General features: G+C 39.7%; 4 protein-coding genes across 43 annotated transcripts; 2 read left to right on the forward strand and 2 right to left on the reverse strand.

Annotated features, from left to right (window-relative positions):
* Positions 1-9,898: 9,898 nt before the first annotated feature.
* Positions 9,899-268,629, reverse strand: ENOX2 (ecto-NOX disulfide-thiol exchanger 2). Of its 30 annotated transcripts, none has more exons than XM_070606277.1 (16): positions 268,228-268,380; positions 266,826-266,874; positions 191,486-192,130; positions 165,628-165,771; positions 75,773-75,907; positions 62,507-62,662; positions 52,960-53,166; positions 46,540-46,773; positions 44,126-44,338; positions 42,262-42,368; positions 33,714-33,828; positions 22,444-22,625; positions 20,207-20,314; positions 16,704-16,812; positions 13,983-14,068; positions 9,899-11,447 (listed from the first exon to the last, which is right to left on the reverse strand). In XM_070606277.1, the coding sequence occupies exons 5-16, from the start codon at positions 75,867-75,869 to the stop codon at positions 11,316-11,318; spliced, it is 1,746 nt and encodes a 581-aa protein (XP_070462378.1). In that variant the 5' UTR covers positions 75,870-75,907; positions 165,628-165,771; positions 191,486-192,130; positions 266,826-266,874; positions 268,228-268,380; the 3' UTR covers positions 9,899-11,315. The 30 variants fall into 30 exon arrangements, with proteins under 30 accessions (XP_070462378.1, XP_070462376.1, XP_070462372.1 ...); XM_070606275.1 differs by having other exon boundaries at positions 266,815-266,874; XM_070606271.1 differs by lacking the exon at positions 191,486-192,130 and having other exon boundaries at positions 268,228-268,629.
* Positions 268,630-318,545: 49,916 nt separating this feature from the next.
* Positions 318,546-451,253, forward strand: ARHGAP36 (Rho GTPase activating protein 36). 11 transcript variants are annotated; one of them, XM_070606679.1, is made up of 12 exons: positions 318,546-318,670; positions 443,152-443,310; positions 444,510-444,575; positions 445,094-445,329; positions 445,569-445,761; positions 445,978-446,033; positions 446,277-446,427; positions 446,884-447,032; positions 447,199-447,375; positions 447,615-447,712; positions 447,849-449,626; positions 450,004-451,253. In XM_070606679.1, exons 1-12 carry the CDS (start codon positions 318,595-318,597, stop codon positions 450,159-450,161), a joined length of 3,297 nt encoding a protein of 1,098 aa, XP_070462780.1. In that variant the 5' UTR covers positions 318,546-318,594; the 3' UTR covers positions 450,162-451,253. The 11 variants fall into 11 exon arrangements, with proteins under 11 accessions (XP_070462780.1, XP_070462785.1, XP_070462784.1 ...); XM_070606684.1 differs by having other exon boundaries at positions 447,849-447,955; XM_070606683.1 differs by lacking the exon at positions 318,546-318,670 and adding an exon at positions 397,944-398,060.
* A 59,782-nt stretch (positions 451,254-511,035) lies between these two features.
* LOC103559856 (olfactory receptor 11A1-like) lies at positions 511,036-512,001 on the forward strand. Its single transcript, XM_008533664.2, has one exon. It carries the CDS (start codon positions 511,036-511,038, stop codon positions 511,999-512,001), a length of 966 nt encoding a protein of 321 aa, XP_008531886.1.
* Positions 512,002-526,193: 14,192 nt separating this feature from the next.
* LOC103559855 (olfactory receptor 6N1-like) lies at positions 526,194-527,332 on the reverse strand. Its single transcript, XM_008533663.2, is given in 2 exon segments — positions 526,194-526,828; positions 526,831-527,332. Coding segments are annotated over 2 exon segments (1,137 nt in total).
* Between the last annotated feature and the right edge of the window lie 41,178 nt (positions 527,333-568,510).

Below are 568,510 nucleotides of genomic sequence, written 5' to 3' on the forward strand. Positions count from 1 at the left end.
TCCTTCACTTGACTTCTAGGATGCTACACTCACTTGGTTTTCAATGACTGCTCCTTTTCAGTATCGCTTGTTGATTTTTCTTATATCCCTGACCTTTCAATTTTAGAATTCTTTTGGGCTCAGTTCTTGGACCTTGGTCATTCCCTGGGTGATCTCATTTAGTTTTCAGACTTTAAATACCAGCTAAAACCGATGATTCCAATTGTATATCCTCATCTTGGACCTCTTCTGACTTTCAGATTCCTTTATCCAACTACCTGCTTGAAATTTCTACCTGAAAGAGAGATAGGGATCTCAAACTTAACACATCCACATCTGATCTTCCTTCCCAAACCTGCTCCTTCCATAGTCTCCCCCATCTCAGTAAATTCCAATTACTCAGGCCAAGAAGCTTCATTCTTCATTCCACTCTTTCTCTTGTATCTTATATTCAATTATTTTGCATCCTCAAAATGCATCTAGAATCCTACCATTTCTCATTACATCCACTGCTACCACCGTGGTCTAAAGCCACCTTTATTTCTCACCTAGATTGCCGCAATTACCTCCAACTGGTCTCCCTATTTCCCCTCTTACCACTTAGAATCTACTTTCCACTTAGCATCCAGTGATCCTTTGAAAATGCTAGTTATCTTGTGTTTCTCCTATTCTCAAAACCCTATGATGGTTCTACTTTTCACTCAGAATAAATTCCAAAGTCCTTATGGTGGCCGATATTGACCCTTAGGATCTGGGCCCCTGTTACCTTTCTGACCTCATCTGCTGCTCTCCCCTCCTCTCCCTGTACTGCAGGCATATTGTGTTTCTTGCTGTTCCTTGACTATGTCTGTGCACTTGCATTTCCCTCTGCTAGCATACTTCCCTTCCAGATAGATACATAGCTCATTCCCCTACCTTTTAAAAATCTTTGCTCAAATGATGTTTTCTCATTGTATTGGTGTTCAGATATCACTCTATTTAAAATTTAACACCCCCTCACCAACATTCCCTATTCTCCTTCCTTTCTTATCTTTTCCCCTAGCACTTAGTACTTTCTCATATACTATATGATTTACTTACTTCCTGCTATAGATTGAATTGTGTGCATGCACACCCCCTGTCAAATTCATATGTTGAGGTCCTAATCCCCAATGTGATGGTATTTGGAGATGGGGCCTTTGGGAGGTGATTAAGTTTGGATGAGGTCATGAGGGTGGGGCCCTCATGATGGGATTAGTGCCCTTATAACAAGAGACACCTGAAAGAGGTTGCTTCTCTCTCTCTCTCCCTTTCTCTCTCTCTCATGTGAGGACACAATGAGATGGCTGACATCTGCAAGCCAGGAAGAGAGGCCTCACTGGGTAACTGAACCAGCGAGCACCTCAATCTTGCACTTCCCAGCCTCTAGAACTGTGAGAAATAAATTCCCGTTGTTTAAGCCACCCAGACTCTGATGTTTTGTTATGGCAGCCTGATCTAAGACAACCTCCCTCACTAGAACACAAGCTCAATAAGGACAAGGAGTTTGTCTGATTGTTTACTGTTGCATCATCAATGCCTGGGATAATTGTCAGGATGTGGTAGGTGCTTCATAAATATTTGCCAAGTGAATGAATGAATCAGATATGGTCCTTGCAGAGAGGATTACAGGTACATCATCATATTATAAAGTAGACAGTGGTTAAGTCCCACATTGGAGGTACAGATAAGGGGTTCTGGGCGGGCTCAAAGAAGGGAGAGGTCATTCAGATATGGGGAGGAAGTTGGGGTAATCTAGGAGGGCTTAATGGAAGATGCAGCATTTTGAGTTGGGCCTTGAAGGACAGGTAGTATTTGGACTTGTGGATGTATGGAGAAGCACAGAGAGTTCAGTCAGGCTGAAGTAGGGTACATGAAGGATAGACAAAGTGAGAAATAAGATTAGAAATGAAGTCTGGGACCAAATCCTGAAGGCCCCAAATGCCAGGTTAAGGAGTTCTGCCTTTAGGTGTGGTGTGAAATACAGTGGATATGAAAGTTATAGGTTTGGGAATAAAAATTTGAGTTATAAATCAATGGTTTTCTCTGATTTAACTTTCGTTTCCTTTACTCAGTTTCTTTTATTTAGCTCTGAGTTCCTTACAGTATTGATGATATGGTTTCTAACCTACAAAAGATAAGAAGCAAACACGAAAAAGAGGGAGGAGAGATTTAATCTGAAAACAAAGACGCCTCCAGGGAGAGAAGGACTAGACGGCTGCTAGCCTAAAGGATGAAGGCGGAAATTGAAATTGTAGGCTTAGAACCTCTGTTACTGTAAGATCTAATAAACCATTTTTTTGTTTTTGCATTTAAACATTCTTTTAATAACTTTTTTCTGATTACAAAAGTAATGCATATTCTGTATGAGACATTTGGAAAACAGAACAACACAGAAAAAAGCCCCCTGTGTCTATCTACCATTTGGAAGCAGCCATTGCTAACAATTTGGTATCAGCCTTTGCACCCATGAGCTGGGATGTTTCTATTCCAGCCCACCGTCACTATGAGTGAGTTGGGTGAGAGCAGCCTGCCTTGGGAGTCAGACAGGCTCAACAAGTCTCCTTCACTCCCCTGCAGAGGACAGCCTCAAGAATGGGCACCAGCTGAAGCAGCTGCTGGTGAAGGCCCCAACTCTGATGCTGGATGCAGCAGGGAGTCATACTAAGGTAACCATAGAGAGTCTTATTCCAGACTGGCCTTGGGGCTTGGTGTCCACAGTAGGAATGATTTTATTTTGTCCCTGTGCTCTTCCAAGCGAAGAAGGAAGGAGTCATGGGCTAACTCGGGGCAGAAGGTGTGAGTACAGTTGCTGGAGGGTTCACACTGGAGATGGTGGCAACAAAGTCTTTCTCTACCTGTGCCTCCCTCCACCCACAGCCCTCAGGACTCCTGTGTGCCACAGGCCCTGCATTGTCACTGGCTCACCAAGTTGATAACTGTGAAGATTCACTTTCTGAACACTGGCCAGGAGACAATGCTCATCAACCTGGGCTACCACAGGCGGATGGACTGTATCATGGCCCTATCTGGTTCTATTAAGTGAGCAAGAAAGAAAAATCTAGCCAGCACTGCCAGCATCCTCTCTCCTGCTGTCCTACTCATGGGACTCAGAGGCTGAGTGACTTGTGTAAAGTCTCAGGGCCAGTGACAGAACCAGGAAGTCCAATTCCCCTGACTTTGCTGTCTGATAAACCAAACTGCCTTTTCATGGTAGTATTTCTTACTAGCATAGTTAAGCAGAGGTTGGAGAATGGAGAGACAATACGATCTCCTTTTCCCCACGTTGTTAGGCCAGCAGAGAGGCAGACACCTTTGGCCCCTTAGATAGTTGAGATTCAGAATACTATCCCTGTCAGTGGTCCTGCAAGCATCTCTTAGCCTCAGCATTTCTAGAACAGTAACCCAGGGTTAACACGGGGAGTCAAGGCTGCTGGAGGCCGGTTCTAGCCCTTTAATGAGGAACGAGGTTTATCAGGGAATCAGCTCTTTCACTGTTCCATGTACAGTTGAGTTAGTGGGAAGAATATTCTTTCTCAGCAGTTTTATCATAACTAACGTTCTTAGTGGCAATAGGGAGGCATCACGGCAAGGTCAGGACAGGTCTAGAACCCTCTATTTAATAGCACAGGAAAGGATGTAAAACATCTTAGAAATGTTTTCATTTAAAATGATTAAAATAAAAAGATTGGTACCGGAAGGGGCATGTTTCAGTTATCTAGCAAACTCACTTATATTAAATACCCAGATAGCTTTACTTGCTGAATAAACAAGGCATGATTGTAATACTAGCTTTACCAAGTGCTGCACACACTGCTGTGTGTGTGTGAGTGTGTGTGTGTGTGTGTGTGCGAGAGAGGGAGAGTGCTTATTATGTGAAAAATATTGAATTCAACATTCCAGGTTTTTCTCTCCCAGACTATACGGTTCTGGTCTAGAGGATAGAACATGTTTTGCTAATGTATTAAAACCCACCCACACTCTTGATTCCTTAAACTTCTCTTAAACTCTTCAAGGGCAAGTACCATGTCATATTCATCCTTGGATCCCTGATTGGCTGACTGAGTGTCTTGGAGAGAGTAAGCACTTGAATATCATCTGCATTGAAATGTTGAGTTTCACATCTTGAGGCCCAGCCACGTGAAACACACTGTTTCACTGGTGTGGGTACACATTTTCTTTTTTTCAGAGGGAATAAGATAATGTCTTATAGTTTGTTTCTGGTTTTGCTTTGTTTTGTTTTTTCCTTTACTGTGTTTAGAATTGGTTGCCTTTTTATGATTCCAACCACACATTGGACAGTTGTCTTCAGGGACATCTCTCCAACAACTCCCAGATCTCTTTCCTGTGCCAGAACTGATGGTTTGGAGACGAACATCTTGTGAATGGCATTTGGCTCATTTTCTCCTCAATGCAGTACTTGTGTTTGCTCACACTGAAGCTCATTGACTTAGGATTTCACTATTTCAAAACGTCCAAAGAATCAGTATCTCTATCATTTATAAAATTTATTGTTTAAAATATTTTTCTATTTAATAAACACATATAGAGCTTACTATGGGATGGACACTGTTTTAAGTAATTTATAAATATTAATGTTTAATGAAATTAATCCTGGCCCCACTTTGGGGGCTCTCACTTTACGCTTCATTGATCTCCTCTATCAGGCGTGTTTTACCTAGAGACTGTGGATAGAATTTAGGAAGTGGGGGATTTTGGATGGAAAAATTACATTGAGATTTTCACTAACCTCACCGAAATTTAGCATTTTCTTCCATTATAAACGTAGTGGGATCTGTCGCTTTTTCAGCAGTATCATAAATCTCATATCACAAGTTTTTGCAGATTTCTTGAAATATTTGCTCATCACTACTTCAAAATTATAGTACTTATTAGACCTGTCATTACACATTGCTATTCAATGTGTTAAAGGGACACATATATCCCTGTATCAAAAATGTGTTTTGATAACTGTATTATTTCAATAGAGTTGGTTTTCTTTGTATTTTATTTCATACACTTAAAAATGTTATTCTGATAAGGGGTTCACAGTCTTCACCAGACTTCCCAAAGGGTGCATAACTTCCCAAATTGTTAAGGATCCCTATTTTGAATTCTCCTAGCCATACTTGGCAGGGGCTGGAGCTGAAGTGGGGTGAAAACTGGGAGGACTCAGGAGTCCTGCCTTCTCATCCCAGCTCCACCATGCACTTAGCTGTGAGACCTATGGCATGGCTCTTCATCCTTCTGAGACTTGTTATCCTTAGCTGCAAGAATGGTGAAGGAACCTTTTGCCCCTGCTAGCTCACAGGGTGTTGTGAAGATCAGCTGACACAATTCTGTGTACAGAGTTGTTTTGAAAACACTTTAAAGCATGATATAAGATTTTTGTTGAGGAATATTAATGAGTTAAGTTTGCAGAAGTCTGATACCCCAGAGGACTATTAATTTTAGGGTAGTCTAATATTCAGACTTGGAGTGAATGCAGCTAGCTAGAACACTCTTTAATATGCCCTGCATCCTACTTTCCACCCAAGATCTGAGATCATTTCCATGAGGCTCTATAGCCTTGAATGCTCATGTTTGTGTGCAATCAATTCCTTTTCCTTCCTTCTGTTGCCCCAAGTAAATGCTTCAGTATGCCTTTGAGACCTTCCACCCAGAGAGAACATTTAGGCAAATGAGATCTTCAAAGCTTCCTGCCAAATTGAAAGAATGGAATAATGTTATGGATCTTGGGATATGAGAGAGGAGATAAGGCCCCTGTGGCCTCTTTGTTAATGGGATGTGGTCTGTCCTGTGATGGGAGGGGGTGAAGTTGGAAGGATGCTGGAGACTATATCATAACACAGCAGAAGGAAGTTTCTTCCCTACGTCAGGCTTGGGCCAGGCATTACTTACCTCGGAGGGAGTATTGTTCAGTAAAATCTCCTGAATTTCTCTGAGCCAGCAGTTATCATTCTTCTTTTAAGTTACCCTGTGGCCCTATGGGATTCCCAATACTGGAAATGTAGCTATGGTGTCATTAAAGCATTGTTAATGTGATTATTAGTTGGGTAATAATTATAGCCATTTACTGAGCATTTATTTTGCTAGGGATAGTTAGTACCGGGCACTTTACGAACTGAGCAAAGCCTCATAAATGACCCCTTGAAGGAAGTACTTAGATTTCCATTTTATATATGAAAAACCAAAGGCTCAGAGAGGTTCAGTGACAGTGTTAGTAAGTGACCTTGGGCACCATGGTATAATAGAAAAAGCCTAAATTGAAGCCAGGTAGACTTGGGTCAAATCCTAGGCTTTGTCACATATTGGCCTTGTAACTCGGGCAAATAATTTAGACTTTCTGAGCCTGTTTTCTCCTCTTACCCTATTTCAAGCTGCCTAATATTTGTAAGGCCTTCCCTGATGTCGCTCTTGCAGCACCTTGTATGTCACTGTATCATTTAGCAGTGTAGACTCTTGAGGGATGAGGTTATGCTTTCTTCCTCTCAGAATTTCTAGGACCAAGACTTGCACATGTCAGGTGCTCTACAGTGGCACGTGAATGAACAATGTGGGATTTATAATAATACTGACCAATTAGGTTGACATGAAGGTTAAATAAAATATTGGTGCCATAGAAAGTTTTGAGTTTGCAGTTGGACAGACCAAGATTCAATTGTCATCTCTGCCTCTTAGAAACTTAGGAAGGTTAGTTTACATCTCAGAGTCTCAGCTGAAGCACAGAATAATATTATCTACTTTTCACAGTTGTAGTAAAAATGAATGATTCTATACATACATGATTACTGGTAAGTAGGAATCACTAATCAATGTTAGCTTTTATTATTAGTGTATATGAATGTAGTTTGTATAGAGTGCTACAAAAATACTCATTGAACAAATATTTACTGAGCACCTACAATGCACCAGGTTTTGGGGAAATGGCAGTGAACAAAACAAATGAGGACCATACTCCCATGGAATTTACACTCTGGAGCTGGATGGGGGTGGTAGGGGGCACAGAATGTAATAGTTCACATCTCAAGAGCAAGCTCTCATTACCACATTATCCACACCATTCGTGGTTGGTCAACATTGAATATTTTCATGCTGAGCTTTTACGGTCTTGGCTAAAGGGTGAAGGATTTAAGTTCAGCGTGTTAAAGCCTACCGTTCTCTAGAGCTCCTTGAGGGCAGGGCCAAACCCTACTCCTTTTCTATCCCACAGTGCCCGGCAGAGTGTCTGGGACTGAGTCAAAGTTTGGAACACATTTGAACAGCTGAATTTCCCTTCTTGAGGCCTAGCAACACGATGTAGCTCCACAATTCTAGGTGTGAATATAAAAACATTTTTCCTAATATGAGGGTAAGGTCATGACTTATAATTACTTTTGACTGAATCATAATCATAATCATAACTGTATTGTGAACTCACTATGGGCCAGGTACTTGCTGGGCAATTTACAGAAGCTAGCTTGTTGAATCTTTACTACCACTCTCTGAGGTAGGTACTTTTTCTCCTTAATTTTACCTAAAAGGCAATTGAAACTATCATTGTGTCCATGTACCTTGCCTATAGACATATAGGCAAGAAGTGACTTTGGGCATCATGAGAGCATGATGGGTGCTCAGCAGACGGTAGCAATTGTGGTGAAAAGTGAATCTAGGTCTATCCGATGGGCTGTCCAAGACAGCTAAGAGTCCAACGGCTCACCCAGTTCTACCAGCTGAGTCAAAAGGTCTTGCACATCTATCCTGTCTTTTCATGTAATACAGTTTATTCTGTATTACATGAAAAGCATATATTTTGGGGTCAAATTAAAAACAAAGCTCTATATAACCTGAAAACAGATATGTGTCTAATTTGCTCTGAAAACTAACTTTCTCATTTGCACTGAAGACATTTAACAGGCAAGTTGGTAATATTAAAAAATCAGAACTGGAGATGTCACAGGACTAGGAAGGGAGATAAAACAACCATTTGTAAAATAAAAGAATGCTTCTATTCATTATTATCTGGAAAAATCTAACTACTGTATCTCCTAAAAATAACAAAACAGTAATATTCCAAAATTCAGGAGGAACAACAGGACAATAAATAGCACTGAGCATGTGTAAGGAAAAATAGCTTCATTAGTAGATTTCTATGGTGAATGGAAAGGATTATGAGAGATGGTATCTGCTGCAATTTGATTACATAATATAAAGCAAAAATATTCTATTTTTACACATTATAACAACTCTGGATTAGTGTATTCAGATTCTTCAAAGAAACAGAACCAATGGGATCTATATATACATACATACATATAAATGTATATACATATGTATATGTATACACAGTGGGATATATACATACATATATATGTATGTATGTATATGTGTATATAAAGATTTTTTCAATTATTTTATTGAGGTCATATTGGTTTATAACACTGTGTAATTTCAAGTGTATCTTATTATTTATCAGTTTCTGTATAGACTGCATTGTGCTCATCACCAATCGTCTAGTCTTTATCCATCACCATATATATGTACCCCTTTATCCCTTTCGCCCTTCCTCTACCCCCTTCCCCTCTGATAACCACTAATCTGTTCTCTTTATCCATGTGTTTATTAACCTTCCACATATGAGTGAAATCATGCAGTGTTTGTCCTTCTCTGTCTGGCTTATTTCACTTAACATCATACCCTCAAGGCCCATCCATGTTGTTGCAAATGGGACGATTTTGTCTTTTTCATGGCTGAGTAGTAGTCCACTGTTTTTATATGCCACATCTTCTTTATCCATTCATCCATTGATGGACACTTGGGTTGCTTCCACATCTTGGCTATTGTGAATAACGCTGCGATGAACATAGGGGTGCATAGATCTCTTCATATTGTTGATTTCATGTTCTTTGGATAACTACTCAGTAGTGGGATAGCTGGATCGTATGGTAGATCTATTTTTAATTTTTTGAGAAATCTCCATACTGTTTTCCATAGTGGCTGCACCAGTTTGCATTCCCACCAGCGGTGTATGAGGGTTTCCTTTGCAGAGAGAGAAATTTATTTTAAGAAATTGGCTAATGTGATTGTGGAGGCTGGAAAGTCTGAAATTTGTAGGGCTGGCCAGCAGTCTGGAAATTCTGGCAGGTGTTAATGCTTCAGTCGTGAGTCCAAAGGCAATTTGGAGGCACAATTCCTTTCTCCTTAGAGTGCTTCAGTGTTTTCTCTTAAGGCCTTCAACTGATTGGATGAGGCCTACCCACATTATGCAGGGCAATCTCTTTACTCAAATTGTACTGGTTTAAATGTTAATCACATCCCAAAAATACCTTCACAGCAACATCTAGACTGGTGTTTGGCCAAGCAACTGAGCACTATAGCCTAGCCAACTTGACACACAAAAGTAACCATCACAACTGTGTTTTCGAGCAGGCTGGGAGGAGTACACCTGGACTAAATTGACAGGAATAACAGGAAGAGACCATATGTAGTACAAGCAGTGAAGGAGAGCAAGAGGCCCAGGTATGGCAGCTGTTGCTTTAAAATTTCATTTTATTTAACTTGTTTAAATAAGAAATAATTGATAAGTGGCTAATTTCTCTTGATTTTTAGATATTATTAAAATAAGGCATTCCAGGACCCATGAGACTGATGAATCAAAGCCTTCTGTAGCATTGATGACAGAGATGCTTCAGTGAGGAAGCCAGTGTAAAAATAACCCTAGCTTCCTGCTGGTGCCACAGCTGGGTGCTTAAGGGGGAAGCCAGCTTTCAGCATTAATGGGCTGCCATGGAACTCAATTTCTAGTTGTCAAGGCAGAAGGTTTAGCATCTTTTCCAACATCCTGGTAACTCAAAGGAAGAAATTGAGATGACTTACGAAAGGATTACTTCGCGAGCAAATAATTCAAAACAGAACACCAAACTGAGGTATAAAAAAGGAATATTTATCTTTTAAAAATACAACTTTGAACACTACTGACATCTCATTTACAAAGTATTTTCCTGAAATACTCTTCATTGGCTTTGCTTACTCAGTACATTCTCTTATTTTGAATCAAGACTCAAGGGAGGGCATGCTTGTGTTATTATAAGCACCACCAACACCACAAAAGAAAAGACCATCTCTGCCTCGGGATATTAGCCCCAAATCCCCATCCATTCCCTTTCTTTTCCATCACGCAGGACTTCCTGACTGGTCCACGCAAATTCTGCCATTGCAATCTGCTGATGGGCACCACAGAACCGGAGGTGTCCCTGGCAAATTGGCACTCCAGGTGGAGCTGACCTATGTGCAGGAGGCCTCACACACCCTGGTCCATTATTTATTCATAACCGAGAATTTTCCATTAATACGCATATCAAGCCTTTGCAAACATTCAGCATGAAGTAAACATATTATTTACAGCAGTACACGGTTTGCAATTCAACACGCTGACAGCAGAAGAAAAGAGACCAACAGACTTTGTAAGAAGGCCAGGGAGGAAAGCATATTAAAATAAATCCCTTTTGCTAATGTGTGTGTGTTTTATGTGCACATGTGCGTGTGTGCACATGTGTGTTTTAATTCATAGAAAACTAAACATGCCCTTCTTTAAAAGCAGACTATTTACAAGGTGATTCTGAATAGCACGTACACATGCCAGTCATACTGGACACTTGCTTTCTGCAAATACATATAGACATTTTTAAAATTCTGAAATAAACCTTTTATCTGATATATTAGAGAAAATAACTTTGGAACATTTGTCAACTTTTGGTTCACAGTAATTTTGCAAAAAGCCACAAACCATGCTTTGTCTTTTAAAAGGTGAACCTGGTCAAGCACCTTCTAGAAGACACTGACGTATTCTTCATTCACTGGCCTACTGGGGATTGGAAAGACAATGTCAGTTATGGAGTACCTCGTGCTCCTTTCATTCCTCTCACCAGTAGTAACATTAACGTGAAGGGAACTTTCGAAACACAAATCACATACAAATCATCAAAACATTTCAGTTAACAGTGTTTAAAAAAATACCAAAGTCTACAACAGTAGTACAGACACCGAAAACACCTCAAATACTCTTTAGCCTCAGGCCTTTCTCGATACTATTAATAAAAAAGACAACCAATTTGACAGAAAGGAAGTTACAGCACTTGAGGTTTGAGTCAATTTCTTTTAGGGCCTGTAGCTCGAGGTGCTGCTCTAGGATCCTTGTTTTAACTCAAAAGATATTCCAGGAATGAATTGACAAATTTAAAGCAATTTCCACTTGAAAACCATTGAAAATACAAATCACTTTCTAGGCTTGTCCAAGACACATTTAATTTTCAGGATCCAAGGTTGTTAGGGAAAGGGAATCAGGTCAGTTTCAAGCCCTCAAAGCCACAGAATTTCCACCTTTTCTCCAGACTGGCTCCAACTCCAGTCATTTCCTGCTTGAAGGTATGCTGGAGTCTGCTCATGAGACATTCCACATCACTGGTGCAGATCTGTGGGACAGAGGACATCTCCATTCAAAACCAGTGCTACCTTTCTAATCTGGGTCTTTTTCCCCAATGTTGCCTGCTTTAGAACGCTGATGCATACACGCATACATGTGCATGTTGTGGGTGGGGTTGACCCCTTCCTCCTCCTTGTGCATGTGTATGTGTTGGTTGAGTGGCTTCCAGATGGCAGCCTTCCTCTGCTGTGATCACCAGACCACTGAGCTTTATTTTTGTTTATATATTTCATAATTGCTTTATTTAGGTATAACTTACATACAACAAATTCACCTATTTCATATGTACAGTTTGATGAGTTTTAGTAAATATATGCAATTGTGCAAGTGTTACTACAATTCAGTTTTAGAACATTCCATCACCTCAAAAAAGTTCCTTCATGCCCCTTTGCAATCAATCCTCACTTCCAATCCCTGACTCAGATTTTCTCACTGTGGTTTTGCATTTTCTTGAAATTTCATATAAGTGTAATCATACAATATATAGTCCTTTGTGACTAGTTTCCTTCCCTTGGTATGATGTTTTTGAGATTGATTGTGACCGAGCTTTCTATTGGAAAGAGCTAGTGATGTCAGCCGTGTGGAGAGGCTTGGGTTTGTAGCCAGCTGAATGACAGTAATCAGTGCTGGTGATGCAACGTACAGGCCTACTGAAGCTGTGAAGTCTTTTGGGAGGAGAAGAAGGCAGAAATGGCTGCCACCAGAGAAGAATTCTGCACACACACATTAGTTCACAAAGAAAAAGTGACAGGAGAAGGGAGGACTCCATGTTCCTGCTTCTGTGCATTGTCTATACACACTACACTCACACACACACGCACACGCACACACATGCACACACATCAATACAAAACCAAAATCTGTGGAGCCTTTAGGGCTTGCTTCCGGTAGTCATCTTTACATTGGTAGCAACCTTCCTAACTGTGAACCTGGGCGCTAGGGCTTGACTGAATAGTACTAGGTGATCCTTAAAGAAACCCTGAGTCGCCACCACACTGAATGTTTCTGAAGCTGGAGGGAAGGAGCCCCCCAATTCTGCTGGTACCACTGCAGGCTCCCTTTGGGAGGCCCTGGCACTACTCTGGTAGGAAGCTGCTCAGGAGGAACTGGGCCTAGGCCAGGAGTGAAGTCATGTCTTCTTCCCAGTGCTGGTAGTAGACTGTACCCAGTTGAGCGAAAGAAGCACATTACAGAGTATGACATAGAGTCAAATCCCCATTTCAAAAACCGTAAATACATAATGTTATATATATATGCACATACAATGTAGGTGCAGCATATGCATAGAAAAAGATCTGAGATAAGACAGGCCAAACTGTTAACAGTGGTTATCCTTGAGGGGTGGGATGGTGGGTAACTTTCACTTTCCCTTTACTATATTTCTATATTGCTTATATTTTAAAGACAATACGTATGCATTATTTTTGTAATTTAAAAAAAGAACCAGATCATTTTTACTGACATATAGTTCAATTTCTTACCACTTCAACCAACCACTTGGTCCTGGCGCTCATTCCATCCCTCCCTTCACTGCCAAATGGGCTACTTAATTGCAGAATAGCATCACTTCCTAGAGGGAAATGAGGGGGAGTTCTAGCTAGAACTAGAACCCACGCCATGAGGAGGATGTATCACCACAGTTGGATTCCAAAATGGGCCAGTGCTGTTGTTAAGAGGACATATGCTTCAATGGTTTAACATGTAGGACATTCAACTGTCAGGAATCTGCATTTCAACGGCATTGCTCAAAAGGCCCAGATTTTGTGCAAGAGTGAGTACAACCCATGAGCAGGTTTAACTGAACCTGCTTCTGAAAATATGTATCATGAGGTTATTTCTTCTGAGGGGTCAAGAGTCCCCTCCTGCCTCTATGAGACATCCTTGACTTCCTAGGGATCTAGCACTTCCTCTTGCTCCTGATTGCTCTGTGAGTTCCCCCACAGGATAGGATCCAGGGAAGGAACTGGCCCACGAGATCAGCTGTGAGCAAATATTCAGTCTGTGTTATAGACTTATAGTTCCATCTTTTTTCACCCCTGCCTTGATTGTTTCATTACAGATAATGGCAGTGGTGATGAGGATGGCTGGGGAAGGGGCTGGAGGAAGACTTACAATTTTGAAATCTAACATTTGCTAATGGCTAAAGACCCAGGGCAAAAGTTTGACTGGTGAGAAATATGGTTAATCTGCAGCTTATATGTAAATTAAGAGAAAGGAGGAAAATTCTTCTAAGATGGATCTTGGAAGTAGGGTGGCCAACTCATTCAGGTTTGCCTGGGACTTCCTCAGTTTTAGCATTGGAAGTCCCAAGTCCCAGGAAACCCCTCAGTCTCAGGCAAATAGGGACAGACGGTCATCTTACTTGCAAGACAGAAGCTCTACACTGAATCACAGTGAGAGAATAGGCAAGGGAAATTTCCTTAGAGTGATTACTAATGACTTATTTATGCTTGAAGAGAGTAAGGTCACCTGTTCACAAAGAACCCTACATCCCCTTGCACACCAATTTCAGGCCCCCACATACCTTATTATCTAGACGGTGCAAGTAGGAACAAATGTATTCAATGCTTGCTCCAAATGGGTGGACATGAAGGAATGTGGAGATAATCCCTAGAGAGACAATACCATGGAGGTTACACTTGAGCATTGTATTCTTTATGATGCCACGTGACAGTGTATGGCAAGAGCTAACTCGCACGTACAACATACTACACACTGAGCACTACTCTGAGTTGACATATATGTTACTCATTTAATCTTTACAACAATCCTGTGAGGTAGGTATTACCATACCCATTTCACAGGTGAGAACACTGAGGCACAGAAAGTTTAAGCAACTTGCCCAAGGTCACACAGCTGGTAAGTGGCAGAGCTGGTATTTAAACCCAGGCAGTTGCTCTTAACCACTACACATACCGCCTCTTACCACACTAGATCACATGTAGAAAAGGTGGCATCTGAGGAGTCAGTGCCATCATTCATGCTGGCCAAAGACAATTTGAATTCTACGTTTTACCATGAATTTAGAATTTTACAATGAATTTAGATTGTGCTGGGTCTTGCAGCTCTTCTGCACATTCTTTAATTGGACTTTAGCCTCTTATGCGTTAATAACGTCTCGCTGTTGTGGCAAAAGTACAAATCATGCACTTTGCCTGATTAACCTCGAGCCTCTCACAAGAGAATCTGCTGATTATATTTGGGTTTTACTCTCTGAGTAGCTCTGTAAAGAAAAACCAAACATTTCATTCACTCAAGTAGTCACTAGCGTTCTGTTTGTGCTAAGAGCTCTGAATTTCTTGAAGCAACAGAATTCTTACAGCAGTTTACAGCCTCCAGGAATGTGCATGATTTTTACTCAACATAACTCTGGGGTGATTGACAGCTATACCTACTGCCTTGACTGTTCTGGCCATCAGGTTAATTGTTCTAATATTTCTTTCTCTGGCAACGGGTGGAATATAAATTGTTCAGAAGTCTACTATTTATTTCTTTAAATTTTTTGAATTCACCTCCCTTCATAAAATCAAAGGGACATCAAATATACCTAGAATTGAATTTGCTGAAAACTGCTAAGAAATACAAACTAAATTTGATTTGGTTTATAAATCACAACTTGTCTATCCTTTTAAGCAACTAAAAACATATCAAGTTTAGATTGTAGCTTGAAGTTCAAATCAGTTCTTTGTGAAAATTGTCGAAATATTAGATGGCAAGGGGCTGGGTTGGAGGATCCAAAAGGAACTGATGGTAGGGTTCAAAATCTGTTCAAAATGCATGCTGCCACTTATGACAGTGTTCTTAAATGACTAGGTAAATTGAATTTCTAAACACTGACTCAAGCTGAGAAACTTAAATTCTGAAGAAGACAGTCCATGTTCAAAGGAATTCTAGATGCTGTGGCCAAGAAAGGCTGTCAAATGCCAAGAAATAACTCCATAGGTTTCAAAACACTAGGCAGCTTTTGTGGGTTCACACCCAAAGAACCAATTTAAAAAACAGATTTTCCTTTCTTTCTGTCAGCCCAAGAATACTTTCTTTAAAAAACAAGCAACACTTATCTTAAGAATCTTTGTTTCTAGAACTATCCATTTACAGAGGCTTCCTCCTACCCCCGGCTCTTCTCTGACAGGTCTCCCCGTTGCCATGCCAATTTGTTAAAGAACTTTGAGTTGGAAAATGGAAATAAATTGTTACTTTTCTTGAAGACTCAATGGCAGATCTCCCTGTGCATCCTCATTAACATATCAAAGTGTCAAATCTCAGTACAACATCCATTACCAAAGGAGGCAGATATATCTTAAAATATGCAGAACCCAATCACTGTGGAGGACTTTTGAGACTGGGATGGGGCTACTATGTGGCTCAGCTTCCAAGAAGGGAGTTGGGATTATTTGCTGAGGCCCAAGACCAGCCCCTTTTAGATGAGTGAATATTTTAAGACCTCAATCTGCCAGTATTCTCCAAATAGAATAAGAGGTCAACAAATATTTGTGAATAGTGCTGTAAGTGCAAAATGATTTCCATATATGGAGGGCTTACTATGGGCTGGGCACTTTGCTAAGCGATTTTGATGAAATATTGTATTTAAAATTTGCAGTTGCCCTTGAGGTGAGTAATATTATCATGCCCATTTTGCAGATGGAGGAACTGTAGCTCAGGATGGAAATGGTAGGGTCAAGACGGGAAGAGAGGTCTGTCTAATGCCTTAACTATTTATGCTATCTTGCCTCTCTGAATGAATTTTTATATAATGAGAGCAATCGTAGCACTGATCTCATCAAAGCCCACCAGCGTCCAACACCCCACAGACGGCCTCCTGAGTCATCTGCCAGGAACCTGGAAAAACTTAAGAGAGGCACATGCTTCCTCCGGAGGCTCATCTGGAAAAGCTCTCTGCCAGAGAGTGTCCGCAGTATCCCTTGAGTGGGAGTGGGAGGGCTCAGGTATCCTCGCATAGAGATTTAAAAAACCTACGTGTTTCTCCAGCTGATCCTCTCTTAGCATAGTTCTTATACTGACACACTTGATGTGGCAGTGGCCACAAAGGGCTTGAAGAGGGCTGGGAGCTGCTGCTACCATTTTCATTGAACCTGTACTTGTTCTTACCCTGTCATCTTCAGGACTCTGGGTCCTCGCACTGTCATGCTTCATAAATGTTTGGTGTGTGCTTATTCATCTTAGGTAAACCCCTTCCCTCCTCCACGGCCCTCTCTACATTGTGTGTGTGTGTCAGCTTCCTTACCCACTAGCAGTGCTTCACGTTCAGATTTGATAGGACTGCTGTTGAGAGTCTTCTCCAGAGGGTAGTCACTATCCTGGCTTGATGCACACAGTCTAGAAGCACAGCTTTCCTGTGGAAATAACATGATTCTCAGGTCAGTTCACCTTATTTGGTGACAGACTTGGTTTCAATTACACAATAGGAACTTCTTAACACAGCATCCTAAAAGCAATACTGTCCAATTTTGATTACTGAATGGGAGGGAAAACAGCATAAATTACAAAAGCATCACACATAATCCATAGCCTCTTTATATGGCTTCAAAACACAGAAAAATTAAGGCATTCATCTTCACCAGCTTTTTTTTCTGCCTTCACCATTCTTGACTCTATACAAGTAATCTGGGGAACCAGACCAAACATTTACTGTTTACTACGTACCAGGCACTGTTAGGTATGTATTCTCTCCATGCTACAGATGAGGAAAGCAAGGCTCAGATAAATTAGGTAAATTGCGTAAGATCACATTCCTAGGAAGTGTAGAGCCTGGATTTCATCCCAGGCCATCCACTGTTAAAAAACCATTCTCTTTTATTTTAGGTCTAGACTCTGCTAAAGGTTAAGTCCCATCTCTGACTGGAAAATCTACAATGTAGCTCATCCACTGGCAGGTAATCAACTTGGAACTAAAAGTTAGAGCCTCTATTTATTGACTATCAACTCTCTCTCTCTTCTCTGTGATAAGAACATCATCAGTTAGTATTCTCCTGACTTTATAGCAAGAAATGACCACGACCAAAAATGTCATTACTCAGTGACCTTCTTTGTTGTTGAAAATTTTCTCTTTCTGAGCATAGCAGGTATGTTTCATATGAGATATTCAGGTGAAATCCATGACCAGCAAACAAACTGACAAATACCTCCAGACCTTTCATGGATCTTTCTTTCTCTCTTTGGATACTGAGAACATCTTTTCTGTTTTATGAATGTGAAGGAAGAACCTTCAGAAGAAGGAACAAAAGAGATCACTGCTTCAATCTCACTGTTATTATACAAGAAAATGCAGGGGGGGAAATGCTCCTGTGGGGCAGAGCATGGCTGACTCAGATGCTTTGTCACTTCTTCCCTTCCACAAGCCCTCAGCAGGGACAGGTTACCTTCTGTTTTCCTTAAAGGTGTCTTCAAAGCTTCCAGGATGCTGCCCCTGAATGAAACAAATGGTCTATGCTCCAAGACATGTTGTTTTGTGGATTTACAGGCTTCCTGGCTGTAGTCAGAAGGGAAACCTTTCTTGATGATCTACTCAATCTTCGGCCTTTAGAATCCAATCCAGGCAGTAAGCATCATGCCAAGTTTGACTTAAACTACTGGCTCACTTCTAAGCCACAGGGTGCACATGTGCTTCTAACTCTCTTAAAACATTAAATGATCCAGTAAGCCATATCTTAAGTGTGAGAGTTTAACAGATTGGGGTTGATTTAAGATGTGAAGACATGTGAGAGGTTTTAGCCATCTTGAATGGAAATGCAGCCTTACTGAAACCTGACTTCAATTTTATTATAGTTGGCATTTAAAAAATTAGAAGGTATATTGAAGGGATGCTTATCACCTTGGATTTTACTAGCAGATTCAAAGAGCTAGTTCTTCCTGCAGCAAGACAAATATAAGTCACATTGTTATATTGCAAAACACTGACAATAACTCACACTGTGCTTTACTGTCAAGAAACCCAAACAAAAACAAAAAAGATCTCTCCTCACCAAAACTTACTGCTTTCCTTTCATCCTGAAATTATTTTGCAGTCTAATGTGGTGGTACTTTGCTTCCTAACCTAATTGTGTCAGGTTGAAATATTTGGTCACGAATCAGCTTCCCAGAGAAGATCAGTTTATAATGAACTGTCACAACTTTCTCTGAAAAAAGCTTTGTTTAAAATAACAGGAAAAAACATATTCTGACACATTTTCCTGATTATCAGTTGGATCTCTTTCCTTGTGCTCTTTAGCTGCCAGTTCATGGTATATTCAGTTTCAGAACGGGAAACACTTAGTCTTAAGTACAACATGGCAAGTTTCCCCTATGCCATCTGACCTCTTGCTTGTTTAAATGAAATACTTTACAAAGCAGAAAACTGCTTACATTAAATCACTAAAAATGCCCTTAAGTCAATTTGTGACGTCAATCCTGAAGAGTGATTTCTAGGCATAATGTCATTAGCACAAACCCACATCTATCTAGTCTTCTGGCTACACACTCCATTTTATGCAAGAAGCGAAACAGAGCTATGTAGCAGCTCTGGGACATTTTAGAAGCTCTCATAGTATGAGGAAAGTCCTGCTAAATAGAGCAGATTTGGCACTTTTCAATTAAATGCTTGATAAATGAATTTCTCTGGGATTGTGCTTGTTTCTTTAATAGCACCCACAAAAGTGGGAAGACAGTTGGTTTTATGAAGTGGAAGAATTAAAAGCATATTGCAAATGGCCTCCAGCAGAAAACACTTTCAATCATTTGTTTCAACTACACCAAGGTTGCCAGTGCTTAATGGCACTCCGGGGGAAGTCACTATGCTGGCAAAAACACCCAGGGCCTTTACGCATTGCATCTTCCTGAGTTGAGCACTGAAGATAAAGAGCATGAGCTCTTGTGGAATTGTAGCACTGCTGACTTCTGGCACTGTAGCACTGTTGATTTCTGGCTCTTGGTCTAAGCTCCTAATCTTCTCTTCCTTCTGAGACATTAAAATCAGGCAGTTCTGGTCAACGGGCCTTCCTTTTTAGAGGATAACTTCAGATAAATGTTCAGACATAAAGGAGATCAGAGAGGTATGACAGGGAGACACCATGAGTACACTTCACACATTTTAAATAGGCTGGGCACCTGATTCATAGTTGTGATACATTAATCCACCCAGATGTTAGGAGACTCTCTCAGAGGTCCTCGCTGGTAGTTCGTACTGCTGTAGGCTCTCACTAGGCAAAGTTCCATCTTGCCTTCCCTGTTGCTATTATCTAGCTTTAGAATAATGTGTCCCCTTGTTTGCTTTCCAAGGTTTCCCCACCTTTTGGTTTTGGCCATTTCATCTGCAACTACTCATTATTACACTAGATGGAGTGTCTGCGAAGAAATGTCAACGTTCTAGTTGCACTGGTGTTTCTTCCTTTAATGAAATGCTTAATTAAAGGCATTTTGTGTCACACGAATTTTCCAGGCTGCTATCTGCTTGACACATTGAAGAAGGGATGAGGTGTACACTCTGGTCTTCTCCAAGAGAGAAGACTGAGGAATAGGGATGGACTTTTTATTCCTGAAAAGTATACTCTCCAGAACCCTTAGAAATGCCAATGACTTACACGTAAAAGCAGAGCCCTTGATTCAAGAATTATCCTGGAGATGGGGCTTTTAATCCCCAATCGGCCAAACATCCCACATTGATTTCTCTTGCAGTAACTTCTAGGGCATTCTCATTGTCACTGAAAAGGGGGGAAAGGGGCAAGGAAAAAGGTTCACTTAGGACTCATGTACCTTTTCTTTAAGATTTTCCAACATTTTTTCCACCTGTAATTTGTCATCTTTGATTTTTTCCAGTTCAGCTTCTTTCCTTTTGTATTCCTCTTGGACTTTGAGTAGATGCTACAAGAAAGACCAAAGACAATCAAGTCTTAAGGAGTCACACTTCGCTTAAAAACTCTGGCTGAAGTTAGATATTAGGCTGGCCTGCCTCACTCTCCCCCAGCACACACATCATTTCTCCATGCAGAGACACTAAAGGGAAAATCACGATACTTTTCACTTTAAGTTATTTCATCTGGCTCTTATGAACTTCCATTGGACTTGCTCATATTTTAGAAAGAGTCTGAGAAACTAACTGATCTAATCACTTCACTTTCCTATTCCAGCCGGCGGAAAGGGTAAGGTGCAGTTAATACGGTGTAGACAACATCTTGATTGTTACATAGAACTGAACTTAATGTAAAGCATTCTTGCAAATAGCCATTTTCCAAGCCAAGTTCAACTTCAGTGAGGAAAGTAGTAAAGAATCCAAATTTCACAAATGTTAGTTTCCATATCAGTAGGCAAGGAACTGGACTTATCATTATTAATGATTATAATAAATACTATTTTTTTAGCATTTAACATGTGCCAAGCATTGTGCAAAGGGTTTCATATGCATGATCTCATTTAAACCTCACAATAACCTTATGATTCATAATCCTGAGCCTTAAAGAAGTTTAGTGGTTTGCCTAAGGCCATTCAGATAGCAAGTAGCGGAAGTGGGATTTAAACCCAGGTTGGGTGAAACCCACGGCCCATGCTGTTAACCACCATATTACACTATATATCTTTCTGGGATAAGATGAGAGGGATTTTATCACTGTTTACAAGGCTATTTTCCAATAAAAAGTAATCAAAATGAGTGAAATCAATTTTTCAGGAGATAGAAACCTAATTGTCTCACTGAAGTCTTTGAAGTGATGAAATGAAAAAAAAAGTTCATCATCTTTCAATTGCATTTTAATAGCAGAACTGTCCTTCTGTACGGTTTCAAAATCTAGGTAAGAGGGGAAAACAACAAGAAAACGTTTCCAAAGTCTTGCTTTTCAGAGGCTTGCAAAAGACCATTGGAAGGGCTAAAAGACACAGTACAATGTACATTGTCAACATTCTTTGAAGTCTAGCTGAGGAGATGCATTTTTTGGTGGAAAGATCTCTAATGTAATTTACATGTTCCAATTAAACTACATGGTGACAATAAAAGGAAAGTAAGGATTACTTCACACATTTTGCTAACAGGAAAGGTGAAATATTAACGTGACATTGCTTGTCACACATGAAGACAATGGTAGCAGAATTAGGAACATGGGGCTCCTAATGCCAGAAGAGACTCCCTGTTCACAATTTGTGATTTCCAACCAGCAATAAGCTTTGCCCTAGATAATTCCAAGGCACACAATTAAAAACCTATTGCAAAATTTCAGTTGTAAGGAAAATGGGTGGTAGTCTGGCAAGACAGAAGAGGATAGTACCCTTACTCAGAAGTACTACTCCCTTACTATAACGAGAACAGATGTTGACACCTTTTGAACTGTAGGCTCACTGTGGTGGTGGTTATAGAAAACTTCTAGATATTGAGCATCTATTACACAATGTTGTATTGAATGCAATTACAGTTGGATGCACTTATTTACTTTACTTTTTATACTTGGAATAATGTGCAGGTAAACTCATTCACATAAATGACTGTGAAAACAAAACAAAATAAAAGCAAATTGGTATTATGTGTCCAAAGCATTGATACTTAACAAACCCGTAACACCCCTGCTTCCACCCAAATCAAGGGTAGGATTCCTGTCATTCCTTCTAAAAGGCTGTATTACTCTGCATTATATCAACTAGATACTTAATCACTAGCACTTTTCCACATCTAAGTAACTGAGGTTCTTCATAAGGACCCTGAGGTCCAGATCCCAAAGTGCCTTCTGAAGCATAAAGAAAATATTAGATTAAGTTAGAATAGTTTTATTGTTAAGTATTTTTCACTGAATGCTCATTCTTTGAAAATCAGTGATCCATTGCTATCTCTGTATTAACCAGAATATTTCATTAACCACAACACATAATCCCTTCCTCAGCTAGGCCGAAGAACAGAATATCAAGAAGAATAAGAGGTCTGCTATTCTAGTTGCTTGCAGGTTACCCTTTTGCAGGTGAAAAGCTAATGCTATCCTTCCAAAAAGCTCAGAAGACCAAAATGCCTTTACCTGTTGCATTCCTTGAAGGGCTTGTTGCAGGAGTTTTAGCTGCTGCTCCTTGTTTGGGTCATCTTCTCTGTGGGCTTTGCCTTGTTCTTGCTTGAGCAGCTCTACCTCATTCCGATAGGCATCGAGCTGCCAACGGAGGCTGTCATTTTCTTCCTTCAGTGCTTCTGTCTGTGATACTAAAGCTAAGCAGTAAATATAAAGTAGTAAAACCACACATCCAGATTCCTTTGTGGTTTACCCTTAGTGTCACGAAAATTTGGTATTTTAAATTGACATGCATAAAACACATCTCAATGAAAAACTGAATTGGCCATGTCAGCAAGAGATGGACACAAAAGCACACAGACCCATTTTTGTAAAGGAACACAGGATTCCACCCCATGAAAGTCCTCATCAGGTTTCATGTTCTTTACCCCAAATATAATTAAGATATTTTCAGGGAACATTGGTTATTTTTATTTGCAATGCAACAAATAGTAAAAAGCCTTGTAATAATAAAATACAGGACTAATTGTCTAGAACTGACGACTGTCCACACAATAATTTTGCTGACAGTTGTTTTAAAAAATATAGCCTTGTCTGTTCCTAAAGAGGAAAGGCAAATGTAAAAATTAAGACACAAGACTTCTGGTTTCTGGTCTAGCATGTAAGGAGCTTAGAAGTTGCCACTCTGTCCTAACAACAAGCCAAAAGCAGAACAAACTGAAAAATCGACAACTCTTCTTAGATCCAGCAGAGAAGTGAGATCACAGGGCAAACTGCTGTCCCGACAACTGGAGAGAATCACAACTTACCAGACCAGAAACTCATGAGCAGAAACCTCCACAGGAACCAGTGCCAGGGCAGGAAAACCTAAACTGTAATTGGCAAATTGCTGGAGGCTCAGTGTGGACAAGGCTGAGAGGTAAAAAGTCCAGGGGAACCCAGTCATAATAAGGTCCCCATACTTTTGTGAGTTTTATATCCAGGTGCTCAAGTGGGTCTTCACAGAGAACGCTGGAGAAAAATCCCCTTGTGCTTTTAGCAAGGGGAGGAAAGAGGAACCATTTTGAAATATGCCAGAGCATCCTGTTCCTCTTAACAACATCTACCTTCAGAAGGAACTATTTTACCAGGAGCCTAACCTGCTGGGGTTTACCAGAGCCTAACTGATCTCGGGAAAGGAAATACCCAACTCTAGTCCCCTCTAGCCATCTTGGCCCATGTGAAGGGAGAAAAAAACTGAGAAGCACTTGTGAAGTTCACAGTCCAGAGGCACAGGCTCACTAAAAGACTGAGACCTAATCATAGGACTATAGAATTCTTCCCCTCCCCCCACACCTGACCACCACACCATTAAAGTCCTATTTACCGGAGTTACTTTCACCTAGTACATCATTTCCAGATTTCAACAAATAAATTACAAGACATACTAAAAGGTAAAAAGAACAGTTTGAATAGGGATCACAACCAGAGTCAGATATAGCAGAAATGTTGGAATTATCAGACCAGGAATTTAAAACAACTATGATTAGCATGCTAAGGGCTTCAATGAAAAAAGTAGATAACATACAAGAACAGATGGATAATGCAAGGAGAAACATGGAAATTCTAAGAAAGAATCAAATAGAAAGGCTAGAGATAGAAAACACTGTAACAGAAATGAAAAATGTTTTTGATGAGCTTATTAATAGACCGGATATGGATGTGGAAAAAATCTCTGAGCTTGAGGATATGACAATAGAAACTGCCTAAACTGAAAAGCAAAGAGAAAAAAGCCTGAAAAAAACCAAACCAAATATCCAAGAACTGTGGGACAACTACAAAAGATGTAACATACGTGTAATGAGAATATCAGAAGGAGAAGAAAGAGAGACAGGAACAGAAGCAATAAGTGAAGGAATAACGCCTGAAATTTTCCCTTACTTAACGTCAGACACCAAATCACAGATCCAGGAAGCTCAGACAACATCAAACAGGATAAATGTCAAAAAAATTAGACCTGAACAGATACCTCACCAAAGATATACCAATGGCAAGTAAGCATCATCTTATGTCATATGTCATTTGTTGTTGTTAGTGCTGTGGAGTCAATTCCAACTTCTAGAGACCCTGTGTACAGCAGAGCGGAACCCAGCCTGGTCTTTTTGAGCCATCCCCTCACCTTCTGCACTATATCAGACAATGTCCTGCTGCCATTCGTAGGGTTTTCATGGCCAACTTTTTCGGAAATGTGTGGCCAGTTCCTTCTTCCTAGTCTGTCTTACTCTAAGAGCTCCACTGAAACCTGTCCACCATGGGTGACTGTGCTGGTGTTTGAAATACTGGTGGCATAGCTTTCAGCCACACAGTATGACAACTGACAGACGGGTGGTGTGGTTCCCTGACTAGGAAATGAACCTGGGCTGCAGTAGTGAGAGCACCAAATCTTAATCTCTAGACCACTAGGGCTGGCTGCATCATATGTCATTAGGAAATTGCCAATTAAAACAACAATGTACTACACACTTATTAGAATTGCCACAATCCAAAACAACAACACCATCAAGTGCTGACAAGGATGTAGCGCAAACAAGAACTCTCCTTTATTGCTGGTGGGAATGCAAAATGGTACAGCCACTTTGGAAGACAGTTTGGCAGTTTCTTATAAAACTAAACATACTCTTACCATATAATCCAACAATCATGCTGCTTGGTATTTATCCAAGTGAGCTTAAAACTTACATCCCCGCAAAAACATGAACACAGATTTTATATCAGCTTTATTCATAATTGCTAAAATTTGGAAACAACTGCAATGTCCTTCAGTAGGTGAATGGATAACTAAACTGTAGTACATTCAGACAATGGAATATTATTCAGCACTAAAAAGAAATGAGCTATGAAGCCATGAAAAGACCTGGAGGAAATGTAAATGCATATTGATACGTGAAAGAAGCCAATCTGAAAAGGCTACATACAGTATGATTCCAACTATATGACATTCTGGAAAAGGCAAAACTATAGAGTCAGTAAAAAGATCGGTGGTTGTCAGGGGTTGAAAGGAGGGAGGGGTGGATAGGCAGACCACAGAGGATTTTTAGGGCAGTGAAACTCTTCTGTATGATATTACAATGGTGGATACATACATTTTAAACATTTGTCCAAATCCAGAGACTATACAACATCGAGTGAACTCTAACGTAAACTAGGGACTTTGGGTGATAACAATGTATTCATTGATCGTAACAATGTACCACTGTGTTGCAAGATGTCAATAGGGGAGACTGTGTGTGGTGGGGGGACCGGGGTACTTGGAAACTCTCTGTACTTCCTGTTCAATTTTGTTATGAACCTGAAACTGATCTAAAAATTAAAGTTTATTAATTAAAAAAACTAAGACACATGAGGAAATCTATGTTAAATTTAATTATTTATGGCACATTTTTCAAGGTCAGAAATCATAAAAGCTATTTCAAAATATTTAATCAGAGGATTTTCATTCATTCAACAAACATGTATTGAGTACCTTCTACGTTCCAGGCTTATGATTGTGGTAAAAAATGAGATTTCACTAATCTCTATTGTTTACACTCCAAATTAATGGAAACATTTGTAGTTTATTCTTTTTTTGATTCCTAACAGAGCATACAGCCCAGAAACGAGACATTATCAAAATGGATCAAAATTACAAACCTGTCTATTAAATATACAAGCATGTTAAAAAGCAATTTGACAAAGCTGTGCATTCTTTCAGCTACCCATGGGGAGGGACTTGGGGTAGAAGAAAGTAAAAGTAAGTAATGGAAATAAAATCTTCATGATTATTAGCTATAAATAGTGGAAGAAGAGTTTTCTTCAAAGACAAGATTCATCCTTTACCTAATGAATGGAAAGAAGTCGTGTTATACAAAGATGAAATATATAGAAGAAAACCATATTCTGAGGGTGAAAACATTCCCTAGTCCTAAAAGGAAGCTGCCTCTAGGGAGCTGCTGGGTTTAATTCGATGCCTTGAGCCTGAGGGTCTTCCTAAATCAGTCAAGTACTGAGGTAGGCTGATGTAGTCAGATTGTCTATCCAAAGCAGAGAATGACAATGTAATAGGAAGGGTTCTGGTGAGAAATATTTCCTGGTAATGTTGAGATATGTCCTTAGTGTCCACATTTGTTTTCTGTGGATGGCCATCAATTACCCTGATATGGCAGTTGATACTCTGCATTTTAGTTTAAAAAAATTACAAAAGACCTTTGGCATGCCACATTCATTTTATGTTTGGTTTTATTGCTGATTTTAATTCTTGCTGTAACCACACAGATTTGTGTCTTTGAAGAGAAAGCTGTTACACAGACTTGGATTCTCAGCACTCCAAATAATATCTATCCTTGCCATCTCTCCCAGGGGCTGGGATACTTGTCACTGGACAGGCAGTGTTCCTAATAATCACAATAATAAAAGGAGATGCTAAAAGTGAAGATGACTGTATATAGAAAACTGTATGGAAAAAGAGACATTGACTATCTGTCAAACGGGAAGAAATATTTGATTTGCTTGCTGGGTCAGTACCAAGGATAGCATCTCGAGCTGGAGTTCGGCTGAATAGCATAGAGGTTACTCTGTAAATCAAGTGACTGCTACAGATGGACGGTTATTTATTTCTGCTTTGGTTTGCATGTTTGTCCTCTAGCAAGCCACATGGCTCAATACAAAATAGTGATATTTCATCTTCCTCCTTTTGTTTCTTCTTGTACTGCAGGCCAGTAATTATGCTCATGTCCTGCAAGTCATGTGGAGAAACATGGAAGAGAAAAGGGCAGAGATCTAGTAGAATGGTTAGAGGCATATTCTCCAGTTTAAATATGAAAATATTTTCCCTCTGAGAAAATGAGGAGGACAAACTGCTTCCCTCCTGGGGCAAAGGGCATGCTGATGACCAGAGATGGGTGCGTGCAGCCAAGTGGGAGCAGATAATAATCTCTTCAGTTTGGACTTGTCACTAAGAAAAAGAAAATGGGATCTCCTATAGTGTTACTAGGGGACCCTACTTACAAATGTATTTCCCACTCTCTGAAATGAGGGTTTTTGTCATTTTAATGAGGACACCAAGTCTTTAGTTTCACAGACTTAATATTAATTGGTCTATTTCTGAAGTTGGAGTTCTTTGTGCATTGCCAGAACACTGAAAAGTTCAATATTACCTTTTAATAGTATGTTTGAGTAGGTGAATCCATCAGTCCTGATACTAAAGAGTACAGTGCAGTGAATTTATTCATATCCTGCCATCATTAGTTCTTGGTTTCTCCTTTCTGCCTATTTCCTATGTGGAAAAAATGTTTCTCTTTATGGGGATTGCTCCTCAGATCTGAAGGCTGCCAGTTCATCATGGCAATATGTAAGTATGAAGGCATCTGTGAACTCCTTTCAGAGGAGTCACTCAGAGCAAAATCATAGACGTGTTTTTCTATAACAAAAGATCTAAAAGGATTTTGTACCATTAAAAAAGTTAATGCCTAGGTTTCTTCAATGGTACAAAGAAAACAAAAAAATTTTAATGGAAGTAAATTCAGGGAGTTGGCCACCCTTACAAAGCTGCATTACAAGAGAAGCTAAAAAAATTACTAAATTATAGAAGGAAAAATGTGCAACATTCCTCTCAAAGTTCATAAAAAAGTTTGAGCTGGAGTGATTCACAAAGAGATAAAGCCAAAAAGAACAAAGAGCAGGAAGAAAGAGAGGGAGATGATATGAGCACGGCCCACTGGGAGTGGTTGCAGGCCAGTTTAGGCAAAATCTCAAGTGAGTTCCCTGACCTCACAATGCCTTGCTTTCCCTGCCTCTGCAGGTCATTACTCCAGTCAGGCTTCTGCCAGCATGGATGCACCTGGGACTTCATTGTTTCTCCTCCCAGGTCTCTCAATTCCTCTCTCAAATACACTATCTTCATCTGTCAGTTATCTTGCTGTCCCTCATCACCCTGAGACTCTGTTCTTTCCTTGCTGAGACCTTTAATCTCTTGGAGTGGCCAACTTCACCCAGTCCCCTAATTGCTTTCTGGCTAAACAGATTCCACTGCAAACTCCTCAGTACCCTGTATTCCTTCATCCTCCTGAAAACCTTTGGCCAGGCTTACCATGCCAATCTCTAATCAACTCAACTTCCTCTGCTCCTTATCCTGGGTTGCAGAAGGCTCTTATAGGAAGTTCCAGACTCATGTTGGTCCTTGCTGATGGGTCTCTCACCTCTCACTGATTTCTTTCTTCCATATTGCCCAGAACGTTTATTCCAGATCTGCTCCTCTTTCCTCATTGTCTCATTTCCAAATCATTTAGCTAATCAATGGTTGACTAATCACTTGCCAAATGGAGAAGTGTGACCTACATCTATACTTTTAGCTTCATCTCTCTTGTCTCAAAGGAAGAGCAAACTCCAGCCGAATTTGGATCACCTCCTATTCTTCCTCTCTAGATTCCATTCCCATAATTACCCATAAGTACTCTTTCATACTCGAGCACCTTCAACTCCACCCTCTCCATGGCCTCCTTCCCTTCTATTGAACAACAAACAACAACTTAACTTTAACTTTGTTACCAATTCTAGCCATCATTTATATTGCCGTAGTTGCTTTGCTCAGTACCCAACTTCTTGGCCTGTGGTCTTTGCCCACTTTCTCTCCTTAATGTCACATGTTCTGGCCCCTACCTCCATCACTCTACTAAAATAGCTCTTGCTTAGCACTCTCCTCAATCCTTTCTTCTTTATAATATCTGATAATGTTGATTATTTCTACTTCTATAAATTCTTCTTGTGGGTTCTATAATCCAATTCTTTTCTAGTTTTCTTCCAGCCTCTCAGACTGCTCTTTTTCTAACTCCTCTGAAATCTCCTCTTTCTTTCCTTCTCCCTTACTGTGGGTAGCCACCAAAGTTCTGTATTCAGCCTTTTGCTGGTCTTTCTCTCACTTGCCTTTCATACTCATTATTCGTATTCTCTGGGTTTTGGCCAACAACTCTGTACTACCATCTTCTATTCCTTCTACTTTCTTCAACCCTGATTTGAATACGAATCCTTTATATCTATTTCCTAACTACCTACTGTCTGAAACTGATCTTGTCATATTCTGCAAATCAGTCCCATCCATCAGTGTGTTTCTGTCAGTTCTACTGTTATGGGTTGAATTTGCCCCGCCCCCCCACAAAAGAGATATTTTGAAGCCCTCAGAATGTGACCTTATTTGGAAATAGCATCTTTACAGAGGTAATCAAGTTAAAATGAGGTCGTTAGGGTGGGCTTACAGATTTATATGACTGGTGTCCTTATAGAAAGGGGAAATTTGGACATAGAGGCAGGCATGCACACAAGAGAGAATGTCATGTGAGCATGAACGTAGAGATTGGGGTGATGCATATACAAGCCAAAGAATGTCAAAGATTACCAGCAAACCACCAGGAGCTAGGAGAGAGGCCTGGAACAGATTCTCCCTCATAGTCCTCAGAAGGGACCAACTCTGCTGACAGCTTGATCTAAGACTTCTAGTCTCCAGAAATCTGAGACAATAAATTTCTGTTGTTTAAGGCACTTAGTTGGTGGAACTTTGTTATAGCAGCCCTAGTGAACTAATACAACCACCAACCCTGCAATCTCCTAGACTAGAAAACCTAGACTCATTCTGTGTTCTTTCTTTTTCTTCATCATCTACATCCAATCTGGCACCAAAGACTTCAGTTATTCCTTTAAAATGACTCCTAGCATCTTTAATCTCATAGTCTCTGTTGCCTCCTTTTCTTCTACCATTTTTTCTCAGTTCCTGTTGTCTTCACTCTAGTCTCAACTTTCATCATTTCATATCTAAATTCCTACAAAAGTCTCTTTTCATATCCTGCCATTATTAGTTCTCTCTTAATCCAAAATTATTTCCCAAAATATATAATTCATGTTGCTTTTATCATACTAGTGCCATTGTTGAGACATACTTATGGTGCCATATTGCTTACTATGATGAGCCTAAGCTTGGCATCCATGGTTCCCCATAATCTGGACCCATCTTGCCCACTCAATCTTTTATCCCCCTATACACATCATCTTTGAGCCCTGCTTTTTCTCCTTTCCTGTCTCTGCATCAAGATGCTTTCTTACTTTCCCTCTTCTCATCAAACCTGTTTGTTCATCTTTCAAATCCCTGATCAATTTTCACTGACTCTGACTATCTAGCCCAAGCTAATATCTCTTGCCCTTGCTGCATTCTAATCAGTACTTGCCAGGTTAGCCCCAAGTAGTATTTCTTATATTTTATGTGGATTTACATATATTACATCTCTATTTCCACCAGCTTATAGGACACAGTGCTTGTTAATTAATTGATCAAACTCCTAAAGTGGAAATAATGGTAGTTAGAGGGAGAGAAGGAAGGAGATTGTATACCAAAGGAAGAAAACTTTGACTATAACAATGAAGGAGAATTAGTCTAAGTCAATGTTTTCCAAATGTGCTCCCTGGACCTCCAGCATCTAAATCATCTGGGATGCCTGATAAAATGCAGATTCCAGAACCCCATTACAGACCTACTCAATCAGACTCTGCAGCCCAGAAACCTGACTTTTTAAAGGTAACACAATGATTGTTATACATACCAAATATGAGAACCAGCAGTTTAAATGAGGAAGGCAGAAGATATATGCTGAAAGGGAACAACTGTTCTTATGTTTACTGGGTACATGTACTTTCCGTCATGGCTAACAATAGAATAAAATAGTTTCACACTATCATGATTTATTTTGATGTGATTCTCTTTCTTCAACACATTGCTTTGAGCACAGCAGTCCTTTCTTCTATGGCAAGAGTATTTCCAGTACTGTATCACAAATATGGGCTGGCTAGTAAAGAGTTTTGAAGAACAGAAATTTTGTGGCACTCCAAGGAAAGGTAAGTGAGACTGCTAGGCTAGCTTTGACTCCTACTTTTTCTGGGAAGTAAAATTTAACCAGAGACAGAGACAGGCTCCTGGAATTCAAGCTTGGTAGCATGGAGAGAGAAAAAAACAACTCTGAAATCTAGTTGCTTAAGCTTTTAATTGGAACCAAACGATAACTAAAACATGTAGCTGATTTAGATAAAAACTGAGGACCCACTCACTGACTCACACCGAGCAGGATTTCTGCAGTTGAGTACTACAGAAGCAAGATAACAAAATTAGATATGATCCAGGGGAAGAAAAATGCACAAAAGTCCTTGAATTAAAATGAATTGAAACCTTCTGGGAGAAAAGCTATTTGGTAAGCTCCATTAAGTCTATTGTAGATAGCTTTATTTGACAAAGCAGCATCCTGGCATGTGGAACAGGAAAGAAAATAGCTATAAGATGATCTGTCAGGGAGTTTCCAGTCTCTAAACGAATAAGATTCTGTGCAGTAGCCAATACAGCTTTTAACTCAAAAGAGATACAGAAGCAAAATGCAATTATATAACCCTAGTAAGTGCATTCAATCTGAATCTCCCATACACCCCTCTCCTCCCCCAGTAACTCCTCAAACTCAGCAATTTATCAAGTGGATGCTCAAACTTATGGTTGCATTCCTTTTAGGGTAACACTGGATTAACACTATATACAACACTGTAGATACTGAGGTCAAAGATTAATAAGTCAAAGATTAATCAGCTATAAAACATCCTGGCTAACCAGTTAAGTAATCTGAATACTTCAATTATTATTAAACTCTTTTATTTATTTTGGCTATAAGTTTATAGTATGTGTTTGCAGTAATTAGTTCACTGTTCTGAAAATGCTAACTATCCACTGATTACAAAGGGTTTATTCAAAACATATGAAGGTTTATATGTTTAGGAATCTAACATATGGCAAAACTAGAGGAAACTCAGAAGTAACAGTTAACGAATACCTTTAAAAAAGGTCTGGCTTGATGGTTTTCTTTCCTTAAGAGTTTCTGTTCATGGAGTGAAGATTCTAGGACCACATAAATGGCTATAGGAGCTGCTGACTTCAATATGCAAGTACTGGAACTACGAAATTCTGATTTGCATTATAATCACTCTGTTCTCTGTCTCCATCTCTCTCTCTGTCTCTCTCTCACACACACACACAAACATATGCACAGTAGGGATAGTATACTAGCATATGTCCAAGGTCTAGCACAGTGCCTGGCATGTAATAGTTATTAAATGAATGAATGAATTCATTTAACCATCATAAAATCCCTGTTAGATGGTTTTTATAATGTACTTTTTACAAGTGTGGAAGCCGAGGTTCAGTCGGGAAGAATTTCTTCCTATGTCAAGGAGGAGAGAGCTGGGACTAGAACTTAGGTGTTCTAACTTTAGGTCCAATGCTTTTGTCTGCTATACCTTGCTGACTCCTAAGATTGTCTGGAATGGTTTACCTGAAAACACGGGTCTTTTGGCTGATATCTTAATCTCCCCATGGTAACCTCCCTCCAAGATTTTTTTTATGAAATTAAAGGGTAGTGTTGTCATATTGCTAAACCATTTTGCCTTATGAGTTCCACTGGGGATCCACACTGTGGCTTCTGTCTCACAGTGAAGTCCTGTCTATACTAGGTAAGAGCAAAAGCCTTTGCCCAGACAACTGTTTGTAGAGTTCTGTTTAGTTCCCAATAAACTCCCAAATAACCACAATGGAAGGCAGCAGCCAGGTACACTGTCATGTATTGCAGATATTGCCCTTTAGTTTGTAGATTCTCTTTTAAATTTGTGATTTTTAAGAGAAATATTCAATTTTTATGAAGATAAATTTATCAAAAATATATTTTTTGATTTCTATCTATGGTGACCTTCATCCCAAATTATATAGCCAATTCCTATACTTTCCAGAATTTCTTTTGCTATACGTATTTTTTTACATTTGAATTTTAAATCTATCTGTTATTAATTTTGGTGTAAGATATAAGAGCTGTAGGGCTCTAACTATTTTCCCTAACAGTTTGGCTAGTTACCTATTTAAGCATAAGCTCTCTTATGGCTCCTCCTGTAGAACATATTATTAATAAATCCAAAACAAATTGAGAACAATGCTGCCTAAATGTCCAGCACTACTAGGAAAAGAAAGCCCACTTTCAATTAGGCACTGTGATGGAAGATGAAGGTAAATGAAGACCACAGGAAATCCTGTAGCCACATGGTTGATATTCAGCGAGTATGTACTTATATGGCCTCACCACTTGTTTCCAGCCGGTTCCAGTCTGATGGGTTTGTGCCCATGCCTTAGTGGGTACTCACAGTTTGAAAATATCATCCCTGCAAGTGCATGTTAGTTAAATAAAATAGAGCAAAATTATCTTTACCTGATTCCTCAGTTTCTTTTGTTTCTGTTGTTTCTTCTATTTCATCATCAGACATCTCCATTTCTTCTTCTCTCCTGATTCCCATTAATTCATCATTATGTATGTTGCGAATTTCCTAAGGTTTAAAGGTATGCTTTTTAGGTGGGAAAGCCTTGGAAATGTTGAGGAAATGAACAGAGTTAAGGACAAGATAAAGCATGGTTTTTTGACATGTAACAAAACTTCAATTTTCTCTTAAGGTGAAGGCAAAGGAGCATGCTGAGGCCAAAACAGTCTCAACAGACAAGGCAGACTTTGTACACTCTGTCTTGCATAAAGCTTTCTTTCCACACCCAGAGATCTGGCAGTCAATGATTATTGTATCCCTCCCATGTTAGAAAGCACTGTTGGCCAGGAAAGACCTCACCTCTTACTCAGATGAATGTTTGCACTTTCCCTTAAGAGTTCTGCCATTTTCACCTTCCCATGTCAAATCCTTTGATTTTACCGCTTTACATTCTCTTCCCCTTCCCCTTACAGTCTTACTTGACAGAACTCTTAATCAAACTTTTGCAGGTTTAGAAGTTAGAGCAAAAAAGAGCTGTCAGGAGAGAACTTCTACCAAATCAACCCTTCCATGGATAATAACTATACTCTCTGAACAAAATACAAAACCAAACCAAACCAAACCTCTAACTACTTGATGGCATTGGAGAGTGAACAAAAGCAGGCATATTCTGAAGAGGAGCTGACACTCAGAAGAAGGGTGTGAGTCTCCCAGTTTTTTAAGGGCCTTTTAGTCTGAGACAACAGTTAGTACCTCACAGGGCAGCTAAATTTTTAATAGAAAATTCACAGTCCTTACATCCTAAATAAATCAAGGAGAGAGTTTGGGGCAACCACAGCCACTGGAAAGTGAGGAGTGGATCCCAGAAAGGAGACAGCCAAAGGGAGAGAGACCCAAATTCTATGTCTAAGATCTGTTCAAATTTCTGTATGAACTCTGAACCACAAAAGCACAGGGCAGATTCCAAACAATATAGCTAAGGCTAAAAGATCTGAACTGAGATTTGAGCTGCCACCTAAGAGAGTTTCCAGCTTAAATCCAGTGAAGTAAATTGATCATTAAGACAAAAGAAAACAAAAACCAACATTCTTTGGAAGAACATAACAGAATCCAGAATCTTAAAAGCAAAATATTCACAATATGCAGGAAAAGCCCCAAATTACTTGACATACAAAGAACTAGGATGAGATGATTCATTTTCAAAAGAAAAAACAATCAACAGAGATCAAACTTGAAATGAACCAGATATGGCAATTCGCAGACAAGGAGCTAAAGCAACTATCTCAATGATGTAAAGGAAATATGCTCACAATGAATGCAAAGATAGGAAATCGCAGCAGAGAAATAGAAACTTTTAAAAAGAACCAAATGGAAATTCTAAAACTGAAAAATACAATACCTGAAATAAAAGTAATTAGATAAGCCTAACAGTAGAATAGAGATGCCAGAATAGGAGAGAACTTAAAGAGAGAACAATACAAATTTACCCAATCTGAAGAACAAGGAGAAACTAAGTAGAATCATACAAAGAGAGGCGAGATTAAATGATTAAAAATATTTGTAAAAAATAGTTGAAGATTTATCAAATTCGATGAAATATATTAATCTACATATTCAAAGAACTCAGTGAATCCCAAGCAGGACACGTGTGAAAAAAAGTATATCTAGGAACACCATAGTCAAACTGCTGGAAACTAAACATAAAGAGAAACACTTTAACTCTTTAGTTAACTAAACTTATTGTGATAATCATTTCACAATATATGTAAGTCAAATCATTATGCTGTACACCTTAGACTTACACAGTGTTGCATATCAATTATATCTTAATAAAACTGGGAAAAAAAGAGAAACTCTTATAAAAGCAGCCAGAAAAAAACAACACATTATATACAAAGGAACAACAATTTGAATACTTGGATTTCTTTCAAAAACAATAAACGCCAGAAGTCAGAGGAATAACATCTTTAAAGTGCAAGCAAAAAGAAAAAAAATATTTGTTTATTCAGAATTCCATACTCAGAGAAAAATTCTTTCAAGAATGAAAATGAGATAAACATACTTTCAGATGAATATAAATGCAAGAATTTGTCACCCAAAGACTTGCACTATAAGAAATGCTGCAGAAAGTTCTTTGGGCTGAAGGCAAGTGCTACCAAACATAAACACAGATCTTCAGGAAGGCATGAAGAACACTGGAAATGATTAAGATCACACTGAAAAAGTCACTTTAAAAAAACGTAAGCATGAGAACCGTGCGCTCTGGAGTAGCTTGCAACCATTTAGATGCCACTTGATGCCTGTCAGAGGCTCCTCAGCACTGAATTGAGAAGTCCTTGCCTATGTTAGTCCCAATTGGGCTGTAATATAGGAAATATCCAAAGCTATCTGGCAAAAATTGTTTCCATTTAGGGGGATTATAAATATGTCAAATGGGTTTCTTAATAATTAATGCTATAGTTAATCACTATCTCAACTAATATCCTCCTTCTTATTCCTTTTATTAGGAAAAATAATGATTTCTATATCAAGTTAAGTTTTCATTAAAGATAAATAAAAGTAGCTTTTTAAAAAGTGAGCTACAGGGCCGGCCGTGGCCGAGTGGTTAAGTTTGCGCACTCTGCTGCGGCGGCCCAGGGTTTAGCAGGTTCAGATCCTGGGCGTAGACATGGCATTGCTGGTCAGGCCACGCTGAGGTGGCATCCCACATAACACAAGTAGAAGGACGTGAAACTAAGATATACAACTACGTACCGGGGGGATTTGGGGAGGTAAAGCAGAAAAAAAAATTGGCAACAGTTAGCTCAGGTGCCGATCTTTAAAAAAAAAATAGTGAGCTATTCTGTGTTATCACTGATAGCTAAGAAGCAAAAAAAAAATTAGAAATACTAACAGTATCTCTCATGTGCTGCAGGGGCATTACTTAAAATAGAAAAAAATGATGACTTACTTGAGAAAAGTGAACATTAAAGGGCTGTGTCAAGAGAGAGATTTGCGATGTCTTATTCAAACTCATTGCACAGAGAACAATAAAGGAATTGCTCATTTCTAAGAATTTATTCTATCTCAGGAGCCTGGATTTCAGTTATCATCAAAGAACTGTTACTGGAAAGGTGATTATAATGAGGTCTGACACTGGCAAATTTGAATGTTGTACAACTTACTGCATCAGGAAAAGTCATGGCTCTCCTAGTTGCCTAACAAAACTGTACACTGTCAGAGAGTATAAGTAGAGACCAAGTCTCAATTTACAAACATGTCATCTAACTCTGGGAAAGTTACTGTGCTTCTCAGAGGAGGAAATTGTGTTCCTTTGAGGGAAGTGTCCCAGGACAGGAAGATCTAACTGAGAGCTAAGACATGCCCTGTAGCTGCTCAGCATCCACAAGGCATCTTTCTGCTTCCAGCTGGGCAAGAAAGCATAACCTCTTCTTAGAAGTATAAAAAGTTCAATAACTAAGTGATACAGCTTATGGAGAGGTCTTTCACATCTTCAAAAAGTTCCTAGAAATATAACAGATCTACAGGCAAATTTTACCCCAATGCCTCAAAATACTTCGGGAACAAGACTTACCAGTTCCTTTAGCTGATAATGAAATGAGGGTAAGAAAAACTTAGGAGAAGCTTGCTCTATGTTATTCAGTCAGGTAGGCAAAGTGGCAGAACTTAGAGCCCTCTAACTACTAGACAATCCTTCTTAGCTACAAAGGAACTTAGGCCTGTATCATTACTCTTCTACAAATATCCAATACTAAGTCACATGAATGGGATAGAGGGAAAAAAGAACATCAGAGGTTACAGGGTACCATACTACAGTAAAGTTATGGAGAGCATTTAGTAAATGACAGTACCCCTCAGTAAAGCAGGTGAGATTTTAATTCTTTGGAAACCTTACCATTAAAGCACTTGATATCCAAGATATTTAACATATCTGTTTTCTGTATTCTATGGCGAATCAAAAGGTTCCGCTTCGTAAAGCAAACCCCAACAAATACCTTCAGAATGAAGGGCTAAAGAGTACCATTTACCTAAGGATGGCATTCTACCTAGCTTAGACATAGGTACAGGTAGGAGGAGAACTCTGAGTCACCGAAGTGCAGGCAGCAAGGGAAGCAGCTGCCTCCAAGATTTGCCCTTCTTCCCATCCTGACATTTGGATCCAGTGCTGAAACCAAAAGAGTGGCAATGGCATGCAAAGACATTTTACAGAAATTTTCATTTGTAAATCTCTACCTGAAATTGACTGGATCACATCACTGATAGACTACATTAAGAAAGGTAAGAGAGCCCTCCTAAAGTTTCTATACTACTCTCTTGCCCAGAGTAGACCTGTGACATTTTTCATTTAAACAGTGAAGTGTTAGTGATTTCTGAAAATGCATTATAATAACTTTGAGTCTGTTCTAATGGTAACTTTTTCTGAAGCTTAGAAATTCACCTGCTACTTCACAATGGAGAACAAAGCACTTTCAACATAGAATAAAGCTGAAACGCTAGACAGAGGAAAATGCACAAAGAGAATCACCTTTGTACCAGCTGACATTTTTGATTTATCATAAAGTAAGCAGATCATAAATCACTGCACATTAATTATCTAACTATATAGTTTCACAAAAATTTATGTGGACTTAAATTCATCGTAGTCATGTTTTATGATAGGAACATGATTATCAGAAAAGCAAAATTCCTTATTAATTGTGTAATGAAATTGTACTTACCCAGACTTTCAACATTAACAGGATACTTGGTGGGGAAAGGGTCAGATGAAGGAATGGAAAGGAGCAGAAGATAGGGAGATAGCTTCTACACTTATGTAGAAATTTGATTCTGAGATATCACTTAACACAATGAAGCAAAGCACAAACACAGGTTCTTAATCAATGTCTATTGTATGATACATAATGGAAATACAAATTAGGTTGATTCATATTGTGTTAGTATGTGTTTTGATGGCTAAAAGCCAATAGCTAGTGTTAGTACAAATGGGTCCTAAAACAAGGGTATGCAGATGACGTGAACATCTATCTGCAAACAGTTCTTCAGAGTTTGGAATGGTAGGCCTGGAAATCTGGAGAGAAAGTTATTTTAGCAATCACAGTATTTCATTTTATGAGAATGCTAGCAATCACCAAATCCCTTTTACTCTGGCCCATTGGTATGAAACCTCACAATAGGGAGGATGCCGGCGGGTATCTTCTAGTGCCCACTGCTATGGTTATAGTTTCTATATATCATCCAAGGTTTAGCTTCTAATCTAGGCTATCTTCTCAGTAAGAGAAACATGCAGGTTTTAAATGATTCTTTAGAAAAAGAGTTCCCACAACATATAGAACTGTCAGTAAAGTCACTGTGGACACTATCTTTTAGAAAGGGGAGGGACCTCAGCCTTCTCTTATTTCTCTTTCCAATTGTATCACCAGGAGCCTCACACACATATAAATCAGGAAAGCAAACCAATGAAAATGACTCATTGGCAAACTAGTCTGCCTGGCATATGCTACCAAAGGGAGTGCCTGAGCTCCTCGAAGGCGGGGTCTTTTTCTTCTTACTCCATAACTTTTCTCTCACCAGAGTAAGACAGTGTTGGCTGCTGGTAGGAAGATGACAGTGAAGACAAGGAACAAGTACTTTGTGACATGAGGAGGTCAGCAGCTGGCTTATTCCCAGAGGCAACTGGTAAAAAAGGTTCAATGTCAGAAACTTTCACCTTGATGAAACCCCAGACTTAGGAGTTGTAGCTTTGATGCTTAAGTCAAGAAAAAGCCAGTCTGGTTGATTAAGTCATTGAGATGCTCTGATTCTCGGTGGAGTGCTAAGAGGTACCCCAATTTAAAGGATAGTTTTGTCTTTTTCTACACAATACCTCCTTTTAGTCCTCAGAGTTGACTGGTATCAAGTGAAAGTATGCACAGATTAAAAAACAGACATGATTTAAAGAGGCACCACTATAAAGTAGAAGAGGTCTTTTAGGTTTAGGGAATGCAAAGCCAGAGGAGGGTCATGAGCTATGTTCCACTCTCAGTAGTTTTACTTATCAAGATTGAGGTATTCGAGGTGGACTTTAATTTAGTCCAATCCAACAGGCAGGAAGCATTTTTCTGGGTTTCTAAAAAGAATACAAGGCACATAATGAAAAATGTAGCTCTTGGCAAGTCATGCTGGCCAAGTATTTTATCCTCATCACTCTGCCAAGGAAGCTCTGATACAATATTAGGTGATGGGGCGCATAACACTCAGTTCTCTACAGACCCAGTGAAATGTATAGCTCACTGGCATAGCTAGCTTTACTGAGAAGGTAATTAAATTCAAGTATATACCCACCAGATAGGTAGGCTTGATATGACTACAGAGAGCCTTGATGAATAATATTAATGGAGAATATTATATTGCAAACCTATTTATAAAAGGGTTGTGGCCTAGGGAAGTCAGTGATCTCTTCCTCCTACGAAAAGGCAATATTTTACCGGCAGGGCTTTTCATAATGGGCAGGGCAGTTCAGGTAGCTTCTTCCACCCCCTCAAAGGGATTCATGTGTACATGTATTCAAGGGAAGGTAGAGACTGCTTTTCTACAATTGTAAGACATATTGGGCATTTTTCTCTCAATCTTTATTCTTTTGAATCATTCAAACTAAACTGAAGAGTTTGGATATTTTTAATTTAGGGTATTAAGCCCCATTCCTCCCCTTGATTACTTCTGTTACCATTCTAGCTCCCTGAGGGCAAAGACTATCTCATCCTGTGTTGCCTGTCATAATGCCCAAGACACAGAATGTGCTCAGTAAACGTTTGAACCGAAATGTTGAATTTTTTTTGTTGAGGCTCAATAACATGGGGTAGCCCTAGGATTCTAAAATCATTGTGTATTACAGTAAGACAATAGCTCCCTTTTTTGTTCTTAATTCTTTTTTAAAAAAATAATTAAAAACATTATTTGCTTTTTATGACTCTACCCATCCATTGGCTGGTGTGTCTTCACGGATTTCTCCCCAGTGACTCTCAGTTCCCTTTGCTGTATCAGAATTGATGGCTCAGAGACTATTAGTTTTATGAATAGGGTTTGGTTCTAAATGCTCTTTATGGTTTTTAAATTGTGGCCACACAAACTATGTTACGTCTTCTCATGAAGGACAGAAAGAACAGATGATTATCTTTGTTTTATAGGTTAGGAAACTGAGATCTACAAAGGTTAAATGACTCGCTCAAGACCACAAGGCAATTGTACCAGATCTCAGAACGAGAAGAATTTCTAGTCCTGAACTGCCCACTTGCTAGCTGTGTAATTTTGTGTACATTACTTAACATTTCTGTGTCTGTTTCCTTACATGTGAAACATGGATGCTACTCCTACCCATTATCGCTTACGGAATTGTTAATGATAAATTGAAATAATACTATTTACCATTAAATAGCATTTACATTTTTTCAACTGTCTATATATCTCTCATCTCATTTAATCATGTAAGACTGGTTTCATTATTATCTCCAATTTTCAAGTGAAGAAATAGAGACTGAGAAAGACTGAGTAACTTGCTCAAAGTCACACAGCTATAACACGTCAGAGCTGAGATTTGGATTCACATCTGACTCCAAGTCTCATGTTCTTTCCACCAGACCACATCTATTGCGAGGCTCGTGTAGGTGAGATAATGAATGTGAAAGTGCTTTACAAAATGCGTCTTACAAATGCTCTTTAAATATTACGGAATATATCAATCTGCATTGATAGCTATAATAGGATTGCTACCAGACTGGCAAAGAGGACTCAGAAACGAAGTTGAAAAGTTGCTACATATAAAGATCGAAAGTGTCAGGGCTAGGTAAGGAAGCTGCCCATAGAAGAGAAGAACTTGAGGCATATGTAACACCATTCCAAGGGGAGATCAGTGAAAACAAACTTCCCATCTTGGTTTTTAATCTCGGATTCAAAATAGCAACCTAATCACATCAGACATATTCTAGTGTTACGCTAAAAATGTCACTTGATCATAAGCAGTGAGGTGTGTGGCAATCTTAATCTGAAATCAGAGTCCTCTATTACCTTTCAAGCTGCCACCTATAGAGATGGCTGAGCGGGTTTGATAAAAGCAGCTTAGAAATTTCAATGCTCCAATATAACACCAGGCAACTTCCAGCTTCAACTATCAAGACGCTCTAATAAATGTAAGACAGCCCTAAAATTACTAACAGGTCAGTAATTATTGTTGTATTCAAGGCTTGCTAGCTTAGAGAAGTAAACTTATAATTATCACAGCTACATTTTTACTACTAAGGTTTCTACCCAGCAGAATGCAGTCAAGACAATACAGGCACATTTATTACCCTTTTGGCAGCAGGTGGTCTGGACACAGTGACAGGCTATAGAACACATCTTAGTGTTTCATTAGGGCCTTGTGACCATAGGAGCTTGGCACTTTTTAATTCTGACTAAACTCTAAATCAATAACTTGTTAAAGAAAGAAACTGTCCCCTTGAGGGGCTACCACAGTAACAAGTTACCAACCTCAGCTTGTTTGCACCAAACGCTGATGTTTTTACGCTGGGCTTTTGTGAAGTGGTCCCATGCCTTTTGTTTGGAGGCGGAATGGTACACAGCTACTATCTGCTCAACTGCAGCGTCAGATCAGCAGTTGAATCAGGCCAGAGTATCATCCAGGGATGGCAAAAGAGAGGAGAAAACAAATAAGAGAAGCATCAGGCTTGTTGTATCTTCTTGTTATGAAACTATTAGATCGTAGTTGTGTTTGGAAAAGGCTATGTGTGTTGGAGCACTGTGATTTTAAAGGAGGCTCAAAGGCAGAGACATCAATATACAGAAAGGAAAAAGGGAACTCCAGAAGGTTTAGGGTGAAATGGTGACTAAAGTTCTAATACAGGCAGTCTGTATTCATTGAGGCAGGAGAGGCAAGAGTTGCAGTGAATGTGATTTAGTACTATTGCCTCTGCACAGCACAGCAGCAAGTGGCAAACTATACCAGTACCTTTCAACCACTGGCTTCTTTCATAAACTAGCCCTCCAAAATGAGTGCAGATGGTTTACTTCAACAGAATCCATTCTTTTAATATTCTGAGGTGTGTTTGACCAGAAGCATCAAATCAAAATCTAAGATGGATGGAATCTATTTTAAATCTACCTAAACAGGCTCCTTGACTGGAGAAATATGTTTTATGGAAGAATACCGTGTAGGCGCAGTCCTAGAGGTATTTTTCTGCGTCTCTTAAAATGTCAAATGGAGAAATGTGTACAAATATTCTGGAGCTTTATCCTAACCAGCTCAAGAGAAAGGAAGCTTAGACATGACTTTTTTGGGAAAAGAAAAGAAGGGCAAGAGCCTCTGCCTGGCTGGGTGTTCACAGTAAGAAAATCCGGAGGTGTTATTTCTTTCTTTACAGCTCTGTTTGTACCCTGTCTACTAATGATTTAAGGATTTATATTTTCACGATGCTTGCTGCTTTCTTTTTCTCTTTATTCTGAAGTCCTAAAAACATGTGCTTTCTCCCCCTGGATTCTATGCTCATATACACTTTCCAAATAAAAATGAAACAACTCCTCCTTAATCCCAATTGTGTATGAGTCAAGTATGGGAAGTCAAGTGTGAGAAGAGTGGGCCATAATTGTTTAAAAGCAAAATCATGAAACTATACCCTTATTCTTAGAGCGAATACAGTTTCTTACTCAAAAGATATGAGTGCATAGTTTTATAATATGGTGAACAAAAACTTTACTTGAGAATTTTTCTGACCTGTCTCATTTAAGAGACCCCAGATAGGTTTGGAGTGGTACTTCTTTTTGAAAATGGCCATTTCAGTGGTTTCCCATCCTATCCCACTGTCTAGGACATCCAGCAAAGGAAATGTAGAAGAAAGGAAACTAAAAACAAAAGGTAGAAGCAGCACATTTGGCGTTTATTCAATCCACTTGGGAAACATAATTACATTTCTTACTAGAATGGAGTACCTAAAAAGCATATTATATAATAATGATGCAAATCTGAAGCAAAGAAGGTTACACGTGCTAATTCTACATTCTAACTTCAGCAATGAGATCCCCAACTTTCCACTGAGGCCTGGGGTGCTTGTAACTTTAAGAACAAGCAAAAGTAAAGGCACAAGATTGTGGCCTAAGTGTCAGTGTTTCCAAGGAATGAAGTAGACATACCAGGGAAAACAAACATAGGAGGTGCCACATGTATACCATGAGACTAGAGCTTGGGCATTTGGCATATAAGGAGAGCACAAGGCAGTGAAGAATGAAGCCTTGCCCCTTGACACAGGATGGGTCTGTAGGCCTGGCTCCTGTATAGAGAAAGTGGTGACTAAGTGAAATGCCCTCTCACCCTTCCAGCACAACTCTGACTTCCACTCACATTGAATGAGAATTCCAGAAAGGGCTTGCTTGAACTTCTCCTTTGCTTCTTCCATGTCTTTCTCATGGGCAGCTTTCTCATTTACCAGGCGGCGGACGTGGCTGTTAGCCGACTGGATCATGGAGTAGAAGTTGTTGGCGCTGCGACGGTTCACCTCTCCTCGCTCAATCCAGGTGAGTAAGGTCTGTACAGCTTCTGAGAATTTGGAATCATCTGAAAATAGAGAATTTATTTTTAGAAAAATCAAAAGTAACCAAATCTCAATCTATTTTCCCAACATACTAGCAAGGAGGCCACCATGGCTTTTTGGCAGTGGTTGTTAAATAAACTACTGAGGATGAAGAGCCACGCACGTACATGTACCCAGAGGCAGCAGGCAGACAGACAGACAGACTGAAAGAATGGAAGACTCAAAGGTAGTCTGATTGGCTGCAGTCTATGAAGAATTTTCAGAAAGAGAATTACTTCTTCTTTCCTTAAAAAAAGTTTTTTTTACCGATATAGTTTTCACCTCTTATAAATTTCTTAACCTTTCTGATTGTGTGTGCATGTGCATATGTGTAATGTATGAATTAGCAGTGAGAGAACTTCAGAATTCTACAATCCTGTTTTTTAGTAAGGAAAAGAAAACTTGAGTCTTGAGTTTAACTTGAATTTGACAGTAACTTTATCCTAGGTCCATGGAATTATAGTGTTGGAAGGAGGCTTAAGAAAGAGTTAAGTGAGTAATTCTTTAGATATAAACACTTACATCTTTGGCCCCTTATAACAGCATTCCTGCATTCAGTCCACAGCCCCGGGCCTTCCACTCAGTGCCAGTCACAATCTGTTCTGAAGTAATTAATTCTATTTCTACATTTCTCCACATCCTGTTTCTCTTGCCTGAGGAACAATCCAAGTAGATTCCTGCAGCTAGTTAGGAGTTACTCTCTGATGTTAAAATAGTAGCACAACTCTTTCAAAGCTTCTGGTCCAGCTTCCTAAGATAGCCACTTATATATTCTGCTGTTAAAGACCCATGAGAGGGAGAATCCATTAACATCCCATTGAAGGCCCCTTCTAGGGCTCCACATCCCTCTCTGGTCTGAAACGCTCATGTTCAGTAGAAATATCTTTCACTGCAATTTGAACTTCTTGCCTTTTACCTTTGTTTAGTGTAGACATATAGAGAGGTCAGCCTCCCCTTTATAGTAGCTTTTCATTTCATTGCTTGCACACAGTCTTTATGTTGATGCTCACTTTTTGCTTGAGGTCCACATGTAAAATCATTTGAGGTCCACAGCAAAGTCATTTTTTTAAAAAAAATTCAACCTGACCTGTTTGGTGTCATGTGAATACGTAAGTCGTGGACCTGGCATCTTACCAATGCTTTCAGCCTTTCTAGCTTTTCAAAATGTTCCATTATTTCTGTGTCTCTATTATAGATTCTGTTTTCTGCTTTTCTCTTCCAGGAAGACAAAATCAAGCCAAACAAAAGATTTTTTACATGTGTGAATCCCTTCAGCTACATGGTAGAAACAAGTATGGTGAACGAGACCTATCTGGAAAGTGGAATTAGCAGCAGCTTGCTGAGCCTAGAGCCCAAGAAGCAGGGAAAATTCATACCGTTAGAGCTGGGTTGGTGCCATCAATTAGATCAATGGGACATCCGCATTCATCCAATAAAATCAAACATTCTCAGAGAATGAAAAAGACTGGATTTGAGCTACTAACACAGGAGACCAGGCAGGGCAATTAATGTTAAATTAGCAAAATGGCTCTTAGAGTCAAGCAAGGGGTACAGGAATCAAAACCAAAGGGAAAGCAGTCTGATTTAGCAATGTCTAAAAGTCTCCATAGTCACTGTGTGAAATAACTTCGCCATTTTAAGTGATTAAACAAGTCCTCTTTTAGTTGGTGGTAGCTAAGTCTTTGAATAATCTAAGAAGAATGTATACTGTGACTACTCTCTGGGTCTCCGTTTTCTCATACGTAAAATGGGGATTTTTTGCCAGAGTTTTCCAGGGTTACATCAAATTCTATCATTCTTATTTATTCTGATTTCGAATTCAAAACTAGCTTGTTATCCATGATGGAAGGAAGGGTGCTTACAGGTCCCAAGTCATGGGTCACAGCTAAAATTCTCTGATGTGGAGAAGTGGGAAAAACTTGTTTCTTCCTAGTCACCTGATGTGTGGAGAAAAAAATGCCATCCCTTGAGACAGTAAAGGAGCAGAGACACAGGTGGAGGAATAAATTTTATGGTTCTTGAGTTACTAGGCACACCTCTCTATCTGCAAGGCTCCAACACAAGAAATGCTTAGAATTAGTCAGTGGGAAATTCAAAGGATAACTGCCAACAATACAAATGTATTTATTAAATTTCTGCAAAGAAAGGAGTTCTTTTAATCACAAAGCTCAAATGCTTTCTATACCTTTCAGTTTTTCAGCAACAATGCTGCATTCATGATCTGAATAGTGGACCACTGGGGGTGGGGATGGTGGGCGCAATCTTTCTTCTTCCATCCTTCTACGATGGCGCTCCTCCCTTGCAAGCATACGCTGTTTGCATTCCCACTCATACAGGTCGTCCCGAGCCTGTGCAAAATCAACGTGGAGCCGGCCTGTGTCCTTCTTGTCAGTGCTAGAGCCCAGGCGAATGCGGTAACCTAAGTGCACAAGAAGGAGAGAGGAGGACAAGAGCAGCCCAGTAAGTAACTGTAACTACTTTTCCAAGTTCAGTGTTCCAGCTGCGGTTGCAGCAGTTTCAAGTGACCACATAACCCCAAATTCTCTCCCCAATACTCGCAAGGTGAACCATCAAAAGACTCAGATTATAGTCTCAGCTCTGATAACAGTTTACTATTCTGTGGGTTGGGTCAGTCCTGTTCATGGAAGTTCCATTCCTCCATCAGCCACCTTTCCTCTGGTGGAGGGAGGCTCACTGGGTAACGGTATCGAGATTGAGCCTTATATGGCACCATAGGCTGGGAAGAATGGAAAAGGTGGCCTCAAACTGTGGTGTCTTTGGATGACTTCAAGTGTCAGTCATACCAATACACAGAATTTTGAATAAATCTAAGTGTATCAGCTCATCATTTTAATCTCAGAAATTGCTTCTTAGACATGCTTAGTGATTCTGAACTATTATTTTCCGGTGAAAAAAATAGATATGATGGGGAGTGGTATGTGATTCAGGTGACATATAATTTGGGATCCTTAAAAAAAGAGGTTGCATGCTTGTAATATAGTGGTATATGACTAGGATTCAGAGAACCAGGATTCAAGTCCACATCTCCACTTTTTGTGCCAGTTATACTACCCAAGTTGTCTCTTAACAAAAAATGGAAAAAGACATTTATTAAGTTGCTTTTTTTTTGGGGGGGGGGAGGAAGACTGGTCCTGAGCTAACATATGTTGCCAATCTTCCTCTTTTTGCTTGAGGAAGATTGTTGCTGAGCTAACATCTGTGCTAATCTTCCTCTACTTTGTATGTGGGGTGCCGTAAAGGTTGATGAGCAGTGTGTAGGTCTGTACCTTGGATCTGAAGCCGAGAACCCAGGACCGCTGAAGTGGAGTGTGTAAACTTAACCACTATGCCATGGGGCCAGCCCTTAAAAAACATTTATTAAGTTTTTATTAACTTATTTTTAAGTTTCAGAAGCTGAGCTAGCTGCTTTCAAACACATTTATCTCATTTCATTCTCAGCACAAGCTTGCAGAGTAACTCCTGCCTTAAACAACTAAAAGTATGGACAAAATATATGAAACAATGGTTTTTAAGACATTGGACCTTGGGCAATGAAGACAGAGATCACTGAGAGACAAGAACCAAATGACGTGATCCCTATAATTTCCCCAGCTTATTGCCTGGAGAGGGTTTCCAGGCCTCAACACAGGAAGGGGAAGTCAGGCAAAGCGTGGTGATCTCCCTGAGTTGAGGAGTTTAAACTGGGAATCCAGGGAGACTACGGCAGACAGAGTTTGTATGGCAGAGAACTGGAAAGAAGAAAGCCACATAAAGAAAGAAATGCAGAGATCTGCAGAGGGTCCTCCACTATCGTTTAGCTGAGTATTGCCGTCTACGTGTATATATGGAAATTACCTGAGCGTTAGAGCTAACAACCCCTGGAGCTTACACAGGGCTGGGACGAGTTCCTTTTCCTACCAGCTAGAGTAGAAAAACTAATAATTCACAGAGTACTGGGGAGAATAACCAGAAGGGTTTTGCCTCAGTTGGTGGAGAAAAATTAGCCCTAGACTAAACCCTGCTCTGGTTCTGCTGAATAAAGCTTTAAAAACAACACCTGAAAGGATCAAATTTTTCCTAACTGCATCCCAGAACAAAGCTCAAGAATATTTGTAGGAATGAAAAATATCTGGCACTCAATAAGGTAAAATTCACAATGTCTGGTATGCAATAAAAAATTACCCAATATGCAAAAAAGCAGAAAAATCGTAAGAAAAATTTAAAAAATCATTCAGTCCTAACAGACCCAGAAGTGACACAGATAATATAATTAATAGATAGGGACATAAAACAACTATTATAGTTGGATTTGATATGCTTAATAAACTAGAGAAAAGATTGAACATATTAAGTAGAAATACAAAGGACGTAAAAAAGAACCAAAATCAAACTTCTGGAGATTTAAACTATAATGTCTGAGTTAAAAAAAAATTACTGGGTAGGACCAATGGCAAATTAGACATTACAGAAAAAAAGATTAATAAACTTGAAGACACAGCAATAGAAACTATTCAAAATGAAATAGAGAGAAAAAAGATGGAGAACAAAAACAGAGTACCAGTGAGCTGTGGGACAACTTCAAGGGGCCTAAAATATGCCTAATTGGAGCCCTGATTGGAGACAGAGGAGGGAATAGGAAAAATGTTTGAAAAAAATAAGGGCAGAAAAATTCCCAAATTTAATGAAAACTCAGAAACCTAAGAATTTCAATGAACCCCAAGCACAAGAGACATGAAGGAAATTACACCAAGGTACATCATAACCAAACTGCTCAACACCAGCAATAAAGAAAATATCTTAAAAGCTGTCACATACAAAAGATTTATTATGTATAGAGAAACAAAAGATAAGGATAACATATTTCTTATTGGAAACAATGCAAGCAAGGAGATAGTGGAGCAACATCTGAGAGAAAAAAGAAACTGTCCACCTAGAATTCTACGCCCAGACAGATCTTTCAAAAAGAAAAGTGGAATAAATGCTTTTTGATACATACAGATGCTGAAAGAATTCATCAGGAGCAAAGGTGCACTACAAAAAATGTTAAAGGAAATTCAAGCACAGGGAAAATGATACCAAATGGAAATCTGGATCTATACAACGGAAGGAGGAACATACATAATATATGATTCCATTATATGAAACCCTAGAAAATGCACACTAATCTGAGAGAAAACGGATCAGTGGATGCCTGGGGAGGGAAGAGGAGAGGGATAGGAGAAAGAGATTACAAAAAGGACATGAAGGAAGCTTTTAGGGGAGGTGGACATAGTCATTATTTTGACCATAGTGATGGTTTCACAGATGTATGTATACGTCAATAATATCAAATTGTATTTTTAAAATATGTGAAGTTTATTGTATGTCAATTATTATACTTCAATAAAGCTGTTATAAAGAATAATGCCCAGTAACACTAAAACTACCACACTTTTTTCAGAAAGAGGAAGAATAAATACATTTCATAAGCAAATTTTACTAGAGCCCTTTACAGTTTACAATGACCTTCACACCCATTCATTTTATTTGATCATCAGAGCCATCAGAAAAATGGGGCTATTAATGATTACTTTGTCTATTCTTGCAGGATCGTGGAGAGGATCAAATGAGAAGACGTTATGAAAGCTTTGTGTAAACACACAAAAGATACTGATGCTATGAAGTTGGGGTGCTGTGCACAATGCCAGCTCCCAAAGGTGCCCAAACTCCAATAGAAAAAAATGATTATTTCTACATTTCTACCCGCTTTTCTAAGGGACTTTGTTTTAATCTCTTTCTTTTACAATGTGGGAGAATAGCCATCCAATTCAGGAGGTTCCTAGCACTTGTGAGCTTTCAGGGAGCAGGTTCAAATTTAAAGGGCAAAATTTAGTTGTTTTCAGATCACTGATTGCAATCCTCTTTCCTTTCACAGTCCTGAGAACCTTTCCAGGAGGTGGTTGTTACCAGAGAGCTGACTTCAATGATGTTTGGGTGGAAGCCTCCTGAGCAGTATGTTGTCTTTACCGTTCAGGGCTTTTCAAGACCTTTAAGTTCTTATTAAAATAGTCTACTGTGAATGTTCTGTTATCATTGCTAAGTGCTGTGGAATCTTGAGTAGTTAGATTTTACAGCACTTAGCAAATGTAATAAGAGTATTCAACATCTGTCTCCTCCTCTCCTTTCCCATGTTACCTGCCTACTTTTTCAAACCCTCATGATCTTTTCTCTGGCCTATTGCAACAGGTGTCTAACTGACGTGCTCTCCTCTAATCCATTTTTATACAGAGCTGTCAGATTAATCTTTCAGAAACAATCATCTTCCTTGTTAAAAAAAGTTTTCAACAATTCCCTATGGAATTACCTGAGGAGTAAAGACCCAACTGTTAAGCCTTTCAAAGTGTGCTAACAGCTGATATTTCCCCTCCTCCTTTCGTGTCTACTCGGTACACAAAACCACTACTCATTGCTCCCTTGAATGTTCATCAAAACTTACCACCTTTGTACCTTTGCTCATGCTGTATCTAAGCTCCACTGTCCACATTCAAATGCTTTCTCTGTGTCAAAGACTTGGTTCAAATGCTACCTTTCTTGATACCCGAGTCAGGAGTCAGAAAATTTCTCTTCTTTCTCTCTCTCTCTCTCCTCTGAACTTCCATACCACTTTATCCATACTTCTCCTACAGCACTCATAACTTTCAACCTCTTATTATTATTATTAACATTGAGTGTGTCTTATCAGAGTCTTGAGCAATGCCTGGTGCTGAATGTTTCCTTATTAGATGAATGTATGACTGCAGGCTAACCCTGTTTATTAAGGGAAAGAACTGGGTTTTACTCTTTCTCTACTCTGCTCAATATTTAGTACAATAACTTACACGAAGGAGATGTCCAACAAGCACCTGTTACATGAATGAAGATTCTGCCACCGTCAAATATCTAGCAGTTGGATTCAATTCTTCCAAACCATTACTCTTAAGCAAGGAAGTAGTTAATTGTTTTATGCCCTTTTCAATTACCATGTCTTCTGCCTTCAGGCTTATTTGTCCACCCCACTGCCCCATAAAGAACAATACCAATACAAAATAAGCAAAGGATCAGCATGAAATTTTATCTGGAAATCACCCCAAAAGGTAAAGGGCTTCACTTTATAATATTTAACAGAAATCATTCCAATTATAATTCCTTACGTCAGTCTCCCCAAATCTGAACTTTTACCATGAACAAGAGACTATGCAAAGTAGTTCTTACTATCTCCACTCCAACTACCATAGTATATAAGCCACTATCAATTCTGGATTAGACTAATGCTACAGTTGGCTAACTTATCTCCCAGTCAACATCCTTGCCCGTACCCCTTAGTCCATCCTTCACCCAGAAGTGTTATTTCTAAAATGTATATCAGATCGTGTCACTCCACTCCTTAAAATCCTCCAATGGATTCCCATTGCATCCAGAATAATAAGCTCATTACTATAGATTACAAGGCCCAACATGATTTGGCATTGCTTACCTCTCAGACCTCATTTCACTTCATTGCCTCTCTCTTATTTACTATGCTCCAGTCATGCTAACCTTCTCTCTGCTGCTTGAACATGCCAAGTCCATTTTCATCTCAGGGCCTTTGACTTGCTCTTCTTTATTTTGGAATGCCCTTCTCCAGATGTTCACATGGCAATTCCCTTCATATTGTTCAGATCTCAATTCAAATGTCAGAGAAGACTTGCTTTCCTAACAACCCTAGGTATATTAGCATTTTTATCTTCTTCACAGCACTTATTGGTACCTGATATTAATTTATTTGTTTACATATATATCATATTTTGCCATCTTCAGAATATATTCCTGATGGCAGGAAGTTTGTCTGTCTCAGTCTCTGCTATAGCCTCAGCAACATAGCATTCTGCCTAGCAGTCAATGAATATTTGACAACTAACTGACTTCCATAGACAGTTTTGAGCATCTACTTTTGTGCCAGGTTATGCACTAGATGTTGGGGATTCAACGTTAAATAAGACATAGTCCCTTCCCCTAAGGAATTCACACTCTGGTGGGGGAGACAGATGTGTAAAGAGATAGTTCTAGCATGGTGTTATAGGTGTCATGTTAGGATGAAGAACCAGGTACTACGGAAGCACTGAGGAAGGGTTGCCCAAACCAGCCTGGAACAGACTGGAGAGAAAAGTCAGAGAAAGCTTTCCAGAAGAGGTTATGCTTAAGCTGGAACTTTAGGGTGTGAAGATATGTGTATGGTGGATGGGGGTGGAAAAGGTAATTCTAGTCAGAGGAAAAGGCATAAAACACCATGGCACATTCTGGGAACTAGAATTAGTTTAGTGTGGTTAGCACATGGTTTGTGAGGGAAGGATTGAGAGACGTCACTGAAAGATAAAACAGATAATCAGGGCCTTGGTAGATGCTACAAGTAAGGAGTTTTGGAGTTACCCCATAGAGAAGTGGGAACTACTGAAGAACTTTAAAGAAAGAAGTTGGGTTGTAACATGCATTTTCCATCTCTGAAGGCAAGAAGGGGTACCATTAGCTTTAGCTGCCACAGATGCAAATACACTGATCCCCAACTCTGCACTGTGTGTGGTGGGCACAGTCCTCATGACCAAACACCTACCAGAAAGATAAAGGGCTTTGTCCACCATGTACTCCTCTGCAAAGCGAATGTGACAAAAATTCTTTTTGCTCTTCCGAATAGCAATGATCTCTCCACACTGTTCAAACACTTCCACAATGATCTGCTCTGTTCCATTTTCAGGCAGGCCGCCCACAAAGACTGTTTTGCATCCTGGTGGTCGTTCTCGGGTTGCAGGAGGTGGAAGATCTAAGCATAAGTGCAAAAGGATTTGAAATTAAAATCTTTGCGACAGACCTCTTAGAAACCTAACATGAACCAGATATAGCCTACTGTCTGTCCCCATCAGACTTTTGCCTGTGAGTGCCAGAAGCACATTGTCTCCAAGGTGCTCTCTGCTCCACAGCAAATTGGTTGCATGAATCTGAAAATCATTTTATTCAATGATTTTGTGACCATGATGTCTACAGGATAAAGACTCAGACCTGTCTGTCTGTCCCATCTAGAGTTATTTAATTTTGTTCTTTACTTTTGTTGTGACAACCCAGCTATGTCCAATTTTCAGTCATTTTTATTAAGAAGACAGTGAGTGGGGGGAAATCCCACTCAGTTTAAACTCTTACTTTCAGGAATTCTCAGAATCAGGGTCCCTGAGAGAAGGGTTTGTTTAATTTAGTTTGTAGTTTCAATATTCTTTCTGTTCGTGCTTGCTGAAAAAACTGTTTCAGGATTAATTTGATAATGATGGGGTGAACATTTACAAAAATATTTATAGCTATCAGAATGATTTGGTTGACAAAGTCAACCTGAGTACAAACCATCCCTTCTAGGTTTTTTTGTTTTTTCGTACCAGTGAGCCCTTCCTCAAATTCCTTGCTGGAGAGGTGACGTCCAGAGCCAGTCATGCAGCATTTAGAGGGAAGTATGAAAGACAGCAGAGAAAGGAAGCTCATATGGGAAATCATTAACTAAAGTGAGATAAATTTGGCTATAGAGTCATTAAAAACCTACTTAATGAGATGATTCCCTCTCTGCTTAAAAAATATCCTTCTACTCACTCATCTTATACATAAAGCCTGTTCTATCTGCCAGCTCCTTGTTGCTATTTATATGTATGAAAGTATTTTCCAAGCAAAATCCTACAGTTCATAGCCCAACAAAACAAAGCATGATGGTCAAGGGTTTTTCTAGTGTTGGTTTTGTATCAGCAAGAATTTATTTGGTGTAATCCGTTCTTTCCATTCAGCTCTTAACAATAATTCTCCCAGCTCAAGATTTGGAGAGCTCAGCAACCAGTGATTACAGCTCACACGCAAAAATAAATGAGTCTCACTTGTAGATTAGGGCAAGGCCCCCACCTGACTCCTATCCAAGCTGGCAAGCGGATGATTTGGGAGCTTTCATGGGTATCAGCATTTCTAGCTTCCTCACTTTGCTAACATTGTCTGTCTTACCAGTGTGGCTCAGAATAATCAGGTTCTCATAATGCTCTTTCCTTCTGTTTAGTCAACAAAAGGGGTAGAGGGATTCAGGGAACTTACAGAGTTCCTGTTAATTTCTTAAATGTCTCTAATTTCAAGAACTCGCTGTATTGGTTTTTTGTTCCATATGAGAAGTTTAAAAGGAAAAAGAAGAGAACCCAGTGAGCAGGAATCTGAAATGTCTTAGTCAGGGATACTGGAGAAGTTAAACTTTTAGCCAAAAAGGGGGAAATGAGGTCCAGAATCTCTTGAGACTTATGCTTCTGAACTTTTAAGAACTGGAAAGGATTCTAGAAATCACACACAGTGGTTCTCAACTCTGGCAGCATCTTAGAATCAACTTGGGAGTCAAACAAGCAAACAAACAAATGCCTGGGCCCCATTCCAGTGCATCTGATTTAATGAGTCTGGGGTGCCGCCTGTGCATTGTTTTCCTTAAAGCTCCTCAGGCAACTCTAATGTGCAGCTAGAGTTGAAAACGACCGACTTGGTCTAAACTCCTATTACAGAGGAACAACTTTAGCTGAGTGAGGTTGAGTGAATCATTCAAAGTCACTGACTTAAACAGGAAGAGAAGGAGCAGGAGCTCGGAGCAGGCAAACTGGGATTTAAACCTCGGCTCAATTACTCACTGTCTGTATGACTTTGAGAAAATTACACAACCTCTGAGAACCTCGTTTTGTCATCTGTAAAATAGGGATACTGTCCTCTACCTTACAAGGGTTATTGGAGGATAATTCATAATCTACTGTCTATACTGCCTGTGGTGCAAGGCCTAGAACTTGATAGGTTCCCAATAAACAGTAGTTGTTATAGTATTATTATTATTTACTATTATAGAACCCAGGTTTCCTAATTACCAATCTGGGGCTTTCTAAATTCTTATCACAAGTCTGGAGTGGAGTGGTAGCTAAGACCTGCACCTCTAAACTCCCAGCTCCTTGCTTTATCCAGATCTTTAGTCAAGGCTGGGTTTGGGAGGGAATCAGTCTTATCCATATAGGATTCTACAGTTGTGAAGACACACATGGTTTTGACCATGGAATACAACCCGGCCATTGACTATCTAGGTAAAGAATTTTCAAGAGCATTCATATAGTTAGAGCCATGTTTTCAAATCAGAGGCTTTAGAATAAAATCCTGTTTTAGAATCCTTCTGAAATTTACTATTTAAAGGAATTTGATAGTAAAAAATCTTTTTGTGAAGCAAATAATCACCTTTTTACGTTGAGTTTGCTTAGTTAGGCCTACCTTTAGGTTCATTGAGAGACTCTGAGGAGTATCTGGTTACTGCAGCAGTTACATGTAATACTGAAAATATGAAGGCTCTTTCCTTGGACTACATTTGTGGATTTAAATTTTCTGTGATGAAGTCATCGCCCTATTTAGATGCTGTGATTATTCTGTGGTGACTGTCTGCTAAGTAAAGGCACATAAAAGCCACTAAGAGCGGCGTCAAGAATGCTAAGGATTTATTTATTCTCCTTGGGTAAATGTAGAAAGCCTCTTTTATAGCATTTGCTGAGATTTAGGTGTATGCCACCAAGCAAGGCAATGGGCTGTACTATCTTCCTTAATGGATAGTACTTGTTCTTTAATTAACAGCTCAAAGCACTTTATTGTCTGGGCCTGATTTTCTAATCCCACTGAAATACAGTGATCTGGGCACAGCAACATAACTCCATATTCAAATTCAAAGTCCACCTATTAATCAGGTAAGGTGCTAAACTCTTGTAACACTCCAATCCCCACTCTGGATGGAGAAGGAGAAAACTTCCATGTAAAAAGAGTCAAGATAACTGGGAGTATAAAGAACTCTAATCTCTGGTGATGGAACAGGGGGAGCTTCTAGCAATTCTAATCACAACTAAATACCCACACTGGGGAGCTGTGTTGGGGCAATCAGCATTAAGATCAAAGTCACTGCTGATCTCTGAGAAGTGAGGCAGGGAACAGCATAGAGGACCTATAAACCACTTGCATCTTACTTCTTTTCAAAGGAGCATCACAGATCATTCAGCTGGTTTGCCGTATTTACATACTGCAAAGTCTTTGAGTTGGTTTTATTAGATAGCCTAAGGTTGAAGGCCCCCTAGACAACCAGCAGGGGTCAGATATATTTTAATGTAATCCCAACAGATTAAAAATAATCAGAAGGCTGGTGAATCTTTATTAATATTCAATTTACCCACTTTCTAGAACCCAGCCTATACAACCCAGCTCTAGGAGCCAAAACAGGAGGTCGGCCTATTTTGAGATGGTAAAATGAAAATATTGGTCTTTTTCTGGCTCCTGGGTACTTTCCGACGTGCCCTCACAGATAGCAGATGACATTCCACCATTTATTCCATGTTCATTGTTATTTGACAGTAGACTCAAAATGCACCCCCTCCATATAGAAGGTCTATCAGGTGAAGGAAAAAATCTTGGCAAAATTGACTTCTTTGGAGAGATGGTGCTGCTTTCTTCTTATACCACCAATCGAGAATTGCTAATTGGGATTACAGTAAACCCCTGATAGCCACTCTGTGAAAAAAAGTAATTGTGTTCCAGAGAGCTCTCTTTTGCCATATCTCTGACCCCTGGGAATCAGAGGATGTTGCTTTTAAGACAATGGGGTACTCACTCATCATTTATCTTTAGGAGACTGTGCACACTCAGCTCCAGTCTAATTTGATCCATTGAATTTTTAGACCAGAACTGATTCTGCCCAGTCTCGATCAGAGAGGTTGTTACTTACTCAAAATCTTATGGCTATTTAGAGGTATAGATCTTGGATATGAAACTGGGCCTGTGTCACTTCAGGGCTCGAGCGCTTAGCCCATTATACCATACTGCCTGCTCCACTGAAGGTACGGAGCTCGAGGTGCCACCTACCAATTTTCTCTTGCTTTTCCTAATACATTTTGAGAGTCTTTTCTCCAGGTGAATAATTATTGTGGTAGCTACATTTTTAATGTCAAGAATCATATTTTTAGAGCTGGATGAAAGCTTGGAGGTATGTAGGCTAACCTAACCTAATATCTTCGCTTTACAAAGGAAACTGAGACACAGGGAGGTTATGTGACTAGCCCAAGATGCCACAGGTAGTTGGTGACAGTGCTGGGAGTAGAATACAATTCTATTGACTTTTAATCTGGTAGTTTGTCCACTATACTATATCACAATTCTTTGCACGTTTGATGTAGATTCACCCAGAAAAGTCTAGTGGTCAGTTGGCTATGTGTCTGAAGCTCAGAAGAGAGATATGGAGTGAAAACATAGATTTGGAAGTTGTCAGCACGTAGGTTAACCACCTCATGCTCTCTTGGTTTCCTTTCTAGACCTCTGACCTCTCCTTTTGCATCCATCCATCCATCCTTCGATCACTCAAGAAATATTTATTGAACACCTATTATATGTCAGATACTTTTCTAAGGGCTGGTGATACCTCAGTGAACAAAACAGACAAAAATCCCTGCCTTTTCTGGTGTTTACATTCTATAAATAACATAGTTTGTTAAAAGGTAGTAAGTGTTATGTAAAAAATAGAGAAGGTAAGTAGGATTGGGAGTGTGGCAGGGAGGGCTGCACTTTTAAACAGGCTGCCAGGCTCACCAAGAAAGAGACATTTGAGCAAAGACGTGAAGGAGGTAAGTGAGATAGCTATGTAGATATTTAGGGGAAGAGTATTCCAGGCAGAGGGAAGAGCCAGTGCAAAGGCCTTATGATGGAAGAATGCCTGGTGTGTTCACAGGACAGCATGGAGTGATGGGAAGGAGAGTACTAGGAGACAAAGTCAGACACGATGTGGGAGAGGGAAGGCAGATCGTAAAGGACCTTCTATGCCATTAAATGGACTTTGGCCTTTATTGTGAGTAAAACAGGGAGCCATTACAGGGTTTTGAGTAGAGGAGGGACATGATCTGACTTAGGTTTTAAAAAGGATCACTCTGCCTGCTCTCTTGAGAATAGACTGTAGGGGGCAGGGGTGAAAGAGGAAGATCAATTAGAGGGCTATTGCAATAGTTCAGAAAATGTATCATGGTGGATATAAACTGTATCGCAGCAGTGGTTATCACGAGAGTAGTATGATTCTAGATATATATTTTAAGGTAGATCTAATAGAGTTTTCTAACAGATTAAATATGGTGTGTGAGGGAAAGAAAGTAGGTAAAGATGATCCTTAAGTTTTGACCTGAGCAACTGAAAGGATGCAGTTGCCACCATCTGATATGGAGAAGGATACTAATGGATAAGGTTTGGGGCAAAGATTAGGAGTTTTGCTTTGAACATATTAATTTTGAGATGTCTATTTGACGTCTAAGCGGAAATATCAAGTAGGCAGTTGGATATAAGTTTGGGGGTTCTCAAGATCTGAGCCAAAGATATAATTTGGGGTATCATTGGCATACAGATAGTTTTTCCAGCCATGAGACTAGATGAGATCATCAAAGGTATGAATATAGATAGAGAAGAGGTCCAAGGACTGAGCCATGGGGCTTTCCAATGATAAGAAGTCAGGGAGAGCAGATGGTTATCAGCAAAGGAGACGGAGAAAGAGCAACTAGTGTGGTGGCAGGAAAACCAATAGTGCGGTGTCATGGAAGCCAAGTGAAGAAAATAAACCAATGAGTCAGGAGTACTCAAGTGCCATTTATGGCTATAAGGTCAACTATGAAGAAAGTTGAAAACTGACCAGTGGACTTAGTATTGTAAGGTCACAAGTATTCTTAAACAAGGGACACTTTGGCAGAGGAGTGGGGCAAAAGCATAAATGAGAATTTAAGGGAGAAGAGAAGAAGAATTGGAAATGGCTAGTAAAGATTAAGTCTTCTGAGGACTTTTGCTGCTAAGGGGTATATAGAAATGCAAACTCCTCTTTCTCTTTTAAATTTTGATATGCTGGAATTCCCCAGAGCACTCTGCTTGGTTGTCTTCCCTTCTTGATCTATATAATCTCTCTGGTGGTCTCAGTAATTCTTACACCTTCAAATGACCTAATGTTTCAAGAAGGATGAAGGGGTCACTAGTACTAAATATAGCAGAGAGATAAAGTAATTTAAGGACTAAAAAGCATCCATTGGATTTAGCATCCAGTATTTAAGTGGAAATGCATTAGAGTGATGGATGATTAACTACTGTTTTAATTTCAGTACCTTCCACATGGCAGTGTTCCAGGAGAGGGTAGGCCTGGAGTTGGGCTGGAGAGGAATGTGAGATCAGTTGAACTTGACTTAAGGGTGGGTAAGTGGCAAGTAGAAATGATGGATTGAAGACAGTCACGTGAAGCAGACCAGTGAAAGGCTTTTGAAGTTAGAAGTTGAACTCTGAATTTGTGGGCAATGGGAGCCCCAGGACTTTTAGGGTTCTGTATATATGACAATTGTCTGGATGAAGCATCAGGTGGGAGAAAGGGGAATGAACTGCTGGTAAAGATAGTTCCTAATAAAGGAACAAGACAGAAGCAGATTGGATGGTACATAAAAAGTCCATGAGAGTCCCTAAATCACAGGACCTTAATGTTGAGAGGCCAGTGAGCACAAGAGAATATACCAGAGACAGGCAAAAGTAAGTACTGGGGTTTATAATCAAGGCCTTATCAGACAGGGTTGGTGGGCTCTGGAGAGGATAAGGGATCATACCAAATTCCTGCTCTTCCCATCTCATCTTGACAAAGTCTTGGGGCTGTTAACAAACATGGCACTTTTGCAGTGCTTTCAGCAGAGAACTAAGGGGGTCTACTGCATGTTTTCCCCACCCAATTAACCTGAGCCTGAATTTAACAAAATTCAAGTTCTAAAAAGAAAATAGAACACCAGTTGACTTTAAGCTGTGTCAAGAGTGCTATTTTTTGAATTCAATTCCAAAGCCAGGTTCCTTCCCAGAAGCCACCACTTTACTAGCACTAATTCCCCTGTCAGCATTCTTAGCACAAAGATGAAGAACTAAAGGATGGAGCCGTGAAGGTAAAATGCTTCCCTCTCACTCTGTGGCCCTACCAACTCAGAACTGAGAAAGCATGGCTGTAGGTGGGAAAAGATAAATGTGTCTGAGGGATGTCTGTCCGTTTCTTTTACTAGAGACTATAAAAAGTTAGAGCCTCTTTAAGCAATGTATTTCTACATTCATTTAAAGACTGCTCAATAATGTGATCTATGTGTTATACACAAGGATCTATGTGCTATTCTTTGGAAATTCAGAAATGGAACATCCTGTAAAGTCATCTCTTGCACCCAACCTATAAGTTATGAGCCATCCTGTTAGGTTAAACTTGCTTGAAACAATGAAAGCCTAGTACAGGCTGATTATGCGATAAATAAGTGATTAAACCAGCAGGATTCCACCTTTACATAAGCAGCAGATTTTTAACACTGACAATGCCTAAATTCATGGCTTTTGAAGTGAAAAAAGATAGTATCAGGGATGCACAGCTTTCTCTAATCCAAAAGCAATACATTGGAATAAAGAGAAAAAAGTCCATTGTGCTTTTGGGACAGTGGCACTAAGAGAAGGAGACAAGGGTACAACAGTGCCGCTCATTCACCTAGGCACTAAACACAAATCCAGGAATGGCCACTTGAGCTGACAGGTAGGGCCTACTAGGGCCATCTTAATCTCCATTCGCTAACTCTCCTGTGACATGCTAGCTCTTTTCCCAATTAGATGCTGGCCTCCTAGATTTCTTATTGGTCTGGAAGGAAGTACCCTGCTGACAACCAAGTTCGAAGGCATTAAGAACATTTTTCACTAGCAAAAGGGGCCAAGATGATTTGTCCAACCAACCCTGACTGATTCTAAAATCCTCTTGGTTATGAGCAGACCATACTAAGTAGAATCTGGGTCCCTGCCAGGGCCTGATTCCATGATTAACTGATTCCCATGTAAGGTAGGAGATTAAACAGTTGTCTGAAGTCACCTGTCAAAAGTTCATGTTTATTGTGATAAGGCAAGTTCATTTGATCTACGGCCTGAACCCCTGAGTGTGTCTGTTAACAAACAGCTTTAACCTTTCGGCACCATAGTGGCAGCTCCCTTAAGTAGGCCACCCAGCATCACTAGAACTGTGGAAAAAGCTTTAAGGAGGCTTGGGTCATGTGCAGAAGCAGCTTCTGATTATTTAAAGTAAATAAAACCCCAAATAGATCCAGAAAAAAAGTTTAATTATTATTGCTGCTACATTTTACCTGAAATATGGCTACCGTATCTTTGCAGATTTTTTTAATGTTTTTTTCTTTTTTTGGCGAGGAAGATTGGCCCTGAGCTAACATCTATTGCCAATCTTCCTCCTTTTTTTTCCTCCCCAAAGCCCCAGTACATAATTGTATAACCTAGTTGTAAGTCATTCTAGTTCTTCTATGTGGGATGCCACCACAGCATGGCTTGAGGAGTGGTGGATCTGAACCAGTGAACCAGGATCTGAACCAGTGAACCCTGAGATGCTGAAGTGGAGCATGTGAACTTAACCACTTGGCCACGGGGAAGCCCCTGCAGATGGTTTTAAGAGTCTAAAGGGAAACCTATTCATTACTGACAAGATAGATGCCTAGATCATTTACACATGAACTGCATTGACCAGATGGCTGCAAGTAGTTTGACTTAGACTCAATATTCCTCTTTGCTTTCACAGTAAGTTGAACTTCACCTCACTCTCGATCGCAGCCCATCAGTTGAACAGCAGTAGTTGGAGTGATGTGTGAATAGCTGGTAGCAGTGGAGGATTCTTAGCATGAAATGTATATTCTCATGTGCCTCAAGTAGGCTCAGACCACACTCTATTTCTGCTATCATCAGCATGCAGGCCAGTTATGACAAGAAGAGACTGCAAACGACAGTGTTGAGTAATTTGTGTCAGGTGCCTCCTTCTATACTAACACACTTGAATTCCTTACCAGGCAGCATTAGAAACATGTTTTATCATTTGTACTTCAACCAGCACACAGAAACCTACCATTCTGTGCATAAAATTCAGCCTTGCCTAGTAAGAGAAAAATTTCCTGTCTTCTCTTTTCTAGGTGAAGCTTCTGTACATACAGATATGAAGCCCTTGGGTATTCTTTTGAAAAAGAAGAAAGTGTTCCTAGACACCAAAATATTGTGACTTGTGTAGAGAAAAAGCAGAATATTACTTGGATTTGGAGGGAAGAGTGTGCAACTTTTACAGTGTATGATCTCCTTCACGACTGGCATATCTGGTGGAATGGGAGGAGGTACTATTCCCAGGCCAGGCATCATTGGAGTTATTGGTGGAATTCCAGTCATCATTCCAAGAGCAGGATCAAAGTCTAAAAAAGGAGAGGAAAGAGAGAACAATAAATGACACCAGGCAAGGTCAAGTGGAGGCAGAATGTTACCTTGTAAGCTTCAAATAAGAGGTCTTTCTGAGATAGAGGCAAAATATTTAAGGAAACTTGGTATTAGCATTACCAGGTTTTAAATATTACCTTATACACATGCATTTGCGTTTTGGGATGGGGCTGTTTGTTTTTGTTTGACCAGTGGCCTACTTGTCTGTACGTCTCATTTTGACATCCAAGGCCTTTCCTAACATGGCTGCACCTTGTCTATCAATCTTGCCTTCCACTAGCTCCCAACACACACCCTCTGCTCCATTCAGACAAGGCTTCTTGCTATCTCTTGTAACACTTTCTGTCTTTTTGCAGTACAGCATGGTGTTAAGAGCATACAATTTGGGGGATCAGGCAGACCATTTGCTCAGCAGGATGAATCTTTGAACCTCCACTTCCTCACTTGCAAAATAGGGTTAATTCCACCTACCTTATAGGGAGCTGTGAGGAATAAACAAAATGATGAATGCAATGTGCTTAGCATAATGCACAGCACAGAAATGCTCAATAAGTAACTATTCTCTGTGCCTTTGTTCATGAAGTTCTCCCTGCCTGGAATCATTTGAGCCTCCCCAAATTCTCCCCATACTTAAAGGCCATACTTTAAGTCCCATCCTCCCTAAAGAACCCTTTCCAGATAATTCTGGTTCATTCTTAACTCTGTGTCTAAAAACTGTTTGTTCTATACCTGTTGCCACAGAATTTTATTTTGCATCACCCTTTGTTTCATTCAGGAATGCTTCTAGGATGTGTGGGGGCCCCCAAACAAATACCTTTTGTGGGGCTCATCTATATACACAATTTGATTCACCTAAAATCAGCATCAACACTATTTCGGTGGTGCAATCTCACATGATACCATCAAAGAAATACCATACCACCCAGCTACAATGATTTACTGCCAGGCTACCTTTCTGGAATAAAGACTCTGGGGGGACTCCACAGGCATGAGTTCTGAAGCTTCTTGACTCCACATGTAGGGGGGAGGATTAGAGGGTGCTCCAAAGGGGAGAAATGGGGGCTGGGGTCTACATAGGTTCAGTTTGAGATTGAGACTCCTTGCTTAGATGACACTGCAAACCCTGGGCAGTCCCAGACACTGGAGGGGAACTTAGAAAATTTTGAGAAAGGTGCTTCTTATGATCAGAACCCACGTAGGACCTGCTCTGGACTCGGGGCGCCTACCCTGACGGCACTACCTACCTGGACAGTCCTCAGCACTAGAGGGGGACTTAGAAAATATGGAGGCAGGCATTCCAAAGCATGGAGTCCCCTGAGATGCGGGCCCAGGGCAGGGGCCCTGCTTGCCTGGGTCTAAGGGTGATACTGATTTCATTGTTTAAATTTTGTCTCTATATCAAACTGCAAGTTCTTTGAGAGAGGGGAGTGCATTCTACCTCTTTATTTCTCCACCTCTCACTTCCGTCTTCTTCTACAGAATGCACAGTTTGCTGCAAACAGAGAAAGTATTGCATAAGGAGTTCTGATAATATAGGGGCAGTTACTGCAGCAGTAGTGGGTCCCACTTCCAAAAACTTTACCCTGCTCACCACAAAGGACTGAAGGGCAATGCCTGTAAGCATGTCCTCAAGGTGGCTCTGAATCTCTTGGGTGTATCTCTAAGATGTTGAAGGAGGTGGATCTAAACAGTGGGAAGAATCTGTGGTTCCTACAGAAGCAGAACTTCAGGTACAATAGGACCAGTAGGAGAGAGTCTTGTAACTGGGCAGATCGGCAGATGGGTGACACATGGGCATTCCCCAGTGCAAGCCAGCCCAAGAGAACTAGGGCATTCCCCATCCTCCAACATGCTTGTCATGCCGAGATGTCAAGACCCTGGATGTGTTTGAGAAGAAAAAAATTTCTTCAAAGAGGATATTTTATTTTTCTGAAAACAAATTTACTTTTAGCCCTCGCACATCATCTCACTCAACACGCACATACGCTCTCATGTGAGTGAGCGCACGCACACACACACACACACCCCCCTCTCTTCTTCCCTGTAGCTCCACACACTAGTTATATAACCTTGAGGAAGGTTTCTTAATATTTGTGTGCCTCCATTTCCTTTTGGTAAAAGTAGGGATAAATAATGACATTTAGCTCAAAGGATGAAAGGACAGAACAGATATGAAAACATCTGTCATGATAGGTGGTAGTCCTGATAGGTAGGTTTCCTTCTTTCTATTCAAAACATGCATACACACATCAATAAATTCACTTATTCAGGCATTCATCCCACATTCCACCAACATTTGTGACAGCCTCCTATATGTCAGGCTTTATGCAGGTAGGGGCAGGGGGTCCAGGTCTTCCCTTCCATGTTGGAGACCTTAAGGGCCCTGATAGCCTGTGGTCCTATGCTGTAGAATAAGAGCACTGTGGTTGAGAATGCCATTTATGTCTTTGGAAAATTTGATTCCTTGTGCATAAGATTTTGGAAAAATTGGTAACATTATCTCACCCATTTACAAACTGCTAATTTTCAGTAGAAAAAGATCAGATTAGATTGTGTGCCAACTAAACAATCCCATCTATTTTTCTCTCCTACTGAAATGTTTGTCTTTCTTTTATTGTTCTGTCTGCCTCCTCATTGTTATTCATATAGCTCTGTCACTCACAACTCTACCTTACCAGAGATTACAGAAACATCAGTTCATTAAACAAGTTCTGCCACTTCGACTGAGAAAGAAATGCCTGTCTCCATGTACTGTCTACTAATAAATGGAGAAAAACAAAAAACAAATACACAGGATAAATATAAGTCCTGACTGATGTAGTCACTCACCACTCTGCTGTTTGGCATTATTACATTAATATTTTATGAAATTCATTTAAAACCAAATGTATTCACGACATATGGCTAAAGCTAGAGTAGTAGATAAACTCCCTTTCTTCCTTGCATTCAATATGCCAAGAGTTCCATAGGCTCCACTGCCCAGCAGGGCTTGCTAGAGGGCAGGTTGTACATGACATTTCAAAGGCTCCTATCACATTGTTTATTTCTTTTGTTTATTTTTCACCATTAAGCACCAAAGTAGATGTGAATTTCCAAAGCCAACCAAGAAAACAACCATTTGAAATCATGGGCCTTATACAAGTATTAAATAATCTGAAAAACCAAAGAAGTTCAACAATTTAAAACACATTGGGAATAGAACACCAGAGAAATTCTCTCTCTTTTCCAGCCCCTGACCTGGCCTGGGCCTGAGGAGTATACCAACAAGTATGTAGCATTACTCAAACTTCTGAAGAAGATTTGAAATCGTTTTATAAAAGAATTGTGGAAAAGGTCAAGGTATTCCTCCAAAGTCCTTTTCACAATAAATCCCTGTTCTGTTTTGCTTTTACCATCTCTTCTTCTAGCACCCTTTCCCTATGGCCATCTTGACTCTTGGCATAACCATTGGTGGAAATGTTATAAGATGTGGGTTTGTATTGCTTCTTCTGATTCATGTACTTCCCAAAGTCCCAGCTTACTGTAAATCCTGCAATGTTGCATGCTAGTTGGGCCGGCTTGCTCCTCAGAGTTGTAGCTCTACTACATGGTTTCAAGTAATGCTTCAGCGTAGCTTTAAGCCTTCCTACTGCCAGCAACTTGTGCTCACTCAGAGTAGTTACATGGCAATAGTATTATCCTCCATTCTATTCCAACATCTGAGCCAGAGAGTTACATTGGAGGCACATATCGTTTCTATGCTGCCATCCAGTCATCCATATGTCCATCCATTCAATATTTTGATGCCAGCCCCTTTGCCAGGTGTTGGGGTTGAAGAAATGAGTAAGACAAAAATCCTTGACCTCACAGTCTAGTTCAGAAATAGCCACGCAAACAGTTACAATGCTCTACCACCAATTCTCATCGCCAAATTACTTACTGGATGCCTACAATGAGATAGGCACTATGCTAAGCATTTTATATAATCTCATTCCAATAGACCTGTGAGCTAGTTATTGGTATTATCCTTCATTTTATAAAGGAACTGGGGCTCAAGGGTTTAGTTACTTGCCCAAGGTTACACAGCCAGTAACAGGCAGAACTAGGATTCAAATCCAGGTTAGTCTAACTCTAATGCTCTTGACCACTACATTGCCTCTCAATGTAGTATGACAATCGTTTTAACAAATTAATTTAATTGTAGGTATAAGTTGAAGCAAGTATGGTGAAAAACATGGCAGATGAACAACAAAATGCTTCCATACAATTCTTTTTTCCTAGTGTGGCAGATTAAAGGTGGATACAAATTCTTTGACACTCCTCTCACCAAGAAATGAGGTCTACGGGCTGGCCCAGTGGCACAGTGGTTAAGTTTGCATGTTCTGCTTCAGTGGCCCAGGGTGTGCCGGTTCAGATCCTGGGTGCAGACCTATGCACCACTTGGCAAGGCATGCTGTGGCAGGCGTCCCACGTATAAAGTGGAGGAAGATGGGCACGGATGTTAGCTCAGGGCCAGTCTTCCTCAGCAAAAAGAGGAGGATTGGTGGTGGATGTTAGCTCAGGGCTAATCTTCCTCAAAAAAAGAAATGAGTTCTATGTCCTCCTTCCCTTTTGAATCTGGACAGGCTCTACAACTGCTTTGACCAATAGAATATGACAGAAGGGATGTTGTGCCTGTTTTTAGGCTCAGGCCTTAAGAGAAATACAATTCCCACTTCTTGTTTCCAGGAACATGTGCTATGGGAGCTCTGAATAACCATATAACACGTCCAACTACTGTGATGGAGAGACCACGTGGGGATGGTCTTAGAGTAAATGGAATGGGAAGGATCCAGCTGAATCCACCGTTTTTATCTGTCCCTGCCAAAATGCCGTGTGTATGAGTAAAGTTGTCTTGGAACCTCCAGACTAGCCTGCCACAGCTGAGGCATCCCTGTTGATATCATACGGAACAGAAGAATTAGCCATCTGAGTCCTGCCAAAATTCTTGATCCAGAAAATCTTAAAACAGAATAAAAGAATTATTTTTTAAGCCACTAAGTTATAAAGTAGTTTGTCATACAGCAATAGATAAGCAGAACATGCAGCAACATGCCTAGGGAGAGGTTGTGATTGGTTAATAGAGTTAGTTACTTTCAAAGAATGAAAATAGAAAGTACAATAAGCAGTCCGACTAGACTGACTAAGATTTTTCTCAGCTTATTGAAAAGGTGCTTTGGGACCTTGCAGGGCCCCAGAGCCACTGTCTTGAGCAATTGTTGTCACTGTACTGTTGCTGTGTGGAAGGGCCAGCTGGAACAAGGCCAGATGACTGACACTAAGACTACAGATGTCTACAAGATACTAGAAACCTTAGAGCTTGCCCATCTTTGATGTCTGACAAAGACACCACACAAGCCAATTTTATGATTCAACCTTTGGTATTTTCTGGGAGGTCAGTTCACACTGGCTTTCTTCTTGTAAAATGCAACCTCCACTTTTGTAGCAGGGGTGGGTGGGGTGGTGGTATCCATAATACTACTACCCATTAATTGAGTGTGTATGAATGTCCAGGTTTTAAACACATGATCACACTTAATCTTCACAACAATTCTTTTTTTAAAAATTTTTTATTTATTTTTTTTTAATTTTTATTTTTTTCGGATGTACGTCGTATTTACAACAATTGTAAGGAATGGGCAGTATTATTATTCCCTATTTTACAGATGAGGAAATTCAAGTTCCTAGAGATAAAACAGTAACACCACAAAGTAGGTGGCTTTTACTAACCATGCTCTCAATCATCAGTCTATACCACTTCCCACAAAGTCCATGGGTCCACAGGAAAAGAAGATGCTCCTTGTCAGGTTAAGCTCTGTATCTACCTACTGAGCCTGTAGCGCACCTCCAATTAGTCCTGTACAAGAGGCTACCTTGGGGTTGCTTATCTCTACACCTAGAATTTCCTGTTGAGATATTCAATATATGTATTGCCACAGTGTTAGGTAATTTAGAGACCTCTGTTTTAAATCTTTTGTCTCAACTTTGACCCACAGGAGAAGGTGGAATTATGGCACTGCATGAACTGGAGGTAGGCAAAGGTAGGAGGTGACATATTTACTATCTTGCTTGCTTTTTCAGAATTAGACCCTGATTCTGGCTGGCTGGAAGCCCCTTCATACCCTCAGAAAGGCTGTCCCTGCACTTAGTGACTTCTCCCTACTCATTCCCCCCAGGCCTATAAAGGCATTTCCAATCTTTTAGGTGTTCCAGAAACCCTTTGAGTACCAGGAAGTAGTTTGCACTCACAGTAAAACCATTGAAATGCAACCATAGATTAGTCTAAAATAAGTGTTCCCAATAGGATCTAATTATATATGCACAATTCAGTTATTTTATAGAAAATTATTATTTCAATTCAGGTATATATTTCTGAATACATTATCGCTATTTCTTTAGCGTTCCTACAAAATTCACTGTAAAATTAAGAATTATACCTGGGTATGGAGAAATTTTAACCTACTATGGTCCTGACTGCCTCCTCTCTATGTAGATCCTTGAAAAGACTTTTCAGGCAGCCAACCTGAAGAGAGAACACAGATTTCTAAGGACAGCCTGGCTGAGCTGCAAGATGATCCTGGACTTATCACTAGCCCTCTTGGAAACAGAGCAGAAGTTTCCAAGTTGTTGTACAATGACTCTCAAATTCTACCAACATCTGCCCTGCTTCCCCAGAAGATCATCTCAATCCTTGTTTCAGGCCAGCTATAAAACTGTGGCAGGGCCTGGCTCATGTACAACGGCAAACAAGGTAGCAAACTGGGCTTGGGTGGGTTCTGTGTCATAATTTCAGTTCACAAAGACTCTCCAATAAGTCTCCACTTTGAACCCAAATTGCCACCAATGAAGCTTTATTTCTTTAATGTAAGTTTTTGCAAATATCTACCTTTCTAGCCCACCTTCCCCCTACTCCTTCCTGTTTATTTACACTGTGCTCTCGCCTTGTTAGAACATTTGACAGATTCAGGGTCATGCCCTCGCTTCTCATCCAGGGATGCTGTGAACACTTTTGGAGGGGCATTAGTGGGGACATTGCACACTACAATTGTGGTTCCAAAATTTATGGATTTTAGAGATGAATAAAATAAAATTATATAAATACACATATTTAAGGTTGCCAACCTCTTAATTTGCAAAGAAAAGATGTGGGGAAAAAATAACAGAAACTAACCAATGTACTATTCACACAGTTCATAAAAGACAGAACGTTTTAAAACCAAAAATATAGGAAGTCTATAATTTCAGAATAAAGAATAGCTCTTTCAATTGAGCAAATTTACCTTCATGAAAAATTCACTATATTTTTAGTTTTTACATTTTGCAGCAAACTAGGGAAAGTAATATTGACGGGTCCTGGGCTATGCACCAGTGTTTGGGCTTTAGAGATCATTCAACTACCTCACTTAGAGTGCACTCCCATATGTGAAGCTCCCTATGAAAAATTCTCTCTGAACTAAAATGTCAAACACACACACAAAAGTGTTGAGGCCCATGAAACGTCTGACCTCTCCCCTGGATTGGTATATTTTCTCTTCATGGAAAATGCAAATTGTATGACTGATCAGGTTTCCCTTTTTGTTTTGGCTATCTGGTCACAGGTGCAGCTCAACTTTAGAAACTCCATGGGTTCCTATGACCTGCACATCTGAATTCTAATTAACCTCCCCACCTGGTCTTCACCTTCTAGTCTCATTTATATTTTCCTAGATGCTTGTTTATTTTACTTGTAATTTTTCTCTTTTATTGTAATCTTTCTTATAAGTTGCCTCAAAGCGTTTGTGGAATGAGGTAACGTAATTCAAGTCAGTATTTAACCATTGTCCCCATACTGTATACTCTTGTACACCTTCCAGTCACTGATGCACCATTTCCTCTGCCTGGACTGTCCTTGGTTCTTTTTTTTCATCTCACACATACCTACATATCCCCGGACACTGAGCTCAAATGTTACCACTTCTGTGAACCTTCCCTGACCACCATGGCCTATCTGGCACTCCCCCTCATCCTACCCAGGCTAAAACAATACTTTTCTACATATTTCTACTATGACACTTGCTACATTGTGGTATAGTGATATTGACTTTGCTGCCTCTGCCACTGGATTCCGGGTTCAAAGGCAAGGATTGAGCCAAGCCCAGTTTCGATCCCCTTGACCTAACTCAATATATTTTTAACAAATAGATGGGTGAATAAAAGCACAAATGGACAAAACAGATGGGAAGCCTTTGAGCTGCTGTCAGTCAAGAGGCACCTCATAGATGAGAACAGATTTTATTAAGGAGAAAATATGGGGGTTCTAAAAGTACTGGAGTCATAACGAGGACAAGCATCTTCCTCTTTTTTGTTGATTGCTTTATCCCCAGGGCTTCTTGAAGTACCTTGCATACAGCGGGCCTTAGTAATTACTTCTTATATGAATGAACGAATAAATGGTCTCACTTGGCCACTCTTCATAATAGTTTCTGTGAAGAGCCCTCAGATTACTATCACTATGTAGGATTCAAGCTTGTTTTGAAGAGACATCAGTTCTTTTTGGTACAGTGTTTTACATATCACTGCCTTTCGGTGAAGTGTCCACATGATAATGAACAGTGCTCTCCTTTCTCAAGATCTCAACCTTATCTGCCACTGAAGGCACATTCTACTTGTGGAAAATATTAGAAATAATAGAAACCCAAGTCTGAGCCTCCTTGAGAAGCTTGTAGAACAGTGGCCTGTCATGTGTCACACATCCTCATTTTTTTCTGTTTCCATCAGAGTTGGCCTGCTGGGTATAGAGAGAACTGCCTCCTTAAGAATGATAATGGCTATAGATGGGCAAGGTCTTGCTGTGGGAATAACGTCCATGAGTCCATATTTTCCAACATCTCTCATTATGGAGGTGTCATAGTCAATACAGTGGAGACACCATAATGATAGACTCTTCTCTTCCATTGGGACTTCACAGGCACCACATTTGCATGCTAAGTATATTTTAATTGAGGGGAAAATAAAGGAAGCAGCACACAGTATTTAATGAGTACACCTTAATGGGTCCACCCTTGGATTCATCTGGGATGATGAGCAGAACAATACTCCTTAAACAGAAGGCCTGACTCTTTTTGGTACCTCTCTTCATGTGAAAACATTAGTCTCATTTGACCAGCGTGGAAAAGCAAATACTCTTGCAAGAAAGACAGCTGCCAGCCAGAGGGGACCTCCTAATCTGCCATCATTTTGGATTAACTGGATTGAAAAGCAGCTGTACAAAACACTATGTTAGATGAAAGGGAGCTCCACACCAAACCCCAGAGCTAGCCTGTCTCTGCTCCCCACTCAATGAACATAATAAGTCAGACATCGCCATGATGACAAGTATGTGTCCAAAGGACTCAGCTTCCATGACAGGATGGATTTGAGCTCTCTAGGGGAAGTCAAGGATGCTTATGTATCATTTGCTTTTCATCAATGCTAAAAGCATTTTCTATTGTTACAGGCCAGATGAGACAGGACAAAGAAAAGTTTGTTGGCTCAGTAGGAAACCTCCTAAGGGGCAGAAAGTAGCTGAATTACTGAGCCATCAGTGGGTAACCTGAGGGAACAGTTACATGTGGCTCATCTGCTGTCTTTTCCATTTTAAGGAATCTTGGGGGGTGGGGGAAGGATTAGAGGCATCCCATTCAGTTAAAATATTACATAATAAAGATAGAAGGCACTGTGTTCCCCAAACCTTGGCAACACTGGAGTGTGGTGCCAACCTTCCGTTTCTGTGGACACGTCACCAGATTTACAGGGAGCAATCATCAGCACAATCAGACACTCTTCTCTTCACCTGCCATTGTCCAGTGCTTCTCCAGGGAAAAATTTCACCTCTGCATTCATTATCCTTCACTGTTGTTGAGAATACAAATGAGCCATAATTCAACTTTTTGTGAGCCATATATCAGATGTGAACTTGAAAGAATAATAATAATAGCTAAGTTCATGGAGGAATTACTGTGAGCCATGTATCATTCTAAGACTTTACATGTGTTACCTCATTAATCTTCACAATAACCCTATGACTGAGGGTGCTATTATTATCTGCTTTGCAGATGAGGAAACTGAGGCATAGAGACGTTAAGTAACTTGCCAATGGTAACACTAGCTACTTAATGGCGGAGCAGGGATTTATTTGAACCTAGGCACTCTTGATCCAGAACTCACGTTCTAATCTCAACGGTTAAACTGCCTTCCTAAAATAATACAGACAAGAGAAAAGTCAGTTCACACAAAACTCAAGTGATTTTAAACACAGCTTTACAAGTATGTCTTAGCTCAATGCTATTGCCCCTTGAACTTTTAAGACTAGAAGGGCACTACTGAACTAAATACCAGTATTCCGAAGACCTGGTTTCTAAAAAGTCAAGTAAGTTTTCCTAGAGCATAGCTGAGCAATCACTGAATCACAAGGTTGAAGGGGACCCTGGGAAGCCATTTCTTCACAGTCCTTAAGAAAACAAGATGTAGGCAAAGAAGGATAGAGGTAGAAAATAAAATGACTCTTGAAGTTTCAGATGGCCAGTGGGAGGTGGACGTGAAGAACAGTCATTGGAGCTGGCAGTAGTGGAACGGCACCCAAATATTTTCAATTTAAGTGGCAGCTTAGCAGCTATTTGAAGGAAATATGTTAGCATTTCCTTTACCTTAAAGAGCATATAGTACTACTAACAGTAATAATAATGATGACAGTTAACCTTTATGGACTGCTTATTATATGCCAAGCATTGTGCTAAGCATTTTATTTAATCTCCACAGAAATCCTATGAAGTAGATACTATACCTATCTATCCCCATTTTACAGATGAAGAAACTGAGGTACAGAAAAGTCAAGTAACTTGTGCAAGGTCACATAGCTAGCAAGTGGTAGAGCAAAGATTCAAACCCAAGTGCAGTCCATCTTTGAGGCTTGTGTTGTTAAATACTAAGCAAGGTACTGTCTCTGCAGAAATAGCCCTCTGAGCTACTGTTAAGAAAATCTACCCCAATTTTTTAGGCCTATTATTGACCCCAGTGCAAGCTCTGAGCCTGTAATGATGGCTTGGATGATTTTTTACTCTCAGTGTTAGGCCTTTTTTGCTCTACATTATAGACGGGTGGCTAAGCATTGAAGAGTACTTTGTGAACATAGATTTATGTTTAGATGTGATAATTTCCAAACAATATGATATAAGCTAACATTTAGTCTCCTGGCATTAGAGCAGATCTGGCCTCAAGATTTTTCCTGGAACATATACCCATATAGTTCAGATTTCCATAAACTGACACTATTTAAGCCAAACCAGATTGTCTGGTCACTCTAGACTATAAGAGATTGTGACTTGGGACCACTCTATATGGAGCTATAAAATAATATAGAATATTTTGGTTTAAATTTTATTATAATGAAATAACGAAGAAAAGCTGAAAAGCCCATTTAGAAATGTCTATAAGAAATATATTAATAATGATCTTTAAGGTATTTTAATAGCCAACATGTTTGAGCACTAACTATGTGCCAGGCATTGTGCTGAGCACAATTTAATTCTCACAACAAGCTTCAGGTTAGGTACTATTAGTTTGATTTTATGAATGAGGAAATTGAGTCTCATAGAAGATATTTAACTATCCAAGATGAAGTAGTGAAAGAAATAGGCTTGGAAGTCAGCCAGATTGACTCCAGAGTCTGAGCTCTTAACCACTATTAATAAGGGCTCCTGTCATAACACCCGCTGATCCCAGATTGGCCCCACTAGTCATTTAAAACCGAAGGAGATCCATGGTCCAATCATTCTAGCCCTCAAAGGATCCCTGGTTGCTCATTTCAATTATTGTTGGTGTAATGGAGTAGGATGCAGTCTAGTCGACTGCAGTCCATAGTATAAGTTACAGTGTGGTGGGACAGTTTTTTGCCTTTGCCACATATAGAATCCCAGCTCCTTTTTTCTCCACCCATTTCTCATTCATGTATCATTTTTTCTTTATGTTTCGCTGCTTTTATGCTTCTTTCCTAGTTTTCAACGTAATAACATTTCTTAATTTATTATTAAGTATCATTGCTTACCCTACCTCACCCCCATTATAACACAGAAGGATTCAAAATCTGGGCTGGAATTGTGAAATTATTTTTTGGGGGGTGGGGTTAGCTAATTATATAAATGAATGGCACAACAAAGTAGCATCACCCTAGATCTGTTTCTCATCTTTAATGTGCTTGTGAATAACCTGAGGATCACGTTAAAATGTAGCTTCTGATTCAGTACATCTGACTTGTGGCCTGAGATTCTGGGATTCTTAACTCCCAGGTTATGCAGACCACATTTGAGTAGCGAGGTCCTGGATTGGCCTGGTCCTGTCATGCTTTTAAGTAGGATCACAATTAAATGAACATTAATTAAATGGTTTAGGATATTTAAAAAGCAGCCCAGGTTTCCTGAGATGGCAATTCCCTAATGTCTTCACAAACTTATTTTAATGTTTTATAGCTTTGACACTACAGGAAGCTTTTTTTTTGTGTCTAAACTAAACCTTTCAGATGCTGTGACATTTTTCTTCTAATTTTATCTTTAGCGAAAATATATTTGGTACACCGTGCCCATTCTCTTACAGGTTACATTGTTTAAAAAAATATGAACAGTTATTCAATGTTAACAATAGTCTTTGAGATGTTCCCCACCATCTCCGTTCCTCCCCTTTAGGAATCTAAGATTTTGGGGATGTCTAAGTCAGTTCTCATTCCAGCTGCTGTTTATTTGCCTCCTCTAAGAAATCTATAAAACTGGACAAGCTTTGTAATTCCTTGCCAAATTCTGTTGCCTCTTATTTCAATGAGCTATTTAAATGTTCAATGACCATATCCCGCATCAGATATACCCCCAGCTTGCTCATAGTGCAATAGGAAGTATACTAGTAACTACTGGCCACCCAGTCCATAAAGCTCGTATTACAAAAACGCACACTCTAGGCAGAATCTGGTAAATGTCAACTTCAAAATAAATTGTGTCATACTGTTATATTTATTACCACATGGTCAATAAAAAGAAACACTTGTGAGTTGATTAAAAATAGCATACCAGGTAAAATTGGTTGTCCAGCAATTCCCAGCGGTGTCATTCCAAGATTATTCATTGCTGTGGCCCATGCAGTTGGATCAGACATAGGTAGTGTCATTGCAGTGGAATCCACATTCAGAGTTCTACTATTATCAGCTAAAAAGAAATGACAAGCAAAATAATTTTTTCTATTAAGATTTCAGTATCTAGTTTACTTATCAAGGGAAACTCTGGTAAACTCTTTACAGATTTGGACTGATGGACAAGTGGTGGATAGGGCCTTAATTCCAGCTCTTTACAAGGGTTAAAACAATATACTTGAACTGGTAGGAAGTCATAGAATTTGAAAGCAGTTTACCATATGGCATTTTAGTGTGTTTCTTTCTCTCTTTCTCTTTCTCCCTCTCTCTCTCTCTCCCCATGCTCTCCCCTCCCTCCATTCCTTCCCTCTTGTTTTTTTTTTTATGAAGACTTTTTTTTTAAGAGGATTTTTAGGTTCACAGTAAAATGGAGGGGAAGGTACAGAGATTTCACATATACACCCTGCTCCCACACATGCGTAGCCTCCCCCATTAACAACATCCTCCACCAGAGTGGTACATTTGTTACAACTGATGAACCTACATTGACACATTGTAATCACTCAAAAGCCATCCTTTACATTAGGGTTCACTCTTGGTGTTGTATATTCCATGGGTTTGGACAAATGTATAATGACATGTATACATCATTATGCTATCAGAGAGAGTATTTTTGCTACCCTAAAAATCTTCTGTGCTCTGCTTATTCATCCCTCCCAGCGCTCTAACCCCTGATCTTTTTACTCTCTCTATAGTTTTGCCTTTTATAGAATGTCATATAGTTGGATTCGTACAATAGGCAGCCTTTTCAGACTGGCTATTTTCACTTAGTAATATGCATTTAAGGTTCCTCCATGTCTTTTCATGGCTGATAACTCATTTCCTTTTAGTTCTGAAAAATATTCCATTGTTTGGATGTACAACAGTTTATTTATCTGTTCACCTACTGAAGGACATCTTGATCGCTTCCAAATTTTGTCAATTATGAATAAAACTGCTATAAACACCCTTGTGCACATTTTTGTGTGGACATAAGTTTTTTAACTCCTTTGGGTAAATGCCACGCCGCACAATCACTGGATCATATAGTAAGAGCATATTTAGTTTTGTAAGAAACCGTCAATCTGTCTTCCAAAGTGGCTGTACCATTTTGCATTCCTACTAGCAATGAATGAGATTTCCTGTTGCTCCACATCCTCACCAGCATTTGTGTTGTCAGTGTTTTGGATTCTGGCCATTCCAATAGGTGTGTAGTGGTATTTCATTGTTGTTTTAATTGCATTGCCCTGATGACATAGTATGTGGAGAATCTTTTCATATGCTTATTTGCCATCTGTATATTTTCTTTGGTGAGATGTCTATTAAAGTCTTTGGCCCATTTTTTAATCAGGTTTTCTGTTTTCTCATTGTTGAGTTTTAAGAGTTCTTTGTGCATTTTAGCTAACAGTCCTTTATCAGATGTGTATTTTGCAAATACTTTCTCTCAGTCTGTGGCTTGTCTTCTCATTCTCTTGACATTGTCTTTTGTAGAGCAGAAGATTTTAATTGTAATGAAGTCTAACTTATCAATAATTTCTTTCATGGACATGTCTTTGGTGCTGTATTTAAAAAGTCATCATCATATTCAAGGTCATCTAAGTTTCCTCATGTTATCTTCTAGGAGTTTTATAATTTTATATTTCACATTAGGTCTATGATTCACTTTGAGTTAATTTTTGTGATGGGTATGAGATCTGTGTCTAGATTGCTTTTTTTGCATGTGGATGTCCAGTTGTTCTGGCACATCTGTTGAAGAGACTATCTTGCTACATTGTATTGCATTTGCTCCTTTGTCAAAGATCAGTTGACTGTATTTTTGAGGGTCTATTTCTGGGCCCTCTCTTCTATTCCATTGATCTATTTGTCTATTCTTTCACCAATACCACACTGTCTTGATTACTGTAGTTTTGTAGTAAGTCTTGAAGTTGGGTAGCATCATTCTTCCAACTTTGTTCTCATTCAATATTGTGCTGGCTATTCTGGCTCTATTGTCTCTTCATATAAACTTTGGAATCAGTTTGTTGATATCCACAAAATTGCTTGCTTGGATTTTGATTGGAATTGCATTGAATCAACTTGGGAGGAACTGACATCTTGACAATATTGAGTCTTCCTATGAATAAACATGAAATATCTCTCCATTTATTTGGTTCTTTGATTTTGTTCATCAGAGTTTTCTGGATTTTTTTCAAGCATACACACCACAGGAGCTTGGGATGATTAAGAGGTTTCCCATTCTTGTCATCGTCTAGTTGTATATGATTACTTCAGCAGCATCCATCCATACTACTCATGCATGAAAACCAAGACAAAACATCCAAGGGTTTCCAGAGTAGCAATAAAAATTATATTCCTGATGCAATTTCCTATCTTTGAGGCAATAATATTGAATAGAGCTGGACACACAATCAAGAGACATCAAATTAGCCAATTGAGTATTTTGGGGGCTTACAGGGACACCAGAGAATAAGTAGATAGGAGACATAGTCTCTGCCTTCAAAGGTTATATAATCTAATTGAAGAGACCAATGATCATGGTGATGATTATTACTATTATCACTAATTATTGTACACATCATATGCTAGGTAAAGCACCTGGCATACATTAGAACCATTAAACTTTCAAAACAACCCTATAAGATAGGGACTATTTATATCTCCATTTAACAGATGAGAGGCTTTGAAAGGTCATATATATTGCCCAAGATAACATTAAGATGTGTACTTTTAGCCACTATGCTTTACTATCTCCAACTAAACAATTAGGAAACAATGAAAGACTTGAATGGTATAGACAAGAAATTTTACTGAAGTTTAAGGAATGAAGAACTATTGTGGCTTGAGTAGGTGGGGTAGGTGGGAAATGCTTTATCGAAAAGATAGGATTTGAAGGAATGGGCCAGATTTCTATACAACATGTCTTGAGTGATGGGTAGCTATTATATAGGTAAAGAAGAGGGGAAAAAACATTTCAGAAGTAGGGATAACATAAGCAAAGACATTGAAGTGGGTTATATATGCATGTGAATGTATATACTGCACAGTTGGGAGAGAGGTAGTCATAAGTCATCTGAACACAAAGAGACTTTTATTTGGGGAAATTTCCCTCTGACTACTAATTTCCATAGGAAAAACTTTCCATGGCTTTTCCCCTACCTCCCAGTAGGTACTCCTGCCAATTATACCTCCAAAGGCAACTCTGTTCTAATAGTAGCTTGCTAACGTCTATCACATCCTTCCAACCTGGCAACATCAGGGATGATCCTTGGCTGAGTTACTTATACAAGTGCTATTTTGGTCACTGATTGGTCAGAACAAGCAAATGCAAATGTCCAAAAGCATTACTTTTGAAATATTAGTTTTTATTATTTTTCTATGCTGCCTACGCCTCCTCTCCATAAACCACACACACAGACACCCTCCCTCACCACACACACAGAGTGATTGATGGCCCTCAGCATTCGTTACTGCAGTCAGAAGTCACATTTCAGAACTGGTGATTTTTCCATCTGTAGGAACTCTAGTTCTCACATCCAGTTTTCAGTGCACTCCCATGAAGGCATATTAGAAGGCTAGAAATAGACTGCTTGTAAATATTATCAAGAAAACAAATATGGGGCATCAAATATCCTTTGGGTTAAGAGTTTATATAGTGATTATTAGGGTCATCGGAACTCCCAATCTCCAGCCAAGGGAGACAAGATTTAGGAAATGCCTTAGCTGGAAGGGACCTTTAGAGATCACTGAGTCTGCACTCTGATTTTCTCTAGTGGCTGGAGAATGATTCCCAGAGGAAACAGCTAGGTTTAGAAGGACTGGGCCCCAATGCCAAAACTAATTTCTTACAATGGCTTGGCTACTCATTGACTCTGCAGTCCTGGGAAATATAAGAGAATCAGGAATTATTCTCAATAAAGAATTCCGAGATCAAAGAATGAGAATTTACAATGTACCAACCTAGCCAAACCCTGGACTAATTTTGCGGGGAGGGGAGAGAATTATCTAAATTATCAATTTTTTTAAAGGATAGCAGAGTATTACTATTTTCAAAATAGATATTAATTCAAATTGCCTGTAAAAATGTTAGCAGGTAGAGTTCCTGCTAGGCTTGTTTACATGAACAGATAAGGACAATGTGTAATTAACAGCATTATTTTGCTACAATGAATTTGGTTCTTAAATTCTTAAGGAGTTCTGCCTTCTCATGTCCCTTCCCTCCTCCACCACCCATCTCCACCTGTCAAATCCTACTCATTTTTCAAGGGTCATCTCAAATGCCACCTTGTAGGTGAAGCCACCTCATTGGAATTAATTACTCTCTTCTATGTGTTATCATAACACTTTATCCAGAATTCGATTTTTATATGTTTGCTTATTCTCTCACTCCTTTTCCCCAAACCAAACTTTTATTGTCTTACTATACACCAAGTTGTGTGCTAGTGACTAGGAATACAGAGATGAACCAAACTCACTTGCTGCTCCAGAAGAACTCAAAACACAGTGAGCGGCATGACACGTAAACAACCAAATACAAATTATTGTAATAAGTACTGTAATAAAACTATGAGTAAAGTGCTATTGGAACAGAGAAGGAGTAATTAAATCTGTGGGAATGGGTTTGGATGTATGTGCTTGGGGTGGGGGGGTAGGGGGATGAGAAATGCCAGGGAACCCTTCACCAGGAAAGAATCATTTGAAATGGGACTTTAAGGAGAAACAGGATTTTCCTCCACATAGTAAATGGAGGAATAGGGTTGAAAAGCATTCCAGGAGGCAAGAACAAGCGAACATTTACCATTGACTGCCTTGAATTACAGTTATTGGAGACATGTCTCTCTTCTGCTAGCCTGCATGCTCCTTTAGGTCAGGGACTGGGTTTTAGGTATCTTTCTTTCTCCATTTCTTAGTTCAGTGTCTGGTATAAAGTAGGTATTCAAGAAATATTTGAATGAATGAATAAAGAAAATCAACTTATATTGATTTGGGGCACAATAAGCAATCTAGGCAATGACAATCATTGATTATTTGTATACCTTTTCAGAATGATAAATTGTCTTAAAAGGGATGACAATTGCTAAACTGGTTCTCTCTCTCGAGAACAACTGAGTTTAAATGTAGGAATTTACTTAGAGTTACAACCAGGGATAGAAGCACCCAACTAATTATTCAGTTTGATCTCATTAGCTATAATCTTTTTCCCATATAGGCATAGTCATAAATCTAAACAAGCTTGTAAATTTTTACTTTCAATGAAAAATCCCAGATGATCACCTCTCTCTGGCAGCAATATGGATTTAAGGTCTGCACTAACAAAACATGCTGTGTTAAACATCTGTTCCGAATCATCACTTAATGGTGGAAAAGTTAATTCCTGGCCTGATTCACTTTCCAGACTAAAAATGGATATCTAGCAATTTCCTTAAGTGTTTTATAAAAGTAGTCTCACTTCACTAAAGGAAGAGATTGCTCATTTTCTCATGAGTTCTACACTCACTGGCAGTGGCCAAGAATATTCAGAAGGCAAGTCCTTGTGGTTGTCAAATGGTCTTCAGAATACCTCACCCAAGTCTGAAGAACATGTCCTGCTATTCCGGTTCTCTGTTCTGCTTGTGTGCTTGTGTGGCGATTCCTCAAGAGATCACAGGTTGTAGAGTGGTTGTGAATGAGTGCCTTCCAGGTAAGTAGATTGAAGACATGGCATTTTGGAACAAGAGTTCATTAGCATCAAAAGAACAAAAGATTTGGAAGTGATCATCCACTTTAACTTGGTATCACTCCATAACTATCAAATCATTGCCATCTGTTTTTTATTGTTTATGCTTCCCTGATTAGTCAATTACTGTCAAAGTTATTTGATCTTGAAGACAATACACACACACACGCACACACATGCAGGCACACAGGCACACACATTCTGTAATACACCTATCCTGTAGTGGAGTTAATTATTTCAAACGTTTTCTTTATTTTCTGTGAAATAAGTTCAGTATGTTGGTGCCAGCTCGCCAATCGCGGTCTTTTTTTAAGACAAATGGTCTCCTTCTCTGACAAATTACTCTCCTATAATTCTCTTTCTTATGTCCAGTTGGTTGTCATGCTTGCTGTAATTTTGTTACCCAGTATTGTGCAAAGTTGAGGAGAGGATTTTGTCAACAAACGTCTATTGAAAGTGTGTTAAGAGTAGGAAGCAATCCTGCTTAGTGATCGAGAGGATGGGTTTGGGAATCAGACGGCTCTGGGCTAGAGTTTAGTTCTACTACTTAGTAGCTGTAATGTACTCATTATCTTTCTTTTTTTTCTTTTCTTCTCTTCTTGCCAGCCTGCCTTCCAGCCTTCCTTTCATATTTACTGTCTGTTCATTGAACATTTTCTATGTGTCAGGCATCATTCTAGATATTGAAGACATTATGGTGAGTCAAAAAGGCTTCATCCTTGGTCTTATGACACTAACACTCTAGTGCAGGAGGGAGATAGTAAAATACAAATAAATATAAAATAATTACACATTGTGATAAGTGCTCTGAATAGAGAACTGGGTTTGATGAGAAAAACGCAAGCTACAAAATTAGGAAAATGATAGTATCTACCTTACGGGTTTGTTGAAGATTAAATTAGATAATGTGGGTAAAGAATTTAGTATGGCTTCTGGCTCATATTGTGCACCTGGTAAGTGATAATAATAACATGGGAATAGTTAAGAAGACGATGATGAAGTACTCCCAGCCCTTGAAGGGCTCAAAGTCTACTGAGAGACACAGTATATATATGAATTATTACAATACATTATACAAATAATGAAACAGGCACAGAGAGTTTAAGTAATCAGCTCAGTATTACACAGCTAATAAGTGGCAGAACAAGAATACAAACCCAGGCAGCTCTGATGCCGATGCCCACAGTCTTCTCCATCACACTGAACTCTCTCCCAAAGAACCCCTTTACTTTCTGTGCTCCCCTAGCTCACTGAACACATTACAATAGCCCCTACTACATTATATTTTTATCATCTCTTTCCATGTCTGTCTCTCCTCGTAGACTCTGGAATCCCTTATTCCTTCTTGTTATTCCCAGTGCCTATACACCATGTCTGACATAGAGTAGATGTTCGATAAACTATTTTAAATAAATGAATGAGGAAATATATGAGTATATGTAAGAGAGTCCTGCACAGACATTCTTCTTCCCAGAAGCAGGTGCCAAGCTACTTAGAATGGGCTACTACTCTGTTCTTGTATTAAGATAAAATCTCTTTTGGTGGCTTTCTTCTGAGATTGAATATTAAACATTTTTAACGGCGAGAGAGAGGAAGATAAATAAAATGGTGATAATTTGAAGTATTAATTGAAGTATATAATTCTAACATGCTGATAACACAAGAAAATCACAATTACAGAAATACAAACTTTAAGAAAGATAAATCTGGAGATGGGGAGATAATTTACATCACAGATAAATTCTTCATGGTTAAGAAGGAACTGACTGGAATTTCTTTGGGAATTTAAGGTAATTAAATTTACTAAAATAAATGTGTGTGCAGCAGCCATATTTGTTAGTTCCTGAGGGAAGAGGACATAAACCTCATTTACTTTTGTATATTCTACAGTGATTAGCTCAAAGTATGTGCCAATAAGTGTGCTTTTAAATAAGTGAACTCTGCAAGAAGTCAGCAATTGTACAAAGTGGGGCTTGCCGGCGATGTGCATTTCATAGACCCACAGCCAAAAAAATCTCTGCATTGTGTAGTCCTGAATGGTAGACTTAGCTCCCTAGTCATTTCTGCGGAAGGAAGATAGTGGTCCAAAGCTGGGTGAAACATCAGACCTCTGGAACATACCAGGATTTAGATAAATGGTAAATAATAGTGTTAATGATAGTAATCATAACAAAACTAATACTGGTTAACACTTAATACTTATTATGTGCTGCACACTGTTCTAGGCACTTTATGTACATTAATTTAAAACTTATAACAACTCTATAAAGTAGGACCTCTCATTATCCTCATTTTACTGATGAGGTGACAGAAACAGAGAGGTTAAACAACCTGTTGATGTTCATACGGTTAGCTTGTAGTGGAGCTGGGATTCAAATCCAGGCAGTCTGGCTCCACAATTCATGTTCTTAACCACTCTGCTAAACTAGGGAAGTCATAAAGTTATAGAATATTGGAGCTGGGAGGGCTATAGAGCTCATCACTATACAGATGGCTGCTCCCTGGGTCATCTAGTGCAGTTGTGCTTAACTGGGGCTAAGTTTGCCCCCACCAGGGGACGTATTTGGAGACATCTTTGGTTGTCACCACTGAGGGCTGGGAGGTGCTACTGACATCTAGTGGATAGAAGCCAGGGATACTGGTAAATATCCTACACTGTATAGGACAGTCCCCCACAACAAACAATTATCTGACCCAAAATGTCAATAGTGCCACGGTTCAGAAACCATGTTCTATTGAAGCAATTTTAGTGTGTTCTTACCGAAGAGTGCCTTATATCTCTAGTTTCTTGACAATCCCTTTCCATCTATTACATGTGCAGCCAATCCCAACTTCTGCAGTTTATTTATGCCCTACTCCCTTATGCCACTGTGCTAAGACTAATCTGATTGCCCACCCCTCACAGAGTCTATTAACATTTTTAGCATGGTTACTTTTTTTTGGTGAGGAAGATTGGTGACCTAGCATCTGTCACCAATCTTCCCCTTTTGCTTGAGGAAGATCATCCCTGAGCTAACATCTGTGCCAATCTTCCTCTACTTTGTATATGGGACGCCACCATAGCATGGCTTGATGGGTGGTGTGCACGTCCATGCCCGGGATCTGATCCCGTGGACCCTGGGCCACCAAAGCAGAGTGTGCAAACTTAACCACTATGCCACCGGGCCGGCCCCAGTGTGGTTACTTTTATTCTTCACAACAAAGAAATGATCCTCATGATGGGGAGGCCAGGTGCCATGGAAGGCTGATGGAGTACTGTTTAGAGAATGGTTCTGGGAATAGCACTAGGAATACCATGACAAAAGGAAGAGAGAGAAGAAGTTTAGAAAATGCTTGCATGAAACACAGAAGAAAGTCCCATCTCTAGCATATCACACGGGACTTTGCATACAGTAGGCACTCAAGAAGTATTTGTTGTATAAGATTATGGCACAAGGGCAGGGTTGGGTGTCCTAGAACTGAATAACATTGTGCTTTCTGTGCTCTGGCTAAGGGAAAGGAAATAGTAGGATAAATCATGTTTTGGGTCTGCATTAAGCCTAAGGCTCAAGGTTTTATCTTCTGTTTGGTATTTATTGCTCATGAAGCAATATATTGCGTGTTGCAGGTGTTATTTTGAATCCCTCTTCATTTTCTTTGAAAATTAACAATCCATCACTGTGTGTGAACAATGCACTGAAGCCCCAGGCACATCCCACTCTCTCTCAGATCACAGACGTCACCAGCAGTGACGCCACAGCTTGCATCATGGCTATGCAGGGTGAGAGAACTGACAGGGGCTTTTGCAAGACAAGGCTCCCAGGCAGCTTGAGGAAGATGACACTATTAGGACAAGCAGGGACTTTATCTCCTTATGAGAGGTACCAAGGATTGATCAAAGAGCTACTCAAGGGGATCAGGACGTCACAACATATTCTTCCTTGGGGAAGAGGAGAGGACGGCACGGGAGTGAGGGGAAAGGGAAAGGGAAAGGAAAGGGCTTTTATGCTAGTCTATATAGTAGGTAATCATTCTGACATGGGCTGTGATTACGGCAGGGTATAGGTGGGGGACAGTAGCTTGATCCTCAACTATGCAGATGAGAACCTCAGGGTAGAGGGTGCTTTCACAAACTGACCCTCATCCTGGAAGATTCATTTTTTTATTTTTTGAAGATTGGTACCTGAGCTAACATCCATTGCCAATCTTCTTTTTTTTTCCTCCTTCTTCTTCTCCCCGAAGTCCCCCAGTACATAGTTGTACATTCTAGTTGTGAGTGCCTCTGGTTGTGCTATGTGGGACACCCTCTCAGCATGGCTTGATGAGCGGTGCCATGTCTGTGCCCAGGATCCAAACTGGTGAAACCCTGGGCCGTTGAAGCAGAGCGCGCGAACTTAACCACTCGGCCATGGGGCCCTCCACAAGATTCATTGTTTTAGTCTATAGGCTAGAGTGTCCTGGAGACAGCCAACTCCATATTGGAGCAGTTATAAGGATGTTCAAGGTTTTTAACTAGATCTATGAGAAGCTAGAGTGCCAAACCAGCCCTCCAGATGGCAGTTGCAGTGGGCATGAGGGTACAGCGAGGAAGAAGAAAGCCACAGGTTTTGGCATATGCCTCTCCAAGGAACTCACAGCATATATCCTACATTCACGAAGGCAATAGGGTATAGTGGAAGAAATACAGAACTTGGGGCCAGACAGATCTAAAATCAAATTTTGGCTCTATTATTTACTAGCTGTGTGACTTTAGGCAGGTTCCATACACTTTTTAGCCTGTTTATTCACCTATAGTTAGAGATGATGATACCTATCTTTCAAGTACTAAGCTAATGATGTTGATTCCTAACATTAAGTGCTTATTATGCGTCTAACAGTATTTTAAGGCTTTATATGTATTATGTAATCTAATCCTCACAAAAATCCTATAAGATAGGAAATATTTATCATTATACCCATTTTACAGATAAGGAAAATGAAACACAAGGAAGTTAGGAAGTTGCCCAAAGTCACAGATGGAGTTAATGTTGGAGTTGAAATTCAAATTTAGGCAGTAGGGCTCCAGAGCCCACACTTTTAAGCACTGAGCTATATACCATCACTACAGTATAAAGAATGCCGAGCAAGTACTCAGTTGTGATCTTAACCCCACTTCCTTTATCTTTCCCTTCCTTTTTTTCAGGTTAAGAAAGAAACCATTCAGCTGCCCTGTGAAGGACTCCTCCCATTTCTCTGAGCTGGAGCCAGGGGCCTCCTTTGTTATTTTAAGGTGGGCTGGCATGGTTAAAGAATTTCAGGGACAGTCTTTGTCACTTCAAGGTTATTAGCTGAATGTGAGCCAGGAGAATGGGCTGAGGTTGGATGCAGGGGTCCTGGAACCCTAGGCAGGCTCCAGCATGGGAACCTGGGAGGCTTCCTCCAAGAGCAGTGGCTAGCTGCACTAGAGAGGCTCTCTTGAGCTTTTCTGGACTAACGTCCATAATTCTCCACCCCTGGCTTCTTGGGCTTCTGAGTTACCAGTGAAATCACATTACCCTGATCTAGGGTGAATGGCTGACTGTGGCCCTCTAATCTTTAAGATCGCATCATCACATTTGTTCCATATTTCCTCACCTGATATTTAAAGAACACCGGAAGCATAAATGGGCCGCAAAAATGTTACTTACTCCAGTTCCTTTAACATCTGCACTAATTGCCTGTTAAGCCACACATTCCTTTTCATTGTTTTGGAACAGATGCATTAATATTACTGTCAGGATCCCAAATGTTGTAGCTACTGGTTTTCAGCTAGAAATCTTAATATTTAACAAAACTAATTGCATTTCAGGTACTGAGTATGCTCTTTAAGTTAATGGTGTGGCTGATGGTAGAGAGGGAATGGAGAAAGAAAAACAGAAGCATAAACTCTGTAAGTTCCGCAAATTCTGTGGTCTACGCTTTCCTGAGGGAAGTTGTGTAAGAGATGACTTGGCAACCTTGTGCTACGCTGTTGGAAGTCTGGCAAGATCTCCTGGAGGAAAAAATAAACAGCCCTGAAGTTAATCCACAAGCCGTTCTGCTTTAGCCCTTGTTGCTGAAAATTTTTCCAACATGTTTCAGTCTAGTTCCTGGCCATAGGAGATAGAGTACAACAAAGATAAATATAGCATGGACTAGATCTGGAATTAGGAGGGCTGAGTTTGAACTCTGGCTCTACTGTTTACTCGCTGTGTGGCAATCACTTACACCCGTGTTTGTCAAAGTGCGGTCCAACCAAGTACATCAGAATCACCTGGCATGCTTGCTAAATAGCCAAGTTTCAGGGCCCGTGACTGAGGTTTTTACCTGGTGGTGCTGGGGAATCTTGTTGAACAAGCACCCTAGATAATTCTTATGCCCACTGCAAATTTGAGAAACACAGAGCTTCAGTTTCCCTATCCATAAATAAGAATGATAGAACCCCTTTCACAGGGTTGTGGTGAAAACAACACAGGTGGGCGATATGTGCCAGCTGTACCTGAATCTTTGAATGAGATTATGGCAGGGCTTCAGGATACATTCTGAATATTAATTTAACAAATGTGCTAAATCCATGCACTACTTGGTGGTACCAAGGTGAAAAATTCATGTTTCCCTGCCCTTTGAAGGGCTCATAGACTAGTGCGAGAGATAGACACGAAAAGAAAAACTACTGTATAGTTTGATAATGGCTAAACAGACATATGAAGAAGGGGGAGGCAGTTACTCTGCTAGGAGGAGAGGTGGTGGTGGAGGAGGGAGGGGAGCATAGAGGACATGATGTTAAGCTGGTGAAGGTGACTTTAAAGTGAGTTTTGAGAGAAAAGCCAATTATTATGGTACCATCAGTGTCTTAAAAGGTATAGGAGATAAGGCTGTATTTGTGCTAAGTCTAAATCCCAGAATAGATATTGTCCTTGTTTTGGGAGATGGGCATGAGTGAAGAATATTTTCCATATCACTTTACTTATTATTCCTCTCTCCTAAAAGTTGAAGGTTAAAACACTGGAGTCTTTTGTGTTCTTCTGTTGGTTGGACTCTAAGAGGATGGGTATTAGACCATATTGTTGAATTGCTTTGCAGGTCACTAACTACAAGGCCATGGTCTAAGTCAGGGGGGTGGGACACTGGCCATGACCACTATAAACAAGTCAAGTGTTAAATCCTACCGATAATGGGAACTTTGGCTTGAGAACTAGCTGCCTCAGCAGAGTCATCCTCAAATATTAAGGGCAATGCTATATATACACATCCAGCCGCGGGAGGCAGTGAGTAATGGCTCTGCCTTGGACCAGCAGCCCTGGCCCCTTTCTAGCTTCTTTACCTCTGAAGGCAGCCTAACTCAAGTTTTCAAATTCCACTTCAATTTGACAAATAATCAGAAAACAATAGTCTTCACTATACAGAATTTCACACTGCCCCCACCACCCTGTTTCAAAATGACTGATTTTTTTTTTAAACTGCAACGCACTCTCACTAACCCCCATCATGCTTTTGGCCAGACCAAGCATGAGAAACTCTCAATCTTTAATGCTGTGTGACCCTGAATGAAAAAAATAATGGAGTTTGTAATAGTAGTTAAGATCTTGGTCTTTGGATTAGATCTGAGTTCTAATCCTGGCCCACCACTTATTAGCTGTGTGATGCTAGGGAAGTGACTTAATGTCTCTGTTCTTCATTTTCTACATCTGAAAAATGACGAAAATAATAGTACCTATCTCATAGGGCTGTGGTAAGGATTAAGGGAGAAAATATGTAAAAAAAAGAAAGAAAGAAAGAAAGAAAAGCCCATTGCAACATCTAGCTCAGTAAGTGGTTGTAGAATACTAGTAATTATTATTAATATATTAACAATAGTGGGCATTGCCTCTGATATCTTATGGAAAACAGGGGCCACTGGGGGTGGGGAGAGAGGAGAATGTTATAATTCCCTCAGGTGAAAAGGGCAGGAAACTACCAATACGGGAACTAGCCATTAATTATAGTGGGGAATGTACTTAAAGAAAAAAGAACAAGATGGCTTCTCTGTAACTTTACCAAAAGCACTGCCAGAAAGAACAGTGGGACTGATTTATATTCCTATCATCTGACTGATGCATTTTCTAAAAGTGGTACTGCTAATAAAATCCTCAAAAGATTTTCCGGTGTCACCCTCCTCCTCCTCCACTGTATATACCCCAAACCCATCAGACCTGCTGCCAAAACTCCTTTGTTCCAAAAGCATGGATGGCATTCGCATCCCTGCTCTCACTCGTGATCACCTCATCTGTGGTGGAGGAAAGCCAGAATTACTTAGTATTACATCCATTATCCATAAGAATGATGGAAGGGCAATGGGGTAGGCAGGAGAAGAACTTTCTCTTCATGGCCAGCTTTCCAAATAAGACAAAAGGAGGTTATGGCCATAGCTGTGACCTCTGTGACAGCTGGGCAGAGGACACCCACTGTATTAGCCTACTTCGGGAACAATCCATATGCAAGTGATTTGGCTGGCAGTTTGTGATTCTGGGGAAGTATTAATAATCGTGCCTTTCCTGGAATCTATCTTATATATGACGTATTTTTCTCCATTTAATATAATAGTTCTCCTGAATATTTTAATACAGCAATAGTAGTCCAAATAGCAAACACATGTGAGTTATTGACTTTCCTTCCTTTTATCCATTTCTGCTGTAACTTAAATTTTCTTCCTGAGTGAATCTCCAGGCCCCTAGTGACATCACCTTTAATCCATTTGAGTTTTTTTTTTAATTGGCATTAACATGGAGGAGACATAAGCTGCTAAAAAATAAAAAACGTCTAGGTTGGTGATGATCTCCAGAGCAAACCTTACAGGGACTAGTAGAACAAATTTGATTTGAAAATGATTACAAAGGGCAAATTCCCTGTAAATAATGAATTGGAAAAAAAATCAAGCTGGGAGTATTTGCTTATCCACTTATTTCCAAATGGAAGAAAAACCGTAATTCCTGTCAGCCTGTGCTTACAGCATGCCTACATTGGTCAGAGAGAAACCAACCAGTGATGAAAATAAATACACAAGCCCACTTACTCACTGCATTCTCTGTCAGGCCCAACACCAAAAAAAGCCATAAAGATAGTAAGTCTTTGGGTAACAACCTATAAATCCATGGTTACGGTTCAAGCACTTAACTTCAAATTCCCAAATGACCACACCACTGTTATTTCCTCTCCCAGAAGCTAGAAGTTCACTGTCAGAAAGGAGGGGAGAGGCATCTGAAATACTCAAAGACCCTGGGAAAATTCTGGGAAAGCATGCTCTACTCACAAAGCACAACTTCATGAGAAACTAACTGGTATGTCACTGGGAGACGCTGTCAGAGCAAACTGGCTAAGGTTTTGATCAAAGTGCACCTAGCTTTCAATGGCGGCTATCTTTAAAAATGTAAGGCTAATTTCTGTATATCAAATCCTATTTTTCCAATGACTCACAATGTCTTTTTCTAATTTTTTAAATTAAATATTGAGTAGGTGCAAAGGGGAATTTCTAAGAGATAAGTGCAAAGTATAAGAGACAATGGTACAACGAAAATTGTGTACCCAACACGCAGTTTAAGAAAAAGAATATAACTATTATCTTTAAAGGCCACCATGTGCCCCTCACTAATTCCTTCCATCTCTCCTCAGAGGTAACCATTATTCTGAGTTTTGTGTTAATCATTCCTTGTTTATTTTTACAATACTACTACATATGATGATGCTGTCTCTTCAGGAATTTTTTATCTGAATTTCTGAAGGATTCTTTCATTGCCAGGAGCTTGAATTTGTGCTATTCTCCCTCATACTCCTCCCCCTCCCTCCCTGAAGCTTTGTAGTTAGTGATCTATGAACAAAGTGGTTGTCAAAGACATCATTTAGTAGTGAAACCATATGGAAAGACAGGAATTCTTTTGTAACATGGCTACTTTCCTTTTGTTTTTCTTAAGTGAATCCCTGCATGGGCCCTAATTTGTTTACCCAGAGGTTTGGGAACATAGAAGTGGCAGTGAGCTAGAGAGCAGGGTAATAGGGCTGTGTGTATTGTCTAGCCTGGGTACCTCAGAGTTTTGGAGTCAGAAGGCCATACTATTTATTGGCTGTGTGACTTTGGGCAAGTCACTTAATGTCTCTGATCCTTGGTTCCCTTGTCACAAAAATGCAGACAAGCATAATACTGATCTTACAAGGTTGGTGAGATGGTTAAACAAGAGATATTAATTGTTAAAGTGTTTTGAGAGCTGTAAGATACTCTATAAATGTTAGTTGTTAATGATGCTGCCGTTTCGCTGCTGTTGTTGATACTATAATATGAGTTCTGTTAAAGTCAGGGTAAAGGACAAGATGGTTATGAATTTTCTAAGTCTGGAGCTAATCCACAGATTTATCCTTGCCAGCACAGCTGGCAAAGCACAGACAAAATTAAATTTTCTTTTCCAACTCTGTATTATCGGTCTATGTGGTAACTTTCCACCTTCAAACATCTTCCTCACATCCCACTGTACCTGCCCAACCTGCATGTGTGGGTGTTGTGTTTGCTCTGGCCTACATCAGGGCTGGAGCCTAGGGCAGAAAGTAGCCACACATTACAGGCATCTAACATTTTCTCTTCCTAGTCATTTCTCATAGGACGGTTCCAGCTGGTAATTCAAATAGAAATGTATGCAAGATGTGCTCATCACCTGATCAGTTTGCGCCTGAGGAACCTTCTGAAGGTCCTGACTTTTGCCTGTGTGATATTAACATAACCATTTGCATGTCATTTCCATTTTGTTTTTAAAAGGGTCTCTCCTTGAAGATCTAGGAGAATGAGAGTAAGCAGTGGAAAGCCACGTTTCCATTCTGCAAACGATATAATCAAATCTGTAAATGGGCAAAAATACACACAAGAGATGTTCCATAAAACTGCTGGCAATTATTTCAGTGAACACACGCAAGTTGTGTACGATTCCCCACAGCTGCCGCAGGTGTTGGAGGAAGAGATTCAAACAACAGAGGGGAAATATCGATCATCTTTCTGAATATGGAGCTAGGCTACTTGCTTGGGTACCCAGGAGGGGGTAAGGGAGGAAGAGTGCTGGTAATGTTCCCACACATGTTTCCCAGCCTTGAGGCTGGACAGCTACACGCCCATCTGCTGCTAAGGAAAAAAACCAGACAGGGCTTAAGCACATGGGACAGGCTGTTTGACCTCTGAGGTTGCAAGGCTCTTGCCCTCCGCCTAACAGCTGACGCCTGGAATAAGCAGGCCAGCCCCTCATGGCCTCTGCAGGGACTAGCATGATGGCTCCAGCTGAGGGGCGGCTGCAGCTATGGCAACAAATGCCCAGGAATGAGTTAACACCAGCCAGAGGGGTTAATGAGTGAAGCAAGGGCTTTTATACAAATGCATTAAGGAAAGAAATGCTATACAGTGGGAATGAGATCCATTAATAAAGCTGAGTGGTAAAATCCACCGCCATTCTTAAATTGGACTTGACTACTTAAACTCCTTTTCCAAAGCAGTCTCTCATGTTCTAGCTGTTCATTGAGACACTAAGCTTATTTAAAGAACAAAAACAATACTATAATGTGCAGTGTAAAAGGAGAAAATAGGGTAGGCAAAAGTGTATAAAATTAGACTTGCAAACAAAGGAAGGGAGAAAAACAAGAGATGTGTACAACTATGTTCTGAATATGTTCAGACAGCTTATTATTAATAACAATCACCACCTGACAATAAATTACCCCCCATATGTGGACTACGACCTACATTATTATGATGCATTAGAATCAATCTGAGTACTAATGATAATGGGTGGTTGCGTGGCTAAACATGGCCCCCAATTACTGTTGAGTGCCCTCTCCTTTTGTGGCTACAAAACAACTGTCATCAATATTCTCTCATAGAGAATGTTTTCTTATCAGCACTATGTCCTCAAAACATCCCTGGAAGGCAGGTCGATATTGATGGGCTTTTCTGAAGAGAACAGGGAGGCATGGAGAGGTTAAGTGAAAATTAGCAGAGGCGGTGCCACCATTCCATAACAGTATTTGGGTTACAGAGGGAGCCAAGGTACAGAGGAAAAGGGCTTTGGGCTGCTTTCCCGATGATGGCAGTGCCTACTGAATGCAGTGGATCCAAATTTTCAGTCATTCTCTCAGCTACAGCGAAAAGTGTAGATTCCTTAAGCCACCACAGTTGGAATATCTGGCTGTAGCTTGAAGCTACCCCGGAGTGCATTTTTACTTCTGGAAGAGTACAACACAAGCTCAGAGTAAAATTTTACTTCTGAAAAGAAAAAAAAGTACACTTGAATTCAGAAAACACTATAATCCATTTGGATAGTATTTCCTAGTTTCACAAATAAACAAACAGTACTTATTGAGCCCCTATCATGCTTTTTGTTAGTGACTGAGGGACACAAGAGAAGGAAAAGACAGTTATTTCCCTCAGAGAGCTTATAATGTATGTAGGGGTGGAGGTAGGCAAATTCACACACAAAATAAAGACCAAACAAGACTCCATAGAAGGCCTAGGTATAAAGTAACAATCCTGTTTGTCCAACTGGTTAGAGGAAAAGAATGAGAAAACCTGAAAGATGGATGTTGGCAAGTTCCTACATGAATGTTACCAGTAGAACTTAAACTGACAAGTATATCAGACACTGCCTTTAGCGGTGAATGTACTCACAATAGGGGTGGCCAAAGCAGATGAACGGGAGAGAACATGAGGTAAACTAGAAGAACAGATGAAGTTAAAGGGAACCAGGATGGAGGTGTCTGCCACTATTTGAATATGATCATGTCATTTTTGAACCAAACACTGATAGGGCCTGCTTCCCTGGGGACAGCATTTCTTAGACAAGCACATCTGGTTGGTAGGTCCCTATACAGCTAAGAGCTAGAGGGGAGATAATTCAAGATGGAGTGCTCTGGTGATCACGTGGAAGATAGACTGTCTGTGTTGTGGGCCGAAGCGAGGTCCACGTGTTTTAGCTATTAGACATACAAAGTGGCCAAGTTGTCATTCTGTTTCAGAAATTAAGGTGTTTGACTTGTGTGCCTGTCCAGACAGAGTGTTAGCCTACTCATAGGGTATCTGGAAGGAGGGGTTGAATTTTCCTGAAAGAAGCATTTGGGATCTGTTTTAGTGACTTAGCTGGTGTTCATCGGTATTCCAGATGATGCCTTCCTTAGCTACTTCACTTTCCACATTCCTCTGTTCCACAGCCTCAGGCTACACACCTCACCTTGCCTTGTCACAACTGGCTGTAGGAGATTTGGGCAGGGGATGTGGATTACTCTAGAAAACTCAACCACTGAACACACACATTGTCCTGCACACAGTGGGTCAGTGGCGTGACTGTCACAGGTGAAAGCTGAATGTTGTAAGGAGCAACGGGCTACGGAGCTTTCCTAGATCTACTTGTAAATTTCCCATTGAGAAAAATTAAATTCAGAATTGCAACCTGACTAGATCTCCCTCTATAGGACCTACTATCTGGAATAGAAAATTGACCATTGCTATCTCTTTTCAGGAAATTTGAGAGACCACAATTACACCCAAAGAAACTGTCACACTACGAAAAGTTTGTGACCCCAGCCCCTATAGCTGCAAGGTGTATTGTAGCTCTGACAATAGCCCGGGTGCTGCTTTATAGCCTCAGAGTCCATCTTTGGATTTTTCCAGGAATATAAATGGCAAGTTATTACATGAACGTTACTTGTAGAACTTGAACTAATGAGTATATTAGACACATCCATCAGGAGTGCATGAACTCACAACAGGGTTGGCCAAAGGAGGTGAGCCGGAAAGAGAGAGCCTGTGGTAAATTAGGAAGACAGATGAAGGTTAAAGGGAACCAGGATGGAGGTGTCTGCCATTATCTGAATACAATTATGTCTTTTTTGAGCCAAACTCCATTGATGGGTCGGGCTTCCCCAGGGGCAGCACTTCTCAGGCAAGCAAGCTTAGAAGTCATTTGGGAAGAAATATTTCTTTCCTCTGACATGAGCAGCTAGGTGGAAAAGATGAGCAGACATTTGCTTTGGGAGCAAGAGGTGCTGAGCTTTATGCCCATCATCTCCCGGAGATGATGATGTATTGTTTATACACATAAAATCACTGCAGCTGCTTGCTATTTCCAGGGGGTCAGAGTACACAGTCTTTTATCTTCAAATGTCTGGTTTTCAATCTGGCTATATCTTGATATATGTTTTGAATACAGCACAGGCAGGAAGGTTTTGGTTAAGCATGCAGTGACTAACCTTCAAGCACAACAGAACGCCAGGAGAGCAGCCTGACCTTTGCAATAAAATTAATTTGATGCTTACAATCTAACCTAGAGTCTGTAGCCTTTATTCATATGACAGAGCCACAAGACAATTTAGCAGGGATTATTAAATTCCACTTAAGCTCATCAGAGGGGGAGAATTGAGGTTGATGCATTTCAGGATACCAGCGAATTGGCCAAGTCGTGTGGGAAAGAAAAGGCAGACAGACTTCTAGGAATAAAGTGAAAGAGGCTCAATGAAAGGCACTCAACGAAAACTAATTCAGTGGATGAGCCAAAAGAGTAAGACAATTTGATGTTTGACACCTGGAGAGCCTCTTCCCTACCACCCACAGATAGAACTTCAATCCCTATGAGCCTCTCATACAGGGAAACCACTGGCAAGTGCCAGAGCCCCCAGGGGGAGGCTGGAAGGTGAGTGGGTTGGAGATGGTACAAGACATGCACTCCTTCTGCATTCCCTTTCCCATTCCAGCCGGTGGTAGGAAGTCTGCAGTAGGAGATTGCTAATCAGAAATGAAGAAAGTCAAATAGATACCACCAAATTAAGAAGGATGCATTCTCCCCAAGATGACTAAGAGAACCTCAAACAGGATGATTTTGGGTTTCCAGAAATCCTCTACAACAGTAGTACCAACTCCAGCAGTACCCAGCGGGAATCAGTATTCTAGTTGCTGTACTTAACAAGTGTGTTATACATAAAGGCCTAAGACTGTTTGCGGTGGGAAATTCTGGTTGGTTTTATATAGGCAATATAATAACATAACTTTCTGATGCTCTTTATTTGAACATTCATTATAATGATTCATCTCTGCTCTTCTTTCTTTACCAATGATATTTGCGTTCTATTAGCAAATATGATTTCATAGAAGATGATAAGGGAATCAAAATTATCCAATTTGTTTCCATCACAGGAACAGAAGGAATACTTCAGTGGTCTGTTTTGCATCATTCTACTGATTTCAATAAGTTTTCTTTAATAGTCAGGATTTGTAGCATTAAATGTTACTCGTCATTGCAGAGTCGGTACTAATTTAATTTCACAGAGATAATCTGGTTTCGTTTAAGTGAACCCTCCCCTTATTTGTTTCACAGAAACTGAACATTTTCCAGTCTGTGGGTTCTCTTGTACCACAGAAAGTATGCTCACTTTGTACCTCTCTAAGACATACTTAGCACTAATGTGATTCTCTAAATGGCTATCAGCATTTTACCTTGTATGAATAGTTAACTGGATGTTTGTGACATTTCCTCTGCTGGACTGTAAGAATTCTGAGGGCAAGGATGGTACCTTATATACTATTAACTTACCCCCAGGATATGGCATAGTGAATGAACAAATAGCCAGTATAGTGCTATCAATTTGTACCTCCTTCAATCTGCTGACAGCATTGTAATGCCTGACAATAACTGTGGCTCACACTATTTGTTATTTTTTTAAGTAGAAAGCCTTTCTCCAACTTTTACAAAAATTTCCCCAAGTTAATCTTGCTAATATTTTCCATATTAATTTCTTCTTTCACTTACTGAACTTAGCCTACAAAGAACAACAAACTTTACTAGGGGTCCTCTGATAAGCTGGTTGGTTCTGTCCACAAAAATGACCTCAAGTCATGGGAATAAGATCGGAGAAACAAGAGGTGATATTCAAAATATTCAAACACCAGTATGGCATGAGCAACCAAACAGAACTGGACATCGAACCTTAGCAGTGGAGCACGGCCGGAGAGACCCCTTTGCTGTGCCACGGGTCAATCCATTATTGCTAGACTGTAGAGAAACCTGGGGGATACCAGGAGGATCAGGGTGGCCTGGGTGACAGGTGGTCACCTAGGGAGATCTGGACAGTGATCATTGGCTGAGGTGACCAGTAATCACTTAGGGGACTCCTAGCAGTATCTATTTACCAGCTGGTACAGAAATTTTTCAATATTATTAAACCGATATGGCCATTCGGTGCATGCTGGCTGAATATTAGCCTGGAGGTGGGGGACCTATTTTCAAGTGAACATGCAGCATAAATAAGCAGATACTCCCGCTCACAGCTGCAGTCACCTTAAGCATTGTGTTAATGTTCACGGAAACATTTGTGATCAAAGTTATTCCTTATATTAAACCCAAACGCAGAAACTTTTCTACAGAAATGTTAATCTATCTCCTCTTATTCTGTCTTCCCAGGGGATGAACTGCTAATCACTCTTTATCTGTTAAAATGCGTTTCCCCTTTAAAGAAATTATTATTTAAAATTGCCTCCTAGTGGTTTTTTGCACCTAAAAAGAAAAACAAATCCCCAAATCTACAGCTTGTCCACCACATGTAATACAAGGTCAGTCAGGTAGGGGTAGCTGGGAAGCAGAGAAGTCTGAGTAGCTATCCTTGTTGTCTCCTGCTTGAGTGGAGAAAACAAAAATTTTTTAAAAATGGCAGAGGCTGGACAACAGGGAGCTTTCCCTTCAAACCATTAGAAGCAATGGAAATAGAAGTGCAATGTTTTTGTGCCCTTGTAAAATCATTTTTATCCTAGTCCAACATCCAGGTCTCCGAGTAGTAGATCTACTCCACCTCAACACACAGTAGCTGCTTAGGTACCTTGTTGTCACCTAGCCCCACTTGCACATACCCACTCACAGGGGTTGTGCCACAATGAGTAGCAATTGCTTCTCTGTTGGAAGACTGGCTGGGTTCCTAGGCCTTGGCTTGGGTAAGCTTGTCTTTGCCATTTAGTCTTAAGTTCACTTTGTAGGAATGCTAGTGAAATTGCTCAGAAAGTTGGATAGGACAAATGGGAAATTGGCAAGGTGACTAATTCCTGTTTGTCTAGAGATGATGGCTGCAGCTATACTAGTTATTGTGAGTAGATGCCAATTGCAAGGTTCCTTAGGTATAGGCTGGGTAAAAGGATGAGTTGGAATTATAATTTCTGCCTGGACAGAAGGTCTAAGCAACAATATTGGGCATGAGGTGTTCAGCACACGCTAGTGCTGGTGAGTCAAACCTGAGATTCTCACTTAGTAATAACATCAAATGAGAAAGGAGGAATTCTCACAAATGTATGTTTAAAAGAAAAGCTCAGGAGCATCATGTATACCTTACTTTCTGGAATACGTCTCAGGTTGCAAGCTAGACAGACAAAGGCATTTGGCCTACACACTAAAGAACAGTTGCAAATGGGATGTCATATAGTGGCTTGGAGGCAGAGGAGGCGCTACAAGTCTTTATTTGTGAATTCCAAGGGAATATCCCAGAAATGGCCCCTTTACTCCTCATCGAGTTCATTATAAAGAGATCTCCAACAAAGCAAAGCCTTCTCCCTTATGTATGGGATTTCCTTGTGAGGCAGCGCTCCTCAGGCAGGAGTGATGCCTATGAAATATACACTGAAAATAATGGTTGGGGGCTCCACTGCACAGAAGAGCTCTGACATGCATGCCCAGTGGCAGAGACCGATTGGACAGTTACAGACTTCTCCAATTTTTGCACCTACCCCTGCCTCCTGCTAAATTGTGTGAGCTTCAAACACAAGGTTAAGATGTCTTTCCCAGGGATTTCACTTATGCAATAGACCAACCAAGTATTTATACATGAGTATAAATGGCTGCTTGTGAAGCACCTGAAATTTTTTTCAAGAAAGGAGGAGTTACTGTGTGTCGCTTGGTCTGTACTCTGCCAGGGGCATATCACGCTGACATTAGAAAAACGTGCTCATTTCAACAAGATTTAGTCTCATTTCCCTCTTCTTCCCAGTCTCTCTCTAATGACTGGAAGTAGAATGACACTTCGATTTCAGGGTGATTTAGAGGTCTATGACTTGGCTCTTTCTTCCCTTGGTGTGTGACCAACTTCAAAGAAGCAACTGCATAACTACTAAGGAAATTAGTTCTTTGCCAAAGGATGGAGACCTTTTGTCATAAGCCAGAATGAATAACTAAGCCCTTCTGTCTCTACCTCAAGAGGGCCTCTGGGCTGACAGGAGTGTCTGGCTGATGGTCTAGATTTGTTCACTAGAGCAAGCAGGCAGTCAGCTGGTCAAGAATATTGTTTGTGATCATTCTGTAGGCAGAACCACTGGAGTAGGGAGGCTAGGGTGAGTGTGGGGAAGACAAAGTAAATAAGACAAGTAAACCAAAGCAGATGTAAAGTATACAGCACAATGCCTGACGGGTACCTCTCTATGTACAGCTACCACTTATTGAGCACCTTCTTTGTGTAAATTACTGCACTAAGTGTTTTATATGCATTTTATTCTTACAAAAGCCTTATGAGATAGGTATTATTATGATTCTCAGTACATGGAGGAGTAAACTGAGTCTTGGAAGTTTAAGTAACTTGCTCAAAGGCTTCACAACTAGTAAACGACAGGCCAAGATTTGAATCCAGGATTTTTTCTTTTGACCCTAGGTGTCAGGTATTCTATGTGGTACACTACTTAATCAGCTACTGACTAATCCTCACAATACTCTTGAGTAGCAGGTATGATTATCTCCATTTACATCTGAAGAAATGGTTCAAAGAAGTTAAGCAACTTGCCCAAGATCACAAAGGCAGTAAGTGGCAGAGCGAGGGTTCTAATCCAAGCCTGACTTCAAAGCCCATGCTCTTAACCACTGAATTCTGCCACCTCTACCACAATCTGATACATGTTAGACATTCAGTAAATGTTTGTCCCCATCCTGACTGGTACAGCGAAGGTAAGTGGAGAACAAAGAGTTGAAGGTAACCTAAATTTAGTAGTCAGAGCAAGAGAGGTTGAGTAGTAGAGCTAGAGCTATGGCTGTTATTTTCCCCTGGGGCTGGTGCCATACAGGATGTGGGGAGGGGGTAATAAAAGACATCGGGAGGCAAAGAGTAACTGATTTCTATCCCTTCATCCCAAAATTATAAAAGGAAGAGAGACCACTCAGAACATAGGCTGGGGCTAGGGGCTAACACTATTAGAGTTAATAGTAATAAAGTTAAGAGTTAATTAAAGGTAATAGTAACCTGAGCTGGATTGGTGTGCCAGGTATCAATGTATTGCCTCTTAGATCCAAATTCACCCTTGTTGCTCGCTTTGTGAAAAGGGTTCTGGGCCCTTATAACATTTTATCTTTGCCACAGGCACAATGTTAAGCTTTGTTAGTAGGGTGCACAAGAGAGACATTTCAGAAAGAAGAGGCTTTTCTTCCTGGTTCGGGTGTGCTGGTATGCTGCCTGGCAGGCCCCTGCAGTGCAAGCACTCACTTTCCCCAATCCCTAGCTCCAACAGCACACACAGCTTCCCCAGCACCTGGTTCCTACAGTGCCTGCAGCTTTCCCAGCATGCAAAACATGGTGATGAGCAGCATCCAGCAGCTTCTCCCAGTAGCCCTCCCTTAGATGGCTTTGTAGTGGAGTGCCTATGCTGAGATACCTCCTTGTGAACAGCTTTCACTGGCACTGTAGAGGGTGGATTTCTCACAAATCCCACAGGGCAGATTTCTAGAAAGTTCCAGGAGGCAGAATTCCAGCAAGTTCTGCCAGCACAGCACCACAGCAATTATTCTGCTATCCAGTGAGCCACAACTGTGCTCTTTCCTACTAGGTCTGGATCTCATGACTCGGGAACGGTTGTCCTTTGGGCGCTCTAACTCAGCCCTAAGGGTAGTGGATGCTCCTTATATCTGCTATTCCTACATCTTTCATCTTTACAGTTCTCTTCTTACTAGTCAAACCCCTGTTATAGTTAATACTTATATTAAAATTTTCTGTTTTAATTACTGTGTGGTTTCTCTTTCCTGATTTTTCCCAGACCAATACAATTAACTCCTTCTTCCAAGATCTCAAAGTAAGGTGATTCCTAGGGCAAAGGGATGCTTCTATGAGGGGAATACAGGTAAAGAGGATGGCCTTTTTATAGGGATGAGGTCTAAAGAGAAAAGAATATCTTATTTTTTCAGGAGGCAGGAGACATCTTTATGGTCTTGCTCTCCAGTACAAGAAAATAAATCAGAACAACTATGGCCTCTCAGCTGCTGGAATTCTTTCAATGAGGAGGAAAAACCTGTTAGACAAGAAAGGCAGTGGAGTCTGAGGGCTGCTTAGGCCATGAGACTTAAACGGCTTATGATGATTCTTAGTTCAAACTGTACTTGAAATTCTCTAGGTTGGGTGCTCCAAGGGAGAAGTGAGTATTTGTGAAGACAGCCTCAGAATGACCACCCTCTTTAAGAAAATTACAAATATTGAACTCAAAATCTCTATGATTGCCCACAGAACCCTTCTTCAAAGTTCAAGGTTGTGTTCCCTCTACTACCAGAGATAAAATATCTTACCTTTTTTTCCACTTGGCTTTCCTGTGGACACATTTATAAAAAATTTCAGACAACTCACACTGTCACGAATTCTACAAAAACTTCTGAAACCTCAGAATAGAAGATAGGTGTTTGGAGTTGGTGTGTCAGGATGTTTTCCAAGTGCCACAAGGAGAAATGGTTTTCCAGTGATAGAACACCATCACAATTTTTATATTACTCATGGATTTGTGCAGCTGAGTTCTTTTTGAATTTGAATAAAACATTTTCCAAAATATGTGTTGGTAATTAACCACTGCCTTTCTACTTTTGTTCTTTCCATATCTTCATGTTTCCCCGCCCCTCCAATCGCCTCAAACTGCAATACTGCCTCCCCAAAGCTCAATGAATGCAAAATGGAAGGCAAGCAGTTAAGTAGGAGAGAATAAGGAAATGTAAATCTCAAGCACTGATAATCAACTAAAATGTCCCCTGTACGTAATACAAGGTCATCTTTGGAGAATTTAGAAAGCACTGGCCCAAATCAAATTCAGAGACACTAAAAGCATCATAGCTAATCAGTCAGTATGCTCAATCGCTAGGCAGTTTCCAGTATATAAGACGCCTCACAGCAATAACAACTGTGAGCCATAGCATCTTTCAGTAAAGGGTGTTTAGCCAGAGTTGCCTATAATACCTATGGTCTCTGAGAGGCTTCCAGGTGGCCTTCTGGACCATCCAGGGCACCATGTGTTCATGTTTGGGTGAAGATCCCAATGAGCATGGGTGAAAAAGAGAAGTTTGAACCATTTTACATACTATGAATCTTATGCTAGAAAACTAACCAACTGGAATTTCAGAAAATCAGTCCAACTATAGTCTCTGCTTCTCTACTTGTGTTTGCTCCTTCTACCCTTAGCCCTGGTCCAAGTTCCTGAAAACCTTCATAGCCTGCCCTCCTTCCCCAACATATATGCACACATATAAACACAGGGATCACAAGTCAAGAATGGAATGGGAAAAGAAGCACTGCCTCAGAGCAGTTTGATGGTTTATACTATAGCAGATGGTGGGGACAGGTGAAACAGGTGATATGTAGGGGTTTGTTGTCCCAGTTAGAATGTCTTCCTGAAGAGTTAGAATGCCATTGATATAAACCAGGGTTTACTGTAAACCAGTACAGACGTGTCTTCACTTTCAAAACAAGAATCAGTACTCTTTTGCTGCCATTATAATGATTATAGATTAGAGCATTGGTTCTTAGCCAGGGTGGTTGGGTGCTCTGGCATATGAAGAACTGGTGTTGAGAGGTGGGGTAGCCTAGTGTTTAAGATGCACTCTAGGATCAAGACCTGGTTTTGACCAGATTCATCACTAACCATGAGCAAGGTACTTAACCTCTCTGATCCATTTTTCTCGTCTATAAAATGGTGATAATATTATGCACATTATAGGATATTGTAAGGAATAAATAAAATAAGGTGCATAAAGTTTCTGGCATAGAGCAAAAATTCCATATATGTTAGCTACTATTATTTCGATAGTATTATTTACCAAAAAGCACACTGTCATAATATCCTCAGTTGCCTTTCGCTCTTTTGCCAGTTTTGGAGGTGTGGTATGGAGGTGGTGTTGTCAGGGATAAAAACATGTGACCCACACATATATTCACAATTGACTTTTGACAAAGGTACAAAACCAATTCAATGATTTTCAACAAATGCTGCTGGGGCAATTGGACATTCATAAGCAAAAAAGGAAAAGGAAAAGAAACTGGACCTAAGTCACATATACTTTATACAAAAAAAAAAACTCAAAATGAAACATGGACTTAAACATTAAATGTAAAACATTAGGGGAAAATCTTTGAGATCTAGTGGTGGGCAAAGTCCTTAGGCTTGACACCAAAAGCATGACTGTTAAAGGGAAAAACTGATAAATTAGATCTCGTCAAAATTAAAAACTTTTCATCTGTGAAAGACCCTGTTAAGGATGAAAAGACATGCTACAGAGTGGTAGAAAATACTTGCAAGCCATATACTCGATGAAAGAGCAGTATCTAGAATATATAAAGAATACTCAAAATTCAACAGAAAAACAAAATAAAACAAAAGGATTAAATTAGAAATTGGGCAAGAGACATTTTATCAAAGAGGATAGACCAATGGCAAATTTGCACATGAAGAGATGTTCAACACCATTAACTATTAGGGAAATGCAAATTAAAACCACAATAAGACATCACTACACACCTGTCAGAATGGCTAAAATAAAAAAAATTTGTAAACCACATATCCAGTAAGGGGTTAATTTCCAAAATATATAAGAAACTCATACAACTCAATAGTGAAAAACAAATAACCCAATTAAAAATGGGCAAAAGACCTACACAGACATTTTTTCAAAGAAGATAGATATACAAATAGATAGACAAACGGGTACATGGAAAGGTACTCAACATCACTAACCATCAGGGAAATGCAAATGAAAACCAAATGAGACATCGTCTTACATCTGTTAGGATGTCTATTACCCAAAAGATAGAGATAACAAGTACTGGCAAGGATGTGGAGAAAGGGGACCCTTGTGCACTGTTGGTGGGAATGTAAACTGCTACAGCCACTATGGAAAACAGTAAGGAGGAGCTTCAAGAAATTAAAAATAGAACTACCATATGATCCAGGAATCCCACTTCTGAGTGTATATCCAAAGGAACAAAATCACTATCTGAAAGAGGTATCTGTAGTCCCATGCTCATAGCAACATTATTCACAATAGCCAAAGCATGGAAGCAACCTAAGAGTTTGTTAATGGATGAATGGATAAAGAAGATGTGGTATACTTTCATACAAAGGAATATTATTCAACCTTAAAAAAGAAGGAAATCCTGTCATTTGCGACAACATGGATGAACCTTGAGGGCATTATGCTAATTAAAGTTAGTCAGAAAGACAAATACCTCATGGTATCAATTATATGGGGATTCTAAAAAAAAGAAAAAGTCAAACTCAGAGAAACAGTAGAAAAGTGGTTGCCGGGGGCTGGGCATTGGGAGAAATAAGAAGAAGTTGGTAAAAGGGCACAAACTTTCAGATATAAGATGAATAAGGTCTGAGAAGCTAATGTATAACATGATGACTATAGTTGATAGCACTGTGTTGTATAATTGAAATTTGCTAAGAGAGTAGAACTTACCTGTTCTCACCAAAAAAAAGTACCTATGTGAGCTGATGGATGTGTTAATTAACTTGATGGAGCAAATCCTTTCACAACATATATGTATATCAAATCATCATGTTGTACACTTTAAATATCTTACAATTTTATTCGTTAATTATACCTCAATAAAGCTGGAGAAAAGTGACTACACCAAATGCTGGCAAGGATGTTAAGAGACCGGATCACTCACACATTACTGGTGGAAATGTGAAATGAACAGTACAGTCAACTTCAGAAAAGTTTGGTTGTTTCTTTAAAAAAATTAAATGTGCAACTACCAAATGACCCAGCAATTGCACTCTGGGAATTTATCTCAGAGAAATGAAGACTATGTTCACCCAAAAACATGTACATGAATATGTATAGTAGCTTTATTCATAATAGGAAAAAACCGGAAAAAATCAAGATGTTCTCAACATGTGAATGTTAAACCGTAGCATATCCATACAATGGAATATTATACAATCAACTACTGATACACACAATTATCTGAATGAATTTCTTGGGAATTATGCGGAGTAAAAAGAGCCAATCCAGAAAGGTTACATACTATATGATTCCACTTGTATGATATTCTTGAAATGCCAAAGTTATAGAAATGTAGAACCTATTACTGGCTGGTGTTAAGGCAGGAAGGAGGTGGGGCAACAGGAGGGATCCTTGTGGTGATGGAACTGTTCTGCATCTTGACTGCACCAATGTCAATATCTTGGTTGTGCTATTGTACTACAGTTTTATAAAATGTTACTGGGCGAAGGACATATGGGATCTCTCTGTATTATTTCTTAAAACTGCATGTGAGTCTTCAATTATCTAAAAAAAGTTTCATTTTTTAAAAAAGGAAGAGAAAAATGATGTGGATAGACAGAAGAAGCAGAGGAGAGACAGACCGTGCTGTTTCCCATACAGTTCAGCTATGTGCCCCAGATTACAGCAGGGTTTCCAGTTTGGGAGGCTAATCCAAGGTACTGCAGAGATCTCCCGGGTGGAGGAAAGTAAGGCAGGCTTTTCCTGCAGAAATAGTACTTGCTCCTCTTACTGGGGTATTACTTATTGCTCTTACAAATTTGGAAACAGGGAGGTATACGACATAATTAATGAAGGTTAAGAAGCTCTGGGTTAGAGTCAGAACTAGTAAAGTTTCTGAGAGTCCTTCAAGCAGTTCTGTTGCTGGTACTGAAGAAGCCTCCTCTGAGACCATTTAAGCAGAGGGAATCTCACGAAACAGTATTCTTTTGCTTGGTCTCTGAAGAAGAGAGACAAGAGAGAGAAGCCACAGGATGGCTCTGAAGACAGCATGGAGAGGGAAAAGGGAGGCCTGAGAGTGGTAGGGGAGAAAAGACTGAGGATCGCAAGCTTGACATGAAAGAGAGCAGAAATTTCTCTGCCTCCACGTGTCTGGGTAATTGGACATCTCTTTACCTATCATGGATGCCATGCAGTATTTCAGGCAACTTGGAAGAAAAGTGTTGGGTAAAGACCAACTGACTGCTGACATCTCATTTTTAAAGGCTAACTCCTCACAGGCGAATGATTGCACAGAATATTAAAGACCAGTCTGCTCTTCCATCTGGACGATGGATCACTACAGGGAGAATTTATACTACTAGCTGAGCATTTTCAAACAGACACAATAGTCTTGCTGCTCTCTTCTTTTCCGTGATGTTATTAAACTATTTAATTTGATTAATACTGACTCTTAGGCCTCCCCACACCTGACTCCTTGTCTACCAAATCCACTGAGAAATGCCCAGTCCTGGAAGTCTACCTACAATCAGCAGAGTTCCCTGGGGTCAGATGAATATCCACTGTGTCTGAATGAAGGCATTCTGAGATGAACAGAAATCCCCGTTCATGGGAACACCCGCGGCAGCAATGGGGATGCGGCTGCTCACAGGAGCAGTACAGGGATAGCTCCACGTCTGCGCCCATTTCCTGTCTTCCTAATGCTCCAGGGACACACAGGAGCTTCTTGGGCCTCCAAGTCCATTTTGTGCTCATCCCATTTCCACAGGCATAGCACCTTCCTGCCTTTCCCACCTTCTCTTCTGGTTGCTGGCTCTATTACCTCCATCAGAAATTTGATACTGCTAGAAGTGCTGTGAGGTTTTTTTTGTCTATTTTTTAATACAGTCTTCCAGTTTCCTTTAGGCCATTATGTCCTCCTGAAGCAATGCTTTGCTGTCAGTCATTAATATTTAATGTGACTAGAAGCTTTCACAAAAACCTATTGAGATGCACATGCTTTAAGTGGCAAAGCTGTTATTTAATGATCTCGGGTGGGTACACTAATTCAACCTACCCATGAGGGAAGGTGACCTCCTAGTCCCTCTGGCTCTGTGTCTACATTAATATAACTGACACCTCTTGCCACTTATGAAAGCATCTGTTCACCAAAGAAGAGAGGGCTGTAGGATTTTTTTCAGACATCATGAAAGTCACTGATGATTTCTAAAAAATTGAAAAAGAATATTAAAAATACAAGCATGAAAAGATGTACATATGATGAATGTCTATTACGGCATTGCTATAAGAAGAAAATAAACTAGGAACAACCCAACTGTCCAATAATAAAGGATTGGTTAAATAAATTAAATGAAATATAATGGAATACTTTGTAGTCAGTAGGAATGATGATGTAGATCTGTTTATTGATATGGAAAAATGCCAAGATACTTTAATAAGTGAAAAAAATCAGGCTAAAGAACACTATGTACAATATGATTCAATTGTTTTTATTAAAAAACATAGTCACACTAGCCAAAAAGCCAGTAAAGGTATACACCAAAATGTTAATAGATGTTCTCTCTGGGTGTTGTGATTGTGAGCGATTTTCACATCTTTCTTTACATATTTCTTTACTGTCTGAATTTTTAAAAAGCATGCACAGCAAAATTATTTTGTTAAAAAATACTGTGGGATTGTAGCTATAACACAAATTACTTTTACTTGAAAGTGCAATGTAAGAGACCTTTTTATTTCCATTCAAGATCCAGTTTTTAATCTAGAGCAGAGGTTGGCAACTTTCCTGTAAAGAGCCAGATCATAAATATTTCAGGCTTTGTGGGCCATGTAGCCTCTGTTGTAACTACTTCACTCAGCCCCTTTAGTGCTAAAGCAGTCAGACACAATATGTAAACAATCGGCAAGGATATGTTCCAATAAAACTTTATTTATAGAAACAGGCAGTGGGCTGGATTTCACCCACAGGCTGTAGTTTACCCAACCATACTCTAGAGTGCTAAATACAGGAGTCTCATGTGCCTTGAAAATTAATGTGGTTTCCTCTGTTCTCCTCGGTCAATGCAGGTTATATTACTAGTCGCTGCTCTCCAAAGTTGAAGCCAAAATGGCTTGAAGACATCACCGGAACCTCATACTTTTTGCTACTTGGTTTGAGAATTTTCCTACTCCATACTTGGGCTATGCTTTATCTAGGGTGGCCCTGCCGACCAAAGTGAACCCCAGATCTGCCATAGATAAAGCCATGGTTACAGAAGTCCCCTAAGTGACTCAAAAGGGTTGAAGAATTCACAACCACCAACTGGGTGACTTTACCTAGAACCAGAAAGCCCCAAAGAATCAGTGCTTCCTACAGCCTACCAGTATTAATGCACTCCATAAACCAATTTTCTGGGGAGATGGATTATTATAGTCTGCCCACAGGAAAGCTTTTAAGGAGCCTTAAAATGTTCAACAACAGCCTAATTTAGGAATTTAAAAGACTTACATAGCTGAGGCAAAATACACATGGAGAAAAAAGCAGCTTTAGCTGAAGATGGTCAGGCACTTCAAGTCACAGACAGCACCCCTGATTCCCAGAAGAGCAGTGGAATGAGGTTAACTGTGTGGATTTAGTTCACACTTTTGCCTTTGCCTTAAGTTACAATCAGTGTGGCAGTTTCTTAAAGCACTTTACTTGACATGTTAAATCTGTAAAGAGTATTTTCTACTTCTTTTCAAAGTAAAGAGGATTAGATTATTGCTTACACACACACACACACACACACACCCCTGAAATGCTTCCAAATTACATAGCTTCCAGATTACCCCAATCCTGCTATCTAAAATATTATTCAATCATATTTAATGATCTGGTCACTCAAAGTCACTTAAGAATATAATGTATTAAGTACAGGATCCCAGGAACCAAAGCCAGATACTCAGGATTCTGGGTTACAGCAGAGCTAGATGTCCTGAATTCCTAACCGGGGAAAATCTCACATATAGCACCAAAAACTTACTGATAGAATCTCAAGACTTGCAGGCGGCCCAGGGCACTTGTGGAGCAGCCCACTACAACAGGCCATTCTGAAGAGTGGGGAGTTGGTTAAGGTGGGCAGAAGGAAAGGGAAGCAGGAAAAGGTCTTCCAGAAAACCAAGAAAATTCAATGAACAGTATTTCAAAGGGAGTGGGTGATGGTGTCAAGGTGCTGGTTGAGGTAAGTGTGATCTAACGGCAAAAAGGAGGACCAGAGAGGGGACATAGACATGCTGCTAGTACTGTGGTTCTATTTGACAGAGGCAGGTTAAATGACTTGTGCAAGGTCCCTGTCAGTTATCTTGAAACATAAATTCACTTTTTCAGTTTCTACTCTAATGTTATATCCTACCATGCCACCCAACTGCTCACGAAGCTGGTGCCTGTTCATTTTCCTGAAGACTTAAACAACTAGAAATACTGGGTAGTATGTAGGTAAGGAATGGTTGCTTGACTCCTCTGCGGAGATGGCAGACGTTTTAAGGTGTGCAAACTGATTACTCTAAAACTTGTAAGCGCCTGATGTTGAATAAATGGGGATAGGACGTTCCAGCTGTTCTTGGCTAGTGGATTAGAGGCAGCATTTCCAATTTAGAGAATGACACTAAAACTGCTATTACTATCTAAAAAGTTTCAAACATATAACTTAAATGAACTGATGTAGAGGAAAGTACAGTGAACAGGAAGTATGGAGACTTGGGGAAACTTGGCTTGTAGTGTCAGCTCTGTCACTAAGTTTCCTGTGTGATCTGGACTAAGCCACTTCTGCTCTCTGGATGTTAGTTTCCTCACCTGTGAGATGAAGAGGTTGTACTCCATAATCTCTAAAGGTTCTTTACCTTTCACATTTTATGATTCTGTAATTCCTGGTGGGTTTTCTCTCCTGACATTTATTTGCAAGGGCCTTTCTGCCATCCACACAATTTAAGTTTTCAGTAAATCACAGATGGTCTTAAATAAAATCTCCCCCTTGAAGAGGGGAAAGAACAGGATGTTTGTGCTGAAATGGCTCATGTCAGGTATGACCTTTTTAATTCAGAGCAGCTCTCTAGTGGTTCATTAACTCACCCCATGGGCAGCTCAGCAAGCAAGTACTATTACAAAAGGCCCCAACTGTGCAGCCAGAGAGAGCTGCCCTATTACCTAGTGAAAACAAAGTGGTTTCCTCTTTGTGCCCACACTGGTTAATTTTTAGATCAGGAACATATGATTCTATCACTGAGGGAATCCTGGCCAACTCACAGAAACCCTGTGCCAAGTCTAACACTTGCTTTGAGGACTAAGTTGGACTCCTTTCCACAGGAAGTGATGGAGTTACTTCTAAATAATTGATAACTGTGGCTCTCTTTCCTAGATAATAAAAATGCTTAGAAAATATAATAATAATTACAATAGCCCAGTTTTGCATAGTGCTTTACATCTTACAACACATGACAATAAATGCCATTTTCTCATTTACATTTTCTTAACAACCCACTGAGATGAGGAAAATAGGTATTATTATCCCCATACACCAGATAGGGAAACCAGGGCTGAGAGAAGTTAAGGACTTGTCCCAGGTCTCATAGTAAGTGGCAGAGCCAACAGTAGAACCCACATCTTGACTGGTTCACCTAATTCACCAAATCACTTTTTCAACTATCCTGTTACACTAATAGGTGTTGTCAGGAGTGCAAGTTAAAGATCAGAGATTTTAGTACTATGTGTAGATATTACAAAGTAGTTTTACACCCATTTGAAGACTTCTGACATAGGTTTAATTTCTCATAATGAGGTCAGTGGCTAGGAGAATTCTGAGAAAACACATAGTACACAATGAATTCAATTGATCACTATATATCTACTAGAGTCAAAGCAAATGTTTATTGAATATCTATATAACTGACTCTGCACAAGGTGATATGGAGATACACAAAAATATGAAATATGATTCCTGACCTCAAAGAGATTCATAAACACCAAATAGTATATAATAAAGTGCTAAATATTGTAGTTGCAATAATAAGTGCTATAAAGGCATGGGGAAGATAGAAGTCAGTGAGGAAAGTCTTCATGGAAGAAATGGAATTGAATTAAGCATTTAAAGGATGGGTAGAATTTCATTGGCAGAGAGGAGAAAGAGGATGATTCTAGGTTAAAGGGTGAGTGAATGGTAAGGGAAGAGAATAGCATGAGCTAAACCAAAGGGGCAGGCATCCGTGAGATTGGATATCTGTGAGGATACTGATCTGAGTAGAGAGCAGTGGGGGAGTGTCTGGTAAAGCCACAGTTCATCCTAAGTGTTCAGGCAGAAGGTTGTCTGCCTTTCATAGCATTCTATTTACTCATGAATAAAATGGTATTGAAGGTACGCATAATGATGGTTACTTAAAAGCTTGGGCTCTGGAGTCAGACAAACTTGGCTTTGAGTCCCAGGATTACCACTTACTTCCTGTATCAACTTGGGTTAATTAATTAACCTCTTGGAGTTTAGTTTCCTCCTCTGTAAAATGTGTCTGTAATGCGGAGCCTATGATATAACGTCCATCAAGCACTCAGCAAAGTGCTGGCACATGGTAAACACTCATTAAATGGGAACTATAATAGAGGTGATCCATTGAATGAGACTTCATTTTTATACCCTTGTTAAGTCTTTTCATACAGATAAATTAAAATGTAAAAAGTGGTTCTGGTCCAACCACTTGTTTTAATTTTTTATCCAAATTTTGATTAAAAAACATGATGACCATAGTAGTGGGGACAGAGTGGGAGACGGTGTTGAATAGGAGAGTTAAGATCAGATCCTGTAGGACCTTCATGGTTGGTTTGAGGAGATTGCCCTGTGGGAAATACATATGCCTTCTGACTAAGGAGAAGGAGCCAGAGGAATCAGCTCAAGTGAACTTAGCCAACTGCTTGCAGAAGTGTCCCAAACTTGCTAACTGCTCATACTTAGCTCCATCCACTCATTCATTTGACACTCTCGGCTCCTATCATTTTCTCTGTAAGGGACATTTCTTACAGGTACGGTATGCTGGGCACATTTGCCTTCCCTCATATACTTTCTGATGGATGGGAAGTTTGGATCAGCATTTTGTCCTAGAGGCCCTGGGTACAATCACTTTCTAATAAGAGGTCAGGGACATTTAAGCAAAGAGCCAGATTCACTGAGGAGTAGTCTGAGAAACTCTAGGGAAGTAAATTCCTGGCTTGAGTGAAGCAGGAGGAAATAACAGGTGCCAACAACGATAAGCAACAGAATCCCAGGAAAGAGCAACTGTTACCTGAGCCTGGAAGGTCATGAATGTGGAGTACATTTTCGAAATAGGAGCCCAGGGACATCGCTGTAATTACCAACCAATGAGACTCCCTTAGTACAAGGAAAACAGATGGATACACTAATTAAAGGGGGATAGAGAGGGAGAGACAGGGAACAATGTAATATTTAAATGTGAGGACCTCAAGAGAGTCAAACTAGCTCTGTTTCTGATAAATAAAATTATGCTGTTAACTCCAGGTAGCTCTAACCACCTAGAAACCTATGCCAGGTTTGTTTTCAAATAGTCTTCATATACAATTTTGCTTGGTCCAGGGTAGACTGCAGTGCTGCTTCTGAAGTAAAGGAAGCTTGGGAAGCCATCCTCTATGACCACACATACCATCTTTCTTATGTTTTTCTTTCCTTTCTTTCTCAAAGGGAAGGGAAACATAGATTCTAAAAATGACAGCTTGCTAAGCTTGTTGGCTGTCACTGTTAAAGAATGGCCTATTAAACAGATGATGTACAAGCACTTAGGAAAGTAAGTGGTGACTAGAGAAGCCAGTATAAGAACATATCTGGTTAAGCAAGGATAATTTTGTTTATTTTTTTCTTTGAAAAGGACACTAGAATGACAGCTTTACAGTAAATCTTTCACAATTGCCTTATAAAAGAGATGGAGAAATATGGATCAGATGATAACTTAGTTACCTGGATTCCTAGTTGGTTGAAGAATTGTGCTCAAAGAGTGGTGATGAATGGACTGACAACAATTTGGAGGGAGGTCTCTAATAGCTACTATCGAGTTCTCTACATGCCCATGTCTTGTTCAATAATTTAATCAATGATTTTTGGATGAAGATATAACAGGCTTGCTCATCACAACTGTAGATAAGACAAAGCTGGGGAGTATACTTAACTTACTCGATAATAGAATTGAGTTTCAAAAATAATTGTCACCACCATTTATTGAGTATCTTCCAGGCACTACTATCTCGCTGAAACCTTAAAGCCACAGAAAACTAAGAAGTTTTAAGTAGTTCGTCCAAAGCTACACAGCTAGAAAATGGCACTGCCAGGATTTAACCCCAAATCTGTCTGCTATTAAAGCTCATGCTCTTTCTCATGTACTACACTGCCAGCCACTACTCTACATTGGCTTGACAACCTAGACTAGAATATTTCTCCTGAAGATAGGACAGAACTGAGCAGAGGCTGAAAGCTCTGGGAAACAAGATAGAATCAGACCACATAGATTTGCTATGGATTTCATAAAGGATCAGAGTGGTGCTAAGGTGATGGTGAAAACCAGCACTTGGACTAATAATCTGCTGAGAAGATTCTGAGCTAGAAAACAGTGAGTGTCACTACTTCCCGGCTTTGTTCCTATATCTATCTTTATTTGTATGAGGAAAAGTGGCTGGAATGACGAGCTCAAAACTATGAACATGGAATGTAACATAAGAAAAATAAGGGAGGTAGCCATAGAAGAACAGAATGGAGGAAATATGATTTCATTGTAACTCATGTTACAAAGATCTAGGGGGTTTAGTTTGCAACTTTAAGATACTCAATAAATGGTGGTGACAATTATTTTTGAAACTCAATTCTATTATCGAGTAAGTTAAGTATACTCCCCAGCTTTGTCTTATCTACAGTTGTGATGAGCAAGCCTGTTATATCTTCATCCAAAAATCATTGATTAAATTATTGAACAAGACATGGGCATGTAGAGAACTCGATAGCAGCTATTAGAGACCTCCCTCCAAATTGTTGTCAGTCCGTTCATCACCACTCTTTGAGCACAATTCTTCAACCAACTAGGAATCCAGAGATAACAATATGAAAATGCTTCCAGAAAAGCAGCTATAACTCAGGCTGTATTCATAGAAGCAATAAATGGACTCTCTAGAGCCCAAGGAGTAACAGACACACTGTCTTCTGCTCTGGCCACTGTGTTCTCTTGTGATGGGCAGGTAATAAGAGAAATATTGAACATGACCAGAGGGAAGTCACTGGAGTGGAGAGTCTGTAAACCATCTCCTCTGAGGGACATTTTAAAGTAACCAGAATATTTAGCTTAGTGAGGAGAAAAATTGGGGGCATGGAAGCTGTATTTAAATATTTGAAGGACCATGATGTGGAGAAAAGATTACACTTGGTCTGATGTGTTTTATAGTGCAAAGCTAGGACCTAGCAGGCAGCTTAAGGCTCAACCTAAGAAGGAAATTCCTAATTAAAGTGGTCCAACCATGGAGTGATAACAATAATAGGTAACATTTAGGTACCCACCACTATGGTCCACTGTTGATGTATCTCACGGGATCCCCACAAGAACCCATGAGGTCTGTGGAGAGGGAGTGGTTACATTGTAAGGCAGTGATCTTAATGTCACTTGGAGTATTTAAACACAAGCTATATGAATGCCTGTCAGAAATGTGTCACATGTAATTTTGTACTGAGGTAGCAGGGTTGGAGCAGGAATTGAATTAGATGACTGTATGAGACTTTGTCCAATCTAAGACTCAGTAAATCTTCTACTTTACCTGTTTTCAATTTTATAACATTACATACTGTAATATGACAGTCCAAACACAGCATTCTAAATGCTTCATAAGAGAGCTACGTGTCTGTGTGTCTATGTGCATACACACACACACACATTATTTGTTTGCTTGTTTGTTTGCTTTGGTGAGGAAGGTTGGCCCTGAGCTAACATCTGTTGCCAATCTTCCTCTTTTTGCTTGAGAAAGATTGTAGCTGAGCTAACATGTATGCCAATATTCCTCTATTTTGTATGTGGGATGCTGCCACAGCATGGCTTGATGAGTGGTGTATAGGTCTGCACCTGGGATTTGAACCCATGAACACCAGGCTGCCAAAGTGGAGTGCATGAACTTAACCACTATGCCATGGGGCTGGCCCCTACATTTATTTTTTTAATCATACACAAGCGAGGTTTTAACGAGAAAGACAGGGATACCATCTGGATATGTGAAGGCTTTGAGTAATTTGGAATTCTAACAATACTCAATCTATTAATTAAGCCCATGCAATAAAGTGAGAAAATAGCATATGCTGCATTTATGATGGGCAGCAATTGAAATATACGTCATGTCCTCAAAAACAGATGATGAGAAAAAATTAGAAAATGTAAATTTCGGGGGCCGGCCTGGTGGTGCAGTGGTTAAGGTCACCTGTTCTGCTTCGGCAGCCCAGGGTTCTCCGGTTCGGATCCCGGGTGCGGACACAGCACCACTCGGCAAGCCATGCTGTGGTAGGCGTCCCACATATAAAGTAGAGGAAGATGGGCATGGATGTTAGCTCAGGACCAGTCTTCCTCAGGAAAAAGAGGAGGATGGGCGGCAGATGTTAGCTCAGGGCTGATCTTCCTCAAAAAAAGAAAATGTAAATTTCAAAATGATTTCATCTCAGTGGCTGAATCATAGGATGATTCTCTTGCTCCATCTTAGTGGAGCATAGACATAATAATAATTTACTGAGACCCAGCTTTGACTTTGTCACTGCACTAGAGGATTTCAGTGTATTAGTTTCTTTAGCTCTTGAAACAACCTGACAAAGTTGGTATGAAGATATTATTTCGATGTAAAAGTTGAAGAAACATTCTCAAAGAAAAGCAACTAATCCAGGATCATACGGTTAGGACATAGCAGTGCCATGATTTGAACACAGGCACTTCTGACTTCGCATGGTCTACTATGCTAAATCAGTACCCTCTTTCCCTTTTCTTTTCTCTGTTAACACAAAGCACTTTGAAAATGTAAAGTATAGCACAAATGGTAATGGCTGTTATTGATAAACAACAACAACATCCAACATCCAGATTCGCATCATCCCTGCCTTGAAAAAAATTTACACTCTAACAGAAAGTTCGGTTTCTCTAGCACAGATGGGGAGAAATTGGAGACTCTTGGCCTATTCTATAGGCTTGATTTTAAGATCAGAAGAATGTGCTTGAAGAACTACGAGGGGAAGAAAGCACAGTAAAAGGTGCTCCTCTATTTCCCACAGTCTAGATTCTAAATTGCTGAGAGATGAGAAAGATGGGAGTCCAAACAGTCCATATGATATCACTTATTGCTTGTTCACCATCTGCAGAACCCTGCAATGGTTATTGTAAAAAGATCCAGAGGGAGAAGAAGGACTGAGTTCCCTCCATGGGGGAGCTCCTAGTCAAGGAGTGCCATTAATGAAAGTTCTAAAGCAATTCAGTGAGTTTCCTGATCAGTCTAAGATCTACTGCTGCAAAGGTGGTCGTCCTTTTGATGGAGCTTCATGCTCACCCTCCCTCCTCCTTTAATATAAATGAATAAAGTTTAGAGAAAGTCCTGAGTTCAACTGGTTCTCAACTAAGGATTTAAAGAGTAGAGACAAGGATGACAATAAAGTACTAAAGACTGCCAGGAAAGATTTGGTTGGCCAGCTCCAACTTTAAACCCTTTTTCAGAACATGTCATTTGTTCCCCACAGCCTGTGATGAATTATAACCCCTGAATCAAACAGACCACAAGTTCTCACTTCCGAGAAGGCATTAGTAGTGTGAAGAGAAATTGCTACTGTGACAATTCAAGCAATTGGTGAAAGGCCAGTGCATTTCCCAGCTTACACATTCCTTTTAAGCTTCCCGTTAATGAGAGTCAGTGAGCTTGCCAACAGACACTGTTTGTACTCACCATTTTTCCCATCCAGACAGGACACTCCAGGAACAATTATGGAATCATGAACTTGAGCCACATCCATAGCCTGACACAGCATCATTTTCTTGGTGGACTAATGTGTAACTGCTTCACTGCCAACACAAGAGTCCTTATAAACTCACAGCTTCATCTTTCTTTATATTGGGACCTTGCTTTTTGCCTTCTCTTATGTTTCAGTTAAGATGCTTTGCTCCTTTTAGGTACTGAGGATAGTAATGTAACAACGCAATCCAGTTCTTGGTGTTTACCAGAGGCCAGATTTCTTTCTCCCTTAATTAGCACTGCTTTTAAATAGCCCTGCCATCATCTTCAACTTGATATGGACCTGAGATCCCCATTTCCCTCCAGAAAGTATTTCCCATTACCAAAACTGCCTATCACAAGGGAAAGAACAATTAAGCTAGTTTCCAAGCATGAAGCAATCCTATTTCCAGCTAGCTGATAAGGAATGTGAAAGTGAGACTAGGGTCTATTCAAGGGTGAATGGGGAAGACAATTACATTTTTTTGTCCCTTATTCCCAGCTCCAAGCCAAGCTAGGCGGTTATGTCCATGGGGGGAGGGCACTGGCACAGCCAGAACTAGGGCTCCCATGTGAGTGAGTCTTCTCTTTCCATCATAATAGGACAGCTGTGTGCAAGCCAGAGATGACTAAACATGCAGAGGCCAGGAGGCCAGTTACGAGGCTACTAGAGTACAATATAGGCTGGTGACAGTGAAAATGTGAAAGGAGTGCTATCCATGCTTATCTCCCACTCTTAAATATTAACTGGAATATGAAGAAGGAAACTGGCATGATGGAGTCGATCAAAGTTGTTTGATGGTGGCAGCTAGCACCATGAAACTCAAGCTTTAAATTTGGGTAGAAGGGTGATTTGAGGCATTTTCCTTGCCCAGGGAGGCAGGGAAGTCAAGTTATGAAAAATATCTGCAAATTACAACTTAAACAAGCACTCTAAATGAAGCCCTTGTAAGTTACATATGGTCTTAGATTGTACTCTCCTAGCAGACAGGAAACATGTCTACCAAGTTTCTATTTTTTTTCCCAATACACCTAAGACAGCAAATAGCATTTAGCAGAAATTTTGAATTCCCCTAAACCTATTTATACAGGCAATGGCCTTTCAAATGAAAAAGGCTGAACTATAAAAAAAACCTTGGAATCAATTTCCACCTTAAGACCCTTTCAATAGCAGGAGTTTCAACTTATTTTCAGAATTTAATTTCCCTGTTCAACTCTGTAACAGTCCATGCAGATAAAAGGAGCTCAAGTGCGTTCTGGTTTTAACAGAATATCACTATCTCTCTCTGAATTTACTTTGGAGTTTCACCCCTCAGGTGACTCTGTACTGTGTACAGATGACCTGTTTTAAGACACAAAGTAGCTCTAGGCTGTGGGCCTAGTACCCCTCAAGCTGGGCTTTTCAAAGAGCTTCTCTGCTGAGCAAGCTCTTTGCACACCACAATTAGGCTCAACCAGCAGACAAACGGTTCCCTATGCGTCTTCCAATAACAGAGATTTGCAGTAATGAGTACCAGACGTGGAGTATTATTCAGATCTACCAAGTCCCCAGACTGGCGTAGCGGCTCTGATGGAGTTTGGAGTCTTCAGTGTCTTTGGACGGATGTATTTATTTAACATGTGGAGGCCTGTGGACAATTTGGATTCTTGCTCTGGCTCTAGCCACTATTTAAGAAGGTCTGCAGACAATAACCAAAGATTAGAAGCAAAAGTGGAGTGATGTAGTTAGAGGACCATGCTCATGAGACTCTTGTTTCCCCCGAAGTTGTGAAAATTCAGAATAACAACAACAAAGCGTACAGAGGGTCAGTGCTGCAAAGGCGGAGTGTATATTAAGTACACCACTACACACTCCGTGAGAACTCCATACATCCCAGTCTTCAAAGAGAATTGAATGAGGAATCAAGAGGCCATAGTTCTATTGAGTCACTTCTTTCTGAGCTCATAAGAGCTAACATATTAGGTACCTACTAAGTGCCAAATACTGTGGTAAGCATATTACTCCCCACTATGTTAACTCATTTCTTTCTTTACAACCACCTGATGAGTCCTATTATCTCCCCCATTTTACAGGAAGCACAGAGAGGTCAAACATTTGCTGAACAGAGCCCAGGTTAGTCTGATGCCTAACTTCTTTGTATCACTGCCAGTGTTCCACACTAAACTCCCTACTTACTAGGCTACACTGATTATTTACTATATTGCCACTCTTCCTTCATTTCCTCACTTATAAGTGGGACTTATGGACTGGATGATCTTAGAATCTTCCTAATTCTAAAAATCAAGTAATTTCATAAAGAGTGAGAGAAGAAAAGTTATCCTTTTTCCAAAGTAAGTGTGGATACAATTCTGGTAGACAGCATTCCAGCATGGATCTTAAATCGCATCCTGTGTAACTTCTTCTCCTGCGAATATTAGGTGCTCGATGCCCTGAAGGACTGACTTTCCTGTTCGTTTCTCTATAGGGTGAGTGGCCTCCACAGAGAAGGCTGGGGAACTTTCCAGGAGACCAGGCCACTTCTGCTCCTTGTACCTTACATTAGCAAAACACAAACCATGCAGACTCTCTCTCACTCTCTAGTTTCCTCAGGCCAAATGACAAGTGCCCAGTGGTTCTAGGAGGGCGGCTGAGCTGGTCCTCAGCATCTAGCTCACTTTCCACACCTTTCTCCTTCGGGGCAGGATCTGGGCTAAGATCACCTGAGAGTCTGGAGCAACAAAGAGGCCACCTACAGAGCGGAGCCCAGCTTACTTATCTGCACATTGTTTACACAGTTGGGGGCAGCAAATATCAAATGACAGTCATAATTAAGAAAAATTAGTCCATTGAAGACATTTAAGGTGAAGTGCCTGTAGGAAGAAGAGAAGTTTCCCCTAGACTTTTCATTTAAAAAAATAAAAATAATGTTAAACTCCTTGGAGCTACAGCTGAATATTAAATGGAAACATCTTAGAGAAACTTGCCTGAGAGCTATATGAATTCTAAACTATGAAAACAAGACACTCAATAGAAAACTGTAAAAGAGAAAAGCGATAAGTTTGCTTTATCAAAGAAACAAAGCATTTTCCTCCAGGGAGGAAGGAAGCATGATGGGAAATCTGCAAACAATGGATTTTGAGAGATTTCATGTGTTTTCTTAAAAACAAAAACAACAACAACCCAAAGCCCCCCTTACTGATGAGGGACAAATGCTCATTGACAAGAGATAAGTGCTCTCCCACCTAATAGTACATGGGCCCTAGGATATTTCCAAAAGGCAAAGAAGTTCAGACTCCATCTCCTTCCCAGCATGATTTGAACGATTTTTGCCAGATACCACCTTCCCCCAAATCTCTACCATGGTCCAGGCACTGTGCTAAAATTCCTCCCTGTTATCCCCCATCTAAGGCTCAACAATGAAGGGCATTTGTGGTGGTGATGGTGGGGAAACAGGGGGTGAGGCATAAGAGGGTACCTCTGTTTATTTTGCAATTTGTTTCTCTGCCTGCATTTTTGCCTGTCTGTCTCTATATCAGCATGTCTGTTTTTCTGTCTGTTTTTTTGTTCTGTCTGCTTCCCTGACTCTGACTCTGTCTCCCCATCTGTCTGTGTCTCTTTCTGTCTGTCCCTGTTTGTCCTGACACTCTGTCTGCCTACCTTTTTGCTTCTTGTCTCTGTCTCTCTCAGGTTCTGTCCATCGCTCTGTTAATCTGTCTTTCTCTGCTTGTTGCTCTGACTGCGGATCTCCATCGTGCATTCTTCCTCTCTCAATCTCTCTCTCTCTATCCCTCCCTCCCTCTGCCTGTCTGCATCTCACTGTCTATCAGTCTGTGTTTCTCTCTGCCTGCCTGCTTTCTGGTCTGTCTCTGTCTCTCTCTGATCAATGACCACTGACCATCTCTTTCTCTTTCTTTTTCTCTGTTGGATATCTGTGCCTATTTAACTGCCCACGTCTGGTGCTCAGTCTGTCTTTCTTTTCTTCTGTCTGGCACTGTATGTCTGCCTTCCTGTCTCTTTGTCAGTCTCTCTGCAACTCTGTGCCTCTTTCTGTTCATTTGCTTCTCTGTCTCTGTTTCTGTCTGTCAATTTTTTCTGTCATTCTATCCCTGTATACATGTGGCCCTCGGTATCCGTGGGTTCCATATCTGTGGCTTCAACCAACCACAGATAGGCCTACGATGGTTGCATCTGTACTGAATATGTACAGACTTTTTTCTTGTCATTACTCCCTAAACAATACAGTAGAACAACTATTTACATAGCATTTACACTGTAGTAGGTATAAGTAACCTAGAGATGATTTAAAGTATACGCAAGGCTGTTTGTAGGTTATATGCAAAAGCTACATTTTATATAAGGAACTTGAGCATCTTCAGATATTGGTATCCACGGGGGTCCTGGAACCAAACCTCAGTGGATACCGAGGGACAACTGACTGTATATCTGTTTTTGTTTCTCTCTGTCAGCTATTTCTGTACCTGTCTGTCTCTCTGTCTGTCTGCATATGCTCTGGCTATCTGTCCAATCTGTCAACCTGTCTCTCCATCAGCCTGTCTCTGTCTGCTTGTTTCTTTGATTATCTGCCAGTATTTATATCAGTCTGAACTTCCATCTGTCTCTTTGTCTAGCTGACTATCTTTCTCTCTCTATTTTTTTCTCTCTCTTCTTCCGTCTGTATCTATCTGACTGTTTCTCTGCCTTTTTTTGTGGCTCGGTGTCTCTCTGTAGGGCTCTCCGTCTTGCTGTTTTTCTCTGTTTCTTGTCTTTTGGTCTATCACACACTCTCTGTCAGTCTCCCTCTGTCTGTTTCTCTGTCTCTTTGTCTGTCTCTGTCAGACTCTTGTCTGTCTCTGTTTGTCTGTTGCTCTCTCTCTCTTTCCAATAGTCTGTTTGTCTCTCTGTCTCATGGTCTGTCTCTTGGTCTATTTACTTCTTTCTCTCTGTCAGTTTGTCTGTCCCTGTTAGTTTTCTTTTCTCTCTTTCCTTCTCTGTATCTGTTTCTTTCTGCCTGTGTCCTACTCTGTGTATCTTACCACCTTAGTCCCTGTCTCTGCATTCTTCCCTCTCCATGTCTACATGTTCCATCTCTCTATTTCCCTGTCTTTTTACTCTATTTGTCCTTCTCTTTTTTTGTCAATATCTCACTCTGTCTCCCTCCCTCTCTCTGCCTGACTGCCTGTCTGTGTATCCATCTGTCCATCTGTTTTTGTTTACCTTTTCCTTTAATAGTTTGTCTGTCTGCCTGGTTCTTTGTCTCTCAGGCTGTCATCCTGGCTCTGTTTCTGTCACTTTGTCTATCATTGTTGCTGTCTGTCTTTCTTTTTCTGTATCTCTGTCTCTGTCTCTCTCACTCTCTTGGTCTCACTTTTTCTTCTCTCTCTGTCTCTGTCACTTTCTTTTTATTGAGGTGAGTCACATAAGATAAAATTAACCGTTTTAAAGTGAACAATTCAGTAGCATTTAATACATTCATAATGTACAACCACGACCTCTATCTAGTCTCAGAATATTTTCAACCACCCAAAAGGAAAGCTAGTACTCATTAAGCAATTGCTCCCCATTTCCTCCTCCCAGCCCCTGGCAACCACTCCTCTGCTTTCTGTCTCTATAGGTTTGCCTATTCTGGCATTTCATATAAATGAAATCATATAACCAGTCAAATTGTGGGTCTGGCTTCTTCTTTTAACTGAATGTTTTTGAGATTCATCCACATTGTAGCTACAAATATTTCAAGTATTTCATTTCTGTTTTTCCCCTTTTCTATTAAGACTATTTTTTTAGGGAAGTTTTAGGTTCACAGGAAAATTAAGAGGAAGATACAGAGATTTTCCATATACTCCCTAACCCCACACATGCATGGCCTCCTCCATTATGAACATCCCCCACCAGAGTGGTACATTTGTTAGAATAGATGAACCTATATTGACACATACTTATTCAAGATCCATAGTTCACATTAGGGTTTATTTTGGTGTTGTACATTCTATGTGTTTGGGCAAATACATAATGGCATGTATCAATCATTATAGTACTATACAGAGTTATTTTCACTGCCCTTTAAATCCTCAGTGCTCTGCCTATTCGTCTCTCACCCTCTCCCAACCCAGGACAACCACTGATCTTTTTAGTCTCTCCACAGCTGTGCCTTTTACAGAATGTTATATACTTGGAATCATACTGTATGTAGCCTTCTTAAATTGGCTTCTTTCACTTAGTAATATGCATTTAAGTTTTCTCCATGTCTTTTCACAGCTTGATAGCTCATTTCTTTTTAGTTCTGAATAATATTTTATTGTCTGGATGTACCATAGTGTATTTATCAATTCACCTACGGAAGGACATGTTGGTTGCTTCCAAGTTTTGACAATTATAAAACTGCCATAAACATCTAAACTTGTTAGGACAGAGTGGTGAATTCCAAGCTCCTTACATGCAGAACTGGACATTGGAAGTCCTATTTTATTTCCTTTTATGTCTGAATAATATTCCATTGTAGAGCTACATTACAATTTGTTTATCCATTCATCCACTGTTGAACATTTGAGCTGCTTCTACCTGTTGGTTACTTTGAATACTGCTGTTATGAACATCCATGTACGTGTATTTATTTGAGTACCTATTTTCGATTCTCTTGTGTATATATATCTAGGAGTGAAAGTGCTAGGTCATATGGTAATTCTGTTTAACTTTTTGAGGAGCCACCAAACTTATCCACAGTAGCTGAACCATTTTACATCCTTACTAGCAATTTAGGAGGGTGCCAGTTTCCTACATCCTTGAAAACAATTGATATTTCTCATTTTTTATATTGTAGGCACGCAAGTGGATGTGAAGTGGTATCTTGTGGCTTTGATTTGCATTTCCCTAATGACTAATGATGTTGAGCATCTTTTCATGTGCTTAGTGGCCATTAGCATATCTTCTTTGGAGAAATGTCTATTAAAATCCTTAACTCATTTTCTGACAGTTTGAATCTTTCTGTCTGATTGTCTGTTTCTGACTATTTTCCTGTTGTTCTTTTTATATCAGTCTCTCTCTGTCATGTCTCTATTTGTTCTTTCTCCCTCTCCCTCCCGCTCTCTCTTTTTCCTCCCTCTTTCTCCCTACCTCTCTCCTTTTCAGTTTCTCTATCTCTGTCTTTGTGTCAGTCTCTAAGTCTGTCAGACTCTCTCTTTCTCACTATTTTTCTCTCCCCCCTCCCATCTCTCAGTCTGTCTGTCTGTCTATTTGGTTGGCTCTCTTTATATCTCTCTATCCACTTGTTGTCTTGCTCTTTGTCTTTCTGATTGTCTCACTGTTGGTTTGTCTCTTTGTCAGTTGGTTGATCACTCTGTCTCTCTCGGTCTGTCTCTCTCCATCTGCATCTCATCTCACACTTAGTCTGTATATTCTCTCTCTGTCTTCCTGTCTCCCAATCTGTTTCCTTTTCTCTCTGCAACACCTCCTCCCCACTTTTCTATCTGACTATCTGTTCCTCAGGCTGTCTTTATGAGCACGACTCTCTTTCTTTCTCTCTGAGTCAGTTTCATTCTCTCTCTTTTCTTCTTGACTCTCTTCCTCCCTCAGTTTGTCTCTCCTTCCGTCTCCCTCTAGTTCTTTAGCTTTTTCTGTTTCTGGGTCTTTCTCTTTGTACCCCTTTCTCTCTCTCTTTTTGACTCTCTCCCTCATTCTATCTTTTCCATATGTTTCAGTCTATCTCCATCTCTCTCTCCCTGTTCCTCACTGCTGTCTCTGTCCCTCTTTCCTTTCTTTTTCTGTCTCCCTGTCTTCCAGTGTGTCTGCCTCTCCACTTGTCTGCCTTTCTGTGTCTGTTTGTCCATCCCTCTTGATATGCTTCCATCTCTTTATATTTGTCTGTTGATCTCTATCCGTTTATCTATCCGTTTCCCTCTGGTTCTCTTCTTTTTCCATCTGTCTCTCTTTCTTGGTCTACCTTCACTGTCTTCCCATGCCTACCTCTGTCCAATTCTGTCCATTCCTATTTCTGTGCAGGTCTATCTCTCCCTGGCCACCTGTCTGTCCATCTCTGCCTCTCCTTTGAAGCCACTATGGAAATTGACATTAATGGCACTGATTTTTTTATAGAAGCTGAAATGTAAATCTCTTTCCAACTTCTGCTGGTTGAAATATGCATCTCAGAGAAAGGACTTACAGTCCCTGGCTTGTCAAAAATGCATGGATTGTACTGACTTTCTAAAATCTAAGTCTAATGTGTCAATTGGGTACCTTTAAAACACAGGAATATACTAACTGTTATGTCTTTCAAGAACTGTTACTTATTTGTCCATTATTAAAATATATAACAAAATCTATGTGCTCAAAGCACGTCTTGTAAACCTTCCACTGGGCTCATATCTTAAGCAAGCTTCCAGAAGTCAAGAAGGTTGAGAAACTCTATTCTAATGGGAATAGGAGTTAAGGGACTGATCACATAAAATATAAATCCTGAAGACATTGTCCTTGAAAATTATATCTTTATGAAAACATAGAACAATCCAGAATTCTGCATACTGTATTACATCAGAACAATCGCTTGATTTTTGCCTGAGAGTCTAGTTTGGTAATCTTATGATCTAAGCCCCAATAATAAGTAAATCTTTAGAGGTATTATGGAACAATATCATTAAACCTCTCTGTTGTCTCAGTTTCTTTGTCTGCAAAATGGGGCTTATGATCATAAATGAGCTCAGAGGATTGTTACGAGGACTAAATGAAATAATCCATATAAAGCTCTTAGAACAGTGCTTGGCACAGTAAGGACTCAAAAAACGTTAGTTATTATTACTTCTATAGTTGTTATTATTATAATTGTTGTCCTTGCAATTACTATATGAACACCTAAACAGCAAGTCTGCTCTCTGGGCAGTTTTCATATCTAAAAGATGAAGATGTACCTTTAAGATCATTTATGGTTCTATGGTTCTATAATTCCATGTGTCTCTGAGTACTAAGCACATGGGGTCATGTCTTAGATCAGGTTCCATGATATAATTTTTATCCTCAAAAGTTTGTCATATGTGTAAGTTACAAAGGAAAGGAAAAAGCCTCGAGGATAAACTTTTAATTTTCAAACATTTCTAAAGCCAACATGACATCTGCAAACATCTGCTTTCTCATTGACTTACTTACCTCTCACAGGATCACAATAAAAAACATAAATTCAAGAACAACTTTCAATCTAATTCTTTCTCCAATGCTGCTCGTATCAGACAACTGGGGTAGTTGTCATTTCTACAGAGATTTGGATCCCTTATTAGCTAGAGTGTCATACTGTTCAACAGGGTTGTTGTACTTTGCTTCAAACTGCTATCTGTGTATGTTGTACTTGTCCTGGGAGTGGTATTCATGGATGCTGTATCTTTCTTGGGAATGCTGTCTGTGGATGTTCTACCTTCCCCAGGAATGTTGTCCATAGATGTTGCACGTTGCCTTGGAATACTGTCTGTGGACAGTGTACTTTACTTTGGATGCAATTTGTGACTAAATCATCTCCCAAGCTGAGGTACTCTCAAACATTGTTCAACATTGATATCCTCTTCAAAGGTGCTTCTTCTGTGAAGTTTCGGAAGGAGAACTGTGTTAGTGTATACCTGTGATTTAAATGTCTGATATTTTGGGTCTGTAACTTGACTACTGGCAAGCTCAGTAATACTTTCTCCAGACTGAGTGGATCTCAGACTTAAAATTGTGTTCAATAAATATAATCTCTTGGCATACTATTCCCATTTTCTGAATGGATAATAGGGTGGGGGCCTATGGGGAAAAGAAAGAATATTAATCAGAAAATTGACCTTGGGCCTGGGTAAACAGCCTGTGGCATAAAAATTCTACTTATTAGCTAGGCTAAGCAATTGGCAATGGTTGCCTCTGAAAAAGATGAAAACTGTGGAAGCACAAAGCATATTTATTCAGGCAAAAGCCGTTACTTCCAAATGTCTTGGCATAATCTACCCTGCACTGTGGTAAATGAATTTTCACCTTTGGAGGCACAATGCTACATAATTTTTCAGAATACTTCCAATGACTAAAGTATAGAACTTCTATACATTCTACAAGAATTCTCAAATCTTAATTACCCATCTTCTATTTTCTTCATCTTCAATATTTTCCTTGGAATGAGGATATCAAATTCCCTGTGGGTATGTGGCAACATTCATCTATACTCAACATCTGTCTTGTCCCTGCTTTCTTGGTCTTGCTAGCATTAGCATACCTGTGCTCATTCATATACATACTTGCTTCCTTATAAATTCATGCCCCTCACCTCTGCAGTCATGCAGAATGCATTTTGTCCAAGCTGTACAGGTGAAAGAAGAAGGTCATGTACTAAGGAATCTTGGCCTTAGGGAGAAGATCCACACAATTTACACAGTATGCCTCCAGGAAGCATCCTGCTTAGTTTATACACCAGCACATTCTCTGCAATAATAGACAGGTAGCAGAAAAATAACCTGTCGTGGCTGAAGTCTTTGTGCCTCAACATGGCCAGAGAGGAAAAGGTGAAGGGGTTATCAAATTGAAAAACAGCTCTGTCCAATTCCTCTTCTTTCAAATTTTTTACCACTGCTTTTCAGAATGGGGATTCAGGTGTTCTTAAGTGTCCTGACACTCAAGTGGTCATTTATTTGCCTTAATTTTTTTCTTTTTAATTAAACTTTTAGTTAGAGACAATTGTAGATTCACCTGCAGTTATAAGAAATAGTACAGAGAGATAGTAGGTATCCTTTACCCATTTCCCCCAACGGTAACATCTTGCAAAACTATAGTACAATATAACAACCAGGATATTGATATTGATATGGTCAAGAGACAGAACATTTCTGTCACAAGGATCCCTCAAGTTGCCCTTTTATAGTCATATCCACTTCTGTCTCTCACTAACTCCCTTCTTAACCCCTGGGAACCACCAATCTTTTCTTCATTTCTATGATTTTGTAGTTCCAAGAATGTTATATAAATGGAATCATATAGTGTGTAACCTTTCAGGATTGGCTTTTTTTCACTCACCATAATTCTTTGGAGATTCACCCATGTTGTTAAATGTATCAATACTTTAATTCTCTTTATTGCTGATTAGTATTCCATGGTATGGTAGTTTGCGTTTTTCAAGGAAGTGGCCCATTTCATATAAATTGTCAAATTTACAAGAGTACACCAAGATGGTGGTGTGGGAGACCCCAACCTCTATCCGCTCACAAAGATCAACAATTATATAGCTATCCACAATCAAAAACAGCTCTGGGAGAGCTCTGGAGTCCACTTAAGAAACTTCAGCAACACAGTGGAACAAAAAACCTGAGAATAACTGCACAAAAAGGAAAGCAAGAACATCTTCATTTTGCCTGCATCATCCCATCCCCCAAGCCAGCCCTGCTTAGTGCCAAGAGGAAATGTCACAGCTAGAAAGAGTTTCCCTTTCTGTGAAAGGAAAAGCAGGATGAGCAACAAGGTTCCCCAGCCTTTTGGGGTACCACATGAAGGCCCCACTTTGGGTTCACCTCAAAACTGGCAAAGCTGAGATGTACAGCAACGGTTAGGAACAAGAAAGAAAAGCAGGGGCTACCAATATCAGCCATACAGCTGGAGCAACTGTGGTTCCCAGTGACTTGCTCTGCAGATGACCTGAATAGCATTTGCCACAGGAGAAACCAATGGCCAGCACAACTACCACGAATCTGCAAATTTCACCTTTTTTGCTTCTTAGGTATTCACGTTCACTTATGCCAGCTTCCTGAGTCTCTTCCTGCACCTTCCCTCTCCTACTAGAGGCTGGGATCTAGCAAGATGCCAGCTTAGACCCCTGTGGATGACCCCCACTGCCATGAGTACACTCAGGGCTAGCCCCTCCAGTTGTGCACTTTCATGCCACTGGACTGATGCCCATCACCAGTCTCCATGGCTATGTGTACAGCCATGGCAAGATCCTGCAGCCATGAAAGTGCACCCTGACAGTCAAGGCCCCGACAGCTGCTTGTGGGTCAGGATTCAGCCATAAATCTTGTCACTGGCCTGCACTATTGGGCTTACCTGTAACTAGCTCCCTTAGCTGTGCTCCTGCATGCTCCAAGCCTGAACCCCATCATTAGTCTCTACTGCTATGTTCCTGCCTATAAGGAGACTGTGCAGTCACAGGAGTACACACTGATAGCCAGGGCCCCTGCACCTGCTTGTGGGCCCAGCTCTGGCTCTGTCTTCTGTCACTGGCCTGGACCACTGGGCTCACTTACAGCTAGCCCCTCCAGCTGTGCACCTCCACATCCCTGACTTGAATTTCAACACCAGCCTCCATTGCTGTTTGCCTGTGTTGAGACCCAGCAGCCACAGTAGTGCATGCTGACAGTCAGGGCCTACTATGCCTGCATTTGGTTCTAGCCATTGCCCCTTGCCCTGGCCCCATCATGCACATGTATCTGTTATAACTGGTCCCTACCACGACACAGGCACCTGTAGCTGGCTTTTGCAGCTGAGTGTATGCAAATCACTGGCTCTGGCCACCACTGCTGCATGCCATAGTCCCTAGCAGTTGGACCTGGAGGAACGGCTGAGGACCGCAACACCCTTGCTGCCTCTACAGACCCCTGCCAACAGTTGCTAAGGACCATGCAATTGTCAATGCTGTGGACCTCAGCAAACTGAGCTGATGAGTCACCATGATCCCCTGGACCCTGAGCTGCCACAGGCCCCCACACATGGTTTGCTACACCACTAGACTTGGGGTCACAGCATGTTCCAGCATGACCCCATATGCAGGTGAAAGTCTTTCCTTACTGAAGTTAGGCCATAAAGTCTAGAAGAGATGACTGCATCTTCAAATGCAGACACCTATGCAAGGATATTGGGATCATGAAGAATCAGGGAAACAACACCACCAAAGGAACTCAGTAAACTTGCAATAATGGACTCCAAAGAAATGGCAATAAATGAATTGCTTGACAAAAAATTCAAAATAATCATTCTAAAGATGCTCAGATAGCTACAAACAAACAGATAAACAAATGAAATCAGGAAAACGATATAAGAACAAAATGAGAAGTTCAACAAAGAGAAAACATAAAAAGAATCAAACAGAAATTTTGGATCTGAAGAATACAATGACTGAACTGAAGAATCGAATCAAGAGCTGCAACAGGATACTGGACCAAGCAAAAGAAAGAAGCAGCGAGACTGATGACAGATCATTTGAAATTATCCTTTCAGAGAACCAAAGAGAAAAAAGAATGAAAAAAGCCGACAGAACATATAGGACACCATTAAAAGGAACAATCTGTACATTACTGAAGGCCCAGAAGGAGAAAAGAGGAAGAAGGGAGTACAAAGCTTATTTAAATAATGATTGAGAACTTCCAAAACCTGGGGAAAGATTTGCATTCCAAGTTGATGAAGTTAATAGGTCACCCCAAAATTTCCATCCAAAACAATGTTCTCTAAAACACATTATAAAAAAACTGTCTAAAGTCAAAACAAAGACAGAATTTTAAAAGCAGTAAGAAAAATTAGTTCCTAGAAGGGAACCCCCATAAGACTACAGCAGATTTATAAGTAGAAACCTCACAGGCCAAATGGACCTAACAGACACATACAGAATATTCCATCCTGAAGCACCTGAATATATACCCTTCTCAAGCACACATTGAACATTCTCCAGGATAGAACATATATTAGGTCACAAAACAAGTCTCAATAAATTTAAAAAGACTGAAATCATACCAAGTATCTTTTCCAAACAGAATGCTATGAAAATAGAAATCAATAATGGGAGGAAAACTAGAAAATTCACAAATACATGGAAACCAAACAATACACTCCTAAATAACCAACAAGTCAAAGACGAAATCAAAAGGGAAATCAAAAAATACCTTGAAACAAACAAAAAGGGAAACACAACATACCAAAACTTAATGGGATTCAGCAAAAGCAGTGGTAAGAGGGAAGTTTATAATGATAACTGTCTACATTAAGAAAAAAGACCTCAAATAAATGACTTAATTTTGTACTTCAAAGAACTAGAAAAATAAGCACAAACTAAGCCCAAAGTTAGCAGAAGGAAGCAGACAACAAACATCGGAGAAGAAAAAAAATGAAATACAGAATAGAAAAACAGGGCAGATCTCATCAAGATGGCGCTGTAAGCAGACTCTGAACTCATCTCCTCCCACGAACACAACAAGGTTACAACTATTTTTGGAAAAACTACCCTGAAGAGAAAACTGAAAACTGGATAAAAAGAACCCCCACAACAAGGGACAGTCCTGACTAAGGCAGAAGAGGCAGAAATACCTGCCGGAGAGGAAAAAAGCCACCTTTGGGAGCAGCGGAGCTTCTCAGCTGGCCAAACAGGAGCCACCCTAAGGTTCACAGCCCTCCCTGGGGGAGTGAGGGCTGGAGCAGAGGCAATACTGCTATAAGCACACTTCAGACTCAGTCCAACTGAGACGGTCTGGCTTCACTGGCTATTAACTGCAGCAAGGATATGCCCAGAAAAGCTATCTGCTGAAAGCCCAAAAGACCCGGGTCTTAAAGGCCCATGCACAAACTCACTCATTGCAGCAACCAAAAATCACCAGAGAGAAGGCTGACAGTCCTTTGGTGAAACAAGACTCACCTAGTGGGCTCCGGTGGCATCTTGGTGAGAGGAGGGACCTCTCTGGAGACTGAGACATTGGTGGGGGCCATTGTTCTGACCTGGTCCAGGCGGACGACATTGAGGTTCTTCCCTTGGCCTGTTGGCCCAGGGACCTGTCAGACCCACTGGAGCACAGATTTAAACCAGTTCAGCCAGGGCAGGCGGTCGCCCTGGGGACTGGTCCTGCCTAACAGCAATCCCTCAGGCTACTTTTCGGCCTGCTTTGACTAGGTGCCTTGATCCTCTGCGGGTAGGCAAGTGTGTCTGCCTCTGTGGGGCGGGACCTGTGTGGAGACTGGGTGAACTCTGGGGGGTATTGGTGGAGAGGTGGGAGCCTCTGCAGTGCAGTGTCAGGGTGCGCTCCAGGGGGTTGGGAGGTGTGCACGGACTGGGACTCTGTTGACAGTGTGTGTGGTCCTGTGGGGGGTGAGGCTTATCAGCCAGCAGCAGAAGACCTGCTCTTCACAAATAGCCATAAAAAGGATCAGCCCCACCTTCCAAAGCCTGAAACAAGTGAGTGCTTCCGTGCCTAGGGCCAGCCCCACTCAGCTGCACTCCTAAGAGAACTGACAACAGCCTTGTAGGCCTGAGGCCTATCACAACTGTAAGCTCCTGAGCCTAGCAACCAGCTACTGCATACCAACCCAATTAACAGGAAAACTGCAATAGGAGTATGCTGAAAGACTTTGTAGCCAACAGTGCTGAGGCTCCCCAAAACGGATTTACAAACAGCTGGCCAGGGAAGGAAAGACTCGACTCCCTGGGTACCTGCAGTAATAGAAAAACTGCCACAGCGGAAAGACACAAGTAGCCCACAAAGGGGTCACGCCTGGATCATTTGGACTGGAGACAAGAGGGAAGCACACTGCTGGGCCTCATAATCTCATAAACAAGGCCACTTCTCAAAGATCAGGAGACATAGCCGACTCACCTAATACATAGAAATAAGCACAGAGAAAGAGGCATAATGAGGATACAAAGGAATACTTTCCAAGCAAGGGAACAGGACAAAAACCCAGAAAAAGGACTAAATGAAACACAAATAAGTGACCTGCTTGACAAAGAGTTCAAACAAAATATCACAAGGATGCTCACAGATATTGGGAAAAGACTGGATGAACACAGTGAGCTCATCAGCAAAGAACTGGAAAATATAAAAGAGAACCAATCAGAAATGAAGAATACAATAACGGAAATGAAAAATTCACTAGAGGGACTCAACAGCAGACTAGAGGATGCAGAAGAACAGATCAGTGAGCTAGACGAAAGACTAGAGGAAATCACCTAAGCTGAAGAGAAAAAAGAAAAAAGAATTAGACAGAATGAGAACAGTCTAAGGGAACTCTGGGACAATATCAAGCATGCTAACATTTGGATTATAGGTGCCCCAGAAGGAGAAGAGAGAGACAAAGGGGCAGAAAATTTATTTGAAGAAGTAATAGATGAAAATTTTCCTAACCTAAGGAAGGAAACAGACATCCAAGTACAGGAAGCACAGAGAGCTCCAAACAAGATAAGCCGAAAGAGGCCCACACCAAGACGTAATATAATTGAAATGTCCAACATTAAAGCTAAAGAGAGAATCCTAAAAGCAGCAAGAGAAAGGCCATAAGTGACATACACAGGGAAGCCCATAAGGCTATCAGCAGACTTCTCAGCCGAGACCCTACAGGCAAGAAGAGAATCGAATGACGTATTTAAAGTGCTAAAAGGAAAAAACCTACAGCCAAGAATACTCTATCCATCAAGGTGGTCATTCAGAATTGAAGGAGAGATAAAGAGTTTCCCAGATAATCAAAAATTAAAGGAGTTTATCACCAAGAAAACAGTTCTACAAGAAATGCTGAAGGGACTTATTTAAGTGGGAAAGCGATGACCACAAATAGAGATAAAAAAAATTATCAAAGAACCCACACACACAAAAAAAAACCCAGGCAATAAAATCACTTGTAAAGGTAAAAATATGGTAAAGGTAGCAGATCAATTACCTGTGAATATAATATGAAGATTAAAAGAGAAATGTACTAAAATCAACTATTTCAATGATAAGAGGGTAGCGGACAGACACACACTAAACAAGAGACTATATATGATTTCAAAAACAAAAAAATGTGGGAGGAGGGGAGTGAAAAAGTAGAGCTTTTAGAAAGAGGTCAAGCTGAAGAGTCTATCAACTCGATATAGACTGTTATATGCATAGAATATTAAATAGGATCCTCATGGTAATCACAAATCAGAAACCTATAATAAGTAAGCAAAAAAGTAAGACAAAAGAAATCAAACATATTACTAAAGATAGCCATCAAAACACAAGGGAAGAGAGCAAGAGAAAAAGAATGAAACAGAGAAGAACTACTAAAACACCCAGGAGAAAAAGTAACAAAATGGCAATAAATACATATTTATCAATAGCTACTTTAAACGTCAATGGACTAAATGTTCCAATCAAATGCCATAGGGTGGCCAACTGGATAAAAAAACAAGACTCATGTATATGCTGCATACAAGAGACACATTTCAGACCTAAAGAAACTCACAAACTGAAAGTGAAAGAATGGAAAAAGATATTCCATGCAAATGGCAAAGAAAAGAAAGAGGGGTAGGAATACTTATGTCAGACAAAATAGGCTTTAAAACAAAAAACGTAACAAGAGACAAAGATGGGCACAGCATAATGATAAAGGGAACAATCCAACAAGAAAATATAACACTTGTAAATATCTATGCACCCAACCTAGTAGCACCTAAATATATAAAGCAACTATTAACAGACATAAAAGGAGAAATAGACAGTAACACAATAAGAGTAGGGGACTTTAACACTCCACTTACATCAATGGATAGATCACCCAAACAGAAGACAGATAAAGAAACAGTGGCCTTAAAAGACACACTTGACTCGATGGACTTAGTAGATATATACAGAACGTTCCATCCAAAAACCACAGACTACACATTATTTTCAAATGCACATGGAACATTATCCAGGATTGATCACATATTAGGCCACAAAACAAGTCTCAATAAATTTAAGAAGACTGAAATAATACCATGCAACTTTTCTGGCCACAAATGTGTGCAACTAGAAATCAACTACAGGAAGAAAATGAGAAAAGCCAGAAAAAATGTGGAGATTAAATACAATGCTACTGAACAACGATTGGGTCAATGGAAAAATCAAAGAACAAATCAAAAAACTCCTAGAGACAAATGAAAATGAAAATACAACATGCCGAAATCTGTGGGATACAGCAAAAGCATTTCCAAGAGGGAAGTTTAAAGCAATTCAGGCCTATTCAACCAATAAGAAAAATCCCAAATAAACAATCTAAAAGTGCATCTAAAGGTACCAGAAAAAGAAGAACAAACAAAGCTGAAAATCAGCAGAAGGTAGGAAATAATAAAAATCAGAGCAGGAATAAATGAAATAGAGAGTAAAAAAACAGTAGAGAAAACTAATGAAACCAAGAGCTGGTTCTTTGAAAAGATAAACAAAATTGACAAACCCTTTGCTAGACTCACCAAGAAAAAAGAGAGAAGGCTCAAATAAATAAAATCAGAAATGAAAGAGGAGATATTACAATGGACACCTCAAAAATACAAAAGATAATAAGAGAATACTATGAAAAGCTATATGCCAACAAATTGGATAATTTAGAAGAAACGGATAAAGTCTTAGAAACATACAACCTTCCAAAACTGGACCAAGAAGAAGTAGAGAATTTGAATAGACCAATCACCAGTAAGGGGATGGAAACAGCAATCAAAAACCTCCCAAAAAATAAAAGTCCAGGACTAGATGGCTTCCCTGGTGAATTCTACCAAAGATTCAAAGAAGACTTAATACCTATCCTTCTCAAACTCTTCCAAAAAATTGAAGAGGAGGGGAGGCTTCCTAACTCATTCTACAAAGTCAACATTATCCTGATACCAAAACCAGGAAAGGACAACACAAAAAAAAGAAAATTACAGGCCAATATCACTGAGGAACATTGATGCAAAAATACTCAACAAAATTCTAGCAAATCAAATATGACAATACATTAAAAAGATCATACATCATGACCAAGAGAGTTTCATTCCAGGGATACAGGGATGGTTCAACATCTGCAAATCTATCAACGTGATAAAGCACATTAACAAAATGAAGAATAAGAACCACATGATCATCTCAAAAGATGCAGAGAAAGCATTTGACAAGATACAGCATCCATTTATGATAAAAACTCTAAATAAAATGGGTATAGAAGGAAATTACCTCAACATAATAAAGGCCATATATGGCAAACCCACAGAAAATATCATTCTCAATGGAGAAAAACTGAAAGCTATCCCTCTAAGAACGGGAAGCAGACAAGGATGCACTCTGTCACCACTAATTTAACATAGTATTAGAAGTCCTAGCCAGAGCAATGGGGCAAGAAAAAGAAATAAAAGGGATCCACATTGGAAAAGAAGAAGTGAAACTTTTACTCTTTGCACATGACATGATTTTATATACAGAAAACCCTAAAGAATCCACTAAAAATCTTTTAGAAACAATAAAGGAATACAGTCAAGTCGTGGGATGCAAAATCAACATACAAAAATCAGTTGTGTTTCTATACACTAACAACAAAGTAGCATAAAGAGAAATTAAGAATACAATCCCATTTACAATTGCAACAAAAAGAATAAAACACCTAGGAATAAACTTAACCAAAGAGGTGAAAGATGAGTACACTGAAAACTGTAAAACATTGTTGAAAGAAATCAAAGACGACACAAAGAAATGGAAAGATATTCCGTGCTCTTGGATTGGAAGAATTAACATCGTTAAAATGTCCATACTTCCTAAAGCAATCTATAGATTCAACGCAATCCCTATGAATGTTCCAACAACATTTTTCACAGAAATAGAACAAAGAATCCTAAAATTTATATGGAGCAACAAAAGACCCCGAATAGCCAAAGGATTCCTGAGAAAAAAGAATAAAGCTGGAGGTATCACACTCCCTGATTTCAAAATATACTACAAAGCCATAGTAACCAAAACAGCATGGTACTGGCAGAAAAACAGACACACAGATCAATGCAACATAATCAAGAGCCCAGGAATAAACCCACACATTTATGGAGAGCTAATATTTGAAAATGGAGCCAAGAGCATACAATGGAGAAAGGAGAGGCTCTTCAATAAATGGTGTTGGGAAAACTGGATAGCTACATGCAAAAGAATGAAAGTAGACCATTCCCTTACACCATGCACAAAAATCAACTCAAAAGGGATTAAAGACTTGAATGTAAGATCCAAAATCATGAAACTTCTAGAAGAAAACATAGGCAGTAAGCTCTTTGACATCGGTCTTAGCAGCATATTCTCAAGTACCACGTCTGACCAGGCAAGGGAAACAAAAGAAAAAATGAACAAATGGAACTACATCAAACTAAAAATCTTCTGCACAGCAAAGGAAACCATCAACAAAATGAAAAGACAACCTAACAATTGGGAGAAGATATTTGCAAACCATATATCAGATAAGGGGTTAATATCCAAAATATACAAAGAACTCATACAGCTCAATAACAAAAACACCAACCACCCAATTAAAACATGGGCAAAAGATCTGAACAGAGATTTCTCCAAAGAAGATATATGGATGGCCAACAGGCATATGAAAAGATGCTCAACATCAGTAGCTATCAGGGAAATGCAAATCAAAACTACAATGAGGTATCACCTCGCTCCACTCAGAATGGCTATAATTAACAAGACAGGAAACAACAGATATTGGAGAGGATGTGGAGAGAAGGGAACCCTCGTACACTGCTGGTGGGAGTGCAAACCGCTGCTACCACTATGGGAAGCAATACGGAGTATCCTCAGAAAATTAAGAATAGATGTACCATATGATCCAGCTATCCCACTGCTGGGTATTTATCCAAAGAACTTGATAATTCAAAGGCATAAAGATACATGCACCCCTATGCTCATTGCAGCATTATACACAATAGCCAAGACTTGGAAGCAACCTAGGTGCCCATCAAGGGATGAATGGATAAAGAAGATATGGTATTTATACACAATGGAACACTACCCAGACATAAGAAATGATGAAATCCGGACATTTGTGACAACATGGATGCTCCTTGAGGGTATTATGCTGAGTGAAATTAGTCATAGGGAGAAAGTCAAATACCGTATGATCTCACTCATAAGTAGAAGATAAAAACAACGACAAACAAACACATAGCAACGGTGAATGGATTGGTGGTTACCATAGTGGAAGGGGGGTGGAGGGCAAAAGGGGTGATTAGGCTCACGTGTGAGGGGATGGACTATAATTAGTTTTTGGGTGGTGAACATGATGTAATCTATACAGAATTCCAAATATATTATGACATACATCTGAAAGCTATATAATGTTATAATCCAATGTTACTGCCATTAAAAAAATAAAAAGAAAAAAAGAAAAAAGAAGAATAGAGAAGATTAATGAAACTGAGTTGGTTTTTTGAAAAGAGAAACCAAATTGACAAACCTTTAGCTAGACTAAGCAAAAAGAGAGAAGATTCAAATGAATAAAATCTGATATGAAAGAGGAGACATTATAACTGATACCATAGAAAAACTCAAAGCATTGTAAGAGACAATCATGAACAATTATACAGCAACAAATTGGACAACCTAGAAGAAATAGACAGATTTCTAGGAACATACAACCTACCATGACTGAATCATGAAAAAACAGAAAACAAGAACAGAGCAATAACAAATAAGGTGATTGAATCAGTAATCAAAAACCTCTTAACAAAGAAAGTCCAAGACCAGATGGTTTCACAAGTGAATGCTACCAAACATTGAAATCAGATTTAATGCTAATTATTCTCAAAATCTTCCAAAAATAGAAAGGAGGAAACACTCTCAAACTCATTTTACAAGGCCAGCATTACCCTGATACCAAAGCCAGATAAGGATACTACAAGAAAAGAAAACTTCAGACCAATAGCCCTGGTGAATGTAGATACAAGAATTCTCAACAAAATACTAGGAAAGTGAATTCAACAGCACATTAAAGGGATCATACACCATGATCATGGGATATTTATCCCTGGGATACAGGATGGGTCAACATATGCTAATCGATAAATCTGACACATAACAGTACTAGAATGAAAGACAAAAATCATACAATCATCTCAATAGATATAAACAGCATTTGATAAAACCAAACATCATTTCATTATAAAAACTCTGAACAAATTGAGTATAAAAGGAACATATTTCAACATAATAAAGGTCATATATGACAAGCCCAAAGGTAACACCATACTCAATGGTGAAAGGTTGAATGCTATCCCTATAAGACCAGGAACAAGAAAAGGGTGCCCACTCTCAACCCTCCTATTCAAGATAGTACTGGAAGTCCTAGAAAGGGCAATTAGGCAAGAAAAAGAAATAAAAGACATCCAAATCAGAAAGGAAGAAGTAAAATTATCTCTGTTTGCTGATGACATGATCATATATACAGAAAATCCTAAAGACTCCACCAAAACACTGTTAGTACTAATAAATGCAGTAAAGTTGCAGGATACAAAATCAGTTGCATTTCCATACATTAACAATGAACTATCTGAAAAAGAAATGAAGAAAACAATCTCATTTACAATAGCATCAAAAACAATAAATACTCAGGAATAAATTGAACCAAGGAAATAAAATATCAATGCACCAAAACCCGTAATACATTAGTGAAAGACATTGAAGAAAACATAATCAAATGGAAAGATATTCCATGTTCATGGATCAGAGAATTAATAGTTTTAAAATGGCCACACTACCTAAAGCCATCTATAGATTCAATGCAATCCCTACAACATTTGCAAATGCATTTTTCACAGAAATAGAATAAACAATCCTAAAATTCACATGGAATCACAAAAGACCTCAAATAGCCAAAGCAATCCTGAGAAAGGAGAACAAAGTTGGAGGCATCATAGTTCCTGATTTCAAACTAAATTACAAAGCTATAGTAATCAAAACATTATGGTACTGACATATACACAGACACATAGACCCATGGAACAGAATCGAAAGCCCAGAAATATATCCAGGTATATATGGTCAACTAATGTTTGACAAGGGAGCCAAGAATATTCTATGAAGGAAGGAAAATATCTTTAAGAAAAGGTGTTGGGAAAACTGGATATCCACATGCAAAAGAATGAAATTGTATCCCTATCTTACACCATACACAAAATTAACTCAAAATGGATTGAAGACTTAAATGTATGACCCAAAATTATAAAAACACTAGAAGAAAACATAGGGTAAGAGCTCCTTCACATTGGCCCTGGCAACGTCTTTTTGGACATGACACCGAAAGTGCAAATAACAAAAGCAAAAATAAATGTGAGACTACATCAAACTAGAAAACTTCTGCACAGGAAAAGAAACATAAAAATAAAAAGGCAACCTACAGAACGGGAGAAAATATTTGCAAACCATCTATCTGATAAAGGGTTAATATCCAAAATATGTAAGGAAGTCATAACTCAATATCAAAAAACTCAAACAATCCAATTGAAAAATGCACACAGGACTTGAATAGACACTTTTCCAAAGAAGACACGCAAATGGCCAACAAATATATGAAAAGGTTCTCAGCATCACTGATCATCAAGGAAATGCAAATCAAAACCATAATGACATATCAGCTCATATCTATTAGAAAGGCTATTATCAAAAAAGACAAGAGATAACAAACACCAGTGAGGATGTACAGAAAAGGGAACCCTGGTGTACTGTTGGCGGGAATGTAAATTGGTATAGCCACTATGGAAAACAGTGTGGAGGTTCCTCAATAAATTAAAAATATAACTACCATACGATTCAGCAATCCCACTTCTAAGTATCTATCTGAAGATGAAATCTCTATTTCAAAGAGATGTCTGCACTTCCATGGATCACAGCTTTATTCACAATAGCCAAGACATAGAAACAACCTATGTGTCCATCAATGGATGACTGGATAAAGGAGATACTATATATATATATACTATATATATCATATATATATTATAGTATATGATACTATATATACATACACACACACACACATATACATAATGGAATATTATTTATCCACAAAAAGAAGAGAATCCTGCCATTTGCAACAAAATGGATGTATCTTGAGGGCACTATGCTAAGTGAAATAAGTCAGACAGAGAAAGACAAATATTGTATGATTCTACTTACATGTTGAATCTAAAAAAAGCCAAACTTACTGAAACAGAGTATAGAATATTGGTTGCCAGGAGCTGAGGGGTGGGAGAAATAGGGAGCTATTGGTCAAAGGGTACAACTTTCAGTTATAAGATGAATAAGTTCCAGGGATCTAATGTACAGCACAGTGACTATAGTTATCAGTGCTGTATTATATACTTGAAAGTTGCTATGAGAGTAGAGCTTTAATGCTCTCACCACCACCACAACAACAACAAAATGGTAACTGTGTGAGGTGAGAAATGTGTTAACTAACTTTACTGTGGTATACATTTTACAACATATATGTGTATCAAATCATTACATTGTACATTTTAAACGTACACAATATTATATGTCAATTATTTCTCAATAAAGCTGGAAAAAATTTACATGGGTAAAGTTGTTCATAGTATTCCCTTACTATCCTTTTGATACCTGCAGAGTTTGTAGTGACATCCCCTGCTTCATTCTTCATATAGGTAATTTGTATCTTCTCTTTTTTCCCATCAGTCTTGCTAAAGTGTCAATTTTATTTTTTCAAAAATTCAGTTGTTTCAATGATTTTCTCTATTGTTTCTCTGCTTTCAAATTTCATTGATTTCTGCTGTTAACTTTATTATTTCCTCCTTGTCTTTATTTGGGTTTACTTTGCTCTTATTGTTTTTTTTTTTTTTTTACATTCTTAAGGTGGGATCTTAGATTGTTGATGTGAGAGTTTTCCTCTTTTCTAATGTATTTATTTGGGGCTATAAATTTTCCTCTCAGCACTGCTTTAGCTGCCTATCACAAAATTTTGATATGTTGTATTTTCATTTCCTTCAGTTCAATGTGTTTTTTAAAAATTTTACTTGAGACTTCTACTTTGACCCATGGGTTATTTAACAGTGTGTTGTTTAGTTTTCAAGTGTTTGGAGACATTTCTTTTATCTTTCTGTTACTGAATTCTAGTTTGATTCCTTTGTGGTTGGAGAACACACACTGTATGACTGCAACTCTTTTTAATTTTTGAAGTTTGCTCTATGTCCCAGGATATAGTCTATCTTGGTATAAGTTCTGTGAGCACTTGAAAAGAATGTGTATTTTGCTTTTGCTTTGGTGGAGTGTTCTATAAACGTTAGTTAGATCCTATTGTTTGATGGTATTCCTGAATTCTTCTATATCCATATGTATTTTCTGTCTAGTTGTTGTGTCAATTGTTGAGAGAAGGGTGGTGAGCTACCTAACTATAATTATGGATTTGTCTGTTTCTCCTTTCAGTTCTATCAGTATTTGTTTCACACATTTTGCAGCACTTCTGTTTGGTGCATATGCATTTAGGATTACTCTGTCTTCTTGGTGAATTGACACTTCTATTATTATATAGTCTCCCTCTTTATCCCTAGAAATTTTCCTTTCTCTTAAGTCTACTTTATCTTATATTAACATAACAACTGTGGTTTTCATTTGATTAATGTTTACCTATATTTTTACTTTCTGTGTCCTTTCTTCTTGATGTTCCAAGGTTCCTTCTTTTATCATTTCTTTTCGGCTTAGGGAACTTTCTTTAGCCACTCTTTTACAGGAGGTCTACTCATGACAGATTCTCTTAGTTTTCTTCCACCTAGGAAAGTACTGATTTCTCTTTCATTCCTGAAGAATATTTTCACTGGGTATAGGATTCTGGGTTGGCACTTCTTTTCTCTCAGCACCTGAAAAATATTGTGCTACTTCCTTCTGGCATCCTTGGTTTGTGATGCAAAATATGCTGTCATTTTAATTCTTTTTCCCCTGTAGGTAAGGTGTTGTTTTTCTCTGTCTTCTTTCAAGATTTTTCCTTTGTCTTTAGTTTTCAACAGTTTAATTATGATGTGTCTTGGGTGTGGATTTCTTTTGGTTTACCATGTTTTGAGTTTGCACACCTTCTTGAATTTGTAAGTTTCTATCTCTTGCCAAATTTGGGAAGCTTCCAGAGATTATTTCTTTGGGTATTTTTTCAGTCCCACCCTCTTTCTTCTTTCCTTCCTGAATGCTGATCAAATAAATGTTACATCTTTTATTATAGTGCCGCAGGACCCTGGGGCTCTGTTCCTTATATTTTAGTCTATTTTCTCTCTATTGTTCACATTGACTAATTTCTATCATTCTATCTCTCAGTTCAGTAATTCTTTCCTCTGTTGTCCCCATTCTGCTGTTAATCTCATCCATGGAGCTTTTTATTATGGATATTGCTACATCTTCTGGTTTAAAATTTTCCATTTGGCTCTTCTTTATAACTTCTATATCTTTGCTGAGACTTTCTATTCCTTTGCTGATCCTTTCTATTTTCTCATTTGTTTCAAACGTGTTTATAATTGCTCACTGAAAAATTTTTTCATGGCTGCTTTGAAATCTCTACCAGATAATTCTAATGTCTCTGTCATCTCAGTGTTTTCATCTATTGATAGTTGTTTTTCATTCATTTTGAAATCTTCCTGGTTCTCGGTATGATGAGTGATTTTCAACTGAAACCTGTACATTTTGGATATTATGTTATGAGACTCTGGATCTCGTTTAAACTTTCTGTCTTAGTTAGCATTGTTTAGCATTATTCTAACAGGGGGAAGGGGACACTGCCTCATTACTGCAAGGTAGAGGTAGAAGTCCAGGTTCCCCACTTAGCCTCCACTGACATCAGAGGGAGGTGGTCTCCTTATTACTGATTCGCAGTGGTGTGAGTTCCAGCTCTCCATGTAGTCTCTATTGATACCCGGTGGGGGTTTCTTTGTTACTGCTGAGTGATGATAATAGTTATAAGTCTTTACTACCTCCTCTGATACTACAATTTTCAACTGTCAGAGAGAAGTGGTAGTCCAAGATCCCCAGATGGTGTCCCTGACACAGTGGGAAAACGGTGGAGATGGGTTGTTCATTGCTGGCCAGTGGGGATGAAAGTTCCAGCTAGGTACCTTATCTTCTCTGACACTATTCTGGCAGGGGTCCCTGGCAGGGGTATCAGAGTCCCTGATTAAAGCCCTGTGAAGATGGAAATCTAGGTTCCCCTCTTAGCTGGGAGTTGGTGAGAATAGAGCTACAGTTTTTTCTGTGCTGTATGGCTGGAGTAGAGCACTTAGCTAATGTCTACAAATTTGCCATCTTACTAGGCTGCTCATTCCTAGTCCTTCAGCTAGAGAGAGCAGGCTTTTCTTAGGGCTTTTTTGGTCTGCACTCATTGGTGTTTCTTGATTGCCAGTTTCTTCAGCTCCAAGTGCAAGACATATGAGACAAAAAGAAAACCCAGGGAACTCCCCATCATGTCATTCTTCAGGTTCTCAGGTCCCTAGACAGTCTGCCTTCTCCTCTGCACATTTCAGCCTTCTTATGACTTGTTTATACATAATATCAAGAGTTTCCAGTTGTACTTAATGAGAAGAATAGAGAAAAGTATGCCTACTCCATCTTCCTAGAAGTCCCCCTATTTGACTTACAATTTAAGATGCTCATGCTTGAAGGGACATATATAGTCTAATCTCTTCTTTGCTTTTCTTTATGGTGAGAAAGATTAGCCCTGAGCCTACATCTGTGCCAATCTTCCTCTCCTTTGTATGTGAGATGCCTCAACAGCATGGCTGATGAGTGGAGTAGGTCTGTGCCTAGGATCTGAACTTGTGGATCTGGGCTGCTTAAGTGGAGCACATGGAAATTTAACCACTCAGCCATGGGGCCCACTCCGTAGTCTCCTGACTATATCTCAGAAAATGGAGACTTAGAGAAGGTAAGTAACTTGCCTAAAACCAAAAATGATACAAAAGCAGAGCTTAAACTATACTCCAGGTCTTCTGACTTCCCATTTCTATACTTTTCCCCCTATACTACCCTGTCTTTTTTGCCTCTACCCTGTTTTCTTTCATACAATTTCACCTTCTGCTAGTCCTTCAGGTTTTTGTTCCTGTTACGCACTGAACTCTCAACCACAAAAACACATTGAAATCAGACAACAAGCTCCAAGTCATTTTCCCCCCATTGTGACATTAAAAACTTGTTCTCCTAAAAAGCTATAGTTCAGCTCTTTTGATAGTGGGATGAGAGAAATGTTTGTGGTAGGGAATGAAGAGAAGGTACAGTGTAAGGTCTAATAAATAAATAATCATAGCTAACAGACTTACAGATCCAGGCTAGGAGTGCAATTTTTTCTAACTATCTATTCATCACACACTATAATCTTCTAACACAGTGCCCTAATTCAGTACCATCTGCCACTTTTAGACTAAATTACTATTATGATTTTGAGTACCAAAGTCATAATATGCAGAGGTTAAAGCTTTTTCGTGTTAGTAACATCCTAAAAGTACATGTGCAGAGTACTTTGATGATTAAAAAACAGCACAATTCAATGAAAGAAGTCTAATGGATTTATAAAATGTTGAAAACTCAGGAACCATTAAATTTTGAACCTAGTTCTCACAGTCATTTGGGGTAACCTCATGCAAATTAATATTTGTAATCATTAATTCTCAAGCACAACAGGAAAATAATGATTGCTTGATAGGAGGCAAAATGTGGAAGGGTAGGAGGAAGAGATGCTAGCAATGACAACTGCCATTTATCCAGCTTTATTTTACATCAAAAGCACTGAGCTAAGCGCTTTATTATTCATGTATTTATTTTAGGCTCTCAGGTGCATACAATTGGATTAATCATGGTATTTGGTTCATGACACACTCTCAGCACTGGTCCCCTCATCATTTAGCTAGTTATTTTTAATAATGTAATAAGCACCTGCAAACTCAGAAGCCCAAAGAAAAACTAAGACCTTGACAGTAATCTACATCTAACTATAAGCCTTCCTCCATCCCCATCCTACACGTCCTCCCACATCCCAGCCAAGGTAACCATCATCCTGAATCCTGTGTTCATTAACCTTTTGCTTTTTTAAAATTAGTTTTATTACACCTATATGTAATAAAAATATATAAAAATATAACATGCTATATGTTATCTTTTAGGGCTTACTTTTCATCCAAGATTATATTGCTAAGATTAATCCATATTTTTGTGTGTGGTTGTAGTTCATTTGTTCTGAATGCTGTATAATATTCCACTATATGAATATTTCACACTTTAATAATCCATGATTAATGTTGATGGAATTCAGGTTGTTTCTAGACTTTTGTATTGTGAACTATGCTGTTACGAACATACTTGTATGTGTCTCCTGCCATACATGAATAAGAGGTTCTCTTAGGTATTTATCTAGGAGTAGAATTTCTGGGTACAGTGCATATGAATGTTGAGCTTTAGGAGATAATGTCAAAATTCATTCCAAAGTGCTTGCAGCAGTGTATAATCCTACTAGTAACATATAAGAAATTATGTGACTCCTCATCTTCTGCAATACTTGCCTTTCTAAGCCAGAGTTCATCCATCTGAACCACAGAGCATAGACTATCTCCTCAATTCTCATAAGGATGGTATATAACTGGTACCATTGTAGTACATAGGAAAAAACATTAATTCTTTACATATAATGAATGCCTTAGGGCATTAGCACTTTGTTTTCTCCAAGAACCCCAATTGAGAAAGGCTGATTGGTATTGTCACCTTTTACTTTTTTGCCAACCAATTTGATGTAAAATGATATCTTATTATGATTTGATTTGTATTTTCCTGGTTAATAATGATTTTGAATTGCAAATTAATTGGCCATATGTGTTTGCAATTCTGTGATGTATGTGTTCATGCCTTTGTCGATTTTTCTATGAGATTGCCTGTGTTTTCCTAATAATTTTTACAACTTCCTTACGTATTCTTTATATTACTTCTTTGTCAGTTATGTTTTGTGAATATTTTCTCCCAGATTATAACTCGTCTTTTCTCATTCTTTAAGGTGTATTTTGACAAACATTTTAAATTTTAAATAGCTAAATGCATCAATCTTTTATTTTAGTCAATTATTTTTGTGCCTTAAGACATCTTACTCTATTCAAAAGTTAGAAAGATATTCACTGACATTTTCTAATAAGAGTTTTAAAATTTTATTTTTGAAATGTATACTCTTAAGTGATCCTGTGTATGGTGTGAGATAGATTTTCATCTTTTTCCATGTGAATAACCATTTTTCCAGCTTCATTTATTAAATAGTCTCTACATTTCCCACTGATCTGATATGCTACCTCTGTTATATATCAGAGCTCCAAACATGTATGGGTCTATTTCTGGACTCTCTATTACATTTTTAAAAATTTTAAATTCATTATTTCATGCAGTCTTCATAATAAACAATCTAACCTCAATTATTTCATGTGACCCACAAAATAAGCCTATGAGGTAGATACTATTTTCTCCATTTTACAGATTTAGGAAACTATGACTTAGGGATGTTAGTTCAAGTTCATAGACTACTTTAGTTTATGGCAGCTCTAAGCCCAAGACTCCAGAGCCCACAGTTTTAAGCAGTAATCAATACTGGATCTTACCCTACTGCCTCATAAGGATGTTGTGAAAGTCAGTAAATATCACAGGCAGTAAACTGTATGTTTAGCTCTGTACTAGCTACTCAGTCGTTTGAGGTAGGGTTGTGGGTAGTGTTGTAAAGGAAAGACAAGGACTGTTCAAACATCACCTACTCACACAGTCTTTCTTTGACCACCCTATCTAAATTGCAACCCTTGTTCATTCTGTGTACCCCTAACCTTCTTTATTATTATTTTTTTTGGTAACTAAGTACCTAAACTTACATACTTATTTGTTTACTATCTGTCTTGCTCATTAGAATGAATGCTCCATGAGGGCACAGACAGACATTATTTACTGTTGTATGTCTATCACCTAAAACAGTGCCTGGCACATAGCAGGCATGTGATAAGTATTTACAGAATGAATGAGTGTATGTATGAATGAATGAATGAATAAAAAAGATAAGGCTCTGTCATTGGAAAGCTGACAATCAGACAGGGAATATGTTGACTTCAAGAAAAGAACTCTTATGAAAATAAGAAATATTTACTCACTAATTTAGTACATTTACTGGGTACCTATTATATGTATAGCACTGTGATGGGTACTGAGGCAAGAGACATAAAGATGAATAAGACACGATCCTTGCCTTCATAAACTTACAAGCTAGCAAAATCTTAGTGTTTATAAATTTCTATAGTACAAGAAATAGTAAGTCCTACAAGAGGAACAAAATGCTGATTTGAACATAGGAGGAAGAATTTAATTCAGACTGGGAGATCAGGGTAAGCTTAATGGTACAGGTGGCCATATTGAAGCTGAGCCTTGGCAATGTTTTCCTTCAAATAAGATGAAAATTGTGGAAGTTTAATGCATATTTATTTAGCTAAAAGCTGATACTTGCTGATATCTTGGCATGAAGTACCCAGTGTCATGATAAGTAATTTTCATTGTGGGGAGCAAATTGGACTTTCCCTGGGAAAGACAAAGAGGATATTCCAGGTACAGGGAACAGATTGAAAGCACAGGGAATGTTCTGTCAAGGAGTCCAGTGTTGCTGTAACAAGGCTTAGGGAGGGTTGTTGGTAGGAGATGAGGTTGGAAAGGTAATCTGGCTGGGATCTGAAATCAAAAGACCAGGCTATTTGAAACTTTTTAGGGACTAAGTGATAGTAAAGACAGGCATGCTATTGCAGGTAGTTATTTTCCTTTTGCTCCTTTCTCACCTACTGTCTTTTGTCTTCTTTCTTTTTTTCATAGCAGAGCACAGCGAAAAAGAAAAGAGGATAGGGAGTCCAGAGAAATGGGATCAAGTCACAGTCCTGACACTGAACTGTTGCGTGATGTTTGGAAACTTAGTTCAATTAAAGCTGGAGGAGAGGGCATTTTTTAAAAAAACTACACATTAGCCTTTCCTCCTGGAAATATTTCTTAGAAGCCACTCCAATAGGAATGCCTGCTTCTAGCCACCACCACTTCCTCACAAGGCTCACTGCAGTAGTGCCAGAAAGTTACAAACGTGAATACATCCCTCAGGCATGTTAGCTGAGAAACACTGGACTAGATGATCTCTAAATGCCCCCACTCTTCCACACCATCCTACCTCTTCTCCCCACTATCCCTGTGTGCTCTGATTCTTTTCTTATTCCCAACTAAGATTTCAGTACAACAATGGACCCTTCTAAGGGGGCTGCTTGGACCTTCTGGAGATGCTCAGGGCTGCATACTCTTGTCTTGAAAGAAAACTAGCCAAGAACGGCCAAAGAAATCTGAAAGACTTGAGTACCTGCTCCACAGGAAAAGGGACAGAACTATTGGGCTGCTGCTAACTTTCAAAAATAACTCAGGAGCTCTCCTGGAAGCAAAGGCACCTTGATGCTTTCAAAGAACAATGTGAGAAATGGTGTGAGATGTGTGTTCTGGCGAAGGCAGGGTGCAGAGAGCTGGAACTCCAAATCGCAGAGCTATCCTTGAAGTTCTGAGGCTTTAGAACTTCCCCAGTGGGTCTAAACTTCAAATAAAGCTTGGATGGAGGTGAGAGCGTAGGGTAGAAAGGGGAAAAAAATGATCAGTCCAATATTCATGGTCATTTTTTTAAGCTGACCTACTCATACGAGACTTTTAAATTGCACACACAAATGAAAATGTACCCTCAGCATGAAGCTCTACGAGGCCTAATTATCAGAGCAAATGTTTACTGATTAATTTTAAAAATACAATACCAACACAGCCTATTTCATAATCGAGGGGAAGCATTTTCCTCTCAAGCCATGTTCAGTGTGCAACAGGAAGCCAATTATCACCCCAGAACATTTCTCAGTGAAAAATGTGTCATTCCTTAGGACACTTAAGGCTTAAGCAGGCTTAAAACCCCCATTTCACTGTTTTCTCTTATTTTTACTATCTAAATATCCATCAATCCAAACCAAGATCATTTTCACCATTTCATATCCTAAAGGTGCCACTGACACTTGGACAAATGAAATTTTGGCAAAAGACCCGGCATCTTTTTTGCTTTCTTGAATGCTCATACTAGCTTTTCCTGAAAACAGAGTATAATAATGGGGCTCCCGAGAGAAAAATACAGGAAACAGGCACTGGTACTGATTAAATAATGGTGAATTCAGTTTTACTGCTTTCAAGCAAACTCAGTAATTCCAAATAAAAACTAAGCAATGTGGTTCCTTTAGAATTCCTAGGGATGTGTTTTTCCTCAGTGGAAGAGAATAATTTCTATTTACCACATGTAGGCACCTTGCAGATGAGAGCCAGGTCTTATTCATCTCTAAGTTTCTGCTAGAAATTAGCATATCCATCTACCCTTCCATCCAGTATCACCCAACACACAGTAGGCATCCAATAAATGTTTGCTAAATAAACATATTAGCATACTATTTGTTTGCAAATGTCTGCTGCTGAGAATGCTTTTAAACTGGTTGCATAAATAGGCTAAATACTATCCTGACAGCTTTTAAGATTCGATTAGCAAACTTTTTATTTCTTACATACAACTAGTTATTATAGTCTTAAAGAATATGGATGAGAATTTAGGAGATTTTTTCTATGTGCCAAAAGAAGTTGTTCTATTTTCCTTTATAGACACTAGACAGAACTTTTCCAGACCTCCTTCTGTGTAACCAAACACTTTCAAGTTAACAATCAAACATTCCAAAAGGCCTAAGATGTCTGAGTGTCATAGCTGAAGACAGCTGGGAACATGATATCGAGGATGACCAGTGTTTACACCATATTCACATTCCCTTTAGCACACACCAGATTCCACAGCTACAAGACAGGTGTGTCCTGCTACCCTGTTTTTTTTCCCCCTCAAAAAGTACCTGGATCCTGTCTGGAAAACAGATCAAGAACTGCACTGCCAACCACTGTAGGTGGGATGACTAAATTTTCTGACTCTATAATTGGAAAAGAATGATTAGACATAGGCACTTGAACTTTTGGGGACAACAGGATGGAACACGTTACACTGGGGCTGCTCTGAAAAATCCAGAATATGTGGTTTTCCATACTTACAGGAATGGCAGAGAATCTACAGGAGGGAAAGAACTTTATGAAATAGATTTTATATGAAAGAACACAGCATAAACAATGTTAAGATACATGGGAAGACATTGCAACACATTTAACACAAAAAAGATGAATTTCCATGACATAAAAAGAACTCTTACAAGTCCAAAATTAAAAAACAAATAATCATAGAAAAATAGGCAAAGGATATCACAGATGATTTATAAAAGAAACAGAAAGGATTAGTAAACATTTGCAAAAGATGCTCAAACCCACTACTCAGAGAAAAGCAAACTGAAGCAATAATAAACTACAATTTCTTGCCAGTCTAATGGACAAAAAAATCATAGAATTGATGATATTGCATGCTGGCAAGAAGACAGGGAATGGCCCTCTCAACACCAGGATTGGAAGTGTGACTTAGTGAAGCCTTTCTAGAAGTCATGATGGTATTAGCCATCAAATATACAAAGCCCATAACACTGCAATTCTGCAATCCTACTTCTTGGACTCTGTTCTAGAGTAATACTTGCTCACCTGTAACAGAAGTGTGTTCATGGATGTTCCTTGCAGTATAGTTTGTGACAGACAAAAGATAGGAAAAATGTAAATATCCATCAACCAGAGGATCCCAATAGTGAATTTCCCAATCTCTGACATGGCCCACCAGAAAATTATTATTAAAAAGAGAGAGAGAAAGTTAGGGCAGAAGTCATCTTTGACAGGGAAATAAGTGACTAGAAAAGAGTACCAGGGTCTTCTGGGGTACCAGAAATGGTCTGTGCTGTGTCTCAGGTGCTGGTTACATAAGTGTGCTGTTTGTGAAAGTTCATTGGTGTACATGTATGATTTTTCACTCTTATGCATGTCAATAAAATATTTCTTTTAAAAAAAACAAACCAAAAAGCAGATTTGGGAGACCTCATGCTTTAGTAGAAAGAGGACTGTACTAGGAAGAAGGAGTTCTGAGTTCCAGCTCCTTTCTGCCCAAACTACTTTGGAACCTTGGGCAAGTCACTTGGGCTGTATTGTGGTTGACTCACCTGTAAAAGTGGGGATAATTATATTCTGAAAGAAAGAACTGGGCCCAACGATTTTTATATCTTTTTCATTTCTAGGCTTTATGACTCTTTAAGCTATAACAGTTCAGGATGATTTACCTCCATTAAGTTTCTTTTATCTATCCCCTCTTCTCCATCCCTACTCCCATAACACTGATTCAGGACCATATTTCACTTCCCTGGGCTACTTCAGAAGTCTTCAAGCTTGTCTCTCCAGATCTAGCTCTGCTTCTTTACAATCTGTAATAAAAACACTTTGGGTAGAGTATCTTTTGAAAGTACAGCTCAGGTCACATCACCACCTTCTTCAGAAAGCTTAGAAAGCAGTGGGGCATGGTACAAAGTACACAGACCCATTCATCTAAAAACCTGGGTTTGACAGCCATTTATGATAAAAACTCTGAACAAAATGGGCATAGAAGGAAACTACCTCAACATAATAAAGGCCATATACGACACACCCATAGCCAACATCATACTCAATGGGCAAAAACTGAACCCCATCCCCCTGAAAACAGGAACAAGACAAGGATGCCCTCTATCACCACTCTTATTTAACATAGTACTGGAGGTCCTGGCCAGAGCAATCAGGCAAGAAAAAGGAATAAAAGGAGTCCAAATAGGGAAGGAAGAAGTGAAACTCTTGCTGTTTGCAGACGACATGATCTTATATATAGAAAACCCCAAAGAATCAATTGGAAAACTGTTAGAAGTAATCAACAACTACAGCAAAGTTGCAGGGTATAAAATAAATTTGCATAAATCAGTAGCATTTCTATACTCCAGTAATGAACCAACAGAAAAAGAACTCAAGAATACAATACCATTCACAATCGCAACAAAGAGAATAAAATACCTTGGGGTAAATTTAACTAAGGAAGTGAAGGACTTATATAATGAAAATTACAAGGCCTTTCTGAGAGAATTGGATGACGACATAAGGAGATGGAAAGACATTCCATGTACATGGATTGGAAGAACAAACATAGTTAAAATGTCTATTCTACCTAAAGCAATCTACAGATTCAACGCCATCCCAATCAGAATCCCAATGACATTCTTTACAGAATTAGAACAAAGAATCCTAAAATTCATATGGGGCAACAAAAGACCCCGAATTGCTAAAGCAATCCTGAGAAAAAAGAACAAAACGGGAGGCATCACAATCCCTGACTTCAAAACATACTACAAAGCTACAGTAATCAAAACAGCATGGTACTGGTATAAAAACAGGTGCACAGATCAATGGAACAAAATTGAAAGCCCAGAAATAAAACCACACATCTATGGACAGCTTATCTTTGACAAAGGAGCTGAGGGCATACAATGGAGAAAAGAAAGTCTTTTCAACAAATGGTGCTGGGAAAACTGGAAAGCCACATGTAAAAGAATGAAAACTGACCATTCTTTTTCACCATTCACCAAAATAAACTCAAAATGGATTAAAGACCTAAAGGTGAGACCTGAAACCATAAGGCTTCTGGAAGAAAACGTAGGCAGTACACTCTTTGACATCAGTAGTAAAAGGATCTTTTCGGACACCATGCCTTCTCAGAGAAGGGAAACAATAGAAAGAATAAACAAATGGGACTTCATCAGATTAAAGAGCTTCTTCAAGGCAAATGAAAACAGGATTGAAACAAAAAAACAACCCACTAACTGGGAAAAAATATTTGCAAGTCATATATCTGACAAAGGCTTAATATCCTTAATATATAAAGAACTCTCACAACTCAATCACAAAACATCAAACAACCTGGTCAAAAAATGGGCTGGAGACATGAACAGACATTTCTCCAAAGAAGATATACTGATGGCCAATAGGCACATCAAAAGATGCTCATCATCGCTGATCATCAGGGAAATGCAAATCAAAACTACACTAAGATATCACCTTACACCCGTTAGAATGACAAAAATATCTAAAACTAATAGCAACAAATGTTGGAGAGGTTGCGGAGAAAAAGGAACCCTCATACACTGCTGGTGGGAATGCAAACTGGTGCAGCCACTATGGAAAACAGTATGGAGATTCCTCAAAAAACTAAAAATAGAACTACCATACGATCCAGCCATCCCACTGCTGGGTATTTATCCAAAGAGCCTGAAGTCAGCAATCCCAAAAGTCCTGTGCACCCCAATGTTTATTGCAGCACTGTTTACAATAGCCAAGACGTGGAAGCAACCTAACTGCCCATCAACAGACGAATGGATAAAGAAGATGTGGTACATATATACAATGGAATACTACTCAGCTGCAAAACAGAACAAAATCATTCCATTTGCAATAACATGGATGGACCTTGAGAGAATTATGTTAAGTGAAATAAGCCAGCAAGAGAAAGATAATCTGTGTATGACTCCACTCATATGAGGAATTTAAAACTATGGACCAAGAACAGTTTAGTGGATACCAGGGGAAAGGTGGGGTGGGGGGTGGGCACAAAGGGTGAAGTGGTGCACCTACAACATGACTGACAAACATTAATGTACAACTGAAATTTCACAAGATTGTAACCTATCAATAACTCAATAAAAAAATAAAAATAAAAAAAATAAAAACCTGGGTTTGAGTAGCTTACTGACTGTCTAATCTTGGGCAAGCCATTGAGCCACTGAATCTCTATTACTTCATCTGTAAAATGAGAGTAGCAATGGGACCTTTTTCACAGTTACATAGAACAGACTTTTAGCTACTGATACGTCAAGTCCCAAGTCACATTTAACTTCATTGGCTAGGGGCCCAGAGTAAAGGCAGAGAATCAAGTTCCCTAACTACCTTTACCTGACTCACTCCAATCAAAACAGAGAACACTTCCGGGCAGTCTGAGCTTCAACACAAAGCTCTTCAACTGACTGGCTGTATACAGGAGGACAAAAAGTGAAAGGCATCTCCCTCTTTGCAGACTGCCACAGAGAGAGTGGCATCTCACAGCAAAGGACGACAATCTGAACTGATGGCAAGCCCCAGACTGGGAGATCTGTAGTCCTCTCTGCACACACCTAGTTTTGGTAGGAATTGCTTAACAGAGACCTGGCACAAAATCAAGAGAAGATGAAAACTTGTGGTTACCCTGCGGGGGTAACACAGGATGCATCAGTCAATGTTTCTCAGTCTGTTTATCCTAGATCAGGGTAATTACAGAGAGGATTAAAAAAGGTCAGGGTAGAAAATAGCTTGCCAGTAGAATCACTGTATTTGTATGGGATGATATTTAAATCAGCATCTGAAAACAGGACACAGTTATGACTTGCTGCCTGTTCAGACTTTATGCCAAGTTCTGAAGCTAATTCAGCACTTAGAGTTCACCACTGAGGGAAAGCCTGGTCTCTGTGGCTTGTCACACAAGCCTTTTCAAATCTCTATCTTGCCAGATACAAAGGCCATTCATGCTGGGGATGTCCCTCACAGTAAACAACTTGCATGATCCCAAGAACTAATTTTGTGGAAAGAAGACACATTCTCAACTTGATCTCTCCTTTTCCCAGTGAACTCCACTAGGCATCTTCTGAAATTTGAACTCCTTCCCTCCAAAGCTTTCTTGATTGACCAGAGAAAAAAAGATGTCTTCATTAACCTCACCCTGATCTGAAATAAAATTCCATGAAAATGACTCGAGTCTTCATCCAACTGTATATTTGCACTCAATTCTCTACCTGGTATAGTGCCCAGCACATAATTGCCACACAGGAAATATTTGCTCTTATTTACTGAGTATTCACTATAAGCAATTGCTTTTTCCTAGCACTCAGCGTAATTGCAAATAATTATTTGTGTAATTATTTGCTTAATGTCTGTCTTCCTCACTAGACTGTGAGTGTCACAAGGCCAGGGTTAGAGTTTTTCTTATTCACAGCTGTACTCTTAATGCCTACCACAATGTCTCACATCTATTAAGACTAAATAAATATTCATTGAACAAAAGAACATCGCGTACTAAGCACTAAGCACTAAGAGCTGCAATAACTTGCTTAAGGTCAGAGCCAGGATTCTGAGCATGTGCTCTTAACATCTATGTTATCCTGCCTCCCTCCTTTTAAGTCTTGTTCTACTACTTACTAGCCATAGCCTGAGAAAGTTTCCTAAGTTTTCCAAGCCTGTTTTCTTATCTATAAACAAAGGAGAAAATGGTTTCTACTTTATAAACTTGTTGTGAAGTTTGCTTGAGTTTATATATGTAAAGCACTTGTTTATAGTAGTTGGCATACCATCAATATTTAATAAAAGCTGCTACTCCTGTTGTTGTTGTTCAGTCTAATAAAATGAAGAAGAAAGCAACTGTAGCTAGGAAATGCCACTTGCGGAAACCTGTCCTCCCCCTACCAAAAAATAGTACATTCCATTTCAGCAGTTGAACATATCTCTAATGGCTTTCTGCACCACTCTCGTCAACCTTCACTCACCATATTCCATAAAATACCTTGCACATAAAAGTCACTTTGCTTAAAATTCAAACATAGAATAAGCAAAATATTTTAAAATTAATTCTATTACATAAGCAATTGCTCATTGTGAAATGCTACAACCTGCATGGCTGAAATTAAATAGCTCACATTATCAAGGAAATTGAAGATTGGAAAAAAAAATCAAAACTGTCTCCTAGCCCATTACCAGAGGGAATTTCATCATTATGGATTTTTATTTCAATAGATAATAAATGGATATCAGGAAATAGAGCAGAGAAAGAGAAAACGGCAAATTAGGCAGTCTTTTCCTTCTTTGTTGAAATACCTAGAGCAGTCAACCTTTATACAACCACTTTGCTTACCACCTTTTGGTCTACTGTTTCACTGTCACTTCAGTTCTTGACACAAGACTCTAGATATACCTTGTCATAGAATACTACAAATATCCAACATTCTGAACCACGGTGGCCTAGGTATATGTAGTTACTCTGATACAGTGTGGGTAGCTGCACTGGTTCTTAAGTCTGGCTGCATGGTGTTATTTGAGGTGCTTTTAAATAACACTGATTGCCTCCCCCCCCCCCAAATTTCCATTCTGATTCAATTGATTCTGGACACTAATTTTGCAGCTACTCTGCCTGCGTTTGGATCTCATCTCCTCTACTTACAATTTGGACAAATTACTTAACTTCTCTGTATTTAAGTTTCCTTACCACTAAAATCACTAAACGGATAATCATAGAGTTGCTGTGAAAATCAAATAAATTAACACATTTGAAATACTTAAAAGAGTATCTGGCACATAGTAGGTGTTCCATAGTATTAGCTATCATTATTAGTAGTAATAAAGTATTTTCATTATTATACTTTGGTGTCATGGAAGAGAAAGGAAGACTTGTAGAGTTTGTGACCCATGTGAATGATGATGTTGAAATGGCAGCAGAGGTATTCCGTGTTTGAAATTCACAAAAATGAAATCTCTTCACTCTAACGTACTACTTTTAGGCTAAATCAGATGATATGAGGCTGAGTTCCATCTGGAATTTGTCTTGATGTTATACATGGAGAACCAAAATTCTAAATGTAACACACGTGTACTAGAACAACTCTACTTATTTGTACCACACAATGGACTGTCATTGCTAGTTTCCCCTGGTTTAAAAAAAAAAATTTAAGGAAAGGACTTTGAAAAATCAAAAGTCATGCTAATCTTCAAATAAACAGCAATGTTGAGATTCTGGGGATTCTTGTAACACCTGTCACCATTCCATGGAGAGGAAGGAACATCTATTGTATTTGTGAGATAGGACAGGCAGTACCATAGAAACTTCTCTGGGCTTTTACCCTACCCCTGCTTGCTCCTTGGTACAGGAGGAGGATTGACTTATCTGATTAGTAGTATTCGAACAAAAATAAACGCCCATTCACGGCTTAACCTCTGTATTCTGGCTCTCAGGTCAGAATGCCCTTGAGTTGAGGACCCTTTGTCTCTTGTAAAGAGAGCAGAGCTTAGTCAGGCACTGTTTTCCAGTGGCAGGCCTACAGGTCCACCTTGCTCTTAATTTCTAGCTTCCACTGAATTGGGACACAGGCCACTACTCTCAATGACACTGGAAGGGTAAGTCGTCTGTTCTGCAGACTCAATCTTCCCCACAGGTGGGTATCAAGGTACAGATTTGCAGCTGGAGATGGTAGGAAGCCTCATTAGGGCTTAGGGTCAAATCATGTTCTTGGATCCCATTTTACCTATAATAAAGCCGATACTACACTTTGTTTCTTACATGGCTCTTTGTGTTTATTCTCATTTTGATTCAGAACTGGAAGGAGAAAAGCACTCACACTTGCAAACCCTAACAAGCAGCAGCAGTAACTGTAAAAGTAATATCTGACAGTTTTCAAAACACTTTCCCCATTTAACAGATATGAAAACTGAGGCTTAATAAAAGGCTTCTGTGATTTACCCAGGGTCAAATACTAATAATAAGTGGCAAATCCAGCACTAAAATTACAGTCTTCTGTATTCTTTTCACTGCATGTCTGAGTACACTCCTTTCTCTTATGAAGGTCAGAGAGGCACTTAAAGATCCCAAGGTCAAGAATGACAGCTGCTGTGATAACTTCACTAAGCTAGCAGGAGAGAAAAAAGCCTCCCCAAATCTAAGAATCTTACTACCATGAAACTGAATTTTACTGACGTAACACTGATTTTTTTTCCAGACAAATCTTTATCTAAAAATCAAGAAATTGAAAGAAATCCTCCAGACAAAATTATGTAACAAAGTTTAAAACATGATTATAATTTTTTTTGCCTATTAGGATGGAGTGGTCCTAAGGTGGGCTTGGTTGGGGACACAAACTGTCCCCTGCCAAGTAAGCAGGTGTCACAAAGAGTTTCTTCTGTGATTTGCTGAGCTGCTGGAGTTCAGCGCCACACAAGCAATTCCCTCATAGGTGTTTCCCAGTCTCAAATTCCTTTTCTAGGCTTGAGATCAAAGGGCCCTCCCCTGTGTGGTAGGCAGAACAGATATGGGACCTCATGTACCACTGGGTTAGCTTGCCACAAATCATGTAATACTATTAGCATGGGGAAAGGCAGCTCCTCTAGGTTATAGATACACTTTCTGCAGTACAAATAAATCAATCACATGCCACAGTCCTAGCCAACTTGAAATGATTATTTAGGCCTGGTAATAATTAGTTCTGGTTCTGCCACTAATTAACCACGTGAGTTTAGACAAGTCCCTTTTCTGGGTCTAATTTTCTTCATTTGTAAAAATGATGGAGTTAGACAAGGTTGCCTCCAACTCTAAAATACTATGATTCGACATCTACTACTAGCCTCTATATTACCAACACATGAGGGTGACTCACACTTCATGTCTGCCGAGAGAAGAACTCCTAGAGGTTCAGGTACAATGAAGTCACGAAATCATTCCAAACCTATTCCAATGTTTGGGGCAACTTAAGAGAGATATATTTGCATTTTTCTATCCTGCCTCTTTTGTGCCATTCTCAATCTCTCCCGCCCCCATGACAGTCCTTGAAGATGAAAAATTTCACACTGAGTTTCTAACAGACCTGAGAAAGAAGTCAGCTTACTTTTTTGATCCTCTAGTTATCAAGAAATGGTTTTATTTCTTGAAACTGTAATCAGATAAAAACGTCCAAAGGACTAAAGAAGCTATTAGTCTACTCTTTTTCATATTTTAATTCCATCTGAAGGAACAATAGGCTCTTCTTGCCTTTGGCAATATAATAATTCAGCTGACATGCTAGAAATGCCACACACCAAGCTATAGAACGGTGGCATTTTCTCTCTGTAAAAACAATCAATGCTTTCATTTGTGGACTTCAAAGTACACATGAAATAAAAGTCTCAGTCCTGCAAATCTGAGGTAAATCAAAGGACTGTAGTGTCAGAGAAAAGTTTCCTGGTTCATTGTCCTTCTTCTAGGTAAGAAAAGAAACAAAAGTATTCCCAGGCAGACAGGTGCTCATCTCGTTTTATATTTCTCTTCCAAGTGGCCCTAAACAACTTCCCCTGATAACTCATTCCAATATAGTTCTTTCTTATGTCTGACTGAACCTCTCCTTGCTGCTCTGCAGGCCCACTTCCTCTGATCAATCTGGCTTTGGCATGCTGGAACTGTTCACCGTCTTCCATATTGTCAAATCTCATTTTGACTTCCAGAAATTCTAAAGGAAACCTTGAGAACTGAGTTAGGGAGTCTATGACCAAGTTTAGATACCATCTAGAGGTCCTTATCGTATCATAACATCCCTGATGATGTTAGTCCACCTTAGTCAAAGTCATTTCTCCTCTCTGGTTATTAGTATCTCATCTGTAAAATGAAATTAATATGAAAATACATTAAGATAAAGAATCACTGTACCAATACAAATTATTATTAAATCAAAGGGTCTTCCTGGAGATCTTGAACTCTTGGGATTCAATCATTACTGCAAATGGAAAACAGTTGAAGATCCCTCTTCATACTGAGCTATTCATAATTAACATGAACTTTGGCAATATTGCTTAGTATTGGGCAGCACATATTTAAGTGCAAACCTATCTTTCAATACAGGCCCAGGAGAGAAGACAATGGAAACAGGACTATGTCTACATCTGGATGACCACTCTGGTATCATAATTACCCCAGGTGAATTGCCCACTCTTCCAGAGAGCTCACACTTTCTTTGACTACTAGTGTACCATGATGTTGCTTAAAACAATGCATTCAATTTTAGTCATCATCCAATTGGCCTTGTTGACTCATGGATTCTTCCACTTTAGCGGCAGTATTTGAGAAGAGAGATGGTATTTCTCCTGCTACAAAACCAGATGGATTTCAAAGCAGAAGGCAGTCGGCATCTTCTGGTCAGGAACTTATGATGTGACAAGGGTTTAACAGCCTTCTACACTGTAGCCGTATGGTATCATCTGGATAAGTGGACTCACTGCAATCTTAGATAATTTTTGCAGCTGCAGCATCACCGAGGAAACATTTCCATGGGAAAAAGGGTGAAATTCGAGAGCAAACACATTCTGAAGAATTCTGAGCTCACCTTAAGATAAAAGCTGCAAAGCAACCAGGTCCACAAAGAAAGAGCTTGTGGTCAAATGTTGCAGTAATATCTAATCCAGATTACTGATCTACTTAACAGAGGAGTTGTGACAGGACATCCAAACTCCACCTATCAGTTTCCTTTGAGTGCTCATGAAATTTCACCTAGTAAAGAGGTAAAGATTACATTAGGGCCAGGTGTTCTTTTCATAAGCACCCAAATTTGATGTCTAGCTGCTCTAAGGATGTAATCTCACAAATATCTGGAGTTTGACCTTTAGGGACAAGTGAGGCTGTCATGTCAGTTGATCAACATTAGATACCAAGTGCCCAGTTTTGTGCATAGCTCCACCATGGGAGTGACAAGAGAATAACAGGGAATATTAAGGCAAAGGGAAAGCAATTCTTCAGCCAGATATGTGATCAATTGACAAATATTTCTTGAGCATCTATTGTGTGCAAGACACTGTATCTCTTCTAAAAGACATAAGAGTCAGGGGTTCTTCCAACAAGGGGCTGATGACTGAGTTAAAAGGCTGAGACGTATCTGTATGAACAGATAACCAATAGTTCAAGGTGGTCTATAATCAGTGTCAAGTGATTCATATGAACATAATGACCAATGGGTTTCCAAGGTATAAGTGAACAATTCTAACCTGGATTATCCATAAGGCTTCCTGGAGAAGGTAGGACTTGTACTAGGGTGCTGTCAGTTGGACAGGATTTTGACAGGTGAAAGAGGAGGCAGGGCATGCTAGGCAAAGGAAATGGCATGAGCAAGGCACTGAAGTAGGCAGGCGCAGCGCCTGTTTGAAGAAAGGTAGCAGATCACCTTGGCTGAAATAGAAGACATTTTGAGGAGCAGCAGAAAAGAAAGCTGAAAAGAAGGAACCATGGGATCTCAGAGTTTGAAGGGATCCTAGGGATGATCAAATCCAAGCTCTGCCCACCTTATTCTCACATAAACACAGCTTTCCCAGTGTGCCACCAATGTTTACTACACATTTTAGTAATGGGTTCAGATTCCTAATATCTACAGACATAGTAATTTTCGAACAGCAGTTAGAGATAGGCTTTGGAGTTGGAGGCCTAGCTAAACCACTTGCTGGATACTCACCCTTGGGTAAGTGTATTTAACCTTTATATCATCCCTTATAAATGTGGATAATAGTGCACCAACTTTGAGTGGAGGTAGGAAGAAAAGGAGAAAGAATGCTTGAAGGAGACAGAAAAGGAAGAGGAATCTGCAAAGTGTATTGCCAAAGAAGGCAGAAGTAGAGAGGAGGCCAGGAAGGCAGAAGTAGAGAGGAGTCAAGGAAGGGGAGGTTGTTAACAGCAACAAATAAAGCAAACAGCTCAAGGCGGTTGAGACCTGCCAAAAGGCCATGGACTTTGACAATTTGCAGGTCCCTAGTGACCTTTAAGAAATCAATTTTCTTAAGCATAAAAGGTATAGTTTTATACTTAAGTATATACATATAAAAGGAGAGAGGCAGTTTGTAGAAAAGGGAGAGGTAGGAGGGATGGGAAAGGAAGAAAAAAAGAATGTGTAGTGAGGAACTGGAGTTGCAGGCAAAGTCCCCTCCCTCATTTGCAGTGACAGGAGAGGGAGAGAGAGGGCTTTATTTCAAAGGGGTCAGAGGGTTTAAGTGATGTAATGGCTGGATATGTAGCTCAGCTAGGAACTGAAATAGCTGGTAGCTCCTGTAAAGACTTCCAACTCTACAGTTCCTTCTTGCCAAGATGCAGGGAATGGTGACAAAGGAAGAAAGAAGTTCCTACTCATAAAATATCTTCCCTCTTCCTTTTGTCTAGCACTGCATAGGAAGAAAAGACTATTATAATGCAATCTACCCATTTATAATACCATAAGATTGCCAGCTGAACAATTATAAGAGACTCCCTGTATAGTAAAACCTCATTAATTTGGACCACACTAATTTGGAATTTGTGGTAATTTAACCCGGGCTGGAGTTACCTTTATACTACTTACAACGAAAGGGTTCACTACGCAAATAATGTGAAAAAGATTGCAAGGGAGCTAATTTAGCCTGCCAGGGGCCTATTTCACCTATTTTAAAGAACATACTGTTTTTTAAGAACTTCAGCATATTCATTATCTGAATGTAAATTGATTCTGCTAATTATAGATTAGCATAATCTACTGCTAAAATCCTGTATCTGCAACAGTTACTTTGCTCTCACTGAATACACTCATTAGAAATAAAACTGCAATTCTATAAAGTTAGATCACAATTCAGATGAACGCATATGTACTCCTTCCCCACCCTCACACGCTAACAGTTCAGGAGGTATTACTGTGAACTAGCACATCACTTATCATGAACACAATGGAAAAACTAATAAGTGATCAATAAAGGCCTCAGAGCAAAACAGATGTCTTAAAGTTGATGCCCTAAATCCTGTAACACTCTCCAGCGTAGGTTCTCTTACAGCTGATTTGCCTCTTACTTAACATACTAACCTGATCCACCAACTTGGAAAGCAGGCTGTTTTTTGTTGTTTTTTTTTTAAAGTTCATAACTAACTAGAAGGAGAAAAAAGGCTGCTACATGAACGCACACTGAGAGAACTAGAAGTGGCTGCAGACTGCAGAAAGGAGACAGGACATGTATAAAATGTGGCTGTAATAACTAAAAAAACACCACAATCTAGAACAACTCAGTGTAGAGTTAAAAGGCCTATTTCCTTAGAAACCTTGAAAACTATAATAGAGTATTAGAGTGCAGTACAATAACCAATGACTGGAATTACACCTCTAAATGATCAAGAAAAGTTGAAATTATGTTGAATATATGCCTTAAAAAGGCAGACAACTTTATACACACATACATATATGATTTCTATCTATAATGGTTAACCTAAAAATGTGAAATGTATTGACACTCAAAAATATGAAGTTCATAGTATTATATAATAATAATGATAAAATAATAGCAACATTTATTAAGTGATTACTGTGTGCAGATCTCATGCTAAGCACTTTACCTATTAATTTCATTTTATTCTGCTAACAAACCTAAGAGGTAGGTTTTAGTATCATTTCTACTTTACAATTGAAGAAAGTGAAACTCAAGAGTTTAAGGAACCAACCCCAGGCCACTGACAGAGATAGAGCTGGGATTAGGACTCAGGCCAGTTCCTCGGCTACACGCTAGGCCTTTCAATGCTCCAGAAAACACAGCTCTCTAAGAATCACTCTTTTCCTGAGCACTTCAGATAGCTAATGTTTTACTGTATTTTCGTTTTTCCAAACTCATATTTAACAGATATCTTGATTTATAAGCAGGAAGACCTCTGATCTAAGTGTCAGATATGATGTAATATGTTTGTAAACATGCTCCATGTTATAAACTGAATGTAAAAGTAATAGTAAAAAACAGAACAAAACAAAAACGAAAACAATATGACATGTCTTTTAGGCCCATCCCATAATCTCAGATCACTCTCTATATACCACAGATAATATTTTCAAATGAACAGCCACACAACAAAGAGATGAAATTTTAACATATCAAATTACCAATTAAGATCTGATTCTCCTATTGTTTCCTCACTCATTTTGGAGAAATTTAACATGAGAATAGGCCAATGGAGCATGAAAGAGAGGGGGTATTGCAGGGGAGGCTAAAAATTCAGTTGGCTGTTATAGAGGATTTGAAAAATCTGTTTGTCAGCTGTTCTAAGAGAGCTACGAGGGCACAAAACACATGTGGGCTTAGTGCGTAATGGGGGAAAGAGTGGTGGGGTAGGGAGATGCAAACATAAGCAGTTATGTGCATTAGAAACACAAGTAAGGGTAGCCTGCCACATGTACACACAAAGAAAACTGTACAGTGAAACTATTTACTCATGCAATTCTTTCTACCTAAATCAATGTTCTTTATTCATCTCTTCTTATCTCAAGCCTATCCATTCAAAGGACAACTACAAATGTCACTTCTGCCGTGAAGTGTTCCGTGATGCCCAAGGCTGAATTAAACTCCTCCCCGATTTGTGCTCCATATGCTTTTTTTTTTCCTTTTACACATTTACCACATCACTGATGATACTCTATCTTGTTATTAGAGTTATTTATGTATGTGTTTTTCCCTCCTCTATCCCACCATGAGTTCCTTGAGGGCCGGGGACTCTTTCTCATTTCTGTAGTTTCTACAAACCCTAGCACAGTGCCCACCACATACTAGGCTGTAGGAAAGTGTTGACTCAATAGCACTGGCTTAACAGAGTGCATTATCACCTAGCTTACCTGAAGGAGCATTTGTTCTCTTTCTTTTCTTGCTTGACTCCCCTCCATTCTCAATGAGGCCTTCTGTGACCAGAGGGCCACTGGCACTACCAAACTGCAGGGGCTCGTTGTTGTTGGCAGGGTCAAAGGGCAGCTGGTTCAATCCTAAAGAAAAAAAAGAAAGCCAAAATCCAGACTCCATTGAGGACTGGGATGTCTCCAGATTTTATTATATGAGCCTCTAGAGGAAAATTCTCTCACTCTTAAGAGCCTGGGAGTAACAGGTGAACTCCTTAAAGCCAGTTGCCCTCTATAATTTTTACAGTTCTTGTTGACAAGTATAGAATTAAAATATAGGCTTTTATAGGACTGTGGCTCTTGCATTTGTAAATTCCCTACTGTTTCTGGGAAATTAACATTTTTGCCCACAAGCTATTAATTGTCTTCTACTTCCTCCCTTAAAGAGATAGGATACTCTTTAACTGTGGCTATGGTTGGTCCCACTCTTCCTTTGAAAAAACTTGGCCACTTGTTCCTTAGATTATCTGTTGACATCTTTCCAAGGGTTGTTGAATTGATGCAGATATAATCATTAGACTATCCTGGTGTTAAAGTCACTTCCAACCATAATATAGAGGTTTCCAAAGAAGCACACCATAACTTCACAGCAAATAAGAAAAGGAAACAAAGATACAGAACTCGCAAGGGGGTTATTTAGTAGTTGGAGTGATGGGGAGTTACGACCCAGGTTTGGGTAGTGTTAATTCCATCCTCTTCAAATAATGTCAGAAGCATGGTCACTTTACTAGTTGCTGCTGCACCATATAAAATGGCAAAAGGCATTTTCTACTCTCCAAGTCTTACACGGTTCAGCAAGGGACGAGCAGAGAGACTTTCTTACTCCTTTGGCAGCAGCACCTAGAATTTCAAGTGTTTCAATTAAAACTTCATGAAATGTGGAATCAAAAGCTTTGTCAAAACTCAAAGTTAAGCGACCTCTCCTAAGCCTTTTATATACTAGTTCCCTAATCCTATCAAAAGAGGAATCAGGTTGGCTTGCCATGGCTCATTCTTTAACCCTCAATTTTTCTATGGCCTGCAGCCGTACAATTCTTGAGGCAATGTAAAATATCAATAAAGGCTTGGAATTCAGTCAGCTACAGGTCAATCAAGTTTCATTAAAATGAATGCTAAAGTTCTAATAAAATGACTTTATGTTACAGTCATGTGCCACATAATGTTTCAGTCAATAACCAATCGCATATATAATGGTGGTCCCATAAGATTAGTACCATATAGCCTAGGTGTGTAGTAAGCTACACCATCTAGGTTTCTGTAAGTATGCTCTACGATGTTTGCACAACAATGAAATCTCCTAACAATGCATTTCTCAGAACGTATTCCCATTGTTAAGGGATGCATGACTGTACTATTTTTAATAAAAAGTACCCCTATGCTAACGTTTTCAGGCCGCGTAACAAGTAGTAGTTCTTCAGCAATCAGACTCCACTAGGTACACCTCCATTAAATGTCTTCTGGAACCCGTCAAACATTCTTCCTTTACATTATCTAACTAAGTGAAAGAATGAAAACTTGCTTCTGTAAGTCAACCATTCACTGTATCATATCTATGTCCCATTAAATCCCTACTATGACTAGAACTAAAGAAACAAACACTGATTGCTATGTATTAGAAAACATTCAGATCATGACCAAGACTATTTTCAAAGACTAGATTTTTATATAGTTTACACATGAAGTTATTTCTTGTACCTGAGTAGTCCCAGAGTCAAATATGTGTAGCATTCCAAAACTTTTCTTGGTATTTCTTTCTGCAATATCATACTGACCAAAACAAGTTTGACGGAGGGTAGGATGGTATAGTGGAAACTATGTATGTTGGAGCCTGACAGATGAGGGTTCAAATCCTGACTCTGTCTTTTACTAGCTGGGTAGCTTTTGGCAATTCATGTAATCTGCCTTAGTCTTAGTTTCACAAGGTGTAGAAGGGATGTGATAACATTGCACAGGGTTGCTGCAAAGATAAACATACTTTGCATAACATATATTTAAAGCTATGATTATCTTATTATTCTTTTTTTTTAAAAGATTTTATTTTTTTCCTTTTTCTCCCCAAAGCCCCCCGATACATAGTTGTATATTCTTAGTTGTGGGTCCTTCTAGTTGTGGCACGTGGGACGCTGCCTCAGCGTGGTTTGATGAGCAGTGCCATGTCTGAGCCCAGGATTCAAACCGACGAAACACTGGGCCGCCTGCAGCGGAGCGCGTGAACTTAACCACTCAGCCACGGGGGCCAGCCCCTATCTTATTATTCTAAGTGAATTAAAGTAAACTTTCCCTGTAAGTTTGTAAGTTCTTCTAAGGAGGATCTCGATCTCTCTCGATCTCTGTCCCCCCCACACAACTGTATCCTTGGTGCCTAGCACCATGTCTGGCATGTAGTGAGTGTTGAATGAATGCTCAATAGGTGCAAGTAGGTAACTCATTGTATTAACGCACGTAGTAGTTAAACACTTGACAGCTGATAATCAAGAATTAATGCCACAACTTAAAAGTTCTGGTGCTGATTATATTAACATTACTTAAACTAATTAGATTTCAAATGCAGTTCCACTATTTGAGTACTATACTACAGGATGGTGACATCTTGATCAAAAGGAATGCTCAGAGATTAAAAGGTTCTGATTAATGATGGTTAATCAGAAAATTTTATTCTTATTTTGTTTTGCATTTGGTAATTTTACAGAATAATATGTTAGTCCATTTTCCTTCCTTAAGTAGATGACTGAGGATCTTACAGAGCTTCAGAGCCATGATCTGTAAAAGGAGGCTAATAACAGTACCTAACTCATCAGACTGTTAAAAGGATTAAATGAGATAATGTATGTAGGACATTCTGCATCACATCTGGCATATAGTAGATGTTCAATAAATATTAACTGCTTTTTATCATAATTTTGAATTTCCATTTTTAATTTCTAGAACTGTTAATGTACAATGTGAGGAGACTGGTCTGAATTTGCCCTGATCCAAGGATATACCCTTCTTTCCCCACTGAACCTTTTCATTGCTATTTGTACTTTTTTCTAAAAGTTGAAGGAGTCCAGGAAAAAAATCTGACAAATTAAAGGTATTCAGTCATAGGCATTTGACTATAATTGTACTTGCCTTTTATTTAGTCCCAGATGATAACTCTGGGGATTTAGGTATTTGTTTCTTGATACTAACGTACAGATTTTTATTTGGCACTGAATAAGACTGAGATTTCAGGTATTTTCTGTATATCCACCTCATATATGATCCAGATATATGAAAATCCTGAAAATTTGGCACACTATCTCAGGCCTTGTTTTTTATAGAAAAAGATCTGATATCAAGGAGAGAAAGACATCCGACTCAGTAAGCTGATTCATTGAATACAAATCCAAATTTTACGTTATCCAGGACCCAATACAGTCTCCAAAGATTTGTAGTTGAGAACAAGGGATATAGAGATAGCAAAATCCTATGACATCAGTGCTTCCTAGCTACTTTTATTGTATTGTTTCATTCCTTCCCTAAGATAGCACTACATAATCCAATAAATCAGTAAATTAATAGGTACTTACAGGATCTTTTCTGTGTCATGTATGTGTGATACATGCCAAATGCTATTTTAAGTAAAAGAATCCCATTAAAACTATCTAAATTCTAAAAAGAAAGCCATCACTTTAATTTCAAGAATTGTCGTTGCTGAAATTTCAATTATGATTTAAATGTAAAATATTAGCAATTACTATATTGTACTTCTCACCCCAACTACAGACTTTATCCTTAAATCTCTTATGGAAGCTATATCATATTTCTACTAGACATGATGAAACTGGAAAATATTAGATTAGGAAGAAACTTTCGAGGTTATCTAGTTCATTCTTCTATGCAATGCAGGAATCTTATCTATAGAATTCCTGACAGGCCTAAATCCAGGCGGCACTTTTTAGCCTGGGGACCATTCCATGCTATCCTCTTCAAGATTCAGCTTGCTTTCCTTACCTTTTTAAAAACCATCATCTATTCTATTTTGAGGGTTCCTTTCATCTCCCTGCCTATGAAGTAGGATGCATTTTGTTGAATTGTTAACTTGCTTGTTGTCCCTAGAGTGAGCACATGGGATGTCTAACTTTTTAAGGGTTCTTCTGATAATCACTGCAAACAAACTCCAAGAAAACAAAAACCAAATGAAGGAGTCATAGATAATTAACAGAGCAAAGTTAGAAATTTTCTAATGTCTTATACATTTTTCATAGTCCTCGCCTTTTCATTCCTGAGGATATATTTAATAAAACTTTGAAACTTGCCTATTCATTTCTCCTCACATCGTTTCCCCTCATTGCCTAACTCCACAACATGCAGTTTGTCTAAAAGGAATCACGAATTGATAAAATAAAGGAAAATAGATAATAAACATTAGTGTCGTAGATTTCTGCTATTTCTGTATCTTATGCTCACAATTAAACAAGTCCATCTTGTAATGTAATCTCATCTAAAAGCAGGTTGACTGGTTTAGACAGCTGACCAGCTGCTATTTCATGTCATGTCAAAATACAGATTATCTGACTTCATAACACACATGAAGTCACTTTAGAAAGTATGCATATTGGAAAGCGTGGGGGTGGGGTCCTTGGAGAATGACATTTCTCACCCAATGGAACCAGGGGATTAAACATCTCAGAATGAAGTGTGATTCTCAGTGAATCCTCCAATCTGCAGGTCAAGGAGTTCACATGCAATGATGTCTGCCATACAGATGCAAATAATGCCTGGGCTTTGAGGACAGCACTGAAGAATTTTCATGATTCTTGTGAAAGAAGATCAATGATCTCTTTGTGCTCAGCTGCTGTTATCGTTACTGTGACAATTCACTTTACAGAGCTTTCCACTATCAAGTTAAATTAGGACTAACCTTCATGATGCAATCTAACACTTTTAATGGTTGCCCCAGGTTATAGTACTGAAATGTGACCCTTGGGTTCCTGCCACTTATTTGCAGCTGTGGCCCACAGACTTAAGGTGGTACAACCTTAGCAAAAAAGGAACACAATTATTCTCTGGATTAGTTCCCTTCAAAATAAAATGGATAGGTCCTGTGAAATCTGGTAAATTCAATTCAAGGCAGCAATCTCCAGACAGACATTCATGTTGAAAAAATAGAATATCAGTTTTTGGCAAAAGGAACATTGTAGCTAATTTGTGTATAAAACAAATTTCTGTAACCTGGGTCCTATTTTCCAATTGACTTCAGTTTAAAATCAGATATGGGACTCGATGGTAAAGGAAAGGAGAGGGTCTCCAAATTAGTTTTTAATTCAAAACTTTTGCAGAAATAAGGGGTGAGGGTAATGGCCAGGCCCTTAATGTGCTGTCAGATGCTTTTGTAGGATTTATCCATGCCTGGGAGCCCCTCCTCCTTCCTCACTTTAGGCGTGAAAACCTCTGACTTTACATTTTCAGCTCTCACTACCCAGCCGCTCCACCTGCTACTTCTGAGGGAATATTTACAATGTCTACAAGAGTTGAACTGCAATATCACTCTCCAGCCACAGGGGTTAACGGCCAAAAAAAATGAACATTTCTCAGTTCCAGGTCTTAGCTGATGTCAAACAAATGAAACCTACTTTGTCAATTTCATGAGTTCAATATTCTGTATAACTGGTTTAGCTGAAGCAAGGGTAATTGAAAAAGATTAACGGGTGAGTGAGGGTAACGGGGAGGTGACGAAAAAGAAAAGGGCCAAAGTCCTCTTCTGTTAAGGTGCTTGTTTGAATGGTGGTGAAGATAAGAACTTTCAGAACAAAATTTACGCTTAAGTCACCTTTTTCAAGGTGTGATACAGGTCACAGGCAGATTTTCATTTACGGTGACCCTTCAGCAACTTGTAGTGATTCCCCAAACTTCCTGGTCAGGCTACGCGCCCCATCTTGTACTCTACCCCAACACTTCTCAAACTTTAATGTGCACACACGTTCCCTGGAGATCTTGTTAAAATGTAGATTTTGATTCAGTGAGTCTGGGTTGTGGTCTGCTTTTCTAAGTTCCCAGATGACGCTGATCCTGCTGGTGTGGGGAATCACACTGAGTAGAAAAGGCTGACACTTATGGGACTATCTAGCATTCATCGAATCATTCCAGTACTTTCCTACTTCCACACCTTTGGCTCATGCTGCTCCTCCATCTCTTTCTTGATTTCCAACCTTCAAAATACTATCCTTCCTTTAGAGTTTACCTTAGATACTATTTCTTTCATGATGCCTTTCCTTAATCCACTTTCACCGAACCCAATTCACACACAGCAATGGAGCAGGGCCCGCAGGGGAACTACCATTCATTGGCTGTTAAGAATGTGCCCTGCTTTACATATATCATCCCATTATTTTATTTTCTAGTTATTATTCCCATTTTACAACAAGGAACAGAGTTTAAGTAAATTTCCCAAGGTCACACAGCTAATAAGCAGTAGAATAAGGAACTTGGGATTTTTTAAAACACTATTCTTGCCTTCCTCAGATCTTAACCTGTACTTTTTCTATGACTTTTAGAGCATGCCTTGTGTTATAATTCTTTGAGTATTTGTCTTATCTTCCCCCTTCCCGCCTTGCCTTGCCCTACCACCATTAAAGTTGTAAATTCCTTGAGGACAGACTTTACATCCCATTTTTTAAACCTCTCCTACCCCAAGATGCCTGGCATGGTACCTTGTATAATATCATAAGCTCTCAAGAAATGTGCACTGAACTGAACACAGCTACAAATTTCAGTGGAACAGTTGTGTTTCCCATCCCAGATGCCAACCAACCTGCTGCTGGGGCTCATATTAAGGGAAGAAGGAAGGATGACTTTGGGGTTCCTTCAGCATTCTTGGTATCCCCTCCATCCTAGGATCCCTGAAGACTCTTTCGAGAGTAGTGGTAGACTATCATACACTCTACCCTTAACCTTGACTCTGCATAACTTCGTTCTCCCTTTCCAAGAGACAGAACAGTCCTTCCACTAAGACCCTTATATGAGAAAACACTATAAAAGAAACCCCACATATGGATCTTTTCTTAATAGTTCTATAGACACCAGGTTACAGATTCCTGCTTTACAAACTACAGTTAAGAAAAGGCAATCTCTAGAGATGTGCTGTCCGATACAGTAGCCATTAGCCACATGTAGCTATTTAAATCTAAGTTTAAATGAATTAAAATTAAATAAAATGAAAAGCTCAGTTCTTCAGTTACACTAGTCACATTTCAAGTGCTCAATAGCCACACGTGGTTAGTGGCTAGTGTATTGGACAGCATGGTATAGCATATTTCCATCATCACAGGAAGTTTTACTAGACAGCTCTGCCCTAGAGTAAGACCTGGATTCAAACCACATCTGCCACTTACTAGGTGTGCCACTTACAAGGTGTATAAGACAAGTCACTTGATCTCTCTGGGACTGTTTCTGCAGTATAAAATAGGGCTGATAATTTTCCTCACTTCCTCACAGGGAAGTGAGGAAAATTAAATAAGAGAATGTATGTTTAGGATCTAGCATGTATTAGACACTAAATAAGTGTTAGCTCCCTTCTTCTAACCCAGTCTTGGACTTATATGCATTTGCCTCAAAAATGGAATAAGAAAATTTGAGTAGTGTGTCTCCTTAGGCCCTCAGACTACATTCTATTTATTGCTTGGAAGATGTTAGCCTTGCATTCCTTTTATAAGCCTTTTTCTTTCAGATAATACACAGCCATCAAGGTAAATCCTTAATAAATAATGCTGGGAGTAGTCAGTGACTGCTCTTTGCTTCCACTATTTTTAGGAGGAGAGACCATATTTGTCACCACCTTGAACTTTCCAACATGAAAGAACCACATTTTCCCCTTACAACTAAAATGCCTCCTCTCAAAGCTTTAATCAGTGCTCAGTTTCAGCTGGGTGCTGTATTATTAGAATACTGCTAATGGTGACACTAGAGCTGGAATGGAGAAGGACCATTTCTCTCTAAATCCATATTTTCCTATGCTCCGAATGTTCTCTGTTTTTCCTGTAGGGCTGACATCTCCCAGGCCTGATAAAGGTGAATTATTTGAGAAAAGCCTGAACTAAATCTGTTAAGGCGTTTGAGTTCCATGAGCAGGAAAGCAAAATACATATTTCCAACTTCAAGAAGAAGAATGCTTCAGGACTTTTGTCCCCTGTACAATTTAAGGCCTGGAAACACAGTAAAATCACATTCCTCAATGAAAACAAAGTTCAAAAAAATTGTTGATTTGATAGAACAGTTCAAAGTGACAGATGGTAGATGGGCAATCTATCATTTTCCTTAGGATAAAGTCTGGCAGTCTTCAGAGGAACTGAGAAGAGAAAGCTTTATTTTCCTGTACTTTAGCCCTGGGAACAGTAACAGCAATTACCCTTCTCTCCACATCTTTTGGGGTGGGGGATGAGAAGATGGTGATTCATCAGTGGCTGCTTTGAGCTGGCTCTAGGCCATGCTGCAATTCCTGTTGACCAATTTTCCACCTGAGTGACAGGAAAAGGGCAGGTTCCTAACACACTGACCATTAGGTTATCTGTTTAATACTTGCCTGAGAACGTTCCCAGAGGTACTGTATTATGGGTGTCTCTGTCTAAATAAAATAAATAATTGCAGATTTCAGAGCCTGAGGATAGAGAGTTGTTCTGGTATTGAAATTAGTGTCTATCTTGTCAGATACGTAATGAGGTCTTCCCTTCAGGCTGATTGATTTCATAAAGCTGAAGTAATTATCAAAAGTAAGCACAGTTCTTCCTTCAGAAACCACTCTACTGCTTTTGAAAACCAGCTAGTCAGCTGGATCTGGTCAGGAGCCTAGGCTGAGCCAGTTCTTTGAGTAGGAACAGTTACTACACACAGAGTACACAAATTTCCTCTAGTAGATTCTTAAGATGCCAGTAAATAAATTATAAACAAGGTTCAGCAAAATAATTTCACGTGCTGTAAGTGAGTGAAAATTGAAGGAGCAGTCAGATAAATCTGCATTTCAGTGTAGGGTGTTTTGAAAGGGAGAGTGAGAGCTGCAACTCTATTGGTCTTTGGAGAGTTAATTTTATCAATTAATGTTAGAAAGATATTGGCATCCTTTAAGACTGATGGAATGAATAACATTTATATCTTTGCTTTTCCCAAAATTACACAGTGATTTCACCAGATTTCCTTTCTTCATTCATTCAGGCTTCATTAACTATTTATCCAATCACTGTGCTACAATTTTAATTACCTTCTAATTAACCAATGATGAGTTTGTGATTTAGCATTTCCTAAAGATAGAACTACATAAATACAGTAAATCTTCATTTACATGTTCAAAAGTTTTATCCTCCCTCATTCCCCCCATCCCATTAATTTTGCTATAGTGTATCATTAATGTTCTGGAGTTATGCTTTCTGCATTCCTGTCTTTGATCCTCATTTGAACTAGTTTTCCAAGAATGTATGATAAATAGCCCTGCTATTGGCTGTGAAATTAAACATACAGGAGAAAACAGAGGTTCCTGTAACATGCTAATGCATCTTTAGAGATCTATACCTCTCCTATAACAGTTCTACCTCAGGAGTATCAATCCCGGGTGTTAACAAGTGATTAACTCCTTTAGAGAAGTCCCTGGGCTGAAGACAAACCTACTACCTAGGGGAAAGCCAGAATCTACTCCTTCAGAAAACACTGTAACTATAAAGGAAAAAGCCTGCAAAAAAGAACTAATCTGTGTTTGAAATAAGTTTTAGTACTGTTATAGTATAAAAGAAAAAGTAGGATCTTAATTTTGCTCTATTCTGGAGTCTAACTGAGGTATTCAATACATATTGGAATGAATGAATCAATGAAATAATACTGACAGATAGTCTCTCTCCTTATTTATCCAATTCATTCAAACAATTCTGTGTGCCTGGCAGTGTACTAGGCACAAGGATTTCAGTACTTGATAAGACAAAGCTTCTTTCCTCAAAGAGATCACAACCAGAAAGAAAGGCAGATAAATACACAGGAAATCTGGCCCAAATTACTGCATCAGCTTCATTCCTTGCCACTTCCCCCAAGCATCCTTGCTTCAGTCATACTACACTTCTCAAATTCCTCAAACATGCTATGTCTTCTCGTGTCTCTTTGCTTTTTTAAAAAAAATTTATTTTATTGTGGTAATAACACTTAACATGAGACCTACCCTCTTAATTTTTAAGTGTACAATATGGTATCATTAACAGGCATGATGCTGTACAGCAGATCTCTAGAATTTATTCATCTTGCATATTTCAAACTTTATGCTTGTTGATTAGCAATTTTCCATTTCCACTGCCACTCAAGCCACTGGTAATCACCACTCTACTCTCTGATCCTATGCGTTTAAATATTTTGGATACCTCATGTAAGTGGAATCATGCAATAGTTGGCCTTCTTTGACTGACTTATTTCACTTAGCATAATGTCTTCAAGGTTCATCCATGTTCTAGCATATTGCAAGATTTCCTTCTTTTTCAAAGCTGAATAATATTCCATTGTATATATATACCACACTCTCTTTATCCATTCATCTGTCAGACATTTACTTTGTTTCCAAATTTTAGCTATTGTGAATAATGCTGCAATGAACATTGGGGTGCCAATATGTTTCTGAGATCCTGATGCCAATTATTTTGGATAAATACCCAGAAGTGGGATTGCTGGATCATATGTCAGTTCTATTCCTAATCTTTTGAGGAACCTCCATATGTTTTCCATAGCAGCTGCACAATTTTGCATTCCCACCAAAAGAGCACAAGGGTTCCAATTACTCCATATCCTCACCAACACTTATCTTTTTTTTCTTTTTTGATAATAGCCATCTTCACAGGTGTGAGGTGATATCTTATTGTAGTTTTGATTTGCATCTCCCTTATGATTAGTGATGCTGAGTACACATTTTCATGTAGCTTTGGCCATTTGTATATCTTCTTTGGAGAAATGTCTATTCAAGTCTTTAGCCCATTTTTCAATTGGGTTATTAGGGGATTTTTTGCTATTGAGTTGTAGGAGTTCTTTATATATTTTGGAAAATTTTTAATCCCCTATGTTTTCTCCCACTCAGTAGGTTTCCTTTTTATTCTGTAGATTGTTTTCTTTGCTGTGCTAAAACTTTTTTAGTTTGATGTGGTACCACTTGTCTATTTTTGCTTTTGTTGCCTTTGCTTTTGGTGTCATATCATGAAATCACTGCCAAGATCAGTGTCATGAAGGTTTCCCCCTATATCTTCTTCTAGGAATTTTTCAGTTTCAGGTTTTATGTCTAAAGGTTTAATCCATTTTAAGTTGATTTTTGTGTATGGTGTAAGATTTGGGTCCAAATTCATTCTTTTGCTTGTGGATATCAGTTTTCTCAATACCATTTGTTAAAGAGATTATCTCTGTTTCGTGGTTTTTGGGTTTTTTTGGTGAGGAAGATTGGCCCTGAGCTAATATCTGTTGCCAATCTTCCTCTTTTTTTTCTCCCCAAAGCCTCAGTACATAGTTGTATATCCTCGTTGTAGATCATTCTAGTTCCTCTATCAGGGATGCTGCCACAGCATGGCTTGATGAGAGGTGTGTAGGTCCACCCCCAGGATCTCAACCGGGGAACCCCAGGCTGCCAAAGTGCAGTGTGTGAACTTAACCACTCAGCCATGGGGCCGGCCCCCATATCTTTTTCTCGTTATGCATTCTTGGCACCCTTGCTGAAGATCAATTGACAGCATATGTGGATTTATTTCTGGGCTCTCTATTCTGTGCTTCTGTACATACCATTCCCTGTGCTTGAACTATAATTTTCCCTTTTCTTCACCTGGAGAACTTTTACTTATCCTTCAAAACCCTGCTCAAATGTCACCTCTTCACTGAAATGTTTTCTATTCCCCAAAGGCTCTTTCCACAGGAGTACAGAGTCTTTTTATCAGAGCACTTACTGCAGGACCTCAGGGTTCATGCTGCATGTTTGTGGGTTTGTGTGTGATCTGCGTGGGGGGTTGTCAACATCTGATCTGTGCCTTAGAAAACTCAGGCTTATGGCAGAACGAAGGATGCAGTGGAGGTGAGAAGGCACCAGAGGCAGAGAGAGCAGTTAGATACCACAGTGATAGAGCAGAGAGATGACAGCAGTGTCACTTCAGACTGTGGCAATGGATGGAAAGAAATGAATGGATTTCAGAGATATTCATGAAGTAGAATCATGTGGATTTAGTATCTGATTGGACCTGGAAGTTGAGGGAAAGAGAGGAGTCTGTGATGACTCCATTTTAAAACCAAAGTCACAGTTCTGAAAATCCTGCAAGGTTTGTGGGCTTCAATATGAGAAAATGCACAATCTATAGGAAGCACATCCACAAAGCTATGCTGAAAAATAAAACCACTTCTAATCTCCATTTACCATGGCATAAAGGCTGCCAGGAAACACCAGTGAATGGCTTACTTGACCTTTACTATGTATTCTTAACAAAGCCTGTCAAAAGATATCAATCCCTCCAGAAAAAAAAAGCATAACAGTCTAAGAGGCAGGATAACATAGTATTGGGCTAAGGAGGGAGAAAAACGTTTTAATAATAGGTCTCAGACTTGGTTTATTTTGTCTACAGCATTCACTGACAAAAGTGTCTCTGAAGGTCAGGAATACTTAATAGATTCCTTCCCTTTCTCCTTTCATATTTCTCCCTCTTCTTCTCCTTCCAAACGACTCCTCAAAATGGTCTTATTAGAAAATCTTGCATTTTAATAGCAGTTGTCTTTTGGTTACTATAGTTTGTTGGATTAAGCTGACAATTCTCCTTTTAACAACACTCAAAGAAAGCTTGGAAAAATTAATGCTACGTTGTTTTCCTCCCTGCCAAAGAATATAGCAATGTAATTGTCTCCTTGAGAAGAAGCACTATAATCATCTTTAACTTTAAAGTAAATTCATTTTAGGAAGATGCTTTGAGACAAACAACTGACAGAGCAAATCAGAGCTCCTAGGAGATTGTGAAGTGATGGACTAAGTTGAAGAGAATGCCATAGCTGAATACAATTCTATGAACATTTTCAACTTAAGAGTTTCTCTGTAACAAAATAGCACTGTATGGGAGTTAGTCATGTTACATGGTGTGAGATGGGCCTTGAACATTGCACAGATTCTTAACATCTGAGAGTTTTAGGCACCCGAGAGGCAGCAAGCATACAATCCAATTATTCTGATTAAACAATAGAGGAAGCTGTTGTACCAAGCGAAGTCACAGGAGTGTGACAGCATGGTAACTTTCCAAAACTGCTTTAAGAAGAATCCAGGACTGGAAAAGTCCTAAACATCCTCTCAATCCAACTGATGTCACTGGGATCTTGGAATGGGTCTCAAAAGCCAAAGTGTTACTCTGATTTAGAAGATCATTTCTACTTTTACTCCCTCCCTAATTGAATCCATCTCCATCTTCCATTGTGGTTGTTTTGTTATTTTTTTCAGCCCCTCCCCCTTAGATGTGGGGAAATGCATCCCTTGGAGACAGATTTGGATTGGTAACTTTACAGCCTTCGTAAATTTACATGCTTAGAATTTCCTGGAAATTGGGCACCTGTCTAGGATGATGGTGGAAAGAAGAAATGAATTGCAATGAAGTAAGGCCTTAGATACCTGACCAAGCAGCCTAGCCTCCTGAGCAGATGCCCAGCAGGACAATATAGCCACAGTGCAGTAAACCAATTCTATTTAAGGGTCCTCCTCTTGGGATTCTAAAAGGCAAATGTTTACTTTGGTACACATGTGATCTACATCTGGTTTTCTACAAAATGAACAGCACCAAAAGCAGCTCCCATATTCTTTTGTTTTTCACCAGCTACTTCCTGCTCGACTCAGTCCCTGACATCATAGATTTGTTAGGAGCGTCCCCAGAAGAGATTGAGACTTTAAGGCAGTGTGTCTCATCCTTGGCAACAGATTAAAATCACCTGGGGAAAATTTTTTAAAAATACCAATGCCTGAGTTCCACACCACCCCCCCCCCCCCCCACCCCGCAGAAATTCTGATTTTATTGGTCAGGGTGGGGCCTACACATCTGGTTTTTAAAAAGTGATTCTAATGTGTAGCCAGGACTGAAAACCACTGCTCTAAATGGAGCAAATGAGTATGCACTCCCCAAAGTGCTGTATTTTTTATGTTAAAACCAGATAACACTTGGAGGGAAGTTCATTTACTCATTACCTATAATATGCAGGGAACTGTATTGGTTGTGTTGTATAAATAGGTTAGCCTTAAACGTGTCCAGTTTATGATGCTTCTATGGAAAAGATGGAAAGAATGATTAGAAGAGTTTCTGACAAACAAGCAAAGAAACTGAAGTTCTGGGAAAAAATTAGGCAAAGCATAATTATAGGATTATATTCCTTTCCTTGCTCCAGGAGATACCAGCTAAAATACTTCAGAAATATTATGTCTGCTTTCTTACCTCCAGAGAAAGATTCAAACTGCTTCAGGGATTGGCCTCCAATCTCACGATCCTTGGGACTCCAGGCCAGTCACCCCTGCCCTCAAGTAGACCATTCATTTATGCCACTACATGCACAATGTCATGAAGAATGTTGGGAAGCATTGCATCTAAACTACAACTAAAATTTAATAAAATCAGGCTGCCGTGGTTTGCCTATGTCACCTGTCACCTCAACGATTCCTCAGTGATCCCACTGAACTTTAGGAAGAATTTGGTAAAGTAAAAAATGCAAAGGAAGCAGTCAAGTATAGTGGAAGAACAGGCCACAAAGACACAGGCTCTGGTCTCTGGTCTTCCATCAACTCAGTGGGGAACATTGGGCAAGTCATTCTTGGTTGAGGTTTCCTCACTTAAAAAACGAGAATTGAACCATACACTATCTAAGCTCTGAGTTTAAGATAAAACAGCAATAACAAAAGTCTAGACGGTGGACATTAATAGAAACCCAATATAAAACTCAGTAATAGGGGTAGAAAACAAGAGAGGAGGGAGGCCTGGAAGAATACCTTCCTAGTATCAACTACTCGAAACTGACTTCACAGTCAGTAAATGATTTAATAGTAGCACAGTGAAGGAACCCTGAAAAAATCAAAGCATTTCCGACACTGCTCCAAAAACAATCTCTTTAAGAATTTTGCTAATTATGAACCAGAACTTGTGAGGGAGCACAAAGTTTTTTTTTAAATAGGATATTTAAATACCAATAAATCTTCTAAGTAACTTGCTATCAATTATCACTATTTAGAGTACAAGTATTGTGAAACTCAGAATAAGAATCTAATGCAGAAATGCTAAAAGCATGTCCAACGTGTTAGGAATAAATTATCCTAATTGACTGAAGCTTTGCTCACATGTAAGACATTTCAAAACGTAATGATGTAATGACAAAAACTCCTGTCTCCCTCTGCCGAAGTTATAGGGACTGCTATTAAATCTAAGCATGGTATTTGTGTACACATAAGACCAGGCAACAATTACAATCTAGAGATATTTTAAATTTAATCTTTTTTATTTATTAGTATCGTTATACAGCAATGAGCATTCAGAAAAAAAACTAATCAGTGTGCATTATGCAACAATCAGACAAAATACTCCTAATCCTCTGTCATTCTTTTTCCTTGGCCCCTGGGTACTCATTAAAGGTTAATTTATTTAAATCTCTCAAACATTCATTTCAATCTACTTTAATAAACTAATGAATCTTTGGAACTTTGCCTAATCAGCTTATGTTTTCTATTTTAATACATCTATAAAATGTCATTTTTTCTAAGCTCTTTCTTAATAGTTGTCTTCCCTCTTGGAAATAGGATTGTGCTACAGTAACAACCTGATTCGAGCATTTGGTGACACATTTACAACCTCATCCAACACACAGAGAATGGCTATGTCTTGCCTATTGCTCTTAAACACGGTTACATTTTAGAGGATAGTGAATTGATTTATGTTTAGTAGGATAATAATCCTCCAAATTGAAGTGGTCATTTTACAGTTTAGTGGGAGTGACAATTATATTAAAGCAAAACTTCTAACAACTTTGGAGCTTGTCAAATCCTATGAGGGTCCATCAATGAAAACAATTCCCTTCTGGTCATTGCAAAGCAGAGTAGTGCATGGTATAAGCCACGTGGATTGGCAAATATAAGTGAAGTCTAGAGAAGTCTTCAAAAGAGGAGCACCATCTAAATGGAGTCTAAACTTGTACCTTAGAATCTGTTCAACTGTCATGTTAAATGTATTTTGTTTAATATTAACTTTGAGGAATCTTTCACATCACTATCTTTAAGTTGAATGTTCTCAGGGTGGTGGCTAACATTCCAGAACTGCACTCCACCCTCTACACCAGAATGCCAGAAACCAAAGTCTTGGAGCACTAGGACATTATTTCTAACTCCTGCTCTAACAATAACTGATATAAGCATCGAATTTTACAGCTTACCAGGGGCTTCCACAACATCTCTATGACAGGAGAAGGAATTAATGTCCTTGGTTTGTAGTTGAGAAAATCGCAGCTCAGGGGAGCTTCAGTGATTTACCTGAAGTCATAACATGAATATGTGGAGAAGCTGGAACCCAGATTTTCTGGCTACAAATCTTTCTCCTGTACTATGTTGCCTCACCCTGTGGGGTTTGTGTTGGGATTAATGTTTTTACTGATGTATGGCTCACCATCGATTAAAGAAAAAGTATAAATGTTACCTCCAAGATGTTTTGGTAGGAAATAAATCAAATTGATTAAAAATAATTATGATAAATTATTCAACATATCTTCATAATATAGTTCGTAATATACTTCATTGGAGTGTAGCTTTACATATAAGAGCTGGAATCCTTGATTTTTAGTTTTGTTTTCATTTTACATACAAACTAATAAAAAAATGTATTCCCCACCCTTGGTCTGAATTTCAGGTATTGAAATTTTTAGCTGAAGTATATGTTTGACTCTAAGTCACACTGTTAAAAGTTTTCAAGTTGTCACCTCTGCTTTTCCAAATAGTAACTCCAAGGAATTACCTTTCAAAGTTTATTGTTCATTCATTACTCGTCTGTCCACCCATTCATCTATCCAATCATCCAAATGCCATTTTTGGAATGCCTATTTGAGCCAAGCAACAAGACAGATGTGGACTCTGCCTGAAATCCCTGCTTCCCTGAAATCCTTACTTCCTTAGACTAAGAACTCCTTGAAGACAGGAATCTTGTCATTCTGCACAGAACATAGCCAATTCTATTCGCAGAAAATCACTTAAACATTTTCTTCTACATTGAGATTTCTGGCTCCCCCTGCTGCCCACATACCCCCTCAGACATCTGGGAGTCAGGGGAGGAAACAGCCAAGTCTTCTTATCAAGCCTGACCTTTGGATAATGACTACAGTTCTCCCTTCTGAGCTTGCTGCTGTTCTGCCTTGTGGTCAACAAAATGATTCAGCTCAATGTGGCAATATATCTGTTGCTTCTTCCCAGATATCTTCTAGCAAGCTACATTTTTTTAAATGGTTGCTTCTGCCCTTCAGCATAGTGGTGAACTGTATTACCAAAGTACTATCTTGTGTGATTCAGTGAAGAGTTGGAGCTTAAAGATGTAATATTGATAAATTCGAAAAAGCTGCAAACGCAGGAACATTCCCTTATTGCTGTCACTAAACAGATGCTTGACAGCTTATATTAAGAATAATAACTTATATTCAGAGAGTGTTCTTAGCTTTTCAACTTTCCTTCACATCCACTTCACAGCTCCCTTGTGAGGTGACCAGAGAAGGCGTGATTATAGATTATATGAAACTGTAAAGCTGAGAGAGGCTAAGTGACTTGTTTAAAGTTCCACAGCAAGCTAGTGGGAGAGTTGGGTCTCCCATCTATCACTCCAGGGATCAGGCTGTTAGGGCTCCTGGTCATCAGGAAAGCTGTATTTTTTTTTCTTATAGATTGGCACATGAGCTAACATCTGTTGCCAATCTTCTTTTCCTTTTTTCCTTCTTCTTCCTCTTCTCCCCAAAGCCCCCCAGTCCATAGTTATATATTCTAGTTGTAGGTTCTTCTAGTTCTTCCATGTGGGATGCCGCCTCAACACGGCCTGATGAGCAGTGCCATGTCCACGCTCCAGATCCAAACTGGTGAAACCCCAGGCCGCTGAAGCAGAGCACACCAAGTTAACCACTTGGCCACAGGGCTGGTCCCCAGGAAAGCTGTATTTTTTTTTTTTAAAGATTTTATTTTTTCCTTTTTCTCCCCAAAGCCCCCTGGTACATAGTTGTGTATTATTCATTGTGGGTTCTTCTAGTTGTGGCATGTGGGACGCCGCCTCAGCGTGGTCTGATGAGCAGTGCCATGTCCGCGCCCAGGATTCGAACTAATGAAACACTGGGCCACCTGCAGCAGAGCGCGCGAACTCAACCACTCGGCCACGGGGCCAGCCCCAGGAAAGCTGTATTTTTAAGAATTATAAGGAGTCACAAAAAACTAATCAGTTGTCTCAGTGCGTACCATTGTATAGTTTATTATTTAGAAATGATTTTCTAGAAACAAGAAGTGAGGAAACCAGCATGGTAAGTAGGCAATTCTGAACAAGAAACTTCTTTCAAGCAGCAATTGCAATCCTTCCAAAATGAACGCTAATTAAGCCCCAAAGGGTAGGATTTAATAAACAAAAACAATGGTACAAATATTTTCTCTGTATTAGAATCCTTTTCAGTTCTGCAAGGATGGAACTAGTTATGCCATGACAGATCTTTTACTCAAAAATAATGAATACATAGCTGACATCACTTATGAGGCATTTCTGTTGTTTCTAGACTCCCTTTAAAATATAAGAATATTGGCTTCACTTATATTTGACACAAATATTTTTTGTTGGAGCATATACAGTATTTTAAGAAGTCAAGAACTTAAAAAAAAACCAAGGGTCTTCTGATTTTTATCATCACTTGTTATTTAATTCTACAAAATAGATAAGCCCAACATTTTGTTTCTAAAATACTTTATTAAACACAATTACATTTCTTCGTCTTTCTAATCCTTTTCTTCTTAAAAATTACCTAGGATTTTATTAACTGATTTTTCTAAGCCTCTGACTTCCTTCTCCCTCACCATAAGTAAACCATAAGCTATATTACACACATACATTTTATTAAAATAAATGACACTTTTATTGCTTCCTGGACCACCACAAAGGATAGCCCTTTGTGATCCAAGTTAATTTACCCATGACGAAAATTCTTTACCTTTCAAAAACATGTTTTATAACATGATTAGATCTGTACTTCATAAATAAGCTAGAAAATGACGTATGTGGCTTAGTTACAACCCCAAATAATTAGATTGAGAGTAAGGAGATGAATTAAATGGAACACAGCATAGTCATCCTAGCAAAGGAGATTACAGATAGGAGCTAGGATAACTAAGATAGAGGTCAAACATGTACGATAGTGTTAGTGAATAACAAACTTGTTAGAGGTGATTCGGAAAAATGAAAAATGCTGACCACCACCACCACCAAAAATTCCACAACATATTATTGTAAATGTCACATTAAATTGTTTAATCTATCCCTCTTCGGGGAGCAATTAAAGTTTGCCTGGAATAGCATATTTTCTAGCCCAATATAGTGATAAAAGGGTCTGAAAAACAGAACTTTCAGCACTTTCTTTAAGGGGTTGATTTTCCTCCCTTAATAGGAAGTGGGATTTTTCCCCCCCCAAAACATTATACACTTAGTTCACCTTTTCACAAGGGATAGAGGTTGTGAAGAAAAATGAAATTCACAGAGACCTCAAACCTCTCATTTTGGTGCATGGTTTCTGCCTCCTTCCCCATTAGAATCTTCACCAAAGCACTAACAGGGAGAAAAACTGACTGATAAAAGTGTCATTCTCCTATTCCTTCCCTGTCCAGCCCCTGGTAAAAGAACTACTGAGCAAGAAAATTACCAAAAGGCAGGCAGCAGAACGGAGAATAAAGAATACCAAGGGTATGGCGAACCCACAAACCAGATAATAAGCTCCTGAATAATCAAGATTTGACTTAAACCTCAATTGTTTCTTACTTAGACCCATCATTCTATACTTTTCTTTAGTGTCTTAAACAGAATTGCAGTTTATCTCTAAGTCCTTGTTTGGAGGAATGAGGGCAGGGAGTGATATCCAAACTTTGGCACTGGGACCATTGTTAGTAGCCTCTCTTGGCACTCCTCTATAATTTCCCTTATCTTGGCCACACAAAGGTGTTGCTAACCTTTGTAGGAGCTCTGAACACTATAAGAGGTGGTTGATAACTGGAGTAGTACCTCTTGTTCCCTTAGGCAAGGGTGAATTGATTCATTAGGAGTGAAGATTCCAAGAACATCAGTCTACTGTTATATTGGCTAATTGCCTTTTAAGACTGAAGAATCACATTTCTCTCTCAGTGCGTATACCACACGTCAGCTGTGGGGGATCTGCTCCTTTGCATTCACCTAAAATTCTTCTCTTTGACTTTGCTTTAAAGCTTTTCTCCTTCTCATTCTCTAATGTAATGGGGCCTCTGCACAAAAATACTATCTATCCCCTGAGTAGTTGATTTCATCTTTAGAATTCATTTCAATCTACGACAGGTTTCCTGCTATAGCTACTCTACCTAGATCCAGATCCATTTCTCAACTCCATATTCCCAAACCTGGTATCTTCCCTGCTACAATAAACCATTAATATCTCAATTCCCAGAGATCTCACACTTCCTGATAAAATTGCCTCTTTCACCACAATTATGGTTTCAAGGCACCTGTGGACTTCAAAACTGCTTTTCCATGTTTTAAAAATGTTTTTTCTACAAATAATGTCATCAACAAAAGGAAAACAGTTACTACTTCTGGAAGAAATTTAAGCTGAATGTGATGCAAGGGCAAGGAATAATAGTCTAGGATGCCTTAACTTACAGAAAGGTAGCTTCCTAAGGAAGATGTCTGAGCCGACATCAGTAACTAAGTATTCCTTGTGACCATGCCAACACTATTAGCACTTTTTTCCTACCCTGGTTGCTCATCCTGTGCTCTAGCTGCATTCCTTTTTGTTTTACAACTGTTTCCAAGTCACGTTAAGTAAGTACAGTTTCTTTCTCCTAAGTAGATGGCATCTTATCTGCTCACTACACCCCCACGCCTGGCTCAGGTGTACACACACTCACACACTGCAGTTCATCATTCCACACTGTGTCCTCCACAGACAGTCAATATACGCCTCATGACATATTTTAGAATGGTCCTCTGGACACCTTCCCCCGGTAACATCTCATTCTCTTTCTACCACTTCTTATTCTCACTTCTTTAGAGACACGGAACTGAGGTAGACATAGTGAACAAAGTTACTGTCTTCTTCACTTAGGGAGCGATGTCAATGTCAAAACCCAAAGGAGAGTTCTATTTTGTAACGACAATTATTGTTCCTGCTTGCAGGCGAAGGGGAAGAGAGGAAAACCAAATTGGAAATGTTTATCCCTAAGCCTTTACCATAAAGACACAAGGAATTTTATCAGAAACAAGTGATCCACAGTTTGCCATACATCAACTGCAGTGATACGCTTAACTGGTAGAGTTCACACAGACATACTGGCATCTGTTTGTAGGTGATTCTCTTTACCAGACTGGGCAGGGCGTGGCCTTAGAGTGCATTATCACTTAAATAAAGGATGCTATGGATTACAGCAGATAGAACCAGCACAGCTCTTGCTCTAGTATACAAAGTTTGGCTGATATTTAACTTTTGCTAGGGGAAGAGGAAACATTTACAAGCTGTTATGCCAGCAGCCTATAAGCACAGTTTCTTACTTCATTCAAACCTTTCTGTTACAGAACATCACCACTATTAATACTGCCATTGTATGACTGAGTAGGGAATTGCTATCTCTGACTTACTGAAAAAGCACCTTCCATTTAACAGATTCAAATAAATTTAACACCATGTACAAACTAAACAAAAGTAATTAAAAACAAATGAATAAGGAATGCATAATTGCATAAATATTTATATAAATTCCTCTGGAAAAGAAGAGCAATGAGTGGGCTGTAGAATGTTAAAATATTAACAAGGCATCATTAGGATTTTTTAAAGACGTTTTTCCAAATCAGCAAGGGGTACTACAATGTAACTTTTATCTTTAGTAGAGCTTGAGTTCTGCTTCTAAAATTACCAATGACTTACTAAGAGACTTTGGGCAAATCACTAAACTAGAGTTCTTGTTTGTGATTTTTTATTTTAGGATATTTTATGAAATATACAAATGGGGTCCAAGAACTAAAAGACTCTCATTAACTAAAATTCTACACATGGAGTCCAAGATAAAAACTACCAACACTAAATAGTGCATTACAGTTTACAAAGGTATTTCATATCATTTCATATTTAAATTTTATAACTCTGGGGGTTGGAGTAGGTAGACCAGGTACTATTATTATTTTCTCTTAAAAACGAGAGAACGGGGTTTAAAGAGATTAATTTGCCCAATATAGCTTATAAGGAGTTAAACTGGTCTCAAGACTGCAACTTTAGTATTTTACCACCTAACTTAGTGCCTGACACATATGGGTATACTCAATCAATATTTGTTGACTGACTGAATGAATATATCACACCACCTCCCCTAACTACATTTACTCATTTGCAAACAGTCCTATATAGCTACGTTTCAGAGTAGTTGATAAGGTTATTTACTTCCCAATAAGGAAGCAAGAAGCTACTGTGAAGATTAATGTAGCCATGTATTTTGGTAGTATAAGGCCTGTGAGCTGAAAAAGTAAGATATTCAGTGTCCAGACACTGTGAAATTTGGAATAGAGTTGGTGAAAATTTTGTAGGATGTTTAAAAAATGATGGACCAATTATCAGTATTATTTTGTGGGGGAGGGACCTTTCAACAAGACTCAATGGGAAAAGTAAAATTTGGAAAAGCATTTGAGCCCCTGATAGGAAAATAACAATGCCTCTTAATTGTTATGCCTTTCATTCACAGTCAGAGAAAAGAAGTCCTAGAGTTGGCAGGGCCCTTGGCAGTCACCTGGTCTAATCATCCCCACCCCCTACTGCCATTCTGCTGAGAATTTTGGGGTGGTTGGGAGGGGATGTCATGTCTCAATAATGGGAGATTCAAGGCTAGACTCCAGTTTCCTTACTGACAGAACTCCTCATGTGAGCTGCTGGGACTCGTATCTTCTCTACAGGTGCCACCTAAAGAGATTTCCTATCGTCTTAAGTCCTTCCCTAACCACAGTGACCATCCTATAGCCCTACTTGGGAACATATGGCTTCCTGAGAGTACGACTTAAGTGGCAGCAGGTTGTATTATAGATAAATGCTTCCCTGGCCTTCCCAGAAGATCAGAGGTGTGTGGTAGAAGAGCAAAGGCTCTGGAATCAAACTTCTAGCATAACAATCCTGCCCTGCCACTTACTGATTGTGCAACTTTGGGCAAGATAATTAACTCCCTGAACATTAATTTCTTTATCTGCAAATGGAGATATTATCTACTTCACAGAGCTTTTGAGATAATCCAAGTAAAACATAGTCAACAGAGGATCTGATACATAGTAAAATACTCAGTAAAAATGTGTTACCTTTTACTCACTCCTCCTTACCTGTAGTTACCCTAGGTACCTGAGCTAACACTGGCCTCAGTGAGACTCGGATAACTTTCCTTTCACTCAGTTAACAGATACTTATTGAGCAATTATTACATGCTCGCCTCTAGAAATACAACAGTGAACAAAAGAGATAAAAATCCCTGCCCTCATGGCGCTCATATTCTAGTAGCAGATACAAAAAATAAAGAAAATAAATAAGTAAAATATATTGTATGTCAAATATTGATAAAACGCTTTGTCCAAATAGAAGAAGTAGATTAGATCAGGTCTATTGGCAAAAGCTTTGACCTACTCATTTTCTAGGAAATATTTGGTGTCTCTTGTCTTCTCTACTTGTTTTTTTAAGTGCTAGGACAACAAAAGGCTAAGACCTCCTTACATAGTCCCTTCTAATCTTGAGGTGTGAAGATGAATGGAATAGAATATGGGCAGGTAAGTTGGATATGTGAAAGGGTCAGAAAATGTTTCTTGTCCATTGAATTAAAAAGAGAGCAGGTTCCAATATTTAGGCATAAAGCTGGAATAATTAAACAAAAATGTGCATAAAAGCACCACCAATTGGGTATAAATAAGGGCATATGCAACTTTGGAAAGAAAGGTCAAAATCTGTAACATCTGCAAAGCTCTCAGATATCTGCTACCCATAGGAGGAAGGATAGACCCCAAATTTTGGCAAATATGATTTGGGTGGGATAGTAAATAGCTGAGTAAGATGAAAAAAGCCTTCTGGGAATAACCCTATATTATAAGGACCTCTCCTTAATTTGTATTCTCCAAGCACTTGCAGTTTCTATCACCTTATTGAGCAGTAGAATGTACAGATCTTCAAGATTTTGTATATTGTCACCCACTTCACAGAACTGGAGACTAAACTACCAATTTTATATCTCTCTTAGCACACCACAGAGTGCACACTTAACGGTAGGTTCCTAATTGCCCTAGCGTGTGATATAAAGATCAGTAGGTTTTTAGTTGTTCTCAATTAGCTAAGGCTGGTCAATATTTTCTTGAAAATCCTCTGGCCTGGAAGTGAGTTCCTGTTATGTTCCTATTGACCAATAAGACATGGTGATAAAGGTGATAAAAGGAGCAAGTGACAATATTCATGGGAGTTTTGTTAAGTTTATTAACAGAGGCATACTTCTTTAGTTACCTAAAGATATCAGAAAATTACAATTTGTTTCATCTTTGTTGGTAGCTGCACTAGCTATTCTATTACAGAAGAATTGATTTATGTGCAGCTGTTAAAAACACAATGAACCAGTCACCACAATTTTAACAAGTGTTGATGCTGGAATACCCACTTCAGATAGCATCTATAACGCTGTCATGAAGAAAGTTTACAGTACACTACCTAAAGTAATGATGCTGGTTCCACATTTGCCAAGATCAGTGTCACTGCTATAGTACTGGGTTCTACTGAGGTGGCAGTGAAATTTCACTCTTTTCATGGTCCTTTAAACAAGGCCAAGGCATACATCCAAGAATGCTGTTTTTTATTCTCTTCTTATGATATAAGCTTTATACCACTTGGACTGGGATAACATGAAGTTTATTTTGATTGTCGCCAAGTAAGTCATTCTTTATATTTGTCCCCCTCTTCTCATTCTTTATGTGTGAAAGTTGTGGGTAGAACAATTTACAAGGAAGATGACAGCTGCTGTTAGGAAATGGGTACATTTTTATTACAAGTTAAAATTAAGTCTCCACTCACAAAAAGTTTATAGAATGTGCATAGTGTGTGTGTTTGGGGGTCCTACAGAACAGATGTAAACAAGTAGCCATAATACAATGTGATGAGTATAAACAAAGTGCTCAAAAATGGAGCGCCTTATTCTTTGGTGACCTCTTCAGTAAGTCATATTTGTAAAGCAGATGGGGGGAAGGAAAAAGAGAAGAGAGTATTTCGGGAAAAAGAGATCGCTGGAGCAAAGGCACAGAGTGCAGAGAGTGCAAAAGTAAATTCAAGGAAATCTTAGTGGCCCTGTGGCACTTGAGTATAATGTAAGAGGGTGCTGAGGAGCAGAGAAGTCATGCCTATCCTTTTATTTTGCTATGAGACTTGTACGCTAACTGGCTTCTTGCATAGTTTCATTGGCATCACCTAGAAGTCTTACAGAAGAATATCACTCACACTAAGATTCTCTAATGAAACCAGGCTACCAGATAGACAAAGGGGCAGAAAAATGCAAAGTGAAAAAGAAATTGGACAATGGAAAGTAGAGGAAGGATTTAAGGATGCTCACCTCAAACACCCCTGAGACAGTGTTGGGATGTGGCAGCAGACCTTAGGGAGAGGATTGTTGTTTCTGAGCCAGGATTTGGGCCCAGAGTATCAGAAGCACAGGCACATAAAAAAAAATCTTCAAATAGTGGCTTTGACTGCAAATCAAGGGGTAGTTTTCACAGGGAAGCAGCATACAAAAGGTAGTCATTTGCCAAGAGAGATCAGTAGCAATGATAAGGGTCATCTTTAAATGTCAAGGGCAGAGTTTTGTAAGTCCAATACAACTGATGGATGCATTCGACCAAGATCCACGTTTGACCAGTTCACCTCCACATAGTATACCTTCTGTTCTTTATCAAAGTAAAGGCATTTTTTCTGACTTTTGGAACACAGGACAGCAACGAATGGCTTTGGTGTTACAGAATAGTCCTGAGGCTTCCTCTCCAAATACACCTCACTATCTTCACTCTCTCTTCCCTTTCTGATCTTCTACAACTTGTCTTTTTTCTTCATTCTTTTATCTTCTCTTAGCTTAGGTCTTCCAAGAGCGTCTATGGGAACAGTTTTAGCAGTACTGATGACCCCCAAGGTTCAAAAGGGAGTACGGATGTCTATTAGAAGGCTTCCAAGAAATACTAGTGGAATTCTTGAAAATCTGCACGATCTGAAATTGGGAAAATTCTTAATGAATGTTTGAAATCATTAGAATACACTTAAACCATACTTTATTTCCACATACCATAGAACTTTGAGAGTTGGAATAGGCCCTGGAAACCATATAATACAATTTCCTCACTTTATATAGGAAAAAAAATTGAAGACAAGTAAGATGATTTGTCTAAGGAATATAGTTATTGATAAATAAACTAACACTTAGATTTCCTATGAAATTACTATTTTTTAAGGCTAAAAGTACATGTACTGAATTAGTTTCTTTTTCTTCATTATGGCAAAGAAAAGATATAACATGAGATCGACCCTCAACAAATTCTTTTTTTTAATTTAATTTTATTTTTTAATTGCAGTAACATTGGATTATAACATTATATAGCTTTCGGATGTACGTCATAACATATTTGGAATTCTGTGTAGATTACATCATGTTCACCACCCAAAAACTAATTACAGTCCATCCCCTCACATGTCAGCCTAATCACCCCTTTTGCCCTCCCCCTCTTCCCCGATGGTAAGAACCAATACATTCGCCCTTGCTATGTGTTTGTTTGTGGTTGTTTTTATCTTCTACTTATGAGTGAGATCTCCCTCTAATTTCAGTCAGCATAATACCCTCAAGGTCCGTCCATGTTGTCACAAATGGCCGGATTTTATCATTTCTTATGGCTGAGTAGTATTCCATTCTGTATAAATACCATATCTTCTTTATCCATTCATCCCTTGATGGGCACCTAGGTTGCTTCCAAGTCTTGGCTATTGTGTATAATGCTGCAATGAACATAGGAGCGCATGTATCTTTATGCCTTTGCATTATCAAGTTCTTTGGATAAATACCCAGCAGTGGGATAGCTGGATCATATAGTAGATCTATTCTTAATTTTCTGAGGATACTCCATACTGCTTTCCACAGTGGCTGCACCAGTTTGCACTCCCACCAGCAGTGTACAAGGGTTCCCATCCCTCCACATCCTCTCCAATATCTGTTGTTTCCTGTCTTATTAATTATAGCCATTCTGACCAGAGTGAGGTGATACCACATTGTAGTTTTGATTTGCATTTCCCTAATAGCTAATGATGTTGAGCATCTTTTCATATGACTGTTTGGCCATCCACATATCTTCTTTGGAGAAATCTCTGTTCAGATCTTTTGCCCATGTTTTAATTGGGTGGTTGTTTTTGTTGTTGTTGAGCTGTATGTGTTCTTTGTATATTTTGGATATTAACCCCTTATCTGATATATGGTTTGCAAATATCTTCTCCCAATTGTTAGCTTGTCTTTTCATTTTGTTGATGGTTTCCTTTGCTGTGCAGAAGCTTTTTAGTTTGATGTAGTCCCATTTGTTCATTTTTTCTTTTGTTTCCCTTGCCTGGTCAGACATGGTACTTGAGAATATGCTGCTAAGACTGATGCCAAAGAGTGTACTGCCTATGTTTTCTTCTAGAAGTTTCATGTTTTCAGGTCTTACATCCAAGTCTTTAATCCATTTTGAGTTGATTTTTGTGCATGGTGTAAGGGAATGGTCTAATTTCATTCTTTTGCATGTGGCTGTCCAGTTTTCCCAACACCATTTATTGAAGAGACTCTCCTTTCTCCATTGTATGCTCTTGGCTCCCTTGTCGAATATTAGCTGTCCATAAATGTGTGGGTTTATTTCTGGGCTCTCAATTCTGTTCCATTGATCTGTGTGTCTGTTTTTGTGCCAGTACCATGCTGTTTTGGTTACTATGGCTTTGTAGTATATTTTGAAATCAGGGAGTGTGATACCTCCAGCTTTGTTCTTTTTTCTCAGGAATCCTTTGGCTATTCGGGGTCTTTTGTTGTTCCACATAAATTTTAGGATTCTTTGTTCTATTTCTGTGAAAAATGTTGTTGGAACATTCATAGGGATTGCGTTGAATCTATAGATTGCTTTAGGAAGTATGGACATTTTAACAATGTAAATTCTTCCAATCCAAGAGTAGGGAATATCTTTCCATTTCTTTGTGTCTTCTTCGATTTCTTTCAACAATGTTTTATAGTTTTCGGTGTACAGATCTTTCACGTCTTTGGTGAAATTTATTCCTAGGTGTTTTATTCTTTTTGTTGCAATTGTAAATGGGATTGTATTCTTAATTTCTATTTCTGCTACTTCATTGTTAGTGTATGGAAACACAACCGATTTTCGTTTGTTGATTTTCTATCCCACGGCTTGATTGTATTCCTTTATTGTTTCTAAAAGTTTTTTAGTGGATTCTTTAGGGTTTTCTGTATATAAAATCATGCTGTCTGCAAAGAGTGACAGTTTCACTTCTTCTTTTCCAATGTGGATCCCTTTTATTTCTTTTTCTTGCCTGATTTCTCTGGCTAGGACTCTTAAATAAGAGTGGTGACAATGGGCATCCTTGTCTGGTTCATGTTCTTGAAGGGATAGCTTTCAGTTTTTCTCCATTGAGAATGATATTTGCTGTGGGTTTGTCATATATGGCCCGTATTAGGTTGAGGTATTTTCCTTCTATACCCATTTTATTTAGAGTTTTTATCATAAATGGATGGTGTACCTTGTCAAATGCTTTCTCTACATCTATTGAGAAGATCATGTGATTTTTATTCTTCATTTTCTTGATGTGGTGTAGCACGTTGATAGATTTGTGGATTTTGAACCATCCCTGCATCCCTGGAATGAAATCCACTTGATCATGATGTATGATTTTTTTAATGTATTGTTGTATTCGATTTGCTAGAATTTTGTTGAGGATTTTTGCATCGATGTTCCTCAGTGATATTGGCCTGTAATTTTCTTTTTTTGTGTTGTCGTTGTCTGGTTTTGGTATGAGGATAATGTTGGCTTCATAGAATGAGTTAGGAAGCATCCCCTCCTCTTCAATTTTTTGGAAGAGTTTGAGAAGGATAGGTATTAAGTCTTCTTTGACTCTTTGGTAGAATTCACCAGGGAAGCCATCTGGTCCTGGACTTCTATTTTCTGGGAGGTTTTTGATTGCTGTTTCAATCTCCTTACTGGTGATCAGTCTATTCAAATAATCTACTTCTTTTTGCTCCAGTTTTGGAAGGTTGTATGTTTCTAAGAATTTATCCATTTCTTCTAGATTATCCAATTTGTTGGCATATAGCTTTTCATAGTATTCTCTTATTATCTTTTGTATTTCTGAGGTGTCCGTTGTAATCTCTCCTCTTTCATTTCTGATTTTATTTATTTGAGCCTTCTCTCTTTTTTTCCTGGTGAGTCTAGCTAAGGGTTTGTCAATTTTGTTTATCTTTTCAAAGAACCAGCTCTTGGTTTCATTAATTTTTTCTATTTTTTTTAATCTCTATTTCATTTATTTCTGCTCTGACTTTTCTTATTGCCTTCCTTCTGCTGATTTTGGGCTTTGTTGTTCTTTTCCAGTACCTTTAGATGTGCTTTTAGATCGTCTATTTGGGATTTTTCTTCTTTGTTGAGGTAGGCCTGAATTGCTGTAAACTTCCCTCTTAGAAACGCTTTTCCTGTATCCCACAGATTTTGGCATGTTGTGTTTTCATTTTCATTTGTCTCCAGGAATTTTTTGATCTCTCCTTTGATTTCTTCATTGACTCAATCGTTCGGTAGCATTTTGTTTAATCTGCACATTCTTGTGGCTTTTCTTGTTTTCTTCCTGTAGTTGATTTCTATTTTCATACCTTTGTGGTCAGAAAAGATGCATGGTATTATTTCGATCTTCTTAAATTTATTGAGACTTGTTTTGTAGCCTAAGATGTGATCAATCCTGGAGAATGTTCCATGTGCATTTGAAAAAATGTGTATTCTGTGGTTTTTGGACGGAATTTTCTGTATATATCTACTAAGACCATCTGGTGTAATGTGTCCTTTAAGGCCAGTGTTTCCTTATTGATCTTCTGTTTGGATGATCTATCCATTGGTGTAAGAGGAGTGTTAAAGTCCCCTACTATTATTGTGTTACTGTCTATTTCTCCTTTTATGTCTGTTAATAATTGCTTTATATATTTAGGTGCTCCTATGCACCCTCAACAAATTCTTAAGTGTACAGTAGTACAGTGTTGTTGCCCACCGTACAGTATGCGCATTCTTGTAGAGCAGATGTCTAAAACTTTTTCATCTTGCATAACTTACTTAGTTTCTTTGGTGGTCTGCTGAAGCTACATTTTTAGTGATGGCGACTCCTGTACATTTCTAGGTAACCTCCCAAGCTTATCTTATATGCAATCATATAAATATAATCTGGTGTCTTACTTCAAGTTGCTTCATTTTTATTTAATGAGAATAACTCCAGGTTGTATGGGAATGAAACTCTCTTCCACATAGATTCATATTTAAAGAATAGGGACCTTGATAAATTTTATTCAATTAAAATAAAAAACTTCTGTTCAACAGAGGCAGCATAAGCAAAGTTAAAAGACAAACTGCAGACTAGGAGATCATATTTTCAAAGCATAAGGGATTAGTAGGCAGAATAGATAATATCCTTCAAACCAATAAGACAAACACTAAAAGCCAAATAGAATAATGGGTAAATGATATGAACAGGCAATTCATAGAAAAGGAAATCCACATGACCAATAAACACATGGAAAGATATTAAACCTTACTAGTAAATGAGAAAATGAATATTAAAACACAGTGAGACATCATTTCATACTCACAAAATTGGCAAAATGTTTTAAGTCTGACATTACAGCACTGGAGGATATGGAGAAACAGAAACCCTCACATACTACTCGTGGAAGCATAAAGTGGTTGTTATGGACTGAATGTTTATGTTGCCCCAAATTCATATGTTGAAATCCTTACTCCCAATGTGTTAGTATTAGGAGGCGGAGCCTTTGTGAAGTAACGAAATCATGAAGGTGGATCTCTCAGGAATGAGACTAGTGTCCTTATGAAAGAAACCCCAGAGAGCTCTCCAGCCTTCTTTTCCACCACATGAGGATATATAAGTTGGCAATTTGAAACCTGGAAGAGGGCTCTCACCAGAACCTAACCATGCTGGCACCCTGATCTTGGACTTCCAGTCTCCAGAACTGAGAGAAATAATTTTCTGTTGTTTATAAGCCAGTCCATGGAACTTTGGTTTTTATTTTTATTTTTTTAATTTTATTGAGGTCATATTGACCTATGACATTGTGTAAATTTCAGGTGTATATTACTAATAGCAGCCCGAGCTGTAAGACAGTAGTATAACAACTTTGGAGAGCAATGTGGCAGTGTCTAGTCAAGTTGAAGATGCACACACTCTGAAACCCAGCAACGCCACTTCGAGGTGAAAAACATCTCACACATATAGAGAAGGAGACATATGATGATGTGTACTGGAATATTTTTTTGTAGTAGTGAAAAAAGCTAAAAAGCCGATCAACAAGGAAATGCATAAATATGCTGAGAAACAGCCATTCATAAATGAAATACTTTACAGCTGTTAAAATGAATAGGTATGTATATTGATATAGATAAATCTCAGAAATATTGAGTGAAAAAAGCAAGTTGCCTAATGATACACACAGTATGATATAAATTTTGTAAACACTAAAACTATGCCAAATACTGTTTCTAGATGCATACGTGTACAAACACATGAATGGGAAAGACGTACGCCTACTTTGGGATGGTAGTTCCTCTGGGGAGGAAGGGAGAAAAATGTGATCAAGGAGGGGCACAGAGTAAACTTTAACTGATCAACAACATCTGTATTCTTAAAGAATTGGAAATAAATATGGAAAATATTAATGTTTGGTAACTCTGTATGGTGGGTATAACTGTATACCATGTTTTCCTCTCTATTTGAAGTTTTTGATAATACAATACTTTTATGAAAGAATAGAGAAGTACATTTCCTTTACAACTATTGATGCTCACATTCAAAAACTAAAGTTAGCTATATGGTAGACATTATGTTAACTCTGAACGCTGTTTTGTCAACCATCAGCTTATGCAGTCCAAATCAAGAGAGAGTTGGGCTTAGAGGCCCTTTTTTATTTTAAATAAAGTCCCACAAAGAGATAAGCATATGTAATTACATATCATAAACTTTCACTATATATACTGTCAAGTGCATAACAGGATCACATTTTAAATCCTTGATTTGTTGTGCCTCAAAAGTATGCGCAGACATTAACTCCATGTCCAAGCCAGTGAGATAAGCCACCATGCCCTTTGTTAATTACAAACAATGTTCTCTACTTTCAGGTAAACTTTGCTGTGCCTTGATTAGGTCCAGACCTTAAATTGGAGGGTAAACTGTCTTTAGTTTGAGGAAAATACAAGGCAAATGGTGTAGAAAAATTCTTAAAAGTCAACAAGAAATAGTTCAAACATACACAATTGAAAGCTATGTAGTAGCCAGAGCTCAGTGAAGAAGAAAACCCTAGAAAGTTTGGGAGGGAAATGACTTCAACTAATTTTAGAAAGTGATTTACGTGGTCTTAAAAATGGTTTATAAATAAATGGTCACTACTGAAATCACATTGACTAGTGGTTTCTGAGTTCATGTTAATATCAGGAAATTATGCATGCTTGCTGGGGCTTATAGAGATAAAACAGACTGTGTGTTGATGGACACAACTCTCTACTAATAGACTAGTTAACCCAATCAAAATGCAGAAACTCATTAAAAGCATTTAAATTCATGTTAAATGCAAATATGCAATTATCTGAAATTGTGGTAACTAAAATAAACAATACTCAGAACCATAAGAAGGCCCTAATAAAACATTTGAGATTGAGAACGTGACTTTTAGGAGTTAGACTAGTAATCAAAGAGCAAAACTAGTTCATGCTAGGGCAGGGTTTCATTCACACAGTATATCCAGGATCAGAGACAATAATCCATAAGGTCTGAAAAGCCATGAAGTTCCTCTAGATTTAAGTACAGCTACCTAAAAATGGGCTAATTTCTAAATGTGGATACATGCTCCAAAATACTACAAAGCTTTGCAGTGATACTGTACCCTCTGATTGGAATACTCTTCCCCATTTCTCTTTGCTAGGCTACAATGACTCATTCTTTAAGTCTCAGCAAGAACATCATTTCCATGGGAATTCTTTTTACCTTCTCTACCCTCTACATCTCAGGTTCTGTACTCCTGCTAGGTATTCTATTACACTCTGACAGTCACCCATTACAGTACTTAAACTTTATATTAACTGTTTGCTGTCTTCCTTACTAGCCCAGAAGCTTGTGAGCCAAGAATCAATCCTGTCTTGATTATTACAGTTTTTCCTTAGCAAAGCATAATACCCGACACATAGTAGGAACAGGTCAAATGTCTGTTGAATACCTTGATGAATAAATGGGTGGATGCATAGATAGCCAGATATAAGTATATGAATGTGTGATCAAATTCTCCAGAGTGCAAAGTAACCATTTTTTTAAAGTATATTAGATAATATGACAGTTTGTGTGTGTGTGTTTCTTTAAATTTCATGGTGATGGGGTGTATTATGCATATGTTTATGGGGAAGGAGAGACTTTCTAAAAACAGAAATACCAGTATGCCTAAAAAATTCCTGAGGAGTCATAATTTTTCAGATTTATGTATTTATGCTCAAACTGCTCCCATCCATGTTACATTTATTCCTACAATCTCCAAGCAAAATAGATAAGGAGAGATATTATCATTGTCATTTTTCTGAAGGGGAAATGGATTGAGCAGTGAAGTGAACTTGCCCAACTACAAATGGTATCCCAATATCTGAGGTGATGCTCCAGCCACTAGAACAGTGTATCCTGGTAAGATCACAATTATTATCACAATCTTTTTAGAGTGCAAGAAACAGATATGGGCAAATGTCTGAGACAGAAAGAGAGCCCATAATTCATACTGACTAATCTGCTTTCCAGGCTCTAGTAAAGGTAATTTAGCTTCTGAGTTCATGTTACTTATTTAACTAGCACATACAAGGGGATATTAGGGCTGAGATGGAAGCTTACTTTTCATTTTTAAGTTGATAAAATTTTGCATTAACATTGATCATTCAGTTTAGTAGAAGAAATCAGCAGGCTGATAATAGGAAATGCATTTAACAAGAATGACCAAGATTTCAGCTGGAAGAATTAAATCTAATATTTTTCTGAAATATAATTGATTAGAAAAAAAAGTTGAGTCTGATTTATCTTTGTAATTAATGCCCTGTGGAAAATAACATTGAGATTAAAACACCTATATTAACTGAGCTCCTTTTTGAGCCCTATAAGGTCTAGTTTGATTATCATTACATGAAAGCATTGAAATGAGCTGCCCTCCTCCATATTTCTTTTCCTTAAAATTCTCAATACAATTCAGTAAGGTGTTTTTAAACCTGGGAAGCAGAGTAGATGCTGCTCACAAAGCAATACTGAGGGTCAGCTATAAATAAGCTTTTATTACATTTTCAGTCTCACATGATGCCTTTCCATCAAGGGGCTCAAGGACCTCACTGGAATGGCCACTTCCCTGGAGCTTGATCAGCAGGGATCCGTGGAAGGTGCCTTTGTCCAGACATGAAAGGCAATGGTGACCTTCTTAGACTGAGAGAGGAGATCAGGCATACTATTGTCTTGGGTTCTATTAACCCATTCTTACTGGCAGACAATATTCAAACTATAAAGGAAGATTTCAATGTTAAAAGAAACCTATGTGTGGGGCCAGCCCAGTGGTGTAGCAGTTAAGTTTGCACGCTCCGCTTCAGCGGCCCAGGTTTGCCAGTTCAGATCCCGGGTGTGGACCTAGGCACCACTTATCAAGTCATGCTGTGGCAGGCGTCCCACATATAAAATACAGGAAGATGGGCACAGATGTTAGCTCAGAGCCAATCTTCCTCAGCAAAAAGAGGAAGATTGGCGGTGGATGTTAGCTCAGGGCTAATGTTCCTCAAAAAAAAAAAAAAAAAGAAGAAGAAAAAAGGAGAAATCTATGTGTCTATAATATTTATTGTAACAAATAACACGTGCCCCTTTTATTCTAGACCTTCTAACTTCACCCTGTTTCTAATGTACTGACTGATACTGCTTTCTTCTTTCAGGTCTTTCTCACTGATGGGCTACTTATTGCTCCTCTGTGCTCCAGGAAAATAACCAGTAACAAGGACAAAAGTTGCCTGTGCCTCAAGAGCTGACATAAGAAGGTAAATATTAGGGCAGGGTACCGTAATTATGATAACTGCTTTGATTAAATGCTTACTACATGCCAAGCCCTGTACTATCAGGTACTTTACATGTACTACATCATTTAATTTTTCTCTACAAATTATCAGATAAATATTACTGTTGTCCTCATTTTACAGAAGAGGAATTTGAATATCAGCTGGTTAATTAATTAATTAATTTTTGAGGAAGATTAGCCCTGAGCTAACTACTGCCAATCCTCCTCTTTTTGCTGAGGGAGACTGGCCCTGAGCTAACATCCGTGCCCATCTTCCTCTACTTTATATGTGAGACGCCCACCACAGCATGGCTTTTTGCCAAGCAGTGCCATGTCTGTATCCGGGATCTGAACCGGCGAACCCTGGGCTGCTAAGAAGTGGAACATGTGAACTTAACTGCTGCGCCACCGGGCCTGCCCCTGGTTAATTTATTTACTCAAGGTCTCACAGTTAAGTAAATGGCAGACTCAGGATTTAAACCAAGGTTTATTTGGTTATAAAATTGTTTTCCTATGCCACACCACTGCCCTGAAGCAAAATGATCTCCTCTAAATGTGGTGTCAGGTGGCATGCGTGCCTGCAAGCAGAAGAAATTCCAAGCTTTCAGATCTTTGGCTAAAGGGATGCTGTAGAGCTTGGGATTGTAATAATGGCTAACATTTATTGAGGGCACAGTACAGGCAGTGTTCTAAGGGCTTCACATGCATTGACTCCTTTCATCCTTACAATAACTCTCTTAATGAAAGTATGTGCTATTTTAATGCCCAATACAAAGATGAAGAAACTGGCACTGAAAGGTGAAATGACTTACTCAAGGTCACACAGCTGGGAAGTAGTGGAACTAGAATTCAAATCCAAGCAGTCTGTCTCAAGCCTACTCGCTTAACCACAACACTATATTAATGAGAAACTGGTTGAGATCAGAAATTGTCCCGAAGGAAAAAAGTAATCACACAGTTTTACAACTGGAAAGAATCTTAAAGATTATTCAGAAAAGGGAGGCAGAGAAAGGTTAACTGACCTGCCCAAGGTTACATGGTTTGCAAGTAGCTTGAGCCTACACTATACTCCAGGTCTTCCAGACCCTAGTCAAGTGTTTGTTCCATTATATCATATTATGCTCTCCCAGATATATTGACATGGTAAAATATAAGTAGAATTCAGTTAAACAGCCTTTTCTGGGCCTGCATTGGAGCTATTGAACATAGTTGGAGAAAATTCACATAGCTGAGCTGATGGGCTTCACTTTCATTTAAAGTATTCATGATCACAAGCCTCAACTGAGCACTCATCTCTGCCCAGCAATGCTACTTCTGCATTAAACTTGCTTTCCCACTTTGATTCAAAGTGACTATGATATATCTTCACCTCTCTCCCCTTTCCTCCCACATCTTCCCCACTCCTCTCCCGTTTCCTGCCTTTAACTGCTGATCTTGCCTCATGCTTTATGGAGAAAACAAAAGCCATCAGAAAGAGCTCTCTCATCTTCCCACGGCCAAATCCACAAACTGACCTACATCTTTATCTATATTCTCAACTCTTCTGTCCTGTTAAAATGAAAAGAGTGGCCCTGAATCTAATCCTCTCTTGCCTGCTCAAAGACACTGCTCCTGCAGATATCCCTTTTCTTCTGCATCATTTTTTCCCTTTCTATGGGAAGTCAGCTTCAACTCCTACTCTTTGAACATCCTGTATTTCCCAACTATCAGTAAATCCTGCCTTTTGATTCTAACTTCAAAATACATCTTGAATCTCTCTCTCTCTCTTCATCTTTGCTAACATCATCTTTACCCAAGCCACCATTTCCTCTTACCTACGCTCCTGCAATAAACAAATAGCTTCCTAATAGGCTATCATGCTTCCATTCTTGCCCACCTTTGACTCATTCTTCACAGAGCAGCCAAAGTACCCTTTACAAAAAATATAAAACAATTCATATTACTCCCGTGCTTAAAACCTTAGTGCAGGTTCTCACTGCTTTTAGAATAAAATTCAAACTTCGTGAGGCCTAGAAACCCTGTATAATGTGGCCTCTGTTTACTTCTCTGAACTTCATCTCATGCCATGTTCCCTTTCACTCAACTATGCGGGCCTTCCCTCTGTTTCTGCAACATACCCAGTCCTGTCTTGCCTCAGAGACTGTGTGTGCTGTTCCCCATGCTCTTTGTGAGACAGATGCCTTCTCGTTCATCAGATCTCAGCCCGAAATGCATCTTTTCGGAGAAACCTTCCTACCATGACTCTAAGCAGGTCCTGCCTATTTTTCTCATCCATAGCTGTTCTAGCACTTACCACCATCAGTAAGAACTTTATGTATGTAGTACTTATTTGTTTCTTTGTTCACTTGTCTGCCTCAAAGCTCAATGAGGTCGGGGACCTCTGTGTATCTTTTTTCACTGTTTTATTTACCATATCTAACAGAGTATCTGGTACCAAGCAGGTGCTCAATAAGTTTTTGCTGAATTACAAAATGAATGAATTAATTCCTGGATCCTGCTGAAAAATATCTGGGACAATAGCCAAATGGGGAGAGACACAGGCCTTAGAATAAACCAAAAAAGGGAAGAAGTCAATTAGTGCCATCCAAAGTGTTCACCTAAAGAGATCTTCTTCAGGTCCTCTATAATCACTATTCAACACTTCGATATCAACTAAAGATACTCAAAACAGGGGAAAACAATTCTGACCTCCTTAGGAAAAGAATCTGGCTGGTGTCACGACCCAAACTTTTTGCCAAACTATAATCAGCAGATTCTGATTTCCTTTCACGGTAATCTCTTTCTAAAAAAAAAAATACAGTATCTGCAAAGTTAACCCAGATGAGGGACAGGACCTTGAGGATGATAACTGCTTAAGGCTCTCCTTGTCAAATATGCTCCTTCTCACTCTGCACACTTGAAAGTGGGAGTTACATTTTACTTGGTTATTTTTACCTCAAGTCATTTATTCCTCTGCTAAGTAGTTTATCGATTCTTCAACATCAATTTAGAGCTGGAGTTTACAGCACTCCCATCAGAAATCATATAGTGCTCAAAATAAATGTCTGGCCCAAACAATACCATGTCAGTTGTTGAAGATATAACTCAGGAAAACAAATGCACCTAAAGGTAGAAACTAAATATAGATATCCCCTTACATACACACACACACACACACTTGAGATATGACCTTTGTAAGAACAGAAAATAAAAGAGAAAAAAATCTATAACATAAGAAAAATTCGGTAGTATAAGGAGTCTAATAAGGAAAGTGTTAGAATTCACTATAACCTACTACCTCCCACTAATGTTCCATAATAGTTATTTTAGACAGGAAGCACAAGGTTGCCAAATGTTCTTGTTCTACATTTCCTGTACTAGTTTCACATCCTACACTTCTAGCCCTAGTATTAAAAATGTGGTCCATGATATTTTACTTCCTGGCTTCTAGAGCAGGAGAATCCAAGGCCTGCCTATAAACCTTTTGGGATTCAAATTCCAACATTCATCTGTAGAAAGCACATCTGCCTACACACACCACCCTCTTCTAGCAAAATGTTGGTTATGCTCAAATGCTTTGGGATTAGGAGTGAGGAAGTCTTGAATTACATATCTAAGTATAACCCATTATCTGCTGGGCCAGAGAAACACAAGAAAGACACAAATGTTTTAACAGTGTCACAGCAACTATCAGTATTCATGCACAATGACACACACGTACAGCACTAAATTTCCTTTTCACCCTAGAAGGAAAGCAGGTGCTAAACTTTCTCGAGTCTAGCATTGCATATTTAAAATAACTGCTTTACATGTTTATTTGGAGTTGCAACTCATCTGAGACACTTAGGGGATTCCCCAAAGTGCACCAGAATTTGGGCATATATGAAATGGCAATTACTTTCCATTCCTTTTCTCCAAGTTCCTCATAATTGCTCTTCCTGACATAGTTCTATGTTCTTTAGGGGAGTGTGGAAAGGGGCCCAACACACAGGGTGGTCTTTCAAAATCCCATGACTAGGCAGCATCATTCATTCAACAAATGTTTACTGAGTGCCTACTAGATGCCAGGCACTGCTCTAGAAGCTGGGATAACAAGCCCCCAGAGGCGATGCACAGGTTCAAATGAGTTTAAGAAAGTAACAAGGAAAGAAGGATTTCTGATTTTTAAGGCTGTTCCCTTTTTATTTTTAATCAGGAAATGGAACAGCAACTTCCATAGGCTGTCAGTAGCAGGTGAGATGTCAAATAGGGAGTCTCTTCCTCAGGGCAAACTGACTTTGGCTTCTCTCCTTTCTAATTCCAGCATAGCATACCACAAGATCCAGGGAAAGGAGATCTGAAAAGTGAAGGCAATTTTGTGCTGAGTAACTCAGGCAAACAGAATACTCTCTAAGGGAAGCTCCCCAAGACCATCCCTGCCCTGAGCCCAGGTCTCCACTGTTACTTGCTTTACATCTAGGGTTTAAGGTCCTTCTTCACCTTGTTCTCTCCATCACTTCAGTACAGCACATAGAGGCAGTTCAAGTACACAATTATCTTTACTCTGGTGGGAAGAAACCTTAAACTAAATTTCTATGCAGATCATTCATTCATTTGACAAATATTTAGTGAGTACCTACTATGCCCCAGGGATGGCTCTTGGTCCTGGGGATATCTCGATGAACAAACAGATAATAAGTCCTACTCTCATGGAGTTTACAATTTAAATGTCAGTTGTTAAGATAAGTTATAGTCAATTTTGCAGTGACCACAGAGCTTAATACTGATTCAGGTGATTACACAGTCCCTTCTTGTTCCTCCTTTCCCTTGCTTCTACTAGACAGCCCAACCTCTGGGCCTATGTCTTCTTGCTGCTTCTGATGTTTCCATCCTCCACTTCCACTCCTAGGTCTAGCCTTGATGCCCTCTTTCAGCTGCCTCTACTCCCCTCTCAGATCCTCAGGCACATCCCCTTTAGTTGTGATTATTCCTAATGAATAGAGTTCTCCTTACAATGGTACCCTATCTTTCTTAGTTCCTGGTGACAGCAACTTGACCAAAATCACCAGAACACTGGGCTTTGGGTTCTGGTCTTGGGAATCCCTGATTAGCCTTTTCTTAGCCTCTTAGCTGAGTCTCCAACTCCATTTACAAATCCTTGTTTTCCTTAACGCCTCTCTAATCTTTTCTTTTTGTTTACTTTGTACCTCTATTTTTTCCTGAAAAACATTTCTCAACAAAGTTGGGAAAGGAAAATAGCTGGGAATATGAAAGGTCAGGCTCCAATTTAAATAATATTTGTTTAAAAAGTCTGGATTGTCAAGAAATAACAAATGTTGGAGAGGATGTGGAGAAAAGGGAACCTTTATCCATTGCTGGCAGGAATGCAAACTGGTGGAGCCACTATGGAACACAGTATGGAGATTTCTCAAAACATTAAAAACAGAAATACCATATGATCCCAGCATCCCATTACTGGGTATTCATCCAAAGAACATGAAATCAACAATTCAAAGAGATTTATGCATCCCTATGTTCATTGCAGCATTCTTCACAATAGCCAAGATGTGGAAGCAACCCAAGTGCCCATCAATGGATGAATGGATAAAGAAGATGTGGTATATATATATATACAATGGAATACTACTCAGCCATAAAAAAAGACAAAATTGTACCATTTGTGACAACATGGGATGGATTTTAAGGGTATTAGGCTAAGAAATAAGCCAGACAGAGAAGGACAAACACCATATGATTTCACTCACGTGCGGAAGATAAACTAACACATGGATAAGGAAAAGAGATTAGTGGTTACCAGAGGAGAAGGGGGTTGGGGGAGGACAAAAAGGGGTAAAGGGGCACATATGTATGGTGATGGATAAACACTAGACTATTGGTGGTGAACATGATGCAGTCTATACAGAAAGTGATATATAATAATGTACACCTGAAATTTACACAATGTTATAAGCCAATATGACCTCAATAAAATAATTTTTAAAAATCTGGATTGTCAAAGATGATTTGAAAAAGCAAGCTTCTGGGGCCAGGTGCCATGTTTTCATAAGACCATGATCTCATATATACACTGTTACTTCCTGTGGAATTTCTACAAGCTGTTCTTTAAAATAATTGTGCTGTTCTTTTTCCTGGGTTCTTATAAGGTTTTAACATTTTGAAACCATGGGGACAAACAGGAAAATCTTAAAATGTGATTACTCAGTAGTCAAATAAAATGTTATAAGAAATTTCTCCATTTTTCCCACCTTACAATTTTTTCCATCCCATCTGAAATAGAAAACAAGTTGAAAATATTTCAGTCCAAAGGGTAATTTTATGAAAAAGATAAGCACCTAGGAACAGAGGCTTGTAATGAAAGTGTCTCCTCCACCGTGGAGCAACACTAATGTAATTCAATAAAGTTTATAAAACCATCCCTGCCAATCAAAATCTAGAAAAGACAATTTCCTGTTTGTGGAAATAGATGTGATACTGAACAGAACCAAATCAGGCTGCAATTAACTTAGGAAAAAAACCTGATACACTAGACTCAGGTTAGCTAGAAGAATGTTGCTGCATTTTAACACATTTGCAACTAGTTTAATAAAATTAAGATTCCAAAAGAATTATCATCCTGGCGAGTGGAGAGGGGGGACTGAATGAGTTATATAGAAAACAGCTACATAGTAAAAACAGCTACCATTCACTGAGAGTTGACTATGTGCAAGACACTTTACAATTTAAGTTTTGAATTTTCTCATTTAATTCTCACCATAATTTTAACAGGTGGGTGGTTCTTATTATCTCAGTTTTATAGATGAGGCAACTGAAGTTCAGAGATTAAGTCTGGTGTGTAAATTCACACAAGTAATAAAGGGTAAAGTTCAGACCCAGGTCTGCTCTTAACTGCTAGACTATGTTCACACTCATAGAATATATAACAGATATATCTATATAATATATACTTATATACAATATATATATAATAGATAAATTCTAAATGAATTAGCTAGGCATGAAGCAACATGATATAGTAGAAAAAGCACTTGATTAGGAGTCCTAAGACCTGGGTTCTACCCTAGGCTCTGACATTAATTAGCTGTATGGCTTCAGATGAGTCATTTAACACCTCTGGGCCTCAGTTTCCCCATCTATAAAACAAGGATATTAAGCTAAAGGTTCTGTAATATCACATTTGGTTCTGCCATTCTATTACCCTACTGAAACAAGTTACGTCACATGTATTACCATGAATATTTTGCCTTTGGGGATAACATACACTGAAAGCAACTCAAGGAACAAGTTCTACTAAAAAGTGTACCCTTGACAAAAGCAGATTCGCTAGAAAGAGGGAGATGATTTCAAAAGGAGAACCTTTTTGTGATAGCAAATGGAGCTGCCAGCATAGTCTTTGAACTCTCCTTCACCATCAGCCAAAGAGAGGCTTCAGTTAATCTTCACTAAAAATGACAGTCTACAAGCATTCTGGACCTCCAGGTCGAGGCTAAGTTGGCAAGAACTAAATGGAGAGAAAATCATTTTACGGGGTCACTGGTAAGCCTAGAATCATGGGATTTCTGAAGAAAGTGTTTATGGGTGACTAAATCAAAGGCCTCAGTTAGGTCAATAAAAATGGTTCTAATAATATAAACTTGATACATTGTTTCTGAAATATCATTGCTGCTTTAAATAAAGTTGAATTGAGAGAAAGGCTAGCTATGAAACATAACCAGACCACAGTTAGAGATTCCCTTCCCCAGGGGGTTGAGCATCTGGGAATTTTATAAAAACTTCAGGTACCTTTGGCAAGACACATGGACTCAAAATAGTGTAGGCAGACTTTGATTTTTGATCCTTTGTAAAGTGCGCAATGCCAAATTGATCAGTGAGTCTCTAGAAACAATGGAAACATTCAAAGACTCAAGTGCCCTCCTATGGGGATTCCAGCCAGTTTTGAGGAGCAACTAATTGGAAAGACTTAAGTTTTATGTTTGTATTTCTCCAAGGCAATTTTTGACTAGCTTCTCTCTGCCCCATTGCCTTCCAAGGTGACCATGCGACTGTCATCTTTGCCGTAAGAAGTAATGATAAGCCACACTCCTAGCTGCCTTTCCAATTCTCTCAAGAGCCACTGAGCAAAGGTTAATGATAGCGTCTTTTCACTTCTACCATTGCTGGTGACGGAATTCCTAAAGAGCTCATTTTTCTCCTGAAATACTTTATTTTAGAAAGGTAACCAAAGAAAGGTAAAGAAAGGCTGAGAGAGAAGGAGAAAGGGTTAGCTATTTAGCTATACCTACGGGTTATTTTCTTCATGGCCTGGTACATTTTACTTTTAAAATAAATGAAACCCTTTGTGCTCTAGGTGAGAGTGCTATACGAATCACAGATGGCTTTTATAATTGGCCAATATCAGAAATACAAAGGTGTCTGAATGAATAGATAAGTGACATTATCACAAGATTGGAAATGGAAGAACCATATGGCAGATTAATGCAAGGAATTATTAAGATAAAATGAAAAAGCTGGAATTTGAAAGTGGGTACAAAATTCATTTAGATTATAAACTACTGCAATTAGAAAAGAGAACCCTGGAGGCTAATCAATTTTTATTAATGGATTTTTGACCTTGTCCAGTGATTTCTAAATCTGTTCTTGCAACAGGAATGGCTTCTCTCCATTCGGTGGGCCAGTGCATTAACTCATACTTCTCCTGTGGCAATAGCTCATCTACATAGTAATAGAAGTAAAGCTCGTCTGTCTATGAGCTCTGAGTATCCAACTAAGTCCACAAAAGGCCTAGAAAGGGCATGGCTGCTCACTAACAAGTAGATGTGTCAACTTAGATTCATATAATTTTAGAGTTGAAACTGGCCTTTGAGTTTATCTTATGCTTACCTTTGCTCCCAGTGAAGAAATCTCATGCACAGCATATCTGACAGCACCTAGACATTGCTTAAATACTTTCAGGGATGGAAAACTCCCTGTTTCACCAGAACACTCATTCCACTGCCAGACAATTTGAATAGAAAGTTTTCCCCTTTCTATTCTTATGCTAGGCTAAAATCTGCCTTCCTATGGCTACCCGGGTTCATATCCAGGCTCCCTCACTTATACGATGTTGGGTACATTACTTAATCTGTGCTTCAGTTTCCTTATATGTAAAATGGTAATAATAATAGTACCTACATCATAGGATTATTATAGGGACTAAACACGTTAATATAAGTCAAGTGCTTAGCACAGTTCCTGGCACAAAATAAGTGCTCAATAAGCATCAGCTATTGTTTTTATTGCTAATACTACTGCTGTTTTTAAAACAACTACTACTATCATGACCATATCATTCCTAAATCCTCTTCTTTATATCAGCTATTCAAATATTTGAAGACTCTTATCTAAAGCATGAGCTTTAGAGTTGTGCATCTATCTCTACTCCTTATTAACTCTATAATAGGCAAGTTATCTGACAACTTCACCCCAGATTCCTCCAAGAAAGATAATACCTCATGCATAGGTGGTATGAGGATGAAGGGAGATAATACATGCAAAGTGGCACAGAGTAGATACTTAAAAATGTGTCAGTTCTCTTACCCTTTTCCATGCCTAAGTTTTCTCTTTCCTAGGCACGAAAAGCCCCAATTTCTAACCTTTCTTTATATGACAGGGGTTTCCAGGCCCTAACCATCTTTGTTTTATTCTAGTTTGTCAAGTGTCTTTCTTAAGACGTAGTACCTGGCATAGAAAGCATTATTCCAGAGGTGTGACCCAAGTATGCCAGGCAGAGTACAGTAGGTCTTTAATCTTGGGAAGATACAACTCAGCTAAAGGCATAGTGGGCAAGGCAGGGGGTAGGTGTATTCTCTTACCATTATGATTCTTTTTGCTCATTGATTTCTTTTTTCCTGGCCCACAAGCTAGTGAGTAATCTATTCCATCAAAACTTCAAGTTATTTATTGAATCAGAGCAGATGTACTGGCCAGCTCAAGTAGCTCTTTCCCAGGACTCTGCTCTCTTAGCAGGTTGTGATGCATACATAATGCAGTGAATCTAATTCCTGCCACATATATTGAGGGGCATTACTGCCAAAGTGTCTCTTCCAATCCATGTTATGTGGTTACTTTCCAAAGCAACGTACTGAATTAAAAAAATAATAATTTTAATCCTGTTGGTTAATACTGATTAAGCACTTCCAGGCATGTAGAGAGGTAGAGCGCATGCTTTGAAAGTATAAGGCTGGAGTTCTATTTCCACCTTTCAGATTTTCTGGAGGCAGTATAGAATATTGAGAAGATCACTAACTAAGAGTCATGAAACTTGAGATAGAGCCCTATCTATGCCACTAACTTAGTGTATGATCCTCGATAAGTCATTTAACCTATTTGGATCATAGTTTCCTTACCCGTAAAATGACAGGATTAGATTAGATTAGATAAATTTTAATGTCTCTTCTGGGTCCAATAACGTATGGTTATATTCTGTAGGCTTATGGCTAATTAAAGAATTCTACTTTCCCACACAATACTTACCTTTTTAATCAGTTATGCTGAGGAATAGCCCAGAAAAAATGGGATTTTTAAATAACTTTTGTACTTTTAATAGAGGACTGAAACAGTTGAATACTTCTTCTCCTAAACTTCTGCTTATATAATTTTAAAGCACTTAATTAAATTGCGTTCTACAAAGATTATCATTATATATCCAAGCTAAAGGGGAGAATTCAACATCTACAGTTGAAGAACAACAGAGAGAGCTGCACTCAGGAAACTGTTTATAATGTAATAACCATAGGAAATTGCTTGAACCTGACCTTGAGTAGACACTATATTCCTCACAGTTCAACCTAGTAATATGCTGTGAGAACATCTTAGAACACATATCACACACGACCTGCGTCAGCCATCATACAAAGAGCACATTAAAAACTTTTGTTATTAATTTAAATCTTAAGATAGTAGTCAAAACTATTGTAAAGCAATGCCTTTTGGCCCCTAGTGCATATAAAAATATTGGTTTATAAGAGGTTTCCAATGTGCAGGCTGATCTTTTGGACAGGCTATACTTTTTTTTACAATCCTCTGAGAAAACAGTCTATTAAAGCTTTTACTCTACTTGTGCAAACCTATAGACACATTACCCAACAGAAGTTTTAAGAATCAACATTGCTGGTTATATTTATTAATAAAAATGTCCCATAAAATACTGATAAAACTTGTGTCTTTTTGGCATCTAACTCAAGAAACACCATTTTGAGTCATGGGACTATGAATTTTCATATTTGGACTCTGACAGTGGCATCACAGGACTGTTTTAGACAAGAACATGGTCCTTTTCCTCTATGAGCATGCTCCTGAGTTAGGAATGTTTAGTTAATCTCTCTCTCTCTCACACACACACACACACTGGTGGGGTGGGAGTTCTGATAGTATTTTGCAGACTATATCCTATTTGCTATCATCTATTTCTCCATCAGACTAAAAAGGCAGCACATATAAAAACAAGAAAACAACAAAGAATCTCCATTTTTCTACATTTGGGCATTCTTCAGTTAGAGTCACACAGTGGCTGAAAGATATATCCAAAATAGTGGGGGAGGGGAAAATCTTCCTCACCACAGCATCATTTATGCTGATATTTCTAAAGGTCAGAAGAATTTAGGTCCAGGCTCACTTTCCATTGTTAGTTCACTCCAACATGACAATTGCTTCTACAATGACAAGGTCTCCCAATAATCTTCTCTGTGGCTAGAGGGGAAGAAATAGCAGAATTTCCAAAGGCTATGTCATTACTCTGCTTCCCCAGGTGGGATCCTTGCTGTTATTCCTGAACTGTGACTGAGAGGCTACTAAACAGCAGATGGTAAGAAAAGAGGACTAAAGTTTAAACTAACAACCATCACCACCAACATTCAGCCTCTCTTTGAAACAACAGGAACTGTGAAATCTGAGTCTACATTTCTGTTGAAGATCAACAAAGCAGGGCCTTCTTAGGGGAGACAGGGTTTACTGCCTTTCTTAGCATAAATACACCAAGCAAGAATACATCAAGCAGAAGATAATAGTGCATCCCTAATTCAGTAATTGTCATAGGACTCTTTCCTTCTCCTCAATTAAACAGTTAACAGGGAGCTGGGATTCACACAAAGAAATTCGTTCCTCCTCCCCTCTTTCCCAGTTTGATTTATGCATAGCCCCTTGAGACGCAAATTAATGTCTTCATAGACCAAAAGCCCCAGCTGTTTTGGAAAACCTATGACAAAGCTTAACTAAGGTTCACGCATGCAAACATAAAGCCCCAATAATTACTAAGCTGAGTATTACAAAGCTGGCTCCTCAATCAAGGGTCTAAAGCCAGCCTTATTGTCTCTCTTATCCCCAGCCAGGCTGGCCTGAATACACCTATAGTGCTAATTTAGTACTGCCTGAGGCATTGTGGATTCTGGGTAGATAGACACCTTAAGCAAAGCTGAGGAAGAGATATAGAACTGTAGGGATTTAAAACCACAATTTATCATTTATTAATATCAGACAGAAGCATTGGAAATCTGTGAAACTCTATTTCTTATGGACCTGATTTCTTTGGTTTATTTGTTCTTTTTTTAATGGCAAGAAATCAGAAAATTACATGACAAATTTAAAGAAAATACTAAAAGAAACTCAACATCCTCAATTCAGTCTTAAATGAACAAAAGATAAGCCTCTCCCTCCCACCCCGCTCCCTTGGAAACATGTGGCCAGCACTTGCTGTTCCCTCTTCCTCTCCTCTCATCCACTCCTTAATCATTGCATTCTGGATTCTGTACATAGCATTTAACTGAGACAACCCTTGCAAAGGTCACTGACATTCTTTGTTGCTAAAGCCAATGATGACTTTTTAGTTTTTATCTTCCTTTTTTTCTCTCTGCAGCACTTAACTCTGCTGATCATTCCTGCTTTCTTAAAACTCTTCCCTTATCTTTTGTGACACCCTCTAACTTTCTGGTTCCTCTTTCTTAGTTTCCTTTACAGACTTCTCCGCCTCTACTCATTTCTTAAATGCCAGTGTTTCATCTTTATGCCTCTTTTCTTCTTATTCCACAACCAGGAGTTCTTAATCTAGACATAAGGGCTCATGGATGTGCTTCAAGAGGTCTATGAACCTCCTAAAACTGCAAGCACAATTGTATATGTAAATTTTATGGGGAGAGGGTCTCTATTTATCAGATACTCTGATCCCCCACAAGTCTAAGGCCAAATAAAGTCTAAGGGCAACTGATCTTCAGACTGGCTCTGGGTGATCCCATGACTTCAAATCATATCTCTATATATGCTGATAACTACCACATCTATATCTCCAGTCTAGATTGTTCTCAGTATGGGCATCCCATGGGTACCTCAAACTTAACCCAGTGTCTTTACTCAATAATCCTACTCTTTTTCCCATGTTCTCCATGTCAATAAATGGCACACAACACACGTAGCTGTTCAGTCCAGGAGCCTAGGAGTTATCCATATTTTTCCTTCTACCTCATTCTCTACATCCAGTAATCAAGTCCTATGGACTCTACCTCCTATCTCAAATGTGAACTCTTCTCTTCATCCCAACCATCATTATCACAGACCAGGTGGATTACTGCAACAGCCTCCTCACATGTCTTTCTGCCTCCAATCAACTCTCCAGCTGCAGATAGAGTCATCCTTCTTAAAGGCAAATATGATCATGTCACTTTCTTACTTAAAAATTCTTCAGTGACTTCTTTATTGCTCTTAGACCACAGAACGTCAAACTCCCTGACATAGCAAATAAGGTCTTTTATGACCTGGCTCTCACTTATCTCTACAGTCTCATTCATACTCTATAGTCCTCTTAACCACCCCTCTTAACCACCTCTCTCCCCAACCCTTGACTGCTCTATATTCTCTAGCCATACTGAACTGTTTTCAGCTCTTGCCTCAGGGACTGAATATACTTTAACATCAGCCTGGAACACTCTGCCCCACCTTGGCCTGAGTAACCTCTGCCAGGATGCTATCCCTAGCCACCTAAAGTTAGGTTAGGGGGCGCCTCTTATGTGCTTGGCCAGCATCCTACACGTGCTGTGGAAACATATCATTCTGTATTGTGATTGCCTATTTCTCTGCTTCTCTACTTCCCACTAGAGTTTGGTGAATAAATTATAAGCTCCTTGTGGTCAGGGACCATATGGTGTCCTTAGCATCTAGCACAGTGTCTGGCACATTGTAGTTAGTCAATAAATATATGTTGATTAACTAAATGAATGAATTGACAGATGGCAAATCCAGGATTTTAACATTGTACTCTTAATCCCCACAATCTTTGCCTTTAGCTTGGTGTAAGAAACAAAACAGTGAACTCCAAGAAGTCAGTCGAGTTAGGTATTAACTTCTTGGGCCTCATGTTCTTCATTTGCAAAACTAAGGAAATGTTCTCTATGGTTCCTTATTGCTTGGAAATTCTCTAATTTGCTGCTTCCTTAACATATCTGATTTTAATGCCCCAAATCCAACTTCAGGCCCTCCAATCCCTTCCCTACATGCCCCACTTCCATCCAAATGGCACTGTGAGGATCTGGTTTAATATATAGCCAATATGTGTGTGTGTGTGTGCGTGTGTGTGTGCGTGTGTGTGTTTGTAGCGGTGGGGGGGGGGGAGAAGAGGAAGAAGAGGAAGGGAGGAAGGGAGGGAGTGAGGGGGAGAGGGAGAAAGAAAGGAGAGATATTGTGTAAATTCCTGGACACCTTTCCCTTCCCTTTTTCTATACTTTGTAAAGAATTATAGTTGGTGCCAGAGATCTAATTTTAAGAAGGTCATGACCTTAAATTACTATATGGTAACAAAATTCCTAATACTGTTTAAGAACACTCAGATCAGGAAAAAAGGTAAGTAAAACTTTAGGGCCAAGTAGACATAAGTTATCTTAAAAAGGCTGAATCCCAGTAACTTGACACAGTTTGGTGAATAAGGCTTACTAAAAGTGGAAAAGAAAGAAGGACACCTCTTTTGAAATGAAATACAACCTGAACTTCTCTGGCCAAGAGAAGTGGAGGAACTATGGTTACAGAAGCATTTGAAGTTACTGCAAAGCTATGGAAATATGTAACAAAAATACCCAGCACTAAGAATAATGCAAGGACCAATCCTCTACTGGTCCCCGGGACAGGAACCAGATGGCCTAAAACACCAATTCTTATCTCTTAATTTCTTTGATTGATAAGGAAGGATACACTTCCATTTAGTTCTCAAAAACAGTGACCCCTTTTCTCCTCTGTGGACAAAGTTGATATACTACCACTTTTGCTTCCAGATATTAAATTTGTATTTAATGGTATGTGTGCTTGGGAATGTATGCATCCAAAAACTTTCACTGACAAAAATGGCCCTGCATTCATCTATTTGTCTTTCAGTTGCTGCACACAAATGCAGCAGGGAAGTGGGGAATTTAAATGCACAGCAGGCAGGTAATGTATTTCTCCATAAACTAGTCTACATATCATGGCAAGAGTAGAAGCAAAGAAAACCTCAGATGCATTCTTCCCCATAAAGAGGCAAATGAAGCCAAGGGGCAAAGTAGTAAGGAGGAAAATGAAATTACTAGTGCATACCCCTTTAAAAACAAATCAAAAGAACCATTATCCTTGCCAACATTGGAGATATGTTAAGCTTTTTCAGTGCAAAGAAGAAAGAAGAGTGTCCACTTTCTATTCTAAACAAAACCAATAGCATTTTCAACACTGCTGCATAGATGCCATTTCACTTCAGAAGTGATTACACTTCAGTGGCGGATAGAGTTAGTATGTCATGTAAAAGGTTAAGAGGCAAAATAAAAATGTTCAGAATAAAGAGGAAGATAAAGAAAAAAAGAAAAAAAACTCTCGCAATATGCACTGTGCCTGCTGATCTTGGATACCATGGAACTTGGGGACATAGATAAATACATAGGCTTATAGGGCTACTATACAAATCTCCACCATATCTCACATATAAATATGCAAACACATAATTTTATTTTGCTATATTAATATATGATAACCAAGCAGAGATCAGGAGGCAGGAAAGTACATCTGAGTCACTGGGCTAATGAAGTAGAAGCAACCACAAGAGACCATGGGAGATCAGGTTGAGAAATCAGGGTCTAACAAAGGGGTCATTCCTTGAAAAATTCTGTGTGAGGATACACACAGATTATAGGGGTGCCCTATTTTAAGAAAACTCATATCCAACCCACAAATCAGAGAAGTTAGGAATGGTTATTTGTATTACAGAAGTATTCCACATAGCAATATTTTAAAATACCAAGCTAACATCGCACATTTAAGTAAGATTTGTTTTTATAAACATGGAATTTATATATTCAGTTTCTTAGAAACACATTTTTCTAAATAAAGTGTGTTATCCCTGTACCACCAAGCTTCATGTGGACTTGCTTTTGATTTTTCTTTTGTAAATCTGAATATTGACATACTGAGTTTCCTTAAAGCTTAGAATGCCTGTATTGTGGGGGGCAGGCAGAGGAAGGAAATCCATACTTCAAAACCAGGAGGTTGAGACTATGTCCAATAAGTCACTGCCCCCATTGAGAAAGTAGAGTTTCATGACAAAAGTGAATGAGAAAACATTCTTGAAACATTTTAAAGGGCTGAGGCCAAATTCAGGAGAATGTAATAGATGAGAGGTAAGAAGGTACCTAAAAATCTCCTGAAAAGGGTAAACTGTATTGTCTATATTTGGAAAGAAGTGTGTTTTCACATTTGGGTTAAAGATAAATCTCTATGGAAAGCACAGAGTGAGGTAAGCACTGAGGTCTATTTTAATGGAGGATAAAGTGTTTTTTATACTATATCTAAGCATTGGTCTGAGATATCTAAGATCCATGAATAAATAAAAATAAACAGGATTGTGTTGAGGAAACCTCAAGTCTGTTCTTGGTTGTCTATGTATATTAATATACAAGCAGAATTTTTAGTTGTGTGTGCAACTGGTAGCTTCTATCTGAATATGGTGTTAGAAAATATCCCAAGTTTATAAAAATATATTATTCTAGTGCGTAGAGAGAGTACTTAGATATTAATTTCGTTTGTGATAGATGTTTCCTTGAGTCCAGTTGAGTCAAGCTGATGCATTCGCAAAGTGGTATCTATTAGGTAGTCTCTAAGAAAAAAAGGCCAGAAGACAGAGGACGCGTAGAAAAGTCAGGACTAAAACTCAAACAGCGGCCGGTTCTTCTGTCTAAGCCAGACATACATCCTAAAGAATAATCTATTTACATCAACAGTATGAAAACTTGAATTAGTAACAGAACACATCTAAATCGGCTGTTTAATTCCTTAACTCCTTAAACCCTTAACTCCTAAGATGAAGGGTCATAGATAATAAATGTTTGTTGTCTATGATAAATACAAACTATCGTCTTACATTACATTCAAGGATTCTATTGTGTTAAAGATAAAAGTCACTCTAAGTAAATCCTAGTTCCAGCATAATTCTAGGGTAGAAAACAAGCTTTCAGTCTGATAAACCACCCAAGTTTCTAATTTACTTAGTCATAGTCTCACAGACTCAAATCATCTAATAACCTCAGTTTTAAATCTCTTCTGAAAATAGCTTGATCACGGGGCCAGCCCGGTGGCACAGCGGTTAAGTTTGCACATTCTACTTCAGCGGCCTGGGGTTCGCCAGTTCAGATCCCAGGTGTGGACTTATGCACCACTTGTCAAGCCATGCTGTGGCAGGCATCCCACATATAAAGTAGAGGAAGATGGGCACAGACGTTAGCTCAGGGCCAGTTTTCCTCAGCAAAAAAGAGGATTGGCGGCAGATGTTAGCTCAGAGCTAACCTTCCTTGAAAAAAAAAAAAAGCTTGGTCACTTTCTATCCGGAAATGATGAAACTGGTCCAGGTTTCTCTAAACCTCTAGGCTTTAAAAATAACTGTACAATAATTACAATAAAATATAGTTAGAAGATCTTATGAATATAAAAGCCACCGTTCTATTTATCAATGTCATCAAATAAAAATGAACACCTGAAAAGACTGAATTATAAACTCTCAATACATAATATCAAAATGTACACCACGATAGATATACTGCTCTGTGAAAATCCATCCATTTAAAATTGATGGGCAAGAATAGGATGTACTTGTCATTCACTATAACAAAGTCATCCCTAAGGCAAAAAAAAAAGGGGAGAGCAAAAGACAATTGTAAAAGTAGCCTTAAATTAAATATTGCAAACCTAGCATGCACTTTTAAAGTGGAGGTCTTATTTTTTTACCAAATGGAGACCAAAGTTCTACCTGTCAATTGTAAACTTTTGTTATAATGCTTTTCTCTATTACTAAGGTGCTAATAAGAAAGAGGTAACAGCATCCAAAGGCAAGAATAAACTAGAAAACCAAACAAAACCCAATTCTGTCTGGCCACAAAGCCAATCCACCCTCTCCCACTGCACTGGCAAAGGCAGGCAGCAGTGGCTAGTGGCAGCAGATCCTCTCGAAAGCAGTCTTAATATCCATGTCAGAGAGAAAACATTTTGGCCAAACTGGTCCTAAAGGATCTATCTGCAAGATGTGAAGAACTGCAATCCTAAGTAACCTCCCCTTGAGGAAGTTCAAAATCCTTGTCAGTAATGTCGGTAATCCGGATGGGAGAAGACATCCAATTGAAAAACAGAGTAAGCAGGCAACAGAGGAGGCAAAGAAAGGAGGAACCAACCAAACTCACACAGCTAGGGAAGCTACCACAGCAAGAGCTAAAAGCACTAATTAAAACTTGCATCTGTACAGATGCAGTGAAAAAGGTACAGTCAAACGATTGTGCAATGATACTTTCACTTTAAAGCAATCAAACAAAAAAACCCTGAATTCTCAAAAGCATTTTTAGTACAACCTGTGTTTTACAATCATTTCTTTATTTTCTTAATTTTGACAATAGACAACTGTTAAGTGCTGCATAATTAAACATGTAAGCTAAAAGCACTTAAGCAGTAGCTATGGTTAGAACTTCCTATAAATGTCCTAGTTTCCACATCCAGTCCACTCCAAGGACTGCAATCAGAGAAAAAGCGCAAGAAAGTTGTCTGAAGGGATGTTGGGTGGTAGGGGGACTATGAGAACAGACTAAAAGGATTAGAGTGCATTAATCTGGAAAGATGAAACAATCAATCATGGATAACCACCACCAGTACAACCACCACTATTAAGCACTTACTGTCACTTGGCTAAGCGCAGAGATATTGAACTATGTTCAAGGAAAGATGAAGTGTTGCCAAAGTAGATTTTAACATTCTTTCTTTCTTTCAGTTATGTCTTCTATGTGTCAAACATTGTGTTGGTCATGCAAGAGTTGTGAACTAGTAAACAGCAGAATGTTATAGAAAGAACCTCAGGTTGGAAATTGGATTTAGGTTTTAGTTCTGAGAGTATTGCTAACTAGATGTGTGACCTTGAACAAATTACTTAACCTTCTCAGTCCTATCTAAAAAATCTATAAGATAGAAGTGTTGGACCAGTCAGTGGTTTTAGTTATTTTTGTTTTTGTTTTTCAAGCAGCCAACCCTTTCTTCAAATAAAATCTTACAGGAATGCCCTATATACAAAAGGGCTGAAAGTGCAAATCTTATGCTTGAAGCCCAGTGAAGGTCATAACAGTCTCAGGATCCCTCTGCTGGTCCTCACCCATTCCCTGGAAGCAGCCCTAAAGGTATCTATACAGATATCTTTTGAATATCTATGGGACAGAGGATCTTTAAGGGGCCTTCTAGATCTAAATCTAGAATTAGAGCTAAAGTTTCAGAGTTAGACTACGACTATGACTAACTCTGTGACTTTCCTCACCTACATCTTCAAAAATCTTTGTTCAATCTAGTCCAACAAGTATTTGTTAAATGTCTAGCATCACAGAAAACGCAAGATAAGATTTCCACCTTGGAGGAGCTCAGCAGCTTGATGAAGAAAACAAAATAAGTAAAACAGGGATGGACTTCAGAAGAAAGAGAGTTTTAAGGAGTAGGACACCATTAAGGGCCTACTGGAATAAAAGACTCATTTCTCTCTCTTTTTTATGGTTGTATCATCAGTGCCTAGGGTAGCAGGTGCTCAATAAATATTGAGTAAATGAATGAATAGATGGATGGATGGGTGGATAAGGCTATTATCTTAGTTGTGTTCATTGAAATTCAGCCAAATGGTATACAGTTAAAAGTACTTTCCATATTTTACAGAATTTTTTTCTTATAAGCACAGTGTTACAAGAAAAGCAACCAAATTTATTCATTATTCATTCTATTATCCACTACCTACAATTACTTATAAATGGTGCTATTTTATTAGAATAAAAAGAAAGCAAAAAAGTACACCCCATTATGTTAGCCCCCCAACTTGATCAGCAGAGCAAATAAAGGCAAAATTCTGCCCGACCATTTGAAATATAATTTTGTGGGAGCAATTCATTAGACTAAATTTTTCTTTGGCAGGAAATCTTTCTTTCAACAAACCTGTTTATATAGAGGCCATTCATATGCTGCAAGTAAACAAGTCCCCAAAGTAGGTAAATCAAGTTAGAAACGAGGGGCATTTTCTTTGTCCTCCTTCTCATCTCCATCAGGAGTGGGAAGAAGGCAGGGAGGTCAAGAAGAAGGCAGCTATTTTTCTTTTTCTTCCCAAGCTTAAATTCTGTCCCATAAGATATGATTTGTGTTTTTGGACTCAAAGTCAGCCAGCAGGCACTTAAGTAAAATTAAGACAACTGCACCAATGGCAGAGAATTTGATGGAAAGCTTGTTGGAGACAGTTCATTTGAGTAAAAGCTTTGCCTGTTCAAGGAACAATATAGTTTCTGGAGGAAATCTTTCTGGAAAGGGCCAGGTGGCTCTGTAGTTTTATTGCTCAGGTGATATCAGTTATCTGGGACAAGTGTTGTATATAACTAATGTTCTCAAACCTGAATTGTGTTTCCCTAGAAAGCTATTACATTTGAAAGGACATTAAGGTGAACTTAAATTCCATTTTTGTTTTAGCATAGCCCTAATATTTTATTATGGTATACCATATACTATTCCTATTCTGAGTGTGCCTGATGAATAGACGTATTTTTAAACATACTGGGAGGGTGTAAAACAGTTATTCAACCTATGGTGCCTGATACCTGAGTCGCTTGGAGAGATATGAAATTAATGGATGAAGTGAGAAATATCTCATCCCTTTCTAGTCTTCCTTCAAGGTGCAATGATATGTTAGGGAAAAGGTTGCATCCCTTCCTCTGCTGTGACAAGTAAGGAGATCCCAGTCTATGTGGGGATCCAGAGGTAGCTGCAACAAAAGTCATATTGGGTGGAGAAATATGGCAGAGTTTTGACTGCACAGAATAGATGACATCACTGCTTTCTTCTATTCATTTTAACTACTCCTCTGTAAAAACTGGTTTCAATTCAAGGTCTTGAGCTTCATTTGGAAGACCTGCATTTGGAATGAATCCAGTTACTTCAGGGACCATATGAGTTTTAATGCACCTGGGGCAGCCAGCCAAACTGTCACTTGCTTCCATCATCTAAGGGAGATGTGGAAATCTCTGGTCAGGAGTCTTCAACTTCTGAATTTTCCATTTCCCATCAAAGGGCTACAATTGCCACCTTTAGAAAGAATTTGCTCCTATGCTAAAGTATTTTCAGAGAACAAAAAATGTGGCTTAGAGGAGAGGAAAAAAAGAACAAGAAATGAGAGAAAAGTTATTTTCTTCCCCTCATACATTTTGATCTAAGCTTGGTCTGTATATGTCTAGTCTAAAGGTTACTGTCTAGTATCACACAAGTTAGTTAGACGTCTTTAGACTAAGTGCCTAGATTTTTCTATTCTCTCCCCTCCTTTCCACCCAAATCTCTTGTAAAGTATTTATTCAATCAGTTAAAATAGTTATTTAGTGCCTACTATATGCCAGGGAGTTTTCTAAGCACTAGGGATGTAACAGTGAACAAAACACAGACCCTGCCCTTATAAAGCTTTTATATTTGGAGTGAGAGAGACAATGAACAAATAAATAGATATAAAATATCAGATTCTGATAAGTAATATAAAGAATAAAATATCAGATAAGTGATATGAAGAAAATAAAGCAGAGTAAGTGTACAGACAATGGTCATGAAAGGACATTTTGAAGAGGAGACATTTGAGCACAGCTTTGAATGAAGTGAGGACTCATCTTAGTTTTTCTCTTCATTCAAAAAAATCTAGGAGGTTGGTAAAATTACTATGTTTGGAGTTGGAAGTAAGAACAGTCAGAGAGTTGAGAAATTTGGGAAATATCATCAGCATATTCAAACAAGTCATAAGGAAGCTGAAGATCATCCACCAAAGGTCAACTAAATGATTCAAGGGATGAAAGAAAGCTGAGAAGGGACATGATTGAAATATATCATTTCAATAACCATTATGAACATTACAAATGAGGGTCTGAAGGCCAATATATCCAATTCTAGAAAAACACCTTACAAATAGTAAATTAGAATAATAAAAAAGTATATTTGAGTTTCTGGTTCCAGGACAAGTTAAAGAGATGAACTTCTCCCTATTTCTCCAAATAAGTATAGCTAAAAATCCAGGCATTATATATAAAACAAACATAAGAAGACTGAAAGGTGGAGAAAAGAAGGCAGAATGGCCAGGGACTTCTAGATCCAAGGAATGACAATGTGGTGAATTCCCTGGGTATTCGCTTACTTCAGATATCCCAGACTGGGTACTGGAGAAGCCAACAACCCAGAGACACCAATGGGCACAGACAAAAATAGTTTCAAGAAAGCCTGCTCTCTCTAGTCAAAAGACCAAGAAAGGTGCAAACAGCAATTCAAACAACTTCTAGATAATAACCACCCTACTCCAGCCAAACAACATAGAAAGAACATGGGCCTTACTTTCACCCCTGTGAGAAAAGGATAGTAAGGAAGATAGACTTCCACACACTCCAGACTCTAATGAGGTGACTCAACTTGCCTACTGGGGTGGTGTATCAAAGAAAGCCACATGGTGAGCAGAAATCAGGTGCCCCTCCCTCTATCAGCCAGGGTGGTGTCAGCAAAGACCTAGAAGGGAGCTTCAACTTCTACACCAACCAGCAGTAATGGGGTGCCCCTCCACTTCCCCTGAGTGTCAGTGGAGGCTGAGTGGAGAACCTGGACTTCTATTTCCATGAGGGAGTAACAAAGTGGTAACCACTTCCCCTGCCAGCATGATGTCAGAGTAAACCTACTAAAATGGAAGATTTAAATAAGTTCCAGAGTCTTGGAACATAATACCCAAAATGTCAAGGAATCACTTGTCATATCAAGAACCTGGAAAATGTCAACTTAAAGGAGAATGGACACCAATATCAAGATGACACAAACACTGAAATTATCTGACAAGCATTTTTAATCAGCCATCATAAAAATGTTTGAACAAGCAATTATGAACATGCTAAATGCAAATGAAAAAATAGAAAGTTTCAGCAAAGTAATAGAGGATATAAAGATAAATGAAATGGAAATTTTAGAAGTGAAAAATACATTAACCAAAATAAGAAACCCACTAAATATGCTCAAAAGTAGAAAGGAGATGACAGAGGAAAAAAATCAGTGGACTTGAAGATAAAATAATAGAAATTACCTAATATGAGTAATAAAGAGAAAATAGACCGAAAAACAAGAACAGATTCTCAGGGACCAGTGGGACAATAACAAAAGATCTAACATTCGTATGACTGAATACCCAAAAGAAGGAGAAAAGGAGAGAAGGTATTCAAAGAAATAATAAATAAAAATTTCAGAAATTTGGCCAAAGACATAAACCTACAGAATCAAAAAGATGAGGTAACCCCAAATAGGACAAACAAAAAAATCCACACCAAGACACATCATAATCAAAGTACTGAAAACTAAAGACAAAAAAAAAAACATCGATAGCAGTCAGAGAAAAACAACATCTTTACCTATAAGAGAAAAAAACTAGAATGATAGCAGATATATAAGCAGGATTATATATCATGTCCAAGGGCGGTTTATTCCAGGGATGCAAACCTGGTTTAGTATTTAAAAATCCATCAATGGAATTCACCATATAAACAAGCTGATGCAGAAAAAGAATTTGAAAAATTCAATAGCAATTCATGATAAAAAGTCTCAGAAAACGTGAGTAAAAAGGAACTTCCTCAACTTAGTAAAAAATATTTACAAAAAATCTACATCTAACATCTTACTTAAAGGTGAAGGATTGAATACTTTCCTCTAGTTATTAGGAACAAGGCAAAGATATATTCTGTCACCACTCTTATTTGATATAATAGTGGAAGTTCCAGCCAGTGCGATAAGGCAAGAAAAGACATACATAAAAGATACAAATCAGAAAGGAAGAAACAAAGCCATCCCTATTTGCAGGTGGCATGATGGTTTACGTAGAACATCTCCCAGAACTAATTTGGAATTTAGCAAGGTCAGATGATACAATACCAGCATACAAAAATCAATTGTATTTCTATATACTATGCATATAGAAATAGTAGTATGTGAACTCCAAAATTAAAAATACAATATCATTTACAATTGTTTAAAAAAACAAAGAAATACTTAGGTATAAATTTAACAAAATGTGTAAACAATATATGCTGAAAACTACAAAAAATGATGAAAGAAATCAAAGAAGATATCAATTAATGGGAGACACCTACTGTTCTCAAGGATTAGAAGACACAGCAAAGATGTCAATTCTCCCTCAAAGTGACAGATAGGTTGGATGTAATATCTGTCAAAATCTCAGCAAGATTTTTTCTAGATGTAGACAAACATCCTAAAATTTATATGGATAGACAAAGAAACTAGAATAGCAAAAACGATTTTGAAAAAGAAGAACAACATGAGAGAAATTAGCCTATCCATCAAGATTTATATAGCTCCAGTAATCAACAAGTGGTGCTAGAGCACTTAGATAGTCATAGGCAAAAAAATGAACCCTAATGAAACCTCATACATCAAGCAAAAATTAATTCAATTTGGATCATGGACTATAAGTATAAAATGTAAAACTGTAAGACTTTTAGAAGAAAACATAGGGGAAAATCTTTGGGATCTAGGGCTTGGTGAAGATTTCTTAGACTTTAGAACAACGAAAGCACAATCCATCAAAGAAAAAATTGATAAATTACACTTCATCAAAATTTTAAACTTTTGCTCTGTGAAAGACTATTAAGCAGATGAAAAGACAAGCTATAGACTGGCAAAAAGCAAATATTTGCAAGCACATATCTGACAAAGTACTCATGTACATAGAATATATAAAGAACTTTCAAAGCTCACCTGTAAAAATAGAAACAATCCAATTAGAAAAAGGCCAAAGGACATGAAGACACATTTCAGCAAAGAGGATATACGGATGGCAAATAAGCAAATGAAAAGATATTCAACACCATTAGCCTTTAGGGAAATGCAAATTAAGATCACAAGGAGATATCATTCACACCTATCAAAATAGCTAAAATAAAAAACAGTGACACCACCAAACGCTGCCAAGAATGCAGAGACACTGGATCACTTATATTGCTGGTGGGAATGTAAAATGGTATAGACAGTCTGGAAAGTAGTTTGTCAGTTTCATAAGAACGTACGGGATGCCTTATCCACCATCATGGTGTTCCATATAGAATCCCTTTCATCAAGGAACTCACTCACAGTAAATGAAGAGTGGTAATGAGTCCATGCTCATGGAATTGGCTAGTTTTACCATGTTCTCCATGATCCTGAAGCAGCAGGCTTGCTACAATGGTGGAATGGCCTATTGAAGATCGAGCTACACAGTAGCAATGCCTTCTAGGATACAGTATATGTTCTAAATCAATGTCCAATATATGGCATTATTTCTCCAATAGTCAGGATTTATGGATCCAGGAATAATTATTAGAGGTGAAAACGATAGTAGATTGACTTACTACTATCCCTGGTAATCCACTAGCAAATTTTTTGTTTTCTGTCCCCATGATGTTAGGTTCTGCTGGTCTAGAGGACTTAGTTCCAAAGGGAACTAAGGTTACAGCTCCTGGAACATTCTCCCAGATAGACTATATTTAAGTCCATAAAAGAAGTCTAAAATCTGAAACATTTCAATTATATAGAGCATGTTCATTGACACAACAGAATTAAATTAGAAATCAATAATAGAAAGATACCTGGAAAATATAAATAATCCATGTGTCAAAGAAGAAAGCACATAGGATATTAAAAAGTATTTGAACTGAATGAACATGAAAACAGACCACATCAAAATTTGTGGAATAAGCTAAAGCAGTGCTTAGAGTGGAATATTTGGCATTAAGTGCTTATATGTTCATAGCAGACTTATTCCTAATAGACAACAATTAGAAACAACCCAAATGTGCATCAATTGGTGAATGGACAAATCAATTTGTAGTTAATTCATACAATGGAATATTACTCAACAACAAAAAGGAACATACTACTGATAATACCCAGCAATATGGATCAATCTAAAAAATAAAAATGCTGAGGGAAAGAAGCCAGACACAAAAAAGACATAGTGTATGATTTCACTTATATAAAGTTTAGTAGCAGACAACGAATTTATGGTGATAGAAGTCAGAAGAGTAGTTGAAAGTGTAGGTTGGAGATTGACTGGAAGGGACCATAGGGGAACCTTCTGTTGTGATGAAAATGTTTTATGTCTTCATTGTGGCGTTGATTAGAAGAGTACATGCGTTTGTTAAAAGTCATCCAATTGTACACTTAAGATCTGTGCATATCACTGTGTAAGTTTTACCTCAATATTTAAAAAGTATTTCTTTAAATAACAAAATGTAACTAGAGAACTCTTGTGTCTCAAATATGGCAGAAATTTTTAAAAGTTTACAAATGAACAAATTCAGATAATGTTAGATGACATCACAGACAATAGATTCACAATGTATTATTGAAAGAAATTAGAATGTTTTCCTCCCCGAGATACTTCTACCTATTTTGAGATTGGTATTAGGGAGATACGATGATTTCCTAATAAAGCCCTCTCAGAAATAGAATACTGAACTGGCTGGATAACAGGTATGCCTCATCATGGACATTTTTTACATTTCTACCTAAGAAATAAAGGCCACCAATGAAAAAATCTAGTTTTATCCTTTTAGATTATGATAAATGAGTATTAAATATCCTTTAAAAAGTCCAGGATGGCAATACCTTCCTTCTTTCTCCCCAGAGGTACAAACAAATTTGAATCTTCTCATAAAAACTAATTTTACATGGTAAAGGTATCCCAGAGAGGTAAATGAAAATAACCTAACAAATTCAACTTGTGAGGATTGGCTGTATTACAGTAACTCAGATGTACATCGATAATACTAGGGGACACGATATCCCAATGCTATCAAACTCATAGCACATTGTTATTCAGCATGCTGCTCCTGCATCTGAGATGCAAATCAGTTATTCTATCCTATTACTAGTTATATTAGAATCTTAAATTGAAGAATTGGAAACAATTCAAAGTAGTAGGGAAAAATTTATAATCCTCTAAACTGAAACTGGCATTTCCAGAGCAAGGATAAAAAGTGACCACTCATTTATTCATTCATTCAGCAAACATTTATTAAGTGCCTACTATGTATCAGACCCCATGCTAGGTGCCAAACATTTAAAGATGGGTAAAATATCATCACTGCCCTCCAAGAAATAACAGCCTAAATGTGAGAAACAGATAATTATAAAGTAGTATGGTCAAGGCAACAATAAAAACATGTACAAGACACAACTAAAGAGATGGTTGTGGTTCAGACAAGTAATGATGTGGTGCTGAATTAGGGAGGGCAATAGTAACACAGAGGACAGAAAAGATTATAGTCAATGGTCAATTTCCTTAATTTGTCTTTCAAAATGCCATACTCTCTTGACTTTCCTCCTATCTCTCACTGGCCAGTCCTTCTCAGTTTTCTTTGCTGGTTCCTCCTCTTCTCCTCATCTTTTAAAAAGTGGATTGCAGGGTTCGGTCCTTGGATCTATTCTCTGTCTTTACTCCCTCGGCTTTAAATACTATGTATGTGCTAAAGACTCCCAAATGCATAGTTCTCGTCCAAACCTTTCCACTGCACTCCAGACACATATACCTACCTACCTGCTTGATATTTCCACTTAGATCTCTAACAAACATCTCAAACGAACACATCCAAAACTGAGCTCTTGCATGTCAAGCTTACTCTGCCTATATTCTTTCCCATCTCAGTAAATGTCACCTCCTTCCTCAGGGCAAAAACCCTTGAGTTCATCCTTGACTTCTCCCTTGCACACCCCATATTCAATGAGCACATCCTGTTTGTTGCAGTCTTATAATATATCCTGAATCTATCCACTTCTCAACATCTAACACTGTTTCCACCCTGTTCCCAGTCATCATCATCTCTTGCTTGAATCATTGTAGCAGCTTCCTATCTGGTCTCCATGCTTTTACCTTGCTCATACCCCTATAATCCCTTATCAAGATAGCGGCCAGCACGATCCTTTTAAAAGCCAGATCACACCACTCTTGTGCTCAAAACCCTCCAAAGTTTTCTCATTTTATTCAGAGTAAAAGTCAAAATCCTTACAGTGTTCTCAAGGCCTTATAAGATCTGCCTTGTCCCCTAATTACACCTTTCTGAATTATCTTCTGTCATTCCTCTTGCTCACTCTGCTCTAGCCACACCAGCTCCTCGAACACTAATTCCTTAAGCAATCCAGACACTTTCTTGACTGAAGGTCTTTGTGCTTCTTGTTTCCTCTGCTTGAATGTCCTTTCCTCAGATAGCCACTCTCCTTCAAATAATCGTTTAAATGTCCCTCATCAATGAGGTTACGCTGAACATTCTATTTAAAACTGCAACTTGCATCCCACCAATGCTCTCAATGCCCCAATCATGCTCTGTTTCTTCCACACCACTGACTATATATATATACACACATACGCAATCACTTATCACCTTATAGATATACATGAATATATCGCTTAAGACTATATGTGTATGTGTGTGTGTGTGTGTATGGGTGTAATATTTGCCCATCTCCTCTCCTAGAACCTACGCAATAAGGCAGAGGCTTTTTTTTGTACTCAAATGTTTTTCCAGCACCTAGGACCATGCCTGGCACATAGTAGGCACTCAATAAATATTCAATGAATAAATGAATGAATGTGAAACAGAGCCTATTGGGGGATGAGAAACTATGAAGCAACTACCTCAGTTAAACCTGAGAAGAATAGGGGTATTTGAGAAAAAAAGCCTATTTTGGTGCCAGCCCGGTTGCTCAGTGGTTAAGTTCACTCGTTTCGCTTCAGGGGCCTGGGGTTTGCCGGTTCGGATCCCGGGTGTGGACTTACGCACTGCTTATCAAGCCATGCTGTGGCAGGAATCCCACATGTAAATAGAGGAAGATGGGCACAGACGTTAGCTCAGGACCAATCTCCCTCAGCAAAAAAGAGAAGGATTGGCGGCAGATGTTAGCTCAGGGCTAATCTTCCTCAAAAAATAAAAAAAAAAGAAAGAAAAAAAGCCTCTTTGAAGAGAATTTCCAAGGGGCATAAGGAGGGCTAATCAGAGCTTCCTTCCTATTCTAATAGATTCCTGAGCTACAGAGAATACGAAGGTGGTTTATGTCTATAAAGCAATTATCTACATTTCCTAGTAGGACACAAAAAGACTGAGCATCCTATTGCAAGGTACACAGCACCGCCCCACTCCCATAACCTCTAAGCCCAGATACCTTGAACACGTGTGCATGCGTGCACACACACACATTTACACACTTGGTATTTGCTCTAATAAAGTTTAGGCTAAAATGAAGTTTAGAGATGATCTGTACATCTATAGGTTTAATTATGCATGTTTGCTCACTCTCCTTACCACAAATAACCAAGACCTCAAATGTATAATCTGAACATGGACTCATCGAATGTTAAAGCTAGGAGGGAACTTAGACATCATCTAATGCAAACTCTTCCTCTTTCATTTATTTTCCTTCTCGAGAGCAAAGATGTCTGTCATTCCAAACAAGACATGACTACTTCAGAAATGTATCCCTTTTGAAATATACACGCACAAACACACCTGTTTTAAATATTATACATATTTTCTCCTTCCTTAGTTTCAAATAGGCATCTGATTTTGTTATGATTAATAAATTTTGTTCACGTTAAAAATTTTTGTTATGATTAATAATTTTCTCTCTTACCTTATTCCTTTCTTTGTCTCTGTAGACAAAGACAGGGTTATGTTTTTTATTTGAAGTAAATGGGATATGGTTTGTGAATCTAAATGAATACCTATAATTTCTGGATTTAGATAGACCAGACCTCATGAAATTAATTTAGTTAAAAATTGAATTTAAAGATTTGCTGCAAGACAGTACTATTCTGCTTCCTGCTAAATTATCATTTTATCATCAAAAATGTATATTTTTATAATTTCAGTTATTAAATCTAAAATGTAATGGAAGTAAAGAAAAGGTAAGAGGAAGACATAGTTCTGACATATGAACTATGAGGGAATCTATAATATCTGTTTCTAGAACTCAGTTTCTCACTGTTTAGTCTACTTTTTCTATCTCTGCCTTCAAATATGCACTGAAAACAATATATGGGGGCTACATTTAACTAGTTTGTATCTTATTTCATATTAACTTACATTAATTAAACAACAGCATTGAAATTAAAATGGAGTTACTGCTAATGTCAAACATTTTCTGCTGTCTTTCTGGGTGGTTTTGTAATTGAAGAAATGGTTTGAAGATAAATTTTATATCTTCATGTTAACTTTTTATTCTCACTTGGCTTTTCAGTTTCTTCTCACATTGTTTTTCAGTAAATGCAATATGTCTAAAAATCATATATATGTGTGTGTATAATATATATACATAAAATTACATATAATTTAATATATATGTATTTAAGCTTTAGGTATTTTTCTAAAATTATTTATGCTTCATAGAGGAAGATATAAGTTTTCATACTCCAGGAGACAGGACATGTTCCTGATTTTATCACTAAAAAGCTGACTTTAGCTCTGTACTTCTCTCTTTCTCCAACTTCAGTTGTGTGTTTTGAAGGTAAAATGTGTCAACAAATCTGTGGTAGGAAGCTTCTAAGATGGTCCCCAATGATCCCTAACTCCTTGGTATTCACAAACCCTGTGTAATCTCCTCTGCTTAAATGTGGTCTGGAAGTACTGACTTACTTCTAACAATTAGATATGGCTGAAGTGATGGGATGTCACATCTGAGATTAGGTTATAAAATGACTCTGGATTCTATTTGGGGTATTCTTTCTCATGTTTTTGAATTGCTCTTTCTGGGGTAGCAAGCTGCCATGTCATGGGGCAGCCCTGTGGAAAGGCCCAAGTGGCAAGGGACTGAAGTCTACCAACAACCACACAAGTGAGCTTGAAAGTGGACTCCCCCTCCATTCAATCCTTTAGATGAGACCACAGCCTCAGCCAACAGCCTGACTGCAACCTCATGAGAAATCTTGAGCCAGAGGCATCAAGCTAAACCATGCCTAGAATCCTGACACACAGAAATTGTGAGATAATGTTTGTTTTTTTAACATGCTAACTTTTGGGATAGCTTGTTACACAGCAGTTGATAACTAACACAAAAATCCAAGCTCAAAACACAGTCATTGCTATATAACTAGATTATGAAAAAAATCCATTAGTATCAAATAACTTGTTTCCTCCAGTAAAATCATCTATATTTCTCCAGTATCCATTATGGAAACCCATGCCAAAAATTGAAATAAACAAACTACTTTAACCACCAAATTGGACCTATTCTTTTCAACCCAACCAATGCACTGGTCTTCTAAAAGACTTACAACTAAAATTTATAAACCAATACCAAAATAAATTTATACTAAAATAAAATTTCTTAGTGGCTATAATTATGACTATTTAAATTCCAAAGTGGTTATTCATTTTGATGCAGGATTATTTCACCAGACACCACCAGCATAAGAATATATTCTATTCCGATGAATAGTACATCCTAACAGGACTAGAAGGTAAGGCTACTAGCTGTGTTTTAGTCTTTAGAGTTATGCAAATAGATATACATCATCTACCTCTTTCTGCCTGCCTCACATGTGAATCAACAAAGCTAAGCAATCCACCTCCATTTTCACTGTGCATATCAACAATTGCTAGCTTCCAATAACTGTGCCTGATAGGCAAATAAAGAGAATCAATATCTCTACAGAGGTTTGTATCTGAAGATGCGGCTCATTAATTACTTTCCTCCAATGTAGTTATATTTATAAGGTTTGCAAAACTTTTAGCAGCAGTAGCCAAGTATGTTTATTTATTTATTCATCACCTACTATGTACCAAGTACAATTCTAGGCACTTAGAAAAGATCATTCAGTAAAGCATACAATACAGTGACTCCTGCTTTCACAGAGCTTACAATATATATTAAATCTTCTATTCTTCGTAGAATCTGACATGGCTGATTTCCATCTTCTTCTTGAAACTCTGTCCTCCCTTGGCTTCTGCAATCTGATATTATTCTGTTCTCCTAATAGTCTTCAATTGTTTCTTCAGTCTTCTTCACTGGCTCCACCTATAAAAACCTAATAGATTTAGGGGCGGGCCCAGTGGTGCAGCGGTTAAGTTTGCACATTCTGCTTTGGCGGCCTAGGGTTCACCGGTTCGAATCCCAGGTGTGGACATATGCACCGCCTGTCAAGCCATGCCGTGGCAGGTGTCCCACCTAAAATAGAGGAAGATGGGCATGGATGTTAGCTCAGGGCCAGTCTTCCTCAGCAAAAAGAGGAGGATTGGTGGCAGATGTTAGCTCAGGGCTCATCTTCCTCAAAAAAAAAAAAAAAAAAAACAACCTAATAGCTTTAGATCAAAAGTCTTAGTTCCTGGGCTCCTGATTTATATAATGTGTTTCTCAGAAAACACATTCATTTCCTTAAACCCAATGATCACCTATCTAATGTAGCCTCTCAATTTTATACTTCTCAACCAACTTCCTATCTAGTGACTCCCTATGCATACATATTTCTATTAGGATAATCCTACACTTTTGACAAATGAGTTAATAACCTAGTCATCATCAACTACTTAAAATGGGTCTCCCTATACTCTTTTATTTTCCATCAATAACAGCACTATTCTCTCAGTCATCCAGTCTCAAAATTAATCCCCTCTTGCTAATCAATCAAGTCCTGCTCATTTTGCCTCTACAATATCTATTGTATCCATTATTTACTTTCCATTCCTATGACTAGGTCCTCATCACTTCATGCATGGATGACTACAATATTGTCCTAATTGATTTCTAGTCTTTCTACTTCCAATCTCTCCTTTACACTACTTCTAATTTTCATGAAATATCATTGTCATCATGTTATCATCCTGAATCATGAACCTTTAATAGCTTCACATTGTCCATAAAATCTAAATTCCTCATCCTGACATCTAAAGCTCTCCATAATCTGTCTCTAGCCTATTTATTCAACTAATTTATTGCTATTCATCAATGCAAACTATTTACTCCAGTAAGGATGGTCTCCTTACTGTTCCTAGAGTATATTATGGTTATGTTGGCCTCTAGAAATTTGCTTATGGTGGTCATCAAGATCAGGAAGAGTCTTCCAAATTCTTTTGTTCTACAAAATCCTACCTATACTCAAATCTCTCTTTCCAACAAATCCCTTACCACTCTTTAGTCCAAACTCTTCTTCTTGTTTAGTGCCTACTGTCTATGTCACTTGCTGTGGCACTTACACATACTTTTCCATATTATGTTTTTTCATTGTCTCAGTTTCCCTTGTAGGAGCCTAGGCTACTTAACAGTAAGGCGAGCGTGATCAATTGCTCTCCCCATCACTTTTGTTTGGTAGTCTACAAGAGCAGTTCCAAAACATTTTGGTATTAAGACGCCTTTATACTTCTAAAAAATACTGAGGATCTCAAAAAGCCCTTGGTTTCTGTAGGTTATATCTATCAATACCTACTACATTAGAAATTATAACTGTGACATTTTTAAAGTATTGATTTATTCATTTAAATATAACAACAATAAATCCAATACATATTAGCATAAACGTTTATGAAAAATAATTATATTTTCCAAAACAATAAAAACAGTGAGAATAATGTCAATGTTTTACAAATTTGCGAGTCATTTTTATAGAAGAGAGTTTACTAGAAGACAGCTAGATTCTTATGTCTGCTCTGTATTCAATCTGTTGTGATATGTTCTTTGGTTAAAGTATATGAAGAAAATCTAGCTTCATGTAAATATGTAACTGGAAAATGGAGAAGTATTTCAATAGTCTTTTCAGATAATTGTGGATATTCTTTAATACTACACCAAAACTTGACAGTGGTAGTTTCTTTAACATAAATGCAATGGGGAATCTGAGTTTCTGTCAATGAACTTGCAATTTGTTATACTAAAATCCACTGGTCAGTCTTATACTTTAAACGGATCTTTTACACAGGCAAGATTTTACAATATCATGCATTGATCATTTGACAAATATTGTTTCACTGAGTTATGCAGATCTTCCAAATGGTGTCATATTTCATTATACAATATTTTAAAAATCACATTAGTTAATATCACTGCTGATCTCATCAGAAAAGACTATAAGTATTGGGAAGCTCTCAAGCTTATGGTGACAGATACAACTGTTCCAAAATTCTAATTATCACTTGAAAGCTCAATTTTATCATTGACAACATACACTGTCAGTTATTTTCCTTAAAGTGATTGGTTTATTTTATTTCTGAGAAAACGGTTGCTAAATACCCAAGTCTGAATAACCATAGTTTGTCATTTGTTCTTTCAAGTAAAATTGGAGTTCTATGTTAAAAAGCTGCTAGTTCAGTTTGCAATTCAGTCATGCAAGTGCTTTACCTCGAGATACTAGCATACTTTACTATGCATCAGAAGTGTTTTATGCATACTTCCCATTTTGATAAACAGATTATTAAAAAGATATGCATTCATCAAATTGTGTATGTTAAATATGTGCAGTTCTTTGTATATCAATTATACCTCAATAAAGCTGTTAAAAAAGATAATACACAAGGGTCAAGATTTAATAAAACTAATAACATTTACTGGTTTATCAAGGACATCATTAAGTGAAATGGCTTCGTTTTTTAACTATGAGTGTGTGGTGGTAAAGAATACAATTACAAACTAGTACAATTTGGTGCCACTCCCTTGATTTGTGCCCAAGGTGCCAGCAGTTTTAACCACCATTGCTCTTGCATTATCAGTGAAAATGTCAACATAGGGAAAAAGGAAAATAACATCTTAGAATTACTGTGAAAACAGTTTTGACCTCTCAGACTATCTGAAAGAGTCTTGGGGAGCACAGGGGTCCACGGATCACTCAAAGTGGTTCTATACTATGAGTCAACACTTGAATCTACAGTATAAGTCTACACATTGAGGTCTACATTATGCCTAGAACTCTTTTCTCCTTTAGCATTACCTCTGGTCACTTCACTGGTTTCTCGTTGAGCTCAGTCCTCTCCTTTTAGCATTCTAATTATACTCTATGAGTGATATCATCCACCTAAATAGTTTCAGCTACCACCTATAAACTAATGATTTCCCTAAATCTATATCTCTAATGTAGACTTATCTCCTGACTCACAGATCTACAGTTCTAATTAATATCCTGTAGATACCTCCAACTTGATATACCCAAATGATAATTCATCTTTTCTCCCAATTCTTTCAGACTTTTGAATTCCTGATCCAGGCTGTTAGCACCTTTGTTCATCCAGTCACCTAATCTAGAAATCTAGGGGTCATCCTTAATTCCTTCCTTTCCCTCACCGATAAAGGATCAGCCAAGTAACATCAACTTGTGACACTGTGATAACATCAATATGGTAACACAATAGGGAGTGGCGAAGCCTAAGTCAAACTAGAGAATGCAGGTTCCATCTAAAGGCATTCAAATTCAAACACCGTGTGGGTCAAACAAAACATATTTGTTAGTTGCCAGTCTGTGATACCTGGTTACTCTGAAATATCTCTTGAATTTGCACCTATCTTTCCATTTCCACTGCTATTCTTCTAATTTAGATCCTCCATTATCTCTTACGTAAACTACTGCAATAGCCTTATAACTGATCTCTCTGGACTCAATTTCCACAAATACTTCCCCCGCCCTGTTCCATCCAGATTTATCTTTCAGAAAGCAAACAGAGTGATCTGCAATGCAAATCTGGTCACTTATTTGAAATTCCAGCTTAAAACTCCATACTAGTTCCCAATCATCTGTAAGAAAAAAATACACCTTCTTCGTCACAGTGTTAATCTATAATCTGCCCCCCTCCACTTATTACTTCAGTTTCACTTTTCTCCACTTTCCTATGGAAATGCCAAACTCCAGCTATTAATATCATGATAAGTCCTAAGACATTAATCACTTCATATATGCCAGACACTATTCCAAATTACATATATTAACTTCTTAGTCCTCACAAACATGTAAGATAGGTATCATTATTAAGCCCATTTTACAGATGAGGAAACTGAAGCACAAAACCAAATTGAATCACTGGGAGTTCATCTAAAGTTTCTCATGTTGTTTCAGGATTCTGTGTCTTTCCATATGCCCTTAGCTCTGAATGAAATGTTTTATGTTGTCTAAGGAACTGCCACCATTTTTCAAGATTCAGATTAAATATCATCTCTTTGAGCTACCTTCTCTGGCTACCCTCTTCCCCAGGTAAAGCTGGGCATTCCTTCCCACCTTTGTAACATAAGCTACATATTTCAACTTACCAGAAATGAACACCTGCCTAGCACTTAGCACAGCAGAACAGTGGCTTACAGTAGCAGGAAGTCCTTGCTGTAAGCAATACACTATGTCAAGAACTATAATTTCTACTTTTTATGCAAGAGCAAGAGGAACAAGGTGAGGGTGGTTTTGCTCCTGCTCCCCATTTCTAACCACACCCCTCTGCTCCCGCAATCACTATCACATCTCCATGGCTGATAGTTCTTTAGAGATGATCCAAGCAAAAGTCATAACTTCTACATGTTGGATAACTCCTATTTAGGGTCTTACAATACAGGCTTAAACACACTTCATAATCTCTCAATAAGGTGATGTCTGTTTGGATAATTGGAACTGTCAAAATCAATAAGAAAAGTTTAAAAACAGTCATGACAAGCCACTGTGAAATGAGTAAGAGACTATAAGTCACTGATTACTATGATTTTTACAGAGAAAGCTATATAGTCTTTCCTAAATTGAGCATTAAGGTATAAAAGCTCCTTATTCTCTAACACATTTAGAGTTTGAACACATGTAATCTAGCATCTTCCACTAGGCAGAGATTTAATGAACATTTTGTGAGAACATCTGTTTGTTATTTATCTTTGTCTCATTTTACACATCAGCAAATCCCTTTTTACCACCAGGACAGAATAAAAATCACCATTTCATTACACAGCGTTCATAATTTTAAACTTCAACTGGGGGAAAGAGAAGCAATCGTCAGCACTGTTTTCTACCTGATGTTACAAGGTAGTACAAGCCTAAGGAAGTGCAGAGGGAAAATGATTAAATATATAAATCCCTTTAACACACACTCCGCCAATGGCTACTGTGTTTTACTGTTCCAGCAACTGCCTAGGAGAATTAAAAGCTGCCCTATCTTTCTAGAAGGGTGTTTTTTTTTTCACCTGCTTGAGTTTATGTCAAAAAACCAATGGTTTTTTCTAAGTAAACTTTTTTCCTCTATGTTCTACAGAGAGAAATTTAACAAAGAAACAACTAGGGAGATTATCAGATATAGATCTTTTTTCCCAGATTTACTGAGATATAACTGACATACAACATTGTGTAAGTTTAAGGTGTACAACATGATGATTTGATATATGTATATACTGTGAAACGATTACCACAATAAGATTAGTTAACACTTCGAAAAGGGAAACAAGAGAGAGCTATTATATTTTCTTCATTGCTCCTATCCTATTGCATGAAGCTACCGAATGGCATTTCTAAGTGCTCCCACTATTGATTATGAGAAGGAGCCAGTATCAAGGCCTTAGCCATCAGGAACAGCCAGTGCCACAAACTAAGGCTAGTGCAAAGCAGAGAAAAAATGCTGCCAGCTTAGGCAGAGTGACTGAAGTCATTTCTGGAAGCATATCCATCATAGCATCCACTTGCAAATGCAGGTTTTAAGGTAGACAACAGTAAAGAATAAGATCTTAATTATAACAGTAGTTATGGTTGATCTTTCCCTAGATCCAAATATATAGTCCAATATGCCATGGAGAATAATAATGTAAGGAATAAGGAAGGTACAGTCCTTACCTTCAAGAACTTACAATCATTTCCTTCCAACAGTCAATTATAGTACACATCCATCACTAGTCTTGCATAAGGAGAACAAGTTTAGCACATATAAACTCACTAAAGAATAGGAGGAGAGATAGTACCAACTGAACATTGGATTTGGTGGTATAGATAGTTAATATTGTTCCAGTTCAGAGAAGGGGCAAATAAATGCTGGCTGGCAGAAGATGGGGAGGCTTTCTGTGACGTGTAGAACTTGAGTTTGGTAAATTGGATAGGATTTTAAAAGGTGAAGAAGGACGACAAACTAGTCAAATTAATCTATATCCTGCACCTTCATCCTATTCCAATGCTTCAGTTCTTTACTACAAAAGTGTTTTGAAAGTTCCTCCCCATACTATCATCAAACAGGTAAAGGAGAAGATAAAGAGATGCACACACCTCCCTTATACCTTCCTTCTAAGCCACTGGGGAACAGAAACCTCAGATAGGAATGGATCTGAATATCTGATTAAAGTAATTGATGCTAAAATATGATTGAGGCTTAACCTTCCCATGAGACGTTTGTATCTTAAAAGAGATCATCAACCAATACAGAATCTCTAAGTAGTACAAGTATGTGGAGAAGGTATTTTGAAGCCAGAAGAGGCCCCCTAGAGCATTTTTCTTCTCTTTGTCCATTTCAGACAGTTGGTGTTCCCTTACCCCACATAATCTGCTAGAACTCAAGAGATGCAGTATCACCGCCAGTATCACATGCCTATTCTCCTTATTTACAAGAACTTTTTACCCCATTAGGCCCCAGGATATAGCAAACTGCAAATATTGGAAACCATCTGTGAAGTTGTTCTAAGTAACTTTCTATTCTTTTCATCATCAGGGTTTTTTTTTGTTTTATTTTGTAAGGTAAAAGCATTTATTAAGATATATGCAGTCATTTTACGTTGATAAAAAATAAAATGTTCATGGATGATACAGCAGTCATTTTTACTTCTCTCAGTGATTCTCAACCAGGCTAGTATAATACCTATTGAAGATCATACCAGAATCTGCAAGAAATCTTTTTCAAACTATGTCTCCCCAACCTCTGATATTTTGATATTTCCCCAAGGTGGCATATCCTCTCTCTACTTGATTTCAGCATCAGCCTAGACTTAATACTTACTATTACCTACCTTCATTCCCAATCTGCCTCTGCATTGCAATCATCATGCTAATGGGAGCAATGAAGAAGGGAAAAGAAGGAAGGAAGAAAGGCAGGGAGAATTTATTTTTAAAAAGCTAGAGGAAATATATAACACCAGCTTTCTAGTTGACTAAGCTTTAAAATCCTGATTGAATTCTCTTCATTCTTAAGGACTGGCTTTTACTCTCCTTACTTTGAGAAGTGTTTGTCATGGCCTAGAATGGTAAATGCTCTGTTTTATCTGTAATTGGGAAACAATGTTGGCACCATCTGAGGCATGGTGTGTGAGGGAACTAGAAAGGCTCTGTAGAGCAACTGACTCCTTAGTAGTAAGAGGTGGGAAGAAAGGACAAAGGCCAATAAGCCAGCATCACAAGGTTGGCAGCACAGGCGATCAAAGCAGTACAGGGAGATAGTTCAAACTCTGGAGATCATATAGAGCTACAGCTTAACAACCAAGAAGCAAATGCAAAAACTAGTGTTAAGTAATGGAATAAAGTAGAGGAGGGAAAGCAGAGAAATAAAACAGAAACATGCAAAGAGACTCACATACACAGCCACTTACCATCCACATAGACACCGACACGTACACACACACACATATACACATGCCCTCACTCCAGGATGGGACTGAATGAAAAGAAACTATCTCTGACTTAGCCAATTTTCTCCTTCAACTTTGTTTCTTGGTTTCTTCACGTAGACAGGAATAATCCCAGTCAAAGGCAAGGGAAGTGTTGGCCACTGGACAGGGCATTTCATTTTGTTTGTCTTTTATTACATATTTATAGCATGGGGATTCTGGATACTTCAGAAACAAAAAGTTAGTTGTAAAAGATGTAAGCTTTGGTTCTGAAGTGACATTACTGGTGAGAAAGGGTATATGGAAATTGTGTATGGAGCCACCCTTCATGGGGTCCCATTCTAAGTGAGATTTGTTCTTTTAAAAATCCCTCTATTAATTCAATGCAATCCCTTTCAAAATCCAAGCTGACTTTTTTTTAAAGAAATTGACACACTGATTCTAAAATTCATATGGAAATGTAAGAGACCAAGAATAAACAAAACAATCTCAGCAAAGAAAAACATAGTTGCAGGACTCTCACTTCCCAACTTCAAAAATTAATACAAAGCTATAGCAATCAAGACAGTGTGGTACTGGCATCAGGGCAGGCATACAGAACAATGGAACAGAACTCAGCATGCAAAAATGAACCCTTATATTTATCATCAATTGATTTTTGACAAGAATGCTAAGATCACACAATGGAGAAAGAATAGTCTTTTTCAACAAATGGTCCTGGGACAACTGGATATCCACATACAAAAGAATAAAGAGGAACCCCAACCTCATATTACACACAACAATTAACTAAAAATGGATCACAGACCTATATTTAAGGACTGAAAATGTAAAACTCTTAGAAGGAAACATAGGAGTAAATCTTTATGATCTTGAGTTAGATAAGGGTTTCTTACATATGATACCAAAACATAGTGGCAAAAGAAAAAATTAGATAAATTGGCTTCATCAGAATTAAAAGTGTTTGTGCTTCAAATGATACCCTCATGAAAGTGAAAATACAGTCTACAGAGTGGTAGAAAATACTTGCAAAACCAAGAGATACCACTTCACATCTATTAGAATGGCTGCTTATTATTATTAGACAATAGTAAGAGTTGACAAGATTGTGGAGAAACTGGAATGCTTATTCACGGCTGGTGGGATTGTAAAATTGTGTGGCCACTTTGGAAAACAATTTTGATGGCTCCTCAAAATGTTAGACATAGAATTACCACATGACCCAAGTATATACTCCTAGGTATATACCCAAGAGAAATCAACACATATGTCCACACAAAAACTTACATGTGAATGCTCATAGCAGCATTATTCACAATAGCCAAAGAGTGGAAATGACCCAAATGTTCACCAGTTCATGAATAGATAAACAAAATGTGGTATAGCAATATAGTGAAATAGTATGTAGTTACAAAAATGAAGTACTGATATCTAGTACAACATATATGAGGCTTTAAAACATTATTCTTAGTGAAAATGAAAGAAGCCAAACACAAAAGGACACATATTTCATGATCCCATTCATACAGAATGCCCGGGCAAATCTATAGAGAGATAGTAGATTAGTGGTTATCTAGTACTGGAGGGAATGGGGGGATAGGGAGATAATGGCTAAGGAGATCAAGGTTTATTTATTCTTTGAGTAAAGAAAATGTTATAAAATTGGATTTTTGATGTTGGTTGCAAAACACATACCAAAGATCATTAAATTATATACCTAAAACAGGTGAATTGTGTGGTATGTAAATCATACCCCAATAAACCTGTTAATAAAAAAGCACATGATGATTGTTTTCCAACGTTTGAGGGGTTATCCTATGGAAGTTGGGTGAGGTTGCTTGGTGTAAGCCCCAAGGGATAAGCAGAATCAGGGCCACCAGACAATACAACTTCAGAGGGCTCAATTCCTGTTTTAGTTTGTGTAAATGGTACTATGCATAAGAGTAGGAGCAATGGGTGAAGGCTAGAGGGAGAGAGATTTTGGCTCATTTGTGCAAACATTCAATAACTGGAGCTATTCAAAGATGAAATGAGCTACCTCATAGTGGAAAGTGCCAAACTATTGAAAGTATCCAAGCATAACCTGGATGACCGCTTGAGGATAGAGTAGATGGGTTTATGCAACAGGTTGTATACGTATGTGGTGGAGGGGGAGAGATATTTCTTGATAGCCTTTAAGGTTTTTTATAACTGTAAGATTCTATTAAAATGCATAATTACAAACATTTATTTGTAAACCTTGCCTGCATTCTCAATCATTTCCTCGTTAGTCAGGAATAAATGAGTACTTACATATTCTCACTAGAGTCATAAGTCCCAATAGTGATTTCCTATGAAATAACAAAACTTGACGCTGTGGTTTAGACCATTTCTAACATTTATATGCTGTCTCTGGCTCAATCATTTAGCAAGGGGCCTACCTACTGGATTACTCTTTTTGTAGTCTACAGCTTTAAGGGTAGCACTTCATAAATATTAATAAAAATCGGATCATACATTGTACTTAACACTGATAATAGTTAAATTAATGAATACAAATCATTCTGGACTCTCTTTTCTCTCTTTCCGTCCTCCTCTGTTCTTTCACCAGATATGGAATATGCAGGCTGCTCATTTTTACAAGTTGCTTCCAAAGTTCCAGAATGAACTCTTTGGCTGAAGGTTTCAAATATTTTGGCCTAAGTCCACAAATGCCATAAGAAACTGGCACTCTATTCTGCAATGCTTTTCTCTCTGTCAATAACTTTAACTTGGGATCATAAAGTGGAATCATTTGTCAGATGGTCCATTATGATGTAGATTTAAAACCTCCTGGGGCAACAGTCCTCTACTCCACTTTACATTTTAGAACTACTGGGAATGATTCTATACTGAAAATGAGAAGTTCAGATACAACGAGAAAAGCTGCTTATCCATCATCTGTCTCACAACAGATGAGGACAGTTTAACATGCTAGGAGGGGCAGCTTACCAATAGTGACATGGGGATCAGAAATGGCTAAACAGCTTCAAGTCAAGCACCTCTCTCATTGGACTGGTCAAGTACAGGCAAGACATATGGTAGGTACTAGCTAAGTAGTGCTGACTGACTTCTCCTGACTCACTGACATCTTAGGCATACACGAAAGCCGTATATCAAAAATCTCAAATGGAAAACATCTGCAATGAAATTGTACTCATTGACCAGCTTGTACACCAGAGCTTTATTATAAATCCCAACTTCAGGGTTCATGCCTTGGAACTGTGTTCTAATGTTCTAACATAGCCTTTCTGTTACTTCCAGTAATAAATCCCCGTGGAGTAGTTCCAAGAAGGGCATTGCTTTAGATCATATTCCAGGTTAGAGTGAGGTTCTTCTCTACAGCTTGTGCTTCATCTGGTCTTGCTATGAGGCCAGCCAAGGAAATGTTCTGGAAAGTTTGCTGCTGGGGGGGGAGGTTCTTTTTATTTTACATGGCTGTATATATTTGACAAAACAATTATACCTTTGTCGCTTCAATTCCTTCAGACCATTTCTTCCCAGACCATTTCTTTCCCTTCACGTTAAAAGGCTCACAAGGGCCGTGGGTAGGGCATTCAGGGAACACTACTTGGGAGGGGAAAAGATACCACTGGAATTCCAGGCTCATTGCTCGAATGGTCATATTTCTGCCTGTGCTTATCCCTTTTTCTGCCAGATTGTGCTCTTTATTGCTCACACCACTCAAAATAGCCATGAGGGCCAATATTCACAAACTACTCAAGCTGCCTTTATTGTATTTACTTTGTATCCCACCCTCATAAACCACTCTCCCTAGATCCCTTAAGCATTTCAATTGCTCTTTTCCATTTCAAGCATCTCAATTCCAGAGAATGGAAACTTGGGCACAGTCTTATTACCAATTAAAAGGGATTCTCACTACTTTGCGCTAAGAAGTTATTTGTCCATATCCATGTCAGTTACTCAAAAACATATTGGCCTTTTAAATGACATATCATATTGCACTCTTAATATAGTTTACTATCTCCTACCACTTGTAGACTTTTTAAAAGCATGAATCAAATTTACTTTTGATGATGATCTATTTGTATGATATTTATAACTAAGAAAAAAGTAATATGCCATCCAAAAAACTTTTCCAGAATAGTCTGACTTACTTGCAGATTATTGTAATTTTTATTAAATACGGGTTGTCACAATTATTTTATATTCTTCACACTGCTTATCACAAATTTAAGTGAATCAAGATTGTAAAACTTCCACTGAATAAGCTGGGCAAATTTCTATGACTCAGAAGAGCATCTTAGAGTTGTAGTTCTTTACGGTTCCTGCCCCACCTCCAAAGCAAAGGGCAGTGTTTGGGAAAATGCCAACCATACTTAGCAGCAAGAGTTAGCAGTCTAGTATATGGGATGGAAGTGCCAATGAATACAAAGTGTAAAGAATCTGAAGAAGGATTTCTTTGCAACCTCTTCATCAGAAGCTTTAACTGGACACATTGCAATTCCTGTTTGGTACACAGTTAACACAGGGAGCGTCTTCTTTACATTCTCCCACTTTATTCTGATCTGGGATTTTTGTGAGGGAACACCTAGTGCTGAGAACCTCCTCTCTCTCTCTCTCTCCTTTTCTCTCTCTTTCCCTCTCTCTCACCGACACACACACACAGACACACAAACTCACAGATAGAAAAGACAACTATTCCTAAGTACACATATAAGTAAAAAAGCAACAGGAATACAGGCTTTGGAGTCTGGAAACAGAGCTGTAGACTAGTGGTATATACAGCCTTGGGTAAGGAGGACAACCACCATTCGTTGAGGGGGCTAATGAGGATTAAATGAAATAACTTATGTAAAGATCCTAGCATAGTCCTATAATATATCTTTAAAACATATTTGCCTTCTCCATCCTGGTTTGAATTATGAAGGGTCCCCATCAGAGTGAACTTTTTCTTTGAGGATAGAAATGTCTGGCTTCCTAAACGAAGTAAAAATGTCACTGATAATTGCAGATGTAGTCTGGGGGAAGAGAGAGGGAAGGGGTTAAACATTTACTTTAGTTCCAAATGGGCTTTGTCTTTACACATTTCTCAAAACTGTAGCTGCACTGTGGTACTATCTCTTTAGTCCTCAAAACAAAAGAACCTATTTGCAGAGTGCTCCAGGGTGGCCCTGAGTGGCACTTTAAAACATCCGTTTTAAACTCCTCTAGGCAGTTCAGTGAGGCTGGATACAACAATAGATTCTGGGAGTTGAGTTTGAATGGCACAAAAGGGGGGGGGGGGCGTGCGGCGATCTGCTGTCTATTGAAAACAGAAAGCAGAGCCAAAGAAAGTGAAGAATGTGAAGGGAGTGAAGGGAATTTCAGGATGTCCTAAAAATTTTAGCAACTGAAACAATACAACGAACTGGGATCTAGGTAACAGAGGGCAGGCTAAGCAGGAATAATGTTTTGTCATACAGTTTCCACAGACAGCAATAGTCAAGTACAGTATTCTAGCTATGGTGATTTTTGCAATACTATAGACTCTGACATTGGGTTCTTTTTAGCAAGCCACCGAGTACAACTAATACATATGATGAACTCCACATAAAACAGAGTACCTAGATTTATGTCTCTTTATGTGGAAACTACAATCCATTTCTGATTCACATTCTTCCATAGTATCAATGCTATTTAATAATGAAACCATCCTCAAAGTGGTACACTACTGGTTCAAGGAAGATGTGCCAGAGAAAGAAATGGAAGCTGAAAAGTAATGAGTAATGAGTGGCTAAGGGGCTGATCAGTCATAAAGAGAATAGTTAAAGGGTCTATGAGAGCTAAATCTATAAAAGTGTCTATGACCTAAACATTGGTGCTAGGAGATCTTTTTTTTCTGATTAACTCAACTATCTTATGCCTAGCTCAGAAATCAGGCTTAACAGCCAGCTCTCAATAGCAAGCCAAAATGATTAGAAAAATAGTACTGATGAGAAATGCAGTGTAGATCTCATTTAAATTTAATTGAGATCATAATTTGTTAAATCACTTCTGAGGATAACTTACTTTAGGCCACTTTTTTTTCTTTTTTTTGCTGAGGAAGATTAGCCCTGAGCTAACATCCACTGCCAATCTTCCTCTTTTTCTGCTTGAGAAAGATTAGCCCTGAGCTAATATCTGTGCCAATCTTCCTCCACTTCATATGTGGATCACCACCACAGCACGGCCAATGAATGGTGTAGGCCCGCATCCAGGATCCAAATCCACAAACCTGGGCCACAAAGCAAAGTGGAGCATGCTGAACTTAACCACTACACCACAGGGGCATAGGCCAATTTTAAAATTTAAACTATTAAAAAAAAAGAAATGCAATGCCCTATATGTCAAAGGAGACAATGTTCCTGTCTGATTTCCCATCAATATAATGATCACTGTGGCCATGTAGACCCTTAAGAGTATTATTTCTCCTGGATAGCCAAGTTTTCTGGAGCTGCACTTCAATAGCTCCAGATTTTCAATATTGTGGCCAAGAGCCACACGTAACTATTTAAATCTCAATTTAATTAAATTTAAATAAAATTAAAAATTCAGTTCCTCAGTTGCAGTAGTCACATTTCAGTGATCAGTAATCACATGTGGCTAATGGCTACTGTGTTGGACAATGAAGATATAGAATATTTAATCATTACAGAAAGTTCTATTGGACAGCATTGGGCTAGACACCAGGAGACCAAGACTTTCAGTGTCAGACAAAAAAATTCAAACCATTTTAATGATAGTTTTTCCACAATGTAATTAATATTCATATCCATAGAGAATATAGATTAAGATTTAACATTTTAATTTTCACTTTGGACAGTGGTTCTCAAAAGTCAGTTGTACAGAAGAATCATCTGGTGAGTTTGCTAAACGCAGATAACTCAGAGAGTGACACAGTAGGTCTGGGATGGGGATCCAGGAATCTGCATTTTAAACATATGCCCTAGGTAACACTGACATGAGTAGTCTCTAAACCACTTTTTGAGAAACACTGTGATTATGCATCAAAAAATTCCAATGATTAGTTTACACATTCTGATTCATTTTCTTGTATGGATAAGTATTAATATGTGTACATAGGGAAGCCCTTGATCTCTACAAGAGTGCAAAGTGTTCTACAAAGGCAAAAGAAGGAGCTTTCAAGGTATAGTAGATTTGAGCAAGGATCAATATAGAGAAAAATAATCAAGAAGATAGTCGCATCAGAAACAAATCTTTTGAACAGAATATTCCAGAATATGCAGAGCAGAAGCTATCTAGCCAGTTTCTGGAACTCTCAGGCTCTAGGAACAGTTTTGAACCTTGACTTAGCAGGACAGGAGAAAAATTCTTTGGTGATGCAGTGTTTGAAGACCTGAATTTTGCATGTAAGGGCTAAATATGTACAAGGCACTAAGCTATGTGCTAAGTACTAGTAAAATAAGAATTTTAACTTTAATAAACTCAGTTTAGTGGGGGAAGATAGACCAAAAATGAGTATTATAATACAGTACCAGGTGTCATCTGAAGTGAACCTTAAATGTTGATTAGCTCGAGGGTTGTTGAAGATGTGGAAGGCAATTAAAATACAGAGAACAGTATGAGGAAAAGCACAAGAGCTTGAAAATTTGGAGTGTACCTGGCGACCCAGAAGTGGTCTAGGGTGGCTGGTGGATAGGGTTTAGAGAAGGTTGTATAGTGGGACACAGGGCTGTAAGTGCATTCTGGGTGCCTGGGACAAGACTGTGGATGGCTCTAAATTCCTCTTTGGAGAAAAAACCCCAAATCCTTTACAAGGTGTTTGAGGAGACTAGTGATATGATAAGATCTTCATTTTGGAAGAACACTAACAGCTAGGTATAAAATGGAGTGAGGAGAGAGTAGATGCAGGGAAGACGTGCTATGATTTGGTCATTTGGCTGCAAAGAAGAAAAACTGCACTCTGGTTGGCAATGTTTGTTCTTTCAAAAAGCTGAGAATTGAGAGAGAAACAACACAATATGAAGTTTCTTTTTTAAGCTGAAAATCTGGAGACAAAACTTGAGTAGCGGCAGTGCTCCGAAGCTGCTGGGGATGCAAGGATCCACCATGACTCTGGCAATAGAGAGTAGCAGCAATGAGGGTCAGAAAGAAAGTTGAATTTTCAGCCGTCTGGTGAACAGACAGCTCTACACTGTCTATGTCTTCTGAAGGCCTGGACACTGGGATATCTGCTATGGGTGGCACATGAGTGGTCAAATAGCTTCTTCAGTGAAGCGCCCTTAAAGAGATACAACATATTGCATAGTAGTTAAGGGCATAGGCTCTGGAGACAGACTTCCTGTGACAGAATCCTGATTCTACTACTTAGTAACTGTGTAACCTGGTAGGCAGATTACTTAAACTCTGTGTCTCAGTTTTTCTACCCTTAAGATGGAAATAATACTATCTACCTCATAGGAGTGCTGTGAAGGTTGATGAGTTCATACATACAAGCTATTTCTAACATGGCCTGGCACACAGTAAACACTTAATAAATGTTAGCTATTGTTATCATGTGTATGTGTGAGTGGGAGACACACTAAATTGTGCTATGTTCAATAATCCTTGAAGGCATCACTGCTATATCCAAGGGATGGTGATCAGTATAGTTTAGCAGCCCAAGGGGCATCTGCAGTATACTGTCCTGCATAGACAGTATGCCTTAACTACTACTCATAATGAGTATCTTAACTCTTTTTTGGAAGAAGACAGATACAAGTAAGTTTTTAAATTTGTAAATATTCTTAGTGATCCCCTTAAGTAAGCTAGTAAGCTCTAGCACACCACTGGCTGATGTACACTAGTCCTTATACCCCCATATATAAGACTTGTTTTTCACTCCCCTAAAATGCACTCAACAGTGTACTGACAGAAAATCCATCAGACGACCAACTTCAGCTCTCTAAACAGCCAGAACCTAGAAATGGACTCCCTCTCTAATTTTTCCTGGTCTCAAACAGCACAGAAAAAATATTATTTTGCAGATGAAAGACATTTTCTTTCACCTATCAGAAAATGTCAATCTCTTAAAAAGCCCTAAAAAGCTGCTTTTCATGTATATTTAGAGTGCTTGTTCCCAGGAAAAGGAATGGAGTGAGGGGTGTAAGCCAGAGCTTCCAACTGCACGGGAAATTTACCACCTGAAACCAAGTTTAACATGGAGCTTCCAATCATATGCCTAGTTCCCCACTTCTCCTCCCTCTAATCCTGACAGGTTCCCCCAAGTTCCCTCCTGTAGTTTTTTAAGCGTCAAATTCCATTTAAGTTTAAAGAATGACAAAAGGGCTTTATATCATCCTCTCTTCCTTTTTGCTAGAAGGGAATAATATAAGAATAGCTTTACTTTAAGATATGTTAAATTATAAAGATATCATCTTAGAGAAGAATAAATTCTAATTACACGGTATCTGAGACAATATATCCATTATCATCTTTCTAAAAGTCTCATAAACAGGTCATAACAATACTTGCCCTATCTCTGGCTCATTTTCTTGACAACGTTCTCAAATATTTATTGTCAGATGCTGAAGAGTTCTCTATGGTGTGAGTATTCAGTCATTTCCCCAGTACATGGCACAGTCTCTAACAAATTCAGATCTAAGAATGACTGCTTCAAGAATGTTTCCTGAAGAGGTTTTAAACAACGTTTTACCAGAGAACTCACATGAGCTACTCGAGTATCTGGGTTCATCTGGTGAAGTGATAATGCAGTTTTACACAGTATTCCCTTCTTCAATGGGACAGAAAGTGTGTTTTTTTTCCTTTAAACTAATGAATTTAAAATTGAGAAACCATTTGGGAACTTAAAAAGATGAGAAAGCTGGTCTACTTTAGATAAATAGGTAGGTAGGTAGATAGACAGATAGATTAGATGTGAGATAAGATAAACAGAGAAATGTCAAACTGAGTTAGCTGTATATTTTTTCTGTTGATCTGGATAAAATACTCAAATTTTAAAACATAAAGCACTTCACATTCATGGCCAATATATTTTAAAATACAGATACATTCATGAAAACAATCGTATACGTTTGTTAAGCAGAATTAAAAACACACTAGCTTATTTTAGAAGGAAAATATTCCACATTAATCTTTTAGATTGGAAAACATTTTACTTCCCAATAACTCACAAGACTCTACCTTCATTCATATTGATGAATAAATCAATCAAAACACTAATGTTTCTTTAGATATCTGTAAAATTATTCTGGAAAGCACTCACATAGTAAAATAAATGTTGGGTTAAAATAGTTTGGAAAAAAATCTCTAGTTTTATCAAATAACACATTTTTTAAGTAAATGACTGAATTTAGTCTTCTTCACTAGTAGCTTAAGTCAAACTTCGCCTAGATCCATTAACTGAGTGGCAGCCTGGTGTAAGAGGGAGAAAAAAGCACAGATTCTTGAATCAGATCATCTAACCCATGAGTTCAGGCTCTGCCACTTGTTAGCTGTGAGACCTCGGGCCAATTACTTCTCTAAGTCTCAGTTTTCTTACCTCTGAAATGGAGATCACAATGCCACTGACCTCACACAGGGTTGTTTGAGTATAAACTGATCGAGTAAATGTTAAATCATTCTGTAAATGTTTAATACCACACCCACTATGAATCAATAACCAAGAACTATACTGTAATTATGTTTTTAATAGCATAAAACCATGAAGGAATTAAATATGTATTCACTATTAGCGTACAAATAAAGTTCAGTCATAAAAGCCACCTAGTAGGATTTGAAATTATTCATTAAGTCACTCTGAATTGAGAGATGGCAAGGAGATAATGTCACTATTTTTTTTTAACACAAACACTTTTATTAGCATAGAGAAGTTCTTCCCAGATATAGTAATTCCAGTAGCATAATAAAGTCCAAAATTTTTCACTGCCAGAAATTTAAACCAATAACACAGGTCCATGAGAAACCTCTGTTTAATGAACAAAGCAATATTTTCCATGACAATGTATCTATTTACTTTTGTAATGGAGAAAACGAGATATTCTCTGGTTTTAATCCAAAGAGAAAAACCTCAACAACTTCTCACATTAAAAATGTAGAGAGATGGCTCTTGTAGAGTCAAGCAAACATTGGAGTATGGAGAAAACATCCAACAAGCACAACTCTCCAACTCTTAGTGAACAAACCAACTGCTACCCAAAGAAGAAACTGAAGCTATAAATTCAAATAAACAGGCTGCAGGGAGACTACACAAACCTGCTGTTGCTTTAATTGCAGACAATTCAATTAAGCAGCTGTTGGTCCAGGCACTAAAGTTCACTGTATGCTCTTCAGTGTAACCTTGAAATATTGTCACTCACTCACTTCTCCACATCATCCGCATGCTGTCCAATTAATGAGGAACAAAATCAACTGTCAAACCACGCATCAAAACAGAACACAATCTTTTAGCTCTTAAGCACAGGAGCACAATATTTTAAGGACAATAAAGCAAGAATGGAGATGAAAGTCCTTGACAATAAATGATATTCAAACTTATCAAAACATGTGGTTGTAGGAACTATAAGCTTCTGTTCTGTTCAGCAAGAAAGTGAAACTTTTTCAAGGTTTTTTCATTTGGAAGGATCTTTTCTGTCTAACTGCTGTATAAGAAGCCTTTTAAACAACATTCACCAATACCTGATCAGTCTTCAAGTTCTTCGTTATTAGGGACCAACATGTTTCTGAAAGCTTAAGAGAATACTTAAGGAATACTTCCGGTCCAATACTATCTTATGATACAGATGGTTTGGAGCTGGCATTGTTAGCCTTACTGTTTCCAACACTTTTTTCTAGCAGAACAAACAACAATAATATATAATGTCCATCAATCTGAGTTAAATAAAATAAAAATAAATTTACCAAACAAATGTGTTCTGGAATGCTTCCTATTTGAAGTTACCTTACTCTTAACTATATCCCAAATCTAGACAACCAATTAACAAATACAGGAGTTAATAAACTCAAGAGAAACACAACATACTAAGTGTTCAAAAATTGCTTTTTGTTTCCAAAGCACTGTCTTCCGTACGAACACTCTAGGCTATATCACATACTACCAGTTGCAGACATAAGACTTAAGAAATTCAATACAAGACTACAGCAGAGAAGCATGCACAATTAAGAGATCGGAACTACCAATTTAACAGAAAACCCAGATTTTACACAGCAATCTGCTGAAAACATTATAGCTAGGGGCAGGCATGTTTTATGCAGCTATTTTCTTTAGCTCATTAGAACCTTATTTGTCCTTCAGTACAGTTGAACTGGAGATAAAAAAAGAGAGAAATGCACTTTGAAACAAAAGGGAAATTTCAGATAAAATAAAACATACTATACCTGTATATTGTACCAGGAACATCGTGACACTCTTCAGGGAACTGTTTCACGTTGTATCCTACTGTGAGTTATTCTCTTCTTACTCTCTTCTCTCCACCAAAAAAAAAGCCAAAACACCCCAAACCCCTACTACACACTAGCCCTAACCCACCCCCCCATTAAGGAAAAAAAAAAAAAAAACAGCTACAATTCAGCTCAGATCCTATGCTTCTGTTTAGCTCAGCTCCAGCCGAGCAACTGAGCTCTAGCAACGGAGCATAGGGAGGTGGATTCTGATGCCAGTAGCACTTCCATCCACTTCACTTACACAAAAGCAGGCAGTGGAAAATCCAGGAGCCTTGAAGACAAGGGCTGGAACTGGCTTTTATGAATTGCTATTACTGCATGTGTCACCATCCATCTCCAATGACGGACACTTATAGGCTGAATTGGAAGTGGAGGGGGTGGGGTGGAGGAGGTTGGAGAGCAGGTGGAGAAGCAATTAGCAGTATGTTCATCGGAGAATTCGTTCGGGATTTCATACATCAGTGCCTAAAGAACAGCATGCAGTTGACAAATCAGAACTTTACAATTTGCATGCCTTAGAAGAAATCTTAGCTTGCAGCCCCAAACAAAATAATGTTTGCCCACTCATAGAGCATGGAAAGTCACCTCTCTCCTTTCTCTTTCCTCCAGCTATGCTTGTTCCTGAGAAATCAACATTCAGAATGAATATTTGCTAATTTTCCCTAAAGAATTGTATTTAAAAGACTGGAAGCAAAGGAAGTATAAAGAAATTAAATTATATTGAACACGGCATCTCTTAACAAAGAGGCAAGAAGCTAATTATTTTAAGCAAAGTTTTCATCCCTAGTCCCTTTCGCCAGGTACAGCTTTCACACCTATAACCAGTGGATCACACAACTCTTGTGCATATATTTAACAGTGAAAAACAATTTATGTATTCCTAAAAATAATTCAGTTAAAGTCAAGATGAAAAGTTAAAACTCATGTGCAGGACTCTCTCCATAGGTGACCTTAAGAAGGCACTTTACCTGTAAGTGCTTCAGTTTTACCCATCTGCTAAACTGAAGCACATTCTTTCAGACTGATTCAAAATTTATCATGAGTAGCAACAAAAAGGAGATAGGCTCTTAGGAAGGAAACATGACACAACTGAAGGAGTACTGGCGCTGGGTCAGGAAACCTGGGTTTAGGTTCCAATTCCACAACTTTCTAGCTCTGTTACCCTGGACAAGTCCTTTGAGTTCTCCGAGTCTAATCGCCCTTATCTATAAATTGGACATAATAGTACCTATCTTGACTGTTTCACAGGATTGCTGTGAAGAGCTAATGAGATAATAGGTATGAACACCCTTTTGTAAATTGTAAAGGGCCATAAAATTGTATGGGGTTATTATTATTATACTCTGAAACAAATCTTTCCTAAATGACTGAAGTGAGGCACCTCTATCACATAAGGAAAACAAAAAGAAAGGACCAATATAATTTCAGGAAACATTCTCCAGTTCCTCCAATTTTAAAGTTAGAAGGGAGCACTGTTTGCTCTTAAAATTCCACAGAGGGGAAATTTTTTGAAAAGAAAAATATAAAAATCTGATATATAATACATCAAACGTTTATTAAAGAAAACTGAAGCCCTCTAATCCCTTCCTTCCTTTCTGGAAAATCAGTCCATTTCTCTTTGTATGGTCTAGTATTATGTCCCATCTAGAATGCAAGGGTATGAACATCGCCTTTTGTTAAATCTTTCTATTAACCTGGTACATCCTCGCTGCCCAGTCTGTGGGGAAGAATTCAGGTTGATTGGCTACATCTAAATCCACAAGGTAAAAATCCAAAGTCATGCTTTATGAGGCTCCAAGCTGCCCTGATACTATATATACAGTGACCAGCTGGCTTAAGCTGGGACACAATTTTAGCACATGAAGTCCTGGGGTGGCCACACCTGGGGTACTAAATGATCCAGGCAATGTTTGGGGACCTTTGGTTCAGCCAAATCCCACATGTCCTGATTTCCATCTGTATGTTGGTTACCCAAGTGTGTATCTTTTCACATGGTCCAATCCTGAAGCAGCCAAAGAAAGGTGGGAGCTATAGCAGAAATATCAGATGTCAGCTCCCCTTGGCCCCCTCCAACGCCATCTGCGTCCTTAAACAAGTGCCCAGCTCACCTCCTGTGAGAAGAAAGAAAACTTTTTCTAATTGCCCCCTTGAATGTCATTGCCAACACTGAAAATGTCAATAAAATATGTATCCAAAATCTATGTTAAATCAATGTGGAAAAATGGATAATATGAATCATGAAGAGTTAGGTGACTGGTTGCTAAGAACAAGTTAGCCCTTAAAAGGGGAAAGGGGAGAAGAGGGCAGGGAGTGGAGAAGAGAGGAGAGGGCATGGGGAGAGTGAATGAATCTAAAGTGAGACCTTTTTTTCTAAACAGAAATACACTTGCTGGAATCATCCAAAACCTCACTTCCGGGAAAGTGCCTGCCTTCTGAGATATTGAAAATGGTCCTTTTACCACCACAGCTGCAATCCCAGCCTTTCAACTTCTAGGTAAACAGTCAAGGGCTTGAAAACGCACTGGCAGCTCTAGCACCAGAACTCATTTTCCTTTGGCATGCAGAAAGCCAGGCAGGTGGAACACAGTTTTCCAGGGGCCTCATCACTGCAACCCTCTACCACAGCCTCACCTGTGGCATGGCTGGCCACTAAAAAAGGTGTCAGCCCAATTTTAGGTCTGTCAAAGGAGGCTTGCCTGAGACTTTTAAAACCACAACCATTTGAAGGGGACAAAGACTGTATTTCAGAATCAGGCTGCTCTGCCTTTGGACATTGCAACTGAACTCCTTCACATATTTAAGCTTGAAATTCATATTCCTCAAGTTCCTCAGAAGGGCCATTCAAACTAAAGGTATAAGGACAGGAAAGACAATTATTTGTTAACTTGTTTTCCGACAGCAAACAGATGAGGATCATATCAAGAACATGACTGTATGCCCAAAAGGCAATGAGGTGGGAGGCAGCAGTTTCAACTCAGATTAGCAAGAACGGAAATGAAACATCACAGCATCCTGATAAAAACAAACACACAAACATATACACCCCAAAAAACATTGCAAGTTTCCATTATCCTGACTTCAAGCTCCAGACTGTAAGCACTAATGATTCTATAATCCACCCGAGCTCCTTCTCAGCAGCTGTCATCAAGCCTGACTGATCTTTCCAAATGAATTCCCACTGTTAACCACCTTGGATTCCGAGTGTTTCTGTCAAAAACAAAAATCCCAGTGGAAGATTTCAAAGAAGCAAGAACTTGAACCAAACCATGAATCTAAAACTGGGAGAAACAATACTAATTTGCTAAACTCCAAACAAAATAGAAATGTTAACAGTTTGAAAGCCACAGTAGCTAATGGATTGATATGAACCAGAACAGAGCTTCATGTTTTCTAAGTCAATCAAACTTGTACCAAACCCTGAGAGTTCAATCAGTTCAAGCTCCTGCAAAGAACACGCATCAAGACTAGGTTTTACCTGCCTGAGAGCCCACAAAGGAACCACTGAATGAACACTAGACAGGGAGTTGGGAGAACTGGGTTCTCCTGATTTTTTCAGTGTGACCTTGGTCAAGTCACTTATACTGTCTTAGCCTTAGCTTGCTTGAAACGGCTGGCCCTTACTTATCAATATCTAACAGTCTATGCCAATTGTGAAATTTAGTTTAGCGACAAAGTAGATGATGTCACAATTTGGTCCTAATCTCCAGGAAGCAGAGGTATGGACCACTCCAACTCTCCTAAGGGTTCATGTTTCTAGCTTATTTTGAAATATGCTTCACATAAAAGTTGGGCAACTGTCCTTGCTCAGGCTTGGGAATAATCAGCCTAATATTCTCTTTCAGAATGTTTCTCTTCAAAAAAATGTTTTAGGAGCAGTTTGTTTTCCTCAAATGAAAGCTACAGGTGAGTGGTCTGGTCCCAAAAAGGAAGAAGGAAGGAAAGAAAGTGATCTAGAATATGCTGAGCACGTATTTCATGCAAGACACGGCATGATACTTTACAATATTTTTTAATTAGTCCTGAAAACATAGCTATATAGTCAGTATTATTATCCTCATTTTATAGGCGAAGAAACTGAGGCTTATGATGTTAAGTGACTTGCTTACAGTCACTCAACTGGTAAGTGATGAACTGGGATTTGAACTCAAGCAAACTAAATCCATTCCTATACCAACATTCTAGTGATTAAAGTCTGAGTGACTAAATTCCTTCTTAATTCAGTGATTTAATTGGACTTGCTTAGTGAATAAATCACCTGCTGAGTCAATACAGTGAAAGTATACTTCCTTGCATTTATACTGGGTTGATAATTTTTCTTTTTTTAATTTCATCTGACAATGTGGTTAAGAACACTGGGCCCTGAAGTCAGACAAACCTGAGTTTCTTGAATTCTGGCTTACGGACAAGGTACATAACCACGCTGAGTGTCAAGTTTTCTTATCTGGAAAATGGGAAAAGAAGTAGTACCTGCCTCACTGGGTTGGTGGAAAGCATTAATGATGTGATAGCAGCTAGCACAGTGCTTGGCATAAAATAATTACTCAATAAATGCATATGAGAGCTATCCTTGCATTCATAAACAACAGAACAAGGAAAGGCTATAAAGAAAAAGTAAACTAGGATTCATTGAACTCAAGTGCTCTTTGTCCTGTAACACAGATTTAGTTTGAAAGAGGTTTTCAGTGGCCCACCCATACCGTCTAAAACTAAGCTGTATCTTCTAGTAGATTAGCATATTCATGAAGAAATATGAATATACTAATTGGTGCCTAAATAGTAGCAAGGAGACTTACCATGTGCTCTGCTGAGCAGTAATTGTCCCTAGTTTCCTGGAGCCTGTCCTTCTAAAGAGAGGGGTGGAAAGTAGCAGATAGAAGTACTGCTGAAGGACCAAGTGGGCTAAGATCCCCTACTTCCCCCAATTCTTCAAGCCCTAGCTTCTCTCTCTCCCATTCACTTGTGGTCCTCTTCTCATATACTCCTCTCCTCCTTCAGTTTATTCTAGTTTTATTGTAATTCTTCCCCTAGTTCTAGCTCTGTCTCTGCTCATCAGCATCAAGTGGTATTTATGGAATGTGTGTCTGGCACTGAACTAGGTGAAGTAGAGGGGCATTCAAAAGTTAATCAAAGAGACATGTGTTCCATGGCCAAACAGATCTAAGACAAACAGGTAGAACAGAGTTCTGGCAACACAGTAAATGCAGGTATAAATGGATGATTCGGTTGATTTCAGAGCACAAAATAGTTTGTTCATCTAGTTAATGATATGCATACTGAAGAATTTAGAATTGTACAGTTGTCTGCAACTTAATCTGAAATGCATAAAAAGATGGATAAATGGATGGATAGGTGATAAAGCAAATAGAATGAAGTGTTAATTATAGAATCTAACTGGTGGGTTAAGAGGTGTTCACCATACAATTCTTTCAACTTTTCTGTATATTTAAAAATTTTCATCATAAAATGTTGAGGAAAAAAGGAGAGGAGTAGGGAGTACATCTTTTTCAACCTCTAATGTTTCAGAAGAAAATAATCATATTTATATAGAGAATCACAAATCAAATAGTGAAAAATGTTAAAAGCTAGTGAATCTGAGTGAATGGTATATGGGAGTCCTTATATGATTCTTGTAATTCTTCTATATTTAAAATTATTTCAAAATAAAAAGTTAAAACATTGTTTGTTGAACACTAGTGTCTCAGTTGCCATTTTTAGTAGAAAGAGTATTAGGTCACTAGTAGTAGAGAAATTGGAAAGAATGGGGGAACAATAATCAACCTACAGATATACCTTCGGTGCCTACTATATGCAAGACACTGTGGGGGATTCAAAGAGGTAAAAAAACAGAGTCCCTGCCCCGAGAGGGCTCACAGTGTGGGTGAGGAAATGTCAAAGCAGTCTGAAAGAGTAACTGGCTGGAGCAGAGAAGTTCTGTAAGAAAGAAGTATGAAGATTGGAAAGGTAGGTTGGAGCCAGACTGAAGAAAGTACGGAATGCCAGCCTAAAGAGTTTGGACTTCATCCTACATATAATGGGAAGCCATTTACAGTATCTGACTCAGGGAAAAGATAGGCTCTAAAACTGATTGGCGGAACAGTACAATTTGTTTGGGCACAGGTATCTTCAACACGCATTTGTTTTATATTCATATACTTCTGGCTCTTATATCTACTTCTCGTATCTGCATGCGGCTTTTAGGGACTTTCAAGATTCTGGATACTGCCCATTTTTTAAACAGCCACTTCTTGCCACCTCTTCAGCCTCTGTCCCTTTCCCTCCCCAGCCCCTAAGGGGAGCTGAACAGCACTCACCTCAGCCCTGCGGATAGTAAGCAATAAATAAGCCTCATATAGTTGTTTACACTAAGCCGTTATGCTTTGAAACTCTGATTTCCTTCATGATAATCAAGCCCCAATCACTACTAGGATCATTGATTTGAGTTAGAAAAAATGAATATTCAGCTAAGCAACATGTGAAGGAGTGCAGGAAGGTATGTCTCGTGTGTAGAAGGAAACACTTGTTCAAAGTGATCTTTGTATACTGAAAGAAAACCTAGCGGAGATGGTATTGCTGAATAGTGGCAAGTGATTAGGGTAAGACCTCTCAAAGACTGCCAAATTAAAAGGTGAACATTCTCTGTCTCCAGTTTTTTTCCCCATAAAGCCCATCCTCCAATCATGTTACTCTTCCACTTAAAACCCTGTGCTGGCTCACCCCTGCCTACAGGATAAAGGCCAAGCTCCTTACCAAGCAGACCTCCTTCACCAACTGGCCACAGGATATCTTTCCAGATTCTTATCCTGTCCCCTCTCCCACACTCCCATTGGTTCATACACATTATCTTACTCTTTTCTAAACTATCCATTTTTATACATATGACTGCCTCGCATGTGTTGGTGGTCCCTCTGCCTGGAATACTTGCTCACCACTTCTTTGTCCACCTAGATTCCAGGCAATGCCCACTTATCCTTCATGATTCAGCATAGTGAGACTCTGGCCTTTAAGTTACACTGTGAGCTCCTTAAGGGTAGGAGGGACTACTTCTAATACATCACTGTATTCCTAGTGCTTAGCTTAGGGTCTGGTCCTGTATATGTGCTCAAATGTCCATTGAATGAATGAGCTTTATATCAAGTGCTCCTTGAATTCAAACTCAGCATCTCTTGAAAGGTGAAAATTAGATTATGTAACCAAAGTAATCCTGGTGAAGTGTGTTCGAGGACTTGACTGAAGAAGAAATGGTAAGAGGACATATTATGGGGCCTTACTGTGGGACAGTTTCTAGCCCAGGAAGCTCTAACTGGCAGTTGTTGCTGGCTAAAAAGAAGAGCAGCTGGAGCGGATGAGAAGGGCCCTTACTGGGGATTTCCCCATTATTATCTTTCACAGTTCACCACTGAAGCAATGTTGTTTATAGAACATTCTCCACACCGTGTTTCAACTCTTCTGAATTACAGCCAAACTTTCATTTGTGCTTTGCCTACAGATACATTTGAACAAGCCTTGTTAATGCGTAGTCATTGAAAGTTCTTCAGTTCTTATTCTCACCTATCATTATTACGCAGAGAATACCAAAGAACATTTTGTGGGTAAAGGACCACTGAAAAACTGAGAGCCAAAAAGGGGGGCAGGATGGAATTAATAAAAATGATCTTTTATTTTTCTCCTAGATTGCCAATATATTTCACCACACCTCCCATCCCACATTGTTTCATACCATGTATCAGTAAAGGCAAAAAAGAAAAATGAAGACTTTAGCAAAACTTTACATTTTGTAGGCAAGAAAAAGAGGAAGCAACAGAGGCCTGGAATAGAAATCTTTAGACATATGATCAGTCGCCACTTCTGGAAAGTAAAGATTTCGGCTGTTTTAAACAAATAGCAAAAGCAATTAGCCCTTTCTGTAGACTAAACTGAGGTGTATGCTGAATTAAAAAAAAATTGAGTCTGTTTTGATCTTCAAAAATGTCAAACTGGTAAACACTTTGCTTTTTTTGTACATATAAATCTAAGAGCCAAGCCTAGCTTGAGGAAGATTTAAGAGACATAAAATTTGTCTGAGGTGTCTGCCAAATCTCTGCAGCAGAGACAGAAACCCTGGAAAAGCTGACATAGTCATAACTCTTACAACATCCCCAGCAGGCTTGTGCAGGACTAGACGGACAGAAAGTCACCGTTCCTCCTCTCCAACTGTTTGTAAACAGAGAACTACATCATTTGCTTATCAGCTATCTAGCAGTTCATTTTTGCTTATATATCCCACAGAGGAAAGAGACAGAAAACGAAAGAACAAACCCCTATTGGCACATATCTCAATTTCCACCTGGGCAAATTTTCATTTATATGATGGGCCTGCTTGTTAAACTCTATTTCTTTCATTTGCTCTTGCACACTCATTCTGGTGTGTAACAGATCTCCTCTTTCTCTCTCTCTCTGCCTGGAAGGCATTAAAAGTGGGTATTTTTAAGTATCTAGCACAGTGCCTAACAGAGTGCTTCGCACATAGTACGCCCACAATAATGCATCTAATGAACTGAAATTCTAATTCCCATGTTCAACTTATCTGATGATGGAGCGGCAGAACTATAGATTCTTTTTCCTGAAGTATTGAAAAGTGACAATTCCTTACAAGGTAATATCATTTTATTCAGATGATTCATACTTAGGACTTCTGTCCTTTAAAGAGCATCCGTTTTTGCACAATGGGTATTATTTGTAAGGAAAATGAAGGCAAGACCAAGCTGCAGGATCCTGAATGACAAAATGAACACTGATACACTTTTTCACCTGATTGTATGTCGTTATGGTAATCCACTACATATGTCTAAGATCACTTAACAATGCAAGAATATAGTGCACACATGGGCTGCATTCTGTAAATAGGATTAACAGTTAAATTCAACCAAGGTCTTCCCAGGGGACAGATTGCTGGAAAATACATCTACATGACATTTAAAAAAATAAATTAACCAATGACATTGGCTCCCATGAGACACATTGTTTCTTGTACATTCAATTCTATCAGTTTTTCGTAGCTCTCTGCTGACATCCTCATCCCAAAAGACATAGAAATTCAAAACACAAAGAAAAACACAGCAATTGGAGCTATTCCGTCTCTCCTGCATGAAGTGTTATGTACACAAAGGAAAGATTTCTGTACATTAGCACAATGTGAACCATGACATGGTGAGATCGCATCAGTCTGGACTGCTCTTGTTATGCAGTGGTCACATATAACTCACCCAAGGGAATGAACAAAGTCTGTATGCATACTGACAAAGACTGGCACAGGCTGCAGGAAAATGAAGAGAGCTGTGTTATGGCAGAGGGTTTTGATTTTTTTTCCTATAAAAAATGTTATTATAATTATTTTTCTTCCAAGTTTTATTTATTTTAATTTTCCTCATCTGTAAAATAGGGATAACTTTTATGCATTTAATATTTCTACTTTTAGGATGAAATGTAATACTGGTGGATTGTCTGGCACACAATAGTTAATCCATACAGTCCACATCAACATTTGGCTAGCATTAACTAAACAACCAGGATGTGCCAGGCTCCGGTCTAAGACTCCAAGAAAAAGTACATTGTAGTAGGAAAAAGTGAGGCTGGCGAGAAAAGCAGGGAGCTGATTTTCAAAGGTTTTATAAGCCACTCTAAGAAGCTTGGATTGCATCTTGAGGACAATGGGCAGCCTTTGAACTATTTTATATAAAGTTGGATAGCTTCAGATCTGTGATTTAGAAAAATCATTGTGTCAGTATTGGTGGAGACCGGATTGGAAGGGAGGCAGACTAGAGGCAGTAGCAATCCAGGCTAGAAGTCATGTGTGTGTTGCAGGGGGCGGGGGGCAGTGTGCCCCAAACTAAGGCAATGGTAATAGGGGTAAATATGGGGAAAACATTTTTTAATAACTTTTTAAAAACTAACTAATATATCATTATAGATGATTAGAAAATAAAAATCTGCAAAGATTAAAAATAGAACTTATATGTAATCTTAGCATTGATAGCAAACCTCTATTAATATTTTTTGTGTGTTTACCATCACAGGATTTTTCCTATGTGTGTGTGTACACGTGCATGTGTGATATGTGTGTGCACGTTTAAACTGGATCTGTCAGCTTTATAAGCTCAATTTTCTCTAAATATATCATAAACAACTTTCCACAGCATTAAATATCCTGTGGTAACATCAACTTACATGGCTAGTTAGTAACCCAATTTATAGATGTACCATAGTTGATTTAATTTAAACCTCTAGTATTGGACATCTAAAATGTTATTTTTTTCTTTTTTCTTTTGCTTTTCTTTTTGTTTTTGCTATTATAAATAATTCTGGGATGGATATCCTGAGAGCTAAAATTTTGAAAACATCACATTTATTTTCTCAGCATAGAGCCCTAGAAGTTGAAGTGGTAGATTGAAAGCTATGTTCAATCTTAAGATTTTTGATACATATTGACAAATTGCTCTCCAGAAGGCTGTTTCAAATTACACTCCCACTAGCAGTGTCTATGAGTAGGAGGAGACCCATTTGAGAGTGATTTCAAGGATGGAGTCAACTGGACTTGGTGGGTGGAGAGGAAGGGATGGATCCTTGACAGAATATCAGGGCAGGAGCAATGTGAACTCTGTCAAGAGGAGCAAAGCAATGGGAAGGACTAAGGAACAGGTGGATGGGTGGATAAATGATGAGAAACAGAAAGGTAAGGTAACCACAGAAGGGAGGGGAAAAATGTGAAAAAAAAAAGAAACCTTTAGTGAAGTTATGTACCCAGGTCACTTTAATTTACTGCTTTGTTCAGCAAATGTAGCAAACAGTTAGTCTTTTGTAGCATTTGGCACTCTGTGGTACCAAGGTCCAGAGTTATATTCATGGGAATATGCTCATCCATTCTTTTCATCCAATAACCATCTATTAGGTGCCTACCATGTGCCAGGTGCTGTTCTGGATGCTATGGGTATGGAGGTGAGTGAGAACTGGCCCCTATGCTAAAGGGGATCACAGTCTAGAGGGGAAAAAGACATATCCACAGACCGACACACTATAGTGTGGTACAGGCTAGGACAGAGGTAAGTGCAGGGTCCTATGGAAGCCAGGGCCTAACATTGCTTTGTGTGTACATGCATGTGTGAGTGTCAGGGGTGGGATAAAGAGAGTTCAGGAAAGGCTTCACAGAGGTGTTGATATTTGAGTGGGTCTTGAAGAAGGAGTTCCTCACACGGCTAAGGGTCACAGATCATACTCATATTCCTCACCAGCGCCTTGAATATTTGTGACACTGCTCTAAAGGACACTCAGTAAGGCAGCAAAGATGCTTGTGTGTAATCCAAACCCATTCATGACAACAGCCTCCACTGTTACCTTAATGCATATATGTACATAGCCTGTTTGGGCAAGAATATGCTCATCTTAGAATATAAAGGATAACAGGCTTTATACAGACTTTTAAAATAATTCTGATGACATTGATAGAATAATAACATTCACATCTACCAAGTCCTACTGATTCTACCTTCTAGATAGCTCTCAAATCTGTTCCCCTCTCTCTCATATCTTACTTCCTCAGGTCTTCATCATCTCTCTGTGGGACAGAGCACCAACCTCCTAACTGGTCATGCCCTCCTCCAGTACATCGTAAAGTGAAAACCTGATCACGATGCTCTTCTTCTAAAACATTTTAATGGTTTTCTATTGCCTACAGGAAGTATTTCCCGAACTTCAGTTATTTGAGTATTTCAGTATTGAGTATTTCAGTTATTTGAGTATTACTTGGTGATAGTCACACACTATGTGCACTAGTATTTAATATTTGTCTTTAAATCAACTTAAAACTGGTTCATCTTCTATTTTTACAAAGCTATATCCTAAGTACCCTTAGATTTGATTTCCAGTTCAGTTTTATCTTTTAAATGATGTATTAGAATATATAATTAATAAAATTTTTAACGTTTGTGGGAGTGCAACACAACCACTGCTGGCAGATGCCCTACCTTTTGAGAAACACTGGTCTATGAGGGCACATCCAAACTTCTTAGCCTTGAATTCAAGGTTCTTCATAAATCAGCCCCGACCTATCTTCCCAGACTCTTCTACCATTATACCTTCCTTTTCCCAAACAATCTGCACCCCAGACATGCTGAATTCCTCAATATTGCATGGACATGCCTTGCTCTCATATAGCCACATGTCTTTTACAGATGCTCCCTCTATCTGGAATGCCTCCCCTCCACTCTTCTCTGCCTGGCAAACTCATTATCCTTTAAGACCTATCTGTCATGTCATCTCCTCACAGAAGCCTTCTCCCTGACTCTGCCTTGCAGTTAGTCACCCCTTCCTTTATCCTTCCATAGCACTTTGTGCCTGTCTCTGTTATACACACTACATTACCTCAGAATTACAGGCATCCATCTCACCAACCAGACCCAGGGAGAGCTCACACCTCGTGCTCTGTTGCATCCCCAACTCTTAATGTGGCAAAGGTCATGGAGGAGACCTAGTGACCCAAAAGGTCATTTAAAATAAAAGCTAAAATAAAATAAACCCCAAAGCACTGTCCAGGTCCAAACAGCTTAGAGGCATGACATGCTTTATAAAGAGAATCATCTAATTCAGAAATAGCCATACTGACTATAGTTTTGGCAGACACAATTAGCTATGGCTGCAATAGCAGTTAAGCTAATTTGGTTTTGGCAGCTACTTTACAGCAGACACATACGGACACAGAAACTAAAAGTGAATCATTTGGGTTTCTGCCAGGACGATCAACTAGACTTCACAATAATCTCTCCTTACCACAAATGGAAAGTCCAGAACAAAAGTGAACAGCGGGCCCAGCAAACCATGGTGGACAGACTTTAATGATAGTGCCTGGAAATTATAGGGACTCAATAAATAGCAGTCATTATAGTTGCCCAACGAAATGACTACAATTCAGATAATATGATGTACAAGGACAACAAATGCATTTCTTAAGAAAATAAACTTATGTCATCAGCCTTTAAAATTGAAATCTACAGAGTGTAGCTAAGAATAGCTACAAACAAAACAGTCTATAAGACAATGTTCTCCTAGGGTTTAAATTAAACTCACACCTGGAACGTACCACCACACTTCCTTGTGTTCTCCAAGAATTGATCTCAAATCAGGTTCCCCTAGGATGAGAAAACAAAAATCACTCAATCTTAATTTTTTGCCTTTAATTTTATTTGATACAGAATAATATCCAAACTATGTGGATCCTTCAAAGTGTCCTGTTATTATGACCCTATGCTTTTCAACGATATTTCTTTCCCAATCTATCCCTGTTGAAATCTTTTACTCGAGTCAGGCAAGCCCACCTGTCACGCAAACGCTCCCTCTTCTATCTACCCTTCTAAAATTCTAACTCCAGTATCAGGAAGCATTTTCTTATTCCTCTTTGCCCATTTCAAATCCCCTTTACTCTTCTGGAGGCCAAATTAAAATTCACCTCCTTCACAAAGCCTACCAGGATTGATCTGGAAGACAGATGAAAGTTTCAAGCCTTCAGCACTTTCAAGGTTAGGCTTGACCTTCCATAGATCAACCCCCAACCTCATCAGTATCCCCTTCCACTAACCCCTCAGCACTTTTTTCATGTGTTTGTAATAATAAAATAATCAATACAGTTTGCTTTGCACTGTCTACTTTATTCTGTAGTCAGTGTGCTCCCTACTTGTTAACATTAGTGCTATCAGTTCTTGCTGGAAATCCCTACAAAACTCGGTTTTTAAAACAGGTCTAAATTGCCTTTTACTCTCACAGAACACTGTACTGAATCTTAAACATGTATTTCTCAACTGCTGCGAGATTCCTTCCCTCTTCTGGTCCCCACCCCTTCTGGAAATCGAGGTGAAACCCTTTCCACTCTAAAGATCTGGTCACGCAAGTGCTGGGTTGCTGGAGGGGTCAATAAAGAGATGGCAATGATCTTTATCTCACCATCAAGGAGGCAAAGTGAAAATTTGACAAAAAGTCACGCTCTGAGCGTGGCAAGAAATTCCCACGCCCCTAGAGGAAATAGAGAGTGTGTGCACTGTGAGGGGTGTGTGCCCAAACCTGAAATGCAAATTGAGGGAAGAGAGGAAAGAGATCAAACAACTCCTCTAAGCAATAAGAAACAGAGTCCACACGCCGCATGGGGAAGATCCTGGTCGAGAACCCTAACTTCAGACCTCTGAGGAGGCACAAGGCGGGGCGGGGGGGGCGGATGAAGGGGTGCCGTGGTGGACAAAGAAAGATAGCGAGCGGGTTGTGGGGGGGCGGGGGAGAAAAAAAGAGAGCGCGCTCCCGAGACTCACGGGAACGGGCGCGGAAAGCTCAGAAGCCCACCCCCGACTCCCAGTCCCCACACCCCCTCTCCCGGAGAGGCGGAGCTGGGCGGAGCTAGGCGCTGAGGAAAGCGGTCCCGGAAGCACCCTCCTCCCTAGGCCCCCTCGGTCCCACAGTCCCCAGCCACAGCCGCTCAGGCTTTCTGCCTCTCTGACCTCCAGCTCCCCGGCTACCGAAGCGCTACTCCTTATACAGCCGCGGAAAATCGGGCCGGCGCGGCAGCTCCTGGGCGGCTAGTGCCCTCACGCGCCGCGCAACTGTCTTCTGAACTCCCCGCCACGCGTGAGCCCGCTTGGGCCCGGCACCTCAGGCCCAAGGCTGGACGCTCACCCACACCGTGGCGGCTGCGGCGTCTCCTATTGGTTCCTGGTCACCAGGGAAGCCGGAGGCCCAAGCCTTCTCCTCATGGGAAATGTAGTTTCAGGTCGCTAGAGGCTGTTCTACCTGGGGTGCGGGATCCAATATTGGTATTGGCAGAGAGAGTCAAGTGAAGACAAGAGGATTGTGGGAGACGGAGTCGAGACACTTCTTTCTATATACCCACAATTCCTCCCTCCGGTCCGATGGTCCCCACAGTTCAAATGGAGGAGAGTATTCTGGGTGTTGTAGTAGTTTGGAGCGTACTGTCTTACAAAATCTCCCTTCTTTAGGGTATTGAGTTGTGCTTGTGTGGGACAGATGAAGGTTCTAGATTTATTTCACTGTTGGTTAAGGTATTAGCATTTTGGAAGAAGCTCGTTGTATCGTGATTTGAAATTTTCATTGAGTTTTGATTGACTTTTAAAAAATGTTATTTATGCGCTGATAAGTTTAGAATTTTAAATGGTCCTTTAAAACTATCAAAATGTGTTCTGTCTAACCCATCTGCGTTAGAATCACTTCAAAGGTTCTGGAAAAAAATTTATATTTTGTTTCTAATTGGCAATCCTATTTTTTCCTTTGAAATGGTGTCATAACAGGCATAGAAATGTGATCTATGAAAAGTCAGCCCAGAAGAAGCCTATTTAACCCATAATGAAGCCGCATTGTTGCCATGAATAATAGTGGCCACGTACACTGGTGTAATGCAATAGTTTAGAACAGATAGACAATACTACTTGAATAATAAGAAAAAACTGTATACGTCTTTAAGAAACTATCTTTTTAGTAAAAAAAAAATATATGTTAACAGAGGTGGATAAAGCAATAAGCGGGGACACCTAAGCACTTTCAAGTGATTTAAAGGGTGAAGAAAATGGTTGTTCATTAGGGCTAAAATCACTCCTAACTTTTGACTTTTCTTTGTTAGGGACGAATCCTTGTAGCTGAATGGGCTGTTACAGTTGTGTTACTACAATTTTACTGATAGGGACAACTTTTTTCTCACAAAAGAAATAAAGGGAAAGAAAAAGGAATTGCATTTTGCTAAGGTAATTGCCTAAAATTTTAAAAAGAGAAGTGAAGGAAAAAGAGGATTTAATAGATTCAGTAATTTATTCAGCAAACTGCTTTGTGCAAGGCACTAGGCTAGGCACTATTGCTACAGAATTGGAAAACAGTCGTTGCCCTCAAGTACCTCACAATCTAGGAAGGGAGATATACAGTGTGTAAAGAGTTCTAAAAAGGTCTACATAGCGTTCCATAGGACCATAGAGGAGGAAGAACTCATTCCTCTTCTGCAGGAAATCATGTTTGAATGATAAGACTTGAAGAACTAGTAAGATATTTGTCAGTTTTGGGGCATGGAGGTCAACCACATTCCATACAGAGAAATAAGAATGGGAACCAAAGCAGAAACCAAAAAACAAAACAAAACAAAGTTCCATATTTCAGGAACTAGATAAGGTAGAAATAGGGGGCCTATACAAATGAGTTCAAAATTTAACCTGAAAGCAGTAGAGAACCATGAAAGGATTTTAAGCAGGGAAATGGTATGATCAGATGGACTTGGTGATAATTTGGACATGGAAAGTGAGGGAAAGGGAAGGGGTTCTGTTGTGACTCCCAAGTTCTGGTTTGGAAGACTGCGTGTATGGTGGTACCATTCATTGAGATAGGAAACCCAGAAAGAGTAGCAAGTTTTGTGAGGGATAGGAGGAATTCAGTTTTGGACATTTATAATTTGAGGAGTCTGTGGAACATTTGGGTGGAGATGCCTGATAGGCTGCAAGGAAATGTACGTCTGAAGCACAAGAGAGAGGTCTAAACATTTGGGAGACATCAGTATGTAGATGGTAATTAAATAAGCAAATATGGATTAAATTTCACTCAGAGAGTGTTTAGAATAGTAATTTTTAACAGGATAAAGACTAAGTAAGGAACTCTAGAAAATAATGATATTCAAGTGGTAGGTAGAGGAAGAGGTGCCTTCAAAGGAAGCTGAGAAGAAATGGCCAGATAGATGAACTGAGAGAAAACAAAGTAAAATTACCAGAATATAGCACAGAGAGGTCCAATGAGAGAAGGATAGAAGAGTAACAAGGAACTGCTCATTCATCTATTCAACAAACATTTATTGAGTACTTAGAGCATTCCTGGCATAGTTCTAGATGTTGGCAATAGAGAAGTGGGGAAAAAACCCAGATAACGTTCCTGCCCTTTGGAGCTTATATTCTAGTAGCGAGAACCATCAATAAACAAATTAGTTATTAACATACATAGCTGTGACAAGTAATATTTCTGTAAGGCTTGTTAGAATCTGTGTGTGTGTCTGTGTGCTTATGCATACAAAGGTGAAACTCTTGATCTATTGTTGTAGAAAGTATGCTTGAAAATATATCCAGGAAACGAATACTTGAGTATAAGAAGATGAATTTGTGAAATAGTGGCCCACGGTAAATCAGTCTAGCTGGATTTATAGATCAATTAGTAGGTCAAGGTTAAGGCTCTATCAAGAGCCAGTGTACAGCTCAAGTCATGGCCAGGGTTCAGGTTTATAGTGTGAAATGTGTTTGGCTTCAGTCTTTCCTTCGGTTAAGGTTCAGTCAATTTGTCACTATTTTTACAAGTCAGTGTGGATCCCTGGTTAGAAGACCATGGAGCCAAGTTTAGAGCTCAGCCTGATACCAATGTTAGGGCCCAGAGTTATAGCTATGGTTCAATCTGTGACAAGGATCAGAGTGCATTTCTGACCAGTGTGAAAGCTCACTCTGAGGCTGCCATCAGTCAGTGTGGCCTGTATTATACCTCATTGTAAAGTCAATGTACAAGATTTGGGTTCAAATTTTGACCAGTATTAGGATTTAGTCTGTATGTAGGAAGAGGCCTCACTCTAAGATCAGTGTTGGGGCTCAGTCTGTAGACCAGCCTTACACAGACCACAGCTAGGGTTAGGGCTCAGCTCAAGGTTTGAATTTAGTTTTTTGTCAGTGTTGGAAACACTCTTAATTCTAGGTTTGGGAATCAGTAAAGGCCAGCATTATGGCTTTGCTGGGGCTTACTGTTTATGCTGATTTTGTTGCCTGCGGAAAAGCTAAATAAGAATTTGAACAGGATTTATGTTCACTCTTTGATCAGGTGAAGTTTCAATTAGTGTTCATGGTTGAAGTTTATTCTTGGTCTAGCATTAGGCCTCAGTCTGTGGCCAGTGTTAAGGCACAGTCAGTGTCTAAATTTAATATTCAGTCTGTTGACATGTTATGACATTACCTGGATGTGCCCGAGAGTTTGTCTCAGACCAAAGTTAGCATTTCACCCATGGACAATATTAGAGTATAGATTGTGGCCAGGATTTCAACTATGAATATGAACAGGATTTGAGATGCATATTTGGCCAGAGTATGTCCAAGGTATGTTTTCTGACTTTAGCCAGTGTCAGGGTTCTGTCTTTGTTGGTAGCCCATATCAGGAATGGTCTGTGGAGGTAAGTCATGGTGGCCAGTGTTGTACCTCATTCTGCAGCCAGAGCATGGCTCAGTTGGTGACCTGTGTTAGCACTTCAGCTTCGCTTGTATCAGAATTGACTCTGCAGGTAGTGGTCCAATTTTGGTTTTGTGTAGAGTTTTTGTTCACTGAGTGCTGGTATTGGTGCTATCTGATTAAGCTTTTATTTTTCTATTAACATTTTGGTTTATATAATTCCAGGGTTGTTCCATATACGATACGCTTATTTTTGCTTACTTAGACACTTGAAGGAGGCTGATAATTAGTAGCTGGATTGAGTTTGGGGACAACAATTTGTCAAACATTTTTAGAGAGGTTCTTTAATAATGATATGAATTTTAGAGAGCTCTGGCTGTGGCAAATACTGTTGATTGGTTAACCCAATACCTTTAAAGCACTCTTTTTCCTTATCTTCCTCAAAATACAGACTCTAAAAGCTAACACTACTTTTCTCAGGTGCTTTTTGCATCAATGAGGCACAAAAAGAAATACACCTTGACTTATGGAAAAATTTATTTTGCTGATTAAGGAGAGAGATATCATGAACAATGTCCTTCCATTTTTTAAAGCTTCATTGAGGTATAATTAATATACAAAAAATCCATATATTTAATGTATACATTTTGATGAGTTTGGACATATGCATATACCCATGATACCATCACCACGATCAAGGCACTAAACATATACATCACCTTCAGACATTTCCTTGTGTTCTTTTGTGAGTTTTTATTTTTGTGATAAGAACATTTAACATGAGCTCTATCTTCTTAACATATTTTAAAGTACACAAGGCCATTTTTTAAACTATAGGCACTATGTTGTAGAACAGATCTCTAGAAATTATTCGTCTTGCAAAACTGAAACTTTATACACATTGAGCAACAACTCCCCATTTCCCCCTCCCCTAGTCCCTGGCAACCACCATTCTACTCTCTGCTTGTATGAGTCTGACTATTTTAAATACCTCATATAAGTGCAATCATGCAATATTCGTCCTTCTTTGATTGGCTTTTTCACTTAAGTCCTGTACCTCACAAATGGTTCGATTTTCTTCTTCTTTAAGGCTGAGTAATATTCCATTGTATGCATGTACCACATTTTCTTTATCTGTTCATTTGTCGATGGACATTTATGTTGTTTCCATATCTTGGCTATTGGGAATAATGCTGAAATGAACATGGGAGTGCAAATATCTTTTTGAGACACTGATTTCATTTTCTTTGAGTATATACCCAGAAATGAGATTGATGGATCATATGGTAGTTCTATTTTTAATTTTTTGAGGAACCTCCATACTGTTTTCTATAGTGACTGCACCATTCTCCATTCTTACGAACAGAGTATAAGAGTTCCAATTTCTCCACATCCTCAGTAACACTTGTTGTCTCTTGCTTTTTGATAATAGCCATCCTAACAGATGTGAGGTGATATCTCATTGTGGTTTTGATTTGCATTTCCCTTATTAGTGACACTGAGCATCTTTTCATGTACATGTTGGCCATTTGTATGTATTCTTTGGAGAACTGTCTGTTCAGTTCCATATGAATTTTATGATTGGTTTTTCTATTTCTGTTTAAAATGCCATTGGGATTTTGATAGGGATTGCATTGGATCTGTAGATCACTTTGGGCAGTGCAGACATTTTGTCGACATCAATTCTTCAATCCATGAACAAGGGATGTCTTTCCATTTATTTGTGTCTGCTTTAACTTCTTTGATGAGTGTTTTATAGTTTTCAGTGTACAAATCTTTCTCCTCCTTGGTTAAGTTTATTCCTAAATATTTCATTATGTTGGTGCTATTATAAATGGGATGTTTTCTTAATTTCATTTTCAGATAGTTCGTTGTTAATATATAGAAATGCAACTAATTTTTTAATCTGATTAAGCTTTTACCAGAGTTTGGGGGTTGCCAATGGCCAGGTTAAGGCTTACTGTGAAGAAGGTTTTAGGGCTAAGAAGGTAAGCCTGTTTCTCTGATTGGCTGTTGTTGTTATATGTCAGTCTACAAATAAGGTTAGTGTCAGAATGGACAACACATAGGATCCAGCTTGTGTTCAGGTTTAGAAACTCAGGCTGCAATCAGGGTTTTGGGCTCTGGCTGTTGCGAGGGTTTGAGTTCAGAGTGTTCATGTCCTAGTGTCAGTTTGGGACTTAGACTCTGGCTAGGGAAGCAGGCATTCTTGGATTAGTAGTAGTGTTCACTCTGTGCTGATTTTTCATGCCCTTACTGTGCCCAGTGTTGTGGGTACATCTCTCCCCAATTTAGGGCTAGGTTTGTGGCCAGACTGATTGCTCAACCTCAAGCTAGTGCTAGGACTCTGTCTGTGGCCACTAACATAGTGAGCTTTGTTTATGGGTTTAAGACAGTCTGTGACAAAGGTTTGTACTCAGTCTTAGCCTGTTGTTAGATCAAATAATATGAGGAGAATTTTGATTCAGCCTTCTAGTGTTAGGAATGATTATTTAGCCTGGCTTAGGGTTCAGTCTTTGGGTCTCAGACTGTGGGCAGGATTTATAGTTTTCATGCCAGGGCAGTGCTCATAATGTGGCCAGGAATAGGGCTCAGATCTTGGCCATGGTGAGTTGTGTGTGTGCTCAGGGTTAGAGTTAAATCTCTTGCTAGGTTTCAGGCAAAGAATGAAAAGTATTCGTCTTGTTTTGTCCTTAGTTCATGTTCAAGACTTGGGTTCAGTCTTCGCCCAGTGTTGATGAACCGTTCAGTTTCTGGTATCGGGAGTCTGTCTGTGGCTAGGGTTAAGGTTAAAGCTGTGGTTGGAGGTGGGATTCAGTCTGGGGCTAGCATTTACCCAGAGATAGGGTTCAGTCTATCTCAAAGATTTGGGGTCAGTCATTAGCCATTTTGGAGGATCATTTTTATTTTCAAATTGAAAACTCAGGTTGGAGTTTAGGCTTATGGGTTCAGTCTGTGATGAGAGTTAGGAATTCAGTCTGTGGCCAGAGACTCAGTTTATACCTGGTTAGAGGCTATATGATTTAGGGGCCAAACCAGTGGCCAGTGATGGGGTTCAGTCTGTCCCAGGTTCAGTGGATTATTCTATGGTCAGATTTATAAACCCAATACTGACCAGGTTTGGAATTTAGGCTTTGAACGGAGTTAAGTCTCAGGCTGTGGCTATGTTCAGGATTCTATCTGTGAGCAGGATTAGAGCATATGATGTGGTCAGAATATATCCTCAAGTTTCATAGACGATTTGGTTTCACTTCTTGGCCAGGATTAAGGCACAGTCTTAGGCCAAGTTTAGAGTTCAGTCTCTGTACATGTTTTTGTCTCTGTATAAGGCCAAGTTTAGTAGTCCTTCTGTTGCCAATGTTGGGGTCATTTTCTGGTTAGTGCTAAGTCTGTGGAAATTGTAGCTGGGTTGGTTTCCAAGATCAGATCTCAGGCTGTGACGGAGTCAGAGCTTCAGATTGTGGTTAGGGTTAGAGCTCAGTCAGTATCTCTGCTGAGCACTCATTTTGTGGTCAGTGTAGGATATTAAGTATATCCCAGAGTTAGGGCACAGTCTGTAGCTCAGGCTTGAGACTCAGCCTGGGACAGGTTTAGGGGCTATGGCTAATGATAGGTTGGATCTCTGTGTTATGAACCAAGAGCTTATCAGTGGCCATAATTAGGGTTCGACAGCAGATCAAGGTTAGAGACTCAGTCTGGGACCAGTCATAGGTACTTACTCTTGGCCCAGGCATAGGCAGTGAGTATGTGACTAGACCCAGGGACTCAATTTAATCAGGGGTAAGGCCTTAGAATGTGACCAGAAGGAGGCTCAGTTTATGGGTAGAATTCAGGTCTCCATCTGGGGCCTGGGTTAAGGGTTTAGTCTGAAATGAGGGTTGTCTCCAAGTCCAGAGTTAGGTGCTCAGGCTACATTTTGGGTCAGTTGTTTGGTTGGTGCCCAGAGTTAAACACAGGAACTGTATTCAGTGTTGGCAGCTTGCTCTATGACCAGTCTTAAGAGACTTGCTGTTCAGCCTGTGGTCAGTGATAGAAGTTTGTTAATTATATCTGAATAAATTTATCATTAAAAGGTAGAAAAAAATAGGATTCCTACAAATGAAATAGCAGGCATGACGCAAGGAAGGAATCATGGAAAGGGACTGATTACTGAATCAGGACCAGCAATGTCCTTGGTGTCTCCGAATTTTATGCTTAGGAGGGGAGGGTGAGTACATGAGACTGATGGGAAAGGAAAAAACTGGCAAATAGGGAGCTGGTACCCCCAGGGAAGTGGATACGTGCCTCTTGAAGGAGAGAAATTTTTATAAGTTGTCTGGGTGGAAGTAGTGCAAGTTGGAAAAATTTGCAAAAGATGGAAACTCCCGTTTGCTAAGCTCTTCCATCACATGCTTCGTGCCAGTAATGGGCTTTCCTGAGCACCCTTTCTAAAGTATTCCTCCACCTTTCCCCACACTCCCCTGATCTCCATTATATCATACTCATTATATGTTCAATAAATATTTGTGAAATGCATGCATGCATATTTATTTCCACTTACATTCTCCCATTGAATCTTCATGACAGTCCTTATGGTAAGTGTTCTAATCCCCATTATACAGACAAGGAAATCAGTTAAGCTAATTAAGAGACTTGAAAGGGTCACACAGCTAGTAAATGCAGAGCCAGGTTCCAAATCCAGTTTTATCTTACCCCAATCTCCTATGCTCTTTGCATGCCATTGCTTTGCCTGTATTAAGTTTGTGAGATTTACATCTCACCTTCACCCCTTGACTTTATAAACTTTGTCTCATTTAATTCTCACAACACCCCTGTAAAGTGGTTTGTATTATTATTATCATCCCCTTTTTTACAGTTGAGAAAACATGTTCAGAGAGGTTAAGTGATTTTTCTCAAAGTCACATAGCTAATAAGTGGCAGAGCTGAGATTAGAACCTAAATATGTCTGACTCTCAACTGAAGTGTTTTCCTGGTTTATCATGCTGCCTCAAAATACCTCAGCCTCCAGGAATGACTTTTGGTGGACATTTTGGACTTTGGTATAGGCTGATGTAGGGAAGGATTTAGTGGTATGAATATGTTAGACTTCCACTATGCCATTCACTACAGTGATTTGAAGCTGTGAGGGGCTGGGAGTGCACAGAAGGGGGTGTACCATAAGCTCCATCGGGGTACATGTCGCTGTAGGGCACCACCTCCGTGAAAATCACTAAGTGTAAAGTGAGAATTACTGATGGTGTGTTGTGAGTATGGAAAGTATGGGAGTAGAAAAAAGGTAGATGATCTCTGAAGTAGGCCTCCATATGTTTGTCTATGCCTAAGGACCAGCCCTGCCAACAGTAGTTCTAAGGGAACTTACAGCCAACTTTCCATCATTTCCATAGTCGGTTCTTGATTTGGCTTATCTACATTGTATCAGGCATTCACATATTCTCCTAGGAAGTTTATATGCTGAGGTCAAGAGGGATTGATTATATTTCTGTCTTCAGTATGGCAGTAAATTCCTCCTGGACCTATGGGACTCCATCAAGTAGACCGACATAATCATAATGGGAGTCCTAGAAGGAGAAAGGAGAGATAAAGGGGCAGAAAGACTATTTGAGGAAATAATGGCTCAAAACTTCCCTAATTTTATGAAATACATGAATCTACACATCCAAGAACTCAACAAACTCCAAATAGAATAAAATCAAAGAGACCCACTTTTCCTTTTTTTCTCCAGCTTTATTGAGGTATAATTGACAAACAAAATTGTAAGATGTTTAAAGCGTATAACATGTAGACTTGAAATACATATATATTGTGAAAGGATTCCCTCCGATCGAGTTAAGTAACACATCCACCACCTCACTATCTTTTTTTTTGTAAGAACATTTAAATTCTCCTCTCTTAGGAAATTTCGATTATACAATCCAATGTACTTTTCAATGCTATGGACAATACATGATCTTTGGCTATAGTATAGTACCCTTTTTTCAGATGAGATCTTGTGCATGAACTTAATACATTAAAAGAGCAAATCAGAGCAGTTCTGTTCCAGTCCTTTACTTCCTGATGCCACCCACGTCCAACACTTGGCCATGGCATATGAGGTGCTGCTATCTCAAAGTCATGTTCTCTGCATGTATAGTGGGCATACCTTTGCCTTAAGGGATCCACAACCTGACACTCAAAGTGACATGCACTTTAGGGGCATCGGGCTGGAGGACAAGTGCAATCTATGGCTGGAGAAAGTGAAGAATGGACCTCCAAACCTCAACCAAATAGCCTTCAGCATGGCCTCATTAGTGGATCTCAACTTCTTTTCTTTGCTCACATCCTTGACCTACCCACCCATGGACCATGATCCATTATCTGTAATTCCAAAATTCATCAATCTCTAAAAACCAGAAGTTTTCATAAGTTTGCCACCAAAACTCATTAGGCAGCAAAACTTAACCTGAACTTGTGTGAAGCTATTTATAGTGTATATTTAACCTCTTTATGTAACTATCCATTTCGCCATGAAATACTAAAGTTTTTTAACACCTACCAGGGGTGTTACATGGTATACTATATATTCACTATATTACCTGTCTAAAATGCCCCAAATTCTGAATTTCAGAAAAAGTCTAACCCTAAGGGTTTTGTATGAGGAATTTTGGACATGTATAGCCTTTCCTTCTTGCTGTCTCATTCTGATGTCACCTTCCTCACTTCATCCCAAATCTGGCAAAGTCAGCCAAGGACAGGGAATGGGGACACTGAATTTTTTTGTAGTAAACCTGCATGTCATAAATAATTAAAATTAGTATAACAGGGGAGGAAGTGCTAAGCAAAATAATATCTTTATTTTTTTCTTCCATCCCCGATTCATATCCAAAAAGATATTCTCCCACACCATATTGACAAACTCTCCAGGGTCCTGTACCTAAGGACCAACTTTTAATCCAGCTAGAAGCAGAACCTGGATGCTAAGCTCAAAACTTGATTACTACTGCTACTACACTAACATTAAGTACAACTTGCCGAATTCTTGTTCTAAGACTTAGAATCCAAGCTCTTTAAATATATTGGCTCATTTAAACTTCATAACAATCTTACGAAATGGGTACTGTTATAATTATTCTCTCAACTTTATAGATGAAGAAACTGAAGCAAGAGAGATTAACTAACTTATTCAAGTCTACACAGCTAAGAATTAGCCAAGCAAAGATTTTTATTTACCTTGTGCCTCTTTTGCACTGCTACTTTCTTTTGAAGTTGGCTTATGGCATAACCTAATGGAAAGACTCACAGACAGTGTGCTAGTGTGTGGAGAGGTGGTGGTAGGATGGGCTGTGAGTCTGGGTAGCCAGCCACCCACCTTTCACTGCTAGAATCCAGCAGGGCCAAGATATTTTCATACCCATTTTTCCTATGGAGGCAGGAATGTGGAATTCACTATGAGGACATCTTGATGTGATGATTTAGCTGGAAAAGCAGACTCTATGGAAATCTTCCTTCACTGATCCCTAAAGACCACTCTCATGTAAAACATTATGTGTGAATGGATATGTTGTTATTTACATGCATGCATGAGTATGCTTTACACGCATGATCCTGTGTCAGTCAGCACGTATGTGTTATGTATAGTACATTGGCTGTTAAACTTTAGTCTAATATCGAATACCTGATAGAACCTCGAAAACACCAGAAGCCTATCCTCAGAGATTCTGCTTCAACTCAGTTGGGGTGGGATGCAACAGTTGTATATGCAGCTGAAGTGATTCTAATGCAAGTGGTTTATGCAGACCACATTTTTGAGAAACCATGGGATAATCGTTTAGAGTGAGCTCTGGAGCCAGGCTGCTAGTGAGTGGTTCTAGCTTAGGCATGTCAACTTGCCTCTGTTAACCTCAGTTTTCTCATCTGTGAAAAATGAATAATAATACCTGCTTCACGAGGTTGCTGTGAGGATCGAATGACATATTTATTTAAAGTTTGTCTCATTTGATGTGCCCGAGCCATTATAAGTGCTCGATAAATAGTAGCTCTTATTATTCCTGTAACATTATTTATATTAATCATTACACTACGAGGAATTTAAAACATGATCTCTGCCCCCTAGTACTTACAATTAAGGAGAGAAAGCTAAAGCACGTGAAGAAACTCGAGAACATTTAAACATGTTAAATTGTGGGATGCTGACTTGAAGGGTGAGTAGTAAATAGAAATCTTGAGACTGAAGTCACTGAGAGCTAGAAAAGGGTTAGCACCTTGTCTGGAGGGCTTCAGTATGACCAAGGACTGCTAATAATAAGAAAAGTGTTATACTACAATTGTATAAATTAAGATAGCACTTTCAACATATCAAGTGTTCATAGAAACAAGAGGTCAACTAGGGCTGGAGAAATCAGTGAAAGCTTCATGGAGGAGTTAGAAGTTGAGCAGGACCTCAATGGATGGGGAGGGTTTGAATTGGTGGAGAAGAGGGGAATAGGACATTCCAAGAGAAGGAAATAGCCTGTGTATGGCCATAGAGAAGGGAATGGAGAATACATGCAGAGAGCACCAGTCACATTGTGTTCCTGGAGTTGTGCACCACAGGGCGCTAGTCACATAGATCACAATGATAATGGCAACCATCATGGTGCTCACTGCCCCCCCTACCCCGCCTCCCGCAATTGTGCAGTGCAGTTGCCCTTAGTGCATGCTAGTAAATAACGCAGAAGTGGACAGGGGTCAATTTCTGGGGAGCTACTATGACCGGAAATTTTGCTTGTAGCCTATAACCTCACTCCCTGAGAAGGATTTAAAGAACCTGGAATGCTGAAAAGGTGGAAGGGTTTGCAGACAGCATGCATGGCAGTGAAGGTAGGTTTGGGACAATGGGTCCTGTGTCCAAGGAAAACTGGAGGTGAGGTGCTGCTCCTGTATCCCTTTTCCAAAATAGGAGAGGGAGACACAGTACCCAAGACTCTGGACACCTTGCCTGTACCCTTGCCTTCTGAGGTCCTGGCCACTTTGCTGGTAGCCCTATGGCAGAAGAAGGTTTCCATTCACTTAGAGAGCATTTATTTGGTAGCTTCTTTTTGACTAGCTCAGACCTATTAATTGCCTCAGTTTGGCTGACACCTCATGGATTATAAGTAACATCTGTGTCCATTCTCTCACTTCATCCTGACCATGCTCTGTGAAGAAGAAAAGTTAGCGATGATGAGCCCCATATCAGAGGCAGAAACTAAATCTAAGGAGCATGGTGACTCAACCTAGGTCATGCAGTTAGTAAGTATTGTCTGCTCACAACCCAAGTTTCCTGACTTTAAGATGAGTTCTGTTTCCACAATATCACTGACCTTCCACCATATAAGATGCTATGTAGAGAGAAATACTAATCAAGTAGAAATCATGGTCCCTGCAGTCAAGTATCCTAGAGCCTTTGGAAGAAACAAACACTAGCATTTTGTCTTTAAGCAAGTCCCCTTCCATCGCTGGGTTGAAGCTTTTTCTGTAAAATGGTGGTTTTCACATTCCTCAACCTCCTAGAAATAAACTATCATCGAGTCACAGCAGTGCCTGATGACACTGTATGGTTGGGTGGGGAAATAATCACTCAGGCCAGCTCGCGAAGCTGCTGCAGAGTCCAATGGCTAGAGCTACAGCAAGGAGGAAAGAGGGGAAATGAGACTGGGGAGAAGGCTCTAGCTCTCTTGTTGGTGCTAAAAATTGCTCACTCTGACATTTGCCAGTGGGCTTGTCCAACAAATAGGCCATATGTTGGCTCTTTGAGTCACCTCTCTACTTATTCATCACCGGCCCCCTTACTGCTTGTTGATTTTAGCTAAAAGTGGGGGTTAATCAACAAGGACATCTTGGAGGAGGATGTCACAGATGCTGTGGTGTGAATTTTGAATCTGAAAGAATTCAGGATTAGTAGGAAGCTGAGTCACTGAAGTAACTAAGAACTAGGAAAGGGTTAGCCTCCTGAAGCACCCAGACTGGAGGGCTTTAGTGTGACCAAGAACTGGTAGTAATAAGATAATTATAGTACCACAATTATATAAATTAGAATAGCACTCTCTACATGCCAGGTGCTATTACAAATGCTTTACAAGGAGTAAATCTTTTATTCATTATAATAACCTTATGTGATAACAACTATTATTTTCCCCATTTATAGTTGTGGAAACTGAAGCATATTAAGCACTCTCTATCCACCTCGTTTTCTCAGAGCTCTTTTCTCTTCTTGATTCTCTCCCTCTACCCTGAACCTCACTTATGATCTGCCTTATCTTTGGATAATATTTTATTCCAATAATGTTCTATTGTATAAGATAAAATGCTCAAAGTCTAGAATTTTGAGGATTCCAGAGTCAAGGTGCCTTGGAAATCGAGTCAACCATAGCTAACTAATCTTCCCTTCTGCCCTTCCCAACCTCATAGAAACATCCTCAACAGGACATCTTCCAGGAAGTACCAGTGAGTGGCTTTGGAGAAACAGGGAGAAGCTAGAAGTGCTGGTGGAGTGGCTCTCTCCCAGCAGAAGGGATTAAGAGGATTTACAGAACCTTTTGAAAGTGTATCAGGGGACTACTTTGTCTTAAAAGAAAGGCCTCCTGACCCAAATGCTGGAAAGGAAGGGTGAGGGAAGGTGGAAGCACATGAATGAAACGTATGGGCAGGGCTGTAACCTGACTTAAGGGCTAAGATGGTCCATGCAGTGTGGTTTGGAGCAGGCTTTAAACAAACAAAAAAACAAACATCTACTCCCATAAGCAAGTCCTGTTCGGTTCTTCAGGAAGCCCCCTCAGAATTCAAAAGCCTCTGGGATGTTTTGCTCGGGGCTCATGCGCTTCTTGCGTTCTCTGGTGCCACCTGGTGGAGAACAGGAGGTAATGAATAGGGTATATGAAATGGGAGGGAAAGAGAGAGGAAGTGGGGCTGGACCAAAAAGTAATATTATGGTGGGCAGGCACTGTGGGAGTCCAGGGTACCTAAGGACAATTGAGTGCCTGATGAGGCTAGTGGTACATGGAAAGGGAGCCGAAGAACGCAGAATCTTAGAGACAATATGTGTAAAGCTCCTGGCCTACAGACCCAACTGCATCAAAAGGTACTACTGAGTGCTTACAACATACAAGGACTGAGCTAAAAATTTTACGTGCATTTTTAAAATTAAATCATTTTTACAGGCACATTTTTCAGCATCCCCATTTTTCAGATAAGTAAAGTGAGGCTCAGAAAGGTTAAGTAACTCACAGATCTAGTTAGTGGCAGAGACAGTGTTTAGGTTTTTAATCATGATGTCATAAATTGTAGCAACTTCCAATGGTAATTATATGATGTGAAATTAGAGAGACCAAGGAGGAGACTTAAGTACTTCAAGTTTGGGCCAGGTAGGCTCTGATGCCAGTTAGGGGACGAGAAGGCGTAGTATCATACACACCCTGCCTCCACCATCTCCACCTTCAAATATGGAGAAAGCAAACAAAGTCTGATCTGGAGTTCACCCACCCACCCCTGAGCCAGTAAGCACATTTTAGGCACCTACTCTATCCAGGGCTTTGTGGAATCTAAGGGCATTTTCTCCTCAAGAGTCCTGCTATGCCAGTGTTACTTGATCTCCCTGCCCCCCGCCCCCCCCCCCCCCACACACACACACTCTAGGTCTTCCAAAGCCCTCAGGTTGAGTAGCATGTCAATGTGTCTTTTAGAAAACATTGCTCCACAGGGAACAAAAGATCAAAAGCAGATGTCATCTATATTGACAGGGAAATTAGGGAACACTTAGTAAAAAAGGAGTAGCTAAGACAATCAGCAAGCACTGAGCACCTGCTATATGCTGAGCGCTTAACTTCACAATCTTATCTAATCCTCCCAACCTCTGTGAAGCTGCTTCTGTAAGTATCCCCATTTAAAAACGAGGATAACTGAGGTTCAGAGAGATTAGGCAACTATTCTATATTCACACACTCAGTAGGGGAGCTCTGTATGACCACAAAACCTATGCTCTTTTATAATAAAGGGGATTTTTTTCTTTTTATTATGGAAAAGTTCAATCAAATGAAAAGTAGAGAGAATAGTGTAATGAAATCCCTTTTACTCATCATTCAGTTTCAGTAATGTTAGCACACAGTCAATCTTATTTCATCTGTGCTTCCATCTATTCCTTCCCACCAAATTGGATTATTTTGAAGTAAATTCCATACATCATGTTATTTTATCCACAAAATCTTCAGAATGCATCTCTAAAATATATGGACTTTTAACAAAAAATGACTACAATATTGTTTTGACACCTGCAAAATTCACACTAATTCCTTCATATGAGCAAATACACATTTTGTGTTCAGATTTCTCCTATCATCTCATGTCTTTTCTCATTTTTCTGATTTTTTCTTATTTATTGAGATGTAAATTATAGATGGTAAGATGCACAGATTTCAAATGTACACCTTGGCAAATTTTTACATGGATATACATCTACATAACCAAAATATATTCCGGAGTGGTTACATCAAATTTATACTTCTGCCAGCGATACGTGAGAGTTCAAATTGCTTAACATCCTCACTAACACTTGGTATTATCAGCATCTTTAATTTTAACCATTTTGTCTTAGAAGGGGATAGGGTAAATGTATCTCTTTATTGCTTTATGTTTCTCTGATGAATAATGATGTTGAGAACACCTTTTTGTATGTCCATTTTGTATGTCTAATGTTAAAAAGCCCTGGTTTGACATTCTTATTGACATGTAGGAGTTCTTTATATGTTCTGGATATTCATCAGAATGTATATGGGGCTGGCCCTGTGGCTGAGTGGTTAAGTTCACGCGCTCCGCTGCAGGCGGCCCAGTGTTTCGTCAGTTCGAATCCTGGGCGCGGACATGGCACTGCTCATCGAACCACACTGAGGCGGCGTCCCATATGCGACAACTAGAAGGACCCACAACTAGGAATATACAACTGTGTACCGGGGGGCTTTGGGGAGAAAAAGGAAAAAATAAAAAATCTTAAAAAAAAAAAGAACGTATACATATCTTCTCCCAGTCTGGCTGGTCCTTTCACTCTCTTTATTTTTATCTTGTCTTTTGATTAAAAGATATTCTTAGCTTTAATGAAGTCTAATTTATCAATCTTTCCTTTTTTGGTTAGTGTTTTATGTGCCCTATTTAAGAAAAATTTGTCTCCTGGAATGTAATGGAATTTTTTTCTAGAATTAATGTTTGTATTTGATGTGAAGTAGAGGTCAAAGTTAATTTTTCCATATGGATATTCACTTCGCCCAGCATTATGTTTTCACCACTAAGTAGCAAGGCCTCTGTCATAAAGCAAGTTACTGCATGTATAGAACGGTTTCTTGGCTTTCTATTCTATTCCACTCATCTGTTTATCTATGGTTTCACCAGTAACACACTGTGTAGCTACTATAGCATTATATTAATTATTGCTATCTACTGGTATAAGTACTCCAGCTTGGTGGTGGTGGCAGAGATGGTGATTATATCTCTCTTCTCCCTCTCCCTCCTTTCACCTCCTCTTGTTATCTTGGCTATTCTAGGTTCTTTGACTTTTCATATACATTTTTAAATTAGCTTTTCAATTTCTAAAAACCTGCTGCAATTTTGAATCCTATTACATTGAATGTAGAGATGAAACTGGGAAGAATTGAGATCTTTCAATATTGAGTCTTCCCATTCATGAACCCAGCACATTATTACATTTATTTCTGTATTCTTTATTTTCTCTTGGCTGTGTTTTGTAGTTTTGACTGTACAGATCATGTAAAATATTTTGTAAAATTTATTCGTGTTTTTTATGTTTAACTTCTATTGTAAATGGAATTATTCTCTTAAGATCATTATCTATTTTTTCATTGTTATGATACAGAAATACAACTTATACTTGTATATTGACCATTTATCCAGTGACCTTGATAAATTCACTTATTAGTTCTTCTAGCTTTTTTGGGTAGGTTCCCTGAAAATTTCTCTGAGCATAATCATATTGTCTGCAAATACACAGTTTTGACTTCTTTCTTTCTAATCTGAATTCCTTTTATTTCATTTTCTTGCCTTATTGTGCTGGCTAGGACTTCCAGTACAATGTTGAATAAAAGTAGTGAGAGTGGACATCATTGCCTTGTTCCTGATATTAGGGGAAGAACATTTAGTCTTTCCCTATTAGCTATGATGCTGGTTTTAGGTTTCTGTGGATGTCTTTTATCAATTTGAAGAAGTTCTTTTCTGTTCCTAATTGCCAAGATATGAGTGCTGAATTTTATCAAATGTGTTTTCTGCAAATGTTAAGACTATTATATAGATGTTCTCCTTTATTCCATTAATATAATAGATTATATTGACTTTCAAATGTTAAATCAACATTGCATTTGTGGGATAAAACTCACTTTGTCACATATCTTATACTTTTTATATATTGGTAGATTGAATTTTCTAATATTTTTGTTAAGGATTTTTGCACGTATGTTCATAAAAAATAATATTTTCTTGTAATATCTTTGTCTAGTTTTGGTATCAAGATAATGCTGACTTGACAAGTGTTGTTTCCTCCTCTATTTTTTAAAGAATGTGTTTTATAATAATATCACTTTTTTCCTTCAACATCTGATAGAATTCATTTATGAAACCAACTGGGCCTGGAGTTTTCTTTGTGAGAAGGGTTTTAATAACAGATTCACTCTCTTTAATAGATATGACTGCTCATATTTTCTATTTATTCTAATGCCAGTATTGGTAAGGGGTGTTTTTCAAAGAATTTGTCCATTTTATCTAACCTATCATATGTACTGATATAAAGTTTTCATATTTCCTCTATTATTTTAATGTATGGAAAAATCTGTAGACATATCTCCTTTTTATTATTATGTATGATTTCTGTCCTTTTTAATCTTGATCTGCCTTACTATAATTTTGTCAATTCTATTTTCTTAAAAGACTTATTTTTTAAATTTTTCTATTGTACGTTGACTTCCTATTGCAATGACTTCTGTTCTTGTTATGATTTCCTGTCTTCTACACTTTTAGGTTGATATTTTTACTGACTTTTTGAGGAGGAAGATTAGATCATTGAAGTTCAATCTTTTTCATTTTAACACATTCACTTGAATCTATAATCTTCTCATTGAAAACTGATTTTGCTGAATCCTGCATTTTTATAGTTTGTGTTATTTTTATCATCCAGTTCAAAATATTTTAGACTTGCTATTGTAATGTTTTGACTCATGGGTTATTTATAAGGTGTCGCTTAATTTCCAAACATTTGAGAATTTTTGGTTATTCGTCTGTTATTGGTTTCTAGTTTATTTCCGTTTTGGTAACAGAAGCTCTCCTGTATTATTTCAATCTTTAAAAAATTATTGAAACTTGCTTCATTATCCAACATATGGTCTCTTTGGGGAAATATTCTGTGAGCTCTTGAATATAATGTGTTTTCTGCAAATTTTGCAAGTGGTGTTCTATATATATCAATTAGGTCAACTTTATCTGTTGTCTTGCTTATATCTTTGTATAAATTATTGACTTTTTCTGTGCATTTTCTATGAGTTACTTTCATAAATGTGTTAAAATATCCAGCTATAGTTGTAAGTTAGTCTATTTCTGCTTTAGGTTATGTCAACTTATGTTATATATTTTGAAGATATTAGATTGTATGAAAAAAAATTAATGATTTTTATATTTCTCTGTTGGAGATGTATTATGTCCATACAAATTAATGATTTTTCTATCTTTCTTTGAATTCCTTTGTTAAAATGACCCTTTTTCATTATGAAATATCCCTCTTTCCTTAAGTATACTTTGAATCATAATAATATAACTATATCAGCTTTTTTTTAGTTAGTGCTTGCATGGTGTATATCTTTTCCCACTCTATTACTTTTGACTTTTCTCTGTGCTTTAAGCAAATTGTCTCTTTTACAAAGCACAGAGCTGATGACAAAATACAGCACAGAGTTGATGACCAAATGTCGGAGATAGTATGAGGGAGTGCAGAGTAGTGTAAGAAGCTCCAGCTCTGGGGACAGTTGGATGGAGTTTGAATCCCAACTCCGGCACTTATTAATGCGGGCAGCTTCAGGCAAGTCACTTAAGACTTCTGAACCTCTTATTTATTCTCTTTTGTAAAATAAAGAAAATAGATTCTATCAGGATGGGTTGATTTTAGGACTTAAGATTATAACCTACGTGAGAAATGTACAGATAAGTACTAGGAGCAATAAATATATAGTTGCTCATACTATAATAAATTGAACTATATCAACATTAAAGTATTTTCTCTTTGAAAGACAGCAAAAATAAAATTAAATAGAAAGCCACAGATTAGGAGAAAGCATATAAAAAACAAACATCTAACAAAAGAATTATATCTAAAATACATAATGATCTCATAACAATAAGACAGGCAAAAAGGGGTGACGAGGATATAGAGAAACAGGAAATCTAATAAATGCTAGAAGGAATGTTAAGTGGTACAACCACTTTGGAAAAGAGTTTGAGAGCATTTACAAAGTTGAACATATACTTATCATATGACTTAGCAATTAAACTCTTAACATATTTACCCAAGAGAAATGAAAGCATATGCACACATAAAGACTTGTACATAAATGTTCATAGCACCTTTATTCAAAATAACACAAAACTGGAAATAACCCAAATGCCCATCAACAAGTGAATGAATAAACAAATATCTGTATAGCCAAGCAATGAAATACTACTGAGCAATTAAAAGTAACATACTCCTAAAACATGCAACAAGATAGATGAATCTCAAAAACATTCTGTTGAGTGAAAGAAGCAAGAATGAAGGAGTGCATACTGTATAGATCCATTTATATACAATTCTAGAAAAAGCAAACTGCAGTGCAAGAAAGTAGATCAATGATTGCCTGGAATTAGGGATGAAGGAACTGACTGCATAGGGGCATGAGAAAATTTGAGTGGGAGGGAGTGATGGAAGTGTCCTATATTTTAATTGCATTGGTTACACAGGTGAATATATTTGTCAAAACTCATTAAAATCTACACTTTAAATGAGCGTATTTTATTTTATGTAACTTATAATTTAATAAACCTGATTTTTTTAAATGAGCAAAATACTTGAACAGGCACTTCTCGAAAAAGGGATATTCAGATGGCCTACAGGCCATGTCAAAAGGTGCTCAATATCAATACTCATTAGGTAAATGCAAATTAAACCCACCAATGAGTTATAACTACATAATCATAAGAATGAGTAAAATTAAAACACTAACAATAGCAAGTGTCAGCATGTAGGTGAAGCAACTGGAACATTTATATATTGGTGGTATGGATGAAAATTAGTATAGCCACTTTTGAAAGCCATTTGGCAGAAAATATTGAAATTATTCAAATGTCTACCCTATGATGCAGTTAATTCCACTCCTACATATATTTCCCAAGAGAAATGAGTATATGTGTCAAAAAATATGCACAAAAATGTTCTCAGTTGCTTTAGTCATAATCACTCCAAACGGAAAGCAACTCAAAATTCCATTAACAGTAGATAAGATTAATGTTAAATTTGTACAGTGGAATACTACACAGGAATAAAAAGTAGATTACTAGTACATGCAACAGCATGGATAAATCTCTCTGAAATATATTGAGTGAAAGAAGCAGAAATAGAGAGTACATACTGTGTGATTCTATAAGCATTACATTAAAAACAGGTAAAACTAATCTATGATAGAGGTCACAATGGTGGTTTTAAATGGGGATAACTGATTGGGATGGAGCACCACAAACCTGCTGGATGCTGGAAATATTCTATGTCTTGTTCTGATGGTAGTGACAAGGTGTTTACATGTATAAAAATTCATTAAGCTGTACAGTTAAGATCTGTGCACTTTATTAAATGTAAGTTATACTTCAACAATACATTTAAAAATGCAAATGCAATAAGCAATTTCATAAAAAAGACAAAGATCCTAAACTCAACTCATATTTTTGTACCTTTAACACCACTTTTTTTCTTGTTTATGAACAAGGGTCCCTGCATGTTCATTTTGCACTGGGTCCCACAAATTATGTGCCTAGACTTGGGTATCTGACAAGAACATTACAAGAAAAGCAAATTACAAACCAATATCCCTCATGAACACAGACACAAAATCTTTAATAAATATTAACAACTTGAATCCATAGATATAGAAAAGGGATAATACATCATAAATAATTAGTGATTACCTCGAGTCAAAGTTTTATTTAATATTCAAAAATCAATCAATGTAGTTCATAATATTAACAGAATAAAGATAAAAAACCATATGATAATCACAGCAAAGGCAGAAAAAATTGACAAAATTCAACATCAATTCAAAATGAAAAGAAAAAAATTAGCAGACTAAGGAACCTCTTCAATCTGATAAAAAGTATCTAGAAAAACCAACAGCTAATAGAACACTTAATGGTGAAATATGAAATGCTTTTCTCTTAAGATTATGAAGGGAGATCTTGTCAAGATGGTGGCATAGGCAGACTCTGAACTCATCTCCTCCCACGAGCACAACGAGGTTACAACTGATTTTGGAAAAATTACCTTAGATAGAAAACTGAAAACTGTAAAAAGAACCCACACAACAAGGGACAGTCCTGACTAAGGTGGAAGAGGTAGAAATTCCTGCTGGAGAGAAAAAAAGGCATCTTCAGGAGCAGCAGAGTTTCTCAGCCAGCCAGGCAGGAGCCACCCTAAGGTACGCAGCCCTCCCTGGAGCAGTGAGGTCTGGAGTGGGGGCCGATACTACTATAAGATTCCTTCAGACTCAGCACAACAGAGACAAGGGTCTTACTATCTGGCTTTGCCTGCTATTAACTGCAGCAGGGGTACCCCCAGAAAAGCTATTGGATGAAAGCCAAAAAGACTCAGATCTTAAAGGGCCCATGCACAAACTCACCTGTCTCAGCAACTAAAATCACCAAAGAGAAGGCTGACAGTCCTTTGGTGAAAAGAGACTCACCTGGTGGGCTCTGGGGGGCATCTCAGTGAGAGGAGGGACCTCTCTGGAGACTGAGACATTAGTGGGGGCCATTGTTCTCACCTGGTCCAGGCATGCTGATCAGACCCCAGCAGAAGCCATTGAGGTTCTTCCCCTGGCCTGTTAGCCCAGGGGTCTGCCACACCCCCTAGAGAACAGATTTAATCCAGTCCAGCCAGGGCTGGCAGCCCACCCTAGGGACTGGCCCCACCCAACAGCAAGCCCTCAGGCTACTTGTCAGCCTGCATTGACTGGTGCCTTGATCCTCTACGGGCACGCAATTGTATCTGCCTCTGTGAGGCAGGGCCTGTGTGAGGACAAAGTGAACTGTGGGGAGCATTGGTGGAGAGGTGGGGGCCTCTGCAGTGGGGTGTCAGGGTACGCTCAAGGGGGTTGGGAAGTGTGCAGGGACCAGGACTGTGTTGACAGTGTGTGTGGTCCTGTGGGGGGTGAGGCTTATCAGCCAGCAGCAGAAGACCTGTGCTTCACAAATAGCCATAAAAAGGATCAGCCCCACCTTCCAAAGCCTGAAACAATTGAATGCTCCCATGCCTAGGGCCAGCCCCACTCAGCTGCACTCCCAAAAGAACTGACAACAGCCTTGTAGGCCTGAGGCCTATAGTAGCTGTAAGTCCCGGGAGCCTAGTAACCAGCTACACTGGGTACCTACCCAATTAACAGGAAAACTGCAAAAACAGTGTGCTGTTAGGCCTGGTAGCCAACAATGCAGAGGCTCCCCAAGCCAGATTGACAAACAGCTGGCCAGGGAAGAAAAGACTAGACTCCCTGGGTACCTGCAGTGGGAGCAACCCTGCCACAGCAGAAGGACACCAGGAGCCCACAAAGGGGTGACTCCTGAATCATTTGGACTGGTGACAAGAGGGGAGAACACTGCTGGATCTCAAAAGTCATCCCTTACATAAGGCTACTTCTCCAACATCAGGAGACATAGCCGACTCACCTAATACATAGAAATAAGCACAGAGAAAGAGGCATAATGAGGAGACAAAGGAATACATTCCAAGCAAAGGAACAGGACAAAACCCCAGAAAAAGGACCATATGAAACAGAAACAAGTGACCTACCTGACAAAGAGTTCAAACAAAATCTCATAAGGATGCTCACAGATATTGGGAGAAGACTGGATGAACACAGTGAGCTCATCAACAAAGAACTGGAAAATATAAAAAAGAACCAATCAGAAATGAAGAATACAATACTGGAAATGAAAAATTCACTAGAGGGACTCAATAACAGAGTAGAGGATACAGAAGGATGGATTAGAAAGGTAGATGAAAGACTAGAGGAAATCACTCAAGCTGAACAGAAAGAAGAAAAAAGAATTAGACAAAATGAGAACAGTTTAAGGGAAATCTGGGACAATATCAAGCATACTAACTTTCATATTATAGGTGTCCCAGAAGGAGAAGAGAGAGACAAAGGGGCAGAAAATTTATTTGAAGAAATAATAGATGAAAATTTTCCTAACCTAAGGAAGGAAACAGACATCCAAGTACAGGAAGCACAGAGAGCTCCAAACAAGATAAGCCAAAGAGGCCCATACGAAGACACATTATAATTAAAATGTCCAAAATTAAAGAAAAAGAGAGAATCCTAAAAGCAGCAAGAGAAAGGCAACAAGTGACATATAAAGGAAAGCCCATAAGGCTATCAGTGGACTTCTCAGCCAAAATCCTACAGGTGAGAAGACAATGGCATGACATATTTAAAGTACTAGCAGGAAAAAACCTACAGCCAAGAATACTCTATCTATCAAGGTTGTCATTCAGAATTGAAGGAGAGATAAAGAGTTTCCCAGACAAGAAAAATTGAAGGAGTTTATCACCAAGAAGCCAGTTATACAAGAAATGCTGAAGGGACTTATTTAAGTGGGAAAGCTATGACCAGAAATAGGGATAAAAAAATTATTAAAATAAAATACCCCCCAAAAATCAGGCAATAAAATCACTGGTCAAAGTAAAAATAGAGTAAACGTAGCAGATCAATCACCTGTTAAGATAATAAGAAGGTTAAAAGACAAAAGTACTAAAATTACCTATTTCAATGATAAGAGGGTAATGGATAGACACACACAAAACAAGAGATTATATATGATTTTAAAAACATAAAATGTGGGAGGGGGGAGTGAAAAATTACAGATTTTAGAAAGAGGTCAAGTTAAAGAGTCTATCAACTTGATATAGACTGTTATATACATAGAATATTATATAGGATCGTCATGGTAATCACAAATCGGAAACTTGTAATAAGTAAGCAAATAAGTAAGACAACAGAAATCAAACATATTACTAAAGATAGCCATTAGACCACAAGGGAAGAGAGCAAGAGAAAAAGAAAGGAACAGAGAAGAACTACTAAAACACCCAGAAAAAAAAGTAACAAAATGGCAATAAATACATATTTATCAATAACTACTTTAAATGTCAATGGATTAAATGTTCCAATCAAAAGGCATAGGGTGGCCAGTTGGATAAAAAAAACAAGACCCATATATATGCTGCATAAAAGAGACATACTTCAGACCTAAAGACACTCACAAACTGAAAGTGAAAGGATGGAAAAAGATATTCCATGCAAATGGCAAAGAAAAGAAAGCAGGGATAGCAATACTTATATCAGACAAAATAGACTTTAAAACAAAAACTGTAACAAGAGACAAAGAAGGGCACTACAAAATGATAAAGGGAACAATCCAACAAGAAGATACAACACTTGTAAATATCTATGCACCCAACACAGGAGCACCTAAATACATAGAGCAATTATTAACAGACACAGAAGGAGAAGTAGACAGTAACACAATAGTAGTAGGGGACTTTAACACTCCAATTACACCAATGGATGGATCATCCAAACAGAAGATCAATAAGGAAACACTTGCCTTAAGCAACAGGTTTGACCAGATGTACTTAGTGGATATATATAGAACATTCCATCCAAAAACCACAGATTACAATTCTTCTCAAATGCACATGGAACATTCTGCAGGATTGATCACATATTAGGCCACAAAACAAGTCTCAATAAATTTAAGAAGATTGAAATAATACCATGCATCTTTTCTGACCACAGAGATATGAAACTAGAAATCAACTACAGGGAGAAAACCAGAAAAGCCACAAAAATGTGGAGATTAAACAAAATGCTACTGAACAACCATTGGATCAAAGAAGAAATTAAAGGAGAAATCAAAAAATTCCTGGAGACAAATGAAAATGAAAATATGATATGCCAAAATCTAGGGGATACAGCAAAAGCGTTTCTAAGAGGGAAGTTTATAGCAATTAAGGCCTACTTCAACAAAGAAGAAAAAACCTAAATAAACAATCTAAAAGCACATCTAAAGGTACTGGAAAAAGAAGAACAAACAAATCCCAAAATCAGCAGAAGGAAGGAAATAATAAAAATCAGAGCAGAAATAAATGAAATAGAGACTAAAAAGACAATAAAAAAAATTAATGAAGCCAAGAGCTGGTTCTTTGAAAAGATAAACAAAATTGACAAACCCTTAGCTAGACTCACCAAGAAAAAAGAGAAGGCTCAAATAAAATCAGAAATGAAGGAGGAGAGATTTGTAGGGGAGGAAGATATTTCCTATACCCAGTCTGGGTTCGTCTGGCTGGAGAACGAATTAAATTCACATGAGACAGAATAGCAGGAGAAAATTAAACAAAGCTTTATAACATGTATACATGGGAGAGGCTCAGGCAAGCTGAGCAACTCACCAAAATGGCTGAAGCCCCCACCTTAAATATCATATCCAGCTAAAGACAAAGGAGGGTGTTGGGGGTGGGGGGAGTCAGTTACAGGAGGTTACCAGACAAGCACAATAAACAAATGCAGATTTAAGTCCTTGCCTTCCCCATTGATTAAGAGTTTCTAGAGATAAGGTCATACCCCCTTCTTCCTGGTAGAGAGGGAGATATCTTTACAGATGGAGATTTCCTTTACAATGTAAATGTCTCTTACAAAGGGTAAGTAAATTCTACTTTTCAGTTGCTTTCCTGCCTGCAAAGTAACCAGCGCCAAATAATCATGCCAAAGAGACAGATGTTGGGGTGGCCAATTCCAGGCACCCACAGATTACAACAGACACCTCAGAAATACAAAAGACAATAAGAGAATACTATGAAAATGTATACGCAAACAAATTGGATAATCTAGAAGAAATGGATAAATTCTTAGAAACATACAACCTTCCAAAACTGGACCAAGAAGAAGCAGAGAATTTGAATAGACCAATCAACAGTAAGGAGATTGAAACAGCAATCAAAAACTTCCCAAAAAATAAAAGTCAGGGACCAGATGGCTTCCCTGGTGAATTCTACCAAACAGTCAAAGAAGACTTAATACCTATCCTTCTCAAACTCTTCCAAAAAATTGAAGAGGAAGGGAGGCTTCCTAACTCTGTCTACAAAGCTAACATTATCCTGATACCAAAACCAGACAAAGACAATACAAAAAAAGAAACTTATAGGCCAATATCACTGATGAACATCAATGCAAAAATCCTCAACAAAATACTAGCAAATAGAATACAACAATACATTAAAAAGATCATACATCCTGATCAAGTGGGTTTCATTCCAGGGATGCAGGGATGGTTCAACATCTGCAAATCTATCAACGTGATACACCACATTAACAAAATGAAGAATAAGAATCACTTGATCATCTCAATAGATGCAGAGAAAGCATTTGACAAGATACACAATCCATTTATGATAAAAACTCTGCATAAAATGTGTATAGAAGGAAAATACCTCAACATAATAAAGGCCATATATGACAAACCCACAGCAAATATCATTCTCAATGGGGAAACACTGAAAGCTATCCCTCTAAGAACCAGACGAGGATGCACTCTGTCAGCACTAATTTAACATAGTATTGGAAGTCCTAGCCAGAGCAACCAGCCAAGAAAGAGAAAAGAAGGATCCACATTGGAAAAAAAAAAAGTGAAACTGTCACTCTTTACAGATGACATGATTTTATATATTGAAAACCCTAAAGAATCCACTAAAAAACCTTTAGAAATAATAAATGAATACAGTCAAGTTGCAGGATAAAATACCTAGGAAGAAACTTAATCAAAGAGGTGAAAGATCTGTACACCGAAAACTATAAAACATTGTTGAAAGAAATCAAAGAAGAAACAAAGAAATGAAAAGATATTCTGTGCTCTTGGATTGGAAGAATCAATATAGTTAAAATGTCTGTACTTCCTAAAGCAATCTATAGATTCAATGCAATCCCTATCAAAGTTCCAAAAACATTTTTCACAGAAATAGAACAAAGAATCCTAAAATTTGTGTGGAACAACAAAAGACCTCGAATAGCCAAAGGATTCCTGAGAAAAAAGAATAAAGCTGGAGGTATCACACTCCCTGATTTCAAAATATACTACAAAGCCATAGTAACCAAAACAGCATGGTACTGGCACAAAAACAGACACACAGATCAATGGGACAGAATCGAGAGCCCAGAAATAAACCCACACATTTATGGACAGCTAATATTCGATAAGGGAGCCAAGAGCATACAATGGAGAAAGGAGAGTCTCTTCAATAAATGGTGTTGGAAAAACTGGACAGCCACATGCAAAAGAATGAAATTAGACCATTACTTTATACTATGCACAAAAATCAACTCAAAAGGGATTAAAGACTTGAATGTAAGACCCGAAAACATGAAACCTCTAGAAGAAAACATAGGCAGTACACTCTTTGACATCAGTCTTAGCAGCATATTTTCAAGTACCATGTCTAACCAGGCAAGGGAAACAAAAGAAAAAAAATGAACAAATGGGAGTACATCAAACTAAAAAGCTTCTGCACAGCAAAGGAAACCATCAACAAAATGAAAAGACAAGCTAACAATTGGGAGAAGATATTTGCAAACCATATATCAGATAAGGGGTTAATATCCAAAATATACAAAGAACACCTACATCTCAACAACAAAAAAACCAAAAACCCGATTAAAAAATGGGCAAATGATCTGAACAGAGATTTCTCCAAAGAAGATATACGGATGGCCAACAGGCATATGAAAAGATGCTCAACATCAGTAGCTATCAGGGAAATGCAAATCAATACTACAATGAGGTATCATCTCATTCCGGTCTGAATAGCTATAATTAACAAGACAGGAAACAACAAGTGTTGGAGAGGATGTGGAGAGAAGGGAACCCTTGTACACTGCTGGTGGGAGTACAAACTGGTGTAGCCACTATGGAAAGCGGTATGGAGTATCCTCGGAAAATTAAGAATAGATCTACCATATGATCCAGCTATCCCACTGCTGAGTATTTATCCAAAGAACTTGAAAACACAAATGCATAAAGATACATGCACCCCTATGTTCATCGCAGCATTATTCACAATAGTCAAGACTTGGAAGCAACCTAGGTGCCCATCAAGGGACGAATGGATAAAGAAGATGTAGTATATCTACACACACAATGGACACAATGAACACAATGGAATACTACTCAGCCATAAGAAATGATGAAATCCGGCCATTTGTGACAACATGGATGGACCTTGAGGGTATTATGCTGAGTGAAATAAGTCAGGTGGAGAAAGTCAAATACCGTATGATCTCAGAAAGTCAAATACCGTATGATCTCACTCATAAGTAGAAGATAAAAACAACGACAAACATACACATAGCAACGGAGATTGGATTGGTGGTTACCATAGGGGAAGGGGGTATGGGAGAGGGCTAAAAGGGTGATTAGGCTCACATGTGAGGTGATGGACTATAATTAGTTTTTGGGTGGTGAACATGATGTAATCTACACAGAATTCAAAATATATTATGATGTACATCTGAAAGCTATATAATGTTATAATCCAATGTTACTGCAATAAAAAAAGATTAGGAAGAAGGTAAAAATGTCTGCTCTCACCATTTCTATTCAACATTGCACTGGAAGCCAGACTAATTGCAATACAGAAATAAAAATAAATAAAAAACACAAAGATTGGAAAGAGGGAAAGTTGACTTGTTTTGTTTTTTTTCACATTCGATGTGACGGTTTACATGTAAATCCTAAGGAATTTCAAATAATAGCCAAATTAAAAGATAAAAGGTAAATATATATAAATCAATTGCATTTATGCAACAAATAATTGGAATATGAAAAGAGAAAATATTTAGAAAAACATCAAAAAGTGTAAGATGCATAGGCATGTATTTAATGAAAATCGTGAAGGTCTTCTACATCGAACACTCAACCCATTGAAGGCAAACAAAGTGAGGGAGACAACATGTTCACAACTTAGAAAAGACTCAAAATTTTTAAGATTTGAATTCTCCACCAATTGATCTCTGCTTTCAATGGAATTCTGAATAAAATTTCAGCTGGCTTTTTTGGGAGAAATTGGTAGCCTGTTTCTAAAATTTATATAGAAATACATCTCAGCTAGAATAGTCAAAATAATCTTGAAAAAATGATTAAAGTAGGAGAATTTACACTATCTGATATTAATATCTACAATAACGCTCCAGTACTTAAGGCAATGTGGTATTTATATAAGAAAAATAGATTGGTGGAAGAAAATGGAATCAAGAAATAAACCAATTCACATATCACCAAATGAAAGGTGCTGGAATAACTAGATATAGATATTAAAAAAAAATAAGCCTTGGTTCATCTTTTACACCATAATTAAAAATTAATTCAAAATGGATCATAAACTTAAATATAAAAATTAAAACTTTAAAACTCTTAGAAGAAACCATAGGACATTATCTTTGTAAACTGGAAGGTAGGCAACAATTTGTTAAATCAAATGCATAATGCACTGAAAATAAAAGGAAAAAAATGATATCTGTATTTCATAAAATTAAAAAATGTCTAGACATCAAACGACAGTAAGAAAATACACAGAAAAACCACTGTAGTGGAAAGTATTTGTGCAAAATATATAACTGACAAATGGCTCACAACCAGAACATTTAAAGAACTCTTAAAAATCAATAATAAAAATAAGCAACCCAATAAAAGATGGACTTAATACTTAGACATGTCACAGAGGACTATCCACCAATGGCTAATAATTATGCTCAGCAACGTTAGTCATTAAGTTAAAATCATAATGATATACCACTACACACACACTAAAATGAATAAAGTTAAGAAGACTGTCAATATCAAATGTTTCAGAGGCTACAGAGCAAATGGATATATATACGCACACAGAAAGAAATTTATTATAAGGAATTGGCTCATGTGATTATCTGAGAAATCCCACAAGCTGCCATCTGCAAGCTGGAGACCCAGGAAAGTCAGTGGTATAGTTCTCAGAACCTGAGGGCCAATGGTGTAAGTCCCAATCTGAGGGCAGGAGAAGACTGATACCCAAGCTCAAGCGGTCAGACATAGCAAATTCGCTCTTCCTGCGCCATTTTGTTCTATTCAGACCTTCAATGGATTGGATGATGCCCACCTACATTAGAGAGGGCAATCTACTTCACTCAGTCTACCAAATCAAAAGCTAATCTCATCCAGAAACACCTTCACAGACACACTGAGATAGATTTAGCTAAATATCTGGGCACCTGGTGATCCAGTCAAGTGGATACATAAAATTAACCATCTCATATAGCTACCTTACGATCTAGTAATTCTACTGCTGGATAGTTACTAAAAAAATATTAAAACATATGTCTGCAAAAACTCTTAAACAAGTATGTTTATTGTGGCTTTGTTCAGAATAACTGAACAATAGAAGCAGTTTAAATGTCCGTCAAAAGGAGAATGCATAAGTAAACTGTGGTATATTCACATAATTGAACAGGACTCAAAATAGTGGTTGCCTCTGAGTGAAAGAAGGATGATAATTGTAAGGGGACACGTGGGAGCTTTCTAAGGTGACGGGGTTTTGATTACACAGGTGTATTCACTTGTTAAAACTCATCAAACTGTACATTTAAGATAGGTTCATTTTACCAACTGGTAACTATATCTAAATGAAATCCACATTAAAGTTTATGGGATATAGTTAAAACAGTGCTTATAGGGAGATGCTAAGTTAAACACACATACACACACACACATATGAAAGATGAAAAATCAGGTATCTAACTCAAGAAGCTAGAAAAGTATACCCAAAGAGACTTAAAAGACAAGAATAAAAAAACAGCAGAAATCAATAAAATAGAAAATACAAATGTAGAGAAAATCAACAAAGTTAAAAGATGGTTCTTTGAAAATATTAAGAAAAATGATAGACCCCCTAGCAAGACTGGTCATGAAAAGAAAAGACACCAAAAATATACCAACGCCATGATTAAAAAGGGAGATATTCACTATATGTTTTACAGATACTAAAATGATTTATACGAACAACTTTGAAAATTTAGATGAAATGGAAAAATTCATTTAAAAACATAATTTACCAAAACCAACACTGAAAATATGAAGCATCTTGTATCTATTACAGAAATACAAAACCGTAATTAAAAACCATGTCCCGGGAAAAAAATATACCAGGACAGATGACAACGCTGATGAATTATTCTAAATATTTGAGGAAGAAATCTAACACAAGTTTTTCCTGAGGAAAGAAAAACAGGGTACACTTAGCAACTTGTTTATAAGGCCAGCATAACTTTTAATCAAAATGTGGCAGACATTATAAACATTGGATAATTAAGGCCAATGTCTGTCATCAACATAAATGCAAATATTCTAAAATTTTCAGCTAATCAAATACAGTAATATCTAGAATACTATTCTATACTATAAATACATAGTACAATTTATTATACTAGGAACAATGTTTCAGTAGTCATGAATTCAACATTCAGTGCAGCTTTATAGACCCTAACTATTGTGAGTAACGAGAACCAACTGTAAACATATATAATCACAGTTTATAGGAGGCATTATTTTATCAGTTCAAGTGAAGTGTAGAAACCTTACATCTCTTTATGTCCCTGAGTCCTCCCCCATTTATACTTGACTTTACTATTTCTTTTACATATATTTAGAACAATATAAGGCAGTCTTATAATTTTTGCTCCACATGTAATACACAATGTGAAAACTTAAGAAAGAAAACCTGCTGTATTTACTCACATTTTTTGGCTTTTGTGTTCTTTATTCTGTCTCTGTGTTCCAAGATTTCTTCTTTTGTTGTTTCATTTCTGTTTAGAGCCTTCTTTAAACCATTCTTTTAGGGTAGTCCTGCTGGCAATAATTTTTTTTACTTTTCTTTCATCTGAGAATATCTTGATTTCCCCTGCATTCTTAAGAATATTTTTCCTTGAAATAGGATTCTGAGTGGACAGTTCTGTTTCAGCAGTTGAAAAATGTTGTACCACTTTCTTCTGGCCTCGGTGGTTTCTGATGAAAAATTTGATGTCATTTGAATTGTTTTACTTCCACAGATAAAGTGTCATTTCTTTCTCACTGCTCTCATGATTTTTCTTGGTCTTTAGTTTTCAGAAGTTTGGCTATGATGTGTTTTAGTGTGGATTTCTTGAGGTGTATATTGTTTGGGGTTTGCTTAGCCTCTGAAATCTGCAGGTTTATGTCTTGTGACAAACTTGGGAGGTTTTCAGCCATTCTTTTGTTTTTCTTAAAAAAAATTTCCAGCTTTCTTGAAATATAATGAGATATAATTGACATAAAACATTGTGTAAGTTTAAGGTATACAACATGTTGATTTCATACACTTAGATATTGCAAAACGGTCAACACCGTAGCGTTAGCTGACACCTCCATCACATCACATAATTACCATTTCTTTTTTGTGGTGAGAAACATTTAAGATCTACTGACTTAGCAACTTTTAAGTATATAATACAGTATTATTAACTATAATCACTATGCTGTGCATTAGATCCCCAGAGCTTATTCCTCTTATAACTGGATGTCTCTACCTCTTGACCAATATCTCCCCATTTCCCCCACCCCCTAGCCTCTGAAAACCACGACTCTATTCTCTGTCCTACGACTTTGATATTTTTAGATTCCACATATAAGTGATATCATACAGTATTTATCTTTCTCTGTGTGACATTTCAATTAGCATAACACCCTCAAGGTTCATCCAAGTTGTTGCAAATAGAAGGATTTCTTCTTATGGCTGAATAATATTCCATTGTATGTAGATATTCTTTCTCCATCCATTGATGGACACCTAGGTTGTTTTCATATCTTGGCTATTGCGAATAATGCTGCAATGAATATGGAAATGCACATATGTCTTCAAGATCCTGATTTAATTCACTTTGGATATATGCCCACAAGTCAGATTGCTGGATCATATGGTAGGTCAAGTTTTAATTTTTTGAGGAATCTCCATAGTGTTTTCCGTAGCAGCTATACCAATTTACATTCCCACCAACAGTGCACAAAGGTTCTCTTTTCTCCACATTCTCACCAAAACTTATCTTTTTTTTTTATTGAGTTAATGATAGGTTACAATCTTGTGAAATTTCAGTTGTACATTAATGTTTGTCATTCGTGTTGTAGGTGCACCACTTCACCCTTTGTGCCCACCTCCCACCCCACCTTTCCCCTGGTATCCACTAAACTGTTCTTAGTCCATAATTTTAAATTCCTCATATGAGTGGAGTCATACACAGATTGTCCTTCTTTCGCTGGCTTATTTCACTTAACATAATTCTCTCAAGGTCCATCCATGTTATTGCAAATGGAATGATTTTGTTCTGTTTTGCAGCTGAGTAGTATTCCATTGTATATATGTACCACATCTTCTTTATCCATTCGTCTGTTGATGGGCACTTAGGTTGCTTCCATGTCTTGGCTATTGTAAATAATGCTGCAATGAACACTGGGGTGCATAGGACTTTTGGGATTGCTGACTTCAAGCTCTTTGGATAAATACCCAGTAGTGGGATGGCTGGATCATATGGTAGTTCTATTTTTAATTTTTTGAGGAATCTCCATACTGTTTTCCATAGTGGCTGCACCAGTTTGCATTCCCACCAGCAGTGTATGAGGGTTCCTTTTCCTCCACAACCTCTCCAACATTTGTTGCTATTAGTTTTAGATATTTTTGTCATTCTAACGGGTGTAAGGTGATATCTTAGTGTAGTTTTGATTTGCATTTCCCTGATGATCAGCGATGATGAGCATCTTTTGATGTGCCTATTGGCCATCAGTATATCTTCTTTGGAGAAATGTCTGTTCATGTCTCCAGCCCATTTTTTGACCAGGTTGTTTGATTTTTTGTTGTTGAGTTGTGAGAGTTCTTTATATATTATGGATATTAAGCCTTTGTCAGATATATGACTTGCAAATATTTTTTCCCAGTTAGTGGGTTGTTTTTTGTTTCAATCCTGTTTTCATTTGCCTTGAAGAAGCTCTTTAGTCTGATGAAGTCCCACTTGTTTATTCTTTCTATTGTTTCCCTTCTCTGAGAAGGCATGGTGTCCGAAAAGATCCTTTTAATACTGATGTCAAAGAGTGTACTGCCTACGTTTTCTTCCAGAAGCCTTATGGTTTCAAGTCTCACCTTTAGGTCTTCGATCCATTTTGAGTTTATTTTGGTGAATGGTGAAAAAGAATGGTCAATTTTCATTCTTTTACATGTGGCTTTCCAGTTTTCCCAGCACCATTTGTTGAAAAGACTTTCTTTTCTCCATTGTATGCCCTCAGTTCCTTTGTCAAAGATAAGCTGTCCACAGATGTGTGGTTTTATTTCTGGGCTTTCAATTCTGTTCCATTGATCTGTGCACCTGTTTTTGTACCAGTACCATGCTGTTTTGATTACTGTAGCTTTGTAGTATGTTTTGAAGTCAGGGATTGTGATGCCTCCCGTTTCGTTCTTTTTTCTCAGGATTGCTTTAGATATTCGGGGTCTTTTGTTGCCCCATATGAATTTTAGGATTCTTTGTTCTAATTCTGTAAAGAATGTCATTGGGATTCTGATTGGGATGGCGTTGAATCTGTAGATTGCTTTAGGTAGAACGGACATTTTAACTATGTTTATTCTTCCAATCCATGTACTTGGAATGTCTTTCCATCTCCTTATGTCGTCATCCAATTCTCTCAGAAAGGCCTTGTAATTTTCATTATATAGGTCCTTCACTTCCTTAGTTAAATTTACCCCAAGGTATTTTATTCTTTTTGTTGCGATTGTGAATGGTATTGTGTTTTTGAGTTCTTTTTCTGTTAGTTTGTTATTGGAGTATAGAAATGCTACTGATTTATGCAAGTTGATTTTGTACCCTGCAAATTTGCTGTAGTTGTTGATTACTTCTAAGAGTTTTCCAATGGATTCTTTGGGGTTTTCTATATATAAGATCATGTCATCTGCAAACAGCGAGAGTTTCACGTCTTCCCTCCCTATTTGGATTCCTTTTATTCCTTTTTCTTGCCTGATTGCTCTGGCCAGGACCTCCAGTACTATGTTAAACAAGAGTGGTGATAGAGGGCATCCTTGTCTTGTTCCTGTTTTCAGGGGGATGGCGTTCAGTTTTTGCCCGTTGAGTACCAACGCTTATCTTATTGCTGATAGCCATTCTAACAAGTGTGAGGTGATATCTCATTGTGGTTTTGATTTGCATTTCCCTGATGACTAGTGATGTCGAGAAAGTTTTCATCTACTTCTTGGCCATTTTTATGTCTTCTTTGGAAAAATTCAGTTTCTCTGCCCATTTTTTAATTGGGTTGGGGTTTTTTTTTTTGCTATTGAGTTGTATGAGTCCTTTATATATTTTGGTTATTAATCTCTCATCAGATACATGATTTGCAAATATTTTCTCCCATTCCACAGGTTGCCTTTTCATTTTGTCAATTGTTTCTTTTGCTGTGCAGAAGCTTTTTAGTTTGATGTAGTCTCACTTATTAATTTTTGCCTTTGTTGCTTGTACTTTTGGTGTCATATCCAAAAGATCATTGCCATGACCAATGTCAAGGAGCTCTTCCCCTATGTTTTCTTTCAGGAGTTTTACAGTTTCAAGTTTTATGTTTAAATCTTTAATCCATTTCAAGTTAATTTTTGTGAGTGGTGTAAGATAGAGGTCCAATTTCATTTTTCTTTATGTAGCTAATCCAGTTTTCCCAGCACCATTTGTTGACAAGACTATCCTTTTCTCATTAGGTATTCTTGTCTCTCTTGTCAAATTTTAGCTGACTGCATATGCGAGGGTTTCTTTCCAGTCTTTCAATTCTGTTTCATTGGCCTATATGTCTATTTTTATATCAATACCATACTGTTTTGATTGTTGTATATTTTGAAGTCAGGATCTGTGATGCCTCCAGCTTTATTCTTCTTTCTCAGGATTGCTTTGGCTGTTCAGAGTCTTTTGTGGTTCAGAAACTTCAGAATTTTTTTTTTATTTCTGTGAAAAATGCCTTTGGGATTTTGATAGAGAGTGCATTCAATCCATAGATGCCTTTGGGTAATATGGACATTTTAACAATATTAATTCTTTTGTTCCATGAACACAGGATATCTTTCCATTTGTTTGTGTTTTCTTCAATTTCTTTCATCAGAGTCATAGTTTTCAGTGTACAGGTCTTTCACCTTCTTGGTAGAATTTATTCCCAAATATTTTATTGTTTTTGATGCTATTATGAATAGGATTAGTTTCTTAATTTGTTCCAGATGTTTTGTTGCTAGTGTAGAGAAACGCAACTGATTTCTGTATGTTGACTTTGTATCCTGCAACTTTACTGAGTTCGTTGGTTAGTCCTAACAGTTATTTGGTGGAGTTTTTAGTATTTTCTCTATATAAGATCATATCATCTGCAAAGACAACTTTGCTTCTTCCTTTCCAATTTGGATGTCTTTTATTTATTTTTCTTGTCTGATCACTCTGGCTAGGACTTTCAGTACTGTGTTGAATAAGAGTGGTGAGAGTGAGCACCTTGGCTTTGTTCCTGATCTTAGAAGAAAAGCTTTCAACCTTTCACTGTTGAGTGTGACGTTGCCTGTGGGAGCTGTTATTTCTTTTAGTACTTATTCAGCCTCTCTCTCCACTCCCTGTAGGACCCCAATGCCCTGAATGTTATATCTTTTGTCCTAGTTCCACTTGAAGGCTCTGTTCATTACTTTTTAGTCTATTTTATCTTGATTGTCGGATTTATATTGTTCTAGTTTCTTTTTTTTTAAGATTTTATTTTTTTCCTTTTTCTCCCCAAAGCCTCCCAGTACATAGTTGTATATTCTTCGTTGTGGGTTCTTCTAGTTGTGCCGTGTGGGACGCTGCCTCAGCATGGTTTGATGAACAGTGCCATGTCTGCACCCAGGATTCAAACCAATGAAACACTGGGCTGCTGCAGTGGAGCATGCGAACTTAACCACTCGGCCACAGGGCCAGCCCCTATATTGTTCTATTTTCTAATTCTCTGTTCTATCTTCTAGTTCATTGATTTTTTCATCTTCTTCATTCTGCTGTAGGGTCCGTCCATTGAGTATTTAACTTTTTCATAGTATTTTTTCCAGTTCTGAAACTCCCACTTTATTCTCCTTTATATCTTCCATTTCTTGTTTGAGACTTTCTATTTCTTTCCCAAGTCTCTTTGTTTTTTCATTTGTTTCAAGTGTGTTTGCTATTGGTCATTGACGTATGTTCAGTATTGCTGCTTATAATCTTTATCAGATAATTCTAATGTCAGTGTCATCTCAGTGTTGGCATCTGTTGATTGTCTTTTCTCATTCAGTTTGAGATCCTCCTGGTTCTTGATATGATGGGTGATTTTTTTATTGAAACTTGGACATTTTGGATATTATTTTAATAGACTCTGGATCTTATTAAAACATTCTGTTTTAGCTGGTTTCCTCTAATACTGCTCTGGCAGGGGTAGGGGCATGCCAATTTGCTACTGCCAGGTTATGGTAGAAGTCTAGGTCCCCCACTTGGACTCTATTGATACCAAGGGAAGGAGTTCCTCTTTACTGTTGGGTGTGAGTGGGAATTCTAGCTCCCCATTAGGCCTCAACTTCTCCCTCCTTGGCTGGGAGGGGTAAGAGTGCATCCTTATTCCTTCCTACTTTGCCTCTATTGACAACATGAGGTGGGATGACCTCTTTACCACTTCAATCATGGTGATTGTCATGATACTCCAATTAGGCTTCTTCTGATATCTCTTCAGTGTGGAGGAGAGGAGTGCTTCATTACTGCCAGGCAGGGGGTGGAAGTTCATGCACGGTTTCTGCTGACACTGCAGGGAAGTGGAGTGGGATCACTGCTACCCAATGGAGATGAAAGTCTTGGTCTCTACTTGGCCTTCTCTAATACCATACAGTGGTGGATGTTAGAATACCTCAATACAACCCAGCAAGGGTGGAAATCAAGGCTTTTGCTTAGCCTTTGCTGGCACAAGTTGGGGTGGGGGCCACAGTTTTTTTGGCAGTGTTTGCCTAATGTAGAATGGTTATCGTTTAAAAGTTTTCTCTTTTTCTAGGCTGCCTTTTTTGTAGTCCTTTGGCTAGAGAGAGCAGACTTTTGTTGGGGCATTTTTTGTTTGTGTCTATTAGCATTTCCAGATTGCTAGCTTCTTTAGCTGCAACTCTGGGATATATGAGGCAAAAAAAACCCCAGGAAACTCACCATTGTTTCATTCTTTGGGTCCTAAATTCCCTAGCTAGTCTGACTTCTTCTCTCTACCTTTCAGAGTGTTCTGTTTGTTTTACATATACTGTCAAGGATTTTCTGTTGTACTTCGTGGAAAGAATAGAGGAACACACATCTACTCTATCTTCCCAGAAGCAGAAGTCCATCCCATGAAATTTTAATTCTCTTCTTTTAGATTTCCCAGTGGCTAGTGCTTTGATGTGCCAAATAGACATATTCTCAATATTTTCCTATTTTGGGTCACATTTAACCTTTCTGTGGGTGATTGTATCTGTGTTTTCTTATCCCTAGGATCCCCATACTTCTTTCCTCTTTTATATTCACTCTCTATAGCTTATCTTCATCTTTCCACTCAGGCTTGGGTTCCAAAGTGGGGTCTGGTGGATTTGGGCATTTGTTTGCTCACTTATAGGTAGTTTGAAGTTGCTAAAGTTCTCTGTCTCCTGGGTATGCTGCAGGCATGGGGTATGGTTGGTTTAATTCTCTCTCCTTTTTGAGATGTGTGTGTGTATATATATTTTATATGTACAGAAGACACACATACATATTTATTTTTTGTTTTCACAGGATGTGTGGAGAGATTCATATTTAGGTGGCCACTGTTATCTTCATAAAATAGAAATCTTCTGAAATCTCTCAATTTAATCTCTCCCACTTTTTTCTTTACAATTTATTTTTTTTAAATAAATTTATTTTCTCTATAGAGCTTCCAAAATGTTTGGGTTTTTTTCTAGTTGCAGTTATGTAGCATTATTCATACATGTTCCTCTCCTCTTTGAATTTCCTGTAAAGTGGGCGGATTCAGGTTTGATTTTTGATGAGTATACATCATTGATAGTTCTGTGTAGTTCTTAGTTCTCTGCACCAGGAGGCATATAATTTTTGGTTCTCTTTTTTTGTGATGTTGAGATTGATGAATGAGATCAGGAGTAGTCAGCATGATCCATTCTTTATAAAGCACCGCCTCTGCTTTTCCTGAAATGATTTTAGCAGCCATTGACAATTATTTCATAGGTGTTCAAATTCCACCAATTCTTTTTTATTAATTGAAATTATTCTAAAAAAAGCATTCCCTCATTAACTATTTGGTTATCCTAAGGTATAGTTCATTCAAAATCGTCAGAATAAGTTTTTGATTCTTTCTTTTTTATTTCTCTACTTTAGAATAATGAGTTGTCACGCTAGCATCTCCCAATGATGACCAATGAAATTTATTATGTTACGTTTTGTTTTGTTTTAATATCATTATTAATTTATATATTTAAACATTTTTACGTGTTGCAATCATTGCAATTATTGTTCTTTTTAATGACCAAATTGTCCCATCTTCCACTAGAAACCTTTCAGGCTGGCTTCTGCGTCCTTTTTGAGAAAATATTTATAGTGTTAGTTTTCTTACTTTCTGGTGTGATAAGAAAGATGGTTGATCTGCTTATTTCTGGTCTCATTTTGTATATTTCTTACCACAGACCAGCCAATTCTTCAATCATCCCTGATTCCTTTTAATTGGAAATAGTATTTAGAGACCACAGTCTGAGTGCTGTGGCAGTTAGTTTGCTTCTATATTCATATTTTCCAGGATTTTTCTATGCTTAGAACTACGACATAAATATTTGTTAAGGAGAACTAATTATGAATTCATACTAATATTTCCAATTCAAATATAGGGTTGTAAGGTTTTTTCTTGTTCTGTTTTATATTTGTATCTCTTTTCTCAAATGCTGAAAACCTTGGTTCCCAGTGACATTAGAAAAATTATTTATCTGCTTTATTCTAAGATATTTATTATAGTTTTATAATAATACCAATATTTTACTAACAGCATGGTCATTGATAACACTTTAAGATTCGTTGCATGTGCTTTTGTTCCTGAGCTATATCTTACTAGCGATGTGTAGTCGAATTGTTTTAAAATCACTTGAAATAATTCCTTTCTGTGTAGTTAAGGTTAGGTCACCATCCAGATACACAGTTAGATTCATCAGTTTCATTTTATGTTTTGATTTTTAGTGATTGCTTTGATATTTTGATTTACTTAATTTTTTAATAACTTGTAAAACAACTACATGATTCCAAAGACAAATATACAAAATAAGGTACATTTACATACGTTTAGCTTTGATCCTTGTTCTTTTCATCCTGCTCTCTCTCTCCTCTTTTAGGTAGCTAATTATATTATTTTTGGCTTATCCCTTTAGTATTGTTTCAAATTATAGATATAAATGCACATTCTTATTCTCTCTCTTTCTCAGATAAAAGGTAGCCTACTCTACACATTATTCTGTAACTTTTTTTAACCCAACAGTATATCCTGAACATCACTTAATAGCAGTACATAGAAAGATTCTCTATTTCTTTTTATTGCTGCATAATTTTCCTTTGTACAGGCACGAGTAGGTTATTCAATCAGTCCCTAAAGCAAGTACTTCCATAGGAAGAGTGTCACGCAGCAGACCTGGGAATGTGGCACCAAGGGCATTAAGAAAAAATGTCAGTTCCAAATTATGGGCAGTTATTTGCTCAAAAAGGAAATTGCTCGGTTGATGAGGTCATTATTTCAATCTTGAGCTGTCTCCTGGTGAGAAGGAATTACATAATCAGACTAACTGTGAAGGGAATTAATATGATGGAGGAAAATTACAATTATTGAAAGAGAATGATGCCTAAGTTCATTAGGGGAAAATCTTTGCTTTGACGTAAAGATAGCTACTTGAGAAACTGCCAAATTGCAGGCTGAATGAAACACACTGGCATAACTACCCCAGAGTCTTTAATTCCACATATAACTATAGAAATTAATAATAATATATATTTTTAAAATTCAGGTGTTTTTACACCTAGCTATGAGCGACAACCACAGCAATACAGAAACAGTTGTTAGAGGGGATTAGATGTTGTCCTGATGCTGCTTATTCTTTTACTGGGTTTCCCATCTATTATCTCATTTCACTTTCGTAACTACACTTACAGGTGTGTACGGCAGGTATTATTTTCCCTATGTGAGAGATCAGAATGTTCAGAGGTGTGAAGTGACTTATCCAACATCACTCAGGTGTCCAGTGAAAATACTTTCCATTCCTAGCCCAGTGCTCTTTCGATGACACCCAAAATAGTATAATAACAATCAAATAAGGCCTACCCAAGCCCTGTAGTGAAATTTGGAAGTATACTCACCCCAAAATGCTTGTGCTCACTCTAAACTCAGCAGTCCACTAAAAGGGTCTAAGGATAGAGTAGAGAAGGCTGATAATCATCAGGTAGACCGAGAAGATAATTTAAAAACTCTATTAGTTAACTATTGCTGCATAACAAATTACCCTAAAGCTTAATGACTTAAAACAACAAATATTTATTATTTTATACAGTATATGAGGCTCCAGAATCCAGGAATGACTTAATTGGATAGTTTTGGACCTGGATCTTTCATGAGGTTGCAGTCAAGCTGTCAATGAGGGATTGAGAATATGCTACCAAGTTCACTCATGTGTTTGTGGGAAGGCCTCAGTGCCTCTCCAGCTGTTGGCCAGAGGCCTCTATGTTTTGACATGCTGTGTAGACTTTTCCATGTCAGCTAGTTTCCTTCTCTCAGAGTGAGTGATCCAAGAGAGAGCAGAAATGAGTGACAGTGTCCAAGATGGAAGACAAATTTTTTTATAACCTTATCTCAAAAGTGACATACCATCACTTCTGCTTTATCACACAGACCAACTCTGGTGTGACTACTAGGAGGCAGGGATCATTGGAGGGCCACTTTGGAGGCTGGCTACCATAATAGCTACCATTGAGAGACAATCTTACCAGTGCCAGACACTGCGCTGAACACTTTACCTATATTAACTCATTAGTATTCACAACAACACTGTGAGGCAGATACTATTATTATTCCTGTTTTACAGATAAAGAAACTAAGGCTCAGACTGGTTAAATAACTTTCCCCAAATCACAGAGCTGGGAAGTGGAAGAGCCAGGATCCAAACCCAGGCAATTTGGCACTATAACACCAAGCTATATTGCTTCTATGTTCAGGTATTAGTAAAGGTTATGAGGGAAATAAAATAAAATAATACAATAGAGTGACTGGAGTGGGAAGCAGCCAGAGATTTTTTGTTTTGTTTTGTTTTAGATTGAATTGTCAGGGTAGGCTACTCTGCAGAGGTGAGATTTAAGTGTGACTTAAATGGTGAGAGGAGAGCTAATCTCATGAAGAATTAGTAAAAATACACTTCAGACATAGGGAATACAATTTGCAAAGATCCCAAGGCAGGCAAGAACTTGGTACTTTCAAATAACACAAAGAAATCAGTGTAGCTTGAGTGTATCAAGCAAGAAGGAGTGTTAGTTCTGAGACGGGTTTAGGAGTTAAGCAGGGGGCATTTTATTCAATTATCTCAGGACCCCTGTGAAGTAAGCATCAATATCTCCATTTTAAAAATGGGGACAAGATGAAGAAATTGAGAAGTTAAGTGCCTTGCTGAAGGTCACAAAGTTGGTAAGAGGTCAAGCCAGGGTTTAGCCTCATTATGTTGCCTCCCTCTGTTCCATGCAACTTGGGTTTTTTTTTTTTTTTTCCTGATGTGTGTCTTGTCTCCCCCATCAGAGAGAGGAAGCTCCAAGGGCTTTTTCCTCTTCCTAGTGCTGGCTAAGACTGTGTCAGAATGTGCACTCATTGGCTATGGTGAGGGTGAGAGAGTGAACCCAAAGAAAGCATCATGCTTCCCAAAAGGCAGGTGCTATACAAGTTCAATGAATTATGAGTCTATTAATGGCTATACGAACAGAACAATTTGTGACATCTTATGAAGATGAAATAGGCCTAAACTCAGTTCATGAGTGGCTATAGCATATATATTTTCATGTGTCATAGCTGCATTTTCTTCCTGTCTGCTTCTCTATTGTTCTATGCTATTAATGATGGCGGTTTTTACTTTTCCACCCAGCTAGTTACCTAGCCTTGGTTCTGGTTGTCAATCACCCTCAGCCATGGTCTTGATCTCAGGCTTAGAGAAAAAGTTCACACAATCCCTTCTCTGGTGTGAGGAGCTCACGAAATCCTCTTCTGCAGGGAGACATCTATTAAACTGGTCAAAATTTTCAAAGAAAACTTTTGAAAGTCTCTGGAGATTGACCAATGGGCTTACACAAAATTGAGAGGTATTTATTTCACTGAAATTTGTAAGAAAAATGGCAGCCCATAGCGCTTGAGTTGCGCCCATCCCTCCCCCAGCTCCATGTGTGAAAAAACTACCCCAAGCACCCTGGGAAGACTGGGTGGACTCAGCAGCTGTGGCCTAGTAAGCAGTTTGTATCTTCCCCAGTTTCTTGGTATGAAAGATCCATACTGGAAAGGTGGTGGAAGCTGGTGGATATCCTATCTCTCCCATCTCTGTGCTGCAGACATCTACACTGAGTGGGTGGCAGCAGCTAGCTGGTGGTAACTGTTTCCTCAACCCACAGCACCTGCTCCATAGGGAATATCTGGGTGGAGCAGTCAGTGAATAACAGTTTCCCCAAAATCGCTTTCACCTCCCAAATCATAGCACTGAGGATCTTCCTGGGAGGAGATGTGGGGCAAGCTGCAAAGACTGGCAGGTCTGGTTCAACCAGAGAGAGTAGACTTTATTTGGGTCAGAGAGTGGAAGAATTCATGCCCCCCAGGGTGTTGTTGAACACTATAAAGATCACAGTGGCTAGCAATCAGAGAAGGATAATAGCTTTGTGATACCAACAGAGAGAGACCAGTCATAGTTTAACAGGTACGTCAGGGAAAGAGACAGTCTAAGAGAATCCTGCTAAAATCACACTCATCTCCTGTGATCTGGAAGACTTCTATGCTCAAGGCTGCACTTTCTTTGGAATGACTAGAGAAAGCACTTCCAAACTACAAGTCCCTGACTGAACAGTTTTCCCCTGAGCTGTAAAAGTGGTCTCCAAGTCACACACAGATCTAAAGGTTAAGGGTGAAAACTTCACTGTATCTGGGGATTTATGCACAACTTCTGGCTGTGCTGGCAGCCCACACATTAAAAAATAGAGGAAGATTGGCGTGGATGTTAGCTGAGGGCAAATCTTTGTCAACAAACAAACCCCAAACAAACAAACAAACACAACTATGAGATATGCAAGGAAACAGAGAAGTGTGACCCATACACAGGGGGAACAAAAGCAAATAGAAGTTATATTTCAATGGGCCCAGATGTTGGTCTTAACAGACAAACACTTTAAAGTAACTATTAGAAATATGTTCAAAGAAGTAAAGGAAACCACATTTGAAGAATTAAAGGAAGGTCTGGAGATAATTTCTGATTAAATAAAGAGAGAGACATAAAAAATAACACAGTGGAAATTCTGAAGTTGAAGAGTATAATCGTTGAAATGAAAAATTCAGTAGAATGTCTCAATAACAGATTTGAGGTGGCGAAAGAAAGAATTAGTGAACTTGAAGATAGATCAACCAAGATTATAGAGTCTGAGGAACAGAAAAGAAATAAGAATAAAAAAACTAAACAAAGTCTCAGAGACCTGTGAAGCACCATCAAGAACCACCATATGTATAATAAGAGTCCCAGAAAGAAAGGAGAGAAAGGGGCAGAAATCATATTTGAAGAGCTAATGACTGAATGCTGTCCAAATCTGACAAAAAAATATTGATCCACACATCCAAGAAGCTCAATAAGCCCTTCTCTGGTTCTCTTCTCCCATGACTGTGTGTCCTTCAGTGAGGGGCTCCCTCCTTTCTCACCTCCCTGAGGCTGGGCAATCTTTGGCTCTATAGACCAGAGGAAGTATTGGGCAAGGTGTCCAGAAGTTCTACTGTGTAGATTTGAGCATATTGGACCCTGCACAAAGGTATAAGGACAAGGGAGTCCAAGGAGGCTGTAATCCAGTCCATTCTTTACTTCCTAAACTATACACCTGATGCGTCCACCCAGAGAGAACTACTGAGCCATCCTTTTCTAATTTGACCAAAGTCTCAAACCATGCTCCAAGCCCTGTGACCACTGGGCTACATGAATTAGAAGGGACATCTTTTTCTAATTCTCACAAAGGCACTGTGTGGATAAGTGTGGGTGCTGGTGTGGAGGTAGGAATAAAGTGGTGGGACTCAGGGCAGATAGAAATGTCACTTCACAGAGGTATGCAATCACCGATACAATCAACCAGGTGGGACTTGAGGGTTACTAAAACTTAGGTCATCCCCAAACCTTACCTTCAACTCTGCCTGGGACTTGAGTGTCCAATCATAAGAGTGGCTACTTAATTTAATTAATTAATTAATTTATTTTTATTTATTTATTTTTTTAATTTTTATTTTTTTCGGATGTACATCATATTTCAAATTCTGGATACATTACATCATGTTCACCACCCAAACACTAATTATAGTGCATCCCCTCACATGTGACCCAAATCACCCCCTTTGCCCTCCCCCTTCCCCCCTTCCCCAATGGTAACCACCAGTCCAATCTCCAATGCTATGTGGCTTTTTTTTTTTTTTTGGTCGTTTTTATCTTCTACTTATGAGTGAGATCATGTGGTGTTTGACTTTCTCCCTCTGACTTATTTCACTCAGCATAATACCATCAAGGTCCATCTATGTTGTCACAAATAGCTGGATTTCGTCATTTCTTATGGCTGAGTAGTAGTCCATCGTGTATAAATACCACATCTTCTTTATCCATTCGTCCCTTGATGAGCACCTAGGTTGCTTCCAAGTCTTGGCTATTGTGTATAATGCCGCAATGAACATAGGGGTGCAAGTATCTTTATGCCTTTGCGTTTTCAAGTTGTTTGGATAAATACCCAGCAGTGGAATAGCTGGATCATATGGTAGATCTATCCTTAATTTTCTGAGGATACTCCCAACTGCTTTCCATAGTGGCTGCACCAGTTTGCACGGCCACCAGCAGTGAATGAGAGTGGCTACTTTAGTTTTAATGACTTCAAAAGGCCTTTCCGAAGTATTCCTTTATTAACAGAGTGAGACAACCCAGGCCAGCACGGTGATTAAGAGCTATGTGACCTTGAGCAGGTTGACTTCCTTTTCTGAGTCTTAGCTTTTTCTTTTATAAGGTAGGGCAATGATATCTATCTCAGAGGGTTGTCACAAGGAAGGAGAAGGAATGTAAAGTGCTTAGCCAAGTATTTGGCACATAATAGACTTGTAAGCTATTATTAATGCTTAAAGTGTAGTCACCAAAGGCAGGAGTGGTGTGTGACTTCTGACACAGTGCTCCTGCAGTTGTACCTTCCCTTACCAGGAGAGCTGGAGCCTCTTGAAAGTCAGTCTTTTTCTTGGGGGCATTCGTCTCCTTTTCCTTGGCTCTGCAAAGCAACTTCTTTCTGGACCCGCTTCTCTCCAGGTTACATTGGCCGGCATTGGGGCTAGAGACTATAGTCCTGGCTTCTTGGAGCGGGAAGGGATCTTAAAGGGCCTCTGGCTCAGGGATTTCCAAAGACTACTGTGTGGATAAGCTTCAGATTAGCACCATTGGGAGGAGCTTGTTAAAATGCAGGTTTCCCAGAGCCCTCCTATAGAGAGTCTTTTTCAGGAGGCCTGGGGTGGGACTTGTGAATCTGCTTTTGACTAGTGCCCCAGATGATTCTGGTCCTCTGCCCCTGCTCCCTCATATCTTCAATCATGGAATGCCCTAGAGGGCACCAACTATATACGTCAGGGTTGGGGACGCAGGTTGACAGGAAGGCAGGCTCTGGCTGTAGAAAGACTTTCCCTCACCTAAGCCCATTTCCTCTGCCTCCCATACCTTGCTGACATGACCAGGTCTGAGCTTTGAAACCATAATGCAGAAACCAATTTTCTCCCTCATTCCCATGTCATGAACAGTGACAGCCATGTTCCTCAAAACTGAAAACAGCTCCTATCTCCTCCTCAACCCTCTTCATGCTTTGCTTCTCCAGACTCAGCAAACTTACCACGCTCTATGTAACTAATTGGCTTAGAGATATTGCTGTCTCACCAGGGGCCTAGGAAACTGAGCAATTGCCATCAGCTTTCATGGTTTTCCAGGCATGATGGAGCAGCAGTAGGTGGCGGCTATGTCCCAAAGTGTCCCCATTTTCTTCTTTCTTCCCTCCTTTCTACTCTCCTTCTGGTCTTGTTCAGGAGTGACAGGTGTTATGGGAGCACCGTCTGTTTGCTACTTCAAGTCCTCCAAACCAACATGTTGAACATTGCTGTATACACTTCGTACAGAGGGCACATTAGTTTTGCTTGGTGAGCATGCCCTAATTGGGTTCTCAGAGGGAAATTCTAATACCAGTACACAGAAATAAGAACCAGCCGACAGATGGTGTGAGAAGCATGATGGGGAGAGTGGCAGCCAGGGCTGCATGTCTCTTGGAGTCTGTATCAACTATAAGACTGACAGGCTGGATCTGGAGGAAGCAGCCAAGCTCCCAGTGGAAAGATAAGATCAGGTGGCAGAATGAAGTAATCCTTTGTAATATTTATACAGTAAGTCTCTGCCCACTTAGGGATGTCTCTGCATAATATGAAAGCAGCTACTTTGGACCTGCTGTTTTTTGTTTTGTGTTGTTTGAGGGTTTTTTGCGGGAGGGGGGAGAGGGTACTTTTCTCCTGGGTTTCTTGGGTGGTACATGAACTCAAGTCATGAGGCCTTGCCCCCACTCAAGATATCCTAGCCCAATAATCTCTAGCCTGTGGGCTGCAGACTCCTTATTGCAAGTAGTCTGTGAATCCACACACTTGGATATTCTGTACTCTCATAATTGGGTAACCTAAACTTTTTGAAATACCTTTTTGAGGTCCTTTTCTGGAAACCTTCTTTCAAGTCTCAGTTCTTAGCTTTTCTTTTCTCTATCTACAATTATTCTCTTGATGATATACAGTCCCCTAGCTTTACCATCTTAATCCCTTTCCCCCACTCTACCGCCAAACCCTCTCCACCTACAGCCTTCTCCATCTTAAAACCTCGAAGTCATCCTTGACACTTCTCTTCTCTCACATTCTACATGCATCTCTCAGCAAATTCTGTTAGTTCTACTTTCAAAATACTATATATCTGGAATCCAACTATTTCTCCCTACTGGTTCTACCCTATTCCTAGAGTCCTAGTTGAAGCCATCGTCCACTTCTTTCCCGAATTTCTGCAAAAGTTTCCTAACTGTTCTCTCTTCTGTCACCCTTGACCTTTAAAGTCTGTTCTTAACAGCTAAGTGATGCTTTATTTTAATTGAAAATTTTATTGTTATAATTATAGGTTCACATGCGGTTGTAAGAAATAATTCAGAAAGACCCACTGACACCTTGCTCAATTTCCCAGATGGTAACATTTTGCAAATCTGTAGTGTAATATCACAACCAGGATATTGACATATAATTCACTGATTTTATTCCTATTTTCCCAGTTTTACTTGTACTTGTGTATGTGTGTATTAAGTTCTGTACAATTTTATCACTTACATAGGTTCCTGTATCCACCATCACAGTCAAGATACAGAACAGTTCCACAAGGATCCTTATTTACCATATATGTATCCTCTTCAGTGAAATCTCTGTTTGTGTATTTTGCCCATTTTCTAATTGAATTTTTTAACTGTTGAGTTTTGAGTTTTGAGAGTTATTTATATGTTCAGTACTTGTCCTTTGTTGGATATGTGGTTTGCAAATATTTTCTCCCATTTTGTAGCTTGTTGATTCATCCTCTTTACAGAGTTGTGCAGAGCAAAAGATTTTTATTTTGATGAAGTCTAATTTATCAGTTTTTCCTTTTATGGATTGTGTTTTTGGTGTCAAATCTAATAAATCTTTGCCTAGCCCTAGACTCTCAAGATTTTTTTCTACGTTTTTCTTGAAGTTTTATAGTTTTATGTTTTACATTTAAGTCCATTGTTAGGAAAGCAGCCATCGCACAACCTACCCCTCCCCAGGCTTGCCCACTCACAGCCTTGGACCTGAAACATTTTCTTACCAAGAGATAAGAAGCCCTCACAGCCTGTGCTGTGCTTATCACCTTGTGTGGGAATATTTTTCCCTGTTTCAGACTCAATGTGACTCCTTTTTTCTGCTTAAGCCTGTGCGTCATATGGCACCTGGCCAACCCCACTGCTATATCTGTCCCCTGCCAGGGACATGAGTGATGAATGCAGGTCAATTGCCCTGCTGTGGTGGCTGCGAGGGACCAATGCCCATTGTTGGAGCTTTCTCTCTCTTCTCTATGTAAGTAAAGCATTGCTCCATTCAGTGCTTGACTGTGTTGTGCTTTCCTTGATGACTCCAATACCAAGATGCAGTGGGTATCCTGGTGGTTGACATAGTTATGATCTTTGCTATCTTCTTTTAAGTTGGAGTCCTCCCCTGGCATTGGTAACTGGTGTTTCTGCTTGACATCCATGATCCATTTTGAGTGTTTTGTTTTCTTTGTATAAGATGTGAGATTAATTGACGTTCTTTTTTTTTGTCCCCTATGAACGTCCAATGGCTCCAGCACCATTTGTTGAAAAGTTCATCCTTCCTCTGTTGAAACATTTTGGCAATTTTTGTCACAAATCAGTTAGGCATATTTGGGTGGGTCTATTTCTGAGTTCTCTATTCAGTTCCATTGATCTATGTATCTATCCCTCTGCCAATATCACACAGTCTTGATTACTGTAGCTATAGGGTAAGCTTTAATATTGAGTAGAGTGATTCCTCCCACTTTGTTTTTCCTTGTCAAGATTGTTTTAGCTATTCTAGGGCTTGCACCTTTCCATATACATTTTAGAATAAGCTTGCCTAAGTCTGCAAGAGAACTTGCATGGATTTTTATAGGAATTGTATTAAACCTATAAATCATTTTGGGTAAAACTGACATTTTTACTATGTTGAGTCTTCTAATCCATGAGCACAGTATGCCTCTCCATTTATTTAGGTCTTTCAAAAATTTGTTTTGTTAGGATATGGTTATTTTCAGTATACAGATCTACATAAATTTTAAGTGCATACAAAAGTATTTCATTTTCTTTTCAGTGACTGCCAATGGTATTGTGTTTTTAATGTCAGGGTCTGTATGTTCATTGTTAGTATATAGGAAAGCAATTGAATTTTGTGTGTTGACTTTGTAGCCTGTAACTTTGCTGAATTACCAATTATTTCTGGGAGTTTTAAAGATATATTCCCTTGGATTTCCTACCTAGACCATCATGTCATCTGCAAATAGGGACAATTTTATTTCTTCCTTTCTAATCTGTAGGCCCTTTATTTCTTTTTCTTGCCTTAACGCAGTAACTACAACTTCCAGTATTATGTTGGATAAGAGTGGTGAGAGTACATATCCTTGCCTTGTTCTTGACCTCAGAGGGAAGCATTCAGCCTTTCATGATTGAGTATAATGTTAGCTGTAGGTTTTTTTTGTAAATGCTCTTTAGCACATGTTCATATAATATCAAGAGACACATCATGTTCATGGGTTAGAAGACTACAATTAGAAGAGTCATAGTAAATAGATCAATTCACCTCCAAATGATCTATAGGTTAAGTCTTCTCTATTCCTATTTTTCTAAGAGTTTTTACCATGAATGGGAGTAGGATTTTGTTAAATGCTTTATATGCACTAATCGATATAAGCATATGCTTTTCATTCTTTAGCCTATTGATATGGTGAATTATATTACTTAATTTTCAAATATTGAACTAGTCTCACATGCCTGGAATGAATATCACTTTTTATTGATGTATAATTCTTTTCTTACAGTGCTAGATTCAGTTTGCTAATGTTTTCTTGAGGATTTTTGCACCTAAGATCATCAGAGATGTTGTTCTTTAGCTTTCTTTTTTTGTACTGTCTTTGCCTGTTTTTTGGTATCAGAGCAATACTGGCTTCAGAAAATGAGTTGGGAAGGAACTCCCAACTCATTTTCTATTTCCTCCCTGTTATATTTCATTTTCATTTTCCTCCCTGTTCTATGTTTTTGAAAGAGTTTGTGTAAAATCAGTGTTAATTCTTCTGTAAATGTTTAGCAAGCAATTTTTTCCTGGGAGGTTTTTAATTATGAATTCAATTTCTTTGATAATTATAGGTATATTCAGTTTGCCTATTTCAACTTGACTGAGTTTTGATAGTTCGTGTTTTTTGCAGAGTTGACCTATTTAATCTAAGTTGTCAAATTTATGTGTATAGAGTTGTTTTTTTTTTTAGATTTTTTATTTTTTCCTTTTTCTCCCCAAAGCCCCCCAGTACGTAGTTGTATATTCTTTGTTGTGGGTCCTTCTAGTTGTGGCATGTGGGACGCTGCCTCAGCGTGGTTTGATGAGCAGTGCCATGTCCGCGCCCAGGATTCGACCCAACGAAACACTGGTCCGCCTGCAGCAGAGCGCGTGAACTTAACCACTCGGCCACGGGGCCAGCCCCATGTGTATAGAGTTTTTTTTGTAGTATTCCCTTATTCTCTTTCGATGTTTTCAGGGACTGTGATGATATCCCTTGTTTTATTCCTGCTATTGGTAATTTGCATCTTTTCTTTTTTTCTTTGTCAGTCTTCTTAATCATTTGTCGATTTTATTGGTTTTTTCAAAGAATCTACTTTTTGTTTCATTGATTTTCTCTATTGTTTTCTATTTCACTGATTTCTATTCTTGTCTTTATTATGTATTTCCTTTTCCTTGCTTAGAATCCATTTAATTCTTCTAGTTTCTTGAGATAGGAACTTAGATGATCAATCTGAGACATTTTCTTATTTCTACTGTAAGCAGTTAGTATTAGGAATTTCTTTCTCAGCACTACTTTAGCTGCTTACCACAAATTTTTATATGTTGCATTTTCATTTTCATTCACTTCAAGCTATGTTTTGATTTCCCTTTAGACTTGCTCTTTGACCCATGGATTATTTAGAAGAGTGTTGTTTAATTTCCAAGTGCTCGGGTATTTACTTGTTATTTTTCTGTTATTGATTTTTGGTTTGATTTCATTGTGGTCATTGAACACGCTCTATATAATTTCAATTCTTTTCAATTTATTGAGGCTTGTTATATGTACCAGGATATATCTTGGTGAACGTTCCATAGGCTCTTGAAAAGGATGTGTATTCTGCTGTTGTTGGGTGAAGTGTTCTAATGTGTCAATTAGAACCTGTTGGTTGATTGTGTTTTTCAGATCTTTTCATCTTTGATGATCTTCTGTCTAATTATTGTACTGGTTGTTGAGAGGAGACTGTTGAAGTCCTCAACTACAATTAAGCTATTTCTCTTTTAAGCTCTGTACATTTTTGTTTCATTTATTTTGAGGTTCTGTATTTTGATGCATACAGGGTGATGCTTTTAAATCTTATTTATATCATGCTTCTCCTCTGCTGCAAAATCTCACAATGATTCCCGATTTCATTCAGAACTGTAGATAAAGTCCTTATAGTAGTCTACAGGGCTCCATAAGATCTGGCTCTTGGCTACCTCTCTAACTTCGTTTCTCACTGTTCTCTCCCTCACTTACTCTGCTCAGCTACACTGGCCGCCTTGATCTTCCTAGAGGAGAACAGGCAGATTGCCTCCTTAGGGCTTTTACTTTAACTCTTCATTCTGCTAGGAATGCTCCTCCAACTTGGATTGGGAGTTTGGGGTACAGTTATTTCAAGAATTGTTAGTTTTATTTAAGAGGGAAGCCAAGGCCTGGAGAGGGAAAATGCCAATAACAAACAGTGTTATTATTGGTAGAGCCAGGGTGTTATGGAGAAAAGCGAGCCTCAATAAGAGCAGTGAGAGAAGGTGAATGAAGAGAGATAAACAGCAGCAGCTCTGGTTTTATGTACAGGAAGAACTGACACCCCAAATTCCCTCATTTTAAAATCTCTCTCCCAGCAGCCTGGCACTGAGTCTGAAATTCTAGCAGTGTACCTCTTCAGGATAAGCATGTAAAGGTTCTGAGGAATCTGGCAGTATAAAATCATGTATAACTTAGATTTAATCCAGAGCTTTAAAAAATTATTTGACAACAGCACATTCCCTTCCCTAAAGCCTATCCCACAAAATTCACTTTGGGAAACATTGGGTTAAAGCTTTGTTGTTTCCAGAAAACTCCTGCTAAAAGGCTAATATTACTGGAAAGGCCTTACCTTACAGAGTCTTTCTTACTCTGTGATGATTATTTTATCCAATTAGCCCAGAGGTTGGCAAACCATGGCAAAGGCCTAGCCCTCCACTTGATTTTGTAATAAAAATTTATCAGAACATAGCTATGTTCATTTGTCTCTGGCTGCTTTCTCATTACAGTGTAGAATTGAGTAGTTGTGACAGAGATGTACGGTCAGCAAAGCCAAAAATATTTACTGTCTGACCCTTTACAGAAAAAGTTTGCTGAGCCTTGGATTTACCCATTAGCAAGGCCATGAGATTTATCTATTGCTGCCTAAAAAATGACAACAAAAGTTGGTAGCTGGCAACGATCTATTATTATTTCTCATGGTCCTGTGAATTGAGTGGACTCAGCTGGGAAGTTCTCATTTGGTGTCTTTCATGCAGTTACAATCAGATGGCAGCTGGGGCTACCATCATCTGAAGGCTCAACTGGGCTGAACATCCAAGATGGTTCACTCACATGGCTGGCAGTTGATTTTGGATTTCAGCTGGGAGCTCAGCAGGGGCTGTTGACTAGAGCACCTTTAGATTGGATTTCTCACAGCATGGCTGCCAGGTTCCCAGAGGAATCATTTCAGGAGTTGGAAGTAGATACTGCCAGCTGTCTTAAAGGCTAGGCTTGGAGCTGGCATAATGACACTTCCACCTTATTCAGTTGGTCAAAACAGTGACAGGCCAGCCCACATTCAAGAGGGCTTGAGGAATAAACTCTACCTCTGCGTAAGGGAAGGGCAACAGTGTACATGATAGGACGGTATTAATGCTGATTAAATTGAAGACAAGCTACCACCATGGGGAAGTAGTATGAGGTTCTTGGCGAGCAGAGTGTAGAAGGTTTTCTCCGGAAAAAACTTTCAGTGTGATTGAAGCCAACTTTGTTTTCACCTGTGCCTATTTTATAGATAATTATATTGAGGCTCAGAGCATTAGGAGAAGCTACTGAAGGTTAATGTCTGCCTCACAGTGTTGACAAGGACCTTAGCTGGCTTGCTGGAAGTATATGACTAACCCCAAAGGAGACAGGAGTCTGGGGCCAAGGGGCTGATATGAGGGAGCTGACAGTGCCTGAGTCTCTGAGTAGGGCTCCCTCCTTTCCTTAAGCCTTTCCTTACTCCCTAGGGCACACTCAGGTGCCTCAGCTACTATATCCATCCAGGCCTTACAAACATACCAGATCCCTGCCACCATGCCTTGTAGGTTTCTAAAATCTTTTTCAAATCTGGACTCTGCATTCCAAATGAACTCTGAACACCTTGAGGACAGAGGCCACATCTTCAATTTCTCTATCTTCTTCTGGCCCTGAGATACCTCATACTGATGCTAAATACATAGCAGATGACAGAAATTGTAGAGCTATTCAAATCCCAGCTCATTTCCAAGCACAGCCTATGCAGGTGGGATTCTGTGGTCTGGTCTCTGCACACTGTGCCAGCCTCATTTTGACCTTCAGCCATACTCAGTAACATTATACCAGGCGTTTCTCTCTCTCTCTCTGTTTCTCTCTGTCTCTCTTGCTCCTCTGGCTGCATGCACTTGTTGTTCTGAATGTTTGGGACACTCTTCCTTCCCACTCACCTTCACGGATTGATCTACCTCTTTGGCATCCTTTGGAGCTTAGCTTAGATGTTACTTCTTCAAAGAGATCTTCCCTGATCTCTCAGGTACCCTTTTTTTTGTGTTTCTACAGCACCTTGTATCTCCCCCTTGATAGTTATTTCCACACTGTCCTCTAATGTAATGACTTACTTGTGTGTCTCCTTCACTTGACTAGTGCTTGAGGGCACAGAACATGTCTGTCTTCAACTTTGTCTCCCGATGGACTTGCAAGAGGTCTGATGCAACAAATGGACACACTCTCCCTTCAGTGATCCTCACTTTTCTTCCTGTTATCCTATATAAATTTGCTGGAACCAGTTGTATAGTGGGCAGGAGTTGCAACAATAGATAAGGAACGTGTCTCCAAAATGCCACGTGAGCCACTTGCAGCCCCTCTGAACAACTCTTTAGAGCTCTTGCTGGTCTTGTCTCAGAACTCTGTTTGCAAGAACAAAAAGGCTCCTTTGTAAGGCTCCATGTATATGCTGCTCCATTTTCCTAGCCTCCCACCACCAACTCAATGAGCACTGTATGTTGAGTACCTCTGCTTGCTTCAACTCCCCCAAACACACTAGCAATATGGTAGCTACTCCTGAGCTTGGAAAGTCTGTTCTGGGCTTTGTGAGAGAAAGGGAGAGTGGTTTGGTAGCTCTTGGGTGCCACCCAATTGTAAGAGAACAGCTAATGTGTTGGGAGATAACTGCCTCCTAAGACCATTTGTCAGGCAGGGTGATTGTAATCAAATATAACTCGCTAGACTACAAGTGTCCCTCAGACAGCAGAAGGGATCCAGTGGAACATTGCACATCATGAAGCAGCCCCGGGGTAGTGGACGTCAACAGTCTTGCTTGATTAATCCTTGGAAAAACAGTCAGAATTAATGGGGTACTTGTTGAAAGTTGATCGACACCTTTTGAAAGGTGAAATCCTTTGTTCCCATTACATGTTGTTAAGAACATTAGCAGAAATTGGAATAGAGAAATATGACCTTTCAAGTGGTAGATTCAGAGGCTGAGAAGATGGACAAGATGGAAATATACTGACAGCTTATAATAAGCACCTGGGTGGGGAGTGATAACTAAAGATTGAAAATTGACAAATGGGTCAAACTGGCAGAGACCAAGACAGAGAGGGATGAAGTGCAGTTTGCATGCAGAGGTGATGAGGGAAAGGAATGAGAGCATCAATAATCCAGCAGGGTCACCCACACTGACGGCCAGATATAGATTACTCACAAAGTGGCCAGAATTTGGTAGGTGGAGAAGTGGGGAGATTTTGTTACAAGATGAAGAGATCACCTTCCAGCTGTTGAGAGGAGTAAATGATTTAGTTTTCCCCAGGGAGTTAGAGTACCAAAGAGAAATTCTCCAGACTAGAAGACAGGAGTTTTGAGACACCTGTTTATTCAGTTTTAAAGTGGCTGAGTGAGTCCAATCCTTTTCATCTTGCAGTTGGTTGTATCGTTCCAAGTGACTAATGTGAAATTTCTTTGAAAGCTATCAAGCTATACAAATGTAAGGAATTGTCATCGTGATCATCCAACTGAATCAAGAGCAACACAATATTGCTATAAGGCTCTATGTGAGATTTTAATTATTTCCTCTGATGGAGGTGAACACGTTTGCAGATAATCCTGAATAGCAACGGTGCCCAAACGATTTCTCTTGGGATTTAGAGACACACACCATGATATTTTGATGGAGGAAGGTTCAGGGATGTGGGGTGTGCATCGGAATGGAGAATGTGACTTTCACTTTCTTCTGCCATTTTGTCTTGGCTTAAATCATGATGTCCTGACAGTGGGAAGAAGTAGACCACCAGGAGGTCGTGATCAAATGGCCAAGGGCACTGTCTGCTGCAGAGATAGTACCCCAGAATCTCCAAGCCAGGAGTAGCATTTGAGAGCTGGCAGTTTTCCACCCACTGACCTAAGTTCACATAATTAGATGAGGGCTTTCTTATAAGATCTGCCAGAGGCTGAGGCTTTGAGTCATAGTTATTATTTGAATGTCGACTTGGTATCGTGTACCACAGTAAGCATTTTACCTGTACGATCTCATTTAATCCTCACAACCAGCCTGTGGAACTAGATACTATTATTATCTTCATTTTACAGATAATAAAACTTAGACTAAGGAAGCTTAGTAACTTGTCCAAGGTCACATCAATTGTAAAAAGCAAAGCCTGGTATTAAGCCCAAATGTTAGCTCTGGAGCCCGTGCATGAAACTACTATACAATGCTGCCATATACATATATGAATGAACCTGAGGCTCTGGGAAGGAAAGAAATGTGACCTGCCCAAGGCCACCCAACTGATTAGTGGGCCTACATACCATTTATTCTTGGAGTGAATCCAGTATGCCCACAGCAAGTGAAGAATACAGGAAAGTCTCATTTTACAGATGTAGCTCAGGTCTTGTAGTAATGATAATGATAATGACAGTAATGACAACAGCAGCAGCAGCTAGTAATTATTGAGCATCTATTATGTGCTAGGCACTGTAATAGCTACTTTATATGTACACTCATTTATTCATTCTTTAAAAACACATTTATTGAGAACTTACTATACACAAGAGAATATTAGAGGTACTAGGGATACAGAGATGAAGAAGACAAACTTGATGCGTACCCTTAGATGGAGTCTTAGATGTCTTAGAGGATTGTGACTGTAAACACAAAAACAAATAAGATGTTATATAGTGATTCTGCTATAAACAAAATAAAACACGGTAATATAATATAGAGAGACTTGGGGGTGGAAGCTACATTGGATGGGGTGGTCAGGGAAGGCCTCATATCTCATTAAATGCTCTCAACAGCACTGTGAAGTGGGTGGACACTGGTCAACACAGATGTAGGTAATGGTGGAATCAATCTCATCACTATGCTGGTATCTACAGAACCAGCTGCCTAAGTCTTGATCAGTGCAGAGCAGGGAATTAGTGAGGCCATTTTCAGTGTTGCTCCCAAGGCAGTACCTATTAATTAAGAAAACCAGAAAGTGTTGGATAAAGTTTTGTGGTCAAGAGAAGACAATTGGGTGGATGTGGGGATTAAAAGGAACAGTCCAGCAAATGGGCTACATGTTCAGAAGAGTGCTCTTAATGACCTTAAATCCTCTTGACCTTGGATTAGGCAATGGTTTCTTACATATGACACCTAAAGCACAAGTAACAAAAGCAAAAAATAGATAAATTGGACTTCATCAAAGCTAAAAGCTTTTGTGCTTCAAATGACACCATCAAAAAAGTGATAAGACAACCCATAGAATGGGACAAAATGTCGAAAATCATATATCTGATAAGGGACTTGCATCCAAAATGTATAAAGAACACTTCCAACTCAATAAGAATAAAAGTAGCACAACTAAAAATTCAGCAAATGATCTGAATATACGTTACTCCAAAGAGGATATATAAATGGCTGATAAGTTCATGAAAAGATGCTCAACATCATTAGCCACTGGGGAAATGCAAATCAAAGCCAAAATGAGATACCACTTCACACCTACGAGGATGGCTGTAATAAAAAACGACAGACAATAACAAGTGTTGTCAAGGATGTGGAGAAATTGGAACCCTCGTATTTTGCTGATTGAAATGTAAAATGGTGATGCTTCTTTGGAAAAATTTGGAAGTTTCTCAAAATGTTAAACTCAGTGTTACTATATAACCCAGGAATTCTGTGGCTATATACTCTCCCAAACTGAAAAAGTGTTCACACAAAAACTTGTACACAAACGTTTATATCAGTTTTTTAATAATAGCCAAAAAGTGGAAACAAATCAAATGTCCATCAACTGATGAATGGATAAACAAAATTGATATATCCACACTGTGGAATATTATTCAGTCATCAAAAGAGATGGAGTGTTGATACACGCTACAACATGGATGAACATTGAAAACATTATGCTACCTGAAAGAAACTAGACACAAAAGAACACATATTGTATGATTCCACTCATAAGAAGCGTCCAGAATAGGTAAATCTATGGAGACAGCAAATAGATTAGTTTAGTGATTGCCAAGACCTGGGGGAAGGGTGCAATGGGAGTGATTGCTAACAGGTATGGAGCTTCTTTTAGGGGTGATTAAAATGTTCTAAAATTGATTGTTGGTGAAGGTTGCATAATTTTATGAATATACTAAAAACCATTGAATTTTACACTTTAATATGTGAATTGGATAGTATGTGAATTAAGTCTCAGTAAGGTTGTTAGAAAAAGAACCAGCCAAAATGTCATCTCCTTTGTGGGGCCTTTCCTGCTCTCCTAGACAGGGTAGCCTTTTCTTCCTCTGAGTTCTCCTAGCATCTTGTACTTACTTCTGCCATAGCACTTACACCCCTGTATGGAATTGTCTCCTTGTCCCATTTTAGGATCTCCTCAAGGGAAGGGAACATGTCTTATTTATTTCTTACCTCTTACAATGTCTCTTCTCCTTCTCTTGTTTTCTCCCTCTTTTTCTCCCTCCACCTTTCCTCCTCTCCCTTCCTTCCTTCCTCACCAAAATTTTTGTTGAGCATCTACTGTGTGCAAAGGCACTGTGCTAGGTATTTGGGGATGGAATGGTGACTAAAGCATGTTCTAGTGTGCTCACAGCCTACTAAGGAAGACAGACATTAAACATGCATGATAAGTGTTGGGGAACAAAAGCATTTAACTGGGACGTCTGACCTAATCTGAGGGGCTAGGGAAGAATTCCAGAATGATGTGTTCTTTTATCTGAAACTTGAATGACTACTGAAAGTTAGTTGTGGGGGTGGGAAAACATCATGGTGAATGTCTTGGGGCAGGAAAAAGCTTGACATATGGGAAGAAGTGAAGGAAGGGCAGTCTGGCTGAAACATTAGGATTGAAGGTGCCAGGGAAGTGGGATAGGTCATAGTTGAGATGAAACTTGAGAGACAGGAGGGCTTTGTTGGCCAGGATAAGGAATTCACACTGTGTTCCATAGAGTTTTTAAGTGTGTGTGTGTGTGGGGGGGGGATGGGTGATGTGATTTTTGTTTTTAAGTTCATTGCACCTGTTCACTGGAGGATACAGTGGAGGGAACTGGAGCAAGAGTATTACTGTTAAAGTCATCCAGGCAAGTAATGATGATGAGTTAGCTTAAGGTAGTTGCAGGGTGTTCTGAGAGATGTGGATGTATTTGAGGAGTATCTAGTAGGTAGAATCAATCATTTTAGTGTTTTATGAGATGTGGGGAGTGAGCAAGGCCTCAAGGATGGTTTCTAGATGTCTAGCTTGGGTGACTGGTGAAAAAGGGGGCCATTAACTTCAATAAAGTGCACAGAAGAGGCCGGTTTGGGAGGTGTGTGAAAGTGAGTTTTCTTTTTGACATAGTGACATGGAGGTACATGTTGGAATTTTGGGTAGAAAGCTTCAGCAAGAATAAATTGATGTGTGTAGAGCTCAAGAAAGATGTCTGAGCCGGAGCTATAGATTTGGGAACTGTTAGCATGTAAGTAGTTATTGAAGCCTTGACCTAGCTTGTTCATCTTTATAGTCTCCACGGCACCTGGAGTGGTGTTTGGCGCAAAGTATCTGTTGAATGTTAAAAGTAAGAAGATGTCAACCATAGCCCCTCCCAAAGAGGGTAGATGAGACCAATGTTCTCAGGTTCTTCCTTCTCTCAAACCACGGTACACATAGGATTCCAGGGTGGTGTGCACAGTAGGTACAAATTAGAAGCTAATGTTTATTGAGTGCATGCTATGCATGAGGCACTATTCTAAGGCCTTTACCAGTCTTAATTTTCTCAATAACACTATGAGGTAAGTACTACTGCCCTCTCCAATGTGCAAAAGGGGAAAGTGAGGAAAGAGAGATCACACAGTACATAGTGGAGGTAGGATTTGAACCCAGACAGCCTGAATGCAGAACCTGTTCTCTTACCACTGGGATATATTCCCACTCTAACTAGTATTTGAAGCCTAAGTGACTGGCTTACTAATTGATCAGAATAGGAAGGTGTAAATGGTTGAAAATTCCCTTTCATAACTTTTCGCTTCTTTCTGGGCAGCACCTTCACCCCTGTTCTCCTGACGCTTCTACGCCTGCCTCCCACCCTAGCCTCCAGTCACCTCCTTATCCTGCGACACAGCCCTCAGGGCCTTGCTCTTTGCTTTTGCTCACCACTCACAGGTTGAACGCCTGCATCCAGCATGGTGGCACTGAGGTGAATGAAGCACTGCTGTGGTTCTCCTCTCAGGAAATACAGGTGCACGTTTTCAGGGGCTTCTTGGAGCCTTAGGGCCTTAAGCAGAGGATTGACTCTAACGGGCCTTTGAAGATTTGTAATCGGCTATGAAAGCAAGAGTTTTTATTTGGTTGGGGAGGGGAGAAGCAGCAAGGAGAGGGATTAAATCTTCACATATCAAGGTGTACAGTAATAGGCAATGTGACTCCAAGAGCCACCACTCCTAAACAATAAGCTGCATGGCCCCCTGTAGAGGCACGTTCTGTTCTGACACCTGACTGAGCTAGCCTCATACCCATCTCACGCTACTGGGCAGCACCTATATTATTCTGTTCAATTCAGTTACGTACTGACGTATTGTTTGAGTGCATTGTGGGCATGAGGACACAGAAATGTATGTGGCAGGATCTTTGCAGGCATTCTTAGTCCTTTTTTGGGTAAAGGACCCCCTCAAGAACCTGAAAGTCATGCACCCCCCAAGGCATGAATTAACATATGTGCACTTGTGTGCATACAGTTTTGCTTACGATTTCAGCTTTGAGTCAGTGGTTCCAAAGTTTCTCAATGGGACCATATCATATCTTAAGGAGTATTTTAGAGTTAACGGGGGTTCTTATTGACACATGGCAAGTAGAATCCAGGAAGACAATTGCAGGACAGTCTTCACAATGAGAAATGCTTCTATGTGTCACTAGACTTTCAGATATCATGCTAGACATTTATGAAGGTGAAAAACTTTTTTATAAATATCAGAGCCTAGAATTGAAATCTGTTTTACATGACAAAGTGTTTTGGAAGACTGAATTTTTCAGGAATCCAACACTGTAAATCGAGAGGGAATTGTACTTCTTAGGGACTATACAAGTTTTTCTCCATTTTGAAAAATCATGTTACCAATGTCAATAACATTCAAAGTATTAGAGTCATTGATATGGCATACCTGTGCCAGTCTGCCTTTGTAATTTGTGTTTTTATTGGTGATTTTATACTGACCTCTTCATCTTTTGTGTTTTACTGTAGTCAATGCCTGAGATTTACATATTGCTTTATGTGTTATATAAATATGTAAATAATTATAAATTGTTTTCCTTTTGTTCTTTTTCACGTCATAGAGCATTATATTGATATTTCTGAAATCAAATGTGTAGGTGGGTTTTATTATCTGTGAATTTCATTTCAGAATAATAATGGAGATGTCACAAAGTATATTAAAAAAGAATAGGTCTCATAAGATTAAGAACCACTTACCTAGAATAAGAATTACTGTCTGAAGGAAATTCAATCTAGTAGGAGAGGTAATAATGGCTTCCATTTATTGAGTACCTACTGTGTGCCAGTTATAGGCTAAAAGCATTTCCCATGAGCTCATATATTCCTCACAAACCATGCCCCATTTCCTAAACTATAAGGCAAAAAATGAGGAGCACTAGCAGAGACACAAAGAAGAGGCGATTAAACTTGTAGAAACCCAGGCTGGAGATGTGTGGTCCAGCTCTAGGTCTGCCACCCTTTCTCTGCTCTCTAGAATGATCGCACTGTGAACTGTGACGGGGCCCACAGAGGACTTGCACTCTCAAAGGATGGGCTGTTCTTTCACTCTGCGTGTGTGTGTTGATGGCGGCAGGGGTCAGAGAGCTGGGGAAGTTTCTGTGGGGCAATGAGGCTTGATTACTGCATATGTATCTCTCTTCTTCTAGAACTATGATGACTCTGGTAGTATATTAAAATATATTTTCCAAGGATCAGTCATTCCTTCATGATTTTTGCCAATGCCACTGGGCAAAAATCTCTGAGTCACAGCTCCAGAGCCAGGTGTGGGGACAGTGGACCATTTTTCTTCGAATGACACCTATGCTTTATGCCAGGCTGCTTGGCAGGGGCGGTAGCCTCTGGCTTTCTCTGTTTACCTCTCCCAGTGTGAGACCTGTGCCTTATAAAGGAGCTGGGGCAAGAGAAATTGGGACCCCAGTATTCTTATCCAGCCATACCTGGAGTAGAGCCTCTGCCCTATGAGTGGGGACTGGGTGGAGGAAAGGATTCGTCACCATTCTTCTTGGCCACAGTCACCAGGAACTTAGCCTTTGCGACTAATAGTTGGAGAGGGGGAAGATAAATGCTGGAGTTCTGTTTCTCCTGGTGAGATACTGAAACCCTTCACTGGGAGCTGAAGGGAGAAGAAGCCTTGTCAGGATCAGCTGGGGAGAGGGGTGGAGAAAGGGACTCGGTCATGGCTCAAGTGCCACAGACTCTCACTGTTCTTACCAAGATTTAGTAGATTTTCTTAAATATTTTTTCATCACCTATATTGTCTTAGGACAATTTCGAGAGGCTTTAAATGGTTGGTTTCTTTAAATAACTTTACCAGTTATGCTTGCTTTACGGGGAAGTGAATTATCACATATTTTTTTGATGCCTGCTTTTCTCTATAACTTGAGGGTAATTTTGAATTCCAGGAAAACACCTTTCATAGTTGCCAATGCTACATTGCACCTGTATGATATCATATCCGGACCATGTGCCCAAATAGATATTAAGTTATTAGAGGAGGAAGACTCGATTTAATAAAACCATGACACCGTGCATACTATATGGTCCCCAAAAATCATTCAAAGAATGAATGCACAAATAAATAGCTATATCTTCTATTTGAAAATGACCTCCAAAGTGGAGCATAACTCCCACTCTTTAAGTCTGGGCTCTGTAGAATGACTTCCTTCCAAAGAGTACAGTATAAGAAGGAGGAAAAAGAGTAACTTTATAGTGGAGAAACTTGACAAATAGTATCTCAAGCCAGTTAATCATCATTAACATCAATAGCGATGTTATATTAATAGTATGTACTCTTGATATGATGTGATGAGAATGGCAATTGACCTCTGACTTCTTCCTGCCAAAACACATCACCACAGTCTAATTCTGAGAAAAACATCAGATAAATTCCAACTGAGGGACATTCTACAAAATATCTGACTTTCAAGGTCATTGAAAATAAGGAAAGTCAGATAAACCATCACAACAAAGAGGAACCTAAGGAGATATTATGAGTAGATGTAATAGGGTATCCTGGAGCAAAAATAGGACATTAGGCAAAAACTAAGGAAATATGAATAAAGCTTGGACTTTAGTTAATTATAATGTATTAATATTGGTTCACAAGTTGTAACAAATGTGCCATACAAATATAGGACGTTAATATTAGGGAAAAGTGGGTGTTGAGTATATGGGAACTTTTTGTACTATCTTCCCGGTTTTTACCTAAAACCTAAAATTGTTCTAAAATCAAAAAGTTTTATTAAAAAAAAATCCTTGACTACAAAGAGGCAGACCTTGAACTGGGTATAAAGAAACTCAGACTGGGACTCTTTTTCTTGGGGTCTCTTGTGAGATGGGGTCTATGGAGACCCAACAAAAAAGCTAGATAGGGCAGAATCAGGACTCTATGATTTTGGCCCAATAGTTTCTTTTTGATGAATCTCTCCTAAAGAGAAAGCCAGATGAGTGCGCAAAGATGTCTATGGAAGTATGGTTATGGCAGAATGATTTGTAAAACACTGCAATATCCTAAATGTCCACACTGGGGCAGTATCTCACTATGTTTGTTCTTTAGAGTGTCAGTCCAATGAGATGCTTCACAAGTAAAGGAATCCATGAACAAACAGGAAATGTTGCATACAGTATTCCCTTGGAGAGTCCAATAGACACTGATGTAATAAGGCTCTGAGAGCAGTCTTGCAGAAAAGAAACATTGTAAATTTCTGTTTGAACCAGGGTTTGAAAACTCATTGGACCATGGATCGCTTTTTTTAGTATGATTTTATTTTTTTTAACCAATGCTGCTAATATCTTCACACTTTGGGAACTGCTGCACTAGAGGTTGGACTATATAAGTTACGGCATGTATTTTTATTGGGATTTTATATAGAAATTAGTGAAATGATGTTTTTTGAGAATATGTAACGAATTGGGAAAATATTCACAATTTTAGATAGCGAAAACAAAATACACATTTGTATATCCAATATAGTCTTGTTTAATTATTTTCTATGCATAGGAAAATACAGTAGAGAGACCACAAAGTTAAAACTGGTTATCTCTGGGTTGTGGAGTTACAGGTAATTTTATAACCTTGTATAATTTCGTAATTTATTTATTTTTTTAAGATTGGCACCCGAGCTAACAACTGTTGCCAATCTTCTTTTTCTTCCCCCACCTTCTTCTCCCTAAAGCCCCCCAGTACATAGTTGTATATTCTAGTTGTGGGTGCCTCTGGTTGTGCTGTGTGGGACACTGCCTCAGCACGGCCTGATGAGCAGTGCCATGTCCACGCCCAGGATCTGAACAAGCGAAACGCCGGGCAGCCGAAGCAGAGTGCACGAACTTAACCACTCGGTCATGGGGCTGGCCTCTATTTTGTAATTTCTTAATGGTTTACAAAGTTAATATATTATTTAACTAACCTGAAAAGAATATATATCATAGACCAATATTTTGTAAGCCAAATTGTTTGTCCCTCCCATGCATTCTAAACTTATTTACCTTTTGTTATAAATAATTATTTATCAGATTTTTTTTTGAAAATGCAGATTATTTAAGCTCTGGGGAGAGAATGACAAGATGCCCCAGATGCGCTTGACTGAATTAGTGGAGTATTATAAAAGTAGAGCATTGACTTTCCTGTGGCCAGCAAGGAGATGGCTGCAGTAGCCTGAAGGAACTAGCAGTCCAGGCTGCTAGGCTGATGCTTTCTCTTTGGCTAATGCTGGACTCTGCAATGTGAGGTGGCATTCCCTTACAAATAAGTGCTTTTCTTTTAGTTGCCTTGAGAGGTAATGAACATACAGTCAATTCCCTCTGTCAGACTGACCTCCAGAGGATAGATACTTTATCTACCTGCTCATGTGCAGGACCAGGTTCTAGTTTCTTCCTATCAGACTCCTATGCCCTACCTACTAGTGCACAATTCCTGCTACTTCCCAGGGGACTGGAAAGAGAGGGGCTGGGCTGGCAGCTTTCAGTGCCTTTCTGTGCAGAAACTCTGTGACGCTTACCCATCATCAGTGTCTGGCACGGGGCTGAGCACTAGTATGTGCTTAGTAAGATTTGCTGAACAAATGACTTGAAACTCCTTTTCGGGTCATCAATTTAATTCATGGAAACTGCATTCAACAAATCTTTAACGTTCTGGTCTGATAGAATTTGCACAGAATATGACATGGTAGGGAATCAAACGCATGATGCTGGGGAAGGAGGGAGGGTTGGTCTTATTCCCAGGTTTGCTACTAATTCTTTGTGTGATCTTGGAGAATTCTTTTACTGGGCTTTGGTTTCCCCAAATGGAAAACAAGCAGTTGGGCTATAATATTAGGTCCCTATTGCATGTATAATAAAACTTAAACTTCTTTACATGAACCCCAGAGTCCTACATGATCCGGCCTCTGTCTCCCTCTCTTACTACTTTCTCTTTGACTTATACTATTCCAATCACACCTCAGTACCTTGCACTATCTCTCCCCCCTGCCTGAAAAGTTGTCTCCTGAGATCTGGCTCTGTTTTTGTACTCAAGTCTCAGATTAAATGTTATCTTCTCATAAAGGCCTTCTCTGACCACTTTACGAAACAGCGCCCCATACCTTCTCCCCATCACTCTCCTTCCTATTACCTTGTTCCATTTCCTTCCTGGAAATGCAATATATTATATTTGTCTTGTTTATTTTATTGTTGGCTTATTTATTTTTTGTCTTACTTCACTGGACTCTGAGCTCCACAAAAGTAGGGAATCTTGTTGATCTTGTTCATTTCTGCATCCCTAGTGACTAGAACAATGCCTGGTACATAATAGGTAATTGATAGATATTTGTAGAATGAGTGAAGAATTTGACATTGAATTATTTAACATACACCTATATAGCACTTACTCCGTTTCTTCTCTAAGCGCATTGCGAATTTTAACTCATTTAATTCTCATAACATCCTTATGAGATAGACACTATTATTTTTCCCATTTTAAAGACAAGGAAACAGAGGCAGAGAGAAGCTAAGTACCTTTCCCAAGGCTATGCCATAGTTTACATGGATTATCTCTTTTAATCCTACCAATGACTCTACAAAGCAGATGCTATTATTACCCCTTTTTATAGACAAGGAAACGAAGACTTAGAGAAGTTAAGCAACTTGCCTATGGTCACACAGCTGGTTAAGTAGCAAAGCAGGACCTCAAATCCAGAGTATGTGGCCCTAGAACCCTGTTCCTTGTGACTGGATGGCTGTGGTTATTGTAGAACTGCCTTACCTGCCCTTTCTGTACAAAGCCTGGAAGGTCGGAGAGGGCAGGTCCTGGGTCCACAGAGGTCATGTAGCAGGCAAGGCTGTACTGGGGTGAAAGGCTGGTTTGGGGAGAAATTGTAGTTGAGGGAGGGGGGAACCGTTTTGCCCAACCTCCTGGAGTATATGCTAGAGTGGTCAGGTCTTCCTCTGAAGCTGGCTTATATCCCTGCCTCCCATTGGAGACAGTTCCTTTAAGGGGCTGGGGCCAAAGGAGCTGGAGTCCCAGAAAGAACTGTTGAGCCACCCCAAATCTTTCCCTGTTCCAGGCTCAACCATGGCCACTCTTAGGTTGTACATCCAGCTGGAGAAACATCATACAGGCCTAAGAAAGATATAGGAGAAATCCAGAGGTATGACCAATAGTTGGCATTGCTGGACAGATAGCACACTTCAGACACATTGACAAACTAAAAACAATGACCACTCTAGAGGGACTGATAACTCCAGACATACCAAGCAGATAACTTCACCCACCAGGCAGTGCCATGGACTGGCCTGGACAGTCAGGCTAGACACTGGCCAACCGAGACGGGTCTAGATAGTGTATTATCTATTTGTTTGCCTAGAATATCTTCCCTTTTTCTCCACTGTTATTCACAGGACCACCACACTGCACAACTCCAGAGAGAGTCATTCATTTCATGGTATACGGACATACGTCGTGTTACTGCATTTTACTTTAACGTGTTTTGCAGATACCTTTTTTAGAAATTGAAGGTTTGTGGCAACCCTGCATTGAGCAAGTGTATTGGCACCATTTTTCCAACAGCATTTGCTCAGTTTACGTCTCTGTGTCACACTTTGGGAATTCTTGCAATATTTCAAACTTTCTCATTATTATTATAATTTGTTATGGTGATCTATGATCACTGATCTTTGATGTTACTATTGTAATTGTTTTACACCCATGTAAGATGAACTTAATCGATAAATGTTGTGTGTGTTCTGACTGCCTCAGCGACCGGCTGTTGCCCCATCTATCTCTCTCTCCTTGGGCCTCCCTATTCTCTGAGACACAACAATATTGAAGTTAGGCCAATTAATAGCTCTACCATGGCCTCTAAATGTTCAAGTGAAAAAAAGAGTCACAAGTTTCTCACTTTAAATCAAAAGCTAGAAATGACTAAGCTTAGTAAGGAAGGCATATCAAAAGCCAAGGTAAGCCAAAAAAGTTAGCCAAGTTGTGAATGCAAAGGAAAAGTTCTTGAAGGAAATTAGAAGTGCTACTCCAGTGAACACATGAATGACAAGAGAGCAAAACAGCCTTATTGCTGATATGGAGAAAGTGTTAGTGGTGTGGATAGAAGATCAAACCAGCCACAACATTCCCTTAAGCCAAAGCCTAATCCAGAGCAAGGCCCTAACTCTCTGCAATTCTGTGAAGGCTGAGAGAGGTGAGGAAGCTGCAGAATAAAAGTCTGAAGCTAGCAGAGGTTGGTTCATGAGGTTTAAGGAAAGAAGCCGTCTCCACAACATAAACGTGCAAGGGGAAGCAGCAAGCGCTGATGTAGAAGCTGCAGCGAGCTATCCACAAGATCTAGCTAAGACCATTAATGAAGGTGGCTTCGCTAAACCACAGATTTTCAATGTAGACAGAATAGCCTTATATTGGAAAATGTCATCTAGGACTTTCACAATTAGAGAGGAGAAGTCAATGTCTGGCTTCAAAGCTTCAAAAGACAGGCTGACTTTCTTGTTAGGGACTAATGCAGCTGGTGGTTTTAAGTTGAAGCCAATGTTCATTTACCATTCCAAAAATCCTAGGGCCTTCAAGAATTATGTTAAATCTTCTCTGCCTGTGCTCTATAAATGGAACAACAAAGCCTGGATGACAGCACTTCTCTTTACGACATGGTTTATTGACTATTTTAAGTCTACTGTTGAGACCTACTGCTCTGAAAAAAAGATTCCTTTCAAAATATTACTGCTCACTAACAGTGCACCTGGTCACCCAAGAGCTCTGATGGAGATGTACAACGAGATTAATGTTGTTTTCATGCCTGCTGACACATCCATTCTGCAGCCCATGGATCAAGGAGTCATTTCAACTTTCAAGTCTTATCATTTAAGAAATACATTTTGGAAGGCTATAGCTGTCATAGATAGTGATTCTTGTGATAGATCTGGGCAAAGTAAATTGAAAACTTTCTGAAGAAGATTCACCATTCTAGATGTCATGAAGAACATTTGTGATTCATGGGAAAAGGTCTAAATATGAACATTAACAGGAGCTTGGAAGAAGTTGATTTCAATCCTCATGGATGACTCTGAGGGGTTCAAGACTTCAGTGAAGGAAGTAACTGCTGATGTGGTAGAAATGACAAGAGAACCAGAATTAGAAGTGGAGCCTGAAGATGGGACTGAATTGCTGAAATCTCATGATGAGACTTAGAGAAAGAGTTGCTTCTTATGGATGAGCAAAGAAAGTGGTTTCTTGAGATGGAATCTACTCCTGGTGATGATACTGTGAAGATTGTGGAAATGACAACAAAGGATTTAGAATATTACAGAAACTTAGTTGATAATACAGTGGCAGAGTTTGAGAGGTTTGACTTCGATTTTGAAAGAAGTTCTACTGTGGGTAAAATGTTACCAAATAGCGTCACATGCTACAGAGAAATCATGCGTGAAATGAAGAGTCAATTGATGCCGCAAACTTCATTGTTGTCTCATTTTATGAAATTGCCACAGCCACCCCAACCTTCAGCAAACACCACCCTGATCAGTCAACAGTCATCAACATGGAAGCAAGACCCTCCACCAGCAAAAGGATTACAACTTGCTGAAGGCTCAGATGAAGGTTAGCATTTTTTTAGCAATAAAGTATGTTTAATTAAGGTATTTACATTGTTTTGTTAGACATAATGCTATTGCACACCTAATAGATTACAGTATAGTGTAAACATAACTTTTATATGCGCTGGGAAACCAAAAAATTCATGTGACTTGCTTTACTGTGATATTCACTTTATTGCAGTTGTTTGAAACCGAACTCGCAGTTTCCCCAAGGTGCGCCTATAATGTAAACGGTGGCCCTGGAGCTGTTACTAATGTCTATGGTGGCTCTGGTGCTGCAGTTTCACTTGCGTGTCTTGCTATGGGTTCATTCAACCCAGGAGTTCCCTCCCCATCCCATCCTCAAAGCCTATATAGGCCCAGCTGTAATCACTGGGAGCCTCCAGATTGCCATTTGCTATCTTCTTTGCTAGCAAGATAAAACACTCAGGTGTGGTCTCTAATATTCAGCTTGGTGAGGTTGTCACAGATCTCTTTGGCCAATATGTGTGCCACACATCCGGTGATCAAGAGAAAACTAAGCCTTTCAATTTATAAATGTTGAAACTGACAGATTTCAAGGATAAGACTATAGGGCTTTCTCACCATTTATTTTCTTACTGTTTTAAAAATGAATCACAGTTTCTCTCTCATGTGTAATTTTAAATGTGTTTTACCTATTTGAAAATTAATCAGTGGATGAAAGAATTTATTAGAATTGTATGTGCTTCTGGGTCTAAGTGTAGACCTTTGACAGAAAGTGCTTACACCTTTCCAACCCATTTTTTGTCACAGATACACTGACTGCTGTCAGGACTTTGATCACTCAGACGTTTGGTCATTATGTTCAGTAGGGTCCATACTGAATACAATGAGATTGCTAATTGTGTTTACAATGAAACATATGAATGAATAAATAAATGTAATCCTTTAAAATTTTGTTAATAGCTATTAAGATCTGCTAGAGCAGGATGTGTTATGCTGGGTGCAGCTGGTCATTAATAACAGCATTCCATGTGCCTGTACTGTGCTAGAGTGTTTTTTTTTTTTTTAAGATTTTATTTTTTCCTTTTTCTCCCCAAAGCCCCCCGGTACATAGTTGTATATTTCTCGTTGTGGGTTCTTCTAGTTGTGGTATGTGGGACGCTGCCTCAGTGTGGTCTGACGAGCAGTGCCATGTCCGCGCCCAGGATTTGAACCAACGAAACACTGGGCCGCCTGCAGCGGAGCGCGCGAACTCAACCACTCGGCCACGGGGCCAGCCCCGTGTGCTAGAGCGTTTTATATACAATCTCTGTTAATTTTCCCAATGCTCCTGAAAGGAAGAAATGATTATGTCCATTTACAGATGAGGGATCCAAGAATCAGAGAAAGGAAGTGACTTCCCTAAGATCCCATAGTTGGTAAGTGGTAGAGCCAGGAGTTAAATATTTCAGTCTATTTCACAACCTTAAAGACCATATAAACCCAGACTAGAATGTTGTGCTAAAATGACACTCAATTGTTTTTTATTTAATTTAATCTAAATTTCTATGATTTATGAGTGGCCTTCCTAAAACACTTTACTCTCTTGCCCTAGAGATGCCAGGACAGAAAGGGGTCCAAGAGAATAGCCCTTAACATTTTGAGACACACAGGGTATCAAGAACTTGCTGCAAATGAGAAGCAGAGTGAGGGGGATGGCATTGGGTTAGGGTGCTGGGCCAGTGTGGCAGTCCCTGTGAACATGACAGGTCATCTTGACATTACTGTCAGCTGTTCATCTGCAGCTTGTGAGGGAAGCTGCGAGCATCAGAGCACAGAGCCCTGTGGCTTGGTGCTTTTCTTGAGCAGAACTGGCCTGAGATTTGACTTCTGTTCTTCCTTCAAATTTCCTTCCTATGTTCCTCATCGTTTCAGCACACAGCATTATGGTATAGCAGAAAAAGTGTGAGCTCTGGAGAGACAAACTTGGATCCAAGTCCTAGCCAAGACCCCCTGGCTGTATGATCTCAAGCAAGTCACTTAACCACTCTGGTCATTGCTTCCTGATCTGGGTTGGTGTGGGGATTAAACTAGCGTCTAGCACACTAAGCTCTCGATAATGAATATAGTTCTTATTCTTACTCTTCTCCCACATTTCCACCCCAGACTCTCCAACACTTCCCTCTTCACTCATTTTCCACTTGAAATGAGCCTGGAGCGTCAAGGAATTGCTGTGTGTCCACCTGGAGGTGCTAACCTCCCATCCCTACTGCCTTCAGGCTTTAGGGAGGCTCTGTGTAGGTCTAGGTCTTGCTCCATTTTACCAGGTCTAGGCCTGCCTGTCCCTTTTCCTTGATCCCTCCACCTTCGCACATATACCTATACCATGCCCAGGTCAAGGTGGCATGGACATGGAAAAGGGTGAAGACCTCATGTTGACCAGATTAGAATCCTGATCCAGACTCACAGACACAGCCTCTAACCAGGAAAGAGAAAGAGTTCAACTTAAAATTTCAGTCCCCAGGCAAAAATATACAAAAGGCTGCTTTAGAGCCCCTCTGCCCTGCCTCATACCTGTACCACGTCCCACTTTGGCGGTATAGCATTCTTATCACTGCTAGCGCTGTGGATAAGAGCACAACTCAGGAATCAGGCAAATCTTAGTTCAAACCCTGGCTTGGCTGCTTACTATCTGTGTGACTCTGGGAAAGTTAACTTCTCTGAATCTCAAATGGCTTACCTCTACTTCATTCATTTATTCAACAATATTTATTAAGCACCCAGCTGCATGACAGGCATTGTATCAGGCACCGGGAATACAATGATGAGAAGGGAGATAAGCATGAATAATCATACCATAAATGTAAAATTGTAACTTTTCAAAGCATTGATAGAGGCACATGGTATTATTAGACAGTATCTGACCTAGACAGGGAGGTAAAATTGACAGTATTTACTTGGTGATGGATTGAAGGTGGAAGATAAGGTAGAAGAATGAGTCAGGAGTAATTCCTTGCTTTCTGGCTTGCAACAAGTGCCATTCACTGAGGCTGGAAGCAGTGGAAGGTCAGGTTTGGGGAATAGCTATGACTGGTGGGGGCTACACATGCATGTGCATGCACACACACACATTGATCGAAAGCCCTTACTAAGTGTTGGGGACATTTACACATTTTGTCTCACTTAATTAAGTCATGATGGCAGCTTTATTAGGAGAATTACTATTCCCATTTTCCAGGAGTAGAAACAGACTCAGAGGATTGAAGTGACTTGCCCTGGATCTCACAGCTAGTTAGTGGCAGATCTGGGATTAATTTTTATTCTGTAGCCCAAAAATATGCTTTTTCCACTTCTTCACCCTGAGGGGCTCAGCAAAGCCTGCAAGGGAAAGGAAAGCTGGCTGGCCAAGGGCAAGGTCTCTAGGAAGTCAGCAAGGGGGGGTGGGAGTGGAAGGTGGACAAGGGGAACAGAGAGAGAAATAATTGTGGTGAGGCAAGGAGGGATTCTCTCCAATGCCGTGATTAAGATTTATTTTTTGGAGACAGGTTAAGCAGGCCAAACTGAGGTTCATATTTCATAGCGCCCCCCCCCCCCCCACCAAATTCTGGCCCTGAACTCTGAGGAGGTGCTGGGGAGGGGAACAAATGAGGAGGCAGTTTATGAAGTGGCCTAAGGCCCAGGGCTAAATTTGAAATTAGCATGGGGATTTCAGTCAGAGGAGTCAAGTTTCCAGGGCCATGGCTAAGTCCAGCAGCTGAGGCCCCATGGAGGGATAGAAAGCTGACCCTTCCTGGCTAGTGCTTTGGCCCCAACCTTCCTGTCACCTGCTCCATGCCCCTGGCGTTCTAGGAAGCAATGAGAGTCACTCTCTTGGCTATGGTTTCTCATACCATCAGGAGCCGTCTTCTGTGCAGCTCTGTGGGGTGAGGAAAAAGGGACCTGGGTCTGACAAAGGGCTGGGAAGTAGGTTTAGGTAGGATGGGGCTACTGTCTGCCCTCTTTCCCCAAACTAGTGCCCTCATCCAAGCTTCCCGCTTAGCGCTCTTCTATCCTGAGACACAAGCTCAAGGTCAGGTGATGCCCGATAGAACCTCAATGGTCTGTACCTCATCACCTGAGTGTTAGGTTCCTAGATCCTTTTCTGGGTGCCAGCTACTAAGCCAGATTTTCTTCTGGGCTCTGACAATCTCTTGGAGTATGGAATAGTCTTAAAGGTTAGAGACTTTTCTGTGATAATTTTAAAACTGTGTTTTTATTACAATGAAAATCTGAACTGAATGATATAACCCTATTCTGTATCATACATCTGGTTGGCCACGTTATAAAATTAAGGGCAGCCATAGAATTTCTGGGCCCTCATTTACATCTGCCTTGGTGTATTAGGATCAGATTAGGCTGCACGTAATAGAAAAAAAATCCAAAATGACAGTGGTTTTAACAAAATGGAAGGTTAATTCTCTGTCATGTCAAAGGACTCTGGAGATAGGACGTGCAGGTTTGGTGTGGTAGCTCCATGAAGTTGTTAGGGACTGCAACTGCTCCCAGCTCTCTGCTGTGCCATCCTTAGGGCATGACCTTCGTTCTCATGATCCAAGTTGATTGCTGTAGCTCCAGTTAATACTTGCTCATTCCAAGCAGTAATATGGAGGAAAGGGCAAAGAAAGGCCAGCCCCCTCCCCTTTTCGGAGATTTCCAAGAAACCCCAAATAACATTTCCACTTAATCTCATTGGTCAGAGCTTTGTGGTACGGGCACACCTAGCTACAAGGGAGGATGTGGAATATAGCGCTTTAGTTGGGCACATTAGGGGAGGAAAGAGGTGGCTTGTGTGGTAGATAACTAGCAATCTTTGCCACATTTCGTGTAAAGGATCTCATTAGCTTCAAATTGTCCTACTTGAATTGTCCAGGACAAATAAGAAAAGAACATGGGAAGACAATACATAAATGATGGCTTAGTCCCATTGAAGACCAAATGATGTCTCTGAGGGCTGTAGGAATGACAGTTTAGCAGTGGATCTGATAGGAAAAAAAGTGATGCCAGAGCTGAGTCATAGCACGACGAACTCAAAAGAACCTGAATCCCAGTCGGCACTGCAGTCACGATCCGGAGAGCAATTTAATTTTAGAAAAACAACATCATCCACCTTGTTAAAATCATTGTTGTTCATTGGATTTTTATTGGTTTTGTAGTTTTGTTTACACTTCATTTGGAAGTTTGTTTCAGCTTTATAATTGTGTATCAGTCATAAGCATCAGGAGTTCGCAGCTTGTTTTCTCTTTGCACCTAGTTTAACACTGTAATGAAAATGAGTCAACAATTGAGATTATATATATATATATTTTCCTTTTAAGTGGCTAACTCAACTGGGAAATGCTTCCTGAAACCACTGGGGACTATTGTAGCAAACAGGAGAACGGTGGGAGTTGGAACCCCCAACAAGGGCTTCTGGCTTCAGTTTCAGGGTTCTTTTCACACCACCACCCCAGTGCTGGTGAGGAGGAGGCAGAACTGGCTGAAAAACAGGTGTTGAACCTAAACATAGCATATGATCAGAGGAGTCTAACATTGGAGGAGCTCATAAAGGTCACACGGCATGCATCCTGCCTGAAGCTTGAGCCTCTCTATAAGCCAAGCGACTGGGTCAGGGAGTGAGGATAAGGTTGGCAGTTTAGGGTGACATAAAGAAGCATTTGGGGGCAAGGTTGATTCAAACATTATGTCCCTGACACCAAGAGTCCTTGAGATATTTTCTGAGTATGTTCATGTGAACATTTGACAAGCGGAAACGGTCCTGGGGCCAAATGTATGGAAATGTATCCCCTCCCTTGCCCCTAGTAAACCCAGCCATGATCATCTGCCACAGCCTCCCTTAGCCTATGATGACATACACCCTCCAGGCTCTTCTCACTGTATTGCAACCTGGAGGGCAGCCTGTTTACCATAGGGCAGAGGGGCTGCAGCAGATAGTATGGTGTCCTACCAGCTCCTGTGAAGCTGGGTAGTTGAAGGGGAAGGGGTTGTTCCAAAGGACTTGTTTCAGGCCATTTATAGATGGAGGGACGAAAAGCTCCTTCTGTCTCCTTCTTTGGCAGCTGGAAATCTTCCTCAGCCACGGCCACCACCACCCACTTTGAGCATTTTCTTGGATTCTCCATCTGTTGTGAGGGAATTCCACGGAGTTCAAGAAATTCTGAGAAAGACTCTGCTATCGGGGTGAAAGAAGAAGAGTCAGTGAGGACAGAGAAAGAGTCAGCGAGTCTCTGTGCTTGTACCTTTTGCATGGAGAGAACTACACCAGACTGATCCTGTCTTCAGGAAGCTTCCAGTCGAACAGACCTGCTGATGAGTCACTGCATTCTCAGACATGAGGACAGTGGAAGAGAAAAATTCAGGACAAGCCACAGCATACGAGGTGTCTGGAATAGCTCAGAGTGGGGCCAAAGTCACTGTGGAACAAGGAGATTGGAAAGAGTAGCAGTTGCATGCAGAGACAATGTTTGTATTGAGAATCCACGCTGTGCTCAATCCAAGTAGGTGTTCTGAGCAGGAGGAAGTTTCAAGAGCTGTGGGCAATGAGGCCACTGGAGAGGGCCAACAGCTATAACAATCAACGTGTGAAAATTGGCACTGAAGACTGATCCCAAGTGTCCTCCAGCCCCCTGCCCACCCCACTCTCTTGCACTCAGTCATTGGCCTCTCTTTTCTCACAGAGAACATAGAAGCTATCAGGTGGGACATTACCCCCATCACCCCTATCTTCACACCTACATCTCTTTTTATTATTCTCCTTTTCCCTCCAGGCTCTGTTCACTGCCCCTATCTATTCTTCATCCCCCTTTACATGCTAAATGATTCCAGAACCTAGAAGAGGTAGTCTCTGAGAAGGCTGTATTAACACATGCCATACTGTTTCATCCTCATAGCAATTGTCTGCAGTGGGTATCATGATACCTATTTTAAAGTTGAAGAAATGGAAACTCAGAGAGGTTAGGTGACTTAGCCAAGATCACACAGCAAAGCTGAGGTTCAAACTTAGAAATCCCTGGCTACTCAGTCCATTTTCCTTCCACTGTGCCAGGCAGGATCCCAGGAACATCCAAAAAATACTTGTTGACTGAAATTCTGCTTATTTGGGATCCACTAGAGTCAGGCATGAGTGGACTGTTCAATGCAATTCTGAGGAAAGTCTTTGTAGGAACAAGATTGAAAATGCCAGGTTGATGTGCCCATTGGCTGAGCCATTGGGGATGAGGAGAGAACAAGCAATAAAAATTAATGGTGCAAAGACAAGTTAATTAAGAAAACTCTGCATATATAGAGAGAAATATTGCATGCTATCACTCCATCTCATAATTGTACAAGTGATGAGCTTGGCAAGTGGGTATCTGGACCTTCGCCTAACACAAGGGCCTTTCCAATCCTCCCAGTGTCCGGGGCATCTGCAGGTACAGTCTAGAAGTTGGTGATGTTCTTTCCTGATATCTGCTCACCTCTGTTCTGGGCCCCTCTCTCCTTGGTGTCTACCTCAGCTCTGTGCCCAGTTATCCGTTGCCAGTCACCCAATCTCTACTCAGTTTGGTCCTAGTTGAGGGTGTGGCCTCTTCCAGGTGTATTTGCCTTCAATAGGAAGCATCTGGAGAACTTAACTGAAGCTATTAGGCTGTAATAATAGAATTTTAAGCACTGTTGAGGACAGGCTTTGTGGTAAAGAGGATTTGTTAGCCTCCCCCGTCTTTGATATCTCATCTGCATGGTGGAACTGTCAGCTCACTGAGTGCCAGGCATGGGCCTAGCTGATTTTTATATATGTGATCTCTCGGGGCAATCCTGTGAGGTATATTATCATTACTATTTGATAAATGATGGAATTAAGGCTCAGAAGAGCTTAGTAACTTGCCCAAGTTCACAGAGCCAGTAAGTGGCAGAGCTGGAACTTGAGCCCAGGCCGTCTGGCTCCAGAGACCATGCTCATGGCAATTATCTTACACTGCCTCATTGCAAGCAAACCAAACAATAACAATGACAAAACTGAATGGAAAAAAAGTGCTATTTCTGTCCTACCACCAAAGAAGTATGAAAATCCTGCTTATATGGCCCATGAGACCCCTATCCAGGGCCACTTCCTCCCTAGTGACAGCATATTTGAACTGCAAACTACTGTGGAGCAAATGTGTCACCTCTAGAAAGCTGTCCTTGGAATACCAAAGTGGGATTCAAAGCCAGGATTTGCTGACCTCTAATCTTATTATATTAAACCCCTAGGTTAGCTCAACCACTCACACTGGGAGCCCTGTTATGACCCAGCTGGGTGTTGTGTGGTAAACCTGGGCTGTGGTCAAAGTTTTTGCACATTAGACAATATTTTCTTTTGTGAACATCCTCCCATGTTTTCAGTATATGAACATTTTCATGGTCTTTTCCATTCCTTTTCAGAATATTTCTGTATACTTGTAGGTTAAGAATAATGGCCAATAGGAATCGAGAGCTTACTGTTTGCACTGTTTTCACTGCTTTGTACTGATGAGCTCTTTTACTCCTCCACAATCCTATGAGGTAGGTACTATTATTAACTCTATTGTACAAATGAAGCGACAGATGTTTAGGGAGGTTGAATGGCTACATCCACGTCACACAGCTACTAAGTAGCAAAGCTGGAATTTGACCCTTGGCCCGTGTGACTCCAGATTTGAGGTTGTGATCTATTCCTCAAGGCAGGGATTCTGAAGCAGGCAATTGAGGGTTTTAATAGAGAGATTTGTCTAGCAATTGTCTCATTGCAAAGATGAGGAAGTTGATGCTGAGCAATCGTCAATGACTAGCTTAAATCAGAGCCTGGTGGGGAGTGGAGAAGTGACTAGAAGCCTCCACAGTCCTTGTCCAGTCTTCAGATACTGTGAGGTCTTTGAGAGCAGGGCTGGGTCTGATCCAATTATCTCCCCAGTGGTTAGCCCATAGTAGGGATTCAGTAAATAAAATTTTATGATTGAACGAATGCTTCTATTCATTTTAATCTGGGCTGGCTCTGGTCTCCTCTAAATGCCAGGTTTCACCGTGTACCAGGTGGGCACCAACCTCTCTCTAACAAATATGGAATGTAGATGAGAGTCTGAGCCATCTGTGCTGTTCCATTTGATTTAAGGTCATCTATGGCTTCACCATATAGATTTTACCACTAGCATTTCATATATTCATTTGCTGCAGTTCTGCTTTCTACAGAAGAAGTAAACACATGGAGGGACAGTCACAGTAATGAGGAAGCCAAGCTACAGCTACCAAAAACAGCCACATTAAAAAAAATAGCACCTAACAGTTATTGACTGCCTTCTATATCCTAGCTAGTGTTCTAAGTCATTTACGTGTACTAATTCATTTAATCTTTATAATAGTCCAGTGAGATAGATACCATATTGTCCCTATTGTACAGATGAAGAAATTGAGACTCAGAGAAGGCTGGTTACACAGCTAATAAGTGGTAGAACTAGGATTTTAACCATGTTTGACTCCAAAGAGTCTGTTCTTAACCATGATGCTAAACTCCTTACACTCATTATTACAGGACTTATTGATGGATTGTTATGGGGACTGAGTGAGAGGAAGGGGTAACAACAACTGCTAGGATAGGATTTGTGTAACTATGTGGTTGATGGTGTTATTCATGAAGACAACAGCACTAGAAGAGGACTAGTTTGGGATGTGCGGAAGGGTCATGAGTTTAACTTTTGGATATATCAAGTTTGAGGTGCCTTTGAGATATACAATTGGAGATGCTAACAAGACAGGTGGCTATGTGATTTGGAACGCGGAGATATTTGGGACTCTTCACCACATAGATAAAAATAACAACTTATTAGGCACTCACTATGTGCCAGTGTTATGCTAAGAGATTTATGTGGATTAACAACTCTAATTTAATTCTCATGGCGACCCTATGAAGTTGGTGCTTTATTACCCTTATTTTAAAGATGAGGAAACTGAGGCACAGAGAGGTTAAATGACTTACCCAGGATCATACAGCTGGTAAATTGCAGAGGCAAGATTCAGGCAGAGGCAGTCTGAATCTAGGGCCAGGATGCTCTGCTCTGAACACAATGGATGAATGGGATCGTGGAGAGAGAGAGAGAATGAATATGAATAAAGGAGGCAGAGAAAAGGATTGTCTGGGAATTCCAACATTTAATGGCTAGATAGAAGAGAGAAAGGTAGCAAAGTTATGGATTTCTTTGTTTACCACCTCTCTCTCTTAATACATGGTAAGTTCCAAGAGGGCAGATACTTTTGTCTATTTTGGTCACTGTTGTCCCCTGTAGCTGCCATGACTTTATTTTAATTAGCAAATACATACATAGCATATTCCAAGATCTTTAAAAATATTAGCTCATTTAATTCTCACTAACAACTGAATGTGGTGGATACTTTTACTATCTTCATTTTTATAGATGAAGACATTAAAGCACAGAGAAGTTAAATAACTTGCTCAAAGTCATAGAACTAGTCAGTGGCAGAGCTGAGACTCAAGCTCAGGCAGTCTGGCTTCGGAGTCTGTGCACTTAATCACTATGCAGTGCTCAAGAAATATTTGTTGAATGAATGATGAGGGAGTCAGCTGGGCCAAATGCTACTGAGCGGTCCAATAATTTGGAGATGAAAATATTTGCTGGCTATGGTGACATGTAGGTCACTGATGGCCTTAACAAATCCATCCAGTTCAGCTTCAACCTAGAAGAGAGGTTGTCAAAGAAGTCAAGGAGAACCTGCAGGTTAGGATTCAGCCTGTCCACATTTACCGAACACCTACCATATTCCATGCACCATTCTATGGGCTGAGGACAGAGCAGGACAGCCAAAGTCCCTGTCTTCAGGAGCTTACAGCCTTATGGGAGAGAAAGACAATGAACAAAAATATAGAAATCATAATATCAGCAGATGACGTGCTATGAAGACAATGGAAGCAAGGTAAGGAAATATAGAGGGAAGGGGTAGGAGAGGGCACTATTTTAGAAATCTCAAATCTGGTCACTCCTTAGTTCCTCAAGTTGATTCTGAGGACATCTACAGAACGAACTGTCCATTGAGGCCTTTTGGAGGTCTGGTTTGTCTCTGGAGGAGCAGTGCATGAGACTAGTAGGAACATGGCTCCTCAAGTCAGACAGGCATGAGTTAGAATATTGATACTGCCACTTGCTAGCTGTGTGACCTTTGGCAAGTTACATACCTTCTCTGTGTTTCAGTTTCCTAATCTGTAGAAAGGGGATAACAATCGTGCCTGCCTCACTGGGTTGTTGTGAGAATTAAATGAGTCTAAATTAGTACCAGGCACACAGAAGACATGTAATAATATGCCATTTGAAATTAAACAGAGTGACAGAATTTGAAGATGCTAATAACAATTTGAGGGGATATATTCTACAACAGAAAAGGTCTGGTATCTGAAGCCAGACAGATCTGAGTCTAGGTCCAGGCTCTGCCATTTCCTAACTCTGTGGCCTTGGCCAAGTCACTTAGCTTCTGAGGTTCAGTTTCCTCAGTTGGAAAATGGAAAGAACAATTCCCACTGTGCAGGATTTTTATGAAGATTATATGTGCAAAAACCTAGTACATAGTAGGAATTCCATAAATTAGAGCTATTACCATTAATAACATTTAATATTATTGAATACTTATTGATTGATTTATAATAACATAGGATTACTATTGTAACAGATGGGACGTAGGGGTTTCCTGACCAGGTTTTCCTTCATTTCTGTTTTCTCAGTTTCCCTGAGAAACTGAGCCTGATCTCTTGGTTTCTGCTCTCAACTCCCTTTTACATCTTTAATTTTAAAGCCCATTAGATGCCCCAGACCCGTCTTGAGCTCGGCTCATTTTAAAGCCTTTCTCTCAGTACTTTCACGACAACTCTGTCCTTTTTATCAGCCAGCTCTCCTGAGACTGCAAGCACCCTACGTCTCACCAAGCACCCGGGGCCCAACCACTCACCCAGAATCAGTAAAGAAAAACAAAATCTTCAAAAAAATCCCTCATTTACTAGTTACCACCACTCTACCCACAAGGGGGCGCTACCTCACATATAATCCTTACATTTTTGCGGCCCTGATTAATCAAAAACGGAGACTGGCAGATTATTAGCCACGAGTAAGCAGAACCCCAAATTTGTCTAAAGACCAAAGCCCCAACATTGGCCACAGCCCAGCCTTGTATCCTGGCCTCAGGATGGGCCCTGTTCTGAGGACAGTACAGCTTGATGGTTAAGAGCGTGGGTTTTGGAGTCAACCTGCTTAGGTTCTGATTCTGGCTCTATCACTTCCTAGCTGTGCGCCCTCTAAGGCTCAGCTTTTTCACTAGCAAAAGGGGATACCATTGGTAAGTATCTCAGGAAGATTCTGAGGAACAAATGGTCAATGTCTGTAAAGAGTTTAATACAGTACTTGGTATATACTCGATGAATGCTAGCTATTTCTGAGTCCTTATCCTGATCCCCAACTGAATTCCCAGTCAGATCACACACTGAGTTCCAAATCCCAGCTACTAATTGTCTCTCAACTGGCCAGTGTGAACTGCACAGCCCTGGGAAGGACGGCTGGGGATGGCTCCGTGAACTCCGATTCCCTCTAAGGGTGACCAAGTTCCAGGTTCCCTGATGCCTCTCTCCCATGCCCACCCGAGCCAGCCCCTTGTCATGTGCACCCTTATGTATTCAGGCTAAGGCTTCAGGTTGGTGTGCTAATTTTGGATCTCAGCTCCTCTGCTAGCCTTGGTCTTAGAGGCTGGCTTAGATTACTCAGTCCTGCACTGGAGAGCAACCCCCCTCAAACAAACAGGTACAAACAGGTACTTGAATACCTCACACTGCCACACACACACACACACAGAAACACACACACACATGCACACAGAGGCATCCTCCACCCAAACTTCAGGAGCAAATTCCTGCCCGGGGTGGAGGGGAGGGAGGGAAAAGCAACTGAGCTCTGGGGGACAGCTGGGCAGCTGCCTCAGCCCCTGCCAGGCACTTTTCCTAGTAAGGGCATCCTTTGGGCAACAATATCCAGTTGAAGACACAGCACATAGGGAGCTCCATTACTGTTTCTCTTAGCCCCGCTAGCAATGTCTCCAGAACTCTTTTGGGGCATTGTATTTAGAGACCTACTGGCACTCATTGACCGGGTCAGCCAGCAGCTGGTGCTTGCCTGCCTGCCTCCCCTCTCCATCTCTCCTTCTGCCCCAATAGCTGTAGCTGTATCCACAGAGATAAGTGATTCAAATATCCCTAACCTGTGGTCTCCCATAGCACTGTGTGTGGCCTAGGGGTGCCCTTCATCAGTGTTTGCGAGCCTGCAACCCCAACAACCCCATGCCATTTCAGTTGTTTCTCCAAGGGGTTGGATGAATTTCAGCTTCTCCAGGTGGAGGATTGTGTGGGTGAGTCCTCTAGGATCCCATCAGCTTGTGGAGATGGGCTTCCCTTGGGTGTGATTCAAAAACACTCATATATTTATTTCACAAGTGATTAATGAGCTCCTATTATGTGCCAAACATTGTTCTCAGTCTAGGAGACACAAAGTTAAAAAAGAAAAAGAAAAAGAAAAGAAAAGGAAAAGAAAAGAAGAGGAAAGGAAAAAACAGACAGAATCCTCTAGAGACCTCAGGATTCAATGAGGTTAGAATGCCAGTATTGTTTACTATGTGCCAGGCACTATTCTGAGAGCTGTACCACGTATGAACTTATTTAATCTTCAGATCCTTAAATGAGGAGTATAAGGAATATTATTGCCATTTTACAGATGAAGAAGCTGAGGCTCAGAGAGGTTTCATGATTGTAGTAAGTTGATTTGTGTCCCCCCAAATTTAAGTCCACCTGGAATTTTAGAATGTGACCTTATTTGGAAATAGGGTCTTTGCAGATGTAATTGGTTAATGATCTTGAGATGAAATCATCCTGGATTTAGGGTAGGCCCTAAGTCCAATGACTCATTTCCTTATAGAAGAGGAGAGGACACACAGAAATACAGGGAAGGCCATAAAAAGATGTATGCAGAGATTGGAGTTATGTGGCTATAAGCCAAGGAGCACCAAGGATTGTAGGCAACCAGCAGAAGTTAGGAGGGAGGCATAGGACCATTTCTCCTTCACAGCTTCCAAAAAGAACCAACCCTGCAATGCCAAGATTTTGGACTTCTTGCTTCCTGAACTGTGAGAGAATAAATTTCTGTTGTTTTAAGCCCTTCAGTTTGTGGTAATTTGTTACATCAGCCCTAGGAAACTAATGCAATGACTTACAGAGCTAAGATTTGAACCTGAACAGCAGGCTCCTGAATCTGTCCTCTTAACCCCAGGGCAGGGATTTGCTCCTGGAGTTTGGATGAAAGGTGCCTGTGTGTGCATTCTGTTGTCAACAGCCAATAGCCTGTCTACTACCTCTCACACGCAGTTGGGGAAGGTGGTTGGGGGCCTCTACTGGTGACTCCAGGTGAGTAATAACCTGGCCCCCTCTGAGCCCCAATTTTCTCATCTGAACAATCAGGAATTTGTGCTAGATAGTCTTTAAGGCCCCTTCCAGTTGCAGCATTTTATGAGCCTGTGATTCATGGTTTTGAGGGAGAGGTGGCACAGTGACAGTAGTGAGAGCAGGTTGTGGATGAGGGTATAAAGGATATGCATTATACGTAATTGATTTTCAAAAGGCCTGTGGATAAAAATCCTATTATGGAAAATTTTTCATGATCTTTCGTTGTTGTTCTCTTTATGGCTGTTTTTCTCAGACTTGCCCCCCTCCCTCCCTCTCTCACACATACGTATGCATCCCCACACCCACACATGTGTTCAGAGACTCTTCTCCAGCCCAGGAGAATAAGTTCATATTTATGAATTTCAAACTGGTGCAGAAGAAAGCAGCCAGGGTGTGAGTGTCCAGCAGTTACTGGCAAGGAGAAAGGCATTGTGGGGTGCAGGGGGAGGGCTCCTGAGAGTTAGGGCTGGAAACGGTATTATTAAGTATGTTCATTAATGAGCCCAAGAAGGAAATGACTAATAAATTGATGGAAGCAGGCTGATGGCACCAAACCACTTGGTTAATTAAAACCACAGAGGTCTTGGAGTGACTCTGAAAAATCCCTGAGGATGGAAGTTGTCGATAGGAGGCAAATAAAGAATAACGCCAAGAAAGGCCATTCAGCGGGTAATCATTGAAGAGATGTTTCTTGCATGAATAGGTGTCTAAGACTGGGAAAAAGGCAAACAGACAAAATACTGCAAGTCCAAAAAGTCTTCCCTGATATACCTCCCCTTGGTACTAAAAGGTCCCCAATACTTACATGCTTCCTTATAAATGGTGTGATGCCTGTGTGTGTTTCAGTGACCATAGTTGTTTTCCTAGCAGCTACTGGGAATGGGCCTGGGCGTAGGTCCAGAGCAAATGAGAGGAGCTATGGGGCTCCATGAAAGCCTCTAGACATTGGTCAGATGGAAGGGCATCTGAGGGTCTTTTCTGTTGTCAATAGCCAAGTGGCATAGAGCCTCCCAAGCTGGAGTGTACCGGTCCCTAGATTAGCCCCTAGAAGTTCTTCCCAATGGAATGATAAAAAATGACTTTGGAAATTGGCTCAGCACCAATTTTGGTTCTGGGTGGCCATGTGTAGAGCACTGATGGGTATCTCACAGCTTATATGCAGGGACCAGCCCTTACGGCTTTGTCTCTCTAGGCAGAGTGATAAAGTACAAATACTAGAAATATGGAGTCAGAGTAGACTTGACATGTCATTCAACTCTCTGGGCCTTAGTTTCTTCATCCATTAAATGGGAATAATTATAGTGTCTATTTCATAGGTTGTTTTTAATATGCAGCATGGTGACCATAATTGACAATACTATATTATATACTTGAAAGTTGTTAAGAGAGTAGATATTAAATGTTATTACCACAAAAATATGGTAATTATGTGAGGAGATGGAAGTGTTAACTAACCTTATTGTGGTAATTATTTGGTAATATATACAAGTATCAAATCCTCAAGTTGTATACCATAAACTTATGTATATGTCAGTAATATCTAAAAAAATCTGGAAAAAATAAACCTATAGTATCCAAGTAAAAAAAAAAGTGGATAAAATACCATGCTTGGCATGTAGAAAATAAATGGAAGCCTTTGTCATTTTCACCTAGATATCTTTTGTATACCTCAAACTTGGCATAATTTATAACTTCCGAATCAGTATCTTCCCTATCTCGGTTTACCGTATCACCATTAGCCCAGTTTCTTAAACTATAAACTTCAGAGACATTCTCACCCCTGCTTTCCTTCAGTGCTCACATTCAACATGATTACCAAGGTCTAGTTCCTCTTCTCTATCCTTGTTGCCCCACATTGCCTCTACACTAGTAGAGACCTTCATTGTTTCTCACCAAGACTATTGCAACAGTCTCCTAACTGGTTCCCATGCCTGTGTCTCTTCTCTCTGCAGCCCGTTCTCCAGTGTAGCCAGACAAACTTTCCAAAACACAAATCTGATCATGTCACTGTGCCCCAGCTTAAAACTTTCCATATTCTCCATTTCTTTAAAGATCAAATACACACTCCTTATTTTGTCCTACAAGGAAATTCACAATTCTTTTCCCGTCCAGCCCTCTGTCTACCCCTCAGAGATTCTGCACTTGAGCCTCATTGAATCCCTTTCCCAAACATGCCATGCTACTTCACTTCTCCGTGCCTCTGTGTATGCTGTTTCTTTCCCCTGCCGTTACTTGTTTAACTCCTACTCATCCTTCAAAGCAAGGCTCAAATGTGCCCTCCTTTGGGAATTCCTTCCTGTCCCTCCCAAGGAGACATTTTAGTGCCCTCCTTATACTCCCAAAGCACTTATTCAGGCCCCATGTCCAGCACTGCTCCTGCTGTCTAAAGAGTGCCTGTTTATTCCACCTGCTTGAGTGCTCCCTATCCCCCTGCAGTAGTCAGACTAAGCTGCCATAGTCCAAGAAATAGAATCAAGGCATCTGGCTGTGGTCAGTCTGTGTCCTAGACTCTGATCTTCCTGTTTCTCCAAAATAAACACTGTCACAGGCCCCTAGGGAACTTGAGAAACATAGAAAATCCAGGTGTCAGGAACTGATGTTGAACAAGCTAGTGCTACTGGATAAAATCTTCTCCTAACAAGCCCAGATCAGCTTCCTGTCTTCAAGATAAATGACCCAGCACTGATGGCTCTGCAATTATCAGCTCTTCTAATTGAATGTTGAGACCCCTGCTTTTGGAAAACCAGCCGCTTAGGTCCTCCCTGCCCACCCCCTACCTAGGTGTATGTTCCCTCCTCTATTCCCTCCTCCTCCGGTGGTCTCTATTCAAATTCAATGGAAAGGTGTTGAGTGCTTGCCATGTGCCAGGTATCTTGAAAGGCATTTTAGAAACATGAACTCATTTAATCGTCATAACAATGCTATCTGGTGGATATCATCATCTCCATTTGAAATATGATATGGGGCCTTATGCCTCCAGAGGTGGAAGGACTTGCTTAAGGTTATCCAGCTAATAAAAAATAGATAAAATTTAGTGAGTTCTTAATATGTGCCTGGCACTGTATAAAGTACTCCATGGGCATTGTTTTACCTATACCACAACTCTGGAAAGTAGATAATATGATCTCCATTTTAAAGTTGGAGAATATGGGACTTAGTGAGATGATGTGATTTGACCAATATCTCATGATTAATAAGTGACAGAGCTGGGACTACGTACCCATGTCTGTCTGCCTTTAGGTCTGGTAATCTCTCTACTACACTACACAATCTCTTTTTCTCTAATCAGATCAGAGTTCTCCAAGTAGGAGGGCTATGTCTCCCATGGCAAAGACAGCCATTGCTCACAGTGCTGCTTAGTATGAGGCACAGACAAACTAGGGAATGAGAGCCAGGCTGCTCCTATTCAAAATTTAGGGCCGGGTACTGATGTGAATACGGTCTTTGGGAGAGTCAGGTCATTTTGTAGCACATGGCCCTGACTCTTCAGGTTCCTGAGGTAAACGCCTTCAACTTTCAGGGTTCTGGAGGGAAGCCACTTCTCTGGGAATGGAAGTAAGTTTTCAATAAGGAAACATTCCCATCACAATCCCATTACTCTGAGAGACAACCTTTGCTGAGAAAAAGTGAGCAGAGATAGGCACTAAAACTGCAGTCACTTACTTTTCCAGATGTCCTCTTTTGGGAGACACAAGGATGATATAGCTGGAACATTTACTAAGCATCCTTCCCTAGAGCTACCAGCTTGCTTCGTGTTCCTGGACCTCAGTTTCCCATGAACCCAATGAGGAAACAGACCAGAAATCCTCTAAGGTCCCTCTAGTTTGAATCTTCTATAGTTCTAGCTCCCCACAAAGCCAACATGATTGGCTGTTAACCTGTTGAGTGCTGTGAATTTCCTGGGCCAGCTCCCAGGTCAGTGTCAGCAGGGGCATGTACCCCAGCAGTTAGCTTTGGACATAGCACCCCAGCAAGGTACTTTATCTTCTTCTTGACAGGCTCTTAAAGTAAATGAACTGATGGAATGGAAAGGAAAATGACGACTCTGGCAGGCTCAGGGAGATCCCTTACTGCCCCCCCCCCCCCCACCACCTAGATCCACAGCCAAATGAAATGGCTCTTGGAACAGAACTGGCTCATCCCATTAAGGAGATGAGAGTTCTATTAATTGGGAAGAAACTTTCAAAGGCAGAGAGGTCAGCAACCAGGGTCCATGGCTAAACACTACTCTGTGGGTAGAAAAAATGGAGGGATTCTGCAGGCTTGATGGTGAGGCTTGGAGAGCAAGGAAGCAGCTGAGTTCAAATGGAGAGCACCAGCCTGGCAAATACAATTAGCATCAGTTGGAGCTACCCTCTTCCACTCCTCACCCCTGCCACTTCTAATTCCCTCAGCCACTCCATGTCCTGTTTCCAACTCCAGCCCACTCCCATTCCTCTCTGAATTTGTCCTCTCTGTTTATATGATTGCACTTATTGTCTTGGGTGCTGTGGAGTATTTCAGGTACCAGAGAAGGCTCTCTCATGCCCCTTCCCAGTCAATACTCCCCTAAAAGGTAACAACTAGTCAAGAATCATCTGGAGGACTTGTTAAAGCATGGATGACTTGGCCTTGCCTTCAGAGATTCTGATGCAGTAGGTCTGGGTGGGGCCCAAGAATTTGTATTATAACAAGTTCTCAGGTGCTGCTGGTGCCTTGAGAACCACTGCACTAGTCTGATTTCAATCAGCATTGATCAGTTTTGCTTGTTCTTCAATGTACTCTTGTGTCTGCCTTAGTTTACTCATCCTTATGTTGTTGAGTGTACCAGTAGCTCTTTTTTCTTTTCTTTTTTCCTTTTTTGCTGCATTTGTCACATTTCATCATATCAGTGTAGCACATTTTACTTATTCATTCTATTGTTGATAGATATTTGAGTTATTTACAGTTAGCGGCTACTGTAAATAATGTTGCTGTGAACATTCTTGTACATGTTTTTGGTGGACATATGCACTCATTTCTCTATATACCTATGTATAGACTAGCTGGATCATAAGGTAACTATATATTTTTTCAATTTGTTATATACTGCCAAATAATTTTCCAAAGTGATTGTGCATATCTGTATTCCCACCAGCAGTGTATGAAAGTTCCAGTCACTACTTATCCTTGCCAACATTTGGTATTGATGTTATTGTTTTAAATTTTAGCCATTTTGGAGTGTGTGTGTGTAGTGGTGTCTCATTGTGGTTTTTATTTGCATTTTAGATGGACATTTTAACTAAATTGTATAGTGTAAAACTGTTAGGAGAGATGGGAATGCTCAGCAGAGGGCCCTCAAACCAGTGACAGATAGTATGGTAAACACTGTACAAACCAGCTCAAATGCTGTGGTGGAGCACTGGATGGAGAAGGGATGAGGAAAAGTTCAAGGGAAAAATCCAAGCTTCTGCACTGTTCTTTGGGTTTACCTTCCTCCCTCGTACAGACAAGACAGTTCTCTCCTTCGAATGGAGCAGGGACCTCAAGGTTGGCCTTTGAGCTTGGGAATACTGAGACAGTTAATGTCAGTCCTTGAGATGGGAATGAATTTGGTATATTGGAAGTACAAAAAGAAAGCCAATATGGTTGAAGCGTAACAAAAGAAGGGGAGGATATTGATGATGTTAGAAAGTTCAACAGGGACCATCTTTTAGAGGATCTTGTACGCCACAGGAAAGAGCTTGGAATTTATTCTAAGTATAATTGGCAATCCAATAAAGGGTTTTTGGCAGGAGAGTGACAGGGTATGATTTATGTTTTGAAAATATCACTCTGGATGATGTGTAGAGCAGTGGTTTTCATCCTTGGCTGCATGTTGGACTCATATGGGGAGCTTTAAAAAATACTGATTCCTGAATCTTACCTCCTGAAATTCTGATTCAATTGGCCTGGAGTACAGCCTGGGCATTGAAAGTGAAGACAGAGAGAAGTGGACAGATTTGAGACATATTTTGGATGTGGAATATACTGGGTGTGGAGACTGACTATGGACTATAGGGAGAAGAATGAGTGAAAGATGTGGTCAAGTGTCTTATGTAGGACTTACAGTAGATGATGAGGCCATTCATTAAAATGGAGATCTGAGGGAGGAGGAGCAGGTTGGCGGTGGGACTGTGAGTTTGGTTTTGGATGTATTGAGTTTAAGATAAATGAGCTATCCAGGGAGGTAGACAGGACTCCATAATGGATTGGATACGATGAGGGGAGAGGGAAAGGAAGAGCCATGGAGGATTCCCTTCTTTAATGTCCTATATTTCAGCCTTTTCATGACTCATCTTGGTCATTTACACGTCTCTGGTTTGTGTCCCATCCCTATGCTCTGGGTACTAAAAGGCTAATCAGATAAACTTCTTCCTGCAAATGTGTTAGCTCACTCTATTCCATCTTCCCATCCATTACTAAATTTACCCAGCTAAAATACACATGTACCATAGGTCTTCAAAGAATGGCTCTTCTGGTGAGTATTTCAAGCCTCTGTGGCTGACTGTTGGGGAAAGATTGAGAGAAACTGTGCTAAAATTTTGCCCCTTCAATTTCAAGGAGAAGGAGATGGCTTGATTAAGATAAAATGGGGTGAGTTCTGACTCCCTTTGAGAAAATGCAGGCTCTGAGCTAGGAGTTTTACATCCATTGTCTCATTGAATATTCTAAACCACTCTGGTTGTTATTATTTCTATTTTACAGTTAAAGAAACTAAGGCCCAGAAGGATTAAGCAACTCATCCAGAGGCATGCAATTAGTGTTATGCAGAACCCAGAAGCACATTTCTGCCATGAGTGCTTACAGAATTTATTTGTTTATTTATAGCTGTCCTCCATACTCTGTCCTGCTACATGCTCAGCTTCCCCAAACCAGTCACTACCTTTCATAGTAATCCTGACCACCAGCAGTTTGGTCTCCCTTCCCTACAGTCTCATCACATGGTATGCCTCTGTGATCACAGGGGATCCTGTGTAGGGACCTTTTGAGAAACATCGAGGAAGTAGAGTCCCCTTAAATAGAAACTAGACAGGCTGGTGGACTGGAGAGGGGTCATCATTTGTGAGCTCCATCTCTTGAGTCCTGTCTTATAGTAATATGCTACCACCCCTGCCTCTGAAATAGAGATCCTAAGAGCTATAAGAGCCCTTCAAGAGCAAAGAGTCTCATTCCAAAGGTAGGGAAACAGGGCAGAGAGAGGCAAGGTAGTTTGTCCAAAGTCACAGTGCCAATTAGAGGCAGAATCAGGGTAAGCCTCAGGTGTCCTGAGGATCTATTACCTACGTCCTAGAGTTCTGAGGGTCTTTCCAGCAGCTCTTCAAGTCCCAAATTGATCATTCCACCCTCGTGAGATATAGAGGAGACAAGAAAGGTGATATATTCTTGGTAGGGGTTTCCCAAGAGCATATATCTCTAGGAGGAGGCTTTCTGAAGAAAGGGACAAGGGGGAAAATGAGCAGACAGAATCCTTGTGGCTGTAGTAGAGAACTCTGCCCAGAACTGCTGCAGTCACGTCCCAACCTGCCAGCCAGCCCTGCAGCCTTCAGCTCTGGGCTGAAAAAAGACATAGGACAGGGCTCCTTAATGAGAACATTTGGGAACCCGGGAAAGGTTAATGATCTGCAGCCTCGACCATCCGTCAGCTGCCCAGCCAGAGACAGTAAACACCGTTACTCATCTAATTAGCCAGGAAAGCCTGGGCAGGGGCTGAAGACAGGGCCTTGGGGACTATAGTCTAAGTGTCCACCCGCTTAGGGCTGTCGAAAGAGGCTACTAGAGGGCACAGGCCCCCATTCCCAAAGGCAGTTAGGAGGGGGCTCACTCCCAGCTGGTCCCCCCCCGCAGCTTTGGCTGCAGGCTGTTGACAAAGGCATGGAAGGGCATGGACATTTATTGAGGGCCTCCTCTGTGCCAGGCACTGTGCTGGTCAGTCCTATATGTGTCATCCTATTTTGTCCTCCCAACAACACTGCAAGGTTCTTACATTTATTGAGCACCTGTTGTATGTGAGTCACTTTACATATATTGTCTTTCCCTCTTCTTAGAGTCCTAGGATGTAGTTGGTATTTTGCCCATCCTACAGGACAGAAAACGGAGATTTACAGAGCATAATTGGTTTATTTGCTGATTTATTCAACAAATGTGTATTGCATGGCCACTCTGTGCCAAACAGTGTGCTAGGTGCTGAGTATATAATGTTAAAAAGACAGGTACAGACTTTGGTCACATGGAGCCCACTGTCTAATGGGGGAGACAAGCATTAAATGTGAGCCCACACAACTAGTAAGCGGCAAGACTAAGACTAGTACTAGGATCTGATTATAGTGAAAAGCTGTAGGTAGGATGGTGAGGGGACTGGGGTGACAGGTATTATGGGAATCAGACCAGAATACCCTTGCTCATGTCTGGCCTACTTTGACTCCAGGAGGCCAGGCCCTGGGACAAATGATGTACTGCTGGTGGGGGTCGGAGGAGAGTTGAAGACCTTTTGAAGCATATGGGCTCATTGCACTCTGTGAGGTTCTTCTTCTTCCCAGCTGCTGTGAATTATTTCAGCTCCAAAGTGGTGATAATTGGGGTTAAGAATAGCTTTATGATTGCTGAACAGTCAATAGGGTGGGCTAAGGCAAGGCAATGGGTATTCTCTGAGGGCCTGGTGTGTTCCCAATCCTATGCCAAGTCCTGGCAGGGGGTACCCAGGAGCAAAGACTTGTTTTTCTCCCAGGGAGTATTTTAATCTAGGTTGGAAATGTGCCTTATTTTTATGGAATGATTAAGGAAGATAGCCAGTTAAGAGCTGAATAGGGCAGTTCTAGCTGGTCTGCTTAGAAGCCTGGGATTCTTTGAGGGCTTCTTGGAAAAGAGAGAGGAAGGGAAGGTGAGAGAGACAGAGGGTGGGCAGGTGAGTAAGACAAAAAAAAACGTGATGGAGAGAGAGAGAAAGAGAGAGACACTGAGAGATACAGACAGAGATGGCAAAGAGAGAAAGACAGAGATAGAGAAAAAAGAGGAGAGAGCAAGGGATAGAGGAAAGAAACAGACTAAGTGTGACAGAGACCAGAGCAACAAAGTGTGACAGATAAAATGAGAGATAGTAGGGGGAGTGAGAGGGAGAAAAGGAAAGGCTGAGGCTTGCAGTTGGACAGGAGGAGGCTCAGATGATGAGGTCACCTCTCACCCACTTCGAAGCCCTAAAGAACACTATGGGATCAGGCTTCAAATGGTTACCACATCCTAAAAAGAGCTTCTTGCACTAGCGATTGGCCCAGTTTTCTGGGCAGCTGAATACTGAATAAGTGTGCACGCGTGGGTGCATGTGTGTGGAATTGACAGAAATCACCACATAGGCATGTGCATACCCCTTTCCCACACTGTCACACTTAAAATCCTGGCTTCTTGCAAAGTTGAATGCAACTCAACTTGGGAATCCTCTTTTCCCGGCAAATGACATTCTCACTTCATTTAGGACAGATCTCCACTGGGAAGTAAGTTCCTGTCATTCGAACCATAAAATGTTATCCCCAAACTATGAATATCAGAAGCCCTAGGCTCACATCTAGGCAAAAGCAGGATTTAGCAATTTTTTAGCTGTGTGACCTTGAACTGTTTCACCAACTTCTCTGGGTCTCAGTTTTCTCCCCAATGATGAAGTAGTTGTATTTAGTCCTTGGCCATTTTCCCATTTGAGCACGTGCAAGAAACAGGTGTAGCCAGGGCCCCCAAGGAAATCTATCCTGATGACCTTTAATTTGAAAGGGTGAGGGGAGGGAAGGGGATCAACAGACCAGATCAGAAGGCAGTGTGGAATAAGGCAGGGGTATAAATAAAGTCATGCCTAAATAAGTCATCTGAAATGGAATGGGGCCCTGGAAACTCAGCCCTGGATCAGGCTCTTTTGTCCCAGTTGGCTGGTTCAAGGGAGGGGCCTTCCTCCTCTCACATCCCTCTTGGCTTCTGTCTGCCTTCTGTCTGCCTTCCACCTCCCTTCCACTTCACTGCTCAGTAGGCCTAATAAAGCCTGCCTTGCATTCGGGAAACACCTCCACACACCATTTTTATTTCCAGTGGAAGATTTAAGCTCTGTGCAATGGAATATAACAGTGTTGAGGACCTCATGAAACGTCAGGAAAGATTAATGGGGACTCCTGATTGAGAAACTAGCATGCATGATGGTGGGATGGGAGACAGAGTAAAAAGCGCGATATGGGGTTCTTCAGACCATGTTAAGGGTGCCTTAGGGAAAATGGCCATATCTTACTTGACTGGTCATGGGCAAGGTCAAACCCCTCCTTCCCATCCCCCAACTCCTCTGGCCCCATCTTTTGTGGCTGGATTATTGCAACAGCCTCTTCCCAGCTAGCTTTGCCTCAAACTTCTTGCTTCCTTTCTATTCACAACCCTTTACCTTTATCTTTCGATATCCAAACATTGATCATATGTCTCCTCTACTTGACTGTGAGCTATGCGAGAGGAGGAACTGAGTCATCTTGTTAGCTAATTAATTCCCTTTGCCAAGCACCATGTTTTTCAAAGAGGAGGTGCTCAACAAATGCTTAGTAGATGAATAAAGGAATGAATAAATACCAGGGGCCAGTCACTGTGCTAGTCATTGTAGTGTGGTCCTCCCATGTGCTCCCACAGCCCACAGTGTTCATCCCTATCAAATAATTTATCCCATAGTTCGTAATTGCTTGTTTTGTAGGCTGGGAAGTCTGTGAGGATAGGGACCACATATGTCAGGTTCACCTTTCCTGACATACCTTACACTGTTTGGAATGAATGCACGAATGAATTTTCCACCAGGAATGTATTTTCCCTCCATCTCTGACTATACATTCAGCAGTTATTCATTCGGCACCTACTTACCAGGCAGTGTTCTAGGCACTGGAAATTTAGCAGTGAACAAAACAGATAAAAACTCCTGCTTTGGTGGAGCTTATATTCTAGTGGGGAAGATAGTCAATAACTCAATGGACATATACTTATATAAGCAAATGTCAAGTAGTGATAAGTGCTATGAAGAAAGATGAAGCAGGGCAAAGTAATAGAGAATAGCAGAGGAGGTTCCTAGTTTAGCTGGGGACTTTGGGGAGGACCTCTTTGAGGAGGTGACATACGAACACAGACCGGAATGAGGTGAAGGATGAAGTATTCCAAGCAAATGGAACTAGGAGTGCAAAGGTCCTGATGCAGGAATGTGCTTGGCAAGTTTCAGGAAATGTAAGGAGGCCGATGTGGTTAAGCATAACGAGCAAGGAGATGGAGAGAAGACAAGGTCAGAGAGCTAGGCAGGGGCCAGATCATGTGGGGTTATGGAGACTACAGTAAAGAGTTGAGATATTATTCTAAATAAAATTGAAAGCCAACAAAAGATTTATATGTAGGCAAATTACAACAATTGATTGATGTTTTTAATAGATCTGTGAACCCTGATAAAGAAAATCTTGGGTCAAGAGTGGAAGGGGAGAACTCAGTTAGAAAGCTAGTGCAGTAGGCCACGTGACAAATGATCACGGCTTGGTCCAGAGTGTTAGTAGTGGAAGTGAGGAGAGAGTGGTTGGACAAGATATATTTTGAATGCACAGCCAACAGACATATGGATAGTTTGGATATAGGGCATGAGAGAAAGAGATAGAAAGGACTCAGGGATGTGTCTGAAGATTTATCCAGTCCAAGTCCCATTTCATGGCTCAGTTCAAAGCCATGTTCTTTGGGAAGCCTTCCCTGATACACCCTACCTTACCACCATTAAAATCAATGTCTCCCCCTCCATTACTGTAGCATTTTGCAGCTGTATAATGCTAACAAGAGCATTCTATCTTCTGGCAGAGGAGAGCTACCCATGCACATCTACCTCCCCAACTTGATTTAGAGCTCCCCATGGACTCTGTCATTGTCATCTTTGTAGTCTTCACTGGACCAAGCACAATGGCTTATGCAGAATATTTGACCAATAAATACTGATGAGATTGAATAGATTAACTAAGTTGAAGCTGTTTATTATTGCTTCCAGTATATGGTTACAAAACTCTCCAATCATTAGAAGGTAAGTAGAAGAGTTATTTCAACATCACCAGCTTTTAATTACTAAAGGCTATTTGATAGATGCCTCTTCTTGAGTGATTGACATCATGAGGCTTAAAATATGGTACCTTGATTAAAAGGAAGCTCATGTGTTGAGTGAGGGACATGGAGGGCACTGGAGGGTGGGGTATTGAGTGAACACTTTTCTCACAGCTCATGTTCAGCTAGAGAAACTGTGAGGAGAAGTGAAAACTATCTAGAGGAGGACTAAACTGATACTCATAAAAATGTCAGAAGTGAAAGGAGGAAGGGATTTTGGAAGCCTGAGAGTTGACGCACATGGACCTGGGTTCAAATTTCAGTTCTACCATTTACTAGTCATGGTACTCTAAGGAAGTAATTTTTAAAGAATTATGGTTTTGGTTTTCTTTTTACTAAGGAAGATTAGCCCTGAACTAACATCTGTTGCCAATCTTCCTCTGTTTTTTTTTGCTTGAGGAAGATTAGCCCTGAGCTAATATCTGTGCCAATATTCCTCCACAACCCCCACATATGTGGGTTGTCACCACAGCATGGCTGATGAGTGGTGTAGGTTTGCACCTGGGATCTGAACCTACAAACCTGGGCTGCTGAAGTGGAGTGTGCTGAACTCAACCACTACACCATGGGGCTGGCCCCTTGTTTGTTTTTAATTGAGGTTCAATTTATATTCAAAAAAGTGCATCAATCTTAAGTGTATAATGTGATGAATTTTTACAGATGCATACACTCATGTAAGCATCTCCAAGATCAAAATATAGAACATTTCCACCATCCCAGGAGACTCCTTCATGACCTTTCACAGTCAGTACCCCCTAGAGAGGTAGCTACTCTTATATCCTCTATCACCATACAGTAGCTTTGCTTGTTTTTAAACTTCATGTAAATGGAATTATACAGAATGCACTCTTTTGTGCCTGACCTCTTTCTGAGCAAGCCATTTAGACTCTTTAAGCCTCAGTTTCCTTGTCTATATAACAGGAATACTAATAGCACTTACATTATAGAGGTGTGAAGTTTAATGAGAGAAAGCATATAAAATGCTCAGGATAGTGCCTGGGACATAGTGTGTACTGAATAAATATTAGTCCTTTCCTTCCTTCTTTGCCTTCTAAGTTCCTAGAGCTGTATTAGGCACTATTGGGGTACAAGCGAAGTATAAAAGGCAGCTCATACCGTTAAGGAGTTATAATCTAGTTGGGGAGACAAGGATGTAAACTGCTTGGTAAGCAGTAAAGGACAATGCTAATATAAAATGCTATTAATATAATGAATATAATGATATCAATTACAAATCCCACTGCTGATTGGAGAGGAGGAAGGCAATATAGTGAAATGGTTAAAAGCATAGGTTTTAGAGTTTTTGGACTTCACTTCTAGCTACACTTTCCTCACTTATCAGCCGTGAGACCTTGGGGATGTCACATAAGTCTTTAAGCCTCAGTTTCCTCATCTATAGAATGGGAATAATACTATTGTCTACCTCGTGGGATTGCTGAGAACATTGAATACAACAACATATGTCAAGTGCCTGCCACAAGGCCCGGAACACAGTACACAATGGTATTTGCTGACTCTTTTTTCCTGCTTTGGGATACTAGGATTTATGAAGATCCAAAAATATTAGTCAACCATGGTTAGCTGAGTGGCTTGCAAAACCTCACCTACTCCAGCTGAACAGGTAGCAGAACCCCCAAACTTACTGTTGAAGCCCAAGGGGCCACTTTTTCACTTATCCCTCTACCGTTCTCTAGTAGACACTCGAGACACTAGCAGTGACCATTAGTCTATGGACTCTGCCTCTAAACCCCCAAGCATGTTTTTTTATTGTCCATAGGTTTAACTTCTAGTGATCCAGGTCCCCAACGAGGACTCCCCCTTGGAAGACTGACTCTGTGCAGCCTTCCTTCAGGAGCCTAGGCAAGCTGGCCCCAGTATAGGAGTTGAAGACTCATTTGTCACCGAGGAGTGCAATTTTCATGGCCATTTGAAGTCAACATTTGGAAATCAGAATTCTTTAAACACTGTTTAGCATCACAGTGTTTTGAGAAAACATTTTCAAAATGATTTTATGCATTCTGCTTCCCACTATTCAAAACAAAAGTGTTTTTAAAAAAAACTTAAAAATCAACGTCTTGAAAATATTTTTCATACCAAAGCAAACGCTTCAAAAGCTTTTTGCAGATATGATGATTAGTGAGATGATTCAGCCCCAAAGAATATTTTCTCTAGTGTTGTTCTAATGATTGTATTTTGTAGACTTGATTTAGTCAGATTATTGTCTCAAAACCACATTTATTTTCTATCTTCAGACTCAGCCAAGAGACCAAGGAAATTTAAATCCTTAAAGATTCAACATAAAACATTTGTTGAATAAATGAATCATCTTTTCTTTTTTGTCTTGGATGCCAAGAGACTCAGAGTTATGTTAGGTAGAAGTAACTATTTCATCCTTGGTTAGGTAGAGGTAAATACTTCATTCTTGGTTCTGCCTTTCTCTACATTTTTTTTAAAATAACAGCTTTATTGAGGTTATAATTGACATAGAAAAAGTGGCATATATTTAATGTATACAATTCAATGAGTTTGGATACATGTATATGCCTGTGAAACCATCACCACAATAAAGGTAACAGACATATCCATCACATCCAAAAGTTTCCTTGTGTCTCTTTTTTTGCGTGTGGCAAGAACACTTAACATGAGATCTACAATCTTAATAAATATTTCAGTGCCTATCTGTGAAATTCCTAGAAGAAAACACAGGGAAAAAACTTCTTGACTTTGGTCTTGGCAATGATATTTTGGATATGACACCAAAAGCACAAGCAATAAAAGCAAAAATAGGTAAGTGGGGACTACATCAAACTAAAATGCTTCTGCACAGCAAAGGAAACAATCAACAGAATGAAAAGGTAATCTATACACTGGGAGAAAATATTTTCATATTATATATCTGATAAGAGGTTAATATCCAAAATGTGTAAGGAACTCCTAAAATCCAATAGCAAAAAATCAAACAACCTGATTTAAAAAATAGACAAAGCACTTGGATAGATATTTCTACATGGTTTTCCTATCATTTTGATCTTTATTCATGTGCCCTATTTCTCTAAATTTTTATGTTAATCTGCCTCAAATCCACTTTGGAAGTAGATGGAGTTATTAATAACATATCAAACATAAATCTTTCAAAATCTACAAACAACAAAAAAATCTACTCAGTAGAAAATGAGCAAAATATTTGAATTGGCATTTCACAGAATAAGAAATCTGAACTTATGGGAAAATGTTCAATTGCAGTAGTACTCAGATAAATGTGAATTTGAAAAACTGTGAGATATTGCTTAACAAACATTCAAATGGCAAATTTAGAAAGTCAGGGGTCCGGCCCTGTGGCCAAGTGGTTAAGTCCGTGTGCTTCGCTTTGGTGGCTCAGGGTTTTGCTGGTTCAGATCCCGGGTGCAGACGGGGCACCACTAGTCAGGCCATGCTGTGGCAGCATCCCACATAGCACAACCAGAGGCACTCACTATGTACTGGGGGACTTTGGGGAGAAGAAGAAGGAAAAAAAAGGGATTGGCAACAGATATTAGGTGCCAATTTTTAAAAAAGGAAAAAAAAGTCAGATAATATTATGAGTAGATAACAATATGGAGAATCATATATTCTCATGTACTGCTGGTGAGAATGTGAACTGGTACAGCCACTCTGGAGAGTAATCTGGAGGAGTTTAATGAAATTAAATGTGCATAAACCCTATGACCAAGTTTATAATTCTGGAACAGATCCATTAAGGGACGTGTGCAAGGTTGTTTATGAAATTTTTTTTTGTGATAGCAATGAAGGCAACCTAGATATCTATAACTAGGGGACTGGCTAAGTAAAATGTGATATATGCACATGATGAGAATACCATGTAAGATCAGAACTAATAGTCTAGATACTTGTTTTAATCAGCTCAGTCTACCATAACAAAATACTATAGACTGGGCAGCTTAAATAACAGACATTTATTGTTTCACAGTTCTGAAGGCTGGAAGTCCAAGATCAGGGTGATGGCATGGTCATTTTCAGTAAGGTGAGGGCTCTCTTCCTGACTTGTAGATGGCTGTCTTTTCCCTGTGTCCTCATGCGGTAGAGAAAGAGAAAGCAAGCTCTCTGGTGTCTCTTCTTATAAGAGCACTAATCTCAGCATGAGGTCCCCACCTTCATGACCTCATCTAACTCTAATTACTTCCCAAAGGGCCCCATCTCCAACTACCATCGCATTGAGGTTTAGGGCTTCAACATATGAATTTTGGGGGAACATAAACATTCAGTCCATAACAATACACTCAAAGCAACATGAATAGATCTTAAGCAAAAATGATGTTGAGTGAAAAACTAGTAAAGGGAATTTCATAGTGCAATACAATTTATGCAAAAAACAGTATAAAATTTCAAGATCACACATGTATCTAAATAAATATATAGGTCATAGATTGAAAGGATGTTTATTAAGTATATTATAACGGATGTCTATGAGGGCAGAAAGAAAATGGCATTGGAGGTGAGAAATAAAGAGGAAAAATAAAATTAATTAAAACAAAAAAGAGAGTCCTTGTAATGAACACTGTGCACCATTAACCAAGGAATATGAGTGACTCAAGTCTGTGAATCCTGAGGTCAAACTAACCAGAAAAATATTTATAAATTTAAAGGGTCTATTATAGTGTTTCAATGCTAGTTCTCATAAATAAACAAGAAATCTTTTCTGGCCTTTAAGATATGGACTTTTTAATTCTGCAGATGAAGAAACCTCTATGCCTACTTCAGGTTCATAGGAATGGTGTGCAAGCTGTCAAGATGATTTCTACAGAAATGAGAGATTGGATTCTAAAATCAAGCCTTACCTTATTTTCAGAATGAGAATGAGGTCTGAAGTGGGGCATAATTTTTTACAAAGATATTGCAATGGTGGAAGGTTGTGTGTAGGCAGGACAGTGATCTCTGAAGAAGAGCATCTCAAAATTCAATTCAGGAGTATTCAGCCCCCAAAAGGTAGATAAATGATGCATGGTGTGGATGCTACTGTCTGGCTTGTGTAGGGATGGAGGTGGTAGGAAGCAGGCATGATTGAAAAAGAAAATTATTTGGGACAGAGAGAAAGTTCTTCCAAAATGAGGAGCTGGATGGAGGAAAAATAGTTGTGAATGGGAAGAGTGAGAGTAGAGGTTGTGTTGATCAGAGAAACTTGGAGATTAGAGATTGTGCTAGCTTGGGGGTTTGGGGGTAGAGAGACTTTTCTAAATGGGAACTGAAAGTCTAAGATTTAACTGACTCTCACTCTCCCATGCCTAGGTGCCCATCAGTCTGAGAGAAATTATCCTGATAACCCCATCCCCCCCACTCCATTGTGCGGTGTTATTTTTCTCCCTTGCGTGTGACAATAGAGTGCGGTTTGAAAGCTGATGGGGATGGGGCATGCAATCACTGTCAAAATTGGCTTGCCTAGCTCACTGCGTTCCATTCTGGTGGGAGAGAGATAATGAGACACTTATGAATAAAATGCACTTGGTGTACCATGAAAGTTCCAAAATCATAATTCTGAGTGGATATCCCAGTTAATTGACTTTAAGCATAAAATATGTTCTTTGCCCATTGGATTTTACTAATAAAATAAGAGATGACATGGAACCAGGATTTTTTTCATTTTAAGGAACATTATTGAATATCCTCTGTAAACCTAGAACTGAGTTAGAAAACACAAAACCCTTGATCCCCAATTTTCAGAGAATTCATAGTCAATCAATTTTCTAGATTCTCAAAACTTAACCTAGCATTGACATTTTGAAGTCAATCAATCAATATATAGTCACACCTGTGCCACCTTTTTAGGGGTTGGGGCTACGAATGGTCACCAGTGCAGTGGGGAAGGGAAAGAAGATATACAGAGAACTTGTGTATCAGGCCCCATGACTGAGCTTGTTATATATTCTTTCATTGGGATTCTGGAAAGGGGGTCCTTGGAGAAATGGAAGAATTGGGAATATTTTGCCTAGAGAGGAGGGATGTCTTGGTTGTCTCTAGATGTCTGAGGATTTGGCATTTGCAGAGACAGAACTGTGCCTTGTAGCTCAGAGGGAAAACCCCTAGCCCATAGGAGGAACTCCACAAAGGGATAACATTACTTAATGGGTAACATAAATCAACAGTATAATAATATTAATAGTCACAGCTTCTGTTTACTAATCACTTACTAGGTGCTCGGCTCTGTGCTGAGAACTTTAAATCCATTATCTTAATTCATTCCCTCAGAGATGCAATGAGCTAAGTGTTCAAACCAACTCTTCCAAAAACTGGCATAAGAGAAAAATAAAATTGGCTGCATTGAAAAACTCTGCCTCAACAATTTAATCAAATTAGGACGAATCTTTTCAGTAGTAGTATTACGTTTGCATGAGATATGAAGGCATGATGCTCTCAAGGCATTGGGTAGTCTGTTATACCAATGTCTACCTCTCTTTGTGATTATCATTTCCTGAAATCTTGGTCACTCTTCCTCATTTTCTGAGGACTAGCTCTCAGGCTTCCTTGACATCCCAGGTCCTGCCATCATCCTAAGTGACCTCAACAATATCCACATGGTAGACCCATCCCACATACCCTGGTCTACCACCTCCCTGACCTTTAACCTCTTACTACCTCAACCGTCGTCAGCCATTTGATGCCCCTGGACATGGCTTTACTCCTAAGAGATTCAACTCCAATATCCCATTGTGACCAAAATCTCCTGGCAATGGCTGAGTTCCATGTCATCTGCTTTGGCCTCACTGAGACCTCCAGTACCTCAAATCCTTCCTTTTCTCTTCAATTCCTTCCTTGACCAGCCAGGATTATGGGGCACATTTGTTTAGCACTGACTGCATCTTAATCTCCTTGCCTTCCAAATACTATGTCAGTGCTATTTAGCCTCGGCCTTGGATCCCTCCAAACATCTGATTTCTCAAATGCAATAATGTCCACTTTGGGAGAAAGGAGCAGCACCCCAAACATTGGTGCCTATAACAGTCAGTTTTAAACCTCAGCTAGGCCCTCAGGCTACTCAGTTATCCTTTCAAAAGCCCCAGGTCATCTCTTTCTTCCTTTCCCTTCCCAATTATATCCCAAGTTTCTTCATCACTCCCCTCAAGTAACGGCTCCCTTCATTCTATTCTCTCTCCACCCCTCAACCATCAGTTAGACTCTTATTTCCTAAAGGAAATTGAAGCCACCCTCAACTCCTCATCCCCAAATCTACAAAGATCTCTTTAGCTTCACCAGCCATCACTTCATATTTCTCCTCAGTCTCAGAAGAAATGACCTTCATTTTATAGTTTCTTCACCCTTGTTCTGTATCCTCTCCTAGTCCCTTCCCCTTCCCATCTTCCCTAAAACCTTGCTTACAATATTATCTGTTCTCTATCCTGAATCTTCATTCTCTCCTTCCCTACTAGTCCCCTTACGTTAAATTATTAACATACTTAACTGTCCCTCTTCTTTAAAAATATTTTCTTGATGCCATTGCCACCTTCATCTACTATTAAAGCTCTACGCATCTTTTAAGTTTTTAAAATCAATGATTTATACTCAATCTCTACATCCTCACTTCCTATTCTCTTCTCAGGCTGGTATGATCTGGCCTTCAGTCATACCGCTCCAAAGGCACTGAACTCACCATGATTACTCTTTAGTCATGATCTTATTTTGAAATACAGCTTTATTGAGGCATACAATAAATTGTACATATATATTAAATAAACATTTTCGTGAGTTTTGACACATGTATACATCCATGAAACTATCATCCCAATCAAGATAATAAACATATCCATCCTAACAAAAGTTTCAAGATACCCCTTGTAAACCAAACATCCCCTATACTGTCCCTAAGCAACCGTTGATCTGCTTTTTGTCAACATAGATTAATTTGCATTTTCTAGAAGTTTATATAAATGAACTCAGTATGCACTCTTTTTATTGAAGTATAATTGACATAGAATATATATTAGTTTCAAGTGAATAACAGTGATTTGACATTTATATATATATTAAAAAATGATCACCATGACAAGTCTAGTAACCATCTGTCATCATACAAAGTTATTGCAATATTATTGACTATATTCCCTATGCTGTACATTACATCCCCATGACTTACTTATTTTGTAACTGCACCTCTTAATCCCCTTCACCTATTTCATTCATCTTCCTATCCTCTCCCCTCTGGCGACCACCAGTTTGTTCTTTGTATCTATGAGTTTGTTTCTGTTTTGTTTATTTCTTGGTTTTGTTTTTAGATTCCACACATAAGTGAAATCATACAGTATCTGTTTTTCTCTGCCTGACTTATTTCATTTAGCATAATACCCTCTAGGTCCATCCATGTTGTTGCAAATGGCAAGATTTTGTTGTTTTTATGGCTAATATTCCATTGTAAATATACACCACATCTTCTTTATCCATTCATCTATTGATGGGCACTTAGGCTACTTCCATATCTTGGCTATTGTAAATAATGGTGAAATGAACATAGGGGTGCATGTATCTTTTTGAATTAGTGTTTTTGTTTTTTTTCAGATAAATGCCCAGAAGTAGAATCATTGGATCATATGGTAGTTCTATTTTTAATTTTTTGAGGAACCTTCATACTGTTTTCCATAATGGCTACACCAATTTACATTCCCACCAACAGGGTACAAGGGTTGCCTTTTCTCCATATCCTTGCCAATACTTATTTCTTGTCTTTTTGATAATAGCCATTCTGACAGGTGTGAGGTTATACCTCATTGTGGTTATGATTTGCATTTCCCTGATGACTAGTGGTACTGAGTAACTTTTCACGTGTCTGTTGGCCATCTGTATGTCTTCTTTGGAAGAATGTCTGTCCAGGTCTTCTGCCCATTTTTTAATCTAATTGTTTATTTTTTGATATTAAGTGTATGTGTTTTTTGTATATTTTGGATATTAACCCCTTATCAGATATAATATTTGCAAATATCTTTTCCCATTCAGTAGATTATCTTTTTGTTTTGTTGATAGTTTCCTGTGTTGTGCAAAAGGTTTTTAGTTTGACATATTTTCATTTGTTTATTTTTGCCTTTGTCTGAAGAGACAGATCCAAAAAATAATATGGCTAAGACCAATGTCAAAGAGCTTACTGACTGACTATGTTTTCTTCTAGGAGTTTATGGTTTCAGGTCTTACATTTAAGTCTTTAATCCATTTTGAGTTTATTTTTGTATATGGTGTAAGAAAGTGGTCCAGTTTCATTCTTTTGCATGTAGCTGTCCGGTTTTCCCAGTATCATTTATTGAAGAGACTGTCCTTTCTTCATTGTATATTCCTCCCTCCTTTCTTGTAAATTAATTGACCATATAAGCATGGGTTTATTTCTGAGCTCTTTATTCTGTTTCATTAATCTATGTGTCTTTTTTATGCCAGTACCATACAATTTTGATTACTACAGCTTTGCAGTATAGTTTGAAACCGGGGAGCGTGATACCTCCAGCTTTGTTTTTCTTTCTCAAGATTGCTTTGGCTATTCAGGGTTTGTTGTGGTTTCATAGAAATTTTAGGGTTCTTTGTTCTAGTTGTGTGAAAAATGCCATTGGTTTTTTTATAAGAATTTCACTGAGGGCCAGCCGGTTGCGCAGCGGTTAAGTGCACACGTTCTGCTTCGGTGGCCGGGGATTCGCTGGTTCGGATCCTGGGTGTGGACATGGCACCGCTTGGCATGCCATGCTGTGGTAGGCATCCCACATATAAAGCAGAGGAAGATGGGCATGGGTGTTAGCTCAGGGTCAGTCTTCCTCAGCGAAAAGAGAAGGATTGGCAGCAGTTAGCTCAGGGATAATCTCCCCCCCCCCCCCAAAAAAAAAAGAATTTCACTGAATCTGTAGATTGCTTAGGGTAGTACGGACTTTTTTCTCTTTTAAAGATTGACACCTTAGCTAACATGTGTTGCCAATCTTCTTTTTTTCTTCTTCTTCTTTTCCTCAAAGCCGTCAGTACCTAGTTGTATATTCTAGTTGTTGGACCTTCTGGCTGTGATATGTGGGACACCACCTCAAAATGGCTTGATGAGTGGTGCCACGTCCGTGCCCAGGATCTGAACTGGTGAAACCCCGGGCTGCCAAAGCAGAGCATGTGAACTTAACCACTCGGCCACGGGGCTGGCCCCAGTATGGACATTTTAACGATATTAATTCTTCTGATCTATGAGCACAGTATATCTTTTCATTTATTTATGTTATCTTCAATTTCTACCATCAATATCTTACAGTTTTGAGAGTACAGGTCTCTCACCTCCTTGGTTAAATTTATTCCTAGGTATTTTATTCTTTTTGGTGCAATTGTAAATGGGATTGTTTTCTTATTTTCTCTTTCTTATTGTTTGTTATTAGTGCATAGAAATACCACAGATTTCTGTATATTGATTTTGTATCTTGCAACTTGACTCAATTCCTTTCTTAACTCTAATATATTCTTTTGGTAGTCTTATGGTTTTCTACATATAGAATCATGTCATCTGCAAATAGTGACATTTTCACTTCTTCCTTTCCAATTTAGATGCCCTTTATTTCTTTCTCTTGTCTGATTTTGTGACTAGGACTTCGGGTACTATAAAAGTCGTGAGTAGACATCATTGTCTTGTTCCTGATCTTAGAGGGAATACTTTCAGCTTTTCACCATTGAGTATGATGTTAGCTGTGTGTTTTACATATTTGCCCCATATATGTTGAGGTATGTTCCTTATATACCCACTTTGTTGAAAGTTTTTTATCATAAATGGATGTTGAATTTTGTCAAATGCTTTTTCTGCATCTGAGGTGATCATATGATTTTTATCCTTCATTTCATTAATGTGGTGTACCACATTGATTCATTTGCAAATATTGAACCATCCTTCATCCCTGGGATGAATCCCACTTGATATGGTGTATGATCCTTTTAATGTATTGTTGAATTTGGTTTGCTAATATTTTGTTGAGGATTTTTGCATCTTTGTTCATCAGGGATATGGGACTGTAATTTTTTACATGTGTCTTTGCCTGGTTTTGGTATTAGAGTAATGCTAGCATCATCTAATGAGTTTAGAAGCATTCTTTCCTCTTCGAGTTTTTGAAATAGTTTGAGAATGATAGCTATAAACTCTTATTTAAATGTATGGTAGAATTCACCTGTGAAGCCATCTGGTCTTGGACATTTATTTGTTAGAAGGTTTTGATTACTGATTAAATTTTATTACTAGTAATTGGTCTGTTCAGGTTTTCTATTTCTTCCTGATTCAGTCTTAGAAAATCGTATGTTTCTAAAAATGTATCCATTTTTTCTAAGTTGTCCAATTTTTTGACATATAATTGTTTGTAGTAATCTCTTATGATCCTTTGCATTTCTGTGGTTTTGGTTGTAACATCTTCTCTTTCCCTCCTGATTTTATTGTTTTGGGCCCTCTCTGTTTTTTCTTGAATGAGTCTGGCTAAAGGTTCATCGGTTTTGTGTATCTTTTCAAAGAACTAGATCTTAGTTTCATTGATCTTTTTACAGTTTTTTTTAAGTCTCCATTTCATTTATTTCTGCTCTGATCTTAATTCCTTCCGTCTGCTAACTTTGGGCTTTGTTCTTCTTTTTCTAGTTTCCTTAGGTGTAAGGTTAGATTGTTTATTTGAAATTTTTATTGTTCCCTGAGGTAGGTCTGTATCACTATAAACTTCTCTCTTTGCTGTGTCTAGTAGATTTTTGAACATTGTTTCCATTTTCATTTGTACCAAGGTATTTTTTTATTTCCTCTGATTTCTTTGTTGATCCATTGGTTGTTTAGTAGCATGCTGTTTGGCCTCCACGTGTTTTTTTTTTCTTCCAGTTTTCTTCTTGTAATTGATTTCTAGTTTCATAGCATTGTGGTCAGAAAAGATGCTGGATATGATTTCAATTTTCTTAAATTTATCGAGACTTGTTTTATGGCCTTACATGTGATCTATCCTGAAGAATGTTCCATGTGCACATGAAAAGAATGCTTATTCTGCTGGTTTTGGATGGAATGTTATGTACATATCCATTAAATCCAACTGGTCTAATTTATCATTTAAGGCCAATGTTTCGTTGTTGATTTTGTCTTGATGATCTATCCATTAATGTAAATTGGGTGTTAAAGTCCCCTACTATTATTGTATTACTGTCAATTTCTCCCTTTATGTCTGTTGCTATTTGCTTTATGTATTTAGGTGTCGATATGTTGGGTGCATAGATATTTACAAGTGTTATATCCTCTTGTTGGGTTGATCCCTTTATCATTATGTAATGTCCTTCTTTGTCTCTTGTTACAGTCTTTGTTTTAAAGTCTATTTTGTCTGATGTAAATACTGCTACCTAGTTTTCTTTCCATTTCCATTTGCATGGAATATCTTTTTCCATCTCTTTCAGTCTGGGTGTGTCTTTAGCTCTGAAGCGAGTCTCCTGTAGGCAGCATATATGTGGGTCTTGGTTTTTTATCCATTCAGCCACCCTATGTCTTTTGATTGGAGCATTTAGTGCATTTACACTTAAAATAATTATTGATAGGTATGTATTTATTACCATTTTTTCAATTGTTTTCTGCTGTTTTGTAGTTCCTCTCTGTTCTTTTCTTCTTCTCCTGCTCTTTTCCCTTGTAATTTGATGACTTTCTTTAGTGTTATGTTTGTATTATTTTCTTTTTACTTTTTGTGTATCTATTACAGGTTATTGATTGGTGCTTACCGTGAAGTTCATATATAACAAGCTATATATAAAGCAGGCTATTTTAAGTTGATGGTCGCTTAACTTTAAGTGCGTTCTAAAAGCACTACATTTTTACTACCTGCCTCATGTTTTATGTTGTTACCATCATATTTTACATCTTTTTGTTTTCTGTATCCCTTAACTATTATAGATATAGGTTTTACTACTTTTGTCTTTTAACCTTCAAACTAGCTATATGGATGGTTGAACCACTATCGTTACTATGTGTTTGCCATCACCAGTGAGATTTTATTCTTTCATAATTTCCTTATTTCTAGTCATGGCCTTTTTTTTTACATTTAAAGAAGTCCCTTTAACATTTCTTGTAAGGCAGGTTCAGTGGTGATAATCTCCTTTAATAGTGCTTTTCTGAGAAACTCTTTATCTCTCCTTCAATTCTTAATGAAAACGTTGCTGGGTAGAGTATTCTTGGTTGTAAGTTTTTTTTTTCCTTCTAGCACTTTGAATATATGATGCCACTCCCTTCTTGCTTGTAAAGTTTCTGCTGAAAAATCAGCTGGTAGTCTTATGAGGGTTCCTCAGTACGTAACTAGTTGTTTTTCTCTTGCTGCTTTTAAAATTCTCTCTTTATCTTTAACTTTTGACATTTTAATTATAATGTGTCTTGCCGTGAGTGTCTGTGGGTTCCTCTTGTGTGGGACGCTCTGTGCTTCCTGAATTTGGATGTCTGTTTCTTTCACCAAGTTGGAGAATTTTTCAGCCATTGTTTCTTCAAATAAATTTTCTGTTCCTTTCTCTCACTCTTATCCTTCTGGGACCCCTATAATGTTGATGTTAGTATGCTTGATGTTGTACCAGAGGTCCTTTAAGCTATCCTCATTTTTTAAAAATTTGTTTTCTTTTTGTTGTTCCAATTAGGTGATTTCCACTACACTACCTTCTAGACCACTGATCTATTCTTCTCCATCATCTAATCTGCTGTTGATTCCCTCTAGTGTATTTTTAATTTCAGTTATTTTATTCTTTAGCTCTTATTGGTTCTTTTTACGTCTTCTTTCTTTTTGTTGAAGCTCTCGCTGTGTTCATCCATACTTCTCTCGAGTTTGGTAAGCATCTTTATGACCATTACTTTGAATTCTTTATCTAGTAGATTGCTTATCCTCATTTCATTTAGTTCTTTTTATGAGACTTTGTCTTATTCTTTTGTTTGGAACATATTCCTTTATCTCTTCATTTCACCTAACACTCTGTGTTTGTTTCTATGTATTAGGTAGATCAGCTATGTCTCCCAGTCTTGAAGGGATGTCCTTATGTAGAAGGTGTCCTCTGAAACCTAGTAGTGCAATTCTCTTTGGTCACCAGAGCCAGGTGTTCCAGGTGTGTCCCCTATGTAGGCTGTGTGCACCTTCTTGTTGTGCCTGGACCATGATTGCTGCAGGTACACTGGTATGCAAGGCCAGCCTCCCTGGGTGGGGGACACTTTGGGGTGGCTCTGGTGTTGGCCAGGGCTGCCTGCTGGGTAGGGTGGGGCAAGGGCTGCTTTGGAGGGGCATCAGCTGGGGTGGATCTATGGGGGAATGCTGCAGGGTGAAAGGAGCTTGAAAGGTAGATGGAGAGTGTCAGAAATGGTACCCACCAGGACCCAGTCAGCTAGGTAGAAGGAGAATAAAAAGAATGGCACCTGCCAGTGCTTCTGTGACCAGAGGATGTTCCAACAGATCCCTGCCCCTTCAGCACATGCCCTAAAATTAGTCAATGAATCTTCTTCACACATAACCCAGGCACTTGTCAAATTGTTGCCTTTTCACTGGGACTTGGAGCAAGCACATTTGTGCATGCACCTTTGTAAGAGCAGAGTCTTGGTTTCTTATAGCCCTCTGGCTCTCTGGACATAAGCCCTGCAGGTTTTCAAAGCCAGACATTATTGGGGCTCATCTTCCTGGTGCAGGTTCCCGGGGCTGGTGAGCCCAATGTGGAGCTCAGGCCCCTTGCTCATCTGGAAGGACCTCCATGGTTGTGATATCCTTCCCACTTGAGGGTTGCTGTGCAGAGATGTGTGTCCTGACTAGACTGTATCTCTGCCCTTCCTACCCATCTTGATGTGTCTTTTTCTCTGTATCCTTAGTTGTGGAAAATCTGTTCTGCTAGTCTTCAGGTCATTCTCATTGATGGTGGTTCATAAGTAGTTGTAGTTTTGGTGTTTCTGTGGGAGGAGGTGAGCTAAGGATCTTCCTACTCTGCCATCTTGATCAAAGTCCCCTGCTGCTTTCTACTCTTTGTTGTCTAGCTTATTTGACTCAAGATAATTATTCTGAGATTCATCCATGTTGTGCATGTGTCAAGAGTTTGCTCTTTTAAATTGCTGAATAGCATTTCATTGTGTACAAATATGCCACAAATTATTTATCCCTTTACCTGATGATGAACATTTGGGTTGTTTACAATTTAAGGCTATTTTTAATAAAACTTCAATGAACATTTGTGGGTCATTGCATGGACATATGCCTTCATTTCTCTTGGGTAAATATCTTAGGAGAGGAATGAGTGGGTTGTAAGGTATTTCCAACTTTTTAATAAACTGCTAGACTGTTTTCCAAAGTGGATACAACATTTTATATTCCCACCAGAACTGAATGAAAGTTCCAGTTGTTCCACATCCTTACCAAAATTGGTGTGGTCAGTCTTCTTCATTTTAGACATTCTAATGGGAGTATAGTGGTATCTCATTGTGGTTTTGATTTGCATTTCTATAATGACTAATGATGTTGAGGGTCTTTTCATGTATTCATTTGCCATCTGTATTTCTTCTTTTGTGAAGTGTCTATTTTCCTCTTTTGCCTATTTAAATTGCATTGTTTGTGTTCTTATTATTGAGTTATAAGAGTTCTTTATATAAGCTCTTTATTGGATATGTGATTTGCAAATACTTTCCCCAATCTGTAGTTTGCTTTTTCATTTTTGTAACAGTGTTTTTGGGGAGTAATAATGTTTCATTTTGATGAAGTCCAATTATCCATTTTGCTTTTATAGTTTGTGCTTATTGTATTCTATTTAGAATTTTTTTGCCAAATGCAAAGCCACTTAGAGTTTCTACTGTGTGTTCTGCTAGGAATTTTACTGTTTTAAATCTTTGACCCATTTTGAGTCAATTTTTGTTTATAGTGTGAGATAAGGGCTGAGGTCAAATGTTTTGCACGTAGTCATCCCATTGTTTCAGGACTATTTGTTGAAAAAGTTTTCCACATTGTCAAAATTCAACTGACCCTATATGCTGGTCTATTTACAGCCTCTTTTCTCTTCCATTGATAATATATGTCTGTCTTTACACCAATACTGCAATGTCTTGATTACTATACCTTTATAATGAATTTTAAAACCTGGTAGTTTGTTTTTTGTTCTTTATCAAAGTTGTTTTTGGCATGTGTAGATCCTTTTAATTCTATGTAAATTTTAGAATCAACTTGTAAATATCCACAAAGAAGTCTGCTGAAATTTTTTTTTGTGACTGTGACGATTCTATAGACCAACTTAGAGAGAACTGATATCTTAACAATATTGAGCCTTCTAATCCATAAACATGGTATAGCTCTCCATTTATTTAGGTCTTTTTAAATTCTCTCAGCAATGTTGTGTATGTGTCTTCCACATAATTTGTCAAATTTATTCTTGAGTATTTTATATTATTTGATGCTATTGAAAATAATATTTTTTAAATTTTCAATTTCCTTTTGTCTGTTGCTAGGGTACAATAGATTTCCGTATATTGACCTTGTATCCTTCAACCTTGCTAAACTCACTTGTCACTTCTAGTATGTTTTTTTTGTAGATCCCTTATGATTTTCTACAGAGATGATCATGTAGCCTGGTAATAAAATATCTGTTTCTAATCTGTATGTCTTTTGTTTCTTTTTCACTCCTCATCATGTTGAATATGGCCTCCAGTACAGTGTTGAATAGAAGTGTCAAGGGTGGATATCTTTACCTTATTCCTTCTTTTAGGGGAGAAGTGTCAAGTCTTTCAATATTCAGTATACTGTTAGCTGTGGGTTTTTTCATAGATGCCCTTTATCAGTCTGAGGATGTTCTCTTCTATGGATAGTTTGCAAAGAGTTTCTTTAAACATTAAGAATGGATGTTGAATTTTATTTAATGCATTTTTCTGTGTATACTGAGATAATTGTATGGTTTTTTGTTTTTTAATATGGTGAATTACATTGATTTTCAAGTGCTAATCCAGCTTTGTGATCCTTGGATAAATTCCACGTGGCCATGATGTAATATCGTTTAAATATATTACTAAGTTTGATTTGCTAAAATTTGTCAAGAATTTTGTGTATATGTTTCTGCAGGATACTGGTCTATAGTTTTGTAATGACTTTGACTGGTTTTGGTATCAGTGTAATGCTGGCACACAGATGGAGTTGTAAAGTATGCCCTCATTTTAATTTTTCTGGAAATGTTTGTATAGAACTGGTATTATTTCTTACTTCAAAGTTTGGTCAAATTTATCAGAAAAGCCATCTAGTCCTAGAGTTTTCTTTGTGGGAAGGTTTTTAACTACAAATTCTTTAATATCTTTGATATTGGGCACTTCAAGTTATCTCTTTCTTTTTGAGTGAGCTTTGGTAGTTTATGTCTTTTAAAGATTTGTCCATTTTACCTAAATTATTGGCTTAAAATTGTTTATAATTTTTTTTATCCCTTATTATTTGTAGAATCTATGGTGGTGTCACCTCTTTCCTGATGTTTCTTCTTTCTTTTTTTCTTGATCAGTCTTGTTAGAGGTTTATCAGTTTTATTTATTGTCTCAAAGGACTAGCTTTGGTCACATTGATTTTCTCTACTGTGTTTATATTTTACATTTTATTGATTTTTGCTGTTATCTTTATTATTTCCTTCCCTCTTCTTATTTTGGGCTTAATTTGCTTTTACTTTATAGTTTCTTAAGGTAGGAGTTTAGATTATTGATGTGAGACATTTCTTATTTTCTAATATAGCCTTTCATGGTATAAATTTCTCTCTAAGCACTGCTTCAACTGAAATCCACAAATTTTGATATCTTGCATTATCATGTTCATTTAGTTCAAAATAACTTGACCAACAGAAGTGTATCATTTAGTTTTTAAATATTCAGAGATTCTTCATATATCTTTCTGTTATTGATTTCTAATTCAATTTTATTTTGATCAGAGAATATATTTGTATGATTTTAATCTTTAAAAAATGTATTTGGGCTTGTTTTATGGGCCAGAATATGTTCTATCATGATAAATTAAATGTACTTGGGAAATTATTTATTCTGATACTTGTTGGTGGAGTATTCTATAAATGTCATTTAGATCAATTTTGTGGATTGTACTGTTCCAGTCTTCTCTAACTTCACTGACTTTCTGTCTACTTGTTTTACCAATTATAGAGAGACAGGTATTGAACTCTCCAAGTATAATTGTAGATATGTCTATTTTTCCTTCTAGCTTTATCAGTGTTTACATTATGTATTTTTGAATCTCTGTTATTAGGTGCATAATATGTAAGATTGTCATGTATTTTTGATGAATTGACTCCTTTGACATTATGAAATGACCCTCTTTGGTCTGAAAGCTACTTTGTGTATACTGATATGGCCACTCTAGTTTTCTTTTGTTTATTGTTAGAATGATTAACCATAGTTCTTTCAATGTTTTTAAAGACTTTTTTTTCTGATGTCTTCTGACTTGTGTTGTTTCCGATAAGAAGTCTGCAGTCATTCTTATATTTGTTCCTCTGTATGTAACTTGTGTTTTTTTTCCCCACTGACTTCTTTTAAGGTTTCTCTTTATCACTAATTTTCTTTTCAAGATTGGCACCTGAGCTAACAACTGTTGCCAATCTTTTTTTTTTTTCTGCTTTATCTTCCCAAACCCCCCGTACATAGTTGTTTATCTTAGTTGCAGGTCCTTCTAGTTGTGGGATGTGGGACGCCGCCTCATCGTGGCCTGACGAGTGGTGGCATGTCCGCGCCCAGAATCCAAACCCTGGGCCACTGCGGCGGAAGGCAGGCACGAACTTAACCACTCGGCCATGGAGCCAGCCCCCTTTATCACTAATTTTAATCAATTAGATTCTGATGTGCCTCAGTGTAGTTTTTTTTCATGCTTTTTGTGCTTGGGATTTATTGATATTCTTGAATTTGTAAGTTCATAATTCTCATCTAATTTGGAAAATGTTCAGCCATTATTTCTTCCAGTATTCTTCCTGTCCTACCTCCTCCTTTTCTATCCCTCTAATTAAATTAAATGTTCATTAGGATGATTACAATTGTCCCACTGCTCACTAACACTATGTTAACTTTTTCTTTTTTTCCTCCCTTTGTTCAATTTTTCATAGTTTCTAATGCTATCTCTTCAAATCCAGTAATCCTTTCTCTGCAAATTCCACTTCCTCTATTTATAACTTAAACACTGATAATCCTCCAGATCTTTCCCATGTCACTTTTTCTTCTCACTCTGTGTACTCATCCATTTCCAGGGCTTCAGTTACCATTTCTATTCCGATCACTGCTAAAACTGTATCTTTAGTCCAGGCCATTCAATATTCCAATTTTTCTGACTGCCTATTTGACATCTTCCCCACCTTGACCTAAAGTCACTTCACCTCACATAGAAACTATTTTCTTCTCCTGTATGTTGTACTATAGTAAATAGCTACACAAAACATCTAGTTACCAAAACCAGAAGTATGGGTCTCGTGGAAGACCTCCTTTTTCTCCAACCCCAACACCTATTTGATGACTACATTCTGTCAATTTTATCTGCTTAATATGACTCAGGTTGTTCTGCTTCTCTCTATTAAAATTACCGCTCTATTGGCTCAAGCTCTAGGTTTTTCTCATGTATATTATTGCAACAGTCTCCCGTCCTTTATAAGTCTCTTCCAACATTTCCTGCGCTCTGCCTTCTGCAGAATGATTTTCTATTATGCAAATCTGATCATGTCATTCTTTAAATTCTTATGGACAAGATATAGTTCAAATTTCTTCACATAGGGTACAAAGACTCCCATGATCCTTTGCCTACTTCACTTACATAAGCTTTTATAGATCCTCTATGCAAGAAATCCTTGACGACTATTTGCATTTCCTTGAAGAAGCTATATTGTTTCATACCTCTGTGTCTTTTCTTAAGCTGTTCCCTCCTCCTAAAGTATCCTTTTCACCTTTTTGTATAGCAAACTCTCACTCATCCTTTCAAACCCAGCTCAAGAGTTCATTTTTCCGTGAAGTATTTCCTGAGCCACCCAAAGTAATAACTCCTTTCTTTCGAGCCGCCAAAGTACATGGTGCCTCTATTATATCATTTTTACACTCTGTTGCAAATATTTATTCATGTCAGTCTTCCTTACTATATTTTGTGCTTCTTGAAAGCTTAAACTTTGTTTCATTTCTGTATCCCTAGGTTTCTAATACAGTGCTTAACAAGTGCTCAATAAATAAAAAGTGCTCAATAAATAAAAATAAAAAGTACTCAATAAATGTGTATTGATGTATATTTTTCCATGCATATAAAATTGGTAAGAGGTATGGCAGGATTTGAGTCCAGATTTTTATGAATTCAAATCCTTGTTTCACCCACTATAACATTCTGTTTTTAAGTTAAATGCCCCAATTCCTTGAATCTTTCTTCTTGAAGTTTCCTCTATTTGGACTTATTTGATCATCTCGAACTCTAACACACACTTTCTCTCTTCCTCATTGTCCAGTTTTGTCTACAGGCATTTTAAAGTGTAATATTTTTAAGTCTGGAAATCTATAGAACATATGGAAGTTTGTATTTTCCAAATATAGCTGCAACAATATCTCATATTCCATATGCTGTTCTGCAATGTCACTCTTCCATCAAGAAGTAGAGTCTATTTCTCCAGTTCTTTGAGTCTGCATGGGACCTGTGACTGTTTGACCAATAAAACACAATAAAAGTGATGCTGTTACTGTTTTTGGAATATCTCTTAACTGATCTGTCAGTTTCCACTTCCTACATCTTGAAAGCCAGCCAACATGTCACTTCTCTGAGACCACCAACGCTATGAGAAGCTCAAGTCATGTGGAGAGGCCCTGGAGGATGAGATGTCGCATTAAGAGAGAATGAGAAAGTCCAAGGTTTCAGACCTTGAGATGCCAGACATGCAGATGAAGAAGCTATATTGAAAGTGGAGTGTCCAGTCCTAGTTCTTCAGCAGACTCCAGATGAATCAGAGACAAACCACCAACCAAGGCCTTCCAAAATTCTTGGTTGCTGAAATTGTGAATAAAATAAAACTGTTGCTTTAGGTCAATAAACTTTGGGTGGTTTGTTACACAGCAACAGATAACCAAAATGGAGGGGAAGGGAATATGACTAACATGTCTGTCATCACAGAAGGCTTAGAGTAAAAACTTTTTCCCTAAGACCCAAAATATCAAGAAGAGGAAGTCAACCTAGAGTCTGAAAAGCAAAATAAGAACAAATAAGAGGCCCTCATAATACCTTTAGCAGGAAATAAACATGTAGAGCTAAGCATCCCTTGAAGTGGCAGAGACAAAATATAAATGAGTTCCAAACAGGCAGGAAAAAAAGGATTGATTTTCAATAGTACAGATGGCAAGGAGCAAGGAAAGGTAACAGTTATTTTGGAGGGCAGAGAGAGTGTTCCCCAAAGTCAGGACAGGCTGGAATAATGGGATAAATATAAAAGATAGAATTTAGCAAGTATTAATTAAAAATGATGCAATCAAGTCCAACCTGCATATGTATAAAAATAAATAATTAGCGCAACCTGTGAAGTAATAATTTAGGTGCCAGTAACTAGTCAGAGAGGTAATAACTTCTTAAACCACATTATTAGAAGTGGAGAAGTCCAATCAAGGAGTCTGATCATCCTTTTTCACTCAAAAAACACTTGGAATATTGTCCTCAGTTCTGTGAGAAATCGGGAGAATGAGCAGACTAAAAGCCACATGACCTGCAGGAACTGTTGATCTTTTAGGTCTCTGTCAACTCAGAGTCTCCAAATGTAGATTTAGATGCACTCTTAAAATTCTGAAGGTCTCATGCAATTCCTTAATACCATGCCCTGGCCTGGATCCACTGTAGTGGTGTTCTTTAAATCCAACTGCATAATACTATAACAAGATCTGGAAAGGCAGAGTCCAGAGGGAAAATTGCTTCTGGGCTTTCTCATGGTAAGATTTGATTAAGGCAGGCTTTCCTGTAAAACTGCTCAGGTAGACTGGGGTGGGTCTTGTTTGCATGGCCCTGTTATCTTACAAAAAGGAAGGATTTCCAATTTCCCTTCTAGAAAGAGCCAGCAGGCCCAGGGTCAAGGTCAGTTGGACATGACTTCACCAGAGTTTTGCCCCTATGTGCTTTGCTTTGTGATGTATGACTCACCATAATTAAATTTTGAGCTAGATTAACTGTAATTCCTGCACTTATTAGGCGATCAGGGTTTAAAGCCCTTGTAAAAGAGGATGAGCTGTTCACTCTGATAATACAATTAACTACCCAACAGAGCTAATATTTTATTTTGGGGAAGAGTAAGTTTTGATTAATGATGCATTTTATTTCCCAAATCCCTGCAGCAGTGGGTCACAACTTCAGTGAGAAAGCCAAAGAAAAATTGTAAAATTAGAAAATTCAGAGTGTTATAAGGTAGATTAGTATTGCCTCTCTAGAGTTGGCTTTTCCCTTGGAACCCACTTCCAAGACTCGGTTCCCTTGGGGACATATGTACTTCAGGATTCTCCACAGCAGTGTACACCTGGAAACATTTCTGGAAGCACTTATTTCCCTTATTTCCTCTTACAGAAACAGGGCATAATATCAGCATTTTAAAGGTTCTTTGGCAATATTTCCGAAGCAAGATCTACGTGAAGAGAGGACTGGTTGGGAGGGATCAGGAAATGCTTCCTGGAAAAGGTGATATTTGAGAAGAGCACTGACTCAAGGCTTGCATGAGAATGGCACATGGTTTGGGGTCAAGGAAATCAGTTAGAAGTTTATTTTAGTAATCCAAGTGAGAGATCAGTAGTAGGGATGGAGAGAAACAGACATATTCAGCCAATATTAAAGAAGTAAAAAACTGAAGGAATTGTTGACTGGTTGGATGTTTGGAGGACAGTGAGTTGGGAGAGTCAAGGAAAATTTCCAGATGCTTAATTTGGGTGATAGGGCATATTATGGTAGATTAGGTGATAAAGTATGTTTTGTATGAGAAGATTATTTCTTCTAGAAAGGTGGAGAAGATTTTGAGTTCGATTTAACTGTGGCACATCAAGGCAGAGATGTCTAACAGGCAGCTGGATGTGTGGGTCTAAGACTCAGAAAAGGGAAGATATAAATTTAGAAGTCATTGACATAGTATTTGCAGCCATGGATGTGGACCAAGGATATAGTGTTTAAATTAGACAATGAAAAGAGAACTTAACTCAGGGGAAGAATAACTCTAAAGGGATGAGCCAGGAAGGAGACTGAGCAGAAACAGCTATGGGTGGCTTTAACTGTGGGGAACTGAGGACCAGTGAGGCAAAGGACGGGGAGGACGTCTTGGAAAATGAATCAGCCTTCTCAATAAGCAGGATTGGTGGGAGAGGGGCTGAGGAAGACACTGCAGATTTAGGGTTTAGCACAAGCAAAGGCACAAAAGGTGAATTGGGGAAGATGTCAAAGCAAGAATTTCAGCGAACTAAATTAAGCTTTTTCTCCGAAAATAGTTTGCCATCATTTCCCACCCTGTCAAGGAACCTCAGTATGACTTCTCCCATTCTGGAGTTCACGTAGGTATCACCTTTTTTCCTTGGCCTCTGGCTCCCAGAGAGCAGAATCCATCTTTTCCTGCCTTCCCCAAATTCTTCCTTGTGCAGTCAGTGCTGCTGGCCTCTGAGAAGGATGGAAGATGAGGCTGGGCTTGCAGTATTCAAAGCCTACCACAATCTGGCCCAAACTTATCTTCCCATCTTGTCTTTCCTTTCTTGTGTCCAATTCCAGCTCCATCAAAATACAACTATGCACTGATATCCATCTAACTCATCTGATTTATTACCTCTGTGCCTATGTCGTTTTCTTTCCCTGGAAGTCCCCTACTCCCACCCATTTACCATTCCTTTAAATTCTATTTATCTTTCATAAGTCAAGCTCATCCCTCAAACAGATGTGAGTCTTCTTTCTAGACTACCAGAGCATTTTGCTCTCTTATGTCATGAATCCTACTTTGCTATGTATTTGGAATTAGTCGTGTCTGTTTCCAATTTTTCTCCCTAGACTGTGGTGAATTCCTTGAGGGCCTGGACCATGTCCTGCCCTTCCTTGTGTCTTACCCACTAGTGCCAAGTGCAATGCGTGGCACATACAAAATGTTCAATAAATGTTTATAGAATGAATGAGTGAATGAACAAAGGAAAGAATAAATGATTTGTCGAAGAGCTCAGTGCTAATCTCAGAAAGAACACTTTCCCATCCCCGGCCCCCAGATCCCAAATGTGGTCTTATTACAAGTCATAGGTCTTGACTTACTCCAGCAAGAAAAAGGTTTTGCTATATATCATGCCAAATCTGTCTGTGGTCAGGTGCACAGTAACCTATTTTCTGTGTTTTCATTTATCCACATCCAACTGTGAACTAATGCTGTGATGTAGGGGAAAGAGCCTTGCCTGGGTTGGAATGCTGATATTGTCTGTTACCTACCCTCTGTGAATCTAGGATAGGTCACTTGCTCTCTCTGTGTTCTGTAAACAGGAGTGTCCCTCCTTACTTTGCTTCCCTCCCAGTGCTGCTGTGAGGCCCCAGAATTATATGGTGTGTACAGGCTTTTTGCAAAAATAGACTCTGGACTTAGGTGAGGTGTTGTCATTAACAAGGCAATTAATCTGGTTTGGAAAAAGGAGATCCGGATCCTGTCCTGGTTGAACCAGGATGTTTTTCTAATCACTATGCTGGCTGCTGCAGAGCCCTGGGACATGACTTTGAGTTATGTAGATGACACTTGTTAATGACAGAACAATCTATAGGAGGATGAGCTCAAATATGGTGGAGAGTCTAAGGTAGCTAGATTGGCTAGTGACAAGTAGAAAAGAGACTCTGCCTGGAGTTGGTAATGAGATCATCAGGGCAATATTACAGGGAAATGGAAGAGAAAATTGAGCCAAAGTGTGGATTTTCAAGCACTTTGGGGAGGGGGTGTGTGTATGTATGTGTATATGTGTGTGTCTGAGGGGGAATCAGGGATCATTAACAGCAGTAACTCTCATCACTTGCATAATAGCCCTTGACAACTTGCAAAGCATTCTCACAGCCCCCATCTCTGATGTCAGAAAACAGTATTTCTACTTCCCAAGATAACCTCAACTAGAGCAGCATCTCAGTCTTAACCTTTCCTTTCCTCCCCTATCCTCTCTTCACCTTTTCTCTCAGCCAATAGCTTCACCCAAACTTAGGGCCCTCAGGAAGATTATAGAAACAGTCTCAGAGAGTGAAGCAACTTGTCCAAGGGGCAAAGCTGGAACTAGAATTTTAGTCTGATGTCCTATTTTTCTTTAATATTTACCTTTTTTCCTGTGCATAAAAGCTACAATGCTTGCTGTAGAACATTTGAGGAAAGGGGAGACCAAGGCAAGTACAAAGAAGAAAATATAATTCACTTATAATCCAATCTCTCAGAGGTAACTGTCAATACTGGGTCCACATCTCCTTCCAGCTTTTTTCTATGCAATTTGACATGCTCAAGATTCTACTAAATATAAAATTGTGCACTCCGGCATACTTTCTAGTGCGTTAGGATCTGTGTAGTTCTCTTCTCTACTACTAACCTTCATGCATACCCTCTTCCAAACTCTTCAAGATCTCCGTTTGTCAAATAGGGTTTGTAGTAATACCCCACCAGCCTCTCACAGCTGAAGTGAGCATCCTTTGAAATTTGAAAAGTAAGAGTATTTTGAAAATCTCAGCATGTGATATGTGGAGAGGGTCTCAAGTGCAGGACTTTGGCTTACACCAACGACAGGCTACTCTGGCCCCTTCTTTAGTAAAACTCCTGTCTCCTGTCCACTCACTGGAGGCGAAACTTTCCAGGAGACTCCTTTCCCCTTAAGTCTTCCCTCTCTTGTCTCCAATCCAAACTCAGGTGACGCTTAAGCAATCACCTGCAAGGGTGAATGGGATTTGATGATATTAAATATAACTTAAGAGCATGAACAGGTCCTCTTGTACTTTTCCAAGCTCACAGTTTAAAAAAACAAACTCTTATTGACTCATGGGTTTTTTTCCCTATTGGGTTAATTCTTTGTCTGCAGATATTTGACTGTTATTAATGTTTCTATAGATGACAGAAACAGGAAGTGAGTGGTCCCTGGAGTAAGAGTTCAAATCTATATGGAATAAACTCCCTAGAAATATTCATCAATTGTTAGCTTATACTTTCAGTCGTGGGACAGTTCTTCATTGAGAGATGTAGAGTGGTGTGATGGCCACTGTGGCTTAGTCCCCTGGGAACTGAGATCACTGAGAATCCTAGATTAATGCTTCATTGAGCTATGGGTTTCTGGCATTGGAGTGGATAAGTTTCAGATGATCAGGTAGCTCAAGGAGGGAAGCGGGAAGAGTGCTTCTTTCCCCCAGATACTCATGCCCTTGATCTACCCAAAACTATGGTTATGTAGCCACTTATATTTATTTTATACATCAAAGATCAATCCTACGGCACAAAGCAGCATTTCTCAGTGTGTGGTCCATGAACTACCTATATCAGAAGCACTTTAGTCGAGACCTAGGAATCCGCATTGGAAAAACATCCCAAGTGATGCAGATGCACATCAAAATTTGATCCCTGATATTCCAGTCCCTGAAATGCTCTGTGAGAAAAAATGGATGTCATGGTTAGAGAAGTTTTGGACTGACACAGTGCCTACTGCGTCCCCTTCTTAGGAGAGTCATAATGTATATTAGCATATTAAAAGCCCTGAGAAGTCCTTCTATAAGGCAACAATCTTATGTCCACTAATATAAGATTAAATAAATTGTGATATGGATACAAATAAACTCTTACGCTGTATTTTTTAAAATCAGGTAGCCCTCAAAGTACTGAGAAACAGCATGGTGTAGATATTAAGAGCATAGGCTCTAGAACTAGAGAGGCCTGAACTCAAATCCAACCTATGTCATTTAATTACTGTGTGAGCTTGAGAAAATTCTCTGAAGCTGTTTTCTTTTCTCTACAATGGGGATAGTAGTAATAGTACGCATCTCATGGGGTTATTGTGAGTTTTAAATGAATTAAAACATGAAACACTTCTTAAAAATTTACTTGCCACATGGAAAATGCGCAATAATTATTAGCTCTTATGATCACTCGCATGGGAAAATTCCCATGGCATATTCTTAAATAAAAAACAAGGCCAGGAATAATATGTATAGCATGCTTTCATTTGTGTTAATAAATTGCATATAATAAATAAGTTTGCAGAAAAACGAGTTTAGAAGGATATTTACTATTCTGTTAACAATGGTTATCTTTGGGGTTAGAGGTTGGGACAGAATCAGACTTCCACTTTTTATTCTAAATAATTTGGTGAGTTTTTCTTTTTAAAGAAAACACACATCTGGGAGATAAAAAGAATATTGCCCAGGGGCCAGCCCCACTGGCCTAATGGTTAAGTTTGGCACACTCTGCTTCAGTGGCCTGGGTTTGGTTCCCAGGCATGGACCTACACCATTTGTCTATCAGTGGCCATGCTATGGTGGTGGCTCATAGATTGGCAACAGATGTTAGCTCAGGACGAATCTTCCTCAGCAAAAAAAGAGGAAGATTGGCAACATATGTTAGCCCAGGGCAGATCTTCCTCAGCAAAAAAAAAAAAAAAAAAAAAAAAAAAAGTATCTTGCCCAGAATGGAACCTGAGTATAGCCTGGACAACGAGGAATACTCAAGTGGGTAGGAGTATTGTTCTCTCCCATTCCTGGATAGGCACACTCCGGCTACATTTAGCTTTTTGTGTGTGTGTGTGCCAGCCTCACCATTCTTCTGACTCACTGAGCTGTCTGCCTGCTGATCCCCTCTGCCTTCTGTACTCTGATGGCTGCTCTGTATATAAACCTTTGTACATGTGAATTTTGTATTCTTAGTGCTGGACATTGCATTTCACAGAGGTCAGCCAATGTTCCAGGCTACCAATATTGTTTTGTATCCTGATTCTCACATCCAATCTGTCACCTGGACTCTCTAGCTTCCCCGCATCCTCACTCCCAGAGAGAATGAATATTTATCTTTGTGTGAGCCGTGGATAAGAACGGTGACTTGACTGGGACTGATGTAGAGATCTGTGACCAGTCACCAAAGACCCTGATCTACATATCAGCAGTCTCCTGCTTGCTCTAGAGTCTCACCTGGTGCCTGTATTTCTTCACTTGATCTACAAAGGAATCATGAGAGTCTAAGTCAAAAGCCTTGTTAAAGTCCAGATGCATCCTGTCTACAACATTCTCCCAATCCACAAGCCTTGTAACCTTATCAGAAGAGCAAATTAAGTTAGTTCTGCCATGACTTGTTTTCCTAAAGGCCCTACTTAGTGTTATTACTAAAAGAGATTTGATTTGAGCCCAATTGTGGTTTCATTTTAGACATATTTACTGTATTTCCCTACCTGCTCAGCATCCCCCCCCCCGTCCCCCCAAGGTCTGCCTGGTCGCTGGAGGTAATCGCATATATAAATTCATGCAAAAGTACTAATGGAAAACAAAGGCTTATATGTACTCTTTGCAATATAGCAGCAGGAAAGAATTACCCTAAAAGTAGAAATGTTGCCATGCACATGTGAATTTTGGATTCCTAGTGCTTGACATTGCATTGTGATAGATGGAGGACATATTTTGGGTAGAGGAGGATTTTGATGCTCTTCATACTACAGGAAGCTTCTTTATCATTCTACCTGTGACCTGAGCTTAATAATGGAGGACAATGTTAGTTTCCTATGGCTGCTGTAATAAATTACCACAAATTGTGTGACTCAACACAACATAAATTTATTATCTCATAATCTAGAGGCCAGAAGTCTGATATCAGTTTCACTGGGCCAAGATCAAAATGTTGGCAGGGCCATACTCTCTCCAGATGCTCTAGGGGAGAATATATTTTTTGCTTCTTCCCCTTATGATGGCTGCCGACATTCCTTGGCCTGTGGCCTCATCACTCCAATCTCTGTATCCCTGGTCATATTGCCTTCTCCTCTTCTTCCGTCTATAATCTTCCTCTGACTTACTCTTATAAGGACACTGTGATTGCGTTCAGGGTCCGGCTGGATAATTCAAGATAATCTCTCCATCTCAAGATCCTTAAACACATCTATAAAGTCCCATTTAAGGTAATATTCATAAATTCTGGGGATTAGAATGTGGATACTGGGGGAGGGGCATTATTCAGCCTACCACAAAGACTAATACGAAATGACTAATGCTTTCCCCTGTCATACTGTTCTCAGCCTCTCGGTTTATCTAAGTACAAAACAGACAACAGGAATAGAGAAAAGCAAAGTCTTGCAGAAGATACTACTAGCCTTCTTTCCCTCTTTTGGCCTCTGGTGGTATGTCCAGTTGTGGATTTGTTCATGTACCTGTCTGGGTCCTGACCCTACACACCCTGCTGTGAAATAGTGCAGTATAATCCACTCCCAAAATTCATCTTTGCCAGTTTTCACTCATTTGGGTGGTTTTTGACCTCTACAGCATAATTGCTGACACAGGTTGGAAATTTAACAGGGAGAAAGATTGATTGGCTCACCGATAACATTTGTCTCTTGCGCTGGCAGTGAGCACAGAGGAGCCATTTATGCAATCTAATTATTACGTCAATTGGGGGATGGAGTAATGTTTCCCAGATGTCATTTGGCACCTGGAGAGCTGCAAATCAGCACAGCCATATAGGAAACATTAATATAGACCATTGATTGGATTCATTGATCCCACCCTCTCCCTCTCCCCCTCCCCACTTTGGCTTCTTATTTTGGTTTGGAGTGAAATGCAAAAGATGTGCTTTGCCTCTTCTAGCTGCCATGTTCGAGCAGAGGACTGGATTGATTAGATGTCTTTTACAATTAAATGTACTTAAGGAATGATGTGCATTTCTGAATCACTGTCCTTTTTCCTGACCTTGTGTCATTCAAAATACTTGTGGCCAGTGGGAGTGAGATCTGGGCTCTAAAGGAACCTGAAATAGGCAGGAGGGAAGAGTAATGGGCAAAGATGCTGTTTCAATCCGGGCATCCTGGGCCTGTGGAATATGTACATAGAGCTTTTCACCAAGCCCTTCACCCTCATTGTTACAAGAGCTCCTTGGTGTTAAAGCATTGTAAGCCCCAAAGGGGGCTTTGTTTCTTGAATGATTCTTTTTATCAGAAACTGTGGTTTGGGATTAGCCTCAACAGAATGCAGGGCCCTACAGCCTGAGGAAAGAGAATGTTAGGATATTGGAGAGGTTTATTATATCCCATTTCCTTGGCATTTTCCTTCCCCAAATACTTCTCCTTCTTATAGGCAGTTCCCTGAAATTTCTTTACCGATTGACAAAGCTTTCACGCCACAATTGGAGAAAAAAAAGCTTAAAAATTTTAGCTTAAAATGTAGCTAAGCCCAGGGAGAAAGAACACAGATAATTAAATTTATACTAAGGAGTAATTGACTGCTACTACAGACTCCTAGATGGTCTCTCAGATTTGAAAATGGCTTCACAAACCCCTAGCCCAAACTCCTGTTTTAAGGAGGAGGAAATTGAGAATTGACTAGCCCAAAGTCCTATAGCAATTTTGTAGCAGATTCTTTTCTGAAAGGTTTTAATTGGGGAGCACCTTAAAGGCATTGAAGACAAATATTTCTGATGGTGTTATGAAGGGGCAGTTCTGGAGCATTCTAAACTCAACTATAACATCAGGTCAATCACTAAAGGACATAAAGTAGTCTATCATCAATGCTCAAAACACACTCTTCCCTCAGCCATGCCCTGGTGGTATTCGACAATAGCCCATATAATTTATTCCTCGTTGTCCCCTTAGCATCTAGCAGAGGGCTTGCTTGCCACATAAAAGGCATTCAGCAAGTGTTTGATGAGTGACTGAATGTCTCCAGAAATAAGAAAGCTTTACACTGAACTCTCTGTACATCTCACTGTGCCTCCTGTGTACACACCACTTAAATGGCTGCCTAGGTTTGGGGCTTTGCTCTTGGGTGACACAAATAATAGTGTCAGTAGTTATGGAGCAAAATGAAAGTTACCCAGTCTACTCAGGGTTGAAGCCACAATCTTAGCCTTCCTTGTAGCATATAAAGAACTGGTCTGAGATGTATGAAGCAAAGATCATGGTATCCATGTGTCCTTGGAGTCCAGAGCCACCAAGTCTATCTTTGAGCATCATGGGCATCCTAAGACAGGAAATACAGCTTCTAATTGGGAGCCAACATACCTTCTCTAACAAACTTCTCTCACTCTCTTGGGAGGAGGAACTCTTCCCTGGCTGTAGTTTTGGATATAGGGTAGGAATATAGAGGGCACCATAGGGTTTTGGACAAACCACTTGGATATTTGTAGCTTATGGGAAGGAAATAGTAAGAGTCTCGCCTGTTAGGATCTGCCCTTAGCTTCAGTCCTACAACGCCCACTCCCAGCAGTTCTACCTGCTTGTTCTCTCCCTTTGCCAGTTCACCTGCACTCACCTGCAGGGACTGGGCCTGGGCGTGGCTCCTGGCCCCCAGCATGCCTACCTCTCATCAGGCTGCCTCGATTAGGTCCCACTGCTCATGCCTTCTGTGCTTCATGGCAAAAGTTTTCGGTCAGGGATGCCAATGGGGAGACAGGCAGCCCTTGAGGCAGGGCTACCCATCAGCCTCAGAGGAAAACAGGATCCAGCAGCCGAGCCCACTCCAGTTGGCTGATGGCTCAGCATTGGCTGAGAGTCCAGAGAGCCTTCAGTTGGTCTGAACCAATGAAAAGGAGCCAAAGATACAGTCTCTCTGGCCATTAAAGAGATACTTCCACCTATGATTGGCCCTGGGGTACTTCACCTCAGGTTTCTCCCATTGGCTTGGAACAGCATGCTGGCAGCCAGGGCATCCTGTGGTGAGCAGGCACCTACGTAGGCATGCAGTCAGGCACAGTCTGCTGCTGGGCATTCAGTTAAGAGGCAGATAGAGGAGGAGGTATCAAGATCCTCCTCCCTCTGCTTAACTGGTGACATCTTGGGGGCCCACTCACTTCTCCTTTCTGTGCCTCTCCCCTCGGGCTGAGCCTGCTTGCTCTCCTGGTCCCATTCCCCAAAGGACTTCGATTTCCAGGTATGGTGGTGACTGGCAACACAAGGGTAAGAAGTAGCCTTTTTTCAGGGTTATTTGCATTGCATTCAGGGGATTCCTGAAATCTGAAAGGCTGTGACAGTCCAGAGAAATCATAGCTTCACAGAATTTTTGTGCCAAAAGGGAACTTTGGAATATTTCCCATTTTACAGATGAGGAAGAAAACTGAGGTGAACTCAGAGAGGTAATAGAATTTGGTCAAAGTCATACAGCTAGTTAGTGGCAAGCCTCCTGACCATAGACAAGGGCAGTTTCTGATGCATCACAAATGAATCTCGAACTGTGGTATTTCATGTAAGGGTACCTTTCTATTTCTAGACAAACCTGTCTCTACCTGTCTATTTCTAGACAAACCACAGATTGTCTGCCCTGAGAAACTCCTAGTCCTACCGGGGAGCATTTCAGACCACAGATGTGACTTAATTAACTTTTTTTCAATGAAGTTTTCAGCTGTGTCTTCAGTGGATGGAGAAGGAAGCTTATGCCATAAGCATTCTCTCATTTCCTCTTCTTGTGATTACCAACCCACGGTAGTGAACTGACTGTTACCAGGGCTCTGAAGTCATATAATCAACTATCTACATAGGAAGTTGTCCAACTGGGGACTCTAGCCACTAGCACCATGACGTTTGAGCCATCACTGTTCGAGATGCAGCAAAGGAGCAAGTTAATTACTAAATTGAACAAGGTCTGAGCCTAAGCTACTGCCACATTAATATGAGTGCTTCATTTATCATGCATTTATCCTCCAAGTCCCCTTTAGGTGAGAGACCTTGGTCTGTTCTTTCCTATCTAAGATGAGCCCCCGGAGAGTGCTGAAATCCTGGCCGTGGGTAGCTCTGTATCACCAACAACACGAAAACATAAAGGGATTTTGATTGCTCTGTCCAGTCTCCCTCCATTGCTTCTATTTCCTTGATGCTCCTGCTTTCTTCATTCTCCTTTTCTTATCTGTTAAAGGCCACCTTAAGTCCCGCCTTCTCTGGGAGCCTTCCCTCACTAGTGTTGTCCACATCAATCTCTCCCTCCTTTGGATTCTTACTGTCCTTCCAGCTTGTCACAAGAAATGACATTTAATTACATCCCATTTTTAAAAATTTTTCATTATTGGTTTCATGTATGTTAATCTCATCCTCTCAACCAGATTGTAAGTTCCATAAGGTCAAGGTACACATTTTATACTTTTTAGTGTGCCCCACAATGTCTGGTGAACATCCAAATTAGACTGGAATCATACCTTTTGTAATGACATGGAAACACTCACGATACACTTAAGTGTATAACTCAAAATATAAAGCTATGATCACAATTTTATAAAAAGATGTAAAATAAAAGCAAGCAAGCAAAAATGAAATATGCTCAAATGTGTGAAAGATGGGATGATAGATGAATGTAAACTTTCATATGTTTGCCTGATTTTCCAAGTTTTCACCAAAGAGTATGATTACTCTTATGAGAAACAATAAGTAGTTTTCAAAAGAATATCAGAAATTCATGGCTGCTGAAAACTAGAGTAGGAAGAGATCTCAGACATCATGTAAGTCCTGTCCCTTTGTTTTAACATTGAAAAGTCTGGGGCATTGCTATGGGAGATAGCAAGCTAGTAACTCAGTCTCTACTTTCTAGGAGCGAACAGCCCAGTGTCCTGGAGCTTTCTAACCTCTCCTCAAATTCTCCTTCCTCACCGGGTTCCCCCTCTAGGCATTGGTCCTGGAAGTAGCTGAATGATTTTTCTCCTGCTGAATTTTCCCATGATTCCTTGGCATCTCCTGGGTAGGGGAGCCTGAAAGTTTGATTTTGACTCATGCTCTAGTTCCTTGCTAGTCTCTTCTGGAACTCCCTGCTTTCCATCTGGAGCATCCTAGTACAAAAGGATATAGTATCCCTGTATTTAGGTGACTGGAAGTAAAAACACCTATCTCTGCCCTTAACTGGCAATATAAACTCACTGCACTCTGAGTAGCTGCTGGGAAGGGTGGTTTCAAACTAACTGCCACTCAATACCTTTGCGAAGCCTGGTTCAGAGCAATGCTATTTAAAGAGGATCACCTGAAGATACATACAGCCCATTCATTCCTTTCATATTGGACCCAACAGAATAGCCCCAGGTACTTGCCATGTCCATCTTTCCCTTCTAGTTAGGTTTATTTCACAGGTCCATAGTCAGGAAAAAGGCTGGCTGTTTTATACACAGGAGTGGCCACTGATTGGCCCAATGGTGGCCAACTGACCCAAGGCAGGCCATCCATGATGTGGTAACAGACCTATGTGATGGATTTTTCTAATAGTGTTCCTCTTGCCTGCAGTGAAATCTAATGTACTCACAGTTGAGACTCTTGGTTAAAGCTATGAAGACTCTTGTTAAATGCCCATTTGTTACTTATTTGGGAGGATAAACACAGGTATTGCATTCATCCACACTTCCATCCATCCACCAAACAAGCATTGAGTTCTTACTACAGATAATTAATCTTTATTTGCACCTCCAAAACCACAAAGCTATGAAAATCAAAAACTTTCTTACAAGTTTGATGCTAAAACTCATTTTTTGTGTGTGTGGTGAGGAAGATTGGCCCTCAGCTAACAACTGTTGCTAATCTTCCTCTTTTTGCTTGAGGAAGATTTTCCCTGAGCTAACATCTGTGCCAATATGCCTCCATGTTTTGTATGTGGGATGTTGCCACAGCATGGCTGGATGAGTGGCGTGTAGGCCCGTGCCCGGGATCCGAACCCGCAAACCCTGGGCTGCCGAAGCAGAGCATGTGAACTTAACCACTACGTCATTGGGCCAGCCCCAAACTCATTTTAACTTACATTAAGATATTGATAGTCTTTTTTGTCCCATTTAGTATGAATATTCATGTATTTCATGACAGAAATATTAATGTATTTGATTATGGGGAGCTATGCCATAACCTGCTGGAGGTATTATGTGATATAGGCAAATACACAGGATTACCTTGATAAAATCCCTAAAATTCTGAAAAATATCTGTCCCCAAGGATTTTGGATAAGGCACTTTAGCCTTGTAAGATTCGGGGGCACAGTGGGGTTGGTACCCTACCTGAGTCGGCCAGGAGTAGTGGAAGCTGCGCAGCGAAACGAGTAGGCACGCAAGTCTTTGGAGAGGGAGGGCTCTCTGAGGTTCAAGCCAAGGAAACTCAGTTGGGTTACTCAGTCATTGGTCCATAGGGCAAGAACAAGGCTGAAAATAGAAAACAAAATAAAGACTCAGGGGAAAGATAGAAGCGAAATGAAGCAAGAATAGTTTGAGAATGGGAGGAATGAGAAGGAGCATAGATAGTATCTTTGACTCCAGTCAGTTGGTTGACAGCTATTTAGGTATAAGTGTGGGTCAGGCAGGCTTTAAAGATGGAGAGTTGTGACAGATAGATAGAGAGGAATGAGATACAATCTTGGCCTTCTCTTTGTCTAAAGTCTAGAATCCCATTAGCTGGAAGCAGCGTCCTGAGAAGATGGATAGAACTTGGGGGTCACAATAGTCTGAGACAAAGATTTGTCTTTGGCTTTTTCCTGCCTTTCTATTTTTAAAGATTTTTCTTGTGTGTGTGAACTATGCCACACATAAAGAAAAGTGTATAAATCATAATTGTACAGCTTAGTCAGTGAAACGTCTGTGTTAACGATCACTCAGTCAAAAAATAGAATATTATCAGCACCCCTGATGCCCAACTTATGCTCCTTCCCTAATCACAACTCCTTTCTTCCCTCCTAAAGGTAACAACTATTCTGACTTCTACGTAAATTACTTCTGTGCTTTTATTTATACTTGTGTTCTTTAGCATGCATCCCTAAACACTATAGTTTTACCACTTATTGGTTTTTATATAATCATTCAGTGTTTACTCTTTTGAGTCTGGCTTCTTTCATTCAACATTATGTTTGTGAGATTTACCTATGCTGCTGCATGAAGCTTATTTTGTTCCTTCTCATTGCTGTATAATATTCCCTTTTGTGAACATGCCACAATTTATTTATCCATTCCACTGTAAATGGGCATATGGACCATTTCCCATTTGGAGCTATTATGACTATATTACTGTGGATATTTTGTTGGACTTTTGGTGCTCATGTGCATGCATTTCTGTTAGTAGAGGAATCACTGAGTCATAGGGGCTGCACATGTTCCACTTTGGTAGATGCTGCCAAACAGTTTTCCAGAGTGTTATATCAATTTACACTCTTTCATTGTGCCAAATTGTTATCAACACTTAGTACTGTCAGCTTTTTAAATTGTAATCATTCTAGTGGGTGTGCAGTAGTATCTCATCATGGTTTAATTTGCATTTCTCCTGGTGGCTAATAAGGTTGAGTACCTCTTCATATATTTACTGGTCTTTTGGATTTACTTTTTTGTACAATTCCTATTTAAGTATTTTGTCCACTTTTTTTCCTGCTAGATTGACTGCCTTTTTCTTATTCATTTGTAGGGGTTCTTTATACAGTCTAGATGAAAGCTCTTTGTCTGTTATATGTATTACAAATAAATTCTCCAGCACTGTGGAGTCCCATTTAACACTTGTTGAGTCTCATCTTCTTCCTCTAGTTTCTGTCAAGCTCCCTGGGCCTAAATGACTCCATTTTGCTAAGGTCTTAACAAGCGCTCCCAGGCCCTGGGGGAGACCTCACTAATGTTGCAGAGCTATTTCCTTCACCTTCCCTTTTTCTTTCTCTCCCTCCCACAGATCTTCCCTGTCTCTTTCTCCCTTGCTTCCTTGTTATTTTGTCTGTTCTTAGGGGGCTGATTATCATTTATAGGATGGATAGAAACAACATTATTCCTGCCATGGTGCCAAGATTGTCAGATTTGCTGTGTGCTACTCATAGGTCAGAAAAATCTTCACCCGCAAAGCACTTGGAGCTCATGTAGTTCTCCCTTTAATGATGAGGAGTTGAAAGCTCACAGAAATTAAGGGACTTGTCCAAGGTCATACTGCAAGTTCGTGGCCAAGCTAGGACTAGAACCCAGGCCTCTTGCATGTGTGTCCCAGCTTTTTCCACTCCACTATGCTAAGAAGGACCAGGGTACACAGCTGCACATTGGCAAGAGTGGTATTTTTCCTTCTGAAAGTAAGTGCTCTCTCTGTCTGTGTAACAACGTAATCGGTAGAGACTATGGCTCATGTCTGTCTGGACCTAGGTTGAGAGATCACATCACCTCTGCTGCTTTCCCATCTCCTGGCTGTCAAAGCCTGAACGACAACAAATGGGTTGAGTAATGAGATGAGTTAAGATAGTGTCTCCCACGCTGAATTATGTGCCAGTTCCAGGACTACAGGATTCTGCCACAATCCATTTACACAAGAAATTAAATTGAAGATCGCAATGTAATATTCATATATTAAATCCTGGCGGACAATCAAAGTAATTAAGGCCAAATGCTCTGAATCATCCTGTGGCATCACGAACATTCTATTGCTGGGTTTTTAGAAGGACTTATTTCTACAACCAATTATCTTAGAAATCATTAAGGCTCCTTTGGAATGTGAATAATTTGAAAGCTGCCACAGTACCCAGTACTACTCAAGCCCCTTTGCTCCCATGAGAGAATTCTGCAAGAAAGGGGTATAGAGTGGGAAAGGAGAGTCTGATTTCAAGAAGCTGGAGTTAGAGGATAGGAACTAGTCTCTGACCAACCCTTTCACTGTGTTTTTTAAAAGAAGTAGGTATATTTCACCTTAAATTGAAGCAGTTAAACAGATGCAGGCTACTGGGTTAACCCCAGCCACAAACTGATTTGCTTGTTGTGTACTTCTATGGCTCTTATAAATCCATGCTGCTGACTTAAAATAAAAAAAAGGAACTTGGGGAACAGGGATGGCTCTGTGTAGCCCCACAGTGATGAATAGGGCTGACCTTCAGACCTCCCCCGACCCATGGGTCACCTGGTCTCTTAAAGCTTCTCCAGCTACCCTCACCTCTTAGTCCTTGTTCTTCACAGCTTCCCTTTGTCCACACCTTTCCTATGGCACTCATCATAAAGTCCTCAAGTTATTTGTTGGCTCCCCTTCTGGAGCATATGCCCCTCAAGGACAGGGACTGTGTTTAAATCTTTCCAATATACCCACACTGACCCAGTACATGCTTCAGACTAGGTGCTTGGCGTATGGTTGGTGGATGGATGAAAAACTAAACAAGCAAAAAAATGAATGACCAGGAGAACAGACTTACACAAATGTATCTCTGTCTGGGAATGACAGAGTTAATGTCAAGTCAGCATCAAAGACAGAAATGAATCTTCCCTTCTCTTCCAGTAAATGCCTTAATTCTCTCAAAAACCAACGCTCTCAAACCATCACCAACAAATGAAACCCTGTCACCAAGAATGTGTAACTAAAAGATAAAAAGTATTAAGTTAACTTGTATTTTTTAGAATTGTACATAAAAAACAATCAAATTATTTTACCTGAACTAATTATAAGACTTCTATGCATCTTCAATATTGCATACAAAAACAGATCTCTGATTCATCAGTTTTGCCAGTGGGAATAATTAAAAGTGTGCATACACTGTAATATTCCTCTCAAATTATTTATTCTCATAAATATTTATCCATAACCTAAGTTTGTGGACACTGAGCAACATCTATATTTCTCAGCTTTAGCTCATATACTGCCCCCCCAACTATACCATAATTCCGATCCACAAATGAGATATTTGGGAGATATTTGATTGTATCTTGTTCGTATCTGTATCCCTAGCTGTAGTACAGAGCTTGGCATGGAGAAAATACTCACTATAGAAAGAAAGAAAAAAAAAAAAAGAAAGAAAGACAGGAAGGAAGGAAAGAGAGAAAGAGAGAGAGAGACAGAGAGGGAGGGAGAGATGGAGGAAGAAGAAAGTAAGAAAGAAAGCGAGAAGGAAGGAAGGAAAGAAGGAAAGAAAGAATAAATGAGTAGTAAATGAGAAAGAAGCTCTAGGGGGTGTTTCCTATCATCAAAGTAGAACTGCACGAAGCAAGCCTCACTCCCTTAGGTTCTCTTGGTGATCAGTTGGCTACACTATCCCTGAGCTTCTAAGCCAATTTGATTCATTATGCCCCTTTCATAGGCAGTTGTCTCACCCTTTCATGTACCCAGCACAAGCCAGGGGGTGGTGGTGGAGTCTGTGTGTCAGCCCCAGCCAGGTGAACACACCAACAACCATCTGTGGCTTTCCTGGGAGGGCATCTTGAGCCTTCATGTTTCACATCCTCGTGGGTCTACCAGTCAGTGTTGGAAACTGCACCAAGAAATGTCGATACTGCACAAAATTAATAAACTTGGGCCATAGCTAAATATGTATTGCGGCAGACAATGACACCACGTTTGCTTGGAAAATCCAATCAAGGTTTGTCCTATTACTGCAGGTTTAAATTTGAAGGAATTAACTCTCAGTCATAGAATCCTAGAATGTCAGAGCTGGAAAGACCCTTAGAACTCATCTGGCCCTGTGTATCCTTGAGCCTTTCAAACTTTTCTTTTGCAGGAAACACTTTTTATCAAGTGAAATCTTATGGTGTTCTTCTCATTCAAGTGGGGGTGCAGGTATTAGATCTGGCTGCTTGACCTCCCCCTCTCATCTGCTGCAAACTGCAGAGGAGAAAAGGACAGTCCAACGAAGTCAAAAGGCATCATGGAATACTGCGGGGAAAAGTCCTAGTCTTGGAGTAGAAGCCAAGACAGACTCCAAATGTGTCTTAGTCACAGGACCTGATATTCCACCATTTAAACTGATGCCCGAAGGGGCCTTTTGGATATGGTCATTTAAACTGGTTAGGGACATCTGTTCCCTGGGAAGAATGACACAGTAACTAACAGACAGGTTAGCAGAAGTGAGTTTATTTAAATAAAACACTTTGCTACCAATTGTCACAAAGCCCAGAGGAAAATCCTGAGGGCAGGAGACACAGGGAGATAAATGCCTTTTAGTAGGATACTTCACACAGGCAGAGAGAAGGGAGGAAGAACAGAGCTAAGGTGGAACCTCCTCCTACCACTCTGGCTGGTGTCTGTTTCTCCATCTGTCTGGTCGTGTGTCCATCTTTTTCTGTACCTCTCTGTCATGTTCCACAGCAGTGTATCTAGTTCTTTGTCAGTTTCTCCCCCTGCCCATCCTTGTGTTCGGGTTGGCTCTGCTGATACCTATGTGCTGTGAGTCTATCCCTGTCGATGGCTCAAGTCTTTCAGTACTTGTGCTCTTGTTTGCTTCAGAATGTGTCTCTGTGTCTGTCTGACTTTGCACACAGTGTGTGTGTATGAATGTGATCTACGTGCTCAGCCCTCTGTAGCTGTGGCTTTCATTTCAGTAGGTGATTGTCTCCACCTTTCTGTTTCTGCCTTCAATGCTTTACCAGACAAGAATGGCTAACAGTGGAAGTGGGAGGAAAAGAGCTTTCTGAACTAGGAGGGAAATGGAAACGTGGTGATTCTGACCACTCTTAAGACCAGCCCTAAGGCATCAGATTGAACTCATGTGTGCCATACAACAAACGAGAAAAGACACAGATGGGAAAAACAGAAACAAAAAAACACTTCTGGTGCCCCTCCTAAAGACCTCGGTCTCATCTTCCACGTTTCTCTACTTTCCTCATCTGTTTTCCCCGCCGCTCTCCACTCCCTCCTCTCATTTTCTTTCACTCTTTATCTCTGATTGTTCTATTTTTCTTTTTCCCTTTATCCTTTTCTTATTTTTGCTATGTTATGTCTCCCCCTTTCTCTTTTTCTATCTATTTTTTCTCTACGTTATTCTTTCCCCATACATTTTCCTTTTTAAAAAACCTTTCTTACTCTTTTGTTCCTTAAAATTTTTTTTGCTTCTGTTTTAATCTGTTTTTATTTCTTTCTCCCTTTCCTCTCAGCTCCTCTTTCTGGATTTCTCTTTATTCCTCTTACTCCATGTGTCTCTTTTTTGTGGTCCTTTATTTTATTGACTTTTTGTCTTCCTCTTTCCCTGTCTCTCTTTTTATCCCTATTTGTCTTTCTCCATTTCTTTGTTTCTCTTTCTGCTGCCCATGCTTCTCATCTCTCTGTCAGTAGGTCCTTGTGTATGAATCTGTCAGTCTCTTTTGTGCTTTGTCTTGCCCAAAGATGCTTCACGCATTAGGAAAGAAAAGAAGTTATCCTTTTCTGCCCTGGGGTGGGCTGTGGGTAGGTGAGGTTCATTATCTGTCTTCACATTCACAGTTGGGTGGGCTTGTTGCTGCTCCTTGGAACCTAACCCGAACATCTTTGTTCCCTGCTCCCAGGACCCTGTCTGCAGAGTCACACTGAGACTCCAGCTGCTACTTGAATTCCCTACACGTCCCATGCAGAGCAATGAGCCCCCAGGTGCTGTGGGAGAATTCATCAGCTGCCCGACAGGGCTAACGATTTACTCCTGAGAAATAATCCATATCCAGATAATGGATCACCCTGACTCCCTGAGACCATTTGTCTTGGCACTTAAATGGCAGCAGAATCCAGGGGCAGAGCCAGGACTCTATCCCTGGTTCATTGGTAGATGAATAGGCTGGAATAATAATGTTAAGGATTATGATAAGGAACACTTTGCATTTGCATGGTGCTTTTAAACTTTATAAATTTGAAGGAGATTAACCTTCTGTGGCTCATCACTTTCGAATCTCACACACTGTGGATCCTGCTTGCAAATTCAGAAGCAGGGGCTTTTAAGTGACTCACCCAGAATCTGTTACTGGCAGAAACGGGAGAAAAACTTTGTTTTTCTGACTTCTTGAGACTCTTTCCTCTGAATGCGAGATGACCTGATCTCTCTGTCTCACTGTTCCTATCCAGGAAATGGAAGCCAATACTGAGAGACAGTATACTGTAGAGGTTCATTGTCAGACAGACCTGGGTTTGAATCCTGCCTCTGCATTAGCTAGTTGTGTGGCCTTGGGCAGGTTACTTACTCACTTAAAACCTCAATTTCTTCCTCTGTAAAATGGGAATCCCAATAAACTTTCCTCATAGGACTGTTATGAGGATGAAGAGAGATTATGCATGTAAATTGCTTAATATGGTGCCTGGCTCACGGTAAAAGCTTCATGAGTTTTAGCTATGATTATTACTACTGTCTGTCTCTTTGCAGGATGCTGAGCAAACTCATACAAGTGCATGAGAAAATTGGTCTGGGGGAGGGGAAGAGACAATTGAGCCGGCTTTCACAGAGGTGTCCCTGAGCCATCCATGGGGGCAGGGACCTGGAAGGGGAATTCTGATGGTGGAAGAAGCTAAGGATTCTGCTTGAGCTGGGAGGACTGGGCCAGTTCTGGGGTTCTGGGAACAGGCAAAGAGAAGGAAGGATGTTGGGGATCTGCATTCAGGCCCTAAATATTTCTCAGCAGCATGTTGCTCAGCAGGATCAATTGCTAGCCTTCAATTCCAGTCCATTAGTGTTCCCCTTCTCAGGGTCTCAGCTGTCAGTTTTGCTGGGGCCGTTCCTTTCCTCAAAACCCAGATAGAAGACCTTTTCTTTGGGGAATATTGATGCCAAAAAGGTTTTGCAGAAGACCAGCACAAACTAAACCTAATGAAATCTTGTGCAGGAGCCTTTTGCGTAAATGGAAGTTCACTACATAAATGTAAGAGTGATTATTAATATTCCCAATAATAAGTGTAACAATCCATCTTTAGAGCTTGATCTATGGAGCGTGGCTGCCAGAGTTTCACACGTCATCTCAGATGGTGAGAAACATCCCCAGGGTCCACCTGTAGGCAGAATCACAGCCCGCATTATTCTCCCCCTTTACGGGACCGAATCCTTCCAGAGTCACACACGTAATTCAACCTTTGGTGAAATGATTCTGACGCTATTGAGGCTCCCTGGAGAATGGATGCCACGCGGAGGCGGGGAGTGTGGGCTCTTGACTTCAAGCTGCGGGAAGGCGAGGAATTGATACATCTCCTAAGCACCAAGGGCTCAAGTCCTTTGGAGATGAGAAGGGCTTTGTTAAAGCCTGATGGTTTATTAATAATTCTCTCAACTGAAGAGAGCCCCGTGCTTATCAATTGACAAGTATTTAGTTAGAACTCTCTGTGGGGGATCTAAAGAGGTTTGGCAGAACTGACAATGTGGTTGAGGAGACAGAACACAGATATATAAAGATTATTGACAACACAAAGCAGTCCCTTCAACAAAGAGACGCAAGCAGCTGGAGCAAAGTCGAAAAATATAAGTTACTGAGTCAGGAGACTTGACGTCATTTAATCTCTCTGAGCCTTGGTTTCCCTATTGTCTTGGAAAGGCAGCCTAGTGGCATTGAGAGAACACTAGCTTTGGAATCAGACCAACCAGACTTAAAATTTCAGTGACCTGACAAACTACCTAGGTGTCCTTGAACAAGTTACTTAACTCCTATGAGGCACAATTACTTCATGTATAAATCTACCACATAGGGTGGGGGTGAGGATTAAATGAAAGCACACATGTAAAGTACTAAGCATAATGACTGGCACATGTTAAGCACTCAATAATCAGTTCCTATTATTATAATATGCAGGGGGAAAGGCAGGAATGTTTGGAAATGGGAGGATTTTTTTCTCTTCAGCTCTTTATATGCCTGACATTACATTTCACAGGAATGCAAACTCCAAGAAATACTTATATGTAAACAGTAATTATAATATCGCTCTGTGATACCTTTTATATGCCTCCTCAGTATTGCTCACTAAATTTGGTATGATCAAATTTACAGAACAATGAAATAGCAGAGGAGGTAAATTATACACTTCTTGTGATCTTGGGCACCTCTCTGAGCTTCAGTTTTCCCATCTGTAAAATGTGGCTAAGAACGCCTACTTCACTGGGCTGTTGTGAAAATTAAATTAAAATGTATATAAGGCACTTGGCACAGAATAGGTAGGAAACAAATGTTAGCTCCATTCCCCTTCTCTCTTCTATAAAAATGGGAATAAAAAAGAATCAACCTGACTAGGTTATTATAAGGATGAGTCAGGTAAATATCCAGGAAATGTCTGTAAACTTTAAGACCCAGATAACAGCCCTCATGGAACGTTTGTTATGCACTAGGCATTGTGCAATTATCAAATGTTAATCAATTAGGTAAACACCAATTAAGTGTCTCTCACATGCAGGACACTGTTTTAGGTGCTGTGAGTGATCCAGAGAGATCAGGGCCATTGGAGTGGATGAGCCCCTCCATGTAAAGACAGAGCAGTAAGGACAGGACCTTGAGGGATGCTCCCTTTTAAGGTACCAGAGGAGAATGCAGAGCCAGAGGAGAAATCAGTGATAAGAATACTAGTATAGCACAGTATTCTCAGAGCCAAGGGAAGAGAGAGTTTCAATAAATAGGGAAGGATTCACAACGAAGCATTCTGCAGAGAAGGCAAATAAAATCAGGACATAGATGAGTGTGCCCTTGGATTAGGCCTCCAAAAAGACATTGGTAGCTGCAGTGAGAGCAGTTGGAGTATGTGTATATGTGTGTGTAGAGAGGGGAAGGCACCATATTGCTGTGGGCTGAGGAATGAGTGTATGGTGAGAAGTGAGGAGAGTAAGTCTACACTACTCTTTGAAGGTGTTAAGGAATGAAGCTGAGAAAAGGAAGACTGGAAGATACCTAGAAGGTGAGTCAGGGTCAGAGAAAGGTTGTTTTCATATAGGAGAGTTTGAATGTCTTTCGGGCTATGAGGAAGAAGAAGCCCATAAGGAAAAAGAAGATGACTAAGCAGGGAAGACAGATAACTACTGAGCAGGCAGAAGAAGTCTGAGAGATGAGACCTGGGAGGGGCAGGTAAGGGAAGAGGGATTTTCAATCAATAAGGAGTAAAAGATCATGGGGGAGTAAATGCTGCCAAGCAGTCAAGCTGAGTGAAAATTGACAAGGGGCCACTGCATCTAGAATTAGGAAGTTATGAGGGCCTTCAATAGTGGGTGTGGAGTGGGAAGAAGTAAAATAGTGAGTGGATGGCAGAGACATTACATTTGAGAAGTTTTGCAGACTCAAGAGCAAGCAGAGAAAGGCTGAGGGAAAGATTGTGTTTTATGGGGAAGGTTGAGATATGTGTAGGCAGAAAGAAGGAGTAGAAGGGGAGAGGCTGAAGAGACATGAGAGTGAGATGCTCCTTAGTGGCAGCAGCAGGAGGGGATGAGCATCAGTGAGGAAGGTCCCAGATGGGATCCCTTCTTCCTTTGAGGTTGGAGGGAATGACAAAGAAAACAGAGGCCAAGGTTCTGCATTCAGTCCTTGAACCTGGCCTTGAGCACTATTATCACCACTCCTGACCCCCATACCTTTTGGGGCATCTCACTATCACTGAGTAGATTTGAGGGACAGTCTCTGAGGACAGCAAGGTGGCTGATTTGGGGGGTTATACTGGCGGCTCTTTCCCTAAGGAGGTAGAAGGGAGCTGTAGCCTCAGTGCCAGGATACTGGGCCCCAGAGCATGGCCCAGCTAGAAGAGCCTTTCATCTATGACATGTACCCATGCCACACAGTCTCTTCCTCCCCACTTTCCTCCCTGAAATTGCTACCTCGGAGTCTCTCTTGAAAACAAAGTCAGGGTCCACAGTCACTCAGACCCTTGGGACTTCCTGTTATTTGCTAAGACACAGGGGGCTCAGAGTTCTGTGATCTAGCCAAATGTTTCTTCCATTGAGAGCAATAGAAGGACTTTCTGAATACAGCCTGGTCTTCAGCTCTTTGACATGCACACAAAATCTGCCAAATGCGTCATATGGCTTTACTGCCACTTGATCTGGCCCCAGCTATGGCCCCTCCTCTCCAGCATGGCTGCTTTCTGGTCCTAGGCAGATACAGCTCTGATGCTGCCTTCTTGCCTTGCCCTTTAGCTTACGGTCTGACAAGTCTCTTGGGATTTGGAGGGTGGAACAGCAGGGCAGTTATAAGCCCTGGGTGCTTGAAACTAGGAGAGAGTGCTGGGCCCCACTCTCCTACAATAGAGAGGGGCCTTGGGTGGGTGCCAGACCTTAAGCAGCTTGGAAGACAAAGTCAACCCTTAGCATCTTTTGTGCTGGGGCCAGCGCTGGTGTTCATGTACCAGTTTCCACAGTGCCTGAGATGTAGGAATGCAGGGGAGAAGGACAAACAACTCACTAGATAAGGAAAACTAGGGCTCTGGAGTTAGCCCTGAATCCCTGTTTAACACCTGAGTTGTCCCAGGATTGAGTTATAGTGGAGAAAGATTTATTTGCATTGACAAATGGCAATTAACAAAGGAGGTGATTAAAAGTGAGAGAAGCTACAGGCTCAGAAATGTCACAGGTTGGTATGCAAGAGAATTCCTTCATTGCATTTTCCTCTCCCCTTCTCCTCTTCTTCCCTCCCCTTTTGCTCTTCTCCCTTCCTCTCCTCTGCCCTCCTCCTGCTTGCTCCATTCACTCCCACCCGAAGCTATTGACGTGATTTCTCATGATCTACAGTCAAATGCCATTAATACCGACAGGCTCACGAGGGTCCAGCTAAGCTGTCCCATGAACCAATCCTGTGAGCAGACCGACCAGGAGAAGCTGCAGGCAGACAAACCGCCCCCGCCCCCGCCCCTTCGGGGGTAATGGCAGCTAAACCAATGAACCAGAGTGGCTGCCCTGAATATAATCAATAAATCACTTGGGGTCTGAGAGAGGTGGAAAACTCCCCAGCAAACAGTTCTCAGGCCATTTTCCATGACCTCCTCTGCCTTGAATGTCCATGGCGTTCCAGCTGTGCAGGCCTGGACTGACACTGCTCTCCAGGTGCCGCTCCCAGATTGCTCCTGGCCCATCTCAGTTTCAGAGGGAAGTCATTCATTGCAATGGGATGTGACAGGCGCCATCTTCAGGTGCCTGGCTCTGCTCTCAGCAGCAGGAACTGTCGCTGACTGCAAATCCCCCAAGTGCCAAGCTGGTCTGCAGAGAGCAAATCCTGGGGTGGGCAGATGACCTTTGAAGAACCCACAAACCCAAGGTGGGGTGACAGTGTGATGTAATGGACCGAGCTCTGGACTAGAAGGCTGGACACTTGGCTTCTAGTCCCATTTCAGCCACTAACTTGCTGGGCGATGCTGGGTAAGTCACTTTCCCTCTTTGGATCTCAGTGTTCCCCCTGGGATGTGAGGAGACTGGACTACATTATTCCTAATGATACTTTCAGCCTTAATGAGCGAACCCTGAAATTTAAAAAAACCTATTTTTGGAAAAATTCCAGCTCTGATTAAAATTTTGGGAGGGACTCCTTTTCTAGGGCTTCCATTTAGCTGCTTTGCCACCAAATCTTTCCCCCTAAACTCCCACTCAGTACATGCAGCCATTTCCCAGCATCCAAACTCCATTTAAGACATCAAAACCACTCATGAGTCTAGCCCGCCCTGCCTGCTGAGCCAGTTCTGTGTTTGGGGCTGGGCCATCCTGGTGGAGTCCTGAGGTGGAACTCTGTGGGAACAGATGCACCACTGACCCTCAGATTTTAGCACAGGCAGTTGGAGTGGCTACGTAGGTGGTGATATTTCCCCCTAGTTTGTATTTTCAAACATTTTAACATACAGTAAAATTGAAAGACTAGTGCAATAAATACTTGTACATACCCTCATTAGCAATTTCCCATATTTGCATACCCTCCTTCCTCTCTCTCTCTTTGAAAGTATATTACAGGCATCATGACACTTAAATACTCCAGCACGTATCTTCTAAGAATAAGGATGTTCTTAGCTGGGAAGTTTTTTAAGGGCTCTGCAATTCTCAGCTAGGGGGAAGTTTCCAATCTTGAGTCCAAAGGGAGTCAGGCAGTACATGAGTTCTAAAGACCAGATTTCAGTCTGGATATGGGTAGTGTGAGGAGCCAAGCACAAGAGAAGGAGGCACAAACAGTGGTTTAAGTACAGGTTCCAAACAAAAACAAAAGCAGCAGAATGACCTTGGGCAAGTCACTTCCATTCCTTTAGCTCGAGTTTCTTCATCTATAAAACGGGGGTTGTGCTAATCTCTGTCCTGCCAAGCTCCCAAAGCTGTACGAAGCTCAGATAGGAAATAGATATGAGAGCACCTTGGGAGCTGCCGCACTTAAACATATAAGGGCAGGTGATTTGCAGAGATGACCTAGTAAAGCTCAGGAGCAATGCTTCCCTGGCCCCAGGCCTGGAGGTCTCTGGTAACACAAGAAAGTGGATAGTCCCCCTGCCCAGCCCCCAGACTCTTGCTGCTGGAAGCCACAGAATTTTCATCTATAATGGAAACCTCAGTGGCTCACATCTTTTGTAGTTTTTCAAAGGCATAAATACACACCCCAGTTCTTTCTTTTTTTCAGATAACTCCACTTTCTCTTATTGATTACAGCACAAAACTAAAAGACAACCTCTCTACTTTTTCTTCTTTCTGGCATTTTTTTCTGTGCTCCCCCTTAATTTTTACTATTCCCCCACACCCTGTTGAGACTTCTAGAGTTGAAAAATTCTCTCATCCTTCCTACCCCCTAGCTCAAAGAGCAAAACGCTTTACAAAATTAAGTGAGCATTTGGGATTTTTAAGTTGATTTTATCTTTTCATTCAACCAGAGGGGTACGTGTGTGGGAGATGCACTTGTCAACTAAAAGCAATTTCTCTGCCTCCTTGGGGACTAAAGCGTAATCGTAGCTCTGTCTTCTTGGTGTCAGGATGAAACTTGCATTTTCCTGAGTGGTGTCAGCACACTGACAGACAGCTCTTGGGATCTAGTGAGGAGTACAGGAAAATAATGGGCAGAGGGGCAAGAGATCTAGAGGCTGGTCTCGGATCATCTCTACTCCCCTGGGTGACTTTAGGTTAGTCACTTGCCCTCTTTTGCCTCAGCTTTTCTAACTTAAAAAATGGGAATAATTCTCTCCTATTTCTACCTCACAAAGATGGTGCCAGGACCTTGTCAGGCGTTGGTGATATGAAAATGTTTGGAAGTAATAGAGCTGCGGGGGAAAAAGTGCTGTGGAAGCAATGTATCCCAGGAATGCTAAGTAGCTGGAACAGAACTTCAAGTTTTCCTTGTACAACCCCATTTGAGAAATGAGAAAACTGAGGCCCTTCTCAGATTTAGAGAGGTCCCAAAATGTCCCCCATGATTTCACTATATGTTCACCATGAGCCCAGATAAATCTTTTCCAAACGGAAAAGCAGGGAGGCAGAGTCTTCAGGTCCTAAGGCTTAGAGCCTCCTTTAGAGAACACATATGATCCCTGTACACACCATGTGGACCTTCTGATAGGACTCCTCAAAAGAAAGTGTTGGGAGGCAGGGTTGTTAATCTGCCAATTCTCTCCATGGGCCTGGGGGTAGAGTCCTTTGTTATCTCACTCCTGAAATTGGGGAGACCTTCATAAGAACCTGTTGAGGGAGGCAAGCAGAGGGACAAGGATCCCCATTTCATAGAGGAACCTGGGGTTCAGGTTGGGAAGCAGACATACTTGGCAATAATCCAGCTGGTCAGTCAGCATGCCCAGCCTCACTCCTGATATTTTAATTTTAAATGCCGTGCTCTTTCCATTGTGCTTCAACTGCCTCTTGCATGACGCAAGGAACCCAACATGTAGGCAGTCCAAATGAGATAACCTGACTGAAAGATTCTGTATAGACATACACAAGGATTCTTAGAAAATCCAAATGGATGACATTTATGGAGTATGCTTATTTTGAATACCACTAGACCCTACCAGGATTCAAGTTTCGAGGTTTGCTCAATTTCTCATGCTGTGTATTTACCCATGCAACCAAAGGAAGTAGAGTGGGGCTAAAGGGATCAAGTTGTCCAGATGGCTGCCCCAGTGTTCCTTGCAGCTAGAGTGCAATGGGAAGAGACAGTGGTGGAGAATTTTTTCAGGGAAGGACTTCTTTCTTCTACATTAGAGTTTCTTTAACTTTATTAGGCATAAGAGCCCCCACGGGGAGCTTGCTAAAAATGCTATTTTCTGGTCCCGCCCCCCAGAAATTCTTGTTTAGTAGGTCTTGAGTGGGAGCAAGGAATCTGCATTGTTATAGCACATCCCAGTGATTCTGATGCATCTTATCCAATGGACCATACTTTGGGAAACCCTGATCCATGACAAGGTTTATGGGCCTTTAGTTCTTGGAATCTCATTTAATTAGCAACTGTTTGCCTGAGATGCTAAGTACTTTTGAGCTTCAGGAAAAAAAGATAGGAAGATTTGAAACCTTTCTTCTCACAGTCAAAAAGCCCCCAGCTTGACTTCATCATTGTGCCTTCTTCCCAGTTAGAATATATTTTCTTCCTGCTAAAGACATCATGGTAAACAATGACCTAAGTAACGAGAAGATTGCTTGGCTTTTAATTGGAATTGCACTGAGAGACCCTTAAGAAGCAGCAAGCTTGGGCCGGCCCCGTGGCCCAGTGGTTAAGTTCACCCACTCCTCCTCGGCGGCCCAGGGTTTCACTGGTTCGGATCCTGGGCGCGGACATGGCACCGCTTGTCAGGCCATGCTGAGGTGGCATCCCACATGCCGCAACTAGAAGGACCTACAACTAAAAGAATATATATACAACTAGGTACAGGGGGGATTTGGGGAGAAAAAGCAGAGGGAAAAAAAAGATTGGCAACAGTTGTTAGCTCAGGTGCCAATCTTTAAAAAAAAAAAAAATGCAGCAGCAAGCTGTCAAACTCTAGGCCTTGGGCTGTCAGGGTGAAGGCAGATATACCCAGCGCGTCCCTTGTGAGCACACATCTTGGGGTGAGGAGTTGTAGGTCCAGGCTAGCAGGCTCCTGGCTGCTCAATAAGGGTGCTAAGGACTTCTGCAGTCTTGGAAATGAGGTGCCATAACTGGTTATTTGCCCCTGCACAGGAAGAAAGTCCTGCATTTTACTCACAGACCAACTTTCAGCTTGTTCTGGGTCATCAAAGCCAGCCCCAGTGCCCTGTACCAGTGGCACAACCCCAGCCTAAAGGCCCCAGTCATTCCCCTATCTAGCCTAGTCCTTTATTCAGCAGAGACAAGGTTATAGATTTTCTTTCTATAAGTAGTATTTTCTAACTCCATAAAATAATATATGTTTATTAAAGAAAATTTGGATAATACTAAAATATGCAAATAGTAAAGCAGTTAAAAATTGCCCATAATTGCATTGCTTAAATACAATCACTATTAAGATTCTGGTGTGCTTCCTGTTAGCCTTTTTTTTTTCTATGTGTAGGCTTATTATTTATTTGTATTGTTTATATAATAGTGTGCATACATTTTGCATTTTGATTATTTTTCATTTAAAATAATCATAAGTGTATTTTCAGATTATCATATAGGTTTCCAAATTATACATTTAAAAATAATTGTGCAATAATTCATTGAGTGAATCAACATTATATACATAGCTCAATATCTTGCAGACAGGATATTTAATAAACATTTGTTGAATGAATGGATGGATTGATGGATGAATGCATTCCCCCATTACGTGACAGTTACAGTAAAGATTTTCAAAGGAAACTTAACACTAAGTAATTAAGTGGCAGAGGAGGTGGGTCAAAGAAGAAGGAGGGGGAAGAACTGTTATATTGACTGCTAAATAAATTTTTGTTGAGAATTCTGAACTCTATATTTCCTCTTCTCTTTTTTTCCAAAAGAGTAGGCTTTAGTTTGCCTGGAGCTTGTTCACGACTACTAACATCCCCATTTCACAGATGATGAAGACCAAGCCTCAGATAAGACCAAGCCTCCTAAGATTACATAGCCAGTACAACATAGCAGAACTGGGCTTCCAATCTAGGTCTGTGAGTATTCTTAGCTTTTTTCCTGTACCACATCACACCTCTTGCAGAAAAAGCAACAGAGAAGGATAGTTGTCATGAATTTGTACCTCAGGTAGAGCTATTCTGGAAGCAGAGAAACATTAGTTACTGAGGCCCATGGGATTGGACAGGACTAGCAGCCTTTATGCCAAGAGGGAACCAAAAACACAAAGCCCATTCAGCAGGAAAAAAAAAAAAAAGAAATGTATTGAGGCCATTACAAAAGTGGGTGGTAGATAAGCTCATGGGAAGAGGTAAGGCCAAGATTTCAATATCCAGAGCCTGAAACTGGACATTTCTAGATGTCAGACTTGTTTGGTTTGGATGACTGGGTATTTGTACTGCAGAAATTGGTAAAAGGGCAGGTCTGGTGAATGTTTGTTATCTTTGATTGCTTTTAAAAAACAGAGAAAATTGGAAATGATTTAGAAATTGGTGCAAAGGCAGAGAGGTACCATGTTTCCCAGAAAGGAAGAAAAAAGAATGTGGAAGCCCTTTAAACTCTTGACTACAGCTCTACTTTGCTAAGAATTGCATGGCAAAGTACAGATGATTTTTCCATTTTATGCACCCCTTTTGCCGCGTTAATGCTAATATCATTGGTTCCCAAAGCAAATGTAATAACTGCTCTCCCCAAAGGACCTGTGATTGCAGCTTCCACTCCTCAGGACTGCAATTGAGCTGTTGGAAGAGGATTTTTCATATTTCTTTCTATCTCGTCACTAGCATTTTGATTGACAGAGCCCCATTTTCTCATTGGAGGAAAACAGGCACAGAGTCACGTCTGTACAATTGCCAATGGAGAATTTGGGGAGAAATTAATTTGGGTCCCTGGACTTGAACAGAAAAGGAAATTTTGTTTAGAAGCCCCTCTTGCCCAATATGGCCCATCCCTGGTGGCTGCCTCTACCCCAGGATTTAAGGGTAGGGCTGGTTTACTACCATCAGACGCCCCAAACACTGAACCTATTATAGTATGTGCCCCCATATGTATTTAAAATTTAAAAATACAAAGCCATAAAAGAAGTGTAATGAAATCCAACACATTACCACCCCCCATTGAAATATCAAATATCAAATACTTTCTAAAAATAAATGTTGGTGCCCCTCCTATGCCAGTGCCCTGAGCAAAAGCATAGGCAGTGGAATCCATAAGTCAGCAGCAACTGACGGGCACCCCATATTTATATATACGTACTTGACACAGCATTCTTTTATCTCGCCTGGTCATCAACCCCCTCAAAACAAAGGTTCCCCGGCAGGAAAGCATCTCCTTCTTCTCTGAGGGATCCACAGGGCAGGGACAGTAAAATTCCACTCAGCTTTGGAGCTCCTAGGGGGACAAAACTCTTTTCTCCAACTCACATTCTTGGTCTTCTAGAATGGAGCAGTGACTTAAAATCAGATTTGGAGCTACCCAAGGCTGAGGCAGTGCCTCCCCTTCCGATTCAGGGTTCCTGGGGAAGACACCGCTTCCCACCTAGATTGGGCCTTCTAAGAGCTGAGATGATGTCTCCTCTAAAACGTGGGGTTTCTTGGGGCTGAGATAGCCTCACTTTCAAATCTGAGGCTCCCTGGGACAGGTGCACCATCTCGCCCTCAAATTCCAGCTTCTGGGGACAGGCCCGCTTTTATGCGGCCGATTAAGGGTTTCTAGGGGCAGGGACCTCCCCTCCCTCTCAGATTCCTGGCTCACCAGGGCTGAGATGGCGTCTCCCCTCAGACTCTGGGCTCCCTGGGGTAGGGGCAGGGTCCCGCCCTCAGAGTTAAAGCTTCCTGGGATAAGAGCTAAGCCTTGGCCTCCCTCCGCGTGGGGGAAGGGGCTGCAGGACCAGCGGCTTCTCCTCTGGCGGGAGGGGGGGGCTCCCCTGAGGCCCTGCCCCCTTCGTGACATGCTGGAGGTGTCCGGTGACCAAGACACTCTTAGCTGGGTGCAGGGTGCGGCTCAGGGCGTGGTCAGCGGGGGCTACTTAGGGCGGCCCGTGCGGGGTACGGCGCGGAAGCTAGCTGCGAGGCTGCCGGGCACTGAGCGCGGGTCATGGCGTGGATTCTGGACTGCCTTTTCGCGTCGGCCTTTGAGCCCCGCCCCCGCCGTGGTGAGTGGGGCCCACCGAGTTGGGGGGCTGGGGTGCTTGGCCAGGGCGGCCCGCGGCCGCAGCTGGGTTAGGAGCCCTGGGGCTTGGCTCGCTGCCCCCTTGCCTCCCTTCCCGCTGGCTTTTAGCTAATTGTTCCTGGCTCAAGGGACTGCCCCGTCGAGGCCCCGCATAAATCACCAGCTTTGCCGGGAACAGCGAGCAATCCTGCTAATGGCTCAGTGGGACACGGGGAGAGTGCGGGGGCGGAGTCGCTGGCTCAGCCTCTCTCAGGGACACCCAAAGCATTGGGGCCAGAGGCGCAGGAGCGCTGTCCTGCAACCCAAGGGCCCTAAATGCCCAAGGATAAACGTCCCTGGCAGGGGAAGAAGGGCCCAGGGACCCTGAAGATGGCGGTGGGGAGGTCCTTTTGCCTTGAAGCTTGTCCCCTTTGTCCCAGTCTCAACTACAGAATGCCGACATGGGCCCCTTTAGCGTCGTCGAATTCAACCCCTTCGTTTAAGAGATGGTGACATTGAAGCCCAGAGATGAGAAAGGCCCGCCCAAGGTCAGACAAGGAGTTGGCAGCAAATCTGGTTCTGCTGAGGCTGGGCCAACTGCCCACTGCCCCAAACTGCCCAATGGCAGAGGCCTGGGGTCTTTAGTATGGATCTTTCCTTGGGTACTTGAGATAAATACTTGGTTCCCCTATTCCTGTAGAGTTGAGGACATAGGTGTGCAAAGATCACAGCACGGGTCTAAATATGTGGGTGGCATTTCACCCCTTTCCTGTAACTGCTTCTATAAAGTACATTTTAGAAACCAATGTTTTTTCCTCCTTAAAGTTTCAGGAGACTGATATTTTCTTTTTGAGATTTCCCAGGACCCCCACCCACACTGTCCTTCACTCCCCCTTGATAGGCCCCACCCCCTCCAGGCTGCCACCTGCCCCCACTGCCACCTGTTTTTCCATAGTCTCCACCTCCAAAATCTATATTGGTGAAAGTGCGTCATTGGTCACCAGCCAGACCAAACCTGGGGTTGTCTCCTCTTTCCTCTGCTCTCTCACGGGTGGAGGAGGGGAGGCAGAAAGAGAAGGGGCCTCAGCAACTTAATTCAGCAGAAAGCTGCTTTTAGTTCTTGCCAGCCTCAGCACCCTGCTAAGAGCCATCCCAGGAGTCTGACCTACTGTAAGGGATGGCAGCATGCTTAGCAGCTTCGAGTACAGTCTCTGGCAGGCCACAAGATCTCTTAAAAGGAAAGTAATCTGCATACACACAGAGAGTTTAATTTTTTGTTCTGTATATTTTTTCAAGTTTGTCATCCTAGTGAATCAAAAAAGAAAAATAAGGGAGTTTTATAAGATGGATTTTAAGGCTTTCCCCTACTCTTGAAACACCCTACCCTTAAAAAGGGGTTAGTCGGAACCATTCCACCCCTGCCTGGCCTATAAGGCTGTTGTGTGACTCCAATGAGATCAAGGATATAAACACTTCTTTATAAATTACTCCATTGAGAGGGGGTCACCATCACAGAAGGAAACCCATCGCCATCTAAAGACAACCATGTCTATTAGAAGTAGAAGGCTTTTCTCTAAACTAAAACCAAATCTATGTCCTTCTGGCCCTGGTGCTGATCCTTCCGAGGGAACAGTACCAGCCCTCCTCATTCCCCCATCCCCACTCGCCTGTTTTTATCCAGGCCAAACCTCCCAGTTCCTTCATCTGTTTAACATATGAAATGGCTGCAAGGCTCCTACCTGCATGTAGCTGCTCTTCTTTGTACATGCTCCAAGTTGTGAATGCCCAGTGACCTGGCCAAAAGAGGATTTCCAACTGTGCCCCCATAAATATAATCCTGGAGGACTGACTTTCTCTCTTTTGGAAGCCCACATCACACTCATGGTACACAGATACATAGCCATAAACACACACATACCTTCAGTTATGTGCCGCATAGCGACATTTCCGTTAATGACAGAGTGCATGTATGATGGTGGTCCCATAAGATTAGTACCATATAGCCTAGGTATGTAGTAGGCTATACCATCTACGTTTGTGTAAGTACACTCTATGATGTTCGCACAACAATGAAGTCACCTGACGCATTTCTCAGAACATATCCCCGTCAAGTGACACATTCCCACACCCACACGTGTCCACATACAAAGTCACGAATGCAGACACACGTACTTCACATGAATCACATACTTTTCACACACAACACAATATATCCACATCACACATGCACACACCACACACAAATCCCATGTACATGCTACACAATTCACAAAAATAGTTTATTTATATTGGAAGTACTTTCAACTGAAGCTACGTTTTTTTTTTTAAGTAAACTCAAGTTCTTTTTAGAGTTGCCATTCTGTATTTAGTTGGTGTTTGAACCCAAGTGCAAAACCTTATATTCGCTACTATATTTCCAGTCTGGTGAGACTACGTATCCCCCTACATATGCCAGTGGCACACCACTGTCTACACCAACTCTATTCCTCATACAACAGCAGCTAATAACTGTGAAGCACTTCCCAGATGCTGGGCCCTAGGCTCAGTCCTTTACAAGTGTGATCCCACTTAGGTCACACAACATCACTTTGAAATAAGAAATTAGTCTTTGGCTACAGTTTTTTGACCAGGTAAGAACCCATTCATTACACTCCCCCTAAGAAATGCTGTGCAACATGAAGGGTAACTTTGTGGGTAACTAGTGATATTCTGTAGGGCTATAATTTCCCTTGGTGCCTCCCCTCAAATGCCTTCCAGAAATCCTCAGGAGTCAGGGGTGGGGGGAAGTGGCTGGCCACTGACTAGGAAGAGTGGGGGACATATTCTAAATGTTTCTTCACCCACCTCACCTTGCCCAGGAGATAGGTGGTATGTCAGAGCAATCTTTTGAGGGTGGCAATGGGCAATGGATGACCATATGAAGACATTTGGGAAAGGCATCATTGAGATCTGGGAAGAATGAGGGCCCAGAAAAGGTCCTCTTTCCCAGAGAAAGGGACAGCACAATTGACCCACTTGAAATTCTCTCCCCAGTTCACTCTTGGCATTGAATTTAGCCTCAGACAATTGGACTTCTGTAAAGCAGCCAAAATTCTAAAGCTGAAGAGACCCTGGGGCCCACTTTACATACAAATTTGATCTTTTCTTGGAGATGGGACCCAGTTGATTTGCTGAGGCCAGGCCTGGTTGAGCTGCAACAGGATTATTTTCCAGAGCTGCAGCAAGTTGGCCAATGAGACATCCTACTCCCCTGGTCATGGTATCAGACTAGCACTCTCCTTCACCAACGGCAGGACTTCTCAAAGTTCCTTCATAAATCACTTGTTTGCACCTCAAAAGACATTTCTCCGTAGGAAAAAAATGTGACACTCTAGAGCTTAGGTTCCTAGGTTAGCCCCACGCTTTACCCACCATGAGGATAAAATGCAGAATCTGTGTGATGAAAACTGGCGGAAAATAATGCTCTTGCAATTGTACCTTAGGCTCCAGCAGTACAGCTGACATTCATCAAGCTTAACTATCAAATGACAGAAAGCATATTGGGCATTGATAGAGCAGGACATCAGGTCTCTGAGGGTGATTATGGCAATGGTGAAAGCAACATCATTCCTTTTTTCACGCTTATCTACTAAGACAACCTAAATGTCCAACAATAGTGGAATGGTGAAATAAACTATGTGACATATCCACTTGTTGGACTAGTATACAACCAGAAAAATGGTGTTTATGAAGAATATGTAGCAACATGGAAAACAGTATGATTATAACTGTGTCAAATATGCATTTTTAAAAGACTAGAAGAAAATCCAGCAACAAAATAAAGTAAGAGATTCTATTAAGTTGGTGGGATAATAGTTACTTTTTTCTCTGTTTCCTAAATTCGATATAAAATTTTTTCTTAAATTACGCTTCTAATTTAAGAAGGTTTTAAAAAGACTAATTGAAGGCCCATGGCATGCAAATAGTCAACACAATGATCTACAATCCTACTATACATAGTTTAATCTGAGGGATTTTTTTTTCTTCAAATTTTAGTTTAAATGTAATGACTAGACCAGGTCAGCCAAATGTGATCTTCCCAATGACCATGAAATGTCCCCTAACACTGGGTGGAAGGAGGCAGTACTGCTTTTATAGTGTTGCTGTGAGCAAGTTACTTAACCTCTCTTAAAATGATATAATAATGCCTGCATTTCCAGGTTATAAATAATAATAATAGTTATTATTATTATTATTGTAGATATCATTACACTAAATGCCTTCTATGGCTCAGTTATCAAAAGATGTGTTTTATTCCTTCTGCAAATATTTACTATGTACTAGTCATTTTACATAAACAACCTCATTTCACTTTTATAAGAACTCTCTGAGGTTAAGTATTATCTTTCTTTTAAAGTAAAAAGCTCAGAGAAGTTCAGTAACTTGCTCACTGCCACACAGTGGCTGAGCAAGGATTACAACCCCTTTTGGTTTGATTTCAAAGCTTGAGTGAGATTGAAAAAGATAACAATTGCGAAGCTCCTGGCACTATGCTGATATACAGCTGACATTTACTACGTGGTCAGTGTGATGTTGGTCATATTCCCTTGTCCAGAGTCCAAATTCTGGTCTTTGACTTATTTGATTACTTATAGATTCCTTTCTATGAAAAGGTACACATTTCAACTGGAAGATGCAATGCAAACACCACCTGTGTCCTCATCACAGGGGCTCTGAGTCACTAGGAAACGATTTCTGTTTCCTTCTGGCAGTATCATTTGTTCTCACATGTATCAGCAGCAGTAGGTAGATGGCATGTTTGATGAGCCTTGGCAGCTACTGTCACGTCCCAGATATACCTCTTGAGAAACCACGCAGCTTCCTTGGGATGGGCACCCACCACCCAGCAACCAGTAGGTCCCTGCACTCAGGGAAGCTCCTTAAATTGCAGGGGCCTATTCTGAACCCCTGCTTCAACTATTCTCTGTATGGTATATGGCTGACCCTTAATTTTTACCCTTACCACTTCCCTCCTCAAAGCAGAGGCTACTTCTGACCTCCTCAGAAGCAGACAGGGGTAGGAGCTGGAGAAGTTTTTCTAAATTCCTAAATCCTCAGAGGGATTCACTAATAGATTATCTTCCATGGTGGAGTCCAGGGTGGGTGAGGGGTAGCATGCAGGATGAGTAAGAGGGGTGAAGGAAAGGGAGGAGGTGAAGGTATCTTCCAGAGACTGGGAACACCCAAAGCCCGGCCTCTCGGAGCTTTTTCTGCCATGAATCTCAACACTTCTCTGCTTGGTAGCCTCTTTATCCCTCTCTAGGATTATATCCACCCTCTACCCTCAACTTCTTAACCTTCCCTTCACCCCCCTTAAATACAGGTCTGGCTTGCAGTGACTTGTTTTTGTCTCTAGAGGGAGGCAACAGCATCAGGGAGGAAAGGGCACAGATGGGGGTCTTCTTTCACTTTACCATTTTTTTGCCAAGAGTAGATTTTATTTTCCTTTAACTGAGAACAGATAACAACTAATTGGAGCTGTGTTTTAGGTGCTGCAAAGACTATCTCAGAGAAACATCGTCTCTCCCCTCATTGGCCCATCTATACCCCAACCTTGGTGGCTGCTAGAAGAAGGGTGGCCTTGGGAACACTTCTTAATGTCTAGGGTATAAGTGAGAAAAAAAAAAAACCCAGGAGTCATGGGGCAGTTTGGCCAGGAAATATTCACGCTGCCATTCTCTTAAGTACAATGGCACTTATTTAGGAGATGGGGCCGAGACTGGGTCTGCAGCAAGGCTTGGGGAGCTCAGTCCGTAGTTGGGGTGTGGGGAACTTTAGACGCTGAGCAGGTAGTTTGAAACTTTCCTGTATGGAGTATTACATCTGAAACCCTGGTCTCATTAACACTGCCAGGGGAAACTGCAGAGTGAGAATTGGACTTAGGGTCCAGTTCTTCCGGGGCTGCATTTGGCTGATCAAAACATCATCCTAAAAGAAGAGGGGCTATTTCAAGAGTGTCAGACACACCAGTAATGAGGAAAATTGGCAGCTCAGTCAGTCGGCTTCAGTCCCTGAACACACTGGTTGAGACACTCTGGGCTATATGGGGGGGGGGGGGGCGTAGAGCAAGGGAGGGAATCAACTAACCTTTTCTTGAACATTTGCTGTACATGTTAGGCATCTGGCTGAAGCTTTCAATATTTTACCTCCTTCAGTCATCTGAGCATTTCTAAGACAGGTGTTAACATCTCCAATTTGCAGATGAGAAAACTGAGGTTCAGAGAGATGAAATAACCTTCTCAAGATCACACAGCAAGGAACTGATGGAGCTGGGATACGAACTCAAAGCTCTCTCACTGCAAAGCTCCTGTGCCCCCGTGAAAAAGATGAAGGTCCTGATCTTTAAAGGGTTTTACTCTCATGGGGAAACCAAGATGTCTCTCAATAAAATTCACATTTTGGTGCCCTGCTCCTACAGGTTCTTGTTTTGAGGGTGAAAACAAGCAAATCTCTGTTTACATTTGGCAGCAATGGGGGTTATTAAAACTTTTGGCAGTAATAGGAGTTATTAAAGCATTTTTCTTACCTTTACAATTCCCCATGTAATCCTCACGTTATGAACTCCAAAGAGAGAGAGAGACCTCTAGTGAGGATTTTAAGCTCCAAGGAAAGTGTGTGTTTGTGTGTGTCTACGTGTTTAATCCATGGTGGTGACGGTGTTGACAGGGGTCCTCGTGGCCCCTCCTACCCTGCCATTTATATGGGTTGCAGGGGAGCAAGGACAGCCTTCCATCACACTACTTTAGAGCCTCTGGTCCAGGACTGCATCTTTGGAGCCACGACCTTGGAGCTTTTGGCTTCTTCAAAGTTGAAGTTTGTTCCCCATTGTTTACAGGTAGGAGCTAGAGTGAACCAGACAGTCTTCATGAATCCAGGTGGGACTTACAATAGGATTTAGATAGGTGGTCCAGTGCTCTGTGTGTGTGTGTGTGTGTATCGGGGTGCGAGGCAGGGAGAGAGCCTTTGAAGAGGGAGAGGACTCACAGGAGTGACTGTAAGGAAGTGGAAGTGAAGCTGGTATATTCAGAGGAGAGTGAGGAGGTGTCAGATTGGCTCCACATCAGCAGGAAAGCCAAGTGCCGGAGACCAGATGCTGGGAGACACCAAAGTTTGCATGAAGTTTTTGTACGGACTTACGAAGGGGCTTCAGCTAGTCTGTGCTGCGTGTGACTCAGACTGCCTCTCTAGCCCCCCCCCGCCTTTTTTTTTTTTTTTCAAAAGGAGACTTTCTGGCTATGTAGTAGTTTAGGCAATGATTTTTCTGCCCACCCAGGATGAGGTGCTGACCCAGGCCCAGCTGGGGGGAAGCTTTCTGGATGTTCCAGCTGCTTCTCGTCCACACACCAGGCTCATTTGTGCCCGTTGAAAGGGCACAATAATAACAGTAGCAATTTAAATTATGCTTCTCACTTTCTCCCCTGAAAAGTGGCAAAGTGACTCACCACTGTTGAATTGTCCCTCTCTATCCACCCCTTGACCTCTTTGCAGCAGTCTAGGCTGGTTCCCTCGGGGCTGAGCTGGAAGCCAGTGCTTCCAGCAGCCCTTTAGCTGTGACTTGGCTGAGAATCCCCCCCCCCAACCAATAAATGTGTTCCCCCCAAAAATGCGATGTATTGTTTTAATTTGGATTTCTCAGATGAGGCTGCTTGGAAGGCATTAGAGCAGCATGAGCCCCATTAGGCAAGCACAGTGCTCCCCCCAATCATGAATAATACAAAATAGGGCCCTTTCAGGAATTTTTTCTGAGGAGGGCTCCGCTTATTTTTCTATGTGCAGTTTGATATGGAGATGACTGTTCTGCTTGAAATACGCTGGATACCAATTTCTGGGGGTAATTCTATAAAAATTGGGCTGGGGAGCTATGAAACTATTCCCTTATTCCATCCTGACTCGTCATCCCCATTCCCTTGTATACCAAATTCTCCTGACCCTATGGTGAGAAAATGCTCATTCTCTGCTCTTTCTTTCAGCACCAACCCAAGGAGAGCTCCCAGAACTGGAGCTGGTGAGGTGCTTATGAGCCTAGAGTAATTAAAGATTTTGAGGTGTCAACAAAGCAGGTAATTAGGTGCAGAAGGTATCAGCTGTCTGAGAGACAAAGAAAGTAATTATACTGAGCACTCTTGGTGCTTGTTGTCACTAAACTCAAAAGAAAGATCTGTTGGGAACTGATAGTGTTTGATAGAGACTTCAATGCCTGTCAGGAGTCAGGGGACTTTGGGTACGGCTGCCTGGTATAGAAGAAAGGTTTAAGAAGCATGGCCGACCTGGGTTCAAATTCCAGCTCTGCCACCTACTGGCTGTGTGACCTTGGGGAAGTTACTTAACTACTCTGAGCTTGATGTATGATGTGTAAAATAGCGATGATCATACCTCTATCTACCTCACAGGCTCATTGTGATGACTCAAGAAGATAATGCATGTAAGAGCACTTAGCACAGTGCCTAGTACACAAGTACTTAATAAATGGTAACATTATTGTTATCACTATTGTTATTCTTACTCTATACTAGGCATTTTCTACTGGAGCTCAGAATTTAAAAGGAGAGACAAATAATTGCAGTTATGTATGGCTGTGTCATGAGAAGTATGGAGAGTGTAACTATGGTGGCTCAAAAGAGGTAGCCCTCAATGGGGAGGGAGGGGTACAGAAAAGCAGAGAAAGTTTTGTGACTCTTGGGTTAGGTCTTAAAAATATAAGTAGGAATTTTGACCCGAGGCCCAGGTGGGATTCCAGGCAACTGGATCTACCCACACAAAGCTAAGGAGGTGTGAAACAGCCAGGCCCCAAGAAAATAGTTGGGCTCCACTGGGCACCAACTGGGATCTCCTGGGAGGTGTCAGGTTAGTGACCAAGAATCTCTCCAGTTTACTCCCACCAGCCCCTGGACCGCGCTCTAGGCGCCCTACCTGGCCAATCAGGTGCGACGCCCTCCTCTTCTTTCCTCTAAGCAGCCAGGTAAGCTCACACCCTGCCCCAGCGGGCCTTGCATGCACAGCGCTGGGCAGGCGGACTCAGAGGGGGAGGATCAGGCCAGCAGGCGACCCAGCCCTGGTCGCCAGACCCTACCTCCTTCCTCGTCCCAATCCTGATGCAACGCCCCCCACCTCAGTACTCTCTTTCTCACACACACACACATCAAGCACACACACGGTCACCTGGGTTATTTAGACAGCCCCGTGCTCCCACACGCCACACTCATACACTCACACGGCAACCCCCTTCCAAGACACACATGGTCTCCAGCCCTCCAACTAAGCACATACACTGGCCACATGCATTCCCACCACACACATGAACACATCACACTCAAAGACACACACACACCGCATGCTCACACACATAAACCTTTGAACACATACACCTTAAGTAGGCTCACAAATAAAGACACTTTGCTCATGAAAACACTCACACACTACACACCACAACAAACACCACCCGTAAACCCACATTGACACAGCGCATCTAAGGATAAACACACACCAAACACACTTAGACACACAAGCTTCAACGGGCACATATACACACTGCACACATATGCATACACACCACAGGATGACCACAAACCCTGGTAGAAACATACATCGAACACACCCACATCCAGACTGCACCCACATAGTCACATTATAATCTTGCAGAAACATACAACCTACAAGCCTGCACACACAAATACACGCTCGACGTCCGACCGCAAACCAAATACACTCTACACCAAGCACTCGGACTAAAACATGCACTGCTCACACACACCCCACACCCAGCCACACACCGAACGCACACACACACGTACCGCACTCGCGCGCGCGCGCACACACACGCGTGCATACATACATACACACACAGCCCGCCCCCTCCTTCCCTCCCAGCGGAAGAGAAGGGGGCGCGGAGGGGAGGAGGGGAAGGAAGGAAGGGGGATGGGCGGCCGAAGCGTTGCAGGCACAGATGCTCTTTTCCCTTTGACCCGGGGTGTTGCCCCTATTGACGCGCCATTCTTAAGCAAAGGGAGTGAATGAGTTGGGTCCAGGCGGGGTCCAGTCGGAACCAAGGAAAACTGGGAGGTCCGAGGAATCCGCCGGCGGGCGCCGGGCGCGAGAGCTCCACGGGGACCCAGATTCAGCGTACTGTCGACCCCGCCCGAGGCTCCTCCTCCCTGAGCCCTCCCCCAGACCCTTTCACATGCCTTGACCTCTGCCCCTGGGGGCGGGGGTGCTTCTCCCTACCCTATTGGAGAGAGTGAGCAACTGTTAGGGGTGGAGGGCTTTATTGGTTTCAAGACGTAAGGAGTTTGGATCTGCAGACAAGCTCTTTGCGAAACCTGTTCTAATCTAGCTTGGAGACTTCTCTTAATGGAGAGCTCACTATTTTGCAAAGCAACTAATTTTCTACATAAAAGGGAATGGCTGTTAGAAATCACCGACACTATGCTGGACACATAGTAGGGTGTTATAAGTGTTCCTCCCGTTTACGTCACTAAATCTGGCAAGGCTATCCGTAGCCCAGTACCAGTCCGCGACAGCTCTTGGACAGTCGATGAGCTTTTTTTCTTAGCACACAAGCCCTCCTGAGAACGGCAGCCTTGGCCCGGGGAGCCACCAGCGGCAGGGGGCGGTAGAGCCGCCGAAGGTGCTTTGCACTTCTGGCGGCGCAGCTCTGGGGAGAGTTTTAGGGGAAACTCTAAGGCCCCCTCCCACTGTAGCAGACTACAGGGTCACTCCAGAATGCTCCGCGGCCAGATAAACATCTGGATCCTATCTTCCGCTTGCCTCCTTTCTGTTGCGATGGACAATAGGTGAAGTAGAGGTGGAGGAAGAGGACGCGCCGCACTCGCTGCGGTGCATGTGTAAAGCGCATTGCAGCGCAAAGTGCGCAGGCTTCGGAGTCATTATAGGTTCGAATCCCAGCTCTGCCACTTCGGCAAGTCGCTGGTTTAGGTCGCGGGGTGGTTGTGAAGTTTAAAGGAGGAAACATATGTAAAGTGCTTATCTCTGTTAAAATCCTAAAGATGTCCATTCCTTCCTCCTCCATTCCTTCCTCCTCTCCCTGACTCTCTTCAAACATAAAGATTTGGGCCTTTGGGGAAGGAGGGGTCAGAGGTTGGGAGGGAGATATGGCCACCAGGTGATGCCCCCAAGCCAGACCAGAAAGGCACAGGATGGACAGGGGTTCAGTTAGCATTCCGTTTCCTAATCAACGTGCTATGTTTAAGAGAAATGCCTGCACCGGTAATTTTAGCAATACCACTCACTGGCCACAAGAAATTCCAGGTCGCAACACCCATCCTTGGGGCTGATGTGAAGTCATTCTGCCCATCACCTCCACCCCTCATAGGGACTTCCTAATTCACCCCTCCCTGCGTTCTTCTCCCCCTTTCCAAGTTGCCATGTTATTATTTTTTTTTAATTTGTAGTGAACACTCATTGGGTGCCAACGACATCTCTTACCTTATGTCTCGCCAGTGCCTAGCACAGTGCCAGAGACAGCACAGGCAGTATACATGCGGCAAAGTGATGCCCCGTGTGAAGTCCTTTGGAAACACTGAGACTTGAGGGCACCTAAGGAGTTATCATAAGGAATCTAGAGAGAAGACTCTGATGGCAACACCCCAAGCACTGTGGGGATGAAGGGCCTGTGGCTTTTGAATAGGGGGCTATTCGATTCCTCCTCAAATCCCTCCAGCTCTAAGTCTGCCTGGTAGGGCGTTATCTCTGTGGCTGAAACTTCTGCAGTCAATTAAGAAGAAAGTCCTTTTCCTGGAGGGCAGAGGCCCTGGCCAGCTAGAGGGTGAGTCACTGTCTCAGAGTTGGGCAGCAGAGGTGGCACTAAAGTGACAATGAATCAATCCAAGATGGCATGGGGGAGATTACCTGAGTGATGATGAGAAGAGGGATGAGGAAGAAGCCTGAGCCCTTGAGGCTGGCACTAAGTGATAGAGTGTCTATATACATATGCATAGAGTCAGCTCCTGACCCGCCCCCCCCCCACTTCCACCCCAGCCAAGTCCTGAAGGAAAGCCTTGGCAGCCTTAGAGAAGGAAGTGGAGTGGAAAGTACCCTTCTTCGAGGGATGTTTGGGAGACCTGGGTTCCAATCCTGACTCCACTACTTGCTGTGTTACCTTGGGCAAGCCCTTTCCCTTCCTCTGCCCAACACTAGAAGGAAGTTAAGGGGGCAAGGGGCTCTGTGCCAGGCCATGTGCTAAGTACTTTTCTGATGTTATTTCACACACTCTTCCCCACAGTGCTATGGGGTGAGCATTTATTCCCTTATTTTGCAGTTGAGAAAACTGAGGTTGAGTGATATTCAGTCATCTACCTTCTCTCTAATATATCATGCGGTCTTTATGTATTTATGTTACCAAGGCAATCACTGTAACCCCAGCCAACAACCTGTCAGTCCTCTGCCTAAATTGGCTCCCTATGCACTCAGGTTCACATCATGTCTCCCAGTTGCCTCCAGTGTCAACCTGCGTTGTTTTCCCGGCAAATCAGTTGGCTACCTGGGTGGGTTTCTCTTTTCATCTTCTGTGACATCCACCCACCCCCAACTCAGATCTTTCTCTGGCATATCAGTCTAAGATCCCGCATTAGAAAGCAAGCATCACCAGGAGGATGCACCCCAATATCAGTCCCTTATCACAAGGGTGGGAGAACTGGCTGCAGGATGCTGCAGTGAGGAAGGGGAGCAGAGCTGCCAGGGCCAGAAGGAGGGGCTGCAGAAAAAATCCAACAGGGGACAGAGAGAGAGAGAGAGAGAGAGAGAGAGGGAGAGAGGGAGGATGCCAGGGACAAATTGGACCAGCCTCAAACTGCCTCTCCCTCTCTTTCTCCCCCTCTCTTGATCTGGTGCTCTAGAATGTATAAAGGGGCAGCACCCAGCCCTTCTTCAGCCAGAGGAGAGGGAGGGATCCTCTCTTTCAAAGGGAGGGAAAACTGCCCTGAACATTCAAATTACATTCCTGTTTTGGGTAAGAGTTATCTAATTACTGCTTGGGGCGGTAGGGAGAGGGAGGAGGAGGAAAAGAGGGCATCTTTGTGGTAGTGATGATGGTGAGGTGGTACTTAAAGTGAAAAGAGCGCCACCAATGCTGCTGCCAGAGCCAGAAGCTCTCTACCTTCACTAGGGGTTAAGAGAGACTTGCCACTGGGCTTCTGGATCTTATTTCCAGTCCAGGTCCCTAAAAGCCACATCTCTGAGTCTCTGGGGTATAAGTTCATGTTTTCTGGGGCTGCCCCAGTACCTATGAATGCCTGGAGTCAGCAGCTGCCCTCTGGAACTCCCCAACACCCATCCCCCTAAATCCCCCCAACCTCCCCCCCTCATTCCTTCTCTCCTTTGCCAGGCTCTGCTTCCCTCTCTTTCCCTCTTGCCGGGGCTCGCCCACAATCTCTGACATTTTTGACTCTCTTCTCCTCTTTCTTTTCCATTCCTGTCCCTCTGTGTCTCCAACACTCTCCTTTTGTCCATTTGCTTCTTCCAATAGGGGAGAAAATTCAATTGGGAAGGGGTGTAATTGTGTATTTGAAATTCTCCCCACTTGAGATCTTGCATTTATAAGCCTTTTTTTTTTTTGCCTCAAATAAGAATATTTAGTGCTTGTGAATGATATATTTTTGCTTGGCTGAATAGTAATTTGTGTGTATGATTGTTGGGCTGCAGATTAGAAGAAGGTGTTTCTGGAACAGATATTAGAAAGTAAGATGGTTTGGGCAGGTGTAGATGGCCTTCTGACTTCTTCAGTTACCAAGAGGATAGAAAAAGGCGAAGACTACAGTAGTGTGTGTGTGTGTGTGTGTGTGTGTGTGTATGTGTGTGTATTAGGGGGGTAGGTTACTGAGACCATTCTTATCCTGATGTGTAGAGGACTTTGTGAAGTCAGCTTCTGTTTGCTCTTGCTGCTCATTGAACTTTGAACAAAATGATCTTTTTGTCTCTGAGCTTAGAAGAGCAGAGGCCCTGGACAAGATGGGAAAGAAGAAGCAGGAAGAGTGAGGCAAGGAGGGGAGTGGGTTGTTCCTTGTACAGTTCTTGTGTGCAAAGAGCCAACAAGGGATGTTGCCTGCCCTCAAGTGCCATACAAGTCAGGGCAGAGGGAAGCAATGAGGGGTAACAAAAAGCTTGCTTAGCTGGGATCCAGGCGTCGTTGGCCTTCCTCTGGGCTCTGCCACTAATTAGCTGTGTTCTTTGGTAAGTTTCTTAGCTATCTGAACCTCCTCTTCTGCCTTTCTTTCACCTGTAATGTGAGATTGTGTGGTATGGCCAGGGGAGGGGCAATTTGGAACACTCTGAGGAAGGGACCCTTGGGCTGAATCTTGAAGGAGAGATGGCTTAAAATAAAGGGAGAGAAGATTGTGAGGTACAATGAGAAACAGTGGGAGTAGCCCAGGGAATTTAGCAAACAGGTATGCGTAAGGCACTGAGCTGGCTGCTGCGTGGAAAATTGCTATGAATCACCCCTGCCCCGTCGCAGAAGGCTTTACAGAGAGCCGGGGAATCTGAGCGGCAGAGCTAAGTGCTCTCAGCGCCTGCAGCTCGTCCCAGGACGGGCCGTGGCCACGCCGCCGGACTGACCAGCGGGTCACGCAGTCCCTTATTCCCTGGCCGGACCAGGAGAATCGCCAAGAGGTAGTGCAGGGGCAGGGCTCCAGGGGACTGAGTGCAGCCTATTGAGGGGTTATAGTGGGAGGTGAGGGCGCTCCAAGTGGAGGGCCCGACGTGAGGGAGGGAGAGGAAGCCTGTGAGTGTTGAACAAGTTGCTCAGGTTTGTGCATTCAATGGCTCATACCTAGAGCACGCAAGAATGATTTAATTTTTCGAATTCTCGGAGTCTAGGCGGGGGCAGGCAGCAGAGAGTGGTCTTTGCGCGCCGCGGGGCTTTGTTTAACTTTGCAGGTTCTGCACTCTCTAGAGCCACATAGGGGCGGGGCGCGCGTGGCGCAACCCAGCCTGAAGGCCGCGCTCTGCAGCACAGAGGCCAGAGGCCCAGGACAGCCTTTTGAGGCGCAAAGTCCGCCGCGGGCCGGTTCCTGTCCTTCTCCTCCTCCCCCGCTCCTTCTCCCTCCGTCGTCATCACCTAGCTCTGGGTCAAGGGCCAGCAGCCGAGCTGGGGCTCCAATAGGGAGGGGAGGGAGACCCGCTTAGATACACTCCTCCCACACACTCCCACGCCTCCCACCCCGACCCAGCACCCAGATGCCCATAAGCTTGGAGGGGCGGGGGCTCTCTCTTTCCAGCTATAGATGGGACAGCAGCAGCGTGGCCCTGTGTCCTGGAGTTGGCTAAGTCTTCTAGAAGGATCAAGGACTCTGCAGACATGAGGGCTTTGTCTCTACCTTGTTCTTATATAAACAGGGTAATAATAAATTACGCTGGTTGTGTTTCAGGCTTGGAGATGCTCACCGACTTGCCCAAGGCCACTGATCTGCTTAGTAACCAGGCAGGCCTCCTGACTCCTGGTCTAGGACTTTTTTCACTGCATCATAGCCAAGACAGTGGTCTAATTTTGAAGTGGGATATATAAGTAGTTACACAGACAGACAGATATTGAGATTTTTAAAAATATGGTTATTTTAATGTAGTTTAAAAATACTATTTCTGTAATGAAAACTACCAGGGGAACATCTCCCACAGCCCCAAATCCTTATGACAGCCACTCAGACAGGATTTTGAAAAAGAAAACTGGCAGAAAATTGGATGCTTGTTGGGGAAGATAAAATCAAAGGAAAAGAGAATCAAGTGGAGATGGAGGCACAAAGATGGAGGAGAGGTGGCTCTCAGCACAGATTCGGAAGGGTTCCTTGACAGGCCTCTGTTCAGACTGTCTGGGGGAATATCCCCATTAGTCTTTTCTCTCTCATGCCGGCTCTGTAGAAGCCCCAGCTGTGGTCTGGAGAGGCAAATGCTTGATGGCTGCCCATTTAATTCAGTCTCATTTCTCTCCTTTCCTCTGTTGTAGTCAATACAATGGAGAGGTCTATTCTGTGTGTGTGTGTGTATAATAATGCATATGTGAGACAGCATGAGGATGCATGTGTGCATGGATGACTACGAGAGGGAATGTGTGTGTCTGAAAGGGAGTGTGTCTTAAAGAGGGGGGCTGGAAGGGAAGCGGGGTTGAGAAGACAAAAATGAATCAGAGTTTACTGAGTGCATGCTAAAAACCGACAGCTGAGTAAGGGCCTGCCCAGTTCTGGTAGACCTGAGGAAATAGTCAATTCTTAATATTCCTATTGGCTTGCAGGCAAGAATGCTGTTAGACCCATGGGCCTTTCTTGATAGTCCTTCAGACTCTTGACATTTATGTGACCTCCAACAATGCTGCAAGATTCCAAGGGCAGGAGCTGGGGCTTTCCACTCCAGATGGCTCCCCACTTTCCTCCACCATCCCTAACATGGATGGCTTGCACACTGTGCTGAGGAAGCTGAAGGTAGGGACTGACTCCCTTTTGTGGGCCAGTTAACATTTTTTTACATTTCAGAGCCTGGACTAGCTCCCCAACCCCCACAGTTAGCTACCTTGCATCTCAGATCATGAAAGACCCAGTGAAGAAACAGTTCAATTTATCCCCTGTGTGCTTCCTACTGACAGGGAGGGAGTACTCATTTTCACCTTCAAAGGATGGTGCAAGAGCATTCTTCAACGGGGGCGCTATCTGCCTCATTCCAGATATTAGCACTTCTGCTGAGTCTTCCTCTCAAATTTGACTCTTGGGTATTTTGGGGGGCAACTCCTCACCTTGGTACAACACTGTACCCTTTGGAGGATTCTTTCCTTCCACCCTTTTAGTCAATCTTTACCATAGCCACAACTAAACTAGAAGGTATCATAATTCTTATTTTGTAAGGTGATGGGCTGAGGCTCAGAAAAGTGTGATAATTTGCTCCAAGTCACTTGGTTGGTGAGTGTGTGAACTCACCTGGTGTGAGGCTGGGATTGGAACCCAAGTTCTGGTCCATATCTCAGGACCTTTTCAGGATGCTATGCTGTCAGCTTGGGGGTGAGCTGGGGTGAGAGATGTGGTGGCAGGAATACACAGGGCTTTGGGGGCCTTTCTCCTCTATCCATTCCTCTCCTCTACCTTTGATAATAGTCTTTTTCAAAACGATATTTATCTGTATCTCTTTATCTGTCATCATCATCTATCTAACTTATCTATCCTATATATCTATCTGTCTATCATCTACCTTCATTTTCATTTCCCTAGAATAGTGTGTATAAATAAGACCTCAAAAATCCAGCCACCTCCTTAGGAAAGAAAGTAATCTTGAATCTGACCATCCCAGTTCTAGACAGCAGATGTGGTGGTGAATACCAAAAAATACCATGGTGTGGTGGGAAGAGCAAGGCCTGGCCTGAGGATAGGTAGGGAAAGCTGGTTCCCAAACCACATTCCTCCATGGCATTTTAGTGCAACTTCAGATAAGTCACAACCTCTCCAGGACACTAGTTTGTTGTTATCTGTAAAATCGGGAAACATAATACCCAACCTATCTCTTTTTCAGAGGTTGTTGTGAGAATAAAGTGGCATGATTCATTTATCCATGAATCATGAATAGCTGTTTTAATTACAAGACCTTTATATTCTCTCAAAATGCTTGGAGTTTATAATCCTATGATTCACCCAAGAAATACTTATTGAACACCTACTGTGTGCTAGGGTCTGGAGATAATGGACATATGGAAAGCTTTTGAGAAAATGGAAAGTGCAAGACAAATTAGATATTTAAAAATTTTTACCTCCTATTGATGGAACATCTTATTTTTTTTACTTTTTCTACCATGACGTAATAGAAGCAGCAACCAAAAGGGGAAAAAAAAAAGATAAACGGTGACACAGCTTGTGATGCCAGCACTATTATGCACTCTGACACATACTGAAGATAATAGTGAGACTATATCTTGTTGTATTTGATGTCACGTCACCTTTGTTTATACTACCCTTTGGAATGTTTATAGCATAAAGATTGCCTTTCCCCATCGTGCGCTTGAGTTGTTTCTTTAGTCAATAAAATTTAAGAAGGGCATCCCATGTTCTATAGAATGACGACTGTACTTGTTTTACAAAGAGGTTGTAATTTGTAGTGACTGTCTGCCTTCAGCTATGACTTCCCCTGGCTTCTTGAATCAGGCTTTGATTATGCGTCCTTTCTTTTGATTTTATTAGTTAGCTATGCATTATTTTGCAGCTATTAAGAGCAAAGGTGGATGGGGCAGTGGAAAGAGACCTAGGACTGAGAAGTACTGGGTTCTTGTCTAGACTCTGCTGTCAAATTGCTGTTTGGCCTTGGGCAAACCCCTGTCCCTCTCTGAGCCTCAGTTTTTTAAATGTAGAACAGAGGCTTTGGACTAGTTGATGGCTAAGGTTGCTTTTATCTCTGATTCATTCTAATATTCTAAGCAGTTCCTGAAACATTCCTTTTTTTGAAGCCAGAGTTTTCCTCAATATATTTTAACAATACTATCTCCAGTTTATGAGCTGCTGCTGTGACAGCATAGGCTGAGCCCACATACTGAAGCATGCTGTCCCCAAATTTAATTTTCTTGGGGCGTCATCACTGTATAGGATAAAATGAGCTATTTTGTTCATCACAACTGCAGCCTTTGCTGAAATGGAGGTTATAAGATAATGACTTAAAGGCTAACTCATTAATGCTCAAGGATGAGTGAGGTAACGTGCCAACAGACCAAATTGGTGCCCAAATGTTTTCATCTAGAGACCTGTATCTCTTTCCCATGTTGTGATATATTAATGAAGATGTCTTTTTCCATTGTCACTGCCTGTAGACATTTGAATAACATAGATGCTATGCCTTCTGGGCACCCAGCCCCGTCCACTATCAATTTCTCAAACTCTGAGGAGCTCTCAGAGGTTTGGAGCAAAATTGTGATGGTGCCATAAAGTGCCTAATTTATAAGGATTCAAATGATGGCATCCGTGCAGTCCCTTCTTTTTTTCTCATAGGTGGTTATTAGTGAGCACTGCACCATCCTTAACTACTTGATGGGGGCAATGGAGTAAATTAGTCCTCCAAATTGTGAAGGCTGTGGATTTATGCCTAGCTGAAAGCATTTCTGTCCCTGCAGTGTTGAAGAGGGTGACCTTTCTGACGTTAATTTGTTTCTCCATCTGTGCCATGCATTTCGAGAGGACGTGAGGAACAATCTTGATGCCACTCACTCTATGTGTGTTTCCCCTTTTTGTATTGCTGGAGACTTGATTTGGGTGTGCCTCTGCTCTTTGTTCAAATTCTCTCTCTTGGTATCTGCTAATATCCCAGTCCCTTTACTGATACAAATAAAATTGTATGTTCTTTTGCTAGTCACAATGTAAAATTGGATGGTTTGAAAAAGAAACAAATTTTGAGGCATAGGAATTTCACTAATCTGAATAATAGCATTTGAAAAATTGACCTATGCAGTTAGTTTTTATAAATTTTTGAGAAGATTTTTTATATATCCTGATGCATTGGAGATTGAAGAAGAAAGATCTATTCCCAACAGTCTCCCGAGATCTCTTTACCTGTGTTAATTTAATTCAAATTTGGTAGAGATTGAACAGAGTAAGTCGTTGGATGCATTGATACAAATTCTAACTTTATGTAATTACATTTTTGAAACTTGATATTTTCTGGTAAAGTCAGGCCCTCTGCAAAGAACCTTCAATATCAACATGTTTATTAAAACCCAATGCTAAATGTCACACCTACATTATTCATTTAATTCTCAGACAACTGCTAAAATGAGTACTGCATCATTTCCCCATTTTATAGAGGAAGCCGCTGAGGCTCAGAGAATTCAACTGACTTTACTAAGGTCACACGGCTAAGAAATTATAAAGCTTGTCTTTGAACTCAGTTCTCTTTTGCTCTAACTCCAGTGGCCACTACAGATATTTGTCTAAGGATATTGTTTTTGAAAATGCCTTGAATTGAGGCTGAAACTAAGAGGGTTTGCTTTCATCTTCCTTCTTGAGCATCCTTTTGATGTCATGGTCCCTTCAGGCCAGTGCAATGGCATGCTGAAGGGAGAAAGGAAAGACCCCTTGGAGCAAGAGAGGTCTCTTGGCACGTTGGTCCCTGTGAGGAGCCTCCTTTTGTGTTCAGTTTGGAAAGAAAGGCCTGAGGACAAGTACTCAAATCTCAAGAACCTGTTATGTGCCACTCTCATAGTGTGGAAGCCTGCTTACTCGTCCTCCCTCCCCACTCTGCCCATCTGCTTCTTCACTGGGCACACTGGCCTTCCCAACTCTGCTTCTACCGCGTATTCTACTGGTGCCTTAAGAGGGTGGAAGGCAAGCAAGACAGTGTCAATTTTGCTGGCAGAACTGCAGCATATGATTGCTCTTAAGTTTAGCCTGTATCTTTGAGCAGGAGGCAATGACAAACGGTTTATTCTAAGGCCTTTGATTTCCTTCGGAATTGTAAGCATCTAGGCTGACTCATCTCTCAAAGGCTTTTCTCTCTCTCTTTTTTTGGCTGGTGTTGTTTTGAGGTTTTCTTGTTTGTTCTTACCTTATTCTGGGGGGGAGGAGGGATTGATTTTCAGCTTGATTTTTGAGTGAAAAAGCCAGCTATACTCTTTGGATGACCAGATCTGGTAAGCCTCAGCAAGAAGAAATAGCTGCAACTCCAAAACAGGTATAAAAATATCTGGATTGGGGCAAGGGGAGGGGGGAGAGATGTTAGAAAAATTAAGCCAGAGCTAGGCTGTGTGTGTCAGGATGAGACCCTTGGCTAATAGGTTCCAAACCTGCTATAGTGAATGGGGGATTGCTAGAGGCTTAGTCTGGGACTGTGGTTAGGTGCTGTGCATGCCCCTTCGGTTAAAAAGGTCATTTTGTGGATGCAATTTGGTGGTTGGGCTTAGGGATTCACTTTGGGTCTAGGGGATGATGCTTTGCAGTTGAAGGAGCTTTAAAAGAACTCCATGCTAAGGATTTTCCTTTTAGCTCAGTTCAAGAGCCATAGAAAGACTCCTCATCCTTTCTCATACTGCATTTCAGTTATCTGGCAAGCATGTATTTCTGACATGTGTGACTTCGGCCATTAAGGAAAGTGGGCAAAAGAGAATTTTGGAAACGAAAGAAGGGTGGGATTTTTTGTTTTTGGACAGAGCTCATGTATATAGATTATTGAATGATAAACTCTTACCTACCTTTTCTCTCTCAAAGCCACATTACATGATCTTTAGAATTTAAGCTTTCCCCCCAATAATATACAGAATATTATCATAAAATTCCATGGGAAAGGGGAGCTCAGAAAAGTGGCATGTAACCACTTCCCTTCTTGTCAAAAGGTTTAGTTCCCCATTATCTTCTCTCTCAGGAACCAGCATCCACATACTCACCCAAACCATGAACTTCAGAGCTATCCTATAAATTTTTTCCTTTTCATTACAATAAAAAAATTCCCCCAAGCCCTGTCAATTCTACCCATAAAATGCATCCCCTGTTCCAGCCCCAGTGACACTGACTTGTGTCAGCATCCCTTGCCTCTTGGCTGATCTTCCTACTTCATGCTGTCTACCTAAACCAGGCTTTTCATTGCTCTCTGTGATTTTTCCAAGCTGCAGCTCTGACCGTCACTCCCTACTTAAAACCCTGCAGTAGTTCCCTATTACTTTCAGGAGAAAGTACAGCTTCTTAACATGGCTTACAGGGCCATTCATGACCTCATCCCTGACTATCCAGATTTATCTCCTTCCAGCCCTTTTATATAGCTTTTAGAATATAATAACCTCTCTCCCATCTCCTTGCCTTTGCACAAGCTGTTCTCTCTTTCTGGACACTCCCCCCACCTTGTCTCCAGGCCAACTTATATCTTTCCTCCTTTCTGCTCTCACAGTACTTTGTTTATATTTTGGCCAATTGACTTATCACAAGATTTTAGACATTGTTACTAACCTGTATCTCTCCTTCACTGCACTGTTAAATCCTTTATGAAATGAGTAGTATTATCTTGCTCATATTTAAATCTTTAGTGCCAGGCACAAAGTGGGCAGTTGATACAGGTTTCTTTTTTTTAATGAATGAATGAAAGAAAAAATGAATAATAAAGGAAAGAATGCTATGTGGGGTCCAGGGAGATTCCCACTGGGGGATCTTGTGCAGCCTGGGAGCAGTATGAGATAGTGGGCACCATGGAGAAGGGACACATAAGACAGGCTTGCCAGTACACTAAGACAAAGTTCTCTCTGATCACCAATCCTGTATAGGAGTCTCACTAGAAATAGCCTGGAAATGATGTTTGTTTGTTTTGGTACAAACTGATGCTTTTTCATGGAGAAATAATATAATCAAATTGCACTGTTTTTGGTAAATAAATAGAAGGCAAACAAAATCCTACCACTTAATACAGATACTGTTAGCATTTGGGTGCATTTCTTTCAGTCTTTTATTTTTATGCATGCTTCTCTTCATATAGTTCTAATCATAATTAAAATAATTCTGTATTTTGTATTTGCTGTTTGAAAGCTCTTGGTAAACATCACTTTAATGATTGCATAATTTTCCATACTCTGGCCATTTCATAATTTATATAACTAGTCTCATTGCTGGACTAGCTTTTTTTCCTTAATTTTTTACTGTTACGGCTCATGAACATATCGTTTTACCTGTCTGTAGGAAGATTTCATTAGGATAGATTCCTAGAAGGGGAATTACTGGGCCAAAGGGCCTGGGGATGATTTTTGGCTCCAGACTCATGTGTCCAGTTTGCTTTCTGGAAGAGTTGTAAAAATTTACAGGACTCCTAACCTGGATGGGCATGCCCATTTCACTCAATATAGACAGCATTATTATCGTTTAAAAATAAAAATTAATTCCATCAATGTTCTAATTGTTTAATGGAAAATGTTACCTTATTCTTGTCTCAATGTACAATTTTTAATTGTGAGTAAAGTTGTTTGGTTATTTATTTATTTCCTAATTAGGTTTTCTCTTTTCTGGACTGTCGATTCAGGGCTGAGTTTTTTAAGTTGGATTTTTTAAAAAAGCAACCAGAGGCAGCTCTGCTTGAGGGTGAAGCCGCCTCCCAGTTTTCCCTCCCCCTCTACCCCCCCCCCCATAGTTCCCTCCACCAGGTCCAGTGACAATTGGATGATGCAGCCTTGATAATCATCCGATTCCAGAATGGGTGGCTGCATTCCTCTTCTGAAGGCAGCAAGGACACTGTGCCCCAGAATCATGCCCCCTTTGCTGTTGTTGTCTGCCTTCATTTTTTTAGTGAACGTCCTGGGAGGAGCCCCAGGACACAACCCGGACCGCAGGACCAAGATGATATCAATACACAGTCTTTCGGAGCTGGAACGTCTGAAGCTGCAAGAGACTGCTTACCACGAACTAGTGGCCAGACATTTCCTCTCTGAATTCAAACCTGATAGAGGTGAGCAGTACCCCGGAGTGTGGCGTCCTCGCCTTGGGGCGAGTGGACCCCCCCGGACGGGACTCGACAAGTTGGGGGTCCAGGAGAGTGGGAGCGGCTTGTGCCTGGTCTCGGACCTGGTCGGTTCTCCAGGCGCTTGGAGAACTGAGGAAGTGGGAGTTGAAGGGTGTTTGTTGAATTGCTGAACAAGTGAAGATTAGTTGAGTTGGGTCGGGTAAGACAAACAGGCAGATGTCAGGGACAGACAGGTGGACAGAGGACAGGTGAAGAGACAGATGCCCCAGGTGCGATGCGAGAACAACTCAGAGGGAGACGGAGGCACAGAGAGACACTCTGAGAGGGGACTGGGACAGACAGAGACAGCGCGGTTGAGAGATTGAAAGTAAAGAGAGCGAGACAGTGGGAGAGAGGGACACGCGCCAATCCCTGCGAAGAGCGGGAGGGCCCTGCGGGCGAGGGGAGCAGAGGCGGGAGGTGCGCTGTGAGCGCTGCCCACCTCAGCTGGCTGCAGGGGAGTGAGCGGGAGGAAGCACTGGACGGGATTTGAGCGTGCCAGGGGTCTCAGGAGTGTAGGCGCAGATTCTGCAGCTGAGGGGAGGAGGGAGGGAGTCGCGTGGGCCGAGGGGCTCCCCTGCAGTAATGAAAAGTGCAAGGGGCGGCAGGTTCTCTAGGCGCGCATAGCGGGCACAGCCTGAGATGCGTGAAGCAAAGGGCGAGGGTGTTGCTCTTACTCCCGCCGCAGCGCGGGGAGCCGCTGGCATGCCGAGTGCGAGCGCGCCCGCAGTAACTTGGCCACCCCTAATCGCTGTGTCGCCGCAGGCCTAGCCCCTCCCCTTGCCTGTTGCACTGAGCGCCTCAGAAACCCAGAATTTGTTTTAAGTGAGTGTTAAGCTACTACCAGTGCGTAACAAGATGCGCAGTGTGCACGTGGTGCCTTAGATCCTCTGGTTTGGTTAAATTCTTGGAGTCTCGTATGTGGTAGATAATATTGGTCCCTTTATCAAATGTAGAAACTGAGGCTGAGAGAAAGCAAAACACTTTTCTCGCGCTGGACAGAGCTGTTTGCGCCTCCCCCCGCCCCCCCCCCCCCCCCCCCCCCCGCCTCCAATTCTTGCGGACCAATGCAGTGTGATGTTTTAGTCTCTTATCAAATCCTATTTGTGTGAGTGTGCCTGTCTTTTCTTTTTCTCTTCCCATAGCTCTACCTATTGACCGTCCAAACACCTTGGAGAAGTGGTTTCTGATTCTGAGAGGACAACAGAGGGGTGAGGGGCTCTCATACTTTCCTTAGGAAAGAAATAGAATGCGGCATCCTTCCTGCACTGTGCCCCTGGCTACTGGAGGCTGGGCAGTACCCACTGCCCCTGGGAGTAAGCCCCCTCCCCCTCTCAGAAATCCCTTAGAGGGTGATTTCAGGAAATGGCGCACTAGCTGCAGGCGTGTGGGGCGGTCCCATCAGATCTGCCTAAGCCTTCCCAGTGGTCCACCCTGGACACATCACCCAAAGAAATTGCCCTCATTGCTTCAAGGTGGTCACCTCCTGGCAGGACTTAAGGCAGGGACCTTGAGCTCCTTTGGGATAGTTGAGTGGAGATGAGTCCTTCCGCCAAACTACTGTAGGGTCTTTTTGGCTCACTCCCCAGGGAAGGCCTCCGCGGGTCTGGAGGGGTGGGGTTGGCTGCCGGCGGTTGCTTGGAGGAGTGCTACAGCCCCTGCAGTTCCTCCTGATTTAAACGCTGCGGAGCGTTGACGTTTCTGGTTCTTTTTCTCCCTGGCTTCCCAGTCATATCACTGAAGACATTTGGCATTCGTCTGGAGGAGGTGTTGGTGAATGAGCTTACCCGCCGCAAGCATCTTGAACTAAGAGCCGAGATGCAGATTGAAGAATCCACTGGTCAGGCTTCGGGCCGTCGTCGGGGAAACGTGGTGCAAAGGATGTTTGGCCGCATTAGGCGCTTTTTCAGTCGCAGACGGGATGAGCCCTCCTTGCCCCGGGAGTTCACTCGCCGTGGGCGTCGAGTGAGTTAAATCCTCCAGGTTTCAGGCAGGGGCCATTCCCGAGGTGTCTATGGATGTGGGGAGAGAAGGTCAAGGCCTGTGTCCTCAGAAGGAGGGGGAGGTGAACAGAATATGTTGGTGGGGTGTAATTGGCTTGCCATGGAAGGAATGTCTTCCGTTATGAATGTGTCGCAGTCCTCAGGAAGTCCAAAGAGACCTTCCTACTCCCACATTTTAAGATAGTCTGGGTATCTTCACAGGGTGCAGTATCTGTGGATAGCTTGGCTGAACTGGAGGATGGGGCCCTGCTGCTGCAGACCTTGCAGCTTTCCAAGATTTCCTTTCCAATTGGCCAGCGACTTCTTGGATCCAAAAGGAAAATGAGCCTCAACCCAATTGCTAAACAAATCCCCCAAGTTGTTGAGGTTTGCTGCAACTTCATTGAGAAACATGGTAAGGGGGCCGAAAATGATGGTTAAATCAAGGTAAGAGGCAATTAAAGGGAAAAAACTGTGTTCTAGAAATGGAGAGAGAAAAGAGGCCTTGGGATGAAGGGCTTGGAACATTCCCCTGCCACCAGTTGGGGTGGGATGCAGTGGGGGAAGAGAAGAAAAATGCCATGGGAAAGGGGACCAGAGATCCATAGCATCCCTTGGTCTTTTCTTTCAGGCTTAAGCACAGTGGGGATTTTCACCCTGGAATATTCTGAGGAGAGAGTGCGTGAGGTAAATTGGCTGTGTTTACACTTTTGTTCCTCGAGTGAAAAGCAGGTAGAGGTGAGGGCTCTCCCATAGACCTGAGGGGACTGTCATACCTGATGGGGGGAGCAAGGTCTTCTTTCTTGCCCCGTAGGGACACCATATTGTCAGCTACCTCCACTGAGGCCTGAGACTTATTGAAAGAATGTCCAGGAGGCCACTGGTGGTGGTCAGGGGTAGACAGTCCATGTATTCTCTCCCCTTTTCTAGCTCCGTGAAGAATTTGATCAAGGTTTGGATATAGTGCTGGATGACACTCAGAATGTGCATGATGTGGCTGCGCTTCTCAAGGAGTTTTTCCGTGACATGAAGGACTCTCTGCTGCCAGATGATCTGTACATGTCCTTCCTCTTGACAGCAAGTGAGTCTTCTGCCCTCCCTTGTCAGGCAAGGAAAGGAAATAGTACAGGGGATGTGAGGGTCTAGGGACAGAGCCCAAGCTGCAGGACCCCAAGAAACTAAGACATAATGAACACCAGAAGATGAAAACACCTCTCCAAATTACTTTCCTTGTATCTCTTAATATTCCATTATAAGTCTGTTGTTTGGAAAGTTCTCTAGAGCTTCTTGAAGCTGTGTGTGACCTCTTAGGGCAAAGATGAACCTAGTTTCTGTAGAGGGGTTCTGATTTTGATGGGAACAGTTCTTGCTTTTAGGCTCCTGAGATCAAATGCTTTGAGAATGAACAGAGACAAGATGCCTGGGTCCTTTCTCCATAGCCTTTGGCAATTTTCAAGCAGAATCACCTCTCTTTTGGTATCAGGCTGCTGCCAAGACTAGTTCCCTGCCTGAGCCAGCCCCTGTTTTCCTTTTCCAGCTCTGAAGCCGCAGGATCAGCTTTCTGCCCTGCAATTGCTGGTTTACCTGATGCCACCTTGCCACAGTGACACTCTGGAGCGTCTGCTGAAGGCTCTGCATAAAATCACTGAGAACTGCGAAGATTCCATTGGCTTTGATGGACAGTTGGTAAAAAGCTCTGGGAAGGGTAATGAGAGCCATAGTAGGGGCATGTGTGAGAGTATATGAGACAGAGACAGAAGGAAAAGGAAACAAGAACAAACAGAGACACTTCTATTTGTACAACTCCCATTACTACCTCAGAGTGGATCACTTTCTGCTTTCCTTCACCTAGGTTTCAGGCAACCGTATGACTTCCACCAATTTAGCCTTGGTGTTTGGATCTGCCCTTCTGAAGAAGGGGAGATTTGCCAAAAGGGAGTCCAGGAAAACAAGACTGGGGATTGACCACTATGTTGCATCTGTCAATGTGGTCCGTGCCATGATTGATAATTGGGATATCCTCTTCCAGGTAGGTGGAAGTTTTGGACACACTTATTTCACAGCTCTCTCTCCTGTTCACAAGGCAAGGAAGAGTTGTATGTGCATCCCTGAGGGTAGCCAAAGCAGGCGGTCACAAAATCTCCCAGTCTAGAAATTCTTCCCACAATTAGCTGGTCATGGTGCCTTCAGTCCTAGGTACCTGATAGAGATGAGTATAAATTTTAAAATGTTGTATAAGAAAGCTAACATTGTTAATTTTACCTTCAGGTGCCTCCCCATATTCAGAGGCAGGTTGCTAAGCGTGTGTGGAAATCCAGTCCTGAAGCCCTTGATTTTATCAGACGTAGGAATTTGAGGAAGATCCAGTGAGTGTTTTCTTCGTTTGTTTGTGCTTAGCCTTGAGGAGAATCTCCTATGGGAGTTTCCAACCCCAGACCATCTTTATGTTAGTCAACCCTAGTATACAAACTGACTTGCTTTTCAAAATTCATTCCCATTCAGGAGTGCGCGGATAAAGATGGAAGAGGATGCTTTACTTTCTGATCCAGTAGAAAGCTCTGCTGAAGCCCGGGCTGCTGTCCTTGCTCAAAGCAAGCCTTTTGATGAAGGTCAGTTCCCTGCTGGAGGTCAGGCCCTTGCTGAAGGTCAGTCCCTTGGTGAAGGTCAGGCCCTTCCTGAAGGCCAGGTCCTTGCTGAAGATGAGCCCCTTGAGGAAGATGAGTCCTCTGAGGAAGATGTGTCAGTCAATGAAGAGCTAGTATTTGAATATCTCAATCAAGGAGTAGTCTTTGGGGAAGTCCAAGGTCTCGAGATCCCAAATGACCTTGAGATTCAAGGCCCACATCTTGAAGGCATACCAGAGCTTGATGAAGAAGATGATGATGATGACGATGACGATGATGATGATACCTTGAATTTTGATGATCTTCCTCCCCTTGAGGACATTCTAGACCCTGATGATGAAATTCCAGAACTCATTGAAATCCAAGACTTTGAGGAAATACCATACTTTGATATGGTCCCAGATCCTGAAGAAGCCCCACATGTGCAAGAAATCCCCAACCCTGGAGAAAACCCAAATCCTGACCTTGAAGAAGGACCAGATTTTGAAGACGACCAAAATCTTGACCTTGCAGAAGTTCCCTATCTTGATGTAATTCCGAACAATGAAGGAGCCTCAGATACAGATGAAGTCCCAGATAATGGAGAAGCCCAAGACACTGATGAAATCCCAGACCATGCAGATGCCTCAGATAGTGATGAAAACCCAGAGTCTGAAGAAGACCCCAATCTTGAAGAGGTCCCAGCTCTTGAAATCCCAAATGATGAAACCTCAAATGCTGCAGAAATTCCAGACCACGAAGAAGTCCCAGCAGTCAATGGGATTTCAGACTCTGACGAAGACCTTGATTTTGAAGAAGTCCCAGCTCTTCATGTGGTCCCAAGCCCTGAAGAAGCCTCAAGTGGTCATGAAATCCCAAATCATGAAGAATCCCCAGAAGTTAATGGACTCTCAGACTCTGAAGATCTCAATCTCGAGGAAGTCCCAGCTCTTGATGAAGTCCCAAATAATGAAGAAACCTCAGAGACTGAAGAAATTCCCAATCATGAAGAAACTCCAGAGGTCAATGGAATTGCAGGCTCTGAAGAAGACTCCAATCCCGAAGAGGTCCCAGCTCTCCATGTGATAACGAGTCCTGAAGATGTCTCTGATTTTGATGAAATTCAAGACCAGGAAGAATCCTCAGATGTGAGTGGAGTTCCAAACAATGAAGAAGCCTCAGATGCTGAAGAAATACCAGGACACGAAGAAGCCTCTGATGTCACTGGAATCCAAGACTCTGAAGAAAACCCCAATCGTGAAAAAAACTCAGTTTTTAATGTGGTTCCAGAACCAGAGGCTGCTGAAATTCACAACAAAATTCCAGATTCTCAGAAAGACCGCGCCAACACTTTTGAAGAAGATGAAGTTACCGATGTGGCTCCAGAGCCTGAAGAGGTCTCCATTCTCAATACAATTCCAGACCCTCAGCCAGACCTGGCCGTCAATCTTCAAGAAATCATGAATGTGGAAGCAGTCCCAATGCCTAATGATCTTGACTCTAAAGAAGTTCAGAATCCAAAGGCAATCCAGTTCCATAAAGAAGTTGCAGATGTTACATTTCTTGTAGATACCACTCTCCTTAAAAACAAGTCTCAGCCTGGCCGAGTCATGGACTACAAGTCCTCCCCAGAGTCATTGAGGACCGACACCTGCTTTCTCTCCTACATGAAGTGCTGTAAGCTTCTGGCTCCAGCTTTGTTACTCATTTGCTTAGTAAAATTAGTCAGGCTTGTTGTAGGGTGGTGGTTGTTGTTAGGAGGCTGCCTTCTTCCCCGCCTCCCTGTTGGTGTTGTCCATTTGCTCTAAGCATGGGGTGTCTGTCTTACTCTTTCTGTTCTCTAACTCAGCCATCCATACCCAGCTTCCACAGTGGGTCTATGTTCTACTGATAGGCTGCAGTTTTCTTACATGTCAAATGGGGATAATCATTCCTGCCCTACCTTCTTGCTTCATAGTGTATTCGAAGCTCAAAATTAGATCTTAGTCCTTTGGGTGCTGTGCAAAGTGTGGAGTCTAGAAGCATAAGGAGTTAACATTGTTACTATTTTCCAGGTTCCTCTGAGGAGCCAGCTGTGCCTCCCGGCACTGCCCGTTCCCATGACGATGAGGAAGGAGCGGGTAACCCCCCAATTCTGGAGCAAGACCGCCCATTGCTCCGTGTGCCCCGGGAGAAGGAGGCCAAAACTGGCATCGGCTACTTCTTTCCTTAGGTGTTTTTCCTTCTATAAGGTGCCGGACAGGGGAAAAGGGTGGGGGTAGACCTGAGATGTCACAGGAAACATTAAGAAGAGTCTTACAGGTAAAGATCTGAGGGTGAGAAGGAGTTCCACCTGATGCTCGGGTCAGGCTGAGAATTCCAAACACACAGCCAGCCCCTTCACTGGGGATACTTGGTTCCTTCAGTTGGTAAAAGCAGAGATGTTTCTGTGTCATGCCCAGGCTCCCTGGTGCTACCTTGCCTTTCTCTTTTACCCCTGATCCTGGCTTTCCCTCACTACTGCTCTTTCTTTAATTGATGTGACATTTGTGGTAAACACCTGTCCCAGAGAAGCTCACAAATCTCGAGGTGCTTTCCCTCCCCCACAGGGGATTGCATGTTTTTCCTGACTTTCCTACCCTCCTCCCGAGAGCTTAATTGGAAAGGCCCTCAAGAGGCATGCTAGAACGTTAGTTCAGCCTACTGACAGCTGACAATTAATGCTAACCCATGTCAAACCAACCCATAGCCATGTCCCTGCAGCAACCCCACCACCTCAGGATATTTTTTTCCCAAATTATTCAGGCCACTGGCATGTCAAACAGCCCCTCCCAAAATTCTGTGCAGTTTTGTTCAGGCCATGCCAACAGAAACATCTCAAGTGTAAGCCTAACTAGCTTTTCTAGGATCAAAATTTAGAGGAAAAATTTGATTTTATTACCTGGATCTGTTTTACAGACAGCTGGTGTTCACACCCCCTTGTCAGTGAAACAGTTAGTTAGGTACGGACACATAGTTCCAAGTAGTTAAAGTCACCTGATTACAAATGTTCTTATCTATTGTCTCTGTAGTTCCTCTATGCAGGACGGTACAAATTTGCGGGACATGCTCTGGTAACACAGATATGGGTTACGTATGACATCCAAAACTGTAGCTGATATTGATGGGTAACAACTGCTAAGGTCCATAGAATGAAGAACGTATTGTATTGAGGGATAGAAATTGATCACACAATGGGTAACAACCGCAGAACTCGAAGATTTGTGATTGTTAAAACTTCTCTGGCATTTAATCATTAATAAACATCTGTATTGTGACAGCAGCATATTCATGGCTTACTGTGTTTTTTTTTTTTTCATTTGAAATTTTGTTGGTGAGTTGGGAAGCTCTGACTAGAGCTGAAGGGAAAGGACAGGTGAGGAAGAGGAATAAAGGAGAAGTGGGTGATGTAGAATAAGGGGGAGGGATGACTTGGCATAAAGGGATGGAGTGAGTGGGATAAAGGGGAGGAGATGATGCGGAATAAAGAGGAAGGGGTGATGTGGAATAAGGGGATGGAGAGAAATGGGATAAAGGGGGGTGAAGTGGAATAAAGAGGAGGGGGTGGTGGAGAATAAAGGAGAGTAAAATGGAAGAAAGAGGAAGAGCTGTAATTGAATGAAGGGAATGGGAGGGTTACAGTAGAATAAATGGTTAAGGAGGGATGAAGGAGAAGTAGGGGAAAGGAATGAGGCTTAAGAGGAGGGCCTTTAAAGGGGCGAAGGAGAGGAATAATAGGAGAGATCACTAGGTGTTCTTAACTGAGATATTCCCCCCTGGACTGGCGAAAAATGAAAACCTAGAAACATCTGGAGGCATATGATTTCCAAGGGTAAGAGAACTTGCTGCTGTTTTTTTTTTTTTTTTTTTTTTTTTTTGAGGGAGATTAGCCCTGAGCTAACTACTGCCAATCCTCCTCTTTTTGCTGAGGAAGACTCGCCCTGAGCTAACATCCATGCCCATCTTCCTCTACTTTATATGTGGGACGCCTACCACAGCATGGCTTTTGCCAAGCGGTGCCATGTCTGCACCCAGGATCTGAACCGGCAAACCCAGGGCCGCCGAGAAGTGGAACGTGCAAACTTAACCGCTGCGCCACTGGGCTGGCCCCCGTGCTGCTGTTTGATTGACAGGACCTTCAGCTTTTCTTGAAAGCTAAGACTTTATGACATGCTTGGAAATTTCCCATGTCAGGGACAGGGCCCCAGAAAGTGGAATGGTGTTTATTATTTATTTTTGCACACTTTGCTTTAGGATATTTCCTTTCATAGAGCTTTACGGACAGCAGAAATGTAACATTGGTCCCTCCTATAATAATAATGATTTTGTAACAATAATTATAATGATACTTAACACATCTTAACACATCTTAACACATTAGGTTCTTCCAAAGTGTCTGGCCCCGTGTTTAAAGCTTTACATGCATCATTTTATTTAATATTCACAATAACTCTGTGAGATACATACTCCTTTCATCCTCATTTTTTTTCTTGAGGAAAATAAGATAAAGAGAGGTCAAATAACCTGACCAAATTATACATCTTGTTGATGGAAAACAGCCAGTCTCCAAAGTTAGAGTGTTTAACCACTAGGTTATACTGGCTCATCCATTTAGGATTCTTCCTGTGACACAAAGATGCATTATGATGTCTGTGGTCATTTTTTTAGGTAAGATTTGTACTTTTAACAAACAACCTTCAGATTCCTTTCTTATAGGGCTTTTCTCTCCAGATGGGACGAGGTGTTATACAATAACTGTGATATCTCAGGCAGACTTTAGCAGTTGTATCTATGGTGCACAGATATTATAGCCAGTGGAAAATGTAGAGCCCATCCATTCCAACTCTCTTGTTATGTGAATGGTCACACTACGGCTTATATTGGGAAAGGACTTGCCTGAGGTCAGAGATTTGCATTACGATTCAGACAGATCTTCTGACTGCCACTCTTGGGCTTTATGGGACCAAAAGTAAAATGTGCCCCTGGAGAAATTTACCCCTGTTTTTCCCACTCAGCTGAGAAACCAGCGAATAAACAAGATAACAAAAAGGAAAGTAGATTGTTTCAAAACATTCCCTGAAACTAGGTTTTCTCCTCGTCTTATTGCTTTCCTTACATTTCTCCCCAGTGCTGACTCCTAACCAAGGGACTGAGACTGAGAGTGGTGAGTAGATGTGGGTATTATCCTCATTCTTCCCCATACTCTAAAGACCAGCTCAACAGGCTTCCTTGACACTCCAAGTCCTGTCCTCATCTTAGGTGACCTCGACAATATCCATGTGGAAGACCCATTCCACATACCCTGGCCTCATCTCCCTGTCTTTTAACTTCTTAGCACTTCAACTGCCGCCAGCCACTTGATGTCACTGAGCATGACTTCACTTCTAAAAGACTCAACTTCAATATCCTATTGTGACTCAAATCTCCTAACAATGACTGGATCCCACGTTATCTGCTGTTTGACCTCATTGAGGTGTCCAGTGCCTCAAGCCTTTCCTTTTCTCTTCACTTCTTTCCTTATCCAGCCAGGACCTCAGGGCTTATTGATTTAGCACTGATGGCATCTTCATCCCCTTTCCCTCCAAATACCATGTCTGCACTATTTAGTCTCAGTTTTGAGTCCCTCCAAACATTTGATTTCTCCAATCTCATAATGACCACCACGAGAGAAAGAAGTAGCACTCCAAATATTGGTCTTCTAAATAGTTTCCAACCTCTGCTGGGCCCTCAGACCACTCAGCAATCCTTTTACAAGTCCCAGGTCATCTTCTCTAATTTTCTCCTCCCATTCAGATTCCATTCTACACCATTCCACTCAAGTAACAACATCTTTCTCTCTAACTCACATCAAATGTATCCCCTCTTTGGCTTTATTTAGGTTTATTTTTCTCTTGTAGTTTCTTTAGGTAGAAACTTATATTATTGATTTTCTCTTTTCTAACTAAGCATTTAATGTTTCAACAGTGTACCACAAGTTTTGATATGTTGTATTTTCATTCAATTCAGTATATATTTTTTATTTCCCTTGAGACTTTCTCATTGACCCATGGATTATTTAGAAGGTTAGTGTAGTTTCCAAGTGTTTCAAGATTGTTTTTATCTTTCTGTTATTGATTTGTAGTGCCTGGTTCACCTGTTGTAGGTAGGACTTCCATTTGATGCAGAGGAAGAATGAGCCTACTGGGTCTACCTTCTGTTGCTAAAACTAAACTGGTGTTCAGGAAATGACAGACCTGGGTCATCTTTTTCTGTTGGATGAGAGGTCATAACATGTCTTGATGCTGTGCTGTTTCTCTAGCCCTGGGATCTCAAAACAGTACACCTTTCTCTTCCATCTTTCAGAATTCTCCTTTGGTTTTCTCTGAAATTATTGCCAGGGTTTATAGTTGTACTTGGTTGGGGAAAAAAGTCTATGTGGTCTTGTCCTGAGCAGAAGTCTCCTGGTTATTTTTTAAAAAATATATTTAGATATAATTTCCATATCATACAGTCTATAACGTGAGTGCACAATTCAATATTTTTAGTGTATTCACATAGTTGTTCAACCATTGTCATAATCTAATTTAATAATATTTTCATCACTCCAAAACATAATCACATAACAATTAGCAGTCACTTTCTATCCTCCCTATCCCCTAAACCTAGGCAACCACCAAATTACTTTCTATCTCTACAGACTTTCTTATTCTGGAAATTTCATATGAATGGAATCATGCAATATGTGATCTTTTGCGACTGGCTTCTTTCATGTAGCATAATGTAGTCAAGATTCATTCATGTTATAGCATTTTTTTTTAAAAGATTGGCACCTGAGCTAACAACTGTTGCCAATCTTCTTTTTTTTCTTTCCTGCTTTTTCTCCCCAAATCCCCCCAGTACATAGTTGCATATTTTTTTAAGTTGTGGGTCCTTCTAGTTGTCGCATGTGGGACCCCACCTCAGCATGGCCCGATGGGCGGTGCCATGTCTGCACCCAGGATCCTAACTGGTGAAACCCTGGGCCACCAAAGCAGAGTGCACAAACTTAACCACTGGATCACAGGGCTGGCCCTATAGCATGTTTTTAATGCCAAATAATATTTCATTGTATAGATATAATATATTTAATTTGCATTTTCCTATTAAATAATGAGGTTGAACATTTTTCATGTTTCCTCATCCTTTGGTTGTGTACCTGTCCAAATCTTCGGCCTATTTTTAATTGAGATTTTTGATTGAATGTTAAACATTCTTTATACATTCTGATTAATTTTTTCCAGTCTGTGACCTGTCTTTCATTCTTTTAATGAAATCTTTTGAAAAGCAGGAGTTTTTAATTTTAATGAAGTTTAGTTTATCATGTTAAAAAGTTGTAGGATCTTGATTTTGGCGTCATTTCTAAGAATTCTTTGCCTACATTAAGATCACTAAGCATTTCTCCCAAACTCTGCACTAGAGTGAGGAGAAAAGTGGCCTAGGGCACAAAATTTAAGGAGGATCTCACTCTCAAGGTTGTGCAAGTGCCTGAGAGGGGGGCCATCCTTAAATTTTGTGCACCCTAGGCTCCTCACTTGCCTCACTTTATTTCTGGCCCTGTTTTCTGCTATGTTTTTTCCAAGAAGTTTTATTTATCCAATCATCAGTTGAGGGTCAAATGGGTTGTTTCCACTTTTTCTTATTATAAATAATGCTGCTATGAAATTCATGTACAAATTTTTGTGTGAAGGTATGTTTTCATTTCTCTTAGGTATATACCTATGAGTGGAATTTCTCTTAGGTATATACCTATGAATGGAATTATATGTTAACTCAATTTTTAACATTTTTGAGAAAGTGTCAAATAGTTTTTTAAAGGGACTGCACCATTTTACATTCCCACCAATGATGCATGAGATTTCCAACTTCTTTATATCCTTGCCAACAATTTTTATTACCTATTTTTTTGATTACAGCCCTCCTAGTAACGTGAATGTTTTCTCATTGTGGTTTTGATTTGCATTTCTCTAAAGACTAGTGACACTAATCAATGTGATAGACCATATTAGAACACTAAAAATAAAAAATTATATTTTTAGTTTTTAAATTTCTCTCTACAATTTATTTTTGAGTTGATTTTATATAGTGTGTGAGGTATGAAGTTTTTTTCTTCCACACGTATATCCACATTTTCTAGCACCATTTATTGAAGAGATTATAATTTCTCCATTTAATTGCCTTTACAGATTTGTCAAAAATCAGTTGATCACTCATTTTGTGTATGTTTCTGCATTTCCTCTCTATTTGATGGATCTATTCATCTATTTTTATGTCAGTACAATCTCTCTTGATTGTGCTGTAGATTTATAATAAATATTTAAATTGAGAAGTGTCAATTGCCAATTTTTTCCCAGCTTTATTGAGACGTAATTGACATATACCATTGGGTAAGTTTAAGGTGTACAATGTGATGGTGGTGAGAAAGTTAAAGCTCTACTCTCACAGCAACTTTCAAGTATACAATACAGCGTTGATAACTATAGTTACCACGCTGTACATTACATCCCCGGAAATTACTCATCTTATAGCTGAAAGTTTATAGCCTTTGACCAACATCTCCCTATTTCCCATCCCTCAGCCGCTGGCAAACACCATTCTACTCTCTGTTTTTATGAGTTCAATTTTTAGATTCTACACATAAGTGAGATCATATGATATTTATCTTTCTCTCTCTGACTTATTTCACTTAGCATACTGCCGTCTAGGTTCATCCAGGTAGTCACAAATGACAAGATTTCCTTCTTTCATAAGGCTGAATAATATTCCATTGTATGTATATACCACATTTTCTTTATTCATCAATGGACACTTAGGTTGTTTCCATATCTTGGCTATTATGAATGATACTGCAGTGAACATGGCAGTGCAGATATCTCTTTGAGATAGTGATATCCTTTCCTTTGGATATATACCCAGGAGTGGAATTGCTGGATCACATGGTAGTTCTTTTTTAAATTTTATGAGGAACCTCCACACACACTGTTTTCTATAGTGGCTGTATCAATATACATTTCCACCAACAGCGCACAAGGTTTCTCTTTTCTCCACATCCTCACCAGCATTTATATTATCTCTTATCTTTTTGATAAAAGCCATTCTAAGAGGTATAAGGTGATATCTCATTGTGGTTTTGATTTGCATTTCCTTGATGATTAGTGATGTTGAGCATCTTTTCATGTACATGTTGGCCATTTCTATGTCTTCTTGGGAAAAACGCCTATTCAAGTCCTCTTCCCATTTTTTAATGAGATTGTTGTTGCTATTGAGTTGTATGAATTCTTTATATATTGGATATTAACCCCTTATGAGATGTATGGTTTGCAAATATTTTCTCCTATTTGGTACGTTGCCTTTTCGTTTTGCTGATTGTTTCTATTGCTGTGCAGAAGCTTTTAAATTTGATATAGTCTCACTTGTTTACCTTTGCTGTCATATCCAAAAAACCTTTGCCAAGGCCAATGTTGAAGAGTCTTTCCCATATGTTTTCTTCTAGTAGTTTCACAGTTTCAGGTCTTACATTTAAGTCTTTAATCCATTTTGAGAAAATTTTTGTGAGTGGCATAAGATAGGGGTCCAATTTCATTCTTGTGCCTGTGTTTATCCAGTTTTTCCAATGCCATTTATTGAAGACTATCCTTTCCCCATTGAGTATTCTTGGCTCTTTTGTCAAATATTAGTTGACCATATGTATATGTGGAGGCTTATTTCCGGGCTTTCTGCTCTGCTCCATTGGTCTATGTGCTCGTTTTTATCTCTGTACCATACTGTTTTGATTATTGTAGCTTTGTAATATAATTTGAAATCAGGAAGTGTGATGCATCCAGCTTATTCTTCTTTCTCAGAATTGCTTTGGCTATTTGCGGTCTTTTATGGTTCTATACAAATTTTAGGATTTCTTTTATATTTCTGTGAAAAATGCCATGAGAATTTTGATAAGGATTGCTCTGAATCTATAGATGGCTTTGGAAAGTATGGACACTTTAACAATATTAATTTTTCCAATTCATGAACACAGGATATCTTTCCATTGATTTGTGTCTTCTTCAATTTCTTTCATCAAAGTCTTGTAGTGCCCAGTGCACAGATCTTTCACTTCCTTGGTTAAATTTATTCTTAAATATTTAATTGTTTTTTGATGCTATTGTGAATGAGATTGTTTTCTTAGTTTCTTTTTCAGTTATTTCATTGCTAATGTATAGAAATGCAACTGATTTCTGCACATTGATTTTATATCCTGCAACTTTACTGAATTTGTGGATTAGTTCCAATTTTTTTTTGGTGGAGTCTTCAGGATTTTTTGTATAATAAGATCATGCCATTTGCACATAAAGACAATTTTACTTATTATTTTCCAATTTGGAAGCATTTTAGTCTTGATTTTGCCTGATTGCTCTTGCTAAGACTTCCTATACTATATTAACTAAGAGTAGGAAGAGTGGGCACCCTGGTTTTCTTCCTGATCTTAGAGGAAAAGCTTTCAACCTTTCACCATTGAGTATAATGTTAGCTGTGGGTTTGTCATATATGGTCTTTATTATGTCGAGATATGTTCCTTCTATATTCAATTTATTGCGAGTTTTTATCATGAAGTGATGTTGAATTTTGTCGAATGCTTTTTCTGCATCTATTGAGATGATCATATGATTTTTATCTTTCATTCTATCAATGTGGTGGATCACATTTATCAATTTGTGTATGTTAAGCCATCCTGCATCTCAGGGATAAATCCCACTTGATCATGGTAATGATCCCTTTAATGTGCTGTTGAGTTTGGTTTGCTAATATTTTGTTGAGTCACCAAATTTATTTTCTTTTTCAAAGTTTTTTGGGAACATTCTAGGTCCAGTGGATTTCGATATGAGTTTTGGAATTAGTTTATCAATTTAGGCAAAAGAGCTTCATAGTATTTTGATTGAGATTGCATTGAATCTTTAGATCAATTTTGAATCCTTTGACTCACTAAAAAGTAAATCTCCATTTATTTAGGTCTTCTTTATTTTCTATCAACAACTTTTTATAGTTTTCAGTAGTCTTGCAGTTCTTCTGTCAGATTTATCTGTAAGTATTTCACAATATTTATGTGATTGTTAAGTGGTATTTAAAAATATTTTATTTGTTAGTATACAGAAATAAAACTAATTTTTGTCAGTTGGATTTGTATATTATTAGTTATAGTAGCTTTGTTTTGTAGAATCCACTCGATTTTCTGCATTGATGATTATTTTATCAATGAATAAAATCTCCTTTATTCCTTCAAAGTCTGGATGCCTCTTATTTTTCTTGTCTTATTGTACTGGCTACAATGTCCAGTGTAGCAGCATAAAACAACACACATTTATTATCTCATGATTTCTGTGAGTCAGGAATCTAGGCATGACTTAGCTGGATCATCTGCTCTGGGTCTCATAAAGCAGCAATCAAGGTGTTGGTTAAACTATATTCTCATCTGGAGGATCAACTAGGGAAGAATCTGCTGTCAAAATCATTGAGTTTATTGTGTGACTAAGAGCCATTGTTTCTTACTGGCTGTAAGCTGGATGTGGCCCTCAAATCCTAGAGGCCACCTTCAGTTTCTTACCATGTGGTTGTCTCCATAGGCAGTTCATAACATGTCTGCTTCTTCAAGGCTCATAGAAGACCAGTCTGCTAAGACAGAATCTTTTGTAACACAATATAATGATGGGAGTGACATTCCATCATGTTTGCTGTATAACATGACCTAATCAAAGGAGTGTTATTCCATTACCCTTGCCATATTCTATTAACTAGAAACAAGTCACATGTCCCACCCATACTCGGGGTGAGGGGATTATACAGGACATAAAATCAGAGGCTAAAGATCATGAGAACCATACTAAAATTTGCCTACTACATAGTATAAGAATCTTAAAATAGCATACTGCTATTTCCCCTCTGCTGACCTTTGTGCAAATGTCGTGTAGTTTACCTCATGATACATTGTCATTATTTTGTTTAAAGAGTAAACTTTTAGAAACAGTAAATTAACAAGAAATAAATCATATATATTTTCCCATGCAGTCCCTATTTCCAGTGCTTTTGATTTTCTTATATGTATCCATATTTACACACTCATACACTCCACGCATATATAGTTGAAAGACTTCCTTTAAAAATGCTTTTAGTGCAGGTCCGATGGGGATTAATTCTTTCAGCTTTTCTATGTCTGAAATGTCGTTATTTTTCCTACCTATCTGAAACATATTTGACTGAGAATAGAATTCCAGATTGATGGTGTTTTTCTTTCAGTACTTTAAAGACGTAGTTTTACTGTTTATTAGCTTTCATGTTTTCCAATAAGAAATTTTCTATAATTCTTATCTGTCTTCCTCTGTACAGCATGTGTCTTTTTTTCTATGTCTTATTTTAAGAGTTTCTCTTTGTCATTTCCTTTGATTGATTTTATTATCATATGTCTTGGTTTCAGTCTCCTACATGTTTCTTGTGCTTGAGGTGTGTGTTGAAGTTCTTGGATCTGTGAGCATGTAGTTTTCATCAATTCCGGAATGTCTTCCACCTCTTCAAATATTTTTTTTTTCTCTCTCTCTCTCTCTCTCCTTCAGGGACTCCAATTATGCACATATTAGGATATTTAAATTATCCTACAACTCAGTGATGCTCCTCATTTTATTTCCATCTATTTTTTCTTTGCATTTCATTTTGAAGAGTTTTGATTTGCATGTCTTTATGTTCATTTATCTTTTCTTTTGAAATGTTTAATCTGTTGTTAATCCCATCCACTGCATTCTTCACCACATACATTGTAGTTTATGTGATTTATCTAGTTTACATATCTAGAGGTTAGATTTGTGTGTTTTCTATATCTTCCATTTCTCTAGCTGACCTGTTCAATCTTTCTTCTATCTTCTTGAATAAATGAAATACAAGCATAATAACTGTTCTAATGCCCTTGACTATTAACTTTATTATCTGTGTCAGTTTTACATCTGTTCTGTTTGGCTGATTTTTCTCCTTATTATAGGTAATATTTTCTTGTGGCATTGTTTGTTTTGCAATTTTTTGATTGGATGCCAGATATTGTGAATTTCAACTTGTAGAATGCTGCATATTTTGTATTCCTATAAATATTCCAGAGCTTTGTTCTAGGATGCAGTTACATTACTGGAAAACAGGTTGATATTTACAGGACTTGCTTTTATACTTTGTTAGGTGGACCAGAGAAACATTTTATCTGGGCTTCATTTTTCCACCACTGAGGCAACATCCTTCTGAGTATTCTTCTCTATGTCCCATGAATTATGAAGTTTTCAACTCTAGCTAATAGGCATAAGCATTATTTTCAGCCCTCTGTGAATGCCAGGTACTATTCCCTCTAATCCCTTTAGGTAATGCTTTCCCTGGATTTAGATAATCTCTTTACATTCACAAAACCATCATCCCTGAGATAAATAATGGATTAGGACCTTCTGCAGATATCCCCAGTTCTTTATTTGTACAGCTCTCTCCTCTCACATACTCTGCTCTGTGAACTTCAGCTACCTTGGCCTCCTAGGACTTCCAGTTCTGTCACCTCAACTCATGGAGACTTCTGATAATGCTTGGATTTCCCCTCTTGGCACTGCACCCTGGTACCTTTTCCAGGCATGAAGGTGGAGCAATTGTCAAGTTTCATCTCATTTGTTTCCCATCTTTCAGGGATCATTATCCTTTGTTGCATGATAGCCAATGTCCTGATAACTATTATATGGTATATTTTGATGGTTTTTAAAGTTGTTTCAAGTGGAATGGTAAATGTGGTCTCTGTTATTACCTTTTGGTCAAAAGGAACATCCCAGGTATCTATTAATTTCACACTGTTTAGGGAGTTTCTAATATCTTTCTGTTACTTATTTCTAATTTAATTCTGTGTGTTCACAGAACATGCTTTATCTGACTCAAATCTCTTAAATTTCTTGAAGTCTATTTTGTGACCCAGGAATATGTTATATCTTAGCAAATGTTGCATGTGCACTTGAAAACAATGTTTATTCTGCTGTTTGGTAGTGTGTTTTCTACATACCAATTAAGACAAGTTGATTAAAAGTTTCATTCAAGTCTTTTATGTACATATTTATTTTTCTGTACTTGTTCTATCAATTACTGTGGAAGGAGTGTTGAAATCTCCAATTATAAATGTGGATTTTTTTCTTTTTAAGTTCTATATTTGCTTCATCTATTTTGTAGTTCTGTTGTTAGGTGCACACACACATTTATGATTGTTGCTTTCTTGGTGAACTGATCCCTTCATAATTATGTAATGATCCTTTTTATCCCTATTAATATTGCTTGTTTTAAAGTTTATATTGTCTGCTATTAATATAGCCATTCCAGATTTCTTTCCTTTCTTTAATTTTTTAAAACAGCTTTATCAAGGTATGTTTCACTACCATAAAAAGTACCCATTTAAAGTCGTTTACTACTCAATGTTTTAGCATTTTAATAGAGTTGTGCAACTATCACCACTACCTAAATTTAGAACGTTTATCGCCCCCCCCCCGGAAGAAAAGCCACACATATTAGCAGTTTACTCCCCATTCCTCCTGAGCCCCAAGCCCTAGGCAATAACTAATCTAAGTTCTGTCTCTATAAATTTACCTATTGTTGACACTTTCTCGTATATAATGACATGTATCCAACCTTATAGTATCATATGGAAGAATAGTTTTATTGCTCTAAAAATCCCTGTTATAATGCTCGATTTATTCGTCCTTTCCTCCCTCCCCTGGAACTCCTCTCAACCACTGATATTTTTACTGTTTCCATACTTCTGCCTTCCAGAATGTCATATAGTTGGAATAATATAGCATGTAGCCTTTTCATTTGACTTCTTTCAGTTAGCAATGTGCATTTAAAGATCCTCCATGATTTTTCATGGCTTGTTGCTCATTCCGTTTTAACACTGTTTAACCTTATATTGTATGGATGTAACACAGTTTGTTTACCCATTCGCCTACTGAAGGGCATCTTGGTTACTTCCAAGTTTTGGCAATTATGAACAAAGCTGCTATAAACATTTGTGTTCAGGTTTTCCCTATATCAGAGCTTAAGATCTGAGCACAGATGGGACTGTGAAGATTTCTTTGTGCTCTACAGCCTACTGTCCACTTCAAGAACTGTGGAAGATTTCAGAGCTTGAATGTCAGCTCTTTGGTTCTCTAATTAGTTCTCCTAGGTCCCCAGTCCTGCCTTTGGTTTTCTGTGCTTCAGGAGATATCACTTTACAATGATACCCTGACCCAGTCTTCAGAGGACTACTTTAGCTGCTATCTTTTACTTGTTGGAGGTATGGAGTGTTGTGGAGAGATGTCTTTTAACTATCCTGACCCACTCTTAGCCTTCATCAGCCGCGGACTTGTACTCATAGAAGATCTGCAGTGATTCATAATGGTTTCTCAGTTCTCCTGCACAACACAACTTAGGGTGGGGTATCTCTGTCAGCTTTAACTCTGTCACCAGATTTTAGCATATTGTCCCATGCACTTAATGAAGGCTTTGGGAAGTAGTTGGGTAGATACAAATTAACTCATTGAATGAGACTCCTTGGAAATCTAAAATGTCACACCAGTGAACATGGGGCATTCAATGATTCTTTAAGAATTTTGACAGGTTCTTCTTTACCCCCACCTATGGCACTCTTCTAGAGATGAAATGGACATGGCTATCCTAGGAATACTTATCATTTCCTGGAAAATAGTTCATTTTTGTTACTTTGCCACCCCAACTCTCTGATTGTATTTGAAAATACCATACTTTTGTATATTTACCCAGTTTGTTCTCATTTGTGGGGTGGGGGCAATGGTCTTCTGTGATTTTCTACATCCTAATTTAAAGTGTAGGATTTGCTGAGTGTTTTTTATCATGAAAGGGTGTTGGGTTTTCTTAAAAGCTTTTTTACATCAGTTGAGATGATGTATTTTTCTTCTTTCATTCTATTAATGTAGTGTATTACATTGACTGTTTTTCATATGTTGAACCATCCTTGCGTTACAGATAAATTCCACTTGGTCGTGGTGCATAATCCTTCTAATATGTTGCTTATTCAATTTAATACTATTTTGTTGAGGAATTTTGCATCTATATTCATGAGAGGTGTTGGTGTGTAGTTTTACTTTCTTGTGATGCTTTTGGATTTAATATCAGACTAATGCTGGCCTAAGAAGAAGTTAGGAAGTGTGCCCTATTCTTCTATTTCTTGGAAAAGTTTGAGAAGGATTGGTGTGGATTCTTCTTTAAATGTTTGGTAGAATTCATCAATGAAGCCATCTAATTCTGGGTTTTCTTTTTTGGGGGGAAAGATTTGATCATTGACTCAATATCTTTACTTGTTATAGATCTGTTTAGATTTTCTATTTCTTCTTGAGTCAGTTTTTGTACTTTGTGTGTTTGTAGAAATTTTTCCATTTCGTCTAGGTTATCTAATTTGTTAGTTTACAGTTCATAATACTTTCTTATAATCTTTTATTTCTGTAATTTGGTTAGTAATGTCTCACTTTAATTTCTGAATATGGTTATTTGTGTCTTCTTTCTTTTTTCTTAGTCAGCCTGGCTACAGTTTTGTCAATTTTGTTGATATTTTCAAAGAACCGACTGTTGGTTTTATTGACTATCTCTTGGTTTTTTTATTTTCTATTTCATTTATCTCTGCTTTAACATTTATAATTTCCATCCTTCTGCCAACTTTTGCTTAATTTGTACTTCTTTTTCTACTTCCTTCAAGTGAAAAGTTAAGCTATTGGTTTGAGCTCCTTCTTTTTAAATGGAATCACTTGCAGCTATAAATTTTCCTCTGAGCACTGCTTACCATAAGTTTTGCTATGTTGTGTTTTCGTATTCATTTATCTCAAAGTATTTTCTAATTTCCCTTTTGTTTTCTTCTTTGATCCACTGGTTAGCAGTGTGTTATTTAATTTCCACATATGTGTGAGTTTTCCTGCTATTATGATTTCTAGTTTCATTCTATTGTTGTCAGAGAAGATACTTTGTAAGATTTAAAACTTTTAAAATTTATTGAGCCTGGTTTTGTGGCCTAACATATAGTCTATCCTGGAAAATGTTCCATGTGCACTAGCGAAGAATGTGTATTCTGTTCTTGATGAGTGCAGTATTCTATAGATATCTGTTAGGTTTAGCTGGTTTATAATGTTGTTCAAGTCCTCTATTTCTTTATTAATCTTCTGTCTAGATGTTTTATCCATTGTTGAAAGTGGCATATTTAAGACATTTGGTTTAAAATTTTTGTCTAGAAAGTTCCATGTCTGTGCTTCCTCAAGTATAACTTCCCTTAATTTCTTTTTTTCTCTTGTGATTAGGCCATAATTTCCTGCTTCTTCGTATGCGTTGTAATTTTTTGTTGAAACTTGGACATTTTGAATGATATCCTTTATAAACTCTTTCAAAAAATAGAATAAGAGAAGACACTCCTAACTAATCCTTTGAAGCCAATATTTCCTTGATACCAAAACCAGAGAATGACAATGTAAGAAAATAAAACTACACACTAGTATTCCTGGTGAATATAGACCAAAAATCCTTAACAAAATACTAGCAACCTTAATCCATTAACATCTAAAAAAGATTATACATTATGACCAAGTGGGATTTATTTCAGGAATTCTAGGTTTGTTTAACATAGGAAAATCAATCAATTTAATGCTACAGCATATTAATAGAATAAAAGATAAAACCACATCACCACGTCAACAGTTGCTGAAAAAGCATTTGACAAAATCCAACACCTGTTCATAAAAAAAAAATGCTCAACATACAATGAATAGAAGGAAAGTTCCTCAATCTGATAAAGGCCATCTATTAAAACCCACAGCTGACTTCATTTGCTGTAGGACCTAAGAAGGACTCTTCTTACGTGTGTCATTCTCTGGTTCTCTTTGATAAACTTCTAGCTGGTCTACCCTTTATTTGTTGTTATAAGTATCATGGAGCTACCAGTATTCTCTTAATTGGTCACCAGTAAAATTTGAATTGTTTCCAACAATGCTCTTGGGCTTGAACTTCCCCATAGTCTTTTCAAAATAAAGTCAGTCCCCTTAGTCTGATCTGTGGAGTTTTTGTTTTCATGTCTGCCTTTCCCCTGGGAAGAACTTAAATGCCAATGCAAGGGAGCAAGGAGTAGGGACAACACCATGCTTCTCCTAGAGCAATACCCCATGCTCTAGGAGCAGAGCTCTGGGAATGAAGCAGAGAGAGCCCTGATTTTCTCTGTTTGACACTTTTAGTGTGTAACCTCTGTTGTTCCATAGAGTTGGGATAGTAGGTGTGTTCCAGGTAGAATATATTCTGCCTGCCATGCTTGGAATAGAGCTTCCATCCTATGAATAGGGACTCAATGGGGGAAGGAGAACTGGTCCACCATGACTGCCCAGAATGGAATTTCTGCAATACGGAGCTTAGAGTGATAAGTGATGCTGGTTGTCAGCCTCTCCCAGAATTAAACTGTGGTCCTAGACTGAGAGTTAGATGGAGAGGAAGCCCATCTTCTTGACTGCAGATGTCTGAAGTAAGCTTTCCATCACACTGAGCTGGTAGTGGTGGGGATATAAACATGACAAGGCTCAAGTTCCACAAACTCTCATTGTTCTTACTGAGATTTAGATGATTTTCTTGATTAGATGTTTCTCCATCTGCTTTAGGCCCTTAGGATATTGGGCTTTAAATATTTTTTTTAAAGTAATTTCCAATGGTTAAGTGGTTGTTTTGCTGGGGATAAGGTTCACTGTGCTCCTCAAACTACCATTCTGGAATTCTATCCTACGTTTATTTTTTACGTGTGGATATTCACTTGGCCTAGAACAATTTATTAAACAGACCATCTTTTCTTTAAAGTACTGCAATGTCTTCTTGTCATAAATCAGATCATCATATACGTGTGTGTCTGATTCTGGACTCTAGATTTTGTTCCATTAATTAATTTGCTTATCTTTTTGTCAATACTACACCCTCTTAATTACTATCTCATTACAATAGGTATTCTTATCAGATAGTGAGTTCCTCTCCTTTGCTCCTCTTCTACATAATCCCCAGTATTCTTGGCTCTTTGCATTTCCTTATGAATTTTAGGATTACCTAGAAAATTTTCCAAAAACATAATGGAACTTTCATTGGAGTTGTGTTCAATCTATATATTAATTAGGAGAGATTTTATGTCCTAACAATATTCAGTATTCTGATCCATAATACAGTCTGTCTCTCCATTTATTTATGTCTTTAATTTTTTTCTCAAAATGTGATTTTAATATTCAGTATAAAGGTCTTTCACATCTGTCATCAGATCTATTTCTAGGCATTTGATTTCTGATTCAATTGTAAGCAATGTCTGTATCCTTGAGGATTCCACCAGAAAAATGGAACCGGGGGGATATAAGTATATATATATGCAGAGAGAAAGAGACAGAGAGATACACAGAGAGAGAATGGTTTATGTGAATATGGGGGCTAGGCATGTCTGAAATCTACAGGGCAGGCTGACAGGCAGACTGGAACTCTTCAGTGATAGCTGAAGTTGCAGAACACAGGCAGAATATCTTCTTAAGGTAAACCTCAGCTCTGCTCTTACGGCCTTTCAAGGGACTCAACAGGAGAACAGATTTAGGATAATCTCCTTTACTTCGAGTCAACTGATTATAGATGATAATCACATCTACAAAACATACACAACAACATCTAATTGGGGACTATAGTCTAGCTAAGTGGACAAAGAACTGTCTCACAATGTTATTAAATTTCTTTTTCAACTTAAATGTTTGTTGCTGAAATAAAAAAATTGATTTTTGTATCTTGACTTGCTAAATTCACTTCTTAATTCTAATAGTTAGGCCATAAGTTCCTTGGGATCATTAGGTAGCCAATTTTGTGTGTGTACAAATAATGAAAATTTTATTTTAAGCTTTCTAATCCTTATGCTTTTAATTTCTTTTTCTTATTTTATTGCACTGATTTGGACCTGTAGTACAAATTTGATTAAAAGTGATAGTCATCCTCGATTTTTTACTAGTCACAGTAAATATTTCGTTTTAACCCTTGAATGTGATGCTTGTTAAAGTGTTTTGGGGAATGTATTTTCTTAGAATGAGCAAGTTTCCTTTTATTATTATTTTGCTACAAGAGTCTATCATGAACAGGTTTTTAATTTTGTCAAATACCATTTATACTTCTATTAATATGGTCCTGGTTTTTCTTTTTTTAACTTTGATAATATGACGAATTACATTGAATCACTTTTGAATGATAAACCACCCTTGGATACCCAGAATGAATATCACCTGTTTATGATATATTCTCTTGTTTTACTTATTTCTAGATTTGAAAGGTTAAATTTTTAGTAAGGATTTTTTTGCATCTATATTCATGAGAGGGATTTTTCTGTAATTATTCTTTCTTTCAATGTCCATGTCAGATTTTGATTTCAAAGGTTTACTGGCTTCTTAAAAAGAGTTAGAGGGGCTGGCCTGGTGGCGCAGCAGTTAAGTGTGCATGTTCTGCTTTGGTGGCCTGCGGTTCGGATCCCAGGTGAGGACAGGACACCGCTTGGCAAGCCATGCTGTTGTAGGCGTCCCACATATAAAGTAGAGGAAGATGGGCACGGATGTGAGCTCAGAGCCAGCCTCCCTCAGCAAAAAGAGGAGGATTGGCAGCAGATGTTAACTCAGGGCTAATCTTCTTCAAAAAAATAGAGTTAGAATGTCTTCTTATTTAGGTCTGTGTATAAATTTTGTAAGATTAATGTTACTTCTTTCTTAAATGCTGGGTCTGGGGTTTTCTTTATGGGAAGGCCTTAAATAATGGAGTAAATTTCTTTATAAATGGGAGTATTCAGATTGTTTTAATTTTAGTAAATTATAATTTTCAAACAATTTGCCTTTTTCTCTAAATTTTAAATTGAATTGCACTTATTTGTTCATAATAACCTCACTACTTTTAAGCATCCTTAGAATCTCCTGTGATGTCCCTTTTTATTTCCAATATTAGTAACTTCTGCTTTCTCTTCTTCTTGATCAATTTTACTAGGCAATTGTCAATTTTATTTAGCTTTTCAAAGAACAAATTTTGGTCCCTTTTGCTTTTCTCTATTTTATATTTATTTTTTATTAAATTGATTTATAACTTAATCTTTGTTATTTCCTTCCTTATAATATTCTAAGGTTAAATTTTATGGTTATTTTTCAAACTTCTTGAAATGTAAGCTTAAAAATTAATTTTCAATGTTTCCTCAAGTCTAATATGAGAATATATATATATCCCACTAATGTCTGCTAAAGCTGCATACCACAAATTTTTATATATTCGTTGCATTTATTATATTTCATTTTGAAATATTTTCTACTTTTACTTGTGATTTCATTTTTTATCCATTGACTATCTAATAGCATATCCTATAATATATTCTACTTATTGTTTTGTTGTTCGTTTCCAAGTTACTTCCACTGAAGTCAAGAAGATTCTCTGAATAATTTCAATCTTTATAAATGTGTTGAGGCTTTCTGTGCTGCCAAGCATATGATCAATTTTGTTAAATGCTCCTGCTACACGTTCAAAGAAAATGAATCCTGCCATTTTTAGCTGGAGTGTTTTATGCATGACAATGAGATGGTGTTGCTTCATTATGTTGATCATATTTTATTTGTCCTTACTCATTTGTGCGTGCGTGTGTGTTAGTGTTTTATCCATTTTTTTTCTGCAGTGTTTTTGGCAGGAGTGCTTGTCCATCCCACTAGGAAGCAGAAGTCCCTTCATTTCCTGTACTCAAATACCATCTACACTTTGTCAACTCCAAAATATATTTCCAGCCCAGACCTTTCACCTGAGTCCAGGCTCATACATCTAACTGTCTACTGAGCATCTTTACATCTCTCAGATACTTCACATTCACGTTAAAACTAAAATTATCATTTTCCACTTCAAACTTTCCCTCTCAATCTTCCCATTTTACTGAAAGAGGTGCCATCAATTAAGTTGTTCATGTAGAAAAAAATAAGAGCATTATCTTTAGGCTCCATTCGTGATGTCCATAGCACATGCAGAAAGTCATAAGTTTTAGATTCCACTTTTTTGACATCTCGCTGATCTATCCCCTCTCCATCCCCATAGATGCTGCTCCATTATCTCCTATTTGAACTCTTTCAGAAGATTTTAATTGGCTTTCTTGCCTTCGGAAAGTGTCCTGCTCTCTTTAATTTCCCTTCCGTGTAATTGCCTGAGTTATTCTTGTAAATTATAAAATTGACTTATTACTTCTCTATTTAAAATCCTTAAATTGCTTCTTATTAGCTACAAGATGCATTTCAAACATCCAATTCTTTGCAATAATGTTTTTTTTCCTGGAACGTCACTCTTGTATTCCATCTCACCCTTTTGTCCACTTGGAAAACAGCTTTTCCATTGTGCAAAAATCAGTTCAAGTGTCAAGTTCTTTGCCCACCGTACACTAGAATGGGATACTTCCACCATTGTTCTCTTACTAAGACCAATATGGCCTTCTATCACAAAACCTCTAAAACTTTATATCACTGAATTTTACACGTCTGTGACACCCACCTACCCCAAGACTCTGAACAATTCATATAAAGAACTTTAACTGGTTCATCTTTGTATAATTCAGTATTTAACGTGGCAGTTACTGGATACACAATAAATACTGGTTGATTGGATAAATAGACATTTTTTTTAAAAACTACATACAATTTGCTATATTTTCACTCTTTGAATGTTAAGAAATCTTATAAATGTTAACAATTTTAACCTATTGATCTGGTTATCTCCTATATTTGATCAGAAACAACCTTATTCTGTGAATAGCTAGCTCTGTCCTGTCTGTGAAGTCCTAACTGCTGTGGGCTATGTCTGACATTTCAGTTAATCAGTTAAACTACCATAGGAATAAGTGAAAAGATAAATGATTTAGACAGAGTCTTTAATGTGACATCCCTCAGGAGAACTGGTTCTTCATTTTACCATGTAGCAGAGCAGAGAGAGTAACAACAGCCATGTAGGGTGATCTTGAGAATAACTTTCTTTAGAAATCCCACAGGTTAAACTCATTGTCTTCCCACAATCCACTCCCCTTTTCCATTCTCTGTCACAGTAGTGGCATTGCCATCCATGTAGCTGCAAAATCAAACACCTTAGGGTCATTTTTTAACTTCCCCTTTTCCTTCACCATACATCTTCCAATCCATTACTAAGTCCTATTGATCTTATCTCTAAAATATATCCTATATCTGTCCATGTCTTTCCATTTTCATTGCCACCGCCCTCGTCCAAGACACCACCATCTTATAGCATATGTAATTCCCTACCATAATATTTATTGTATATTTCATTCTTTCTTGTCTCTCATCAATAGACTGTGAGCTCCCTGAGGGCAATGTATATTTCTGATACTCTATCCCTCCAGGAACATGTTGCCATCAAATACGAAACTGGGTGCTAATAGTTAACATATTACTTTTCCCTAACTATTCTATTTACATTTTAACAATGGCCCTCCAGAGATAATGCTTTAGAATAGCATATCCAAAATGGCAGTCTGTGGAGCACTAGTCAGATATTCCAGGTTAACTAACTTCAGAAACTGCAAACTTTATCTCCTTCTTGGATAATTATAATACCCATTTACTGTATTAAAGCTTTTAAAACATACTACAATAAAACATACAGTTTAACTGTTTATAGCCCAGAATTTTCCACACTTATCTGACCAGTCTTTTTCATGGGATATCTATTAACATCCTACTGAATGGAATATTTTGGAGACAGTCTATAAAATGATTCATAAATGACCAACTTCAGACACTAACTGCCAAGTGTAGGACAGTTATAAAGGGCAGGAGGGGGCTTGGGTTACCCCTGACGTTATCCTGAAAGGCTTAGGATGTCTTTCAAAGGACCTCAACAACCTCTTAGTAGTTTTGTATGACTATGCCATCCAAAGGCCAACTCCTTAGTTTAACTTTTGGTCTGTCCAATGTTGTTTCATCCCAGAGAATCTGGGTACCCTTGGTGACTTTACATAACAATGTCTCCTTTGGGAATATCAGGTGATCCATTCTGTTTCTTTTGCCCATAAAAATGAAGTTCTTTTTAAATTGTCAGTCCCACTGTAGCTCATTAGTTTGCTTGATTATTTTTCCCTGGATAGAATGAGAAACTTTTTGAGTTGCACTAATCAATTATTTTTCTTCAAATTTGGCATTAATAATCTCAGGGAAAAGCATTCTTTTTTAAAGATTTTATTTTTTTTCCTTTTTCTCCCCAAAGCCCCCAAGTACGTAGTTGTACATTCTTCGTTGTGGGTCCTTCTAGTTGTGGCATGTGGGATGCTGCCTCAACATGGTTTGATGAGCAATGCCATGTCCGCACCCAGGTTCAAACCAACAAAACACTGGGCCGCCTGCAGTGGAGCGCACGAACTTAACCACTCGGCCAGGGGGCCCCCAGGGAAAAGCATTCTTTACCATCACGAGGGCTCTGGTTCCCTTGTGTGTGTGTGTGTGTGTGTGTGTGTGAAAGAGAAAGACTTGAAAATATTGATTTATAGGTATAGCTTCTTTAACTTCTGTGAAAATCACAACAGTTCAACATCTTGGGAGATTCCCTGACCTATAGAAAACCCTTAGAAGCCATGTATGTCTTTTTGTGGTCATTCCTTACAAGTCACCCTACCACTGACCCAAAGCCATGCATATTTTGCCTCACTGTCTTCCCGTCATTAATCTTATCACTGTCCTCTGCACTGTCTAAGAAGATCACTTCCTTCATATCTGTCTTCACAGTGGAACTCTCCTGGCAGAGAGTTATCACCTTTGTGTTAGCCTCTCCTCCCAAGAAAGGGATATCCCTCTCCTTTATAAGAAGAATTCCTGCCCTGATAATCTCTTGTTTCAGATCTTGAGGAATCTTGTTTCTATATTTTCCACCTAGTTATGTATCCATTCACAAATAGTTATTAAACAATTCCAATGGTCCAGGCACTGTCCAAGGTACTGGGGTTTGCAATCGAGTATCAAACAGTAACTGTCCATGCCTTCATGGAGCTCACCCAGTTCAATTCTTAAATGTCTTTCTCTGCACTGTCTCCTCCCCCTCAGCCCTCAAGAACAGATATGTGTATCCCATATAGAGAAAACCAGTTGTCCTCTCAATGGCCATCTTGTCTCCTCTCTCATACTGCCCCACTCCTTTTTCCATAGTTTCTAAAATGAACTTTCTAAGGCACAGATTTGACTAGTTCTCACCCTTTCTTAAAAACCTCCTATGATTCCCCACTACCTACAAACTCAAGCCACAATTTCTTAGTAAGGCATACAAGACCCATCACAATATGGCCTCTGGTCTCTTGATCTAATTTCTCCTAACTCCCAGTTATAAACTCTGTGCTCGAAGCTAGGATTAGAGTGAGGTTCCCCAGGACATGAACCTAAAAGTGAGTGTCTCCTTAAAATTTTTGTGCCCTATGTGCTTCACTCATTTACCCTAAGTTCCAACCCTGCTTATATGGGAGCCACTCATGATGTACTCTGTCTCCCAAAACACATGATGTGCCTTTACATCTCTGTGCCTTTGCAGTGTTTCCCTTGTTTTCACTATCGTCTCCTCTCTCATAGTGAAAGATAATTTTTAATGTTTTACTTATGTTTGAGTCACGCCTAACTAGAATATAAGCCCCAAGAGTGCAGGCCTCATGTCTGTGTTGCTCACTGCTGTATCCCCAGCAATTAGGACAAAGAAGGATGAAATGAATCCAGCTCAAAAGCCACTTCCTCCATGGAACCCTCCCTAACTCTTCTGTCCCCCTGCAAATTCAATTGCTCCAGCTTTTGTGTTCACAAAAGGCTCCAAGGATACAATTCAATTATAGTTTTATCACACTGTAAGATATTTACACTAAGTATCTCCCTTTGACTATATATATATATGTGTGTGTGTGTGTATATATTTGTGTATATATATATGTTTTTAATAAATGTTTTTATGTTAGAAAAGTTTTAGATATACAGAATTAATGCAAAGATAGTTCAGAGAGTTCTCATACACTGCACACCCAGTTTCCATTATTATTAAGATCTTACATTAATGTGGTACATTTTTCACAATTAATGAACCAATATCGACACATTATTATTAAAGTAGCTACTTTGTTCAGATTTCCTCAGTTTTTCCATAATGTCTCTTCTCTGTTCCATGATACTCCATCCAGGATACTACATTACATTCAGATGCCACATCTACTTAGGTTCCTCTGTGTTGTAACAGTTTTTCAGACTTCCCTTGTTTTTGCTGACATTAATAGGTTTAAGGATTAGTGGTCAGGCATTTTGTACAATGGATTTTATTTTTTTTCCAATTTTTTTCATGATTAGACTGGCTTAATGTGTTTTGGGGAGGAAGACCTCAGAGGTAAATGGCCATTCTCGTCACATCATATCAAAGATATACTATCAATACATGTTAATCTTCATTGTCTGGCTTGAAGTAACGTTCATCAGGTTCTACAGTGTAAAATTATTCTTTTTTTTCTCTCTTTCCATAATGTCCTCTTTGGAAGAAAGTCACTACACACAGCCCACACTTAGAGAATGGAGTATCACGTTTCACCACCTTAAGGATGGAGCATCTGTATAAGTTATTTGAAATTCTTCTGAATCAGAGATTTGCCTAGTCTCCTCATGTATTTATTTATTCAGTGATTTATTTATATCAGCATGAACTCATGGATATTTATTTCATGGTTTTGGGTTACAAGCTTATACCTCCATCCCATCGCATAGTTACCACTTCCTTTTTGTGGTGAGAACATTTAAGATCTACTCTCTTAGCAGCATTCAAGTATATGACACGGTATTATTAGCTATAATCATCATGTTGTATATTAGATGTCAAAACTTATCAATCTTATAGTGGGAGTTTGTACCCTTTGACCAACATCTCTTCCTTTCCCCAACTCCCAACCCCCGGCAACCACCACTCTACTCTGTTTCTCTGAGTTTGTCCTTTTTAGATTCCACACATAACAAACTCTCATTCATTGCAGGTGAGAATGAAAAATGATATAGCCTCTTTGATAGACAGTTTGAGAGCTTCTTACAAAGCTAAACAAAAGCTCACTATATGATCCAGCAATCATGCTCCCAGGTATTTACTCAAGTGATTTGAAAAGTTATGTGCATACAAAAACATCCAAGGGTGATAATCCACATTATGTCCCCATTTAATTCATCCTGAAAAAAACAGATGGACCTTGGTAGATGATGGACTAACGCAAATTTAACAAGAAATAGAGCTTATTAAAGCTTCTATGCCAGATACGGTATTCTTACTATAATGGATCATTATCAATACATCCTCCAGTATTTGGTATGTGGTTTTGATATAGCTAAAGGATTTGTTTCAATATCTATTAGGAAGAAGGATGAAAAGTTATTTGCTTTACCTGGATAGACAGCAGTATATGTTTATGGTCTTAATCCATGTCTATTTAGCTTTCCTTCTCTTGGTCAGAATGTAGTCCAAAGATAATTTGATAGTCTAGGAATTCTATAGGACCTCATGTTGGTCTACTATGTCGATAACATCAATTTATTTGGCTCTGATAAAGAGGAAGTGGCAAATATTCTGGATTCATGAGCTGCAGTGGGTTGTAGATAAACCTTATAAGGACAAAGGGACTTATCACATTCATGAATTTTTAAAGGATAAGATTATCTGGACCATACCAGCATGTCTTCTCCATGAAAATGATGTGCTATTGCACTTTGCATCTCCTACTACTGAGAAAGTAGCACATTGCCTGGTAGGTCTTTTGGATTTTGGAGATTATGTATACTGTAATTTGGAATACTGGTCTGACATATTTATGAGTTGACTTTGAAATCTTCCAGTTGTGAGTAGGGCTAAAAGCAAGAAAAACCATTGAGGAGGGTCTGGCTATGGTATAAGTGGCACTGTCCCTTGGGGTAAATTACCTGGCAGATTCCATGGAGCTAGAGATATTTGTGGAAGATGAAGATCCCATGTAGAATCTCTGGTGAACTCCAACAGCAGAGCTGAAGCACAAACCTGTAGGGTTCTGAAGCAAGTCTACACTGTCTGCAGCAGAGAAATATATACCATTCAGAAAGAAGCTACAGATATTTTATTGGGTCCTAGTAGAGAATGAGTGAGTCTCTGTCCATGGGACATCAATCGACTATGCAACCAGAACTTCCTTCATGCACTGGATTCTATCAGACCTACCAGGTCATAAGATTGGGCCATAACAGCAGCAATCCATAATATGATAGATGTAATATATTTGGAATTATATCTGAGTATGTCCAGAGGGCATGAATAAGTTACATAAGACTGTGGCCCAGTCCTTAATATTTGCAATAAGGTCTCTCTTTCAGCTCACATTCATGGCCTCATGAGGCGTTCTCTATGACCTGCTGAAAGGGGAGGAAAAATGTTGAGTCTGTTCCTGTGTTAATGTGAGCCAAAAATGAATGGCAGCTGCACTATAGCCCCACTCAGAGGCAACTCTGAAACATAAGAGTAAGGGAAAATATTTCAAGTGTGCCGAACTGATTAATCATTCACTTTGGGGGAAGACATAAATAAGCATATATGGACTTCTGGGCAGTGGTGAATAGTTTGACTGGTTGGTCAAGGTGTTGGGAGAAGCAAGATTGGAAGAACATGGCCAAAGAAGAGGCATGTGGGTGGACCTGCAGGCGTGAAGATGGTGTGAGGATCTTTATGTCTCACAGTAATGCCCATGAAAGAGCATTCACTGAAGAAGAAGCACTAAATAGTAAGTCAATAGGATGACTTGTTCAGCAGATGTCAGCTAGCCTCTGTGTTTGACATACCAGCACTTGCACGATGCACCTATGAATGGAGTAATCATGATATCAGAGATAGAGGGTATGAATTGGACCAACAACATGGGCTTCCTCTTACCAAGACTATTACCACTTGATATCATGAATAAATATCTTTCTGATCTTTCAGTGTCTGAGGCCAATGCTAAACTCTCAATATGGTACTGTCCCTCAAAGTGACAAACCAACCAGTTGGTGGCAAGTTGACTACTTCCTGCTTTGTAAGGAGCAATGATTTATCATAACTAGGATTTACTTGTATTCTGAGTAAAGATTTGCCTTTCCTGCCTGCAGTGCTTCAACACCTCTGTTATCTGAGTTCTCATAGAAAACCCACATGACGTCTTGCATAATATTACTTTGCATTAATGGATCCACTTCATGACAAAGGAGGCATGACAATGGGTGCATGACCATGAGATCCACTGGTTCTACCATATGCCACATTACCCAAAAGTTACCAGCCTAGTAGAGTACTGGAGTGGTCTCTTGAAGGCACAGATAAGGCAACATCTTGGATACGATGTTAATGATTTTGGGGCTCTGTCCTTTAAGAAGCAGTCTATATCTTGAACCAACAGTCATTCTATGGTACTCTATCTCCAATAGGTAGAATGCATAGATGCAGGGGAAAATGATTGGAAGTAGGAGTGGCCCCACTCATCATCATTCCCAGTGACCCACTTGAAAACTTTAAGTTCTGTGGTTCTAGATGTTGTGATTTCCAGAGGGTGGATGCTTCCACCAGGGTACACTGTAAGATTCTCAATAAAGATAAAGCCATGACTGTCACCTGGTAATTTTGGGTCTTTTCTGCCACTAGAGCAGCAGGTAAAGAGGGGATTAACATACTGGTAAGGTTAATTGATCTTGATCATCATGAGTAGGTAGAGTTGTTGCTCCTATACTCATTATTAACTGTGAAGAGTAAGGGACCCGGAAGGAAGAGTCTGGAGAACAGGGAGGTTAGTCATCTTTCTGCCTTTTCCAGCCTCCCAGAGCTCTTGAGCTCCTCAGGACTGATTCTACCTCCACAGCAGTGAGCTTAGAATGTGGTAGGAAGGGAGGATATCCTCAAGGTGACCCAGGCTCATACACCATCTTCAGAAGGCACCAGTGTGAAGCATTCCCAACTATGACAAGGCCTGAAGGTTGGCTCCACTTTCAGGTAAGGAATTGTATTCACTAACTATGAGCCAAGTAGGAATACGGCAATTGGGCTCTGAATGTCAGGAAACAGCACCATAGGTGGAAGTGAAGAGCTTATCCAAAAGCTAAATTGGAGGAATTTTTTTTTTTTAAGATTTCATTTTTTCCTTTTTCTCCCCAAAGCCCCCCAGTACATAGTTGCATATTCTTGGCTGTGGGTCCTTCTAGTTGTGGCATGTGGGACGCTGCCTCAGCGTGGCTTGATGAGCAGTGCCATGTCCGCGCCCAGGATTCGAACCAACGAAACACTGGGCCGCCTGCAGCAGAGCGTGCGAACTTAACCACTTGGCCACGGGGCCAGCCCCTAAATTGAAGGAATTTTTAAGTGCTGGATGAAATGGCCAATTCTGGGGCTTGTGAGAATTTGACTTCATCAGCATGGGGAGAGATCAGCTTGCTATATCATAAGGCCTTTTCAAGTTTCCATTGGGAAACTGGAATCTTCTTTTGGTATTTTCCTGTTTCTGTGTCCTACCATTGACAACTAGTATCGATCACATTGTTCCACATTTGTTCAAAGTTCCTTATTTGCTGAGTGCCTTCAAGGTGCCAGTTTCTGTGCCAAATTCAAGTAGTGGTGGGATTGGGGGAGTGAGATTAGGGGCTGGGGCAAGATACAAGGTTGAGTTAGCCAGGGCACCTTACCTTGAGGAGCTTGAGATCCAGCAGAGCAGACAGACCTTAGATCAAAACCTGTAAGAGTGCTAAAGCAGAAATCTAAACAGCGCTATAGGATTCCAAGGGAAGAAGAAGCTGTTCAGCTGCCTAAGGGTCAGGGAAGGCTTTACAAAGGACAGGACACTTGAGCAGAGGGTTGATTAATAAGTAGGAACTTGCTAGGTTGAGAAGAGGGGGAAGGTCATTCTGAGCTGGGAGAACAGAGTGTGCAAAGGCACAAAAATAAGAAATATGGCTATATTTTCGTGGAATGGTAAGTGAGCCTTTGTGGGAATCTGATTCCTGACAAAGAATTGTGCAGGCTGTTCTCTGCATAAGGGTGCCTGGCCAAGAGGAGGTCACATAAGTGCCGATCCCCAACTTACATTCTGCTTGTCAACCCAGACATTCTGGTAAGGAGCCATGTCGTCCTCAGACGCCTCAGACCCAAATCAGATGTAAGAGGCAGACTTTTCCTGTGAATCCCTGCCAAGACCTAGGGTTGATGACCCTTGCATTTCTTCTAGAAACCCTGAGACATTCTAAGGAGGAGGGAACAAATTGGAGATGTCTTCTTTGGGAGGCCACTTGTGGCTTTGGAGAGCAGGGTGCCTAATAAATGCAGAATGACTCAAGGGAGCCAAGGAAGGGGAGGATAGAGAGGCAGTCAGTAGCTAATGCGAAGAAAAATAATGCCATGCATGGTCCATAAATGCATTTCATACTCAATTAGACTGAACCAGCAATACCTGTTTCCTCCCAACCCCAAGTGTATGTGCACACACACACACATCCTTTCAGGGGAGAAAAGGAAAATGAGGCAAAACTAGAAGCTGATGACCTTCTCTCAATATCTACAGCTGTCAGTTAGAAAATAAGCTCCAATGGGAACATAAAACCTCTTCCTGCTTTCCCAACCCTACCACTTTCCTTAGGCTGTTACCAGATTTGCGTTATAGTACTGGGGCTGGATGCCAGTCTGTTGTGTCCACTGCAGTGACTGCCCCTCTCTGCCCCAGAGGTCACAACTTGTTATTTGTCTCTCACCACCAGTGCCCTCGACTTGGAGGCAAGGTGACTGGTGACTGCGTGCTTCCTTACTTCTTTGTAGTGAGTCCACAGTACTCCATATCCTAACTTCTGTGACCTTGATTAGTTCACTTGTCAACATAAAGTCTGTTTCCTATCTCTAAAACAGTAATAATGTAGTAATAATAACATCTATCTCAGGTAGTTGTCTGTGAGAATTAAGTGAGATTTTTCTGAGTAAAGCACCCAACAGAGTGCCTGGCACATAGTACAAACTCACTAAATGTTATTGATTAACAACTATTTCACACAGAAGCACTTCAATCACACAGTTGGTAAGAGATTAAGTAGGGACTTAAACCAATGTTTTATGACTTGGTCCAATTTATTAGTTCGTGGATCCTTCTACTTTCCATCATTCCTAGAAGGGAACTTCGGGTTCATTTTCAACTTACCTTCTGAGGATTTACTATACGTAAGGCACTGGGGCTCAGCATTGGAGATACCAAGGTGAACAAGACATTATTCCTGCCATTGAGGAGTTCACTGTGTCATGGGTGAGAAAAGTGGCTAAAGAGACAATTACAATGCTAGGAGATAATGTTGTTGTTGGTGGATGCAAAACTTTGTGGAAGCACAAATGAGAAGGAATTGGTTCAAAGTGAGGATGAAGGAAAGAATTCCTACATGAGATGTCACTTGAGGTGAGTCTTGTCAGATGAGTGACAGTGGTCTTATGAAGGGGAGAGGTATGAGTGTGTAGCTGGTGGAGGTTGTGGACAAGGTCCATGTCTAGGCTAAGATGCTGGAGCAAGAGAGATCCTAGTGTGAAGAGTACCTAAGGACTGAAGCATTAAGAATGAGGCAGGGGATGAAGTTAGAGAGCAGGGACCAGGTCATGAGAGTTCCTAGACACCAAATTATGAAACTTTTCCTGATAGTAATGGGGGGAATTGACTGACTTTAAATAGGAGAATGACATACTTAGATATGATGTTTAAAAGGACTCAAGTAGATACACCAGGTAAGAGATTATTGCAGTAGTTCAGATTGGAGATGATATTGGCTTACACCAGGGTAGTAGTAGTGAAACAGAGAATATATATCTGGTAAGTGATATATTTAGGAGATAGAATGGATGGGACAGGACTTATTGATGTACTGGATATAAGGAATGAGGAAAGGAGGAAAATCCAGGGTTACAATAAGGACTTTGGCCTAAGCAATTGGGTAAATGTGGTGGCATTAAGTAAGATTGGGAACATGGAATAAATTTTTTCCTATCCTCTCATTTTGCACATGAGAAAATGGAGTCCCATAGAGGGGGAATGGTGTGCCTAAGATTGCACAAAAACTTAGGAACAAATGGGGAACCAAGACTCATTTTTTATTTAGTTTTTGTTCAATACTTTTTCCACTGCACCAAATAGTTCCTCTGCTCAGCAGTCTTTGTACATCGGTAAGAGATAAATGAATCAAATTAACATCAAAAGCCCGATACCAAAGCAGGGGAGGGTAGATGGTTAGGTCATAAATCTACAGTTTTGTTAACATGACTCACATTAAAGAGAATTTATTCACTAGGCATTGATTTTTTTCTTTTAGCATTGGACTTGCAATGAATGATTTTTTATAAAGCAAAACACACTTCCTTCGGTATTTCATGAGAGAAGAATCACAGCCTAGTCTGGAGGAGATGTGGCTCCTGAATATGAAAACAGGCCTGGCTGATGAGGGAGAGAGAGTTTTCCTTCTCTAAGAAGTCCCAGTCTTCAGGAATCTCCAATCTGGTGAAGGAAATATTCATTCATCCAATATATATCTATTGGGGACCTACTGTGTTCCAGGAACTCTTGTAGGCACTGGGGATATCTTAGTGAGCAAAATAGATGTGACTGACTTAATTGAGCTTACGTTTTAGTGAGGACTAAAGACAATAAACAATAAATTTAATACATAAGGAAAATATATAGTATGTTTGATAGAAATAAGTACTAAGGAAAGATATAAAGCAGATTTTATGAACAGAATTGTACCTGCTCCCTCCTCCCCCCTCCCCCCCCCCAGAATTCATATGTTGAAGTTCCACCCCCCAGTACCTCGTGCCATGAGTGTATTTGGAGACAGGGGCTTCAAAGAGGTAATTAAATTAAACTGGGGTTATTAGGGTGGGCCCTCATCCAATATGACTGGTGTCCTTATAAGAAGAGGAAATTTGGACACAGACATGTAAAAAGGGAAGGCCGTGTGACAACACAGGGAGAAGGTGGCCATCTACAAGCCAAGAAGAGAGGCTTCAGAAGAAATAAGCCCTGCTTGATCTCAGACTTCTAGCCTCCAGAAGTGTGAGAAAATAAATTTTTGTTGTTTAATCCGCCCAGTCTGTGGTACTTTGTTATGGCAGCCCGAGCAGACAGCAGGGAAAAGGGACAAGGAGTGCTAGAGTGCGACTAGGGTTGCAATTTTACCAAGAGAAGTAAGGTGACATTTAAGCAAAAAATCTGGAGGAAATGAAGGAGCATCACAGAGAGATATCTGGGGAAGGGTGTTCCAGGAAGAAGAGACAGTAAGTGCAAAGGTCCTGAGGTGGGGACGTGCCTGCTGAGTTTGAGGAGCAGCAAAGGCACTCAGGATGGCTAAGGCAAAGTCAAGTCAGAGACTTAATACATAGTGAACCAGATCATGTAGACCCTTTTAGGTTATTGTATGGAATTTTATTCTGAGTGAAATTTAGATCCAGCAGCTGTGGAAAATAGTTTGTAGGTTTGTCAACAAGTTAAAGATATAATTACCATGTGACCCAGAAATTCTACCCTTAAGTATATACCCAAAATAATTGAAAACAAAGACTCAAACAGATGCTTGTATATGAGTATTCATAGTAACATTATTCACAATAGCCAAAAGGTAGAAACAACCTAAATGTCCAACAACAGATGACCGGATAAACAAAATATGGTATATCCATACAATGGAATATTATTCAGTCATAGAAAGGAATAATGTACTGATACATGGTAGAAGATGAGCGAACCCTGAAAATATCATGCTAAGTGACAGAAGCCAGACACAAAAGGCCACGTATTGTATGGTTCCATTTATATGAAATGTTTAGAGTAGGCAAATTCATAGAGACAGAAAGTGGATTAGCGGTTGCCAGGGGCTGGTTAGAGCACAGACTGGGGAGTGACTGCTTACTGGGTATAAGGTTTCTTTTTGGGGTGATAAAATGTTCTAGAACCAGATAGTGATGATGATTGCATAACACTGTGAATTCACTAAAAATCACTAAAGGTGAATTTTACGTTATGTGTATTTTACCACAATAAAAAATATTTAGATCCAAAGAAATGTTTTGCACAAAGAAGTGTCATGATGTAACTCATATTTTAAAGAGATCATTCTGGCTGCTATGTTGAGAAAGAGTGGGTAGATAGGTGGCAACAATAGAAACATGGAGATGAATTAGAGGTTCTTTTAATAATCCAGTTGAGAGAAGATTAGATGAGTGGATATAGGAGTCTAGAGCTTAAGGGAGAGGTCTTGGGAAGGAGATACTAATTTGGGAGTCTTCAGCATATAGATGATACTTAAAGCCATGAGACTGGTTGAGATCACCAAGCGATGGTTCCCCCATCTCTTACAGACTATTCAGTCCCTCAGTTGAAGGTGGAACTTCAGTTCCGATAGAGGAAACAGTTTCTTTAGTTGGAGAGGGCTTCACCTTTTAAGAGGAGATGATCTTCACTCTGGAGAGGCTCATTAGTTGGAAGAAACTGTTGCTACCCTGATGTACCCCTGATGTGATGGAGAAGCAATGGTCTCCTTACTTTAAAGATCTCCCAACCAGACTAGGGAGACATTGTCCACACACTCTAAGCAGTCCCCACCTGAAGAGAAAGGCATTATTTCATGCTAGGGAACCTCCCATAGTCTAATGGGGAAATCATGGCCCCGACTCTGGGTTCCCTAGTGCTTACGTCTGCTTATGTCTGCAGCCCTGAGGAGGGGGCAAGGGAAGCACTAGCATTTCCAAGGCAGCAGCATCAATGCACAGACCTAAAGTTAACAATGAAGAAATCCATACATGTTATGGCCCAAAGCTGAATACCAGTTAATGTCCATGTCTGGGAAGAGCAATTAGAGTTCATTAATTGAGTTGCTGGTAACACGGCAATTCTCAAGGCTGATTATCCTTAATCAGAGTTGTCTACTTTGATAATAAGCATTCGGTTCCCTTCCATTCAATTTAACAACGTTCCAGGCACTATCCTAGACACTTCAGGGAATACCATCCTTTAAGGAGCTTAGTGTTTAGTCATGGGATCAGCCTGGTACATGGATAGCCACAACTTAAGGTGGAAAGTGATGAGTGCTGTAGAGAGTTATATGGCAATGTTAGCGCAGTACAAGGGTACTTAAGGGGAAGATTAATTCTGCTGGGGGAGGGAGGGGTTGGATGGAGCTTTATAGAAGAAGCAACATTTGGGCTGGAACTTAGGAGAATGAGTAAAATTTCCACGGGCATTCCAGGTAGATGGGATAGCATAAGAAAGTGATTGGAGGCCAAAAAAAGCAGAGTATATATAGTTACTAATCTAACTATTAATCTGTTTGTTTACTTATTATATTTATCTTTTAATTTAGCAAATATTTATTAAGCACCTATTATGTTCCAGGCACCCTCCTAGGTGCTTTGGATACAGGAGTGAACAAAATGAATTCCTTGTCCTCATGGAGGTTGCATTCCAGAAGGCTGAGGTAGATCATGAACAAATAAGAATGCAATTTGTTAGGCCATAATAAGTGTTTTGAAGAAAAAAAGCAGAATAAGTGGGTAGAGAGTGATGGGGAAAAGGTTCTGTTATTTTATATAGGGTGGTCAGGGAAGTCATCGCTGCTAAGACGTCATTTAAATAGATACCCAATGAAATGAGGGAGTGAGTCAAATATATATCCAGTGGAAGAGCATTTCAGATGGAGAAAACATCAAAGCACTGAGGCAAGAGTATGCTTGCTATATCCTAGGATCAGCAAGGCCTGAGCAACAGGAGGAATGGAGTCAGCATTTACCAAGGTGAGGAAGCCTAAGATAGGAAGAGGCTTGGGATTTATGGAAGATCTGGAATTTGGTTTAGGGCATGTTAAGTTTAAGACGTTTACTAGCCATCCAAGTGTAGGTGTCCAATGGGCAGTTGGATATAGGAATCTGTAGTTTAGGGGCAATGTGAATTCTGGAACTAAAAATTGGGGAGTTGATGGCACACAGATGATATTTAACGTGAGAAGACTGGGTGAGTTCACAAGAGCACAACTGTATATAGGGATATGGTCTATGGGCTGAGCTCTGAAGTGCTCCAGTGTTAAGCATTTGGATTAATGAGGAGCAACTAGCAAGAGAGGTGAAAGAAATGGTGAGTGGTGGTTTTGCAAAAGTGAAGACAAGAAGTAGTGAGGCTTTGAATTACAGTCCTGGAAGTGGGGATGTAGAAACAGGGTCAGAGTTTAGCAAGGCATCATGGGAGTAAAATTATCAGGATTGGGAACTGGGGTAGGGGTGGACAGGGAGAGAGAAGGGCACAGGAAGTCCTCTTGGGGATGATTTTCACTCAGACAACTTGGTAGATGATGGTGCCATAGACTAATACAAGGGACATTAGCAGGGGAGGGGAAAACTGGTTTGAGCAGAGGGAAGTAGATGGAGTAGTCAGTGAAAAGATGAGTTCAGTTTGGGACATTTGAGTTCAAGATTCTTGTAAGGTATTAAAGAGGAGATGTCGGATTGGTAGTTATAAATGCCAAGACCTAGAACAATATAAAATCCGACACTGTTTCTTTAGCCACTAATCACACTAATCACTGTGTGTCTATCACTCAATCTTATAATGCAATGTTCACTGATGGGTGAGGGTTGGAGGGGAGAGATAGTAAGGAAGAGATTCAAATTTCTGAATCCACTCTGCCACTTATTAACTGTGGGAACTTGGGCTAGTTACATCATCACTCCCAGCCTAGGTTTCCTCATTGGTAAATGGAGACAATATTAATATCTCCTGGGGTCGTTCTGAGGATTAAATGAGTTACTGCATGGAAAAAAATCTTGAAAGAAGTAAGTGCTTACGAAATTTTGGTTGAATGAGACTATGAATGGATTATTTTGAGCACCTTTCAGGAGAACCAGGTGCTCAGATGGGGAGCTACAATCCAGGCAGGGCATGCTTGCGGCATGAATGAGGAATGGGAGTAGAAAAGAACTTTCTATAATCTCCTGGTGGCTCCCAAGAAAGCCTAGAAATTTAGGTGGTGACCTTCAGGAAGGGCTGCAGGGAGGTCTCATCTCACCTGCATGTCTAGTCTGCATTGCACATACAGAGCATGGAACCAGCTGGGATCCCTCTCTGGTGGTAGAGAGAATAACTCCCATCCAACAGGCCTGCTCTTGGAATGTCTTTGCCAATTTCCCCAGGAATGGAGCTGTCTCTGGGGACTAGGTGAGGCTCAGAGGAGGAATAAGGAGCCAGGAACTCAGGGCTTGGGGGCAAAGCACCACAGAAGTGGGTTAGTCCGTGACTGGGCTGGGGCAGATAGAGATAGAGAAACAGGGAGAGGATAAAAGGGGATATAAAATCACAGTAATAATACAAGGAATCAAAAGAAAGAGAGAAAAAGACAGACAGCCAGACTAACTGATGGAGACTGGAAATAGAATGAGAAGGTAATTTCCACTACACTAGTGTCTGTGAAAACCCGGTAAAAGGTCTGACACTCAGTAAGTAGGCAGTGAGTATTTGCTGAATGAATGAATGTATGAATGGGGCAGGGGGCCGGCTGGCAGGAGAGAGAGACAGAGACAGAGAATGGTATGAGTGGTGGAAGAGTGAATCTGTAACTGAAATCAATTCGACAAACATTTATTGATTCTCTATTGCCTGCCAAGTACTGAGAAAATTAGAGGCTGGAGGCATAGCGCTGAGTCACAAATAGTTCCAAGCTCTAGCAGGCTGGCAGCCGTGTTGGAGAGCAGCACTGGAAAGTGTTCACTGTTATCAGTTGTCGACAGTGTGTGGATATTCCCCAGAATGTCCTTACTCTGCCTACTTCTGGTGTTCTTAGCATCCTTGTCCTTACTATAGGTCAAACTTTAGAAAAACCGACAAGCATGTTTCAATATCAATTCTTACCACATACAACTTAGAAGAAACTTCAGTTGAACGCCAGACACTCTCACCTAATTAATCTTTTTTGATTCTCATTAGAACTCTGAAACATAAGTACCATCATTCTCATTTTAGATATGAAAACTGAGGCTCACAAGTTGAATGGCTTGCTCAAAATCACGTGATAGTAAAACCAGGGCTCAAATCTAGTTTTCCTGTTTGCTGGTCAGTGCTCTGTCCTCTCACCCTGGGCTGCCTTCATAAGTTCTGTGCATACCTAGCCACCATCACTTTCCAAAGACTGGATAAATTAAAATGCTGACATCAAAGGCAGCATATGTTGAACAGAGGCATGTGCTGCACGGAGGAAACTTGACTTTACAACAGATCTTACATCACGGACTCTAATATAAGAAGGCTCCCAGTGCAATTCATTCACTTACTCATTACTCACTCACTCATTAAACCACTCATATATTCAACTGTGCTTCAAACATGGGTTCATCTCATACTTTATGTCCAAAACAGTTGTGAGTGTAAATAGAAGCAAGTCAGAAACGATGAGTACCTGGAGAACCTCTCACTCTACTGGGTGATGAGGAAACCAAAGATAACAATGATAATAGCTAATATTTACTGAGTACTTACATTGTTCCAACTACTACTTCCCGTGGTTTAATTTCTTTTATCCTCAAAATACCCTTATGAGGTATAGGTACTATTATTTTTCCCATTTTATGATTTAATGAATGAAGGCCAGAAAGACCATACATCTTGCTTAAGGTCACACAGCTGTGAGGCAGAACTAGGATTTAAATCCAAGAAGTTTGACTCCAGAGTCCCCAAAATGGCAATTCCTCACTGAGGTAAGTGCTAAATTCTCCATCCTCTTCTCTCAGTCATCTTCACCTTCCTTCCCTCCTAGTCAAAGAGGATCTCTTTCCCCTTCCTGTATCATTCTCATTACCATTCCTGTGCTTTTGTTTCTTCTGTCACCTTTGCCTGGGATGCTCTCCTCATTGCTTTATCTTCCCCCATCCAAACTCTCCTCATACTTAAAAGGGCAATTCTGATGTTTCCAACTCTATCATGAACTTAACATGAATCCACCTAAGCAATGTGAAGTGAGCTCTTCCTCATCCTCTTCAGGATGCCGTGGTCTTGACTTAGATCTTTTGTAGCACTTACTATGCTCTGCTTATATTTTTGTTCTTATATTCTTGTTACTGGTACACTTATCTTCCCCCTCCAACTAGATTGCAACTCCCTTAAGGGCCAGGACCGTGTCTGTAGCCCTCAAAGTGTTTGGCACAGTGCTTCGTGGTGGTAGGCATCTGTTTTTATAGAAGTAAATTATCTAATGCTTGGTTCTCTAGACATATATGAGCCTCATGCAGTAAATCTTGGTCCATCAGTCTAAGTTACTTCCCCGCTCCCTACTTTCTAAAGGAATTCGTCACATCCTTGCCGTAGGCTATAGATGATAGTGTGGCGCATGTGTGTGATGGTGCCATAGAAGATAGCAATGAATTTGTTTTCATGTTGGAAGGCCTGTGAATGAGGTTTTAGATACATAGAGATGACTGTGAATAGAGGATGGCCACCAGAGACAAATGGGAACCATGGATGAAAAAGACTTTGAGACGGCAAGGTGCATAGTGGAGGGCAAGAAAGCAGTCAGGAGTGTCCATAGGATGTGAGAATGAAGCTAAAGAGCCAAAGTAAGCTTATGGTACTGCTGCCAATCAGCAGCAGTTCACTGAGGCTTGTGTAAGAGGATGTCTGATTTAGCATAGTCTTGGATCTTACAGGTGAAATGATTGAAGACATTGGAGGCACAGTAGAGTGATGACATGGTGGATATGAGCATTTCACTGAGAGTGTTTGCTGTCTTCCAGCAGCTGGCCACCAGACTCATGCAGAACCTCTCTAAATGAGTGGGTAACAGAGTGTTACAGATGGCTATAGCCCAGATTTAGGCCATGACAGCCAGGTGGAAGTACTCTGTGATGCCGGGGGAGGGGGAGTTTGTCATCTGGGAAAAGTAGTGGACCAGGAAGAGAGTCAGGGTAGAAGTCAGGCCATTGGCAGTATGTGTGAGTTGCTACTATTGCAGTAGCAGATGTCCAGAAAGGAGAGATTGCTGAGGAAAAGAAACATAAGATTGTGCAATTGGTTAAGCCAGATGAGCAGGATGAGGAGAATATTGCCAACAAGAAAGATAAGATAGACTAGCAGTATGATGCTGAAGAAGAGTACTTGTACTTGTGAATAATTGGATAAACAGGTGCAGTCATGAGCGTGGAATTCTCTGTCCATTGCCTTCCTCAGGGTTGGCTTTCTGGGAGAAATAATTATATGATTATTTGGGGGCTGTCTGGACCAATGATCCCCGAGATCCTGACCATATTCTGAGCCCATGAAAATAGCTACAGATTGAGTATCCTAAACACAGGTTAAGTCCCTAACTGAGGGAGCTGCACCCAATCAAAATTTGAAATGTCTTTGCTCACATATTGCCAAGGCTTCTTCTCTAACCTTGTCTTCCTCTGTACAGATCTGGATACTATCTCAGGAACTCACAGGAGGTGTGTTTCCTCCTACAATTTCTTTCTCCCAGGCCATCAAAGTGCATGAAAAGGGAGCAGTGACTTGATGAAATAAATGCATGAATAAATGAATGAATGCAGAGGCCTCTGAAGTTTTTCAGCCTTTGTCTGGGGCCAGATAAATTCTGACTACAGCCCATTATTTAGCAACCTCTATCCACCTTCCAAAGCCCACCAATCCTCATGTTTCTATTTTTTGTTTGATTGGTAATTTCTACCTTGTATTTAGGAAACTCAAGATTTCTAAGGAGGCCACAGTGGGGGTGAGGAAAATGGAATAAGGAGAATAAAAAGATCAACTGACCAAGTCAATCAATTTGGTTCAAATAGTTGTGTAAAGTGATAGGAAGTTATATTTTATTATTTAGGTTGTAGGGTCATGGAGACAGAACATTTTATTTTATTATTTTTATTTTTTTGAGGAAGATTAGCCCTGAGCTAACATCTGCTGCCAATCCTCCTCTTTTTGCTGAGGAAGACTGGCCTTAAGCTCACATCCGTGCCCATCTTCCTCTACTTTATATGTGGGATGCCTGCCACAGCATGGCTTGCCAAGCAGTGCCATGTCCGCACCTCGGATCCGAACCGGCAAACCCCAGGCCGCTGAAGTGCAACGTGTGAACTTAACCACTTTGCAACCGGGCCGGCCCCAAGAACATTTTATTTTTCAGGTATTCAGTGTTGATGTGTAAGACATAGCCAAGGAATCAAAAGCAAAAGCTTGAAACTAAGTCATACCTAAGGCCAGATTTGTAGTCACTCAAGTAACTAGTTGATTCAGTGATAAAAATGCCATCGAGCCAGTTGAGGGGTGGGTTATGGGGTAAAGACCTTGGCTTTCTGTTTGTCCTTGAATGGTATCATGGCATAATTACAACTGAATTGTACTCTTCCTGAAGGCAGCCTGATAAGTGAAAAACTAGATTTATAAAACAAATGCACACCAAGTCTTTCTATTATTAGGATTTATTATCTTGGTGCATTTTCAAAGAATATGGTTTGTAAAAATCAAACAACTTACATACCACTTTTCAGGGAGGGGGAAGCCATGCCTGTTGCATGAAGTAAGGGGTTACCATTACTTAGGGTATATTGCCAATGACCCACACTCGCTTGTTATTGCAGGACCCAGTAGCATTTCCTAAAGACCCCAAACCTAAAGTGCAACTTTAGGGCAGCCCCAACCTTACTTAATAGATTGTGAAAGGATCTGGGGAAGGAAGGCGAATTACTCAAAAGCATGATGTATTTTTAATTGAAATCCTGTGTTGTCAGTATTTTTGGAAAGGCCTATAATAATTCCAGAGGGAGAAGGGATGTTTAAGTGGGGGAAGATTTAATGCCTTCATCATGTCATAACTGTCCTGATGCTAAATAAAAAATGTCACCTGAAATTCTCCAACAGGGCTAGCATGAGGCAGGACACATATCCTGATCTCTTTGGAAAATTTGGGTAGGTAGAGGATAGGGCATCCTCACTTCCGAACACTGGTGGAATAACCTCTTATCAGATTGTTTTAAAAATGCAAGTGTGGGAGATGGGAAACTATCCTCTGAAGCCTTCAGGGAAAGAGAAAATTATTGCTTTAGAAAACTGGGCACTATTTGAAGAAGGGAAGTACTTCCCCAGGTTTTCCCCTGAAAATTTTGCACTAGCTTAAGCTAGACTTGAGGAGTTACAGTGTAATCTGAATGCAGCATGGAAAATTTAGAAGAAAAGCTACCCCTGCTTCCAACCACATCTTGATTATGCTCCAGGACTCTAAATCATACCTACTACAGTCTCTACCATTTGAAGGAGGTTAAATTAACTGCAGATCCCATCTTGAGCTGTTGTCTACCAGATACCTACATCTTTGATGGAGGGAAATAATGTTCCCTGAGTTTATCTCAAGCTCCGAAGATTAAAGATTGCTGAACAGAGACTAATCTCTTTGAAGTCTCTGGACTATTTGAGTCTATGTTATCTGGGGGTCTGGCTTCCAAAGGAGAAACTGAAGCATAATGGGGATCTCGCCCTTTTAGGCATGCCTTTTCCAGAATGTTGCATAAGTGGAATCATAGAATACACATCCTGTTGTGTCTGCCCTCTTTCACATAGCACAATGCTTTTGAGATTCATCCATGTTGTGGCATATATCAGTAGTTTGTTCCTTTTGCTGCTAGATAGTGTTCCGTTGGATAAATGTACCACAATTTGATCATTCGTTAGTTGATGGAAATTTGGGTTTATCCTGTTTTCTTAGCTCTTTTGAGTAAAACTGCTATAAGCATTTTCTTGTAGGTCTTTGTGGACATATGTTTTCATTTCTTTTGAATAAGTGCATAGAAGTGAGGTGGCTAGGTCATAAGTTAAATTACATATTTAAATTTATAAAAAACTGACAAGCTGTTTTCCAAAGAGGCTATACTGTACTATTTTGCTTTCCCAACAACAGTGTATATAAGTTCTGGTCGCTTTGCATCCTCACCAGATATTGTTAGGGTATTTTTGTCTTGTTTTGTTTTTGCCATTTAGGAGATGCGTATTGCTATTTTATTGTGGTTTCAATTCGGATTTTCCTAAAGAAAAATTATACTGGATATCTTTCTTGGACTGTCTGTTTAAAACTGCTCAAATTTTCATTTGTTTGTTTTATTATTATTGAGTTGTGAAAGTTTTTTATATATTATCAATGCAAGTTCTATATCAGACATATGTTCTGAAATATTTTCTCCTTGCCTGTGGCTTGCCTTTGTGTTTCCTTAACAGTGTCATTTGAATAGCAGAAGTTTTGAATTATGATAGTCAAATTTATCAAACTTTTCTTTTGTTGTTTGTGCTTTTTGTGTCCTTTCTAAGAAACCTCTCCTAACCCAGGTCATATTCTCTAGAAGTGTCATAGGTTTTGGTTTTACACTTGTAACTGTGATACACTTGGAGTTAATTTTTTAATATGGTGCATAAAATGGGTTAAAGTTCATTTTTATGCATATGGTGGTCTAATTATTTCAACATTATTTATTGAAAATACTATCCATTTTCCCATTAAATACTTTCTCACCTTTGCTGAAAATCGATTGAGCATATGTATTTTGGGTCTCTTTCTAGACTGTCTTCTGTTTTATTTTACTGATCTATATGTTTACCCTTTTGCCAATACCACACTGTCTTGATTACTATAGCTTTATAGGAAGTCTTGAAAGCAGGTAGGGTTAAGTCTTCCAATGCTGTTCATTTTCAAAATCCTTTTGGCTATTCTAGTCAATTTGGCCCAACATGAAATAGGGTCCATAAGGACTGAAACTCATTATACAAGACCTATTTAGAGAAGGGGTGATTATCCCCACTGCTTCTTCATTTAGCAGCCCAATTTAGCCCGTTCTTAATTTGGAAAGAGTAAATGGCACCTCATGATAGATAACCTCAATCTTAATTCCTGATCCCACCCATTAAGGCCCCTGTATTAATTTTGTATTGCTGCTATAAAAAATTACCGCAAACTCAGTGGCTTAAAACAACTCAACTTTGTTATGTCATAGCTCTGTAGATCAGAAGTTTGACTCAGGTCTCTCTGAGCTAAAATGAAGGTATTGGCAGGCCTGTGTTCTTTTCTGAAGGCTCAAGGGGATGGAATTTGTTTTCTTGCCTTTTCCGGCTTCTAGAGGTTGCCTACATTACTTGGATAGTGAGCCCTTTCCATCTTCAAAGCTAACAATGGCCAGTCGAGTCTTTCTCATGTCACATTACTCTAACACTGTCTTCTTCTGCCTCCCTCTTGTACTTTTAAGGATCCTTGTGTTTCCACTTGGGCCCACTAGATAATCTGGAATAATCTCCTTATTTTAAGGTTACCTGAATTAGGAACCTAAATTCCATCTGAAACCTTAATTCTCTTCTACCGTATAACATAATATATTCACAGGTTCTGGGGCTTAGGACACGAACTTCTTTGCAGGGCACTTATTCTGCCTACTACAATCATGATATATTTTTATTTGTAAATATTGCTAGATTTAGTTTAGTGATATTTTGTTAAGGCTTTGTACTTCTATGTCCCTGAGGGAGATTTGTCTGTACTTTTTTAAAATTTTGATGCCTTTGTCCACTTTTGAATCAGACTAATGGTGGTATAATAATATGTGTTGAACAATATTTCTTATATTTTCTGGAAGAGTTTGTTTATAATTGAAGTTATCATTTCTGTTCATTTGGAAGTTTCTAACTATGAATTTGATTTCTGTAGTAGATATAAGACCATTTAGATTGTTTATTTTTTCTTGAGTGAGTAATGGTAGTATCTTTCAAAGAATTTGTCCATTTCATCTAACTGATGAAATTTATCGGCAAAACTGTTCAAAATAGTCCTTTGTTATACTTTTTAATTTCTGTGAGAACTGTAGTAATGTCTCTCCTTCCTTTGTAACATTGGTAATTTACGTCGTTTTTGCTTTCCTCTTAATCCATCTGTCTTGAGGCTTATAAATTCTATTGTTCTTGTCTCAGAGTCAGGATTTGGTTTCATTGATTTTTTTAATTGTTTTTCTGTTTTCTCTGCCATCGATTTGTGCTCTTTATATTGTCTTACCTTCTTTTATCTTTGGCATTTAATTTGCTCTTTTTTCTAGTTTCTTTGCTGGAAGTTTAGATTATTGATTTCAAAGCTTTTATCTCTTCTGATATAAGATTTTACTGCTATAAATTTCCCTCTAAGCATGTTTTATGTCTGTCCCGCATATTTGGATATGATGTATTTTCATTTTAATTAAATTTGAAATATTTTATACTTTCCTTTGTGACTTCTTCTTTGACCTGTGGATTTTTTATAATGGTAATTGTTTAATTTCCAAATAATTGGATGTTTTCCAGAATATTGATTTCTAGTTTAATTCTGTTGTGGTCAGAAAATACTTTCTATGACTTCAATTTTTTTAAATTATTATAGTTCCTTTGTGCACCAGAAAATAAGCCTTTTTAGTGAATGTACCATGTGTACCTGAAACCAACACATATTCTTCTGTTGTTGGGCAGAGTATTCTATAAATGTCAGTTAGGTCAAGTTTGTTGATCTTATTATACAGACCTTTTATATCCTTATTCATTTTCTGCCTACTCATTCTATTGTTAAACGAGACAGAATTGTTGAAGTATTCAACTATAATAGTGTATTTATCTTTTTCTCTTTTCAGTTCTGACAGTTTTTGCTTCATGTATTTTGAAATTCTCCTGATAAGTACACACACATTTAGGATTATGATGTATCCTTAAGGAACTGAATTCCTTATCATTATGTAATGTCCTTTTTTGTCTCTGGTTGTAATATTACTTGTTCTGAAGTATTCGTAGCCTGATATTAATTTCTATAGCCATTCCAGCTTTCTTTTCATTAAAGGTTTCATGGTATATATTTTCTTTCATTTTACTTTTTATCTATCAATGTTTTTGTATTTATAGTGAGATTCTTGTAAAAAGCCTATAATTGGGTCTTGCTTTTATAGCCAATCTGATAATATCTATCTTTTCTGTGTGTCTTTAGACCATTTATACTTAGTGGAATTATTAATATGGTTACATTTACATGTATATCTTGCTAGCTGTTTCTTGTTCATCTCTTCTGTTCTTTATTCACTTTTCCTCTTTTTGTGTTTGCTTTGAATAAGTTGAGTAGTCTTCGTGAAGTCAGTTTATCTCTTCTATTGACTTATGTATGCCTCTTTTAAAATTTGTGTTTATTGGTTTTACTATAGTTTACAATTATTAATTAATCAGAGTCAATTTCAAATAATATTATATAACTCACATAAAGTATGAGAACCTGACACCAATATGTTTCCCATTGCTCTCTCATATCTGTTGTGCTACTGTTGCCATACATTTTGCTTATGCTTATGCTATAAACTCCAAAATATATTGTTACCATTTTTTCTTGAAACTGCCTATTTTCTTTTAGAGAGACTAAAATATTCAAAGAAATGTCTTTTATATTTACTTTTATTTTTATCATTCTTGGCACTCTTCATTTTTTCCTATAGATCCAAGTTTCGATCTTGCATCATATTCTTTCTGGCTAAATAACTTCCCTTAAGATTTCTTGTAACACGTTTAGTAGAAGTAAATTCTCTCATCTTTTATTTGTCTGAGAAAGTCTTTATTTTCTCTTCATTATCGAAAAGTGTTTTCAATAGGTGTAGATTTGTGAGTTGACAGATTTTTCTTTCATTACTTTAAAGATGTCACTCAATTATCTTCTGGCTTGCATAGTTTCTGATGAGAAGTCTACTATGATTCTGATTTTTGTTCTGTATGTACTGCATCTTTTTACCATCAATATTTTTGTTTTGCAGTTGGTTTTCAGAAGTTTGACTATGATCTGTCTTGAAGTGTGTGTATTTATATTTACCCACATTCTGTTTCTCTGAGTTTCTTGGATACATGGTTTACAGTATTTCATTATTTTTGGAAAATTCTTAGTCATTATGTTTTCAAATGATTCTTCTGCCCCTTTTTTCTGCCTTCTTTTCTGAGACTCAAATCACTTGTATGTTAGTCAACTATATATTGTCCCACAACTTTTGGATGTTTGTTCTCTTTTTTTTTTTACATTTTTCTCTCTTTGCATCATATTTTGGATAATTTATAATGAACTGTCCTCAAGTTCACTAATTCTTTCTTTGGCTGTATCCATCTATTAATGAGCTCATCAAAGGCTTTCTTTGTCTGTACAAACTCATTACTATATTACTGTGTTATTGTGTGTTTTTTAAAATTTATAGCATTTTCATTCTGCTCTTTCATATAGTTTCCGTTGCTGTGCTGAAATTCCTCATCTGTTCATGAATACATGTCCATCTTTTTCAATAGGTCATTTATTATATTAATGATAGTTATTTTAATGTCTCTGTCTAATCATTCCAATATTTGCAACATTTCTGAATGAAGTTTGGTTGATTGCTTTATTTCTTGACAATGGATTATTTTTTCTTGCTTTTGTGTTTGTCTCTTAATTTTTTATTTAATGCCAGATGATGTGTTTAGAAGAATTGTAGACACTAAGGTAAATGGTTACGCCTGGAAATGTCCTGCCTCTTCTTCTATATGGCCACTTAATTGTGAAATTGAGTCAATCCACTCAACAGCTGAGCAGTCTTCGTAATGTGGGTTTTCATTAACATCAGTGCGCCACTGGCTTTGAATTCCTGAACTTGTAAGCTGCTGTTATCATGTCCTTACATTGTGAGTTGTGTGGCCAGAGGATTCTTCTCAGTGTTCTTGCTTCCCCCTCAGCTTTCAGTTGCCCTTGCAAGCCTGGGTCACAGAGGGGAGTTCTTTCTATGCTGCTTCCCCTCCTCCAGCAGAAAAATGCTGTTGCTTGTTATTTGATGCTAGGCTTTTCATGGGGGCATAGCATGTTCTCTGTTGTCTTGGTCCAGTATCAGTCTCAGGCAGGCCCTGTGTACCTGGGCTTCAGGAATGGAGCTTCCTAGTATTCCTGGCCACACTCACAGTGGCATGAAACTTTTCCTTGTATCTGTCTTTGGCCTTGGAAAGGAGTTTCCTGTCTCTCTCCCAGTAGTAGCAGACTTATGCTTGGTATGTTTGTAGGACCCTAGGCTCAAGGAAATTCCCTGACCCTGATCCAGAAGTAAAGGCTTTTGTATATATTCTTCCCCCAGGAGCAAAAGATTTTTCTTGTGTTCTGGGTAAAAGATTCCCAATCCTTTCCTCAGAGGCAGACAAGTTTTGCTTCTACTCCTCCCCCCAGAAGCAATAAATCTTTGCCTGTGCCATGGAAGTGAGAGGATTTTCTGTCCTACCCCTGTTGTCTTAAGGCTTTTGCTTCCTGTGAGAGAAGCGTCTGAGGAAGCTTGCAGGGCAGCCCTTCTCCCCATCCTTTTCACTAACACCCGATGTAGGTATATGGAAAATAACATGTGTGTGAATGCAAACTTCCCTTGTGTTGGGGACAATCATCTATTCCAAACCAACACAGTATGTTGAACTCCTCCTCAATCTGTATCTTATGTTGAAATGAAACCAGTCTTTTCATTGTCCCCATACGTGAAATACTCAAAGCTGCCTTTATGTCTTTGCTTATGCTGCTTCTCTTGTATGGAAAGCCCTCTTTTCTTCTCCTAAAATTCCCAAATCATTCCTAGCCAAGCTCAACTTTTATTTCCTTCTTGATAATTCCAGCTAACTTTAATTTCTTCCTTGTTGCTCTCCCTTATACTTATTTTTAAATCTGTTATTGCCTCCAATTTACAAGTGGCCGTTTAAACATGTACCATTTAGTGCCTTATTACACTGTGTTATATTGTTCTTTAATTGTGCCAGAGTCTAGTCAGGTATACAGTAGGTGTCCAATGTCCTAACAATAGAATTTAGTTAGAAAAAATGTATTAAACTGCTTTTGTGTCACACTGACTGCAATAAAAAAACAAATACAGCTGTTCCAACTTCCTTTTGGTTACTGTTTGCATGATATTAACCCATTAGCAGATTACTTTACTAAATTAGTTCTGAAAGACAGTGTAATGTTGCAGAAAGAGCATAGGTATTGAAGCCCAATGGCTTTGGATTGCAATCTTGGTTCCACAATTTATTGGCTGTGTGACTTTTGGCAAGTTACTTAACCCCTCCTAGAGATTAAATGAGATAATCTGTTATACTTGGGCATAGAGAAGATGGTCCAGGGTGAAGGGATATAAAATAGGTTAAGTTTGAGCGGAGTAAGAGAGGACAAAAGCCCGGAGTGTTGCCTGGAAAGGTTGAAATTAGAATAGGGTCTTACTACGTGTGTGTGTTGGGGGGAGTTGCATGGGGTATGCGGCAAGGAATGCAGTGATATAGTTTTTAAAACATTGGCAGCAAAGTCATAAAAACCTGGGTTCAAGACACAGCTCTGACACTACTTAGTTTTGTGGATCTTAGGCATGTCACCACACCCTCTTGGACTGCAGTTTCTTCATCAGTAAAATGGTGACAGTCATTAAATTTGCATGAATAATTTCAGAAAGCCATCTCAAGGACCAATAAAGGAACAGCAGGAGTAATGGAACAAAGCAACAACAGCATACTGTAAACTGTAAAGAGCTCCACAAAAAGGTGTGGGGTTTGTAATTATAGTGATCCAGAGAGTGAAGCAAACAAGTTCCCTGCCCCCCAAATCTTGGCAAAATCATAATAAGTCAAGTTACTACCAACTCAATTCCTGCCCAGCGAGGGACTTGGGACAGTGATCATAGGTATATGATTTAGGATCTCAATTGCCTGTTCTTTCCTTAACATCTGTCTCAGATCTAGTGCTGCTTCAGGGAAGCTGGATGTAAAGTTGCCTCCATAGGAGCAGGACTGGGGCAAGGATTTGGAAAATGTTTATTTGAAAGTGAAACATGGCTCATAAAAATTTGGATCTGGCAAACATATCCTGTGAACAACGAACTATGGTGTAGGATGAATTGCCATTTAATAATACAATGGAGGAGAAAAATCTAGTTGTGGAGGTATTTTTCTATTTTCAGCTCTGAGTTTTACTATATTCTGGAGAAGGGTGTTCTTCAAGTAAACACTCTAGAAGTCCTCAAACACCAGCTGCCAAGGATAAGTGATAAATTGTGTTGGGAGTCATTACAACTTTCTAAAAATTGAGCAAGTTAGGGAAAACCTTAAATGCTGGAGCAGGTAGAGAAAGGGTTGGGAGTAATCGTAAGCTACCATTTTGGGGAGCATTCAGTTTGTACAAGTAGCCAAGGAACTGTGACTAGTCTGTGGCCATGTCTGAAAGTGTATGTGTGTGTGTAGTATCATTTGTATGATTTAATATGTGCATGTTTATGGGTTTGTATCTATGTGATAGTACGTGTCAGCCTGGTTGTTTTTGTTACATGTTTTATATCTTTAAATCTGTGTGTGTATCCTGTGAAAATTTGAGTTTATGTGTACGTGTATGTACATATCGAGGTTCTGAGATTCTTTTAAGGCTTTGATAATCTATGGGCTCTTTCTTTTTTCTTTCTTTTTCTTTTTACTTTTTATTGAGATTATGATAGTTTACAACCTTGTGAAATTTCAGTTGTACATTATTATTTGTTAGTCATATTACAGGTGCACCACTTCACCCTTTGTGCCCACCCCCACTCCCTTTCCCCTGGTAACCACTAATCTGTTCTCCTTGTCCACATGTTTAACTTCCACATATGAATGGAGTCATACAGAGATTGTCTTTCTCTATCTGGCTTATTTCACTTTACATAATACCCTCAAGGTTTGGGGCTCTTTCTTATAGGGTAAGCTTGTGAGAAATAAGTGGTGTTTGTTTATGCTGAGAAAGTTACAGACTAGACTGAAATTTGCTCTAATATGTCAAGACAATTCCCTTGATCAATGCCTCCTCCCCATCCCCACCCCCACAACACGTGTGACCCTCTGATTGCTCCCACCCTCACTCATGTCATTTCTACTTTTTTAAATTAACTAATTAATTATTTTTCTGGTAAGGAAGATTGGCCCTGAGCTAACATCTGTGCCAATCCTCCTCTATTTTTGCATGTGGGATGCTGCCACAGCATGACTTGATGAGCGGTGTGTAGGTCTGTGCCAGGGACCTGAACCTGTGAATCCCAGGTCGCCAAAGCTGAGCATGCAAACTTAACTCAGGGCATTTCTCTACAAGGGATAGAGTTTTGATGAAGGATGATTGGAACCATTCCATACATTTCCTTTGAGCGAGTGGCAGATGAGCAGTGGGATTTGTTCCCCATGTCTACTTCTTTTAGATTATTGAGGAATTGTAGTTCTGGCCTCAGTTCTTTTATGTTTGCCTGCCTGGAGGTCTGCTTACCACTCTCTTAGGAAAATTTCAGAGTGAGACAAGGGACTGGACTTTTTCACTTTTGGAGAAAGGCTTTGACCGCTCCAGGGAAGGCCCGTTCTCCAGCTGTAGTCCAGGAGGTGAGAAACAGAATTAACCAACAACGCCTATGGGCGACTTTAGAAACTCAGCCTTACTCCTGTGTTCCAGTGAGTGAGCAGAAGGCTCTCTATAAGCGGGCCTTGATTCACTGATTCATTCATTCAGCAGCTATTTCTGGGGTAGTTGTTATGCATAGCTCCAGCTCCAGGAGCAGAATATTCCTTACCAGCATATTCCTTTTGACAGAAGTCTTTGGGGGATGATGGCTGAAAGTGACTTGCAGTGGGCATTGTAAACCAGCCCATGGGAGAGAAAAGTGGATTTCAAGACCCCACAGGGAAAGTGAAACTCTGTGCTGTTTCCTAATCTCCAAAGATGGGACTGTCCGGAGGTCATGGTTCTTTGTTTCTTTCATATCTGCCTTTGTTTTCAAATTGGCTACCCCATCATGGTGAATCCTGTGGACTCTAGCTTCTCTTCTCTCCCTCCCTCCCTCCCCTACCCCAAAGTCATTTCCTGAAGCCTCTATGGAGTAGTATTGATTGAACCCCAAGGAACTTCTATGACCTGCAGCTACCCTGAGTCTGATCACTGCCTTTCGCTTCTGCTAATGTAGGGTTAGGAGCAGCTTTTTCTGAGCCAGCCCCTTAAGAGGCAAGGAGAAAACACACTTGCGACGGGGACACCTTGGTTCTGGTGTAGTCCTTGCTGCAAAACCAGTAACAATTAAGTATCTCGCTGTTCTATCTATTGAGAAGCTGAACATCAACAATCTCTAAGGTCCCTTCTACTCTGACATTCTATGATTACTTCTAAAACTGATTGCTTCAAAGCCTCTTCAGACTGCAAATTTCAAAAGCACTAGGGAGAACGCTGAATAGATCTTTTTCTGAGAACTGGAATCCTTGTCATTTCCGTATAGACTTGAAAAGGATGGGAGCTGACATTTATTAAGTGTGCTATGAGCCAGGCACTCTCTTATATTGTACATTATTATTTCAATAATAATTCATAACTTGAAGAAATTTTGGGCAGATGAAATGAATGTATATGTGAAGTACTGAGTACAATGCCTAGCATAAAGTATGCACTCCGTAAATGTAATGCCCTGACTCACGCTTCCGCTCTTCTCCACCCAGCTCACCGCTGTTTAAAAAGGTAAAGAAATAGAGCTCAGAAGGATTAAGTAACTGCTCCAAGTCACCCAGGTTTCCATCTCCAAAGGCCATATGTATCCTGTTATATTACAATGCTTCTGGAGTGTGAAGTTTGCAGTTATTTCCTCTGTGGACCTGCTCCATTAACATGTACAGTTTGAAGAGTTTGCTTGGAGGCTTCCTACTCTCTGGCCCAGTTCCTTATTGTGATCCAGGGCCTGTGTTTGGGAGGAGGCTGCCCAGAGGTTTCAGGTGCAGCACAGATTTCCCTCTGCAGGATTATAACTGTTCCCACAGAGCCTGAACCTTCCATCTATGCCTCATTATCATCGGACTCTCATTCTGAGCCAACCAACCTCCAGGGCAGTCCCTGGGTCACCTAGACAAGAATTCCCTGGAAACTATGCCTTCCAGTTCCATTTCCCTGATGCAGGTATGGCAAGGTGGCCTTGTGGGGAAGAGCCAGGGGACCACTTTTAAATAAAAAGAAAGGTATTTTTAATTCAGAAAATCATATCCTTGGCTGGCAGAATATTGAGAACTGTTACAAGAGTGGAGAATATGGGAGTAGCTGCAACCAGAGATGAGAAGAACCACTGACACTAGGGAAGGAAGAAGGTAGGCTGGGGCTTGCCTACCCAGAGGTATGGTCATTGGCCCACATATTAATAGGGTTAAATGGGATCTTCCTGAAATGAATGACAGTAGACTGATCTTGGAGGCAACTTCATGACTTGAAAAGAGTCTTCTTATAAGATCCATCAAGTCTATTCAATTTATAGCAGCCGTTCCTGTGTTGTTCGTTATTTAGTAGAAGGACCATGGAGTTTGACCTCTAGTGGTAGAGATGGTTTTGTGTGGAGCACATCACACTCTGGTCTTGTACTCCTGGTGTACTTAGAGCAATTCTGGGTTTAGGACAACATCAATATATCTTTAGTATGAGAATAAACAGGTAGTTCAGAAATGCTGTTGCACAAAGCAGATGGCTAGACTTGATGATTTCTTGTGGTCCCTTCCTCCTCCAGTATTATTGGGCACTTCTCTATGTCTCTCTCTCTCTGTTTTTTTCTTTGTCTCTCTCTCTCTCTCTCTCTCTCTCTCTCCTTCTCTGTCTTTTTCTCTGTTTCTGGCTCTCTCTCTCGTAGGCTACAGAAGTCATTCCACATAATAGAGCTCTAGTTCTGGGAACCAGCAACCTAGGATTCCTAATGGTGTCCAAGATGATTTAAAGTACTTTGCTTTGCATAAAGAGAGGAATAATTTGCCTTCTAGAAGTAGCATAATACTCAGGAAAGAGTACAGGCTTTGAAGACAAGCAACTTAATTTTAGATCCAGATTCTGCCATGTCCTAGGTCTACGATGCTGAGAAAATCAGTTTAACTTTCTTGAGTCTCATTTTCCTCATCTGTAAAGTTAGGATAATCCTGGTACCTGTCTCCTAGGTGTGTTGTGAAGATTTACTGAGATAATTTATGGAAAGAACTTAGCTCAGTTCCTGGCACAGAATATGTGCTGAAGGCATATTTGTTGAATGAATGAATGAATGAATGGATATTGGTGTCTTTGCTTCCCTACCTCCCTGTGATGAAATGCTAGTAAAAAGGCTTTTGCTTTCCTTTAATTAAGTGGTAAGAGCATGGATGTGTAATTCAGTCAACTCAGCATCTGCACTCTTAACTCAACCATCTACTAACTATGTCACCTTAGTAGCTAAAACTTTGTCTCAGCCTTAGCATACTTATGCATAAAATCTGGACAGCAAGACCAAGTGTGCAGGTCTGTTGTGAAGATTAATGTAGGAAATAATGTAAGTGATAGCACACAGTACAGGACTTGGAACATGGAACGTGTTCTATAATGCTAAGTCCCTTTCTCTCCCTCCCCTGGGCACCTTCACATATGTGGACTTGTTTAACCCCCAGAACAACCTTGTGAGATATGTATTACCATGATAATGAGATGATGTATGTGGAGGCACCTAGTACAATATAATGCAGGTTGTCAATAAATGTTTGTTTCTTTCCCCTCCTTTTCCTTAATTAAGCCAATTATTTTCCTGCCAACAGTCGTGCTTTTGCATGAACTATGTGAATATTTTAAAGAATGAGGTACTAATCCCATATTGTTATCAATTTAGAAGGCAGTCTGGACACCTGGCCTATAATTAGAATTATGTTGATTTTAATAAGATGACAAAAGATCACAGAGTTGATAGATATAAAGTGCTTCCCTAATTCTTCCTCATTATAGTGAATTATGAATAGATTAATTTGATATTTCAAAATGTAACAATCATTAGGAAAACATTTTCATATAAATTATAGTTTTACATATTAATGTCATGCTTTCATTAGCATCTAAAAATGCTATTCTTTACTCACCATGAAGAGAAAGTTTTTGATCTATGTTTGTAGAACTGGGGATTGGTTGGGGTTGAGTCCCTCTGACTTCAACCTGGTCTCTTACCTGGTTTCCCAACCTACAATCTAATCTCTACTAATTTGTGTCTTAGAATATTATTTAGAGAAAACCAAAGAGTAGATTATATTTGTGGTTGGAGCAGAGAGCTTCATGCCAAAATAAAATCTGATCCATGGTCATAAACCAGGTTAATTTACTCTGAATTGCCCTGTTAGTAACCACAGACAAGTTACTTAACATCTTTTTTTCCTTAGCTTCATCATCTGCAAAGTAAATTAATACTTACCTGATATGGTTGTTTTGATAATTAAGTATGATAATTTATGAATAAATCAGTTAATCTGTCTAAAGGCGTTAGCATAGAGTTCACCATGTGGTGAGGCCTCAATAAATGTTAACGGCTGCCACTGCTGTGACCACTACCACCACAACATCTGCCACCACAATGATAATGATGTGACAAAATCATTGCAGAATGGTTAAAGAATCGGGTGTTCTGTCTCATAAAGTATTCCAGATCTCTGAATGGTGGGCTGAAAACTTTCTTAATTTCAAGGGGCCTTCATCCACGTTGCTTGAATTACTATGAAAAATCTGGGATCACCATTGCATCCTGATGCACTGAGACTCTTTCAGAGCCATAGGAAGATCATTCATATCTTGTGTTACCATTGTCCAAAGCTTCAGCTATGGAAAGTTTAGGAAATTGGATTGAATGTAATTTGAATGCAAGAGAGCCCTTGAAAATGTTTGTGATTTTAATTATGATGGCTTCTATTTTAATTTTTCTTTCTCCCCGAAAAGCAGAGCATATTACTCTTTCTTAGTTTGTTGAGTCTCAATTAATGAGAATTTTACAAGAACCTTTTCCTCGTCTCTAAATAAACCAGAGAGCCTGTTATATAGAGAGATTTACCTAGGTGCCATGCATATTCAAGGAAGTAGGGAGAAGGGAATACAACTAGGTTGATTGAATTCTTTTCCTTTTGAAAACTGACCAGTTGTTTGGCTGTTCTGGAGACTAAATTAATACAAGTAAATTTCCTAAGTAGCAGATTGATAGCTCAGGGGGGAATAGTGAACCTGGATGTGTAGTCTGGAAATTTTCAATAAGTTACAGACCAATGTGTGAGCATGACTTTATTGGCAATAAAAATGGAAGGCAAAGAGAGCCATGGAGATGTTTTTCCAATGAATTCTCAAAAATGGAATGATGAGTGGTTCAGATAATCTTCTGTGTGAATGCAGAGGGCTGGACACCAGTAGTCTCTTATGGTCCCTTCTACCTCCAGGGCCTTAGAGTTCTAGAGCATCTTTTTAGCACTATTACTTCTTTAGGCATTTGTCTTAGAAATTTCATTCCTTCCTTCTTTCCCTTATATTTCTTATATTCTTCCTTCCTGAAATATTTACGGAGTGCATACTAAATGCCTAGGCACTGTGCCAGGCATTAGGGTACAGCACAATCAAGGCAGACATTGCTCCTACTCTCATGGAGGTGACAATTTATAATTTTCTGGGATGTACTCCACCTGATGGTTGGAGAAAGATAGCTCCTTGGTCATGTTTGAGCCTTGTGTTATATACAATTCCTTATATGTGAGTTTTCTCCCTTTTCTTTAATTTGTAGGATTTAAGATCTTAGACAAAAGGAGAATTTTTAGACTGGAGCTGATGGAGTTGAGGTGTCAGAGGACTAGGACTAGGGACTGGAGGTGTTGACTTCCTGCCTCTGACACAGCCTCATAACTTACGCAGCTCAAGGAATCTCCTGCTTGTTATGCTCATCCAAATTATAGAGAGGAGGCAAGGTGTGTATAATTAAAACAAACTAAGCAAGCAAACAAACAGAATCACAAAGAAAGCAAAACAGGAAATAAAAACACATGAAACTCTTCTTTCTAGTTTACCCCACAGAAGGTTTCTTTTTTTGACTTTGAAAGGCTTAGTCGATTTTTCTTTTAGTCATCTGATCTGGTGTTGAGGCTGCAGTATTAACATCTAGTAAGCAAATATGATAGTCAATCCACTTGCATGTCTAAAACAGAACTTAGGACCACGCTGCTGGATCCCCACCAACCCACTTCCTTTTCAAAAGAAAAAATGACTTAGCATCAGTCACTAACACTGACCCAGAAGGTCCCAGGGTGCCATCAGTCCCCCCAATGTTTGTAAAATACCCTCCTGGAAGAATAGAGGGGCACAGCCAGGTGTTCTATGAATGTGGGTTGGAACCAAGGCTCAGAATCCTGGGGATCATCATGCGGGAGCCGTCGGGCAGGACTTGGGAGCTCCAGGCCATTGTGCTTACGAAAAACAAAATCGATGACAGATTTTCATCCACTTATTCATGAGTACATCAAACGGGTATTAAGTGCTGTCTAGTACTGGGAATAAAAGAGAAAACTAAAACGTCATCTTTTACCTTTCCAGACTCAACAAACATCATTTCCATGTGTTAATGACCTCCAAAGGGCACAGTAGCCATCACTCAAGTAAACAATAATGCTGAGAACAGAATTGTGAGTCCACTGATGTTATACTGTTCCTGTTCTTCATGAGTTTCTCAATTGATAAGTTTTCTTTTACCCAAAGAAGAGAAAATCCAGGTGTGGGGGTAAAATGGGACCGCAATATCTCTCTTCAATTATCTGAAGATAATATAGATCAAGATGATATCTATTACATATAGAAAAAGAGTTGGATAGATCTATGTTGTATAGAATCAGTGAGCAGACCAGGGATGATGGGACAGAATTTAAAGGGATTCTGATTTTGCTTTATTTCTAATAGTTGGAACCTATCAACTATGGAATATGTGGTCTTAGGAGCTAATAATAACAATAATTATAATTTAGTAATTACTATGTTTAATGTATTTTGTATATAGTACCTTAAAAACTTTTCTAAACAGTATGTGTCGTTTAATCCTCAGTACTCACTGTGTGTATCAGTCAGGGAATATAGCATTATCTCTATTTTACAGATGAAGAAACTGAGGCTCAGAGAAGTTTACACTATTACTCAGGGTCACACAGCTAATGCAGGACAAGCTGGACATCAAATCAATACCTATTGATTGGTCTTGAGGGAGTGCTTAAAGAAGGATTCTCTTCCTTGGCTTCTTTCTGAGTTGTAAAGAAGCCATCTTCAAACAGGGAAGAATTAAAGGGCAGCTTAAACTTCCAGTGAGGCAAGGGACATTTACCAGGCCAGAGTCCAGTGTAGAACTATGCTCTGCAAACCAAACTGGATGAGAGTGAACTATTTTGTTTATTGTCATTTCTATTTTAAGATTATGTTCTCTGATTTCAATGTGAAAATATAGGTTTGGGCTTGTGGATGGCATCAAATACACCTTCCTTGCTCACTACAGCCACAATCCTACCATCTCCTGTGTGCACAGATGTATGTTTGTGTGTGCATAGGAAATTACTCTCCTGAGCCTGTGAACACACACAGGTTTCACAATTGGCCTGAAACAATGAAGGTTACGATCCAAAAAAGAGGCAGGTTTTGCCGTTTCCTGCATAAAAACAAACAACTGAGTTAATTCATTTGATTGACTTGTTCATTTTCCCAGCAGTGTTTCTGGCACGGGGAAGAAAACTCTTCTGTGAGCACAGCCTGTGTGTGTGGGTGAGTGTGTGAGGACCACCCTATAGCACTGTTTTAAAACTTTCCCCTTTCTTATAATATGTTTTTCAAAGTTCTGCCTGATAATCGCGGATTGTATCTGGAGGCCCACTTGCTAAAAGCACGTTGAGTCATAGGCAGGTTGTAAGAGTCCAGGAGACCTGCAGCGATGACTAAGAGAGTCATTATTTGATAAAAAGGGAAAAAATAGGTATTGGTTTGAAAGGAAGGCTGGGGGAGCATGAAGAACTTCTTGAACAGGGGAAAAAAACACTTGAAAGCTAGCTGGCAGGGTGAGTGGGGACCGGAGAAAACCGGTCTTGTGCAGTAGGACTTGCTCCTGCATTTTAATCACATCTCGATGTGACTGGTTTTTTTCCTCTTTTTGTTTTTTCATCAAGCAAGAAAGGACACAGAGGGGATTTAGCAGTAACGTAGCTCTTTAAACTTTGTACTATACTTTGTCCTCTTGCACATTTTCAAACTGACATCTAGAAATTTTTCATTGTAAGTTCAAATAGATGCACAGTATACTTTTTGTCACCTTGTAAATATTGACAGTTTAAAATTAAACTCTTGCATCACTCTTTTAACGTCTTCAAAGGATTCTAAATACTGTAGTATTTTGATATCCACTGTCACCCATTAAAATATAAATGAACAAGTTCTCTAACAGTCGGACATTTAACACCATTACCTTTTCTTCTTGAACTCGCATTTCCATTCATTTTCCCCACAGAACTTTATTCTAATGTCGTATATGTTTTTATACTTGAAAGTCTTCTCTTGGTCATCCTATCATACATCTCACCAAAAACATGTATATACAATGAAATTTTAAGCTACGAAAAAAGCCCCGAGGACAGAAGTCTCCCAAGTGTTAAGATAAAGAAGCAAATAAATAAATAAATAAACGTTACACAGTTAGTAAATGACAGAGAATTAATTAAGACTCAGAACTATGCTCCAACTTCAAAATCTTAGCCACTCTGTCTGGTTGTACTCTGGGATCTCAGAGAAAAAAGTGACTGCAGCCATGGTAAGATTCAAGATGTCTAATAGGAAGATCTTTCTCTTGTAAAGTGGGAGAACGGTAATTGTGAAAGGAGAGATGAGAAAGGAGAAGCAGAATGAGTCTTCAACCTCAGGTACATTCACAGCAGATCAGTATGAGAAAACAGTCTGTATAAATTGGAAATTAATTCTCTTAAAGCTCTCCCTTTCTGCGTACCTCCTTGGGAAGTCATCGTGTAGCTCTAGAACAGGGTTCCTCCGCAGCGGCACCATTAACATTTAAGGCCAGACAACTCTTTGCTGTAGGGGTCTGTCCTGTGCATTGTAGGGTGTTTAGAAGCATTCCTAGACTCTACCTACTAGATACCAGTAGTAGCCTCCCTCTCTAGTTGTGACAACAAGAAACGTCTGCAGATATTGCCAAATGTCTGGGGTGGGGAGCAAAATTACCCTCAGTTGAGCACAACTGATCTTGGGTTATGTATACTCTAGTTTGAAGGTTACTTATCTAGCTTCTTAGAAATGAGAACAAGGTCCAAATCACTCAAATGTGTTATTTGTGCTTTAATCGGCATTTAAACCAGGCTTCTTCCTACATATAAGATCATGGTGGAGAGTTTGCCTTTAATCCTTTGAGACAGAATTCTAAAAGTACTTTTCATATGGACAAAGATGAACACATACACATATATGTGTAAATAATAGCACGCAGTGAATCAGTGTGTGTGGTGGAAAGATCATGAATGTTGGAGTCACACAGAACTGTGTTTGAATCAGCTCATGTTCATCTGATGACTTCAGGCAAATTTTCGTTAGTAGTATTATTTACCACAATTTATTGAGCATTTTCTACATGGCAGGCACTTTGTGTTCATAATCTCATCTAATCCTTACATAACTCTATAGATAGATACGAGTGTCATCTTAAATTATCTTTAAGTTAAATTAAGTGGTGCTAGGCAGTGGTTAGGAAGTAATGAGAGATGTACAGTTTTCCTCCCATGCATTTATATTGCTTTATCTTATTTAAGTATAGTGATTACTAATGTTGGTTAATGCTTCTGTGTGGCTCTTTTTACAAATAATTTTATTTTGTAAAGAAAAATCTTTAATGTTTATTTAGTGCTTACTATCTGTCAGACACTGTTTTAATTACTTTACATGCATTTACTCTTCAAAACAACACTGAAGTGCTACTATTATCCTCACTTTCCAGATGAGAAAACTGAGGCCCAGAAAGATTAAGTAACTTGCCTAAGGTCACACAGCCACTAACTGGAGAGGCTGGGAGTTGATTGTGGGCAGTCTCGCACTGGAGTGCATGTGTTTAATCATTATACTACACTACCTCACAAAATAGACCAACAAAAAAATTGAATGAAAAAACAGGCTAGTTTCTCTTCCACTGCCCATGATATATATGGAAAGCCTGGTTATTTGGATTTTGTGATCTAACCCATGGCCACTACCTCCTTAATGTCAGCATATCTGAATTACAGGCAAAGTCTTATGGAGAAAATATTTCACTTTGAGAAGACTACTCTGGGGAAACCAAATTTAAAAAATAATGGCAAAGATGATAGCATGTGTAGCTATCTATATCTTACTGTGCAGATCCAGATGGATGTGTGTGTGTGTGTGTGTGTGCTCAGATGTGTGTCTTGAGTCTAACCAGCAGTTTCAGATGTCAGCTGCTGGGCTTTCTCCCCAGAAACCTAAAATCCAGCCTTTTATAGGGCAAGATTTAAAAATAAGAAATCATTATTCTGTTCTAGGATGTACCCTGATTTTCCGGAATCTACTCTCTCTCCGGCAACTACTGTTCTGCTATGTCATGGATGTCACTATCAAACAAGTATGGATGGCCCAGTAACATCAATGGAATGATTCTCTGCTTCAGTCCTGGCATTTTAGCTCCCATTTCATGCTCTGATAAAGAAGATCATAAATATGATTTATTATCTTGCCTGCCATTTCTTTGAATTGTCAACATTTCGTAAGGATTTTCCTTGGGGATTTCTTCTGTCCAAAATGGTGAAAAGGATGTCAAGCATGGGCTCTACATGTCTGCTTTGAATGTGAATTTGGTGGTCTTGACTTACTACCAGTACAGTTGTACTCTGGAATGTTCCTTCAGGGATGGGCATAGATTTTCACTGAGCCATTCATCTCCCATTTAGTCTTCTCATCCCTATTCCGCATCCTGACCAGAGGACAGGTTCAGCTGATTTCTATAAAAGAGTTTTTCTGAGGGAAAACTTAACTGGCTACAATGAGGACCAATCTCCAAGAAATGTCTGCATCAGTGCAGAGCTCTAACCACTGGTAGAATTGGACTATGCAGGAAATCTAAGTGGTAGCATAATCTGACATAACAGTATGGAGAAACTGACACGTTCCCAGGAACTTCTGACTTCTGTGGGGCCAAGAAATACCACTATGATGGTGACTGAGTTTATCATATTGGGATTTGGAGACCTCAAGGAATTGGGTCCCTTGCTCTTCCTGGTGTTTGGCATTGTCTACTTAGCCACCATTTCTGGAAATCTCCTCCTTGTGGTCCTGGTGAGCACTCAGCGGGGACTCCAGACACCAATGTACTTCTTTCTGGCAAACCTCTCATGCCTGGAGGTCTGTTATACATCCAACATTGTGCCCAGGATGTTAGTAGACTTGTTGAGAACGAACAGAGTGATCTCCACAGTAGGCTGTATTATTCAGCTCTACTTCTTCGGAGCCCTGGGCAGCACTGAATGTTATCTTCTGGCAGTGATGTCATGTGACCGGTACCTGGCTGTCTGCCGGCCCTTGCACTATCCAACACTAATGTATGGGACCATATGTGTGGGGCTAGCAATTGGCTCATGGGTTGGTGGCTTCACAGTGGCAGCTGCATTCCAGGTTGCTATGGTATCCAGTTTTACCTTCTGTGGTGGCAATGAGATTGACCACTTCTTCTGTGACTTGAAACCTCTGCAGAAGCTCTCCTGCTCAGATCCCCACCTGGTCAACCTGGTCTGCATGAGTTTAACAGTGCTGGTGACTCTAGTTCCGTTTGGATTAACCCTAGCCTCCTACTGGAGGATTCTTTCCACAGTCTTGCATATACCTTCCGTGACTGGTAGGCAGAAGGTATTCTCCACTTGTTCCTCTCATCTAGTGGTTGTGACCTTGTTTTATGGGACCTTGATCCTGGTCTATGCTGTGCCCTTGGCTGGTGAGGTATCAGTTCTCAACAAAACCTTCTCCTTGCTCTATACTATTGTCACTCCCATGTGTAACCCCCTTATCTACAGCCTCAAAAACAAAGACGTCAAGGAGGCCCTGAAGAAGCTGAGGATTTGATCGTACAATGATCTCCATTCGATCAACAAAACTGATGGCAGTCTGAAGGTCAAGGCACTGTCCTCATCCACAGGGAATTCTCAGCCTGATTGGGAAAATGTAGGATAGATTATAATCATTATAACCTGAAATATTGGTTAATTTCCAAATCAGCTAGCTGATTTGGGGGAAGAGTTAGTAGATTTGTCTTGGTCTCCTTGAAATGCTTTAGTTTTCCTTGAGCATATTTACACTGTGAGAGAGGAGGAGCACTTCCTAGTTGATGGAAGGAGAACTATTCTGGGATAGATAACAAATAATTGCTGCATATAATCTCTCAAAAAGCTCTGTGCTATACCCTTAAGAATGGAGGAACTCCCTAAATGAAGAAGCCATGTTTGTCTGCTCCAGCACTCAGGCTAGAGTTCTAGCTGTGAGACCGACTGTGTTAAATAACTAATAACAATACTCTACCTCTACTTGGCCAGGGATTTAAAAAGAAAAAGGTGGAATCTAGTAAAATATATGCAAACCCACCAAAAGACTGATTTTGGAGAAATGTGCATTGAGCACTTACAGCAATTTCTTAGACGTGTGGATTGCTTCAAGGCACTCTTTTCTATGTTGAGTTTTCTCTAGTGTTTAGAGCTACCCACTGTGTTTTCATTTCTTTCTTTCTGTTCTCTTCCCAGATCCTCCTTCTGCTGTATACCTGAGTTCACCTTGCTGGCCTCACTTGTGATTTTGTTTCTTATTTTTGTATCTCTTACCAGCTACCTAACATTATCAACCAGTATATTCAAGCTACATTTCAAGAGAAAGAAGAAGCAAAAAGATTCTAATTTGATAAGGGAGAAAATACATATATTCATTTATTCAATCAAAAATACTTATTGAGAGCCTAATATTATCCAGGCATTGTGCTAGGCGCTAGGAATAGAATAGTGAATAACGTTTAACCGCTTTTGACCTCAAAAACATTACAGTCTGGGGCCTTGGTGATCAATTGCTCAGAATTTATATTTTTACATTGTTTATAGACTATGTAGTTCTTGGAAGTGCTGCCTATAAAGAGCATCTCTGCACATAAAATCCCAATATTCTTATTTACTTTAATTTTGAGAGTAATTATATAATTAATATGAAACCACCTGATGTAAAGGCCTAATGGAGCTTTTAGTAGGACATATGAACAAACACAAATGCTCATAATGTCTCTTGCTTAGCTAAGTCCACCCAATTTTTTTCTTTAAGACCCAATTCAAGTCCTACCTTCTCTTGGAACTCTCCCTGACTGTCTTGCTTGTGTCATTTCTTCCCCTGAGAAGTAGTTTATTCTCTTCATTTGACAAGTAGCACTCACTTCTCTTCACATTTTAGGTATATGCCCTAGTTTTCCAGTGAGATTATAAATCCTTCAAGAACAGAGACATAAAGTCATTTCTAGCTGTACCCTCAAGTATCCAGCAAAGTGCACTGCACGCAGCAGACATTTGATACCCATCTTCACAGGATAAAATCCAAGTTCCTCAGCGTGGATTCAAGGTCTTCCATGGCCCTGCTCATGTCTCCTTCCCCATTCTCATCTCCTACCAGGCTCCATCTCACAATTTATCATATCACACCTGTGCATCCTTACTCATGCCCTTTGCCTGGAAAATCCTGCCCACATTTGTTTTTCACCTGATAATGCCCCTTCATCCTTTAATACTTGGATCCATCACCATCCTCACCAAGAAGCCTTACCTGACTGTTTTCTACCACCCAAAACATTGAGTGAAATGATACTCTCCTGTCTCTCCATGGGAGTCTTGTGGACCTAGGCTTAAGCAGTAATTGCATTATCTGGTGGTTTGCCACTGCATCTTCAGTTCCTAGAAGAATGCTTGGCATAGGAGACACTCAAAGAATACTTGATGAGTGCATAGCTGAATGGTTTATACCTTCCTCCCTTACTAGATTATTATTATTTCCTTGGCTTCAAGTACCACCTATATATTGATTATCCCTCCATAATTTAATACTGTGGTAAGTGCAGTGAAGGAAAAGCACAGGCTGCTAGGAAGGCATATAACAAGGATACCTAATTTGGATTGGGTTGGAAATATCAGAGAAGATTTCTCTGAAGATATGACATTTGATCAGATACCTGAAAGATAAATAGGAATAATCCAGGCAAAGATAGGTTGTAAAGTAGGGTAGGAGATGGGAGCATTTCCACAGAGGGACTACCTAGCAGCAGGGTCCTGCAGTGGTAAAGACCTTAGAGTATTTTGGGAACAGAGAAAAGGCTAGTGTGGTTACAATGTAGTGACCAAGGGAGAGAGCATCATAGATGAGGCTGGGAAGGTAAGCAGGAACCAAATAACGCAAGACCTCAGTGGATCTCATTGCAAGTGGGATTAGAGCTCTTTGAATGGTTTTTGGTAGAGCGACATGATTCATTTTCTGTTTTAAGATCTCCCTGGCTGTTATGTGGAGAATGACTTTTAATGGGACTAGAGGGCTGACAAACATTGAGAAATAAGTTAGGACACTACTACAATGCTACTTGTGAGAGATGATGGTAGTGTGGACTAGGAGAATAGTGGCAAAGATGGGGAGAAATGAATTTAACTCAACATATTCAGAGGTAGAAGTGATAGGGTTTAGTGATAGATTATAGAGGGAGGCATCAATAATAACTTTCAGGTTACTGGTTTGTGAATTGAATGTGTTTGTGCCACTCACTGGGATGGGAGAACCCTGCAATAGGGCCAGGTTTGGGAGAGAAGAGAACTGATGAGATCAATTTTGTATGAGAGTATTCTGATATAGCAATAGATGTTAAGCAGGTATTTATACTGGTCTGAAACTCATAAGAGATATCTGGTCTAGACATATGCATTTAGAAGCCATCAGCATGTAGATGGCATTTGAAACATGGAAATCAGTGAAATCATGTAGAGAAACAGTTTAGAGGGACAAGAGAGCCCAGATGGAGCCCTGAAATTTCACCATTTGGAGGTCATGTAGAGGAAGAATAGCTAGTAAGTAAGCCTGAGGAGGAGATAGAGAGGTGTGAGGAAAACCCTAAGGTGGAAGCTCATGCAAGTAGAGAGAAGAGAGTGTTTCAAGTCTATTAAACCATACTGAAGGCTGCTGAGAGGAGGAGTAAGTTGAGGACAGAGAAGAGTCCGTTGTATTTGATAACATGGAGGACATTGATGACTTCACTAAAAGAACTTTTGGTAGAGTGATGGATGCAGGAGCCATAGTGGAGTGAGATAAAGAAATGAGTAAAAGGTGAAGGAGAAAGGACACCAAATGTAGATAATTCTTTGGAGAAGCCTGGTTCTGCAAGGAAATAGATTTGGTGAGAGCTGTAACAGGAAGCTTAAGGGAAGATGTTTGTTTTAACAATGTGAAATAATAAAAAATGAATACTATTAGGAAGAAGAATTCATTAGAAAGGGAGATGTTGAAGATGCAGGAGACCAGAGAGATGTAGTGTTTTATGGTCCCTGCAAAAGCTGGAAGCTATAAGGTCCAGAGCACATGTGAGGAGACTGGTCTCTGATCTAAGGAGTGATGCTCGTACTGTGACAAATATGTACTGAATACCTACTATGGGCTTGGTTTTATTTCAAGTACTAGGAGTACAACAATGAATACAGAATGGTTCCTGTCCTCATGGAGTTCACAATTTGATGAGAGAAGCAGACATGTAAACAATTATAATCAGGCTGATTAATGCTATGATTAGTACAGGGCCTTACGTCAATGTTTGGGAAAGTCATTATTATGGGTCAAATTTTGTCCCCTGAAGGAAGATAAGTTGGAGTTCTAATACCCAGCACTTCAGAATATGACCTTATTTGGAGATAGGGTCTTTACAAAGGTAATTAAGTTGGAATGAGGTCATTAAGGTGATCCCTAATTCAATATCATTTGTGTCTTTATAAAAAAAGGAAATTCAGACACCAAGACACACACACAGGGAGAACGCCATGTGAAGATGAAGGCAGAGATTGCAATGATGTGTCTGTAAACCAAGAAACACCAAAGGTTGCCAGCAAACGACCAGAAGCTAGGAGAGAGGCATGTACAGATTATTCCTCATTGCCCTCAAAAGGAATCAATGCTGCCTTGAGTTTGGACTACTTGCCTCCAGAACCATGAGAAAATAAATGTCTGTTTAGGCCACTCAGTTTGTGGTACTTTGTTGTGGCACCCAAACCAGTCTGAGGGAGGGAGGTTGATCAGGTTAAGGGAAGACTTCACAGCAGAGGTGTTATCTGAGCTGAATCAAGATAAATAAATAGCATTGCATAGGTGGGGCCTGGGGAGGCCATTCCATGTAAAGTGATCATCATCTGCTATGGCTTGGAAGTGAAAGAGTGTGAGTATCCAAACTACTGCAAGTAATCCAGTGTGGCTGGATGTAAAGTGTGTGGGTGATGGTGGTGACAACTGAGACCTGAGAAGCTAGAGCCAGTTCATGAAGGGCCTTCTATTCCACGCCAAGGAATTTGGACTTTATCCTAAAGCCAAGTGGGTGGCCTTTCAATGTTCATTCTCCTCCCCACTATTCACTTGCCTAACTCCATTTTTCCAGGAAGCTGTCTCTTACATCTATTGTGGAACTCCTTTGCAGAAATGTGGAAAAAAACTTGCTTCTTGATCTCCTCAAATATGCAGCAAATTCCTTGAGGGAAGGGGCTATGTCCTGTTTATTGAGATATGCCCAGTGCCTGGCAAGTGCTTGACGTATAGCAGTCTCTCAATAAATGGCTGTCTGGTGTGTTCCTAAGGACAGCATTGGGACTTCTTGGCTCTCTCTGGAGTGATACTCCAGGACGATCCGTATTTTGCTTTTGTTCTTCTTTCCTCTTCCTTCCTCTCACTGATGACCCAGAACCCTCCACACTTGGCTCTCATTTCACTTCTCCACTTGATTTCCTCTTTGGACAAATGACCCTTGGAGCATTCAGTGTGCTTTCTCCCACACAAAATCAGCAGTTCCCACATGAGGCAGCCTCCCATTCAAGCAGGTTCCTATTGTCCCCAAGGGAGCCTGGTTCACACAGTGCAAAGCCCTGCAGTCCAACCTTGTCACTTTGCTTCTGCCCCTGGTTCTGCCAGGACTAGTGCTTAACTTAGCCTAAGCGGGTCATTAGGTCAGTTTCAAGTAAGTAGCTCTGGCCAGAATGGACCAAAGAACAGGTGGCAGCTTTGGCAAGAGAATGCAGTTGAGACTACAGGCTAGAGCAATGGGACTGCTGGGCTCAGCAGGTGGGCAGGGTCGGATAATCCGAGCAACCTCCAACTGAGCCAAATTTGACCCATGGGATCCTCATTGAAAAAGGCAAAATAGGGCACCGGAACAGGGAACTGGGAAGAATGACAGTCAAGGAAACATGCTGAGAAGAAACCATGTGTTTGCATTAGATTGAATTCATTAAAAAAAGTACATCCCTTCACACTCACCCGTTTCTACAGGCATAAACACCCCCCCAACTTGAGCGAGTGCACACAAACATACACACACACATGCACACACATGCACACACCACAGACACAAAATGCTGACACGCAGATCCATACTCACACTGGCAGAAGCTAGTGTGACATGCTTTGGTTGGCAGATACTGCAACACCTGATCTGTTTGCAATTGGCAGGAGAGGAAGTACCCTTTACAAGCGCATGTTCCAAATAATAGAAGCATACCTTGAAGTAACAAAATCTTTTTCACTGTAATTGTTTCAAACAGGTAGCTTTCTATCTTCTTATACCAAGTAAGCCTAACACAATTTAACTTTTTCTGGATGATTCTAAGCCACTTTTTATGGGCACTCATTATTGGGGGCTTGGCCGAGACATAGGGTGTTGTTAGGAGCTATCTTGAGATATATTGGACTCTTTATCCCTCCACCAAATGGCCCCAGTGTAAATATCTTATTTATACAGACACTCATATTTCCCATATATGTGCACAAATATATATGGGTATGAATATATACACACCATCTTTCATATAAATGTCTCTACAAGATGCACACATAAATCATACTGTGTAGGTACATGCACAGTTCAGTTACTTATAAGAAATCTGTGCACTCTTTGCAGCTAGTTTTGTAAGTGGCTCCCTTTCCTATAGCCAATAGCCTGCTTCTTTCGTCATTTTTTTCCCCTTCCTTTGCACACTAATTGTTGGGATTAAGGAGTTAGCACCTCATTCATTGCAGAGTTGGTGGTTTTAATTGGTCGCACCTGACTTAGTTAAAGAAGGCATTTTAACTACAAAGAACTTCACTGGGAGATGGGCTCAGTGGGAGTTATTAAAAGTAAGTGCATAACAGCTCCTTGGGAGGCCATTATTTTGCGCTTCTCCCCTCCCCCCTAGAGGGCATGTTTATTATTGGTAACAAGGTGAGAGGAAATTCCCTGACTTCATTAGAAATCCGGGAAAACAACTTTTCCTTGCCAATACCTTCCTTTCTTTCTGGAACGCATTTCTACTGGAAGGTGGTATGACAAAATGGCCTGCCCTAAGCATCCTTTTTGTCTAAAGGGAAGCTCTACTAAGCTCCCTGGGGCTTCAGGGCTCATCCCTGGAGAACATCTCCCCCTACCCGCCCCTCCTCACACACATACACATGCAGCAAAACAGCCACCTCATTAACTCAAAGTTGTAAATAACTTGGACAACTCTTAGACTGGTGATATTCACATGTGTGCCGCCTCAAGGAGGGGAGAGAAAACGTTTCATGAAGGTTTCACTAGCATCTGTTTTATTTACAAATAAACAATGTGCTCATCACAAACGCTTATCTGCTTATTGAAGCCAGGCTAGTAGAACATACAGTGACATGCCTTGGTTGGCAGATACCTTAACACCTGATCTGTTTGGTATTGACTAGGAAGGAAATGATTGCAAGTCTGTGTCCTAAATAATAGAAATGTCCTTGCAGAGGCCAAGTCCTTTATATTGTAATTGTTTCAAACGGATAGGTCTCTATCTTTTCATGCCAAGGGAACCTGACACAATTTGCCCATTTCAGGTTGATTCCAGGCTGTCTTCATGAACACTAATCATTGAGTCAGGCTGGGATGTAAGGAGTGTCCTTAGGAGTTATCTTGAGGTGTATCAGACTGTTTACTTGTCCAATAAATGGCTCCAGGCTGTCTATTTTTTTAGAAGTATTCTGTCTTCTTTCTAAAGTATTTGCTTGCTGATAACATTGTTTTTGCCTCCAGTAGCCCTTTGACATTTTCTATTCTACCGTAGGCTCAGAAACCAAGCTGAGTTACAATTGTGGGTAAAGTAAGATTGAGAGTGTTAGCAGTTTTTTTTTATAAGTACTCTGCATGAGTTTCGGTGTATACATTTTGCATCATCTCTTTTGGCTGCTCTAAGTTTTAAAAGGTTAATTCTTAGTTTTTAGCTCTGAGAGTGCCAAACAATTATGGTTTCCTGGAAGGGAACTTCAGATAAGTGATATATCATTATTGTAGTTAGGGTTAATATATGTAAAGTAAACCTCATTATTTTGAATTTTGCTAGTTTATAATATGGGACAACCTTGTTTATAAACTAGGCTTGGGAGTTTACTATTTCACCAGCTACAAAAATAAAGGATATGTTCGGTAAATTAACACCTTAAATAGAATCACAAGGATAATGCAAGTTCTATTTGCATGTGAAACTTGACTATACTTATCTATTTATTAATATGGATCCCATTAAGCCATCTACTTGGTAATACAATTCACTATAATATTTGGAATTAACAATAACAAACAATAATACCTCAATTAATCAATCCAGTGAGAAGAAAGTTTGTTTGACTAAAGACAGCTTGCTCCATAGAGACACAAAGAGAGCTCTCGGTCCTTAGCTCATGGCAGTGGCCGCTGAAGAAAAGTGAGAACCAACGCCATTTCAGTGGGGAAGTTGAAGTTCTGGAGTGTCTTTAGCTCAAGAATAACTGGTGTAAGGTAATGTCCCAAGGAAAGAGAAATATATCCTACAAGCCTGACAGAATCACAGCCTCCCCTGGGAGCACGGCTGGAATGGAATATGTTTTGGATGCTACCCGGTGAAGGACATTTCTGAACAAGAAGAGTCAATATTAGTAGAGGTGTTACTTTATAGCTTTGAAAGACATTGTAACTTTTCACGAAGTCAGACTTGTATTCCCACCAATTAATGGCAGATAACTCAATATGTGCCAGGTATTATGCTAAGAGTTTTACACGTATTATTTCATTTAGCCTTGTGAACTTTGCAGGTGGATATTATTTCCATCATGTAAATAAGGAAACTGCAGTTCTGTGAATGATTCACTTGACCATTGTTAGTCAATGATCAAATTGGGCTTCAAACCCAATTCTAACACCACAGCTTGCTCTCTTAATCACTACCATATACTGTAGTTCCTCAAGGGATAGGATAAGACAAATATTTTAAGGTGTTATAACAGGTACATGTCAGTAACTAAGCTGAGACTCATGGCGAGGGACCCTCCCAAACCCTACTTACTTACCTCCAAGCCCATGGGGCAATGACCTACAGCTAGTCCTGGCCAGCATAGTGGTTACAAAATATACGAAAGAGAAAGGACAACATAAGTGTCTTAATTTCTAAAATAATCATTCTTGAGGCTACATCTACATAACCCAAAGGGAAGTTGTTACTCAATGTTTGGAACCATGACCAAGGCCAAACTGGCAACGTGTTTTAACTTTCAGGAACAAAATTGTTAACATCAGCCAATCAGTCTTTCACTAGCTAGCATCGGTGGTGAAATGCATGCTATTTTTATATCACTGAAAAAATGAGTGGCTATTATTTAGAGCAAAGGATCAATATCAAATATTGTGTGAAATGAATTTGCAAATGAGATACTTTATGTGGTAAGAGATACTTATGAGGGGATGAATAATATCAAGAGAAAAAATTGGGACTACCACAAAAAGTTTAGAAAAGGTGTCCATGATGATGCACGAATCGGTCATCTAGTCATCCACAGGACTGATAGAAATATTGGACAGGTCAGAAATTTGCTTCATTAAATGTCTTAGTGCCTTGTAACTGTAAAAATTATGGCTGAAGAATCCAGTTTGGATGAAGAAGCTAACTTGCTCTGGAAGAAACCCTAAACACAAGCAAAGTTTCTGAAAAGACGTCAAAGCATTTTGAATGATGAATGAAAATAAGAAAGACTTGGCACTTGTTTTGAGAAGGGAAGCTCGACAAAACAAGGCATTATGAAGCAGAATAGTAACCAGAGTGGAAAACAGTTTTTCTAGTATGACCAAGAAACAAAAGTGCTAGAATCTTCAGAGGCAAACTAGTATGCCAGAGACCCCAAAATGGGTGCAGAATTAGACTACAGATGAGGATAATGAACTTGTGCTATTCTGCTAATAATGATGATATTGTCCATGTAGAATTCACATCTTAAAGGCAGTCAGTCAGGCTAAAAGGCTGAACATTCTAAAGCGCTGGAGAAATTATTTGATTGGCCTCTTCACCACACCAGTGCTATGGTTGACGAATCACTTTTGCAATTTTAGTTGTGCCTGAGGGTATTCAAAATTTCCTGTGGGTTCAGCTTTGTCCTTGGCTCTTGGAGCAATCCTTGTCTTGTGCAGAGGAAATATTAGAAATTCAGGCTTAATCTGATCTTGTCATCCCATAAGTTTACTCAGTGTCCTGCTTAATTTCCTATAACTCTTTTCTAGAATCCAAACCTCTTATTTGGTTCTCCAACTGATAATCCATTTCCCCAGAGAGTAGAGTTCTGACTTGCCTGTCTTCAGGCCTTTCTAATCCTTACTTTAATACTGTGCTTTTATTTACTCTTGGGACTCCTGGATTCCTTCTGCCTATTTCTTGCCTTGACCTCTTCTATTGCCACTGCCAAGTCTCCCTGACACTTTGGCCACCTGCTTGAGCTGGCTCCATAATATTTAAGCCCTTTTTAGAGCTCACGTAAGCCCTATTGGTCTGTCTTATCTTTAGATCCTGGCCATCTCTGATTTGGCCAAAAGGCCTGGACAACATTTAATGATTTCTAACTGTAAGTATAATAGTTAAAGAATCCAAGTTACTTGAATGGTATCACTCAACTTAATCTCCAAAGTTATTAATCAGACCAAGTTCTAAAAGACTTTTGACTATTTGTAGAATGCAAATCCATCTTCAAAAGATGGGGAAATCCAAAAGAATGTCTAAGGATCTAAAGAAAATACTCAAAAAGAAGTTCCGGGGCCAGCCTGGTGGCACGGTGGTTAAGTTCGCACGTTCTACTTCTCAGTGGCCCAGGGTTCACCTGTTCAGATCCCAGGTGTGGACATGGCACCGCTTGGCAAGCCATGCTGTAGTAGGCATCCTACGTATAAAGTAGAGGAAGATGGGCATGGATGTTAGCTCAGGGCCACTCTTCCTCAGCAAAAAGTGGAGGATTGGCAGTAGTTAGCTCAGGGCTAATCTTCCTCCAAAAAAAAAAAAAAAAAGAAAAGAAAAAAGGAGTTCCATTGATTTTGTTTTTAGTATCAATGGAATAAGTATAGTTTCCCAGTGGGCTCTTGTGAAGGGAATAACTTTCATTTGGATATATAAATTCTGACGGGGTTTTTCACATAATCCCTCCTATTGCTTTAGTAGCACTATGAAACACAGTTTGATATCAGCTTTGTTAAACGCCAATCTTGACAAGCTAGAAGAGTAGTGAGACCAGATACCACATGACCACACTTTATGTCTTCACTCATATTTATGCCAGCAATGATATTACACTACAGATGAAGTCGAGCATAGAAGGTAAACTTGAGGAGCCTGTAGAGCTTGAGAAGAGAAAGAAAAAAAGAGAAAAGGTTAGAGTTTAGAAATCTTGGAGCCCCCTGCCAGAATGCCCTGATTGTAGTTTGCCTCTAATTCTTGGTTTGTACTGCAATTAACCTTTGAATTCCACTCTGAATCCCAATTCGCTTGGCTGAGTTCCTGATACCTGTCTAACTCTTGGCGGTCCTCTTATCCTAAAGTCCTGAAATCTGTCTCTAGGTCCTCTCTCTGGAGTTCTACTCTCGGATATGCTGCTCTGGAACACATTTATAACCTTTCACAATTAGTGCCACTGCCCTGAGAGCCACGCAGCCTTCCCACTTCCTCGCCTGGCTCCTTTGTATAGAAATGCTAATATGGACAGGTTCCTCATGTTGAGACAGGTACTGTTGGCAGCCTTCCTTTAGGCCATTCTTGAAGCTCATTTTGCCTCTTTTGGCCCCTGACTTGCCCATTCCAGGTTTCCTGTCCCTCTTTCCTGAGTGGCCACTGAGGTACCAACAAGCCATCTGGCCAAAACAGTGCGGGGTAAGGTATAAATTCAAGCTGGAGCTCTTCTAATCTAGCATGACAGTTTGTACTGATCAGGTTAATGGGGATAATTTCTCTTTGGCTTGTACAGAGACATGAAAATTTAATCTGATTTGCTATTAATTACTCTTTCCAATCATTAACATAATGTTTCACTAAATAGAGAAAATCTATTCACATTGCCGTGGCAATGTATCAACCAAGGTAAAATAATGAAAATGTGTTGCCTTTTGTGTTCAGCAGTGAAACTGTACTGCCACTGTGACCAGGGCATGCACTGTGACATGCTTCTCGCCAGTAGGGATTGGCTGTCTTGAGCCATACACCTGCCTCAAGTTCCCCCAGGGGGATTACACACATTTGTGAGATGACTGGCAGTGATTATGGAGGTACACTATGGTTTGGGGAGCAGAGTGAAACTAATTGGCCCACAAGAAGATTAAATAACTACATCTTGAGGGAGAGTAACATAATGCTTTATCAAATAAATGAAGTGACTTTAGATGGCTCTTTTTCATTCTTTTATTAATGAATATTTGTTGAACAGTTATTCTGTGTTAAGTGCTGTGCTGAGTACTGGGGATGTAGTGTTCAAACTAAGCAGACACATATCCAGCCTTTGTGAAGTTTATAGCCCAGGTAGAGGATATATATCTATATATCTATATCTATCGATATCTACATATATCACTCAGATTATTCGATTGCAGTGGTGAGAAATTTATAATGAAAAAGTAAAAAAGTCAGGGTACTCTAAAAGCATATCATAAAGAGAGCATATCCAAAGAATGAGCCAGGCGAAAAGTGGAGTGAGGGAGGGGAGAAAGAACAGCATGTGTGAAAGTTCTAAGGATGCAAGCAGGTTTGAGGAACTTAAAGAAAATCCAGGGAAGAAAGGAGTTCAGAGAGTAAGAAAGCAGCAAAGGATGAGACTGGAGATTGAGGAAAGCGTTATATCTTTGCGGACCATAAATAGGCTCTAGATGTGCTACATATCCTTGGATGTTGTGGCAGGCTAATGTTGGTCACTTCCACGAGGCAGTTGGACTTCATCCTAAGGGCAATGGAAGTTGTTCAAGGTTTCTAAGTTTAGTTCATCTTAGACTAGCAGATGTTTTAAAGATTTCCCAATGGCCAACATACTAAACAAACCCCCCAACCTATCTCAGAAACCTGGACTCAGGAAAAAAAAAGACACGTATGGGTGGAGCAGATGAAGCATTTCCGCTCTGCATCTGCACAGAAGGCTAGGCAGAAACCCCTGAGAGACTGCAGAGTAATTACACTTCTACTCTGGATCCATGTCTTAACCACAACGAGTGTGTTCTGCAGGCTCTATTTCCTAATTGAGGGTAATTACAAGAAGTTAAAACTAGATTAGAGACAATTAGACCCTATACAAGAGGGAGCTCTGTGGGTGGTCGGGAAGGGAGTAGGGAGAACCAGCTGGGAAAGTGTTTCCCAAGCTGCTTGGCATTCTTTGACTTGTATTGCAGGTGAAGATTTTTGGGGGGCCTATCTGTGCTCCTAGTGGTGCCCACCCGGAGGGTGAGCAGGTGAAATAAAGTAAAAAACCCCGACATTACTGACAACCCATCAAGATTACCTTTTCCTCAAGTCAAAGTGCTTCATAGTCCAGAAGCCAATAAATAGAAACAAAGAGGAAACAGAGGTGAGGGTCGCATTGAAATTTAATTGAAGACATCTTATTTTAGCAACTACTTTTTTTGTCCCACTCTGGATCTAGATACTGTGGGAGAGACATGGTGGGCATATGATCTTGCCTTTAAGGAGTTTCCAAGTCTATTTGAGAAGTTTGGTATAGCTGGGACACAAAGAAGGAGAAGGGGACTGGTAAGGGGTGAGCTCAAGAGGCAGCAAGAAGCCAGACTGAGGAGCTCTGACTCCATCCCAGGGGCGCTGGGGAACTGCTGAGAGTGATAAACAGGGAAAAGATAGGGTCAGTTTGGGATTTTTAGAAAGATATATCTGACCACTGTAGGGAGGGTGAATGAGGGGACATGACAAGGAGCAAGGTTGGGGAGGCTCAGTCAGAACTGCCTGTAGAAGGAACTGGGGTTGTCTATGACCATAAGGAGGAAGCTGGGGAGGAGAGGCGAGTGTAGGCAGAACAAAAATGACTTACTTCACTCTATTCATCTACCGAACATCCATTGCTTTGATTAGTCATTGATTCACTCAATCAACAAATAATTATTTTGCATCTGCTCTATGCAGAGAACTGTGCTAGGGGACATGAAGAGGAATAAGGATGATGTTATTCCAGTCTTCAAGGGGCTTGATTAACCAACTGTTCAAGTGAGTGAAACAGTCAATAGCTGCTCCAGGATTTTAGAGATGGTTCTGATCAGTGGAGAGGCAGACACTCTAAGCAACAACAGAAGGTGAGGTGAAGGTACAGGAAACCTGAGGAGAGGCACAGTGAAGGGCATGAGTAGGCAGAAATTAAGAGGGTGTAATAGGAAGTACTAGAAGATAAGTTTGGATGAGAAAGGAATCTTGACTATGTGTGTATGTGGGTGCGTTTGTTTGTGTGTGTGTTTGTGTACACATTGGCATACATATATAATGCAACCAAAAACCTTAATGCCAACAGATATTTCGAAAACACACAGATGGGTCTTGGCTGAGTGGGTTCCTAACCACTGTGGTCACTGTCACCATGATTTTCTATAACACACACACACACACACACACACACACACACGGGGACAGAGAGAGAGAGAGAAACTTACGTGGCATGTGAACTTGAGTCTTGAATTTTCCCCTAAAAGGCATCTATATATGGTGGTATAGCCTGAAAGAGCCAGGCTTGCAAACTCAATTTTACTATGCAAGTATTAACCTGGAGGTCCCAAGGGTATTAAACTGTAGGACCTGAGGGAGGGTCCCTGCTCTAGTCATTTCCTTCGAAGGAGGGAGCAGGAGTGGTATGAACTCCCAAGTACTTGGCCTAGTTTCTGGCCTCCTTGACCAAAGCCCAGGCTGCTCTGAGAAAAGAGACCCCCTGGGAATGGTAAAGGCCATTAGGGTCCCCTTAGCATATGCCCACTGACTCATGAGCCTCCTCACTGCCTTTTTAACATGCTTGCTTCTCAGACTGTACATGATGGGATTGACCATGGGGGTGACCACACTGTAGAGCAGGGAGAAGACCTTGCTCAGGGAAGCAGCCTGGGTTGCTGTGGTAATGGCATACACTGTTCCCAGTATTCCATAATACAGAGTGACCACTATGAGGTGGGAGGAGCAGGTAGAGAAGGCCCGTTGTCTTCCTGTAGCTGACAGAATCCTGAGCACAGCAGCAACAATGTGGACATAGGAGACTATGGTGAGCTGGAAGGACACCCTGGTGTTGAAGGAGGCCAGGAGGAAAATGGTTTCCTCCACCATCTCAGGATCAGAACAGGTCAGCTTCAGCACAGGGGCCAGGTCACAGAAGAAGTGGTCAATCTTCAGGCTACACAGAACGGCAGATGGAAAGTCATGGTGACAGTGACCCCAGGGGTTAGGAACCCACTCAGCCAAGACCCACCTGCAAGCAGGATACGAGTGTGGGAGTTCATGAGGGATGGGTATCGGAGGAGGCTGCAGATAGCAAGGTAATGGTCATATGACACAGCTGTCAGCAGTAAGCACTCAATTGCTGCCATGGAACCAAAGAAGTAAAAGTGGGCCATACTGCCTGCAAAAGAAATCGCCTCAGGACCTGAGAGAAGGGTCTTCAGCATCTTAGTGGCAATAGAAGTAGTATACCAGATCTCAAGGAAGGAGAAATTGGACAGAAAGAAGTACATGGGGGTTTGGAGGCTGTGATCAAGGGAAATGATGGAAAGAATGACAACTTTCCTCAGCAAGGTCACTACATAGATTCCCAGACATACCCTAAAAAGAAAAAAAAACTGTAACCCATGGAGACTCCCAAATCCCAGAAGAAGAAATTCTTCGACAGTAGTCAGATTACCCATATCTGTGAGATTCATGCATTAGACCTGAGAAAAAGAGAGAAATATAGCCAATTGGAAAAAGAGCCCTGCTACTGGAGGGGAGCAATAGCACCAGAAATGCCACATAGTATAAAACTCAAAGGCCGTGTCTTTTCTCCTCTGGAACAAATTTTCTGTTTTGTTCTACTAGGCGTATTAGAATAGTTATAGCAGAATCAGAAACTATGCCCTAGAGAGCGAACAGAGAGGGCGTCTCCTCTGCTCTTTTCCACTCTTTCTCTTGACATAACTGGTGATGAATCTCCTTTGGGAGTCTCACAGTGGGAGGCAAACACCTCTTAATGGGGACATGGCGCAGAAGCGTCCCTGAACTTCTGAGATTCGGTTTTTAAGACTCCATAGAAATATGAATCCAAAATCCTAAAATAACATCAGAATTCAGACCACCCTATCTCCCACTGAACCCTTAAATCAGGGTGGGTTTCACCAGGAACATAATTGGAGGGGGGAGGGGAATTCTGAACTCTTAATCTTAAAGTATCTATAAGAAAAATAAGAGTTTCTGCCAGGCTCTGGGGACATGTAGCTGATTGCCGCCATGGCATCAAATTCCTATGGAAATCGGGGGGGAAATGTATGTAAAGTTATTCACTTGAAATGTTAGAGAAAAATAATGTTCCATCCTTCATAAATGAAAATGACATTCCTGACTCACAAGCAGTAGGATGTGCATTTAGAGTTATTTTTTTTTTCCAACAGCGAGGATGGGTGAGCGGTGAGTCATGGATGCGGCTCCCCCTTCCCCACAACCCCACCACCCCCCCCCCCCCGAGCTCAAAGACCCATATTTGTGAAATGGCTGTCTGATCTTAGTGCCTGGGATGTGATAGGATTAAAAAATCAGTCTCCATTGTGGCCTAAATTAGGGGTAAATATGAAGCAAGAGTTAGGGGCTAGGTTCAGTTGGTGTTCTAGGCTGAAGGCTCAGTCTGTGGCCAGAGAATAAAGCAAAGCCATCTTTGCTGTTTTGCTTTGGGTAATGATAATGTGTCCCTAAAAGGTTACAGTTAAGTCATATTTTTGTAAATGAAATCCTATTTTAAGTCCACTAAGGGAACTGGCTATTCAAAGGAATCTTATTAAGATTGCTTCTGTGACATGAAAGAATTTCTTCATAATTTATCCTTTGTACCAATCTGGATTGTTAAAACACTGGGCTTGTGTAAAGGAAGATCTACCTATAATGGGAGTTACCAGAACATTTAGGGTGCCTAAGATGGCACTGAATATAATTACAGTGTATAAGGAAAATCAATTAGTAACTAGAGTTGTCCCTGGGGGTGATAGCTGCTTCCTAACTGGAGGATTAACCTGCAGTGTCCTATTACCATTTTACCTCATCTTCAGAGACTACCAGCCAGCTTTCAGAACAGACATTAACATCATTAGATTTTTATCATTCAATCCCAAGTCTCACTAATTAAAAATGGAATAAACTTGATTTCCCCTTTTGGCTTACAGGCATTCTCCTTGGTGCCTCCAAATTCAAAGACACATCCGCCTCCCTAAATCTTCTCCCATCCTCTCTTTTCTTGAAGAGAAGACAGATTAATGTCGACACAAGAGAGGCTTCAGCTCAGAATTCTATTCATTCTTTCATTCAGTCATTTATTCACTCACCACATATTTTTGGACACCTGCTATGTATCATATACTGGGCTAGGTAAGCATTGGGGATAAAATCATGAGCAAGAAAGTCATGGTTTCAATGTCTCCAGAGCTTACATCCTAGTAGTGGAGGTGATCTTAAAAATAATTGTAAAATTACTATTGTGATAAATGCCACGAGGGAGAAATATAGGGTCCTGACACAAAGAATAATGTGCCTGGAGAGGTGACCTAGTTTTGGTGAGATGGTCAGGGAAGCTCTCTCTGAGGAGGAAGTGATATTTAAGCTGAGACCTAATGGATACAGAGTAGCCAGCTATGAGAACAGAGGGGAAGTATTACAGATAGAGAGGCAGCATGTGCAAAGGCCCTGAGTGAGACGAGCACTTGAATACTGGAAGAATTAAAACAAACAGGAAAACAGCAAAAACAATAACTGTAGCTGGAGCGTAAGAGGTGAGGCAGACGAGGGAAAGAGTGATAAGAGGTGAGTTTGTGGAAGGCATGTTCTGGTTTACATTTTGAAAAGACTCCTCAGGCTTTTCTATGTGGAGAATGGACTGTAAGGGGCTAAACAAAGAAAGTGAGAAAACTGGTGAGGAAGCTAATACAGTAATCCAGGTAAGAGATAGTGGCTAGGGCTAAGCTGGGATGGAGTAATGTGGGTTAATTTTAGGGCTTTTTGCATAGTAGAATTGATATATCTTTTTTGCACTTTTTCGTATGCATATTATACTTTAATAAAAAGTTTACTTTGATGAAATGACATTAAGTTGCAGATGAATTACCCTAGAAGAGGGTATGAAGGACAGGAAGGAATTAAGGATGAATCCCAGGTTTCTAGCTTAAACAACTGCCTGGATGATCATGTCTTTTCCTGAGATGGAAAAACCAAGCAGGTAATTTAGTTTGGGGTGAATTTTCTTCTGCCTTCTTTCCTTCCTTCCTTGCTTCTTTCCTTCCTTCCTTTCTTCCATCCTTTTTGTTAGATCTGGTGGGTTATGATCCATTGCTGGGATAACAGCTTCAATCCTCACATGGGTCAGTAATCTGGTAACAGATAGAGCCTCAGCCCTGAGAGATGGACTTCTCACTGTGGCCACACAACAAGCTCTTAAGAAGAAGTCTGACAAATTCTTGTCCTTGGTCTCAAAAGACACCAGGGAGGAGAGTGAATGGGTCAGTGTAACCTTTACTCACCCTCTAAACGTTGCTCAAGGCCCAGGGTTAGCAACCGCAAGTCAGGAGCATCTTCTGCATATGAAGCACAGGAAAGCACAATTCCATGGGGACTGTTAGACTCCCTCCAGCGTGATTCTCTGAAAAACCTTCATTAATGGCAATTCAGCTACTCGGAGCTTTCAATTATCTGAGATTTAAAAAAAAATTCTATTTTGTCTCATTTTACTTTTGCATGAAAGAGACAGATAATGAAAAGAGCTCAGTCAAGAAAACAATTTTCAGGAGATGTCCTGGGGTCGAAATACATTCAGTTCTACTTTTTCTCTCTTCTCTATCTTCATTTGTAGTTTTAGTCAATTAGAATTAGTGCTCAAAATAGTGGCCAGAGGCTCTGAAAGATCCTTGATCAGTAGAGAGTGATTCAAGTTTATCATTATACTTGATTTACTAAGTCGAGACAGTGGACTCAGGTATTTTAGAGGAATTTTTTTTAGCAACAAAGTTAAGAACAAAGCTGTTTTCTAGTGTGGAAAATGGAAAACAGCTTTGTTCTTAACTTTCAGTTATCTAGAAAATCTAATTAAACATATACCCTTTCCTTCTTTCCCCTGGTATTCTCTTAATCAGGATTTGCCTTGGTATTAACTCTCCTACATTCTTATAATCACCAAAAGGTATTCATTACACAAAAAATTGTTTGGTGCCCAATATGAAATAAACCCCCTAAAATTTACCTTCCTCCACCACCTCTGAGATACTAATAGTTGCTAAAGTACAATCTTGAAAATGAAAGTGTAGCAGCATAACTAGAGAGTGAGAGACTAACTGTAGAAGCCCAAACTCATGACCTCTTCTAGAGTCAATCCAGGAAAATCTCCTGGAAAAGGGAGTGGTGAATTTGGGAGGAATCTGAAGAATGGCTGAAGATTAACTGCTGGAAGGGAGAAGCAGACAGCTTGACAAGGAGAGCAATGATCTAGCTATACTGATCAGATACTGTATGATTCAGCAATCCCACTTGTGAGTATATATCCAAAGGAAATGAAATCACTATCTCAAAGAGATATCTGCACTGCCGTGTTCATTGCAGCATCATTCATAATAGCCAAGATATAGAAACAACCTAAATGTCCACTGATGGATGAATGGATAACAAAAATGTGGTATATACATACAGTGGAATATTATTCAGCCTTGAAAAGAAGGAAATCTTGCTATTTACGACAACATGGATGAACCTAAAGAGCATTATGTTAAGTCAAATAAGTCAGACAAAGAAAGATAAATGCTATATCATCTCATTTATATGTGGAATCTAAAAAAAGATGAGCTCATAGAACCAGAAGGTAGAACTGTGGTTACCAGGGGTTGGGGGTATGGTGGGGGAAAGGGAAAGATGTTGGCCAAAGGGTTCAAAATTTCAGTTATAAGCTGAATAAATTCTGAGAATCTAATGTACACCATAGTGACTATTGTTAATAATACTGCCTTGTATACTTGAAATTTGCCAAGAGAGTAGATTTTAAGTGTTTTTGCCACAAAAAAGAAGGTAACTATGTGAGATAATGGACATTAATTAACTTGACTGTGGTAATCATAATGTACACATATACTAAATCATCACGTTGTACATTGTAAAACAAAAATCAGATACCCAGTGCTCTCCTTTCCTCCAAACCCATAACTCTATCCACTAAAAAAAATTATTAAGCAACAAATACATAACATTCAAATGTGCTCTTAGATCTTTATTATCCCCAAAGTTATACCAGGCTGATAACAGGGACAATTGTTTAATGCTAGATATCAGGGGTAATTAGTAGGCACAGAAAATCATCTTGATAGCCCAGGCCTCATTATTTAGGTTATCCTTTGGTCCAAATACATATAAACCTGCTCTCGAAAGTGATTCTGAGAGAGACTAGGCTGGTGAGCAGGAAAACTACCTAGAGACAGAATCTGAAAGGGCAGAGAAAAGAAGAATCCTTAACTGGTACTGTACTAGCTCTTCTACCAATAGAAGAATTTAGAATTATTTTGTAATAGTGTCTTTCTTGAATAATTCAAGTTTGTATCATGCAGTAGGAAAATTTGGTTAAAAGTTTCTTTTTCCTTTGAACAGAACTTGTGGAACATTGTAGATAGCTCACTTTCTGAAGGAATTGCGCATTAATGTGAGAACTCCCTTGGTGTCCAGGGGAATGATTTTGTTATTTGTGTTTTTGGACCTTGAGACACGGAGACAGGCATTATTGAAACCTGGAAACAGGCATTGCTGAGATGCCTGAAACAAGCAGTATCGAGACCCAGAAACAGACTGGGAGATAGGCATTACTGAGACCTGGTGACAGATAATTTCGAATTCAACTATATTCTTTGGTGCCAAATACTTTTTTTCCTGTTCTCTTCCATTTGTCAACACGACAGACGATGAGACAGGCCCGGAAATATCTTGAGCCAAATGATATGTGATGTGTCATTATGTGACATATCTAGCCTAAATGTGAAGAATGGCAACAATTATCCTGGTAAGTTGTGCAAAGAATAACGAGCTCATACTTTTGGTCTCAACTGTCAAGATATTTCATATAAAAATTTTGGGGTCTAAATAATATGTGTAAATACCTAAATTTCTTATTTATCCTGCCAATATAGCCTCTAATTATGGCTATTTATTTATAGCAAAAATCTGAAATTGATGCAATTCAGAATACATATTGTCAATAAACCATTCTGAGGTGGGGGAAGGTCTCCACAATGCCAAATATCCAGTTTGAATGAGGAGTTTGCTTTTCAACCAGTTATATTTTTCTAATTGGCTTCTTATGTTTATCTGGTCCTCTGAATCAAGAAATAGTGTCTGCTACACTTTCCATGCCTGCTCCATTCCATTATAGCCAGGAGAAGTGCAACATCCTGATCCATCATTGTAATACTTATCTGCTCATACGCTCATAGTGCTAGGCATCTGAATAGTGGTGACATTTATTTTCTCGCATCCTTCACTCTTTGTCCTGGTGTTTGACTCTGACAATGGAGAAAACCTCAGTACCCCTCTTACTTGCTACTCTCTAATCTCTACCCCATAGCATTCAAGAGCTCTACCTGTCACCACTTGCATTTTCTTTTTGAAGCTTTTTCTGCTCCCAGACTCCTCTTCTTTGCTGATCGTGACAAATTTACAGCAGTTAGGAAGCTGCAATAGTTACAGTAACACAGCATCTTTGGTCTATACGAGAGGATTTATCATGTCACAGGGAAGTAGTATATTGTAGTAGTTAAGAACATGGTCTTTTAGGTCAGACAGACCTGAATTTGAGTTCTGGCTCGACCACATACTCTGTGTAACTCTGGGAAAGTAACTTAACCTCTCAATGCTTCAATTTTCTCATATGTAAAATAGAGAATAATTATAATAATAAAACTACTTCATAGTGTTTCCATTAGTGTTGAATAAGATAATCCAAATGAAGTGTTGGTCAGATACCCAACACTTTATAAGTGCTCAATCTCATTCTCATTTTACAACGTGTGCATGTGTGTATGATTACTCGTTTCACATGTTGTCTCCCTCTCAAAGTTGTAAGTGCCTCAAAAGTCTGTGCAATCCTGTAGTTTTTCTATTGCTCTCCTCTGATGTCCTTTATGTATCTAGCATAAGAAATGAGTGTTCAGTAGGTTCTCAGTAAACATTTATCGGTATAACTTTTTAACCACCCCAGCCAAAATCTGCAAGCTCTATTTTGGTCACTGCTAACAGAAATTCAGATGGATTTTTCTTACCTCTCATTCTCATTTTCCTCCACAGAAGGGCTGGCCACCACGACCCCTCAGTCTGGATGCTTCGTTCATCCTGATGGAAAATCAGGCTCCACCAAGAGCGTTCTCAGTCTAGCTGCTGCTCTAACTGCCCAACTTAATATCCTGCCTTCACGTCTTCCCATTAGGGAGTCAGGTCCTGCCTGTTTGCTCAATATGTTGTTCTCGTGAAAATCAATTTCCCTTAAGCCTGTTTCCCAAGAGTAATGTTTTCTCCCTACACTGGGACAGTTAAATAAAATGGTAGAGTATACAAAGAGCATCCAGAATGTCTCGTGGCAACAAATTTCTCACCAAACCCTGAGCTCTGAAGTTTGTGGGTTCAGAGAAGCCAATTTCTGTTCTGAAAGCCAAACTTGTGTGCTGTGATGAACAGGGCCAACCCTCAGCAACAGTGGGATGTTGGGAAAGGTTGATCTGCAGCTACATTTCCTCTTTCTTTCTCTAGCACATTCTGCCTTGGTTGATCCCAGTTTGATATCATCTCTGAACACTTTTCCTCTGTCTAAACCCCGAGTTCAGTGCTTCTAGGAGTTCCTTTCAAAATGTTAATCTCTCTTTAATTTGTAGTTAAATTACACCGATTTTTGAGGGGCTCACTTAATATAAAACTGAATATAGACCTGTGGTGGAACTCTTTGCACATACTAATATTTGCTGAATAAATAGAAAAGATTTAGAAATAGAATTATTTCCTTTTGAGTATGGACACTAACAAATCAATAGCTAACAAAAAGGGTTTTCAAACTTACACCCCTCCCTTCCACCTTTGGTTCAATACTACTGGGGGACCCCTTCAAAATATAAGTTCTTTTTTTCAGGCTTTGATTTGTAGTTAAATTTCTTGAACTCAGTATGATTTGGGGATCCTTTGAATGATGAGCTACAGAGGCTCACTACTGAACTAGCTATGTAGGAAGAGTTTACTGAGAAAATTAATATTGTAAACAAGGTTGCAGGGGTTGTGCTTAACTTCCTCAAGAGAAGTGAGCACACCTAGTAAAAATCAATATTACTGATTACAAATAATTTATGTCTATTCATTAAAGCAGATACCTCAGATATTTGACAACCTTTTAAAGCTGTTAATTCAAGTTATTGAATATGCTCAAGATGAAAATAGCTGCATTTTGGATTTCCATTCTATTATTCAGTCAGAAAATATTTACTGAATGTCTGCTACATGCATAGTTCCATGATGGGTATATCTTGAATTATATAGTAAGTGTGCTCCTTAAAAAAGTGTATATCTTTTAACTTTTGTAAAACTACTCCAATTTCAAATGCATTAAGGGAGCTTTCTAATAAAAGAAATCCTGTAGCAAATTTTGAAGAGTGAGGAATATTTTGTAATATGACTACTTGTCTGGTAGCTATGTCTCTGCTTTATAAATTTAGATTTTTAGATAGCAGATTTTCTTAAAGAGAGTTACCTCCGTAATTTAAACTGGACTTAATTCACAAATATTATAATCTGTTAACATAAGACCCTAGATTTCTGTGGGTTTCAGATAGCATCATGGTAACATCTACCTCTACACCCCTAAAATCTCTTTGGTAAGACAAATACAAGGGGTATGCTTTCTTTTTTTCCAGACAGTGTTACCTATTTTTCTAAGGAAGCCACTGGGAGCAAAAGCTGGCTTCATTCTTTCTAGAATGCATCCTTGGAGAATTCACTAGATGTATTTTAGAGGCTTTTCCATCTTTGTTTCTTACGATAAAAATGAGGAGCCTCATTTCGGGGGTGAACACATGGTAGAGAAGACAGATTGTCAGATTCCCAGAAATGATGCCCACACAGGGCACTCACTTCTGAGTAAATGGGGCTGTAGGAGAAAGCATTCTGATTCTATCGGTGGTAGCGGATCACAGGATGGGGGAGTCAGTGTGAAAAGCTGGTACCAGAATCTATAGGAAAGTGCCCACATCAACTGTGCGAGTGCCAAGAGAAAAGGATTTACTTCGGAGTACAGGGGCAGTAGTGAATGGAATGGAGAGAACACAGGCTTTGAAACCAGAAAGAACCTATCAAATCCCAATTGGTCTCTTGCTAGTTGGATGACCTTGGACAAATTATTTAAGTTCAGTGCACGTCAACTACCTCATCTATAAAATAGGGACAATACCTACTGCGTTAGGTTGTTGTATGGTTTAAATACAAGTGCCTTGTGTGCAAAGCACCTACTAAAATAAATGTTCAACAAATATTAGTTCCTTTTCTCCTCTCATTTTTTGTTTCTTTGATGAAAAAATTTTTAAAAAGTTGATCGACTTCATTCACTGCAAAGAAAGGCAGCTGGAATGCCAGAGTGATGCTGTGATTAGGAGTCAGGAACTGAGACAACCAGTATTTCTCAGCAAGTGGTACATAAAAATTCAAAGTTCACAAAAGCTTTATTTACAAGACTATACATTCCTTCGGGGCAAAGCCTGACTGTATCTTATCTGTCTCTGTAATCATGTGACTTGGTGAACAGTTGAAAGTTCCGAGGACACCAATCAAGCTTACAGGTGATTTCATATGGGCACAACTTTGTACTTAGCAGGACTTACTTAGGAGATGCCAAGAAAGGAAAGTTCGAAAATTGGATGACTAGTTCTCAAAGTTTAGTTGTAGACTAAAAGCAAAGTTTGAGCCAGGCAATCTTCAAGAGCTGAAGAACGTTATTGATATAGAGTGGTGATTGGTATCCGGGCAGGCTGGTAAGTGCCATTACATAAAGGAGTCTAATTTCCTGTTCTGTATTTTTATCATAGGTTCCAAATGGAGAATTGGATCATGAATTTAATGAACCCCTCTTGTAAGAATTTGTAGTAGACAGGAGGGTGGTTTTCATCAAAGCTTAAGTGGTAAGGACAAAGGGACAAGATCTGAGGTTGTCATAGGAACCTCTTTTCCCTCAAGGGCCATCAGCAGGATTAAATAATGGCCATGGTGCACACTGGCAAGACTAAGGACCATACAGTTAGAAGAAGAACAAAATGGAAAAGAAAATAAGTGGGAGTAGGAGACAGAGGAAGAAAGAAAGAAAAGAAGGGGGTGCCAGCGCCACCAATAAGAAACTTTAATCACTCCATAGTCATGAATTTACCAATCTCTGAACCCTCTCCAGTTTCTCTTTACCATTTGACCATGTGTTCTCCAGCCACAGCCAGGCAACAGATACTTACTAGGTGCCTTTTTTGTCCCACCAACTGTGGTAGGTGCTGTGGGCGATACAGATGTGATTAGAACATGGTAGAGTGGAAAAGAGCTTTCAGTCTGGTACATAAGGCTGATGACTTTATTCCAAGGTGGTATGAAAAATGTCGAGAGAAGAATTCAAGCAAAGTGCTCTAGCCAGAGAAAGCAGAGAAGACTTCTTAGAGGAGGTAGCATTTGAGGTATTCCCTGAAGGGTACGAAGGACTTTAGTAGGTGAGATTGGGAGGGGACATTCAAGGTATAAGGAATGGGCTGAGCAAAGAGACAGAGGAGGAGAGTATAATATGGATAAAATTATAGTAAACTCTTGCCCTATATATTTTTTTGCTGTTTTTTATGTACCAGGTACTGTGCTAAGCACTCTAGATGCATTACCTAATTTAATCCTTATAATAACCCTATGAGGCAGGATTCCACTATTATCCCTATTGAATAGATGAGGGAAACCTGAGATCAGAAAGGCTGTATAAATTCTCCAATGTCACACAACTATGAAGTGGCAGAGCCAGGTTTCTAACTTGAGCTTCTCTGAGTCCAGAGCCCATGCCTGCAACTAACCAATAGACCATTTGCAAGTCAGGTCATGGAAAGGAGTGAAAGCATAGTGTGGCTGGAGCACAGAGCATGTGGAAAGGAGGAATAGCAGCTACAGCCAAACTGTCAAACATCTTATTGGCAGCCTGAGGAGTGGGGGCTAGATCTTGTAAACAATGGGAAACCAAAGGAAGTTTTAAAGTAGTTGAGTGACAGTCAAAGTGGTGCTGTAAGAAGATTAATCTGTCAGCAGTGGAGAAGATGGATGGGAAAGGGGAGAGATTGGAGGCATTTAAGAGGCTATTGCAATACAATAGTGTGGGTGTAAGGTAGTGTATTAAGCACCTGAACTAAGGAAGCCAAAGACGGGAATGGTCGGAGAAGAGACATTGTGAAGGGAAAAGTAAAAGAAGTCCCTGACTAACTGGATGTGCGGGTTGAGGGAGAGGGAGAGGTAGGAATTAAATAAGGGGCACTGAGGTTTGGAGGCTTTCAAATTAGAAGAATGGGGATGTCAGGCACAGAGTTGTGGAACTGCTACCCTGGAGGGAAGTTTGGACTCGAGATTGAAACTGGGAGAAATCTCTAAAAAGTGATTCTTGCAACTGTGGAAATAAATGAGATCACCTTGGGGAGAGACAATAGCCGAGGGCAAAAGCTTGGAGGCTGCTTCCATTGAATTGGTGTAGCAACAGGGACAGTCATAAGGGAGATAGGCAAGAGACATCATTGGGAGGGGGAAGAAACAGGAAATTGTGAGAAAGGGATTTCAAGAAGGTTGATTTACCAACATTGTACATACGGCAAAGGGGTCAGAGAAAAAGGAGGATGAGAAAATACTATTGATTTAGGTGATTAGAAGATCTTTAGTGATCGACAAGCAGCGTTCCCATAATGGAGCCAGATTTCAAGGAGATGAAGAAGAGGGAGAGTAGGGGTCCCGCAATGGAGAGAGTAGGTGTAGAAAATGCTCAGGAGAATCTTTGTGGTGAAATTAAAGGAGCAAAATAGATATTTAAGGGGTACTAGGACTACTCAAAGGTCATCTTAGGGTAAGCATGATCCTAGTACATGTCTTAGCTGAAGGAAAATGTTTATTAATTAACATTTGCTAGTGCAGATGTAGAGATTAAAGATTTGGGGTCAGGGGTAATAGTGACTAGAACAAGACCCTGATGAATGTAAGAAAGGGTAGAATCAAAAGCTAGGTGGAATGTTTGCTTTGGCAAATATGGAGGTGATATCTACTTTTTTGGAAGATGAAGAAAAGAGAAAAGAGGCCAACTGAAGTTACAGAAATATTTGGAGATGGGGAGATGGCATTAAACTAGAAACAATCTGAATTTTCGAGGAAGTTTGTGTGCCGTATACTAACTGGTCTTGGTGTAGCTGGTAGGGAAAGAGAGCGGCCAGGGGACTGAGAGCTTCTGGAATGTGTCCCCAGCAACTGGCACAGCTCCTGGCACACAGAGTGCTCAATAAGTGTATTTTTTTCAATAAATAAGTGAATAAATGAACAAGATTTAGAACAACCACTATGAAACATGAGCTATGATGTCACAGAAAGTGAGTAAAAGTATTGCGGAACAACACCCACTAGAATCGCTAAAATGAGAAAAATAAATGATTTCACAGTTAGTGAGAAACACGGAGCAGCTGAATTGGTCACACACTGATGGAGAGAGTGTGAACTGGTGCAATCACTTAGAAAAACTTTGGCAAGCAATGTCTACTATGCCCCATGAATCAGCAATTCCATTTTTAGGTATATACCCAATACAAATGAGTGTATTAGTTCACCAAAAAACATCAGCAAGAATCCCCATAGCAAGACATAGAAAATTAATACACTCATAAGGGTTATGATGACCTGCCTGAGGTTGCTTAGATCATAAGTTGTAGAGCTGGGATTTGAACTCAGGGCTTTCTCACTATAAAGCCTATGCATTTGCCTCTAAACCACATTGCTACTGGACGTAATTTATTATGTCCAGCACTTTACATGTATTTTTTACATGTATTGTTGCAATATGTGTAGTATTACCTACATTTTACAGATTAACAAACCAAGGGCCAGAATCTCCTTGCACAAATTCACACGGCTAGTAAACGGTGGATACATTTTTCCCACCCAAAAGCAGAAGTGTGAACTAGGAATTGCCTGGCTCCAAAATCCGTGATCTTTCTCTTCCATCCAGGGGTGCAGGCTTTTCTCAAGTTTCGAGAAGTTTTAATAAGGAAGTATGGTGGACTGACACAGTTGGAAACATAGGAAGGGTGCAATGAAAGAACCCTGGCCAGTCTAGTCTTGATTGCCAAAAAGGCAAAAACCAAAGCCACAGCCAAGTAAAGTCCACCCCCATCTTTCTATCTGTGATCTACTTTATTATAAGAGCCTGGGAGCCAAGAATGGCTCTAGGTATACCGGTGAAGCGAACAACTATGGTTTTAGCAGTAACCACTCATCCCCGTTTTCAATCCTCTTACCTCTTGTAGGCAACCCTCTAACTCATATATTTAACACATACACATGTACATATACGTGCACACATGTGTGCACAGACCTCTAAAACTATTTTCTTAACAATCTACCTATTCATTGCAGAGGACTTGTTAAACACTCAAAGAAGTGTTCATGCCCGAGGTTACTTAGTGGCTTTAGCTATCCAGTTCAGGGAAACAGATCAAAACTATCCCCATTCATCTGGGTTCCAGTTCTAATTATCCTCTCATAGGAGGTGTTCAGAGGTTTATGGTAAATATCTCGGACTCTAGTTCTTCCCCATGCCAAGAGTACTAGAACACCCCTAGTGTAAACTCCAACTTCCCACATCCTAATATCTTTTTCACAGAGAGGCCCCTCCCAGCCCTCAAAACATTGCTTTTATAAAAGAAGCAATTCTGAGACATCCTAACCAAAGTGCACTGAGCTCTGGAGGGCGAGACAAGTTTTGAGGACACCAAGTTGAGTGTAAAGGCTCTGATCTTTGCTAGGTTGTCTCTTACTCCCACACAAGAAGCTTGCAGCACAAGCCCTATTGCTCTCTCTGTCGCTTCTCTCACCCTTTCTCCCCTGAGTCGGGTGTCTCAGGCTCAGAAGATGAGAATTAGTTGCCACGGTAACCTGTGGATATGCCTGATAGCCTCTTCTCTCAGGCAGTTTTAGGCCCCGGACATGTGTTCTCAGTTCACCTCTTCTAATGTTCCCGAATCTAAGCCCAGGACCATATGCCAAGTTCCAGAGTATCTGTGTGTAGGTGATGCAGAGGCCCTCATGTACATCCAAGGTAAGAGAAACGAAAAAGAGGAAACAGAGTAACAGAAAAGCAGAGTGCTTAAAAGAAGCTCTCTGGGGACAAGGAGGCCAGAGCCACTAATTTAAGTTAATTAAGGGTTTACTACCTGCCAGCCATAGTGATATCCTGTCCCTTATTTTATTTAATTCCCTCAAACAACCTTATGAAACAAGAATCATTATCCTGACACACTGTAGGGATGAAGGAAATGGAAACTCAGAGAGGCAAAGTGACTTGCCTAACATTGCACAGCTGTGATTTCAACTTAGTCTTTATCTGAGTTTCCAAAACACAATCTCATTAGGTTACACTGATTTACGGTTCTTCATGTTTTTGAAGGAAAGTAAGAGCTGCAGAGAAGTCTTTCCTCAATCCATGTGCCTGGGAATCCCTCACAGCCTTTCCCCCAGAATAGGCCCTCTCCTTCAAATGTGGCCCCTCTTCAGACATCACCTTCTCCTTCATAGACTCCCTTCTCCCTCTTCAGTAACCTCTTTCTACCCTCCTGAGGCTCTCTGATTTCCCTCTGGCCAAATCCTCACTTTTCCTACATTCTCAGGTAGATCCCTTTTCTTTTCTATGGGGCATCTTTCATGGCATGGTGGGGGGGGGGGGGAGCCAAATGGGCTAATTTTCCTGACATAGGCAGAACAGAGGACACTTGTATTCATTTCCTATTTCTGTAACAAATTACCACAAAATTTAGTGGCTTAAAGCAATACAAATTTATTCTCTTACAGTTCTGGAGGCCAGAAGTCTGAAATCATCTTCACTGAGCTAAAATCAAGGTATCAGTAGGGCTTCCTTCTTTCCAGAGGCTCTAGAGGAAAATCTGTTTCCTTGCCTTTTCCAGCTTCAAGAAACGCATTCCTTGTATTCCTTGGCTCATGGCCACTTCTATCTCAAAGCCAGCAGTATAGCATCTTCAAATCTATCTTTGCTTCTGTCATATCGTCTTCTCCTCTGTAGTCAAATTTCCCTCTGCCTCCTTTTTGAGGACCCCTGTGATTGCATTATGGCCCACCTGAATAATCCAAGGTAATCTCCCCATCTCAAGTTTGTTAATCACACCTGCAAAGTCTCTTTTGCTATATAAAGTAACCTTCAGAGTTTCGAGGGATTAGGACTTGGATATCTTTGGGAGCCGTTATTCAACTGACCACAGCATCCAAGACACACAATTGTACCCTTATAGCGAGAACTAGTTGTCCTTCACCTTTGGAGTAGATGAACCAGGACCTCAAGAGTTAGAGTAGAAGGCATAGGCATGAACAAAATTAGGAGAGCTATATAAACTTGAATTTTGTTAAAATTAAGTCAAATGTGGGACAGATGATTCCTGCTCTCTGAAGAGAGTTCTTACTTGCGCACTACCCCTGCAGAGAGAGGTAGAAAGGAAGGTAGGACTTAGAGGTGAAGACTTCTCTTCTTCTGTTTTCCAAAATGGTTGCCTTATTGGAAAAGGCAAAATGTTTTTTCCGTCTTGCCTGGGTCGTTTCTCTGGCAGACGAAAGTTGAGGAAAGGGTGAGACACTGGATCCAGAGACAAAGGGAGGCAGCTAGGACCCCTCTCTAGTTGAACTCTACTCTCCCTCTTCATCTCCATATTCAACCTACTCTTCCCTATCCTTGTTGCCAATCAGACTCCTCCTGTTTGTTGGGAAGTGAGTCTACAGTAAAGTGAAGCCCAGGGTAATAAATAGAAAATGGAGAAAAGGAGAAGGTGTCCTTAGGAGAAGCCCCATGTCACCCTACTTCAGGACACAGAAAAGCCTTCTCCATTCAGCAGTCTGAGGGAGGTGAGGAATTGGAGATGGCTGCCAAGTAGAGTGATCAAGAGTTACAGGGTCATTCCTTGATAACAAATTCTTTTCCTTGGCACTGAATATTTCTATCTAGGATATGAGGATCCTTAAAAATCCCTTTCCATAAGGTTCTCTGCCTGATGCTTATCATAAGGAATAGCTTTAATCACATCTGGCAGGTCTGAGCTAAAGCCCAGTGAAGAGAGTGGAAAATGGGAATTTTAGGAGCTCGGATTCTGAAAGCCATGGAAAGACTGGTTGGGATGGAAGTGTAGGGGTGTGCCTGGCCCCAGACTAAATTTTCATGGTCTTGGAGTGTCATAAACAGCATCACCAGCTCAGTGAGGTTTTGATTTACGAGCACCAGATGCAGAGTTGTGAACTGATGTTTTTTGTACAGTTAGCAGCTGGCTCCTCATATTTTGCTCCTGTTTCAGGACATCATCTATTATATTGCTCAATGTTCCTCCTTCTTATAAAACATCATGACAAATTCTCCAAGATCAGAGACAGAAAAAAGTTTGTTTCTCCTAGTGAACATGTTTGCTTTCTTCTGAAAGACAATGAAAACAATGAAACCCATCATAAGAAGTAACCCACCTCTACACCCTCGCCAGAGAGTTGACATAAACTCTCCAGCTTTATGAATTTTGAGTTGGCTAAGAGGAGAAGTGTCAGAGGTGAGGGAGGAGCCAAGGACACTTTACAGAGCTCACTCAAGACTGGGGAAGCTAGGTAAGCCACAACTTCTGGAGAGAAGGACTGACCAGCCACATACCAAGACCTAATAGGGAATCCAGAGAATTCTAGGAAACAATGGTGGCACCATCAAATTGAAGCTGAACCATGATAAGGGATTCTCTAGCAGAAAATTAGGAGCTGGGCCTGGCTCCCAGGGTTAGGAAGAGCCAGGAATATGTAGGAAACAGATCTCAGGCAGGTTTTTCCCTCAAGTATTACTGATTTGAAGGACCAAAAAGCTCTGGGAAGTGGTAGTACTCAGGCAGAAGAAAGACCTAATTGTCCATGGGAAGCCCAGGAAGATCCGCCGATCTGATAGCTTCACAGAAGTGTACCGAGCCTGCTGTGATGAGGTACAGGAAATATTTGAATTTCTAAATTCCACTAGCTCCCTAGGCCAGTTCAATTATCCTTTATTGATACTTTTTTATTGACTATGAGACTAATGGGTCACATTTTGCAGAAATCCATGTAGAGACCAGCATGAATGGTACTATTATAATCCAAGGGTTAACATTGTGTTTTGATTTTTACTTCAGTTGCCAGGAAACTCAGTTCTAAATGGGATACTCGATTGTTTTAACATTCTAGAAATATGGGAGAGGGGTCAGTATATTTTGCTTGTCCCTATCTCCGTCCCTTGCACTGCTTTTATTCTTTAACAAATTTTAGTCTAATTGTACCAAGACCTTACCAATTGTAAGCCACCTCAATTTTTTTCAAAGTAGACAAGGAATAAATAAGCACATAGATATATGATACTTTCATTGTGGATTTGTCAAATTCCTTATGTGCCCTTGCTTGGATTTAATGTGATAAGGCTAATGACTTTGACTCAAACTATGCTTACCTTTGTTCTGCAGATTTGTTGCTATTGGCCATGAGGCAACCTGGGCCAGTGTATGTCCTGCTAGCAGTGGGTAGAGTCATTGGTGCAAAGGAAAGTATCTCATTGTGTTAGATGCTTTTATTACCCAGGGTATCACAGTAATACTTTCCCCAGGTTTCTTGCCTTGGGAACACCTAATGGCAAGATGCTTTTGATACTTCAGTAAGTAACACTCCTTTAATGGGGTCCATGATGGACCTGCCTTGTTTTCTTCTATAGTGAAAAATGTCATAAGGAAGTTGCAGTATATATTTTCTTGGTAACGATGCCTTAAGCTATTAAGGCCATTTGTTATTTTCTGAAAGCAAGAGAGATAATGCTTACTAATAAAATTCACCACATTGCGGGTGGCTCTAAGTTTCTTCCCTACAAAGTGTTCCATAGCTCTTGTGAGTCTGCCTCCAATCTTCATCTTTCCTGTGCCCTTATAAGATGGGGAGTGGCCACAGCTCTTTCAGTGCTGGGAAATTGGACTCTGTCTAAATCACAAATAAGTCACAAGGAACAGCCAGCTTAATGCAAACTGCACCCCCTCTTTATAGTCCCTTCTCCTGACCCTAGCTGCTCTGTTTGCTTCTCCCTGCCTCCAGAGTCCAGCCTCCTTGGGCCACTGATTCTGGCATCTCCCTGAAGACCCTGTACTTTATTCCTTACTCTATTCCTACTCCTTATCCAAGATTCAGGCATTGAAGTTCCCCTTAACCCAATTTCTCCCCAATTGAAAATGCAAATGTGCCTGCTTTGTTGTCTGTATGTATTAAGCTTCTACAAGAGGCTTTGTGCTAGGCACAATGCTCTGTATGGGGCAGTACAGGGAGGTGGGGGTAGGGGGAGCAGAATGGCCTCTGAACTGCTGTGGGTCAGTAGCTGGAGTGCTTTGCACTATTCAGGCCTATGATTGGGGTGAGAAGAGCAGGGTGGGTGGATGGGGAGAGAAGCAGGGAGAAGTACTGTGGGTTCCATCATGTAGACAGAAGGAGTTGAACTGGAGAGTTGAAAGCCATCTTAGGGAGAGGGCGCTGTAATTTCCATCTCACCTCAAGTCTCTGTGTACAAAATTATTCACAGTTATACTGTCATAAGGACTTAAGCTCCCAGGAATGAGAGAAAAGCACAGAAAAGAATGGCAAGGGAGAAAGGTTGTAGGTTTCCCATCTTCCTTCCAAACCAAATCCAAGAATCTGGAAAATGTACTTTTCCTCAGGTACAATGCTGTATGATGTTACACACAGGGACCTGAGGCCGGTTCCACATGAGTGGGACTCTCTGACAACTTTATGTGCTAATGGTTCACCTGTAATACTAATTGAAGATGTTTATCTCCCTAGCTTCTATTTTAAAAAGCCACTGGAAGTTTGACAATATAAAAGTTTCAACTTTGACATTTGATGGACTAAAACCACTCTAGAGGGTTGAAATTTTATAATTACTATCTGACTGGACTCAAGTGTGCTTAAAAACAGAGATTTTCACAGGGGCAGGCAGAGGTGGTGGCGGTATGCAATAAATGGATCAACAACTGGCTTCTTTTAACAAAACATAAAAGCTATTTCCAGCTGAAATTCTCAGAAACACTATAGGAAATTAGTGTAACTGATTGATGTAATCTCATCTAATAGAAAAGGGAGTTGAAGCTTTATCCCTCTAGAACAGGTGATTAGAGGCAAATGAGGGGCAGGTTCCCATGGCAACCATTTGGCTATCTCAGACCAAAAAGAGGCCTCTGAAGGGGAAGCTTTGAGAACGAATATGGGTTTTCAAAGGGAAGAGATAGTAGACCTTTGTTTTTTAGGGGCATACTGGAGTGCTTAAGGAATTAAGGTGGTGTGCAAGTACCTCTAGAGTTGTTCTGTGAGTGCTGGGGGAAGATCTTAGACACTGGTCCAGTCTCTTGATGCCTCAGGATCACTCCTTCATTTGATTACTCCTCTCATTCCAACCTCCTTTGAGGGGAGCCATAACTGAAAGGAAGCAGGGTATCTGTGGACATTCTTGCAAGCTTGCTCAGTGCCATGGTGGGTGTGGATGTCAGGTGAATCCATCACACCCAGACCCTTCCTTTCTCCGCACAGGTCTGCCCTCTTCTCCTTAAACTCTTATGACCAACCATTCTAAGCAGTATGAGATTGGGAGAATCTTTGGGGTGACAGTGCTTGTGCTGAGAGAGGTGTGGCAGGATACTACACCTCCTTTTGTGAAGAGGTATAGCTGAAGGCTTCCTGCTGACTCCCTTATAATAGATTAAGGTTCTATTTCATGGCAGCCACCAGGAGGTAAGGGTAAAAGCTGAAGCCAAGGGGAACTGTGCTTCTTATTTTGGGGGCTTTTCTAGCTTTCCCTGATCACTCCTAAACTGCAACTTCTGCCCTATCAAACTTTCTCTGCTGCCACCCTCCTCTCATAAGTAAAGTATTACAAGATCTTCTGTTATTGTCTTTCCCCAGCTATTTTTACTTCTCTGTGGTTCTACCCCTGCTCCTACCTGTCCCCATCTTCCTCCCACACATATTCCCAAGGCCTTTGCTAACATCTGAGATGTCAGATTTGATGAAATGTCTGTTTGTCTGCCCCTGGAATCTCAGAGGCCTTAATGGATTCCTAATCTAGGCCAACAGTATCACCGAAGAACAAGGGTGGGTGATAGGATGTAACATTTTCTAAATCCCTACTATGTGCCTCCACATATGCTCACTCATGGTATCTGCAAAATAGCCCAGCAGAAGAGACTTTCTTAATTATTCCCATTCTACAGATGATGAAACTGAGGCTCTCAATATTCAGGTGACTTCCCCCAAGGGATTAGAACTTTAAATGCAGAATCAGGATTTGAATCCTGGTATTCTGGCTCCAAATCTTGTTCTTCTCCCACTCACTTAGGAGGGCATGGGGCCTTGAGGACCACATGCTCCCAGGAGATGTTGTTCGCTCCTGAAGGCTGCTAGAGCATGGGAAGGGGATCTTTGAAGACTCATTCTGTTTGACTGTTACAGCTCCAGGGGCTTTGCAGCAGTGCTTGACCTTGGGGCCTCTAATGTTTTCGCTCAGGGTGACGATAAATAATTCATTCTCAGTCTCCCACAGAAGAATATCCTGTTCCCACCATAGGCCTTGGATGACCTGAGTCAGGATTTCTCTCCTCTTTGGCTTCTTGATTTCCATTCAGTCATTCATTCCTTCATTTGTGCATTCATTCATTCATTCAACTTCATTGAGTATCTCTTAGGTGCTAGACAGTATGCAGAGTTGAAGATCCATTGATGATGAAGCCATAGTCTCTGTAGCTTGTGGTTTTCTGGAGAATTCAGAGACTTCAGAAGATAATGGCAATATGATATGGTAAGAACAGTGATACAATTATGGACTGATTTGCAGCATGGAAATTTTAACCAGAGTGAGGGAGTGAGGCCAGTTGTGAGGGTTTATCTTTGTAGGAATCAACTTTTCCTGACGGCAGATACCTCTCTCCCCTTTCCTTTGCCGAGTTCCTATGAGTAGCAAATACTCAGTCACTACTTTGTTTTTAAAATAGGGGCTTTTTGGTAGGGTGGGGAGCTATGCTCATCATATAAATCATTAATCTATGTCTTTAAAGAAAAATATTATGCCCAAATGCTCTTTGCCACTGAAATTCTGGGAAATATATCAGGAAATTAGCCTACAACTGATTAATGTGATCCCCACTAACAGAAATAGTCCTGTACAAATATATCCAATCAGTCTAGAGAGAGCTTAGATTGCCTTGGTACATAAAGAAGTAAATGGGATGCATTTTTTCACTAATGTGCTTTGTAAATAAACGTTCCTGCATTAGAATATGATCTTTAAGTGCTGTCCTCTATACAACCCTCTTCTTGTGTCCTTCTCCCTAGGGGTGGGTGCCGATGCGCACAGCAGTGACCTTTTCTTCTCTCTAATCTCCCTCTTTGAAAGCCTGTTTTCTCTGGTTGTTTTTCTTGGAACAGACCTGATTTGGAAATTCACACTGTTGTGTAAATGGATGAAAACAGCTTAATGTTGTACCTTTCATAAGGTATTTGCATTTTAATGAAGACCAGTGACTCAATTTGGAGACATAAGTCCCTCTTTTAAAATTTTCATGCCCACAATCTATTTTTTAGAAACTAACGCACAGGGCTCTAAATCTTAGGTCTTTCAGCCTTAAAATTTTAAGGGGAAAATTTTAGGCACCAGTAAATTTGATCCATGGGAAATATTTTGGAGTAGTGATAACTCTTTCTTGTCCTTATCAAGTCCCAACTCTGGCACAACTGCTTAGAATAACATCTGTAATTTCTCACTTCCAGGAGTACTTTTGGCTCAGTCCATCTCTTATGTCTTTGCAGTCACCCGTTGAATGTTTCTAGTCCATGCAGAGTGGAGACGAGAACTGAAGGTGGGCCTCTGTCATCTTTGAGGTATGAAGATGAGGAAGATATTATTACAGGGCTATTGGCCAATTGACCTGATTCTGGTTGGTTGTCAGGAGGAGAATCAGCCTCTTCCCACACATGAGTTCTGTTGGGAGGGTAAGAGCATATGTCAGCTCACATGTACATGTGACCATATGTACTCTTGCACGTTTTGGGGGATAAAAGGGTTGTGGGGGGATTGCTTAAAGATGGTTAACGATAATACGTACGGTTGGCCCTCTGTATCCATGAGTTCTTCATCCATGGATACAGAGGGCTGGCTAACGGATGTGAGCATCCTTGGATTTTGGTATCTGCAGGGGGTCCTGGAACTAATCCCCCAAAGATACCAAGGGATGACTGTAATGGCTTATCATGCTTTGGACAGTGTACCAAGGGAGTTATATATCCTTAGAACCTTCGAATGAGGTAGGTATTATTATTGCCATTTTATTTATTTATTTACTGGTGAGGAAGATTGGCCCTAAGCTAACATCTGGGCCAATCTACCTCTATTTTGTATGTGGGACACCTGCCACAGCATGGCTTGATGAGCAATGTGTAGGTCCACACCCAGGATCCAAACCTGAGAACTCCAGGCCACTGAAGTGGAGCACACAAACTTAATTACTACGCTGCCGGGCCAGTTCTGCTATTGCCATTTTAAAGATGAAGAAACTGAAATTTGGATATGCTAAACATGTTTCTTAAGATCACACAGTAAGTGTAAGAGACACGATTTGAACTTCAGTCTTGATTCAGAACCTGTGCTTTCAACCAATACACTGTACTGCCTTTCTATGGAAGTGGGTAGATGGATAAGGTTCAGTGTTCCAAACTGGAGAGAGATACAAGTTTGAACAATGTTCTAGGGGTACAAATGGACAAGATGTGCCCCATGGACACTAAGTATCCCAGTCCAATGTGACTAGAGGCAAGAATTCTTGTAGGGTAATAGAGGATAGAATTCCTGCAATTGTTGTCTGGGGCCATGTTGTGAAGGGTACAGAATGTTGATCCAAAGAATATATCCTTTATCCTTTAACTAGTACTTCAATTATTGAAAACCAAGTTTTAGGAGCTATAGAAGTTTGCAGAAAATACAAGTGAAAATATTTTCAGAATTGTACAGAAGATTTTGGATATAAATAAAATACTAAATATTTAATAAAAGTAGTCATTCAGCACCATGAGGCATCAGATGAGGTCTGTTGTGAATTGTTTTCCCTTTGCGCGTCACAGAGAAAACATCCAGCATTGTGATTACCAAGGTGATTTGTCTTAAGGTTAATAGGTGCTAGGAGAAAATGATGTTTTGTTGTGCTCCATTCTACAGGGGCCAAAAGGTTCTGTTTGGCTTATATAGAATTTACAAAGAAGGTACTGGTCTAATAAGCCCAAAATGACAATCCTGGTAACATCACAAAATGACTTCTATTGTTGCATGGAACAAGTGAGATTCTAGGTAATAATGGAGATAACTACCTATGTGGCACTCCCTAGCTTGTGAGACCGGGGGCCTGGATTCCAATTCCAGTTCTGCCACTAATTAACTGTGCAACCTTGAGAGAGTCACTCAGTTTCTCTCCAGCTCAGTTTTCTCACTTATAAAATGTGGGAGTTGCAGTAAAGTTTCTGACTGCTGCCCTTGCCACTTTGTGTGTGTTTATTTTTATTTTATTTATTTATTTTGTGAGGAAGATGGTCACTGAGCTAACATCTGTGCCAACCTTCCTCTATTTTTATGTGGGATGCCACCACAGCGTGGCTTGATGTACGGTCCTAAGTCTGCACCTGGGATCCAAACCGTCAAACCCTGGGCTGCCGAAGCAGAGCACACAAACTTAACCACTATGCCACTGGCCCGGCCTCTATTTTTTAAATGTATTTTTAAAAATTCACAAGTAATATGTGGGTGTTTTCTCCTTGTGAAAAAATTAAACAATACCCTACTGTTTTCCATAGTGGCTGCACCAATTTACATTCCCACCAACAGTATATGAGGGTTCCCTTTCTTCATATCCTCTCCAACACTTGTTATTTCTTGTCCTTTCAAAGTCCCCCTTAAACCCACCACTTCATATCTCTTCCAAGATAGAAATTATACTTTTAGTGTAATCTTCCAGATGATTGTTATGTATCTACAGATGTATGGATATATATAGTTTTATGAGGGTTATTTTTAAAATAAATGGTATCGAACTGTATGTATTGTTCTGCAAGTTGATTTTTTTTCATTCAACAGCGTGTCTTGGGGATTTTTCATGTCAGTACATGCAAATCTGTCTCATTTTTTATAACTACTGCTTAGTATCTGTATACCATCATTTGTTTAGCTATTTTTCCATTGATAAATATATAGGTTGTTTACAAATGATCACAGTCACAATTCTGCCATGGACAACCTTAGACATCTCCTTGTACACATGTGCAAATGTTTCCTTAGGGTAAATGCTCTGATTTGGAATTTCTGGGTCTGAATATTTCAGTTTTATGAAATACTGTCAGATGTTCTCTAAACAAATATGTGTGTAATGTTTACACACATATTAGCAGTTTCATTGCAACTTTATCAACACTTTTTCATTCGCCAATCCTATGGGTGAAAATGACATTTCTTGTTATTTGTAAGTTTGGAGAATTTTTCCTATGCTTATTGTCCATTCGCATCTCCTTTTTTTTTTTTGGCTAAGTTGCTCATTCATATCATATCAACAGTCTCATTTCTTAACTTTGCTTATGGTGAATATTGTTGTACAGAAGTTAAAAATTACTGATCCTGTCAAATTAATCCATTTTTTATGATTTCTGGATTTTAAGTCTTGTTTAAAAAATCTTTCTCTTGTTTTAAATTTTCTAATATATTCTTCTAATATTTTAATAGTTTTGCTTTTTTATATAGCTTTTTAATTCATCTGAAACTTGTGAGGTAGAGATTTCTCTCTATCTTTGTCTCTGTCCATCTCTGTCTCCATATCTCTTTCTGTACGTGTGTCTACATATATTATTTTTCCCAATCACCGTGTCCTAACAACATTTATTGGAGTTAATCCTCTTCTCACTGATTTGAGATGCTTCTTTATTAATCATATACTGAATTTCCATTTGTTTACATGAATCTGTTTTAGGACCTATGTTATGTTTCATCGATCTCTTTGATTATTCCTATACCAGGAACTACACTATCTGAATAGCTGTACATTCTTAAAACATATTTTGATATCTGACAGAATGAGTCCTCCTTTTTTTTGTTTTCTTTTCCAAAATTGTCTTGGAGATTTTTTGTATGGTTTCTTTTCTGGGTGAATTTTAGAATCAGCATCAAATTCTATGAACATTCCTATCTGGATTTTTATTGTAATTACATTTAATTTATAGAATAATCTGAATGGAAATGACATTTTTATAACAGTGATTCATCCCATCCATGAATATTGTAAGTCTCTTTATTTATTCAGTTATTCTTTTAAGACCTTCAGTTAAGTGTTAGATTTTCTTTATATAGGTCTTAAATATGTCTTATTAGATTTGCTCAAGTTTGAATTGTCTTATTACATGTCTTCCCAAGTACTTCACTATTTTTTTTCCTATTGTGAATGAGGTTTTTTTCTTGTTACATTTTCTAATTGGTTGCTTCGTTTACTTTGTTCATTCAACAAATCTTACTTGAGTATCTACAATGTGCCAGACACTCTCTTTGGCTCTAGGGATTAAAAAGGAAGAAAACAGACTTTTTCTTTTTGAGTTCTAGTAAGTTTTCATTGATTTATTTGGCTTTCTCAAGGTAAACAGTTATATTTTTCTCTTTTCTTACCTAATATTTGCATTTTATATTTAATTTTCTTGTGTCATTGCATTCACTTGGACCTCCAGAACAATGTTGAATAAAAACAACTATAGTTGACATGCTTTTTTTGTTTTTGACTTTTATCGGGTTTCTTCTGTTCCATCATTAAATGTGATGTTTGCGCCACGTTTATGGAAGACACCTTTCACAGATTAAGGATATTTTATTCTCTTCCATCTTTACTTAAATTTTTCGTTAGGAATATGGGTGTTTAATAGGTCTTTGTAAAATGCTGAGGTATGTTTCCAAAGATTCAGCTGAACCTAAATTTTCATGGAATCACTCTAGCTAATGAATTTCTAATCATTCAGTGATTATATTGACACTGATAGGGACTGTTTTTAAAAAGTAATTTTCTCCCAATTGTTAGGTTGTCTTTTTGTTTTGTTGATGGTTTCCTTTGCTGTGCAGAAACTTTTTAGTTTGATGTAGTCCCATTTGTTCATTTTTTATTTTGTTTCCCTTGCCCGGTCAGACATGGGACTTGAAAATATGCTGCTCAGACCAATGTCATAGAGCGTACTGCCTATGTTTTCTTCTAGAAGTCTCATGGTTTCGGGTCTTACATGCAAGTCTTTAATCCATTTTGAGCTGATTTTTGTGCATGGTGTAAGGGAATGGTCTACTTTCATTCTTTTGCATGTGGCTGTCCAGTTTTCCCAACACCATTTATTGAAGAGACTCTCCTTTCTCCATCGTATGCTCTTGGCTTCCTTGTCGAATATTAGCTGTCCATAAACGTGTGGGTTTACTTCTGGGCTCTCAATTTTGTTCCATTGATCTGTGTGTCTGTTTTTGTGCCAGTACCATGCTGTTTTGGTTACTATAGCTTTGTAGTATAATTTGAAATCGGGAAGTGTGATACCTCCAGCTTTGTTCTTTTTTCTCAGGAATCCTTAGGCTATTCGGGGTCTTTTGTTGTTCCATATAAATTTTAGGGTTCTTTGTTCTATTTCTGTAAAAAATGTTGGTGGAACTTTGATAGGGATTGCGTTGAATCTATAGATTGCTTTAGGAAGTATGGAAATTTTAACAATGTTAATTCTTCCAATCCAAGAGCACGGAATATCTTTCCATTTCTTTGTGTCTTCTTCGATTTCTTTCAACAATGTTTTATAGTTTTTGGTGTACAGATCTTTCACCTCTTTCATTAAGTTTATTCCTAGGTATTTTATTCTTTTAGTTGCAATTGTAAATGGGATTGTATTCTTAATTTCTCTTTCTGCTACTTCGTTGTTAGTGTATAGAAACGCAACGGATTTTTGTACATTGATTTTGTATCCCGCAACTTGACTGTATTCCTTTATTATTTCTAAAAGTTTTTTAGTGGACTCTTTAGGGTTTTCTAGATATAAAATCATGTCATCTGCAAAGAGTGACAGTTTCACTACTTCTTTTCCAATGTGGATCCCTTTTATTTCTTTTTCTTGCCTGATTGCTCTGGCTAGGACTTCCAATACTATGTTAAATAAGAGTGGTGAGAGTGGGCATCCTTGTGTGGTTCCTGTTCTTAGAGGGATAGCTTTCAGTTTTTCTCCATTGAGAAGATATTTGCAAACCACATATCAGATAAGGGGTGAATATCCAAAATATGCAAAGAACTCATACAGCTCAGCAACACAAAAACGAACAATCCAATTAGAAAATGGGCAAAAGATCTGAACAGAGATTTCTCCAAAGAAGAAATACAGATGGCCAACAGGCATATGAAAAGATGCTCAACATCATTAGCTATCAGGGAAATGCAAATCAAAACTACAATGAGGTATCACCTCACTCCAGTCAGAATGGCTATGATTAACAAGACAGGAAACAACAAATGTTGAGGAGGGTGTGGAGAGAAGGGAACCCTTGTTCACTGCTGGTGGCAGTGCAAACTGGTGCAGCCACTATGGAAAGCAGTTTGGAGTATCCTCAGAAAATTAAGGATAGAGGTACCATATGATCCAGCTATTCCACTGCTGGGTATTTATCCAAAGAACTTGAAAACACAAAGGCATAAAGATACTTGAACCCCTATGTTCATTGCGGCATTATACACAATAGCCAAGAATTGGAAGCAACCTAGGTGCCCATCAAGGGACAAATGGATAAAGAAAATGTAGTATATACACGATGGACTACTACTCAGCCATAAGAAATGACGAAATCCAGCCATTTGTGACAACATGGATGGACCTTGAGGGTATTATGCTGGGTGAAATAAGTCAGAGGGAGAAAGTCAAACACCACATGATCTCACTCATAAGTAGAAGATAAAAACGACCAAAAAAAACCCCACATAACATTGGAGATTGGACTGGTGGTTACCATTGGGGAAGGGGGGAGGGGGGAGGGCAAAAGGGGTGATTAGGGTCACATGTGAGGGGATGCACTATAATTAGTGTTAGGGTGGTGAACATGATGTAATGTATCCAGAATTTGAAATGTGATGTACATCCGAAAAAAATAAAAATTAAAAAAAGAAAAGTAATTTTTTTAACATGACTCTACACTATTATATACATTTCGGTGTCAATTTAATCAAAGTTTAAAAAAATTTAATAAGTATAAACTTGGTTGAATTATATGTAAGAACTCTGAGGAATCATAAAAGAAATGCTAATAAAACTTTAGTGGAGAGATAAACTATAAGACAGAAACTAAACTCCAAGACAATAAAAACAGAACATTAGAGGAAGAGAAATGAAAAGAGTGAAAATCTTTAAGACTATTTAACCAGAAAGACCACATTCAAATAGTCAATGAGGTGAAATCAACATGGGTGAGCATAACTTGGTAATGTGTCTTACAACTGTAAGTTCAATGTAGTGAGCTGCATTAATAAATCAACTAATATTAAGCCTTATTGGTCATGATTCATGCTGTATTTTTCTTTTAATATACTGCTGAATTTGAAGTGCTATTATTCTATTTAGTATTCTGCATCTATGCTTATAAGCAAGATTGGCCCCATAGTTTTCTTTTTTGCTGCTATATTTGTCCAATTTTTGACATCAAAGTTATGCTAGGCTTGCAAAATGAATGAAGAATATTCCCTGTTTTCTCTGCGCTCCATAATATTTTATAGGGCATAAGAGTGATTTGTTCCTTGAGGATTTGATAGAACTTGTCTATTTAAACTTTTGGGCCCCGTGCCTTTTTAAGATGTAGGTTTATGACTACCTTTAAGATTATTGGTCTATTCAGGTTTTCCACATCTTCTTGAGTTAATTTTAGCAATACGTGATTTTCTAGAAAATGGTTCATTAAGTATTGATTTTCAAAATTTTACTGTCATAAAATCGTACATAACTGCATTTAATACATTAAATATTCTCCATATATGTATTTACTTCAGGTATTGTTTCAAACATTGTTTATTTATACCTTCTCTCTGTTTTCCTTGCTCAGAATTCCCCAAAGGTTTATCTATTTTAGTAGCCTTTTCAAATATATTGTTTTAAGTTTTATGGATCAGCATTGTCCTTTTTTGTTTGCTTTGTTCTTGTCAAAATATTTCTCTAAATGATGCTTTTACGTTTATACTCACTTTTGCTTTCTCTAAGTTAACCTTGTTCTTTTCTTAACGTCTTTACTTTTCTAGTAAGTTGATTTAGGCTATTAGATTTTGTTTGGTGCCTTTTGGGCCATGCTCCGTAGGTTTTGCTATATAATGCTTCTATTCTTGTTCATTTCTAAATAGTTTGCAATTTTAACTTTGTTATTTTTCTTTAATGAAGAATCATTGAGGAGGAATGCTTTTAAAGAATCATTTAGACTATCGGTGGTGAATATGATGCAGTGTATACAGAAACTGAAATATAATAATGTACACTTGAAATCTACACAATGTTATAAGCCAATATGACCTTAATAAAATAATAATAGAAACATTTTTTTTGGTTAACCATTATTACTAATTTCCGATTATATTGATACGTGTTCAAATATGGAGCCTTAATGTTCTCTACTTTTCATAATTTGTTGAAATTTTTGTAACCTTACGCATAGTCAAATTTTGTGCATGTCCCATATGTGTTTAAGGAATGTCAAATCTTTGCTTGTTGGATTTGTGGGTGTACATACGTATTGTATCAAACTCATTAATTGTGTTCTCCAAATTCTCTTAATTTTTATTCACGCTTCTACTTGGTCTGTTGTTGGGTTTCTGAGAGAAAGGCATGTGAAAGTTTCCTGTTAATGTTTTGGATTGCCAATTTCTTCTTGTTTTCTTTTCCATATTTATTTCATTTATTTCAAAGTTACGTTTTTGTGAATAGTCTAATAATTGGTATATCCTCCTAGTGCATTATACCGATACAAAGTGTCCTTGTTGTCCCTTTTAACTTTCGTCTATGTTTTATTTTGCCTGATTTTATTATTGCTACACCTACTTTATTTTTGTAAGCATTTTCTTCATATGTCTTTCTCAATTTATTTTCAAGTTTCATGTGCCATTTTGTTTAAAATGTATCTCTTTTAAACAAGCTGTGGTTAGATTTTGCTTACTTGTCCAACCTGAGATTAATGTCTTTTTAACAAGAATTTTTGACTCCTTCAGATTTAATACGGTTACTGACATTTGTGATTATCCTTGCCATTTTGTTTTACCTTTTCTAATTATCTTGATTTTTTGTTTTTATCCTTTCCGGCAACCTATTGGAAGATAGCATTTTCTGTGTTTTATTTCTTGTTCTCTAGTAGTTTTTTGGAAGTTCTATATTAAATTTCTTATTCTAGTTGTTAGCCTTAATTTCTTAAAAAAGTTATTTAAACATTTATTTTCCATAAAATTCTAGAGTTTATAATTATCTGTATCATCATCTTGAAAAAGAATACAACCATAGCAATAGTGTACTTTCCTTTTCTGTTTTCTTCTAAACCCCATAATTTTCCATGTAGAGATCATCAGGGATTTAGTTCCATATTGTTATTTTTTTTCAATCAGTAATTGTTTAGGCTTCATTATAGTTTTTACTGGCTTCTTTGATCAGTATTGTTTCTTTTACTGCACATCATCCCCTTGGGGCCATTTTTTTATTTTGCTGGAGTATATCGTCCAGTAATTCATTCAAAGATAAACTGCAGTTGGTGAAATACTGAGTCTTTGCATACCCAATGAAAAATATATTTTTCACAGCCTCCAACCCTCCAACTTAAATGTTAGTTTTTCTCAATATAATGTCCTTGCTTCCAAATTATTTTTTCTCATTAATTTGAAGCCAATCCATAACTATTTCCTAGCGTTGAGTATTGCTGATGAGCAATCTGATGCTAGCTTGATTCTCATTCCTGTGTAGTAGCTTATTTATTGCTTTGGAAACATTCACAGATTTTGCTTTCTCTGTCCTTGGAGTTCTGAAATTTCACCATGATTTGTCTTAGGTATGGATACCTTTTCATTAAGATAGCTTTCCCAGTAATTGGTATGTGTTTTTTACTTTCAGATTTTTGTCTTTCCTTACCTCTGAGAAATTTCATACTGTTATTGTTTGCTAGTTCAATTTTCCCTTCAATTTTCTCATTAACTCCTATTTACTCTGTTTCCTTGGGCATTAGTCCTGATTCTTGAATTTGGCGACTATTTTGTGGTGCTTGTTTCCCCCAAATGTTTGTGGACTTTTTGTTAGTGCTCACCTTGGACTTTGAGAACCTCTGTTTGCCTCCAGATGGTGTTTCTTCTTCTCACAGCCTGCACACTTATCAAGAGTTTCAAGAGGGACAGGGCATACTGCTAAGTGAAGTGTTTAAGCAGTTTATCTTCTGGGCATGGATGCTTCCTGTTTGTCCTGGGTGTGGCCAGCCACTTGGATTTCTGTCTTGCTTCTCAAGCCCAAGGATCCATGATAATTGTTCTCGCCTGGGACAAACACCTGTGCTGCCCACTACCTGACTCAGTTGGGCAGAAGAGGATCAAACCACTCAGCTGCTCAAAATGGGGTACTCTAACAGGCAGTGATTTTCCCATGGCTTCCATATACTACCTGAATCTCTTATTTCTGGGCTTGGAGATCATCTGGACTCATATCCAACTTATTCAGCCATCCTTTACTATGTACATTTTAGGCTGTACTTTTCTCAATTAATCTTATTCTGTCCACCTTAAGACCGAAAAGGATTCCTCAAAATTTATGTTATGCAAATTATACTTATTTTTAATTTTTGTTGTAGAGATATTAATTTCAAATATATATTTTCTGCCATTTATGGGGATTTGGGGCTGGAGGGAAAACCAGACAGATAAGCCCAGTCCACCTTGAGTCATTTTCTGCAGGAATGGGCCAGCTATCGGCATACTTTCTTCTCTCCCAACTACATCTCACCTCCAATATAGAAACAACTTTCTAGGAAGTGCTTCAAGCAAACTTTGAAACTGTGAGCAAAGTTGAACTATCCATAAGGTGATGGTTTGTGAGGAACGTCCTGAGCCCAAAGGGAGTAATTCTAATAGACTACAAAAAATGACCTGCAATAACTTTTAAAATTTGCTAAATCCAGATATATCACAGAATGTACGAAATTCTTAGACAACTTTGTAGGCTGATTGTCCTCATAGAACACTGACTTAGGAGGTCTGTATTTAGAGCTTCTATTTAAACAGAATAAAGAAGAGGGTAGTTTTAAAATTCAAACTTATAAACATCCAAATCTTAAAAATTCAACTCTTTCCATAAATCCAAGATCTTCAATTCAAGATCAGACATGAATCCAGCATGTGTTGTGTGTTAAGGCAAGAACTTTTACTGGAGTCCGGTCATATTGGAAGTGGTACTGGTCAGGCAGTTTGGTGGAAATGGGGAAAGAGTGTTTTGTAGTGTCAGAGTGGCCTTATTAAAGACCAAAGGGGAGGTGGTTTGCACCTAAAAATTTCAGGTTCACTATAAAATTAGCATATACACCTGATGAGTTCTCATCTAATAAAACTGAGAGGGGGTGCTTGCTATCCTAAAGGCAAAACAACTGAATAAAATTAACCTATAGCGCTCCAAGTGCTTAGGCACTGCAAGGCTTCGATGATGCATTTTTTTCATTAAGTGACTGGGTAAATATAATGGTCTATTCTAGAAAGTCTGAGTTCTTATTCTAATTTATTTAAATTAGAAATAAAGAACTCATTTAATGACTCATGAATGTTAGGGAGACAGAGGAGGGGGCGTCATTTTATTGTGGTGAGTCTGACTGGATGAAGAAGGGTGGTTTGAGTCCTAATTGTGCTTGAGCTAACAGTACTCTTCCAGGACTCATTCATTCTTCCTAGATACATTTGTCCCAATTTGAAGGGCTAAGCAAACCGCCTACTACCTCCATCTAACTTTTCCAATGTATGTTGAGCTCTACTTTTATGTAATGGCCAGACTGAGCTAGGAATAAGGGAGCTAGGCTAGAGCCTGAACTTAGTATCTGTCATGGTTGCAGAGTAATCCTAGCAGGGGAAGGAATGGACCAGGGTCAGGGTCAGCCCAGCCAGCGTTATGTGTGTGTGTGGTGGAGGGGTGAGATTAAGGAGCAAGTACCTGTTTGGGTTGATGTAAAGAGGACCTTGGGACAGAGGCCTTGTACCCCAAATTATAGGCCTCATCTGTCTGTTCCTTTTACCAGAGATTCCAACATTACTTGGTGAATTAGTCCTTTAAGAAGTCACCTTTTAACATGCAAATACTCCTGATAGGTAGAGATTATTCATATCTCACTAGTCTTCTCAAACTCTGGAATCAGACAGACCCATATCCAAATTGCCACTTGCCTTAGATATATTCTTAACTTATCCTAGTCAGTTTGCCCATCTGTTAAATGGGGATGATGACCTCTACCTCAAAGGTTGACATATTAAATGAGAAGAGCAAATATGAAAGTATTTAGGAAAATGCCTGACATGAAAGCAATGCGTCCTCGCTTCATTTGTATCAGTTAACTTAGGAGGGAGGTGCCAAGGGGAGAGTGCAGAAGTGGCCTTCAAAGTAACTAGAGGAGTGGGCCTCAGCCAGGGCAAGACAGATACAGAAAGGCCAACTCTGACTTAGAATTATATCCAGAGAGGGGAGTTTTGTGGATCTGGGGCCTGGAGATAAGCAGCAACAGTAGCCCAAGCCTGCCGTTAAGTAGCATGACGCTTCAGAAGAGGCATTCTTGGCTCAACCTTGGTTCTCAGCCAGTGGAGGAGGACTCTGTTATTAGTTGTATGATATTTGGCAAACTACTAATCTCGCTGAACCTCAATTTCCTCCTCTGTAAAACTGAAAGTACAATAGTGCCCTCCTAAGAATTATTGTTAGGCTTAAATGAGTTATTATGCATACAGTGGTTGGCACAAAGTAAGTGCTCAGTAAATATAACTTGTCACTAATATCATCAGCATCCCCATTTTTGTGATTATTATTTGTTAGTATCTTTGTGCATATATTTATTTTACAGAATCTTTAAAAATATTTATATTTTTCTCCATAAATGTTATTTAAATTCAATTTAATTTCTAGAGTATTCTGGTTCATTACTGTGAATATTACCTAACATTTTTCCTTATTATTATTATTATACTCTACGGTTAATAAATTACTTGGAAGTTCCAAAACACTCAGTCTTGGGACCAAATTTCAGATGAATCTGAGGAAAACTGAAGATCCTTTCTGGTGTTATCTTACTTCTTGTTTCAGGATGTTTTCAGGTCTGATGGTTCTCTCACCCCAATGATCCGGTGCCCTGTTTCCCTTTCTATTTTTTCCCTTTCATAAACTGTGGTCTCAGAGTTTCTGTAGGGAAGATTCCAATACTAATTCATGCTAACATATGAATGGGTATTAACTTAAATGCTGCACCTTCCATTGAATTTACACTTTTAATAAGGGTTTAATTTCAGAGTCCATTAGCTATTTCATTCCCTTCAAACTCCAGGGATGGATTAGCAATAAACAAGTGGCTCATGTACAGACTTTTATGGTCAATTTTTCATACAAACTAGGAAATGAAAAACAGCTTGTGATGGAAGAAGCTTAGACCGATGTGACCAGGGCGTGTGAGAAATGACCTGGGCCCAAAGAGAGAGATTCTAATAAACCAGGAAAATGACTTTCTTAACCCCCATTGCTCACTGACGTCAACCCCCAAAACACAGGCCCAGGTGCTGATCAGGCTTTCAAGTCACACCAATTTAAGATCCTTAAAATTTGGGTTTCTTTTCAGCTGGACAAAATGGGGAAGAGGGACTTTGACAATATGCATTTTAAGACCCCAAATCAGAAGAATGCAAAAGTTCATCTTGACCTTTTGCTTTTGCCATTTCCTTCCCCAGAATATTTTTAATCAGGTGGATGTTAAATTTGGAGTCAGCAGAGGATGAGAAGGCATTTTGGGCACTAGAATCAACTATTAGATTCTTTAAAGAAAACTATAATATTCATATGCTCTTTTAAGATAAAATTCTCAAAAACACTCTGAAGAAATTAGCCCCTAACTGACTGATATAATCCTCTCCAATCTAAATAGTCTCCTACAAATATGTCCAGTGAGTCTAGAGTTTAGATTGCTGAGGTTCAGGGAGAGGTGGTGGGATGATGTATTTTGTGATTAAGCAGCTTGATACATTAATGTGCCAATGTTAGAACGTAAGTTTTTTTTTCTTTTTGCTCAGAAAGATTTGCCCAAAGCTAACATCTGTTGCCAATCTTCCTCTTTTTTAAAAATTTTTTTGGCTTCAGGAAGAATCGCTCTGAGCTAACATCAGCACCAATCCTCCTCTTCTCTGTATGTGGGTCACCACCACAGCATGACTGCCAACGAGTGGTGTAAGTCCATATCCGGGAACCGAACCCAGGTCTCTGAAGTGGAGTGCACAAATTTAACCACTAGGCTATGGGGCCAGCCCCAGAACATAAGTTTTAAGTGCTCTCCTTCATGCACCCCTCCTGCTCCCCGATTCCTGTGATCCCTGTCTTGCCCTCCGAAGGCCTGTACTTTTTTTCCAGGCTTCCCCTCAAAACTTGTTTTCATAGGCTCTTTTTTTTTCATTGAATCAGGCAACAAAAATTCACACTGTGATGTGAACGAATAAAGAAACCCAACTCAACAAGATATTTGCATTTTAAGAAAGGACATAAAGTCCTAAAGATAGAATTTCAGACACTAGTAATTATGGAGTAGGGGGCTTCTTGGCCAGATGGAGCTTTATTATGTTTCCTTTTACCAAGTGCCTGCAATATTTAATTAGGCTCTAGTCACGTCTACCTGACATTTTTAATCATCCAGTTTGGATAAGAGGTGATAGGTACCAGGCAGTAGCAGATGAGAAGAGGCTCCCACTGGGTTAGCAGTAGAGTTAGCAAAATGTGGTACATAGAGGCTACTAATTGTCTTCAAGCAGGCTTTGTTCACCAACGGAAGAAACTGAAACAGTGACATTCATTCGATGTATATTCAGCAAATGCTATTGTGTGCCACGCACAGTGTTAGATGTTGGGTCACAACAATGAATAAGGTATGGTTCTTTTCTTGGAAGAGTTCAGATTCTAGTGGGAAAAACAAATCAGCATTAAAAAATACAGAGAGATTGGGCAATTGGCTGGCCATTTGAATAAAATATCTGGATCCCTACCTGACCCTTTACACCAAAGTAAATTCTGGATTGCTCAACAGTTTAAATATTTAAAAGAGGAAAAGCCATAAAGTTCTAAACGAGAACATGACTGTTTTTATAATCTTGCAATGAAGGAGACCTTTATAACTAAGCGTGCTACAAGAACTATATTATAGTATAAAAGAAAAAACTGATATTTAACTACATAAATATTATCATTTCTATATGGCAATAGCAAGTAACTAAGTCAAACAGCAAATGACAAATGAAAGAATATGTCATACATATAACAGAGGATTTATAATCCTTTAAAAACTTTTAAAAATAATTAAACACATATATATTAAAAGCTTTTGTATACAATGCATGAAAGGAAAAGACCCCACAGAAAAATGGATACAAATTTTTAATAGAAAAAGAAATAGAAATTTCCAATGAACATAAATATTCTACTCAAATTTGCTAATGATTATTTAAGGACAAATCAAAACAATGAGACAATTTCCCCTACCACACTTAAAAACACGATAAACTTTCATAAAACCTAATTCTTTTGAGGATGTAGGGATGCAGTAATTCTCATTCATAATCAGCTGGAGTACAACTTGGAAGTACATTTTTGGAGGCAATTTAACACATTTATCAAGTTTGTAAAAGGTCATACCCTTTAACCTAGCAATTGTACTTCTAAGAATTTATCCTAAGGGTACATGTATATGAACAAGCAAATATACATTTTTGAGAAGATGTTCACTGAAACATTCTTTCTTTCTTTCTCTCTCTCTTTTTTTTTTTTTTTGGTGAGGAAGATTGCCCGTGAGTGAACATCTGTGACAATCTTCCTCCATTTTTGTATTTGGGATGCTGCCACAGCATGGCTTGATGGGCAGTGTGTAGGTCCATACCCAGGATCAGAACCTGTGAACTCCAGGCCACCGAAGCAGAGTGCATGAACTTAACCACTATGCCACTGGGCCAGCCCCTGCAACATTATTTCTAACAGCAAACAAAACCAAACCAAAGCAAGAGCAACAGCAACAAATCAAAACAACGGAGAAAAAAGATAGTCTCTTCAATTGGTAAGGAAATCATGATACATCAAATCCATAATTTGAATATAATGTAACGGATTAGAACAAATATATATATTCTGATATGTGAAGCTTTCTAAGATATATAAAGTGAGAGAAGCAAGGTGCAGAACAGTATGTTCCTGTCTGTGAAAAAAATGCCTATGCAGATATTCTTGTATATGTATCAAACGTTTCCTGAAAAATGCATAAGAAACTGTTAACAGAGATTACCTTGGGAGTTAAGACTGTATTAGTAGGGATATGGAAATATTCTACTTTTTACTTTATAATCTGCACTGTCTGTGTATTTTAACCATGTGCATTTATTATTAATACTACTGCTATTCTTATTAAAATAGTATTTTTTATGTGACTGAAATATAATACATGCCAACAATAATTATAACATACAAAATATACGTATAATTATATAGATAGATGGAAAGCCAGAAAAAAACACAGACTGCTCTAGTAGCACCAGGGATGGTCACCTAAGCCACTATGGAGCTCTGTGTGTAGTGGTGGGTGGGTGGTGGGGAGAAAGTCACTGGAAAGAGGTGGCATCTGTACTGAATTTTGATTGACGACTAAGAATTAGGTGAAAAAGAGAGACGTAGGAGTTGTTCTAGGTAGAGGGGACATTAACATACTAGGAGTTGTTGGTTTGGGCTGGAGTGTGGTGGAAGGTGTTAGGACAGAGAGTGGGGGCAATTGAAGCTGGAGATAGAGATAGAGACTAAATATTATGAAGGGCTTTGCCTGCCGTGCTAGCTACGTTAGACTAAAGTCTCAGAGACTAGTTTTCTTGGAAATGATGAACTAAAGATTCACACTGTGGTGTAAATGAATCAAAACAGGTATTTACATTTTAATAAAGGACAGAATGTTCCAAAGGTCCACTTTCAAGCATCAGTAATTAGGGAGGAGGGATCTCCCTCATGTCCCTCAATTCACACATTGATGAGAAGATGACACACCTGGTTGTCTGGGTACCAGACTGTTCTACTCAGTTAGGAACCTGCCACCCTACTAATGGTAGGGGAGGATTCTGTTTTCCAGAAGACCTCTTGTCCGGGACTGGTAATAAGAGGCTAGGGGAGAGAGAGTGGCTCCCATGGTAACCAGTCAGTTGTGCTCAGAATCCTGCAGACATCTGTTACTGAGAGGAGCTGGAAGGCAAACAGGTGTCTTAACCAGCTAGGTCGGCTGGTTTTCCTCCAATGTCGCTACATGATACAGGGGAAAGTGTACAGGTTTTGGAGTCAGACAGACCTGGATTTTCATGCCGGCTTTGCCACTTGCTAGCCCTGTGACCATGGGCAAGTTACTTAATCTTTCTGGGGTGCAATCCCTAGAAGGGTTGTGTAAAATAATACACACAAAGCACTTAGCATTGATGTGTAGGAGTAATTGATAAGTGTAAGCTTTTATAATCATGATTACTCTCTCTCGTACATGAACCCACTAAGAATTACCATAATCTTTGTCACATTAGTTATAATTATCATTATCCCTTCTTACCCATGAATCTTCCCAGAACTTTTGTCCTATTCCTGCGCAAGTCCACTAAATATTACTCTTATTGTTTTTATTATTATCATTCTTTCTTCCCTATGAGCCTACCATGGATTATTGTTCTTTTTGTCATTATTATGGCTGTCACTGATGTTATTTGCTCCCCTTCATGGGTCCTCCTAGGATTAGACTCCTCACCCTGTCTCACCTCATGACTTGTCCAGGCCCCACCACTGGAGGGAGTAGCAGAGCTGACACACCACTCCTTTTGCTCTATTCCGGAGCTGCCCAGCTTGCTTTTTAGCAGGTATAGAGGAGGGCCCAAGAGGGCATAAGTGAAAGTGTTTCCTCTCTCTGCCTCCCATCATGCCCCTCCCTTCTCTGCTTGCCAGGTTCACAGGGTCTCCTATAGTTTTGGGATCTGTCTCCTCTGCTCCTTTCCTTCTTGGTGGAGTGATTGAAAGAAGTAAGCTCAACCACTGAGGGGAAATAAGTCTGTTCAAGTTTTCCCAGAAAGCAAAAGAGGGTCTAGGAGTAAAGAGAAGGTAAAGCAACTCCTCAGATCTGGATGGGATCTATGAACACAGCCCCAGAAATTCAGAGACCCAGGAGATATGAACACAAGCTAATGAGAGCAACTTCTTTCTTTCTTTTTTTTTTTTTAAGGAAGATTGGCTCTGAGCTAACTGCTGCCAATTCTCCTCTTTTTGCTGAGGAAGCCTGGTCCTGAGCTAACATCCATGCCCATCTTCCTCTACTTTATGTGTGGGACGCCTGCCACAGCATGGTGTGCCGAGCAGTGCCATGTCTGCACCCGGGATCCAAACCGGTGAACCCCGAGCCGCCGAAGCTGAACATGCGAACGTAACTGCTGCGCCACCAGGCCGGCCCCAAGAGCAACTTCTTTCTACTGAGCTCTTACACTGTGACAAGCACATGACATCCTTACTGAACTCATGTGGCTTGAGTACTCTTAACGATTCTTCTTCGGTAGATGAGGGAACTGAGGGCAGGAGAAATTAAGGGACTTGTCCAAGGTCATAGAGCTGGTAAGGGACAGTGCTGGCATGTGATCCCAGGCTTGTCTGACTCCTGGGCCAGAGACTTTCATCTGTACCCTAGGGTGCAGTTTAAAGAAAAAGAAAAAAAACTTGAAGCTGAGCAAGCCTGGGGCAGAGACAGCTCAAGGTTATTTCTATTCATATTTCAGTGATTACCTCAGGTTGTGATTTTTATAATTTTCTCTGGTATTTTCCTTTTAAATTGTTGTGACTGTGTAGCCTTCAACTTTTGTCTGCAATTAGTACATTTTCAATTTCACTAGTTGTTTTCACTATAGTTTCCAAGAGAAAAGTCTGTAGAAAAAATAATTAAAGCTGCTGTTTATTGACCGTTTATCTACTACATACTAGGCACTTGACATACATCATAGCTAATTTTCATAACAACCCTCAGAATTGGGTACTATTATTACTCACTTCCATTTCACATAAGCAGAGACTGACCCTCAGAGAGTTTTCGTGGGCAGGCACCTGGTAAGTGGCAAAATGAGGGATTCAAACCCTGGCCTTGCTCGCTGCAAAGCTCATGTTCTTCACCGCACCATAAAATGAACTGTTTGTGTACTGTGCCACCTCAAAAGCATTTGTGGCTTGCTTTTGTCCAGACAAGGAAAAATAAATGTATCATTGTGTGTTAACCTTGGGAGGATGAGTGGGGGCAGTCTAGCAGAGAGCACAGAACAATGCCCAGGGTTCACGGAAGAGAGAAGGTGAGTGGTGAGCTGTTGGAAGACTAAGAAATTTCCCCAGGAGTTTGTATCAGCACACCTCTCAGCTTGGATTTGCCTCCTTCAGAAGGGTAACCCGTGCACCACTGATGCCACACTGAGTGGCATCTGGAACTAAAATGAGCTACAAGGATGGATTTATTTTTCTCTTAGACTACCAGGCTGATTAAACGTCTAGAATGGAATGTTGGAAGAAGTGTGTGAGGTTTGAAGGGATCAAGGAATAGGGACAAGCTGAATTCTGAAGGGGAGAAAGGTAAATGAAGTCTCACCTCTTTGTTTTCAGGAGGTCCTCCAGGGGAAGATGAGTCACTGGAAAATCTTCTGACAGGCCCTTGCTGAAGAGCCCTGAGGAACCACAAATTCTCCCTACCAGCTCTTCCCTTTTCAGTTTCTCTAATGTATTCCCCGTGTGTAAAGAGAAGAGATTTGCTGAAAGTTGACCTTCTTAATGCTGTAAAATGGTCAGTAGTGTAATAATGGTGATCCATTGAGCAGACCTCAAAGTAACCCTTTTCCGTGTTGTCCCAAAAGATTGTCAGGTCTGGCGCCAGCAAGAATTGCTACTGAGTGAGGATTTTTGCCTAAAACTTTTTTGAGACCTGCCACCATCTAGTATGCTCTTTGTTACCACTTTGAGTTTGGACTCATTTGGCTGTTCTCCCTCTGGTATGCCCCTAGCTGCAGAGCCAGCCAAGCCATTGCCCTTCTCACACCCTACTCGCAGACCAATATACTTTCTCCCTTTGCTTGCCTGCCAGGAAGAAGATTTATATCAGGATTGCTCAACTAAGAAATGCCCAGCTCTGTAAAATTCCGATGCTTGCTCTCTGTTATGTTTTGGTTATTTCGTAGTGTTGTTCCTTAACCTTTATG

Source organism: Equus przewalskii, chromosome X (assembly GCF_037783145.1).
Source record: "Equus przewalskii isolate Varuska chromosome X, EquPr2, whole genome shotgun sequence".
Lineage (NCBI taxonomy): Eukaryota > Metazoa > Chordata > Mammalia > Perissodactyla > Equidae > Equus > Equus przewalskii.

What these genes read in the sequence shown, in the direction of transcription:
- ENOX2 (XM_070606265.1), bottom strand. Translation starts at nt 253,673, where the DNA reads ATGTTCCTGGTACAATATACAG. An exon ending in GAGAACAAATGCTCCTTCAG is followed by an intron (nt 75,908 to 165,627) that starts GTAAGCTAGGTG and finishes ATTTCTTTTTAG; the next exon opens with CTGATAATAGTAGAACTCTG. An exon ending in TGGAAAATCTTAAAGAAAAG is followed by an intron (nt 16,813 to 20,206) that starts GTACATGAGTCC and finishes TTATTTCCACAG; the next exon opens with GAAAGCTGTGCTTCTAGACT.
- LOC103559856 (XM_008533664.2), top strand. Translation starts at nt 511,036, where the DNA reads ATGGAGAAACTGACACGTTCCCAGGAACTTCTGACTTCTGTGGGGCCA.
- ARHGAP36 (XM_070606678.1), top strand. Translation starts at nt 443,058, where the DNA reads ATGGGTGGCTGCATTCCTCTTCTGAAGGCAGCAAGGACACTGTGCCCC. An exon ending in TCACTCGCCGTGGGCGTCGA is followed by an intron (nt 445,330 to 445,568) that starts GTGAGTTAAATC and finishes GTATCTTCACAG; the next exon opens with GGTGCAGTATCTGTGGATAG. An exon ending in CTGAGGAGAGAGTGCGTGAG is followed by an intron (nt 446,034 to 446,276) that starts GTAAATTGGCTG and finishes CCCCTTTTCTAG; the next exon opens with CTCCGTGAAGAATTTGATCA.